This window comes from Brassica napus, chromosome C5, assembly GCF_020379485.1.
Source record: "Brassica napus cultivar Da-Ae chromosome C5, Da-Ae, whole genome shotgun sequence".
Lineage (NCBI taxonomy): Eukaryota > Viridiplantae > Streptophyta > Magnoliopsida > Brassicales > Brassicaceae > Brassica > Brassica napus.
The window spans coordinates 52428580-52856100 of record NC_063448.1 but is presented as its reverse complement, the minus strand read 5'-3'; the positions used below and the strand labels follow the sequence as shown (position 1 = coordinate 52856100).

The 427521-nt window shown below is 36.7% G+C and overlaps 73 protein-coding genes, 4 long non-coding RNA genes, 8 other non-coding genes and 4 pseudogenes across 102 annotated transcripts; 42 read left to right on the top strand and 47 right to left on the bottom strand.

Moving 5' to 3' along the window:
- Nucleotides 1-2151: 2151 nt before the first annotated feature.
- On the bottom strand, nt 2152-2258 carry LOC125588100. The gene has a single exon (XR_007324496.1). It is a non-coding gene; the product is annotated as a small nucleolar RNA R71 (small nucleolar RNA).
- A 10883-nt stretch (nt 2259-13141) lies between these two features.
- Nucleotides 13142-17136, bottom strand: LOC106345604 (serine/threonine-protein kinase BSK6-like). Its single transcript, XM_048759326.1, has 9 exons — nt 16223-17136; nt 15738-15961; nt 15279-15414; nt 15024-15157; nt 14750-14941; nt 14294-14515; nt 14071-14217; nt 13884-13997; nt 13142-13560 (listed from the first exon to the last, which is right to left on the bottom strand). Exons 1-9 carry the CDS (start codon nt 16296-16298, stop codon nt 13330-13332), a joined length of 1476 nt encoding a protein of 491 aa, XP_048615283.1. The 5' UTR covers nt 16299-17136; the 3' UTR covers nt 13142-13329.
- A 4823-nt stretch (nt 17137-21959) lies between these two features.
- LOC125588034 lies at nt 21960-22066 on the top strand. The gene has a single exon (XR_007324430.1). It is a non-coding gene; the product is annotated as a small nucleolar RNA R71 (small nucleolar RNA).
- A 2591-nt stretch (nt 22067-24657) lies between these two features.
- On the bottom strand, nt 24658-28018 carry LOC106452829 (beta-glucosidase 23-like). The gene is made up of 13 exons (XM_013895004.3): nt 27803-28018; nt 27232-27301; nt 27096-27151; nt 26891-26966; nt 26699-26776; nt 26470-26557; nt 26128-26383; nt 25909-26024; nt 25585-25802; nt 25473-25507; nt 25281-25383; nt 25074-25182; nt 24658-24988 (listed from the first exon to the last, which is right to left on the bottom strand). Exons 1-13 carry the CDS (start codon nt 27962-27964, stop codon nt 24781-24783), a joined length of 1575 nt encoding a protein of 524 aa, XP_013750458.2. The 5' UTR covers nt 27965-28018; the 3' UTR covers nt 24658-24780.
- Nucleotides 28019-33495: 5477 nt separating this feature from the next.
- Nucleotides 33496-36973, bottom strand: LOC106452830 (beta-glucosidase 23-like). Its single transcript, XM_048759325.1, has 13 exons — nt 36758-36973; nt 36155-36224; nt 36032-36087; nt 35820-35895; nt 35627-35704; nt 35418-35505; nt 35076-35331; nt 34857-34972; nt 34532-34749; nt 34396-34430; nt 34204-34306; nt 33997-34105; nt 33496-33911 (listed from the first exon to the last, which is right to left on the bottom strand). The coding sequence occupies exons 1-13, from the start codon at nt 36917-36919 to the stop codon at nt 33704-33706; spliced, it is 1575 nt and encodes a 524-aa protein (XP_048615282.1). The 5' UTR covers nt 36920-36973; the 3' UTR covers nt 33496-33703.
- Nucleotides 36974-37580: 607 nt separating this feature from the next.
- LOC106454299 lies at nt 37581-42078 on the bottom strand. Its single transcript, XM_048757620.1, has 4 exons — nt 41427-42078; nt 40826-41310; nt 39176-40669; nt 37581-38810 (listed from the first exon to the last, which is right to left on the bottom strand). The coding sequence occupies exons 1-4, from the start codon at nt 42076-42078 to the stop codon at nt 37581-37583; spliced, it is 3861 nt and encodes a 1286-aa protein (XP_048613577.1).
- A 15078-nt stretch (nt 42079-57156) lies between these two features.
- Nucleotides 57157-59722, top strand: LOC111206543 (oxysterol-binding protein-related protein 3B-like). Its single transcript, XM_022703682.2, has 10 exons — nt 57157-57417; nt 57645-57738; nt 57820-57936; nt 58021-58093; nt 58198-58316; nt 58399-58520; nt 58592-58768; nt 58854-58998; nt 59079-59257; nt 59338-59722. The coding sequence occupies exons 1-10, from the start codon at nt 57317-57319 to the stop codon at nt 59573-59575; spliced, it is 1365 nt and encodes a 454-aa protein (XP_022559403.1). The 5' UTR covers nt 57157-57316; the 3' UTR covers nt 59576-59722.
- Nucleotides 59555-60427, bottom strand: LOC106452828 (UPF0161 protein At3g09310-like). Its single transcript, XM_013895003.3, has 3 exons — nt 60194-60427; nt 60054-60116; nt 59555-59947 (listed from the first exon to the last, which is right to left on the bottom strand). Exons 1-3 carry the CDS (start codon nt 60384-60386, stop codon nt 59703-59705), a joined length of 501 nt encoding a protein of 166 aa, XP_013750457.2. The 5' UTR covers nt 60387-60427; the 3' UTR covers nt 59555-59702.
- Nucleotides 60428-60576: 149 nt separating this feature from the next.
- LOC106452732 (light-harvesting complex-like protein OHP1, chloroplastic) lies at nt 60577-61482 on the top strand. The gene is made up of 3 exons (XM_013894902.3): nt 60577-60914; nt 61036-61158; nt 61246-61482. Exons 1-3 carry the CDS (start codon nt 60756-60758, stop codon nt 61312-61314), a joined length of 351 nt encoding a protein of 116 aa, XP_013750356.1. The 5' UTR covers nt 60577-60755; the 3' UTR covers nt 61315-61482.
- Nucleotides 61445-63539, bottom strand: LOC106452731 (probable protein S-acyltransferase 16). 2 transcript variants are annotated; one of them, XM_048759324.1, is made up of 7 exons: nt 63140-63539; nt 62677-62769; nt 62464-62583; nt 62321-62398; nt 62138-62236; nt 61966-62061; nt 61445-61889 (listed from the first exon to the last, which is right to left on the bottom strand). In XM_048759324.1, exons 1-7 carry the CDS (start codon nt 63413-63415, stop codon nt 61773-61775), a joined length of 879 nt encoding a protein of 292 aa, XP_048615281.1. In that variant the 5' UTR covers nt 63416-63539; the 3' UTR covers nt 61445-61772. The 2 variants fall into 2 exon arrangements, with proteins under 2 accessions (XP_048615281.1, XP_013750355.1); XM_013894901.3 differs by having other exon boundaries at nt 62482-62583; nt 63140-63536.
- Nucleotides 63540-65460: 1921 nt separating this feature from the next.
- Nucleotides 65461-67523, top strand: LOC106452733 (hsp70 nucleotide exchange factor fes1-like). The gene is made up of 6 exons (XM_013894903.3): nt 65461-65777; nt 66060-66202; nt 66285-66335; nt 66413-66634; nt 66704-66806; nt 66896-67523. Exons 1-6 carry the CDS (start codon nt 65692-65694, stop codon nt 67392-67394), a joined length of 1104 nt encoding a protein of 367 aa, XP_013750357.1. The 5' UTR covers nt 65461-65691; the 3' UTR covers nt 67395-67523.
- A 3406-nt stretch (nt 67524-70929) lies between these two features.
- Nucleotides 70930-75127, top strand: LOC106454270 (glutathione S-transferase T3-like). The gene is made up of 3 exons (XM_048757619.1): nt 70930-70933; nt 74409-74855; nt 75009-75127. The coding sequence occupies exons 1-3, from the start codon at nt 70930-70932 to the stop codon at nt 75125-75127; spliced, it is 570 nt and encodes a 189-aa protein (XP_048613576.1).
- A 4349-nt stretch (nt 75128-79476) lies between these two features.
- On the top strand, nt 79477-82082 carry LOC111206562 (transcription factor MYB3R-3). Its single transcript, XM_022703760.2, has 8 exons — nt 79477-79734; nt 79884-80068; nt 80154-80205; nt 80277-80334; nt 80505-80599; nt 80686-80789; nt 80874-81002; nt 81085-82082. The coding sequence occupies exons 1-8, from the start codon at nt 79678-79680 to the stop codon at nt 81938-81940; spliced, it is 1536 nt and encodes a 511-aa protein (XP_022559481.1). The 5' UTR covers nt 79477-79677; the 3' UTR covers nt 81941-82082.
- A 154-nt stretch (nt 82083-82236) lies between these two features.
- On the top strand, nt 82237-86082 carry LOC106454271 (pre-mRNA-splicing factor CWC22 homolog). The gene has a single exon (XM_048759323.1). The coding sequence runs from the start codon at nt 82804-82806 to the stop codon at nt 84280-84282; it is 1479 nt and encodes a 492-aa protein (XP_048615280.1). The 5' UTR covers nt 82237-82803; the 3' UTR covers nt 84283-86082.
- A 383-nt stretch (nt 86083-86465) lies between these two features.
- On the bottom strand, nt 86466-88462 carry LOC106452736 (protein AE7-like 2). The gene is made up of 5 exons (XM_022703761.2): nt 87770-88462; nt 87522-87638; nt 87340-87439; nt 87176-87221; nt 86466-87081 (listed from the first exon to the last, which is right to left on the bottom strand). Exons 1-5 carry the CDS (start codon nt 87859-87861, stop codon nt 87005-87007), a joined length of 432 nt encoding a protein of 143 aa, XP_022559482.1. The 5' UTR covers nt 87862-88462; the 3' UTR covers nt 86466-87004.
- A 4195-nt stretch (nt 88463-92657) lies between these two features.
- Nucleotides 92658-93454, bottom strand: LOC111206504 (metallothionein-like protein type 2, MT2-18). Its single transcript, XM_022703523.2, has 2 exons — nt 93224-93454; nt 92658-93097 (listed from the first exon to the last, which is right to left on the bottom strand). The coding sequence occupies exons 1-2, from the start codon at nt 93286-93288 to the stop codon at nt 92920-92922; spliced, it is 243 nt and encodes an 80-aa protein (XP_022559244.1). The 5' UTR covers nt 93289-93454; the 3' UTR covers nt 92658-92919.
- A 9284-nt stretch (nt 93455-102738) lies between these two features.
- LOC111206058 (probable protein phosphatase 2C 36) lies at nt 102739-107427 on the bottom strand. Its single transcript, XM_048759322.1, has 4 exons — nt 104876-107427; nt 104689-104802; nt 103167-103431; nt 102739-103091 (listed from the first exon to the last, which is right to left on the bottom strand). The coding sequence occupies exons 1-4, from the start codon at nt 106316-106318 to the stop codon at nt 102976-102978; spliced, it is 1938 nt and encodes a 645-aa protein (XP_048615279.1). The 5' UTR covers nt 106319-107427; the 3' UTR covers nt 102739-102975.
- Nucleotides 107428-109647: 2220 nt separating this feature from the next.
- Nucleotides 109648-112604, bottom strand: LOC106452743 (pectin acetylesterase 5). The gene is made up of 12 exons (XM_013894913.3): nt 112363-112604; nt 112180-112262; nt 111963-112092; nt 111796-111875; nt 111603-111692; nt 111270-111394; nt 110994-111054; nt 110815-110868; nt 110655-110732; nt 110469-110574; nt 110149-110294; nt 109648-110069 (listed from the first exon to the last, which is right to left on the bottom strand). Exons 1-12 carry the CDS (start codon nt 112583-112585, stop codon nt 109962-109964), a joined length of 1284 nt encoding a protein of 427 aa, XP_013750367.1. The 5' UTR covers nt 112586-112604; the 3' UTR covers nt 109648-109961.
- Nucleotides 112605-112611: 7 nt separating this feature from the next.
- Nucleotides 112612-115013, top strand: LOC106452741 (endochitinase A-like). The gene is made up of 5 exons (XM_013894911.3): nt 112612-113667; nt 113869-113926; nt 114002-114119; nt 114224-114341; nt 114728-115013. The coding sequence occupies exons 1-5, from the start codon at nt 112831-112833 to the stop codon at nt 114779-114781; spliced, it is 1185 nt and encodes a 394-aa protein (XP_013750365.2). The 5' UTR covers nt 112612-112830; the 3' UTR covers nt 114782-115013.
- A 1191-nt stretch (nt 115014-116204) lies between these two features.
- Nucleotides 116205-119884, top strand: BNAC05G43440D. Its single transcript, XM_013894912.3, has 3 exons — nt 116205-116854; nt 116940-117107; nt 118196-119884. Exons 1-3 carry the CDS (start codon nt 116321-116323, stop codon nt 119768-119770), a joined length of 2277 nt encoding a protein of 758 aa, XP_013750366.1. The 5' UTR covers nt 116205-116320; the 3' UTR covers nt 119771-119884.
- A 644-nt stretch (nt 119885-120528) lies between these two features.
- LOC106452745 (UNC93-like protein 3) lies at nt 120529-123422 on the bottom strand. Its single transcript, XM_013894915.3, has 10 exons — nt 123139-123422; nt 122660-122817; nt 122523-122586; nt 122330-122443; nt 122199-122243; nt 121719-121972; nt 121544-121634; nt 121324-121436; nt 120951-121074; nt 120529-120849 (listed from the first exon to the last, which is right to left on the bottom strand). Exons 1-10 carry the CDS (start codon nt 123307-123309, stop codon nt 120667-120669), a joined length of 1317 nt encoding a protein of 438 aa, XP_013750369.1. The 5' UTR covers nt 123310-123422; the 3' UTR covers nt 120529-120666.
- Nucleotides 123423-123966: 544 nt separating this feature from the next.
- On the top strand, nt 123967-125046 carry LOC111206051 (60S ribosomal protein L35-1-like). The gene is made up of 4 exons (XM_022702348.2): nt 123967-124126; nt 124209-124344; nt 124576-124732; nt 124814-125046. The coding sequence occupies exons 1-4, from the start codon at nt 124123-124125 to the stop codon at nt 124886-124888; spliced, it is 372 nt and encodes a 123-aa protein (XP_022558069.1). The 5' UTR covers nt 123967-124122; the 3' UTR covers nt 124889-125046.
- A 5115-nt stretch (nt 125047-130161) lies between these two features.
- Nucleotides 130162-130235, bottom strand: TRNAR-UCG. Its single transcript has one exon. It is a non-coding gene; the product is annotated as a tRNA-Arg (tRNA).
- Nucleotides 130236-132615: 2380 nt separating this feature from the next.
- On the top strand, nt 132616-135942 carry LOC106452748 (exocyst complex component EXO70H1). The gene has a single exon (XM_022702966.2). It carries the CDS (start codon nt 133873-133875, stop codon nt 135730-135732), a length of 1860 nt encoding a protein of 619 aa, XP_022558687.1. The 5' UTR covers nt 132616-133872; the 3' UTR covers nt 135733-135942.
- A 1022-nt stretch (nt 135943-136964) lies between these two features.
- Nucleotides 136965-139464, bottom strand: LOC111197831 (putative pectate lyase 21). Its single transcript, XM_022703520.2, has 5 exons — nt 139029-139464; nt 138295-138646; nt 138005-138215; nt 137837-137905; nt 136965-137426 (listed from the first exon to the last, which is right to left on the bottom strand). The coding sequence occupies exons 1-5, from the start codon at nt 139252-139254 to the stop codon at nt 137190-137192; spliced, it is 1095 nt and encodes a 364-aa protein (XP_022559241.1). The 5' UTR covers nt 139255-139464; the 3' UTR covers nt 136965-137189.
- A 284-nt stretch (nt 139465-139748) lies between these two features.
- LOC106452750 (phosphatidate phosphatase PAH1) lies at nt 139749-143989 on the bottom strand. Its single transcript, XM_013894920.3, has 11 exons — nt 143710-143989; nt 142125-143396; nt 141457-142061; nt 141295-141368; nt 141124-141208; nt 140883-140969; nt 140694-140766; nt 140539-140582; nt 140308-140436; nt 140133-140234; nt 139749-140053 (listed from the first exon to the last, which is right to left on the bottom strand). The coding sequence occupies exons 2-11, from the start codon at nt 143311-143313 to the stop codon at nt 140000-140002; spliced, it is 2442 nt and encodes an 813-aa protein (XP_013750374.1). The 5' UTR covers nt 143314-143396; nt 143710-143989; the 3' UTR covers nt 139749-139999.
- A 1522-nt stretch (nt 143990-145511) lies between these two features.
- LOC106452752 (protein CANDIDATE G-PROTEIN COUPLED RECEPTOR 7) lies at nt 145512-147752 on the top strand. Its single transcript, XM_013894922.3, has one exon. The coding sequence runs from the start codon at nt 146213-146215 to the stop codon at nt 147536-147538; it is 1326 nt and encodes a 441-aa protein (XP_013750376.1). The 5' UTR covers nt 145512-146212; the 3' UTR covers nt 147539-147752.
- Nucleotides 147753-148014: 262 nt separating this feature from the next.
- On the bottom strand, nt 148015-149600 carry LOC111206502 (15-cis-phytoene desaturase, chloroplastic/chromoplastic). The gene has a single exon (XM_022703519.2). The coding sequence runs from the start codon at nt 149550-149552 to the stop codon at nt 148140-148142; it is 1413 nt and encodes a 470-aa protein (XP_022559240.1). The 5' UTR covers nt 149553-149600; the 3' UTR covers nt 148015-148139.
- A 4-nt stretch (nt 149601-149604) lies between these two features.
- LOC106452753 (serine/arginine-rich splicing factor RS2Z33) lies at nt 149605-152076 on the top strand. 2 transcript variants are annotated; one of them, XM_013894923.3, is made up of 7 exons: nt 149605-149813; nt 150175-150307; nt 150764-150803; nt 150913-151008; nt 151099-151292; nt 151383-151490; nt 151593-152076. In XM_013894923.3, exons 2-7 carry the CDS (start codon nt 150183-150185, stop codon nt 151891-151893), a joined length of 864 nt encoding a protein of 287 aa, XP_013750377.1. In that variant the 5' UTR covers nt 149605-149813; nt 150175-150182; the 3' UTR covers nt 151894-152076. The 2 variants fall into 2 exon arrangements, with proteins under 2 accessions (XP_013750377.1, XP_013750378.1); XM_013894924.3 differs by lacking the exon at nt 149605-149813 and adding an exon at nt 149845-149986.
- A 68-nt stretch (nt 152077-152144) lies between these two features.
- TRNAS-CGA lies at nt 152145-152226 on the top strand. The gene has a single exon. It is a non-coding gene; the product is annotated as a tRNA-Ser (tRNA).
- A 5120-nt stretch (nt 152227-157346) lies between these two features.
- Nucleotides 157347-157428, bottom strand: TRNAS-UGA. Its single transcript has one exon. It is a non-coding gene; the product is annotated as a tRNA-Ser (tRNA).
- A 1069-nt stretch (nt 157429-158497) lies between these two features.
- Nucleotides 158498-161847, top strand: LOC106452754 (protein REVEILLE 8). Of its 4 annotated transcripts, none has more exons than XM_013894925.3 (9): nt 158498-158791; nt 159903-159960; nt 160041-160164; nt 160244-160390; nt 160515-160634; nt 160714-160823; nt 160910-160969; nt 161151-161273; nt 161544-161847. In XM_013894925.3, the coding sequence occupies exons 1-8, from the start codon at nt 158616-158618 to the stop codon at nt 161247-161249; spliced, it is 894 nt and encodes a 297-aa protein (XP_013750379.1). In that variant the 5' UTR covers nt 158498-158615; the 3' UTR covers nt 161250-161273; nt 161544-161847. The 4 variants fall into 4 exon arrangements, 3 of the variants coding, with proteins under 3 accessions (XP_013750379.1, XP_048615277.1, XP_048615278.1); XR_001289851.3 differs by having other exon boundaries at nt 158500-158791; nt 161128-161273; XM_048759320.1 differs by lacking the exon at nt 161544-161847 and having other exon boundaries at nt 158500-158791; nt 161151-161275.
- On the bottom strand, nt 161615-165043 carry LOC106452755 (DEAD-box ATP-dependent RNA helicase 42). Its single transcript, XM_013894926.3, is given in 4 exon segments — nt 161615-161991; nt 162139-163293; nt 163296-164459; nt 164462-165043. Coding segments are annotated over 3 exon segments (2721 nt in total). The 5' UTR covers nt 164871-165043; the 3' UTR covers nt 161615-161991; nt 162139-162145.
- Nucleotides 165044-165254: 211 nt separating this feature from the next.
- LOC106452757 (60S ribosomal protein L4-1) lies at nt 165255-167118 on the top strand. The gene is made up of 2 exons (XM_013894927.3): nt 165255-166432; nt 166813-167118. Exons 1-2 carry the CDS (start codon nt 165326-165328, stop codon nt 166924-166926), a joined length of 1221 nt encoding a protein of 406 aa, XP_013750381.1. The 5' UTR covers nt 165255-165325; the 3' UTR covers nt 166927-167118.
- A 295-nt stretch (nt 167119-167413) lies between these two features.
- LOC106452759 (pentatricopeptide repeat-containing protein At3g09650, chloroplastic) lies at nt 167414-170013 on the top strand. The gene has a single exon (XM_013894931.3). It carries the CDS (start codon nt 167519-167521, stop codon nt 169850-169852), a length of 2334 nt encoding a protein of 777 aa, XP_013750385.1. The 5' UTR covers nt 167414-167518; the 3' UTR covers nt 169853-170013.
- Nucleotides 169941-174935, bottom strand: LOC111206501 (probable DNA helicase MCM8). 2 transcript variants are annotated; one of them, XM_022703517.2, is made up of 17 exons: nt 174668-174935; nt 174293-174439; nt 174100-174217; nt 173791-174013; nt 173532-173695; nt 173120-173383; nt 172899-172994; nt 172617-172769; nt 172107-172177; nt 171913-172031; nt 171651-171780; nt 171389-171440; nt 171156-171303; nt 170899-171073; nt 170482-170652; nt 170276-170389; nt 169941-170163 (listed from the first exon to the last, which is right to left on the bottom strand). In XM_022703517.2, the coding sequence occupies exons 1-17, from the start codon at nt 174875-174877 to the stop codon at nt 170116-170118; spliced, it is 2403 nt and encodes an 800-aa protein (XP_022559238.1). In that variant the 5' UTR covers nt 174878-174935; the 3' UTR covers nt 169941-170115. The 2 variants fall into 2 exon arrangements, with proteins under 2 accessions (XP_022559238.1, XP_022559239.1); XM_022703518.2 differs by having other exon boundaries at nt 174293-174436; nt 174668-174932.
- A 101-nt stretch (nt 174936-175036) lies between these two features.
- Nucleotides 175037-180085, top strand: LOC106452760 (DExH-box ATP-dependent RNA helicase DExH10). The gene is made up of 17 exons (XM_013894932.3): nt 175037-175145; nt 175221-176249; nt 176451-176765; nt 176858-176962; nt 177056-177124; nt 177277-177444; nt 177530-177601; nt 177670-177786; nt 177884-178084; nt 178171-178329; nt 178558-178647; nt 178776-178868; nt 178956-179109; nt 179202-179350; nt 179431-179526; nt 179613-179705; nt 179803-180085. Exons 2-17 carry the CDS (start codon nt 175266-175268, stop codon nt 179911-179913), a joined length of 2976 nt encoding a protein of 991 aa, XP_013750386.1. The 5' UTR covers nt 175037-175145; nt 175221-175265; the 3' UTR covers nt 179914-180085.
- A 3032-nt stretch (nt 180086-183117) lies between these two features.
- Nucleotides 183118-188339, bottom strand: LOC125587927. Its single transcript, XR_007324329.1, has 2 exons — nt 183458-188339; nt 183118-183384 (listed from the first exon to the last, which is right to left on the bottom strand). It is a non-coding gene; the product is annotated as an uncharacterized LOC125587927 (long non-coding RNA).
- A 1378-nt stretch (nt 188340-189717) lies between these two features.
- On the top strand, nt 189718-191726 carry LOC111197834 (syntaxin-71). Its single transcript, XM_022703516.2, has 9 exons — nt 189718-189980; nt 190104-190229; nt 190432-190597; nt 190717-190802; nt 190887-190955; nt 191024-191068; nt 191142-191204; nt 191294-191370; nt 191456-191726. The coding sequence occupies exons 1-9, from the start codon at nt 189825-189827 to the stop codon at nt 191466-191468; spliced, it is 801 nt and encodes a 266-aa protein (XP_022559237.1). The 5' UTR covers nt 189718-189824; the 3' UTR covers nt 191469-191726.
- A 141-nt stretch (nt 191727-191867) lies between these two features.
- BNAC05G43260D lies at nt 191868-194480 on the bottom strand. 2 transcript variants are annotated; one of them, XM_013894935.3, is made up of 7 exons: nt 194242-194480; nt 193640-194089; nt 193158-193299; nt 192732-193078; nt 192542-192632; nt 192385-192464; nt 191868-192300 (listed from the first exon to the last, which is right to left on the bottom strand). In XM_013894935.3, the coding sequence occupies exons 1-7, from the start codon at nt 194308-194310 to the stop codon at nt 192112-192114; spliced, it is 1368 nt and encodes a 455-aa protein (XP_013750389.1). In that variant the 5' UTR covers nt 194311-194480; the 3' UTR covers nt 191868-192111. The 2 variants fall into 2 exon arrangements, with proteins under 2 accessions (XP_013750389.1, XP_022559236.1); XM_022703515.2 differs by lacking the exon at nt 192385-192464.
- An 11709-nt stretch (nt 194481-206189) lies between these two features.
- On the bottom strand, nt 206190-209437 carry LOC106454274 (probable E3 ubiquitin-protein ligase MARCHF10). The gene is made up of 8 exons (XM_013896422.3): nt 209195-209437; nt 208494-208988; nt 208124-208265; nt 207225-207537; nt 207106-207178; nt 206925-207015; nt 206771-206850; nt 206190-206695 (listed from the first exon to the last, which is right to left on the bottom strand). Exons 1-8 carry the CDS (start codon nt 209270-209272, stop codon nt 206516-206518), a joined length of 1452 nt encoding a protein of 483 aa, XP_013751876.1. The 5' UTR covers nt 209273-209437; the 3' UTR covers nt 206190-206515.
- A 5076-nt stretch (nt 209438-214513) lies between these two features.
- On the bottom strand, nt 214514-216293 carry LOC106452764 (probable E3 ubiquitin-protein ligase LOG2). Its single transcript, XM_013894938.3, has 3 exons — nt 215561-216293; nt 214892-215405; nt 214514-214801 (listed from the first exon to the last, which is right to left on the bottom strand). Exons 1-3 carry the CDS (start codon nt 216055-216057, stop codon nt 214646-214648), a joined length of 1167 nt encoding a protein of 388 aa, XP_013750392.1. The 5' UTR covers nt 216058-216293; the 3' UTR covers nt 214514-214645.
- A 14722-nt stretch (nt 216294-231015) lies between these two features.
- On the bottom strand, nt 231016-233722 carry LOC111206223 (serine/threonine-protein kinase-like protein CCR1). Its single transcript, XM_022702650.2, has one exon. It carries the CDS (start codon nt 233480-233482, stop codon nt 231188-231190), a length of 2295 nt encoding a protein of 764 aa, XP_022558371.2. The 5' UTR covers nt 233483-233722; the 3' UTR covers nt 231016-231187.
- Nucleotides 233723-234176: 454 nt separating this feature from the next.
- LOC106452767 (coatomer subunit zeta-3) lies at nt 234177-236411 on the bottom strand. 4 transcript variants are annotated; one of them, XM_013894940.3, is made up of 7 exons: nt 236277-236411; nt 235678-235717; nt 235250-235409; nt 234987-235134; nt 234814-234891; nt 234576-234660; nt 234177-234448 (listed from the first exon to the last, which is right to left on the bottom strand). In XM_013894940.3, exons 2-7 carry the CDS (start codon nt 235690-235692, stop codon nt 234389-234391), a joined length of 546 nt encoding a protein of 181 aa, XP_013750394.1. In that variant the 5' UTR covers nt 235693-235717; nt 236277-236411; the 3' UTR covers nt 234177-234388. The 4 variants fall into 4 exon arrangements, with proteins under 4 accessions (XP_013750394.1, XP_022558406.1, XP_013750395.1 ...); XM_022702685.2 differs by having other exon boundaries at nt 235875-236277; XM_013894941.3 differs by lacking the exon at nt 236277-236411 and adding an exon at nt 236061-236276.
- LOC111206598 (isocitrate dehydrogenase [NAD] catalytic subunit 6, mitochondrial) lies at nt 236408-238839 on the top strand. Its single transcript, XM_022703869.2, has 7 exons — nt 236408-236837; nt 236963-237283; nt 237350-237511; nt 237662-237736; nt 237825-237934; nt 238026-238098; nt 238468-238839. The coding sequence occupies exons 1-7, from the start codon at nt 236676-236678 to the stop codon at nt 238657-238659; spliced, it is 1095 nt and encodes a 364-aa protein (XP_022559590.1). The 5' UTR covers nt 236408-236675; the 3' UTR covers nt 238660-238839.
- Nucleotides 238779-244300, bottom strand: LOC125587926. The gene is made up of 2 exons (XR_007324328.1): nt 240175-244300; nt 238779-239852 (listed from the first exon to the last, which is right to left on the bottom strand). It is a non-coding gene; the product is annotated as an uncharacterized LOC125587926 (long non-coding RNA).
- Nucleotides 244301-247807: 3507 nt separating this feature from the next.
- On the bottom strand, nt 247808-248591 carry LOC106454276 (annotated as a pseudogene).
- An 88-nt stretch (nt 248592-248679) lies between these two features.
- LOC106454277 (ATP-dependent DNA helicase PIF2-like) lies at nt 248680-253939 on the top strand. Its single transcript, XM_013896423.3, has 2 exons — nt 248680-251897; nt 251972-253939. The coding sequence occupies exons 1-2, from the start codon at nt 251702-251704 to the stop codon at nt 252847-252849; spliced, it is 1074 nt and encodes a 357-aa protein (XP_013751877.2). The 5' UTR covers nt 248680-251701; the 3' UTR covers nt 252850-253939.
- Nucleotides 253940-254170: 231 nt separating this feature from the next.
- On the bottom strand, nt 254171-259372 carry LOC111206313. The gene is made up of 4 exons (XR_002658515.2): nt 258674-259372; nt 258457-258548; nt 258207-258275; nt 254171-256717 (listed from the first exon to the last, which is right to left on the bottom strand). It is a non-coding gene; the product is annotated as an uncharacterized LOC111206313 (long non-coding RNA).
- Nucleotides 259373-264972: 5600 nt separating this feature from the next.
- On the top strand, nt 264973-270224 carry LOC106452769 (serine/threonine-protein kinase PCRK1). 2 transcript variants are annotated; one of them, XM_013894944.3, is made up of 6 exons: nt 264973-265257; nt 265323-265459; nt 265558-265970; nt 268753-269013; nt 269089-269211; nt 269514-270224. In XM_013894944.3, coding segments are annotated over exons 2-6 (1308 nt in total). In that variant the 5' UTR covers nt 264973-265257; nt 265323-265458; the 3' UTR covers nt 270024-270224. The 2 variants fall into 2 exon arrangements, with proteins under 2 accessions (XP_013750398.2, XP_013750399.2); XM_013894945.3 differs by lacking the exon at nt 265323-265459 and having other exon boundaries at nt 264975-265257.
- A 589-nt stretch (nt 270225-270813) lies between these two features.
- Nucleotides 270814-274278, top strand: LOC106452770 (cell division control protein 48 homolog A). Its single transcript, XM_013894946.3, has 8 exons — nt 270814-271034; nt 271170-271332; nt 271520-271748; nt 271837-272603; nt 272689-272910; nt 272991-273062; nt 273144-273788; nt 273874-274278. The coding sequence occupies exons 1-8, from the start codon at nt 271006-271008 to the stop codon at nt 274171-274173; spliced, it is 2427 nt and encodes an 808-aa protein (XP_013750400.2). The 5' UTR covers nt 270814-271005; the 3' UTR covers nt 274174-274278.
- Nucleotides 274279-274395: 117 nt separating this feature from the next.
- On the bottom strand, nt 274396-276907 carry LOC111206498. The gene has a single exon (XM_022703509.2). It carries the CDS (start codon nt 276744-276746, stop codon nt 274530-274532), a length of 2217 nt encoding a protein of 738 aa, XP_022559230.1. The 5' UTR covers nt 276747-276907; the 3' UTR covers nt 274396-274529.
- Nucleotides 276908-277111: 204 nt separating this feature from the next.
- On the top strand, nt 277112-278304 carry LOC111206500. The gene is made up of 3 exons (XM_022703511.2): nt 277112-277389; nt 277835-277913; nt 278009-278304. Exons 1-3 carry the CDS (start codon nt 277238-277240, stop codon nt 278072-278074), a joined length of 297 nt encoding a protein of 98 aa, XP_022559232.1. The 5' UTR covers nt 277112-277237; the 3' UTR covers nt 278075-278304.
- A 175-nt stretch (nt 278305-278479) lies between these two features.
- LOC111206499 (auxin-responsive protein SAUR50-like) lies at nt 278480-279214 on the bottom strand. The gene has a single exon (XM_022703510.2). It carries the CDS (start codon nt 279044-279046, stop codon nt 278705-278707), a length of 342 nt encoding a protein of 113 aa, XP_022559231.1. The 5' UTR covers nt 279047-279214; the 3' UTR covers nt 278480-278704.
- A 3587-nt stretch (nt 279215-282801) lies between these two features.
- LOC125587352 lies at nt 282802-287974 on the bottom strand (annotated as a pseudogene).
- Nucleotides 287975-290539: 2565 nt separating this feature from the next.
- On the bottom strand, nt 290540-293286 carry LOC111206497 (annotated as a pseudogene).
- Nucleotides 293287-300877: 7591 nt separating this feature from the next.
- Nucleotides 300878-300950, bottom strand: TRNAF-GAA. The gene has a single exon. It is a non-coding gene; the product is annotated as a tRNA-Phe (tRNA).
- Nucleotides 300951-301477: 527 nt separating this feature from the next.
- Nucleotides 301478-304301, bottom strand: LOC106452776 (serine/threonine protein phosphatase 2A 57 kDa regulatory subunit B' beta isoform). Of its 2 annotated transcripts, none has more exons than XM_013894953.3 (2): nt 302749-304301; nt 301478-302059 (listed from the first exon to the last, which is right to left on the bottom strand). In XM_013894953.3, the coding sequence occupies exons 1-2, from the start codon at nt 303877-303879 to the stop codon at nt 301724-301726; spliced, it is 1467 nt and encodes a 488-aa protein (XP_013750407.1). In that variant the 5' UTR covers nt 303880-304301; the 3' UTR covers nt 301478-301723. The 2 variants fall into 2 exon arrangements, with proteins under 2 accessions (XP_013750407.1, XP_048615274.1); XM_048759317.1 differs by having other exon boundaries at nt 301478-302052; nt 302749-304285.
- A 214-nt stretch (nt 304302-304515) lies between these two features.
- On the top strand, nt 304516-306982 carry LOC111206496 (ankyrin repeat domain-containing protein 1-like). Its single transcript, XM_022703508.2, has 6 exons — nt 304516-305806; nt 305932-306023; nt 306108-306186; nt 306279-306373; nt 306460-306555; nt 306639-306982. Exons 1-6 carry the CDS (start codon nt 305662-305664, stop codon nt 306717-306719), a joined length of 588 nt encoding a protein of 195 aa, XP_022559229.1. The 5' UTR covers nt 304516-305661; the 3' UTR covers nt 306720-306982.
- Nucleotides 306983-307319: 337 nt separating this feature from the next.
- On the top strand, nt 307320-309288 carry LOC106452777 (ras-related protein RABE1e). Its single transcript, XM_013894955.2, has 8 exons — nt 307320-307579; nt 307840-307912; nt 308006-308106; nt 308316-308381; nt 308464-308561; nt 308635-308697; nt 308787-308879; nt 308961-309288. The coding sequence occupies exons 1-8, from the start codon at nt 307507-307509 to the stop codon at nt 309048-309050; spliced, it is 657 nt and encodes a 218-aa protein (XP_013750409.1). The 5' UTR covers nt 307320-307506; the 3' UTR covers nt 309051-309288.
- A 27-nt stretch (nt 309289-309315) lies between these two features.
- On the bottom strand, nt 309316-311092 carry LOC111206495 (ras-related protein RABC2b). The gene is made up of 6 exons (XM_022703507.2): nt 310722-311092; nt 310222-310290; nt 310067-310132; nt 309853-309974; nt 309644-309772; nt 309316-309573 (listed from the first exon to the last, which is right to left on the bottom strand). Exons 1-6 carry the CDS (start codon nt 310855-310857, stop codon nt 309481-309483), a joined length of 615 nt encoding a protein of 204 aa, XP_022559228.1. The 5' UTR covers nt 310858-311092; the 3' UTR covers nt 309316-309480.
- On the bottom strand, nt 311087-316258 carry LOC106452775 (phosphatidylinositol 4-phosphate 5-kinase 9). Its single transcript, XM_013894950.3, has 9 exons — nt 316040-316258; nt 313762-315246; nt 313110-313277; nt 312876-313041; nt 312681-312791; nt 312413-312600; nt 312181-312338; nt 311943-312102; nt 311087-311656 (listed from the first exon to the last, which is right to left on the bottom strand). The coding sequence occupies exons 2-9, from the start codon at nt 314985-314987 to the stop codon at nt 311380-311382; spliced, it is 2454 nt and encodes an 817-aa protein (XP_013750404.1). The 5' UTR covers nt 314988-315246; nt 316040-316258; the 3' UTR covers nt 311087-311379.
- Nucleotides 316259-318988: 2730 nt separating this feature from the next.
- Nucleotides 318989-322468, top strand: LOC106452780. Of its 2 annotated transcripts, none has more exons than XR_007324327.1 (6): nt 318989-319740; nt 319863-320197; nt 320301-320476; nt 320820-321002; nt 321450-321663; nt 322079-322468. It is a non-coding gene; the product is annotated as an uncharacterized LOC106452780 (long non-coding RNA). The 2 variants fall into 2 exon arrangements; XR_007324326.1 differs by having other exon boundaries at nt 318996-319740; nt 319863-320204.
- An 11422-nt stretch (nt 322469-333890) lies between these two features.
- LOC125588130 lies at nt 333891-334008 on the bottom strand. The gene has a single exon (XR_007324524.1). It is a non-coding gene; the product is annotated as a U5 spliceosomal RNA (small nuclear RNA).
- A 3069-nt stretch (nt 334009-337077) lies between these two features.
- LOC111210614 (non-classical arabinogalactan protein 31-like) lies at nt 337078-338032 on the bottom strand. The gene is made up of 2 exons (XM_048759315.1): nt 337782-338032; nt 337078-337586 (listed from the first exon to the last, which is right to left on the bottom strand). Exons 1-2 carry the CDS (start codon nt 338020-338022, stop codon nt 337258-337260), a joined length of 570 nt encoding a protein of 189 aa, XP_048615272.1. The 5' UTR covers nt 338023-338032; the 3' UTR covers nt 337078-337257.
- A 1257-nt stretch (nt 338033-339289) lies between these two features.
- On the top strand, nt 339290-341798 carry LOC111213910 (GDSL esterase/lipase At3g09930). The gene is made up of 6 exons (XM_022715751.2): nt 339290-339504; nt 339621-339821; nt 340118-340398; nt 340816-341122; nt 341206-341422; nt 341512-341798. Exons 1-5 carry the CDS (start codon nt 339444-339446, stop codon nt 341418-341420), a joined length of 1065 nt encoding a protein of 354 aa, XP_022571472.1. The 5' UTR covers nt 339290-339443; the 3' UTR covers nt 341421-341422; nt 341512-341798.
- A 748-nt stretch (nt 341799-342546) lies between these two features.
- LOC125587351 lies at nt 342547-345147 on the top strand. Its single transcript, XM_048757618.1, has one exon. It carries the CDS (start codon nt 342547-342549, stop codon nt 345145-345147), a length of 2601 nt encoding a protein of 866 aa, XP_048613575.1.
- A 5043-nt stretch (nt 345148-350190) lies between these two features.
- LOC125587924 (tyrosine-protein phosphatase RLPH2) lies at nt 350191-352073 on the top strand. The gene is made up of 4 exons (XM_048759314.1): nt 350191-350853; nt 350926-350993; nt 351522-351701; nt 351814-352073. The coding sequence occupies exons 1-4, from the start codon at nt 350343-350345 to the stop codon at nt 351982-351984; spliced, it is 930 nt and encodes a 309-aa protein (XP_048615271.1). The 5' UTR covers nt 350191-350342; the 3' UTR covers nt 351985-352073.
- Nucleotides 352074-356238: 4165 nt separating this feature from the next.
- Nucleotides 356239-358153, top strand: LOC125587925 (syncoilin-like). The gene is made up of 4 exons (XM_048759316.1): nt 356239-356699; nt 357094-357204; nt 357286-357366; nt 357806-358153. Exons 1-4 carry the CDS (start codon nt 356430-356432, stop codon nt 357878-357880), a joined length of 537 nt encoding a protein of 178 aa, XP_048615273.1. The 5' UTR covers nt 356239-356429; the 3' UTR covers nt 357881-358153.
- A 2324-nt stretch (nt 358154-360477) lies between these two features.
- Nucleotides 360478-361164, bottom strand: LOC125587923. The gene has a single exon (XM_048759313.1). It carries the CDS (start codon nt 361081-361083, stop codon nt 360625-360627), a length of 459 nt encoding a protein of 152 aa, XP_048615270.1. The 5' UTR covers nt 361084-361164; the 3' UTR covers nt 360478-360624.
- Nucleotides 361165-361444: 280 nt separating this feature from the next.
- LOC125587922 lies at nt 361445-364238 on the bottom strand. The gene is made up of 7 exons (XM_048759312.1): nt 363264-364238; nt 363047-363191; nt 362909-362962; nt 362733-362824; nt 362203-362438; nt 361940-362110; nt 361445-361826 (listed from the first exon to the last, which is right to left on the bottom strand). Exons 1-7 carry the CDS (start codon nt 364094-364096, stop codon nt 361726-361728), a joined length of 1632 nt encoding a protein of 543 aa, XP_048615269.1. The 5' UTR covers nt 364097-364238; the 3' UTR covers nt 361445-361725.
- Nucleotides 364239-364894: 656 nt separating this feature from the next.
- On the top strand, nt 364895-364967 carry TRNAR-UCU. The gene has a single exon. It is a non-coding gene; the product is annotated as a tRNA-Arg (tRNA).
- Nucleotides 364968-365050: 83 nt separating this feature from the next.
- Nucleotides 365051-366934, bottom strand: LOC106407444. The gene has a single exon (XM_013848303.3). It carries the CDS (start codon nt 366480-366482, stop codon nt 365214-365216), a length of 1269 nt encoding a protein of 422 aa, XP_013703757.1. The 5' UTR covers nt 366483-366934; the 3' UTR covers nt 365051-365213.
- A 222-nt stretch (nt 366935-367156) lies between these two features.
- LOC125587920 (threonine dehydratase biosynthetic, chloroplastic-like) lies at nt 367157-370339 on the bottom strand. The gene is made up of 9 exons (XM_048759310.1): nt 369835-370339; nt 369567-369746; nt 368881-369150; nt 368567-368773; nt 368249-368497; nt 368098-368168; nt 367892-368009; nt 367681-367815; nt 367157-367583 (listed from the first exon to the last, which is right to left on the bottom strand). Exons 1-9 carry the CDS (start codon nt 370279-370281, stop codon nt 367443-367445), a joined length of 1818 nt encoding a protein of 605 aa, XP_048615267.1. The 5' UTR covers nt 370282-370339; the 3' UTR covers nt 367157-367442.
- Nucleotides 370340-370448: 109 nt separating this feature from the next.
- Nucleotides 370449-372324, top strand: LOC106410272 (peptidyl-prolyl cis-trans isomerase FKBP16-4, chloroplastic). Its single transcript, XM_013850765.3, has 10 exons — nt 370449-370655; nt 370755-370901; nt 371013-371068; nt 371145-371200; nt 371327-371384; nt 371486-371560; nt 371640-371729; nt 371808-371885; nt 371980-372020; nt 372107-372324. Exons 1-10 carry the CDS (start codon nt 370589-370591, stop codon nt 372132-372134), a joined length of 696 nt encoding a protein of 231 aa, XP_013706219.1. The 5' UTR covers nt 370449-370588; the 3' UTR covers nt 372135-372324.
- A 13-nt stretch (nt 372325-372337) lies between these two features.
- On the bottom strand, nt 372338-375560 carry LOC125587921 (transcription initiation factor TFIID subunit 12-like). Its single transcript, XM_048759311.1, has 8 exons — nt 374615-375560; nt 374369-374527; nt 373438-373908; nt 373176-373250; nt 373017-373095; nt 372853-372917; nt 372694-372729; nt 372338-372577 (listed from the first exon to the last, which is right to left on the bottom strand). The coding sequence occupies exons 1-8, from the start codon at nt 375191-375193 to the stop codon at nt 372458-372460; spliced, it is 1584 nt and encodes a 527-aa protein (XP_048615268.1). The 5' UTR covers nt 375194-375560; the 3' UTR covers nt 372338-372457.
- A 1675-nt stretch (nt 375561-377235) lies between these two features.
- LOC106408004 lies at nt 377236-378012 on the bottom strand. The gene has a single exon (XM_013848837.1). The coding sequence runs from the start codon at nt 378010-378012 to the stop codon at nt 377236-377238; it is 777 nt and encodes a 258-aa protein (XP_013704291.1).
- Nucleotides 378013-383490: 5478 nt separating this feature from the next.
- On the top strand, nt 383491-384310 carry LOC125587919. The gene has a single exon (XM_048759309.1). It carries the CDS (start codon nt 383631-383633, stop codon nt 384126-384128), a length of 498 nt encoding a protein of 165 aa, XP_048615266.1. The 5' UTR covers nt 383491-383630; the 3' UTR covers nt 384129-384310.
- Nucleotides 384311-384391: 81 nt separating this feature from the next.
- On the bottom strand, nt 384392-386310 carry LOC106411147 (heme-binding-like protein At3g10130, chloroplastic). Its single transcript, XM_013851841.3, has 8 exons — nt 385989-386310; nt 385823-385909; nt 385675-385745; nt 385479-385580; nt 385282-385386; nt 384887-385022; nt 384688-384797; nt 384392-384615 (listed from the first exon to the last, which is right to left on the bottom strand). Exons 1-8 carry the CDS (start codon nt 386215-386217, stop codon nt 384541-384543), a joined length of 915 nt encoding a protein of 304 aa, XP_013707295.1. The 5' UTR covers nt 386218-386310; the 3' UTR covers nt 384392-384540.
- Nucleotides 386311-387322: 1012 nt separating this feature from the next.
- On the bottom strand, nt 387323-388963 carry LOC125587918 (probable inactive purple acid phosphatase 16). 2 transcript variants are annotated; one of them, XM_048759307.1, is made up of 4 exons: nt 388569-388963; nt 387949-388456; nt 387712-387880; nt 387323-387642 (listed from the first exon to the last, which is right to left on the bottom strand). In XM_048759307.1, exons 1-4 carry the CDS (start codon nt 388822-388824, stop codon nt 387424-387426), a joined length of 1152 nt encoding a protein of 383 aa, XP_048615264.1. In that variant the 5' UTR covers nt 388825-388963; the 3' UTR covers nt 387323-387423. The 2 variants fall into 2 exon arrangements, with proteins under 2 accessions (XP_048615264.1, XP_048615265.1); XM_048759308.1 differs by having other exon boundaries at nt 387323-387629; nt 388569-388940.
- Nucleotides 388964-393099: 4136 nt separating this feature from the next.
- Nucleotides 393100-393845, top strand: LOC106408003 (glutathione S-transferase T3-like). Its single transcript, XM_013848836.1, has 2 exons — nt 393100-393727; nt 393811-393845. Exons 1-2 carry the CDS (start codon nt 393100-393102, stop codon nt 393843-393845), a joined length of 663 nt encoding a protein of 220 aa, XP_013704290.1.
- Nucleotides 393846-394204: 359 nt separating this feature from the next.
- Nucleotides 394205-395690, top strand: LOC125587916 (annotated as a pseudogene).
- Nucleotides 395691-396493: 803 nt separating this feature from the next.
- On the top strand, nt 396494-402129 carry LOC106407462 (gibberellin-regulated protein 13). Of its 4 annotated transcripts, XM_048759304.1 has the most exons (8): nt 396495-396720; nt 396828-396899; nt 396981-397014; nt 397087-397191; nt 400147-400343; nt 400441-400557; nt 400646-400700; nt 401849-402129. In XM_048759304.1, exons 1-7 carry the CDS (start codon nt 396649-396651, stop codon nt 400697-400699), a joined length of 651 nt encoding a protein of 216 aa, XP_048615261.1. In that variant the 5' UTR covers nt 396495-396648; the 3' UTR covers nt 400700; nt 401849-402129. The 4 variants fall into 4 exon arrangements, with proteins under 4 accessions (XP_048615262.1, XP_048615261.1, XP_022543422.1 ...); XM_048759305.1 differs by lacking the exon at nt 397087-397191 and having other exon boundaries at nt 396494-396720; XM_048759306.1 differs by lacking the exons at nt 396495-396720; nt 396828-396899; nt 396981-397014; nt 397087-397191 and adding an exon at nt 399285-399730.
- LOC125587917 (probable calcium-binding protein CML36) lies at nt 397396-399241 on the top strand. Its single transcript, XM_048759303.1, has one exon. The coding sequence runs from the start codon at nt 398344-398346 to the stop codon at nt 399079-399081; it is 738 nt and encodes a 245-aa protein (XP_048615260.1). The 5' UTR covers nt 397396-398343; the 3' UTR covers nt 399082-399241.
- Nucleotides 400996-401760, top strand: LOC111199034 (glutathione S-transferase T3). The gene has a single exon (XM_022688472.1). The coding sequence runs from the start codon at nt 400996-400998 to the stop codon at nt 401758-401760; it is 765 nt and encodes a 254-aa protein (XP_022544193.1).
- Nucleotides 402068-406630, top strand: LOC106408001. The gene is made up of 6 exons (XM_022687700.2): nt 402068-402159; nt 402892-403742; nt 403816-404520; nt 404771-405111; nt 405177-405258; nt 405324-406630. The coding sequence occupies exons 2-6, from the start codon at nt 402894-402896 to the stop codon at nt 406005-406007; spliced, it is 2661 nt and encodes an 886-aa protein (XP_022543421.1). The 5' UTR covers nt 402068-402159; nt 402892-402893; the 3' UTR covers nt 406008-406630.
- A 56-nt stretch (nt 406631-406686) lies between these two features.
- Nucleotides 406687-407120, top strand: LOC106408000 (uncharacterized protein At4g04775-like). Its single transcript, XM_013848834.1, has 2 exons — nt 406687-406806; nt 406896-407120. Exons 1-2 carry the CDS (start codon nt 406687-406689, stop codon nt 407118-407120), a joined length of 345 nt encoding a protein of 114 aa, XP_013704288.1.
- Nucleotides 407121-407418: 298 nt separating this feature from the next.
- LOC106407999 lies at nt 407419-409599 on the bottom strand. The gene has a single exon (XM_013848833.1). The coding sequence runs from the start codon at nt 409597-409599 to the stop codon at nt 407419-407421; it is 2181 nt and encodes a 726-aa protein (XP_013704287.1).
- Nucleotides 409600-410608: 1009 nt separating this feature from the next.
- LOC106407998 lies at nt 410609-411824 on the top strand. The gene is made up of 3 exons (XM_013848831.1): nt 410609-411170; nt 411309-411556; nt 411663-411824. The coding sequence occupies exons 1-3, from the start codon at nt 410609-410611 to the stop codon at nt 411822-411824; spliced, it is 972 nt and encodes a 323-aa protein (XP_013704285.1).
- The last annotated feature ends 15697 nt before the right edge of the window (nt 411825-427521 follow it).

Genomic DNA, 427521 nt, shown 5'->3' with positions numbered 1-427521 from the left:
TCCACCCAACCCTTATAAGGTCCACAGCTGATTGACGCATCTTTATATATTACTTAGTATTCCTCCAATACCTGATTTCCGTGTTTTTATCGTTTTTAAAACTCGTTTTGGGGCAATTAAATGGTCGGTTTAATTAATGTTTTGGTCTATTTGAATGCGTTTTGGTGTTCTTAAGTGTAATATGCAGGTTACTAGATACTTGAAAGAAAGAACGCATTCGGGATTTATTCAGAAGCAAGATGGACCGAACAATGACCCGAACGAGAAGTATTGATCGCACAGAGCCAAGATCGACCGATCCGGTCCATGTGGATCGACCGATCCACGCTTTCATGCACAGATCGACCGATCCTTCTATGGTGATCGACCGATCTCAGGCTCTACGGCTCCACACGCACAAACGAGCTTTTCACACTCCTTTTTACCCACTCCCCTCAATAATTCAAGGGAGAACTCGACTTTTGAGACTCAGAAAAGACCAGGGCGACCAAGAGGAGATTTACAAGTTCTAGAGAGAAGATTTGAGTGTTTTTGTACTGTTTTTTTTGTGATTTGTGAAGATTTGTAAAGGAGTTCATCTCAAAACCATTTGGAGAAGATCTTCTGAACCTTTACTCTGTTTTAAATACAATCTTATCATGTTTTCTTCATCAAAATCGTTTTGTTCTTGCTTAGTTATGTGTGAGTAGTCATCTAGTTGGGTTTAGGGGTTCTCAGGGGATTTCTTGATGTTTGATCCATAAAACGTGTGTAGACTAAGGGATTACGTTTTGGTTCTTCATCTAATGGATTTCTTACTGCTTGAACTGAATTGATCACTTAGTTCATGATTTCAGATTGTTTGATGCACCGAAAGTGATTGTTTGAACTTCCGAAAATACTTTAGATGAGCAAAGTGTCCTTAACCCTCGGAAGTTGATGTTATTTGCGCTTTGTGAACATATTGAACCTGTTCTTAATGCTTGTTTAGAAATTGAAACTCAGCGGAAGTTAGTGTGGAGATTTCTATAACATAGAGAATTAGCGCTACGGAAGTAGGTTAATTCTAATATCGTGTTTGAGTTCTAGACGGTTTCTAATATATCCCTGTGTCCTTCCATAATTGTATCTTGATTAAAAGAAATCCCTGAGAATTCCCAATGCCCAACGTTTGTTTTAAAATAGTTTTCAAATCGTTTAAAAATCATTTTTTTACATGCTTGTTTATGCTTTGTGACACTAGAGAAAATTAAATAAAAACCATCAAAAATATATCTTGATTCGCTGTAGCTATTAACTTGTCTGCAACTCTACGTGTGATCATCGGTCCCTGTGGATTCGATCCCGTATTACTACTGCGTACTTTACTGTGCACTTGCAGTTAGATAATCGGGTTAAAACTCGAGACATCAAGTTTTTGGCGCCGTTGCCGGGGACCATTTGGTCACCCTAGAGTTAATGATCAGTTTAAGACTATAGCATTTTCTTTATTTTGTCTAATGTTTCTCTGTCTTTCTCTTTCTGTTTGGTGTTTTCAGGTGAATGAGCGGATTTCATACTAGAAGCAAAGGATCATCGAATTTTAATACCTTTGGAGTTAGAGCTCGGCCGCCTAGAGAGACAAGTGAAAAAGAAAAGACTTGAGTCAGCTGAAGAGGTTGAAATGGCTGAACACCAAGAAGACCAATTTCAGGACAACCCGCAAAATCCAATTCCTGTAAATGAACGAGAAGGCAACAATGCTGGTGATAATCAGCAGGCTGGTGTAGCTGCAAGACAACAGGCTGGAGACTATGGCATGCCTAGATGACGCTTGCACATTATGAACACCAGATGCATTCTATGCCGATCGTTCTGGGATTCGCCCACCTCCCATTGAAGAAGAGACTTTGAGATCAAGACTGGTCTCATTAATTTGGTGGAGAAAAATCCGTTTCATGGAAACCCGTCTGAGGACCCGATGTATCACTTGGAGCATTTTGAGCGAGTCTGTGACACCAGCAGACATAATGGAGTCCTCAAGGCGCTTTGAAATGCAGGTTGTTCCCGTTTTCCTTAGCTGATAAAGCTATCAGATGGTTAAAGTCCATCCCTCCAGGATCTCTTACTACATGGGAAGAGACAAGAGCTGCTTTCTTTCTACAGCATTTCTTCACCAAGTCAAGGTCCACATATCTGAGAAGCAGAATTGGAAGCTTTCAGCAACTTGATTCAGAAAGCTTTCATGAGGCTTGGGAGCGTTTCAAGGAGTACACACAGGACTGCCCTCACCATGGCTACACTGATGTGAGTTTGCTGAACATTTTCTATAATGGAGTTCATGAAGAGAGTCAAGATGCCATGGACACAGCAAGTAATGGTGATTTCATGACCAAGACTGTTGAAGAAGCTTACACCTTGCTGAAAACCTGTCATCCAGCAAAGCAAACCGCAAGTCAAGGTTTGACACCAGCCAGAAGGGTGTTGGAATGAATCCAAGAAGATAGATGAGTTGAATGCCAAGATTGAGATGCTTCTCAAGAGAGATCAGAAATCTGTGAAATTTGTGGAGGAGCAAGGCTATCGTTCTTCACAAGAAACTGTTGGTGATGATTCAGAGTGATATGCAAGCTGATGTGAACTACATTGGTGGTCAAGGAAACTACAACAGAGGCTACAATCAGAACCTTGGATGGAATCAAAATCAGCAAAATAATCTGTCTTACCGAAGCAACAATGTGGAGAATCCACAACATCAGTCCTCCTACCCTCAGACAGGAAACAGGCAGAACCAGAATCAGAACCAGAGTGTGTTCAACCAAGGATTTCAGAACAGAAATCAATATCAGGGGAACAACTCGGGAAACTCAGGATTTCAGCAAAGGCAGCAGTACAACAACTATCAGAATCAAGGAAATGCCTCTTCGTCACAGCCTTCTCAGGATACGAAATTAAGAAAGATGCTGCAAATGGTGCTAGAAGGTCAGAAGAATAGCACTGCAGAGATAAACACCAGGTGGATAACATGTATGGAGAGCTTAATGGGAAGTTCGAGCTTTGAACACCCATTTGAAAGTTTTGGAAAAGCAAGTTGCTCAAACCGCCTCCAGCAGCAGAACAGCACCTGGATTTCTACCAGGGAAGTCAGAGACGAATCCAAAGGAGTTTGTGAATGCTATAACACTTAGGAGCGGAAAAACGATTGAGGAATCGAAAGAGAAGAGATCGACCGATCTCAAGAACAGATCGACCGATCCAAGGGAAAGAGATCGACCGATCCGGTCCATCTGGATCGACCGATCCCGTGTCGACGAAGCCAAATTCCTCTGAACCTGAAGAGGTGTATGTGGCGCCTCCTGCTTATGTTCCTAAGGCTCCATACCCATCCAGACCAAGGCAGAAGATCAAAGAACGTGAGTACGAGAAGCTAAAGAACCTTGTTGGGGAGTTACATGTGAGATTGCCATTCGTTGAAGCGGTGAAGATGGTACCTTCTCTTAAAAGGTACATGAAGGAGATTCTTACCGATAAGATGAGCCTAGAGCGGGGTGTGTTGATGCTCAATGAGGAGTGTAGCGCAGTTCTACAAAATGTCATGCCTAAAAAGCGTGAAGATCCCGGAGCATTTGGTTCTACCATGCCGCATTGGATCACTTACTTTTGAGAAGAGTCTCTGCGATCTGGGTTCAGGAGTGAGCCTAATGCCTTTCTCTGTCTCTGAGAGGCTAGGCATGACGAACTACAAACCTACAAGGATCTCCTTGGTCCTTGCTGACCGATCAGTGCGAAGACCAGTCGGTGTACTAGAAAACATCCCTGTTGGTGTTGGAAAGGGATATGTGCTTACCGATTTTGTAGTTCTGGAGCTGGAAGAGGAACCTAAAGATCCTCTCATTTTGGGCAGACCGTTTTTAGCTACTGCTGGAGCCATGATTGATGTACAGAATGGGCATATAGACTTACGTCTAGGAGACATGGCGATGAGATACAATGTGGAGAAGGTGCTGAAAAATCCGACTATTGATGGACAGACTTTCTGGGTTGATACATTGACTGAACTGGTGGAGGAAATGGATGAAGAGTTGCACACTGATGATCCTCTACAAGTCGCATTGACCCAAAGGAGAGTGAGTTCGGGTTCATGAACCAAGAAGTGGTTGGATTTTCTGAGATTTTGGATTCAGCCTCACCGATTGAGAAGCATGTCGCCTATGTCAGCCTTGAAGACTCAGGCACCGATAAAACCGTCAAACCGTCATCCTCCCAACCAGATTGGAGTGAGGAGAATGCTCCAAAGGTGGAACTTAAAGCCCTCCCAGCTGGGCTGAGGTATGCATTCTTGGGACCGAATTCCACATATCCTGTTATTATTTGTGCTAACCTGAATAATGTGGAGACCGCTTTGCTTCTTTCAAAATTGCGAAAGTATAGAAAAGCATTGGGGTACTCTTTGGATGATATTACAGGTATTTCTCCAGATCTTTGCATGCACAAGATTCACTTGGAGGACGAGTCAAAGACGTCCATAGAGCACCAGCGAAGACTGAATCCCAACTGATGGAAGTTGTGAAAAAGGAGATTCTAAAGCTGTTGAGTGCAGGGGTGATCTACCCAATTTCAGACAGCACTTGGGTGAGCCCGGTTCATGTGGTTCCTAAGAAGGGTGGCATCACTGTCATCACAAATGAGAAAGCTGAGCTGATTCCTACCAGAACAGTCACAGGGCATAGGATGTGCATTGACTACAGGAAGCTAAACTCAGCCACAAGGAAGGACCACTTCCCACTTCCTTTCATTGACCAGATGCTGGAAAGACTAGCCAACCATCACTACTATTGTTTTCTCGATGGCTACTCCGGGTTCTTTCAGATACCCATTCATCCAGACGACCAAGAGAAGACAACATTCACCTGCCCATACGGTACTTTTGCCTACAGGAGAATGCCCTTCGGATTGTGCAATGCTCCTGCAACTTTCCAGAGATGCATGATGTCGATCTTTACTGATCTTATTGAGGACATTATGGAGGTTTTTATGGACGATTTCTCAGTCTACGGTTCTTCATTTAGCGACTGCCTTGCTAATCTGTGCAAGGTGCTGGAAAGATGTGAGGAGAAGAACTTGGTGTTAAATTGGGAGAAGTGTCATTTCATGGTGAAAGATGGCATTGTTTTGGGTCACAGGATATCAGAGCAGGGTATCGAGGTTGACAAAGCAAAGATTGAAGTTATGACCAGCCTACAGCCTCCCAGGACAGTGAGGGATATTCGGAGTTTTCTGGGACATGCCGGTTTCTACAGGAGGTTTATCAAAGACTTCTCTATGATAGCGAGGCCACTCACCCGTCTGCTGTGCAAAGAAGCGAAGTTTGTTTTTGATGCTGACTGCCTCGCTGCGTTTCAGATTCTGAAGAAGTCTCTAGTCAGTGCTCCCATTGTGCAGCCACCAGACTGGGACTTGCCATTTGAAATAATGTGTGACGCAAGTGATTACGCGATTGGAGCTGTTTTGGGGCAGAGAAAGGACAAGAAACTCCATGTGATCTATTATGCCAGCCGAACGCTTGATGATGCTCAAATCAAGTATGCTACCACAGAGAAGGAGTTGCTGGCAGTAGTTTATGCTTTCGAGAAGTTCAGGTCCTATTTGGTGGGCTCGAAAGTAATTGTGCACACAGATCATGCAGCCTTGAAGTACTTGATGACGAAAAAAGATGCTAAACCGAGACTCTTAAGGTGGATCTTACTGCTACAGGAGTTTGATATTGAGATCAGAGACAAGAGAGAGCAGAAAATGGAGTGGCAGATCATCTTTCCCGTATGAGAGTGGAAGCTGAAACACCACTGGATGATACATTACCCGAGGAGAATGTCTATGTGATCACCTTGCTGGAGGATGAGTATTTAGATCAGGCTGATTGTTGTGTCATGAGACAAATTCAGGATGATCTCCCATGGTTTGCAGACTTTGCAAACTACCTATGTGCTGGAATTGAACCACCGAACCTGAAGGGGTATGAGAGGAAGAAGTTCATGAGAGATGTGAACCACTACTACTGGGATGATCCCTTCCTCTACAAGAGATGCTCAGATGGTTTATTCAGGAGATGTGTTCTGGAGAATGAGATGCAAGGGATTCTTTTCCACTGCCACGGTTCAGAATACGCAGGCCATTTTGCAACATTCAAGACGGTTTCTAAGGTCCTGCAGGCTGGTTACTGGTGGCCTACACTTTTCAGAGACGCCCATGAGTTTGTCTCAAAGTGTGATGCATGTCAGCGGAAGGGCAACATCAGTAAGAGAAATGAGATGCCCCAAAATTTCATCCTAGAAGTTGAAGTTTTTGATGTATGGGGAATTGATTTTATGGGCCCTTTCCCATCTTCTTATGGAAATGAGTACATCCTGGTCGCGGTAGATTATGTCTCCAAGTGGGTGGAAGCAGTAGCCAGCAAGACAAATGACTCTAGTGTTGTCAAGAAAATGTTCAAAACAATCATTTTTCCAAGATTTGGGATCCCGCGAGTGGTTATTAGTGATGGAGGCTCTCACTTCATCAACAAGACGTTCGATAAACTGCTGAAGAAACATGGAGTAAAGCATAAGTAGCTACACCTTATCATCCTCAGACAAGTGGGCAGGTTGAAATATCGAACCGAGAAATCAAAGGAATTTTGGAGAAGGCTGTAGGCAAAACAAGGAAAGACTGGGCTGTGAAGCTTGATGACGCCTTATGGGCGTATAGAACCGCCTACAAGACTCCCTTGGGCACCACTCCTTTTAATCTGGTCTATGGAAAGTCTTGTCACTTACCTGTGGAATTGGAGTACAGTGGTTTCTGGGCAACAAAGTTGATGAACTTCGACATTAAAACCGCTGCAGAAAGGAGGATGGTTCAGTTAAACGAGCTGGACGAGATTCGGTTGAACGCCTATGAGAACACCAAAATCTACAAGGAAAGAACTAAGGCGTGGCATGACAGAAAGATAATCCCGAGAGACTTCGCTGCTGGAGACAAAGTCCTTCTGTTCAACTCTAGACTCAAGCTATTTCCTGGAAAGCTTAAGTCTCGTTGGTCCGGACCTTTCACCATCACAGAGGTTAGACCTTATGGAGCTGTTGTCTTGGAAGACAATGGGAGGAAATTCACCGTCAATGGGCAGAGGCTAAAACCTTACTTCACAGATGCAAAACCCGAAGAAGGAACCAACATTCCTTTATCGGAACCCGATCTCGCCTAAGGACAACAAAATAGTCAGGCTAGCGACTTTAAACAAGCGCTGAGTGGGAGGCAACCCACATGGTTTGATTTTCTTTCTCTTTTTGTGATTATGTTTTCTTGTGTGGATTGATTTTTGGTTGTGTTTTTAGATGATTTTTAGGCATGTATCACGATCAGGCATAGATCGATCCGAAAGAAACAGAACAGCGATCCAGGTAAGGGATCGGTCGATCCAGGACACTAAGATCGGTCGATCCAAGTCACGGATCGGTCGATCCAAGTCACGGATCGGTCGATCCATACGTATTGGATCGGTCGATCCAAGGTAAGGCATGTCCGGTTTGATTTCACTTAATTTAAACCGGAAAACACTCATAAAATTTCAAACTCGCGTAAAAAGGGATCAAAACACCTCTGATTTCATCTTCCTCTCCTCTAAAACCCTCTCAAACCTCTCAAGAACACCCAAAATCGATTTTCATCATTTCTCAACCGATTTTTGTAATTCTTGGTGCTAAACTCATTAGTTTTTCAAGCTCTATCCGTTTCTACCATCAGTTTTCATCAAGGCACAGGTATGACTTCCTAAATTTGGAATCTAAAATCGCCCTAGGGTTGGATGTAGGGGGAAACTCCAAATTCTAAATGGAATAGCATCTAGGATGGTTTATTTGTGATGATTATACTCATGGGTTACCTTGATTTCCAATTTGTGGGTTGATTTGCGATTGAAAAAAAAAAAAAAAAAAAAAAAAAAATTTATTTTTGGAGTTTAATTGAAAAACGAAAATGGGAATGAAGTGTGATATGTTATCTTGAGTTTTGAGAAGAGATGTGTGCTAAATTTTTACATGTTTAGGGGATTGATCAGAATTGATTTTATAAGAGTGTTTTTCTATTTGTCTCTTACTTGGGTTTTGATGAATCAATTTTGCAGATAATGCCTAAGAGACAGAAGAACCAGGGTGAGCGTGAGAGTTCCTCGGTACAGGCTGCTAGGCTCAGCACAAAGGGCAGGTTCCGAAAGACGGATAGGTCTCATCCTGCGAATCGAGAGATAACACAGCAGTGGGATGTACATGATGACGATTTCTATGAGCAGATGAGGGGAGTGGAAATATGTCCGTCGCGTTTCGCTCACAGAGACACTACAGATGCATTGGGGATAACCGAGGATATTGAAGCCTTGTTCGAGAAGATTGGCCTGGGGTACATCTTCGATCTCCACTGTGATTGCTATGCTGATTTGACCAGGCAGTTCCTCGCATCAGCCCGCCTCTACCATCCTGACGAGGACAACCCGGTAGCTGATAAGGCGATGTTCTCCTTCATTGTGAACAGGCAGTTCCACTCCATGACCATCTTTCAGCTTTGCGACATCTTTGGGTTCGGAAAAGGACGTCAATCTTGTGTTCCTGACTTCCCGGAACACAATGATTTCTGGACATTCATCGCTTCAGGAAACTTCATCTCTCGAGAGGCCAAGCAAGCTAGAATTCGTAGTCCTGTTCTGCGATATGCTGTGAGAGTGATCAGCAGTGTTGTCTATGGGAAGACAGAACCCGCTGCAGTGACTAAAGATGAGATAGCTCTTCTGTTCATTGGGGCTGGACACCTATGGCCTCAAGGCGCGGACATTACCTATGTTAGCGGGAAGAACATAAACATAGGAGCTGTGATCGCGGAGAAGCTTGCGTACTTCAAAGTTTCAGATACGAAGAGATGTGGGTTTGGAGCGGTTATCACACAGATCTTAAGGCATTGTGGGGTGTTTCTTCCACCTGTTGACAGAGTGGTGGATAAGAAGGGGATGTATCAGAACTTTTTCGACATGAGAGCACTCATTAGCAGCCACTACCTCACCGGCCCTTGGCGAGGAAGCATCGACAAGTCCGCCCCTCATATCTACCAGTTCCAGAACCAACAAGGGAGAGAGCAATTTGTCAAGCTACCCGATACCGCCATCACCGAGCTGACTGATCCAGGTGCTATCATATTTCTACCACCGCCTGCATCTCTCTGCACCAGACCCGCGACACTGAAGAAGAAAGGAGTCGCATCATCATCGACACACCAGCAGACACCACATGATGATATAGAGGAGGAACCTGAAGATGAGGAAGGTCTTTTCCCCACGGATTTCACTCCGTATATGCTGCCAACAGCACCTCCCGCTACTGCATCCGCTGCTGAGATCAACGCTTGGTCGATCAAGAGCCATCAAACCAACAACTCCATACTGCTGAAGATGTGGAAGGGAATCTGCAACATTAAGAAGGGATGCGCATCACAGCCAGCTGTTACTGGAGATAGCGATGACGACTCAGGCGCTCACGACACCGCTGCTGGACCTGAGGCAGCGGAGGACTCTGATGATGATGGAGCCTTGGAGAGGCGCTCCAAGAGGCGTACTGACCGCAACGCCTGATCGGTAATCTCTCTTGGAATTATTTTCACACCGAGACGGTGTGAAGTAAGTCTGGGGGAGGATGCTACTTATGTACCATATTGCTTTTATTTCTTTTATTTTCTTAGTTTATCGGATTTGATTGTGTTTTAAAAAAAAAAAAAAAAAAAAAAAAAAAAAAAAAAACTCTACGTATTTTTTTCTCAGACCCTGTGATGATTATTAGACTATTTCCTTGTGTGTTGTGCATTACATTTCATATTGACCATTTTTCAGGACTGTTAGCGCAGACAAACCGAGGAACCACTTGACCAAGCAACCTCTCCTTAAATCTTGTATCAAGTCTCGATCAATTGTAATCGACTCAAATATTTTTGACCATTAATGAATTTAATTTCTTTTGACCAGGAATCAACATCAGGAAACGGTACACCATATACACATTCAGGATTATCTTTACCACATTTTACCACTCTTTAATAATCCTGAATGGCCAGACTCATCAATAGTTTGGTACCTCACCTACACCTTACCCTTTTATTTCATCTCCATGCATTCTTACATAATGATCATATGTGCATACATGTGCAAAAACAATGGAGAAATTAGGGTAGACATGGTTCATCCGACTGCTTAGGTAGGATCGGAACATTTAGGTGGTTAGACACGGACCTGTGTGTCTAGAGGTGTAAATAGAAAAATTGGGTGTTGTAAGTGTGTGATTGCATCGCAGTGTATATATTCGATTTCGGTTTGTATAAGTTTTCGTTCTAAAAAAAAATAATAAAAAAAAAAATAATAATAATGAAAAAAAAAAAAAAAAAAAAAAAAAAAAAAAAAAAAAAAAAGAGAGTTCATGTTTATATCTCATTCAATAGATTTGATTTAGACATTTTATTTTTATTTTGTGTTTTGTTTAAATTTGGGGTTAGAATTTGAGATTTGTTGGGTTTTGATCATTTGAAACTTGAGCAGTTCGAAAACGTGGTTATCAATATACTCGGTTTCTCCAGCGATTTTGCATAATGTTTTGCATTTTTTTTTTGTATTCGCTGATACCCACAAACACTTGAGCCTCACCTAATTAAACACTAAAACAGCCTCCCAAACACCGAGCCCGTTATACCTGATGGAGATATCTTTGGTGGAAAGGTCACGCACTTTTTAATGAATGTAAAGAGTTGATTACTTGAAACTGAGACTTGCAGGTCTGAAATATGGAAAGGTTTGCGCGGTCTTGGTGGGGATTTGGAATGAATGCCTTGACAGTCTCTGATTTAAGTGGTTAGCGAAATCACAAGGTAAGAGATACTGAGGGTTAGTGAGCTCCCAAATTTTAATCCTCTTTACTTGAGGACAAGCAAAGATTCAAGTCTGGGGGAGTTGATATTCCGTGTTTTTAACGGTTTTAAACTCGTTTTGGAGCAATTAAATGGTCGTTTTTAATTAATGTTTTGGTCTATTTGATGCGTTTTGGTGTTCTTAAGTGTAATATGCAGGTTACTAGATAGCTTGAAAGAAAAGAACGCATTCGGGATTTATTCAGAAGCAAGATGGACCGAACAATGGACCGAACGAGAAGTATTGATCGCACAGAGCCACAGATCGACCGATCCAGTCCATGTGGATCGACCGATCCACGGTTTCAGCCACAGATCGACCGATCCGGTCTATGTGGATCGACCGATCTCAGGCTCTACGGGCTCCACACGCACAAACGAGCTTTTCACTCCTTTTTACCCACTCCCCTCAATAATTCACGGGAGAACTCGACTTTGGAGACTCACAAAAGACCAGGGGCGACCAAGGAGGAGATTTACAAGTTCTAGAGAGAAGATTTGAGTGTTTTGTACTTGTTTTGGTGTGATTTGTGAAGATTTGTAAAGGAGTTCATCTCAAAACCATTTGGAGAAGATCTTCTGAACCTTTACTCTGTTTTAATACAATCTTATCATGTTTTCTTCATCAAAATCGTGTTGTTCTTGCTTAGTTATGTGTGAGTAGTCATCTAGTTGGGTTTAGGGGTTCTCATAGGGGATTTCTTGATGTTTTGATCCATAAAACGTGTGTAGACTAAGGGATTACGTTTTGGTTCTTCATCTAATGGATTTCTTACTGCTTGAACTGAATTGATCACTTAGTTCATGATTTCAGATTGTTTGATGCACCGAAAGTGATTGTTTGAACTTCCGAAAATACTTTAGATGAGCAAAGTGTCCTTAACCCTCGAAAGTTGATGTTATTGCGCTTTGTGAACATATTGAACCTGTTCTTAATGCTTGTTTAGAAATTGAAACTCAGCGGAAGTTAGTGTGGAGATTTCTATAACATAGAGAATTAGCGCTACGGAAGTAGGTTAATTCTAATATCGTGTTTGAGTTCTAGACGGTTCTTAATATATCCCTGTGTCTTCCATTAATTGTATCTTGATTAAAAAGAAATCCCTGAGAATTCCCAATGCCCAACGTTTGTTTTAAAATAGTTTTCAAATCGTTTAAATCATTTTTTTTACATGCTTGTTTATGCTTTGTGACACTAGAGAAAATTAAACAAAAACCATCAAAAATATATCTTGATTCGCTGTAGCTATTAACTTGTCTGCAACTCTACGTGTGATCATCGGTCCCTGTGGATTCGATCCCGTATTACTACTGCGTACTTTACTGTGCACTTGCAGTTAGATAATCGGGTTAAAACTCGAGACATCAACTACCGATGTGGAAAACTTTGTCTATAATAACTTATCTTCGGGTGATGGTGGCTATGTAACTACTCCGCTTGTATCGTCATATGGCAACTTCCATGAAGATGTATGAATAACAGTGCCCAGACAAAACAAACGGAGAAGGCATCTCTAGGCCAGAAGGCAACAATGATCCTCCTTTTCCGCCCCTTAGCGCAGCTCAGTTCTTCTAATGCTTACAGTCACATGGAAAGGTCTTCCTATCTACATATATACAAGACCAAAATAAGTTCCAATCATGTAAACAAGACGCAGCAATGCTAAGATTGCTTGAAGGAGCTTACAACGAACGGTTTGTTCCTCTGCAATGCAGCAACAACGGAAAATTTCAGAAAACTCATTGTTGGGTCCAGAGTTTGTGGACTACTTAGACCCACCAACGTTTCCGAGTTATGAACTTGCTGCTATAGCAACGGATATAAGCAGCGTCGCTTAGTTGAGAATAGGTTTAGAGAAAGCAGCAGTGTGAGGTCGATGGAAGAACAACTCGTCGGTTAAGGTCTCATGGCTCAAGAGGACATCAAGATCATTATCTTGGATCTGAAGAAGGAAAGAGCATAACCAATGTCCACACGACATAAAAGTTAACGAACGGATAAAGAGCAACTGAGATTTTTCTTCTTCAGATTTCTTTATTTGTATTGTTTCATCTCTTGATCCCAGAGAGTTTGAGGTTTACTTGTAATCGAAGTTATGATGTAATTGCGTAGAAATAGGTTTGATAGTTACGAAATCGAGTCTTTTCAACTTCTATGTGACTTGTATGGCGTCTGCGTTTACCATATCATGATGGTTGTTTCACCAAGGAGAAAGAAAAAAAAATCCATAATCCATTTAAGACCAGGTTTTAGCACACAAATTTGAAGGTAACATCAAGATTCTCTCAAACATAGGTAAAGAAGCAAACAATTATATATGCTTTGCGTGTATTGACATCTCTAAATACGTGTGGAGAGGAAGAAGAAGCTGTACAATTCTTGGTTTTGTTGTCGTTGTAACTCTAAACAGCTTCGAGAGCAGAGCCCTGTTGTAGTGCTTCTTTAGCTTTTGCTTCCATCCCAAGCTTTAAGAGACAAGCCGCTTGTAAGTAGAGAGCGGTTGAACACTCTGGCGACACAACCTGAGCTTGCATCGCCTCGCTTAGAGCCTCACTGAACATATCGCTCATTAGGTAACATAGACACCGTCTGATTAATACTGTTGGTGATACCACTGGTGCTCCGCTCATGAACTGTTCATAATAGAATTTCAATCTTTACAAATATTATATATTTTAGTGTGGGAGAAAGAAGGTTTCTTGTTGATTCATACTCACTCAGTTTCATTTTAATTGTTGTTTTAAGTTTATACATACAGATTAAGAAAACATTTATTTTTGCATATTACCAAAATAAAAACATCATTACCTATACATCTAACCATATTTTAACCAATTAAAAAATAAACTGGAGAATACTGTTAATAAATTTTGCATTAATTTTTTTTTAAAACGACATTTATTTTAAAACAAAAATTTTACTCCAATTAAACTGAAACGGGTGGAGTATATGATACCTCTGTGTAGAATTCAATAGCAGTCTCAAAATCCTTAGCACGAAATGCAGCATCTCCATGCTTTTTGTAATCAGTATTCTCTTGCAGATCACCCGTCCACATTTGGAATGAGAACTGCATTGACATCCTCAGAATGAGGTATTGAGTGGTATCTAAGAGTTTATGTTTCTCACAAACATGTATATACCTCATTTGTGACTGACACATCGTCCTCTCCATATCCAAGTTTCTCGAGAAGTTCGTGTATGCCACTTAGATCCACTCTTGAGCATGCTTCTCCAAGAGGGGTCAAGCGCAATGGCTGATTTGTTGCAGGTTTAGTGTATGATGGATCCTGTCATTATTAAGCCCCATGAATGAAAAAAAAAGCTTATCAACCTTGGAAGAATTAATGTGGCCTCATGACTTACAGGGATGTTTTCTTCTTTGAGTTTTGGCCATAACTCAGCTCGTTTCTCAAGTCTTGAAAGAGCAGACATAAGAAACTTTATGCTTGGTCTCTCGTCTGGTTCACGCCGAAAACAGCGGGATGCAAGGTGGATTAGTTCTGCCCTGTCTTCATCAGAGAACTGACCGTCTAGAGCAGAATCCATTAGCACCAAGTAGTTTTTGCCACGGAAGAGATCAAGTGCCTGGAGTGACATAGATAAGAAACTGCTCAAGTTACATATATGATGCCTCAGAGCAGCCCCAATGGAGAGTTCTCGACACGAGATTCTCAAAATATATACATATATATATATATATTAGTATTTAATTGTATGTATCTCAAAGGAGAAACTTTCGGTTGGGTTTCACTTTTAAAGATTGACACCTTGAGGGACCAACATAGATATTAATTGTCTACTGTGTCAGGAGAGACTTACATGATTTGGTGGAATATGTTTGCCACTCATAAGATCCAGTAACAAGGTCCCAAAGCTGAATATGCTACTCTCCGGTACCAGAGTACCTAGACGCAAATATTCAGGAGGAGCAAATACCAAGTTTGTACTGTAGCTCTTCCCCTCTCTGATACACTTCATGAGACCGAAACATGACAGCCTAGGGTTACCAACCTGTCCCACAACTTGAAAGGTGAATAATTATGAAGACGGTTACAGTTATCAAACCCAGAGAGATAAAAAAAAATTTCTTAACCTTATCGAACAATATTCTGTAGGTGTTGAGATCATGGTACAAATCCAGTCCCATATCATTACAATACTCCAAGGCTTTCGCTGTATGTAACGCAACCTTCAACCTCATTTTCCATTTCATTGGTCGTTTCTCCCCTGCAAAAATACATTTTACAGTCAAACAACTTTCTTAGACACAAACCAAACTCTGATGGTAAACTTAATGCCAAAGGAGATCAAGAACTGTAATTAATAAAAGAAGTTGACTCTCTCTTACAGTGGAATAGATGCTTTGCAAGTGTTCCATTGGGCATGTAATCAGCAACGAGAAGCCTCTCTTGACCCTCTGAGCAACACCCTATCAAACTGACCATATCCTCACTCCTACACTTTCCCACTTCTTGTGCTTCTTCCTGAAAAAAAAAAAAACACAAAGCCATATTCAAGAAAGTTTCCATGTGCAACAGAACAGAACCTTGAACATCGCCACATTCAAAACATCTCAACCAATCAGAGCCGGGCATAGCCCTATGAAACATTGTCTTGGCCCCCAAAAAATTTTGGAGGTCTTTTACATAGCCCTCAAATCATGAAAATAATATTTTTTATTGCCCCAATATCTTAGATCCTACCTTGCAACAAATAAAGTCAAATAAAATGAGCAAGCACCGGATAAATAGAGGACCATCGAAACAGAAGTGATAAAGAATTAATCAAACAGTAAATAAGGACGCACGACGAACTCGGAGGCGTCAGGCCATGACAGCTTCTGAAACCGCTTTACGGCAATCTTTTTTCCATCGTCAAGCGTCCCTTCGTAGACGATGTTAGGAACCTTCTCGTTGTGTTCCGACACGATGTTGTCGGCGGAGAATCCGTCAGTAGCGACATTCAACTCTTCCAAAGTGAATTCCCGGAATCTCGGACAAGAGCTTCCCTCGCGGTCTTTGTTACTATTATCTGCATGAGAAAACGACTAAGGTTAGGTTTTTTTTTTTTTTTTGATATCCGTGGGGATCCCAGGCGGTAAGCCCAGGCTAATCCCCACGAGACCTTCCATCCGGACACGCACGGTTATAAGCGAGAAGGTGGCCAAGGCGACTCGAACCCAGAACGGACACTCCAGCTGGAGTTCCTTTACCACTAGGCCAATAGCTCTTGGTTAAGGTTAGGTTTTCGATCATAGTGTTCTTCAGGATTCAACGCATAAAGAGAAATTACCAAGTTCGTCGACGACGGTGGATTTAACCGAGGGAGATGGCGAACGACGCCATGGTTTGAAGCAAATGCAACGCATCGCCGGCAATGGAGAAACACCAAAACTTTGAAGCGCTCTTGGTAAACTTCCCGCTTCCGGTAAAAATGATATAATTCAAAAAGAAAGAACACTAATATTTTGTAGCGAACATTTATTATTTTTATATCATATTTAAATAGTATATATAATATGCTTTTGAAAAAATCAACGTAGCTATATGTTATTTAAATACGATTAATGTCAACAGGATCATCTTTTTATATTGTAAAATAATTTAGTTTGCGTGTTTCATTGGATTTCTCCATTTGAGCATGAAACATTACAGAATTTTATTTTAGAAAAGCATAAAATATATTTGTTTGGGTCTGTCTTCATTTTTAAGCCTCTCTTATTTTCAATGGATCATATTGCATCATAGATATAACGGTTATTTTTTAGGATGTAAGTACCGTACTTTTTATAAACATATCGTTTTCTATCATGAACTAGCAAAAAGAAAAAAAAATCTGGTGTTTATAGTGGGACGCTCGTTTTGGTGAATTATACTAAAAAAATAAACACATACATAAAGAAATCATACACTTGTTAACACACATGGATCTAGCCTCTATTTTTTTTTTTGTTTTGTTAAGAAAGTCTCACAAACACTATGAGCTGACTTACAACTTTGAAATTCCATAACAGTTATTTTTCTTTTGTATTTCTCATACATGTATTATCCAAAAATACAAACATGATTTATTCATATGATATATTTTCTTCATTCATTCATTTATTGGTTTTTGCTATGGGTAGCTATTCCTATATTCCAAAGTCGATGCAAAGTGCTAGACAATGATTTTGGTTAGGCTAAAAAATCTTTAAGTATGACTTTCATCCCCACAAGATGTATATTAAGTCTAGTTATTCTATTATTATTCGATGACTGATATTAAGAGTTTTCAAGGCTCCTAAGACAAATGTTGTAGTATAGTGATTGTCGAACCAGTTCTGAGGGATATCAAAGCACTGAGAATGCAAGTACTCACTTAATCTAAGTGCAACCAGTGATTTAGATGGGTTTTAACCTATGACTAAAACTAGAAAGCAATAACAGAATGATACTTTCTTGACTAAGGGAAAAGAGAACTCATGGGCATAGGGATTAGACCTTGGGTGATCAAGTATCGAACTAAGGATGGCAAATGATCAATCAAACTATCAACCTTAAGCCTAGACACAATTCTAAGCAAGCTCTATGTCTAGATGAATGCTCATTTGCTAACATATCTCAAACATCAAATGTCTTTGGTTGAATAATATGAAAGCAATCATTACTAACAAGTCTATTAGCTATCTTAGCATCTTTAACAACAAATGTCTTTGGCAAAGTATACTAAAAGCCTAGGAGAGTTGTCTCAGGCATTTCATCAAACACCTTTCGGGTGGGAAATGCCTATTGATCAACTTTTGAGTGGCCAACTCAGAAGATGCATTATGAATACTCTACTAGCAAGGAACAAGAATGATCTACACTAAAACATCCTAGAACTAACCTAATCACCCTTAATCTCCCTAACCCATGAATTCAAAAGGTGATTACTCACTAATCTCCATGATTCCTCTTAAACCCATATTGGATTTCAGATTAATCATGTAGAGAAATAGATAAGAAATCAACAAGAACACAAGAACATAACAATCAAAATCCAAGAGATGAACTTCTCAAGAGAGTTTTTGTGTATTTCTCAATAGATCCAAAGATAATCTGCCTGGTGGTGGCTTCCAGAGTAAAAAACATAGGTTTAGAAAATAAAAACGTGCATAATGAAATGACCAAAAAGGCCCTTGAGAAAACATGAATTCGCCAAACAAATAGACGTGGAGCGACCTCGGCACGTCGCTGCGAGAGGTCGCTCCCGGGTCGTTTCCTCGCGAGCGACCTGGCTGTGTCGCTCCGAAGACGTCGCTCCCGGCTTGCTCAGAAACCATAGACGCGAGCGACCTTAGGGTGTCGCTCTAGGAGGTCGCTCCCGGCTTGTTCGTCGCTCTCAAATGACACAACCCGAGCGACCTCTGGGTGTCGCTGCGGTGAGGTCGCTCTAGGAGCTGGAGCGACTTCGCCTTGTCGCTCTAGGAGGTCGCTCCGAAGCGTAGATGGCGAGCGAGTTCATGGCGTCGCTCCGGTAGGTCGCTCCCATGCATTGCTCGTCCAATGATCACTCTAATCACCTCTAATCACCTCCCTTGAGCTCCAAATGTACCCAAATGTCTCCAGGAACTCCATGTGGTACTCCAATACCTAATGGAGACATATGTATGCAAAATGCAACCTAGACATGGCTTAATCCTAATCTATATGATGAAAATGCACATGAATAAATGGATAAAACAATGTGAATATGCAAGATATCAACTCCCCCAAACTTATTCTTTTACTTGTCCTCAAGTGAACTTTCTAGAACTCATAGGGAGAGAGGTTTGAAGGTGGGAGCTCATAGCCAAAAGAAACACACAAAGCACTCAAATCAACATTTAAATTCAGCATTAGTACACCCTCTCTTATTATACTCTAGCTTCTCTAGGCCTATCTGAACTCTTTCCATCCCTACACTCATCATCATGCATTCACACATGCAAATCAGCCAACTCTCAAGTTCATTAAGCATAGCATCAAGTGAATTTTTGCAAATGGTCAATTGGTCCAAGTCATTTGGTTGGGTAAGGGAAGGCTTTTATTCAAGTGAGTCAAGAGGTTCAAAATATATGATTTTAAAGGTGGTTCACTCTCAAAACAAGTAGCCTTGACATTGCACATAATATATCTAAGAAAGGGATCAACTCATGCATACAATGCTCAATCTCCATTGTTCTACCCTTTTCCCAAACATACAATTACACAATCATTCCCAAATGTCAAATCCAACTCACATCTCTCACCAAAAGATTCTAAGAACATTAACTCTTTCTCTTTGAAATCTACAAGGGATTTTTCACAACCTCAAAACATTACTTAGCTCCTAACAACTTTGCTAGCCCCCTTTTTCTTTCTTTTTCTTTTCTTTTCATTTTTTTTTTTTTTTTTTTTTTTTTTTTTTTTTTTTTTTTAGATGGGGGCCAAGACTTTTCATAACTTGAGCTAGAGGTTTTTCTACTTATCCCAATAAGACAATTCACTTAAACACAAAGAGTCATTTATTTTCCTTTTTCATTGCTCCCAAATCATAATCACAACTCTCACCCCCCACCTATAGCTAGACAATAGAGTGCCCAATCTAGCAAGAATGAAGATCAAGCATTGTCGTTCCCGATACTCTCAACATTATGCACATGTAAGACTTTCCGAAGAAGGCCTCACTCATCAAACAATGAAAGCTTAAAAGGAGGGAAAGGTTTTGGGAGTGGTCTACCACTAGAGTTTGTCAGAATAAGATTGGCATAAAGGATGTGACAACTCAGGTGTGTATAGCCATGACTCAGTACACAAGGGACCATGAGCAAGAAGCATTAAGTTCGTTTAGTTCAAATAAGGTTGTAGTTGGCTTCAAAGACTGAGTTTCAGCAATCAACAAGTTTCAGGAAGAGTTTTCAAGGCTCGAAACATACAAGTCTTTTTGAGAGGTGCAAAAGCTACTCAGGTGCAACGTAGTGTTCTTTACAAGGCATTTAAAATCATTGCTCCCAATGCAAGTAAATGCAACCTATATGCTCTAGACTCTCCTAGAAATGCCAAAGATGCAAACTAAATGAATTTTTTTTTTATGCAAATATATATGTATAATGCAATGCATGAGACTCAAATCATCAAAGCAAACGTGATCAAATACTTGGTACCTCCCCCAAACTTAAATAACACAGTCTCTGTGTTGTCAAGGAGAGAGAGATACCCAAAAAAAGAAAACTAATATGCAAAAACGAAATGGTATATACAAGGGAAAGTAGTGTGTTACCTTCTATGGAGAATGAGTAGAGGGAGATGCTCCCTCCTCGTCGTCCTCAGGTGGTAACTCTTCAAGGTGCTCATCAGTAAGAGTGCCCATCTCTTCAATGTAGAAGGCTTGCCCGAACACAGTTGGTTTCTTCATTTTCTCCTTGATGTCAAAGTGGAGAACATGCCCTTTACCCAAATGGAGATCAATCGTGCCCGCTTTCACCTTAACAATTGCTCCTGCTGTAGCTAAGAATGGCCTTCCAAGAATCAATGGGTCCTGAGCCTCCTCACCCATCTCAAGCACCACAAAATCTGTAGGTATCTCATACCTTCCAATCTTCACAGGTAGGTCCTCTAAGATGCCCACAGGGTACTTCACTGAACGATCAGCTAACACCAGAGAGAGTCTACACTTCTTGTACTGAGTGAATCCAAGCTTCTTTGCAACAGACAAAGGCATCACGCTGACACTAGCTCCCAAATCGCAGAGACATTTCTCAAATACCATAGGTCCAAGAGCACAAGGTAGTGTGAAGCATCCTGGATCCTCTAACTTCTCTGGAACATCAAGCCTTTGGATGATGGCACTGCACTCATGGGTAAGAATCATCATGCTTTCCATTTCCTTCTTCTTTGCAGCTACAACATCTTTTAGGAACTTGTTGTATTGAGGAATCAACATGAAAGCATCGATGATGGGCATTGCAACCTGAGCTTCACTCATTTGCTTGTCAAACAAAGCCTTGTACTTCTCTAGCAGCTGCCTCTTGAATCTACCAGGGAATGGTAGTTTGGGTTCATAGGGAGGAGGAACAAAAGAGTTCTCAGTTGCTGGAGCAAGAACTTCACCATCTTTCACTGTTTTCTTCGCTCCCCCAACCTTTCCTTTACCCTTGGCTTCCACAATCTTCTCCAAGATTTCATCATTGATTTTCTCATCAACAATCACCACTTCATCATCTAAGTTGATGGCCACCTCTTCACCTAGTTTCTCAGCATCCCTAAGGGTGATAGCTTTGGCCTCCTTGGGGTTTTGGTCAGATTTTCCAGGTAGAGATCCTTGCTGGCGAGTCTGGTGAGTGTTCATGGAAGCAAACTGATTCTCTAAATTCTTGACTGTAGAAGCAAGATGTGAGAACTTGTTGTTGAGCTCATTGTAGCTTCCATCAATCTTGGAATGAAGGTTTTTCAACTCATATCCAACATGCTTCTCACTTCTAGTCTGAGACTCCAAGATTTGTTTCAGCAGGGTGTCAGTGCTGCTCTCTTGAGGAGCAGAGGAACCAGATGAGGGGTTTTGATGAGGTTGATAGCTGCCTTGCTGGTTGTTTCGAGGCGGATAACCACTCTGTTGGTTGTTGGGGTAGGATTTCTGTTGGTAGTTGTTGTACTGAAAGTTGGGCTCTTTTTTGTACCAGCTACCATTGTTGTTGATGAAACACAGGTCTTCCTGACCTTCCAAACCCTCAACCTCATGGACAACAGGTGGTGTATCTTGGCTTGGGTTACCAACAAAGTGCAGCTGCTCTTGTGTGGCTTTATCAGCAAGGAGGATGTCTATCTTATCCTGTAGAGCTTTCAACTCCTTCCTCGTCTGCTTATCATCTGTTCGACTGCTTCTGTCGTGGTCTCCACTGTAGACTGCATCACTCTTTACCATGTTGTCAACCAGCTCCTCTGCATCTTCCTCAGTTCTCCCCAAGAAGAACCCATTGCTAGCTGTATCCAGTCTGGCCCTGTACTTAGGAAGAGCACCACGGTAGAATGTGCTCAGCAAGCTCTCCTTAGAGAAACCATGGTGTGGGCATTGAGCTTGGTAGCCCTTGAATCTCTCCCAGGCTTCACTGAATCCTTCCAAGTTCTTCTGTTGGAAACTGGAGATCTCATTTCTCAGCTTAGCAGTTCTTGAGGATGAGAAGAATTTCTCCAAGAATGCTCTCTTGCACTCATCCCAAGTGGTGATAGAGTGGCTGGGTAGAGACTTCTCCCACTGACGTGCCTTATCCCCCAAAGAGAAAGGGAATAGCTTGAGCTTTAAGGCATCTTCGGACACACCATTGGTTTTTGACAACCCACAGTAGCTGTCGAACCTATCCAAGTGATCAAATGGGTCCTCCAGAGCCAAGCCATGATACTTGTTGTTCTCGATCACGTTGAGGAGTCCTGACTTGACCTCAAAGTTGTTGGCTGCCACAGCTGGTGCTCGGATTCCGAATCTGTGACCATGTATGTTGGGGCGGTCGTAAGTGCCAATGGGTCGAGCTGCCCGCGGTTGGTGTTCTGCCATATCAATATCCAAGTGGGCCTGGTGTTCTTCTTCTCTTCTAGCTCTAGCACACTCCCTCTCAAAAGCTCTGATGTCTGCTACTATTGGAACTAGGTTTGATGGACCCCTGCTCCTCAAGTTCATACACCTGAAAGTGAAAGGTAGGTGAAGAAGAAGAATCAGTAACAAAACAAAATTAAAATGACTTAGTCTCAAGCAAGTGACTAAATCTCAATGTTTAAATCTACTCAGAATTTGGCAACGGCGCCAATTTGATGTTAAGAGTTTTCAAGGCTCCTAAGACAAATGTTGTAGTATAGTGATTGTCGAACCAGTTCTGAGGGATATCAAAGCACTGAGAATGCAAGTACTCACTTAATCTAAGTGCAACCAGTGATTTAGATGAGTTTTAACCTATGACTAAAACTAGAAAGCAATAACAGAATGATACTTTCTTGACTAAGGGAAAAGAGAACTCATGGGCATAGGGATTAGACCTTGGGTGATCAAGTATCGAACTAAGGATGGCAAATGATCAATCAAACTATCAACCTTAAGCCTAGACACAATTCTAAGCAAGCTCTATGTCTAGATGAATGCTCATTTGCTAACATATCTCAAACATCAAATGTCTTTGGTTGAATAATATGAAAGCAATCATTACTAACAAGTCTATTAGCTATCTTAGCATCTTTAACAACAAATGTCTTTGGCAAAGTATACTAAAAGCCTAGGAGAGTTGTCTCAGGCATTTCATCAAACACCTTTCGGGTGGGAAATGCCTATTGATCAACTTTTGAGTGGCCAACTCAGAAGATGCATTAAGAATACTCTACTAGCAAGGAACAAGAATGATCTACACTAAAACATCCTAGAACTAACCTAATCACCCTTAATCTCCCTAACCCATGAATTCAAAAGGTGATTACTCACTAATCTCCATGATTCCTCTTAAACCCATATTGGATTTCAGATTAATCATGTAGAGAAATAGATAAGAAATCAACAAGAACACAAGAACATAACAATCAAAATCCAAGAGATGAACTTCTCAAGAGAGTTTTTGTGTATTTCTCAATAGATCCAAAGATGGTCTGCCTGGTGGTGGCTTCCAGAGTAAAAAACATAGGTTTAGAAAATAAAAACGTGCATAATGAAATGACCAAAAAGGCCCTTGAGAAAACATGAATTCGGCCAAACAAATAGACGTGGAGCGACCTCGGCACGTCGCTGCGAGAGGTCGCTCCCGGGTCGTTTCCTCGCGAGCGACCTGGCTGTGTCGCTCCGAAGACGTCGCTCCCGGCTTGCTCAGAAACCATAGACGCGAGCGACCTTAGGGTGTCGCTCTAGGAGGTCGCTCCCGGCTTGTTCGTCGCTCTCAAATCGACACAACCCGAGCGACCTCTGGGTGTCGCTGCGGTGAGGTCGCTCTAGGAGCTGGAGCGACTTCGCCTTGTCGCTCTAGGAGGTCGCTCCGAAGCGTAGATGGCGAGCGAGTTCATGGCGTCGCTCCGGTAGGTCGCTCCCATGCATTGCTCGTCCAATGATCACTCTAATCACCTCTAATCACCTCCCTTGAGCTCCAAATGTACCCAAATGTCTCCAGGAACTCCATGTGGTACTCCAATACCTAATGGAGACATATGTATGCAAAATGCAACCTAGACATGGCTTAATCCTAATCTATATGATGAAAATGCACATGAATAAATGGATAAAACAATGTGAATATGCAAGATATCAATGACCAACATGCATATGCTTATCCACGAACATATGGATGATCCAAAACGGCAAAACTTCATATTACATGCACCAAACTAATGCCTACATAAGCCCTGAATCTGATAATGTGAATCGAAACTATAAATTCAATGAAAATATTTTTTTTTTATAAAAACAAGATAAATAAAAATCAATTAAGATAGAATTTTCAAACAATTATGATACACAATGTAGTAACAATTATGGTCATTGTCAGATCAAAAAAAAACTTTTGAATTATGATCATGTTTAGTGTGAGAATTAATACTGATTAGGTATTATACTAAGATTAAAACCCTAGAGGAGATTCAGATCATAGTTGAAATTCAACCCGGATGGCACTGTTTATAAGCGTCTTCTTAAAGATGTAGCTTGACATATAAAGTTCTCCAAAGGGATAGTTTTATCATTGTTCCAAAGCCGTTTTGATCTTGTCAAATCAGGTGTAGACATTGAAAAAAGAAAAACACTTTTATTCAATCCAAGACTTCATGAATCTTGGCCAATCACAAACTAAAAAAGAACTGAAACAGAAGAGATCGAAACATTGAGACTAAATCAAATCCTCAAGAAGATATAGATCAAAGCTCATCCCTCTTGATCATAGATGGACGAACACCTTGGCTCAAGAAGTCTCTGTAATACTTGCCCGATTCTTTCTCAATACGTGTGAGATTATTTTTGAAATCAATGTAATAGAGTCCGAATCTGCTCTTGTAACCTTCATTCCACTCGAAGTTGTCCAACAATGACCATATAAAGTATCCTGTAACATTTACTTTGTCGATGCTGCATATTTTACATAGAATGTTCTTATTAGATTACTTGATATAATGGTTACTCTTATCATATAAGCAAACTAAATAGGACATACCAAATAGCTTCATTCATACTCAAAAGATGCCTCTGAAGATAATATTTTCTGTTGTGATCAGCAATACCAACTGCAACTGAATCGGTTTCCCCAAGGTCTTCTCCATATCCTAAAAAGATCAATCTATTTAATACTTGTTTTTTTTGAAAACCAAATGAAGATAAAAAAGAGAACTAACAATGATGATATGAGAGAATGTAAAGTTACCATTTTCCATGATCATAATTTCAGGGTTTGCATATTTATCCTTGATGTACTTCAAAAGACTTCTAAAGCCTCTCGCATAAACTGGTAGCTTACCGGTGGAAGGCTGAAATACGACAAAAGGTGAAAGCATAACGTTATAGACGCAAATACAAGATTTATCCAACTTTTAGTTTTAGTTATTGAAATCCTTACCGTGCTACCAATGGTGAATTTGTCTGAATTCTTGGCTGAAAAGAAGATCAATTCTTATCAATACCAAACACAAACCTATTTGTTTACGTTAAGGAGAGAAATAAAAGCTTACGTTCCCAGGAAATAAGAGAATCTTGCTTCCATCTTGGCTTAGAATGATCTGGATTCTCGACATGGTTTGCAAATGTGGACGTGTAGTAGTTGAGGCCAACGAAATGGGCAGAGTTTTTCAGTTTTGCTTTCTGCGCAGTAGTAAACTGGGGCAATCTGTGTCCAACAATATCTTTCATGATCTGTGGATAGTCCCCATACATAGTAGTATCCAAATGCCTATAAGAGATCATATCATTCAAGAAATAACAAAACTTCATTAAATAAAAAAATAAAATAATATATTTATAAGCACCCATTATTTACAAAACCATCAACTGCTTACCATCCCAACATAAAGTCAAGTGCACGGCCTATGGATGCACCATCTTGTGAATCCTGAAAGTCATGTGGTTCGAACCAAGCTGGACTGTGTGCGAGTCCGACCTTTCCACCTTTACACTGTCGCCATAATAGAAAAAGAAAATAGTTTATATCTTAAAGGCAACGATGGTAAAACAAGTTTGAAATTAATCCCTACAATTTATATTCATAATTTAATTACCTTTTCACATTGTGTGAAAGCTTCAAAGGCTTCTGCGTGAGCGTTAAGAAGGTTATGACTGACTAGGTAAACCTCGTATCCGGATCGTCCCCCTTTGCACGTACGATCTACGTAGTCAGAACAACGTCCTGGTGCCTTCTTGCCTACGTCATAACCGGCGTGAGCGAAAACCCATGGCTCGTTGAAAGTGATCCAATGTTTCACTTTATCACCATATTCTTGGAAAACAAAATCTGCATACTCCCGGAAGTCTTTCCTGCATTTTTTTTATATTGAGCTATTGAGTTTATCACGTTTCCACAAATATATATTAATATTCGTTGTACAAAAAAAACAACTTACACAATCCTCTCACTTAAAAAGCCGCCATATTCGTCTTCTAAATCTTGTGGAGTGTCCCAGTGAAAAACAGTCACAAACGGAACTATACCTATATTACATAAAAAATATATATATTTGTTAGAGAATAATTACGAAGGTAACTGACTGTCTTGCGAATTGAATTCTATGTATATATATGCTTAAAAATTTCATCAATAAAAAGATACTATGTTCTAAATATTAAATTAACCATTTCTTAGGAGCTCATCGATGACGTCGTGGTAGAACTGCACACCAGCTTGACTTACACCTTTCTCCTTTCTCCCATCTGATTAAACATTTTTTTGTCCATTAATATTTTCTAACAATCATATTATATATGCAAACCAAATTCGATAATTAGGACTCAATTAAATTAGTGGTCAGAAGCACATATACTCACGAGGAAATATTCTTGTCCACGCGATAGAGAGTCTGAAGGCATCGGTGTTTAGGTTCTTCATTAGCTGAATATCTTCCTACGTACATTCATTTGAAGAGGATAAATTTTCAACATCTATTATTACAACAATGATGTACTAACCAATATAATAATATTTACTAGATAGACTTTGTATATAATTTCTTTTAAGTATACAAATATATACCTTATAACGATGGAAGAAATCAACGGCCACATCGCCATTATCGTTTTTGCATTTTTCTGTAATTTAAAATTAAAATTATTCAGATCAATACTTAAAGTACAGACGAGATAAGAAAAGGAATTGAAGAGGCACTAACCTGGATATCTCTTACAGTAGATATCCCATAAGGCCGGTCCACGACAAGTTTCATTCACTGCACCTTCAACCTATCCAATGACATGGCGAAGAGTAGATGGGTTGAGAAAATGATACATAAGAGTATGGGATGTACATTTTCCACTAATTATATGTAAACAGTATGATACAACCCAAATATTAATTGATACCTTGTAAGAATATGCCGAAAAAACTACTCCTATTAAACAATACAAGGTGAACCCAATTATCTTCGGGTAGGTGATAGTGTTATATATTATACTAAAGTTATCAATTTTTATTTAACGGAAAGTTGTTTCAAATAGTCTGGTACATGAAACACCAGTATTCACATATAGTATATAGTATATTATGCTGCTTAATATTGTATTATATTCTACAAATTTTGTAAAACAAAGTTTTATAACTTTTTGACAATGAGAAATGCTGATCTACATTTACTAGATGAATTATAACATATTATTTAGGTGTAAATGCTTTATGGAAAACATATTTTGTAAATGATAACTTATGAACATGTTAAGAAATGTTCACGGAAACCTATACTGCACCTGATATGCTGCAGTAGCCGTGCCAAATAAGAAACCTTCAGGGAAACTTGCCCGGCTAAGTTTGGTCGATGGAGGGCAAACAGGCCCATCAGCTGTCGCCGGAGAGACAAAGATTGTTAGGAGCATAAGCAGCCCCATGAGAGGAAACTTTTGCAAAGCCATTTTTTGTTTTAGTTGTTTTTTCTTCAAGAAATGAAGTTTAGGATGGTTCTTTTACACAGAAGTGGGATTCCTTATATAGTATTTTTTAACTCACTGATTGATCTCTCATTTTATGTTTTTAATTAATATGCCACGCAGGCCTCGTTTTAATCATGTTTTGTACTTTATATAGATTCAGATCGAGTTTTGATTAAATCTGAATTAATAAATGGACGTGATCGACATGATCTCCTATCGTGTGTGTGTTTAAAACTACTGTTGTTTAGTAAAAGTAATTATTTATCGGCGACTAATCAACCTGTTCTCAACCGCATCTTCACACTCATATTCCAAGCTTCATTTTGTGCGATCTGAAGATAAAGAAATACAAGAATGCATCGATTTACTGGAATATTTTTTATATGCCATTAAGGCATCGTTAATCATCATTTTATACTATATAGATCCAGATCGAGTTTTTGATTGAATCTTATATTATAAGTGGATGTGATTGACATGGTCCTAACGTGTGTGTGTTAAACTATTGCTTTTTAGTAAAAGTAATTATTTATGGGCATCTTCATATTTTATGCGATTTGGTGATAGATAATGCAAGAATGCATCGATCCCTTGGAACCCAACGCTACAAGAAAACACAAGTTTAACGAGGAAAATTAACGAGGAAAAACAATCCTCGTAAAAATACGTCGATTTTGCGAGGAAATTACGTGGAAAAATAAAAGCATCGTTATTTCCTCGTAACGTTACGACAAAAAAGTTTCGTCGTAAAGATGATGTAAATTGACGTGGTTTTTACGAGGAAACACTATTTCCTCGTAAATACGACGTAAACTTTGTGAGTTCTTTAGAATTAGTTTACGTGTACTTAACGAGGTGATTTTGAATCCACCACCAAGTTAGCTTCCTTCCATACCCTCGGATGAGAGATTCGGGTATAAATTGGTTAGCCGTGATCAAAGTTACACCTCGAGGACGAATCATCAGTGGAGAAAAACCACCATTAAAAAAAGAACAGATAAATGAAGTCGAGGAACCTGAACAAGAAATTGATGACATCCTTCTCATTGATCCGCATAATCACGAGTACGAAGATCTTACCGACGATGCCACAGACAAAGCTGTTGAAGACGAGTTTAATGAAAATGATGATGTTTCTAATGATGACGAGAATGTTGATGTATCCGATTGATGTATTTGATTTTGTGTAGTTTGTTTTATGAATAAGATAATGTGGGAGTTTGTTTTATGAATAAGGTAATGTGAGAGTTTGTTTTAATTATGAATAAGGACTTGTGGTTTGGAATGGAAAGAATTGATTGAGGTGAAAGAATAGATTGAGGTTCAAGGGTAGATGGGTTTGGGGTTTGGAATATATGAAGTAGAAGATAAAGAAGATGGGGTTTGAGGTTTGGGGTTTCAGATTTTAGGGATTTAAACGTAATACTCGTTAATTCCTTGTAAAATAGCGTGGAACTTACGACGAAATGTAAAATAAAGAACGCGGGCCATGCTAATTCCACGTAAGCCAAAATCGTCGTAAAGGAGTCGTAAAGACACGAGGAAATTACGACGAAATTAAAAAAAATAAAGAAAGCGGGGCACGCTAATTCCACGTAAGACAAAATCGTCGTAAACGAGTCGTAAGCCAACGAGGAAATTATGACGAAATTATAAAAACTAGAAAAAAAAGAAGAGAAGAAAGATACTGGAATCACATGTGGCTAGACTTACGTTAGTCTCACCCACATGAGTTCCAATATCTTCTTCTCCTCCTTTTTTTTTCAAATATTTCTAATTTGAAAAACATTTTGGTGAAAAGCGGGACTCGCTAATTCCTCATAGTATAAAAACTAGAAAAAAAAAGAAAAGAAGAAAGATTATGGAATCACATGTGGCGAGACTTACGTACGTAAGTCTCGCCCACATGAGTTCCAATATCTTCTTCTCCTCTATTTTTTTCAAATATTTCTAATTTGGGAATGTGGGAATTGTGATTTAGAATGGAAATAAAGATGGGGTTTGGAATATATGAAGTAGAAAATAAGGAATATGGGGTTTGGGGTTTCGGATTTTAGGGATTTAAACATAACACTCGTTAATTCCTCGTAAAGCGACGTCGAACTTACGACGCGGGCCTCGTAAAAGACTCGTAAGAAAGCGATGAAATATAACGATGAAATAAAAAATAAAAAGAGCGACCCCCGTTAAATCCACGTAGGCTGAAATCGTCGTAAATACCACGTAGGACGAAATCGTCGTAAATACCACGTAGGACGAAATCGTCGTAAATACCACGTAGGACGAAATCGTCGTAAATACCACGTAGGATGAATCGTCGTAAATACCACGTATGACGAAATCGTCGTAAATACCTCGCAGTGTAAAAACTAGAAAAAAAACAGAAAAAGGAGAAAGATACCAGATTCACATGTAGCAAGACTTCCAACAATTATAATGGTAAGTCTCGCCCACATGAATTCTAATATCTTCTTCTTTTTTTTTTTTTTCAAATATTTATAATTTGAATAGGATTTTCCTGAGGAGTGTGATTTGAGATAGGGTGTGATTTGGGAGTTTGTGTGTGGGTTGAGAATGAGAGTTACGGGTATATTTATAGGGAAGCTTTCCTCGGTAATTCTACGTAAGCGAAATCATCGTAATGTCCTCGTACCTAAAAAACACGGGCCTTTGTAATTCCTCGTAACTTCCTCGTACGATAAAACGCGGGCCTTTGTAATCTCTCGCTGTTTCGTCGTAAAAAAAAACACGGGCCTCTGTAATTCGTCGTAAAATTACGAGGAATTTGCGACGGTATGTAATCTTATATATACCCCCCGAGCGCTCACTCTTTCTTTCCTCTCTACTTCCTCTCCACTTCCTCTCCACTTCCTCCATGTTTCGTTGCAATGGTAAGCCTCTCTAATTCTTCTCTAATTTGGTTAGTTTAGGTAGATTAGGTGGTTAGTATAGATAATTTAGATAGGTTTACGGATCTTATGTTATTTAGTGTTGATTAGGTGGATAATGTTGGAAAATATACTGTTGACGAAAATTTAAAAAAATAATTTTTTTTCTCAGGTTCGAAAAGGTAGACTTACTGCCCATTACAGAGAGATGTTCGGTGAGCCGGGTAGTCGTTTAGACCCGTCGTCTTCTTCAGCGCCCGGTTCTTCGGGTCAGGAGACTGTCCCCGAGACTCAGTACACTCAGAGAGTATATTTTCTAAAATTTTAATTTTTTTTATTATTCATTTAATTTAACTTTAAATTTTTACTAACAAAATTTATTTTTTCTTTTTAAGGTTGTCCCTAAAAAAAAGGGACGGACGTTGGGGATTGGTTCCGAGAGTGACATCGTCTTATGGTCAGCGACGGGATGATGAAGTCTCTCAGCTGCGTAGGGAGTCCGATGAGTTGCGTAGAGAGTCTGCTGAGCTACGTCACGAGTTGAGCTCGACGTGATCTCGTATGGGTGGACTCGAGGGCTTCTTGGACGTTGTAGCGGCCACAAATCCGGAATGGGAGACCTTGTTGAGGACCATGCGACAACGAAATCCTATTCCAGGCGAGTCAACATCCGACACACATGCCAAGGCGGATGTAACGGCGAGGAGTGATGAATTCTACCGGCGATTAACGACCCTTAGTTCTTTTTAATTTCGGTTCTTGTATTATGAATTCAAAACTTATTTATATATAAAATATTTTGGTTTTGATTTTTTTAGAATTTTAATTTTATTAATAATTTAAATTATTTAAATTATTTTTTAATTATATTTTTTTATATTTCTGTAAAATAACGAAACGAAGTAAATTCGTAGCTAATTTTGTGACTTCTTTACGTCGAAGCTTAACGAGGTTTTTACGAGAAAAGGTTTACAAGGAAATGACGTGAAAAGTTCACGTGGTCTTTACGAGGAAAGCTATCAAGGTATTTACGTTTACTTTACGAGTATTTACTTTCAAGTTATTTACGTGGGTTTTACGAGGAACGGCTTTCGAGGTATTTACGAGGAAATTTAGCGACGTCCTTACGTGGAAGCTTTACGTGGTCTTTACGACCAAATATTCTTCTTCGCTTTTACGGCGAAATTATTTCCTCGCTATGTTACGACGAATTAGCGAGGATATATGCGTTACGACAAACGTATAACGACGAAACGGGTTTCCTCGCTAATTACTCGTAACACTGATTTTACGACGAAATCACGTGGAAAACTGCCCTCGTAAAACTTGTGTTTTCTTGTAGTGCAAACAAGCCACAGTTACCATTCAAAACATTGTGAAGCTCATATTCTCCTCACCACTGATTACACTTCGTATATTCATGGTTTAGTCTCGATATTCTATTTAGTTACTCCTCATCAATTTCTCACTAATTTTTGTTTGTAATTGGATAAAAACACGTAGATTATCATTTAAATAGGATGGTTCATTGCACGATCTATCTCGCTGGTGCTATTATTTATTTGGTAATTATTTTCCCTTATTTTTATGTAGAGGATGATTCATCCCATGATCTATATCGCTGTATTATTAACTTACTTTTATCAGAATTTTGAACATTTACACCAAAAAGAAATGTTTTTTTTAACATATAATATAGCGCGTGTCTAACGTGCTACATCTTTTAACATGTGACTATGAAGAAGTAGCTGTGTAAAATATATGATCAGTCCAAATTATGGAAACCCGGCTGAGTCTCATGTTCCAGGCAAAGTAGGTTACGTAACGTGTATGAAATTGGTGAAGACAAAAAAGACTATTGTATTGTTAAAGAAAAAAGACTATTGTAGTTACGGAGAGCTCAGTTTTCGTTGAATGTGTTTGGACGGATCGATCGGCGTTTTGTATGAAGTCAACATACTGTCCAGTTGATTTTTGATCAAAGAAGCAAGGACAGTAACGTATACACAATCTGAAGTATATTTTGTCTGTTTTATTTAGGTTACATAATGCAACGTTTTTGTTCCACGAATGCATCTTAATTTTAATTGATAGAAACATTCACAGAATAGATTTGGGTAGTATTTTGCATTTACAACACATGAACAGAGCATAAACTGTAACTTCTGAATTTTTTGCGTTTATAGTTTTTTAGAGGACGTCGAATCATATTTTCTAATCTATATGTATATGCTTAGATACTGGTACATACGTTTTTTTCATTCGAGAGAGTAGACATTTTGTTGTACGTCGTTGTGAATCACAACTTTTGTATCTTTTCGATTAGTCTATCGTAAAATAAGTAGTCTTTCCGTTTCAAAATGTACATGTTTTAAAAAAAAAATGTATCAAAAAATATATTAAAAAAAAATTCAATGTATTAATTAATGGTAAATTGTAAACTTAAAAAAAAACATATTTGAGATTATTGAAATTCTATTGGTTGAAAGCTATGGGGAATAATTAGTCACAAAAAAAAATGCATGGTAATCAAGATTTCATATGTTTTCTTAATATATAAAATTTCTAAAACATAAATCTTTTTGAATTAGAGGGAATATTTTTTTATCATGAGTTAGTTGAAGGTATAAGTTAAGGATGTATCTTGACATATAAAGCAACTTCTCCAGAGGGATAATGTTATTATAGTTCCAAAGCATTGAGAAATGAAAAAAAAAAACACTTTTATTCTAACCAAGACCTCATGAATCTTAGTCAACCACAAACTAAAAAAGAACTGAAACAGAAGAGATCGAAACATTGAGACTAAATCAAATCCTCAAGAAGATATAGATCAAAGCTCATCCCTCATGATCATAGATGGACGAACACCTTGGCTCAAGAAGTCTCTGTAATACTTGCCCGATTCTTTCTCAATACGTGTAAGGTTATTTTTGAAATCAATGTAATAGAGTCCGAATCTGCTCTTGTAACCTTCATTCCACTCGAAGTTGTCCAACAATGACCATATAAAGTATCCTGTAACATTTACTTTGTCGATGCTGCATATTTTACATAGAATGTTCTTATTAGTTTACTTGATATAATGGTTACTCTTATCATTTAAGCAAACTAAATAGGACATACCAAATAGCTTCATTCATACTCAAAAGATGCCTCTGAAGATAATATTTTCTGTTGTGATCAGCAATACCAACTGCAACTGAATCGGTTTCCCCAAGGTCTTCTCCATATCCTAAAAAGATCAATCTATTTAATACTTGTTTTTTTTTAAAACCAAATGAAGATAAAAAAGAGAGCTAACAATGATGATATGAGAGAATGTAAAGTTACCATTTTCCATGATCATAATTTCAGGGTTTGCATATTTATCCTTGATGTACTTCAAAAGACTTCTAAAGCCTCTCGCAAAAACTGGTAGCTTACCGGTGGAAGGCTGAAATACGACAAAAGGTGAAAGTATAACGTTATAGACGCAAATACAAGATTTATCCAACTTTCAGTTTTGTTTATTGAAATCCTTACCGTACTACCAATGGTGAATTTGTCTGAATTCTTGGCTGAAAATAAGATCAATTTTGATCAATACCAAATACAAACCTATTTGTTTGATTTGTTGCGCCATCGCAATTTTAAGTTAAGGAGAGAAATAAAAGCTTACGTTCCCAGGAAATAAGAGAATCTTGCTTCCATCTTGGCTTAGAATGATCTGGATTCTCGACATGGTTTGCAAATGTGGACGTGTAGTAGTTGAGGCCAACGAAATGGGCAGAGTTTTTCAGTTTTGCTTTCTGCGCAGTAGTAAACTGGGGCAATCTGTGTCCAACAATATCTTTCATGATCTGTGGATAGTCCCCATACATAGTAGTATCCAAATGCCTATAAGAGATCATATCATTCAAGAAATAACAAAACTTCATTAAATAAAAAAAATAAAATAATATATTTATAAGCACCCATTATTTACAAAACCATCAACTGCTTACCATCCCAACATAAAGTCAAGTGCACGGCCTATGGATGCACCATCTTGTGAATCCTGAAAGTCATGTGGTTCGAACCAAGCTGGACTGTGTGCGAGTCCGACCTTTCCACCTTTACACTGTCGCCATAATAGAAAAAGAAAATAGTTTATATCTTAAAGGCAACGATGGTAAAACAAGTTTGAAATTAATCCCTACAATTTATATTCATAATTAAATTACCTTTTCACATTGTGTGAAAGCTTCAAAGGCTTCTGCGTGAGCGTTAAGAAGGTTATGACTGACTAGGTAAACCTCGTATCCGGATCGTCCCCCTTTGCACGTACGATCTACGTAGTCAGAACAACGTCCTGGTGCCTTCTTGCCTACGTCATAACCGGCGTGAGCGAAAACCCATGGCTCGTTGAAAGTGATCCAATGTTTCACTTTATCACCATATTCTTGGAAAACAAAATCTGCATATTCCCGGAAGTCTTTCCTGCATTTTTTTTATATTGAGCTATCACGTTACTGGTTTCAACAATATATATATTGTTAATATTCTTTGTACAAAAAAGAACTTACACAATCCTCTCACTTAAAAAGCCGCCGTATTCATCTTCTAAATCTTGTGGAGTGTCCCAGTGAAAAACGGTCACAAAAGGAACTATACCTATATTACATAAAAACATATATTTGTTAGAGAATAATTAAGAAGGTAACTGATTGTCTTGCGAATTGAATTCTATGTATGTATATGCTTTAAACTTTTCATCGAAAAAAAAAATATAAACCATTTCTTAGGAGCTCATCGATGACGTCGTGGTAGAACTGCACACCAGCTTGACTCACTCCTTTCTCCTTTCTCCCATCTGGTTATATATTGTTTTGTTTCATTAATTTTTTCTAACAATCATATTATATATGCAAACCAAATTCGATAATTAGGACTCAATTAAATTAGTGGTTGGAAGCACATATACTTACGAGGAAATATTCTTGTCCACGCGATAGAGAGTCTGAATGCATCGGTGTTTAGGTTCTTCATTAGCTGAATATCTTCCTATGTACATTCGTTTGAAGAGGAGACAATTTTTCAACATCTATTATTACAACAATGATGTACTATCCAATTGAATAATATTTACTAGATATACTTTATATATAGTTTCTTCAAGTATATAAATATATATATATACCTTATAACGATGAAAGAAATCAACGGCCACATCGCCATTATCGTTTTTGCATTTCTCTGTAATTTAAAATTAAAAGATTATTCAGATAGACGAGATAAGAAAATGAATTGAAGAGGCACTAACCTGGGTATCTCTTACAGTAGATATCCCATAGGGCAGGTCCACGACAAGTTTCATTCACTGCCCCTTCAACCTTAGAAATGACATAACGAAATGAGTTGATGGGTTTAAGTAATGGTATATAGAACTACGGTTTTATTTTCTATTTTTGTTTTCCAATTAATATCATGTAATAAGTAAGGAATGGAAAAAAATATATATTATATATGTATATATTGAATTAAAATAGAACGCTGTTTAAAAAGTATGATATATGAAACAAATTATTTAGAACTCTGTTTTAAAAAGTTATATAGTATTATGTTTGATAAGTATATAATAGTGTTCTATTTTTTGAAAATGATAAACATAAATTTCAATCATGATGGTCTCGTTTTCTGGTTCTCCACAAGACTTCTCAATTAGCTTTCTTAATGAATTAACAAGTTTTGATATTTTATTATTTCGCATGTTTCACATGATTTAAATAAAAGGCTTAGATTGAATCAATTCAGCATGTATGATCTACAATACAATATAAAGGATAGCATATTGTTTAGGTGTATGATAACACATGGAAAACTTTAGTTACGTGTCAAGAAATGTCCATGGAAACTTATATCGTACCTGATATGCCGCTGTAGCCGTGCCGAATAAGAAACCCTCAGGGAAACTTGCGCGGCTAAGTTTGGTGGACGGAGGGCAAACAGGCCCGTCAGCTGTTGCCGGAGAGACAACAATGGCTAGGAGCAAAAGCAGCCCTATGAGAGGAACTCTGTGCAAAGCCATTTTTTGTTTTTGTTGTTTTTGTCTTCTTCAAGAAAGAAGTTTAGGATGATTCTTTTACATCTAGTGAGGTTCTTTATATAGGGATTTCCGTTCACTTATTAATCTCTAAGTTTATGTTATTTTAGTATGCCAACCAGGCCCGTTAAGCATCTTTTGATTTTGTGTCTGTAGATCCAGATCGAGTTTCGATTAAATCTCCATTGATAAGTGTATCGTGTGTTTTTTATTTGTTGGTTCATCACGAATAACAAGTGCAGAAATAAAGATAATTTATATATTAACACTAATCAACCTTAACTCCACTGCATCTTTAAACTCATAGTCCAAGTGCTACTGTTTTTTTTTTTTTTTTTTTTTTTGTCATCAATCTAACTTTATCAAACACTTACTCCAAGAGGCTAGCTACATGAGCAAGCCAAACAGGAGTTTCGACGCATATGCAATCGAAAGGGTCAATTCGAGCCCGGACTGCTTTTGCAAGACAGTACGCTCGCTGGTTCATACCACGAGGTATATAAGCAATAGAAAAACATTCAAAATGCAAAGACTCAATGCTAATTTCTTCCACCACAGATGTCATAGCCGGCCAATCCTCAGAGTTCTGGATGACACTTACAAGTTGCGCACAGTCCGTCTCAAAGTGCATTGTTCGTTTTCCTTGTCATATCATCGCTTTCATCGCCCAGACCAGTCCTTCTCCTTCTGCGTGAAGTGGCGATGGAGCTTTTGTGCAATTGCGTAGCCCCAACAAGCATTTACGATCGCCTTCCAGCACCATAAAGCCCAATCCCATCGTCGCCCCCTCTTGAGTCCACGATGCATCTACTTGACATCGTGTTTCTCTAGGTTCTCTTCCTTCCGCGGCGGTCGTTGTAACCCTGTCTTCTCGTTGATCTTCTGCACCGACTTCATCTTCTATTACAGGGACGATCTGTGCCATCTTCCAGCTCCTTGCTTCAGAAAGTGCGAGCTGCAACGAATCTAACGAAGAGGTATCTTCCCCATTAAATAATTTGTTGTTTCGTCCTTTCCATAGGTACCACAACACCCAAGGAAAGGGTTCTAAACACTCCTTTGGGACACCAAACTCAGCTGCTCTCCACATCAAGTGATCTATATTAGTGTATAGAGAACTACACGGGAATTCGCCCGGATGAGTTGGGATATTTGACAATGCCCAGCATTGGACTGCCGGAGGGCATTCAAATAAGATATGGTTGATCGGCTCCTCCGCACCACAACGGGAACATGATCTGTCTGTAGCACAATGTCGATCACACAATCTGCTCGCCGATGGTACAAAACCAGATAGAGCTTGCCAAATAAAGTGTTTGATTTTTCTTGATGTTTTCAAGTTCCAAACTCCACTCTTTAGCTTCGTTATACTCGGCTCTTGTACCTCTGTTAGTAGATCTTCTTTCCGTTTTGCATTCACCACTTCATACCCTGACCTCACCGTGTAAGCTCCTGACTTCGTATGCTTCCAGAGATAGCCATCTCTTCTCCCTATACGACTTGGTCTAATCGCCAGGATTTTTCCCACATCTTCCGGCACGATGAGTTCTCTGATAAGTGGCTCATTCCAACATTTTGTCTCGTGAATGATCAGGTGATGCACTCTCAGATCTCGGTCTATTTCATCTCCCACCAGAAGGGCCAGTCGTGCTAGTTCTTCTGGGATCCAGCAATCCTCCCAAACGTTTGTATCTGCTCCCGTCCCAATCGTACGTTGCAGGCCTTCGCCCAACACTGATCTCGCAGTCCATAAGCTGCTCCACCCATATGATGGATTGTTAGCTTTCCCCACTAGCAGAGGATTTGAATGACGATAGTATCGTCCTTTCAAAACCCTTGCCAATAGCGAGTCCGGGTAGATAAGCAACCTCCATACCTGTTTTACGAGCAGAGCGAGATTGAAGTCCCTGGAATCTCTGAATCCCAGATCTCTTCTCTCTTGTGGTACACATATTTTATCCCAAGCTACCCAATGTAGTCCTCTGTTATTAGCCTTGGCACTTCACCAGAATCTAGATATAGCTCCTGTCACTTTCTTATGGACCTCTTGGGGTAGCAGGTAGCATGACATAGTAAACGTAGGTACCGCTTGTGCAACTGATTTAATCTAAACCTCCTTTCCACCTTTAGATAGATATTTAGCCTCCCAAGTATTAACTCTCGAATTTAGCCGATCTTGGACATATGCAAAGACTTGTCTTTTGGATCCACAAATCTTCTCGGGCATTCCGAGATACATACCCATTCTTCCTTCTTTATTATGCCAGATAACCTTTTCAGGTCTTGTTTTGAGGACGCTATGACCTTAGAACCGAACATAACTGAAGATTTTTCTTTATTCAGTTGTTGTCCTGAGGCGTATCCATAGACGTCAATTATTCTCATCAACTCTTGACACTGACTGGACTCCGCTTTGCAAAAGAAGAGACTGTCGTCAGCAAAAAGAAGATGAGAAACAGCCGGGCAAGATCGAACGATCTTCATTCCAGTAATCTTCTTTGATCTCTCTGCCTCCTGGATTTGAGATATCAATACTTCAGTGCAGAGAATAAATAAAAATGGCGATAGCGGGTCGCCCTGCCGGAGTCCCCGGGATGGGGTGATGCTTCCTTTTGCATCCCTGTTAATCAGAACTTGATAAGATACCGAAGATATACAGCTCATGATCCAATGGATCCATCTCTGATCAAATCCTATCTTTTCCATCAGAGCTTTGAGAAAACCCCATTCCACTCTATCGTATGCTTTGCTCATGTCCGTCTTGATAGCTACATATTTTGAGTTACAACTCTGGTTCGTTCGTAGAGCGTGGAACATCTCTTGGGCCACCAAAATATTATCAGTGATGAGTCGTCGAGCCACAAAGGCTGATTGTGTTTCAGATATTAGCTCAGGCAGAATCTTCTTTAGGCGAGCCGACAAAATCTTCGAGATGATTTTATAGCTAACATTGCAAAGGCTTATGGGCCTGAACTCTGCCATATTAGCCGGTCTCTCATTCTTGGGAATCAAACAGATGTTTGTCTGATTCATTCTTTCATCAAACTCTCCTGTCTCGAAAAATTCTCGGACTATACACATAATATCCTTCCCAATATGATTCCAAAACCGTTGATTAAATAGGCTTGTCATCCCATCAGGTCCCGGGACCTTATCTGGGTTGATCGCGAAGACAGCGTCTTTTATCTCAGCATCTGATGGAGGGGCAGTCAGCATTACGTTTATTTCATTTGTCACTCTCTCGGTAATAAACCGGATGCTAGTCTCAAAATCAGAAGGGTTCGAGGTAGCAAATATATTTTCAAAATATTCCACTGCCACTTGCTCTATTTCCTCTTCTGTTTCCACCCATGCTCCCATCGAGTTTTTGAGTTTTGTAATCCTGTTTCTGGCCCGCCTCTGTTTAGTTTTAGCATGGAAATATTTAGTATTTCGATCACCTTCTTTGAGCCAGAGAGCTCTGCTCTTTTGTCTCCAATAAATCTCATCTTCTCTGTACGCTGCACAAAGACGCCACTTCAGCTCCAATTCTTCTTCACTCGACACCTCATCATTTGCTTGAGCTTGGTCGATTTGCATCTTTAGTTGCTCAATCAACTTCTCATTATTTGATGGATTACTTCTCTTCCAAGAAGAAATCGCCTTTCTGCACCGAGAAATTTTCCCCACCAGGTCTCCTTGTTGATGGCGATCATAGGGTCCCCATCCCTCTTTAACAGCCGCCACAAACCCATCCTTTCCAAACCATCGTTTATCAAATCTGAAATTTCTCTTTGGTTTTGTCACTCTCGATCCTATCCTAGCCAGAACTGGCCGATGATCGGAGCCCCATCTCAATAAATACTCCACATCAGTGTGGGAAAATAAATTATGTCAATCTTCGTTTCCAACTGCTCTGTCGAGACGACATTGAATGCGTCCATTTTTCCTCCTTCCTGCCCATGACATGGCATTACCCTTGTAGGGAAACTCTAACATGCCACAGTTGGCTAGCATAGTCTTGAACGGGATAAATGACGTCTCAGCTCTCTTTCGTCCTCCTTTCTTCTCGGCATTACTCGTAATCTCGTTGAAATCTCCTACCATCATCCAAGCTCCTGATCTTGTGACGCTCATTCGGGTAAGCCTCTCCCAAACAAAATTCTGGTACTCCACCACTGGATCGCCATACACAAAAGTAAGATATACTTTATGGCCTTCTATCTGCGCTTCAACATCAATCATACGATTATTGGAATAAACAAACTTCACCGCAGAGTCGTTCATATAAAGCAAAGCCAAACCACCGCTTGTACCAGAAGGTTCCACGGTAAATAAATTATCGTAACCAAACTCAAACTGAAAGTCTTGCATAAAAGAAAAAACATTTTTTGTTTCTGAAAGAAAAAGAAAACTAGGATTGAAACAGCGAAGCAACTCCCTCAAGTGTTGCTTGGTCAAGTAGGCTCCGGTCCCTTGACAGTTCTATGTGATAGCATTCATATATGCTTACTGGGTGGTTTCTGGGACACCACCGAACCTGGTACACTGGGGTTCTTGCCGTTTAAGGCAGAAGGATACACCTCATTGCGAGGGAATTGGGATGTAGGCCGCACCATGTTGAGACGGCTCTGTCGCGTTACCTTACTGTTTGGAGATGCACAACCACGAAGGGCTAGCTTCTTCGATGCAGTTGTGCCTTTGATCTCTGGACTTCTTGGCACTTTCTTTCTCTTCCCTTCACGTTGGAGAGTCCCTTCCTGGTCCCGATCGATTGATGCGCCCACCACAGTAGATCCAGCACGAGGCTGATTAGGTACGACGACATTGGGACTTCTCTTCCCCACTGCTTTCTTCATCTGTTGGCCCCTTATATCCTCTTCCTCTCTTTCTCCCCGAGTCTCCATCCTCTCTGTGTTCTGTTGAAGCTCCCTTTTCTTATTTGAGCTCTCCCTTTCTTTTTCCTTTCGTTCAAGCTCCTGTTCCTCCTCCATGAGATCATCAATATTTAGCATTTCTTCATCTAAGACTGGTTCTGGGTCTGTATAGAGCTCAACCATCTTCTCAAAAGCCTCTTCATCCATATATTCCTCATCCTCTTCTGGAACCTGTACGCTGGCCTCGGCTCCTTCAGTAGACTTCACTTGTTCTTTTTCCTTTCCCATTCCATCATCCACATTCCCCCCCCCCCTTGTATCCTGTTGTGAACATCATGTACTCTAGTCTCAGGCTGCACTGCAGTCACCACCACCGTCGATCTTTGCACCATCTCCGGGTTGTTATTTATCACAGGTTCACGAATGATCAGTTTGCCTCTTCCATGAGAGGCTCTTTCCTGGTTAGAGGGAGGTTCAATCGCGATTCCTTTTCCTTTTTCAATCCTTCTTCTTTCTGCCTCCATCTCCTTCTCTCCACTCTCCATTACCTCACCAGGACTTTTTCTATCTCCACCTTGGCTTGGCCTCACAGGTCGCCATTCTCTATTAATTCTCTGAGTCGAGACCCGAGGCAAGTCCCGGTTATATCCTCTGTCGCTTTGGCCCACGTAGTGTACTGTAAGTGTGCGTTACGAGTCAGGAGAGATGCGATGGCCGTAACTATATCGACTGACGCTTTGTGAATCTCGAGGATGGACACTGTGCTGTATCATCTTGTCGTTATTGTTCCAGTTTGAGTGCCCTGAGAGAACTCTGGATCTGGATTGTTCATCCTCTCTTTTACTGTAATCATACTCTTTACCTCTATGGTAGGGATGATACCTCGCCCGATCTCGGGGATCATTTGATACAGAATTTTTATCTAGTCTGTTCCAGACGTTTTTGCTTTTAGCCTCGCAACGTCCCGTAATTCTGTCTCTAAGATCCTGAGGAGACCTCTCTCCCCTCCTTGCATAGGCTCCTTGAAGGTCTCTGGGTGCGTTTCTTCCATACTGTTTAACATGCAGGCAGTTTCGATCAGGTGATCGTACACTTTCATGCCCATAACGCGATGGGAAGGAGAACACTTCTCTGGTTGCTTTATCTTCCTTCTTCTATTGCTCAATTCTTGCCAATCTATTCTTCTCCTTCTGAGTTTCTGATAACTCTGGACATGTACCTTCTTCATGGGAGATCCTTTTACAGGTAAAACAGTGTCTGTGCAAATCCTCATATTTGAGTGTCACCCTAATGACATCACCGTTTGCAAAGCCTGCTCTCCTCTCAAATTGCAGAGGTTCGTCAGCATTAACGTATACCCGAACTCTTCCTCCATCAACATCAACCTTGTCCACCAGTCCCAAAGCTTTTCTGATGTTTCAGAAAAGCATAGAGTTTGGGAAGTCCTCCCTGATCGTCGGGGTCCAGCGTTCTAACGAAAAGCTCCACTTATTAAAGTGACATGGTCTTCTCTGTAGAACCTTCTGCAGGTCTTGTTCACAGTCAAAATCAAACTGAAATTTATTATTTCCCAAGTTTGTTCCACGTACTTTTCCTTCAACGTCCCAAATATGCCTCTTGGGCATATGTTTGATCAAAGCATTGACACTTCGTCCATAAATATGGAACATTCGCCCTACCAACGAGAGTTTATACTTATCTATCAGATCTGAGTAATCAAATTCCGGGATTGGGATGATTTCATCTTCTTTCTTGTCAAGCCTTCGTCTCCCTGTCTTCGACCCATCCCCTTTCTCACGGTAGCCAGAAGATCGATTCATCCTATCCATATATCAAGTAGTGAGGTAGCTTTCTTTCACCAGACAAAACTCCCTATATAAGGGGAAATCGTAAACAAAAGTTCTCTTGACAGCCTTTCTTGTCCGTCACGTCAGATCAGAGATCTAGGATTTAGGGAAGTCCAAGCTAGGAAACACTGCAAGGGGCAGGAATACTTGTCGTAACAGGTAGCTAGTAGTCTCATATCTTCTCTTCCTAGCAAGGAGAGCCTCAAAACTAACTTCCTTGAGGAGGAGCTTGCCAGATCTGAAAAAATCGCCCTGGTAGTCGCCAAACCCTAGTGGCGCTTATCCAAGTGCTACTGGTTAGGTTCAGTTTTATTTATTTTTTTCATTTACAAAAAGAAAAAAATAATAAAATCTAAACCATACATAGTCCAATAAAACATTGGTTTTATTTCAAAATTTTAAAATGTAATAAAAATAAATTAATTTAAATTGTTTAAATATATTACAATTTGTACAAAAACAATTCTCAAAATTATAGGACCAGTTTAAACAGATATATATATATTTTATTTTTTGCTAAAATTTGGTGAACATATATTAGGTATCCAGTTTCTCTAGTGTCGTCTATTCACGAGAACAATCTTATTGGTGACATACTCACTAAGTATCTCACTAATACAATAATATTATGTCAAGTAAAAATTAAGCTAAGAAACTATACCAAAATTGTTAGCTCCAATGGTAGGTACCTACTAAGTTTCTTACATTATAATATTACTATTTTTAATTTTATGTTAATGTAATTTAGGTTAGGAAAAATATTTTACAAAATTTTTCTTAAATCTAAATAAAATTTTAAACCTATGCAGTTATACCAAAAAAGTATTTATTTGTATTCATTAATTTTATTTATTTATAAATAATAATATTTAATAGTTGTATTGATGATAAAGAAAAAAATAATAATTATAGATAATTATTTCTAAATATTAAATCTTAATAATATTTTTATTTTCGAAATTTATAGTTTTAGTACTATTACATTAATTAAAAAATTAATATACTATTATTGTATTAAACTTCAATCATTTCAATTTAAAGAAGTATTAAAATTGATGAAATTTTGTTTTATTGACAATAATAAAGACTATTCATATGGTGACATGTGGTAGGAACGAAAAGTTCTAAAAGGATATTAGTTTAGAGAATGCGTTGTGAGTCTTTTGATTTATTTTTTTTTTCATTTATTTTTATTATCTTTTTGTCTTAGATACTTGCTCTCATACTATCAATGGAGCTGATTCAGTACCGAATCTGCATACCTTACTTAACTACTCCTCGTTTAGTTTTCTCTATTTTCCTTTTAGTTTCTGCAAGTTGAGCCAAAACCAAAATAATATTATACATAGGATGATTCATCGCACGATCTCTTTGGTTATTATTATTATATATATATATATATAAGATGATCCATCGCACGATCTCTTTGATTATTATTTTTATATAGGATGATTCACCGCATGATCTTTAATGTTGATCACTAATTTAGTTTTTCAGAGTTTGGAACATATAATATCCCGCGTGTCTAACGTGCAGCATATATTAACATGTGACTGAATATTTCGTGGTGCAAACTCCGAAACAAATAAAGTTTTTGAAACTAACAAATAAAGTTTTCCTTAACACCATGCATTTATATTTTAACATGAAGATTTTTCAGTACAACAATAGACGGTGACTCTATAATTTGTTTTCAATTTTTTTTTTTGACTAAAGGCTTTCAAATTTAAAATAAAACGATTACATGATAAGACTGAAGGTCTTATAGTCGGGAAAAGTTTTCATGAAACAATCTTCATGAGCATATTTAATCCCAAACCAGTGAGAATAACAAAGGCAAGGAAGAGTTAAGATAGACCATCAATGGTATGAAAGACAATATCTAATGAGAGGAGCTTCGCCCGCGGCGACCACGCTTACCTCTCCCTCGAACAGTTTTCCACTCCAAACTTTGATATTTGATAGGAGGCTTTGATTCCCTCCCACCTCTTGTCAAGTTAAATGAGCTTGAAGGCTCAGTTTCAACTTCATCCACATCTCCTAGCACTGTAAAACGAGAAGGACTCTCAAATGCACAATGGATAGGTGGCGTGGTTAAGGGACCAACAACTGAAGTTTCTAAAGCCTCGTTGTTGATAATGGCTGATGGAAAAGATTCCATAATCTGTGTATCAGTGGGAGTAGATTGGGAATCTACTAATGTGGATAAAGTGCTTACCGACTTAGGTGGAGTAGCAGACTTCTTTTGTTGAGAGTGAGAAGAAGAAGGTGATGAAGTTCCAAATAGGCTGTTTTCTGTTTCATGTTGGAAGTGGGAATGATCTGAGGGGCCCGATGTAATGGCTTGAACATTCACCACATCTGGTTGCTGGCTGGGGAGAATTAACGCTTGATCATCTAAGTCATTGCTCAGATTCTGATTCTGAATCACAAGAGTATCAGATGCTGCAGTAGAGGTGACGAGGTTAGCATTGACCTGTGGATGGACAGGTGGCGATGGCGTTGTTGATGCATTCCCATTTTGTAGGATAACATCAATATCTACTACAGGAATATCACAACTATCTTCTTTTGTTTGTGCCTGTAGTGTAGTATCATGTACCGGCTTAGAAGTCAAAAGACACCGCTTCGCTTTGTGGCCAAGATTTCCACACCTCTCGCACATAGATGGAATCCACGTGTATTCAACATTGACAAGAAATATGTTTCCTTGTTTATCATCAAGTGCAATAATCTTGGGGAACTCTCTATCAAGCTCCATCTCGACTAAAACCTTTGCTACTTTGCCATTTTACAAAATAAAACAATAATACTACTGTCCGGACGAGGTAGTCCAAGTGTCAGGACGGGCCTGCGGTGGCAACCACCATCAGGGTTCGATTCCCTCCCCATGCGAAAACTATCCTGCCTCTTCTGGACACCAAAGTGGTATTGGGTTCGATCCAGCCCAGGTACAGCCTTCCCGGGTGAAGTGGACCGCTGCTTGACCGGGCCCAGGGAAATGACCCGCGAAGCGGGGAACCCCTGGATTATCAAAAAAAAAAAAAAAAACAATAATACTACTACTACTACTTAATCTTTATATTGAGTCGTTCCGATTTTGTTTTTGTGAAAAGTGTAACTTTATATATAAATATGACTACTGTTTGTAAAAGATTAGTTTCTCTTTTTTGGGCTACGAAATTTCATAACGACTAGGTTAGTTTATCGACAATCTTCTTCGGAATCTATATTATAATTAGAGAGTTACTTTTTTTTCTTCTGAAATCGACATGTAAGCATCAGATGGATCCCATTTTAAAAAGTATAAAAAAGTGTCAAATCCATGGTTCGAACCCGTGTTATTGAGATAGAAACATCAATATTTATACAACTAAACTAAACCTTCGAGCTTCTCCGTCTTGGTTATAGTAGTCAGGGTATAGTCGCTGGCCCCCTCCGCTTTTGGGATTCCCTGAAGTACATCGAGTTTATGGGAATCAAGATTCTCTTACTTATAAAAAGGTAAGTTAATCTTCAATTTATCACACTTATTTAACATAATTGTTTTTAAGTGATTTCCTGATTCTTTGTTGAATAATATTATTTACAGATTTATGTGATTCATGTGTACATTTCCGCCGGACGTGCTAATCATTACAAGTCATCTTTGAAAGCCGGTTCCATTGTGAAAGACGATCGCTTTGAGGTTGCTAGGTTCTCAAGCATGTACAAGATAACTGATCATCCATTCCTCATTCGTTTCATCCCACCAACCATTATTGATGAAGTCATCACGGGTGCTCTTGAGATCAATCTCCAGTCATGATTAGGTTGTTCGACAATCTCCAAGTGATTACGAACACAAACCTAGAACTCCCACGTATATTATCATATTGCAGCTGGGTTTATATTATGTTTTGATATCATAACTGATATTTAAACTCACAGAGATGGTTGGGCAAATACGTTCTGCATAGGGCTCTGACCTCACCAAACAAACAACTCGAGTCGTTATCCGTCTCCTCATTGACCCGTAAGAAAAAATCAACACACAATTTCCTTCATATTACTGTCTATATTGTGCTAACATTAATGATCAAAAATATTTCCTACCCAAGATATGTGGTCGTCTATTTATCTTCCTTACTAATCAAACTAATTTCGCCCAAACCTTTATTTTACAGCTTAAAAGAAACCACAGCAACCCAAACAATCAAAACACTAAAAACTAGAATCCCCAAAAAGACAAATCATTAATGATCAACATATCTTTTTGGTCTAATCTTATAAATAAACTTCAAAACAAATATATCAAACCAATCACCTCAACTAAAACTCAACGACACATACATCGAGTCAGCTAAACAAATATAAACTGCACGGCCAGCTATTTTGACAATTTACAAAGTTACTTTCGCAGATGTTTACGAAGAAGACGAAGACGACAACCAAGATCAGTGAAATCACCTAAACGAAAAAGCAGAGTAAGTTATAAACTCTGATAAATACAACTAACAACAATTTTTGTTTACATATTACCCATCAAATAAAAGAGAAACAAACACATACACACCAAGACAATCCCGGCAGACACAAAGGCAGCAACAACATCTCCACCTGCTCACTCCTCTTGTCTTATGAAAATAGCTTACATGCCCAATGTCAACAAGCCAATGTTATTGTCTTCTAATGAGAAATACATAAATTCGTTTAAAACTCATTAAGGCTCAAATAATCAAAATTGTCACTCATTTTATAGTTATTTCTACAAGTCTTCATGTATTTGTTTTAAAGGTCCGGTAAAAGCAACAAGTTAAAAAAAACATATAACGGATAATAAAAATTATTACGTAATACACACAACTTACACAACTAAACTGGAGAAAAAATATTTAGAAACAAAAGGTATTCTCAATAAACTTAGTATAATTTATGTACTCTCAATATTACAAGAAACAAATTAAAAAGACAAACAAACAATAAGTTTCAGTGACACAAAGCAACGCCATGAACTATATCAATCACATTACTAACACAGTTTAGTCTTTCATAAGTGGAGAACAATGCCCAGAGCCGGTCCTGAAAATTCGGGGGCTTGAAACAAAATGAAAAATAGGGGCCTATATCTTACATCACAAAAATATCCCAAAAACAAACTCATAAACATAGTTCATATATAAAGTACTAAACCAATGATAAAACATAAGTTTCTATACAAAAAATTGAACAAATGAAGCGATAGTTTATGCCGATATTTTTCTTCTGATATAAACACAAGCGATTGACAAGGAGTAATGAAATTCTGTTTTGAAATTGTGTTTTTGGCTTGCAGGTTACGACAGGGAAAGGAAGTGCAAGAGTCGAAGACAAAAAAAAATGAAATACGTTAGTTCAAATTTTTTTTAGCTTTGTGGATTTTTACTCTTTTTGATTTATTGGGCTATTTACATTATTGTGTTCTTTGGCCCATTCAAATGGACTTTGGTTGTTAAACCAACGTGATATAACCAAGTTCGTGTGATCTCATTAATAAAAAAATTTTGTTCTATAATTTATGGATCAAATGCTGATATAGACCACTTGGTCTAGAAAAAATCTAAAAAAGACTTCTTGTATTTGGATTTTTACTTTGAATTAATTTTAAATAGAAAAATAGTCAAAAAGACTTCAAAACTCAGAAACTTCTATTTATTTACCAACCCAACCACTACCTATCCAAACCCAATAATCCGACCCAACCCAATCCGGATCCCTAGACCCCCAAATCTCTCCTTCTTCTCCAACATCATTTTTACGTTCTTCATCTCCATTTTTTCATCACCATTTCTTAAAAATCAAACTCAAACTCAAACTTAAGTGCCATTCATCTAATCCCTTCCATATTATTCTGTTTTCATTTACTTCATCCGGATTCACAACTTTCAAAAAGCCCAGATTTTAAATCTCCATTTTAACAAATTTCTCAATTCCATAATCAAAATCAAAATAAAAAAAAAACTCTTCAACCCTTACGAATTTCCGTTCTTATCTCAAATCGATCAATTCTTCATCATTCCCAATCCATTTTCTCTCATATAAAATCGAATCTCACTTTTAAATATAAAATTTTTGACAATGAAGAACGCAAAGTGCTACTAGTACACATAGTACAACTGAAACTAGTATAACTAGTACAACTACAATGAGTATAACTAGTATAATTAGAACAACTATAACTAGTACAATTTTATAACGGTTTTTGTTTTCAGCGAATAATGTTATAGAAGAGGATAATGTAGAACCAAAATGTTTGTCTAATTATGCCATGCATGAATTTTTCAATATATGTTAAAATTTTGCTTTATATAATATGTATTTGAATAATTAGTTGTTTTACCAGTTGAACTAGTTGTACTATTTACTGAAAAAATCATTTATATCCTTTTGCTCTCGAAACCAAAGAAGACAATTGTCAAACCGAAAAATGTTGCAATAGTAAAGGATTAGAAGAATATATTCCAGAAGATGACACAAAAAACATCAAGAGTTCAAAATGATGTATAAGCATTCATGTTTGGTGTTTGGATTACGATTATAATAGTCTGACTGATACAACTGGTTTAACTACAATAATAGTATTACTAGTTTAATTGTGGCAACATTTGAGTTGCATTGTTTTAAACACTTACCAATTTGGCCAGCTGATTATTTTTTCATATGTAGTACTAAATTAAATATTTAAATTTCAGAACTTGAATAGTTGTCCTAGTTATACCAATATTAATAATGTGTTCAACCCCAATGTTTAAAATATGATACACATTTAAAACGTGGTGAACATTTAAAACAATATTAAATAAAATAACAAGTAGTTATATCAGTTTACTAGTTGTACCTTCTGTACATAGTTGTAGTAGTTTTTGAGTTGTACCAATTTGTGCATAGTTGTACTTTGACGGTGAAATCAAAAAATATTAGTTGTACCATATAATAAATATATTTACCTCAGTTGTACCACTTATTTATGTGTACATAGTTTTGCCCAGTTACAATGAAATCATCAATTTCGTAAAAATATATTTCATGTATGTTTTCCATAAATTATGTAAACAAACAAGTTAAAAAAGTATAAGGTAGATCATGTAAACTTATGTGATGGTGTAAGAATTGCTAAAAATAAAAAAAAAAACAAAAATCATTAAAAATAAGGAATCTATCTAAACAGTTACCAGTTTGGTTATTTGATTATTTTTACATATGGAATACCGAATTGATTTTGTCAATTTCTGAGATGTCAAAGTTGTACCAGTTGTACCAGTATTTTCACATTATAACTGTGTAAATATATTTTTGATGTTTATTTTTCATAATAATATGGTCAATCTAATTAACAAACCTTAAAAGTATAAGGTATCTTATGTAAAATTGATAGTGTAATTTAATAATTTAACAATAATTGAAGAACCTCAGAAAAATAGATGAAATTTTATCATCATATGTAAAAAATGATTTAATAGTTGAGTTAATTATAGTAGCTGCAAATTGTACACGAATTATAACATTTATATACTAGTTATACCAGTTATATTATTTTTAACATGTATAGTTGTATGAGTTATACTAGTTGTACCTAGTCGAATGAGAGAATAAAATAATAAAAATCGTGTGGCTGTGAGTTATTTATGCGTCAGATTAAAGAGTGAGAGATGAGAGAGAATGAGAGATCTGTGAAAACGTGTGGCCAAGATTAAAATATAGAAAAGATGATCAATGGCTCTGGTTGAAGTTTCATTAATGACACTTTTGTAAATATAACATTCCTCTTTCCTCCTCTTAATCCGACGGTTCTGATTTATACAAAGATTATAGAATCCGATGGTTCATATTATCCATTCATTAAGGGTAAAATGGTAGTTCACAATCACTTGGTCCATACAGATTTTTTTTGGATGGGTGAGACTTGTTTTTGGCCTTTTGGTCCATTTCAGATTTTAGTCATGTATGTATATTGGATTTTCTAGAAATGGGGCCTCTAAAAAATGGGGGCCTAAGACAAATGTTTCAATGGGCTTGGCCCAGAACCGGCCCTGACAATGCCTACACAGTTCATCATCACAACTCTAACTTTATAACCATAAAAAACTTGAAAAACAATAATCAACCCAAAACGCAAAATTTACAACTACAATAATCCTATCAAATATTGAGACGAAATAATAACTCTTTCCAAATACCCCTAGTTTAGTACAAAAGAATAGTGGATGGAACATTCGTCGGATTTTATTCCGATGGAGAATAACATTGAAGTATTTAGTGCAACTCTCAATCTTATCACCTGTCATGCAAAGCAGTCTACTTGATCTAGACATAAAGGAATTATCGTATGATCGTATCCATCGTAATATAATTTGACCGGTGGCCTCAATACTGGCTGAAACAGAACACAGTCATTAGGAATAGAGGTCGAATCTTTCGAGATTCTTTAACTTTCCCTGTTCTCTGATGTCTTGTATCGGCTTTGGTTTAGGCCTTCGAGATTTTACTAATTGACTAAGTTTTGTAAGCAGGTTCAGATTCCTTTATAAACTCTCAACGTGAAGCTCTTCTCCTTTGAAAGTATCGGTAACGATTCATCTCCTTATTCTCCATTCTTAATTGTGTGGATCTGTTAATAAACTCATGCTTGTCTGGTTCAAATAACTTCCTTTGTCTCACCTAAATAATTTCCTTGTCAAATTAAAGTTTGTATCAGATGGACTATCAGTAGGCCTTGGGCTTGAACTATGTAACTTTTAGTACTCTTTTGTTTTTGGTTTGTTTTGATAGAAGCCCAATTAATAAAAGAAAAACATTATAATCTATTTTTTCGTACCAAAACATTATAATATATAATCTTCCTTTTACATTTTTCCTACTGAAATGCATTAAAATGTATGATTGTTTATGTCATTTAGCTCATTGAGTTCCTCGAAAGAAGTAGACATAGCACACAAAATAGTGGAATTAAAGAAGTGAAACTCTAGAAGACGATTAAGTTATAAGTGTATGATCACTATAATTTCTTAAGAGAATCTCTCATCATTTTTTTATGAATTTTCAACTTATAAATACAAACGAAGTTTTATTATTATTTTAAAAGTCGATTTACAAAAAAAAAAAAATTGAGAATTCCACCTACAAAAAAATCCTTAAATAAATAGATTTCTAAAAAGTATATAATATTGTAGATATCTAATAACATATGAAATTCCTCACTTCATTAGTAACACAAGAGCAGTTTGTCACTATCTTAGTTGACTAAGATAGTAATATATGCAGAAATTTTTTGTTCTTGCTATCAAATGTTGATTCTCAAGTGAGAAATGTATACAATTAATTTGAAGAAAAATTATCATGGTTAATAAATTTTTTTGAAACCAACTAATGAACACTCATATATCTAAAAGGCCGATTATTAATATGTATTGGAACCTGGGGAGTTAAAGACCTGCGACCAGCAACAAATAAATTAGTCTTTTCCAGCTGCTGATAGAACATGGTTTATTTGAGACCCATATCAAAATATCAGCATCAACATGGCAGGAGGTTAGTGAAACTCTCCTGGTTGTGGAATGGCATAAGGTGGTCTGGTTTAAAGGAAGGATACCCAAGCATGCTTTTCTTGTTGTAGAGTTGTAAACTGAGCGAATCCATGTCCATTAGCCCATATCCATTTGTCCATTTATTGTTTGCGGACAGAGAGTTACCATGTCCATTAAGAACCATGTCCATTAAGGACCATACCCACTAACACCCATATTTTTATGGACTGCCATGGGGTCCATAATGACCATATAAGAAATTTTAAATTTTAATTTATAAGCCTACAATTATATATACAAGTTCATAAAATTAAAATTTATCCATAAATTCAAAAGTACAACAATACATAAGTTCATAAGTACAACAATTCCACTCTTGGTGGGAAAAATCGATTTGCGGTTTTGGCGGAAAAACTTAATTTTGCAGTTTTGACGGGAAAACTCGATTTTGCAGTTTTGGCGGAAAAACTCATTTTTACGGTTTTGGCGGGAAACTAGATTTTCTGATTTTGGCAGAGAAACTCGATTTTTCGGTTTTGCCTTGGGGTACATAATGACCATATAAGAAAATTTTAATTTATAAGCCTATAATTACATATACAAGTTCATAAAATTAAAATTCATCCATAAATTCATAAGTATAATAATACATAAGTTCATAAGTACAACAATTTCGGTTTTGGCGAGAAAAATTGATTTTGCGGTTTTGGCTGGAAAACTCGATTTTCCGGTTTTGCCGGGAAAATTTGATTTTGCGTTTTGAAGAAAAACTCAATTTTGCGGTTCTGACAGAAAAACTCGATTTTCTGGTTCTGGCGGAAAAATTTGATATCAAAATTTAAGCGAAAAAATCGATTTTACGATTTTAGCGGAAAAACTTAAATTTTAGAAACCCTAGGTTTTGTGACCATTGGACAGTCCACGTCCATAAAGCCCAAAACCAACAAATACCATTTTCTTAATGGTCTTCCACATTTTGTCCAATAAAAACCAATGGAAAAAATGGGTTTGTCCATATTAAGCCCGTTTGTATATGGACATGGGCAACCATTGGACGGCCCACCCATTTGACACCTCTATCTCGTTGGGTGCTAGCTCGTGTTAGACTTCATGTCCCATTAGAGTGTCCGCTAAAGCTCAACCAACATGGAATCTAGGCAGCATCCTTTCTTTGATTGTGCCTTCAGCTCAGATGTTTGGATTTTCTTCTACTCAAGGCTCCATCTATTACATCCTTCCTTGCTTGATGATGGTATCATCAGATGGTTGAAAGACCACCATCTAGAGACTCCATCATTGTGCTTATTGTGAGACTGGCTTTCCAAGCTTGTATCTATGGTATTTGGAGAGAAAGGAACTCAAGGCTTCCCTCTCAAGTTTCTAGATATCCTATCTCGGGAGCAAAGGAATCTGCCTTCAACGGTAACCTATCTATCAAATTGGTATCCTCATTTTGTCTATTTTCTTGCTATTGTTAGCTTATTTTGTCGTGTGTGATTCGAGCTGTTGGTGCTATAATCTTGCGGGATATATGTAATTGTTTTTCCTTTTTAGTGAAAAAAAAATATCAGCACCAAACAAGCAGAGTGTAACAGTTGGAAATTTTCCATTGCTTCGAAACCTTGTAAACTATTTTTTGTTGTTGATATTATGATGCACTGGAGGTAAGATTAAGCCTCAAACCACCCCCTCCCAAAAAAAAGTTCCCTATATATACAAACTAAACAAATCAATAATTGTGAAAAGAATCAGTTCAAATAATGATCCGAGGGAAGATCTCTTTAGTATATAAAACACAACAAGAATAAACAAGAAAAGGCAGTCAAAAGAAGTAGAATATCTTTTGTCTAGAAAAAAGCATAATCCTAAGTTCTCATCATTGGCTCATAGATAACAAAAGAACCTTTCTCTAAGACCATGATTAATCCGGAGTTCTTAAAACGAGGTTCTTAGGCCATCTTTATCCCTAAGAAATTCATTTGGGTTTTTTAGGTTTTCTTTTTCTAAAAAAAAAAAAAAAATTTAAAAAGTAAACCAATCGCGGATCGTCACGAGTCAGTAGGACCCGTGAACAGTGTAAGAAACTCACTAAAATCGGTTCTTAATTAGTAGTTTTTGTAACCGATCCTTAAGGGTTTTGTGGGAGTCCACGCACTAAGAACCTCACTAAGGATCCCGGATAATCATGCTCTTAGCGGAAGTAAAAGAAACTGTTTCTTAACTTTTAACTAAAAAAGTTAAGAACCAGAATCCACATTTTCTGTTCATTTATTTCACTAAAAAGGGCAAATCACCGTGGAGATGAAGACAGCATAATCTCCTAATGAATGAATCATACACTGATTCCATTGTTATTATGTGTATATATCAAAAGGAAAATAAATCTTGAAACATCAAACTCTGGAATCCATCTACTACAAATGGGTACTTATAGCACAATTTCTCTATTGAAGCTCTATGCATGTAAAGTCGTTTGAGTTGAACATCTAAGATTCCAAAATGTTCATGATAAATATGTAAATTAATACATGGATTGGATCAGCCGTCGGGTCATGATGATGAATAGAGTTAGATGGCAAAACATGAACCTGCCCGCGGGCCCGGTCCGTTTGAACTTGCTGCGGGGCGGGATTGGTTACTAAGATTCAGGCCCGAATTTTTAGCGGGCCTCGCGGGTTGAGCTTGTGCGGGATTGGACCAGAAGCGGGATGGGCTCGGTGTGTACCGCGGGACCCGCGGGGATCCGCAAGACATATTCACTTTGAGTCTTCAAGCTCTCACCAAAAAAACAACCTGAGAGAAATGGCGATTAGAAAGTCGATCTCTTATGGCTTCTCCTCTTCTTTGATCCGTCACAAAAACTTCGATCCACGAAAACAACTTCTCCATGCATGTTCTTCATCTTCTCGTTTGATCAATGTAGAGTCTCTTCTCTGTTTCATCTTCTTTCTTTTCTTTTGAACCACAATTCAAGAACTATGGGCCTTTTCGTCACTTGGATTTTGTTTTGGTGTTCATTTACATTACTTGGATTTGGTTATTTGGATTTGTCATCGTTACTTCATGCCATTCTTATGCATACCGTGGTGTTAATCTTAATGACTATATTATGCATACACGTGGTGTTATAACCTCTTGGGTGTTATGAGTTTAAAATTTTAGAACAAGTTTCTAAACTTCTAACCAAACAAGTTTATAAACTTCAATAACTTCAATCGTTTCTATATAATTTATAAAAGGTCACCACCATACGCCTCAAACCAAACAAGTTTCTAAACTTCAATAACTTCAATCGTTTCTAATCTATGCATACACATCGAGTGTTGGCCATTCTCTTATTTACGTACTTCTGAATCACTAATATGATTTCTTCTTGAGTGGATGATGTGTGCTTTCGATACGATTCTCAATCCTTTGGCTGAGCATCATTGTGTTTAACTGATTCATAGGACTTATGTTGTGTTCTCATCTCTATTCGTCTCTCCTTCTTGCAGGTGCTATGCTCAGGTTAGAGATGGCGGGACGGGACACAGCGGGTCGGTACAGGGACGGGACGGGACACAGCGGGTCGGTACAGTCCAATTGCCATCACTAGCGCATGTGTTGATGAAGATCGAATCCCGCGGGCCTGTACCGCCAAGACTTGTGCAAGTCGCGGGTCGGGATTGGGCAGCACATCTAGAGACCGCATCCCGCGCGGACCTGTACCGCCAAGACCCGCATTGATCGTGTACCGCGGCGGGGCGGGACAAGGAGGGTCGGTACAACCCAATTGCCATCTCTAAATAGAGTTATATGCTTAAACCAACTTAGATTTATATCTGCGACCGTGATATAATGCATTCTGGTGACGCCATCAATGACGAATAATTCGTAACCAACAACAACTTTAGCCGAACCAGTTCGGTCTAATGTTTGAATTAATTTCGATTCTTCTAAATTGAACCGGTTTGATCAATGTTAAATTTGAAACAAGTGCCAACGAAGGCCAGCACAAGCACCCATCCTAATTCCTCTGCATCGTCTCCATCATTGAGGAATCTGTTTCCTGTTTAGATTCCGAGGGACGCCTCTCTCCTTTTCTCGAGTTTTTTTCTTCGCCGGAGCTCGTAGTGTGGTGTCCCACGGCGGAGAGAGATGGCTCCCAACGATCCTAAAAACAGCGGCGGCGGTTTCTTCGCTTCTCTTGCTTCCTCGATCTCCAATTTGGGATCGGCCATGACCAAATCAGTTAACGGGTGAGGTTTTTTGAGATCCCTTTTCGTTAAACCCGGATCCGCCACTCAGCTAGATTCGTAATGCTAACATCAATTTTGGGTTTGAATCTGGAAACTTTTTGGTTTCGGTGTCTCCTATGTTCAGATCTTCGTAGATTTTGTTGTAATTGAGTTTGGGTTTACGTAAAGTTTAGACCTTTGTGGATTAAGCTTAATGGGTTTTGTTGTGTGTTTGATTTGATGCTCAGTTTGGTTGGTTATGAGGGACTTGAAGTTATTAACCCTGAAGGAAGTACAGAGGATGCAGCTGAGGAAGCAAACAGAGGAAGGTGGAAGCAAGAGGTGTATATATAGATATACTCTGTTTCACACTTCTTGTTGCCACCAACTGTTGATCTAATGACCTTTGAACACAATGCTCAGGATCGAGATGGTTATTGGAAGATGATGCAGAAATACATAGGATCTGATGTCACATCTATGGTGACACTGCCTGTGATTATTTTTGAACCTATGACAATGCTCCAGAAAATGGCAGAGGTTTGAGCTCATGTCAATACCTGAGTTTTGTTCTTATCTTGTAATCCGATGATGATTGATGATATGTGCTCTGTTTCTTGACAGTTGATGGAATATTCGCATCTATTAGACATGGCAGACAAAACCGATGACCCTTATATGCGCATGGTGTATGCCTGTAAGCACATCTCTTCCCTTTCTTGATTTATGCTATGATCAGTGTCTCTTCATTTAGTTTCTGTGTCCTGTGTGGCTGAATCGTAAGAATTGACCTTTTAACAGCATCATGGGCTATCTCTGTGTACTATGCTTTCCAACGTACCTGGAAACCGTTCAATCCAATCCTCGGAGAGACGTATGAGATGGCTAATTACAATGGTGTTAACTTCATCTCTGAACAGGTCAGAGCCATTTCTTTTTTAAAAACAATTTTGAACGACTCAATATTTAGCTGCCAACTTACACCAATAGTCTTGTTCTCAGGTCAGCCATCATCCGCCAATGAGCGCTGGTCATGCTGAAAACGAGCATTTCACTTATGACTGTACATCAAAACTGAAAACAAAGTTTCTGGGCAATTCCATTGACGTTTACCCAGTAGGAAGGTAATTCTCCAAAACATTCTTCATTTTGTTCATTGATCCTAAACCTTAAATGCGATGGATCTGTGGTGCAGGACACGAGTGACACTAAAAAGAGATGGAGTGGTTCTTGACTTGGTACCTCCTCTAACCAAAGTTCACAACCTAATCTTTGGACGAACTTGGGTGGATTCTCCTGGGGAAATGATCATGACCAACCTGACCACAGGTGACAAAGTTGTGCTGTACTTCCAACCGTGTGGCTGGTTCGGGTAAGTTCCCTTCACCGCGACCTCATCTTACTGTTTTTTTTTTCATCATAAAGCTTAAAGTCATGTGCATTTACTGTCTCAACAGATCTGGTCGATATGAAGTGGACGGATATGTCTACAACGCCTCTGAGGAGCCCAAGATACTCATGACCGGTAAATGGAACGAGTCCATGAGTTATCAGCAGTGTGACGGTGAAGGTGAACCTCTCCCAGGCACCGAACTGAAGGAGGTTGACAATTTCTCTCCACCGTCATCAATTCAATTCTCTTTCCAAAATTCTCACTCTGACGACATGTCTTTTGTTCTTAGGTCTGGAAACTCGCTGATGTTCCAAAGGATGACAAGTACCAATACACGCACTTTGCTCACAAGATCAACAGCTTTGACACTGCCCCGAAAAAGCTGTTGCCCTCTGATTCACGGTTACGCCCTGACAGATACGCGCTAGAGATGGGCGACATGTCCAAATCCGGCAATGAGAAGAGCAGGTATGGTCACAAAACACTTGTTCTTTAGGATCTGAAAGTGAAGGTGAGCTAATACTCATCCCATATCTTGTTTTATACAGCTTGGAAGAGAGGCAGAGAGCTGAAAAGAGAACCCGCGAAGAGAAAGGTCAAAGCTTTACTCCCAAGTGGTTTGATATAACCGAAGAAGTCACTCCTACACCATGGGGGGATCTTGAAGTTTACCAGTTCAACGCAAAGTACTCAGAACATAGGGAAGCTGCGGATAGCTCTGAAGACAACACCGACCCTAAGTCAATCCAGTTCAACCCATGGCAATTTCAAGATTTGTCTACTTAATGAATCGCTCCAAAATATCAAATATTTTTGATTACAAATGTTGTAATTCTTAATTCTCTCCTAGTTACAACAAACTATGCTAGCTTTTCTTAAAGTTTACAACTTCTATTGTTCTTTTATATTTCATTCAAATCTCTCTTTCATCCTCGTTGCTATAACTATCTTCTTCTTCTGCCTGGGGAGTGATCTTACTCTCACCAAACCATCTTGGAGGATCGAATCCAGATCCACCAAGAGGATTGCAGCGGCAGAGACGCCAAGTGGTGAGAACAGTGCCTTTGAGAACTCCATATTTTTTGTAAGCTTCCATAGAATACTCGCTGCAAGTTGGAACGTAACGGCAGCTTCTAGGTAACACCGGCGATATCTCCCCTGTTTTCACCGGTAAAGGCCATTACTAACGATCCATGAAACACTCGTACACAAGAAAACAAAACCCTGTTGAGGAAATGCAAAGTAGAGTTTTTATTTGGGTTACTCTTGTAGAATCTCAGCATTGCTAAAGCTGCTTTGACTCCCACACTCTCCTGCTCTTCACCATCTGAACCCAACCAATTAGTCCAACACATAAAAAAGAAAGGGAGAAACTTTATAATTGAGATAGGGAAGGAGAGAGACCTTGAGGAGATTCAGGGACTGGACTCGAAGGCGTCGATTTCGCAGATAAGCAACGGAGATGGTGCTTGTTTGTCTGAGTAAGATGATTAAAGCTCAGGCGAGACTTATTGAATTTCAAGTGAAGTTTAGGAGGATTAAAGTTTTCAGAGAAGTGGGTTGCATAAGGATGATGAACAGACACGACAACCGCCATTAAAACAGAACACACTCTCTTTCTCTCAATCCTCTGTTCTCCTCTTTGTATGCTATAAAACGACGACGTTCGAGATGAGCCCATTAACACATGGGCCTTGAGTAATAAAATACAATTGGATTGGCTTACTAATAGCTCAAAGGCTTTAGTGTGTCATAAAATTTACGAAATATTATTTTTACTGTATATTTGAAGTTTGCTACGGACAGTCGCATAGTGTGTCGGAATCCTACTTGTGGCGCGAAGAATATGACACGTTGCAGATTTTGTACGGACGAAATGCATCTGAACTAAACGGAGCACATCCACAAAAACCAAGACTCATCTTCCTCCCTCGTCTTTCTCTCCTTCGCCTCCAAAGAAAAAAAAATGGCGAGCTCGCTTCTCACCTCGACGCCACTGTCCTCATCTTTCTTACCTATTCCTCGGAAGCTGTTTGTTCATGGACATTGTCTGAGCCAAAGAACTCTCGGGTATGGCCGGAAGCAATCGTCTCTCTGTGTTCGTGCCGCAAAACTCCCTCAAGGGGTATGTAAATTGTTGTCTCTTACACACCTTTTGACATATAAAATTTAAAGCTTCAATGTCTTTCTTCTTCGTTTAACGATTCCTTTTCTTGTGTTAACTTGTATTTTTTTTGGTTGGGAAGGTGATAGTGCCAAAAGTGGAACCCAAGTTCGAACCAGCGTTTCTGGGATTCACATTTACAGCTGAGATATGGAACTCTAGAGCTTGTATGATTGGTCTCATCGGAACTTTCATTGTTGAGCTGGTGAGTTCAAACTGTTATTGAAGTGATATGCTTATAGACAAAAGAGATTAGCTTAATAAATGTTTTTTTTTCTCTCTTTTCTTTCAGATTTTGAACAAAGGAATACTTCAAATCATTGGTGTTGATGTTGGAAAGGGGCTTGATCTTCCTCTCTAATTTTGCCATTCTTCTTCTTTACAAGCTTCTTTTTCTTATTTCTTATGGAATTCAACAATCTAAGAGCTTTCTTACAAGTTATTAAGTTTTCAGCATTGCATATAAACACATACTGTGAGAACTGTTCTGATTCTGATAAGAGATTATAAAAAGCCTTTAATAATCTTACAAAGATGTATCTTTTCACCTGTTAATTGTTATGTATAATTCTGAGTTCTGTATCCACAAACCTAACTCACTTCTCCTTTGAGGAATCCAAATTAAAAAAAATAAACAGTGGAAATAACTGACCTAACTGGCATCATAATTTCACAAACAGATGTTCTTGATCAAGCAGCCTCTTGGTTTTGAGCTGAGGCAACTAAAACGCCTGAGGAGGGACGAGCCAGAGTGCTGTGAAGTTGAAAATCTGCTGCCTTACTCACCAAAAATTTGGGAATATATGATTTGGATCACGGCTAAGGTTTTGATTCAGATGAAACGGGGACGGAGTCAAAAGCTGTACGGAAACGCAGACCGGAACCGATGTGCCTTGATGTAGGGCAGAGCCAAGAAAGTACGTTCGGACCCAAAATCTAAAAGAAGAAACAAAGATTAAAACCTTTTAACTGACACTTAACCATCTAAGGAAGATAAAAGAAATATTTATACCAAGGTCAGGTTTTCATATGGGCCTATGTCATATGGATGCTTATAGACTTGCCCACCTTTCTCTGCTAACCACATTGCTCTTACCCCTTCGTGGTACTGCTCAAAATTTACGCAACGTGTATTAGCAGATGGAAAGAAAAAAAAAATTAGGAATAGAAAGAAAAAGAACAACCTCGATGGTTGTTTTGTTTTGTAAACTGAGGTAAATGTGCCACACGAGAAGAACACCTAACGCTATGCTCAATGAGATGAGAACAAAAGCTGATAATACCTGAGATTTAACAAAAACATAAACATTCGAAGGGAGAATGATAGTTGCTGGTAGTTTTCGAAGCAAATTGAAATAATCATTTACATATATAGTTCTTAGATAGCTTCCCATTTCTTCGTCTTCATCTTGAGATTCAACAGTAAGGCTTCCCACAAGCAAAACCTATGAATATATACATATAAGGCTCATATACTAAGGGGAACATAGAGATATACGTTGAAACTAACAGAGGTTAGGAGATGTACTAGAGAGTATACGCATGCAGTCACCGCATAGACAACAAATACGAAGAAGACCTTGTAGTTAGTGTGTCCTACGCAGTTGTTGATCCAAATACAATGGTGGTCCTACAAATCACAATACAACTGATTCACCACAAATATCACAAAGGTTTTGGCGAGTTTGATGTTAATTTTGGCAAGTGCTGAGTAAGAAAATACCATTCTAAGCACACATCTTTTGCAAACTCGGCAATGGTGAGCTCGCGGAGGTTTGAAATGTGAACACTTTTGGCAATACCGCAAATCTCCTCCCTGCAAATAACTAACCAAAGTAAGCAGTGAGACAAAAAAAAAATTCACAAATGAACTTTTATCAGAAAGAGCTAAGAACACAGTTTCAAGAGAGTCCCAGAAAAGCCTAAAACATATCTCAGATATAGAATCTCAAAGCCTCAACCTTTAAGGTCATAATCAGAAGCTAGCTACAAATCTGATTAGCTTGAAAAGCTTGCCTCACACAAGACATGGAAACAGCAAGAGATGACTACATGTAATGATTCCTAAGTTAGGAACAAATCTGATAGCTTGAAAGTTCTCTTCCAAGCCAACAACATATCTCAACCTAATCTCAAGGATGAAGGATCATAACTTTGAGAGAGTAAGAGAGGCATAAAGAGTTGACCTTTCGCTTAATCTCGTGAACCGGACTCTCCTGATCTTCAACATCTGGCATGTAACTGGGTGGAACCCGACCCGGATCCCTGAAAACCGCGATGGAGTAGCTGTACACACACATCAGAGCCAAGGCGGTGAACGCGGCTGCGTTAGCGATTCCGGGAGAGGAAGTGAGGCTGAACCACCGATCGATGAAAGTGAAAACCGTTGAGAAATAGACGAAACCGATCACCATCATCACCACCGCGACGGGGAGAGAGAACCCGACTCCTTTCCGTTTCATCTTGTTTTTCTAAGACGAAGCTCCGGCTTCGGAACAACGGTGTCTCGGCTAATGGATTCTTTTTTTAATTTTTCCTTCTCGATTATTGTTGTTGGAGTATGTCTGAAGCTGTCGATGGTTTTGGAGACGTGTCATGTCTTTAACTCGAAGCGCTCCCACTAACTGAAATGACCCTTTTATTCTTACACTATCTCGGATTTCACCCCTTGTTTTTATTTAACTATCAAAGGTCCCTATTAACATTCTTAATTATGGGGATGTATATGTTTCAAATATGAATTTGAAATGAGGCTTCCAATATTTTTTTTAAAAAAATATTGTGTTTTCTAAACTTTCTATCCTTCGTACGTAATATTATAAAAAAATTCTACTTAATTTTATTTTATATAATAATAAAATTCTACTTGGAAGCATATGGGATTAACATTCTGAAAAGCTTGAACACTTACAATTTATATGTTTTATCCGCATAAAATAATAAAATAGAGAAAATACACGTGTCTATGGGAGTGTGTCGCTTTTTGACGAATTAAACAAAGACAAGACGAATCCTAGACAATAACTATAACTAATATGTATTTTTAGGTGAAATCGGTGAGCCAAAAAAATACAAATATATATATTTTATGTATCAATGCATGTTTTTTTGATTAAATATATTAATGTCATGTATTAATGTCGTGTTCAACATATAATAATCATAACATGAATTTTGATTGTCTACTGTGTTTTAGTCATCAACCAAAAAGTTTTTGAATTATAGGTGCGTAAGGAATTAAAATAAATAATAAAAGATGATAAATATGCCCAAAATTTATACATAAGAAAATCAGTCGATCATAATACATAACAAGTGTAACCGGATTTGAACTATGCAACATTTATATTTTTGATATGATGTTACTTCCACATTGCAGTTTTTTTAATAAGAAATACAGCAGCCCCACTTATTAGGCTCGCATAGATCATGAATGTTGCAATGAAAATCATGAGATGGTTCAAGTTCATATCTCTCATACAATAGAGCATCACAGTCACCATTCATGTAAGAGTTTTGTTTTCCTATACATCATGGTTAAAGCAAAAAAATTGTCTCATATGCGGTGAGTGACACTTGTCAGACTTTCCAAAATGTCAGGGGGCATGCTGAGTAAGTTCTAACCCACATTAGCTTGTGCAGGCAAAATCTGTGATATCCATGACTTTGTCGACTTATTTTCACCCACGATCATGACCTTGGTCTAGGAGTAAGTAAAATAGGCGAGGTAAGGTTCCAAGGATTCGTCGACCCAAAGACAAGCTTCTTGCACGGTGAAAACAACAAGACCTCTTCCTCCTGGCCTACCAAACTCATCCCATGTCCCAATGAATGAATCAAGATGGTGTTTATGCTCTTCCATCGTCTTTCTCGTGATCGAAATCATCTTCAGCATTCTGTTACAAACTCTTTCCCACGAGAACTCAAGAGGAAAGTCATTCTCGTCAATCTCTTCTTCTTTGAGAAACTCATCCCTGATATATGCCATATATCTATCTGCAAGGACTTTCTCCGCTCTCCTTATCCGATGCGCTCTCCAAGGATCCATGACGGCGATTGCGAGGTAGTCAGGTAGACAACAGCGATCTTCATTCTTCGCGAACGAGTTCGGAAGAGTGAGAGAGAGATGGGAAACGAAAAGTGTTTTTCTTTTCACATTGCATTATTATATATGAATCAATATAAATCCAATGCAAAATCTTTAATTTATCCACACAAACTCTTTAATATTTATTCACACGTTAGCGAAGATGTTAAAAAAAGTACATCTTCACTGGTGTGTGATCTGACTACCGAGATTTAATCATTTAACACATTGACTAATGACTAATGTGATGCTAAGTTGTGGTATGAATTTGTTTTATGGTTGGGATTGAAATAAGCATTGGTTATTGGATAAGAGGGCTCTCATCCTGATAGTTTAACGTAACAGGCCTACAAAAGCCCAATATAGTTGTATTTGGGCTCAAGCTTTAAAGCCCCATAACGTTAAAGGCGTCATTGTCTTTACTTTTGTATCGGCCTTCTCTTCAGAGCTCGACGAGGTTTAAAGATACTTCAGAATGTGGTAGCAGCTTCGCGAATAATCCTCTGGTCGTTTATAAAAACAAAACCACCGATAAGCCGTCTCTTCCTCTTCATTATTACAAACGAAAAGACACAAAAGCTTCGATCTTTCTTGTAGTTTCCCTCTCTCAATCCTTCTGTTCCAAGTTTTTTTTCTTTTTGCGGCTCTTCAATGGCGAAAGACGGACCTAATTGGGATGGATTGCTTAAATGGAGTCTTTCTCACGCCGACGGTACTCGACCAACTCGCCAGTTGAGGTACGGACCTCACTTTCTAGCTTCTTAGGCTCTGTCTCTGTCGTTTGTCCGAGACTAGATTAGGATGCTTGCTTGGTGGGTTGTTATAGATTTGGTTTTCACTTGAGAAAGATCATTCCTTTGAGTGATTCTAAAGATGGGCCTGTGTAAAGTAACCAGTATCGATTCGATTAGACACAGTTATCGATTCGTGCAGCTTATGTAGGTGAAAGGGTATCTCTTTTCTTGCTCTGTATATTTTTTTAGTGTTTGTAGTTGATTGAGTTGTTTTTGGTGAGACAGCGAGGAGGATAGGAAGTGGTTTATGGAGGCTATGCAGTCACAGACACTAGATGTAGTCAAACGCATGAAGGAGATCACGTTAGTTTTGCAAACACCTGAGCAGGTTTTGGTGGAACATGGAGTAACACCTGATGATATTGAAGGTGAATTTATTCGACCTTATCATATAGTTTCTTCCTGGCTTATCTTGTGCGGGTGCTGATTTGTTTTTTAATGTTATGGTAGATTTGCTGGATGAGTTGCAGGAGCACGTTGAATCAATCGACATGGCTAATGGTAAACTAGTTTGCTCTTCTTACTTCGGAACTTTGGTTAGCTCAGATTTGAGTATTGGTTTACTTACTGTTGTGTAGATCTTCATTCAATTGGGGGCTTGGTTCCTCTCCTCGGGTTTCTTAAGAACTCTCACGCTAATATCCGAGCCAAAGCTGCTGATGTCGTAAGCACGATAGTTCAGAACAATCCTCGAAGTCAGGAGTTGGTTATGGAAGCTAATGGTTTGGAGTCATTGCTATCAAACTTCACCTCCGACGCAGATGTTCATGCTCGAACTCAAGCTCTCAGCGCAATATCATGTAAGCCTACTCTGGTGGTTTATAGTAAAGATTGAAACATATACTAAAGACTACATGTATCTTATGTAGCTTTGATTCGCCATAACAAACCTGGAGTCACTGCTTTCAAGCTTGCTAATGGTTACGCTGGGCTAAGAGATGCTATGGCGTCTGATAGTGTGAGATTTCAAAGGTAATCCACTCAAATTCTCTTACTCGTTACGTCCAACAAGTACTTCAAACCTCTTTGGATTCTTGAGTTGTTCTGTTTAAATATCTCAGGAAAGCCTTAAACTTGTTGCAATATCTACTCCAAGAGGATGATTCAGACCGCAGCATCGCCGCTGGACTCGGCTTCCCCCGAGTGATGATGCATCTGGCGTCTAGTGACGACGCAGAGACAAGAGAAGCTGCTCTCCGCGGATTACTCGAGCTTGCAAGAGAGAAAAACGACGGGAGTGGAAGCAGCAGCATAGAGAAAGGCGATGAGAAGTTGAGGCAGCTGCTAGAAGAGAGGATCGAAGGGATCAGCTTGATGTCACAAGAGGATCTCGGAACGGTTAAAGAAGAGAGACAGCTCGTGGATTCACTGTGGAGGGTTTGCTACAACGAGCCTTCCTCTCTGAGGGAGAAAGGGCTTCTTGTGCTTCCGGGTGAAGACGAGTTGCCTCCTGATGTGGCGAGCAAGCTCTTCGAGCCTCCTCTCAGAGCTTCTGCGGCAAATCGTAACGCCACTGAGAAGAAAGAAGAGCCTATCAAACTACTTGGACCCGCACCATAAGAGTGCTATAATACTTTATGCTTTTGTTTGTTCTTGTAACGTTTCAAAGTTTTCAGAAAAGATTTATAGACTTCAATGTGAAAGGATCAATGTTTACGTGATATATAATCACTTTCTATTTTTTGATTATTAATCAAACTAAAAGTCACGAGACATATTTCAGGCGGACATTGTGCATATATCTGAAACAACTCTAACCAAACGGTTGATGGAGTGCGAGTGTAGAAGTTTAAATGTGAATATATCTGAACGGTTGATGAAGTATGAGTCTAGAAGTTTAAACGTGAGTTTAGTTTGTTGAAATTGTTCTCTAACTGTGTTCGTATTATCTGATAGATCGATTGTCTTGGAGGTTTTATGGAATGTTTTGGAGTATTTTTTTTTCTTTCTAATTCTCTTTAGGGTGTTCTTGTTTGCATCTTCGAATATGGAACATGAAATGAAAAAAGAGACAGCACTTCGTCCTTGTCTCAGTCAAAGAGGTTCTTGTTATGTGCATCTTCACTCCTACATCTCTAATCTCTTTCAATTCTTGTTACAGGTGTTGTTGTTTTTTTTTAATTGAAAAAGGGCATTTGTTGCATTGTTTATTTCTAATTAATTTAAGAATAATCAATAAGATAAGGGCAAAGCTGATTTATACTTGACATCTTGTAGGAATCAAGCACTGTAAACACTCTCTGGTTTATCTTATTCTGAATTGATTGAAAAGGCCAGTTTGGATTAATTGCTCGGTATAAATTACTAGAATAAACCGGCCGAGTGAGAGAGAATAGGTTACTAGATATGGTAAAAAAGAAGAGACGAGTAACGGTTGAGAAAGAGCTAATTGAAAAAAAAAAAAAAAAATTTTGGGTATGAATGTAACCAAGAGAAGGAAGAAGAACACATTCTTTTAAAAAATTAGCATGAGGAATATTTTAGAGTCTTAACTTGAATTCAAAAAAAAAAAAAAACCTTTCTAGGCCCATGGACAATACCTTTGTTATTTGGGCTAGTTTCTTGCTTGGACATCCTTCTATGTATATTGAGATCCTTCTATTTTTAACTTACGACTCTATTTTCCATTTCAAAAGGTGTAAAGAATTATAAACGTAGAGCTTTCCACGTGAGAAGATGGAAAATGATGAAGACTACTATGATTGTGCTAGACGCGAGGTCTTGCGTTTCTATTTTTAGGATGTTCATAATCTTTTAACTTGTCTAGACACTAATAGAGAGTTATGATGCTGGTTCGTGGAGTTGAGTTTAATGGGGTTTGTTTTCTTGTATTGGAAGGAATCAGAACATGATGAAGATAACCTCTGAAATTGAATTCATTTGGATTATTAGTACATATTTCTCTGGAACCAAAAAAATTGATTTGGATACCAAACCCATGTAAACCAGTTCCGTTTTTTTTTTTGTCGAAAGACACCTTTTCCCCTATCATATCAGATGGAAATATAAAATCGAAACATAAATAAAAGACCAGGCCGGTTAATTCAAACCAGATTGATTCACTTAACCATAATTAACAAACCTATATATAATGATTTCTTAGAGCAGGTTTAACCATGTATCTTACTGGTGTATCTTAGTGTAATTAAGATTAAAAATAAATAAGAAAGCATGATTTTAGGAAGACACGCCTCCTAATTAGGAGAAAAAAGATATGTATATTGTTGGACACATGTCAAACCGTGAGTGGGTAGAGGAGAAAGTGAAGCGGTCTCGCCTCTTTCTCTCCGTCTCTCTTCTCTCCTTCTCTGGTTTCTCTCTGCTATGGGCGATTTTCATTTCTCTCTATCGACGGCAACTTCTCCTCCGATCGGTGGCTCTCTGGTTTCTGTCTCTCTCTCGGTGGCTCTCGGTTTCTCTCTCTCTCGATGGCTGTCGTCGGCTACCTCTCTTTCGGTGTCTCTCTCGACTCTTCTCTGGTTTCTCTCTCTCGACTCTTCTCTGGTTTCTCTCTCTCGATGGCGACTTCTCTTTCCATCGGTGGATCTCTGGTTTCTCTCTCTCTCTCTCTCTCTCTCTCTCTCTCTCTCTCTCTCTCTCTCTCTCTCTCTCTCTCTCTCTCTCTCTCTCTCTCTCTCTCTCTCTCTCTCTCTCTCTCTCTCTCTCTCTCTCTCTCTCTCTCTCTCTCTCTCTCTCTCTCTCTCTCTCTCTCGGTGGCTCTTCCCTTGACGGCGACAGAACTCCCTCTCGGTGTCTCTCCTCGAACGTAAAACCACTGTTGTGTTCTTCAATTATGCATGTATTTAGATTATGCATGTTCTTCTTCTGATCAATTTTGCATGTTTTTTTATTTGTTTGCCTTTTCGATTATGTATCTCGGTTGGTCTCAAGCACGACGGCGAGGGATGGACAACTATCTCGGTGGCTCTCCTCCGATCGAAAGGTAAAGCTTCTGATTCATGTTGTTCGATTTTGAAGATTTTGATTTGTTTGTGGTGTTCGATTCTGTCGATAGATTCTATATGTTCTGTGTTAGGATGGATGGATTAATTTCGAATTGTTTGTTGCAAGTTGATTTAAAATGTGTCTTGATTTATTTTATCTTCCTATCTTTGTTTGGTCAGATGGATGTATGAATTTTAAAGTTGGTTTGCAATGCGAATGATGAAGGGAATTAACCAAGTGCAAGGTCTGCAACAAGCCCTTCAAGGTCATGTGAATTAATGCAATACAGGTTAGCAATTACTCTTTGTTCTGTCTCTCTTGTGTGTTATGGTAACTGAATTGATTTAGCTTCTGCTTTGAATCGAACCGAGTGTAATTAATGTTATGGTTAGCTTTAGTTAATGGTTAGGTAGAAATGAATGGTGTAATGATGAATGTGTTAGCTAGATGTCAACTCGGTTTGATTGCGTGTTCAATGCTTAGATAGTTCTCTTCAATCTATAAAAAAATATTCATCATCCTCTTCTTTGAATTCATTTCAAACCGTGTTTCCTCCTCTCACTTCCTCACTCTTTCCTTCTCCTCTATCTTTCTTGAGCGTGTTTTGGAGATGGATTTCAATACATTTACGCATACAGGAAACTTTGTTGATCTACTTCATAGTCAACAAAGTATTTCTTTTCCTAACTATGAAGATATCTCGACTCAGTCTTCATCTCAACTTCCTTTTGTTGGTTGTGCCAATGTTGGTGAGAAGCGGGAACGAAAGACGTGGACTCCTACTGATGATATTCTGCTGATCAGCTCGTGGCTCAACACGAGCAAGGATCCAATTGTTTCCAACGAGCAAAAATCAAACAACTTCTGGAAGAGAGTTACAACCTATTTTGCAGCAAGTCCGAAGGCAGCTGGGTCCGAGGAGAGAACGGATAATAATTGTAAGCAGCGTTGGCACAAGATGAACGACTTGGTCTACAAATTCTGTGGCGCGTACGGATCTGCAACTAGGGAGAGAAGCAGTGTAGAAACCCGTTAAAAAAAAAAAAAAAAAAAAAAGAGAGAATGGTCGAGTGTCTTTGTGGTGGTCGAATCGTGGGCGGTAAAGATCGATCGGGAAATTTCGAAGAACGAGGTGGTCGAAGAAGTGATCATGGGTGAACTATGAGTCGAATAAGTTGCTCGACCATAGTTATAAGATGTCTTAGATTGATCAGACGGACGTTTTGGAAGCATAACATTTTTGGAAGCACGACGTTTCAGAAGCTCGACGTTTTGAAGACCGACGTTTCTTCATTACTGAGTTTTCTCGGAAAATCTTCGTATCAGTAAAATATTATTCTGGAGACATAATAAGTTGGAAGCAGGACGGGAATTAAGCAGGACGGGAAGCAAGCACGACGGGATCGAAGCACGACGGGGAAAACCCGAAATCGGGTAAAAACCCTAATTTCGATATTATGGAATTCTTCGAGGAAGCCGGAGGCTCGGGAAATATTTTTACAGGATATCAGAATTCATCTGGAGTCTATTAAAAATATTTAGAGCATCAGAACGGGAGCGGAAAAATATTCGGGATTGATCACGGGTCAGAAATTTGCCGGAAGGGTAAAAAATCGCGTAAACCGACCAAGAAGCCCGAGGTGGCTTGTTGCATGGGTTCAGAACGTGGTGTCAAGCATCTAACAAGCTGAGTGTCTCCAGAAGCTCGAGGTGTCGCCGTGCATGGAAGCTGTACATGCAGCCTGACATGTAGAAGCACGAGGTGGATCGACCAAGCACGAGGTGTCTCCGCGCATGCAACCGAAGCATGCTGATCGACATGTGTGTACTGGTGTGGCTTCTTGCATGCACTCCAGGCATGCATCCTGACATGTGGGAGGAGTGGTGGCGTCCTGCATGTGTCCTGGACATGCAGCCTGACATGTGGAGCACGAGGTGCCGCCGCGCATGCGTCCGGAGCCATGCGAAGCGACACACGGGCTGCCACCAACCTGAAGCTGATTGGCTGGTGTCTCCTATAAATACCCCACGACCCCAGCTCATTTCTTCACATCCAGACCTGTCCAAACCAAGTTAAAAACATGAGAGAGAAGTAGAAAAATAAAGGAAGTGATTCCGAGCTATTTCGAGAATTTTAGAGAGTTTTCGAGGTCAGTTCTCTACTGATTTCGAGTCAGCGCCTAGGGACGGTTCTGTCCAACTGAATTCGTCCAGGCCACTCAGTTCCTTTGATGATCAAGTGGAGGTGCCGTCCGGAGTTAGTTCAGTTCTACGGGTTCAGATCAGTCGAAGTTCTGCTTGATACTCCGCCGGGAAGTCCGAAGAACTGTCCAGAAGCTAAAGGAGGTTCTGTCCGAGTCCAGATCAGTTTGTCGAGGCCTGTCAGTTTCTTCATGGTGAAGCCGAGATTCTGTCCAAGTCGAGATCAGTTCAGTCCAGTCCAGTCAAGACGTTCATCTCGGGTTTTGGCCAAGTCCTCTCCGATCAACCAGCTACTTCTCGCCTAGAACACTGTGAGTTGGTTTTGTTTGAGTTCCACTTGGAACTTAGGTAAGATCGAGTATTCATATAGAGTAGAATGCTCACATTCTTGCATGGTAGAGTCCTTGGGGTTATTTATTAAACCGGACTCAGTTTAGCACGGGCTAGCTGAGATGAAATGGAATTAAGACTGAGATAATAACCTGACTAGGACTAGGATGCATCATGGTTTATATTCTTGCGTGTTGATATGGTTGAATGCAGATTCCCGTTATCTTTAAAGATAGTGTCGTAGCATGAGGCCGAACTATCTGGGTAACGGTTTGATTGAGTAGATTGATTGAGTAGATTTAATTAAATGCTTGTTCGTTTAATTAATCTTGTTGAATAAGGTTAGTCATCTCTTGGTAAAGGAGTGACTAACTGGTTGAGTTGTTTAGTGATAATGTTGTTGTTTAGGGATCTTGGCCATATAGGCCGATCTCATGGTTGTGATGTTGATACTACGGGTCCTATGCCATATAGGCTGGACTACGAGTATTAGTTGATATTTTCGTAGACTCCTATATATTGTTTAGTTTTGGGTTGGAGTCTTGTGTCGAGTGTGTGTTATGCCGACAGCAGGTGCGAAACCCGCCCATGCTAGGTATGTTTTGGGGTGGACTAGTGTTTCCTCGCCCTCGTATTCAGCGGGTTCAAGGAAACCCCTTATTCGTTGGATCGGGAAGACTCAGATAGACGGGGTCATGGCCTATGGCTGAGTGATTACACGACGGTGTAATGTGGCAGTGACCCGAAGGACTGTGGGCTGTCGCGCGGTGACCCGAAGGACTGTGGGCCGCGGTCGGTTGAAAGTTCCTTCTTTTGGCCTTTGTGGTAGGGAGATAGGATATTGCCGATAGAGAGGAGGAACACGAAGTCACCAGGGCCCAGGTTAGAGTGTTGTGTTAGTGTGTCGTAGAGGGTTATGGAACCCTCGAGTTAATGTAGCACCGATATACGGTGTTACGAGTAAGATCGAGTCATTGGTAGTTACTATCTTGTTATTATTGTGATTGTGTTTGGTTGTTGATTGTTTGCTTGCAGGTTCTGACATTAAGTCCTAAGTCTGGTTTAGGTACCGGATTAGGCTTGTGTGTATTTTGTTAGTGTAGGCCTGACGTTGGCCTGTATGTGTTTGAGGGATTGCTTGTGAAGGGTGGTGGATATTAAAGCTATGCGGTATCATTGGTTGGCCGATCATGTTCTTGTTTGATTGTTGGTCGACCGGCTCATGATACTTGTATAGTCTAAGTGTCTAACACTACATGAGTACTGAACTCAAGCGTATATATGGTTAACTAGGGATTGGTTGTTGACTTGTTTAAATGCAGGTTCCCGTTACTTGAAGTTAGATTATGGCAGGAGGCCAAGTCTAACTTAGTAACGGTTTGCTTAGCCTTAGCTTATATTGCATGCTAGGGCTAGATTGATTGTTATTTTGGTTGTCTGGGTTAGAGTCTAGGTTGCGGGTAGAGGCCGCCAGCTCACTGAGTAATACTAGATTACTCATCCAACTCCGTTGTCCTTTTTGCAGGTCGCTTTAGGTAAGGATGATTGGATAGCATGGTGCTGGACGTTAGGACCGCCGGTGTAGATTTTCATGCTTTTTGTAAACGGTATTGTGAATTGTGTTATGTTGACTCGATTTGGCATTAGGCCGGGCCCAGTCTTGAATTATTCAATGTATGAATATTTCTTAAATCAATAAAAGTAATTGTTTTATATGCGCTTCATGCGTACTCTGATATTTGACTAGTCCGGTCTAACACAACGTTAGGTCGTGGTACGGGTTGAAAAGCTTTAGGCCTCGATCTAACGGAAAATGCTAACTCTAGGTACGGGTTGCCAAGCCTTGTGCCTTGACGCAGCGGGACTTGTTAGTGGACGAACTGGTCGAGGTCGTGGAGTAAATTTTGTGACTCTGGCCGGATCGTTCCTAACCCGTCACGTAGCGCTTCCGGACCATGGTGTTGGGTTGGACGGTCAGTCATGTTCATGTTTGATTGTTGGCTGGCCGGTTGGCCTTTCATCTTCAACCCTTGGTGTGGGTCGTCCGTCGGTCATGTTCTTGTTTGATTGTTGGCCGGTGGGTTGACCTATGCCTAGGACGGTTCGGGGGTGTTACAAGCAGTGGTTGCAATGAGAATGATGTCCTCAAAAGAGCTCATGAGATTTTCTTCAACAACCATAAGAAGAAATTCACTTTGGAGCATGCTTGGAAGGAATTGCGAAACGACCAGAAGTGGTGTGAAGTGTCAAGTGCTAAAAAGGCAGGAACCTCTAGGAAAAGGAAGTGTGAAGACGGTGCAGACTCATCGGCTTCTCAACCATCTGAAAACAAGCGTCCCGCGGGTGTTAAAGCATCAAAGGCCGCTGGGAAGAAGACTATGAGTGAAGAGAATTCTATGAATCGGTTTCAAAGTATGCGGGACATTAAACAGAAGGAGTTGGAAGTGAAGGAAAGGTTGTCAAAGATGAGTATACTTGACTCTCTTATTGCAAAGAAAGAACCTGTAGCTGACTATGAAGAAGCCCTCAAGAAGAAGTTCATCAGTGACTTAATGTTTAATTAGTGTAAGTGTAACTCTGTTTCTTGGTCTTGTTAACATTGTGGTTATTGTTCTTGGTCTTATAACTGCTTGGTAGTTTTGTTAACTCGGTATGTCTTTCTTGTTAACACGTTTTCTTGTGTGTACTTGCTTTCAGGTGAAGACAAGGTGAAGACAGTGTCACGGAGTGGAGCAATCAGAATCACTGCCTTTGTAGTATCTGGAGTCTTGTGTCACGTTGTCTCTGTTTCAAGACAGTATCACGGAGTGGAGTAATCAGAGTCGATCAGTTTGTAGTATTTGGAGTCTTGTGTCACGTTTTGACATTATGTCTTGGAGTCATTTGTTTTGGATTCTTGTGTGACGCTTGTTTGTAGTTGTACTTGGACAAGTCTGTTTGGAATCTTGTGTCACGATGTAATATATTATCAGTCTTGTTGCAGTTGTTACGGATTGTAAACTCTTGTTGTTCACTTTTAAAATTTCAGTCTATATAAAGTCTTGTTGTTCACTTCTCACCATTGACACAAGACAGAAACTCTTATCTCTTTCTCACCATTCAAACTCAAGGCATCCTTTTCACCATTCAAACTCAACCCAATCTCATTCTATCCTTTTAACCATTCAAACTCAAGCCAATCTCATTCTCTCCTTCTCACGATTATAACTCAAGGCCTCACGAATTCTCTCCTTCCCACCTCACCATTCAAAGAAGATCAAGCCAAAAAAAAAATGGCATCATCTTCTCATAACACATTTGATGGATCAATGGATGATGCTTTTGATCAATATTATGATCAAGCGTTCGAGAATTTCTCCATTAATATTGCTGATCAAGGGAAAAAAAAAAAAACCCCCCGAGCTTACATCGAAGGAAATCGTGAAGAAGGCGATTTACGTTTATGGCATGATTATTTCAGCGACACTCCAACATATCCTCCAAATCTATTTCGACGACGATTTCGAATGAACAAACATTTGTTCATGCATATTGTTCATCGACTCTCCAATGAAATTCAATTCTTTCAACCAAAAAAAGATGCTCTCAGAAGGGCCAGTCTCTCTCCACTTCAAAAGTGTACAACAGCCATTCGTCTCTTGGCATATGGCAATGCGGTTGATGCGGTCGACGAATACCTCTGGCTCGGTTCAACTACAACTCGGTCATGTTTGGAACATTTTGTGGATGGAATAATTTCTTTATTCGGCGAAAAGTACCTGAGGAGACCAACACCTGCTGATCTTCAACGCTTAGTTGATATTGGCGAATATCGTGGATTTTTCGGGATGATAGGAAGCATCGATTGTATGCATTGGGAGTGGAAGAATTGTCCCACCGCTTGGAAAGGACAATATACTCGGGGTTCGGGTAAACCAACAATTGTTTTAGAGGCGGTTGCTTCATATGATCTCTGGATATGGCATGCGTTTTTTGGACCCCCAGGTACCTTAAATGATATCAATGTTCTTGATCGCTCACATGTTTTTGATGACATAATAAATGGTGAAGCTCCGCAAGTCACATACTATGTCAATGGAAAAGAGTATCATTTGGCTTACTATCTCACCGATGGTAATTATCCGAAATGGGCAACTTTTATCCAATCAATTCCATTACCACAAGGCCCGCAAGCAGTTTTATTTACTCAACGTCGAGAAGCTGTCCGAAAAGATGTCGAGCGTGCTTTTGGAGTCATGTAAGCCCGCTTTGCCATTGTCAAAAATCCAGCACTTTTTGGGATAAAGTCAAAATTGGGAAGATTATGAGAGCTTGTATCATACTCCATAATATAATAGTAGAAGACGAACGAGATGGATACATTCAGTTTGACGTTTCAGATTTCCAAGAAGCTGAAGACAACGGAAGTTCACATGTCGATCTCACGTATTCTACAAATATGCCTTCAAATATCGCTAATATGATGAGTGCTCGAACTAGAATTCGTGATAGACAAATACATCAACAATTGAAAGCTGATTTGGTTAAACATATATGGCGTAAATTTGGACGTGCTGAAGACAACAACTGAGTTTGTTTGTTTTTTCGTTTAATTTAGTAATCTTTGTTTTTATATATTTTTTTAAAGTTCTATGTTTAAAATGTTATATTTGCAATGTTTAATTAATAAAAAAAAATTCTTTTTAAAAAAGTTTATTATTATTTTATAAATGAAGAACCATTAAATAAGATATAACCATTGGAGGCCCAAAATCATAATGGTTATTAAGTGTGTATCTTAATTGTTTTTAATTAGTTAAATAATGATTAGGATACCCATATGAGTATATGGGTTAATCTTGCTCTTAGCTACTCTAAGGCTTCTCTCTCACGAACTCAAAGCTCATGCCTCCTCTATTTAAAGATTTATTTTAGTTTGTATTTGATTCATTCATTACTCTTGAAGTCTTCTTTACATAGTCATTTGTAATGTAGATCATTAAATTTCACAAATCAGCAAACAACAATGTAATATGCTCTCTTCTGAAACGATTTGTTATACATTAATTATGCATTATTCTTTTTTTGATCAAACAATAAAATAGTTTCTTAATTGTGCATTATTCTTTTTGATCAAACAATAAAACAACTTTTAGCTGCTAGGCTGCGATTTGGTTACTGGTGCGGGGTTGACACATCTGGTGCAGCAGTGTCGACGTTATTTAGACTGCCTACGTCTTCGGGTGAAACAACTTTTAAATTTATAACCAAAGGAGAAAACATGTCTTGTCTTGCACTATACTAATGTTTCTGTCACTGTTATTGCATGACTGCCGTCATTTTGATGATGTTGCAGTGATAGCGGTTGTCAGAGCCTCCAGGAGCCTCCAGCATCTGAAGATCTCGTTTTGCGAAGTGAGTGCAGTTGGTATCTTGACGCTTAGTACGCTGACGAGGGTCACCGCACAGGGTTGTCCGCGTTCACAGGCGTTGGGTGTCTATCCACAGCAGATTTAGTTATCTGAGACATATTCTTCCCTCTCTTCTTATAGAACCACTAGACTTTTAAAGCTCGTTACTTTACACACAAACATATAAAAACTGAATATAGTAAGAACTGGATAAATAACAAAAAAAAATGTTTAGAAAGTGATCGTCTCTTGATGTGCAGGTTTTATATTGTCTGATATATATACTTTGGAAAAGAACTATTTGAATGATCATATCGGCAAAATTGAAAGTGGTGTAATTTATTATTGACATATGTCACAATTTTAATTATTTTATTGACACATGTCGCAATATGTTAGTTAACAACTTTGACGAACAAAGTTTTATATAATAAATTAAAAAATATAAAGTTAACATTATTGTGAATATTAATCAAATAATGTAATGGTTAATGAGACCATATATTTACATATGATTTATTTAAAAAAATATTATTATTTTATTATTTTATTGATTTATGTTATATTTTGAACCGTTCTAACTTAAAAGGAAAAAATTATTAGTTTATATTGTTTATTAATTTATAGAGTTTCTAATGTATATGATTAATCACTCACTAAATGCAAAGCTGATTCATACCTTTTTTTTTGTCAGCAACAAACAGACTTATATAGATTCTGTAAACCAAACTGGTAGCTCCACATCCATATGGACAACAAAAGAGGGTTGATTTCTTGCACTGCGTGCTAGACTGTCCGCCCTTGAATTATGCGCAGGCCGTGCCTTCCATAAGGCTGATGAAGCAAGAGCTTCAGGCCACAAAAAAAATTATAATTTTTGAGGCCACATTTTCAAAATATTAATATAGCTGAGTGGTTAAAAATATTATTTTTGACTTCTTAGTTTAAGTATTTTCTTTTCTGTATTGTGATTTTTCTTAAACTATTAAATGTCTCTGTTTTTATATTATGTTCACATTGTATTTATCTTTTGTTTTGGACAATTGATTTGTTATTTCTTTTGTTTCTATTATCTTTGCTATTTATAACCATTTGTTATCATTGGGGGTTTTCTAATCTCCATCAATCATTGCATATGAAATTATAGAAAGTAAAGAAGAATGTAATGTGATTGAAGGTGTAAGTGAGAAAGAACTAATGTTAGAATATAATGGTTCAAAAATATTTTTCTCTAAAACCTTTTAACAAAAAAAAGTGGTTCAAGAAACTACTAAAATGTTATTTATTATTTGTTAAAAACACTAAACATTATAGGTACAGTATCAATTAATAGTCTACTATTCATCTAAACTTTTTATGCAGGACTAAACAAAAATATGTTTTTCTTAAAACTAAAATATTGTATATAATATGTTGATAAAAATATCATTAAATAGCATAGGCCACTATTTATAATTATGCTTTAAGCCACAAAATATATTGGGACGGCACTGATTATGCGTCCTTGGTATATGGATGAACTCTGAGCTGTGGAAACTGCTTTGTAGGACCTTGATGTCTTCTAGATAACTTGCAAATGCAAACCATTCTTCAAATTCAGAAACTATCTTCACCAACCAGTTGAGAACAATGCGTAGCAAAAGTAACTGTACTGACCTCTTGTAAAAGAAAAAGCCGGTTTGGTTTGGTTGAACTATTATTCGGGAATAAACCGGCCCAAGTGAGAGAGAATAGGTTACTTACTACTAGTTATGGTAAAAAGAAGAGACGAGTAACGGTAGAGAAAGAGCTAATTGAAAAAGAAAAAAAAACCCTTTTTTTAATTCGTCTCGGTGTCGATCCAAAGTCTCTCCTCTTTCTTTCTCTCTCTCTCTCTCGTTCAACGGGCAAAGTTTTTTTCGAATAAAGTTTCGTCTTTTAACGTTCTTGTTCTCCTTCTTCTGCTCCTGCCGAATTGGTCCATCAATCTAATCTCGATGAGCTTCAATTTCAATCCATCGTCTTCCTCTTCTCCTCCTCCTCCTCCAGATGAGGTTTGGTCTCGAATCTGATTCTTGTGATCAATTGAGTTATTTTAGGTCTGGGAATCGATACAGATTCATGTGATTAGAATTGTTATAAACCCTAGATTTTTTGAGATCTGGGTGTTCTCTTAACGGAATTGAGATATGGATCTTTACAGGGAGAAAGAGGTGAAGAAGTGAAGAAGATGGAGGAGGAGGAGGAGGATGAGTGTGTAGAGAATAAGCAATCAACAGCTGCTTCTTGCTCCTCTGTATCTGAAGGCAGTGGTGGTGGTGGTGGTAGTAGTTTCCTCAAGTCTCCTCCTGCTGTTGCAAGTCCTCCCACTGTCTCTCCTACTCATAGGTTCCTTTAATTTTCCTTCTTATTCCTCTTTATTGAATAAAGTTTACAAATTTAAGTTCATATGATGTGAGAATTTGATATTTAGGAGGACGAGTGGACCTATAAGGCGAGCCAAGGGCGGTTGGACTACTGAAGAGGTTAGTTAGTGAATTGCTTTGTTGTGTACTTAGTTCGGAAGTTTTAGATGTTTGTCTTTACTTGTCTGCAGGATGAGACATTGAGACGAGCAGTTTGTACCTATAATGCCAAGAGCTGGAAGAAAATAGGTAAACGTTATCACTTCCCTTTCCCCTTTTAGATTCTAATTGATGTCACAGCTTTGTGGTTGGAGTCTTGTATGCAATTGTGTATACGCTTCTAAATTGTTTACAGTGACTATGAGTTTTATCAACTGTTCTTGTTGTTTGAGTTAGTGTTTATTTTGGTTTTTGTTCAGCTGAGTTTTTCCCTGATAGAACCGAAGTTCAATGCCTGCACCGATGGCAGAAAGTTTTGAATCCTGACCTTATTAAAGGACCTTGGATGCAAGAGGTTCCATTCTATTCCTTGTTTCTTTTGCTTTTTTGTTGGCTTTTCATTGTTTGTATGAGAGCTTTAAAGGTTTTTTTTGTTTGCAGGAGGATGAGAAGATCGTTGAACTTGTTAAAAAATACGGTCCTGCGAAATGGTCTACTATCGCAAAGTCTTTAGAAGGTCGAATTGGGAAGCAATGTCGAGAAAGGTAACACATATGAGAGCAGAAAGCACTTTTTTCTCTTTATAGTTTTTTTAGAAGCTTCAATGTGGTTTTGGATATGTTATGCAGGTGGCACAACCATTTGAACCCTGGTATCAACAAGGAGGCTTGGACCCCTGAGGAAGAGTTAGCTCTCATGAATGCTCATCGAGTCCACGGAAACAGATGGGCTGAAATCGCTAAGGTCTTACCCGGCAGGTAAATACTCTTTCTTGGGTGCATGTTTCACTGGAGTTATGCTTAGCTTCTTGGTTTAATGAAAAGGGTTTACTTGATGCAGAACCGATAATTCGATAAAGAATCACTGGAACAGTTCATTGAAGAAGAAGTCAGAGTTCTACCAAGCTAATGGCGCCTTACCACCTTCAGCAGCAAAGAACGGTGTTCTTGATAGTGCTACTAAACGTCCATTGTTTTATCAGAGAAGGGATTCTGCTATACAGATAAACAAACCAGATGAAGACGGAAGACACCAGCTAAACTCTTCTGCTCCTCTCGAAGAAGTAGTAGCTGCCTCACCACTGACCAGTGATCAGTTACCTAACCCAGAGCCATCGCCGGAGAATGGTTACCATCTTTACTACAAGAACCATCAAACAGAGTATTCCATGGCGTCAGAAGCGGATAAGCAGCGTATGTACGGGTATGAATGCGGCTGCAGTCCAAGCGCATCACCTGTTATCTTCTTCACTCCACCGCCGCCTAGTAGAAAAGAGTACTTTAACGGTTTGCGTCCAACGAGTCCTGAATCTTACCTGAGGGAAGCTGCTAGAACTTTCCCAAACACGCCTTCCATATTCAGGAAAAGACGACGCAGGACTGTTGTTGTTGTTTCTGATAGTGACAACAAGGCCACGAAAACAGATGAAGAAGCTGCTAAAGAGGCTGTTGTTGTTGTTGATCAGAAGGTGAATGAGATCTCAGAGAGCCCTGATATTGAAGAGAAGGAGAGCAATGATGGATCAAACGCTTACAACTTGTCTCCTCCATACCGGATAAGATCCAAAAGAACAGCTGTTTTCAAGTCAAGACAGCTTGAGTTCATCTCTCCGGAAGAAGAGAAGGCTGATGATGACACCAAATCATCTGAGAAAGATAAGGTGCTTGATGGGGGAGACTCTCAACTCCCAGTCTAAAGAAAAGAAAGACTTGTTTTTTCTTCATTACACGCTGAATTTTTGTTATTGGTTTTTCTTGATAATATCTTTTATTTTATTTTTTGGGTAACTTTAAAACTGTATTTATACCAAAGAATAATTCACAACACCTCATTACTTAGGTTCGGGTTAATAATACCCAAAATATAATGTCATATTTAAATTTGATGAACAAAGAAATATATCATATATTATATGAATTTTTAATGCTTTTTATTGATATTTTTTATTTTTTAATCAAATAAATTGTAAATTTATTTTTCTATGAAATATATTGTTTAAATGTCGTTGTAAAATAAATATTTTGCTTCAAAACAAGTGTCGTTTTATAATTTTAATGTAAAAAAAATTGAGTTTATATTCCAATCTATTTTTTTATTAGTTGAAATGTGATTATGTGTATAGGTAATAATGCTTTATTTAGAAAATATACAAAATTAAAAGTTTTCTTAATCCGTGTGGACAAATATAAAATGAAAATTAAAATAGAACGGAGAGAATTTATATTATATGAATCTTCGTAAAACCATAAAACATAAAAAAAAATGTGAATCTTTATAAAACATGTAAAATTATGAATTATAAAACTATTTATGTAACAATTTTTCATAAATTACAATATCATAATAAATTATTATTAATCATGTAAAATATCATATAAATCTTTTTAGTTGTTACATTATCGAAAAAGGGAAAGGGAATAAAAGCGGAAAATCAAATAAGAAAAGGAAATAGGGAAAACAAACTAAAAAAAAGGAAAGAGAGGGAAACAGAGTGGCTATATATATATATAGCTTACAGAACTCAAACTAACAAACAAACCTAACGATTCAGAGAGAGAGATGGAAGGTGAAGGAGTGTATGTTCCTGCTTTCAGAAGGAAGGAGAAAACGATCGACGCGGAGCGAGAATCATGGGACGAGCTAAAGAGAAGAATCAACGCCTTGGTGAACAAGGTAAGCGTTCACAATCTGCGTCATGTAGTTTTAGAGCTCTTCGAAGAGGATCTAATTAGAGGCAGAGGTCTTTTGTGTAGATCATGCATGAAATCTCAGATCGCTTCTCCTAGCTTCACCGACGTGATCGCCGCTTTGATCGCTGTCGTGAACTCCAAGCTCCCTTCGATCGGCGATCTCTTGTTGAAAAGGTTGGTTCTACAGATCAGACGGGCTTATGAACGTAGCGACAAGCCTCTGTTGCTGGCCGTAGTTAAGTTCCTCGCGCATCTCGTGAACCAGCGAGTGGCTTGCGAGATTATCGCCCTCGAGGTTATACACATGCTTCTTCGTAAGCCTACGGAAGACACCCTCGAGGTCGCTGTTGTGTTTGTGAGAGAGTGTGGAGCTTTGCTTCTTGACCTCTCCCCGAGGCGTTTCGACGTGATTTTCGACGTTTTTCGGAGGGTTGTTCAGGAAGGGGATTTGGAGTTTAGGTCTCGGTGTTTGATTGAGTCTTTGGTCGCTCTTAGGAGGTCTAATTTCGAGGGTTATCCAGCGGTTCGTGATGAGTTGGATCTCGTGGATTCGGACGAGAAAGTGATGCATGTGATCTCTCTGTATGATGAGTCTGATCCTGAGACTTCTCTTGATGTCTACAAGGCTGACCCTGAGTTCCACCACAACGAGAAGAAGTATGAGCTTCTGAAAAGGAACATACTTGGCGAGCAAGAAGATGATGATGATGATGATGAACGGACGCTTATACAAGACCATACAGAAACTGATCTTGTAAGTCTGAGGAGGACAATTTATCAGACGATCATGTCGACTCTTAATTTCGAGGAAGCAGGGCATAAGCTGCTCCAAATCCGACTCGAACCAGGTCAGGAGATGGAGCTATGCGTTATGATCCTAGAATGTTGCGCTGAGGAGAAGACTTATCGTCCTTTCTATGGTCACTTAGCACAAAGGTTCTGCCTAAGAAGCAAAACGTACAGAGAATGTTTCGAGGATCTCTTTGTGCGGCAGTACGCGACGGTTCATCGTCTAGAGACGAATAAACCGAAGAATGTAGCCATTTTCTTTGCTCACGTGCTAGCCACGGATGCTCTTCCGTGGCGTGTACTCGCCAATGTGAGTCTGACAGAGGAAGACACAACATCTTCTTCCCGTATCTTTCTCAAGATTCTTTTCCAAGAACTCTGTGAGCAAATGGGGATGAGAGCTTTGAATGAGAAGCTTCAGGATCCGACCATGGAGGAGACTTTCGAGTCAATCTTCCCCAAAGACCATCCTAAGAACATGAGGTTCTCCATCAACTTCTTCACCTCTATTGGACTTGGGGACATCACTGAAAAACTCAGGCAGCTCCTGATAAATTAAAGCGTCAGAGGATTTATAGATGAGACGGAGAAGACTAAAAGAAGAAGAGGTTGATTAGTGTAAAAGCTCTCTACTAAATAGAAAATCAAATAAAGGTTTTTCATATCGATTGCCTCTTTTTTTTTTTACTTTGATGAGCTAAAAAAAATTCAAATATGTTTTAAAGCTATGATTTTTGTATTTGGACACAATATCTTTTTAGTTCAATCCTTTTTGTATCTCTACTGATGCTTTGTTGAGCCTAATTTATGTTCAAGGTTAACTAACACCTCTGTCCAGACTCTAATCATGTAGTACAAGTTGTGATTAAATAGAGAATGAAGCTGGAAGAAAAAAACACAGCAAAGATCAACTACAGGGCTCATGTTCTTGTCAGATAAGAGACTGAAACAAGAAAGTATCGAGAATCAGACCGAATCAAGAATCACATATTTGTAAGCATTAGTTGAGCAGAGCCACAAAGAAGGGACTCTCAAGTGCTGCTGCTATACGATCTTTATTGCTTTGTTGTTTATTGACTGCAATTTTACACCAATTTGAGGATCAGACTGGAACATTTGTTCCAACTACAAACCAAAACTATTATAAACAAGAGTGGTCTGAAATATTGTACCTGCAGCGTCGGTTGCATGACTCCCTGGTGCTACCCCGAAAACAAATATGCAAAAAATAAATAGAGAGAATTAATCACCCTTCAGTTAGCCTTAGTGATTCTGATGACTATTGAAGAAGCAGATTAATCTTCAACCGCAACAGATCCTTGTAACCTTGAATCGAGTAGGAAGGCTTTTGAGAAGTTTTGCGTAGATACAAAAGCCAATAAGGTGGGGGACGTGACAATGTGGAAGAGTTGGCGTGAGAGTAACTCTGCATAATTAAAAAGATACCACAATTTAGAAGACTCGACTAAAGAAAAAGATAAGAAAATCCCACTAACTTTCTTTGTGCTTACCTAATGTAACTCTTGGCATCATAAACTTCAACTGATTCTTATGTAATCACACGGAGCTCTCCAATGATATCTCTTATAATGATTTGTAGATCGTCCAGGAACAAAAGATAGGTTGATCAAATAATAGGCATAACGACTAGAAATTCAATGTTTGTAACGAATTAAGAACATAAAAAATATCAAAAATCTCGAGCTGGTCTTGGTTCTACTGAGTACTCATCGGTGATCAGTACGAACACGCCATTGTTTGTTACTTAGGTAAACAATTGAGTTCTCATTAACCAATCTAGAACTAGGTGATTCTCCACTGTTCACTCATGCAGTATAATATTTGTAATATATTATTTTAATTAGATATGTAACTAATCTGATATAATGGATTGCATTTACATAATTTATTTTAAATAATATATTTTTTTAATTAGATATATAATTATACATATAATATCTAGTTAGTTTGGTATTATTTGGATATAATGGATTGTATCTACTTCATCGAATTCAACTTAATAATTTTTTTTGTTATAAATAAATTAATGTTTCTTCAAATGATCGAATCCCTCTATGCAAATTATGAAATCTATATCCGGCAATGATCAAGAGGTGCTTACTATTCTCGATCATTTCCAAACATAACTCATGTATCTGATATTTGTCGGCAATATTAGTTCTTCTCATAGTTTTTACCGGAAAGAAAAAGAAGAACACAATTGATTAAGTTAATTGAATAAACTCCTTAAATTAAGAAGTAATCAGCTCATCTAGAAAAAAAACACTATCAGTTGTTCTCGAGTTCTTAGTTCTTACCATGTTGATATTTTGTTTCTCTACGACAAGTCCAGACAGTCTGGATCTTTAACGTAGCTCGACATGAAAGGTTTATGGGTTACATACAAAACTTTCATCGAGTTGCTTCAAGACATGTCAATGTTTCCTCTAAGATCTGTGAGATCATAATCAAAAGGAACTTTGCATATTATGCATCCCATAGAACATTGACTTTATTAGAATTTTTCAAGGAATTGTCTTTGTTCGTATCAACTTTGCTAATTGTCGGTTTGCTCATTGTTATGGAGATCTTAGCCGAGAAAGTAAATACAAAGATAAAAACCATTTGCTTTTGTTGCTCATTTTTTCTCTATTATGTAGAAGGAATGAATCACTTATTTATAATATTGGAAAACAAGGCTAGAGCTGAGTGCAAATTTAGTTCCTACCTAGAACCTATTACAAAATAAGAAATCCTACTGTAATTCTTATTGTATTATGATATGAAGGTTTTCTTATTTTGAGGATAGTTTGACAATCTTCAAAATAAATTAGAAGATATTTCAAAGCTACGATCCTATGACTTCTATTTCCATTAATTAGCCGAGGATCACTTCTATTTCCATAAATTAGCTTTCTTGTTCCACTAATGTGATATTATTTTGTATCTGTTGTTGCTTTTCTAGCACCTAAAACATAATATTCCTGCTTAATTTGCCACAACAAGTAGAAATATTTTCAAAGGAGAAACCTCAATTACCAAGTTCATAATTGTAACAAGAAACTTGTCTAGAGAGATATTTGAAGATATTCGAGTAATAGCAAGAAGCTGTCATTAAATATTAGAGAATGAAGCTGAAGAATCACAATAAAGATTACATGCTCTAGTTCTGAAGTATGGTAATCATATAAAGATACTGGAATAAGAAACTAAAGACAAAGATTAAATCATAAACGAATGTGCCATAACTAGATGGGTCCAAAATCACATATTTGTAAGCATTAGTTGAAAAGATCCACAAAGTAGGGACTCTCAAGTGCTGCCGCTATACGCTCCTTATCTCCTAATTGTTTATTGACTGCAAATTTTCACCAATTTAATAATCAGTCTGAAACTTTGATCTCAACTACATACCCAAACTGGTTTAACAAGAGCAGTCTGAAATATTGTACCTGCAGCCTCCGTTGCGTGACTCCCTGGTGCCACTCTAACATCGACCTGAACATAAATATGCACAAAATCAATAAAGAGAATTAATCACATTCAGTCAGCCCTAACGACTCTGATGATTATTAAAGAAACAGATTAATTTTCAATCGCAACCGATCCTTGTAACCTTGAATCGAGTAGGAAGGCTTTTAAGAAGTTTTGAGTAGATACAAAGGCCAATAAGGTGGGGGACGTGACAATGTGGAAGAGTTGGCGTGAGTGTAACTCTGAATAAAAAGACACCACAATTTAGCAGACTGGACTGAAGAAAAAGAAGTAAATTCCCACTTAACTTTCTTGGTTGTTTACCTAACGTAACTCTTGGCGTCATCAACTTCAACAGATTCTTTTGTAATCACACGGAGGTCCTCTAGTGTAAGCTCAGAATGCTCTGGATCTTTGATGTCTCTTATATGATTTGTAGATCGTCAAGGAACAAAAGATATAGGTTGATCAAATAATAGGCATAACGACGAGAAATTTAAACTTTAATGTTTGCAACGGATTAAGAACTAAAAAGGATATAAAAAATCTCGAGCTGGTCTATTGGCTCTGCAGAGTACTCATCCGTGTTGCTCTGATCAGTACGAACACGCCCTTGTTTCTTAGGGTAAACAATTGGGTTCTCATTAACCAATCTAGAATTCATGTTTCTCTCTTCAACATAGAAGCCCTCAAGATGTTAAGTCTGGCGTATATATGTCACGCAACGTAAAACGCACGGTTTGTACGCGGCCCATCATTTAATTTAGGTACAGTTGGAGGCCCAACCAAAACAACCCGACAAGAGAAGATGGAATTTAAAAGAACTACTCATGTCATCTCCAGCCCTAACTCCAGCCCAGCTCCAAAACACTATTCTAGTACGGTTCTTTTAACCAAAACCTCTCCAAACCCAACTGCAAAAATTACGCTATTTAATGTAACACTAAAATTTCACACCAAATTTAGTGTGACACTATTCACCGTACTAAAATAATGTTCATCCCACTAAAACACTATTTATTTATTTTATTAATAAAACATACAATTAAATAAATGATAAATAAGAAACTTAATACATATAATATTATAAAATAGTTTTAGTGTGAAATTTAGTGTTATGGTTGGAGAAAAACTTGTTTTTAGTGTTGAAATTGCAATAAAATAGTGTGATTTTGACACTAAAATAGTGTTAATGGTTGGAGATGCTCTTAGAAGTGGGCGTTCGGGTACCCATTCGGGTTCGGATCTATTTGGGTTTTGGGTTTTTAGAGTCAAAGATTTCAGCCTCATTCGAGTTTTTTTAAGTATTCGTTCGGGTTCGGTTCGGATCTTTGCGGGTTCGGCTCGGGTTCAGATAACCCATTAAAATTATTTTTAAAATTTTAAAATTCATTATATAATTTAAATTTATCTATAAAGAAAATAATATATTACATACAAATTTAATTACATACTAGAGCTTGATCCACGCGTCCGCGCGGGTATTGGTTATTTTATTTTATAAATTAATATTTATTTTTCATGATTAGTGTTATATATTTTAGATGTGTCGCTATATAATTAATTTTTTTCAAAAGATCAGATTGAATCGAATAATATAGTTATTTTTGGTACAAATATTCTGAACTCGTTTCAGATATATTAGTTATTTTGATATTTTTAGTTTTCTATACATCAGAACCGAACCATCTAAACTCGAGAGGACCCAACTCGAAACTCACACATAAATTTATAATATCAAAAAGGGACCTAACTTCAAAACCAAAAAAATCTGATACCCGATAAAGTGGCAATATATATAATATGTTTTTATTATTTTAATTTAAGTTATTATTTTGTTCACATAGACTACGTTTTTGAATTATGTGTTTGACTGCATAATTTTTCACCGATTGAAATTAAGATAAAAATACCAAAATAGACTAAACCAAACTTTTAACCATATGCAAAATCTGGTTATTTTACATTTCGATTTTATAAATGGTACAAAGTTAATGTTGATTAACTAATAGATAAAAATCTCAATATTTTTATTATGGCAATATAATTAATTATGTGATATATTGTTATAATAATTTAATTAATAAAATAGTTAGGATGAATGAAAATAATGAAATAGAAGATGGAATAAATCTGTTGAAAATAAGGTTAGTTCTATAAGTAAAATTACTAAAATGACACTATATTTTTTTTGTATTTCAAATAAAGGATCAAGATATTAAAAGATATTGTAATTAAATTATGTGTAATTTGATAAAAAAATTTAAGGAATGGTCTAAATAAAAAATCATACTTAAAAAATCATAGGATTTTAATTTAATAGATTAAATATATTGTTTACATATTTACACCTTTGGTTTTAATAGTTAATATTTTCTCATATTTCTAATTTTTCGCGTACGTAAGCAAAAAGGTGATAACAAAAACATAGTAACAGCTTTGGATTACTTAAATTGTACTATGATTTAAATATAAAATCACTAAAACAGAACAGGTTATCTAATGCATTACAACCAAAATGTTATAAATGTTTACAATATGTGCATATGAATTAAATACTAATAAATCGTGTATTATTGTAGTATACGCGTTTTTGATAGTGTAAACATCAAAAAACTATTCAAAATATAAAGCTTTGTAATAATTAGTATAAATTATATTGTATAATTCATAATATCAGCCCATATAATTATAGATTTTCATCACATTTTTTATGGGCTTTGGCAAAATGAAGTAAAGAAAATTGGGCTGAAATTTTATTTAATTTATCTAATAATTAAGATTGAGTAGCAGAAGTTGGTAATTATTAAGGAAAACTTAGAGTTAAGTACTTAAGTACTAATTGTGCTTCAGTTTTAATAGAATAGATGTTAAAATACCTAAACTTAGCATATAATTTGATTTGGTTTGAATATTTAGATAGATAATCAATACATATTTCAAATATTTTAGTATTTTGAATATATTTTAGCTATTTTAGATATTTACTTTTGACTATTTGTATATATTTTTAAGTATTTTAGATAATTTAAAAATATCTTATATATTTTGGATGCTTTTAATAGACATTAAATCTAAAATATATTTATATAGGGAGTATAGAAATCTATTTCAGATACCTGGAATACTTCAGTTCAGATCGGATTCGGTTTTAGTTGAACCCCTTCGGATATTTATTTCGGATATTTATTCAATTTCGATTTGGATTCGTTACTAATTTTTTTGGATCGGATTCGATTCTTCGGTTTTTCTGATTTTTTGTCCATAACTACTATTATAAAATCACTTTCATTCCATAGAAAGATAAAGTACAATGAAGGAGGATCGAGCAAGTATTTAGGGCTACCTGAATGTTTTAGTGGTTCAAAAATTGAGCTCTTCGCTTACCTAAAAGGGAGGGTTAATGGCAGACTGAATGTGTGGTATCTTAGGAAGTTATCACAAGGAGGGAAAGAGATTTTACTGAAGACAGCGGTCTATGCTCTGCATGTCTTCGCAATGTCAGTTTTCAAGCTTCCGAAAATGATCTGTGCTAATATCTCAAATGTGATGGCTAATTTCTGGTGGGGATCGGATGCTCATCTCAGAAAAATTCACTGGATCTCCTGGGATAAACTCTGTTTGCCAAAGGAAAGTGGAGGAATGGGCTTCAGAGATTTGGAGGCTTTTAATCAAACCCTTTTGGCAAAACAGGCGTGGAAAGTGCTCTCTTCTCCTCATTGTTTGTTGGCTCAGCTTCTCAAGAGCGGATACTTTTCTCATTCAGGTTTTTTGGAAGCCAAAGTGGGACAGAGACCATCTTTTGCTTGGAGAAGTCTGCTTTTTGGAAGGGATCTTCTCGTTAAGGGCATACAGAAAAGGGTTGGTGATGGGAATTCGATCTCAGTTTGGACTGAGAAGTGGATTGAAGATGAAAAGGACGGGTATGGCTTACGAGCCCCTTGGATAAAGAACATTACGTTTAATGTTAACCTGAGAGTAAGGGAGCTGATAGACTTTCAGAGTAGAAGATGGAACACTCAGGCTTTAGAGGAGGTTTTTGTACTTTCGGACATTCAGATACTGCTCAAGAACCAACCAGTGACTTCCAAGGAGGACTTTTGGGCCTAGAAATACAACAAATCTGGAGCTTATTCAGTGAAATCTGGATACTGGTTGGCAGCTCAAGAAAAAACCAAGGATCTGCGTAGGGTAATTGAGGCTTCCCCGTCGGTCAATATCCTTAAAGCTAACTCTTGGAAGCTTCGGACGGCCCAAAAAATTAAGATTTTTATCTGGAAAGCTATATCGCAAGCGCTTCCAGTTGTTGAATGTTTGATGGAGAGATGGTTAAAATGTGATGATAGATATCAGCTATGTGGCTTTGAAGGAGAATCAGTTAACCATGTGCTTTTTAGCTGCCATCTAGCTAGGATATGTTGGGCTCTCTCCAATATTCCCTCTCCCAGAAATGGCTTCAGTGAATCCTCGGTCTATGAGAACATCTCATACCTTTTAAGATTGAGAAATGATGGCATGAGTGGGCTTGATACCTTGCGTAGCTGACCTTGGCTACTGTGGTATTTGTGGAAGCATAGAAATACATTTATGTTTGAAGAGAAATTTTTTGAGGCAGATGAAATAGTGAGGAAAGCAAAAGAAGAAGCAGATTCTTGGTTTTTAGCCCAACAAGTTCAGATTGGAATGAAGTTAACAGAGGCGAATGTGAGTTGTGCTGAAGTTCCAAGCTTTGAACAGAATGTCTCCGTTGGTTGGGTTCAATGTGAATTTGATATGGACTGGTCAAGCCGAGGTAAGAACATGGAAGCCTCCTGGATTGTAAAAGACGAGAAGGGTAAAGTCTTGGAGCATAGCAAACGAGCTTTTTCGGAGGTGAAATCGGTGGGAGAAGAAAAATTGCAGTTATGGTTGTGGGTTATGGAAAACATGAAGAGTTTGAGAAAGAAGAAGGTCAAGTTTGTTTCAACTTTTGGAAATTTAATTGAAGCAATTGAAAAGTCAATCTTGTGGCCTGCATTGCAATATGAAGCAGGAGAGATCAAGAGAGAATTGCAGGCTTTTGAAGCGTGGGAGTTAAGGATTGGTTCTTGGACCACAATCAGAGAGGAACTTAGAACTTATCCAGTCCTATGTTGCCGCCAGTGCCGGTTCCAGGGGATATGACATATGTCATAGGTCCATCTTAAAATTAACTATTAACTAAATTTAGTGATAAAAAAAATTCATATTTATGTTTGTTTCTTACAACAAGAGTCTAAAATATTATGTTTAACCAATTATAATACATAAAAAAAATTTGTCTTTGTCGCTGGTCACCCGAGGTGGTTGGATCAGTTCTATGCATTTAGTGACTAACTGGTTGCTGATTTTTTGGATCCGCCTTTTTAGAGGTGTCAATGTGTAGGTTGTTAGTTAATCTAACTCTTTTTTGGACTGTGTATGGAGTAAAGTATTCTAATGTACTGGTTCTAAAAACCTTTCGGATAAATATGAAATTTCAATTTGAAAAAAAAAAAGAAAAAAGTACAAACTGACTCATCCGTCACACATGGCAGAGACATCTAGAGACTAGATACGTCAACACAAACGAAAACCATTATCGGCTAAAAGACAAAAGCCTGCAGCCATTATTACACCGTAAAACAAAACCTAGAACATCATTAGGGTTACTTAATATAATTAAACTCTGATTATCTCTGCCACCTTAGAGAGGTTTCATTATTCATTTACAGGTGCAAGGATCACACTTGCAGTCAGATCCACACTTGCATGCATCGTTCTCAGCGACACCCTCGCCAGAAGCCTCGTGCTGGTTCTTCATTGTGGGTGCAACGCCGAAGACGAAAGTCTCAGTCGTGGTCGACTCGCCGGAAAAGCCCAAGTCCGGGTACATTTTGCAACTGCGACAGCAGAAACATCACACGTTACGATCAATTGAAAACAGAGGTCGTGAATTATAAAAAATCTCAAAATTTTAAATAGAAAATTGTTACAATTGAAAACTAAAACAGAGGCTCGAGACGTACCCTCCGCAACCGTTGCCGCACTTGCAGCCAGATCCACAACCACAGTTTCCTCCACAGCAAGACATTTTCTCAAGAAAGACCGAAGAAATAGCAGAGAATGCTAATCAAATTAATCGCTGGTAGAAAGTTATCACAGAATGAAATTTTAGATTGATGAAGCTTCCAACTTTATAAGCTAAATGAGAGAATACTGACCATACACGTGTCGCAATCTTCTCCGCTCTTATCTCCTAAAATTAAAGATCAGTCCAGAATTAGTACTTATTTACGCCTTTACCCTTCGGGGCATTGATTCTCGTACGTCGGTTCAATAATTGTCGGAACAATAATTGTGGAGCGTGTGTTTGTTCTGGTACGTCCTAGAGCGTTTCGGAGTTCCGTGTGTTACAGTCTTACCACCGTCCAGATTTACACCGCCTTTTATGCATATCTAAATCTACGGTTGTAAATTAACTTCTTTTTAATCCACATGCACGCATGACACATCATTATTCTATTACTAGTGCTTTTGCAGAAAATAATAAAATTTTGAGATTTTTTTACTTTTTAATGAGATTTTGATATCTGTGTCTAGGAGCTACTCTCTCCTTCTTCCGTTCCTAAATATAAAATGTTTAGGAAAAAATACACATATTAAAAAAATTATATTTTTTGTCTAAAAAATATCATTAAAACTATAAAATAATTGTATTCAACCAATTACAAAATAAATTATTAAATATGATAAGTTATACAGTTTTTAATAAAAAAAAATTTACCTAGAAAGTTGAAAACATCTTATATATTGGAACATCAAATTTTTTTGAAACATCTTACATTTAGAAACAGAGAAAATATTTAAAAAAAAATTTTAAAATGAAAAACTATTAACAGAATTCAAAGTTTTAGATATATAATTTTATTTTATTGTTCCAAAAACCTCTTTTATATATGTGTTCTACTTCTCATACATTATGTAAGAAATAAACACAAATATTAAATTTAGTAATCGAAGTCAAATAGTAAGTCTTAGAATTACTTTTACAAGGAAAATATCCAAATTACCTTCTTGTAAATGAAATATCTAAAAATATATCTAAGAAAAGAGTTTTTTTTTTAATAAAATATCTAAGAAAAGAGCTATTTCTTGTCTTCTTGATATTATTAGAGAACAGAAAAGGAGAAGGCGAAAATCTTTCAAAAGGAGAATTCACAATGCGTGGTCGGGAGAGAATATAGGATTAATCATTTCCCAAATCTTATCCGAAATATCAAATATTACAAATATGAAAAGTGGTTTTTATTGTTGCCAAAGCCACATGCTATGCAATCAATGTTTTCATGTACTTTTTGGCAAATATATATATTCAAGATTCTAGAAATGAAAAATATCTTGGGGGTGAAAGTTGACAAGTTCAGCAACAGCGAAACACTGTTTATATACTTTCTATCCACGAACGACTGTCCATTTTTGCTTCTTTTTGGTTTTAACCTGTTTGATAAGGTTTTAAAAGTTTTAGGGTTAGTCTTACTCACAGAAGAATGAAAAGAAAGAGCATAGTTAGAGCATCATTATCTCTGGCATTTAGGGGGTTTCTTATGTTAATAATGTTATGAAATAACTTATAATTTATAGTATCGAGAAATTTAAATAAGAGTAGAATTTAATACCCGTAGGAAGCAAATAACACTACTATGAGTGAGAGAGTTTATTATAAGTAAGAAGAAGAAGATGTAATGGTTCTTTGATTATAAACTCTTGTTCTTGTTTTTGGTGTACAAAAGAGTGAGATGAGTGATGGTATTTATAGTGAACAACAATGCATAAAATATCAAAGATGGTGCTTGATTTGGTAAATGAGTGGGTGATCATAGTGCTTGATGAGTAGATGATCATAGTGCTTAAGTTGGTAAAGGGATGGAGGATCATTTCAAAGTTTATCTTATAACACTCCCCCTTGATCATCCATCTTGTATTAAATTAAGTTTCGTAATACTCCCCTTGGGAACCGGTGTCACTCTCCGCTCTCGCTCAACGTCTTTGTTGCCTCGTTAAAAACCTTTCTAGGAAAACCCAATGGGAAAAACCATAGTTAGGTAAAAAGAGTACAACTACGTAAGCTCCCCCTCGATTGAGCAATCATAGATCCTTCTGATGACGCATTCCAATGTTATGGACATGTTTTCTGAATACCGAAGTAGAGAGTGATTTTGTGAAGAGGTCGGCTGCATTGTCGCATGATCGAACATATCTTACTTCAATCTCTTTATTCTTCTCGAGCTCTTGAGTATATGAGAAGAACTTCGGAGGTATATGTTTGGTTCTATCGCTTTTGATATATCCTTCCTTCGTTTGAGCAACACATGCCGCGTTATCTTCATATAGAATAGTTGGCCCCGTACTTTTGTCAATCCCACTACTTGAACAAATGTGTTGGCTTATAGATCTTAGCCATACACATTCTTTACTTGCTTCATGGAGTGCGATGATCTCAGCATGATTTGAAGAGGTAGCCACAAGCGTTTGTTTCTGAGAACGCCAAGATATAGCAGTGCCTCCGATAGTAAAAACATATCCTGTTTGCGATCGGGCTTTGTGTGGATCTGAAAGATATCCTGCATCTGCAAAACCAACCATTTGACCATTTGAATCCTTAGGGTAAAATAAGCCTAAATCAATAGTCCCTTGTAGGTAACGAAAGACATGTTTAATTCCATTCCAATGTCTTCGTGTTGGAGATGAGCTAAATCTTGCTAGAAGATTAACAGCGAATGATATATCAGGCCGTGTACAATTTGCAAGGTACATCAACGCTTGCACTTAGATATGGTACTTCCGGACCAAGTATCTCTTCTTTTTCCTCAGGTGGTCGAAATGGATCACTTTCAATGTTAAGTGATCTAACGACCATCGGGGTGCTAAGAGGAGTTGATTTATCCATGTTAAATCGTTTCAACACTCTTTTAGTGTATGTGGATTGATGCACAAATATACCATTTTGTGAATATTCTATTTGTAGGCCAAGACAATACTGTGTCTGTCCAAGATCTTTCATCTCAAATTCTCCTTTGAGATAGTCTGATGCTTTTTGTATTTCTTTTTGAGTTCCAATAATATTTAGATCATCAACATATACCGCGATTATCACAAATCCGGATGTTGTTTTCTTGATGAAAACACATGGGCATATAGGATCATTCACATATCCTTCTTTTGTTAAATGTTCACTGAGACGATTGTACCACATACGTCCAGATTGTTTTAACCCATATAATGATCTTTGCAATTTTATTGCACATAACTCTTTAGGTTTGGAACTTAATGCTTCTGGCATTTTAAATCCATCAGGGATTTTCATGTAGATATCAGTATCTAATGATCCGTATAGATAAGCTGTAACAACATCCATGAGACGCATCTCAAGATTTTTATCAGCGGTTAGACTCATCAGGAATCTAAATGTGATCGCATCCATTACAGGAGAATATGTTTCCTCATAATCAATACCAGGTCTTTGAGAAAATCCTTGGGCTACAAGGCGAGCTTTATACCTTGTAATCTCATTTTTCTCATTTCGTTTTCGAACGAAAATCCATCTGTACCCAACTGGTCTCACATCTTCAGGTGTGAGTACAATAGATCCAAACACTTTTCGTTTGTTAAGCGAATCAAGTTCGATTTGTATTGCTTCTTTCCATTTATTCCAATCATGTCTCTTTTGACATTCATATATGGATTTCGGTTCTGGATCATCGGTATCTTCATTTACCTCACCTGACACGATATATGAGAAAGCATCATCAAGATCATTTTGTTCATTTCTATTCCATATCCTTTTATTATGGATGTAATTAATAGAAATCTCATGATTATCTTTCGATTCATGATGCTCTGATTCATCAGAGTCCTTATCATTTATTTCTCCCAAAATATTTTCTGCTATTTTGGGTGCATCATATATTTCAGCTTTCTTCTGTTTCCTAGGATTCTTATCCTTAGAACCAGCAGGTCTACCACGCTTCAGGCGTGTTTTTGGCTCTCGTGTGTCATCCTCCTTTTCTTGTTCATTTGGCATTTTGATACGAGCAGGAGCATTTGCAGCTGGTATATGAGATTTAGTTACCGTCTTGGTATCTGCAAATGCATCAGGTAGCTGGTTAGCTATACTCTGTAAATGCATAATTCGCCGAACTTCTAGTTCTGACTCTTTAGTAGGAGGATCAAGATATAACAATGATGGTACACTCCATTTTATATCACTTCCAACATTTTTGTTTTCTCCCCCTAGAACTGGGAATACATTTTCGTCAAAATGACAATCAGCAAAACGTGCTGTAAATACGTCACCAGTCTGTGGTTCTAGGTATCTTATAATTGATGGAGAATCACAACCAACATATATTCCCAACCTTCTTTGTGGTCCCATCTTTGTTCGTTGTGGTGGTGCTACAGGCACATATACCGCACAACCAAAGATTCTAAAGTGGGAAATGTTTGGTTCTCGACCAAACGCTAACTGAAGTGGGGAATACTTATGGTATGCACTCGGTCTGATCCGAATGAGTGCTTCTGCATGCAAAATGGCATGTCCCCATACAGAGGTTGGAAGTTTTGATCTCATGATCAATGGTCTTGCAATCAATTGCAGACGCTTAATTAAAGATTCAGCCAAACCATTTTGCGTATGAACATGAGCAACCGAATGTTCAACTTCAATTCCCATTACCATACAATAGTCATTGAATGCTTGGGATGTGAATTCACCAGCGTTGTCTAGTCTAACTCTTTTAATAGTATAATCAGGAAACTGTGCTCGCAGTTTGATTATCTGAGTTAGAAATCTCGCAAATGCCACATTTCGAGATGATAATAGACAAATGTGTGACCATCTACTGGATGCGTCAATTAATACCATAAAATAGTGGAATGGTCCACATGGTGGATGTATCGGTCCACATATATCACCTTGAATTCTTTCAAGGAACTTTGGTGATTCTTTCTCGATTTTGGTTGGCGATGGCCTTACGATCAATTTTCCTAGAGAACATGCAACACATGTCATTTTATTCCCTTGAGAAATCTCCTGGATTTTCAGTGAATGACCATGTGAGCTCTCTATGATTCTACGCATCATTGTACTGCCTGGATGGCCAAGGCGATCATGCCATAACGTGAACTCTTCTGGGTTCCGTTTTACTACAAGATTTGATTCGATCTCATCGATATAAGTATGATGTAATCCCGAAGGAAGTTCTGGAAACTTTTCCAATATGTGTTTTCTGCCACATTTTTCAGAAATTACATACATGTATTTCTTTCCATCCTCAGTTGCAGACTGAGTATCATATCCGTGAAGATATATGTCTTTAAAACTCAACAAATTCCTTTTAGAACTCGGAGAATATAAAGCATTATTTATGGAAAATTTTGTTCCATTCGGCAAAGTAAAGTTTGCTTTACCAGTTCCTTCAATCACGTCTGCAGGACCTGATATTGTATTGACGACAATTCTTGTCGGTTTTATATCAGAGAAATATCTCTTTTGTCTCAGAATAGTGTGCGTTGTTCCACTATCTGGTATGCATATTTCACGAATCCGTTTCTTGGATTTTGCTCCATTAGTATTTTGATCCATTTCCGAAATTATCATAAACATTAAATAAAAGTGAAACGTGAAATTTATTCATTGATTATATAAAGAAAACACACAATAATTATACATATATTTTTGTTAAAACAACATTATTCTTTGAAAAACATAATTATTATATATTAGAAATGAGGACTATTGAGCAGTCTTATTAGAAACATTTCCGTACTCTTCAAGAGTATTCTAGTCCAGCTCATTTGCGAAATCAGAGGATTCAAGGTATGAGGTCCCTTCAACGTTTTTCGTGAGGTTCATCTCTTTAGCCTTTCCTTTTATGGATTCTTGATATAACTTGCACAAATGTGGGGGAGTACGACATGTACGGGACCAATGTCCTTTACATCCACATTTGTAACATTTCCACTCTTCAAGAGCGTGAGGGAGATTGATTTCCTTCTGATGATCAAATCTGTCTTTCAAGGCTTGCCATAATACGGCTGGATCCTCAACGTCTCCATAGTCGTGAGTTAGATTCTCATCTAAATGCTTCTTCAGGAAGATTATCGCTTCGGCTATATGCTCGGGTGGCGATTTGTTACCGACTATTATCGCTTCGGCTATTTTTTTTTTTTATTACAAGATAAGGTTTCACATTTGTGACCCATCTGACATAATTTTCGCCGGTTTTTTTTCAGAGCCGGGAACTGGAGTTTCTCGACGTTTGCCATTTGTAAAACGCAAAATAATAATTTTATTAGAACTTCATAATTTAAAAACCGTTTACATTAACCATACAAGCAATTACAAGGAGAAGCGATGTAAATAAAATTAAACCGATAATCATCTTAAATTCACTTGGAGTAAATTCTCCATCGAATAAACCATAAATAGAAACACAAATAAAAATGGCACATAAAAACAAAAGTGCGCGAATCATCTTTCTTGAAAAATCGGAGGAGAGCGATTTGAAATTTTTTTTTTTTTTTTAGAGAAGATGAGATGTTTTGGATGATGAAATGAAGTGAAAATGAGTTGTATTTATAGATGAAAATTACTGTTCATGACCGTTGGAGAAAGGGGAAATTTTTGAAAAATTTTCTTTGTGACCGTTGGGTTAAATCGAGTGCACCAAAAATTAGTCTGAAAATATCGTATTAAACGGTCAATCAAATCTATAAAATTTCATAAAAGTGAAAAATTATGACAATGAAATATTTATGTTATATGACAACAAATCATGCGACGGCTCAGCCGATCAATGCAGAATAATAAATAAATTATACGGCGGCTCGGCCGACCAATTAATAATAAACAAGATATAAGGCGGCTCGGCCGACCAATAAATAATAAACAGGATATAAGGCGGCTCGGCCGACCAATAAATAATAAACAGGATATAAGGCGGCTCGGCCGACCAATAAATAATAAACAGGATATAAGGCGGCTCGGCCGACCAATAAATAATAAACAGGATATAAGGCGGCTCGGCCGACCAATAAATAATAAACAGGATATAAGGCGGCTCGGCCGACCAATAAATAAATTAAATTACTAGTAAATAATATAGGCGGTATTCCGGCCATTATAACATGATATAAATAATAGTAGAGGCGGTATACCGACCATTATAACAGGGTATAAATGATACAAATAAATTTTACCGAATCGCAGAGTGATCGTGCTGATAACGTGTTATGAAATAACTTATAATTTATAGTATCGAGAAATTTAAATAAGAGTAGAATTTAATACCCGTAGGAAGCAAATAACACTACTATGAGTGAGAGAGTTTATTATAAGTAAGAAGAAGAAGATGTAATGGTTCTTTGATTATAAACTCTTGTTCTTGTTTTTGGTGTACAAAAGAGTGAGATGAGTGATGGTATTTATAGTGAACAACAATGCATAAAATATCAAAGATGGTGCTTGATTTGGTAAATGAGTGGGTGATCATAGTGCTTGATGAGTAGATGATCATAGTGCTTAAGTTGGTAAAGGGGTGGAGGATCATTTCAAAGTTTATCTTATAACAAATAATACATTTAAAATAAATCAAAAACACTAATATACACAAGAGACGTCGCTTATTTTGGTTAAACAAGATACAGTTTTTTGAAGACACGTGTAGGCAGGGGATGATACCGTCTCTTCTAGTACAGCGTCCTGACCTCGGTCTCTCTCTATTGCGAAGAAGGGAAAAAGAAGAAGAAGCCATGGCAGAGACCTCGTCTCTCGGAGACTGAAACCAACCCACGTCAAAGAGATCCTGATCGGAACCCTAAACGAACTCAAACTGGGTCTGAGGTTCTTCAATTTCCTCGGCCTGCACAGAAGATTCGACCACTTGACGGCGTCGTTCTGCGTCTTGATCCACGCTATGGTCAAATCCAATCTCTTTTGGCCGGCCTCGTCGCTCCTGCAGACGCTTCTCCTCCGCGGGCTTAACCCAAGCGAGGATTTTCACGCGCTTTACACTTGTTACGAGAAGTGTAAGCTTGGTTCGAGTTCAAGCTCGAATTTTGGATTTGTTGATTCAACATTATGTACGAAGTAGGAGAGGTTTATATGGCGTTTTGGTGTTTAGGTTCATGACGAAAGTTGGTTTACTGCCTGAAGTGAGAACCTTGAGCGCGTTGTTACATGGTTTAGTTCATTGTAGGCATTACGGTTTGGTGATGGAGGTGTTTGAGGAGACTATCATGCTTTGTTCTCAGCAGCTCAAGATGTCGCCGAGGTAAACATATTAGAAAAATTCATGCTTAAAGGCGTTGAACTAAATTGATCAGCATGTTCATATCTTTGGTTCTTATGTAGTGCCTTGATAAAAGCCAGAAGAATCTGTTGACCATATGGACGGTTAAAGCAGTTGTGGCTAATGACCTCTTTACTGATGACAGCTTTATGGTAAGTCACTCTTTTTTCTAGTTAATGACAGTGAATTATCCAATGACAGTAATGTTAGCTATTTTGGGTGAATAACATTGTGATGCGATATATTAATTCTCGGTTTCATTAGCAGAGCTCTGTTGTGTGTTTTATATCTCAGTGTAATAAAGATTGTGCTTCAGTTCTGCAAAGAGAACTCCTTGAATCAAACGTTCCAGACACTACAGAGCGAGTGTCAGGTTTCTCTTAACACAGTAGACAGCGTGGAGACGTTTGTTTCTGATATTAATAATGGGAGATGGAACTCTGTTCTTCCTCAAGTATCTCAGCTTAAGCTTCCCAGGAATAAACTAGAAGATCTTTATGAACAGGTTTTTGCTTTCTCTTCTCTTTGTGAAATTTATATAAAATGTTTACTATGGAGAAGCCTATTGATTCATTTTCTGGTTGTTTGTTATAGCCTATTGATTCAATCTCTGGTTGTTTGTTATAGTGATGGCTACTATGGAGAAGCCTATTGATTCAAGCCATGGTGATTCTGCCACTTCTTCAAATCAGGTACCACTTCTTCGAATCAGTATAGACACATACAAACATATGTATGCAAAGTACGAATCTTTGAATGAATTAGACATGTCTATAAGAGGAATTGTGGTTCTTGAACTGAAAATATGAATATATTTTTTGTTCTAATTACATGATATGGCATCTTTGTTTTAATTTTAATGAAAATGTTTAATAATTTTTTTTTTAAGAATTTTAAAATAAGAAACTTGCAATGGAAACATAAAATGACCAAAGTTCTTAACATAGTCTCTTAACCAAATTTACTCTTTAAATACTATTAAAAAATAAATTAAGAGACCCTTAATAGTCTCTAGGATAATGATGCTCTTATAACTTATATCAAGTGTAACTTTGAGTTGGTCGGTACTCATGTGTTGTGACTTGTGAGCCCCTAGCTAATGGACCAAGTGACCAGTTATCAAACCAAAAAGCATGTAAGATTGTGGTTACTAGTACAATAAGATTACGATTATGATGTGGTTGGCAAAAATATGGCATATTGAAAGCAGGGGGATGTTGTTTCTCCTTACCAGATATAGTTAACTGACCAATACAAGAAGATACATACCGTCTAACTATATATTATGCCAAACTAAAATGGTCATTCTCTTCTTGCATTATATATCATATTTACTAAACTAAAATTTTGGTTATGAAAAACACAGCATATTGAGTATGCGAGAAATAGATACATAACAAAAACTATGTGGATCACACACGGTTTTTTATTCACATGGAAGATTTCCAAATTCTTCCTTCGAGTGAAATCACAATGACAGAAACATCGTCATGGTACCTGCGACGATCCCCTTGGGGTATCTCCAACAATTCGTGGAAGTCCATACCTAAAACCAAACAAAGTTGTACGTGAGTTTAAATTTTTTTCTTAAAAAGTTAGCGTTTGCGTTAGCTCTTAGTACCATATTTTTTGGCAGCTCGAAGGAGGACTTCTTGGATGAGATGCTGAGCAGGATCGCCTTCAGGGAAGGCTGAGATGAAAGACTCGACCTCGAAGATGACTTCCTCACTCGAGAAGTATTCGTACAATCCATCAGATGAGAGGATAAGGAACTTATCATGCGGCGTGAGTCTGTGGTGGTGAAGCGACGGAGAGCACGTGATGTACGGCGATGATCCAACGTAGTTTATTCTGAACATCTCTAGAACCGCCTTGTTCCATTTCGGCTGAAGAAAAGCGTTTAATCTTTAGCTACGTACTAGCTAGCTTAATACCCGCGCAATTGCGAGGAATGAATGTTATATATAAAAATATTTTTTTCAATTATTATTTATTTGCATTCATTTACCTATTATGTATATAATTAAATTAGAGTAAAAACATAAATCAAAACAATATATCTTGTTTATTTACAATATTTTTTAGTAAATAAATCAAAATAATTGTTTTATTTATTTTATATGGTATATAACTAAATTTTAGTGATATGAACATAGATATATAGTATATTTTAATATAAATATTTATTATTGAGAATTCACACTCATATGATAAAAACAAAATTTCTAATGTGTGATTTTCTGAATGAAAATTTTAAAATTAAAATATTAAGATCTCAATACTTTTCAATGCAAATTTAGAAATTATCATATTTAAGTATTTTTTATGTTATATAGTTTAATTTTAAACTATATTAATATATAATATGAATGTCTAGTAAATGAGAGTTCATATTCATACGATTTATGATCATTTGTATCTTGTTATTACCAAAAAAAAAGTTAAACCATTGATCACAAAATTTTAGTGTGAGACATTTAACGTTTTTAGTAATTTATAGTCGTTTTAAAAATTCAAAATTTAACATATAAGAAAAAATTTAACTTTTTTATTATATGGTTAATGCGGTTGTTTAATATCTTTTAATAATATAGAATTAAACAAAAAAAAAGCTAAGTTAGAAAACATATTATCAAATATTTATTATTCATAATCATTAATTGACATATATACGTTAATCATATTAGACAATTCCGTAGTTTTTATTTAAGAAAAATGCGATAATATTCTTTTGTACACTATTTATCAATTTAATAGTTAGTTTAATAAAAAATATAATATAAGTTAAGATGAACCAACTTATTTCTTTAAGAATTCTGAATTTCATTCTCATGGTGATACGTGACTACAAAACAATGTTGTAATGTTTCTCAATTAATATATAAGGTATATAAGGAATAATAAACACCTAATATATAGTCTACCTTGAGCATAGACAAGTGAAACTTTAGCATGTGGCCCCCAAAATTTAAGAAATAATTTACGTAACTATAAACCCAAATTTATATAATTTTCTAATAGAACTTTTACTAAATTGCTTATAACCCATAAAATCTCACTAGTTATTGATGTGTTTCTATCATATAAACTACTACCATGCGTAGTCCATAAAAATTCAAATTATTCTAAATAAATGTACATACTTGTTTGAGAAATCCAGCGCCAAATGCACGAGTGACCTTGAGATAACCTTTCACTCTACCACTCTCTATCGCCAATGGATCATCAGAATGTTCATTCCTGATTCTTCTCACTTCCTAAAGAAAACTTAAAATCAGTATCTCATTATTTTCCGAATCAAAACAGAACAGATTGTAATAAAAGTGTTACCTCTTGAACGTTTGTGCTGTGTTCCATATTGAGCTGAACAGGAACCAGAAGACTAACTCTTTTTTCTCTGACCAAACAAGTCTTTAGCGGACTCTCTTCCTTGATTCTCTGAAGATCATTTGGCATCTTCTTACGCCCGAGATAAGATCTTTGAGCCAAAACCGCTCGGCTATCTCCGACGCTCATCACGTAAACGTCTTCACCTTTCATTAACGTCACGAGAACGCAGGATCCCATCAAGGCTAGTACTGGATTCTCATCAACCGTTTGATCAAACGCTTCCTCTGTTTTCATCAACGCTTGTTCAAGTGCTTTCAGCACGTCTTTGTGGTTAATCATCTCCGAGTCAGATTCTGTACAATTCTGTTTCGAAGCGTATCTCCATTGCAGCTTCTTCACATCCTCAATAATGTTTCTTGAGTCACAAGAAACTATTTTTCTTGTGTCACAAGCAACAGTGCCTCCTTCCAGTGTACTCTGTTTCTTGATCTGGGACTGGGACTGACCGTCTTCGCTACATGATGCGATATCATCGGAGTTGTCTTCGTCGTCCCATAGCAACCCTTTGAGCTCTTTGAGCACGGCGGTGTAGAGATTGTTGAGTAGATAATCCGGTGGATCTGGACCGTTGAATCCGTCGTAAATTCCCACGAAAAGCCAACCGTTTTCTTCAGAGAGGATGACGTGTACTCTGTCTTCCCCTGCTTTACCCTCCGCCCATTGAATCTTTGGCTCCTCTAGAGAAGACTCACTCTTCCCCTCTTCTTCTTCATCATCTTCTTCTTCAGAGTCTTCTCCTTCTTTGGTTCTAGGGCTCTCTTGGCTGCTCAGAGTCGTGCTTGTACTTGAGTTATTGATCTCAGGTCTATGATGATCCGAAGTTGATGAATTGAAACTGTTGATTGGCTCGATCAAGCTCTTCTTCGAGCGAGATTGATTGTTAGATATCAAGTTTGTGAAAATGGTTTTGAATGTGGCAAGTCTCTTGTTCGGTTTAGGTTTAGAAAATGATTTGGTCTTCTTTTTCTTCTTAACCAAACCGGTTTCGATCGGACCGGATAAAAACCGTCGCTCGAACGGACCGGACACGTGACTCTGCTTCTTCGTCGGACCACGCGGCACGGGCTTGAGGGGAAATGAAGCGAACTTATTAGAGCTCTCAAACCCGGAGGCCTTTAACGACACGTCCGTTGAGAGAGAGTCAGAGAGAGACGTTGAATTATTGGCGCTAACGGACGCGCCGGAGATTGAACGGAAAGTGGTCGTGGTTCCGGGGATCGGGTCGGGTTGGAGAGACGGTTCCTGCGTGAAAGAAGGTCTTGATCCGTCGAGGACTGGCCGGACATAGCTGAAAGAGTGGCCGAGGTTGTCGTGAAAGCGTTCGACACCGCATCGCGTGGAAGTGTCTCCGGCCACGCAACAGCCACTGGCTCCGTTTCCCATTTGTAGACGAAGCAAGAGGGTTAACTTGGGGACTACGCAGCTACTAACGACACCGTTTTAGTGGAGACAAAACGCGTCGTTTCGCATCTTGGAGAGTCGAGAGGAAAATGTTGTGGAGACGTTACTAGGAATAGCTTCTTTGGGTATTTATCATGTGGGAACAAAATCGTGAAGATGATGAAAGGAGTTGACTTTTTTTTAGGAGGTTTATTCTGTTGGTGTTATGTTTATTATTTTTGTCGTCACTGGAATTAGTAAGGCCTGTAAATAATTTTTTTATTTTAGATATTCTGAATATTAGATTTTCCGACAATGGAATCATTAACTCATTTTCGCCAGAAAGTATAAACCTGTATAAGTCTGTTTTTGTATTTTACAAATACCTTTTGTTTTTTTATTTTTTTTTGGTAACTCTGGTATCTGGGCAGCCACATTCCCAACTATCCCGTAGGGAGTCCAGTGCCCCAACGAAAGGGATGTTAAATCCGCTGTGGCCGGGGCTCGAATTCGTGATGGCGGGCATCTCAGCCGAAGTTCTTATACCACCACACCACGAGGCCAGTTTAATAACTTTTGTTTTGCAAAAGAATGTCATCGTTCAATTAAATTAATTTAATTTTTCTCGTTACAAGGGAGTTGACTTTGAAGAAGGGTACGTTTGGTTTGATATATTGGAAAAACAGAAAAGTATGAAATTATTAAACTAAAGAAATGAAAAAAGTCAGATAAATTAGATGTTAATTACATGATTAATGTGACCAGTCACAACCAAGAAATTAATTGTGCGAAGCTTGCTTTAGCCTCTATCTAGGGGAAGCAAATCTTATGTGCTGACGACTTAGCAAATATACCATTCAAAAATTAACAAGTAACAATCATAACTATGAAAAACACTGTAAAATAAGAGTATAAGATATGGATAATAGTACCAATGCATAATACAAATTAGTCTTTTTCAGATTGGAATTAAATATAATAAAAAGATACCAGATATTCTTGGAAGAGTAGCTATCTGCTTACATTACAATATGCACTGCATGAATTTTGCAGCCAAATTTCTTAATTTAAAAAATTGAAATTTTCAACATACGACCATGTTTCAGTTTTTCTCAGACATCAATAATCCCCTATATATTATTTGAGAAGCATTACAACTTTTTTTTGTAGCCACATGTCATCACAAGAATGATTCTTAGAATCATTAGAGAATTATGTTGGTCCATCTAATTATATAATAAGATTTTTATTAAACAAACAATAAATTCATCATTAATGTACTTTATTATTTCCTTAAATAAAATTTGCGGAATTGCCTAATGTGGCTAAAGTATATATGGCAATTAATGATTTTGAATAATAAAGATTTGATAAAAAAAAATAGTGTATCTTCTATCATATTTGTTTAATTTTAAATTATTAAATAAATTAAACAACCACAATAACCATATAATAAAAATTTAGATTTTTATGTATATGTTATATTTTGAATTTTTACAAACGGCTATAAATTACAAAAACTGTTAAGAGTCTCACATTCAAATTTTATGATCCATGGTTTAAAATTTTTGTTATGACAAAATACAAATGAATACAAAAATTATATAAGTAAAAAGTCTAATTTAATTAATTATTAAGATTAATATATATATCATTTTAAATTAAACTATAAACTATATAAAATACAATATTTTAGTTTCAAAATTTACTTTGAACAATTTTTTTGATAAAAGTTTTGAACGATCATTGACAACTTATTTTTTTTTAATTATAAATTACTAAAACTATTAATCCCACAATGAAAATTTTGTTATCAGTAATTTAAATTTTTTTCTATAAAAAAGATAAATGATCGAAAAAACTATATGAGTAGAAATCATCATTTAATAAATATTAATATTAAAAATATACTAAAATATATTATCTATGTTAGTATCATTTAAATTTAATTACATATCTTATCAAATATAAAAAAAATATTTTTTGGATTAATAAAATTAATTTATATGTTCGCACCAATTTAATTATATATTTAATAGTTACTGAAATTTAATTATTTAATATATATTAATTATTTTATAATATGTAAAAATATTTAATACATAAAATAATTTTTATATATAATGTTGATCCCGCGCAAGGTGCGGGTCTTAACCTAGTATGATAATAAAACTGCGACTAGTCGACCAGAATACTTCGATGAAGTGCCATGATCAGAAATCCAAAACAGACTGTTCCAACATGTTTCAAAACAAAAATATTACTATCATATAAGTCAATTAGTCTTTCAACTTAACCATATATTATGCTTAAGCACGTAATTACATTTTGTGGATCCTTATAAAAAACTTGTCAACGATTTCGGGAATGACGAACGTGGAAGCTGAGAGTTTTTGCTTTTAAAATCTGACTTTCTCCTATATATTGTGAATTTTTTAAACTATTTTTACCCCAAATATATATACAAGTGGTAAAGGTACGGTACATAGAAGTCATGAAATGTTGTTCAAAATGAAAAAAGAAGTCATGAAATATTTCATAGTTGTGATTATTATTCGATTCGAACGAGATTAAATGTTCAAACACTCTAAAAACACACTAAGAAAAATGTTCAACCACTCTAAAAACACAATGCCGTTTTTAATGTTGCTTTAAGAAAGAACACACTGTTATTAAATAAATCACCATAATTCTTGCTTAGACGTGCGGAGGACATACACATGCCTCATTTGTATGGTTAGTCACATCCATTTTTCTTCATGTGGACGTCAAGCAGATAAGATCCCACGTTAAAAAGGAAAGGAAGAGACGGAACAGGAATGGTCTATCTCTAAAAAAACATATTTTTCTTAATATCACAAAACAGACTATACAGCCAGCCGACCAGGCTGTAAGCAGACAGCAGTATAAGCGATCTCTTAGGGACTATAGTTTTATTCAAAATATTTTAAAGCTAAATCTGCTCATTGGTTTTTTAAAGAAAATTCACATAGCTAAAGCCTTGTTTTGAATGGGACCTTTCATATACACGGACCGGCGCTGCAACTGACAAATCTATACAAATATGAAAATTCAGACGGTTTTATTTTCACCATATTGAGTCGTTTTATGAAAATATACGCCTTATATTTCTGTTTACACCATGCATTAATCAAATTTTTTTATGTACAAACATTAGTGAACCTGTTAAGTAAACTGCTGAACTATGAAGTTTTCACAAGATATTTTCTTGAACGAACATTCCATCACTTGGAAGGTTCCGACCTAGAAGGCCACAGTTAAACGATTCAGATTCACTCTCCTTTCCCTCATTAACATAACATTGGAACTTCTTTCCACACAAAAACCAACCTCATTTCAATATATTACGATCACAATAATATATACATATACATATGCAATATGCCAATATGGATTATGAATTGTGTTGCTTTTGTAATCAAGTCTCTCCTCGGTGATCAATCAGCTAAGTTAGAATACAAAGCAGGTGACATTCTCTAGATAACTTCATGCTTCAAGAACATGATAACCTTTAGGACTCAACCGAATTGAGGATTCGAGAATGGCTACCCCTCAGATGATGATGAAACTTGAGGAGAAATCCAAAAGCAGAGCGGGGTTGGTCAATGCCAGCTACAAAGCACGTTCAGGTGAAATTCAGGTTGTAACAAGATGGATTGCACGGATAAGGACAATCGATTAGCTTCAGCGGTTTTCTGTTGAAGTACCAGTCACCTACAGACTCTGCAATAGTCTGTTCCAACAACAGAACAGAATCAGTTGATTTGTAAGAAGAAAGAAAGCAACAGATTGTGTGAGTCACATGTCTTGACCTTATTTTCGATTCTTGTTGAGGTTGGGGAGTGCCATGTCGCTGACATAAGTGTCTGGCAGTGAGAGTAGCATGAATCTATGAACATCCCACCAACTTTGTTCTGATGAAACTTCCCGATCGCATTCATCATAGAGCTACGAAAACCTGCATATCAAATAGGGATTTATACAACTGACCATTTTACAAAGAAGTATACGAAGAAGTTTTCCAGGGATAATAGATTCCCAAGTACAAAAAAGATCAGATCAAATGATTGTAATTTGACACAGAGGTTATATAATCAATTTGGTCATTAAGCTTGATTTAAGAGTAAATTACCATGTAGAACTTTCATCTGTGCGACATCACACTCCTTAATATTGAGTCTGCACTTTGCCCAACTTTTATCTACATCAGCAGAAGCTGGTACCAAGACATGTTGAATCTGAACATGTGATTGGTATTAGTAAAACGTTAAACATAAATTGGAGTTAAGTCAAAACAGAAAGTTATAATGTTTCTAACCTGCCAAAAGTCGTAAGCTGGGTTGACAAGAAATACTGGTGTTCTTATGTTGTTAAGGAATTTCTGAGGAAATATACACTGCAAATCATAACAAAAGTGTCTCAGTAACAATCATGATCAGTCAACAAATATTTTACCAAATTAAGAATCAAAAACCTACGTTGGATGGCTCCGGTTTGGCAACACAATTCTGATCCAAGCTCTTATCTACGCCCTAGTTGGAATCAACCATTGAAAATAAGCTCAAAGCCATGACATGTTCTTGTTCATTTCGATGAAGCATTCACGAAAATATAAGAAAATGTATGATTAGGTATTGACAGAAAGAGAGAGGGAAACCTGCAGGTTAACAACATCATGATAGAAAGATCTCATCGTAGGGTGTCCAAGGACATCAGGCCTGAAACGAAGAAAAACAGCTTAGCGAGGCTGAAAGACACTGCTAAGCTAATATCACAGTGACAGTAATTTTCCTAGCACTGCGGTGTATAGTCTGCAAAGAATGCTAAATTAGTTTTACAGGTTTTGCTTCTTTAAATCAGCTTAGACCGAAAAGAACTTAACTAAAAAGTACTGTAACTCACAAATCTCTGTAAAGAAATTAATTAAACATACACATTGAGAAAGAAGCCTCCGTCAGAAACACATTTGACAGCTGCATCTTTTGGGAGATGATCTCGAAAGTAGTCACAATGTATAAGAGTTGCCAAGCCACCAGCAGAACATCCTGTAAGTATGCCCTACAATTTTCTCAAACATGTATAATAAAAAAAAATTATTAATCACTAGCGGATGAAAGTTACCTAAGTAGGCCAATCCTACAAATGCAGAGACGGTAAAGAATAATCTTATTTATACATAGATGGAAACTGAAGACTTTCTTAGTGACTCACTAGTACATCATCAACACAATCCCTTATATAAGATCACTATTCACGAGGATGCTACCTGTTTTGCATCTGACATGCCCATTGACAACAGCTCATCCATAATCGCCTCCCAAATGAGCTGGCCTCGGAAGAAAAGCCGTGTTCCGTTCTGAGAAGAGAGAAACAGAGTCGAAGAAACATGAAACTCAGTACCCCTCGATAAGTTTTGACACTAAAGTTCTTTTCATAGCCTACCAAAACCCTTTTATTACCTTGAATTCAGCTTCGGGATGTCCAGCAAAAGAAGCACCATCACAGTAACGTATCTTAACTCTATTCCAGTTAAAGAACTCTACAACAACAAAAGACAAGCAAAGATTCAGAACTAAACATCTAAAAGCAGAACCGAAGAAGGTCAATACACAAAGATGTCTCCTACCAGGATTTAGAGAAGGGTCACTGCTTAAAACACCTTGAAAGTCAACTTCATCTTCAAAGTAGGTGGAAGAACCTAACATAGTCATTGCTCGAGCAGAACATGACGCTATTGTACTGCACCAGCCTCCACCCTTTTCATACATTTTTCACTCAAAATACATTCTAACTCCCAAGTAAAAAAGTTTCAATTTTTCAATCAATAAAACAAATAACAATACCTCTAAATGAAGAAGCCAGCTCTTTGAGCCTGACCCTGAACCCTTATGAAAATGGTACCCAGGCAAGCTTCCATCTAAGCAAACTGCAAAAAAAAAAAAAAAAAAAAAAAAAAAGCTTTACTCTTTAGCATTCAAAATGTGAAAACGAAAGCTAGAAGAAGGAGAGAGATTGGTTCACAGTACAAGCTCCTCTCTCTTTAGCTTTACTCGATAGCGTCAGTTTGACCAGATCGGGTGGGGATGCGATGGGAGGAGATCGGTCAACGGAAGGGACGGAGTCTGAAGTGGGGTCGAAGAAGAAAGAGAGGAAGAACACGAACAATACGAATCCTATCGAAGCTACAAGCCAATCGCTCTTACCCAGTTTTCTCCATCGAAGCAGAGAGCTTAACCTCGGAATCGCCATTGATGAAGCGAATCAGTTAAGCAAACAGTCTGTTTATTTAGATAAACACTGTGTGACCCACAATCACCTAATCAAACCAATGACCAATTCGTAATTGTGAAAATAACCGCTTAACAAACTTAAACCAGGTTAGGTCTGACCAATAAATTAAACCGGAATACCGGTTTGAAACGGTTTAAACGCGGGAGAGGGAGAGAGAGTGGATTTGAATCACTACTTTCCCACCTTGTACAGAGCACGCTTCCATGGCGTCGTCACGATCGTTGGCCTCTTCCTACACCTTCGATGATAAAGATCTAGACGACGCTGATCTATGGGCGGTGATCGATTCCGCCGCCGCCGCTCTCGCTCAGAACACTACCACCTCCTCCTCCACCGTCGTCGGGAAATCTCCGAAACCCCTCGCTGTTAGGTATCCGAACTTCAACTCTCCTCCGACACCTGTTTCCAACGCTCCTCCGCCGTCGAAGCTTCTCCAGGCCACGAATCATATCCCTAGGTCATACGAGGAGTCACCGCGTCCGAGCAAAATCGCCAGATCTCGCGTCTTCTCTGAGGTGAACAGTGAGAGTAATCCGATGGCTCTCGTTACGACGTCGCATCGGAGTTCGAATCTGGTTAATAATTCGACGAAGTTTTCTTCGCCGGAGAGTTACTCTTCACCGCGTCCGAACAATGTGGCCAGATCTAGCGTCTTCTCTGAGGTGAATAGTGAGAGTCCGATGGCTCTCGTTACGACGTCGCATCGGAGTTCGAATCCGGTTAACCACTCTGCGAAGTTTTCTTCTCCCGAGAGTTACTCTGTGGCCAGATCTAGCGTCTTGTCTGAGGTGAACAGTGAGAGTCCGATGGCTCTCGTTACGATGGCGAACCGGAATTTGACTCCGGTTAACCACTCTACGAAGTTCTCTTCGCCGGAGAGTTACCTGTCGCCTGGGATCAGGAAGTCTACGTCCTTATCGGAGGTTTCTCCACCGTCGAGCTGCGTTAAGAACGATCCGGTGAATGAGATGCGGCATAGTTTGTCAGGGAGCTTTCCTTCTGCTACTCTGTTCAAGGAGTATCAGAACACAGCTATGGCGGTAGTGCTCTTATCCTTCGTACTATTCTTGTTGATTCCTAGATAGAGTTTGTGTGCATTGAAGGTGTTTGATGAAATGTCAATCCTCATTTTGCATGATTTTATTTAGTCACTAGTGTTTATGTGCGTGTGAGATGTTTGTTGTTAACAACTAAAGCTAATGTCTTGTGAAGTTCTAACATGACTTCATTTAATTTTACAGATTCTAGAGAAGTCTGATTACACAATGATATCAGGGAAAGCATACATTAAGAAGTCAGGTGAAGATTGTGCTTATTGTTAATCTTAACATATGATATTGGTTTTGATGCTGCTGCATCTTATGGAATGTGAAGGTTGGAGGAAGATATCGTTTTACTTCAATGTGTCTTACGAAATAAGGGACAAGAACATTGAGTTTGACGAAAACAGAAACGTCCAGCGTGCTGAGTTCATCGTCAGAGCTATAATGCAGTAATGTTTTTCTACATAAAACCTTGGATTTTGAAAGTGGTTTTAGAAGATACTTTGTATTGATCAGTTGTTGTTTAAACCTTTTGGTTTATGGGCTCACTCAGAGGAGGGAGATTTGCTGATGGATGGGGCTCTTGTGAGCGACGTGAGAAGAAGTTTCTAAAACCAAATCATGATATCCCCAGTACAGCAGAGACCAGAGCCAAGAACAGAGCTTGTCAGGTAAACATCATTTTCTAATGCTCTAGTTACTTTGAGCATATTGCAGTGTCATTTGTCATAGAGTATGCATTTGAATGGCATGACAAATGAGTGTAACAAAGAAGCTTATAAAGAAACATATGCATGACAAATGAGCGTAACAAAGAAGCTTGACATGTAGAGGTTGAAGCCTAAAGATCCTGCATATATGATATATGAAAGGAACTGTTGAACACACTGATATCTTGCGGTTTACCATCAAACTGAATGCTTATTACTTAAACATGGTCAAGCAACTAGGAATTAAGCCACATGAACTTCAAAAATCTTACATTTACAAGTTCAAAGTAGTATACTATTGTGTTATGCTCTTCCTAATGCTCTAAGAAGCTCTTTCCTTCATGTAGGATCTTCTAGGAATCGGTGAATATCGAGAAAGCCCAACTGGGTTTCCACGATGATCAGACGTCATCAACTGTGTTTCCCGACTTCATCACTACCAAGCTAAACAACCAAATCAAGATTGATAAGGTATGCCTCTTCATTGATTTTCATGGATTGAGTTTTGACTTTACATGAAGAAAACTAATGAAACTTGATTGTAATGGATTATGATTTGTGTCAAAGTATTTTACATCTAAATCAACAAAAACATATATAATATTCAAATTACTAATCATTTTGCTTTAGCTCTTTCGTTTAATTATTCCTATTTGTAGAACGTATATACACCTGCATGGAAAAAAAGTGGTTTATAAATTCATACCACCTCCATTCTTGATCTATCGTTAGCAGCAACTAGCAAGATTGCAACATGCTAGTCCATAAGGTAATCTGATGCATATTGCGGTTTAACGATTAAAGCAAAGAGATTGTTGTTGTGGTTGTTCCGCATTTTTGATATATAATTTTAATAAATGCAATTGATAAGAAATTTAAAAGCCGTGTAAGAAGAGGGAATTAATATTCAGATTTCAATTCATTTTAAAATGATTTTTGTGTGGCACAGAAAGTTGCATCCATCAATGAAAATACAATAGGTGTACAAGTACCAAGTATATGATAGTGTAGGACCTAATTCAAATTCCCTGATGAAGAGGAAACAATACTAACCATGAAGCGTGCAGGCTTGTTATAAATGCTCTCTACTTGAACTGTTGTTGATGAGACTAATGTTTTCCATACGGCTTTCCTTTTTTTCTGCTGAGAAAATAAGAATTCATACGGCTTTCTTCTTCTTCTCTTGTCTCATTCCATAATCAATTTTGATTTATCATTCACACATTACCTTTTAGTTCCGTCAACAGAATTTCAAATTTAATCAAGGAATCAAAACTCTTAATAAATTAAGTTTAAATAATAATTTCAGAACTTGCGAAAGAAAAAATATTAACAACTCATCGAGAAACTTGGAGAGTTCTGAAGAACTACTTTTGATTTGTGGAATGTAACAGCAGTTTTCACTCATTTCCCCACATACCTGTCAAATTAGTTTAAACCTGAACAAACTGTACCCATACCGGTTTATTTAGTTACATATGTTAGTAAATGTAAAGAAGAGTAATGAAAACAAACAGAAATGAATTCGAACAAACACTAAGAGTGTAAAACAGTATAGACCCAAATGTATATAGCATGGCCTAAATTAAACTAAACCACTCAATCAAGGCATTGCCGAAACTCAAATATCTAAGAAAATTACATGCTTCGCTTTAGACATATGGCATTGCTTTAACCGAACCTACACTGATGTATCACAAAGTCTTGTTTGGTTTATTTTGGTTTTGGTCCCATTACTACAAAGATATGCAATATGAAAATACTTGGAGCTAAGAGACAGCTGCTCATAACTATTAACTCTTTGACGTTGCCATTTTAAATCCCATCACTTATTTATACGTACTCTTCTTGTTCACCATAACCTTCATCTCATCATCTTTGTTCAAACAAACAAAAAACACTTTACATACATATCCACAAAACAATTCCGTATAGAAAGAATGCGTGATACAACATGTCTCGAGCGACTCAGCCTGGCTTTGAGAACCGCCTTGGCTTGTCTCATCGTGAGCTTGACCACTTTGTACGGTCCCAAACCACTAAAAAACTTGGCAACGTTTCCAGCCTTCTCTTATCTAACCACAATCTTAATCTGGCTATCCGATGCCGAACCAACATACGGTGAAGTCCTCAAATGTTGTGTTGACGTATCTTACGCCACTTTTCAGACAGCAGCCATTGTGCTTGTGAGTGTCTTGGTGGTTGGACCAGCCTCCCTAGGAATTAGCTTGGTGGCTCCAGTTGCTGTGGCTGTAGCTTCATTCATCGTGGCTTTCCCAGCGTCCACGAGTCTTTTAACCAAACGAATTGCCTTTGGGCAGATCGTTCTTGTCTATGTAACCTTTGCTGTGTTCAATGGAGAGGTTCCTCATGTTTTCATGCTCCCCGTTCATGTGGCGGCTAGTACAGCACTTGGAGCCATTGCTTCTCTACTCGCCGTGCTTCTCCCGTTTCCAAGACTGGCTCATAGTCAGGTGAGTCTATAATATTTTCTTTTTAACTTTTTTTTTTAATGATGATGACTCAGAAAACTTACCTCTGGTTTTAACTTGTTTGCAGATGTCTAAAGGTTGCAAATTATACGCTGAAAATGCTCTTGAGAGGTTGAATTTGTTCGTCGATGTCATTATGGCTCGAGACAACACCACAGCTCAGGTGTTGATTGCAAAGGCCGCTTCATTGTCTGCAGCAGCTAGACATACACTCAAGGACATCAAAATCCACCATGTAAGCCAACCCACTTAACAAAACTGAATATGATTTTCACATTTTACCAACGAAAAAACTGAATATGACAATCTGTTGGCAAATCTCATAAATAGAATCTTTTTAATTTTTATCACAAAAATAACACTCAAACATAAAAATCATCAAACTAGTATTTACCCTAATCTCACCCTCTAAATATAAACAATAAACTCTAATCACTAAACCATAAATTTAAAATGAGTTATTCTTGGGTTCACCCCCTAGGGTGAACCTCTAGATTCACCAGCCAATAGAATTTCATTATTTAAAATTCGATATCTTTTAAAAAAGAAACAAAATATTATCAAGTTATATTATGTTTTTAAAATAAAAAAGTAAAAAAAAAAATAGCAGCTACAAAAAAAAGAATTAAAAAAATATTTTTAACGTCGTCAGCAAAACACTAAACACTAAATCCTAATCCCTAAACCTTAAATACTAATCCCTTAACCCTAAACTTTTGGGTAAACCTAAACCTTTGGGTAAACTCTAAACCCTTGGGTAAACTCTAAACCCTTGGGTAGATCCTAAACCCTTGGATAAATCCTAAACTCTAAATAAAAACACTAAACCCTAAAACTCTAAACCCTAAATCCTAAACCCTAAATCTTTGAGTGTTTTAGTATTTAGTGATTTTGATTTAAAGTTTAAGATTTATCCTAGAGTTTAGGGTTTACCCAAGGGTTTCGGGTTTAGGATTTAGGGTTTAGGGATTAGGATTTAGGGTTTAATGTTTTGCAGACGACGTTAAAAATATTTTTTTTTGTAATTATTACTATTTTTTATTTATTTCTTTTTACTTTTTAATTTAAAAAAAAAACAATATAATTTGACAATATTTTGTTTCCTGTTTTAAAAGATATCGAATATGAAATAATACAATCCTAGTGGTTGGTGAACCTAGAGGTTCATCATAGGGGGTGAACCCAAGAATAAGTCATTTAAAATATATAAATACATGTATGCTTTAGTTCTTAATATTTTGGGGATTTTTATGTTTAGTAATTTTTTTTTAAAAAAAGTTACATCTATTAATTGGTTGCTGACAAAATATTATTTGGTAACAGGACCGTCTTGCATGGGAGAGACCAGATACAAGATTCTTGAAAAAGAAGCAAAATCATCAAGGGGAGAAACTACAAGCCACGGAGTTTCTGATGAGAGGGATGGAGATAGCGTTGGGATCTTGCAGTTCTTTTCCTCTAGGCATGAGCCGCGATGAAGTGACAAATCTTCTAGAAGCTCCCAGAACACATATCGCTCCTGAGTCAGCAGCACCTACTCTCAAGCCTGAGGACAGGCCGAGATGCCTTCCTGAAGCTGGTTCTCTTTCTACAACAGCTTTACCAGTATACTTCTTCAGATACTGTGTGGAGCTCTTCAGAGGTGACGTCTCATCTGTGAGACAAGACAGTAAACGTGTAGATGGGTCGTTCACGTCCAAAAGCTTTTTGGATGCTCTCTCTGTCTGGATGGCTAGAGAGAGGTTTGTATTTGCATTCAAATGCTCGATCTCTCTAGGCCTTGCGGTGCTGTTTGGTATACTCTACAACAAAAAAAACGGGTACTGGTCGGGTCTAACCGTAGCCATCAGTCTTGTATCCGGAAGGCAAGCGACGCTAACAGTAGCGAACTCTCGCTTACAAGGAACAGCCATGGGATCAGTCTACGGTCTGTTGTGCTGCGCTGTTTTCCAAAGACTAGAAGAGTTCAGGTTCTTGCCTCTCCTCCCTTGGATAGCCGCCACCGTCTTCATGAGACACAGCAAAGTCTATGGCCAGCCTGGAGGAGTTACATCCGCCATTGCGGCGTTGTTGATACTTGGAAGGAGAAACTACGGAGCTCCCACTGATTTTGCTATTACTAGAATTGTTGAAGCTTCGATAGGGCTGCTTTGTTTTGTCCTTGGGGAGGTTCTTGTCACTCCTGCGAGAGCGTCAACTCTCGCAAGAGCTGAACTTAAACACTGCCTCGACGCGGTCTTAGACTGTATTGGATCGTTGGTTCTTTGCTCTGAGCAAAAGAACATGCCGTTGTTGGATTTGAGAAGCAAGCAGGCGAAACTCAACTCTCACGTTGAAGCATTGGAGAGGCTAACGTCAGAAGCCTTGAGAGAGCCTAATGTTCCATTCCTCAAACCTCTCAACGCGGTTAGTTACAAGAAGGTTTTGGTTTCTCTCTCGAAGGTATCTGATCTCTGTCTCTATGTTTGTGATGGTCTCACAAACCTATCTGGAGCGCATCCTTGGGACCAAGCCATCACACATGATCTTAAAGCCTTTCAAGAAAAGCTTCACTCTTCAGTGAAATGCTTAGAAGAGATGGCATCGACCAAGACTCGAGCAAGACTACAAAAAGAGCTGCAGAAGAGAAAGATATGCCATGATGTTGAAGCAGGAACAGCATCAAACGACAACTATTCAAACATGGAGTTGGGTCCAAGCCAAGATGATGCAGAGAGGTTTTCAGTTTCATTTGTAAAGCTACTGAAGGAAGCAACAGAGAAGACGAGTGGTAGCACAACAGCTGAAGAGGTGGTGAAGAATGAAACTAGTCTGTGTCTGAGCAGTCTAGGTTTTTGCATCAGCAGATTGATGCAAGAAACAGTATGTATTATGACAGAAATAACTCATACAACTTGATTTTCTTTATTACGTTTAGTAACTATAGCATCATGTAAGAAAAGACCAGGTGATTTGGATGTACAAAATCAATTTAAGTCAGAGATATCTATAGCAAAAAGAGGTACATCGTTTCTCTACTAGTGCAACAAAACATGGATTCCTGCAAACAGAACAATTCTCATTATTAGGTAGAGAAGCAAGACTTTTCAATAATTTATGGTGAACTAACAAGTATGTGAATTAGGGCTGAGATTTTGAACTGAACCAAACCGAAATTTTCGGTTAGTTCGGTTCGATTCGGTAGGCTTTTTAAAAAACATCCATTTTTGGTTCTGCAATTGGTTAGTTCATTTTTCTTTTCTTTTTTTTTTAAATAAAAATTATAAGCAAACCATACCAAAAAAATGAATCAAACTAACCAAATTTCAAACCAAACTAAGCAAATTTAACCGAATTTATCCAAAATTTTAACAAAACTAAACCAAAATATAACCGAAATCAATAACTCAATAGGATTTTCAAAAACCGAACTAACTAAATACCGAACCGAACTTTATTTCGGATTAATTCGATAAGATTTATGTTGAACCATACTAGCCGAAAACCAAACTAACCGAACCAAATTACCCAAACTAGCAGGCTAATGTGAATAGTAGCACAACAGAGAAAGATAGACTGCAGAGGGTATGTAGATTCTGACATATCAGTTACTTGATATTATACAAATACCATATCCATAACCATATAGGGTAAATGTGGTGAATGAAAGAAAGCAATTTAAACGGTAAAAATTGCAGAGAATTCTTATTGCACAATTTACAAAAACAAGCAGAGTTCTTTACAATTGAATTGAGGATAGTGTGTTTTTAAGCTTGAGTTTGTTCCCGGGACTTGAACAAATCAAAAGGCATCATTCATTCGTCGCGTGTAAATACACTCTCGACTTTAAGAGCTAAAACCAAGAAAGAGAAGAGTGAAACACAGACCATCACAAGCATCACTATCACCATGGCTTGCAATGATATATATGGGCTTAGGAAGAACACAATCGCTATCGATGCGCTTTGCCATACTTTTAGCTGCGCAAAGGCTCCTTCCTGTTTCCATAAGTCAAAAGAACAGTATTATTCCCTTTCATGTATGTTTCAGTGAATAAGAATAATAACAACATTAACAATGGTCTGGTGACATTATTTACCGTGTCATGTTTGAAGAGTAACGCGAGAAGAGCACTGATCTGAGTGTTTAATATTCCGTCACCGATTCCTAATACAGCCGCCATTATAAGTGGGTAAACTGTGCCAAGTACTCCGCTAGTTGTCCTGCAACATAATCAATAGCTGAGTTTCTTCAAAATCACTTTTAGGCTATGGGATTCACATAAGTTTGAAACCGTTTCTAGCATAATTATACATGACAAAGCAAAGAGAATACTCAAGTTACGGAGCAGTTACACAAAGTTGCTTGATCAATGATATATTTACAAAATTCTACAGGGAGACAATTTCAAGAAAGCACAAACAAAAAGGAGTTAGGGAGTCAAATCACATAGGGAGTAACAAGTAACAAACCTGTAACCAAGAAGAAGCCAGAGGAATACAGAAGCTTGAGCAACAGCTCCACCAGAAACTATGAAGGTGATTGATGACAGACCAGAGGTAAACCTTCCAGCAGTTATTGAACACTAAAATGATTTAAAACAAGAAAAAAAGGATTAACCTCACAAAACCCACGCCAATAAGCTAAAAACAGAATGACTTTGGGCTCTTTTGGCTCTTTCGTTAAACTTACAACTGCGTCAAGAGCTCCATAGACAGCCATAGCCCCACCAACACCTGAAACACCAATCGCAGGTGTAACTATTTCCTTTGTAAACTCAGCCCTATAAACAGGAAAGACACAACTTTTAAAAATAATGAGTAATATACATATCATATGAAAATATATAGTGTGTCGGGAGACATACCAAACAAATGCTTGTTGCAAGCCTGAGTATGCAAGGAGTGGAACAATCAGTAGCATCCGTACGTCGAGCAAAGGAGTGATTATCAACCTTGGAAGAGAAACCAAGGAATCAACTAAGCCCATAGAAGAACCACCCACAGGTTCTTTCCCATCTTCTCCCTCAATTTTTCTGATGAAGAACATTAGTATAGTTCCAAAGGTCATAATGAGGAGGAACACCAACAACAATAAGGTTGTGCCACTGGTGCTTCCTTCCTACAGTCACTCAACAAAGAAGAAAAACAATGGTGGAGCTAACCCAAGTAGAAGGGGAGTTTTATAATCATCATCACTGAGAATGTGGTAGCAAAGTCAGCTATTCAATACTTTTTACTTATATACTAAGGAGGTGAAATAAATTAAACCTATATCAACAAAAAGAAAAGTCATAATGAATATGATACTGCATGAAAAAGATTGTTGTCAACACCAAAAAATATACCTTTCCATCTTTCAGCAATGTAAGTGTAATGAGATTCCCAAACAGCTGCAAAAAAAGCAAGTGCATACAAGAATTTGAGGTAAGCCAAAAAAGGAAGAGCAATAATAAAGTATAATGAAACAAGAATGCACCTGGTGGCAGGCAAAGATAGCCCAAAACTCTCCATTGAAGACACCAATTATTGATCCTTCATGCACATCATGATCTTTAGCATGGCTTCTCGCAATTGATGTAAGGTATGTTCCCTAATGCAGTAAAGGTCTTGAGATTCAACTACATTATCTGCATGATTAACTATAAGAAAACGGGAGCGTGTAGTTGCACCTGTGCAACCCATATAATGGAAGCTGCAAATCCAAGGTATAAAGAGGCTGGCACCATAGTGATCCTAAAACCAATAACCATATATGTCAAATAAAGCAACAGCTAGTCATGAAGAAAAGAGAGGAGGTGGGGAATACCATGATGGCTTCAGATTAGCGGCAACGAAGAGCCAATACCCTGAAGTTCCTAGAATCAGAGCATTCTTCGATCCCAGTAAGCGGACAACCAGAGAAGCAACCATGGAGCAGAACATGAAGGACACATACAATATCCCTAGAGAGATTGTTCCCAACTCCTGAAAGAATCAAAACAACTCAATGATCATCACGCACCACATATACACACACAACTCAGACAAAACCGTTTCTAATCTTAATTTTCGACAACAATCTTCACCGAGTCCTGATAACCGCATACCACACATAAAGAACACGCTATAACCGACAGAACTAAGATTGTTCCGACAAGAATCTTCACGGGTCTGATCTCAAAATTGTAATGAAAAGTATAACATCAATCAGAAATTCAAAACTTGTAGCTTTCAGCTGATTTGAGAAAAAGACTTAAACTTTGACGGAAATGAAAAAGGCAAAAATTAAATTAAGACGAAGGGCACCTTATTAATAGTCGTTTCGAGGTTCTGAGCGGCGCCGAAGGCGAGGAAGATTAACAAAAAAGAGATACTGAGGATATGAACATCCCTTGTATAACTCTTCCCAGGTCTTACTTTCCGATCCTCACCAGAGACCAACACCAACGGCGCCTCCTCGTCGTTTCGAGAATCCATGACGGAGAATTGGGTCCGATCACCTTCGCCGATTAATGGCCCCCGAGAAAGATGACCGAGTACTCTACAGTGAAAGTCAAACCATGTGGGGAGAGAGAGACAAGCATGGATTAAGAAGAATAAAAATATCTGGTAATGATTCGGTTCAATTCTATTGTTTCCGGTTTATTAAGTACCGGTTTGTTTAATATTGGTCATGTTCGTTTACGTGTCGCGCGACCTGCGACTAAGATTACGTTCGTTTACGTGTCGCGCGACCTGCGACTTGCGACTAAACATGCGACCTGCGACTAAAACTATGTTCGTTTACGTGTCGCGCGACCTGCGATCTGCGACCTGCGACCAGTCGCGCGATCAAAATTTTCTTAATTTTTAGTCGCTGTTTTTTCGGGCGACTTAGATGGGAACCCGCGACTGGTCGCGCGATCAGTCGCGCGACATCAAAACGAACAACAACCTGTGACTTGCGACCAATTGCAGGTCGCATGTTACGCGACAGCAAAACGAACAACAACCTGCGACCTGCGATCAGTCGGATAAACGAACACGGCCATAGTGTTAGTTGGACTGGGACACCAACAACTATTTTCTGTTTGCTTCCCGCGAAAACAAATAAACCCACATGTTATTAACTCTTCTTGTCTGTTAAGGCCCATTAAGCATTTTTTACATGGGCTTTACTCGACCCACTAAGGAGACTCGAGGGTTTTGTGAGCTCTCTTTTGATTATATATCACCTTCTCCCTGCTCTAGGTTTTCAGATTTCTCCGAGCGGCGCAGCAGCAGTTGAACGAACACGAGTGAAGCTTCACGATGGGTAATGTCGATTGAGTCTTTTTGTTAATCCGTGGAGGATTACGTCTGATTTAATTTGTTTTTTTTTTGTTGCGTGGTTGTAGCGAGAATCAAGGTTCACGAGCTGAGGGACAAGTCGAAGATCGATCTTCAGAACCAGCTTCAGGAACTTAAGGCTGAGCTCGCTCTCCTCCGTGTCGCTAAAGTCACCGGTGGTGCTCCCAACAAGCTCTCCAAAATGTACGTTCCCTAAATGTCCTAACTTCAGAAGCTTTAGATTTCGATTTTAGCTTTAATCATGTTTCGGTTTAGAATATGAAATGAAGCAAATGCTGTTCTCTCGATACAGATACTGTAGGATATGGAATTATATAGAGTGATTTGCTTATGCTTATACGTATCTTATAGCATTTTGTTCTTGGGCTGTTTCTCGGTTTAATATGGAACTGTTGTGTGTTTTGTAATATACAGCAAGGTTGTCCGCAAATCTATCGCTCAGGTGTTGACCGTGACATCCCAGAAGCAGAAGTCTGCTCTCAGAGAGGCGTACAAGAACAAGAAGTTCATTCCTCTTGATCTCCGTCCCAAGAAGACCCGTGCTATCCGCAGGCGTCTCACCAAACATCAGGTATGTCCTGTTTTTGTTTGTTGCTGTCTGTGATTGTCAAAACTGTTGTTCTCATGGCTTTTTGTTTTTGTTGCTTTACAGCTCTCATTGAAGACAGAGCGTGAGAAGAAGAAGGAAATGTACTTTCCAATCAGGAAGTACGCCATCAAAGTTTAAGTTACCTGTCCTTTAAAAAAAAAAAATCTAGCTACTAGAAACTCTGTTTCAGCTTTGTTCTGTTTGATGGAAACTTGTTTTTGTTCTCCACTTGTTCTATTGTGTCAAACAATTTCAGCAACATGGATTTTGTTTCTTATTTTATGTTTTGAATTTTATCTTTCCAAGTTATTCTTTTCCGCCTGAAGAAACCACTATCTCGACTTTACCATTCCGGCCATCTATTTTACATATTGAGCTTAACAAGCTTAAGCTATCGCAATTAGGTAACTGTCTGTTGGTTTACTGTATGTGTGTTTATGAACTTCGAACGATACGCAAATGAGTGAAAGCACAGTTTGGTGGAGTTATAAATTTATCTTAGCCGTCGTTATGCTTCGAAAGCAGATGTTCCGATTGCTGCAATGCTGCTCACAGGACTAATGAATGTAAACCAAAATTTGTGACACTACAAAAGAATAAGTTCTCTCATATTAGGGGTAAAGGTTACCTAGAAACAAATGAAACTGCTTTTTCTTACCACTCCCATCTAGAAAACTGAAGACTAGGCAAAACTAGGATGTCCGAAATCATGATTCACATCGTTCACGGACAACATTCTTGTTTGTATATGTGTAATCTCTATTGCTCTGTAAATGACTTGTAAACTCAGATCTTATTCAATAAAAAAATGGTCATATATAACGCCTTATAAAGAGAACAAGTCGTTTCTACAAAAGCTGAAACAAACTGACAACTAAGACCACTAGGACCAACTACTACCGAGATACTCGGATCTTATTGACACGATCAAAGACTGAATCAAACATGACACAGAGACAACTTCAAATACTTAACGGTTACTATTATTTGCTCCAACAAACCCTCCCTAAACTAAGCTTGGTGCACAAGACTTAGCTTACTCGAAACAGAGCAAATTCCGAGCTTACTCCTCAGCTTCTCAAATACTTCACGCCTCAATGGTTTTGTAAATATGTCAGCAACCTGCTCCTGTGATCCGCAATGCTTCAAGCTTATCTCTCCATTGTTCACCAGCTCACGAAGAAAGTGAAAGCGAACTCCAATGTGTTTGCACCTCCCATGAAAGACCTGATTCTTTGATAGCTTGATTGTCGATGTGTTATCACACAATATCGTGGTACCTTCTGTTGCTTCATGTCCCAACTCTTGCATCATTCTTCTGAACCACACGGCTTGATAGGCACATACAGAAGCAGCAACATACTCAGCTTCGGTAGTGGATAGTGTCACAATTGGTTGCTTCTTGGATAACCATGCTACTGCTGCATTGTCCATGAGAAAGACATATCCTGAAGTGCTCTTCCTAGTATCAACATCTCCTGCAAAATCACTGTCAGTGTAAACTAACAGTTCTCCACCGCCTCCTCTCTTGTACCAAATCCCAAAGTCAATAGTCCCCTTCAGATACCTCAACACCTTCTTGGCTGCTTGAACATGTAACTTGGTGGGACTTGACATGAAGCGACTTAAGAGACTTACAGAGAATTGCAAGTCTGGTCTTGTTGTTGTCAGATACATAAGACTGCCGATGATTTGCTTGTAGTAGGTTGCGTCAACTCGCTCTCCCTCTTCATCCATGTTGAGCTTCTCCCCGGGTACCATTGGATTGTACACTGTGTTGCAGCTCTCCATTTCAAAGCGTCTCAGAACTTCAAGCGCATACTTTGTTTGAGAGATATGAATGCCGTTTGAAGTCTGCAACACTTCAATCCCCAAGAAGTATCTCATCTTCCCCAAATCACTCATATCAAACTCCTTTTGCATTGAGTTCTTGAAATTTTCCATCATCTTCATGTCATCTCCTGTGTAAATAAGGTCATCCACATATACACTGACAATCAAGATATTACCACGATCAACCTTAAGAAACAAGGTTTCTTCGTTTTGAGACTTCATGAACCCTTCCTTACTGAAGTATTCCTCAATCCGACTGAACCACGCCCTTGGAGCCTGCTTTAGGCCATACAATGCCTTGTGGAGCTTGTAGACCTTGTCTTCTTGTCCTATTACCTCATAGCCTTTAGGTTGTTGAACATAGACGTCTTCAGCGAGGACCCCGTGCAGAAAGGCAGACTTTACGTCTAACTGATAGACGTCCCAAGCTCTCTGTGCAGCTGTGGCTAGGATAGTTCGAATGGTGTCCATTCTAGCAACTGGTGCGTAAACTTCAGTGTAGTCAAGCCCTTGCTCTTGAGAGTAACCCTTGGCCACCAGTCGCGGCTTGTATTTGCTTACGTCTCCATTCTCATTCAACTTAGTTTTGTAGATCCATTTGACACCAATGCACTTCGCTTCACTTGGTAGCTTTGATAGCTTCCAGGTCTGATTCTTCTCGATAGAAGCCATCTCATCATCCATTGCCTCTCTCCATTTCAGACTATTCTCTGCTTCTTCATAGGTTGTGGGATCAGAAGAAGACAGCTCCACCATGTTAACCAGCTCTTCTTCCTCTTCGTTTATTTCTCCAAAGCCAGTGACATAATCACTTAGATATCGTGGAGGTCTTCTTCCTCTTCCCTCCCTGATCCCCACAACCGGATCATTTAGCTGCTCCATAGGTGTCTCTGGCTCAGCATCTGCTTGTGGTACCTCGGCTTCGTTTTCACCTTCGCTTCCTTCTTCATCACTTTCTTCCCAGCTTAGATCGTCATCATTCCAGGTGAGTACGGTTTCAGTGTGTTCTTCTTCTTCTACCCAGTTCCATCTTTTGTCTTCCTCGAACACCACGTCTCTGCTCACCACAATCTTCTTTGTCTTGGGGTTGTACATCCTGTACCTTTTTGATTCTTCAGAGAAGCCAAACAGAACACATGTCATGCTCTTATCGTCTAGCTTACTTCGTTTCTCATCTGAGATGTGCATGTGACCAATGCTTCCCCAAACTCTCAAATGCTCCACACTTGGCTTAACTCCATTCCAAGCTTCCGGCGGTGTGATGTTCTTCACCGAGACAGTTGGACACCTATTGAGGATGTAGAATGTCCAGATGACAGCTTCTGCCCAAAAATCCTTTGGTACCTTCTTGGTGGATAGAAGAGACCTGACCATGTTCATCACGGTTCGATTCTTTCTCTCTGCGATCCCATTCTGTTGAGGGGTGTAGGCTGTGGTCAATTGTCTTCGAATCCCATGTTCCTTGCAGAATTCTGAGAACTCTCGTGAAGTGTACTCCCCTCCCCTATCGGTCCTTAAGCACTTCATGATCTTCCCACTCTCAGTTTCAACTTTCTTTCTGAATATTTTGAACTGAGCGAATGCTTCTGACTTCTCTTTCAACAGATACGCCCAAGCCTTCCTGCTGCAATCATCAATGAAACATAGGATGTATCTCTTGCCACCAGTGGTGATGGGATTGATTGGCCCGCATATGTCAGAGTGGATCAGCTCCAGTACCTCCTTAGCCCGCCATGTGCTTTTCTTAGGTATTGGTTTCCTCGGTTGCTTTCCCACCAAGCAATCTGAACATGTAAAGTTCTGAGCATCAAAGTCGGGAAGACCACGTACCATCCCTTTACTCTGTAGAGTCTTCATCCCTCGATGACTGAGATGACCATAACGCTCGTGCCAGAGTCGTGACATGTCCTCTGTAGTTGTGAGAAGACATTGTTGCTTTCCTCTCTCGGCTTCATCTGTTTGATCGATCAGCACGAACATTATGTTCACACTCATTCTGCTCTCTGTGATTAGGCCCTTCTCTTCATGATATATCTTGCAGGCTCCGTGTTGAATGATGATGGTGACCTTCTTTTCTTGCAGCTGTCCAAGACTTATCAGGTTGTTTTTGAGCTCCGGTACGTAGTACACATCTGTGATGATGTAAGCTTTGTTGTTTAGTACCAGTTTCACGTTCCCTTTCCCAACAACCTCCATCTTCATGTTGTTTCCCAACTTGACAGAGTGCTTGAACTTTGTGTCCATGGATGAGAACACATCTTGATCCCCACTCATGTGATTTGAGCAACCAGAGTCTAAGAACCACACCTTCTTCTTCACTGCATCTTGTTTTCCCGAGTGAGTCATCAGCACTTGATCAACGTTCTCCTCAATGATCTCTTCTTCCTCAGTATATGCCATCAGCAGCATATCCTCATCTTCTTCTACATAGTTGGCTTCCTCTGCCCACTTAGGACACTCGTTTTGGTAGTGACCCAAACGATGGCACTTGTAGCATTCCACAGTGCTTTTATTGAAAGGTGTTCTTCCACGGCCACGGCCACGACCTCTTCCATTGAAACCTCTCCCTCGGGTTCTGGTTCCTCTTCCATGGGTGACATTCAGCACTTGATCTTCTCCCTTCTCTGTTTTCTTGAACTTCTGTTCATGGACCACCAATGAAGCTTGAAGCTCATCCACTGAGATTCTTTCAATCTCCTTTGATTCTTCAATGGAGACAACAACATACATGAACCTTTCGCTCAAGGTTCTCAGGATCTTCTCAACCACCTTCGTGTCTTCCAACACCTCTCCATTACTTCTCATTTGGTTGGTGACGGCTAAGACTCTAGTGAAATACTCTTCCACTTTTTCATCATCCTTCATCTCCAGTAGCTCGAAGTCTCTCCTGAGCTTCTGTAGCAAGGACTTCTTCACTCGGGCATTTCCTCCAAACTTTTCCTTCATTGACTCCCATATGATCTTGGAAGTGCTTCGGTTGAGGATTTGCTCGAATGTGACCCTATCAATGGCTTGATAGAGGTAATGTTTGACCTTGTAGTCATTCATCTTGGCGTTGTCGAGTTGTGTCCTCTGCTCCGTGGTGAGGATCGTGGTGGTTGTTGGTTCCTCTAGCCCGTTTTCAATCAGGCTCCACAATCCTCTGGCTCGAAAGAAATTCTCCATGACCTCACTCCAATGGTCCCAATGTCCATCAAACTGGGGCACCTTCATCTTCTCTTCTTCCATCTCTTCTTACTCTTGAGTTTAGAAAGCTGCGGCTTTGATTGTCGAGAACAGAGCTCTGATACCAATTTGTAATCTCTATTGCTCTGTAAATGACTTGTAAACTCAGATCTTATTCAATAAAAAAATGGCCATATATAACGCCTTACAAAGAGAACAAGTCGTTTCTACAAAAGCTGAAACAAACTGACAACTAAGACCACTAGGACCAACTACTACCGAGATACTCGGATCTTATTGACACGATCAAAGACTGAATCAAACATGACACAGAGACAACTTCAAATACTTAACGGCTACTATTATTTGCTCCAACAATATGCAACAAAAGAGGAAAAAAAAAGTAATAAATGCGACCACAGTGGGAGTCGAACCCACGACCTTTTGATCCGAAGTCAAACGCGCTAATCCACTGCGCTATGCGGTCGAATTGTTAGTGCGAATCTGTGATTGTTTATAATCGTATTTATACAACCTTACGTAAAACTCAATAGCATTATAAGAAATTTTGTTAATTATATTGCCATTAACATTTAAAGAAAAACAATAAACGAAAAAAATAATCATTCAGTTTTCGAATAGTTAGGATATAAAAGTCAATTAATTGCATGATGAACTAATGCATGATGTTATTGAAAGCGTAATTGCTCTTAATTGGAATGTCAATCTTTTTTTTTTTTAATAATTGATTTGTCCCTTTGTTTCAAACGGGCGTACTTTGTCGTGAGTCGCGAGATGTGACTCCTGAGTTTGCGTGTACGGACTGATAATCTAAGAACAATAGCGTAAACTCTGGAAGATTATATATGTAAAAGGTTCGATAGCAACAACAATATTAATCCTCGGAAAAAGTAACTGAGCCACCAATATGAGGTCACGATTAAGACATGCATGTGAATGTGCACCAAAGGCTTAACGTCGTGTTAGTTTATGGCAATAATTAAACTGCGTTCCAATTCGCTTCGATTTTCGGAACTGATTTGATCAAAGTAAATTCTAAATACTATCTTCCAAGTAAGCTCATAATTAAGACGAATTTCCAAGAGTTTACATATAAACCCCATGCATGAAATCTTGTGTTGAGTACGAGTGTGTACATGCATATATATTAGTATTCAAATACACTAATTCGTTATCAGAAGAATCATTGACAGAAAACACAAAAAAGAAAACAGACAAGATATTGATCCGACTCTTTTTATCGTACGAAATGAACTGGCATTAGATGGTCTTTGTTACGGAGAAGGTATCATGGTGGCTAGACCGTAAATCTAGCTATATCTAGGATTCTTTTTCTGAACTATGATATATCTAGGATTCAAGTTTCAACCACACAGAGTTTTCAATAAGAATAGTACTGTATTAGGTTTGTTGTTGGTGGGTTCTAAATTTGACGACTAATAACATTATAACAATAATATGTCAGCATATATGCATCGCTATTTGATCTTATCACGCCTTCGATCTCCCGAATATCTAAAGTTGAATTCGACTGTTGATGGAAGGAAATGGTAATGACAAATTCAAAATCATTTTCAACAATTAAATGAATTTGCATATAGGCTAATCTTATTCAATGCATAAGGTATAACACATTGTTATATACCAAAAAGCCATATATGTATAACATAGTTGACACGTGGTTGAAAATATATTAATTAATTTGACTTTTGAAATAACCACAAGTTTAAAATCATTTCAAGAATCCAATGAATCTGCATATAAACTATATCGTATTCAATGCATGAGCTGACTATAACAATTTGTTGTTGACGTGCAATGAAGCAAAGTATATAACATATGTATAGCTGTTTGACAAAAAGTTACATATGGTTATATATTTACTCAAAACCTTATATATTTGAGGCAATTTTTGACATGATCGCGACGCATCCATTGACATTTTGTTTTAATCATTTTTACTTTCAGATTTAAGAAATATATATTTGTGTGAAACAGATTGTCTTATAAGAGCATGATTATCCATTGTCCTTAATTTTAAGTCCTTAGAGTTTTTTATTGTTATTTTTAGATTAGGACATTGTCAAAGATTTTTTGTAAAAATAGTGATTACTGGTGGGACTTTTAGTTGTCTCTTAGTAAATTAATTGTTGAGTTCATGACACAAACTTGTATGACAAGTAATAAAAAGATCCTAAGACAAATTTATAGAAAGCATAGCAGAACCCATGTTTGTTGTGGCGAAAGGTACACAGAAAGGATTCATCTTCTTGTAAGAGATCTTCAGCGCTTACAATAGCATCATTGAAGACCTGTATCACTACTAGATTGTTAGAGATGCAACGATTAGCAAATAATTCCCCAATCTTTGGCTTCAGAGTGTACCTCCATGCCACCCATTGCAGAGCCAATCAAAACTCCACATTTGGCTTTGTTAAACTCAGCCATTACTTCATCAGAAGTTACACCACCATCAGCTAAAGCTTTCTTACCAGCAGTGAGGAGATAGAGCATGAACTTGTCCATCCGTTTGGAAAGCTTTGGAGCAACCCATCCTTCAGTTGAGAATGATTTGATCTCTCCAGCAATTCTCTTATCAAAGGTAAAAAGGAAAGATATTTAAGTACATGGAGACACCCAAAGCTTCCAAGAAAGCCTGATATAATAATATTTGCTTATTACCGTAGGGAACTCGGAACAATCAAAATTCTCAATTTGGCTACCCAAGTCCTCCCACTGCTTTTTTAGCGCGTGTGGCCTTCGTAATGGCAATGATACAATCCCATCAAGAACTATTGCTTCACCAACCTGAAATAAAACATTAACACAGCTCTCTACCATTGCCAAATCTCAAAAAAAAAATTATTTTCATTGAAGCCAACTATGTAAGGGAGATATAAAGATGATGTAATGATACGAGTTTAACCAATCTAAGTCCATCCATCTAACACGAAAAATTTGAATACTAAACTATATATATGATTGAATCTGAAGAAAGCTCAAAACAGAGCAAAACATGGGAAGAGATATACAAACCGATTCGAGATCTGGAGATGAAGAAGATCTCCGTAGACAATAAGAAATCAATCACATTCCAAAAATTAGCAATCTTCATCTCTCATACCTGACACGGAGAAATCAATCAAGCAGCTGCGGAAGGAATCATCCCAGCTTTCCTCGCATACGCAATGATACCACCAGCATCAACCACAGGCCCGACATCACCAATCGCCTTAAGCCTATACTCCTTCCCCGTCATATGATTAATCAAAACATTCTCCCCTTCCCTTAAGATCCTTGCGTACGACTGCGCCACCACCGCCTTTTGTAACCCTAATCTAACATCTCAGCACGAGAATTGCGCTTCTCCTCTTCGGTTAGCTTCACCGAAACTCCAAACCTCTCAGCATGTCGAATCTTCTTCTGAACATCATCCACCGGAGAAGATACATCATCCACTGCCGCCGACGATCCAACAGCCTTGGTGTCAGGTTCTTCTTTCTTCTCACCAGAAACAACAGAGAGAGCCGGAGTCATCGACCTTTCGCGAGAGAAGGAGAGAAGTTGATCCGTCGAGAGAGAGAGAGAAAGAAACGTGAATGTTTGATGCCACGTGTTCCTAAGGACACAACCAAAAAAGTTCTTAACCGGAGACTTTCATCTTTCGTCCCAAGCATTATTAGGCCTTTTTCATTTAATTTAAATCCCAAAAATGCTAAGATATCGGTCCAGGGACACCGATCATGCTCTTAGGGTTAAATCGACAAGTAAGGTAAATTCAAGTTTGTAATTGACGGTTGGCTCATGGGTCATGATCAGGGTCAAAATCATACATTATACGTTCAATAATACACTATCATCATTTCAAGAATTTTGGAGAAGATACATAAAACCATGCAAAGCCCACTACACGTGTAGGCCCAGAGTTAAAACAAATCGGAAAAGGTCAAAAGTCAACAACAACTTTATTCGTTCCTTCCTCTCCACAAGTTTAAACGACGTCGCTCAAACCCTGTTGTTTCCTATAAACACTCACGTTTAATCCTCTCCCTCATAAAATCATTCACAACTTGCATTAGTAACCAATACTGTTACTTTCAACAATGAGAAACTTATGTTGTGTCGCCAAAACGTCGTCGGATCATCAACCTCCACTGACTTTAACGCCACGCCAGAGTTTGGAATCGGCGGCTGTCTACGGAATCATCGAATCTGCGGCCGACGTAATCGAGAGATGGAACACAGAGACATCCACTTACGCCAAAGTCACTTCCATGTTCTACGAGAACAAACAAGAAGCCATGGTGTTCATCGACCGAGTGAAAGACCTTCAGAAGACGATGGACCTGCTCGTGAGCGAGGATGCAAACTCTGAGAGGCTCGTGAGAGCTCAGAGACTGATGGAGATCGCTATGAAGAGGCTCCAAAAGGAGTTTTACCAGATCCTCTCCATGAACCGTGCTTACCTCGATCCAGAATCAGTCTCCACACGATCATCACTCACCTCAGAGAGATCTAGCAACTCAGATTTTATAGAAGACGAAGATTCACACACGGGAGGTGACTCAATCGTCGAAGTAGAAGAGGCTTCTAGTAACGTCATGACGGAGCTAAGATCCATCGCTGAGTGCATGATCGGTTCTGGCTACGCGAAGGAGTGTATAAGCATATACAAAAGCATCAGAAAGTCTATCATCGACGAAGGTGTTTACCGTCTCGAAGTAGAGAAAATAACCACGGCGAAAGCGAAGAGAATGTCATGGGAGGAGATTGAGTTAAATATCAGAAGCTGGTTAGAGGCGGTGAAAGTCTCCATGGAGACACTCTTCAAAGGAGAGAAGATTCTCTGCGATCACGTCTTCGGAGCTTCTGATTCTATTAGAGAGTCTTGCTTTAGTGAAATATCTCGAGAAGGTGCTCTTCTACTCTTTACCTTCCCGGAGATCATAGCTTTCAGAACAAGCAAGAAGAATCCTCCTCCGGAGATTATTTTCCGGCTGCTTGACATGTACACCTCCGTCGCAGGAAACTGGCGAGCTATCGAAGCAATCTTCTCCTTCGAGTCTACTTCCGTCGTGCGATCTCAAGCGCTTAAGTCTCTCGTCTCTCTCAGCGAATCCATTCGATCGCTCCTTCTTGATTTCGAATCAAGAATCCATAAGGACTCGTCGAAAGTGGTGGTTCACGGCGGAGGAGTGCATCCTCTGACTCTCTCCGTCGTGAGCCACATCTCTCTCCTCGCCAACTACAGCAACGTCCTCGTCGATATCCTCGCCGGATCTCCACCGCCGGACAGATCATTAATCCCGGAGTCTTACCTGAACGTCTCCGACTCCGACGACTCGCCGACGTCGGAGCTAGCCATCAGATTCGCGTGGCTTATCCTCGTCCTCCTCTGTAAAATCGACCGTAAAGCGAATTACTACAAGGACTGCTCCGTGCAGTATCTCTTCCTCACCAACAACCTCCGTCACGTGGTCTCACGTGCTCGCTCCTCGAACCTAAAGCGGCTCCTCGGCGACGACTGGGTCAAGAGGCACCTCGCTAAGGTTAAGCAGTTCTCCGACAGCTATAAAAGGCTTGCGTGGGGACCGGTGTTGGCGACCCTACCTGAGAATCGTGCCGTTGAGATGTCGGCTGAGGAAGTGAAGGAGCGGTTTGAAAAATTCAGCGAGGGGTTCGAGAGGGCGTACGGTAAGCAAGGTGCATGCGTCGTACCGGATGTAGAGCTAAGGGAGGAGATTAAGCTGTCGATTGCGAGAAAGCTGGTGCCAGTTTATCGAGAGTTTTACAACACGAGAAGGTCTGTTATCTTGGCGGGAGCTGGTGGCGTGACAGTTGTCCGATTTACCCCGGAAGATATTGAAAACCATTTGTCTAATTTGTTCTCGGGGGAGGGTATTTCTGGGAGTTCATCTGTCTCTTCTCCTTCGTCTTGTCGGTCACGGCAATCAACATCCTAAAGTTTTTTTTTTTTTTTTTGTCTGTGAAAGGCAAACATTGAATAGTGTTCATGGTTGTACTATTTTTAATTACCTCAAGAGGAAGGAATGGTTGTTGACAACGAGACAAATCTTGTCTGTACTAGGGCTAATATCTAATGATGTAATGATTGAGATAGTATTGTATAATCTTTTTACACAAAAGTAATATACCTTCATTTTATAATTTAATTTTAGGGAGTAATTATGAATTGTTTATTCAACTCTTAATTGGATTGGAAATATCTATATGAAAAAGACATCAATATTATGAGACGGAGAAAATATCGTTGTAGATGTTAAAATAGACATTTATGTAGTGGAAAAAAACATTAGTTTGTTAAATTCCTCTAGAATTTATCTCATATTTTTGGAGAAAGAAATATGTATGTGTCCATGAGAATGACACGTGAAGGGAAAGGATGAGTCAAATGTGAAGGCTATATACTATGCAATACAAGTATCATTTTCCGTTCTTTTAAGTTCTTGATGGATGTGATAGTATTTAGTGTCTTTGGTCCATTGATGGTGGGTGAGGACTGAGGACCGTGAGGTGTAGAGAAGAATCAAAGTTTAGTCACATATCACTACTTGTTGAGACAAAGCATACTTTTATAGAATCAATCAACGAAAGGCGACTTGACAAAGCATACTTTTATAGAATCAATCAACGAAAGGCGACTTGACATAGCAGAAGAGCCACAAATTTCTGTAGATTCATGACAAATATATTCAATACTTAAAACCCTAACATTCGCATTCACAACATTTGATTTGAATTGTTAGTAAAAACGATTAACGAGTTTAGCAAATTAAACCAATACTTGTCAGATTATAACCTTATGGTAAAGTTCCCTTTCCAATACTCAAGTTGAGTAGGTCATAGGTGTACGTGTATTCAACAAACCATGACGTGAACCGAGATAGCTAGGAGCATACTGGCCGGGGAGTAAGTAGGAAAGAAAACATGGTACGGGGGACTAAAAGGAAAGAATTGCGAATCAACCTAAACCTATCATAATATAAATACACCTTCAAGCCTAAAAATACAAGGAGGGATTGACTCAGGAGATCATTTCCATCCTATGCAACAAAAGAACATGGCAAACATACAATTCTTTGTAATTCACACTTTGTGTATTCTTATAATTAACAAGAACATATACATTTTCTTGTCTTGTGATCATCGTCTTATTCAGTCTATTATTACTCTATTTTGGAATAACCAACAGAGAATTAACCCCAATATCATTTTTATTTAAATTGTTTAGCTTGTATTTGGTATCAGTTTCTGCATCCATTATTTGGTGTTATATGTGGAATGTCATAAGTTTTCTAATCAGAAACATCGGAATTAAAAAAAAGGGAAGAAGATACAAGCATCACACAAGATCTTTCGACCACCGCCAGGTAATCCAAATCATTGTAGTAAGCAATAATTATGCTGTGGTTGGAAGTTGGTCGGGTGGAAGCGGAAGGTTCTGCCAGCCGGTCGAGTGTTTAATATATTTCTTGAGTTTCTCTGTTGAAGACTCAACGGTCCATCCAGAATAGTGTTGAGTCGGAGAGAACACGTGGTGCTCTTTGTCGTGGCTAAGACACGACTTGGCGCCGTTCAAGAACCAATCCCCTTCTGATCTTATAAAACCAGCTTCGGCTTCCTCTTTATCGGCAGCCTAATTAATCACCAAACAAAAAATATATAACGTTATAACAAACAAATATAGAGTAGTCTTTGAACAGCTAAGAACGCGTTCAGCAGAGATCAACCGTTGCCTCGACCAAGAAGAACATACCAACACAAAAAAGAACATATTAATGCTATACTGATACCATCACTTGGTTTATTATACTATAATCACAGAAGTTTTCATAGAAATGATACAATCATGTAAGTAATCCACACGTCCATGCACATATTAAATGGTTTAGCTAATATTTTATTTCATCGTATAACGCATAGATTGAGTTCTAAGACAAGATTATGGGACCAAGACGTTACTATCAGAAAAAGAAACAATATATAAAGAATAATCTGATGAATCTACAATAGTTTAAGAATCTGAAGAATACAGTGTAGACTTACCTTCTCAGTAATGTACTTAAACACAGTCTTCTTCTCACCAGCTTCATATATGTTGCACTGGGAATATACCTATCAAAATAACATACAAATGTAAGGAAACATATAAAACCGATGATGGCAAAATCGAAATTCAAACATATGTTCATGAATGATTTTTCATCGACGGACCTGAGCTTCGACGCCGGCTCCGACAGCGTAGATGGACCAGTGACGAGTGTAGTTGTTGAAGAGATGTATTTTTGCGAAGCGAACACGAGGGTGTCGCTGACGTGTACCATCGAAGAAGCAGTGATGAATCGTAACTCTTATGCATCGGTCCGTCACGTGACTTGGGTCCGCGCCGATCAACATCGTCTTGTTGTGGTTCACGAAATGGCATCTACCCATTTAATTAAATTAATTAATTAACACAACGGATATAGTTAACAGCTAATATTAATTTACTTATTTGTACGGACCTTGAGACAGTAATGTCAGTGCTTTCTCGTGTGATATCAATCAAACCATCGTAGTAATTCTTGAGAGTACAACGATCAATCCAAATGGTGCTTGATTTTGGTTTGATCTGAATAGCGTCTGCGTCTGGTCCTACACCGCCTTCGAATTCAAGGTTACATATTATAACGTTTTCACTTTGTTTTAGCCTTAACCCTTTCCCTGTTATCTTCACTCGTTGCCCTCTTCCGTCCACCGTTTTGTGGGATGATACGTTCACAAACGAAGATAAGTGGATCGTTCCAGACACATCGAACACAATCCATAACGGTTCTGGCCTCTTACAAGCCTCTCGTAACGATCCTGGACCTTCGTCTACAAAAGTACATACGATTTCGTTTTACATAAACTCTTTAACATAAACTGTCCTAGTTCTGTTAAACAACGTCTATATATACCAAATCAGTATATATATTTTTTTGAACATAAATCAGTATATATTACTTTGAGAAAATGAGCAAGATTCTTGAATTTATGTCACAAGCTTTGATTTCAGTATAACACATGACACACAAAAAATACTACAATATTTTTTATTTATGCAAGATTCAGATCCAATATAAGTATCAAACCGATATACAAAAATACTACAATATTTTTCTTTAATATTTTTGATTAGTTATTGAAAACTATTTGTTCCTAAATTTAAATTTTATCAACAGAAAGATACAGTAAAAATAACTGAAAGGGAATTTACCAGCTAAAGAAGTGACGTGGCAAACCGGACCATTAAGACCACCAACGGCGGCGCGTCCGAAACCTTCGGCCTTTCCGGCGAGGGAGCGGAGGCTTGAGTCTACGTGGCAATAAGGTTCCACCGTCATGTGGGGAACGTATGGAGACGTTGAAGATGGAGGAGCTGGAGAGGGTGGGAAAGGGGCGTTGTGGTGATGGGATCTGTGAAGGCCGTGTAAGTTTCCCATAGCTTACTTATACTAATAAATATCGAATTTAATTTTGGACAGTTTCAGTTTTTATGTATTTTTGGGAGGTTATGGGATATATTTACTCTTTGTTGCAACCGAAACTCACCATTGATGTTAGCTTTGTTGGAACTGTGGAGGGAGAATCATTCATCTTTTGTCCTCTCTCTTTTTTGTTGTTGTTGCCGACAGTAGCTTTTTAAACAAAGATATTTATTTCTGGAGTTTTATCAGATATTTTAGCATTATCTATGTAGTTCATTTTAAAGTTCTATTTCTAAAATACTAAAGCTATTAATTAAAAAATTTATAAAACTTTAAAAGTTGACAAACCGAAATTTTTTTTGCAACCAGCGACATTCTAAGACAAGGGGGTTAACTAATAAATGAGCTTTTACATACCAGAAGTTTTGTTTTGTTTTTCTGTAACATACCAATAAAGTATTAAGTTAAAATTTTCTTCTTATTGTATATGAACTCTAGAAAGAAATCTATTTCCTTGTAGAAGAAAATTATTGGATTCATTTCGGTTCAGCGTATCCCTTAAGACTACATAACATTGTCACATCTTATATAATTCTTTCCCTACTGTATCAAACTCCTACCTGAGACGTTACAAAGTAGACACAAGTTCCAGCTCTTTTGTGTATATAAAATCACAGAAAAGGCTTACAAAAGTTTGATCATGGAGTTCCAAATAGCATCCATGGTGGACCCATCTGCAGCTCATTTCTAACTGTTTTCTTCAGTCGACCTCTTCTACTGGCAGTTTCCAGAAGTTCCATGGGTTATAATCTTCCTGTAAATGTGTAACCAAACAATTGATGAATCTATATATTACATTTGGTAATAAAGGCTGCTTCTAGCTTTAGTTTAACCTGCTCAACAAGTGAAGTTGGAGGAAACATGTCGTTCACAAGGGTATGGAGTGATGTGTAAGACTTTTTAACATCTATCCGATGTCCTGTTGCTACCTCTCCCTGATCAATGTTTTCAAGCACAGAGTCTCTCAGCACATTCCAACAGATAAGCAATCATGCATTTTCAGATTACCTTTGGGTTGATAATGAATATCTTTCCCTTGGGGATTCCGAGTTTCCTGTAACTCAGCTCATCGGTGTCTCTGTTACCAAATCCAGCGTAGAACGGGTTGTAATCCTTTGGGAAGAGTTTCCTGATATCCTGCACATTATTACATTTGTAAACTTGTTCTTATCTAAAGATATGCCTCTGGTTTTAGCAGTTCTCCTCTCTTATGTCCCATAAGAAGATAAAAATATTTACCTCCAAACATGCGATCTTGAATTCATGAGGTGCTCTTCTTATCACTGCAAAGCAGTTATAAAGTATTTGAGAAAAAGGAATAAAAGATTCTTACTATGAGTTACTAAAAGTACGTTAACTTGCTACTAATGAATCTCCAAGGCATTAAGATTAACCTTCACGGTACAACGCTGGAAACAGCCCGTCTGGTGAAATGACTACAGGACCGTTAGGCAGAGCTTTTCCGTCCTGCAAGCCGGAGAAAAAAAAGAAACAATAGGCAAAAGAAATCTCCTAACAAAATGTTATTCATAACGGTTATGGATTTAAGTGCCAATTCAAAGGTAACAAAAACTCAGTCTAACCTGTTTTAGATTATTTAAGAAACTTCTTGTTAGATATGCCTGAACAATGGCACGAGCGCTCAGAAACAGCAGCTGGTATCCATTCTCCTGAAAAATTAAAGCAAATGCAAATCATAATGTGAGATTCATAACAGCAGGGTGCAAATTACCCAAGGAAAGAAGCAAACACTTGAACAAATTGTATCTTATATAACCAATCAAAGTGGAAGAAGCTAGACTTGACTAAAACCTGTAAAATTACCTTAATGGCTGAAAAAAGCTTGGCCACACCAGACTGTGTCCAGTCCTTTCCAACCAAAGGCATGAACTGACCTAACACATCAGATCTGCAAAAGGATTCAAAGCATAAGTCTCGCTATTACAATTCTAATACAAAAACAGTTTAGCTTCATTAAGGATTCAAAAGCTGTACTTAGTTATAGTCCCATCAACATCTGAAATTACAATCTTAGTGTCCCATCTCCACCGGTAAATATGTGCATCAACCTAATTAAAAACAAAAAAAACAAAGTTAGAAGAATATTCCACAGGGTGCGTTCAAAATTTTTAAGTAATGTTACTAATAATAACAAACCTGTTGTGTTCCAAGAACTCTTGTGGAGAAACTAAAAGTGATCATATTCTGACCATCTTTCAGATTCAGAGACGCGATCTGCTCATTAGTAGGGACATTGGTTCTCACAAGCTGCCTACGCGGAGACTCATGGCGGCTCTCCGCGGCTGATAGCACCTCCGGCGAGTTCTGCAAGCCAGGCTCGGAATCAACAAACAGATCCTCTTCGCTCGAGGAGTTGCTACTCGTGTGCTCGATCGTTTTCACCCTTCTAAAAGGAATAGGCCAGAGTCTCCATCTTCTTCCGGACGAAGATGGAGTTGTTGCTGCAGCTTCGTCATCATCCTTGGGCTTTGAAGATTCGTTTTCCTCCACGGAGATCACATCCTCTGGCTGAATATCTAAGTCTAGATCGAATGCAACCTTTCCAAGTATGATTCGAGCAGCTTTCTTCCATGGCATGTACGTTTCTCTGATCCTAACGACTAGATTTTCGCTTTCGAGGATTGATGCTGCTGAGTTTTTGTATTCTTCTATGGAGATTATATGCGTGTTAAAGACTTCAGCAGCTGCGGTGAGTCCCATGCCTTGACGAAGCTCATCCTTGCAAAGAGATAGCTCATACTCTGTAAAGATAAAACCACCGTTAAAAAAAAAAGTAAAAACTAGACGTAAAAAAAGTTACTTACTCAGTTCTATGTCCACACTAGAAGTTGCAGCTACTGAATCAATAGTGTTCCTGTTCTCGCTATCCTTATTTGGTTTCGATGGAGTTAGTTGCTCATCTTCCTCCCTCGTTGAATCTATAGAGACTCTCTCAGATGCTTCTGACTCAATTAAGATGGCAGTTTCTGCAGAAGTATTTGTCTGTTCATCTTCACATTCTGACTCCGTATTAGCATCAACAGATTCCTCAGTTATTCTCACTTCTTCTGTTGTTAGTTGAGTTGTAGAAGATTCAGAACCATCAATGAGAGTATTCACTGTTTCAACAGCCACTTCCTCTTCACCTCTAGCATTTTCTGTGACTGCAGTAGATAGAAGCTCACCTTCTTTTAGATTCTGAGCTGGCTCCTCAGACTTCACATTCTCACCAGGTTGTGACAGTTCAGTATAATGAGAATCTTTTACGGTAATATCACGAGAACGGGAATCTACTTTCTCAGATGACTCTACTTTGCTGATAAACTCAGTATCCCAAGAAGTCTCAGAGGAAGCAAACTCAGTATTCCCTTCACAAAACTCAGTCCCATCGCCAGGAGCCAAATGAAACTGAGGAGTGTTCAACCGTAAATTCTCAGCCTCCTGCTCCGCCGCCGAGACAGGAGCCGTTAGTATACGTCCATCAACACTCACCAAAACCACTTCAGAGTCTGATCCTTGACCCTCCCCATACTCAGAGGTAGGAGAAGGCGGATCATCATCATCATCATCCTGGAAATCATAATACCTCCTGTTACAATCAGACTCCGTCCTGTCAAGCCGACTCAAAGAGTTGAAACCTTCTCTCTCAGCACCAGCGTCTGATAAACTATGCTCAAGGCGTAAACCGTTGTTCTCATTACCATTGTTATTCTCTGTGTCGTCATTAGCTGCTGCAGGATCAACCTCTCTGATGAAATACGCTTCGCCGGAGTTGTCGAGATACATGTGGAAATCAGCTTCGGTGCCATTCACGGAGATCTTCACGAACTTCTCTGCGCCTTTGAGAACGCCTTGGAACTTGCCGAACCTGACGTACCAGGGCGTGCTGCGGAAGGAGCCGTCTTCTTGTTGGACGACGATCGCATCGATGGCGCCACCGAAGGGGTGGAACGGTGTGGCGACGGAGTAAACGCCTTGAGAAATCAAGCTCCCGAATCTTCCGACCAAACTCATTTCGTTAAAGCTAAGACAAGACCTTTCACTGTCCTAATCATATACAAGATGTAGGAAAGTATAAAGCTTTGTGATTTCCCAACCTGTATATGAAAGAAAACAACCCAACAATCCAAATTTAGAAAACCCCAGAAGGGTTAGTCAAATCATAACTAAGAAAAGAAAACCCAGCAAATTCCATTTCTATTACAACTCTCCGACCAGACTTGTCCGAATTCGGACATGCAGTTGTTCCAGCAAACATCAGGTTTCGAACTAAATTTAAGCAGATTTAAATCAAACATGGGTTTAATTGTTGGAGAGATGCAGCAATATTCGGTGATGATCCACTATCTAAATCTCAAGAGTCGGAAATCGCGATAACGAAAAATGATCAAGTTTCGAATTTAAACTTACAGATTAGGAAGTGTCCAGCGGAGAATCCGAGAAAACTAAACGCCGGCGGAATAAACGATGAATCCAATTATATTGGATTTAATTGTTTTTTTTTTCTGTAAATTTCTCCTATTCTATCAAATTGCATTGAAAGTTTTTTTTTTCTTCTATATATCCAGGTCGAGAAGACTTTTCTTTTGCTTAGTGGATTGTATTTTACCGGTGGGTGGATTTTCCGAGAAAGAGAGAAAAGATGCTTGTTTGGATAACCTGGGAAAAAAAGTTATCCGCCATTACTAATAAGAGAGACTGGTTGCTTATATAAGATTGAGTGCCTGTGATCGGAGGGAGAATTACGAGAAGGGTCCAGGGTTTGGTCGTAATTAGTTGGTTTTTATGAGGGTATGATTGGTATTTGAGCTAATTACTCGCCTAACTATTTTAACTCTGAACAATCATGATATCACTAAATAAAATAAATATTACGGTCAGTCGACAATTCTACATTTTTAGGCTCTGTTTTATACTCCTAAATTTTTTTAGGTTACCTAAACTAATTACTCACTTAATTTTTAGATTCCGTTTTTTATTTCAGTTTGTATTGTGACGAGTTTTCTCTTTATTTTCATTTTTTTTACTTCAAAATAAATTTAAATTCTTCATACATTGTCATAAAAAAATAATTCATGTGCCAATATAAAATGATGGAAAACAGTTTTGGTAAAGACAGTAGTAAAATTCTATAAACAATTCTTTTTTTGGTAAAAAAAGTATTATCATTTTTTTAATGAGATCCCAAACACTATAAATAGTTTTTTCAGAGTGAATTGAATTCAAGTGGGGATAGTTACACTCGCAACTCATTCATTCAGGTCAACTCATTCATTCAGGTCAACTCAGTGTTGGTTTATATAAACAAAGCTTTGGTAAAGACCCTAGTAAAATTATAGAAAAAAATGGATGGTCGTGGTCGTGGGAATATTACAATCCAGTGACCCAACACGATAGCATAATAGTGGGATATTCTTTTTCTACACGTAAAATACCATTTTTGCTTGTTTATACCAACAAGCCAAAACTATACATGCAGTCTTTAAAGGCAAAATATACTTTTGACCAACAAAAAGGCAAAATATACTTATATAGACATGCCATTTTTCTTATATATATGCAGAGAGACATGCAAGTGATAAAAAAAAAAGACATGCAAGTGATCATTCATTGAACTATATATATATATAGACCACAAATTAAATAGGGTTTGTTTGTTGAAAAAAACATAACCTATTTATCTGTTCGGTTTATTGTTCTGTTCGACTAATATATAAATTTTCTTGCCTCAACGAGGTGTAATAAGAGTTCTAAATGTGTTTAATAAGCATTGTTCACAGGTGTCGTAATGTGTTTACATTGTCATTTAACTCGTTTTCTTTAAGCCACATCATTGTCAGCAGTGCCGTGCTCAGATATTAAGGGGCCTAAGGCAAAATTAACAAAAACTTTATTTATCACAATTGTTATAAAAATATGCAAACAATTATGATAAAGTTTATACAACTCACTGTATCTGTAAATAATATGAATAATTTTATAAAATATATGGGTATTTTATTAGTGTTATTAAAAACTAGATATGTTTTTGAAAAGCACACATTTAATAAACTAAAAAAAAAATCAGTAATTAATATTAAAAGTTAGCTATTCAGATTAAATGATATATCTAGAATATTTTTAAATAAGTTAATTTAATCCACACTAATAACTTAGAAATTTATAAAAGAATGAAAACCAATTAGTTACACTATAAAACTAGAAGTGAGCAAAATTAAATATATAACATAAATAAAACAACCAAAAGGAACAAAATCTAACTAAATAACCCTTATAAATGTATGGGAAGTTAGTTAGTATAGCTGAAAAACATAAACTCTCAAACAAAGTCACAGTTTACAAAAAAAAGTCACAGTATTTAACCAAGCGACCAATTAAGCTAATTATATTTGGGAAATAGGGGCCCTTGAATTTGATAAATCTTGTGGGGGCCTGAGGCATTTGCCTCTTTTGTAATACAGTAGGCACGACTCTGATTGTCAGGGCTGGCTCTGGTGGTCGCTCATTTAATTTGATACGCAAATAAGTACCATTTTAGCTTTATACATCAGCTACGGTCGCATTTGATATGAATAGTTGTAAATTACTGGCTCACTTCATACTTTGTCCGTCCATTCTAGCAGAAAACAAAATTGCTCTGAAGAAGACAATGCACGTGTTTACACATTCTCCTTACCTACCAAATGCCAACCGTTCTAACCTCTCTCTTTACTTTTATGTCGATCAGGAAGGCCCAATGGGCTTGGACTAAAGCCTGGTCAATCAACTTGCGACGGAAGCCCAAAAACCTTCAGTCTACAGACGACACCGTTTGCTTCCGCCACTTGAAAACGGGTTAAACGCCATTTATCGTTTCTTCAAAGGGAAACCAAACGAGAAGCATCGTCTCTCTACTCAACTGTTACGCCGCAAAATGACGAAACTACCCCTCTTCGTCTCCCTCCTCCTCCTCCTCTCCGTAGCCAGTTTCATCACCCGCACATCGGCGGAGACAAAGTCCCTCACAATCTCCGACGACGACAGACCGATGATCCTCTTCGAGAAGTTCGGATTCACTCGATCGGGCCACGTCAGCGTCTCCGTCTCCTCCGTATCGGTAACCTCCCCTTCGGCCGCCGCGATCCCGGATCCGTCGCGGCTAGGGTTCTTCCTCATGTCGGAGGAGTCGCTCCTCCAGGTCCTCCTCGAGATCCAGCAGAACCCTAGCTTCTGCGTGCTCGACTCCCCTCACGTCCTCCACCTCTTCACGTTCCACGATCTATCGCCCCCGCCGAGCTCCAGTTACGAGCACTTGTACCCCGTGACTTCCCCCAACGAGTACTCTCTGTTCTTCGTCAATTGCGTGAGGGATACGAAGATCTCGATGAAGGTCAGAACGGAGATGTATAACTTAGATCCGAACGGGTCGAAGGATTACCTTCCCGCCGGGTCAACCCGTTTACCCGAATTGTATTTCTTATTCTTTATCGGATACTTAGCTTTCCTCGGTCTGTGGGGGTATGCTTGTTGGGTTAATAAAAGAGTCGTTCATAGGATCCACGTCCTCATGGCGGCGCTTCTGTTAATGAAGGCTTTGAATCTGATCTGCGCCGCTGAGGATAAACACTACGTGAAGGTCACGGGGACTCCTCACGGATGGGACGTGTTGTTCTATATTTTTCAGTTTATCCGCGTGGTTCTTTTATTCACGGTGATTGTGTTGATTGGAACTGGGTGGTCTTTCTTGAAGCCGTTCTTGCAGGAGAAAGAGAAGAACGTGTTGATGGTTGTTGTTCCTCTTCAGGTTCTCGCCAACATTGCCTCCGTTGTGATCGGAGAGACGGGGCCTTTTATTAAAGATTGGGTGACTTGGAACCAGGTGTTCTTGCTTGTGGATATAGTGTGCTGTTGTGCTATCTTGTTCCCTATTGTTTGGTCGATACGTTCGTTGAGAGAGACTTCGAAAACCGATGGGAAAGCGGCAAGGAACTTGGCGAAGTTGACTCTGTTTAGACAGTTTTATATTGTTGTGATAGGGTACTTGTATTTTACGAGGATCGTGGTGTTTGCGTTGAAGTCGATTGCTGCGTATAAGTATCTGTGGGTGAGCAATGCGGCTGAGGAGATTGCGAGTCTGGTGTTTTACATGGTGATGTTCTATATGTTTAGGCCGGTTGAGAAGAATGAGTATTTTGTTCTTGATGAAGAAGATGAAGAAGCTGCGGAGTTGGTCTTGAAGGAGGATGATTTTGATCTCTGAATCAGATCAAGAACTTTCATTGACTATATAAGCTCGCCGTGGAGGTTTGCTTTTTCTTTTCTTCTTCCTTTTCTATTGTTACTTCAAATGTAGTTTATTTGTAAAGGGGAATAACTATGTAGTGTTTTACTCTTATATTGTAAAAGCTTATTTGTCCCCTAAGACTGTTTTTGCTTGTAAGAAAGATTAGTGCATCTGTTGTTGACTGTGTGTATTGCCATTTACTGCACTCCCCAGTTCGATATCAGGTCTCTTGAACTCGAATATTTTTGGTTTGTAATATATGAATCTTCTGACCAAAAATATAAATATGAATATTTTGGATTGAAACTTAGGGGAAAGATCTGAGGTTAATGTCTTCCTCGCTTTGTAAAACCATGGAAATGGCATACAGATCATCACAGGTCTAACCTCTCATCACTGTGTTTCATTGCTCATCATCCGAGAGAAGCATTGGCCTTCTAGCCTTCTAGGTATTCAGACGAACCAGTTGACACTAGTATACATATGATTTTAAAGGATGCATACTACAGCAAGGCATGACTATGGTTACAAAAAGAATCATGAAAATAAACAAAAGCAACAGATTCAATTAGAGAGCTCAAACTAGTCCCTTTTCTAGTAACAAAGCTTCCGCAGCTCGTCTCCCAGAGAACAAAGCACCGTCAAACGTAGCAGAAGTCATGTAATCACCGCATAAGTAAAGACCCGACCCAACACGAGGATTCTTAACCAACTCAGTGGGTGGGCACTGGTTCGGTTGAGCAAATTGGATCCGGTATGTTCTCAAATGTCTCCATGACGTAACTAAAGACTCACCGAACCAACCAGAGAGTTCTCTGAGAACCTCTGCTGCTAAATCATCATCGGATCTATCCTCGAACGAACCGATCAATGATACCGAAACCAGAGCCTTTCCCGGCGGCGCGTATGTCCGAGCAACGTTTGTAGGAAAAAACATGTTGTTGATGATACCGGTGTTCGTCCCGTTGAGAAACAGAACCGGATCTTGCACCGGTATCTGATCCGGTTCAGCTGTAAAGTAAATGCAAACAGTGCTCCGAGCCGGTTTAGTAATAACCGGTTCTCTAATACCGCTCAGAAGCTTATCCACTTGGGGTTGCTCGACGGCGAGTACAACACCTAACTCCGCATTCAAAACGCCGCCGTCTTGGAGTCTCACTATAGGCGGACCCGAATCCGACCCGTTTGGATACTCCAACGAAGCGACCCTAGTGTTCATCAAGATAGAATCAGCGGGTAGTTTCGCCGCCAACTGGTTAGGGATCTCTCCGATCCCCATGGAGGGAAGCGTGTTTTCTCCGAGAGCAAGACACCTGAAAATAAAATCGAATAGCTTCGACGTCGTTTCGAGGTCTCTGTCAAAGAAAATCCCGCCGAAGAACGGCCGGAAAAACCGATCGAGAATCTCATCGGAGAAACCGATGCCCCGGAGGAGATCAATAGTCGGAACTTCTTCGGCGTCAGTCAATATCTCTTCGTCCGATTTAATCAGAACCCTAGCTCTCGTCAACGCGATAAGCCCCTTGTCAACAACGGATCCGATCGGGTTCGTTAGAGACGCCACTGAGTCTAATAAATGACGGAGAGGATCGGCCACCGTGTGAAACTCCCCGCCGTAGAAAACCTTAGCTCCGGCGTAGAATCTCTGCAGATCAAGGGCCTCGTAATCGAGAAGCTTCTTGGCTTCGGGGTACGCGGTGATGAAAATCTGAAACCCTCTGTCGAGGAAGAATCCGTCGACGATGTCTGTGCGGACGCGGCCGCCGACGCCGTCGGAAGCTTCGAGGAGCAGGAAAGGGATTCGTTGGGAGGCGAGGCGAGTGGCGGCGGCTAAGCCGGCGAGTCCGGCGCCGACGATGATGACGCCGGTCTGATTCTCTTGGGTGGAAGATCGAGATACGGAGACGCGTCGGTATCGGAGATTTGCATGACGGCGAGGGGAGAGATGAGGAGGAGGAGATGAGGTTGGGAGAGAGATCGCCAGTGGCATTTTTAAAGGTTTGGATAAGGTTTTGTTTCTGATTCGTTAAAATATTTTCCCCCGCGAAGAAAATAATTTGTCTGTGGAGAATTAAAAAAAAAAGAAATCACGAAAATTGTTAGTATGAGATCTGAGCCGTTGGTTGGTATCAATTAATATCGACCGTCAGATGCTTTCTCCCTCTTTTATGTGTGTGTGTGTGTTTATAAGAGAGAAGTGAAAAAGTTAGGTTAAAGCTTCGCGGAGCGCGGCGAAGTATCTGATCACGAGGTATGTATGAGCTTTGCTGGGAAACTTTCTTTCTTCTTACTCTTTATCTTCCGGATTGATCTTGATTTCGAATCATATCGTAGAAACCAATCGGTCATTGATTCCGTTACGAATTTCAATCGAAAAGAAGTTTTTCGTTTTAATCTGGTTTCAGATCTGTATACGCTCAAAAGGTGATACCTTTGAATGATTCATAATTTCTACTGGCATTGTGATTTTGCCAAAATTTTCATTATTGAAAAGGTCCAAGCTTTCAATCATATCATTACGTTAGACGATTTGATGCTCTTAGAAGTCAGAAACTGTAGTGTTTTGTTACAGTCGAGGTCAAGATTTTAAAAGATCTTTTTTTTTTCTGTAGGGTTGAAGATGCCTCGCTATGATGATCGTTACAGCAGCAATGACCGATACGGTGGTGCGCGTCTCTATGTTGGCCACCTCTCCTCTCGAACAAGGGAACGAGATCTTGAACACCTCTTCAGCAAATACGGAAGGTAACTTTTTTTTTCTCTGTTTTCAGCTCTTCTTTGTTTGCAAACATAGCTTCTCATGTGCTCGAACTTTGAACTTAGTCAGTTTCTGTGGTTTTGTTTTGAATATGCATCTCTGGTTCAGCTTATTTTTAAGGTTTATAGCAGCCTTACGGATGAATAACAGTTGATATGTGTATTAGTTAGCTTATATGGGTGGGAGTGTCGTGGCTTAACATGTAGTATATATTAACCTGAGTGATCTTGTTGAAGGTTTCTTGACCTGGAGGTTTGTGGTGAGAGAGAGAGGGTTTTGGTGGTTCTGTTTGTTGCGTGTTTTGGTCGTGAAAATGGAAACAATCTCAAATCTGGTGTTCTGTTCTGCCCTTGTTGGTTGTGAAGTATCATAGCTACTACACCAGTAGCATTTGTTAAAAGTAAAATGATGGCCTTACTGTTTCTGGCAAACCATTTCTGCAGAATTCGAGATTTGGACATGAAGCGTGACTATGCCTTCATTGTAAGTAGTATCCCTAGAACTATGTAATTCGTTAGCTTTTTTTCATTATGTAAACTGTATCCTATTGATGGCTCTCTGTTTGGTATATATCTCAACTGTTTGACCACAGGAGTTCAGTGATCCTAGAGATGCTGATGATGCGAGGTACAGGCTGGACGGAAGAGACTTTGATGGAAGCCGTATCACTGTGGAGTTTGCCAGAGGGGTATAATCTTATATTTTTATGAAAAAATCTTCTGTCCTTCTTCGGTTTTAGTCTTCTAATTATCTTCCATCTAATCCTTTTCTGTTGTAGACACCTCGTGGTTCCCGTGAATTTTCTTCATCGAGCAGAGGCCCTCCGCCAGGGAGTGGTCGTTGCTTCAACTGTGGTCTTGAAGGACACTGGGCTCGAGATTGCTCTGCTGGTGACTGGAAGAACAAATGTTATCGATGTGGTGATAGGGGTCACATCGAGAGGAACTGCAAGAACAGTCCTAAGAAGCTCAGGTACAGTTTGACAATCCCATGTTGCACCTTTCCTAGCTTGACAATCTCTAGAAGTTCTAGTTTGATGATTTTATTTTGATTGTATCTCAGGCGGGACGCAAGTTACTCAAGATCGCCGGTTAGGTCTCGGTCTAGGTCTCCTCCTCGTCGCAGAAGAAGAAGCCCCAGCAGAAGCTATAGCGGTGACCGTAGTTACAGGTATAATGATGTCCCAATATCACATATTGTTTTCACATTATCAAACACAAGTTTTGATTCTGAGGCAACTCTTTTATGTTCTGTCTGGGTCTGTTTTCTCAGTCGCTCCAGATCACCGGTTAGGAAGGAAACGGATCGTAGCCCTGAAGCTGCAAGGAGCAGAAGCCCTGAAGCTGCAAGGAGCAGAAGCCCTGAACTAATGGTGGACAACTCTCCTCCATCCAAAGATAGGAAACGAAGTTTGACTCTTGAAGAAGGCAGCCCAATGCGTGAGAAGAACAGCCCCAAGGAGAAAGAACTGAGCCCGAGAGGAAACGATGATGGAGGTATTGGAACCAATGAGCAAGACCGAAGCCCTAGTCCTAGAGAGGACCGTAGCCCTGTGGAGGATGATGAGCAGTGAAGAGTGGGGAAACAAATGTTGGTGATTGCTTAAGAGTGTCCTCAAAAGACTTTAATGGTTTTAGACAACTGTAATGGATTCTGTTATTTCTCCTGAATGTTTGGTTGGAGCCTTGGAGGCTTGGCTTTGTAGTTCTGACTCTTTCATTTTTCTGAAATCTTATCTGATTCTCAGTTATTATGAGTCCTATTGTTAATGCACTTTCGTATGCTTTTAATCTTTAAAAACTACACATGGTCTTTCATTCGAAAGTCAATATGTCCGAGTGGTTAAGGAGACAAACTCGAAATCTGTTGGGATTTGCCTGCGCAGGTTCGAATCCTGTTGTTGACGAATATCTTTTACATTTCATTACGAATATTGTGTTTCATGTTCTCCTAAAAATCAGATTCCTTTTGCAGTTAAAAGTGGAAACAAAACTTTAACCTCTTTAGAGTAAAGAAGAGGTCGTGCTTAGTCTCTGCTTCTCCCCTATTGTGTACTTACTAGGGATTAACCCGGGCTACGCCCGGGATTTTTTATTTTTTTCTAATTTAAGTTTTTAAATTATTTATATTTAGGTTATGATATATATTTATATAAATGTTAAGATGCATGTCATAATTAAAATTTATTTTTAAATTTTAACACGTTAAATTAACATATTTTTTACTATTTAAATATTTTGTTGTTATTTTGTTGGCTATCTAGTTATCATATTTAGCAAAACTATCTGTTGAGTGTTGGAATAAATGTTTTAGATATTTAATTAAACTGCAAAGTATTTTCGGATCGACCATATGCTCAACAATCGATCGATCCGTAAAAAGATGGTCGATCTCCTTGGCCAGGTAAGTACAATTTTAGCAAAAATATCTTTGATTTTCAAATATTAAGTATATAACTATTCTTGTGAATATTTTTTTTGAATTGTATTTTTTGATTAAATTATTGTATTATAATGTTTATGTAAATATTTTTTGTGGTGTTTGAATTTGTGATGTTAGTATACTTAACCTAGATGATATTGATGTTTAACAATTTTTTTTTTCTGGAAATAGAAAATAATGATATATCAAAACGTATCTAATACTTGTTAAATGATAGTATAATGTAAATTACATCCATTATTTGAAAATAACCATTTGATGTTTTTATTTTTTTTTTAAATCAGAAATTATTTTTATTTAAAAACATTATTCATATATAATATAATAGTTTAAGTTTGGAAGATTAATCTATATATATAAATTATGTATATTTTTTAAAAAATAATTTAAGATATTATATATTGAGTAACTGAATAAAAGCTGAATTTCTTATCTTGAAAATGAAATATTTATATTTTTGTCTTCATGTTATACTCACCAATCCAGCATTGATATTTATAACTCAGTATGTTTTTTAAAAAAACTTAGTCTTAAGTAATAAACGAATTTAATAAATTAAATTCATCACCTATAATGTTCTGAAAACTATATTTGAAAATTCTCTAAAATTATATTTTAAGCATAATATTACTATTATTTAATTTAATTTATTTTAAGCATAATATAAGCTAAACCAACTTAAATTATATTTACAATAGGACCATCCTAAACCGGTTAATAAACCAAAAACAATACTAAACTAACATAAACCAATATCTGATTCGGCGAGGAAAGAAGTGTTTCGGGATAAACGCTTGAATGGTTATTAACTGTAATGGTTTGATCATGAAAGAGTAATATGAATATTAACAATAAAATTATGGATTAGATTAATTTAAATTTGTAAGAATACATTTGAGTCTATGAAAAGCAATTCAATTCCCATGAATAAGTTTGGCTTTTGGAAGTCGCGGGTTTCCCAACAATGAATCCACTTAACAAAAAGTTCGTTGTTATAAAAAATCTCGTTCAAGGTCATTAAAGGTTTTTGGGAAGGCAAGAGTTGATGGTGGAACCATTTTTTTGCTCGAGTGCTTTGAATTTTTCCTTAATAGTGTGAGGTTGATGTTGATGGAATAATAAATTTTATAGGGACTTCTTGATGTAAAACTATACATTTTTATTTTTTTTTAGTTTAATGTGGTATTTCCATTTTTATATAATTTACTACCATTTTAAGATAGATGTACATTTTAAGATAGGTGTTTAAATCTTAATGTATTTTTTCCATTTTTTAAAATGTTTATTTCCATTTCTTATATTTTTTATTTACGTAATCTCTATATTTATATTTTATATTTTAAAATAGATATTTAAATCTTAATGTACTTTTTCCATTTTTTTAAATTGTGTATTTACTTATATTATATATTTTACATTTTAAGATAGATGTTTAATGCTTAGTGAACTTTTTCCATTTTTTAAAAAAAATTGTGTATTTACTTATTATTATATATATAATTCATATATTATATATTTACATTATTTTACTTATTATTTATTTTCCTGTATATGTATTTCTATTTCTTGTACTTTTTATTTACTTAATATCTTCATTTTACATTTTAAGATAGATGTTTAAATCTTAATGTAAATTTTACATTTTCTTTAAATTGTATATTTCCATTTGTTATACTTTCTATTTACGTAATATCTATATTTTAAATTTTAAGATATATTTTTAAATCTTAATGTAATTTTCTATTTTTAAATTGCGTATTTCTTATACTTTCTATTTACTAATAATTTTATATTTTAAGATAGATTTACATTTTAAGATAGATGTTTAAATACTAATGTACTTTTCCATTTTTTTTAAATTGTGTATTTCCTATTCTTATACTTTCTATTTGCGTAATATCTATATTTTACATTTTAAGATATATGTTTAAATAGTAATATACTTTTTCCTTTGTTTTTAAGTTGTGTATTTCTTTTTCTTATACTTTCTATTTACTTAATATCTATACTTTACATTTTAAGATAGATGTTTAATATTAATGTACTCTTTCCATATTTTAAAAATTGTGCATTTACTTATTATTGTATATATAATTCATATATTTATATATTTATAATATTTACTTATTATTTATTTTTCTATATATTGAGTATTTTTCTTTCTTATACTTTATATTTTGTTAATATCTATATTTTATATTTTAAGATAGATGTTTAAATCTTAATGTTTTTTTCCATTTTTAATGTAAAATGGCAATGTTTAATAGAAGAACTTGGACAAATAGTCAAATAGTTATATTTAGGTTTTTTTTTATTTATAAAATGGTAATGTTACATTATGGAGATGAGCCATTTTTTTAGTGAAAAATGGTAACCTTACATATGTTTAATGTAGTTTTTCTATTTTTTTTTATGTTGTATGTTTACATATTTTTGTTATTTTTAAATGTAAAATGGTAATCTTACATATGTTTAATGTAGTATTTCCATTGTTTATGTTGTATGTTTACATATTATTTATTATTTTCGAAATTATATATAATGGTTTTTTACAAAATAATAATGTACATTATGGAGATAAGCCGTCTTTTTTTTTAGTGAAAAAATGGTAATCTTACATATGTTTAATGTAGTTTTTCTATTTTTTATGTTGTATGTTTACATATGATTTTTTAAAAATAAAAATGTAAAATGGTAATCTTACATATGTTTAATGTAGGATTTCCATTTTTTATGTTGTATGTTTACATATATTTATTATTTTCGAAATTATATATAATGTTTTTTGTTTTTTTATAAAACGGTAATGTTACATTATGGAAATAAGCCGTCTTTTTTTTTAAGTGAAAAATGGTAATTTTACATATGTTTAATGTAGTTTTTCCATTTTTTATGCTGTATGTTTAAATATTATTTATAATTTTCAAAAATTAGTAATATTAAAATGTAAAACTATATTTTATGTCACGTGTCATCTTTCGGGAGAAGTTTTTTTGCTGATGTGGACGCTGTATGGAGCCTCAAAAGGTCTCTTTTATAAAATGGTAATCTTAAACAGCTTATAAATAATAATATGTTTACATATTATAAATAATATGTAAACATATTATTATTTATAAACTGTTTAAGATTACCATAAATAATTTTTTTCGCTGATGTGGACGCTCTATGGAGCCTCAAAAGGTCACTTTTATTAGTATAGATTACTGTTTATCTTTTCTTATTTTTATATTTATTTATTCTAAATTTCTTGATTTTATATCAATGATAATATTATGATATATATTAAAAGTAATATTTTTTATTTCTTATATACTATATTTACTTATTATTTATTTTTCTTATATTTTATATTTACTTATTCTAATAATACGATAATGTTTAGTATAATATTTCTATTTCTTATATTTTGTATTTAGTTATTATTTTATCGATGTTTAATTTAGTTTTTTCAATTCTTTATTGTATATTTACTTATTCTAATTGTTTTCCTTTTATATCATATACCAATATTATGATAGATGTTTAATGTAATATTTCTATTTATTATATTGTATATTTACTTATTATTTATTTTTCATTATATTGTATATTTACTTATTATTGTTTAATGCAATGTTTCTATTTCTTATATTGTGTATTTACTTATTATATATTTTTCCTTATATTGCAAATTTACTTATTATTTATTTTATATTTTTGGTAATAATGCCACGTGTCATATTTCGGGAGAATTTTTTTCGCTGATGTGTACGCTTTACGGAGCCTCAAAAGGTCAATTTTATTAGTATAGATTACTGTTTATCTTTTCTTATTTTTATATTTATTTATTCTAAATTTCTTGATTTTATATCAATGATAATATTATGATATATATTAAAAGTAATATTTTTTATTTCTTATATACTATATTTACTTATTATTTATTTTTCTTATATTTTATATTTACTTATTCTAATAATACGCTAATGTTTAGTATAATAATTCTATTTCTTATATTTTGTATTTAGTTATTATTTTATCGATGTTTAATTTAGTTTTTTCAATTCTTTATTGTATATTTGCTTATTCTAATTTTTTCCTTTTATATCATATACCAATATTATGATAGATGTTTAATGTAATATTTCTATTTATTATATTGTATATTTACTTATTATTTATTTTTCATTATATTGTATATTTACTTATTATTGTTTAATGCAATGTTTCTATTTCTTATATTGTGTATTTACTTATTATATATTTTTCTTATATTGCAAATTTACTTATTATTTATTTTATATTTTTGGTAATAATGCCACGTGTCATATTTCAGGAGAATTTTTTTCGCTGATGTGGACGCTCTACGGAGCCTCAAAAGGTCTATTTTATTAGTATAGATTCCTCTGCTCAGGTTGTTAAAAGCTTTCATCAAACTTTACAATGAACTGTGTTATGGACTATGGATCATAGCCATGTAATCTTTCATTATTTTAATACGAAAACCTTTTGTCTCCAAGAAAAAAAAAAACACTCTGAAAGTAAGAAAATAAGCATTTGTTTATTCACTAACGTGCACTGTAACACAGTTTAAAAACATAACGTCGACAACAGAGTTCGAACCTGCGCGGGCGAAGCCCAACAGATTTCAAGTCTGTCTCCTTAACCACTCGGACATATCGACATCTTGCTTTCCTCACATTCCATGACTAGGCATGGACATTCGGGTCTTTGGATCGGATCATTGCGGATCCGGGTCTGGGTCCTGGATCTAAGAGTTTTGGACCCGATAGGGTAATTTGAAATTTTTGGTTAGGATCTTCTCGGGTCCGGATCGGGTCTTAGATAGTTAGACCAAATAGGGTACTAATTAGAGTTTGTTGATTCGGATTTGGTTCGGTTACGGATCAGATTCGGTTCGGGTCATGTTGGGTCCAACCCAAAAAAAATACGTAAAACACACAAAAGATACCTGCAAATATTTAAATACTCGAAAATATGAGAAATTTTATCTAAAATCTGATCCAAAGCCATAAAAAATATCTGAAATTTTATCTGATTATCCCAATTATATTTTTGAAAATCTGAGTTTTTATCTAAAACCCAAAACCATACCCAAAAACTAAAATTTGAAACTTCAAAAAATACCCATAATACAAAAAATAAACAGAAACACCCATATATACTAGAAATTTCGGAGTTTCGGGTATCCCACTCGGGTCTCAGTTTCGGGTCGGATCGGGTCCAAGACCCACAGATCCTTCACAACAAGATCCAATAGGATAAAAAGATCGGGTTGGTTTCGGATCGGGTCAGAATTTTTCGGTCGGATTTTCGATTCCCGGTAAAATGTCGAGGTCTGTTCCATGTTATCAAGATCATAACGATTGAAGACGGTAAGAAGACAAAGAAGACTGACATGATGCATGCACTAACTGTGGAGGGACGTACGTGTGCGTTAATGTGGCTTTGTTAGAGTTCATTGTGACTTTAAATATTTAATAGTGTGATGAAAGATTAATTTGGCATATGGCAATTGGTTTGATTAGGTACAAGTCTTTTTCTTACATACTAATTATAGAACTATATAAAAAAAAGAACGACCATACAATATTACAGTGTCATGATCATGAAGTCAAAGACTGCAAAAGTCTTCCACGTGATTTAGCTTTGAGGCTCTAAATTCAAGTGATAGCAACAAAACAAAATAATATTAATATAAATATAAAAATGGGAAAATGGATGGTCGAGGATCGAAGCGTAACCTACTCCACATAATATTTTAGACGCATACCAACTTTCTTGCCCGCCATGTGGATTTTCCACTTTTCTCTCTCTCTCTAAACACTGTCCTTATCTTAACTAAAACCGATGAACTCCTCGCCGACAAGGAATCCGACGTCCGCTGAAGTGACACCACCGTTATCATCAACATCGACTGCTGCGGAGGGTTCGTCGAAGAAGGTGAGGAAACCTTATACCATCACCAAGTCTAGGGAGAGCTGGACAGAGGAAGAGCACGATAAGTTCTTGGAAGCGCTTCAACTGTATAAATCTCAACTTTTATTAATATGTTTCTCCTCAGCAAGTTTGTTTCCGTGTGCTAAAAGCTTTCTGAGTGTGCTTATTTTCTGTGTTCGGTTAGTTCCACTGTGGCCTGGGCGTTCGGCTCGGGTTCGGGCCGGTTTTTTTCGGATCCGGATCTTTTCGGGTCCTAAATATTTAGACTCAATAGGTACTTAGAAATTTTTGGTTCGGGTTCGGGTCGGTTCTTCTCGGGTCCGGGTCAGTTCGGGTCTATAATTAAAATACCCATAAAATACCCGTAATTTTTCGGATCCATATCGGGTCTGGGTCGGGTTCGGATATTTAGAATCTGAAAAGGATATGATATACCCAATTCCATCAACTTTAGTTGAATATTTGTCATATATATCTAAAATTTTACAAAACAGCTTAAATGAAACTATTAATAATTAAAATAAAACATTTTAAAACTCTAAATTTTACATTTTAAAACTTTATATTACTTAAAAAATGTTAAAAAATAATAACAAATGTTGTTCACAAAAGATATTTCAACTAAATCATAAAATAATATATATAAAATAGAACACAAAAACATTTTAGATATAAATGTTTTTAAATCGGGTACAAATCGGTTCTTATCGGGTCAGGTTTATTCGGGTCGGTTCTTTTTCGGGTCCGGGTCTATTCGGGTCGTTTCTTTTCGGTTCCGGTTCTTTCGGGTAAAAAAATTTAGACCCAAAAGGTATTTGTACATTTTCGGTCCGGTTCCGGGTCGAGTATTTTTGGGTCGGTTCCGGTTCGGGTCTTCGGATCCAGGTTAAAATGCCCAGGCCTCTGGACAAAACATAGGAAGGTTTGGTATGTTAGGTTTTAGTTATTAGCTAAAAGATCTATTTCATTGAGTTTAATCGATCTTTGTATTGTATGATACTAGTGTTACAAAAAAGTATTGTATGATACTAATATTTCTGGTTAAGAGTAAATAGAGGTATATTTTTCTTTGAGTAGAGAACTTTGTCTTCTTTGATTATTGTTGCTCAAGATGCTGAATGACATAGTCCGCTCTGTATTCTTGAAAACTTTATATTTGTGGTCTTTTTTGAAAGTCACTTTGTTTTTGTTCCTTAGGTTTGATCGTGACTGGAAGAAGATAGAAGATTTCGTGGGTTCCAAGACAGTTATTCAGGTTTGAGGGAATAAAGTCTTGTTTACTTTGGCATGTTTTACAACTTATTTTTCTTCTGCTGGCTTCTTGATCCACTGCAGATAAGGAGTCATGCACAAAAATACTTTCTAAAGGTTCAGAAAAACGGGACACTAGCACACGTTCCACCCCCTCGGCCTAAGCGCAAATCAGCTCACCCTTACCCTCAAAAAGCATCCAAGAACGGTTCGATTGTTTTATAATACTTGTTATTTTGGTTAGAGAATTTTCAGTTACCTGAGTATTGAATCAAAGTTTCTCACAGCTCAAATGCCACTTCAAGTGTCCACTTCATTTACTAGTCGAAATAGCGACATGGCTGGTGGATATACTTCGTGGGATGACGTATCAATGATGCTAAACAGAGTCATTTCACCACGACAGGAACTTGTTACTCTTCCTGGAGCAGAAGGCATGCTATTTAGTCTGTGTGTTTTTTTTTTAATATGTTTTCTATTGTTATTTTGGTAGTAGAATAGGGCTTCATGTTAGGACGTTTCATGTGCTTATTACGGCATATAACGCCACTGATTCAGATGATATTCGATCGAAGGGCTTATTAGATGTTATTAGCCCTTCGACCTCCGGTATGGGAAGCTCAAGCCGACCAGTATCAGGTTCTGAGTTTATAGTACAACAACCTCCGGTGCTTCAAGGTAATTCATCTTATTAGGATGTGTTTGTTGATATTTTGTGGTGGACACTGTAGTGATGATGATGATGATTTTTTTCCAGCTGTTCCTGATTTTGCTGAGGTTTATAACTTCATTGGGAGTGTGTTTGATCCAGAGAAGAGAGGCCACGTGGAAAAGCTCAAGGAAATGGATCCTGTCAATTTTGAAACTGTGAGTCAGAGCTTCGCAAACTTTTTAGGTTTAGTGATGCCCAAGCTTCTACATTACTTGCTAATCACGTTTATCTTATCTTGCAGGTTCTGTTATTGATGAGGAACCTCACAGTTAACTTATCAAACCCTGATTTGGAATCCTCAGTAAGTGTTAAATTTACGATCAAAAGGTTTTTGCGATGACCAACTTTTGTCAGAGTCTGAACCATTACACTTCTCTAAAGTCGATTAGTTGGTGTCACTTCTTTAATAGTTGGTGGTTCTTACCTTTGCATGATCAAATACAATCTAACCTTAGCTAGTCTGACTGTAATGATGCCTGCAGAGGAACGTACTCTCATCAGACGAGGTGAACACCGAGATCCCAAGTGTTACCACTGGTTCCTTTGTTCCCAACTCAACAAGCGACAAATCTGATTCATGAAAGTATCAGCCATCAGTTCTTAAAGTAAGTATTTTTTTTTTCTCTTCTTCTCCTAATGCATTTGAAATGCAGTACAAGAAAAAAACACTTCACCATTATTCAAAAGTCTAGTCCCAGCCCTCAATATAGAGTTTCTCACTAGTAGTCTCAGTCACACTAGTGACCGGAATATGATATCTGAATGCTTTAACAACATTTATATTACTTGGAGCGTAGTAGTAATTATAAGCCTTTGTTACTAATTTCTTATAGTCTTTGCATAGGAGTTATATGTGGTTCTCACTGCATTTGCAGGTTAAAATAAACTTTTGAGTTATATACGTCAATGCATTCAATACGGTCTGTTGTTGTTTTGAGGAGAAGGGACATGAGTGAAGTTTTCAAGCTTCAATCTTCATGTGAAGATTTTTGACCAGGACTAGTTCCGTGAATGGTATAGGTTTAATATATTCAAGGGGTATCCATTTTCTACTAGTTCTTGGTCTTCAAGCTGTGGTTCGTGGGTCGAGGAGGGCAGCTTCATCCTCACACAATTGTACAAAATACTATTTCTACTTTTGTTATCTTTTTGTTTTGTGTTTATATTATATGTTCTGTCTGTTGGGGTAGTCTCTAGTTAGATTTTGCTCTACTATCAGATAATATTTTGGATAAGGGGTGTGTCCGAGGAGAAGTCGCAGGACTGATTGTTCTGGTTCAAGAACACCCCTAAGTACATAACAGCAACCCTCTTGTCTTGAAGCTGTGACAGAAAAAAAAAAGTTTGTAATAAGAATTTGTAGAACCAAAAGAAACATCAATCCAATTGAAAACCGCAATTAAAAAGTTATCCTAAACAAAGTACTTAAAACAGAATTCGAATTTATTAGAATCCTTGAGTCACACAAACCTCATGGTTATAAGACGGAGTATCTACCATGTTGTGATCTTCCGGGAAACGACAAGGCTTGATTAGTAACGTCATTAACAACACGCATGAGCTCACCTTTGGCCGCCTTAACAGATTCCTCGCTAGGTCCTTCAACAAACAAGTAAAGCTTGCGTTCCCCAGGGCCCGGGCTACGTCCCGGCGTGAAAAACTGACCTCTGGTAGTAATAGCCGCTCCAGACCAATCCGATATCGAACCAAGAGTCTCTCTCCGCGTCACCTTCCAACGAGCATTCTGTGGGAAATCATTTATCTCCAGTTCAGCTTCATACTGTTGTCGAGTCCTTGCACAACCTCGCAGCATAGCAGCAACAACCATAGTAGCCTGCTGCTTCTGCTGTGAGATCTCACCACCACCGTTCACATCTTCCAACTCAGACTTGTCTTCTTCCTCAACACCATCCTCCTTCTTTTGCGCCTCCTTCGCTGCTCTCCTAACATCCTCCTCGTCATTAAACTTAAAACCACTCCCGCCAAAACCACTTCCATGACCCTTCTCAACACCTTCCCTCACCCTCTCCATAAAACCATCAGCCATCGCTTTCAAACCATCAGGAACAACCTGCTCAGACCGTTCCAAAGCTTTAACTAAATCCGGCGCGTACTTGGCATCATCCTCGGACACAAACGTCAAGGCGCACCCCTTCCTCCCCGCCCTCCCCGTCCTACCAACGCGATGCACGTACTCCTCATAATGATTCGGAGCGTCAAAGTTCACAACCAACTCAACCCCCTTCACGTCCAAACCTCTAGCCGCAACGCTAGTAGCAACCAGCAAATTACAAACACTGCTCTTAAACTCAGAAACAGCCACCTCACGGTGAATCTGATCTTTCCCTCCGTGGAGAGATTGGCAACGGTAACCACATTTATTCTTCAAATCGTTATACAAACCGTCGCATTTCTCCTGTGAACCAACAAAGACTAAAACCTTCCCTTTATCGTACCATTCCTCGATAAGCTCCACGAGCCTAGGCCTCTTCTCGCTCTCTAACTTGATCTCAACAAACTGAGTTATATCTTTATTCGCGACGCTCCTCCCGCCCGCCTGTATCTCAACAGGCTTGTTCAGGACTTTGCGAGCTAAAGCCTCGACTTGACGTGGGAAAGTTGCGGGTGTTCTGGTCGAATGTTTTGGATAATGCGAGTGATCTGAGGCTCGAAGCCCATGTCGAACATACGGTCAGCTTCATCCATTACAAGAAACGTTACTCTTTGGAGATTGGTTACTTTCCCACTGTTTGTGGAGAGAATATCAATCATTCTACCAGGAGTGCAGACTATTATCTCAGTCCCTCGCCTAAGCTCGCTGATCTGCTGAGCAACTCCTGAACCTCCGTATACTGCCGCTGATCTGATACTCAGTGACTTACCAAACTTTTTGATATCGGTGTGAATCTGCTGGACTAGCTCTCTGGTTGGTGCCATTACAAGCCCAATGGGCCCGTCGCCGGGTTCGACGGGAGGCTGGTCTTTGATGTGTCTTAGCATTGGTAGAACGAAGCTGAGGGTTTTGCCTGACCCGGTTGGTGCAACTGCGATGCAGTCTCGACCGGTCATGATGATTGGGAGGGATTGTGCTTGGACAGGAGTTGGGTTTTGGAAGTTTAGTTTCTTGATTGTGTTCAAGATTCTGGTGGTTAGGCCGGTCTGGTGCCATGATTTGATGGGTCTTGGTACGTCTTTTCCGTGGACTTTTATCTCTAGTTCTTTTCTGTAAGTGTTGACTTCTTGTTCTGTCATGTTTGAGATGTCTTTCACTTGGATGTAGAAGTTCTTACGGAAAGGTTGGTACTCTATGTTTGAATGGTCAACAAGAGTTAGTTTATCTCCTTTTGTCTTCTTTAGTGTCTTCATGAAGACCTCGTCTCCTTTGTCCAAACTAGGTTGATCATCATCATCCTTTGTCTCTGAATAGTCAGAATCTTCACCTTGGATTATCCAACCACGGGCTTTATTATCAACGTCCATGTTAGAGTCCAAAACAGTACCTAGAGGAGAAGCAGCAGCGTTGCTAAGCTTCTCAACCTCAGGTAAAACCATGGTATTCATAAAAGCATGTAAAGGATCAATTACCTCTTCGTTCTCAGAGACAGCGTCTACCATCTTATAAGCATCACCACCATGGGGAGGGCCTTGGTCATCATCAGAATCTCCTTCGAGAGTCCAAGACTTGCTTTCGCTTTCGGCTTCCTCCTTTTTCTTCTTCAGTTCTTGCCACTCATGTAATCTTCTCCTACGTTTCTCTGCCTCCTCATCCAACTGCTTAACCCCATCCTCTACTTCTTCTCATCATTGTCCTCTTGTCTTCCACGTTTCAAGTCACGCTTGACATCATCACCGCTCTCTTCATTGCCTTCTCTATCTATTTTACGATCTTTACCTCTATTTCTCCCATGTTCTCGGTATCTTCTTCCCTTCTCTTCCGTTCCGCTTTTAAACCTATCAGAACGGCTCCGTCTCCGATCCTTGTCCTTTTCTTTAGGCTTCTCCCTCCGTTAACCAACGTATCGATCGCAAACATCTTCCGAATCAATACTCATAACCCTCTCACACCGTCTCTTGCGCCGGTTCTTCTCTGAACCGTTCCCCTTCTTCTGGTCCTTACCGCGATCACGGTAACGATCTCGGCGATTCTTCGCCTTCATTTCGTAATCTTCCTTCCTGGATTTAGATCTCTCGTTCTCCTCCATCTGAATGTCACGAATAAGACAACCTCGTATTCACGCAGACAGATCCAATGAGTTTTGTTTCTCTGTTATCTGAGGCTTGAGGGACACGTATATATATAGAGTTAGAGGCTACGGTCTTTAACCTATTTTAGGAAAATACGAATTATTAAAAAGAAATAACTAATGTTAAGGCCTGAAAGAATAAACAATCTACTTGGGCTTTAAGGATCATTAGCCGGGATTCCCTCAGTAAATTTATTGATAATTATTATCGAGCTTTAATGTTAGGGGATTGAAAAAAAATATAAACTACTAAGACTTATTGGGCTTTATAAGGCCCATTAACTGAGAGATCACCCTCAGTAACCCTAACGAAACCCTAGTATATATAACTTGTTAAGCTCAACCCTGCGAAAGCCTTCACAGAGAGAGAGCAGTCGAGAGACAGTGAGAGAAAAAAAACTCATCAAAGAGAAATGGCTACCTCCGCCGCACGTCCTCTCGTCACCATCCAAGGCCTAGGCGGCGACATGACCACCGACCAATCCTCCACCATCGTCCTCCCCGACGTCATGACGGCCCCCGTCCGCCCCGACATCGTCAGCTTCGTCCACGCTCAAATCTCCAACAACAGCCGCCAGCCCTACGCCGTCTCCAAGAAGGCCGGTCACCAGACCTCCGCCGAGTCGTGGGGAACCGGACGCGCCGTCTCCCGTATCCCCCGTGTCCCCGGAGGAGGTACTCACCGCGCAGGACAAGCAGCCTTCGGTAACATGTGTCGCGGCGGACGCATGTTCGCTCCGACCAAGATCTGGCGCAAATGGCACAGGCGCGTGAACGTCAACATGAAGAGGCACGCGATCGTCTCGGCCATTGCTGCGACTGCTGTTCCCGCGCTTGTGATGGCGCGTGGGCATAAGATCGAGAATGTCCCCGAGATGCCTCTTGTGGTGAGTGACTCTGCCGAAGCCGTGGAGAAGACGGCAGCTGCTATCAAGGTTTTGAAGCAGATTGGTGCTTACGATGATGCCGAGAAGGCGAAGGATAGTATTGGGATTAGGTCTGGTGTGGGGAAGATGAGGAACCGTCGTTACATTTGTCGGAAAGGTCCTCTTGTTGTTTACGGAACCGAAGGGTCTAAGATTGTGAAGGCGTTTAGGAACTTGCCTGGTGTTGAGCTTTGCCACGTGGAGAGGCTTAACTTGTTGAAGCTTGCTCCTGGTGGTCATCTTGGGAGGTTTGTGGTTTGGACCAAGTCGGCTTTCGAGAAGCTTGAGGGGATCTATGGATCGTTTGAGAAGCCTTCGGAGAAGAAGAAGGGGTACGTGCTTCCTAGGGCGAAGATGGTGAATGCTGACTTGGCGAGGATTATTAACTCTGATGAGGTGCAGAGTGTGGTGAAGCCGATTAAGAAGGATGCGAAGAGGGCTGTGATGAAGAAGAATCCTTTGAAGAATTTGAATGTGATGCTGAAGTTGAACCCGTATGCTAAGACCGCCAAGAGGATGTCGTTGTTGGCGGAGGCGCAGAGGGTTAAGGCTAAGAAGGAGAAGCTCACCAAGAAGAGGAAGACTGTCACCAAGGTAATCTTGATTCTTCATTTTGTTCTTTGTCGTTGTTTAGTTGGTGATATCAGTTTAATTCGGTATGCATTGCAATTGACGATTGTTCTTATATGGTTTGTCTGTTCATATAGTGTTGTGATTTGTGTTTGCGGTCTGTTGCTAAGCTGTAGATGAAATGTTTCCCTGGTTTAGACTACTTTTATGTTTAAATGTGGTCAGTAGTGTCGTTTTTAAATTGTAGTGTAAGATTGTGGTTTTGGTATTGATCTTATGAGTCTTGTCTTTTGTCTTTGTGTTTACTGTCGGGGTCGTATGCTTGAATCCTAAAAGTATATCTCAATCTTTCTAGTGCAAAGTCCTTGTTCTCTAACTCTAGTTTTAATCTCTTAATGTCACAGGAGGAGTCACTGGCGATCAAGGCCGCAGGGAAGGCGTGGTACCAGACTATGATCTCCGACAGCGACTACACCGAGTTCGACAACTTCACTAAATGGCTCGGTGCTAGCCAGTAATAATATTATCATAATGCTTGGAACAATTTCATGTTTAGTGAAAGATTTTGGTTTTACATCTGTTTCGTCTTTTGTTGTTGGAATATTAAACTCAGCTTATGAACTCTTTTCTTCTTTTGGTACCTTTGTTTTGCTTCACAAATGGATGCGTTGTACGTTATGAACCAAATTCTAAACAATTTTAAAATCTTATTGTTAAATCTTAAAATTGTGAAGAAATCTTAGATCTTATTATAAAATCTCGAAATTGTTGAACATTCGTTATGGCTTTTTCCGATGATAAAAAAATTAAAACTGTTACATTAAAGCTAAATTTAGATTGAAAGTTATTTTAACGTTGTTGAAAAAAGGTTTATTCAACTATTGTTCTAATCAGTTCTGTTCTGATCTCTGACTATAACATCTGTGATTGGATGGTAACAAGGGCATATGAGTCTAAAAGGTTTTAAATGTGGAGATATTAATTTTGAACAGTTGCTTGAATTGTAATACGGCGACGTATTACAATTCTGTCCACCCAAATAATCCATTTGGAGATCATTTCATTACACAAACACACGCTCTCTCTCTCTCTCTCTCCAATGGACCTAAGATGAACATTCTCCGACCTCCTCCGACTTCATCGTCGTCATTTCCTCCATACACAAACTCCGCTATAGTAACCGCGGCGGCGGCTTTCACTACCACCCACAACCCCATATCCCTCTGCTCAATCAACCCACCACCATTCACAGCCGCTGGTCTCCCCACACGCCGCCACTTTTTCGCACGGTCCGCTTCCGGAACTGCCAACAGCTCCGCCGGAGACCTCTCATCATTCTTAGGCTCTTCTCCAGAAGCCTACTCAACGCACAACGACCAAGAGCTTCTGTCTCTCCTGCGCAACAGAAGAACCGACGAAGCTTGGGCTAAGTACGTCCAATCCACTCATCTCCCTGGTCCCACTTGTCTTAGCCGTTTAGTTTCACAGTTGTCTTATCAATCCAAACCCGAGAGCCTCACGCGCGCGCAGTCTATCCTCACGCGCCTCCGCAATGAGCGCCAGCTCCACCGCCTGGACGCCAACTCCCTCGGCCTCCTCGCCATGGCCGCCGCGAAGTCCGGCCAAACGCTTTACGCCGTCTCCGTCATCAAGTCAATGCTCCGTTCTGGGTACTTACCACACGTTAAGGCTTGGACAGCTGCGGTAGCTAACCTCTCTGCTGCTGGAGACGATGGACCTGAAGAGTCTATCAAACTCTTCACAGCTATTACACGAAGAGTCAGACGCTTTGGAGATCAATCTTTGGTCGCTCAGTCTAGGCCTGATACGGCTGCGTTTAACGCTGTGCTTAACGCTTGTGCGAATATTGGTGATACCGAGAAGTATTCGAAACTGTTTTGTGAGATGTCTGAGTGGGACTGTGAGCCTGATGTGTTGACTTATAACGTAATGATCAAGCTTTGTGCGAGAGTTGGTCGGAAGGAGCTGATTGTGTTTGTCGTGGAGAGGATTATTGAGAAGGGAGTTAAGGTTTGTATGACTACGATGCATTCACTTGTAGCAGCTTATGTTGGTTTTGGAGATTTGAGAACTGCGGAGAGGATTGTTCAAGCGATGAGGGAGAAAAGGAGAGATCTTTGCAAGGTTTTGAGAGAATGTAATGGAGAGGATTTGAAGGAGAAAGAAGAGGAAGAAGAAGAAGAAGATGCGTTTGAGGATGATGAGGGTTTAGTTTATACTCCTCGGGATGAAGTAATCGAAGAAGGGTCTGAGGATGCGTTCAAGAAGTTGCTGCCTAACTCAGTTAACCCGAGTGATGAGCCTCCACTGTTGCCTAAAGCCTTTGCTCCTGACTCGAGAATCTACACAACGTTGATGAAAGGTTACATGAAGAATGGGCGTGTGGCGGATACAGCTAGAATGCTAGAGGCGATGAGACGTCAAGATGATAAAAATAGCCACCCGGATGAAGTTACCTACACCACGGTTGTGTCAGCTTTTGTAAAAGCCGGGTTGATGGATAGAGCACGACAAGTGTTAGCTGAGATGGCTCGGATGGGTGTGCCTGCGAATAGGATTACATACAATGTCCTCCTCAAAGGGTATTGCAAGCAGCTGCAGATAGATAAGGCGGAGGATTTGTTAAGAGAGATGGCTGAAGATGCAGGGATCGAGCCAGACGTTGTGTCTTATAACATCATCATTGATGGATGCATTCTTATAGATGACAGCGCAGGAGCTTTATCGTTCTTCAATGAAATGAGAACTAGAGGGATTGCACCAACTAAGATTAGTTACACTACTTTGATGAAGGCTTTCGCAATGTCGGGGCAACCAAAGTTGGCGAACAGGGTGTTTGATGAGATGATGAGGGATCCAAGGGTCAAAGTTGATTTGATTGCGTGGAACATGTTGGTTGAAGGGTACTGCAGGCTTGGTTTGATTGAAGATGCGAAGAGAGTAGTTTCGAGAATGAAAGAAAACGGGTTTCACCCGAACGTGGCGACTTACGGGAGCCTAGCCAACGGGGTTTCTCTGGCGAGGAAGCCTGGTGAGGCGCTCTTGCTATGGAAGGAGATAAAGGAAAGGTGTGTGGTGAAGAAGAGGGAAGAATCTGAAGGAGATTCTTCTCCTCCGATGCTGAAGCCTGATGAAGGGTTGTTAGATATGTTAGCGGATATATGTGTGAGAGCTGCGTTTTTCAAGAAAGCATTGGAGATCATCGCCTGCATGGAGGAGAATGGGATACCTCCGAACAAAACTAAGTTCAAGAAGATCTATGTGGAGATGCACTCTAGGATGTTCACTAGCAAACATGCTTCACAAGCAAGGGTAGAGAGGAGGGTGGAACGAAAGAGAGCGGCTGAAGCTTTCAAGTTTTGGCTTGGTTTGCCTAATTCTTACTATGGCAGTGAGTGGAAGTTAGGTCCAAGAGAAGACTAGATCATCCTATTGATCATGCTACTCTCTCATTCACCAATGTATACTAGGGTGTATCTTAGATATTAGATGTCGTCTATACTACACAACGTAAACATTCAACCCAAGTTCATGTCTTATTAAATACGAAGGAGTTTCTGGCATTATAATATTCATTTGACTGATATCATGATCAGATTCATACTTAGATATGAGCAATACAAGAACTTACAAAATTTACTTTTAAAAGTTTTTGCTCTAAGGAAGGTTTTTGCCAGGAATGTTGATCATCTTGACCTGGATGATTGACTCCGAGAATAAGATGAGGAGAGGACCTGTATATGATGAAATCAAGACAGTGTGAGAAATTAAATCAAATCAAATCCTTTAGCCATCTTTTGCCTGTTCATGGACTGTTCTTGTTCTGAGATAGGTAGAGGAATATACCTGGTAAGTTTTTGGTCCCTTCTTGAGCAAGTAGCCGGCAGTGTTCAGGTTCTCTAGGAATGTATCGATGTCTGGAACTCGTAACCCGATCCTATCAGCTAAACTATACATCTCCTGCAGAAAAGTTTTTCTGTTGAGTAAGAAACTGGTCACCATAAATGTCAGAAGCGAGTAGCTAAATTCTGGAGAATAGAAATTGTTCATACCGAAACAGAGTAACAATCTTTCTGCTGCAACTCTGATTGCTTATCAAGAGCACTTAAGAAGCGTCTTGCCTCCTTTTGTTGACTCATTCCTCCACTCCGACCAAAATCCACAACCCCATGTTCATCTACGAACTTATCATACAAAGATTCTTTCATTATTTCAACCACATCCTGAAAAAGCAAATTCAAGGACAGAAGTCAAGACATCTGTAGCCAGTAGCAAAAAAAAATTTTATCCAAGTCAAAATCACAACAACGCAGCTTTATAATTTGAAACTCTCAAGCTAACTACTTACCCTATTCAACAAAAAAGAGCAGATGAAATAATGTTTATGCATGTGTGTGGTATGGATGCTAATTAAGTGTATGGTCCAAACAAATGCATGTATGATACAAGGCATTCATGTTCCGGCTTACCATTGCGTCCTGGACTGTTATATCTTCCCTTAAGTCAACCCGAGCTCTAGCTTGGGCAAGCCTGACCAAACTTTCCAATTGTCTTGCTGTTATTGGTGTTGAGTCAGCGGAAGTGTTGTGGTCTCTCAGCTTCAAGTAAAACTTTTGAATTATCTCTCCAGCTGCCTTTGACATCCTGAATAGATAAAGAGATGTTACCCATAATGCCTGATTTGGTGTGTATCTAGTAACTGCAGCTGGGAGACGGATCATATTACTTAGGGTTGACGAAAGTCCTTGCATAAGCAACATATTTCCTAAGCAGTTGGCCAGGAATGGGAGTGAAGTCATCATCTTTCTTAGGGTCTAACCGCAGTCTTGAGAGTAGAGAACCCTCTTTTGCATGAATATTTGCAGACCCTGATGCTGTTTTTGATATTAAAAGTGAAGTCAATAAGTATTCTATAATACAGTCATGTCTATACAACCTAACAGCCAAAATAAACTGGACCTGTCTTGAACTTCTTTAATGCAGGTGGTGCTTCTCCACCTCCAGAATGAAGCTACCAGAAAGAAAAAAAAATTCAAGGTAAGATTCTACATTAATGGCATTGAATTAAGTTAACCAATGCATAGAGCCAATAAAGTGTTTCCAGAAACAAAAATATAGTATTTTGTCCAAGATTTAGAATGCAACAACTTTCAGATATCAACGTATACTAATCTCTCTTTGAGGCATGTTCCACAAAAATAATTCAGAGGGAGATGCTCACCGACATAATATGCTCTGAGACTTGCTTGTCGAGTAGCTCATCAGGTTTGTCAAGTAATATGAAAACCAAATCAAACCGCGAGAGAAGCGCAGCACTCATCTTTAAGTTCTCGTTTACAGTTTTCGCACGGCTGAAATAAAGATCATGAAGATGATCGAAGTATTAAACCTTGAAGGATGCAAGGATTATTCTGCACTGAACAGTGTCACAAGTATGATCTAAACACCCGCACAATGATGAGATAAAACATTAATAAAATTACTTGTAGTGGCCACCAACAGGATTTGCTGCGGCTATAACAGAAGTCCGAGCTGATAGACTAGCCACAAGCCCAGCCTTGGCAACAGAGACACATTGTTGTTCCATTGCTTCTAGCAAAGCCTATGACAATGTGATGCAAGTTAATAATAAAACAATGTAAGCATCAGAAGTAATGACATTGTTGATAAGAAAAACCTGATGCTCGTTGGTCATTTTATCGAACTCGTCAATGCAGCAAACCCCGCCATCTGCAAGTACCATGGCACCTGCTCATATGGTAGCACTAGGTTAACAAAGACGAGGATTTCTCTTTCTACAACTTTTCACTAGTGTAAAGTTCTTCAGTAAAACCCTATCCTACTACTATAAAATACTGTTGAAGACTTGAAGCTCAGACTGTTGAATGTACTATCTTTATCTTTAAGACAGACTTTCTGCTTACCGATCCCCCATTCTAGCTAAACTATAGACATCATTACATCTACAGACAAATGACATCAGTTGAAACCTACAAGGTATGCCTCACTCACTAACATCAAATTGGGTAAATAAATTAGCACCTCTGACGCAACTAGACTGGGACTTTAGGTCAGGTATTAAGTAAAATCAATCAACAGCATGACTCAAACCCATATCTGGAACAGTAGAATCATATGCCATATCTGAACTTTATACTTGCTAAATAAAGGGGACGGAAGGAGTTACCAGCCTCAAACGCATAGTCATTTGTCATGGAATCTTTCACTACAGCAACGGTGAGCCCTGCTTTAGTCGTCGCATTACCACATACATATATGCCACGAGGGGAGATGGCCGATGCTGCTTGCAAGAGCTGACTTTTTCCCAATCCAGGGTCACCTATTAGCGCATTGAAATCATCAATCAAATTTTTGGTGCATCAGTTTCAAACTAGTAACAAATAAGCTTCCCCCAGCCCATGTATTCTCTATATTTATGCCATTAAATTAAATTGATTTAAAATCTTACCAACAATAATGACATGAATGTCTCCTCTGACTGGAACTTTGTTCCGATCCATCGAATGCTTCCTTACACCTCCAAACAGGGACAGTGTTATTCCAGCTGTGGAAATGACAAGAAATATACAGACGGCAGAAGTATCATGTTATACAATGCTTCTAACAGTAATTATAAAGCCTTCAACAATGATTGCCCAGGGAAACTTGTTATAAACAGAAGTTCTCCACCTTTGACAATTTCATGGCCATAAATAGATGGGCAAACTGAATGAAGTATGCGACGGAATGTATCAGAACCATATTCTTCGTTGAACTTAACAATAAATTCCAAGTCTCTCTGTGAGAATGAATATAAATCACCAACATCTGCAGACTGGACACCACTACCGGCGTCTTCTGAGTTCTCAAATGCAGACTGCTTCTTAGAGTTTTTAACTGAAACTGCCTCTATAAACAAATAGTAGAATCCTTGATTCTTGGACTTCGATTTCCCTGGAACATTAGCATTTTAAAAGTTCGTTAAGATTGAGTACGGCTTAGCATATTAAATCAATTTCTAGCTAGTATTCAATTAACGACAGCAAACATTTTTTCCCTTACAAACTATGAAAAGAACCATAAAGAGTTATAAAATCAATACCTCCCCCAATATCCATGTAATTGTTAATTACACCTATAATCCCTGTAACAGTCACCACATCACCAGGAATACATGTGTCCACAAGGTCTTCCATCAGCTCACATTCAACAGTTCGGGGTACCCGTCCTTCTTCATGGTCTTCAGGCTTTTGCAACTCCTGGACCCTGAAAAACAGTTGGACAGTTGATTAACAATGGCAAGATACATTAACTAGCAATAATGAAGGACACAAAATCATAAGACGCAAATAGTAGTACACCTGATTTTCTGAAAATCAATTGTATGAGCGGAGGATCGGACTGGAGTACACATCTTGGACTTACATCCATGGGTGTCACAATTTTGCGGAGGTGAAAACTTTCCATCAGTAAATTCCCGGGTAATGCTAGTTTTACACTTTGCACAGTCAAAAGCCATCTGTGTGACAAGAGGCTTCACAGTACTAACTTTAACAACGGTCCCATGAACTGTTACAAGCTTACCTGCATTCACGCAGAACAAAATCTCGGGACACTAAAGCATTTTTTACATTATTATTTATTCTGCGGAATGAGACAGAATTCTCTACCAATATATGCTGCTCTCAGGTTTTTCAGAGAGATTGAAGATTCAGGATAGTTATGCAGACGAATATTGATCTTCATAACATCATCAAAGCCATTAGTCTCCCATTGACTTAGTAAAACCTGTGAAAGATGTTAAGTAAGTCTTCATCTCATGCCATCCAAGCAAACAAACACCAAAGAACTATAATGATATACCTTATGAACTGCAGCATTCATACATGGTAAAACTCCTTTGGGATTATCCTCCAAATTAAGGAAAAAATTCTCGATATCGCATAACTTCTTGAACTGTTGGAGATCAAGCGGTAAAGAGAAGGAACCGCCACCATCTTCACTCACCTGCTTCTCTCACAATTTGTGCCAAGCCATGTAAGAAACTTATGAACTGTATATTCAGATACTAACAACAGCTAATTGACGCATAGGTAAGTTACAAACGTAGAAGAAAAACGAAATCTAGATTCCAATTTCTGCAAAATCGATTAATGAGAAAATTCACTAGAAAATTTTGATTTTACGCCGGAATAAGTCTAGAAAAAGCAATGACCCAATCGTTTCCGAATGAGATACCTGAGAAACTAAGTCTCTACCACTCGGCGAAGAGAATATGCGGATAAGCTCCGCCGTGAGCATCAACTTCTCCTCGTCGATGCACGAGTTCTCGTTGTCTCTGAAATACACAGCTAATATCTTCGCAATATCGACGGAATCAACGCCGATTGATCCACGGCGTCTCGACGTCATGCTTGCCCCGTCGCTCCCGTCTCCGTATACACCCATCACCGCGTAAAACCACCGTTACTCACCACTCCTCGGTCGGAGAAGAACGTCTCGCTTCCGTAGTTAATTATTTTTTGGCGGGAAATAAGTTAATGGGCTTTTTTCCTTACGGGCTTTATAAATGGGCCTGTATATTGAACCCTAAACCCATTAATTGAATATCTGCCACGTCACTATCTCTCTTGTATAAAAGAAAAAAAAAAAAAACTAAAACGAGTAACAAGCTACCGCCGCCGAGATAGCGCCGTCTTCACGACCGTCACCGAAGGTACCAATCTTGTGAATTCGTTAAAACCCTAATTTGTATACTTAAACCCTAATTTCTGATTTGTTTATTCTGCAGTGAAGAACTTTTTTGTAACCCTCGAGTTATTATTGGAAGAGATCTATGAGCACAATAATGGAATCACCGGAGACACTCGGCAAGAGGAAAGCATCCGAAAGCTCAAAGCTTTCTGATGAGACCCCCACGACGAAGCGCAGAAGCAGCCAAAAACGAGCTTGCGTACACGAAGTCGCCGTCCCCAACGGCTACACGCCAACGAAAGAGGAAGCGATTCACGGAACTCTCGATAACCCTTTGTACAACGGAGACATGGCCAAAACCTACCCTTTCCAGCTCGACCCTTTCCAGAGCATCTCCGTAGCGTGCCTGGAGAGGAAAGAATCGATCTTGGTCTCTGCTCACACTTCAGCTGGTAAAACAGCTGTTGCGGAGTATGCTATTGCCATGGCGTTTAGAGATAAGCAGAGGGTGATCTACACTTCCCCTCTGAAAGCATTGAGTAACCAGAAGTATAGAGAGCTCCAGCACGAGTTTCACGACGTTGGTTTGATGACCGGTGACGTCACGATCTCCCCTAACGCTAGTTGCTTGGTGATGACCACGGAGATTTTGAGAGCGATGCTTTATAGAGGCTCTGAGGTTTTGAAGGAGGTTGCGTGGGTGATTTTCGACGAGATTCATTATATGAAGGATAGGGAGAGAGGGGTTGTTTGGGAAGAGAGTATTATTTTCTTGCCGCCTGCTATTAAGATGGTTTTTCTCTCGGCCACGATGTCGAATGCTACTGAGTTTGCTGAGTGGATTTGCTATCTGCATAAGCAGCCTTGTCATGTTGTGTATACAGACTTTAGGCCGACGCCTCTGCAGCATTATGCTTTTCCTATGGGTGGGAGTGGGCTTTACCTTGTAGTTGATGAGAATGAGCAGTTTAGAGAGGCTAATTTCATTAAGATGCATGATACTTTCCCAAAGCCAAAATCTGAGGGGAAAAAGAGTGCAAATGGCAAATCAGGTGGTAGGGGCGGCGCTAAAGGTGGTGGCGGCGGCGGCGGTGGTGGTGATTCTGATGTTTACAAAATTGTAAAGGTATGATGATCTTATATATTGTTTATCATGTCCTATGTTGGTGCTTGTGGTGTTGTGTTCTCCTATCAAAGCATTGCAATCTATGTGCTTCTTTTATGTTTTAAGTTTATGTACTTTGATAGAATTGTAGCTATTAAAACAGTGGAATACGTATTCTGTAGCCTGTAGATTTGTTAGTTTAACTCTTATCTATCTTTGTAGATGATCATGGAAAGAAAGTTTCAACCAGTCATCATCTTCAGCTTCAGTAGAAGGGAATGTGAAAATCACGCACTGTCAATGTCGAAACTCGATTTTAATACAGAGGAAGAGAAGTCGACTGTGGAAGAGGTGTTCAACAATGCTATGCTGTGCCTGAATGAGGAGGATAGATCTTTGTCTGCCATTGAGATGATGTTGCCACTGCTCCAACGTGGTATCGCTGTCCACCATTCTGGTCTTCTCCCTGTCCTCAAGGAATTAGTGGAGCTTCTTTTTCAGGAAGGACTTGTAAAAGCGCTTTTCGCCACGGAAACTGTAAGATACTCTGGAATTAGCTTGTCTTTTCTGTTGTGTAACTTATGCTACTCTCTGTTGTGCTAATTTATGATTCTTGGCTTTTGCATCAGTTTGCTATGGGTTTGAACATGCCTGCAAAAACTGTAGTGTTTACTGCTGTTAAGAAGTGGGATGGTGACAGCCATCGTTTCATTGGGTCTGGTGAATATATCCAGGTGGGTCGTAGTTTGTTGATGCCAGTGGTGAATGTGACGATTTGTTGCAAAATGATATTGTAGTAACTGTCTGCTTATATTTGATTCTTGCAGATGAGCGGCAGGGCTGGACGTCGTGGAAAGGATGAACGTGGTATCTGCATTATTATGATTGATGAACAGGTAGTTTTTGATTTATCTCTACCTATTATAGTTGTATATGACATATGCACCAAACAGTTGAGCCTCTACGCTGTCTTCAAAGAGGATTGATTCTAGATAAATCTCTTTTTTTTTTTCAATCTCTTAGATTTGTTTATGGTGTTATTCAACAGATGGAAATGGATGTACTCAAGGACATGATGCTGGGCAAACCAGCCCCTTTGCTTAGTACTTTTAGGTTGAGTTACTACACAATTTTGAATCTATTGAGTCGTGCCGAAGGACAATTTACAGCTGAGCATGTTATAAAGCACTCGTTCCACCAATTCCAATATGAAAAGGTAGCTGTCGGATGTTCTTCCCCTTTCTCTTTCTAATTTTATCTACACTTTTGATGCTAATTAAACGTTGGTATTGTAACCTCAGGCTTTACCGGATATTGAGAATAAGGTGACCAAACTTGAAGAGGAAGCTGCCATCCTTGATGCTTCTGGAAAGGTGCTCAGCACTTTCATATTTTCACGTCTGTGATTTGGGCTCGTTCTTACTTCTTAAGTTATTTGCAGGCGGAGGTTGCTGAGTACCATAAGCTAAAACTTGACATAGCTCCACTGGAAAAGAAACTTATGTCAGAGATAATAAGGCCTGAAAGGGTGCTTTGTTTTCTTGATACTGGTCGGCTGGTAAGTTCTTTTTTTCAAATCTAATTGACCATTGGTATGTATTGTATATTATGACAGAAGCTTCTCATAACTTACTTGGACAAGTGTTTATGTACAGGTTAAGATACGAGAAGGTGGAACAGACTGGGGATGGGGAGTTGTAGTTAATGTTGTTAAAAAAACTTCAGTTGGAACCTCTTCACAAGGTGGCGGATATATAGTGGATACTCTTCTTCATTGCTCCACTGGTGTTAGCGAGAATGGTGCAAAGCCAAAGCCGTGTCCTCCCCGTCCTGGGGAGAAGGGTGAGATGCATGTGGTGAGTTCACTTTCATTTTCACGGTCGCTAGCTTCTTATTTTATTCGTGTTAGTATTTTTGAAGAATTGTGCTTTTGCGTTTTCAGGTTCCTGTTCAGCTACCATTAATTACTGCTTTGAGCAGACTAAGAATATCGGTTCCGTCTGATCTTCGGCCACTAGAAGCAAGACAGAGCATACTACTGGCAGTACAGGAGTTGTCGAGTCGCTTCCCGTTAGGGTTCCCAAAACTCCATCCAGTCAAGGTTTCTCTCTATGCTCTTAGAGTAGTGCTATCTTCAGTGAAATGCTTTACACGATATTTTATCTGCTACCGATTCCATAAATCAGATGCTTGCTAGGTTCTTCTTGTCTAAAACGACTTATACAGTCTTGCATACAGTATTCTTTTATTGGTTTCAATTTTTGAACTAAAAATTAGCATAAAATAGATTTCAGGATCTTATTTTATCTAAATAGAATATAATCGGCAGGACATGAATATTCAAGATACAGAGATAGTGGGGCTGGTCAGCCAAATTGAAGAAGCTGAGCAGAAGTTACTTGCTCATCCGATGCACAAGGTTTGGTAACATTCACTATTTCGTTAGCTTGTCATTTTGAATCTGCACTCAGAGAAATTCTGAGAAAGCATACTAAGAACTTGAGCACTTCTTCAATAATCTAGTAACTCGTGCTTTCTGTATCGCAGTCTGAAGATGATCAGCAAATGAAGAGTTTCCAGAGAAAAGCGGAGGTGAATTATGAAATTCAGCAGTTCAAGTCGAAAATGCGTGATTCCCAGGTATATTACCTTGCTCATCCATGAATAAATCAAGTGGGTTGTAGTTTGAGGCTCTAGTGGTTGACCTCATATTGTTAATCTCTGCAGCTTCAAAAGTTTAGAGATGAGCTTAGGAACCGTTCTCGGGTATTAAAGAAACTTGGACACATTGATGCTGATGGTGTGGTCCAGTTAAAGGGACGAGCTGCCTGCTTGATAGACACAGGGGATGAACTGCTTGTCACTGAACTGATGTTCAATGGTACGACTACTTATTTAGCTACCCTGTTTTTAAGTTTAGGCCTTTCTGGTGACTGTGTCATGCGTGGTGTTGACATTATAAATTATTCACAGGTACTTTTAATGATCTGGATCATCACCAAGTAGCTGCCCTCGCAAGCTGTTTCATTCCTGTAGATAAATCAAATGAAAAGGTAGAGCTAAGAAATGAACTTAATAGACCGTTGCAGCAGCTCAAAGATAATGCACGGAAAATTGCAGAGGTAAAATGATTCCCCAGCTGAAATCTTGTAATCTTAATTCGTCAACATGGTTTAATGTTAATTTTTCTCTGTGGTGACAGATACAACATGAATGCAAACTGGAAATAGACGTTGAAGAGTATGTAGAATCCACCATCAGGGAAGGCCTAATGGACGTTATCTACTGTTGGTCAACGGTTGGTATTACTTGTTTTCAGGGATAGCTTTTTTTTTTCAAGGACATGTAATTTGATATTATTCTCGATTGTTTGGCTTTGGGAAGGGTTCGACCTTTGCAGAGGTTATGAATAAGACTGACATATTCGAGGGAAGTATCATTAGGAGCGCTAGAAGGCTCGACGAGTTTCTGAACCAGGTAACTTCCTCTAAACTCTTATGTCTCAGCTGCAGTGACATGTCTTTGAACCTATAGTAAATCTCATGCCACTTTGAATGGTGTGATTTGTGCTCAGCTTCGACTTGCAGCGGAAGCAGTTGGAGAGAATAATTTGGCGAGCAAGTTTGCAGCTGCTAGCGAGAGCTTGCGAAGAGGTATTATGTTTGCGAATTCGCTTTATTTATAAGTACTTTGTTGCAGAGTTTTAGCTCGCGGAATTGGGTAGCCATGGGGACCAATATGTAGCATGACTTCACTGAGATATGGTTGTTTGTACTTTTCTTTTTGTACTCACTGAACCTTAAAATCACGATGTCTTTTGGTTTATCAACAAGTTAGATGGTGGTGAAATTTTCCGATTCCTGTTCTAAACTTGACCATTTTGACGTGATTGCATGATTAATAAGTATTTAACGCAGCTAATATGACCTTAGCTCTTAGATACATGGTGAAATGAAGTTAAACAAATTGGTATTGTGATAGGGTTATAATATGCGTATATGATGCTTTAGTAATTCTTGAAAACTATGGACACAACAATGGAGAGAGTAACTTTGACAGTAGTAAACTCAACAAAAGTTCCATGAAATGCTACAAAAGCGTTCCTGCAATTTTTTTTTATCACTGCTCTCAGTGTATGAAGGGAGATTCAGGATTCAGGATAACTAATCATCTTCAAAACATGTCTCAAACTCGGTAAGTCTCCCATAGAACGATCCAAAAGAACCAATGAATGAATGAAGGATCAAATAAGTTTTGCATCTCATGGACAAACCAAGAGTACAAAATCCGATGAAGTAATTGGGCCCTCTATCTATGGGTTTGTAATTGGGCCCAATTAAATGAACCTATTGATAATAATAGAAAGGGGTTAAACGTGGACAGTGCACAATGTGGAAAGTTACCAAAACAAGAACTCAAGTCTCTTTCTGGTTCGATTTGACTTCCGACTCATTTACTTCTAACAGACGACACCCCACCGCCGGTAAACCGCTGCTTTCACGACCGCTTCCGCAGTTAGTTGGGTGCACTCTTTCTTTATCTGTCTCCACTGTAGCTACTTTGTCATTTGGTTTCTTGGGAAAATGAAGTAAAAGTAATTTCTGATGATTTCATCTCTTTGTTCGCTACGGTTTTGTCAAGGTACTCCTTTATGTCGACTGAATCAGAACGAGCCGTTCTTCATAGCTCTAATGCGTCCAAGACTTATGTCCAAAATGATCAGAAGTCTGAATCTCTAGCTGGCCCATTGAGTGGGCAAGATCAAGAGCTGGAATAGGTTGCACGTACGCCACTTGGGTGCCGTCTCTTCGTACCGGCGCGGGTTCGCCGGGGCCGGAGGGACGGGTACGCCTAGGAAACGTTCCCAACACATGTGCCGTGAACCCGAGACGGCATGACTCACCGGGGACAGTTTGGTCTGAGACCGGAGACGTCTCGGGAACGTTTCAGGACAAAGGAGAGAGGTATCCGTTTGATTTTTGGTGTTCCGATAATCCTATGTGTAAAAGTTAAACCATTCCATATTTGTTTTTAATTGTTTTATTCTATTAGATCTGAAAATATTAAAAGATGTAATAAAGAAAGTTGTTTATCAATAATAGTCTCTTCCACTCCCATCTCCATGTTTTCTCTTCGACTCTCAACCATATTTCTTTTTTTTTTTTTTTTTTTTGAATTATACACAGTTTCCCCAAAGGCTTCCCAGGCCCAAGGGACTAATCTGTGTCGCTGCGGCCCGAATGTTAAATTTCGCAGTGGCCGGGAATCGAACCCAGGTGGCGGTACTCAACCATATTTCTCTCTAGTGAGAACGTAACTTATGTCTTTTTGACTCTCAAGTGTCAACCATATCTCTCTTCATCAGCAACAAGAAACAACACTTAAGTTCTTGTCTCTTTCTGATTTTAGTGTTTTATTGTTTACGTTTGATTCAACCGGTTTGAATTATATTTCATTAATACAACTTTCTGATTTTTTTTCTCTGTGTGTTTTCTGTATACGTGATTTCTTGTGTTTCTGATTATACTTGTTGTATCATATGTTTTCTGTGACTTCAGATAGATTAAAAAAATGAACTCTCAAACTGAAAATGTCAACACGGGTAGATGATTAGCTTATTCTGTTGAAAATGAGCTGCTAGATGATTAGCTTATTGTCTAGTATTTTTATCAAGTGTGTTTTTAATCTTAAAACTTATGTTTCAGATTTTAATATTTTAACTTAGAAAAAGACAAAAATAGCACTAAATCAAGTTTATGTTACCAAACTAGCACTCAAGGTCAAAAGTCACAAAAATAGCACTTAATGTTTTATCAGAAATCACAAACTTAGGGTTTAGAGTTAAAGGGTGGGGTTTAGGATTTAGGATTTAGGATTTAGGGTTTAGGGTTTAGGGTTTAGGGTTTAGAGTTTAGGGTTGAGGGTTTAGATTTTAGGGTTTAAGGTTTAGAGTTTAGGGTTTAGGGTTTAGGGTTTAGGGTTTAGGGTTTAGAGTTGAGAAATGAGGTTTTGGGATAAGATTTCAAATTTTGAAAAATAAAAAATTTAAAATTTTCAAAGGATAAACTTAGAAATGTGCTATTTTGGTCATTTTAGTTTTTGAGTGCTATTTTTGTGATATAAACTTAGAAATGTGTTATTTTGGAGATTTGACCTTTTAACTTATGGATATTTTTATATTTCCTTATATTTTGGTTGCCACGTATCTAAATTTTTTATGTTTGCCGTTTTCCTTCCTCCTTCCCATCCCCGTTTCCTGTACCCGTTCCTGTCCCAGGGCTGCTTAGGGCCTGGAAGCAAAGCTAGATAGAGATGAGCAAGAAGGCTGCATCACTGCTGAAACAGGAAACGAAAGCTTAGCATTAGCTGGTGATCTTGGGATGGAGAAGCTAAATGGGTTAATTCTGGCTAAGGAAAAAGAATCAATGGAGGGTTAATTAGATCTAGGTATGTTAAGCCTAAATGTAGATGAGGAGACTAAGGAAAGTGAGAAGAAAGTTTCAGATAATAGCAAAGAGGTAGTGACAGTAAATGGTGTAAAAGATCCAGATGGGATTCAAACAGAGCTACCGGTTGACAAGGAAGTGGAACTTTCTTCTCACGACGCTAAGCTCAGTGATGTGAATGCCTCTGATGTCAGACTGGGGAGTGAAGAAGACCCTTCCAATGATAGCAAACCAGATTGCCATTTTGGAAGTCGAGTTACTGCAAGGAACGGCTCCGGTAGGTGTTGAACAATGAATCTACTAGGCAAATGAGGCGTGAGCTTTGAGTTCGTGAGAGAGAAGCCCAAGAGGAGATAAGAATACTCAATCTTTAATTAAATGTTTTTAACTGCATTCTAAGAACAGATTAAGAATCACACTGAAACAAACATGCATTTCAAAAGAAAACAACAAATTTTAATAAATATATTAGCTCAGTTCTTTTCTGTGGCGAAGTAACAGTATCAGAACTTGCCAGAGAAAAACAATACTTAAAACTTTTAAAAAGAGAAAAATAGATTTTAGTCGAATCATTTGAAACCAATTCGGTTTAAGTTTTCATTATAGGTATGAAACCAGCTGGTTTGGCTCATTTTGTAGACGTGAGATTTTGGTCTTCCATCGCGGTTGATTGACCCGAGCCCATTGGACTTCCCTGGATCGAGGTAAATCTAAAACAAAGAGGTTAGAACGGTTGGAATTTTGGTAGGAAAGGAGAATATGTAACTAACACATGCGTTGTACCATGTCTTCTTCAGAGCAATTTTGTTTCCGGCTATAATTGAGGAAGGAAGAAGTGAACTGATAATATACCACTATTCATAGAAAACACCAGATCCAAAATCTTAAACTCTAAGCCTTAAATCTTAAAATTTAAATTTTAAAATCTAGACACTAAACCCAATTAATTGTTTAAGAATCAAACTGAAACAAACATGCGTTTTAGATGAAAATTACATGTTTAAATGAATAAGCTTAGTTCTCTGGCGAATTAACATTATCGGAACTTGCTAAAGAAAAGAAAGAAACAAAAAATTAAACTCAAAAGGAAAAGAATAGAGAATAGAGTTAGGTTCGAATTATTTGAAATATATTAAAAAGAAATATATACATATATACTGGCTGAACCAAAGATTCCAGGAGACGGTTCAATGAGAACCGGCTGAATCAGTTCCTCTTTCTTTGCTTTGTGTGCCTTTTATCCGCTGCAACCGGTATTTGATTCAGAGGAAATGTTTGCTGACGTGGTGGATAGCGTGGGGTAGCAAGAGCATCATTACCCCTGATACCTACTAAGGATTTTTTAATTTTTTTTTATCTGATTAAAAAAAAAAAACTAATCACAGATCGTCACGTGTCAGTATAGCCTGCAAACTGTGTAAGAAACGGACGAACTGAGTCCTATATTTCACAACTTTTGAAACCGATTATTGCCATTTTATGGGATCCAGGTCATTAGAACAGTGCAAGAAACTCTTTTATTACCTTTCGATAGTCATGGCCTAAGAACATGATTAATCCGGATTTAAGAACTGGTTTTTAGCTTTTTTAATTAAAAGTTAAAAAACAGTTTTTTAATTTCCGCTAAAAGTCTCATCCTACAAACTTCGGGTTAATCATGGTGTAAGGTGGGACTAGGACAGAACCAATTAATCACCGCTGGTGTTTGTTTCAGAGCAAAGGTTTGCTGACATGGAGGATAGCGTGGGGGTAGTAAGGTGCACGTGACTCGGACATAATTAATTAATCACCGCCTAAATAATTCGGCATGAATCTATAACTTATTTAAGTAACCCTTGAAAATATAACTGGATTTATATGGAAAATCGATGGAGGCAGCAAACAAACAAACAAAACAAATTTAAGCCATTTTGACTTGCATTCTCTATATTGCAATCACATACATTTGTTGCCGGTTGTCACTGTACGTCAAACCTGATAACAGATAATTAGAGTCGTGTACTCTATGCTACTACAATACTCCGAATATGAGTTTTACTTTTACAAGGTCTCAAAACTCAAACTGCTCCCGATTTAGAATCTACTCTCAGGAGCCACACGAGAGTCTATAAGGTTATGGCATCTTCATGTTGGTTCTCTGTCTACTGCAGCTTAATCAGTTTCCTTCTTCCAGCTATTCAGACAAGCCCGTAGTAACTGCATATACATAGAATTGTCCAAGCAAGAAACTCGCCCAGATAACAAAGGTATATTGTCCATGGTCAAAACGGTTTTGGATCTTCTCTGTCTGTTGTATGGCCCAAGAGGCCCGAGAAAGGTTTCTTTTTGCATTCAAGTGCTAATAATTTTGAAAAGGAGTAAAGGTCGGGTTAAGCCATAATAGCCGCTAGCTTGTAAAATGTAGACAAGAAGACACAAAGGCAGTAGCAACTCCTCATATACAAGGGACAGCGATGAGATCAGTCTACGGGCTATTGGTGGAGATGGTAATTAGAAGGGAGTAAAAGTAGCAAACGTGTACCAACGAAGAAGCCCAGAGATATAGTGAAGAACTCCATAGACAGCCATCTCCCAGCCAACACCAATCGCATGTGTAAATAGTATTCTTCAATTCTATATGCTTCTTTCAATTCTACCGATATGATCTCCTTTATCTTTCATAAACATTTAGTAGGCGCATCCAAAATATTATTCTTAAATTTCAATTTTGTCGATATGACCATTCAAATAGTTCTTTTCCAAAGTATATCAGATAACATAAAATGTGTACATAGAACGATGATCATTTTCTAAACATTTTTTTTCATTTACCCATTTCTTACTATATTCAATTTTATATGATTACGTGTAAAGTAATGAAATTCAAAACTCTAGTGTTCTATATAATCCGCCTGAACCAGAAAAAGAAGAAAATGAAAGGCTAGATCTGGTACAACGAATGCGGACAGTCGTATGCAGTGACCATCATGAGCATGCTCAGCGCTTCGATCCCAGCTGCACTCACCTCCAAGAAAGAAATCTCTAGGTGATGGAATCACTTGCAAGCACTCACAACATCTAACATTCATGCATCGTTTCTGGAGTAAGTAAACGAAGTCGTCTCTCAAATCGAAAGAGAGATTCAAAGAAAAACTGAAATTGAAATGCGTTGCTTTCATTCCACATGGACTACCTATGCCGGCCGTCAATTTCCTGGTAAGCGCTGGTGGAGAGAAATATCGTCTTTCTTTACTTTTATTGAAGAAAACGACTACAAAAGCTTTCTCTCCTTTTGGTACTATGTTTGTTACTTTTGGTACTGTTAATATTATCTTTGTTAGTCAATGGGCCAATTACTCTGTTAGTAATATCTGAAGACGACTACAAAAGCTTTCTCAAATCTTTTATTAATTTTTTTATCTTATTACATGAAATCTTCAAGATAATATCAAAAGTAAGTATGACTTCAAGTTAATTACAATTCTCATTGAAAGAGCGAAGAACTTTTTGGAATTGGAGAGATCAGGAGTTATATTATATTTCTAAGCCATTTTCTTGTTTGATCAAAAAGAATAATGCACAATTAATGAGCTATTTTCTTAGGTAAATTCTTCAGGATAAGACATGTTTTATAACTGGAATGGGTCCACACAATGGTTCAACCATTGAACTTACGGTTTTACGGTGGCAATCAATGATTTCGTGAATTCACAGTGGCGATCATGAAGACGGCAAGAGAACGTTTCTTTAGTTCAAGTAAACAAGACAACGTCAAATTGAGAATTGGGCTCACCAACTCATGATTGAGAAGTGAGCTCGTGTCTATCTTCTACAATTTATTGTTCATGAACACTCAAGAAGCTACCAAAGATTTCCCACTTGGGATCATTTCCCACTTGAATTCTAGAAGCATAGCATTGGATCTCAAGCGGATTTCTCTTTTGTTCGACATGGAGTAACAAAACAAAACGAAACCCTAGCGAACAAATCATCCACAATTATGTTACTTCACTCCAAAGAAATCATTTAACCGTATCTACAGTGAAGAAAGAAAAGAGAGTAAACGCAACTAATTACGCCGGCGGTCATGTAGACGGAGGTTTACCAGTAGTTGTAAAGACGGCGAATTTCTGGTGGCGTGAAAGTGAGAAATCCAATGTCAGTGACACAGTTGCAAAACATCTTTTTCCTCAAAGGAAAGAACTCTCTTCGGGGTTATCAAGCCTCAATGACCTCTGACAAACCCGAAAGTAATTACGCCACGTTCTACAACAAGAACAATGCTTGGTCCCATGACGAGAAATTCTATCAAAAATCTCTATCATCATATCCCAAGGGAGAATCTGAATACTTGTCTGGAACAAACAAACAAAAATAAAGTTTAATTGAATTAGTATTCATAAATTCTAAACATAAAATAATAAAACATGAAAGAAATATCAGGAGTCATTCGAATTGCAACATGTAATTCACGAGCCAATGCCACATGCCATGTTCTTGCAACATGTGATTGATCGTTTGCTCATTAGTAAACAATCAACATGTATGCATAAGTTAACACCACTTGCCAAAATGTAACGAGAAGGCGCATAACTATAAATTACAGAATGGGCCCAGCATTGGTTATCGATTTTACTAGACTTTAAGATTTCACTCCTCTGTTTCTAAGCCAACAAGACTACAAGCTTCTAAATGTTTCAAGCCTTCTAACTACGGCTAAGGATTTGATGTAGAACTATTATGTGATGTTGCCTGTTTTCATTTAGCGACCATTAACAGCATCAATGGAACTATTAATGGAAGACTTGATAACATCTGAGTAAGTGATGAAATTTGATTGCCAAAAACAAAAACAAAAAAAAAAAAACTCTTGATAACATCTAGCTACATCTAGCTAGGTGTCTCTTCAGATGATGAACAAGACGTGATCCAAGATCTCTCGGTCTCAGGGAGCCAGCATAACCAAGCTCATAACGAGGTCATAAGGTCGATCATTGGGATGACAAGACCTATTGAGTCATCTATCCACGTTTAGCTATGGTAACAACTTTACATAATCTCCAATTGCCATCACAAAAGTAAAGGTCTTGTATAGACTTCATCTTGCAACACCAAAATGATCCAAATCTCTGAAGGCTTGTATCATCAAATCATCCAAATGTGGTGTTGTATGCAGATAAACTAGACTTAACCTAGTCTAACTATCTTGTAAATTCACCATGAGAATCCCAGACTATCAGAATTCTTCATAGTCCTGACTAAACTAGAGATTTATATTGTTAAGTTTAGTAATAGAGGAGCTAATGAGTGTGAACTTTTAAATATATTTTGTCATTTTCAAGCTGTTAGTGGTTGTCACAGCTGACTGAGTTGACATTCCTGATTAATTGCAAAATATAATCTTTTTTTTATTTATTATAACTCCGCAAAAGTGATCCAGACTAGTCACATGTTGCCACGTGTCAGTCTTCTGTCCCTGGCGATGCCGAAATGTTAATTCCCCAGATAATCTCAGTTTAATATTACATCATCTAAGCAAAGTTTATACTAGTGTTGAGGATTTCATTGCCAATTCGAGAAAACACCATGCTTATAACGAAACATTAAAAACTAAAAAGTCATATAAATAATGTCTAGTGGTGCAAATTGAGTCATCATGGAAATGATCATAACTATAATAAACAACAAAAGTCTACTCGCCAGGAACTTGAACGCCTTGCTTCAGCTTATCTTTCTTCATCTTCTTCTTGGAAACGGGCTTCTTCTTCCTCGGAGGCAGATTCTTCTGAGCGTAGGTGTAGAGGATGAAGTTTCCTACAAGGAACGTCACTAGCAGCCCTCCAATCACGAGAAGGACGATCAGTCCTGGGTTGAGCCCTTTGCTCTCGATTTTTCCCTGTTTCATTGAGTTTTGTTTAGCAACTGAGTAATGGAATACAGATGCAAGAAGAACACGACAAGATCAAGCGTGAAGGCAGAACACAAAACAGATGTTTATTCTTAATACATTTTTCGGATTTTATGGTATAACAAAAAAAAAAAAAAAAAAAGAGAAAGTTCCAGACTTTGCAAGATATATACAGATGAAAACATGTCTCATTTTACTGGAAGTTCATTTTCAACCTACAATACAAAAGTCAGACAAATCACCTAGTCGTATACTATCAATGGTCATGACATTACTGCAAGAGTTTGGTACAGTAAAAAAAAAAAAAAGAGGCAAAAATCAACAACTGAAAACCATGAAACCGTTGAACCATTACAAACGCTATGACATCCTTTGGCAAGATCAATATGAGAAAGTGACCAAAGTCCTCAGGCATAACATAACTCAAAAGGCAGGCATGAAATTCTCAAAAGAACCAAGTTCTGAATTAAAGACAAAGCTTCGTATATGAAACAAGAAGAACAAGTTTTGAATGTGCTAATTAAGCAGTGTTACAATCATTAATCGTAGAACAGAAACATCAATGCATGAACCAAGAAGATCAGACCCCAAAGCACCTCATAAGATTATCATGCATCACGAGCCAGGTACAAGAGAGTATCATAAGACTAAAAAAAAACATCAGAATCTTGGTAGAGAGAAATGCAGATCTAACGATTCATCATCGTGAGCTAAGGAGAGATTTGATCTAAGTGTTCGAACAAGGAAACACAGGTAGACAAACTAATACAGAGAGAGAGAGAGAGAGGATTAGATCTTACAGAGAATTCATCGGCCATGGCTGCGCTTCGAGAAGCTCCGAGAGATCGAACACCAGTCGCCGGAGACAGTTGTACGACTATAATTTTCTTTCTTTTGTCTTAAAGATTCAGCAATTCATAAATAGAGATTCACCACCCACCTCTCTCTAGTCCACGGGATTAGTCTGGTAATAAATCTAATTTATTTTCAATATAGGGCTCAAGGTTTACTTCACATACCATTCAAGTCCCTTTAAAAGCAAATACCCCTTCGAAAATAGGACTCTTTTGTCTCCAGAAAAACTATTAGGGGTCAATGTGTAAATAAACAAAAGTAAGAGTGGTGATTCATAAATATTCCTCCAGGTTGTTGAGTTTTTTTTCTCTTTCGTCGCCGAACCAAACTTTTCGGACACAAACTAGAGAAGTCTTCGAATCAGAGATTCTCTATCCTTTAGATCCGGAAGTTTCTTGGCGAGAGAAGATGACAGTGATCGACATTCTAACCAGAGTTGACACGATCTGCAAGAAGTACGACAAGTACGACGTCGACAAGCAGCGTGAGTCCAACATCTCCGGCGACGATGCTTTCGCTCGCCTCTACGGAGCTTTCGAGACTCAAATCGAGACAGCTCTCGAGGTAATCGTCCCTCTTTCCTGTTCCGATTCAAAAGCTTTGTGCTTTGTGGTCATAGAATAGAATTTGATTTGCCCCTATGTTCGAATTTGAGATTGTTAATGTGGTTTCGATTTTTTTTTGCAGAAAGCTGAGATTGTTACCAAGGAGAAGAACAGAGCTTCAGCTGTTGCGATGAACGCTGAGATCCGCAGGACCAAGGCTAGATTGGCCGAGGAAGTTCCCAAGTTGCAGAGACTTGCTGTCAAGAGGGTTAGCTTCCTCTTCTCTTCATGGATCACCTACATTGCTGTTTGAGCTTATATTATATGATTCTTGTTTGAATTTCATAAAAGCTTGTAAAGATAGCTTAAAATCATGTTTAGAGGATGGTAGTTATTGACTGAGATTGACTACATCATGTCTGAAGGATTAACTTTGTGTAAACTCGGTGGCAAACTATACACTGTTTTAGGTTAAGGGCCTTACGACTGAAGAGCTTGCTGCGAGAAACGATTTGGTACTTGCGCTTCCGGCGAGGATTGAAGCTATACCTGATGGGACAGCGGGTGGTACTAAAAGCACTAGTAGTGCTTGGGCTCCCTCTGCAACCTCTCGTCCTGATATCAAGTTTGATTCAGGTGATTCAAAACCCAACTAGCTTTGTTCCTTATTGTGTATCTATTTGAACTGTTTATTCTTATTTTGAGCAACCTGAAGTTCAAGATCACTACTAAGTCATCTCTATTGTGGATATTAGATGGGCGTTTTGATGATGACTACTTTCAAGAGTCGCATGAATCCAGCCAGTTCCGACAGGAGTTTGAGATGCGGAAAATTAAACAGGCTAGTGGTGTTGCATTCTACACTTTTGTTCAGTTAAGCTCTTGTGGTGTCTATATGACTTTGTATACTTGAGTTATTTAACAGGACCAAGGTCTGGACATGATCTCCGAAGGGTTAGATGCTTTGAAGAACATGGCATCTGATATGAACGAGGTGAGTTTCTTCAACTACATCTCTTATAACAGACTTCCCTTATTCACTTTTTGAGCTGATACCTGCAGGAGCTGGACCGTCAAGTTCCTTTGATGGATGAAATCGACTCAAAGGTAGACGACGTTTCCTTTCTTCTGAATTTTCTCAGTTGTATAATCTGAATTAACTTTCTGAGCTCGCTCACAGGTGGACAGAGCAACCTCGGATCTTAAGAACACCAATGTTAGACTCAAAGATACTGTGAACCAGGTGATTTTGAGTTTGGAACCTTTTTTTTTTCTCAATACACATGTTCTTGATTCCTAACATAAACAAAGCATTGCGTTTTCTTACTGCAGCTGAGGTCAAGCAGGAACTTCTGCATCGATATTGTGTTGCTGTGTATTGTTCTGGGTATCGCTGCATACTTGTACAAGTAAGTTTCTTATACACACAAACAAAAGAGACTATATTGAAAAAAAGTGCTTCCTGTAACGAAACAAAACCTTTGTCCACTGCAGTGTACTCAAGTAACGAGATGAACAAGAAAGGACCCATCACTACTCTCTCTTGCCATATATGCTATTAAAGTTTCTTACCCGAGTCAATGTCTGTGCTTGTTTCTGGTGGTATTTGTGTGATCTTTCAACGAGAGTTTCTTCCAAGTGTCAAGACTGTTCAAGTTGTTTCTTCTATTGAGTTGTTTCCATGTTGTTCATGTCCATTACATGATGAATATATATAACCTTACTAAATTTACCAAATATATGTAATTCTATTCATTCGTTGCTCCTGTCAATGTGCCGTAAAGCTAGTCATTTGCTTTATGCTGTATCTGCTTGTGTATGAGAATGTCAAGAAAGACCCACAACAAAGAGAACTATTAACTTGGAGATTTTGACACATGTAATTCACTATTGAAAAGCTAAAAAGGGGCCAATAAGCTTTTATATTGGATCTCATAATTATTTTTGTACAAAGAAAGTACCCTTTTGGAGCACACCAGACTATCTACACTCACATTCACACAGAAGAAAAAGAGAGCACCCAAAATGCAAGCCTTTAAAACTCTTCCAAAGTATCATTACTTAATCCACATGTCCAGAAAGCTAGACTCGAAATGGTTTGATTCGATACCATACACTGCTACTGATCAGAGTATTCTTTGGTTTCAGTTTCATGATACAGAGATGCTCTGATCTGTCTGAACTGGTGGTGGATCCTCCTGACTACTGCTTGGAGGTTCAGCTGTCCTCTGCCTTCTCCTCCATTTCAAAAACTCAACTAGACCAGTTGTGCCGCTCATTGTGAGTCCGAACCCAACCAATGTGGCCAAGACAATTGACACAACCGGCTGCATGTGCACCTGCACAAACAAAACCAACAAAAACTTAAGAGACAGAAAAAGAAGCAGTGTCTTGTTCTGTTCTTGAGAGATAAAGACTCTCACCAATTCGAAGAAAATGTGAGAGAAACAAACTATAAAACCGAACTGAACTGTGCCGTAAATCCAAACATATTGCTTCTCCACTGCACAGTAATAAATTATAACTGATAATTTGAGTAATTCTTTTTATGTCAAACTGGTTAGTGTAAGAGACTCTTACCCATTGTTGTTGAAGTCATCGAGGCAAGAAGACCAAGAATACAAGAGAACGGTAAAGCTATTGCAATGGCGCTGGATTTCATTTTAGTATGCTGCAAAAAATGATTTTTAAGACAAGGAGATGTTAGAAAATCTATTGGTACATAGAACCGTACTAATACAAAAAAAAAAACTCACTAAATATTAATTACCAGAAGCTGCTCGAGGAAACAGAAGTATGCAAGCATGCTTACAATGACAAGAACTGGAACATCCTGCCATACACTGTAGTGAGAAGCCTCGGCAGCTCCACCCTGAGAATCCTGCATGCGGAGAAGGGTCACGGGGAGATTCTGAACCTCTTGCTTGCACACATCACAAGTTCTGTTTCCTTTGATGGTGAACCATTTGATTGTACATTCTTTGTGTGCAAGAGCTAGTTCACCTCTACACATACACTCCATCTTGAAGGCTTCTGAATCTTCTCCTAATTCGACCAAGCAGATTCTGCACACGGCTTCTTCCTCGGGAACATCTTCTCCTCCATCAACGCCCGTGTCTGAAACATTTATCCTTATTATAAGGATAAAAATCTTTGCTTGTAAACATCAAATGGAAAAATAAAACAAATAACTGACCGTTACGTTTATAAAGACTTCTAGTTGGCGACATGTTTGGAGTGGGAATGACTCGGAAAACACCTGATTGCCTTAGACTTCCATCTTTGTTGAATGCTGGAACAGAGCGTGATCGGTGAAAAGGCAGTGGAGGACCCTTCTTCTGTTGAAGACAAAACATTTAAAATTGAATTCTAGTAAGTAAAACCAGATGAAACATTTGTCTCATACCCCCTCCCCAGATTTTTGAAAAAAATATATATATACATAGACTCCCAAATTTGTAAAATAAAAATAAAAATCTCGGCTCCTAAACTATTGAAATCTATGTTAAATCGTCTAGAGCCTCCAAAATCTTGAGTAAAACAGAAGCTAAACTTATCTTACAAGCAAAGTACATTACTTAAACTGTTATATACATACTCTCTCCAACGAGATAACAGCACAAACCAGAGTATAATTCACATGGTAACCTAAATGAATCGACCAATCAAGAAACTCACAATGGAAGTAATCGGATCAGCCACGTATCCACCGTGCGTGGACCCAGGGTTGGAGTGAACTATAGGGGTTACAGGCAAGGACTCAGTTTTGTTCCTCCTTGGAGTAAAAATATTAGAGAGACTCCATGATGACCTGTCTCTGCCTGAGAAAGCCAAGGCCAAACCCGCAGCTTTCTCGATATCCACCTCATTGATCTTGTTTGGCTTTGGGATGAGATTCTTGAGGCTATTATTAGTAAAGTTTCTAGAAGAGGAAGGACTGAGAGATGGACCGACTCTAGGGCTGGATAATGTAGAAAAGTTTACTCTTTTAGCAACAGGGCTTGATGTTAAGGATGTGTTATAACTCAACAGATCATCTCCAGTATCTTCAGGTGGTGTTGTTGTTGGTAGCAAATCCAACACCCGAAGGTCTCTGCCTTGTGATATCTCTTCCTCTGAGTCTCCATCCTGCAACACCAGCTTCGATCATTTCAAAGCCTAACCTTTTCATAAACAGAGTCAAAACCTTAAACCCTAAACCCTAAACTTACCCATAACATCAAATTCACCTGAAAAAATTAAAACGGAGAGAAGTAACAGATTCAAAGGAAAAGTCTTACCCTTTGCGGTGGAGGTTGGAGATAGACGCCATGTTGTTCTTCTTCGCTAGCTTTATCTCTACCATCCATCACTGAACTCAAAAAGATTCAAAATCAGAAATTTAATTTTCCTCTTTTCTGGGTTCCGACCGATCAAACACTTTCCAGAGATTGTCCGTCTTTCAGCTAAAAAGCTTATATTTGGTACGGCCCTTCAACATTATTTAAAAATTGAAGTAATTAATTTGACTAGGGTTGGCATTATCGACTTTGTTGTAGTTTTCTATATTATCTATGTACTTCTTCCCTATTTTAAATGTAAGTGTAACTATTTAACAATTAGAAAACATCCAAGCATCTTATTTTTGAACAATTCACAGAATTCGACGAGCAGAGGTTCTTTTGTTTTTACATTAATCCCCTCTTATTTTTGTACTCACGTGTCATCACTAAAATAATTTTTATAATTATTAGAGAAATATGTTGGTCCATCTAATTATATAATAAGCTTTTTATCAAACTAATCATAATTCATTATTAATGTCATTTATTATTTCCTTAAATAAAGATTACAGAATTGCCTAATGTGGCTAAAGTATATATGCCAATTAATGATTTTGAATAATAAAGATCTGATAAAAAAATAATGTATCTTCTATCAAATTTGTTTAATTCTAAACTATTAAAATAATTAAAAAAAATCACAATAACCATATTATAAAATTTTAGATTTTTCTTTATATGTTATATTTTGAATTTTAAAAAACGACTATAAATTACTAAAACTGTTAAAAATCTCACATTCAAAATTTGCGATTCATGGTTTAAAATTTTTTTTATGACAAAATACAAATGATTACAAAATCATATAAATAAAAGTTTAATTTAATTAATCATTAAGATTTAAAATATATATGTATATATATCATTCTAAATTAAACTATAAACCATATTGAATAAATAAATATTTTAATTTCAAAATTTACTTTGAATAATTTTTTTTGATAAAAGTTTTGAACTAACATTGATAAATTTTTTTTTAAACTATAAATTACTAAAATTATTAATCGCAAAATGAAAATTTTGTTATTAGTAATTTAAAATTTTTGCTATTAAAGATACACATGATCAAAAAAAACATACGAGTAGAAAGCATCATTTAATAGACATTAATATTAAAAATATATTATGTATGTTAATATCATTTAAATTTAATTACATATCCTATCAAATTTTTTAAAAATTTTTTTGGAATAATAAAATTGATTTATACGTTCGCACCAATTTAATTATATATGTAATAGTTACTGACTTTTAATTATTCAATATATATTTATTATTTCATAATATGTAAGAACATATAATACATAAAATAATTTATATATATAATGTTTATCCCGTGTAAGGTGTGGATCTTAATTTAGTACAAGGTTACATTGATCTACCAATTACAAAGTAGATCAGGTAGAACAATAAAATTTCCAAATTTAATCACACGCCGAAAAAATGTTGAACAAAAAAAATATCACACACTGAAAAAATAATATACATTTACATATTAACTTTTGTCCTCAAAAAAGTTGCAAAAAAAAAAACTTTTGTCCTCTGTCTATCTTTAATCATAAATTATAAAAACATTGGATTATTCTTGTTTTCCCTGATTAGCATTTAAACAAGTATTTTCGTTTTATTAAGATAAATGCTTAAAAGATTTGTTTCATGTAAGTTTTTATAAAAAGGTTATTATTTTAATGATAATATTATTTAAATACATATAAATTCATTGAATTATTAGTTTAGTTTTACTGAAAATTGAAAATCACATAAATGATTGATTTGAGATAAAATAATAATAATAATAATAATATATCTTCTTAATATATGTGAAAACAAAAAAAAAATCTTTTCTTTTTGACAACTCGAAAAAGAATCCATATGTAAAACAGAGGATATTCAATGTATATACTCCATTTGATTCTTACCTATCATCCCATGCAGTAATCCCTGAAAATGAATAAAATATTCAAATCAAATCTATTTACTAATAATATTTTGAGAACTATTTACCAACAATATTCCAAAAATAATATACTTTCATACTAAATTGGTTATGGCCTGATCATGGGACACCATTTCAGCTATTTTCTGGTCTTAAAGTATATTTTCTGCACATGATCTCCATATATGATTCAATCTATAATTAATTTATTATGAGTACATTTGTTTATTTACAATTGGTCAACTGTGTATCTGCATCAAACTATTACCTGTCTCTCGAGACAAGGAAGGGGAAAGGATGCAACATCCGACTTAGGGCATCATTGGTTTTTCCGCTACCATCCGCAAACGCAATTATTACGGTTGGTAGCGGTTGACAGCGTTTCGGAATAATCATACAAACCGGTACAAATCGCTTCAAACCGCTCTGAACCTCTTAAAATCAAAAGCTGGTTCCAACTAGCGTTTGCGGTTGCGGAAAGATATTCTTTTTCTTTAAAAAAAACATATAAATACAAAAATAAAAATATTCAATAAAAATTTAAAATTGGAATTATAAAAATACTAAAATATATCTATTATATTTAATTACTATTATAAAATTTTAAAATAAAAATATTTTCTATAATTTTAAAAAAATTTAAAAATATAAATTTCTAAATATAATTTTGATATTTATTATAATATTATGATTTTTGATATTTTATAATTAAATAAAATGTAAATATTATTAATTTATTATTTAACCGCTGTTGTATTTGATAGTTAACTAGTCATAAATATCCTGCAAACGCACCAATTTTTAACCGCAGAACCAGTCGTACAAATCTCTTAAAACCGCTAGAAGCCGCAACCACCCGCATCTGCAAACTCCCGCAACCGCAACCGCTGCGTTTGAACCCGTCAGATCCTTGCTCAAAATCAAAATCCATAGAATAATACCAATATTCAACCAAATTATGGAAAACTCTTGAATTCTAAATAAAAATATGAGGTCTAACTAATCCAATACAATGAATCTCTTTTTTATTATTTGAGGAGCATTATTAACAATTAAGCTTATCCCCATGTGTGATTAACCAAAATTTCATTACTTATGTGTCATCATGAAAATCATTCTCACAACCTTTATTAAATAATCCTTTTTTGCCTAGACTAATTACATGTAATGCCATTATTTATTATTTGGATCCTTTCATACAATATACAATATGATTCTTTATTGCATTACTAAAAACCAATTGATAGTTGTAAATAATATATGAATTGTGATTACATTACTAAAATTATGGTGTACACTAACGGTTATTAACAATACACTTAGACAACTACGAAAGGTTGTCTTTCCCAAATGTGGTGTGGCATAATATTAGTGTATTTTTCGATGTGTATAATGCATTATTTTACAAATTCGTAGTATAATATTAGTGGATTCTTCGATATGTATGTTGTATTATTTTATATAAGTTAGCATACATTAAGTGTATTTGTCTTAGCTATTATATCATGGCTATATAACAAATTTCGATAGCTGAGACAAAAATCCATATTTTTATAATATATTGTTAATAATCATGTTCTTGAGTGATTGTAAAATACATTCAAGAACGAATTCCATATTAAATTGTTTGCAATCCCTTAATTTTTGCAACAAGACTTTTTATTACAAAATTAACATAAATGCTGACAGACATCAATTTGAAAATTTATATAATTATTTTCGGTTAAGTTTAAAGTCAAATATCATGTTCTTTACGATTCATAAATGATACATGACATTTTTTAGGGACACGATTCATAATTATGTTCTACTATAAACATTGGTACGTGCCATTAATTTTGATTAATTTGTTTTGTATTTGATGGGATACGTGACATTTATTTTGGGATTGAGCAATAGAAATTCGATTATATTCTAAAATCAAAATATAGTATATAAAATTTTTAAACGCAATCTCGAGTGATTGTAAAATACATTCAAAAAGGAATGACATATTAAATTTCTTTCAATCCTTTAACTTTTGCAACAAGATTTTTTTTATTACGAAATTAACATAAATGGTGATAGACATTAAATATGAAAATTTATATAATTCTTTCCGGTTAAGGTTAAAGTCAAATATCATTTTTAATATGGACTTTTTTTATTTTGGCTCCTTTAAAAAAATCCATATTTTTATAATATATTGTTAATAATCATGTTCTTGAGTTATTGTAAAATACATTCAAACACGAATTCCATAATAAATTGTTTGCAATCCCTTAACTTTTGCAGCAAGACTTTTTAATTACAAAATCAAATTAAATGCTGACAGACATTAATTTGGAATTTTATATAATTCTTTCTAGTTAAGTTTAAAGTCAAATATCATGTTCTTTACAATTCATAAATGGTGCATGACATTTTTTAGGGACACGATTCATAATTATGTTCTACTATAAACATTGGTACGTGACATTAATTTTGATTAATTTTTTCGTATTTTATGGGATACGTTACATTTATTTTGGGATTGAGCAATAGAAACTCGATTATATTGTAAAATCAAAATATCATATATAAAAAATTTAATCGCAATCTCGAGTGATTGTAAAATACATTAAAAAGGGAATGACATATTAAATTTCTTTCAATCCTTTAACTTCTGCAACAAGATTTTTTTATTATGAAATTAACATAAATGGTGATAGATATTAAATATGGAAATTTATATAATTCTTTCCGGTTAAGGTTAAAGTCAAATATCATTTTTAAGATTTATTCTTGGGTTCACCCCCTAGGGTGAACCTAGAGGTTCACCAACCAATAGGATTGTGTTATATCATATTCGACGTCTTTAAAAAATGAAACAAAATATTGTCAAATTATATTATGTTTTTAAAATTAAAAGGTAAAAGAAATAAATAAAAAATAGTAGTAAATTCCAAAAAAAAAAATTCTTAACATCATCAGCAAAACACTAAACCCTAAATCCTAATCTCTAAACCCTAAATCCTAATCACTAAACCCTAAACCCTTGGGTAAACCCTAAACCCTTGGATAAATCCTAAACTTTAAATCAAAATCACTAAACACTAAAACACTCAAGGGTTTAGGGTTAGGATTTAGGGTTTAGGGTTTTAGTGTTTTTTATTTAGAGTTTAGGATTTTTCCAAGGGTTTAGGATTTACCCAAAGGTTTAGGGTTTACCCAAGGGTTTAGGGTTTAGGGATTTAGAGATTAAGATTTAGGGTTTAGTGTTTTGCTAACGACGTTAAAAATATTTTTTTAATTCTTTTTTCTGTAACTTCTATATTTTTTTTACCTTTTTTATTTTAAAAAACATAATATAATTTGATAATTTTTTGTTTCCTTTTTTGAAGATATCGAATTTGAAATAATGAAATACTATTGATTGGTGAACCTAGAGAATAACTCCATTTTTAATATGGACTTCTTTTATTTTAGCTCCTTGCATATAATATTTTCTATAATTGTATGGAAATGTACGAACAATTAGGGATTTGCAACATTCCTTTGTGGCAATGGGATATTCATTTTTTTTTTCAAATCTCCTGGGCCAGACTTTATTAGTTGTGTATATATATCATACTATCCTAATATCTACGGTATTACAACCTAAACGTTTCAAAACTAGCAAAGAAAATGAGTGGCATGAATTTCATCTCTGACTTGAGCCAAAGAAGTCTTTGTGGAAGATGGGTGAAAGTCATAAAACTTTGGAAGCAGTATTCGGCTGCTGGTGGAGAGACCAGTGAAATGGGTTTTCTTATGCTATATATTCTTTAAATCTTAAAAAAAAATCAAATGTTACTTCTGCTAATCTATATAGGGGTGTTCAATTTTGATGTCGGTTCGGTTTCTTCGGTTTTTTCGGTTTTTCGGTATTCCAATTTATAAAAAATAGCTACCATATTAAAGACCATATCTATGTTGGTTTGGTCCGGTTTATATAAAGTCAGTTTCCGATTTATTTGGTTTTATACCAAAATACCATAAATATAATCTTTTATAACATTTTTTCTTTAATAACATTTTGTTTCAAAAAAAAAGATCTTTTATAATTTTGTAAATTTTAATTTATATAATTAAATATTGGCTTTAATAAAACACGAAGATACTTTCGTTTTTAAATAGACTATTTTATTTTACAATTTAAAATAATTAGTAAACATATTAAGTTGATAAAAATAATATTTTCTATAGAATAGAAAAATTAGCAATCCATAATATTATTAACTAAATATTAGTGTACATATATGTCAGCGTAAAAAAATAAAATTATGTTTTTTTAATTTGATAAAGATGAAATATATCTTTTGACTTAAAACAAAATATTAAATTAGTAAAATAAAAATTTTAAGTATGAAGATCATATCAATAAATAAATTATGTATATGTTACTAATTATATTATAGAATTTACATATAATTATACAACATATTTTCATTTTATTCGCTTTGATCAGTATAATTAGTTTATATGCCAAACCATATCCATATAGCGTATTTTAAAAAAAATAACATCCATTCGGTATATTCGGTATTACCAAATTCAAAACATTTTTTCTATTTCGGTTCGGTTTTACCGGATTGAACTCCTAAATCTAAACCATGTATAATATCTCACTGTTGCTTTTACCTATTCAATATCTATTGATTAAATTTATAATTTTTTTTAGTCTATTCACTACGCGCAAGGCGCGGATCATCACCTAGTATATAATATAGGAATGGATGCGGATGGATCCCTTCTGTTAGTGCACATGTGTCTTTTTCACATGCCCTTAATGCCAAATGAGTGTGGCAACTAGCTAACTTTTCAGCCGAAATGTTTCTTTAGATAATAAACTCAGATTAGTAGTTCATATAACCAATATCGAAACCTATCAGATGACATACAAATCTTTCCTTTCTAGATACTTTGGAGAATATGGCAAAACCCAAAATGAATCACTTTTTTTTTGTAGAAAAGAAGATAAGAACAGAAGCAGAAACTTAAAAAAAAAACAATAGAAGATGTGAAAGTAATTGAGAGTTTCAACGGCTGACACAGAATAATTGCACAAGGGAACTACTCTACCAAATCTCTACCCCTGTGTCGATTGGTAAAATATAACTATGATACGTCTCGCCATAGTGGTAATAATAATACGTTTGGTATGAACCATAATGGTAATACTACTAATTTAGAAGATCTTTCTAATTCCGGCCAGTTTCTCTTCGGTGAGCTCGTGTAAACCAATCTGGTGAAAGTTACAAGTTAGAATTACTACCGGAAGTGGTAGTATCAGTTACTAATTTTGGCTGTTTTGGTGTTTAAGTAAAACGGGGTACTAAGAACAAGGCGTCTGATACAAGTGAATCTCTTAACACAAACACTTCCCTTGTTCAGTACTTGAGCTAATGATCCATGTCACGAAGGCACTGACACATGCAGTAACTTGGATAGGCAAGTTCCTCTAATGGATCATGAAGTCGACACAAATGTAGAAGATTAAACACCGGCCATGTTCCTTCCATTTCTCAGAATTCGTCAGTTTTAATCTTAATTATCTAAGCTCACAACTTTAGATTCCGGCTGAGCAACAAGCTAAACAAATAAACTGCGTGTTCATTGATATTGTTTTGTTGTGTATTGTTCTTGGCATCGCTGCATACTTGTACAAGTAAGTTTCTTGTACACATGACTACATTGAAAAAGAAAAATGCTTCCTTTAACGAAACAAACTTTTATCCACTGCAGTGTACTGAAGTAATGAGATGAACAAGAATGGGCCCATCACTACTCTCTCTTGCCCTCTGCTATCACAGTTTCTTACCCGAGTCAGTGTGTCATGTGTGCGCGCGCTTGTTTCTGTCTGTATACGTGTGATCTTTCTGCGAGATTTTCTTCTAATTAGTCTCACGACTATTCAAGTTGTCTCGCTACATGATGAATATATCACAGTTGGTGGGATGCTAACCCGGAAAAGAAGAAGATGTGTTGGGTGGCTTGGAGAACCGTCACACTACTGAAATATGCTGGAGGGTTAGGTTTTCGGGACATTGAGACATTCAAGGATGCTCTTCTTGCGAAAATCGGATGGCGGCTCATTAAAGATCCAAACTCCCTGCTGGGCCAAGTACTTCTCTGAAAATATGCACGCCATACTTCCTTCCTAGAATGCCACCTTCCTGCGAGCGCATCTCATGGATGGCGTAGCATTATGGCCGGTAGAGAGATTCTGAAGAAGGGTTTAAGCTGGACGGTAGGGAGTGGAGATCAAACCAGATTTAGGAATGATCCATGGCTGCCCAATGACCCCAATTGGCCCACCAAATGAAAGTGATATCGAGCTATTGGTTAGTGACTTACTCTGTCCAATATCGAATACATGGGATGTTGTGAAGATCAGACGTTACCTCCCTCAGTATGAGGCTCCTATTCTTCGATTGATTACAAGCTCAGCTCCAGCTCCAGACAGTCTGGTTTGGCTACCAGAGAAGACGGGCATTTACTCGACTAAGACGGGATATGGACTAGGAATGAGCTCCCACTTTGAAGCAGGTGCAACGCCAACGACGTTTAATTGGACTAAGAGCATCTGGAATGTCAAAACAGCCCCAAAGATTAAAAGATTTTCTGTGGAAGATCGTTCGCAGAGCGATCCCAGTCAGTTCAAATCTAGCTACTCGAGGCATACCAGCCTTTCCCTGCAAAAGCTGCAACGGCGTGGAAGATGATTTGCATGTATTCTTACATTTTAAGGTTGCTGAGCAAGTATGGGAGCTAGCCCCATTACTGAGTAAGCCAAGTTCGGCTGCCCCTTCAATGGCGATGTTGATCGCCTCGGCCCAATCCTTCGTAATCCTTCCTCCGGTGGGTCTCACCATACCTTTGTGGCCTTGGATTCTATGGCAGCTGTGGAAGGGTAGAAACAAACTCTGTTTTGAGAACAGAGTATTTTCCGGTATGCAAATTATCTCTAAAGCCATTGCGGATGCACGGGAATGGCAAAGTGCACAATGCTCGGATAAGGCAGTACCCTCTGATGTAGCACAAAGCCATTCTAGGATCTCATCTCTTCAGGCCCCTTCCCCTTAGCCAGAAACTGTTATCTGCAACGTTGATGCAGCATGGGATTCATTAACTTTAAATTGTGGGATTGGTGGTGTTTTTTCAGGTCGGAAGCATCGTCCGGAACGCTCCCCTATCAGTGACTCTCGTAGTGTCGTTTCATCGGCTCTTATTGCTGAGGCTATTACCATTCGTTCGACGGTTATGTATGCTGCCTCTTCAAATGTCAAATCCCTTATGATCCGGAGCGACTCTCAATCCCTTGTCAATACGCTGAGGGAGAAAGGCTCATCTCCTGCTTTATTTGGGATTTTATTTGATATCTACTATTTTAGCTCCTCTTTTGATGTTATATCTTTTGTTCATGTACCTCGGTTGAGGAATGTGTAGACTGATTCAGTGGCAAAATCAGACCTCTCATTGCTAAACTCATCCTCCATTGTTGGAGTGTAAACTCTATTTATGAATGAATGAATGTGTTTGATCCAAAAAAAAAAATCTTTAGCAAAAAAAAAAGTTGAATATATACATACCTTATTACCAAATTTTATGTAATTCTATTTTTTCTGGTAACAATGTAATTCTATTCATTTATGGATAAATTAAAGGGAAAATTGGGAAAATAGACATTTTTAACTTAGATTTGTTTCAATAAGACTTTTTGAACTTTTTTTAAGAAAATAAAATTTTATTTATTGTTAATACCATAATACCCTTATAATTAACCAATTATGAATTTAAGTATAAATTATAATTTCCGTAATTGATTTAATATTAATTAAAAAGGTAAAAAAGTAAAAAAAAACGTAAAAAAACACGGTTGAAGGGTATTGGGTTAGTCTAATACTTTTTTTGTCTTATCCGCCGTTGTTATTCTCTCCATCCATTGAGATTTAGGGTTCTTGGAGATAATCTTTGTTCTTCGTCGGTGTTTAGTCAATCATTTCTTCATCTCTAACCTCGTTTTGGTGATCGAGAAGGTTTTAAGGAGGTTTCGACATGGATTTCTCATCACACGGATGTTCAGGGAACGTTCCGGTTTAGAGATGGATATCAGGAGAAGTCTAAATCTCTTGAGGGGAGATTTTGGTACTCGGAGAATTGGGACAATCGATTGTTTCAAAGGGATATACACAACGAGATCCAAGCCACTAAGGGCATATCTTCAGGATGCTATCTGCAGGGGATTGAGTTATGGGAGTCTAAGTGTGATACAGTTAATAATGGTTCGTGTCAAGGTTGTCAAGGTTTGTCTCTTTACTTGTGCAAAGTGAGATATGATAGGATTTGATTTGGAATATGATCTAAGGAATTGTTTTTGGGGATCAAATGGTTTAAGGGATATATATATATATATATATATATTCTGCAAACCCTGGAATACATGGATTCTGTTTTTAAACCAACACTTCTTGATTAAGAATGAAGTTTTTGGAATACATGGACTTTGTTTTTGTTTACATGACCTTTATATGGGGGCAAAACAAAGGATCAAAAAGAGGGATATTAGTAGAACAGAAGGGGCATGGTGCTACTAACGAGATGACTACAAAGATCAAGCTAGATGGTCTTCTCCATCTATTCAAGACTTTGGGAATTTGTCAAAAAGTGAGGTCTATATCTGGACTTCTGATCATGGAAGGTGGATTGATTCAGAGCATATACTTATGGCACCCAACAGACGGTTTCCTCACTCACATGAGATTTCCTCATACCTCAACGAGTCTACTGTAATTGGAATGGATTGGGTCATGGTTATGGAGCACATACGGTTATGGAGAACATATAGTTTTTTTATTGTTTTGTCTTAATAAGCTCTATGAATAGTCTTCGGGTCAGTGTCTTTTATTATTGTTGGTGTGTCTGTTTGGTTTCTTTATATGAGCCTAAAATTCATTATAAGATATTGTAATAATCATATACTGGGTCACTAGACATTACGAGTCTTTTATGTTGGAATCAGAGGATAGTTATGAATTCAATAGAATGTTGTACCAAAGCCTTTAGCAACTTCGTAGTATCAATGCTGACATGCTCTTTGCAGATCATATTTTGGGAAAATTTTGGGTCAACTTAATGGCGAACAATATTGCTTCTTTAATCATATCTTATTTTGTTGTATGGGAACCAAAGGATGTAGTAGAAATATATGGTCCATTAAGAAGAGAGAGAGACAAATAACGAAGGAGAGAAAGATCGTGGGAGGAGAAAGATATAGTTTAGATATGAGAGATTTAGGGTACATTTAGTTTAGATTTAGGAAAGATATTTATCGAAATATGGAAGTTTCCATATTTTTTGTGATTTGCCTATAATATGTAATGTACGTATATCAGAGTGCCGAAGAGAGGGTGGAAAGTTTATTCTTCCTTACGCATTTGATAACGTAAAAGGCAGAAAAGGTTATGACACATATAAAAAAAAAAAAGTAGTTCATAGAGTCGAGGTTAGAAGTTGTAATAAAGCTATAAGTAGACTAAAGATATCTTGTTAGAATATTACCTGGCGAAATCTAACTAGGATATTGAAGAAAGTTTTGTTTGTATTCTCTACCCAGGATAAATCTTTGTGTAATACTTACTATCCTATTTCTAGACTAAGTAGATGGCTAGAATGAATATTATATCCGTGCTAGAACATAAAATAAAACATGATTCTACTATTTTTAAAAACAAAATTTAAATATATAAATAGTCATACTAATGTTTCCAATAACTTACATATTTTTTTATATTTTTAAAACTTAGTTTACTATTTTTTCCATTACATAAGGATAAAACCTATCCAAAATGACTAAAACTATCAAAAGTCCTATTTAGACAAACAAAAATTGAAAGTGTCTATTTTTTCCAATTCTCCTTAAATTATAAAAAATATAAAATTCATCTTTCATGAACGTGTAAAATATTATTTAGCAGATTAAAAATATTATCCAAAGGTTTGTTTCAAGTATTATACTTGCCAGAGATTACTGTCCCAAATGATACAAAATTTATACAAGCCAAAACACTTCCTTTGTATTTTTTTTTTTTTTTGTACAAGAAAGTATCAAAAACAGACTTTTAGAACACACCAGCTGATATACACTCACATATTCACACACAAAAGAGACCACCCAAATGACCAATCTCTTCTCACGTCTCTAAATAGATGGAGCACCATCCAGATGTCCAGAAAACTCGACCGAAATAATCTGATTTGGTTACCATAAACTGCTCCAGACCTATAGCTTCAGTTTCATGATTCAGAGATACTCTGAACTGGTGGTGGATCAGCCTGACTACTGCTTGGAAGTTCAGCTGTCCTCCGGCGTCTCCTCCATTTTGAAAACTCGACTATACCCGTTGCGCCGCTCATGGTGAGTCCGAAACCAACCACTGTGGCTAAGAGAATAGACAAAACCGGCTGCATGTGAACCTGCACAAGTAAAACCAAACATAAATTAGGAAGATACAACAAGAAGCAGACTATCTTGATAAAAAAAAGACTCACCAATGAGAAGAAAATGTGAGAGAAAAAAACTACAAGGCCAAACTGAATTGTGCCGTAAATCCATACATATTGCTTCTTCACTGCACATTAATGACCAAGATCAATTATACTGATAATAAGTGATTTTTATGTCAAACTATTCACTAACTCTTACCCATTGTAGTTGACGTCATCGAGGCAAGAAGACCAAAAACACAAGAGAACGGTAAAGATATTGCAATGGCGCCTGATTTCATTTTGGTTAGCTGTAAATGATATTAGGACAAGGAGATGTGGCTAAATCTTGGTACAGAGAGAAGCGTACTAATACAAAATTTTCACTAAATATTAATTACCAGAAGCTGCTGGAGGAAACAAAAGTACGCAAGCATGCTTACAATGACAAGAATTGGAACATCCTGCCATACCCTGGAAAAGAAGGACGATAGTTACTGGTCAAATAACATCCATAAACATCGAATGTGGTATTTGTTTGGATTTGACTTGCCTGAAGAGAGTAGCCTCGGTAGCTCCAAGATTAAAATGAGAATCCTGCATGCGGAGAAGGGTGACAGGGAGGTTCTGAACCTCTTGCTTGCACACGTCACATGTTCTGTTTCCTTTAATGGTGAACCATTTGATTGTACATTCTTTGTGTGCTAGAGCTAATTCACCTCTACACATACATTCCATTTTGAAGGCTTCTGAATCTTCTCCCAATTCTACCAAACAGATTCTGCACACGGCTTCTTCCTCAGGAACATCTTCTCCTCCATCAACATTCGTGTCTGAAACATTTCACTATTATAAGGCACCTGGTTGGTTACAGATAGAACAAAAATATCTCAAGCTTTCATGTCTGTTGGCTTTAAAAGCGGTCTACGCAGCAAATCGCTGAGAAATTATTTTTCAAAACATCTGATTTATTGAACAGCAGTTCGGTTTAAATCATTTTAAATCGGTTCAAATTGGTCTAAATTGGTTTAAATCGAATTAAATGGGTCAATACCGAATAAATCAAGTAAAAAAGTGAATTATGCCCAATATAGTTGTATCGCCATCACCATCAGTTTGTCTATAAACAAACTATGATATTTTTCTCCAATTTTGTTTCTTAGTGTAAGTTCACAAGTTTGTTTGATTTCTTTTGTAATATATCGAATTCTTTATATTTTATCCAAGCAGCTTTCTAGTTAATAACAAAAAAAAAAATTAAAATATGTAATATAAATATAAGATATATAATTCGTTAACGTCTCTAGAAGTCCCGAATAAGGCACTAGTCCTATATAAAACACTAGTTACCGCATAGTTATTTCTTGAACATTGGTTAGTTCGAAACATCAAATGAAAGAAAAGTACAAATGCTCTAACCGTTAAGTTTATTAATATTTCTGGTTGGCGTCATGTCGGGAGTAGGAATAACCCGGAAAACACCTGATTGCCTTAGACTTCCATCTTTGTTGAATGCTGGAACTGAGCGTGATCGGTGAATATGCAGTGGAGGCCCTTTTTTCTGTTGAGACAAAGCATTTAAACTAAATTCTGGTCAAACCAACAATAAAGTAAAGCAGAAGCTAGCCTGATCAGTTAAACTTGTCTTACAAGTAAAATGAAATACTCAAAACATATTCTAATGAGACCAAGACGACGTGCGAGACAAGAAAACGTCTATTTCCAAAGAGATAACAGCGCAAACCACAGTATAATTTCACATGGATCGACAATTATTGAAGTTACTCACCATGGAAGCAACCTGATCAACCACATATCTCCCATGTGTGGACCCAGGATTCGAGTGAGCTATAGGGGTTACAGGCAAGGACTCAGTTTTCTTCAACCTTGGAGTTAAAATATTACCGAGAGTCCATGTAGACCTGCCCCTGCCGTTTCCTGAAGAAGGAGGAGACGCACCAAAGGACAAATCCGCAGCTTTCTCGATATCCATGTTACTGTTATTGCTGTTCTTGTTTTTGAAGGTCAACTTTGGGATCAGATTCTTCAGGCTATTGTTAGGTCTGTTTCTTGAAGAGGACGAACAAGGACTGAGGGAAGCACCACGTTGGCCGATTCTAGGGCTTGGCATTGGAGAAAAGTTGACTCTTTTGGCAATAGGGCTTGATGTTAAGGATGCATTACGTCTCAAAAGATCATCTCCAGTATCTTGTGGTGTTCTTGATGAGACAATGCCTCGCCTCCATAGCTGCTCTTCCTCTGCAATCTCGGCATAATCTCCATCCTGCAACACCATTATCATATTAAAACACTAATCTTTTCACAAACAGACTCGATACTTCTATGTTATGAAGGATCGGATAACCCCTAAACCCTAAAAACAGGGAAGACTGATGATCAAATTCACCAAAACTAAAAAAGGAAGATAGAAATTTACAATAAAGATTCAATATAGATGGAATAAATTGGAAAACAGTAGGAAAAATCTACCCTTTGCGGTGGAGAATTATGATCATGAAGAGAGGGGCTCTTATGTTCTTCTTCACGAGGTCTAACTCTATCATCCATCAACCAAGCTGAGAAGGAAACTCAGGAGATAGAAAGAAAAAAGAGCAGGGAAGAATCTAGTAAAGATTCAAAATCAGAACCTTTTTTTTACTCAGGAACCCTTTTTCAGAGAGTTCTCTTTTTTCTGAGTTCCTGAAACTGAGAAAATGTGATCATTCATTTCAGATATATATATATATATATATATATATATATATATATATATATATATCATTGTCTTGTTTCTCAGTTTCAAAAGGTTATGCTTGGCCCGGCTCTTCTATATATCTCTTTTGTCCTCTTTCTTTTAATTAATTAATTTAATGCTCTCATCTTACTGGTAAGATAATCTATACTACTCTTTTGACTATGGTTAGCATTTCGATGTTTGGATATTGCTGGTATTGAATTATCTTACTTAAGTGTACTTCAATCACATATTACAATCTCAGCTATTTTGTTTTTATCATTTATCTGCACATAATAGACTAAAGAAGAGGTATATGTTAACTAAACTAGAGAGAGACAGCGGACAGAAGTTGCTGTGTAATCTTCTAGCAAGAGTCTGTGGTTACGTTTGGAAATTTTTTCTTGTTCTAGATTTGATGAGCTACTTTGTAATTGGTAGATCAATAACTTCGTCCATTTCATAGATATTTGTACGTAGCAAAATAACTTAACATGTAAACAAGTATGCAATGTACAATTGTCATTCAAATCTTTTTTACGGCAAACAAACATATTTCATTAATAAATATCAAAGATTACAACGTCAATATTCAGAACTTCCGAAAATAAATTATTACATAACTAGATATATGTCATTCAATTCTTATCTATCATTTCATGCAGTAATCCATCAAAATGAAAACATTCTTAAAATAAAATATTTTTACTAAGAATGTTTTTTAAATAGTACTAGAGTTTGACCCGTGCGTCCGCACGGGTATTATTTTTATTTTTAAAGATCAAATTAAGATTCATTATCTTTTTTAGGTTTGTTTACATTGTGTTAATATACTGTTCTTAGATATTTAAGCAAATAAATTGATATTGAATGTTTTAAAAACTGAACCGACCAATTGGATCAGTTAAATCATGACTTCTTTACTAAGCTGAATCCAAGTTGTTTCCAAAACAGATTTGTGTTGACCCAATAAATTTGACCAACGGCTCTGTTAGAACCGTTAGAATAGATGTCTGATTTTGTTGAAAATCTCAATTTATATTTGAAAGATTGTTCTTCTAGTGGTTGTACATCAAATATAGTTTCTAAATTTCAATGCATATTTGATTTAGTTGGGTTTATTATTAAAACCTAGTTAAACTTGATATATTAACGTTTGAAGAAAATTATTATTAAAATATTCCAATGAAATTGATATTAATGAAACAAAGCTTACTAAATTATTTAAATTAACGTTTTAGGAAAATTATTATTTGGATTTTCTATGAAACAATGCTTACTTAGTTTAATAGAAAATAACAAATTTATTGGGCATATAATTACATAGAAATAAAAAAAATACCCTACTTCCAAGTATCACATATATAATCTTCAGCCAAAAATCGCTGAGAATCTTACACAAACTAAACAATTGTAGAATTGTTTAATATCATATCAAATAATTTTGGATGAAAATTGCATAAAAGTTTTAAAAAAAAAAAATTGCATAATATATTAACGTAAATATATTATAGTAACACTATATTCATGTGGGTAGTTAATTAATAGTTAATATTCAATTTAGAAAATGCATTAATAGAATTTAAAAATTGTACATTAGATTTAGGAAATGAAATTAATAATCAATTTAGTAAATGCATTAATAAAATTACAAAGACAAAGAATAATTAAATGTAAGTTTATTAATTACTCTAGCGACATTCTATTGTAAATAAATGGTAAATCTTAGGACTATTTCTTATTTGTAATTTTTTTAACAGATTAGATGATGATTGTGTTAATTAATAGATACCTTTTTTAATATGGTGATTGCGTAGAAATAAGAAAAAGTGATTATTTTTTTGAATTGAAGAATATTGTGTTCTGATTTTCTACTGTTAATGTCCATGGAAGTAGGAATCATTATTTGAATAGTATTGAGTTTTGGAAGGAAAAAGAATATTTTAGTTGCTGCAAAAAAAAAGAATATTTTACTTTCAATTCTGAACACAAAAAAAATCTAATGATATCTACAATATACTAACTAACATAACCAAGAATTTTTTTAAAAATAAGAAATTATAACTTCGGTAAACACTAAAATTGATAAACAATACCTTGATTAGATCGAAAATGTCGAAATTATAATATTAGTAGAACCATAAAACCGATAAACCAAAGCTTGATTTAATCATTGTACACAATATTGTTCTGCACAATAGATTTCCAATTGTTTTGTCTATAATTGTTTTGCTATGAAGAAACATGGACTTATCTTAATTATGATCAATCGTTTGGCTACAGGTTTACATGAGTATTGGTTTACGACTGGTCATACCTTTACATCAGTATTTGTTTTTCATATAATATAAGGTAGGTGATGAGGTCATACGTTTACATGAGTATTTGTTTCATATTAATATAAGGTATGTGATGGTTCAACATAATTAATTAGATTCGGTACGGGACATAATGGTTTAGTAAGAAGAGCAGTGATTTATTTGGTTTAGCATGAGTATTGGTTTAGTAAAGATAGCAACGATTTATTTGGTTCAGAAAATTAATGTGATAACAAAAGTGTAAAACTACAGTGTTTTAATCAGTGGCTTAGTTGGTAATTATTGAAAAAAAATCAGGGTTAATTACAAAATGTACTTCTTTTTTAATAGATTAGATATGTACCATATTAACTTCTGGTTATGGTCTTATCATGGGACACCATTTCTATTTTTTCTGGTTTTAAAGTATCTTTTCCCGGACATGTTCGCTCCATATATGATCCGATCTATTATTACTTTATTATGAGTACATTTGTTTATTTACATTTAGTCAACTGTATCAATGGTCTCACGAGAGACAAGGGGGGGGGGGGGGGGGGTGAAAGGATACAATACAAACTTTGACTTGCTTGACAGCACAATCTATAGAATAAATACGAATATCCAGCCAAACAATTATAAAAATATAAGTTTTTAACTAAGTGAACACATCTATGGATATCTAATATTCTGTTGTCGAAAGAAAGAAAAACTCAAATTAGTCAACTTTCAGATGTCAGCCAGCCAGAAGATTTGATACAAGTCGCAATATTTATGGCAGTAGAAACCTTCTCGTCCTTGTGTCACAATTCTGAGGAACCAAACTTTGGTTTCACTCTATTAAGTAAACCATAAAACAAATAACAAAATCTCTTATTTTACCAATCTTCAGACGTTGACCAAAAAATAAAAATAAATAACAAATAAAAATAATAGTTAATTTTTTAAAAATTATGACTATGTATAAGTTTGTTTAGTTATAACATTCAAATTCTATGACCAGCCTAAGAGAGTTACAACTACCACTTGTAACATACTAAAGTCAAGTGTGAGAGATAGTAGGTTGGAAAACCTTTTAACCCTCAAAGGGAAGTAGATCACAAGAGCATTCCTAAGCGTCAGTGACGTCTAACAAGACCGGTAGAGGTAGCTCCAAGTCCTGTAAATCTGTCCTACAAATCCAAAGATAAAACATGGTTGTTAAAGGAGGAATTATACATCGACACATCAATGAAATAAGAGTTGACTTTTTTTTTCCATGCATGTTGTCTTCATATATGTATTATACATTTTTTTCAACTATCAACGTGATATATTTGAAATAAACAACTTGAACGTCTAATAAGTTAACATTGGTATTGTTTGCTATTCATATGTCTCTAGAACTAAGTGTTTAGCTACCAACTTGGTTTTGGAGAGGTTAACACAAGCTATTTGCTTTCATTGATGTTTGAAATAAAATAAGAACATTAAGTGTTATTTCAAAAAGAAAGTTGGTTTACAAACTATAAAACTTTTTAGTGACTGTCAAAGAACAAATTGTAAGTATTTACACATTCCAATTGTGAAATCTATTTCATCCAAAAAAATTAACTGGGAAAGTTGCACATAAGTTGTGCATTATAACTCTTTTGGTCAAACAGTAAAATTACTTGAAAGTAGAAAATAACCTCGCGTCTTTTTTTCATTTCCAAGATAGTTTTCAATGAGTGTAATGAACTTGAATGTTATTCATATCTCTTTACTTTTTAATTTCCTTGAATATTTTCTACAAGTTGAAAGAAACATTGACAAGAAAGATGAGAGGTGATGTGGCAAATCAACAGTATAGGCCGCTCAGACAAATATTTTAACTGTAATTTATTTGCTTGTAGTCTAATAGTTGAAGAAATTTTACATTTGAGGTTCTTAATTTTTCATGAACACTTTTTTCTATTACTATTTGTTAGAGTTTCTTTTGCATCAAATGAGTTAGTTACAAACATAGATAAGAAAAAAGAACAACAAACAGTTAAATAAAGAAATCAAGATGGGTCTCATAATACATGCTCAGTTAGTTGGACTCCAATAATAGACACACAACAACAGTCACATAACACCTATTGAGATTATCTATGGAGATGTACTGAGCTGGTATATTTGTCTGCGCTGAAAATGATGTTCACTAAAATTTGTATCAACTATTCGCAAGTAACATTTGTTGGTTACAAGAAAATGTCACGATGGTTAATTAGTCCAGTGTAAGTATATGTCAATCATAAACTTTGTAATGTGTTTTCAATATCTTGCATCGATTTAGATCTAAGATTGTTGAATTTGTACTTTATGATAAGTTCCCGGAAATTGCAGAGCTGATGAGTTTTGGAAACGTTGATCCAAGTATCTGCCTTGGCTGTTTTGATGTTTTAAAGAGAAAGGGATATGAAGAACATGATATAAACTAGGTGAGTTCGTTAAACGTGCAGCTATTAACACACTTCCCTTATTCAGTACTTGAGCTGATGATCCATGTCACCACACTGATACATGCAGTAACTTGGATAGGCAAGTTCCTCTGATGAATCATGAAGATTAAACACCGAACATGTCCGAATTTCGTCAGTTGTAATCTGAACTTTCTTGAACTCGCTCACAGGTGGACAGAGCGACCTTGGATCTTAAGACTTAGAGATACCTCTGCCACTGTAGCTTCCAGCTGAGCAACTAGCTAAATAAGAAACTGCAACAAACGTTCTTGTAACTAATGATATTCAAGGATTGTGATTCTGAATCGAGACGAGGTCGAAATTTCTGTATTATATAATTAGCAATCACACGTATTATTGTCAACACATATAAAACATATGCATATATAAACATATATGATCGATGGAAGTTGTAACAATCGATCCATACTCGGCCGTGTTCTGACTACTCTTGTTCACCTGTTCCTCCTTGTTCAGTATTATTCCCGCTTCCGCTATTACCGTGAACTTTTATCTCCAAAAGCCTTTCTACAGGCTGCCTACAAATCGGGCACCTATTTGTCTGGAACCTCAACACCTTAGCGCATCCGCTGCACATACACTGTTACCACCACAAACGCAAAACACTTTTCACATCAGTACAGGGAATCGATCTCACAGCCATTCTAAAAAAAAAAAACGATGATCTTACCATGTGCCGACAGGGAAGAACAGTAGTGTCACGTGGCTCAGACAAACAAATAACACATTCCTTCCCCGGATCATTAGCATCATCAGCCGAATCATCATCCCCATCAACGCTATTCCCAATCCCATAAATCTCCTGCAGCTCATACCTCGTCTCGTTAACCCATAGTATCTGCTTCACCACTCTTATCTTAACCTCTCCTTTATCCTTCTCATACACCGCTTGAGTGATCTGCGCATTCTTCGACCCCAGACTCTCCGCTTCTTCACCATCACCACCCGAAGGAGGAGCCCCTGCCGCTTCTGCCTTCACAGCCAAGGGATAAACATCAGCTTCCGCAGCCTTGAACAGCTCAGCTTCTTCAAAGAGAGAGAAGTCTATCCCCGTACCAGAAGGCTGTTTGAACTTCTGACCAAGTCCTACCTCGAAATCCATCGTGATTGGTGGTAGAACGTCTTCCTTAGTCGCTGTGAGAACGCATTCTTCGGATTCTTTAGCGAAAAAAATAACTGTAATCCTGTTGTTTATCAAAAAAGGTTGAGTCTTTCTATAAGCTTTTAACTAACATTCAGACAAGAATATTTATTACAAAGGTCACAAGGAAGAGGATCCTGTTTTTTTTTTTTCAAATGAATCAACGAAATTAAAGAAGTGGAAATCTCATCTATCTACCTGCCGGAGACAGTTGCATCAAACGTGAAGGAGACGAGAAACCGACCCGGACAATCCGGGTCGGGTTCAAGCTTCAAAGACTCCTTTTTGAGATTAACGTCGTTACGAATCGTGACGGCTTTCTGATGCTCGACGCAAGGCTGAGGCTGAGGGACCATGGCTCCAGCGTAAGGGTATCTCCCGCCGGCGGTCCAAGGGTGAGGGTGGTGGTACGGATGGGGAGGAGGAGGAGGAGGAGGAGGGGGATAGTGGTGGTGGTGATCGTACGGAGACGGAAGCATGGTTCCCGGCGGAGGAGGGTAGTAGCCGGGGTACTGGTGGTAATGCTGATTAGGGTTTGGGTTTGGGTACGGTGTAGCCGCGGCGAAGACGATTCGATTGGGTGGAGGTTCTGTAGCCGGAGGTGGTGGTGGTGGTGGTGGTGGAGCGGCGGTTGGAAGCGTGTTGCTTCGACGCCTCCGGCGTCTATCGCCGCCGCTGCTGCTGATGTTTCCCATGAAAGATCAAATTTTTCGGGAGACCCAGATGATCAAATCTCGGGGAGTTTTGGTTTCGGTGAGTGGATCGGAGATCAGGGGATTATTGGAGTGAGATGAAAGGGATTGAAAAAGCAAAAGGAGAGAGCTTTTTGGTGAATTAAGAGAGAGAGATAAGAGAGAATAATATTTTTGGGGGAGAAAGTGGGTTATGGTGATGATGATGGGGTCGGTTTGGCCAAGAAACTCCACTCATCAAAACATTGTTCACCTTTCTATGGTGTTTTATGTTACCAAGAGATAGATTTTTTATTTTTTTTTGAGAGATAGTTTATTTTTGTTTTTTAATTAAATTTTGTTTCTAATTATAAACGTTTATTATAGGTTTAAGAGTAGGTGTTATACTGTTATCTTTTTGATCATTCTTTTGTTGCGTGACAAAATATAAATATAGATTCTTTGGTTGCATTACCATTACGTATGGATTATGATTAATCTGTTCATTTTTTTCATTTTTATAGAAAAGTTTTGGAGGAGTTTTTGTTCTTCAAATGTAAAATTTGGATCTCATAACTTTCTCGTTTATTGTTTTGATATAATCTTTAACATACTACCCTTATTGCATATTTATATCCAGCTACTCTTACGAGTGAATAAGTTATCATTGTCTTGATGCATGATTGAGTGCTCTGTGCTTTCTCCATCATATCTAGTAGACATTGTCAACTGTCACCTTCTATATTCATGTTGCCTAAGTTTTATAGCAATTAATTAGTTTTGTTCTCAACAAAGTATACTACAGATTAGTTTATTAGAAATTTATAATAATATTACTTTGTGCCAAGATAATGTTCTTAATTAGACCGAAAGATTAACTAATGTTTTGGAACTCATATCAAGTTTGTTCTCTAGTCTTTGAATAATTTGTATATTTTGATTTCGCCAAAAAAAACTATACAGGCTTTTAAGAAAAGTAAGAGCTCTTAAACTGTTTAAATTCTAAAACCATTAGCTAAAATTAGAATATGAATAGAAAGTTAAGATTACCCGTTAGCGAAAAGCATCACACAAAATACAAACAAAACATATATTAAAGAAAGACAGATAGCACGGACGAACAATTTTAACTATTTAAGGAATCCTTGATTATTACGTGAACTTGCATATCGATAAATGATAGCTTTAAATTATAAGTTTTGGAAATTATAATCCTGATCATTTACAGGTATTTATCAGTTTAAACAATTTCCACATCAAGGTAGTGCGATTCGAAATTAAAAAAAAAATTAAAGAAAGTGATATAGAATCGCATCAAGAGTGGGTATCGCATAATAACATGTTGTTTAAATATAATATCAAATAAAATATAGAGTGGGTATCGAGAGATGCATCAAGTTGTGCATGCAACATTTTCTAACAAGTTGTGAATGATAAATATATTTTATTAAACTATTCTAACTAAACCTATGATTTTGTTATAAATATATATAAAACAAATTGATAATGATATAGTGGTAAGATGATTAGTTCTCATGTAGTTCATTTTCAAACCTTCAAATCAAACTTTTATAAGGCAAATTCCAAACTCAAAAACAAAAGTGTAAAGAAGATTATAAGCATAGGTGGTCGCATAACTTCCACGGTTTTTAAAAAAAAAATTATATGTGAGGATTTTCTGAAAATGCATGCGTCTTTGAATATAACTCGAAGAATGACATCTTCTTGGAACACCAATGTAGTGTTACTAGTGTCAATATGCCAGATATATCTTAGGTCTAAATCAGAAAAAAAAACACATAAGAGTTCATGTGAACACTGATTTAAGAAGTTTTTTGAAAAAGGGTTTTCAAAACTGATTTAAGAAGTTGTGGCCTCATTAATAACAAGTTCTTCTTATGTTTACTCTTAGGAGATCCTTGTACACTATCCTGTAGTTCTTCTTATGTAAATGATCGTGATTCGTGAAGCGTACCGTGAGGCATGTACCCGTAAAAACAAGAATCCTCTCTCCCATCTCCGTCGAGTAACCGATGAGATTCAAAAAAAGTATTATTTCCTTTTTGCTATTTCCTTAAAACGTGTGTATATAGTCAAAACCTAACTAAATGAGTTATATACTTTTCCTTAAAACGTGTGTATATAGTCAAAACCTAACTAAATGAGTTATATACTTGCTTGAACTGTGAATATGAGAACACTTGTTTATCAAGCAAATGAAGATCAAAAGTAATCCAAGGCTTAACTCAAGTTAGTATGGTGAGTTGAAGATGGGTTAAGTTGCTTTTGGGACCACAAGGAGGAGCCTCTCCATTTTGTCCTCTCGTGCATTAGGTTTAAAGATGTCTCTACTATAAAAGGAGGCTGAGAACGTGAGAGAGAGATTGAGCCACACAAAGAGCTTAGAAGGGTGAGAGAAACATGTGAGCTTAAGCCTAGCTTTGAGTTTTCTCATTAGAACATAGTAAGATACATTATAGTGAGTTCATGAGTGATATGATGAGTGAATCACTTGTATCTTTGTAACTATGTTATACCTTCTAGTGGATTCTGAGCTGTAGTCTCGGGGAGATGTAGTGACCCTCGTTAACGGGCGCGAACTCCTTAAATTGTGTGTGTGCTCCCATCTTATCCTTCTCTCTATTCTCTTCTTCATACTCTCTACAACTATGTTTTTTACAGCATTCTATTTTTGGACTTCAAGCAACTTCTATCTTGGTTTGTTGTGGGTTTATGCTGAGACAAAGTGATGTCTCTAAGCCTCTGAATCCTAACATGAACGTTGTAAAAATATCAGAAAAAAATTGATCCCTCTGGTAACCAATGGAAAGAAGATCTGAGGCGATTTGTGAATTGCTGAAAATACTGTGGTGTTTGCCGTACAAGTTAGATCGGAAGGAAGTGAAGGGTTTGGAAGAGCTGCTGCAACACTCTCCCGTATATGATATCAGCAAACTCTGCAGGAAGTCTTTGAGGAACAAGAACATTGTCGTCTTCTGGAACTTCATGTCTCAAGGCTCAGAGAGTTTGGAGTTCTAGTCTGCCGAGATTTCCCTGGAGGCACGCAAGGGACACGAGGTTTGGGGGAAGATTGAGTGGTCCGGTTCTGTCTTCAAACTTGGTCATCTCTCCCACTCGTACCCAGGGACGGCTCTAGAAAATAATTTTATGTTGGGGCATAACATATAAATTTATGTTGTATAAAATATAATTTAATAAATTAAATTAAATTATAGTTTTTACAAGACGTTAGTCATTAATCTTTCTCAAAATAAATAAAATATAAAAGAAATAATTTTTGCAAGTTTTTTAAAAGAATGTTAAAAGGCAAATCTCTAAAATAGCACATTTCTAAGTTTATATCACAAAAATAGCACTCAAAAACTAAAATGACCAAAATAGCACCTTTCTAAGTTTATCATTTGAAAATTTTAATTTTTTTATTTTTCAAAATTTGAAATCTTATCCCCAAAACCTCATTTCTCAACTCTAAACCCTAAACCCTAAACCCTAAACCCAAAACTCTAAACCCTAAACCCTTAACTCTAAACTCTAAACCCTAAACCCTAAACCCTAAAATCTAAACCCTAAATCCTAAACTCTAAACCCTAAACCCTAAATCCTAAACTCCATCCTTTAACTCTAAACCCTAAGTTTGTGACTTTTGATAAAACATTAAGTGCTATTTTTGTGACTTTTGACCTTGAGTGCTAGTTTGGGAACATAAACTTGATTTAGTGTTATTTTTGTCTTTTTTTCAATGTTAAATCTATTCAGACAAGAAAACATTTTTACAATGAGTGAAACTTTGGAAATATAGCAATTTTAAATATTCATTGTCAATAATATCATAAAATTATATATGCACGTAGTAATTTCATTATAAAATTTTATTTCTTTTTTTTATATCAAACATTTACAGACACATACTGACTCTGTAAATCAGACCGGTAACTCTGCATCCATGTGAACAACAAACGACAGTTGTTTTCTAACACTGTGTGCTATGCTAGCCCCCCTAGATTCTCCCTCCGAGGTACATGGACGATTTCTGAGTTTATGAAGCTTCTTTTCAAAAGCTTAATGTCTTCTAGGTAACTGTCTGGCCATTCTTCTGGTTCCGAAACCATCTTTACCAATTGAGAACAATCCGTCGCAAATGTGACATGAAATTGCCTTAAATTCCTCATGCATTCCATTACCCAGATTAGTGCTTCCACTTCCGAATGGAGAGGTGAAAGACTTGCCCTTACATTTCTTGCCCTTACATTCCTTGCCCTTACATTCCTTGCCCCTAACAATCCATCAAAATCCTCTAAAATGTTGTACCAGCCTTGTCCTGAAAATTGTTCCTTATCTTTCCAGGAACCATCTATGAAACATCATCTTCTTGGGATTACTGGTACGGTCATGTCCTGCACTTGATGTACAATCATGTGACTACTTATTACTTGTGCCTCAGCCCAAAGTGTTGATTCTAGTTCCACTAATTTAAGTGTTTCTCTTGAGTCAATATCCAAATTACTAGAAACTTTGTTGTTCCGACTTTTCCAAATATACCATAACATCCATGCAAATTGGTGACCATCCATTTTTGGGCTAACTCACCAAAAAAGATGGTCCATATTTGCGAGAAGAGAACTGAGAGGGAAAATATGAGGATTCGATGGTATCTTTGAAAGTGTCCACACTTGACGTGCTGGAGGACATTCAAAGAACACATGATTATTGATTCCTCTGGAGCTCCACATCTTGCACAACATATATCCTCTTGTATCCCTCTTGCTTTTAGATTTTTCATTACATCTATACACCCTAAGAGGAGTTGCCATAAGAAATGTTTTATCTTCGGAGGGCACCGCACTTTCCAGCAAAATGCTTTCAGTATATCCACTATGGGTCCATAAAATTCTGGTGATTTTTCCTTATCAGGGTAGATCCGTTCTACTTGGTACCCTGATTTTACCGTGTATTTCCCATTGTTAGTGAAATGTCATCCATCCCTATCCTCCAGCTGATTTCTACTCAGTGGAATACTTTCAATTATCTTAACATCTTGGGGGTCCACTAAAACCTGAATTGCCTGAAAATTCCATATTCGGGATTCTGAATTAAGGAGAGAATCCACTATGGTATCCGGGTAAATGTTATGTAGGTTTTTGTTTGCTGGTCTCAGGCGAGTGGTTGAGATCCATGAGTCATTCCACGCCGAAATAGATGAACATGTTCCCACCCATTTAATTAGTCCTTTGCTAACCAGAGATCTAGCAGATTTGATACTCCTCCAGCCATATGACGGAGAATATGAGCGGATCGGTTCAAGGGATGAAGCATTCATGTAGTGCCGTCCTTTGAAAATTCGAGAAAAAAATATTTGGCTTTTCTATCAGACGCCACAATTGCTTTCCAAGCATTGCCGTATTAAAATCAGTAAGGTCTTTGAAGCCTAGTCCACCATTATCTTTATGTACGCATAATTTATTCCATAATTTTCAATGCATGCCTTTTGTGCTTCCTCCTGGACTTCACTAAAACTGGGTTACGACACTCGTCAATTATTCCTTTTAGTTTTTATTTTTGTCTTAAGTATTGAAAAATAAACTTAATAAAAATAATTGTTAAAGTTAAATTTTAATAAATTATGAGCAATTATTTTGAAAAAGTTATATTAAAATAGTGATTGAAATATAATAAATTGGCTATCATTTGTAATCACATTCTACATTTGTATTAATATATTTTAAACTCTCGTTCATAGTGCATGCGCATATTTCTAATTTTTTATCAATTAATATTTTAAAACTTCATTTAATTTTTAAATCAGTGGACTAACCATTATAAAATCGCTATTTGTTTAGAGAAACATAGACAACAAAAGTTTCAAACCTCTTTGACCATCATCATATGTTAGTTTAGGATGCAACTATGCATTAAAAAAAATATTGTTATATTTTTAAAATTTTTTTCAAAATCTATGTATAAACCCATACGAAATATTGAATTTTACGTTAAACGATATACTGAAGCCTAAAATTTTTAGTGTTGTTTTAAAATTTCTAATCACATTCTATATTTGTATTAATGTATGTTAAACTCTCTTTCATGGTATATGAGAATCGTTATAATTTTTTTATCAATTAGTTTAGTCAAACTTCATAATACTCCCTAAATCGGTGGAATAGCCACTATAAAATCGCTATTTTCTTGAAAAACGGAGAAAACAAAAGCTCCAAACCTCTTTGAACATCATCATATGTTAGTGCATGATGCAACTATGCATTAAAACAATATTGTCATATTTTTGAAATTTTCTCAAAATCTATGTGTACCCCTACAAAAATATTGAGTTTTTGGTAAATGCTTTATATATTGAAGCCTATAATCTTAAGTGTTGTTTTAAAATTTCTAACCACATTCTACAATTGTATTAATGTATTTTAAACTCTATTTCATGGTGCATGGACATCGTTTTATTTTTTTTATCAATTAATTTAGTAAAACTTCATATAATGTCTAAATCAGTGGAACAACCATTATAAAATCGCTATTTTCTAGAGAAACAGAGATAACAAAGGTTCCAAACCTCTTTGGCCATCATTATATGTTAGTTTAGGATGCAACTGTATATTAAAACAATATTGTTATATTTTTGATTTTTTCAAAATCTATGTATAAACCCATACGAAATATTGAGTTTTACGTTAAACTCTATATATATTGAAGCCTAAATTTTTTATTGTTGTTTTAAAATTTCTAACCACATTCTAAATTTGTATTAATGTATGTTAAACTCTCTTCCATGGTATATGGGAATTGTTATAATTTGTTTATCAATTAATTTAGTAAAACTTAATAATACTCCATAACTCAGTGGAATAACCACTATAATATCGCTATTTTCTTGGAAAACAGAGACAACAAAGGCTCCAAGCCTCTTTGAACATCATCATTTATTAGTGTAGGATGCAAATATGCATTAAACAATATTGTCATATTTTTGAAATTTTCTCAAAATCTATGTGTTAACCCTTACGAATATATTTAGTTTTTGATAAATATTTTATATACTGAAACCTATAATCTTAAGTGTTGTTTGAAAATATCTAACCACTTTATACATCTGTATTAATATATTTTAAACTCACTTTCATTGTGTATGGGCATCTTTCTAATTTTATCAATTAATTTAGTAAAACTTCATATAATCTCTAAATCAGTGGAATAACCATTATAAAATCGCTAATTTCTAGAGAAACATAGACAACAAAGGTTTCAAACCTCTTTGACCATTATTATATGTTAGTTTAGGATGAAACTATGCATTAAAACAATATTGTTATATTTTTGATTTTTTTCAAAATCTATATATAAACCTATACAAAATATTGAGTTTTACGTTAAACGCTCTATATACTGAAGCCAAAACTTTTTAGTGTGTTTTAAAATTTCTAACCACATTCTACATTTGTATTATTGTATGTTAAAGTCTGTTTCATGGAATATGAGAATCATTATAATTTTTTTATCAATTAATTTAATAAAACTTCGTAATACTCCCTAAATCTGTGGAATAACCACTATAGAATCGCTATTTTCTTGAAAAAAGAAGACAACAAAGGCTCCAAACCTCTTTGAGCATCATCATATGCTAGTGCAGGATGCAACTACAAATTAATTCAATATTGTCATATTTTTGAAATTATCTCAAAATCTTTGTGTTAACCCTTACGAAAATGTTGTGTTTTTGGTAATTGTTTTATATACTGAAGCCTATAATCTTAAGTGTTGTTTTAAAATTTCTAACTATATTTTACATTTGTATTAATGTATTTTAAACTCTCTTTCATGCTCCATGGATATCAATCTAATTTTTTATCAATTAATTTAGTAAAACTTCATAAAATCTCCAAATCAGTGGAATAACCATTATAAAATCGCTATTTTCTAGAGAAACATAGACAACAAAGGTTCCAAACCTTTTTGGCCATCATCATATGTTAGTTTATGATGCAACTGTGCAATAAAACAATATTGTTATATTTTTGATTTTTTTCAAAATCTATGTATAAAAATATTGAGTTTTAAATTAAACGCTCTAAATACTGAAGCCTAAACTTTTTAATGTGTTTTAAAATTTTCTAACCACATTCTACATTTTTATTATTGTATGTAAAACTCGTATATGAGAATCGTTATAATTTGTTTATCAATTAATTTAATAAAACTTCATAATACGCCCTAAATTCGTGGAACAACCACTATAGAATCACTACTTTTTTGAAATACAGAGACAACCAAGGCTCCAAACCTCTTTGAACATCATCATATGTTAGTGTAGGATGCAACTATGCATTTAAACGATATTGTCATATTTTTGAAATTTTCTTAAAATCTATGTGTTAACCCTTACGAAAATATTGAGTTTTTGGTAAATGTTTTATATACTGAAGCCTATAATCTTAAGTCTTGTTTTAAAATTTCTAATTACTTTCTGCATTTGTATTATGTATTTTAAACTCTCCTTCATGGTGCATAGGTATCTTTCTATTTTTTTATCAATTAATTTTGTAAAACTTCATATAATCTCTAAATTAGTAGAATAACCATTATAAAATCCCTATTTTTAGAGAAACATAGACAACAATGGTTCCAAACCCCTTTGACCGTCATCAAATGTTAGTTTAGGATGCAAATTTGCATTAAAACAATATTGTTATATTTTTGAATTTTTCAAATCTATGTATAAACCCATACGAAATATTGAATTTTACGTTAAACTGTCAATATACTGAAGTTTAAACTTTTAAGTGTTGTTTTAAAATTTCTATCCACATTCTACATTTCTATTAATGTATGTTAAACTCTCTTTCAAGGTATATGAGAATCGTTTTAATTTATTTTATCAATTAATTTAATAAAACTTCATAATACTACCTAATTTACAGTATAACCACTATAAAATTGTTATTTTCTTGAAAAACGGAGACAACAAAGGCTCCAAACCTTTTTGAACATCATCATATGTTAGTGCAGGATGCAACTACGCATTAAAACAATATTGTCATATTTTTGAAATTTTCTCAAAATATTTGTGTTAACAATCCCTACGAAAATATTGAGTTTTTGGTAAATATTTTATATACTGAAGCCTATAATCTTAAGTGTTTTTTTTAAAAAAAAATTCTAATCATATTATACATTTGTATTAATTTATTTTAAACTCTCTTTCATGATGCATGGACATCTTTCTATTTTCTATTTTTTTAACAATTAATTTAGTAAAACTTCATATAATCTCTAAATCAGTGGAATAACCATTATAAAATCGCTATTTTCTAGAGAAACATAGACAACAAAGATTCCAAACCTCTTTGACCATCATCAAATTAGTTTAGGATGCAACTATGCATTGAAACAATATTGTTATAATTTTGATTTTTTTTTTTCAAAATCTATGTATAAACCCATTCGAAATATTGAATTTTACGGTAAACGCTCAATATACTGAACTCTAAAATTTTAAGTGCTGTTTTAAAATTTATAACCACATTCCAAATTTGTATTAATGTATGTTAAACTCTATTTAAAGATATATGGGAATCGTTATAATTTTGTTTATCAATTAATTTAATAAAACTTCATAATACTCCCTAAATTTGTGGAATAACCACTATAAAGTCGCTTTTTAAAAAAAAACGGAGACAACAAAGGCTCCAAACCTTTTTGAACATCATCATATCTTAGTGCAGGATGCAACTATGCATTAAAACAATATTGTCATATTTTTGAAATTTTCTCAAAATCTATGTGTTAATCCCTACGAAAATATTGAGTTTTTGGTAAATGCTTTATATAGTGAAGTCTATAATCTTAAGTGTTGTTTTAAAATTTCTAACCACATTCTACATTTGTATTAATGAATTTTAAACTCTCTTTCATGGTGCATTGACATCTTTCTAAATTTTTATCAATTAATTTAGTAAAACTTCGTATAATCTCTAAATCAGTGGAATAACCATTATAAAATCGATATTTTCAAGAGAAACATAGACAACAAAGGTTCCAAACCTCTATGACGATTATCATCTGTTAGTTTAGGATGCAACTCTGCATTAAAACATTATTGTTATATTTTTAAATTTTCTTCAAAATCTATGTATAAACCGATACGAAATATTGAGTTTTACTTTAAACGCTCTATATACTGAAGCCTAAACTTGTTAGTGTTGTTTTAAAATTTCTAACCACATTTTACATTTGTATTTATGTATGTTAAACTCTCTTTCACGGTATTTGGGAATCGTAATAATTTTTTTATCAAATAATGTAATAAAACTTCATAATATTCCCTAAATATGTGGAATAACCACTATAAAATCGCTATTTTCTTGAAAAACGGAGACAACAAAGGCTCGAAACCTTTTTGAACATCATCATATATTAGTGCAAGATGCAACTACGCACTAAAAAAATATTGTCATATTTTTGAAATTTTCTCAAAATCTATGTGTTAACCCCTACGAAAATATTGAGTTTTTGGTAAATGCTTTATATACTGAAGCCTATAATCTTAAGTGTTGTTTTAAAATTTCTAAACACATTCTACATTTGTATTAATGTATTTTAAACTCTCTTTCATGGTGCATGGGCATTATTCTAATTTTTTATCAATTAATTTAGTAAAACTTCATATAATCTCTAAATCAGTGGAATAACCTTTATAAAATCGATATTTTCAAGAGAAACATAGACAACAAAGGTTCCAAACATCTTTGACCATTATCATATGTTAGTTTAGGATGCAAATCTGCATTAAAACATTATTTTTATATTTTTGAATTTTTTCAAAATCTATGTATAAACCCATACGAAATATTGAGTTTTACTTTCAATGCTCTATATACTGAAGCCTAAACTTATTAGTGTTGTTTTAAAATTTCTAACCACATTTTACATTTGTATTTATGTATTTTAAACTCTCTTTCATGGTATATGAGAATCGTCATAATTTTTTTATCAATTAATGTAATAAAACTTCATAATATTCCCTAAATATGTGGAATAGCCATTATAAAATCGCTATTTTCCTGAAAAACGGAGATAACAAAGGTGCGAAACCTCTTTGAACATCATCATATATTAGTGCATGATGCAACTACGCATTAAAAAAATATTGTCATATTTTTGAAATTTTCTCAAAATCTTTGTGTTAACCCCTACGAAAATATTGAGTTTTTGGTAAATGCTTTATATACTGAAGCCTATAATATTAAGTGTTGTTTTAAAATTTCTAACCATATTCTACATTTGTATTAAATTATTTTAAACTCTCGGTGCATGAGCATCATTCTAATATTTTATCAATTAATTTACTAAAACATCATATAATCTTTAAATCATTGGAATAACCTTTATAAAATCGATATTTTCAAGAGAAACATATACAACAAAGGTTCCAAACCTCTTTGACCATTATCATATATTAGTTTAGGATGCAATTCTGCATTAAAACATTATTGTTATATTTTTGAATTTTTTCAAAATCTATGTATCCATACGAAATATTGAGTTTTACTTTAAACGCTCTATATACTGAAGCCTAAACTTGTTAGTGTTGTTTTAAAATTTCTAACCACATTTTACATTTGTATTTATGTATGTTAAACTCTCTTTGATGGTATATGAGAATCGTTATAATTTTTTTTTATCAATTAATGTAATAGAACTTCATAATATTCCCTAAATATGTGGAATAACCACTTTAAAATCGCTATTTTTTTAAAAAACGGAGACAACAAAGGCTCGAAACCTCTTTGAACATCATCATATATTAGTGCAGGATGCAACTACGCATTAAAAAAATATTGTCATATTTTTGAAATTTTCTCAAAATCTTTGTGTTAACCCCTACGAAAATATTGAGTTTTTGGTAAATGTTTAATATACTGAAGCCTATAATCTTAAGTGTTATTTTAAAATTTCTAACCACATTCTACATTTGTATTGATGTATTTTAAACTCTTTTTCATGGTGCATGGGCATCATTCTAATATTTTATCAATTAATTTAGTAAAACTTCATATAATCTCTAAATTAGTGGAATAATAAAATCGCTATTTTCTAGATAAACATAGACAATAAAGGTTCTAAACCTCTTTGGCCATTATCATATGTTAGTTTAGGATGTAACTATGTATTAAAATAGTATTGTTATATTTTTGAATTTTTTCAAAATCTATGTATAAACTAGGGGTGGGCGTTCAGGAACCCGTTCGGGTTTGGATCGGGTATTTTGGATTTTCGGGTATTTCGGTATAGAGGTGGAGAATCCGTTCGGATATTTCTGTACTTCGGGTCGGGTTCGGGTATTTTTAGTTCGGATTCAGTTATTTCGGATCGGATTCGGATATTTAGATTTTGAAAAAAATATTAAAATTTTCATTTCTCAAATTTCTTGTATTTAAATTTATAACTTTCACTTAACTAATTTTTTATTTTTAATAGATTGAATGATTAATAGATTTGGACATAACATTTTCAAACAAAAACGACATTAATTTGGTTATTGTTTTTAAATTTTGGATGTAATTTTTTTGTTAATTCTTGAAATAAAAAGTTTGACATGCATTTCAAGTGAATAGCAAATTATTTTCTCCGTAATTGTATGTATATCATATGAACTTAAAGTATGTGTAGTATCAATATAAATATTTTATATAAAATGAGAGATGTAAACTAGAAATATAAGGTTCGGTTATCTTCGGGTATCCATTCGGGTTTGGATATTACCCGTTCGGGTTCGGATATCTAATCTCTCTTAATTCAATATCCGTTCGGATATTTTGCTACTTCGGTTCGAATTTCGGTTCGGATATTTCGGATCGGGTTCGGATGCGGCTTCAGATATCGGGTAAAGTGCCCACCCCTAGTATAAACCCATACGAAATATTGAATTTTACGTTAAACGCTCTATATACTGAAGCCTAAACTTTTTAGTGTTGTTTTAAAATTTCTAACCACATTCTACATTTTTATTAATGTATGTTAAACTCTCTTTCATGGTATATGAAAATCGTTATAATTTTTTTTATCAATTAATGTAATAAAACTTTATAATACTCCTTAAATCTGTGGAATAACCACTATAAAATCGTTATTTTCTTGAAAAACAGAGACAACAAAGGCTCGAAACCTCTTTAAACATCATCATATGTTAGTGCAGGATGCAACTTCGCATTAAAACAATATTATCGTATTTTTGACATTTTTTCTCAAAATCTATCTGTTAACCCCTACGAAAATATTGAGTTTTTGGTCAGTACTTTATATATTGAAGCCTATAATTTTAAGTGTTGTTTTAAAATTTCTAACCACATTCTAAATTTGTATTAATGTATTTTAAACTCTCTTTCATGGTGCATGAGCATCTTTCTAATTTTTTATCAATTAATTTAGTAAAACTTCATATAATCTCTAAATCAGTGGAAGAACCATTATAAAATCGCTATTTTCTAGAGAAACATAGACAACAAAGGTTCCAAACCTCTTTGATCATCATCATATGTTAGTTTAGGATGAAACTATGCATTAAAACAAGAGAACAATATTGTTATATTTTTGATTTTTTTTTTCAAAATCTATGTATAAACCCATACAAAATATTAAATTTTACGTTAAACGCTCTATGTACTGAAGGCTAAACTTTTTAGTGTTGTTTTAAAATTTCTAACCATATTTTACATTTATATTAATATATATTAAACTCTCTTTTGTTTTATAAATTATTGTTTAAGGTTTATTGTTTAAGGGATAAGGCCGTGTTTATAAATTTTTATAAATGATTTAAGAAAATTAATTTAGTCATTTTTCATCACAAATTCAAAGTATTTATGAAAATAGTCATATTTTAAAGGTGGATTTAAAAAGTAACATCAAGTTTGTGGTAAAATTAAAATATATCATATTTAAAAAGAAAATGAAACAGTTATAAATAGAATAGTTTTAGGCCATGTTCAAAAGCGCTGGCAAAGCGGCCGAGTACACGGCGTTGGAGCGCTCGGCGGTGACCAAACGTAGCGATTTAGTCAAACTCGGGAAAAAAATTGGGTTCATCAAGATAATTCGAGTTTTAGTGTGTTTAAATGTTTAAAATTAGATGTTAAGTATCAGATCTTCAACTTTGATTCATAAATGACAAGAAAACAACAATAAAAAAGAAAGATTACGCTGAAATTTGGTTTGCGGCGCTGTAAAAACATTACAGAGGAAGTGAAACCCTAAAAAGAAGAAGACAAAATATTTACAGTTTTACCATTAATGAAAAAAATAAAATAAAATACAAAAGAGCTCACGTGGATTCAAAGTCATGATATCTCCATTATTATTGACTTCAGAAACCACCAGACCACGTCAATTCTTCAGTTTATCGCTTGTAGACGCATATATAATATATATAGTTATTTGAAAATTAAGAAAAATACTTAAAACTAATCTCCGATTAATCCCCGAATTTATGTCAACTTGCTAGGCCCACACCGACCGCCCCCTGACTCACTTCTAGCGTAATTTCAAATATGGGTTTTAGGTAGTAAAATCAAAAGAAAATATATAGATAAATTGAAAGAAGAGAACTGAAACACATGGTTTTTGAACTTGGGATGGGTGGGACAGACATTTACCTTTACAACCTAATTAGCTACAGAATTTTCTTTGGACATTCTGGCACACATAAGAAATATATAGAAGATAGAATGTGGCACGTGCCACACCCATTCCTATATGCTGATTCTATCAGTGCCTGAAATTTCTCAGTCCTTGTTTTAAACTATCTATTCATTTAATATCTTCTTCATTTTTATTTTAATTGCAAGTCTAATGTTTTTATATAATTTGCAATCCATTCAGAAAGCTTTAGAACAACAACAAGCTGTGATTCTGTAAAGTGAGAAAAGCTGAGATTCCAAAAATCCACAACATCTGATGTACAGTGTATTTAAAATAATTATTTCCACAACACTATTCTCTAGTTTTTTTTTTCAAACACTATTCTCTAGTTGAATAATTATTTTCACAAATTGTGTATAAATATTTGATTATACAATTAAAATTCAGAAATAAAAGTATAGATAACACACACCAAAAAACAAAACAAAAACTACAGGAGCAGTCCATCTCTGGCCAACTGATCCAACAAGTTCACAAGTTCCGACGTGTTTGGTCGTTGACTCGGATCCTCCCGTACACACAACTCCGCCACGTCAGCGAGTTTCAACAACGGCTCCACATTTCTCGGCGAAGCAATATACTTATCCAAAACCACCGCCGCTTTGCCTTCCCTGATCACGGGAACTGCCCATTCAACTATCTCCGGAGGGTCACAATCCCTATCGTAACGCTTCCTCCCGGTCAAAATCTCCAACAACACAACCCCAAAGTCATAAACATCTCCTTTGACGTCCAAACTCCTCTCGTTAGACGACGTCAGAAGCCCAAAATCCGCAACTCTCGCGGCCCACTCGGAGTCCAAAAGCACGTTCGAAGACTTCACATCTCCATGCACAATCCTCGGCTCAGCTTCAACGTGAAGATATTCGAGACCCTTCGCCGTTTGCAACGCGATGCGAACCCTTAACCCCCAACTCAACGGCGAAAACCCGCCGTGGAGATGGTCGTGAAGCGTACCGTGAGGCATGTACTCGTAGACAAGAAGCCTCTCTCCCATCTCGGTGGAGTAGCCGATGAGATTCACGATGTTGCTATGCCTAATGTTGCATAGAATCTCTAGCTCGGCTTCGAACTCTCTAGCGTTAGTGTGGATTATCGTCGATGCGTTAGCTCTTTTAACCGCGACTTGTCTCCCGTCGGATAACACGGCTTTGTAGACGAACCCGTAGCTTCCTCTGCCTAGCTCGTTGAACTCTTTGAACCCGTTGGTCGCGTCTTTAAGCTCGGAGAGCCTAAACACTTGCGCGAAAGGGGTTACCGATGGAGCAGGGGCGATCATTTCGAGTGGCTCGGTTTCTAGATCGGTCTTTCCTATGCAAGATTTGAAACCGTCTTCTTTGTTAGGACTAGTGACAAACCGTGGCACGACGCAACAACAGATGATGATGATCAACAGAGCCGAGGCGGAGGAGCCGACGATGAGAGCTAGCTGATTCCAATGTTTGTCTGAAGAAGAATCGTGGTTGTGAAGCTTACAAATGTCGGAACAAGAACTGTTCTGACAAAGCGAGCACGAGGTACATACCCGATCAGAGTTCTCGGTGCACGAACTCGACAAGAAGAATCCGTTAGAGCAATCCGATCCGCAAGGAGAACAGAGCGACAACTCTTTCCTCACGCATAAACTCGTTAGGTCAGGCTCGCCGAGGATGCTTGCGTTGAAAGCAAACTCTTTATCCCCACAAGGACCAGCTCTACATACCCCTGGACTGCAAAGCTCTAAAGGAGGATCGTACGCTAGCGTCGACGACCCGTTAACCATCCAGCAGTCGAGAACGAGATCCTCTTCTCTTATACCGCAGACGATGGAATCAGACGAAGCTATTGCCTTAAAGCCGGAAGCTTTAGGTATCAGCGAGAAGTTAGCGTTGCCCCAACACTCAACCTCGTGAGTATCTTCGCGGATCCCGCAGTAATGGTTAGGACCAGATGCTAACGCAACGAAGCGAGACTCATCACCTGGTGAATTAACAAAAGAGTCCTCGTCTCCCCAACATTTAATCTCACGAGTTGAGTTTAGAATCGCACATACTGAACTTTTCCCAGCGGATAACACCTCGAAGCTGTCTGAAGTTGTTGTGTTAAGCCCTAAAGTAGAAGACTTTGGGCCGAAACAGAGGACCCCACCTTCTCTGACAACACCACAGCTAAACCCATCACCAGACACAATCTTGTTGAAGACGAGGTTACTAACGTTCTGATCGTACAAGTTAGAACTCTCTTTAGCGACAAAACTGTTATTCGCAGCTTTCGTTATCTCCCAACAGTCTACGGTTCCAGAGTCGTGGTCGGAATAGTAAGCTCCTCTGACTGCACAGACGTGTCTGTTTCCAGCAGCGATCTGAGAGTAAGCATTTGTCCTGTAAGAGAGAGGGACAAGATCCGTACCCGAGGAGGAAGAAGATCCAAGTGAACTGAAACAAAAGGGTTGAGATGTGTTGGACAGAACACCGCAGAGGAAACCGTCTCCGCCTGAGAGAACGGCCATGGAAGGAATGTTGTAGGTTTGTGAAGTTGAAGAAGAAGAGGAAGATGGAGAAGAAGGAGATGAGTAGTTTTTGCCCCAGCAGATAACTTCTTGGCGTCCGCTAGCGTCGATGGCGCAGAAGAAAGCAGAGTTGCCGCCTAAGGAGGCCGCGATGGGGCCGGGGGATCCGAATCCGGATCCGGGTTTGGATAAGAATAGGAGGAGTGAGAGAACGAGGAGGAAGAGATGGGTTTCCATTGGAGGAGAAGTTCATGAACTGAAGGAGAAGAGTGGCCATAAGCTGACATTTTTGACAGTGGTGAGGAACAGAGAACGTGGGTGGCGTCCTTATGGATGAGCAAATAACAAATAAATAAAAGTAATGTATATTTTTATTGGATTCGTTTGGATCTCTAGAATATTTGTATGGTAAGCTTACGTTGACGACCGACTTGTAATATAAACTGTAACTTAACCATTTACACATTCATGCATGTAAAATTTTCACAAAAGAAGATAGACAAGTTCATAATAGTGTGGGACAAAAGAAAAATCAAATAAAGAGAAAATCTAATGAATTGCGTCTTGAAGGGGACAGCAAGATCTAATCCATGTCAACTTTTTTGAAGCTTTTAAACATTTTTTTGTTTTTTTTGTAAGCTCACCGTCATTGTCTGATTCACTACATACAATGGGAAATATAGTAGGTTACGAAAGTAGACATATAAAAAAAAAAACATATAAATAAAACTGAGTTGAATAATATTTTCCACTGAAATGTTAAATTATTGAGTAGGTGATGTGTTCGGCGTCTTTAGTGCATATAACGCCAAAATGATCTGCCTTGGAGTGATAAACGCAATAACCACCTTATTGTCTTCTAGTCGACTCTATTTGACCTTATTTTAAAGCGTTCGTTGTTTTACAAATTGTCGTTACCAGAAAAGTTCAATAAAAGATATGAATCAAGATTTATAAAATTCTTGTTCTGCAATATCCAGTCTTCAAAAAAGCTCCAGCATTGAACACACAGCTATGTAACAAATACCCCAAACTTCAGGTTAAGTATGCAGAAATGCTGTAAGCAAAGTGTTCGAATTATTAAAAGACTTTCACACGTAATGAGACAAATCCCATAACAGTATTATGCATATGAGGAAACTCTCATGTAAGCAGACTTCTTGCCAGATGTTCCCGAGCTGTTGCCAGTGCTTGAGTTAGTGTCTGCAATCCCAAAATGTAAAAAAAAAAAAAAACACATTAGAAATGCCCCGTTCTAAGGTTCAGCCAAACCACAAAAAAAAACTGATCCTAAATCAAAGACTATAAAGGAAGCTGTAATAGTCAGCACCTGTTCAGAGAGTGAACCACTAGCTTCTGTGCTCTGCATTGCTACTTTTCCCGCAATGACGTTTGGGTCTGTTTCAAGAACCACCCTGAACACATATATTCCACAACCCATAATAACACAATAGCTTTAAATGCTTAGATATATAGGACAAAAGTCAAAAAAAACATCAGCAAATCTTTAAGAAGCTTAAGACTCGCATATAAAAGTAGTGTAAGGATAAGATATTAGAGTTGCATACCCCTGATCGACCATTTCATCGAGGCAGAGAAAAATGAGATCCAAGTTCTCAAGGGCTTCCATCTTTTCCACATTGTTCCTAGTGCAGAAAAGGGGAAGCAGAAAAAGGTTAACTGTTGAGATCGTTGATCAATAAATAAGGGACAATGTTCGACTGTAAAGTCGAGCAAATACCTTAGAAGAAGTGCAACAGCATCGAAAAAGCCTTGAAGAACCGAAGACAAGACGAGCTCGTTTTCATCATCGCCTCCAGTGACAAAGAAGTGAAGGTCCTGGGCGAACTTATAGACAATAATATTACTGTCCAGCAAAGTGATCTCAGCTGCACATAAATGTCAAACCCAAACATAAGCAATTTGAGACAGACTGTATAGTATATACAAAGTACACAGCCAATGAAAGAAATTGTTTTAAATGAATCATGTGTGTGGTCTAACCTTCTGTGCGAGCATTGGTCTTAGAGGTCTTGGAGAATACGTACTTCTCAAAACTCAACTTGGCAGCATTAGTCGCCCAGTCATCGGAGTAATACTTGACAGCCACACGCTTCCCTTCAGAGTCCAGAAGAAGAATGTTCTTTACCAAAGGACATGAATCCTATTCATCGTAAAAATGGACCGTCACTATGTCAAGTTTCAGGGGGAGAAATGAAGCAATGGAATCCAAAAAAAAGATCATGCGCAGGGTTTAAACTCATAAAACCTTAGATCAGATACCGAGCATCTACAACTCAACAAGAAGCGACATATGCTAAGAACATATCGCGACATGATACACATAAGTACATCAACAGATGATGATAAAGATGGCGGCTTTAGGAAGATGTAATCATATGCTAAGAATATTCAATGAGATATGAACTTACATGAGTCCCTGACATTGTTGTTAGACTTGAGATATCGCCACTACAAACACAAAAAACCAAATATTTTCAGCTGTAACACTAAACCAATTAAATCCCCCCAAAGCTCATCTATTTCACAACGTTTGTGTACACAACAAACAACAATGCGACATTTTTTCTATATAATATATAGCTAAGCAGCAGGGCGAAACGCTTACAGAGGGCCCACACATGATTGATTAGAAAGACTAAGAATCACAAATGGATCGATAGATACAATCACTAAGCAAAAGCTCCACCCACACAAATGACGAAAAAAAAAAAAAAAAAACTAATTTCGTGGGAGAAAATCACACAACACAGCACAGATCTCCACAATGTAGTAATAGCCCAAGCAAAATTACATTGGTCGCAATAACAAAATGTTGAAGTACGATTGAAGATCTGAGAACGAAAAATCGTGATCAAAGAGTGAGAGTGAACAACACACAAAAGAGCAACGGAATACAAGATCGGAGAAGAAGCAATGGAGGGATTTAGGAACGGATATTCAGGAATCAAGATTCAAGTATCGAAAGCGCAGGATCTAATAAGAGCTAAAACACAAGAAATCGAAATACCTTTTTGAGAGAGCAGATGATTGGTTCCCTTTGAATGATGGATACTCTTTTACTTTGTTCTGTTATATGGCCGGTTATTAAAATTCAGATAACCGGATTGGTTCGAGACTAGGCTGCTTGCCGTTTGCTATTTCTGGACACTTACTTTATGCCGTTCTTAATAAAGTTGATTTTTTCCACTGGGATTTCATCTGACCGGGTTCGATACTACACTTCATGCCGTTTGCTAGTGTTAGACAGTTACTTTATGCCGTTTTTTAATTCAGTTGACTTTCTTAAAAAACTACAAGGCGTTAAAAGAAACATTCTCTTCTCTCCTCTCCTCGCCGGAGTATAAATACAACTTTTGAAATTCAACGCAGCACAAAAGTCTCCTCTTGTCTCTCTTCCTCTCTCACCATGGCAGCATTTCTCGCTAGACGGCTTCTCGGCACTCCAACGTCTTCCTCCTCAGCGCTCATTTCCGCTTCTCGAGCCTTCTCCTCCTCCACCACTCCGATCAAAGCAACCCTCTTCCCCGGCGACGGGATCGGTCCCGAGATCGCCGAATCCGTCAAACAGGTACCTTTTTCAAATCCCCATCGTGGGTTCGTCCTTAAGTTACACGATTCACTCGTTTGATCGCGTTTTTTTTATCACCGAGCTACATTACATTAATAAAGTTTGCTCCTTTATGGTGATTCCAGGTGTTTACCGCCGCTGACGTGGCAATTGATTGGGACGAGCATTACGTTAGTACTGAAGTGGATCCGAGAACCAATAGTTTCTTGACGCGGGAGAGTCTTCAGTCCGTGCTTGATAACAAGGTTGGCTTAAAAGGACCTATGGCTACTCCCATTGGGAAGGGTCACCGTTCCTTGAACCTTACTCTTAGGAAAGAGCTGAATCTCTATGCTAATGTTAGGCCTTGTTACAGCCTCCCTGGGTACAAGACCCGTTATGATGACGTTGATCTTATTACTATTCGTGAGAACACTGAAGGAGAGTACAGTGGGCTTGAGCATCAGGTTAGTCTATTTTTTAGTAGCCTTGTTAAGAACCTTGCTGATTATTTGTCGTTTGATTTTGTTAAGGTGGTTAAGGGTGTGGTGGAGAGTATTAAGATTATTACACGTAAGGCGAGTATGAGAGTTGCGGAATATGCTTTTCTCTATGCTAAGACTCACGGAAGGAAGAAAGTTTCTGCTATTCATAAAGCCAATATTATGCGGAAAACTGATGGTCTTTTCCTTCAGGTCTGCTCATTTTAGACTTCCAGATGAGAACATTCATTAACACTTCTCATTTTGAGGAACAAATTGATTTTTGTTTTGAGTTTCTTGTTGGATTCTTCTTTCAAATCTTTGTTGTGTAACAAGGGAATGGTTTGCTTCTTGTGTTTTCAGTGCTGTGATGAGGTAGCTGAGAAGTATCCTGAGATAGAATACGAGAAGGTTGTTATTGACAACTGCTGTATGATGGTAAGCTACATACAACATGTTCTTTTCTTACAATTTGTTCTGAATTGTGTAAAGGTCAATTGATTGATATTTCTTAATATGGCGCCAGCTTGTGAAAAATCCAACACTTTTTGATGTCTTGGTGATGCCAAATCTCTATGGAGATATTATAAGCGATTTGTGTGCTGGACTAGTTGGGGGACTAGGACTGACTCCAAGGTAACGTTTGTTCTTTCATCTCACAGAATACATTATTTAAGCATAGATGATGAGGCAATTTTTATTAAGCTCTGATTATGTTTTGATGCAGTTGTAATATCGGGGAGGATGGTATTGCCCTTGCTGAAGCTGTGCACGGGTCTGCACCAGATATTGCTGGAAAGGTTAGTCCTCTAACCAGCATCATTCTCAGATGTTATCATCATTCTAAATTTCTAATTGAAGTGACTCAAATCTGACTGTTACTCTAAAACCTAGTATGATAATAAGCTGCTTCTGAGAAAAGATTATTCATCTTGTAGAATATTTAGATGCTTATAGAGTTTCAATGTAGACTGGATCTTGGTCTAGTTCCTATTGTGGAACAGGTCTTGTTGGATCATCGCGCTTGTAATAACTTCCCAAACTATGACTATGGTGATGGTGAATGAGTCTAATCTGCACAATGAGTTTAGATATTATCAGCCTAATGCTGATTAAAATCTTAGCTTATGATCTTAAATGTTTTGCTCTTCTTTGGTGGTGTTGTATAGAACTTGGCGAACCCGACAGCTTTGCTTCTGAGTGGAGTGATGATGTTGCGGCATCTCAAGCTCAACAAACAAGCAGAGCAAATTCATAGCGCCATCATCAACACAATAGCGGAGGGGAAGTATAGAACCGCTGATCTCGGAGGTACCTCAACCACAACAGAGTTCACAAAAGCCATCTGTGATCATCTCTAAACACCCATTCTTTCTCTACTTATTCATTCGCCATTGGACCTTTCCTTGAGGATTTATCCTCCAGAAATTCTTGTTGTTTCTTACACGTTTTTTCCCTCTCCTTTTAATCAGTCTTCCTATGAGAAGAAACAAAGCCGCCATTGGCTTTTCTCATGATTTTTTTTTATATTTTGTTTTACATTTTGAGTTCTTGCACAGCTATTTTCTTCTGCCTTAAGGGGCAACATTTCATAACACAGGAACGATAGAGATGTTTGAAGAATCCATCAAAATGTTTTGAAGAATCCATAATTAGGATATCTTCTGTGTCCTTTCTCCTTTACCCATTTAGAGTCTTGTGCTTCACTCATCTTCCCTTTGCCCTTCCCATAACAGTCCCGCCCATCTCGTTCTTTGTTCTGTTGACTCGCATTACCATTGATGACCACGCCTTTGTAACTCCTAGCTCTGTCGTCGTGTCTTACCCCATCTGACCATCCCCCATTGCCTTCTCTGATCTCCCGCCTTCTCTCCAGACTAGCCTTTGTATTCTTCTTCTCTAGCGGACACTTCTCTTCCTTATGACAAAGGCTAGAACAAAGCTGGCAATAACCAAAGAGTTTTTCATATCGCAAAGAAATCGCCACCTCCTCACCATCATAAAACTCCCCTCCTTTGAAATCCACAGTAGTTTCGAAGCATAGCTCTTGGAACGCATCAATCACAACCTGGATTCACATATGAACCAAATCCACTGCCACTGTTCTTCCAGTAGCGTTCCCAATACTTTCAAAAGTGGGAACCGTCCTGAACTCCAGCGGAATTCCGATGATACGAATCCAAAACGTTATATCAGAAGGAAAGAGCTTCGACTGCTTTGGTTGCCACCGTGCCAAGGAGAGCATCCAATAGTCGAAGTGGAAAGGCTGCAGCTTCAACAACCCGTCAATGTCTTCCTCCGTTTTGAAATCAAATTGGAATTTACCAAATCCCAAGTCAGTACTAGTAACCCGTTCCTCCAGCTTCCAGATCTTTGGAAGGTTTAAGAACAACGCCTTCATGTCTTGCTCCTCCGGGTTCATACACCTCCCAATCAGAGTTTTGGAATAGGTTTTGATTAGCGCGGAATTGTCGAAATGCGCCACCGAGATCTTCAGTCTCTTCCGGGAACTCTCACCGCTCTTCGTTTCCTCTCCATGGCTTAACAACTGGCTCTGTGTCATAGTAAACGATGTAAGAACCGATATATTGAAAGTAGAAGATGAAACGCTTGTAAGAATGATACAAAAGAGAGTCGATCCTAACATCCTTTTATATTGACACCATTTTTCCTTTTTTCACCCAAAAAATGTTCCCACATAAAACGATATCTCAGCAGATTGATACTTTCGATCTAAATCCCAAGATTACGTCGCCATTCCAATATGCCCAGATACCGTAATTTCCAAACCCCAAGAAAACCCAATCTTTGATTGTGTCTCTGAATCTCAATGATAAAGAAAAGAACCATTGAAACTTCGATTCCAGAGATACTACCTTCGTATATTCGTGATTCGACATTGATTACATTCGAAATCGAATTCTAGTAGAGCCTAATCGTAACTTTCCTTATTCCTCCAAAGATCCCTCTGTTGATGCCTAGATCGAACCCCAAAAACCTCGAAAGAGAGCCATATTTCGAATCACCATGATAACTGTCTGCAGCGATCGAAATCCCTATGATAATGCCCGGATCCCATTGACGAGAAACCATCGAAAACCCTAAATCACCGTCTGCATCGCCTTTTTTGAGAGAGAGTTTACGTTTTTTTTGGTTATCCAAAATTGAAATAGTTGGATTTTGCTTTTTGTTCTTATTATTGCTTCTTTTGTTGATTTGCACTTTTTTATTTTAACAAAAAATATTTATGTTGGTTGTACTGAAAATAATTGATTATGAAATATGGTTAATTAATCAGGTTGTTAATGGTGAGTTAAAGTTTCTTACTAAATCTCCGCAAGAATGCAATTTTCAGTCTTTTTCCAGTAGCAAATGCTCGAACACAAAGTGATGATATGTATATCTTTCTTCCAAAAGTTACATGATGGGTTCAAGAGCACAAAAATATCTTCCCCACCCTTCGTTGTTTGAGATTTATTGAATTGCGATTACATGTATGATCGATCATAAATATATGTACTTGGTGTCACTATACCAGTCTTATGAAAACCATCTAATAATTTTTCTGTTTAAAACCTTAGTCATGTGCCAACTCAATGTAAATGCGATGACATTGTTTTAGTGTGGATAGATAATAACAACTATTACATGGACTGAGAGAAAAACTAGTGTCTATATATACAAACCAAACACACTGGAATTTTATAACATAAACGTTACTAAAGCAAGCAAAGTAGCAACAATCTCCTCCCATTTTTCCGTCATCATCACCATGTAAATGATTCCAGGTTATGTAAGCTACTCAGGAGCCAACAATCTTTAGAAACTTTTGATTTATGGAAGAGAAGATAAGAACGAAATTGAAAAGAAATGAAATTATAAATAGTCTCTTTTGTAGGTTGGGCTAAATCTCTTTTGTAATGGTACTTAACATTTGTAACTTTTCCATCATAGTATGTTGATAAGAATTCTTATTTACACTTCATTTCAAAACGAAAATTGTTGAGGACTAAAAGTTCATCAATAATTATAAGTTAAACTAACTCTTCTTACTTTTGTAGTATTACCTAATGTTTGTAATCTTTGCATCACCATGATAAGAAATTCATATTTCAGAGAACATTTTAATATTAAATTTGTCATGGATTAAAGATTCATTCATTGTATCAGTAGCTTCTAAAGAAGCTTTAGGAAATTTTAACCATAACCAACAACATAAAAATTGCAGTAATTAACACCAAAACACAGTAGCTTCTAAGGAAGCTTTATGGAATTTAAACTAAAAACAACAACATCAGAAACTTGCACTAATGAACACCAAAACACGGTAGCTTCTAAGGAAGCTTTAAGGAATTTAAAAGAAGAACATATAAAAGAAAGAAAAAAGAACTGTACAACGGTTACACATAATCTCTTTTATTTCATTTTTTGCCATTCACCAAATTTCCATTGACACTTTCAATTTTAATTATTTTTTTTTGGTCAACACACTTCTTTTAACTATTAAATTGCATTACTAATTGGTTTAATCAAATAACTTGATTAAATTAGCTAGATTTCTCATAGCTTGTTTATTATTATACTAATTTTACTTTATTATGTATATGTGATATGTTTTATGCCATTTATATGAAATTTTAGCCTATAAATATTTGTATTTTATATATTGTTTTTCATGCAAACTAGTCATTTAATAGTTTTATAATACATTATGTTACTTTTAATGTTATCAATATTATGCATGCATGTAATTTACGCGTGTAACTTCTAAGGAAACCCCACAAAACATTTTAATATTAATTTGTCGAGGACTAAGATTCACTACATCATTAGCTTTTAAAAAGCTTTAGGGAATTAAAAAAACTTCTATTAAACCACACCAAATCAAGCATTTGTAGCTTCTAAGGAAGCTTTAGGGAATTTGAAAAAGCAAAAAACACACAAAGAAAAGAAAAGAAAAATGCATAATGAACTCTTAACCTCGACAACATTCACCTTCGGATTTTCTCAGCCACTTTTCTTTTTGTTCTTGTCATCGGAGTCACTATCATCTCCATCACTCGAGTCACTCACACATTTAACAAAAGGCTAACAAAAAGTTTAACATACACATAATACGGACTTGACAGATCAATAGAAAGATATTTCATTTGGTTTGACAAAGAAAATAATCTAATCACTAAATAGTTGTTGATACATATTTTTTGCATAGAAATTCATCTAAGACTTATTGAATATTGATCTTTGTTGTTTGTGGCAGGTAGCTCATTGATGTTAGCATAGTAAGGCATGGTCGATCGAGCACAAACAAACACCATTTGAAAAGAAAGAAAGAAAGCAAAAGAACATAATGATCTATGCTTTTGGAACTCAAAAGTAACTCACAGTTTTGAAAATATCCCTAAAATATAAGGCACTAAAGAAGGGAACAATCATTCAATATCGTATCGGTAAACAATACATAGATTATTATATCTATTTCTTCTGGTATCTTTTGTGTGGAAGATCTGAATTCTATAGTATCTTAAGAGCATGTTTATCGAGGTGTCTAAGGCGTGGAAGAAGCGACTCTTGTTATACACGTGTAGTTAGGGTATTGGTTTTGTGATATTGAGAGGAGAAGAAAAGTTGAAGTCGACGAAGAACTCGGTGCTCTCCTCGATCTTTCTCGTTGAAGAATCTCGTCTGTGGCTTTCGTCCTGAATAATCAACCGGAATCTCAAAGTCCTGATCAGTCGTAGTATTAGAAGGAGGAAGAGGCGCCAGAGGTCTGAAAGCGGAGGCAGCGATTCCGAGCAGCTCTGAACTGTACCAAGCGATTTAGAGTAGAACATTCTCCAGCTCACATCCTTTACTTGTCTGAGTCCTCTGCAACTCACTCCAGTTGAGAAAAATTGGCGGTGATTACGGCGGAAGGTTGAACGGACAGCATCTCCGGAGTAGATGGGGCTGACGCTGGCATGGAATGAAAGGAAAGTGAAGATACCATTGTTTGGCTTCAAATGTGATTGATTATGGGACACGACGAGTTTATTTTAATAAGTATATTTGTGTGTGTTGTTTTGGTTAATGGTGACCACACAAAAGTACCAACAGAACACAACACGATCACATATCTGATTCGTATTAAAACAATGAATCAAATCTAAGATAAAAGAAAAGAAGAATCTCTACATAGTACAGAGTACATACCAAACAAAAGTTGAATGTGATGTCTCTTCTTCTTCTACATTTTCTTGGTATGTCTGGTTTTGAATCAGCTGATCATCATGTCGATGGCACCTGGTAAAACCTGAAACTTTCTAGGTAGGAATCCAAGATGTTCTCCATCTGACTGAACATAGATACTTCCACTCTCTGAAATCTCCTCAATTTCGATACTTTGTACACTACAATTGAAAAAAAGTGCTTAGGACATTTACAGAACAAGGTGTTGAGACAAGAAGAAAACATATGACCTTCTTGAGCTAATTCACATCTAACAACACTAGGTGTAAACAATGTTTAATAATTTTTTTTAAGAACCCTTAATTAAAAAACTAGCATTGTAGCACTAAAATTAGTTGTTTCTTAACAAAAGTTCTCAGCTTAATTTTAATACTTAAATATTCACTAAGAATCTATTTAGGGGTTGCTTCAATAAACATGCTCTAACAGCTTTGACAAAAAAAAATATCTTAATAGTCGGAAAATTACGTTTAAATATATCAAAAGTATATATGGGTAATTATTTACTGTAATATATAACCTACACATCTATGGATATAGGGGAAGCACGTTTTTTCCTGGACTCATAAAGAGTGTTATAACAATTGACCACATCATTCTATGGTCCCCTACTTCCAAGTCCAACTATATTATTTTTCTTTTGTTTTGTTCTTTTTGTTTTCTCTTAAAGTCTTAAGATTAGTACATTTATTATGTCCCTTAAAACTTCTACGACTAAGAACAAAAGAAATAGTTAGCAAAGGAAAAAAAAAGAACAAAAGAAATGTAAACGACTATTCATAAATCTACGAATATACTAAACGGTAAACACACTCAGTCACTCACACTGTCACACAAGGCCGATCATTCACTTTGGATGGTTCTAAATGTATCAGTCAAATTTCTACCACTTAATGTATCACCAAATCAAAGCATACATCAGCATATCAATATCAGACGACTAGAATAATAATTTTGGAGGTTGGAAGGAAAAAAAAAGGTTCAGTTGTAACACTTTTTCAGATGGATCATATTTGTTTTTGCTTCTTTAAGAAAATATGTAAATCAAACATCAAACACACAATTTACATGCTTTAACATGGTTATATTGTATATCTCACGGTTATACTTTTTCATGTCTTCAACATGAAATAAAGTTCAATAGTTGACAACATTCACATCGGAAGGATACCAAAAATTATTTGAAATGAAATTGTCACGTTAACATTTATGGACATGTTTTTAAATACTAGGTCAAATGCATCCAATGCCTTACATTTTACACCTTATTATTTCGTTCTATCTACAAACTTTTTTTGGCTTGGTGTAGTTACATATGTATTTGATTATTGTTTTTCTTCTAACTAATTATGTTATTAATCATCACTATGATGGCAAAAGATCAATCTACTATGATGGCAAAAGATCAATCTTATTATATTTTTTTCTTTGTGTTTTAGTTTAATTTATGTTATTTTAAAAACATAGCTGTCTTGTTTTCATATCACATTTTGCATAACTTTTTGTTATAACTAACATTTTTGTTGCTTATAATGAATCATTAATCTATGTGATAAATACACTAGTACAGACGAGTATCAACTTGCAGATAAAGAAAAGATTCAGATTCCAGCAACCCTACTTTGTAATGGGTTACTAATGAAGCCAAAAAACTAATTAGGTAATTATCTTTTAAATAATAAATTTACAAAAGATAGTAACAAATTATAAGTCATAACTGATGTTAAGTAGTTAGGGTTAATTTGATGAATGATCTGTTGGAGAAAATATTATGTGTAGTAAGAGGATAGAGAGTGACAGGAAAAGAAAGGAAGAGAAAAGGAATGATATAGTTGGTGAAATATAGTTTTTTGGATTATTGGATCAAATTTCTCTAAATAGTTATTGTATAATAGTTAGGGAAATTGCATTGTACAACCTTCAAACAAATTATAATTCACTCTCTACCCAAATGTCCTACTTCACCTATACATTGCATCTTTTTTATATAATATTGTCATATTGTCGTCAGTAACAACCGGGAAAACCTGCAAGATAAAAAAAATGTTAATACTAATTACATCCATTACTCTAAAAAAAAAATCGTGGTCATCTTTTATTCACCCATTATTTTCAGAAAAAAATTAATGGTTCAATTTGAGGAAGATAATTTAGTTTCTTCTCAGATCTACGCAAACGATTTTTGTGAAGAAGAGAACTTATGAGGTCTCAAGCGTTGAGGAAGGAGCAAGGATTCTGGGCTTTCGGAATTAAGTTTGGAAGAGAGAATGACACCGTAGAGGACAACAAGGTGACGTCGCAATTTCTGATTTGATTTGAGTTCCTTTAATGTCATCAATCTTGAGTTTTTTCTTTGTTTTTGATTTTAAATTGTTATGACATGCTGCATTGTTGTGGTATGTAGGAATGTCAAACAGGTTGATCAGTCTCATCCTGTCCCGTACTGCAGCGGGCTTGTCTTTGAGCGGGTCACGGCGGGTCAGGCCGGTGCGGGCTGCGGTCTTCAAAATGGCTGACCAAACTCGTACCGCAAAACACGTAGGCCTTTGCAGATCGGCCCGCGAGACATAGAATTACAAACAAACATATGGCTCCTGAACGCTTCAATACATGATTGATGACGCTTTATCAGTTTCATGACGCATTAGTAAGTGAATTTAGTCAAGGATTAAACTGGATAAGGTTTATTTACTTTTGTTAGACTCCAAACATTTTAAAAATAAATAATACTTTAGTTGCTAAATCCAAATATTGTAACTCATAAGTTCATAACAAATGCTTTAGTTTTCTGAATCCAAAATTAAATAAAAACAACATCATATCAAAGATGCTAATCCCAAAAAGAAATAAAAAGAAAACACCAATCAGACTTCTTGTTCCTCATCTTTATCACCAACGAGCGACAAAAAAATGAAGATTTCTCTTCTTCACCATCAACTTCATCTTCTGCGAATAAGAATAATAGAAGTCAGTTAAAGATATATTGAAACCTAAAACTCCAAAATATATGATAATGTGAACAAATACATATAATCAAAACTATGAAGAACTCATTGCGGGAACTAGATCTTCTTCTTCCGTGGAAAGTGAGTTTTCAAATTTCTTTTGATGACTTAAAGAAGCTCCACCGGTACAGATCGAAGGCGCTTGGGAGACCAGAAACATCATCGACCCTGAAACTACTGTCACTGGAGCTACATAACGTCGAATCGCCTCTCTCTCTCTCTCTCTTAGATGAAAGCAGAAATGGGGACTTAGGGTTGCGGGTCTTCAAAATCCCGCAGGTTAACATGTAGCCCATCCCGCTTTCGATCCGTTCCGTGGGGCCCGCAATTTTGCGGGCTTACCAAATGGAGGTCCAATCCCACCCCGCAGCAAGCTTTTACGGGCCAGACCCGCGGTCCTGATTCGCGTATACGTCATCCTCTCTTTTGGATTCCTCCTATCACTCATGTATTTCCATACTAAGAGAATGAACAATCTGTCGTGACCTTCAATTTTGACATTTCTCTTTTTTTTGTCATGTTCATTAATAAAAAATAAACTTTTTCTTATGTTTTCTATTTAATGATTGTAAATTAGTAGTCTTTCATTGATCAGTGGTAGCACACATCAAATTACCAGACTTAATCGTATGGAACTGTTCATGTATTTTAATACCATTCGCGAGAAATGAACCCAAAAATTCCTCTACTTTTGGGGAGGAATCCAAAAGAGAGGATGACGTATACGCGAATCAGATAGATAGCTGATGGTGCTAGATGCGAGATCACAGATGCCGTAACCCGAGCAGCGACCAGCAAAGTATACAGAGTTAGGTTTGAGTCCAGGATAGTCGCTAGCCGAGAGACAAAACGGTTCGTTCTCTCCCACGAAAATGCAGAGATCACCAATGTCTTTGCTGTATGGACCAGTCCCTTACTCGGTGTCTTGCCTATAAACCATAATGTTGCGAGTCTTTATAAGAAGGTCACGCTGGTTGGACATTTTGTCTTTTCACTCCACAGCTTCTCCTTTGTCCGTCATGCAGTCCAGACACCTGTGACACACATACACATGTATATTATAAAGTTTGATTCATATAGGACCATTTCCAAAAGCACACCATTTTTTCTCTATAATTTAGATTAAAATAGAGTTACTCTATTATATTATAGAGTAGAATATAGAGGAACAATATCTATTCTATAATAGGGTTTCTCTATTTTATTATATCTATAATATGGTTTCTCTATTTGATCAAAGCAGTGTGTCATTGGAGATGTTCTAACAGTATATAAACGGAACAAAATGATTTTACCATAGAACGATGAAGGACTCGCCTGAAGGAGACTGGACAAATAGCTGGTGGATATTGAGACGTCGGAGATCCAACTTGGGAGAGTTAGATAGAGGGTATCTCACGTAGGCATTCACCGGACCGTACTTAGCAGTGAAGTTAGTCGGACCGGTGTAGTCAGAGCTGCAACTGTTGACGTAGAACTTCCGGTCTCTGTCTGAGTACATGACTGGTGATAAACGGAAGACTGGACCGCAAGGCAGGTCGATAGAGTCCACTCCGAGTCGCCCAGTCGACACATACTGAGTCTTGACCCGTCAGACCTCGCGGAGGCCACTGCTACGCAACCGTGGTCGTTGGACGAGACAGAGACATAGATGAGGCGTTCGGTTTCGTCCTTGATCAAGCGAGGTAGAGAGATTGTCTTTGAAGGGTTGTTGTTTAAGATGTTGGTGAGACGCACTGTGGAATCGCGTTTGTTCATCATAGCTAGCCATCCTCTCGAAGATCCTATCCTCGAGGATTCACAGAGATGCTTGGACAGAGTCTGGTTTTCAATCACAGCTTGCTCTTCTTTCCTCGGATCGTACAAGTTGAAGTTGACAACGTTTCCGCCGCAAGGAGACTCGCCGACCACTTCTCTCCCGAGGTACAGATATGGAGTCGTCGAGAAGCTCCTCCGATTCAAGGCGGATGAAAGCTTCGAGATACGGCCGAAAAGCTGAGACATTTTTAAAACCCTAAAAGATTCCACTATTCGAAGAGGCTCAATAAGAGAATTAGAGCATGTTTATTTGCAAAACTCTTAAAAGTGGTTTTTAAGTGGGGTATAATGACTTTTTAACTATCCCCTATACCATAAAAAGAAATCACTTTATTGATTTTTGCTGACGTGGCAATCACATAAAGCTTCTGAGGAAAATTCTTATAATTCTATTGGTTGATTTTTTAAAATTTTTCTTTTTCTTTTTTTTATTCACTCGCTTCCGCGGAGTGGAAAACGCCGTCGTATTTCATGAAGTTTATTCTTCTTCTTTTTTTCAACCGCGTATCAATTGAAGGGGGATATGGTTTGAAACCGATGAAGACAGTCCGACCAGATGAGTTTGCTTCTCGGCACACTGAAGATTCAATCAGATCCATCGCGTCAAGAAGCGACGACCAGATGAGTTTCCTTCTCTCCACCATCGATCAGATCGACGAGGTGAAGTTTGTCGATACTCTCGGAATATACAGATTTTTTGGTTTCTCTGATTGGATTCGACTTTTAAGCTATGAGGCGAAGATTTTTTGGTTTCTCTGATTGGATTCGACTTTTAAGCTATGATACAAAGATTTTTTGGTTTCTCTAATTGGATTCGACATATGTTAAGCTATAAACTATGATCTGCTTATTAAGATTTATAATCTTTGTATCTAATTGATTGATTAACCTTCAGAGATCGAAAGGTTGAAGAAGCTACATACATAATCGTTAAACAACTTCGTTGACCAGGTATTATCCCTGTTCGAAACTACGCTAGGCGCTAGTAGGGCGGCAGTCCCGGGCCTAGCGAGTTACCAAAAAGTCGAGGATTAATCGGGGTATACGCGGGGATTAGTTTTTATATTTTTTAATTATATATATACGTATATATATTATTACAAGTGAAAGTTCGGCGTAGAAACGTCAATAGTCCAGTGGTGCCTGTCGTTTTAGACTCTGCAAGAGGTATAGGGTTCGAATCCTCCCAGTCGCAAGTTTTCTTTCATTTTTATTAGCGCGAATTCGGAAAAAAAATTTAAACTTACTTTCATTTGTCCCACATCGCTTAGTTGTTGCAAAAGGGTGCCTTGAAGTTCCTTATAAATAGAATTGACAAGGTTTCCATTATACCCAGGCTAATGGGCTTCTTACAGGGACCCGATTATTAGCCAACAAAGTCTAAATATTTTCTAAAAAATCGGTTAATCTAGGAAATAATCGGTTTTTCAAGCGAATAGTCCGTTATCCGATTAATTGGAGCGATTAAGAAAAACTCGCGGCGCTTGCCCTCCGTCTAACACCTAATCGGGTGCCTAGGCAGTTAGGCGTCCGCGTTTTTGAACAGGGGGTATTATTAACTCCTTGAAGTTTTTCTACTTATATGTTTCTTGTTGTTGAGGTATTGATTCTCTTAAACAATAACATGAAGCTTGAGCATCGAACTAATTGCCACGTCCAGTGAAGTATTTTGCGGACTGTCTACTGATGGAACAAGAAGAGACAACTAACATTTACAACAAACTTGGATTCGACTTCAGTCTCTGAAGAAGGACTGTAAGATTAGCTTCTCCTTAATAACTCAACAAGCATTTAGACAGTCCTCTCTTGAGATTTTCAAGTTTGGTTTTCGGTTTCATTAGCACGATTTAGAGCTTCACATTACTTATTTAGTCAGTCTGTTGCATCGCTAATTGCAGGACACTTTATATTCTTTGCACTGGTTATAAATAGCCAGGCGCTTGAAGATTCTGTATGTAGCTTCGGTACCCACATTTTCACTAGCTGAGTTGAAGCTGAGAATGAGGTAATATTTGGTCATATCTTCTTAATTAGCTTTAATTATCTTAGAAAAGCAAAAATGTCTTTAGCCTATTTAGAAAAGCCCAAATATATTGTCGATTTAGTTAAGCCCATATATATATATATATATATATATATATTCGCTTGGGGGATAATAATTAGATATTTAGTTTAGACTTGTGCAAGATTGTTAACTAATGTAAATATTAATAACTTTCCTTATTATTAAAACCAATTTCTTGCGCCGGTTGATATAATATTTATTACATTACTTGCGCAAGTTAAAATCATATCATATGCAAATCACTTTTTGTTAATACACATTTAATATATTTCTTTAAAAGATTTCATTCTTTATTAGGGGTCATTAATATGATAAATAAATCGCCTTTATATATATAGGAGACACCCGAATGCTTAAAATTCAAACATTCAGCCCTTACAAGAACAATGGCAATGGTGCGAGCCTTCAAAAACATTGTTTCTTATGTTAGAGAATTAAAACCCCGCAAAGATACGTCCCGTATTGAAGTTAGGATTGTTCGCTTGTGGAGAAACTATAACAAAGAATCAGGAAACACCATTGAAATGGTTTTGGTTGATAAAGAAGTAAGTAAAAATCACACAAAATGCAATTTTTTGGAAGCATCGTTTATGATTCATTTCGAGATATATACTTATTCTACGTTTATAAAACTCTTATAATTTTTGTGACCAGGGGACAAGAATTCATGCTTCAGTTGGTGAACAACTCATTAAAAAAATCGATGACAAGCTACGCGAGGGAGATGCGATTGTCGTCCAGTTGTTCAAAGTGTACGATGCTATTGGTGAATACCGTACAACGCCACATCCGTACAAAATTGGCTTCTTTCAAACAACATCGTTGAGAGTATTTTTTGATGAAGACGAACCTATTGAGAGTATTCTCAACAAAAAAACTGGCTATTTAAGCTTTTCAACTAACCTTGGCTTTCATCTTCCGGATCAGGAACTGGTATTTTTTTATGAAGACGAACCTATTGAGAGTATTCTCAACAAAAAGACTGTCAACCAATCCATGTTTTTGGCCTGGTTCATAGCAAACAGAAAATACGCAGAGGCAAGAGAGTTGACATATGCCGAATTTCCAACAAAATTTGTTTGAAAATCAGGTACGAGAGAATGGGTACCACGGAAACGAGGCTTTGCGATAGGGAGGATTGCACATATTCAGCCATCAGGTGATAAGCTATATTTCTTAAGAGTATTGCTAAATTGGGTAAGAGGGCCGACATCATACGAGGATATAAGAACAGTTGATGGTGTTTTATATCCTACATACGAAGATGCTTGCTATGCGTTGGGATTGATGGATGATGACAAGGAATTCATAGAAGCTATCAAAGATGCCAGTGACTGTAGTTCTGCCACGTATGCCAGGAAGCTTTTTGCAAGAATGTTGGTTTCCAAATCTTTGTCTCCGCCTCATGTTGTGTGGGAAGCTACTTGGGAGTATCTTACCGACGATATTCTTTACAAGAAGCGGCGAGAAACTGGACGACCTGGTGAGTTTTGTCTAATTAAATTTTTTAATTGTAAGAATGTTTATGTTAATTTCATAAAATTGTCAAACTTGCAGATATGAACTTGACCATAGAGCAGATCAAAAATATTGCTCTTACTGAGATCAAAAATCATTTGCTCAGCAATGGTCGTAGCCTCAAGAAATGGCCCCACATGCCAAAGCCAGAAGATTTTGGCTCTTACAATGGCAATCGCCTTATAGATGATGAGCTTAAATATGTTGTGGAAGATCAGCTAAAGGAAAATGAAAGACTTATGGCGATGATAACAGATGAGCAAAGAGGGGTATACGAACAGATTCTGGATGCAGTTTTAACTGATAGCGGTGGAGTGTTCTTTCTTTATGGTTATGGAGGCACAAGAAAAACCTTCGTATACAGAGCACTCTCATCAGCGATCCGATCTAGAGGTATGATTGTTCTAAATACTGCATCAAGTGGAATTGCAGCATTGTTGTTGGAAGGAGGTAGAACCGCACATTCTAGGTTTGGTATTCCGATAGATGCAGACGAATTCAGTACTTGCAAGAAAATGGAGCCAGGATCAGATCGTGCAGAATTAGTTAAAGCGGTAAAGTTAATTGTATGCGATGAGGCGCCTATGATGAGCATACACTGTTTCGAGACGTTGGATCGTACAATGCGTGATATTATAAGATCTTCTGAAGAAAAACCTTTTGGGGGTAAAGTTGTTGTTTTCGGTGGAGATTTCAGACAGATTTTATCGGTTATACCTGGAGGTGGTAGAGCAGAGATTGTTTTGGCGGCTCTGAATTCGTCATATCTTTGGGAGCACTGCAAAGTTTTGAAGCTAACAAAAAACATGAGATTGCTGGATGGTCTTACTGATGATGCGGCAAAAGAGCTTCAATCCTTCTCAAACTGGATTTTGGATATTAGAGATAGAAAAATAAATTTGCCTAACGACGGTTAAGTTGAGATTGACATCCCTTCTGATTTGCTAATACAAAATAGTGGAGAAGATCCTATTGAGACTATGGCAAAAGAGGTTTATGGAAAAGCTTTTCAAACCTCGACAGATAAGGATTTGTATAGACATCGAGCCATTCTTACTCCCACAAATGATGAAGTGGATAAAATAAATGATTACATGCTTTCGCAGTTGCCAGGTAACATGTTTTATCATTTATTCTTATGTTCAACTAACTTTTTACATATCACTAAACAAAAGGATTTACATATGCTTTCAGGAGAAGAGAAGATTTACCTTAGCTCTGACAGTATTATCCCATCCGATGTTGACATAGAAGAAAATATAGTATATCCTGCAGAGTTTTTGAACAGTGTTAAAGTGGCTGGAATGCCTAGACATTGTTTGAAGCTCAAGGTTTGTGCTCCTATCATGTGTCTTCGTAACATGGATGTTGCAGATGACTTATGTAATGGTACTAGGCTAATTGTTACTCAGTTACTGCCCCATGTGATAGAAGGTAGAATTATAACCGGAAACAAAATTGCTGGACATCCGGTTTGGATCCCTAGAATGTTTGTCACACCACCTGACACAAAGTTTCCCTTCAGAATACGTCGAAGACAGTTTCTAGTTACTTTGGCTTCCGCAATGACCATCAACAAAAGTCAAGGTCAAACACCGGAAAGTGTTGGGTTGTTTCTGCCCAGGCCAGTGTTCTCTCATGGTCAGCTCTACGTTGCACTTTCAAGAGTTAAGTCAAGATCTGAATTAAAAATTCTAATAACTGGTAAAGAAGGGAAAACGCAGACAAAAACATTGAATGTTATCTTCAAACAAGTTTTTCAGAATATTTCATAGTTACGGTACGTAATTTTAATCTACTTTATTTGCAAATACAAATTTTTAAGTATATAAACTGTTACAATTATTTATTTTTTGTATTTGTCAGATGGGTAGTGATGAGTTAGGAGACCGATTATATTCAGGAGCATCCCGTTTTCTGACTACTTCGTGTCATGGCGGTATGTCAATTTAATATTATTTCATGTTAATTTTTATTTAGAAACTTATAAATCTATCAAATAATGGTAACCCGTCAAATTGCTTACAAAATTTATTTAATTTTTTCAGGTTTCTAATTGATTTTGCTTTATTTTTCGACAATTGTACTTCATAATTTATATTGTTTATGGATAATATTTTGATTTTGATTTTTATTATATTTTCTTTTATACATTGCATAGTTTTAGAAGTATCAGATTTACTGAAATTAATTTTTTTCAGGTTTCTATTGATTTTGCTTTATTTTTCGACAATTGTACTTCATAATTTATATTGTTTATGGATAATATTTTGATTTTGATTTTTATTATGTTTTCTTTTAATATGTCTACATAAATGTTTTTTTATTATTAATGAAAAAATAATATTATTCACCAACATCAAAGAATTATAACACATATACAATACATTTCTAATTAATGATAATATAAAATCTGATACTTCTAAAACTATACACTATTTATTCCATATTTTGAATGAAAGTTTTTTCGTAAACACACAAATTATTTTGGGACGTTGCAATTATACATACACACAATATCTGCCTCTTCATACTGAAGTTACTTTGTTCCCTCTCGTCCATCTCAAATATTGAGTACCAGTTTTTTTCCATGGCTGATGAATTCTCCCAAAAACGGTGGTATTATATTATAAAATCTGTTACTTCTAAAACTATATAAGATTTAGTCTATATTTTGGATTTTCTTATGCCCGCACAGGGTGCGGGCCGGTCACCTAGTTATCATTAAGTTAAGAAACATTGTTAAGATACACTTAATTATAGTGGTTTATTAGCTGTTTCTTAATTAAGATTCTTAACAATAAAAAATATTAAATTTAAATTTAAACATAATTTTTTTTAAAGATAAAATTTATTTATTAAATAAAGCAAAGTTAAACACAACAATTTAAACATAGATTTTAAAATAAAAACATAAAAACAAAAATTACTAAAATAAATGATAATAATTTGAAAGCGGCATCGAAGTTCAGTTGTTATCTTGATCACGTCCAAATTTACGCCATAAATGTTGAACCAGATCACTTTTCAGTTGTTGATGTGTTTGTCTATCACGAATTCTTGTTCGAACACCCATTTGATTGGCGATATTTGTAGGGATATCTGTAGAAAAGGTGAGATCAACATGTGAACTTCCGCTGCCTTCTCCTTGTTGGAAATCCGAAACATCGTATTGAGTGTATTCACCTCGTTCGTTTTCTACTATCATATTATGGAGTATCATACATGCTCTCATAATCTTCCCGATCTTGACTTTATCCCAAGAAAATACCGGATTTTTAACAATGGCAAATCGAGCTTGCAAGACTCTGAAAGCACGCTCGACATCTTTTCGGGCAGCTTCTTGACGTTGAGCAAATAAAACTGCTTTTGGCTCTTTGGAATTGGAATAGATTGGATAAAGTTGCCCATTTTGGGTAAATACCATCGGTGAGATAGTAAGCCAAATCAAACTTTCTTCCGTTGACCGAGAAATTCACTTGCGGAGCTCTACCATTTATTATATCATCAAAAACAGGTGAGCGATCAAGAACATTGATATCATTTAAGGTACCTGGAGGTCCAAAAAACACATGTCATATCCAGAGATCATAGGAAGAAACCGCCTCTAAAACGATTGTCGGTTTTCCCAAACCACAAGAATATTGCCCTTTCCAAGCGGTGGGACAATTCTCCCACTCCCAATGCATACAATCGATGTTTCCTATCATCTCGGGAAATCCCCGAAGCTCTCCAATATGAAGTAGACGTTGAAGATCTTCCATTGTTGGTATTCTTAGGTACTCATCACCGAACAAATTTATTATTGCTTCCACGAAATTTTCTACACATAACCGAGTAGTGGTTGCACTGAGACGGAGGTATTCGTCGACCGCATCAAGCGCAGAACCATATGCCAACACACGAATAGCTGCTGTACACTTTTGAAGTGGGGAGAGACCAAATCTTCATGTAACGTCTTACTTTTGACGAAATAATTGAACTTCATTGGAGAGGCGATCAACAATACGCATGAATAATGACTTGTTCATTCTAAATCGTCGTCGAAATAGATTTTGAGGATATGTGGAAGTGTCACTGAAATAATCATTCCATAATCGAAGATGACCTTCTTCACGGTTTCTTTCAATAAATTCTCGTCTCTTTCTTGTTCTTTTTTGCCCTTCTTGATGACCATAAGTATTGCACAAATTCTAAAATGCTTGATCAACACGTTGATCAAAATATTGATCGAAAGCTTCATCAAACGAATTCTCGTTATCCTCGAAAGCTTCTTCATGACCATACGTGTCTTTAGATGAAGATGCCATGAGATGATTACAAGATGGTTTGAGTTTTGGTTTGAGTTGTGGTTACAAGATAGAAAAAGGTTTGGTTTGAATTAGAATGTGTTTTGGTTTTCAAAATGCCATAAGACAATGATGAGAAGAGATAGATGAAAGAAGAGATAGAATTTTTTTTAAACGAGAATGGAGAAAATGGTGTGATGCAATATTCCGTGACCAAAACAATTTATAAGTCTGTGTTCTTTACTTCAACAACATGTAAACAACAAAAAGAACAAACTCTCGTGAACTCTGTTCGATTGACAAGAATACAAAACAAGAACAATCTCTCGTGACCACAAAACAACAACAAAACCGTGACAACAACAAACCCGTGACAACAAAACAACAACATCTTCGCAGCCTGCAACAAAACAACAACAAAACAACAACAGCCGTGACCTCTGTCTTTTACAATAAATCTGTGACCTCTGTCTTCTTTGCTCCAAATCTATGCAGCCTGTAAGATGAAGAAGAACATTTATAAGACTACAGAAACCTCAACAAAATATTAAACTTGAAGAAACATTTTACCATTAACATTTAGACAAGCGGAAACCTCAACAAAATATGAAACTTCAAGAAACTTAAAACATAACATTTAATAGGAAACATTTTATCATAAACATGAACCACATAAAACATTACACGAAACATTTAAAAGAGAATAGAACATGGAACATTAACTTCAAGAGAACAAGCCAAAGTAACTTAAACTAAGACAACAACAACTCATTAATCAGCTTTTTCTTGAGCTCTTCTTCATATTCAACGAGAGGTTCTTTCTTGGCGGTCAGACTGTCCAGTAGTCTCATCTTAGACAAGTGTTCTTTCTGGGCGAGATCATGTTGTCTTATAGACCACATTGTCTCAAACTCCTTCATTGCTTTCTCCTCAGCCACTGGCTTCTTACCACGGGCCTTTGACGCTTTTACACCTTCTGGACGCTTCATGTCAGTTGGTTGAGAGCTTGAAGAGTTCACACTTTCTTTTTTTTGGAATTCCTTCGTTTTTAGCAGACACCGCCTCACACCACTTCTGGTCGTTCCTCAGCTCTTTCCAAGCATATTCGAGGAAGAATTTCTTCTTATGGTTCGTGTAGAGTATTTGATGTGCTAATTTGAGTACATCATTCTCATTTTGACCGTTGGTCTTCTCCCTGCTTGCAGCTTCGTAGGCGCCACAGAATTTGCACACAAGATCATTGATCTTGTGCCAACGTTGCTTGCAATGCAGGACTCCCCTCTGGCCCTCACCATCTTGACGACTTGCCGAGTAATAAGCTGCTACTCTTGACCAGAAAGTGCTTGATTTTTGCTCATTCCTAACCACGACATATTTGCTTGTGTTAAGCCACACGCTAATGAGGACAATATCATCCGCAGGCGTCCACCTCCGCCGTTCTCTACGCTGTGTACCAGTGTCTCCACCATCTTTGGTTCCAACAGCTTGTGATGAAGCTTGTGAGACACTATCTTCGTAGTTACCAAACGAAATGCTTTGTTGGCTATTAAGTAAGTCAACAAATTTTGAGGTTTGGGAAGATGGATAAGAATCCATTTCGGAAGCAAGCTCAAGGAAGAGAGAAAGATAATAAGAGAGATGAGAAAGTGGAAAGGGAAGAACACGGTAAGAAATGTATTGAAGACAGAGGAGAAGGACAGACTTTAATAGATGAGAAAGTGGGAAGGGAAGCTTCAGCGCATTGAAGAGATGCTTCAACGCATTGAAGAGAAGAACGATAAGACATTTATCCACAATTTCATCAATGTAACCCATTCATTTCTATCTAACCATAAAAAGTATTTATTACCTATGCCAACCATAATCTAATTTCTATCTAACCACGGCAAACATCAATTTATTACCTAACCAAACACTGACCCACGAGTTAATTCATTCCTAACTAATACTTTGGCCAATTGCACAGAGTAAAGAGAGTGATTTACCTATATGAACGATGGTAGGCTTCTTCGTTTTTGTCTCACCAACTGGATCAAGCATCTTGATCAAACAACCTCAAGACAAAACAAAAACAGAAACAAATCAAAACCATTACAAAGAGTTATAAGTAATCCTCTGCAACATAAATCACAATCACATTCCAAACTATAATTAAAATCACATTCACATTCGCAATCCACTTCATCAGAGAAAAGATAAACGTTTACACAACTAGAAATATCAAAGATAAAGTACCTTTGCGATTTGCGGTTTTGTCTGCCAAAGAGACAGGTTTTGTGCCCACTTCACGCCTCTAGCTCAATCCTGGATCATGCGTCTTGATCCATCTGTGAAGCGGCACAAACACAGAAAACAAATCAAAGGAAAATTAGAAACGATTTACCTTTCGATCCCATTGAGAAAAAAACAAGAATCAAAACATGCATAGTTGAAAGAATCAAAGAGACGCTACCTTTCGATTCCCTTCAGAAACAATCGCCGTTTCAGAGAGCCAACAGTAGAGAGAGATAACCACCGATCGAGAGTTCACTGTCTTCTTTCCTCGACGAGAGCCACCGAGAGGGAGAGGAATCGCCGTTTCGTCGAGGAGAGCACCGTGAGAGAGCAAACGCTGTTTCCTTCGTCGAGTAGAGCACCAAGAGAGAGAGAAATCACTGTTGTCCATCATCGACTAGAGAAACCCCTGTAGACGTCAACGAGCTCCACAGAGAGGGCGAAACAATCGCCATTTTCGTCGCATTTGCGGAGCAAACGAGAAGAGAAAGATAAGAGAGAAAGAAATGGGAACGACTTCACCGTTCCTCTACCCAATACAATTGTGACACGTCGCACCAAGGAACGTGTCTTCAAACGCTTAATTAAGGGACGTCCCTTTGTTTTACTCCATGTTTTCCTCTTCTTTTTTATTAATTAAGGTAAGGCACGAGATTAAGAGTTGCCTATAAACGTGATCTTAGGTCTCAAAATATACTAGGGATTTTGGTTTTTCTAATATTGTTTTTTTTTTTATTTTTAAACGGATTTGAAAATTACAGAAATAAACTATTGTATTAATCTTTATTTATTTTAATGGACTTTGTAACAATTAGATATTGTCTTCTTATGTTTTTGGAAAAGATATACATATAGATATTTGATTATCATTTCGTTTAACTATCGATTATCTTTTCAAAATTAATTTTTTTTTTCGTTTTGTTTCAATGAAGCATAACATGAAACATGCTTTAGATTTCAGACCAAAACTATGAATTATACTTTACTTATTTCATTTGGCAGAACATGGTTTCTACAAAACATATATATATATATATATATATATATATATATATATGATTGAGTTGACTCTAACATTAGCAAAACAGGTGCATTAGATAAAAATATATGATGCATACTTCGTTTATACCATTTGGCAGGAAAAAAACTTTCACAATAAATCTTACTTCAATCTTCTATACGTATATTAATTGTATTTTGTATACACATACACATTTAAACAAATTTATACTCAAATCTATGGATTATATTATTATTACTTATGTTATACGTTGACTATGTTATTATTTTGTTTTATTAATCTTTAAATCTTGAAAATACCATATTTTTGCTTTTGTTCTTTAAATCTACCTTATTAAAATATAAACATTATATGAACCAAACTGTTTTTCTTATATGTAAATTAAATACACTATTCTCATACGCTCATTAAATAAATCTATCTTATTACAACAAAAACATTTTCTTAAGCCTAAATTTTCTTGTATGATTTTAATTAAATGCTCTTTTTCATACCTTTATCATTAAATAAACTATATTAAACGATTTTCACCTACAATAAATTAAGACTGTCTATATAAAAAAGAGATTCTGATTTATACTTAAATAATTTATACCTTCTACTATCTATAAACTGCATTATGATTTGTATAACATATTTAACTGAAGCAAACTGCATTATGATTTGTATCAAACCAACTGCATACATTGTAAGAAAACTGTAAATAATCTACTAATATAACATATTTTATGTATAAGTATACCAGTTATATAAAACCTATATATAAATGATTTGCAATGTAAACATATATATAACCGATTCAAACCTATTATATCTATCTAACACACCATATATCAACATTGACTGTGGAAAGTTTCAGTCTAAACATTTTGAAAGCATGTCAAATAGATATGGTCAAACTATATATTCATATTGTCAAACATTTTATTTTATTTGTTTTGTGATTGTTCCTAAATCTTCTTTGTTACCATGTTATAAATTTCCATTTATGCCAATTCTATATCATTTCTATATATTTCGAATTATCATATAGGTCACATAGCTTATAGCTAAATTATATTCATTATGTTCCTAAATATAAGATGTTTAGGTGAAAACACACATATTAAGAAAAATTATTTTTGTCTAGAAAGTATCACTAAAACTATAAATTAATGGAATTCAACCAATTACAAAATAGATTAATAAATATGATTGGTTACACAATTTTTAATAAACTAAAAGTTACATACAAAAATGAAAACATCGTATATATTGGAACATCAAAATACTTTAAAACATCCTACATTTAGGAACGGATGAAGTATTTTTAAGATTTGTTTTGAATTGTTTGTTAGGGATTATATTTATGACATTATTATTCCTACATTTTCGTCATAATTTATCTTACTAAGACACAATAACACAATTTTTTCATATCTAATATTTTTAATGGACTAACCTTGAAATTTTATTTTAATATAAAAATATATCAAAACATATATTTTAAAAGCATTAAAACTATCATGAATATCTTTATAAAATAGATGGTCTATTAACTAATTCAAAATTTAAGTAAACAATAATATATTTTGCATATATGTTGAATATATATTGTAATCTAAATATAAGTATGTTTATTATTATTATACACAATATTATAAAAAAAACCTTCTGCTCTATACATTTATAAATATTAAAACCATTTCGTAAAAACTAAAATTAAATTAGAAATTAAAACGATATCATTTTTAAAATATATATATTGTTACTCTCTCTTATCAAACCACATATAATTTCACAAATATATTTTTGATTTTATATAACAACATAAAACACATAAAATAAATTAAAATAGATTTCATCTTTAAAATGAGTTAACATTTAGTAAATTATATATTTATATACTTAAAATTAAGCTATCAACTTCGTTTGAATTATTACCAAAATACAAACATAAAATCAAGGTGCAAAAAATTCAAATATATGCTTTATTGAAATAAAATTTTATATAAAATAATTCCGCCTTAAAGCGCGGATCAGAAGATAGTAGTCTCAAAATGATCAAATTAAATTTCATTAAAATGGTATATGAAAATTATATCATGTTTATAATTTTACTTAGCTATTTATAAAATATAAATAAATATTTAAAAATCGAAAGTAATAAAAAATTGTTTTTTGGAGATTAGACCCGAAATAACTCAAAAAAAAAAAGTAAATACAATAATGAAATTTTCTATAATTACCTGAACTGAATTCCTGGTTATTGTTACTTTTCTTATTTACAATTTTTTGTTTTCAATAAAAAGATTTGAGTTGGTTGAACTGAAAGTAAGTGAATATGATGAATATGGTTAGCTATTCATTCGAATAACTTACTGATTCCGCATAATCTCACAAAACATGTTATTAATGGCGAGTTAAATTTCTTATTGATCCATTCCGCAAATCATGCAAAATTTATCAACAACCTAACTGTAAGATTTAATTTTAGTTTGATCAAACGTTCATCACTGACTGATACGTAAGAAACAAAATCAATTGAATTTGTTATATGCTTAGACCTTGGGGACAATTTTTCATGATAAGAAATTTTGGTTCACGTGAACCAACCAAGGTAAAAAACAACAGCTGTCACTATAAAACTAAACAGGAAAATGAAAATGAAGTAATGGTCTGATTGGCAGACTATTAGCACTTGTATGCTCTTTTATTATTTAGTCAACAATTTTTAGAGATGTTAAAAAAAAAACTCAACAATTTTTTAGAAAAAATTAAAACAGCATTTATATTATGTAAATGATAATTTTATATATGAATAAATTATTCAATTAACAATTTTTAGAAAAAACATTTAGACTAGCATTTAGAATGTAAATGATAATTTTATATATGAATAGTATATACTAATTTTATATGATATATGAATCATTAACTGATATAACAATCTTTTTATTAATTGTATTTATGAGAATGCTATTTTTGCAGTATATTGCTACTATTTTATCATCAACTCTCTATCAATCAAGGCCTAAGCATGTGTGTTGCACATTCAACGTCTGTCCAATTCAAAACACATTGAAACTCAATAGAAAATTTGTAAAAATAAGACGGGATTGTATCACATATAAATCGATTGCAAATATAATCCTTAGTATGATATTTTGGTGCATTGTATATCTATTGCTAGGCCGAAGAGAACTATTGGCAAGTTCGTGAAGCTGTGAAATTAAAGGTGAAGATGTATCATGTATGATATAATGTCCAAATTATTTTTCATAGAAAGTATGAAACTGGTAACAGACCTCGAACCCACTTAGGGCATTTCGGTTTAAATATGGGTTCCATTTGATTTATTTGGGTCTACGAACTTTTTAACCAAAATCAATCTAATTGGTTCGGTTTGTGTTTAGTTTGGTTCGATTTAGTTTGTTTGGTTTCTGTTTGTATCGGTTTAATTTTTTTTTGTTTGTGTTTGTTCAGTTCAGTCGAGTTGATTTTTTAATTTTGTCTTAATTCAGTCACAACAATATAATTTATAAAAACATAAACAAATATCATTTGACACTAGATTATTATTTTCTTCTCAAACGTGAAGCCAAAAATCACAATAAAAATACAGAAGATGAAATCCAATAATTTTATGTAATTATCTTCAAACCTAAAATAATTATCATAATTAATTTTTGGTTTTGATGTTAATGTATGAGATTCATATTTATATTATTTTATTTTATTTTTAATTGTATTTTTTTATCTAAAGTTCTTTAGATTAAATGGTTAAATGTATTAGTATATTTTGTTAATCTAGTTAAAAAATAACTTTTTGTTTAGTTTGTTCTAAAACCAAAATAAAGCGAACCATTTGAGCTGATAAAATTTTAAAAATCTAGACATATACTTTGGTTTGTTTTGGTTTGATTCATTCTTTTTGTCCACTCATACCACTTAGTGTAAGCAACACGACAATGTTGAGTTAGTATAATTAGGTTAATTTACCAAGGTTTAAGGTTTCTCAACAAGTGGTACAATTCACCAAACAAATTGTAAGAAACCGAGATAGATCATACGGAAACCGAAACCAATGATATCTTTAACTGATACTTTTTGTGTGAAAATGCTAAACTTATGTCGTTAAATTCATGTAATCAATGTTCCAGGAAGATATGGGAAAATCTCCTTGGTGATCCTTTCTCTAATTTCCCCCACTGCAAATCTCATGATAATTTAGAATAAGATTAGAATCATGCTTGCTGGCATACAATGCAGAATTATACATCATCCATGTCGTCAATAATATACTACAAACATAATCTACGTAACTTATGCCTATTCTAAAACGTATAACAGATATGGTAATTTTTGAAAATATTATTTTGCAGTTAACAAAAGATAATTAATTGGTTGTCAAAAAGAAAAACTTAGATAATTAATTGTATATTAATTTGTCATTTAATTCTCATAGCATGCAATTTTCCATGCAAAGTGTAATCCATCCAATCTCTTTTTCCTTAACTCCAATCACCCGTCGTTCTTTTGCTCTCATTTTGTGTGTTAATTGCTCAGTTGATTTAACTAGTCTTGACGTTTCAGACATCGGTTTGGTTTGGTTCAGATATTTTGGGTATCACGTAGTTCAGATAATGGACTAGAGGATTCATTTAATACATGGTTTATTTTCGGTTGGGTTCGGTTCGAGTAGTTTCGGGTTCTAGTAATTTTGGGTTTAGTTCGGATAGTAAAACTAAGAACCGAAAAATACCGGAAAAATTCGGTTCTCATCCGGTTCCGATTCGGTTATTTCGGGCAATTAGGGTAATTCAGGTTAATATCAGATATTTTTGGGTAAAATAATCGAATGATTCGAATAAAAATCTTAGATACTTCAGATTACTATTGATATTTTGGATAAAAATATTCATGTATTTTTGGGAGTTTAGATATTTTATAAAAATTTATTTTTCTTCAAATATTTTTGGATCATTTAATCGAATTTTAAATTCTAAATATATATATATATATATATATATATATAGTTATGTTATATGTATATATAATTAATATTTTATATATATTCAGATACCTATTCGGTTTTGATTCAGTTCTGGTTCGGTTCAATTATTTCAGATATAGAAATATAGAAACCACTCGGTATTTGAGAGTTTCGATCCGATTCCGGATTCAGATATTCGGTTCGTTCCGGTTCGGTTCTTCGGTCTCGTTCTTTTTGCCCTAGATTTAACTATCGTCTATTCTAATTCCCTTACAACATTTTTAATCAACAGTAATTCATATTATCAAATACTTTAGATTACGAAACTAACAACTTTTTACTACTACTTAATAAAATCATAATACAAAAGCGAGTATAGGCTATTTTTCAAGCACCTCATCGTTGAAAATGTCAAAGGGAAAAAAAAACTTTTTTTATTCACAGTTCGTTTTTTATATTAAAAAGGATATTATTTTCTGAAACATCCATACAATTTCAATCAATTTCTTCCACAGTTTAAATTCTCATCAGTTCTCTGCTCTTTTGCTGACTTGGCTAAATCCGCAAAGACTTTCTATTTTGTTTGCCGTGTTACGACTTCTTCATCTTCTTCCTCCTTCTCTTCTTCCAAGCTCTGCTTCTTTACCTTCCGTATCATATAAACCACCATCTGCATATATTTCCTCAAATCCAGGATCTCTTTCTATCATCATCATCTTCTTCTGATAAAAGTCTTAATTTTTATGTTCACAAGAAAAATTCAAAGGTGAGTTGTAATCATTTTCTGCCTTTTTTCATGATTGGTTTGTTCACTAACTCACACTTCTTTAGGTCGCTGTTTGGTTTTAGAGAACAAAGGAACCAACTTTCGAAATTCGATTACTTAGACAAGAACATGGATCTGTTGTTAAAGGACATTCTTCTTTAGATCTTTTGAATCTCAAGTTCGAATAACTTATAACTCCAAAGTTAATCTCTTTCAATGTCTAAGAACATGTTACTCTCTGTTTAAGTACTACTCAATTGTGGAAAGGCTTTTAACTGTTTTGTGTTATGCCCCCTGCAGTGGAGAAACGTCGGTGGTATAGTCTCTTCTCGACAATGAAGTGCTTCTTCTTTTCTGGAGGGGACAAGAAAGAGGAACACAAGACCCATAATGTATCACAGACCTCTAACTTCTCTGACCGCGACATTAACCGAAGCGGGTCAGAGTTTAACTCCCGAGACGTCTCTGGCACGAGCACGGAGTCTTCCATGGGGAGGAGGAACTCGTACCCTCCTACAATGTCTACTAGAGCTAGTAATCTGAGAGAGTTCAGCATCACTGATCTCAAGGCTGCAACAAAGAACTTCAGCAGGTCTGTTATGATTGGAGAAGGCGGTTTCGGTTGTGTCTACAGGGGAACAGTTAGGAGTTTAGAAGATCCGTCTATCAAAATCGAAGTTGCTGTTAAGCAGCTTGGTAAAAGAGGGTTACAGGCAAGTCTTGTCTTCAACATTTATCTATATGTCTTAAACTCTTAACCACTGTTCTAGAAATTGTTAGCAGGTAACTAGGCTTTTTTTATAGAGAATTAGTGATTAGTCTAATTATTCGGAGTTTATGAGAAGCTTAGGCATTAACAGATATAGTAGGATAAAACCTGCGACTTGCGCAGAATTAAGTTATTATTTTTATTATATTTTGAAAAATGAAACAATAGTTTGGCTTTATTTGGATTAGGGGTGTTCAATCCAGATATCGGATTGGTTTCGGTTCGGTTCGGTTTTTTTCGGTATTTTGGTTAGTAAAATATAACTACTATTCTAAATCCATATTTACTTTGACTTTAATCTTTCACATACTTTTGAAAGATTTCAAGTGGACAACTAAATTGATCAGCCAATCTTGTTGCTTTAAATCATTATATTTATATATATATATATATATATATATATATATATATATATATATATTATTTAGTTTGAATATTTATTAAATAAAAATTCATATGTCTTATATTTTATGATCATTTGTAACTTATTATAACAAAAAAAATAATCTATTGATCACAAAATTTTCAGAGTGAGAATCTTCAAATTTCTAATAATATATAGACGTTTTGAAAAATTCAAAATATAACATATAAGAAAAAATATAAATATTTTTATTATATATTTAATGTGATTTTTAATATCTTTTAATAATATAAAATTTAAAAAAATAACTAAGATACCAAAATTGTTATCAAATATTTATTATTCATAATAATTAATTTTCATATATACGTTAATCATATTAGGTAATTTCGTAGCTTCTAATTAAGGAAAGTGCAAAAACAAAATTTGGTAGATTATTTATCAATTCGAATATTCGATAGTTAGTTTAATAAAAAATATAATGTAAGTTAAGATGGACCAACCTATTTTTTTAAGAATAGTATATTTTATATAGTCATTTATTAAATGAGAATTTATAATCATACAGTTCTATGATCATTCATATTGTTTTATAACTGAATATTTAAATCATCGATAACAAAATTTTCAATGTGAAATCTTTAATAAGTTTATAATTTATAAATGTTTTTGAAAATTCATTGAAAGTTTTAATATTAAAATATTTATATAATCTTATGGTATATATTTTAATCTATATATATATATATGTTTTATTATTAAATGATATTTTTTACTCATATGGTTTTAAAATCATGTGTATCTTCTTATAATATTAAATAAAAGTTCATATTAATACAATTTTATGATCATTTGTAACTTATTATGACAAAAAAAATAATCTATTGATCACAAAATTTTAAGAGTGAGTATCTTCAAATTTCTAATAATTTATAGACGTTTTGAAAAATTCAAAATATAACATATAAAAAAATATAAATGTTTTTATTATATATTTAATGTGATTTTTAATATCTTTTAATAATATAAATTTTTTAAAAAGAACTAAGATACAAAAATTGTTATCAAATATTTATTATTCATAATAATTAATTTTCACATATATGTTAATCATATTAGGTAATTTTGTAGCTTTTATTTAAGGAAAGTACAAAACATTTTTTGGTACATTATTTATCAATTCGATAGTTAGTTTAATAAAAAGTGTAATATAAGTTAAGATGGACCAACCTATTTTTCTAAGAATAGTATATTTTATATAGTTATTTATTAAATAAGAATTTATAATCATACGGTTCTATGATCATTCATATCATTTTATAACAAAATATTTAAATCATCGATAACAAAATTTTCAATCTGAAATCTTTAATAAGTTTATAATTTATAAATGTTCTTGAAAATTCATTGAAAGTTTTAATATTAAAATATTTATGTAATCTTATGGTATATAGTGTTTAATCTATATATATATATATATATTTATTTTATTATTAAATGATATTTTTTTCTCATATGGTTTTAAAATCATGTGTATCTTCTTATAATAAAAATGTTAAACCATTGATCATTAATTTTTAACATAATAATTTTAATAGTTTTAGTCATTTATTGTCGTTTTTAAAAATTCAAAATATAACATATACGAAAAAATCTAAATTTTACTTTTATAGCTAATTTGATTGTTTAATTTATTTTAATAATATAAAATTAAACAAAAAATGATGGAGGAGATATAAATTGTTATCAAATCTTTATTATTAAAATCATTAATTGTCATATATATATTAGTCATTTATGGTAATTCCGTAGGTTTTATTTAAGGAAAGAAAATAACATATCATATCATTATATCATATAGTTTGACCAACTTATGTATCTAACAACATATAAAAATCGAATGTGGACCTACTTATTTTTCAATTGAATGTAATTGACTACCTAATTGAGTGCCACCTATGCATTGGGACCTATTTTAATTAATACAAAATTGAAGTTACACCTTTTCAAATGTTTCTCAATTAATATATAGGGGATATTATATATATTGTATACATTTTGCATTTATGGAGTATAAGATATTTTTGTTTCTGAGTTTAATTGTAAAATTATTGTGTTGAATTATCAAAATTAGATAAACGAAGAACAAAAGAAATTCGACAAATTTGTGGATCTGTACTAATGTTATTGTTTAATTTAACAGATTTAGACTAATTTAGATTGATCTAAACCCGATTTAAAACAGTTCAACAGATTTAAATCATATAAATCGGATTTTAAGAAAATTGTTTCGGATCGAGTTACCGCCTAAAAATCGATTTTGAGAACCATGGTCTTAACTTTCTTCTTGTTTTTCTTGCAGGGGCATAAAGAATGGGTTACTGAGGTTAACTTTCTTGGTGTGGTTGAGCATACAAACTTGGTGAAGTTGCTTGGCTATTGTGCAGAAGATGATGAGCGTGGGATCCAACGGCTTTTGGTTTATGAATACATGCCAAACCGAAGCGTTGAGTTCCACTTATCTCCTCGGTCACTCACCATCCTTACTTGGGATCTCAGGTTGAGAATAGCTCAAGATGCAGCTCGTGGTTTAACATACCTTCACGAACAAATGGAGTTTCAGGTAATCAACCGTCTCATGACTTGAATTGATCTCATTGTTTCTCTCTTTTAGTGACTGTTATAATGTGTGTTACAGATAATATTCAGAGATTTTAAGTCATCGAACATTCTTTTGGATGAGAACTGGAAAGCAAAGCTCTCTGACTTTGGTTTGGCTCGTTTAGGTCCATCTGAAGGACTAACTCATGTTTCTACTGATGTAAGCTCTCTGCATTCATCTTTTGGTTGCAAGATTTGTACTAGACTAGGAGGGCATTCGGGTCTTGGGACCGAATCTATTCAGGTCGGTTATTCTCGGGTTAGAATCTATACCAGTCGATTCTTTTAGGTTCCGGTTCTTTAGGTTAGAGGATTTTTGACCCATCTACGTACTTGTAAATTTTCGGTTTTGGGTTTGATATTTCGAGTTGTTCTGGTTCGGAATATTAGGTCCGGTAAAATGTCCATGCCTAATTTGTACAAACATCTATGTTTTTAATTGGTTTTCTTCGGTTTGGTTAGGTTGTAGGTACAATGGGTTATGCAGCTCCTGAGTATATTCAAACAGGTCGTCTCACATACAAAAGCGATGTGTGGGGTTATGGAGTGTTCGTCTACGAGCTCATCACAGGGAGGAAACCAGTTGATAGGAACAAACCTAAGGGAGAGCAGAAGCTTCTAGAATGGGTGAGACCTTATCTATCCGACACAAGGAAGTTCAACCTCATATTAGACCCGAGGCTAGAAGGGAAGTACCCTCTCAAATCAGTTCAGAAGCTAGCGGTTGTGGCCAACAGGTGTTTAGTTAGAAACCCAAAGGCACGTCCCAAGATGAGTGAAGTGTTGGAGATGGTGAACAAGATTGTGGAAGCGCCTTCATGTAGCGGTACTAGCCCGCAGCTAGTTCCGTTGAAGAGTTTGGAGACTTCTAGAGACGCTGGAGGGAAAAAGAAGAGGGGTTTAGAGAACGGTGGTGGTGAAGGAGGTTGGTTTGGTAAGTTATGGAACCCAAAGACAATAAGAGCTTGTTGATTGTTTACTTTACAAAAAAAAAAAGAGACTGAAGAGCTTCAAGATTTGGATGAGAGCAATGTCAAAATCAAAGCTCATATACATACATGAAGATTGTGATATATGCTTAATGTTATTAGTTTGATGTTTGTTATTTATGATTGTAACCACAACTGAATTACCAAAATATGTATATAAGCTTATCATGAGTTTTGTTCCAAAGCTAAGCTCTCAGCACAAGAATATTTGAACTGAAAGTTTATGTGTTAAAAGTACCTATTAATTACCGCAAGTAAATCTTTCCACAAAACCTAAAGAAAACAATTATGGTTTTGATTTTGGGTTTAAATTGTGGACTGCTGAAATTTTGGAAAAGAATATTATAGCCGATAGGTAGGAAGATTGTTAGTTTGGTTAGGTATATATTCCTTTTGATAATTATTATTGATATGTAGAAAAATATAAAACTCGAACATGTTTTACAGATTCAAATGTGAAACGAAATTTTTTGAAATGAAGAAATATTTTTGTTTCATCTTTTATATTAATGCAAGAAAATGTTCAAAAAAATATATATTTTTGTTTCAATTCTCTTATTTCTAAAATTATTTTTGATAATTTTGGAGTTATTTATCCACAAAACAGAAGTAGGGTATAAGTTCGAGAGAAAAGGAAATAATAGGGGTCGGTTATGATACTTCTAGAAAAGAGGGAATTAAAGAGAATTGGAGTTATTTATTCACAGAATAGAATTAGAGTGTAAGTTCGGGGAAAAAAGGAAATATTAAGGGTCGGTTATGATATTTCTAGAAAATTAGAAAAAAGGAAAATAAAGGAAAATAAAGTCTAAGGTCTCTCTCTTTGCCAACAAGAAACGTAGAGTCGATATAACTTACTGCGAAGATCTCTCTTCTCTTTCAGATCCCTTTCTCACAAAATCCATCTCTCAAATAACCTCTCAACTCTCTGAGGAAACTCTTTCATCGCTAATCTCGCTTCCATTATGTCGAACCCAGCTGAATCTTCAGACTCGTAAGTTACCCAGATCTCCGATTTTTGCTTTTCCGATTCCGATCTATTGAACTCTGGGTTTTCGATTTCGCGATTAGGGTTTTGGTTGATCTAGTGTATATAGCTAAAAGCTCGATCCTTTTGTTGTGTTATCAGGAAACCGAAGAAGGATTTCAGTACTGCTATTCTTGAGAGGAAGAAGTCTCCGAACAGACTCGTCGTCGATGAGGCCATCAACGATGATAACTCCGTTGTGTCTCTCCACCCTGCTACCATGGAGAAGCTCCAGCTCTTCCGTGGTGATACCATTCTCATCAAGGTTGGATCTTTTTTCCTTTGCTCGTTTTGTATACTTATGAAACCATGATTGATCTTAGGTATTATGATTATGAAGAGATTTGCTTTTTGAGTATAGAGTTATAGTATTGTACTGATTCTGTGTTGATGATTTTTTTTTTTTGGGTTCTCTGTGGATTTTAATTTGGTTTTTGGTTTTGTGTTTTCAGGGTAAGAAAAGGAAGGACACCATCTGCATCGCTCTTGCTGATGAATCGTGTGAGGAGCCAAAGATCAGGATGAACAAAGTGGTCAGGTCTAACTTGAGGGTTAGACTTGGTGATGTTATCTCTGTTCACCAATGCCCTGATGTCAAGTACGGAAAGCGTGTGCACATCTTGCCTGTTGATGACACTGTTGAAGGAGTCACTGGAAACCTCTTTGATGCTTACCTCAAACGTAAGTTGCCTTTTTTTTGTTTTGTTTTGTTTGAGATATATTGTTTATTGATTGGTTTTGTGAATATAATTTGATTTTGTTTCAACAGCTTATTTCTTGGAGGCATACCGTCCGGTGAGGAAGGGCGATCTCTTCCTAGTGAGAGGAGGAATGAGGAGTGTGGAGTTTAAAGTCATTGAGACGGATCCTGCTGAGTACTGCGTGGTTGCTCCGGACACTGAGATTTTCTGTGAGGGTGAGCCAGTCAAGAGAGAGGATGAAGAAAGGCTTGATGAAGTGGGTTATGATGATGTTGGTGGAGTCAGGAAGCAGATGGCTCAGATCAGGGAGCTTGTTGAGCTTCCCTTGAGGCACCCTCAGCTGTTCAAGTCAATTGGTGTTAAGCCACCGAAGGGAATTTTGCTTTATGGACCACCTGGGTCTGGAAAGACTTTGATCGCTCGTGCTGTTGCTAACGAAACAGGTGCCTTCTTCTTCTGTATCAATGGGCCTGAGATCATGTCCAAGCTGGCTGGTGAGAGTGAGAGCAACCTCAGGAAAGCGTTTGAGGAGGCTGAGAAGAATGCTCCTTCGATCATATTCATTGATGAGATCGACTCTATTGCACCGAAAAGGGAGAAGACGAATGGAGAGGTTGAGAGGAGGATTGTGTCTCAGCTCCTTACGCTTATGGATGGGCTGAAATCTCGTGCTCATGTTATTGTCATGGGAGCAACCAATCGCCCCAACAGTATCGACCCGGCTTTGAGAAGGTTTGGAAGATTTGATAGGGAGATTGATATTGGTGTTCCTGATGAGATTGGACGTCTTGAAGTTCTCAGGATCCATACAAAGAACATGAAGCTTGCTGAAGATGTAAATTTCTGATTCTACCTCTGCCTGTGTTTGTTGTGTCTTAATGAAGCCTAACTCTTGTTGTGTTTTGTTTTTTTTATTTCAGGTTGATCTAGAAAGGATCTCAAAGGACACACACGGTTATGTCGGTGCTGATCTTGCAGCTCTGTGCACTGAAGCTGCCCTGCAATGCATCAGGGAGAAGATGGATGTAATTGATTTGGAAGATGACTCCATAGATGCTGAAATCCTCAATTCCATGGCAGTGACCAATGAACACTTCCACATTGCTCTCGGCAACAGCAACCCATCTGCACTTCGTGAAACTGTGAGTATTACCGCACCTAGAACGAGATCACATCCTGTATTTTCACATAAATCTGATCCCAAACTTTCTTTGTTTTGCAGGTTGTGGAGGTTCCCAATGTTTCTTGGGATGACATTGGAGGTCTTGAGAATGTCAAGAGAGAGCTCCAGGAGGTAAAATGCTCTTTCCAGTCTTACTTGGATCTGTCCGTTAATTATAAGCTAAGCTTAACCTCTGTGATTGTTTAAATGCAGACTGTTCAATACCCAGTCGAGCACCCAGAGAAGTTTGAGAAGTTCGGTATGTCTCCATCAAAGGGAGTCCTTTTCTACGGTCCTCCTGGATGTGGTAAAACCCTTTTGGCCAAAGCTATAGCCAACGAGTGCCAAGCAAACTTCATCAGTGTCAAAGGCCCTGAGCTTCTCACCATGTGGTTTGGAGAGAGTGAAGCAAATGTCCGTGAAATCTTTGACAAGGCCCGTCAGTCTGCTCCATGTGTTCTCTTCTTTGACGAGCTCGACTCCATTGCGACTCAGAGAGGAGGTGGAAGCGGAGGTGATGGTGGCGGTGCAGCGGATAGAGTCCTGAACCAGCTTTTGACTGAGATGGATGGAATGAACGCCAAGAAGACTGTCTTCATCATCGGAGCAACCAACAGACCCGATATTATTGATTCTGCTCTTCTCCGTCCAGGAAGGCTCGACCAGCTCATTTACATTCCACTGCCAGACGAGGATTCCCGTCTCAATATCTTCAAGGCCTGCTTGAGGAAGTCACCCATCGCTAAAGATGTAGACATCAACGCTCTCGCTAAGTACACACAGGGATTCAGTGGTGCTGATATCACTGAGATTTGCCAGAGGGCTTGCAAGTACGCCATCAGAGAAAACATCGAGAAGGTCAGTATCATGCTTGTTAATCTCTTACTGAGATTACTAAGAGTTTCCAATGTTTAAATTTTGCTCTTTGGTCCTTTTGTTTCAGGACATTGAAAAGGAAAAGAGGAGGAGCGAGAACCCAGAAGCCATGGAGGAAGATATGGATGATGTATCAGAGATAAAAGCTGCGCACTTTGAGGAGTCGATGAAGTATGCACGCAGGAGTGTGAGTGATGCAGACATCAGGAAGTACCAAGCCTTTGCTCAGACGCTGCAGCAGTCTAGAGGGTTTGGTTCCGAGTTCAGGTTCGAGACTAATGCTGGTTCAGGTGCTACCACTGGAGTCGCTGATCCTTTTGCCACGTCTGCAGCTGCTGCTGCGGACGATGATGATCTCTACAATTAAGTTATCAAGTTTATCATACTTTGTTATTTAAGGTTTCAGTCGGATTCTCTCTATTACTTCTGGATACCTTGTGTTTCTTTTAAGTTATCAGAATTAAGTTCTCAATTGACTTGTTAACTTGAGGTCTTTGCTAATGTGAAGATTACAAAAGCAGTGGCGGTTTGATCCAGAAGTTAGCAAGTAGTTTACTTTCGTTGCTATCAATGCACTTCACAACAAGCCTCAAGTAAAAAAGATTTGTTAATCAACAAAGCTCAAGCCACATAGTTTAAAGTAGTAGTCATGCTGAAAGATCAAAGATGAACATAAACTTATTAAAGTAACACCGTCTTGTTAAAACTTAAAACACTCGATCTTTAGCCTTCAGCGCCTAGTCCACGTGCTTTAGGACGTCTCACAGCGACCAACGGATTGACTATGCCTTGTGACTCTCTTCCCAAACCAGAGCCATCCACAAAACCCATTCTCGCCATCATCCTCGAACCAAAACCTGTTGTGTGCTGCTCAAAGGCTCCCAATCTTTTGTCTCTAATCCTTGCTGAGCCAGAGCCACCACCAATGACATGGGAGACGCGTTTGACTTGTTTCCCAGAGGAAGAAGATCTGTTCCTTTTAGCGTTGTTATTGCTTGATGGACTAGCCTCTTCGGTATCAATGGAGAAATCCAGACCTAAACCAAGTGATTTCGGACGTTGAACAGCTTCTATTGGCTGTGCTATCCCCTTACCCTCCTTTCCTAGACCGCCTCCTTCTATGAATCCCATTTTTGCCATCATTTTAGATCCAAAGCCTCTGGTGTGTACCTCAAACGCTCCAATATCTGCTCCACTAGAGGCTTCCGGAGTAGCTTCACCCACTTGTTTAGCATCTTTGACATCAAAAGACGTCTTTGCCACAGCGATCTCAGAATCAATAATACCACTTGACACAAACGAAACAGGTTGCTCAGCATATGAACTCTTCTTCCCGCTGCTTTTGTTTCTCTCCCGTTCTTCTCTAGTAGGCCGCTTTTTGGCTGAGTCTTTCGCTTTCTTCCTCTCTAAACCTCCAGATTTAACCTTCACCCCTCCTCCGCTGACAGCAAAATCCTCCTCCTCCTCTCCTGCTCCTATTAGCTTCTCAATTCGAACCTTATCGCTAGCAGAAGGCATACATGTCTGATACGTTCTAGTAACCGTCACAAAGCTTTTCTTTCCAGAACCAGTGCAGCTACTTGATAAGCGGTACACATCTGCTAACCGTCTTACCTGAGAGCAATCTCGGTTATGCATACGCTGGAAACAGTGCATGTCCACGTTTTCAAGAACGAAACGCCCTAACTGAATGTTTATATCAGCAAGATCAACACCGCGCTGCAACATTCTCTCGCGACGCTTCAGAGCAATATACTCTTTGCGATGTTTCTTCTTCTCACCAGGAAAGTTACGAGAATGCTTGCTCTTTTGTGCCCCTGAAGGCCAAGACTGTGGAAGAAACTTAGTCTTCTTATTCTTCTTCCCCGAAAGACTTCTTGGATCTTTCACAAACATAAGATCATCCATTGTAGCCTTACCATGCCCTGATGAACCACTTCTTGTAAACTTCTTCTTGCCATACTCCATTGACGCCTTTTGTAGAGCAAAACCAGTCAGCTTCTTCCCTGTCTTCATCTCAGCAGAAGAATCACTTCCAGAAGTGTCAGACAAATCCAGTTGATCTAGTGACTTTTCTGCCAGCCAATGAGCATCCAACATATTCTCACTGCCACCAATACCTTCCAAGTAATCCTTCGCAACGGCGTCATCAATCTCGGTATCACTTCCAAACATATACTCCGAGCTTTCACTCTCATCAGATGACTCCTCACTCTCTACAGACCCAATGCTTCCTTCCTCTTCTTCTCCACCACTCTCTTCATCATCAGATATATCTTCAGTGTAAAGCTTCATCCCTCCAATAGAAATGAACCCTGAGTTCCTCTTCGACGGTTTCACTTTCACAACATCAGGCATCGCCTCATCTCCACCCTCTTCACAAGTCTCTTCATCTCCCAATGCCTTAGAAACAGAAAGGCTACCACTTGGCCCAGCATCAGATTCAAAGCCCAATCCTTTATGAGAGTCGTCATCATCACCACCCAAAACAAAACTCGGCTCGTATCCATACTCATAATTTACCTTAACCACTTCCTTCGAAGGCGTCTGATCATCAAGATACGCAACGATCGGGTTCCCATCTGTCTTCCCCAGAAGTAACTGATTCGATCCAACTCCAACCGTTTGATCGCGTGAAGGATACTGATAGGCGTAGGTTTGACCACTGCATCTCCTCAGACCAGAAGCAGAAGCTTTTGCACGATCTGAGCTTCCGGGCTTCTTCGATCCCTTTCCGGAAGAGCTTCTTCCACGAGACGGCGTCGAAAAGGAATGATCTTTCGGGAAATCGGCGAGAGCGCCTCCTTCTACGAACAGAGTGTTGTTGGTACGTCGCCGACGACCGCCGGAGGAAGAACCCGCCGCGCGGTGTCCGGGAGATCTGGATTTGCTTCTCCCGGAACCACCGCCGCTTGATCTTCTCTTGCCACCGCCTCGCATAATTTAATTAACCGAACTCCGGATAGAAGGGGAAACCCTAATTTGGGGAAGACGATGAAGAAATAAGAAAAAAAAATGAGATCTTCTTATTAGCCTGTGTCTCTGGTTCTCCCCGAAACTGCTGGGCCACGTTAACTAAAACGATGGGTTTCGTGTCGTTTCACTCCTGGAGAGGAATCAAATGTTGGATATACTCCCTTGGGGAACAGGGCCCAGTTGTACTATCATCAACACAATGGCCGGAGGAGCACTAACCCTCTCCCTGAGACGGTAATGTTCTCAAAAACGACGTCATTTTAAACTTTCTTCACTTTGCTTTGGTCGCTTTCTAAACATTAATCATATTCTATCCTGAGAGAGGATATTGCAGTGTCTGTTTCCAAACACGAGGTTAGTAAAGGAAAAGTTCTTTTTTTTTTAATTATCCAGAAACGCCGGTGAGAGTTGAGAGGATAATAAACACAGAGAGGGAGAGAGAGAGCGACGGAGAAATGGAGAAGTACTTTGGAAATGCGTATAGGGGAGATCCAGGAGTGCCGCACGCAGATGCTGATAGGTTCGTGAACATATGGATTGGTTCGGCTGCCTTCTCTGTTCTCACGTGGGTCAATCCTTACATGTGGCAGCTCTCCAACCAGTTCAAGTAAAGAACTCTTTTTTACGCTTTCTTTGTCTGTCTTGAGTAATCCGGGTTCGAAAGTTTGTGTCTTTTTGGTTTTTTTTGTGTGTTTGGTTTCTCTGTGAGTGCGAGTGTTTTGGTGGGTCTGAATTGGCTTCTCGTTCATGTAAGTGAGACTTAGTTTGGGCATATAGCTCTTGATTCTGTTGTTGGGTTACAGGAAAGGTTGAGACTTTAGATTCTTTTTAGCCGAAACTTAATGGAGTTGTTGTTAGTTACCAGCATAGGCATAATAGCTATGTCATTTATTTGATTGTTGAGGGTGCGTTTTTGGTCTTATGGAGACTGTAACTTCATACTAGTCTCTCTCGTTCGTTTCTTAGTACACTTGTATAGCTAGTATGATTCCTATCTTCTTAAGGCTTTGTATGTTCTTCTACTTTGTTCTCTCATACTCTCTAATATGCAGTTATCATGATAAGTGGATGCTCTTCGAGCAGCACCACTGGAAAAAGGCAAGGGCGAAGAAGCAGCCTTACGAATTCAAGGTTTCACACTTTACCCCCAAGAACTGAATTATTATATGTTTTTCTGATATTTTCTTACAACAAGTGTTTGTTTGGTTCTTGTTTTTGTTAATCAGTGGAATAAGATACCAAAGGAAGTCAGGGACTCGTACTATTACAACTGGCCTGTCTACTTCCCCTAGATGAAAGCCTCCGCCTTGCAATCTTCTCGTCTGCCATATGACCGACCAGCGGAGAAAAAGAACTTTGCTTCTTAGTCTCTCTTCCTTTTGTACTTCTGTTGGATTTCAAGTGTCGTTTGAATTGATCACTCAACTATTCTCTGCTTAGTTCTTCTCTTCTTGTTGAAACTCTTATGGCAAGATTGAAACACTCTCTTTTAAGTTCAGAACCAGAATCTGTCTTACCGGCATATGGTTGTGCAACAACACATTATAGAATTCTCCTAACAACCGTCTTTTGAACAAGTTGAAATATTGAAGTTTCAATGTTGGGAATACAGTTGCTTTGACATTCCTCGTAGGTTCTGGGAGAGGGTAGGCAAAGTGTTTTGATAGATATGTCGGTGTTACCTACCAATTAGCTCAATCTAGGGAGGAAATGCATCCTCTGAAACTGCAACAATGGCTCGATAACGAGCTTTTATGAAAACCAGTAAAAGAAAATTGAACTACAACCAGCATAAAGTAATAATTTGTAAATGTGATCATAACATGTTTCTGTAATAAGAGAAACAGTATGAATAGTTAATTCTTGTAAGACAAGAATCTCAAATCAAATAATGATTCCTTTACAAATAACGAAATCAAAGACTATCCCTTCCTACTTTCTTGTAGGATCTTCTGTACTTCTTCCGGCTGGCAGGGAATGGTGAGAGGTCCTCTAGGTTGAAACCCAAACTCCTCTCTCGCCAGTTCAAGCAGTCTTCTGAACTCAGGTTTGTACAACTCTTGAAGCTCCAAAACAAACCTCATTGCTCTCTCTCCTTTAACCGCAATCACTGCTACATGCCCTTCTTTAACATCACTGGGAACCGTTGTTGCACCATTACTCTCTTCCTCAAACTCACCACAATCTTCAACCCTCTTGGAGAGTCCAGTGAATAAGCAGCAAGTTTGTATCTTTCTAATGAAAAGCTTCAACTTCTTGCACATTTCTCAAAAACTTGTGAAGAGAAAGCAAACAGTAGGAAGTAAGGCTCAGGTGGGTTTTCTCTGCTTCTTCTTCTTCTTCTTTGGTGGAGTTGTTGCATTTTTTTGGATTAGAGAGTCTATACTTTATACATTCATAGCATGGTTAGGACTTAGGAGATTACCAAGAAGTTTCTTCATTAACATTTAATGCAGTTCCTTATTTGTGTTCTCTTTCTTTGCTCTCCTGAGAATAGTGGGGCCTCACAAGAACACGGTTTAGCAGCCCAAATAGAAGCCTCTCTTTCTCTGTAACTTCCTTTTTAAATCTCTCTTTTAATTAATTAAAGATATATAGTTAATCTCTGCTTCAGTCTTTTTTCTTTTTTTTTGTCTTTGTAAAGACTCAAGTATACTTATACATCAAAGAATAGACAGAATGTGTAGTAGAACAAGTAAAGTTACCAATACAAAAGCTATTTAGTTTTGAATGTATACAATTTTTTTACCACTGAAATTCTGATATCTTGAAGTACAAGCTAGGTTTGTATTACAGTAGTCAAAGATATAATACGTGTAGTTGTAATATCTTATCATATAAAAGACATACCGTACATATAAAAGAAGTGAAGATATTTGTCATTATCAAGAGGATCGAGTAGAAGTCATATGTTTTTGTCAACCACCTCGTGCTCTGGTCTGTACTGTACGGTATCATTAAATGCTTGTTCAAACTTTCTAACCACCGTCCCGTGTCCCGTACCTTACGACTTATATAACCCTGTAACAGGGTTCGATTCTCCTTGCGGGCCCCATCAGACTCATTTGTATTATCACAAACATATAAAGATTGGATACTATGTGGCACCAACATGGATTTAAACTTGTACAAGTGAGAGATTGGTTACGTTAAGTAGTCGTCAGTAACATCCATGATATAACCTTACAATTTATTAGGCGATTGGGTAATACAACTTGATTCTTTAGACATTTGATTACACAAACACATTTTTAAATCTAGGGACTAGACTAAGGCATTGCTTTCGTAAAGAAAATGTTGCACATATTCTTAATGCGCGTGTATAACAATGTGTCACTCGCCCAGTCCAAAGACATTACTATTAGGGGTAGGCACTTCGGATTCTCAGTTCGGTTCGAATTGGTTAGTTCGGTTTTAGTATTTTTCCAACTAAAATAAACCATAGTTAGCTTGGTTTGGTTCGGTTCGGTTTGTGTTCGGTTTGGTTTATATTTGGTTCGGTTTGTTTTATTGGATCAGTTTAATTAGGTTCTTTTTAGTTTATTTTTTTGTAAAAAAATTATGTTTGAAAACGTAACTTATATAAATATAAACTATGTGAACTAAATTAAATATAAAACTGAAACTAAAACCTTTAAAAAGTCACAAAAAGTATATAAAAATTAAAACAAATGAAAGTTAACTAAAAAAACAACATCATTAGTAACGTCTCTTATATCATTATTAAAAAGTCTACAATGAATCATCTTCCATGTGACGCTATGGAGAAGAACTTTTGTTTTTAATAAAATTTGCTTTAGATTTTAAGTTTAGATTTAACATCCACGTTTACATATATAAGAATACAAAAATACAGAGTTTTCTATTTTTTTAAATCAAATATTTTGATGATTACATATTAGGTTAGAAGAAAATATGTTAATGAATGAAAAATGGAAAATACGTGGTTTGGTATTAGAATTTTAGTATATTGGTATTACTAATATTTTTAATTTAAATAATTACAAAAACACATCGGTTTCTGGGTTCGGTTTTAACTGAACCGAACCATTCGAGTTGGAAAAATCTTCAACCGAATGGTTTGAAATAGACTTTGGTTTGGTTTGAATCGGTTTCGATTCGGTTGGTTCGGTTCGGTTTTTTTCTCACCCCTAATTATTATAGTAGGAGAGTTCTACGAATTTATAATATTTTTTTGGTAAAATTAAAAAAAAACTTAATTAATATTTTAAGAATAGTTTTTAGTTTATCAGTATAAAAACCTAAATTAATCATTTGTAAGGTGTTTTTATATGGTTTGAAAATTTAAAATTTATATTGCTCAGATTTATTTAGTTTTTGTTATAAATTTAATTTATTTATTAACTGAATTTACTTAAAATACATTAAAGCAATTAAAGCAATTTATTAATTACCTCAATGAATCTATTAACATAACACACACCGAACGAACATATTTAACGAAAATTTTACACAAATAAAATTTATAATTTGAAGGTTTGACTAGTTTTTTTTTGCTCTGGTTCAAAATACAATTCAAAATTTCAGTTAAATATGAAAAAATTATAAATATCAACAAAAATATTTTTCAAATTCTAATTTGATGTGAAAATTTTACATACTTTTAGTTATATTATTAGTTAAAAAAATTATTAATGATACTATATTTAGAAAAATTAGAAACATGAACAATACATATCAATTCAATCATGAAATATAAGTTTAAAAAAGAAATACATTCTTACAATTTTACCATATCTGGATAAATTTTCAATATAAACATTAAAAAAAAACCCAATAACTAAACAAAAAACATTTTTGTTTAATAATTTTAATAGAATATTTAAACCATATTTTTTATGCTTTTAAATTATGGTAATGGCTATTTATATATTTAATATCTTATATTTGAATTTTATAACAGAATTTAGTGTCATAATTATGGTAACCTATGTCATAATTAAATATGATCTATGTCATATTTTAAAATAGGATATGTCATCATTTTTTTTCTTAGAATGATTGTGGTAGAAGAAATTTAAACAATCACTTGGCAAATAATGGTGATGATTGGCAAGTGTTTTAGAAGTGTTGTAGAAGATTTTCACAACCAAATTTTTTTCTAAATCACAAAAAAATTTCCAATCATGTTTTATAAAGATCTTTTAACTTTAAAAAATTGTCTTTTTGCTTTTTTTTTTTTGCTATAGAAAGCACAATACTTACAGCACTTATATTTTGACTCTAGAACTTTTTTGTTGTTGACATGGGATATCCGGCGGCCGAGACCCAACAGACTAATCCCCGGATGCCTGACCACTGGCGTCTGTCAGACACAGTTGCTTGCAAGGAGAGTTAGATATCTATGTCGCATGGCCACACGATCAGGGCCGGCCCTGGGCCAAGCCCAATGAAACATTCGCCTTGGGCCCCCAAAATTTTTAAAATTTTTTATATGTAAACAGACCTTTAATTTGTAAAAAAAAAATTTTAGGCCCCCAAATTTTTGAAGTCTTTACTAAATGGTTTTGGACCTCCAAACTTTCAGGGCCGGCCCTGCACACGACTCTAGAAAATTTACAAGTGAATAACTAAATTTACAACCAAAGTGCACAGCAAAAATATTTATAACTACAGAAAAGAAATATACATCACTTATTTTATAACAAAAAAAATATAAAGCTACGATTCTTACCAATTAAGTCCAATAGTAGGATAAGGATCTACATTATTCATACGTAGGGAAAACTTTCCGAATACACTTTATGGAACAAAATATCATTCTACTTCTTCTAATATTAATTTGGTAGGCTATTCTGTAAGAGCAATGCTTTCGACACCACGTGCATTTTCTTCGAGTAAGACCGTCGATGGGAATTATCGAAAACCATTTGCTGTTGAATTTGATACTTTGGCTACAGTTCATAAATGGATCTACCCCCAGTAGACATTTAATGTGAACTGTGATGCTGCACAACGAATTGCACGTATAGAACCCAACATGTGGATATGTTTCCTTCTAGGATATGTCACACCAATTGTATCCTCCTGTATCTTTTTTATAGGATAAGGTGAGATAATGTTCATCATATTTGTACTTCACCTTATATGGTAAAGTGGCACAACGGAAACAAAAAACAAAAGAACATTCGGTACAGTTCAAATGTTTATTTTGTTTTCCGCACATGGATCCCTTTCTGGATATACCTTCTTCAGATGTTTAGAATAAGGAATGTGGATGCAACTCATGAGTGAAAGGCTCTGTAACCAAAGTGCATCTTACATCTAAACTGAAAGAACAAAGTCGTTCATGGCATGTGTATGCAAAACCACAACAATGGTTTCTACAAGCTACACATGCAAATTCCCGTTTCTGATCCACTTGTAGATCGAGTGGATGGGCATGCAGTGGATGCCATTTTTTACGAGGAAGTTGTGCACATGTTTCATGGAGGATAAAATCACATCTCATGCAATTATAAATGTTACCTTCATAGATAGGAAGGATGCACGCTTGACATCTTTTTCCGTCCTCTACTTTATCACTCTCGTTCTTGTCAAGTCTCATGTTATGATGTGGATGGCTGAAATGTTCTATGACTCCATCATCTATCTCTTTGAACGCCTTAATGTTTTCTTCCTCAGTATCTGGTTCTCCTTCGAGTTCTTCTCCGTCCCATAATTAAATCAGTTCGTGTTGCACATTTAGAATGAACAACATAATCGCAATCCTTCACACAAGAGTATCGTCCATAATTTTTGTCAACTCTTTGGCGACAAACTCCACAAGACCAATTCTTATTAGGATGATGAAGTAGAATGAAAGAGAGACGGTGATCATGACGGGATATTCTGATTGTGATTGGTAAGTAGATACACCTGTTGTGGACTACGAAATCGCATTGATATAACAGACATAAATGAAGCATTTATCATCACTCAATGCACAAACATCACAAGTTAGGGAGTTTATTCTAGGGAAGTAGGTGAGGGTATGGTCATGCCTTTTTGGGTAGTTTATAGAGAGGATGTTCAAACTTATCGCACAAACAGGATGTAAATAAAAGTCACATATAGAACAAGAGTAATATAAACCTTCATGAGTGTTTTCTCCACAGCAATTACACTTGTTGTAGTGGCTGCTCCCTACCTAAAGTGTACTCTTGGGGGATGGAAAATGAAGTTGGAGAGGGTGTTTGGGATGATAAGGCACTTTTCTCTCCGGTGGACATTCAACACATTTTTTGTGGTAGGCTCTCATACATTCTTGGCACCAAAAATCAGTGAGATGATTTATTTTACGATTGCAAACGTCACACGAATCGGTAATGTATTCAAAAAATTCTTCGTATAATTCAGAACCGTAGGTGGAAAGAGGGTGAGAATGTAGCCTAGGGCATAAGAAAGTTATAGGAGGAGAAGAGTGGTTGAGGGAGTCCATGTCTTGTACAAAAGGTGTTGTTGCCATATGGCTTGTACAAAAGATGTTGAGGTTGTACGTAAGAAATTTGAAGAGTGGTTTAATTTGAGTTTTGCAGAATCCCACGATATATATAGGTGGCTAAAAGAAATTCAGATACATAGATTTACGCATACAAAGGGTAGAGATTAGAATAACATATCAGTTCAGGCAAAGTATTTTGGTATATATAGGCCATGTTCATTTGTACATCTGAAAAGATGCATCCAGATGGTCCATCTGGGTGTCTTATCTAGATGATCCATCTCGGTGTTGTTCGTTTTTTCATTTCGTCTATGCATCCAGATGAATGCAACTATGTTCGTTTACTTTTTATTTTTTAACTTCATCTGCATCCAGGTGGACTTGTTAATAAAATGACTAAAATATTTTTTTTACGTTTCGGCGGAAAAATAGCATTTTTTACGGATTTGGCGAAAATATTTTTTCGGGTTTTGAGGAAAAATGTGTTTTTGACGAAAAAGTGCATTTTTGTGGTTTGGGCGAAAAATATGTTTTTGCGGGTTTGGCAGAAAATACTATTTGTAGTTTTGGCGGAAAAAGTGTACTTTTTGCGGTTTTGGCGGAAAATATGTGTTTTGACGAAAAATGCGTTTTTGCGGGTTAGACGGAAAAATGCGTTTTTGCGGGTTAGACGGAAAAATGTGTTTTTGCGGGTTAGACGGAAAAATGCGTTTTTGCGGGTTAGACGGAAAAATGTGTTTTTGCGGGTTAGACGGAAAAATGCGTTTTTGTGGTTTTGACGGGAAAATGCATTTTCCGGTTTTGGCGGGAAAATGCGCTTTTGCGATTTTGGCGGGAAAATGCGTTTTTGCGATTTTGGCGGGAAAATGCGTTTTTGCGATTTTGGCGGGAAAATACATTTTTCCGGTTTTGGCGGGAAAATGCGTTTTTCCGGTTTTGGCGGGAAAATGGGTTTTTCCGATTTTGGCGGGAAAATGCGTTATTCCGGTTTTGGCGGGAAAATGCGTTTTTACGGTTTTGGCGGGAAAACGCGTTTTGCGGTTTTTGGCGAGAAAATACGTTTTTACGGTTTTGGCGGAAAAGTGTGTTATTACGTTTTTGGCCGAAAATGTGTTTTTATGGAAATCGTTTTTACGTTTTTTGCGGAAAATGAATTTTTGCGGTTTTGACGGAAAATTTTGTTTTTCAGTTTTGACGAGAAAATGCATTTTTCGGTTATGTCGGAAAAATATATATGAAAAAATAGAATTTTTGGTTTGAAAATAATATTTTGATTTTTTTAAAATTATTTGTCATTTATCATTTTGGACTGAACTAGATGCATTTACATCGAAATGCACCATCAAGACTCACCTTCACTTGAATGATAATTTGAGATGAATTTTTAAAAATTCAACTGGGTGATCCATCTGGATGTAGCATTATAATGTATAAAACGAACATCAATTTGCATTTTCACAGACGAACAGCACCATACTTGTTTAAATGCCACACTCAAGGTGCTAACTATATTAATATACCTCTTTTGTAAAAAATTCTTATGTGACTCTTGTCCCCAATTCTTTCTTGTTATTCCAAAGGAATCTAATAAACTAAACTAAGTATTTACTTTATTGAATAAACTAATTAAATTTGGTACGGTTTAAATTTTGTATTCTAGTCGCAAGAGGCCAAGAGCCATGGTTCCATGCCGGATCAATCGGTGTCGACCAGCGGCAGCATTGAGTCATCTTCTTATGTTCTCCTCATCATCTTGCTGCTGTTAAAGACAGTTCAAAGAACCTCTCAGTGCATATGTACAAAAGAATGCAAAAACGTTTCATTTCCGTATTTTTATGAAATATATAAGGTAACCTGTGTGAGGATTCTGCTAATCAAACAAATCAATGAGAAACCAATAGCAACTTCATCACAAAGAAGACAAGTTATACGCACCTTTCAGGCTAAATTGAGGTAGCCGTTCCTCCTCTACCACTCTTTTCTCGTCCAGCAACTAACCGTGGTCTCTTCTTCTTACCACTGTTAATTAGCTAGCGTGGTCAGGTCAGCTTTAAGCACAAAGACAATAATGCCACAAACAGAGAGACACAACAAGAAGGGAGTAACTTGAGACAACGTGGATTAGTTAAGCACATTAAATCAAATGGCTAGATTCAAGAAAAAAATATCAAATTGCCGTGAGCAAAGATGGAACACGCGACCTTCAGATCCAACACTCGCTTGACAATTATATAATGGATTGACCTTCTGATCTAAAGCTCGCTTGACAATTATATATTGATGGTTGTTTAGATATTATACTAACTCCATTTCTCTGTATATAGTAAGATTTTATATCTGTATTGGTCAATTGACAGAAACTAATTCAATATTTGTTGGTAAGTATCGAATAGTTTTGCCAGTATAACAATTGAAAAAGGCTTAAACACCATTGACAAACAAAAATTTGAAACAACTGTGGAATAATATAACTGGGAGGAACTCAAAATCTAGACATAGTTTGAACTCTTTTTTTTTTATACGGAAACAAAACTGATAAATTTCTTAACAAGAGATGAATGGTTTTTAGTTATAGTGTTCTGATAATCCATCTCTCCGTTATCGTCACAATGAATATCCTTGCCTGCTTTTATATAACATAAAGTTTCCACAAAATTTCCATAGAAAAAAATAAGTTGGACAGAAGATCACAAACACATTCTTAGTACCAAAGCCCGTTCCATACTTGAAGGTGGAAGAATCAGATTCAAGTGAAAATTTTACTTTTTTCTCAAAAACAAAATTGACTTGAAGGTGATACGCACAGAAGACATTAGCAAACAATATCTCAATTTTCATTGCCTCAATATGCTAAATTAATTCCAAAACATAATTAGCTAAATATGCAAAATATCCAGCTTTAAGGTGATATGTATAACACGATAACTAACCTGAAAGTGAGAGCTATTGAGGCAGCGAGCAATCTGTTGAAACAATGGAACCATGCAACGCTGGAACTCAACAGGCTGCGTTGCCTCAAGAACTTCTTCAAGTTCCTGAAGGAAGAGATTCTCCTTGGTGCAATTCGTCACAGGCAAATACTTCAACAACCCCCTGATGACTGTATCCGCTAGCTTATAATCCTTTTCCACAAACTGAACGATGCAATAAGACAACTGCTGATGATATATCTCTATCGGTTTAGGCTTATGCAACGGTATCAACACCCTGATGAGAAACAGCTTGTGCTCCTCCTTCATAGGCAAACCCGTTTACAATACTTTCCTAATTTCTTGTAAAATCTTCTGTACTTCTTCTGGCTGACAGAGAATGGTGAGAGGTCCTCTAGGTTGAAACCCAAACTCCTCTCCCGCATGTTCAAGCAGTTTCCTGAACTCAGGTTTGTACAATTCTTGAAGCTCAAAAACAAACCTCACAACTCTCTCTCCTTTTACAGCAATCACTGCCACATGCCCTTCTTTAACATCACTGGGAACCGTTGTTGCACCATTACCCTCTTCCTCAAACTCACCACAATCTTCAACCCTCTTGGATAATCTGTGAATAAGCAGCAAGTTTGTAGCTTTCTAATGAAAAGGTTCAACTTCTTCTTGCATTGTAGCTTTCTAATGGTGGAGTTGTTGCATTGTTTTGGATTAGAGAATCTAGATTTTATATAGGCATATCATGGTTAGGACTAAACATTTAATGCAGTTAGAGCACGTCCAACGCATGATTTAAGGGGGTCCTTAGCCGTAATCTCTTCCATTTGCCGATTAAAAAACTATTAAAATAACCCCTAAAGCTAAGGATTAATCCTAAGTTAAGGATTAGTCCGCCCGGGTACGTAATGCGCTGGCAGGGTGGTGTTTCGTGTGGGAAGAGAAAGAAAGACGCGTCGTCTTTCACTTTGTCGAGGCAAGAAAAAAACCCGAGACGCGACGAAGAGGCGATAGAGCGGCGATAGAGAGGCGAGTCACGACCGGCCTTTTGGAAGATAATCCGACCTCTCCTTCTTTTTGATTTCGTTCAATTTCATCGGTTCAAAGGGTTCGATTGTGGCGTTAAACGATTTAGGGTTTGAAATTATTTTGGGGATTTCAATCGAATTAGGGTTTTCGTCGGGGGTTTCTATTTTCTTCTTCTGTTGGTGATGGTTTGATGTTGTCGAGGCGATTAGAGGTTGGGGATTGAGAAAACCCTAATTGTTCAAATCAAATTAGGGTTTTCTTTAAAAGTTTGGTTCTTTCTTATTTTCGCCTGGATTTATTATGAACTAGGGGTTTGTCGTGGGTTAAGAATCGACTAATAATGGTTTTCCTTTTCAAATTATTTCGTTGCAGGTACTGATATGGAGGAAGAACTCCGAGATATGAAGGCACACAAAGCGTACATCAGCCAGGTTGATTTCGTTGCAAATGCGCAACAGGGCATTCCCCAACTGTGCCCCTGTGGATCAATCATGAAGAGGACCGTAGATGAAGTTGATACATATGACTACCTCCCCGGGAAAAGGTTCTTCATTTGCAAAGACTTCGAGGTTAGTATTGATTCTCTATCTATGTTGATTATGTTGATTATGTTACTAAGATATTTGTTTATTGTCTGATTAGTTTCCCTTTATTTGTTTGGCAGAATGACGGTCTTTATTTCAGGCAACCATGGGTCATGGCTGTGGAAGAAGAGGTCGAGAGGCTCAAACAACGCGTTCACGATCATGACAAGCTTCTGAGAGAGTGTAAAGCACTTAAGGTATGTTTATGCTTTCAGTAAAGATACTTGTTTGTTGTAGATTTGTAACTCATTGTTTATTTCTTTACTTTGAAATGCAGTCACAGGTTAGAAGGCTGGGAGAGCGGGTGGCTGATCTTGAGCGACTCCACTGAGGTTAGTAACCATTCTTCTTTCCCTAACAAAACTATAGTCGCTTAGTTAGAACTTATTAGTTTGATAGAAACGGATAGGAGTGTCGGTTAATGGTTTAGTTTGTAAAGCATGCTTTTGGAGTATTGCAAGCTCGATTTGCAATAGTCAAAAACCCGGCTATTTTGTGGGACAAGAGACAAATCGGGATGGTTATGCGAACATGTATCATACTGCACAATATGATCGTAGAAAATGAACGCAATGGATATACTCAGTGTGATATATCAGAGTTTGAAGAAGGCGAATCGAGTAGAACTTCAGAGGTGGATATGTCATATGCTCGCAAGCCTTCAAATTTCCGTGCTATGCTTGAAATTCGTAGCCAAGTTCATGACCAATATATACATGAACAACTTAAATTTGATTTGATTCAAAATCTTTGGAACAAATTTGGTAATGATGAAAATGTTTAATTGTTGTATGTTTTTTTTTTGTGTTTCAATAAAAATAACATTTTCAAATTTTCTTGTTTAATTTTTTTTTTTAAGGATTCTAAAACGGATAACACCATTGGACCAATATTTCTGATTAGAGTCCTTAACTATTCAAAAAAAAAAAATTAAATTAATGCTAAGTACTCCAATGGTGGGTAAACACCATTGGAGGTGCTCTTACGTTCCTTATTTGTGTTCTCTTTTTTTGCTCTCCTGAGAATAGTGGGGCCTCATAAGAACACGGTTTAGCAGCCCAAATAGAAGCTCTATTTCTCTGCAACTTCCTCTTAAATCTATCTTTTAATTAATTAAAGATATTTAAGATATATAGTTAGTCTCTGCTTCAATTTTTTTTTGTCTTTGTAAAGTTATACAAATGTGTAGCCTGGGCAAAATAACCGGAACCGAAGAACCGAACCGGAACCGAACCGAAATACCCGAAACCGGAACCGGACTAATACCCTCAAATACCCGAACGGTTCCTATATTTTAATATCCGAAATAACTGAACCGAACCGAAACCAAACCGAGAACCGAACGGTTACCCGAATATATAAAAATATTAATTATATATACATATAACATCACTAAATATATATATTTAATTTAAAATTCTATTAAAAGTATCTGAAAATAGTTGAGGATAACTAAATTATTATAAAGTATCCAAACTACCCGAAAGTATCCGAAACTAACCGAATAGTTTTATCCGAAATATCCAAAGTAATCCGAAATATCCATTTTTTTTATCTAAATCATCATAATTATTTGATATTTTACCCTAAATAACCGATATTTTATCCAAATTATCCGAACTACCCGAACTATCCGAACCCGAACCGGATCCAAATGAGAACCGAACTTTTTCCGGATATTTTCCGGTTCCTACATTTACTATCCGAACCGAACCGAACCCGAAACTATCCGAACCAAACCGAACCGAAAATAGGTTAAGTACTAAATGGATCCTCTAGTCCCTACCCGAACTACCCGAAACCCGAAATACCCGAACCGAACCGAACCGATATCCAAAATGCCCAGGCCTACAAATGTGTAGTAGAACAAGTAAAGTTACCAATACAAAAGCTATTTAGGTTTGCATGTATACAATATTTTTTTCACTGAAACTCAGACATCTTGAAGTGCATGCTGGGTCTGTATTATAGTAGTCAAAGATAATACGTGTAGTTGTATATCTTATCATTTAAAAGACATACCGTACAATCGTACATATAAAAGAAGAGAAGATATCTGTCATTATCTAGAAAATCGAGTAGAGAGTCATATGTTTTTGTCAACCACCTCGCGCTCTGGTCTGTACTGTACGGTATCATTAAATGCTTGTTCAAACTTTCTAAAGCACCGTCTCGTGTCCCTTACCTTAGGGCATCCGCATTGCTAGGACCAAAAAATTGGTCCTTAGATTAATTTATTGTTTTTGTTATGTTAAGAGATTTAGTTAAGGACAATTAGAAAATGAAAGATTATTGGTAGGACCAAAATATTGGTTGGAGAGCTTCGTTGGAGAGATTTAGGGCGAGGGATTGAGGGCGACAGATTGGGATCGACAGAGAGATGGGAGAGATGGGAGAGATGGGACAGATCGCCGGAAGGTTCGACGGAGTCCGCGGTCGAGAGCTCGGTGGAGGGAAACCGTCGAGAGAGATGGGAGACGATGCGAATGATTTCGTCGAAAGAGATGGAAGACTTTCCCAACACCGAACACTCCTTCCCCTCTCTCTGTGACACGTGCAGCTAAGGACACGAACTTAAAACTTCTTAATTAACATACGTGAGCTAACATTTTCTGTATTATTGATTTAAATTGATTTAAATTAATTACCTATTATGCTAAGGACGCGCTAACAACCGCGCGATACAGATGCCCTTAAGGATGGGTTACGTTCACTTTTCGTCTACAGTAACATACATTTGTTTTTGTCAATAACATACATCATACATAGCCTTAGGAATTATGATTTAGGCGATTGGATGATACAACTTTATTCTTTAGACATTTCATCACACAGACACATTTTACAATACAGGGACTAGAACCAACAACTAAGACATCGCTTTGGTCAAGCAAATGTTAAACATTCTCGGGCAGCTCTAGGAGTAAATATTCTTGGGAAGCTTTAGGACAGAATATATACACTCCATGGAACAAAGTAATAGTCTACTTCCTTTTAAATCATCAGCTTCATAGGCTATTCTGTAACGGCAATGCTTTCGACACCCCATGCAAATTTCTCGAGTAAGACCATCGTTGGGAATTATCCGAACCCATATGTAGCCTTTGATTACGAAACCTTGACCATGGTTCATAAATGGATCTACCCCCAATATACATTCAATGTGAACTGTGATGCTACACAACGAATCACACTTATAAAACCCAACATGTGGATATGTTTCCTTCTCGCATATGTCACACCAATTGTATCCTCCTGTATCTTCATTGTAGGATAAAGTGAGATAATGTTCGTCATGTTTGTACTTCACCTTATATGGTAAAGTGGCACAACGGAAACAAAAAACAAAATTAAAACATTCGATACAGCTCAAATGTTCCTTTAGTTTTCCACACATTGAACATCTGAGTTTGATGCCTTCGTTAGATGTTAAGAATAACGGAGTGTGGGTGTGAGTCATGAGTGAAAGGCTCGGAAACCAAAGCGCATCGTACATCTAATTGAAAAGAACAAGCGCCTTCGTAGCACGTGTATGCAAAACCACAACAATGGTTTTCACAAGCTACGCACTCGAATCTACGTTGATGAGCCACTTGTAGAGTAAGTGGATGGGCATGCAGCGGATGCCATTTTTTACGAGGAAGATGCGCACATGTTTCATGGAGGATAAAATCACACCGCATGCAACTATAAATGCTACATTCATAGATAAGAAGGATGCACGCTTGACACCGTTTTCCGTCTTCCACTCTACCATTCTCCTTCTTCTCAAGTCTCATGTGATGATATGGATGACTGTCATGTTCTATAACTCCGTTGCTTATCTCTTTAAACGCCTTAATATCTTCATACTCGACTTCTGGTTCTCCTTCAAGTTCTTTTCCGTCCCATAAATCTTCTCGTGTTGCACATTTAGAATGAACAACATAATCGCAATAATCCTTCACACAAGAGTATTGTCCATAATTTTTTTCAACCCCTTGGCGACAAACTCCACAAGACGACCAATTCTTATTAGTAATATGAGTAATGAAAGAAAGACGGTGGTAATGACGGGATATTCTAATTGTGGTTGGTAAGTAGATACACGTATAATGGACGAGGAAATCACATTGGTAACAAACGTAGATGAAATGTTTATCATTACCCAATGCACAAACATCACAAGTTAAGGAGTTTACTCGAGGGAAGTATGTGAGTGTATGGTCGTGCCTTTTTGGGTAGTTTATAGAAAGGCTGTTCAAATTTATTGCACAAAGAGGATGTAAATTAAAATCACAAATAGAACAAGAGTAATAGAAATTTTTAGTGTTTTCTCCACAACAATTACACTTGTAATTGCTGCTCCACAGATGAAGTGTATTGGGAGATGGAAAAAGAAGTTGGAGAGGTTGTTTGGGATGATAAGGGACTTTGATCTCAGGTTGAGGTTCAAGACATTCTTTGTGGTAGATTTGGCTACATTCGTTGCCCAAAAAACAGTGGTAGAATGTTTTGCTTTTTGATTGCAAGCGCCACACGGCTGTAACTGGTTATTCCTAATAGGAATACATGGAATAAAAGGAATAATTATATGTGGAATGGAGAAAATTGGAATGATAAACAAAATGGAATAAAAACTGAAATTTGTTTTGGAATTGGAATTCCAATCATCCCACACATTCACGATCATTTTTGATATGGAACAAATGGAAAAGATTTTACAAAGGATTTGTTTTTAAGTTTTATTCCATTTTTGGAATATGTGGAATTGATTTCAAAAGGTTTTCCATGTAACTGGTAAATATTTTTTGGAATTCTGTGGAATGATGCATTCCAAACAATTCCATTCTAAAATTTAGCATTCCAGTTGCAGCCGAAAAGAAATTTCGCAAACGTTTTTCTAATTTAGTATCGCACGGGAAAAGATGGTGAGATTCTTCTAAATACGGATAATTTCGTTTTTCGATGTAATAGGTTTTTGGGTCCATTTGGTTTTTGTATCGTAGCCTAGGGCATAAGAAAGTTGTAGGAGGAGAAGAGCGGTTGAGGGAGTTCATGGCTTGTAAAAAAGAGGTTAAGGCTGTACGTAAGAGATTTGAATCCATCCTTACATATATGTGGCTAAAAGAAATTCACACACACACACATATATATATATATATATATGTGTATGTAAACAGTAAACATCATTATTCCAATTACAAAGGATAGTGATTACAATAACATAACGGTTGACGCAAAGTATTTTCGTTTATATACTTGTTTGAATGTCTCACTCAAGGCATTATATTGATATACAGCTTTTGTAGAAAATTCTTACGTGACTCCTATCACCAACTCTTTCTTGTTATTCCTAAGGATTCTTAGAAACTAAACTAAGTAAAGACAGAGTTCTAAGTGTTAGAAAATATGCGGTCAAATTTTGCGGAAAACCAGAATTTGCGGAATTTAGGGGAGCGGGAAAACACACACAAAATTGTTAACGGAGTTCGGCCAGCTTTTGCCTACGTCTCCGGACCTGCTACAGATCTTTTATTATCAACCCGGGAAATTATTACAAGCTCTCAACTCATACCCGACCCCAAATACACTCAAGAAATTACACTTAATTTCTTATAGAGAAAGATTTTCTCACAAGAAAGATTTTTTTTTTTTCTCTCTCTCTTGCTCACTCTCTTCTTCTCTTGTTTTCTCTTTGTTTTTGGGATGGATTTCTTCTTCTCCTTGTGTGGTTATTTATAGGAGATTATGGGGAGTTGGTGAAACTTCTTGTTGCACCTACCAAAAAACACAAAAGAAATGTGTTGTTGAATTAATCAACAAACATGTTCTTGATACAACTTCTTGTTGTACCTACCAAAAAAACATGTTCTTTACAATCTCCCACTTGAAGACTGATTTTAATCTGTCTTCACACCTTGATCAATGTAGCAGGTCTTCCCAGCTTGTTACTCCAACAAGCCAACTAAGGTTGCACACAACCTCAGCTTGTCATACGGCACGACCTTCGTCAACATGTCTGCCGGATTCTTGCTTCCTGGGATCTTCTCAAGCACCAACATTTCATCTTCTAACGCTGATCTGATGAAATGATATCGACGATGTATGTGCTTCGTCCGAGCATGGTAAACCGGATTCTTTGCCAAATCGATAGCACTTTTACTGTCACAGTACAACACACATTTCCCTTGGTCATGGCCTAGCTCTTCTAGAAAAGACTGTAGCCATATCATCTCTTTTGTTGCCTCCGTTACAGCAACATACTCAGATTCACAGCTTGATAGAGATACAATTTTCTGCAACTTTGAAACCCAACAAATTGCAGTACCACCAAAGGTGTAGACATACCCGGTTGTGCTCTTCGTGCTGTCAATGTCACCTCCATTGTCAGCATCAACATATCCCTGCAATCCCGTCTTAGACTTCGTGAAACATAGCGATAAACTTGGATTTCCTTTTAGATATCTGAAAATCCACTTAACGGCTTCCCAATGTTCCTTTCCTGGATTGCTCATAAATCTGCTAACGACTCTCATTGCATATGCAATGTCTGGCCTTGTACATATCATCGCGTACATCAAGCTTCCTATAGCAGAAGCATATGGAACTTTATCCATACATGCCATCTCGTCTTCCGTCTTTGGAGACTGTTCTCTGGATAACCGAAAGTGACTTGCCAGGGGAGTACTAACTGGCTTCGCATCATCCATGTTAAACCTCTTGAGGACTTTCTTCACATACTCCTCTTGTGATAACTTAAGACCTTCCTTGCTTCTACTGATTCTCATCCCTAGAATCTGTCTTGCTTCTCCAAGGTCTTTCATCGCAAACTCTTCTGAGAGTTTCGTCTTCAAACTATTGATCTCGTGCAAGTCTGCTCCTACTATCAACATGTCATCGACATATAGGAGCAATATCAAGTAGGACTCTTCAAGCGTCTTGAAGTAACAACAGTGGTCAGCTTCACACCTCAAGAAACCAACGCCTTTAATAAAGTTGTCGAACCGTTTATACCACTGTCTTGGAGCTTGTTTTAAGCCGTACAAACTCCTTTTCAGCTTGCAAACAAGGCTTTCCTTCCCTTTTATCTCAAAGCCTTCGGGTTGCTTCATATAAATTTCCTCATCCAAATCACCGTGAAGAAATGCCGTCTTCACATCCATCTGTTGAAGATGCAGATCTTCTTGTGCTACCAGCCCAAGAACCATTCTAATGGTCACCATCTTGACTACAGGAGAGAAGATTTCGGTGTAGTCAACGCCTTCTTTTTGTTGGAATCCCTTCACAACAAGCCTCGCTTTATAGCGCTTACTCCCATCAGGTTCTTCTTTTATTCGGTAGATCCACTTGTTATGCAATGCCTTTTTCTCCTTAGGCAAATCTGCTAACTCCCACGTGTGATTGGATAACAACGAGTCCATCTCGTCGTTCATTGCAAGCTCCCACTTGATCGACTCATCAACTTGCATAGCTTCCTCATAACATTCAGGCTCGCCTCTGTCTGTGAGCAGAATATAGTTGAGCGATGGAGAGAATCTTACTGGCTTTCTGATGATTCTGCTTGACCGTCGTAACTCCGTGACTGGTGTATATGGGACCACTTCAGAATCATCACTTTCTTCAGCCTCACCACTCTCGTCTTGAGAGATTTCTTCTTCTGCTGTTGCGGTATCCTGTGGCAACTCCGGTGTCAGGATATCTTCTAAGTCAACAGCTCCAGGCTCTTTCTTCTCCGAGCCTTCTCTTAGCTTATCCTTGTACAACGCTTCTTCGTTGAACACAACATTTTTGCTGCGGATGATCTTCCGATTTTCATCATCCCAAAACCGGTAACCAAACTCCGTGTCACCATAACCGATGAAGTAACACTTTTTAGACTTCGAGTCAAGTTTACTTCTTGCAGCATCGTCAATGTGAACATAAGCTAAGCAACCAAACACCTTTAGATAAGAAAGGTTTACTTTCTTTCCGCTCCAAACTTCTTCAGGGATCTTAAATCCCAATGGTACAGACGGTCCTCTGTTTATTAAGAAGGCTGCGGTATTGATTGCATCTGCCCAAAACGTCTTTGGTAATCCACAGTGCAATCTCATGCTCCTTGCACGCTCATTCAAGGTTCGGTTCATCCTTTCCGCTATTCCATTCTGTTGAGGCGTTCCAGGAATAATCTTCTCCATCTTGATCCCATTATCAGCGCAATATCTCTTGAACTCGCCGCTGATGTACTCACCACCATTATCAGACCTTAGACACTTCAACTTGAGATTCGTCTCAATCTCAACCATGACTTTCCAAATTTTGAAAACCGAAAACACTTCATGCTTGTTCTTTATGAAGTAAACCCACACTTTTCTTGTGGAGTCATCAATAAAGGTCACATAGTAGTACGAACCTCCCAGCGATGCAACAGGAGCAGGTCCCCACACGTCAGTGTGCACCAGCTCTAACTTCTCAGATTTTGGCTCTCTTCCTCCTTTAGAGAAACTAACTCGTTTCTGTTTCCCAAGGATGCAGCTTTCACACATCTGATGATCCACCGTCTTCAGATCCGAAAGAGCGCCATTTTCCACCATGAGTTTCATCCCTTTCTCACTCATGTGTCCCAACCTACAATGCCACAACTTGGTCTGTTTGGCATTCTCGACAACAGCAACAGTGTCTTGATAACTCGTCGTCATATAAAGAGTGCCTCTTTTATGACCTCTAGCCACCACCATGGAACCTTTCTTGACTATCCAGGCTCCACCACCAAAATTAACATCGTGCCCCATATCATCAAGTTGACCTACTGAAATCAGATTTCGCATCAACTTTGGCACATGTCTGACCTTGGTAATCTTCCACACACGTCCGTCTGACATCTTCAGGTTGATATCTCCAATACCAACTATGTCCAAAGGTAATCCATCAGCAAGATATACCTTTCCGTAATTTCCCGCAACATAATTTTCCATGATGTTATGGTGCGGTGTGGTGTGGAACGACGCTCCGGAGTCAAGCACCCATGAATCAACTGGGCTATCGACATAGGAGATTGACGCTTTGGTGGTATTTGCAGTTGCATCACGAGCTTCAATTTTCCTCGGGGAATCAACAGACACTACCAATGCATCCGCGATTTCACGTGTCACTACATTGGCTCCGCCTCTAGTGTTGTCTTCCTTCTTCGGTGGTGCTCGGCAATTCTTCTTGATGTGACCTGTCTTTCCACAATTCCAGCACTCTGCAGGCTGTCTGAATTTGGACTGGCCCCATCCATTCCTTGACTTCGATCTGTCATTACTCCGGTTATTTCTATCTAGGTTTCTCCCTCTGTTTTCCACGTTGAAAGCAGAGCTCGTTGATGCCTCCCCAGAGTATATCCTTCGAACTTCCTCACCAAGGATACGATCTCTAACATCATTGAATTTGAGCTTTTGAGTACCCACAGAATTACTAACCGCTGCCCTCATCGGCTCCCAACTATTTGGCAGAGATGCCAACAAAATCAGTGCTCGCACTTCATCATCAAACTCGATTTCAACCGATGACAGTTGGTTGACAATCGTGTTGAACTCGTTCACATGTGCGGCAACCAGGCCACCTTCTTCCATCTTCAAATGAAAGAGTTTCTTCATGAGAAATACCTTATTGTTTGCCGAAGGTTTCTCATACATGTCAGAGAGAACTTTCATGAGCCCTTCCGTGGTCTTCTCCTTCGCAACGTTGTGAGCAACGTTTTTCGACAGTGTTAACCTTATAACACCCAGAACTTGTCTGTCAAGGAGCTCCCACTCATCCTGATCCATCTTCTCAGGCTTCTTGCTCAGCGGTTGATGAAGCTTCTTTCCGTACAGATAATCTTCAATTTGCATTCTCCAAAATGCATAATCTGTACCGTCAAATTTCCCGATACTATGCGCCAAACCGTCTTCGCCTCCCATCGTTTCTGGAACCACCGTGTATTAGAACACCTTCGTCGACAAACCGATGTTACTGACAAAATTCACTATTCACGAAGTACTGTTCACGTGAATAGTAACCCCACAAAAAATTTGACCGATCACCGTAACTCAGGCTCTGATACCAGTTGTTAGGAAATATGCGGTCAAATTTTGCGGAAAACCAGAATTTGCGGAATTTAGGGGAGCGGGAAAACACACACAAAATTGTTAACGGAGTTCGGCCAGCTTTTGCCTACGTCTCCGGACCTGCTACAGATCTTTTATTATCAACCCGGGAAATTTTTACAAGCTCTCAACTCACACCCGACCCCAAATACACTCAAGAAATTACACTTAATTTCTTATAGAGAAAGATTTTCTCACAAGAAAGATTTTTTTTTTTTTCTCTCTCTCTTGCTCACTCTCTTCTTCTCTTGTTTTCTCTTTGTTTTTGGGATGGATTTCTTCTTCTCCTTGTGTGGTTATTTATAGGAGATTATGGGGAGTTGGTGAAACTTCTTGTTGCACCTACCAAAAAACACAAAAGAAATGTGTTGTTGAATTAATCAACAAACATGTTCTTGATACAACTTCTTGTTGTACCTACCAAAAAAACATGTTCTTTACACTAAGAACCTCTCAGTACTCGCACACAAAAAAGTATGCGGAAATGTTTCATATCCAAATTTTATGAGAAAATATAAGAGAACCTGATCTGAGGATTCTCCTTTGTTATCTGGGACTGCAAACTCAGCAACAAGCTTGTCCGCAGCCTGAGTAGTTTCAACCGTCAGAATGAATGTACCATATATCATCAAGTCATCACTAAAACAAAAAGACATTAGGGAACCACAAGACCTCAATAACAAGTTGTCCCTCCTTTACTTACCACCTTTTTCACAAACTGAGAAGAAGCCACCATAATAAAACAGATCAATGAAAAACCATTAGCAAAAGCCAACAGGTCATCATTCATCACGGAGAAGATAAGTTATAAACACCCTTCAGCTAAATTAACGTCGTCTTTCCTCCTCTACACTCTTATCTGGTCCAGCCACAAACCGATGTCTCGTCTTCTTCTTACCAATGTTACCTAGCCTAGAGTGGTCAAGTTTTGGCACAAAGACAACATGCCATAAATCGAGAGATACAACAAGAAGGGATTAACTTATAGGTTGATTGTTTGTAGTTTTTAAAATGGTTTTTGGTTTTTTGTTTTTGTAAAACTACTTTATTTGCTAATCAAGATTTTGTTAAAAATAATTCTCTACAAAATAGGGAAACTAGTTTTTCAAATAACTACCTAATTCTACACAAAAACTAAAATCTGTATTTTTATAGATTTCTATCAGTTTCCTAGGGTGATTTTTTTTTATTTATCATTTTCTTTTTAATGGTTTTTCTTTTCTTTTTTTTGTAACTGGTCTTTTTTTTTTATGTTTATCTCATTTTTATACTTCTTTCCACTCTCGTACCTTCACCTCACCATCACATCATCAATTTTTTTTGTATTTTATTAATTTAAAATAAGTGATTATACATACAAGTAGAGCAATTGTTTTTCGAGATTTTCATCTCAACACTCAAAAACTATTTGATCATACTTGTAAACTAGAAGAAGTTCGCTTACTTGTAAATTAAAAGAAGTTCAAAAATATTTCAAAAGGAAATTTTATTTTAAAAGTTACTAATTTAATTAATTACTAGAAATTATTTATACAAAAATAACCATAGAAATATATGTGTAAATTATGTTATTTTAGAAAAATATCATCAAATGTATGATATTAATTTTTTATAATGCCTAATTACTTGTATAATAGCATTTGAGATCAAATATGAAAGGCACTCAAGATCAAATTAATATATATATGTATATTTATATGGAATTTATGATAGTTTTATTTTGTATTTATATTTTGTTTTAAAATAATTTTTGTAAATAAATTTACGTGTATTTTAATGACAGTGTTTTATATTTTAATATTCATAATACTTTTATTTTATTAATTTTAAAAATAAAACCAAAAACTAAAAATCTAAATCTAAAACAACCATTCATGTTTTACAAAAAACCAAAATCTATTGCAAAAACAAAAACAAAAAACAAAAATCCAAAAATCAGAAACTAGAATCTAAAAACTAGGAAAACAATCATCACCTTAAATTAATTAAGCACTTTACATTAAAAATAAGGGAAAAATGATATAATTGCGGTGAGCGTGGATCGAACACGCGACCTTCAGATCTTCAGTCTGACGCTCTCCCAACTGAGCTATCCCCGCTTGACAATAAATTCCTAACGTACTTTTAGATATTATACTAACTCCATTTTCGTGTATATTGTAAGATTTTATATCAATACTTGCCTTTTTTGACTGATTCCCTATTTGTTAGAAACTATCGAATAGCTTTGCCGGTTTAACCATTGAAAAGGCTTAAAACCATTGTGCAATGCTCATGAACATCAACTAGACTACATTCTTAAAAGGCATACAAGAAGACTATAAATATGCATGGGATTAAGATTTCTTAATTTTAGCTTTGTTGCTGATTAACGTGTTTTGTCATGATACGAGTTTGCTTAAAAGACAAAAACTACGTCACACGCAAAAGTTTGTAGCAAAACATAACCGGAAGAAATCTCAAAACAATTAGACATTTTCTTCTTAACAAGAGATGAATGGTTTTAGTTAAAAGTGTTCCGATTTTCCAATCTCTCATGATATCCACCACACTGAAGATCATTGCCTGCTTTTATATAACATAAAGTTTCCACAAAATTTCCATAGAAAAAATAAGTTGGACAGAAGATCATAAAACACATTCTTAGTACTAAAGCCCGATCCATACAGACAAAACACATTCTCTGATAGTGATTGGCTCACTTCGCTCTACTATTCTCTGAGCAACCAGAATCAGATTAGATGATTCTCACAACAAAAAACAAATCGAAAGTTTATACATTGGAAGAAAGATTTTAATAGTAAACGATTTTGATTAATTTGAGAGAGAACCAAAAAAAAAAAGTGAGAGTAATACCATTTTTGTTACTGATCTAGGAAGTGATCATATAATCTTCTCCTCCAACTCCGTCTCGCTCTGCTGCTGCTTCAGCTAATCTCTTCCATGTAAACTGGCGTTGTTCTTCAACTTCTTTGGACTTGGCTTGTTTCTCTTCGTACTGTCTCCGGCATTCTTCGAAGAGTTTAGGATCCATCTCCATGAACATCTTCTTGATATTTGCGGTTAGACCATGAACTGCTTGGTTCCAGTGAGACTGGATGTTCTTCTCCAGTGCGGGGTATATTATTGGAAGGATTACGCTTCGGTTCTGCGCGATTAGACCCACTATGTGCTCATTGTTCCACAGGAACAATGCTCGTTCTGCAACCTTTTATAAGATTTTTATGAGATATGAATGTAAGTACAAGGCACAAAACCCACGTAGAATTGCAAAGTTTGAGCTATTGCAAAAAGATTTAACAGGAAATTTTGTGTAATTGCTAGCATCCAATGAAATTAATTACAGACTTGTGATTAGAACCAATGAGATCAAACCTGCTCCAGTCTAAAACACAAATGGATACAACACAGAGAAAGATCCTTACATCTTCTTTTCCGAGCTATTCTCTTGTTAAAAGCATTGTGCAATGAAATCCATGGCAAACGCAATAGTACCAATGGACTCAGCGAGTTGGTATGGTTTAGGTAAATAAAGATGGTCTAAGAATCCAAGGACCATTTTCAAGAGTAGTATCTATCAACAACATGAGATAATCCCATCAACTAAATGAGTGTAGCATTATCATGATCATTTTGTGAATTGAAAGGGATAAAAGGAGAAAAAGCAAACAATATAAAGACAATTGCAACATAGATTCTGTGATGCACTAAAGTTGCATACTCTTTTCACGTGAAAGAATCACACCCAAGTTAACTTGAAGGTGATACTCATAGAGGACACTAGCACACAATATCTCGAATTCATTACCTCCATATGCTAAATTCATTTCGAAACATAACTAGCTAAAGAAACAAAATATCCAGCTTTAAGGTGATGTGTATAACAAGACTACTAACCTGAAAGTGAGAGCTATTGAGGCATCGAGCAATCTGTTGGAACAACGGAACCATACAACGCTGGAACTCAACAGGCTGTGTTGCCTCAAGAACTTCTTCAAGTTCCTGAAGGAAGAGATTCTCCTTGGTGCAGTTCGTCACAGGCCAATACTTCAACAACCCCCTGATCACCGTATCCGCTAGCTTATAATCCTTTTCCACAAACTGAACGATGCAATACGACAACTGCTGATGATATATCGCTATCGGTTTAGGCTTATGCAACGGTATCAACACCCTGATGAGAAACAGCTTATGCTCCTCCTTCATAGGCAACGCAAACCCGTTTATGATACTGCCTAGAATCTCCAAAAGCTCCCCGATCCCGCCGTGCCTCTCCGTCTCATAGATAAACCTATAGAAAATGTTGTTGATCGCTTTCCTAATAAACGGCCTGTGTACCATAAACTTCCCGTAGATCCTATGGAGAATCGTTTTCAAATACTCCCTCTCTCTCGGATCCTCGGAGTCAAACAAGTCGAGCAGCTTCAACACAAAGGAATGGTCGATATACCGTTTGGCCACTTTGGTATCGGTATCAGTAGAGACAACGTATCTCAGCAGCAGCTCGTAGACCAGCTGTAAATGAGGCCAAGAAGGCTCCAAATACGGCTCCTCCTCCTCGGGATCCGCGGGCTCCTGGCCCGTGTTCTCGTGGGAGGCGGGAGGGAGACAACGGAAGAGATTGAGAGAAACCATTTTAATCATTTCCTCCTGACACGACTCGGAGATGACCTTACTAGCTCCGGACTGTATAAAATCCACCAGCTCCAGCAGCGTCTGCCTCTTGATCTCCTTCTCTCTCGCGTTCTTGGTGGTATCAGTGAAATCAAAGTGGAAACAGCAGTTCTGGAGCTTCCTCAAGAACAGAGATTGCCTTTCCGAGACGGGAACGTCCCTGAAGAGAGGGAGCGGGGTCACCGAGGTTATAGGAGGAGGAGGGGCTGTTGTAACTGGAGAGGAAGGAACCAGCGCCCCACGAGAAGCGTGGCTAACGACAACATTGGAGCCACCAAGACCGTAGCTTGAAGGTTCGTTGGATTCGGATTTAGAGGGCTTCTTGTGCCCACCTTTCATTATTTTCTTAAACATGGCTAAAAGGAACTAACTTTAAACTCCACCTAACTAAAGAAACCCTAATTTGGGATCAGCATGCAATCGAAATCCCTAATTAATCAAATTCAAATTCCAAAACCTCGGATTTTTTTCAAAGAGAGCCTTCTTCTTCTTATTCTTCCACTATGACTCGATTAGATCAAGCTCCCTCATTTTCCCAATCTCACGAGATGGAAACAAGAGGTGGAGATAGTTACCGGAGTGTTGTCGGAGATCTGAGGCGGTGAAAATCAGACCATTGGTGTGATCTAAGAGATCTTGTCGCGCGAGTATACGCTGGTTAATCGGACGGCTGTGATTTACCGGCGAACAAATAAGGAAGAAGAGAGCGAGAGAGAGAGAGAGAGAGAGCGGAGAGAGATGATGGCTAAAGAAGAAAAGGGACTCGAATCAAATCGAATACAGCACCCAAAAAATCGCTTTTTTTTTTTAATAATTAATTATTAGTACTTAATTACTAACCGTAATCTAGATTAGTTTTTGCGCGAAACAAAACAGTGTGACAAGCAGAAAGTTGGCAGAAGAATATATTAAACAGAAAACACAGTTTAAAATAGAAATGTGAGTTTTCTATAATGCGTCTGATTCTCAAAAATAATAGTATATAATTTCTTATTTTTGTCAAGATTTTTTTTAATTAAAATCAGTGCACAGCCGAACATTATACTCATGGACATATAATTTACATTCACAGCAAAAGAAAACGGATTATGTTAATGTAAAACGTATCTAGGTTGTAAAACATCGCTTTGTACTCTGCCCAATCGGCTTTCCGTTTGAAAATGGTCGACCCAATATATCTAACAAAAGAAATAGATAAATAAAAAATTCTCAATATTATAATTATATATATATGTATGATTGAATATAAATTTTTATAAAAAATATTTTTATCTTAACTTCTACAAATAATAATAAAAATTTAACAAAAAATATTTTTAAATATCATTTACATTTTAAAACTGTTATTTCTGCACATGATGCAAAAACACTTACTAATATTGAAACCATCTACGGTTGACTCTACTACGTGTCACCAATTAAAACCAGTAAAACTTAAGTTAATTGCGGCGATCATTTAGTTAATAAAAAATTATTATAACAAAAATGTCGATTCTACTAAGTGTCACTAATCAAAACTAATAAAAGCTAAGTTAAATTGCGGTGGATACTTAGTTAGTAAAAAAATTATTACAGCAAAAACGTCGACTTTCCAATCAAAACCAATAAAAGCTAAGTTAAACTGCGGCGGATACTTAGTTAATAAGAAAATTATTACAACAAAAAGGTTAACTCTACTACGTGTCACTAATTAAAACCAATAAAATCTAAGTTAGATTGCGGCTATTACTTAGTTAATAAGAAAATTATTACAACAAAAACGTTAACTCTACTACGTGTCACCAATTAAAACCAATAAAATCTAAGTTAAATTGCGGCGATTACTTAGTTAATAAGAAAATTATTACAACAAAAACATTAACTCTACTACGTGTCACCAATTAAAACCAATAAAATCTAAGTTAGATTGCGGCGATTACTTAGTTAATAAGAAAATTATTACAACAAAAACGTTAACTCTACTACGTGTAACTAATTAAAACCAATAAAATCTAAGTTAAATTGCAGCGATTACTTAGTTAATAAGAAAATTATTCTAACAAAAACATCAACTCTACTATTTGTCACCAATCATAACCAATAAAAGCTAAGTTAAATCGCGGCGCTACACAGGAGAGAGCTTGACTGTGACAGACAATGGCCGTTCCAAGGGAAGTCAATGCGATGGAACAAAACAATGTTGACTGTGATATTGCTGTTGAATACGAGTTTTCCTCGCTTCTCGGTGCCTTAGCCGCCGCAGCTGAGTTCGGTGACGTCGTCGCCTTGGGCACAGCCATTGGTATTTCCTTTCTTCTTCGTTGTCGTTCTCCCTAATGTGTATCCTCATTCCTCTCTATCTTTGAGTGACTTGTTGCATTGAGTCTGTGATGGAGATCTATTAATCTGTCTTTGAACTTTTGATAGACACTATGCATGGGTTTACTGACGAGCCACTTGAGAATAATGACACGGCACTTCACTTGGCGTGTCTATATGGTAACCTCCCTTGTGTTGAGGTAACCATTGTTCCCTGCTTTGTCATTTCTACTGAACCTTGATGATGTATTTGTACACTACCTATTGAGTATTATTTACTGCAGCTTCTCCTGGAAAGAGGAGCTGATATGGAGGTTAAAGATTTATATAGAGCAACTCCTCTACATAATGCTTGCGATGGGGGTAAAGTTGTTCATGGCCCCTTGTATTTCTTTCTCATGGTCACGTTCTATTGCTCATTGTTTTTTTTTTTTTTTGAACTTGGGGGCGAACAGGATACTTAGACATAGTAGAGTTTCTTTTAAGCCGAGCTAGTGGTCCTGAATGTGCGAAGAGAATGATTGAAACAATCGACCAACAAGGTGACACTGTAAGTATTCTTCCATCTTCAAATGACTCAATTTTTCTCCATCTCTATTAACTATGGACTAATGACAGAGTGTTTCTTGTTAACAGCCTCTGCATAATGCAGCGAGAGGTGAGTATGTCGATGTGGTTAGGCTTTTGCTAAGTTCAGGGGCTTCACCAACGACTAAAAACTCCAGCGGGAAGGTAATATTTGAAAATATTTTTTCTTCACTTTTAGACTTCCAATTATTTTGATTAGTGATTAAAGCAAGGTTGTGATTATGCAGACACCAGGTGATTTAGCTGGTATAAACAGTGAGGCTAGGAGGATCCTCGAAGTTGCGGTTGGCAACTCATCAATCTCCTAGTGATCCTGCAATCTGCAAAATTCTTAGGCCTGTGAAGTTGGGCCTTATCTTCTTCTTCTTTTTTTATCTTATTATTGACTATTTTTATACAAAGGATTATAATCTTTTTTTTTTTTTGAAACTACAAAGGATTATAATCTTATACCAATGAATTATGAACATCATGTCGGTTTCAGTTTATGAAGATTGTTATCAGATTAATAGATTTGAATGTGTTCTCTCGTTAGCCTTTATATAACAAAGGTGAACAGGACCTTTCTGAAGAGTTGCAAGACTGCTGCTGCATGCATACAGAGCAAAGCAATGGTTAAAAGCCAAAAACTAAGCAAGACAAGTAGTAACTAGATCGTGGCTCTCATGCATAGTTCTTATTCGTCTAAATTCAAACCCCTAAAATTAGATTGAATATATAAATTGAAAACAAACCATGAGATCTTTTTATACAACAACATTCATTTTTTTTTTGTTGTCACTATACAACAACATTCATTAAGAGCAAAATTAAACGAATAATAAGTTAGTGGGTTAAAAAGTGAAGAATTCAGAAATAAAGACCCCAAACATAAAAACAAAATAAAAATAAAAATATGAACCACCAATTAGAAAAGCAGCTTTCGACTTCATCGTAGCGCAACAGCACTTAAAAGAGAATCCATCTCTCCGCTTTTTGGCTGTCTCCGAGAAACACTCTTTTCTTTCTCCGGTGAGAAGAGTTTTTCCGGGGAAAGTCAGCAGAGCTTAGTTTTAGTTTCTGTAAGAGGAAGAGGATAAATAAGTAACTTCTCCAATGGCGGCTGCGCCGGCAAGAGCTCGTTCAGACTATGATTACCTCGTCAAGCTCCTCCTAATCGGTGATAGCGGTAACTCTAACTTCTTCACTCTCGGCCTCTCTTCTTCATATGGAGTAAAGAGTAAAACACAAAAGCTTCATAAACTGTTTGATCTTTCACCGGATAATCTTCTTGTTTTTGCGATCTGAGTTTGCAATTAAATATTTTAATTTGATGATAGAAGTAGTTTAATAAAGATGTAGACTTTATCATTTTTCTATGTCAATTTATAGTTTTTGTGTAAACTTTTATCCCCGTGCTAATGTATGTGTGTGTGTTGTATAACGCAGGTGTGGGAAAAAGTTGCTTGCTGCTGCGTTTCTCTGATGATACTTTCACCACAAGTTTCATTACTACCATTGGGTTTGTCTTTCTTACTTTAAGCTGTTTTCTTCTCTGTTTGGTCTTGAAGATTGTTGACAAACCTTTGTCTGAATTCCTTTTTTACTTCTCCAGAATTGATTTCAAGATAAGAACAGTTGAACTTGATGGGAAGCGTATCAAATTGCAGATATGGGACACCGCTGGACAAGAACGTTTTCGAACTATAACTACAGGTAAAAAACTGGTTTATGCTTAGAATGCAACAAGCTTACTTCCAAGTAAACTGAAAGTTACTCAATAATTTGTATGAATCTGTTGATTTTTTTTTTGTAGATGATTGCTCAATGCTATACTCTTAGAAGATTAATTTTACTTTTTACTTCTTGTTAACTTTCACTTCTCTTTTTTTTTTAAAGTCTTTGGTTCTTTTTTTCTCTTTCAGCTTATTACAGAGGAGCAATGGGTATATTACTCGTCTACGATGTAACAGACGAGTCATCCTTCAACAGTATGTCTGTTGCTATTTTTTGTGTGCGAGGAACAATATTGTAAAGACGCTTGTGGGAACTAACACAATTTTTTTTCTCCAGACATTAGGAACTGGATGAAGAATATTGAGCAACATGCTTCAGATAGCGTCAACAGAATATTGGTTGGTAACAAAGCTGATATGGACGAAAGCAAAAGGGTAACCTTCTCTTGACCATGTCTTCCTTTTACATTTCTTAGGTATACTAATGCTGCATCTTCTTCTTCTACAGGCCATCCCAACATCAAAAGGACAAGCGCTGGCTGATGAGTATGGAATCAAGTTCTTCGAGACGGTGAGCTGAAAAAATATATATAACATGCTTTGTCTTTCCTCGTTCATTATTTTATTTTATTGGACTGGTGTGTTTGGAAACTGTTGCAGAGTGCAAAAACAAACCTGAATGTGGAGCAGGTTTTCATGTCTATCGCTAAAGACATCAAACAAAGACTCACAGAAAGCGATACAAAGTCTGAGGTAAAGAAACACATGCAACCATATGAAACTGACTATATATATCACTGAGGAAAATGTCTGCTGTGTTTTGTTGCGTTGCAGCCCCAAGGGATCAAGATCAGAAAACAAGATGCTAACAAAGCCTCTTCGTCTTCTACAACTGAGAAATCAGCTTGCTGCAGTTATGTTTAGAAGAAGTTCCATGGACCGGTTTCTAGTCTATTGTTGTGTTCACTAATCTTCTCCGTATCATTCAGAGATTTTATTGTTATTATCACTTAGAACAAGTAGAAGAGAGGCTTTCATTGATGGGCTGTGATCTTTATGTCTATGTTGCTATCTCCATTGCCTAACACTTGAAATGGTAGTAGACAATGTTTTAAGTGTTCAAAAACCTTGAGTTAATACAATGCAGGTGTTGCGGTGTGTATGTATAACTATAAAGTATAAACTAAGGTTTGACAGTTCGAAATAAGATATTTATAGTGAGGTTATTAACTTATTACACAATCTCAGTCGAGGCAAAAAGAAGAATCTAATGAACTGAAAGATTTACAAGGCAAGGTTCATCTTCTTGATAAATTTACACACAAAAGAACCTAGGCGGGTTCAATCAAACAGCTCACGAGCAGCAACGGCTTTGATGAGTTCTGGAGTCAGGTTTTCTCTTCAGAGAGCTTGACCCTTCTTGCAAAAGACTAGGTACCTCCATAATCTGTTTCATTTGTACACTCTCTCATATCATTCACAGTATAAAAGTAAAATCATTAAGATTTGATTCTTACCTTGAGAGCAAGCTCTTCAAAGCACTGCTGCACGTTTTCTCGGGTTCTTGCGCTACACTCATGAAACAAAAACTTGAGTTCTTTCGCTAGAGCCGTTCCTTCTTCTCTGCTTACCTTCCTCTCAGATTCCTGTAAACAACAACGATAAGGTGAAAACCAAGTTCAAGTTGATTTGGTTATAAGTAAGTGTTACTAGTACTACTACTCACTATGTCAACTTTGTTTCCAACGAGCATCTTAATGCAGTCATGGTTAGTCGAGTAGAGCTCAATCTCTTTGGCCCAAACATCTGCCAAGTTCAGAAACGTCTCTCTTTTCGTCACATCATAAACTGCATCATCCATCACCAAGAAAGAAAGTATTATTCCTAGGAAATTTTTTACCGACACAGTTACTGACGATTCTAATCTTCATATAATTTACCAAGAATGATTCCTTGGGAGCCTCTGAAGTAAGAACTAGTCAATGTTCTGAACTTCTCTTGTCCAGCTAACAAACCAAGAAACCAAATTGACCATGAGTATGGTGGTACCTAACAAATCTTGTGAATATCTCATATTGGTAAAGATTTAGCTAACCTGTGTCCCAGATTGTAAGCTTTACTCTTTTTCCTCTTACTTTCAGCTGTTTTATCTTAAAATCAACACCTACAATGTTATAACGTTCAGACCAATGCCAGACGGATAGGGAACAAGACATATTTGACGAGACTCTAATAGGAACAGAAACAAGTCTCAACCAGCAAGTGTCTAGTCAAATATAGATCAAAAGAAAAGCAAACAAAAGATCCAATAACAATAACCTTTTGATAAATTCACAAGCTACCTCCCACTTATGGAAACTACTAAGCCTAAACAAATGCCTTAGCTTCAATTCTCAATGTGTAATTCACAAGACAAGGTCACAGCAAGAATGATAGTTATCTCAGATATTATAAGTTGACTTCATTTGAAGTTTGACCAGATAAGACTCTAGCTCTGAGAGAAAGATAAAGCTAAGTACCATCCTCAGACAAACAAGAAAACGATAGCTCATTTTTTTCATGGCGGATGATGAAACAGAAAGTTTAAGTAAATACCGATGGTAGGAGCAAGATCTTGGACAGAGCTGGAAATGAAACTGAGAAGCAAGCTACTTTTACCAACACCAGAATCTCCAATCAACAAGATCTTGAAAGACAGATCATATCCACTTTGTCCTGAAGAAGATCCCATTTTTCTCTCTGCAGTGATCTCAACTCTAAAACTCTCCTTTTGTTTTTTTTTTCTTTTGTCGATTTAATAATACTGTAGAAATATAACAAACGGAACCCAACCGACAAAAAACTCAGGAGAGATCAAATCAAATCAGACCAAAACCCTACTACTTCACAAACAAACAAAAAAAAAACTAAATTTTTGACTTCTTTCAGTGTATAGTAATGAACAGATGCTTCTTGTAAAATGAGAAACTTTGAATCAAATTAAGAAAAGGAAGAAACTTTATCTTTACAGAAAAAAAAAACTAAAATGTAAAACGTCTATGAAACAATATATACACTGATAACGACATTTTGCTTCGCGACACGTATCTCTGTTTCTGTTTCAACTTTTCTTCCAAAGTCCGTCATGTGTCCACGTGTCTATTGCGTTTGGTAACGGTTGCGATTACGTTTTGCGGTTGAGAAAAGAAAAAAGAAAAAAGAAAATCTGTTTTACAGATTACTTACAAAACAAAAATACTCTTTTTTTTTCTCTTTATGCGTTGTTCTGAGGAAACACCTTCTCTATGAAGTCAAGAAAACGCTGGGAGTAGTAAGTAGGATCAACGGCTGAGATCGATTTAGAATCAAAATGAAGAGACTTGTAAGCATGCTCGATCTTCTTGGTCATGTTGTACTCTTGTAATATATCTATAATGCCAAGATACAGCACCACGTCGCAGCAATCGTGTAGTATCTGTCTGTCTTTCTCTTCTGTTCCCGGTATCAACTCTGCTCTCGCCGGCATGTTCACTCCTTGCTGTATCTGCAGCCTATACATTTCAAGAGATTAAGATGAATCATAGTTTCCTCATTTTGCCAATGAGTTGAGAGTTAGTTAGTTAGTTAGTTACCATGATTAACCCCAGTTCTTAGCGTTTCTTAGATTTTAAATAAGAAAAACGAAGACGTCTCTTAATTAAGAGATATAAGAGCCATCATAAGAGATATAAGAGCCGTCTTTTAGCCGTAGCCGAAAAGTGTGAAAAAAAATGTCAAATCATGAGTTAAGAACCCCGGCTAAGATACCGGGATTAATCATGCTCTAAAGTTAGTTACCTGGCTGTTCCAGGAAGAAGGAGATCGACTTCTTCATCTCCTACAGCGGATGCTCGTAATCTACTGCCTCTAATGTGAGGACCAGTTACAACATTATCACTCCCTCCAGGAACAAGAACTAGTCCCTGGTGGTAAGATAACATGTCGTCCTCGATTGTATCTGTTTCATCATCATTTATCATCATTAGAAGGAGATTCTATAATAATAATAATAAGCTTTAAGATATGAGAATCTCACCATCTTCAGCTACACTCTCTAACGCATCAGCTGTTATACTTCGAGAACGGACCAACTGGGTCCTTAAGTGCTCTGGAGCTCGGTGATGCACACCGAGCAAAAGGCTGTAATCCATTATGTTCTGCTCTACCAAGAACTTGCTATCGATCTCTAGTTGCCTGTTTACACCAGTAGTGAAAGAAGTTTAAAAACATGAATTGACAAATGCATATAGTCTTGGAGAGAGCAGTACTTTAGTAAACCCTCCCGCCAAGAAGGTTCCAAGAAGAAGCTGTAGTTCAGATCCAAATCTTTAAGTATAGTGTTCTCGTCTATCTCCACTTTGTCTGCAGAGCGTCCTAACCTCGAACCTTTAAGGTCAAATCTCCTATGGATTCTTAGATCTGTAAAGAACATGTTACCCATCACCACAAAGCGGAACTGCAATGCAAGAGAGAGATATTTGAAGTTAGTATCAATCTCAAAGCTAATGATATAGTACAAGAGGGATGCATAAGGACCTTTTGACCACTTGATGGTTTTATTCTGTGAAGGCCAAAGAATTTAGTAATGAGGGTGTTCTCATATGTCTTTACATGATGATGGTAATATGGAAGCATCCTCAGGAGAACCTACACATGAAGGATTTGATTATACTCCATTGATCACACACAAGCTCTAACCAGCACTACACAACTGCATAAGTGGTGACAGACCTTGACTTCAGATTTCCTGAGTGTTTTAATCATGAACCTATCATCCTGAGACAAGAAGAAGACACTCCCACTCTTCCCTGGAGAAGAAAGTTCCCTTAAGGTATCATTTCCACAAATGGACATCATGTAATCAGCTGCATCCATCTTGAACATCTCCCTCAGGTTCCTACAAGGTTTAGAATGTATGTAAAACACCAATAAGACAAAGCTTTTGGAGTATCCATAAATACTAACCTGAACACCATAGGGCAATAGTCCTTCCATTTAAAATCTTCAGAGTGGTGAGGAGGTGTCATCGCGGAGCCAGCTCGAGGAAAACTCATCCAAAAGCTAGCCCGAGGTCCAAAGTCTGCTGTCCTTACTTCTCTTCTTTGTATGGGCGTTATTTTCCCCACTGTGTATCTAAACGTTTGAACCAGTTCATTAACACAATACTAGGCTAAGCTTATCTCACAAAAACAGATTATCTCACAGGACATTCGGTTCAGGTAGTTCGGTTTCCGGTTAGTTCGGTTCAACATAAATCTTATTGAATTAACCCGAAATAAAATTCAGTTCGGTAAGGTATTCGGCATCCGGCATCCCAATTTTTTTTTATTTTGATTATATTTTGGTTTAGTTTTGTTAAAATTTTGAATAAATTCGGTTAGCTTGATTTGAAATTTGGTTAGTTCAGTTTGGGTTTTTTGGAATTGTTTAGTTATAGTTTCTTTTAAAAAAAAAACTGAAGTAACCAATTTCCGAACCGAACCGAAAACTGAACTTTAAAAAAAAAAACTACCAAATCAAACCGAACTCCTAAGCAAAAAAAAATTTGGTCGGTTCGGCGGGTTCGGTTCAAAATCTCAGCCCCAGGATACAGGACTAGAAGGAGCAAAGCATATACCTGATTCCAAGCTGCAAACTAAGCATCAAATCATAACTCCTGTGACCTTTAATAACAACTTCCCCAGGCTTCTTAGCTTCTTTAAAAAGCCTCTTGTTTTTCCTCTTAGCTCTTTTCGAAGTAGGCGAAAACCTGTTGTCTACCACCACACGCTCACTGATCAGAACACCTTGCATATACTCCCGTTCCAAGATCGGTCTGTTCGCACTATACTCCTCAGTACTGCTTCCCCTATCCAAATCCGAGTAATCATGCCCAATCACTTTCTCAATACTCACTTCAAGACTCCACCGCCTCTCCAAAGAAACCCTCCCGTTGCGTGACTGCTCCAAGTTAATCAAACTCCCTTTCGAGAGCTTGTTGTTGCCACCACCACCTACTCTAAGACTCTCCATATTAACCGAAGAAGCTGCAGCAACTTGGCTCTGCCTCCTCAGATCAGGCAACACGCCTCTCTTCCTAAGAGCGTTGAGATAAAACTCCTGCACGGCGGGAACTCTAGTCCCCGCCGAGTAAAACGATCCTTTCCCATCTTTCAAACCACGCGTCCACGTCCCTACGTAGCAACCACCGTCCCTCCACGTGTACACACCGAAACCATGCATCATCCCATTCAACCAGCTTCCTTCGTACGAGTCCCCTGTGATCCAAGTCAACGTCCCTTTCCCAGACATCTTCCCACCTTTCATATCCCCAAGATAGATGTTCCCGTTACCCCAAGTGTACTTCCCTGGCCCTTCTCCCCAACCCTGAATCCAAGAGCCTTCGAAGACGTCACCGTTAGGGTAAACTTGGTACCCAAGCCCGTGTTTGAGATTCAGCCGCCACCTTCCTTTATACGTTAGGTTATTAGCGTCCGTGTACGTCCCCGTGCCGTGCATGTAGCCTCCTGAGAACTCGCCTTCGTAGCACGCGCCCGAAGCCCATCTCATCTTCCCGTTGCCGTGTCTCATCCCGCGTCTCCATTCGCCGACGTAAACGCTGCCGTCTGACCACAGGTACTTCCCTGAGCCCTCGGGGACGTTTCCCAGGAGAGTGCCGTCGTAGGACTCGCCGTTGGGGAGGGAGAGCTCCCTGTTTCTGAACCTAGCGTCCTCGGAAGGGTCGGAGGTGATCTCTCCGTTGGTTAGAGCGGAGAGGATCTCTTTCTTGGTGAGTGCATCAACGGATTTGGTTCTTTCTGCGAATGCAACTGGTCCTCCTCCTCCCACTTCAAGGGAAGACATGTAATGAATCTAAAGCACACAAACTGATTGAGAGAGCGGAAGCTTAGGTAACAAGAAACTGTATAGAAATCGATAAATCCTTGCACTGTCGATACTCTCGTCCACTATCTTTAGTGCATCACAAACGCTCAGAGCAGCTTCAAGGAGAATGCTACTTTCAAACAAAACATGAATTATAGAAATGTGGTCTCAGCTACTATACACTTCGTGGAGAAAGAAGCAGATGCGAGAATCAGGTTCCAGGCCACGATGTGTGAATCTAGAATCAGAATCAAAAGAAAAGGAAATTAAACAAACTTTTCATGAATAAAAATACTAATGAGGAAAACATGTAGATATGGTCACAAAAGCAAATACTTGCTCAAATCTCTGTCAGATAAGAAAACTAAGACACGCATCTAGTTCTTGGTCCCACTTGAAAGAACCAAAGAACTCATTCAATTTCACAAAGAGAGGTAGAGAATGAAGGGAGGAGTAAACAAAAACTACTATTTGTTTTTCTCAAAAAAGAAAGCCGTTAAAGGGAAGAAGAAGAAGAATTTACAATCATAAAGTCTTTTTTATTTATAACAATTTTGCAATCCTTTTTGAATTCTGATTAAAGAAGAGATTCCTCACCACGTCTCCAAAAAAAGGCAGAGTATGACAAAATTTACCGAACAAAAAGTTTAGAGAGAATCTTACTTTCTGGGGACTGATCAAAGGAATCCAAAATGTTCATCAAAACTTTCATAATCTCTCTAATCTAAATTTTGAAATCTCTACACATAAAAAGTTCATGATGAGACTCCTCATAATCTCTACAAACACAATAGCCCATTGTAAACAATAAAAATAAAATTTTGGATTATTAGAATCACAAAAGCAACTCCATTTCAATCATCATCAATGACAAAATGAAAGCATACAAAAATCGAAGATCCAAAGTTTAAAGCTTTCAATCAAACAGAGCAGAGACACACACACACACACAATAAGCGAACCGAACGGACAGAACTTGAACCGGATCCAGAAAACCAAATCCAGACCAACGAAGTAAGAGGTGTACAAACCGTTGGGACAAAACTCAAAGCTGCTCTCTTTCTCTCTGTCTTCTTGGTCTTCGTCAGAGCTTCTTCTGGGGGTCTTTGGGGTCAATCTGTACAAAAGAGACGATTGGACCAAATCCCGAAGCTAAAGCAGTAAGCGCCACAATAACAGCTTTCTTATTACAGAAACTCTTTTTTCCAATAAAAGAAATACCAAAAGACGAATATAACCTTCGTATCACAGGCTGAACCTTTTTTAGCTTTTTTTTTCTTCTGATTTGCCTACTTAAAAAAAAACTAAATTCTTATTCTTACAGTTTAGCCCAGCAGATTGATGTCTTGAATTGCAAGAGTTAGTTATACATTTTATATATCTCAAAGTTGAGATGGGTTTAATAGTTTATCAATTACTAGATCTTTTCGTAGTGGTCTATGGTATTTGTTTATTAACAAATATTTGGTGTATTGTATGAGAAAATAATATTCAACAAAAAAAATTGTTGCGTTTTAGAAGGTAGAGATGTTGACCTGCTTGGCCGGTGAAGGGGGACATTTGTGTTTTTCTTACACTAATCCACGTGCGATCCAATATTTTAAAGTCAATTTCTGCTTACCAATTGAGTTTGAAAAAAAAAGGTTGGAACAATTCAGTTTGAAATAGATAACAAGTTGCTAGTTATAACAAAGAAGCGAAAAATCAGAGTAGTTCTGAAAATTTTAATGGTCATTTTATCATCTAAATCATATATAGTCAAACTGAGACTTGTTGGTGATATATAATGACTACTATATTTTGACCCGCTGCAAATATTTTTTCATTTCATAAAGTATTTGATATTATTACAACTTTTTAATATATAGTTTCCATTTTAATATAATATATTGTGTAACTCTATAATATTGGTTATATTTTTTATTCGACATTATTAATATATAGTTATTTTTCTAATATATTTTTAAGTTAACTTTTAATACTTACTAATATATTTTGAGTTAGGTACAATAAAATAACAATCTGAAATAATCAAATAGAAAACCTCCTTCAAATTATGTTTTCTCTTTAATTTATACATTTTGCATATAATGCATTTTAAAATTTATATATATATAAGCTAATTTATATTTACATATTGTGTTTAAAAATATACTTTAACATATATCATTTTAGTATTTTACGAGATTTCTAAGTAAAAATATTGTTTTGTTTAAATAATATAACCTTATTATTTTAGTAAATATTATACATAGTAGCATCTATCATATTATTTTAGTAAATTTTATGCATATAGAATACATTTTTGGATGTTATGATATTAAGTTTTTTTATTAAGATTTCAAAATATTAGATTACTTTCATTTTTATAACATATATATTTTTTTCGTGGTGCATTTGAAAAAGTTACTATTTACTATCTATGATTTTATCTTTTAAAAATTTGAAAAATTATCATTTTTAGTTTTAATATTTTTTTTCAAATTATATATTTTCTCAAGAAAACTTTGGAATATTACACAACTATTTTTGAGTTTCGAAGATTACATGAATTTTGAATATCTTTTACTACACTAATACATTATAATATAAAAATATTTTAATTTTTGATAATATTATCTAACTTTTTTCCAACGGATTTTGTTGTAATAAAAATAAAAAATAAACTTAATATTAAAATTTGATTTGTTATTAATATTTTTAATCAGTTATTAAAATTTCATAGTTTTCTAATAACATATTTTTAAAATAGTATATGAACTAAAGGTTATTATATACTATTATATTTTTGTATATAGACATTTTACACAATATATTGTTGAGAGATTCAAAATAAATAAAAATAGAATATATAGTTGTAGAATATAAAAGTTTAACTTGTGTTAACAAATTTATTTTGTATAAATATATTTTATATTTTATGAAATTTAACTAATTTTAATAATGAGTGATAATTTACTTAAATGAAACAATTTAAAAAAAAATTGTTAATTTACCTCTTAAATATATATTTTCATATTTAATGCATAAATCACTTCTACTTTTATATAATATAGAATATAATTATAAAATTTATAAAAGAAATAGTATAGAATTTTTATTTTCTTGTTTTATAAAAAAAAAATTAACATTGATTTATAATAATATTATATTACTAATTACAAAATTAATTAATGTTTATTTTATAAAATATTTAAATTTTTAGTAAGATTTTGTTAGATTCTTTTTCAACAGATTTTGTTATAATTAAAAAAAAATTCAAATTTATGGTTGGATTATTATTATTGTAAATAATCAAATATTAACTAATTCTGTAAGTGGTCCTACTATGACTTATTAATTGTAGATAAAAATATGACTCTAAATTAATAGGTTAGATTAGCAGTATCACAGGTTGTATAGCAAAGTTTTTGGGATTGAAGCTGTAATCAGTACCAGTCCAACATTTTTAATTTTTTCTTAATGTCTTAGGCTCATTTAAAATTGTGTGTCTTTATTATTCGTGTACAATTTTTATTTTGTTTATTTACAACTAAAATGATGATGTCGTAAGCGGTCGGTTTCTTTGTCTATGTTCCAGACCGGTCCTGGCTGTAATTAACCATCCTCAGGCATGGCCCTAGCTCCTTTAAGTATCATGAGAACAAACTCAAGCGTGAGTTGAACGTCACAGGTTATGTGCAGTATGATTAGATTTAGATCGCACATGTTTGTATTTGGCATTATGTCTAAGATCGTATTATGTTTCGGCTTAATTCAAGCCGTTAGTTTAACGTCAATCGTACCTATTATTTAATGATGTTATGGTCATATTTTGGCCATGTCGACTAAACATTAGCATGTATAATTGGGCAAAAACAATAGTAGTTTATATATTTCAATGCGAGAAAACAAGAAAATGTACCAAACAAAAGGACAGAAATCTAACCTATACTAAAAGGGTTATATGAAGAGTAGAGAGTGTGTCCACGTCACTTTAAAAAATCGGCCAATTAGAAAACACTTTTTCGCCACGTCAGACACACGATGTCCAAAAGCCAGTCTAGCCCTTTTTTTTTCGTCTTCTCCGTTGTATTCGCCATTTGATGACCTTTTCCATTTCTTATTCTAAGCAGACGAGCCTCACCGTAGATCCGTTGACACCATCTCACTCCCTGACAATCAGATGAGCCTCTGCCGCCCCAATGACTGACCAGTCGCCACCGTCAGTCTCCCAGTCATCCTCAATCCGGGAGAGCACTCCGTTGGAGAACGAGCCACCAGAGCTTTCGAGCCCTCCTATTAACCTCCGCACCAGAGATCCTTCAGATCCGCCAAGATGGAAAGAGAGAAAGCTTCAACGACATCACCAAACGACCACTACTCCGTCACGTTGTTCATAATCCGAAGGGGAGGAGGCGACGAAGCTTTCCGGCGTGAGCCATAGATCTTGCCACCTCCAAAACCCTAGACAGCACCGCACAAGAGGAGAGAGCTAGAGAGCATGAGTTTACTTGCCACTCAAAGGCGTTTTTTTAACTTCTCCCATTATTGATATCATGAATCCTCTTCGACTCCTCTTTGTATCTTTATATAATCCAGATGCAAGCCATGGAAACCCTAACAAGCTATGCCAGAAATTAAGATCTACTGAATGAGCACAACAAAAACTCAGATTCAATAGATCTCAGCAGAGCAGGAGTATTTCGAGCAAACTCCACTCGACCAGTCTTTGGAAATCATTTCTCAGAAGGTATCGTTCATCACTCCTTGCTTATTTTGTTAATGAAATCAAAGAAACTTGCAGGTATCGTTCACCCTTCCTTTCTCATTTTGTTGAAAAACGTTAAGTGTTAAGATTTTGTTTCGTGTCAGATGCACATGCCGTGTGTTGCTGCTGATTTTTGAGTTTGTAATCAACCAAACACTATGCTTTTCATATGTTCATCTCTGCACTTCTTCAGGTCCCTTCTTTTTTTTTTTATTCTAGCAACTTAACTTCTACTGCATCCTCTAATAGTTTCATTATCCATTCAAAATATTTTTTTATCTCAGCTATGTGATAGCTGAGACATGTTATTTAGACAATTAGCCAGATTTGTATTGGAAGATGAAGATGCAGCCAAAAGGGTCTGACGGACTCCTTTTACCCTACATGGAAACCAGAACTACATAGAGATCCCTAGAGGCATTGCAGTGGTTGGGACAATGTATGGGGTAACTAACTTCTTCAATGTTTCTCTGAATACAGTGTTATGCTCTCACATAAATTTGAAGAGTTTTTAATGTATTGTTTGTTTACCATGAAAGCAGTTGGTTATGATTGGAAATACAATTCAAGTTGTGCAGAGCCCTCCAATGCAGTCTGGGATTTTCAAATCCAGTCTCTTTTTTTTATCTTTCATCACTCTCTCTCTTCACAGCTTGCTCAATAAAAGGGAAAATGAAGTTGTCAGTGTTGTAAATACAATTCTGGTGGTATATTCAAGGTACTTATTCTTGACCACGACTAAGTCTTCTCTATATTGTTTTTCCTTTATTTTCTCAGTGGTAGTGGGTTGCTCCTGTTCTGTCTTCTAGATCCGAGAAGTTCTGATTTTTTCAGTCTTTGTTCTTTGGCTGAATCTATTGATCCGAAACTGTGTGCTAAACTGCTCTTCTTTCTCTGTTTATAGTCTATTTGACATGCCTGTTCGTGCCTATATATATATCTATACAAACATGTAAGGACTAAGAGTCAGACAACAAATCAGGATTGCATAATTAACCTTGAGAGCAAGAAGATTGCATAGTGTATAATACTTATCAGAGTGTTGTTAATCAACTCTTCAGGTGTAAGTGGTCACTGGTCAAGAATATGTGTGCTCTCAAAAGAAACAGAGGAAGCTGAAGAGTAGCCCATATTCTGCTCCAAACACAGACCTGGCTCTCTCCTGATCCTTCGAGCTGAGGTTCAATGTGGAAGGACGAGAAACCAACCATGGTCTCATGAGAATTTTCAATGATCCTTCCAAGGTGACCTTTTTACTTACCATAATTTTTGTGTGTTTTCTATTTGTAGAAAGTAGCTTCGAAAGTCTAAAAGGTGATTGGCTTGATAATAGTAGTGACATGTGAGAGCAAATCATTATGAAAGTTGTCAACCTTTTCTTTGTTGTTTGATCGTGAGTACAACTGTACAAGAATTCTATGGTGTGTATTAGAATATGATTCTTTGTTTAGATTCTTTCATATTCTGACATGTGTGTATGGGGTCTTGAATACCGTAATCTTTATCTTTATAAAATGCTAGAAAATTACAAAATAGCATTCAAATCTGTTGTCATATACCACATGGAAGCGTACATGAACAAAACTTTCAAGACCAAAAACGTCTAGGTTCAAAGAAAATAATTGTTCTTTTCTCTTAGTCAATTATTTCATGGTGATCATCTTTGTCTATAACATGTGGGGTATGTGCAGGATATAACGTTCTATGTGGAGTTGAAATACTTTCATTTGTTTAAAGCTGCCAAAGAAGGAGGATGGTTGGGACTACAATACTGTTTATATATGGTTTGATTTCTTTCTACACCATAATACTCCTGCGTTACTGTCTCGACAGTGAGTTTGACCTCAAGACCTATCCCGACAGTGCCCAAGCTGCGTTTCTACCACGTGACGTATCTTTGTCTCGGTAAGGGGCTAATATTTTCAAAAAGTTCTGAATCTACCTTTATAGTAAAGGTTATAAAAGTTAAGAACCATATAACAGAAATATGATTTGCCTTTGGGCTTTCGAACAAATGGAACAACTGAAAAGCTATGGGTAGCAAGTAGATCAGTTAGTAAATCTCTCACTAATAAATCCCTAATTGCTATCAGAAGTCAATAGTACAATACTATAAGCTTATACTATGTTTCATCAAATATAGCGATAGAATATTACACTTATGTGCTTAGTGGAGAACACTACTCTCCTTTGTAGTAAAATTATAATATATTTAAAAAAGGTAGAGGTTATTTCGTAGAGATTCCATCATTAGTAATGGAATCTTATAACATTTATACATAATATTTTGTTCATATTCTTTTTTTTTAATGTATTGCAGATAATTCTCTACTTGGAGCAGTACACAAGTACCTTCTCCATTCATCCAATAAATGACTTCAGTTTATACTTTCTCAACTCTGTCTGTCAAGAAAAAGTGCATAATTACAGGATTCCAAGTGGGGTTAAAACACACAACAGAAGAGATCTTGAAGTATGTAGAATCCATAGCCCCATCTCCCATGTCGTGAAACAAGTGAGCATCGGGCCCCATAGATGAGAGCATTTAAACAAATCCAGTTTTCCATTTTCGATTCTTCTTGCATGATCTCCATTTTAATTGTGTGCATGTTAGTCGTGTGTTTGATCATATCCTTTTGTTTCGCGTACGATATTATTAGGCTTTCAGTCATTGTTTATTGATTATTAAAATATCAGTCCAGCTTCTCGATCCATTGTTTCAATAAAAAGATTATATCTTTGGTCCTCAGCTTTTAAAAAAAACAATGGCAATTTTGTGCACTAATGGGACCGTGACTGTCTAAACACACACATTGTTAATTTTCGTTGCACCTTTACAGAACACAGCTGATTCTGTTACAAAAAAGGAATCATAATTAAACAATAATCATATAAACATTACCTTCTAATGCAAGTAAACATGTTATGGTCTCTTATCACTATCACGCTCTTCGCCATCGAGGATGTTTAAGACATTACAAAAGCACTTGAACTTAGGTTTTATTTCTTTGGCAAATGTAATTCTTTACTCGATAAGAAGGTGAAGATAGCTTTCCAGGGAGGATCTACACAATAATTGGCCGACATACATAACCTTTTACCCTGTCTAAGGCTTAAAACTCTTCCCGCAAACATAATTATTTAAAACTAATCTACTAAACCTTTTACGCCCATAACGGAAAAAGTAATCCCACCAACTATGGGCACAAATTTTTAAAAAGACCAACAACACCAACACCTTTGAAGCTTACGCAGCCTATCAAATATGTCACCCGAATACTTCTTCGCCAAATTAAACTGCTCTCGAGAATCAAATTAACCGGTATTGTATACTATAAACTAGCTTTAGAGACAAACAACATAATTCATATCATATATAATTCTTCCTCCCGTTTACCTCACACCATAATATAATTCTTACGTTTACCTTCTAACATCTTCGCGCAAAGCATTATTAAAAAGCAAACATATTACCATATACATCATATCCAAATGCAAACTAAACACATAACCAACCAGAACTTCAAAATTCTTATAATGAATAAGTCATTTCTGTTATATTGTCTAGATCATTAGTTTTAAGAAAATGTATATAAATAATTTAATTTATGAAACAAATATATAACTAAGAGCGAAAATAATTTTACTCTACTAACTCTAATCTATTGTAATTTATAAGAAAATCTATTGACTTATTGGTATTGTTAACTAGAATAAACATTGAGAGAAAATAAATAATTATATTTTTACAAATGTATAGTCAAATAAATAGTCGAAATTGTTGTGAGAAATTTATGAATGTCAATGCTACCTTTAGTTTGGCAAAGGTTTGTCAAAAAATGGAAAGGCACAAAAGCTTGCTTTACAACACTTGCTTGAGGCTGTCAGTTATAGAGAGACTAATCTCAATTTGACAAACTTAGTTGTGCTCCCATGCAGCTTAGTTGTAGTGATTGAAATACAACTTTAGACCACTTGGTATCATTAACTTTGTGGAGTAGCAGCATGTTTGTTGCTTTTATAGTTCTTACTTTTATTTTATGACTGAGAACTGATATCACATTATCTTGCAGGTTCCTAGAAAGTTTAATAGTTTAAAATCGATTGTATTATATATTCACAAAATATGGTCATATATAAGTGTCAACTTTTTAAGTTAACTAAAAACTATACGAATATCCCGGGCGTAGCCCGGAAAAATCTCTAGTAAAGGTAATGATAGTTATTGTAATTATGTGCTATATGATTAACACTTTTACATATCTTTTTCGGTGGATTATTATAATGATGTTGGGATTAGTGATCAGAAAAGTTGATTTATCATTTTTAAAGAGAAGAAAGGGAAACTTCATTACTAACAATACAAAAGTATAATCTCCCATGCTACGTACAAATGTCGCTTAAAAACCAAAAGAATATAAAAAACATTCACCACCCTAAGTCTTAAGAAGCTAAAAAATATATAGCATATATATAATCTGTAAAATAGCTTTCATAATCTCAACTCATATTTTCTCATTTTGTAGTTTTAGATCACCCACAATTAATCTTTGAACATATTATTCCCTAGAACTTAAAATATATTATTCCGCACCATTCGTAGGTTTTCATGTAAAATTAGAAAATAATCGTCGGTTCGATGTAATGTTACGTTCACTAATAGCATTTTGCGGTAAGATCTTTTAAAAAAATTGATTTTATTGCTCCATCCATATATTATATATATTTGCATTTTATAGGTTCTCACAATATCTTTGATTCGTACTATCAACTAATCGTATATATATATATATATATATATATATATATATATATATGTCATATATATCATATTTAGTCTTAGAATCAATACATTGCATACATCTAACGATTATCCAAGTACTTAGGTATGCACTATTCTCAAATCAAATTTACAAACCATTTGTTTTTTTAACTTTGATTAAATCCTTCGTTCAAGAAAAAGAGAGATGATAGTCAAATTCCTTCACACAAAGCCACCGTTGCAAGTAGTGGGGTTGGCTACCACTTATTAAAGAAAAAATCCACTACATTGTCGCTTTCTCGTGGTTGTTATTTCCAGCTTCCACCATTACTTTAGTTTATTAACTCTGCGAGACCAAAAACATTCTTCATCAACAATCATTTATTTGATATAATTGTATTTTAAAGAAGGGATATTGTTTGAGAGAATTTATCGAAGGGGAAACCATTATATATTGTTTGAGAGAATTTAAATGACAAAATTAAATTAAAAGGCTAATTTTGCGTATATTGACTGATAATCTTCTTGCTATAATGCATGTGTCTAGTTTATTCTTTTTGTCATCAACTTAAAAACACATATTCATATAGACTCTATAAACCACACTGGTACTTCTAGATTCATGTGAACGACAAAAGACGGTTGATTCCTAACATTTCGTGTTAGACTATATGCTGTCAAATCGTGCGCTCGTGCTATATGAATGATCTCTGAGCTGAAGAAACTTTTTATAAAGTATTGATGTCTTCCAAATAACTTGCAAAATCTAGCTATTCATCTGATTCCAAAATCATCTTCACTAGTTGAAAGCAATCCGTTGCAGACGCATGTTTCGTTTTGATAACACTTATAAAATATTTTATAGGTTGTAGCTGTGAGATATATATCATGTCGAAGAGCACGTAAATATGAGGATGTCGGGGCATATTCACAACGACTATTTATAGGAGAAAGCAACACATTTTATCAAAATATTTGCTCACATATGCTCTCAATTATTTTCTCCAATTCAATAAAATGCACCCGTTGCATATGAAAACAAAGCTCTGGAACTGTTAACTATGTATGACAAAGTCAACGTAATTGGAACAATGATTCAATCTCCACTCCTTTAAAGTACACACTACATTATCATTTCTGGAGAATTTTGATAACTATGATTTAAAGACACTTGTCGAACATGTACTGTTTGGTGCGTGAACAATATCACTCTATGTCCTGATTCGTTGGAAAAGAAAAAAAGTACATACCCGTATAATATATAGTAAAATACGGATGGTAGTCTTGGTAGATTAGAAAAATGTGTTTATGAATCAAGAACAATGTACCAAATTCCATGGCCGATGTGTTATGCATAATGCATTCAATTTATTAAGCGTGTCATTTAAGCATATATAATTTTACAGCAAGTTGGAGTTCTAATCTATTATGGTTTTACAGCAAGTTGGAGTTCTAATCTATTATAATCATAAATTGTAGGTGCGCAATATTAGTCGCAGATATATAAGATGTTTCCTTCTATTATTTTATTTTATATTAACAAACAATTGTTCTAGCATATTGGAGAAAGACAAGTAGTTAGAGGATATTTGATCAAATAATTTCTCAATACACGTCAAAGTGACTAGTGCACACAATACACGAGGTCACCACGTAAATCTTTAACATAAACCATGTTGGAACTTCAACTTCCAGCTATTCACTAGAGAACGACGTAATTATAATATAGTGTAAATTCAATTCATATACTATTGTCAATGGGTCTTCTAAAAAGGTGGACGTTTCTTCTCTAGATGCCGACCAAAGTTGTTTCATATATTTACTTGACCTGTAATTATTATAATTAAAAATCATAAATACCATTTGTCTTGATGTGTTTATTATATAAATGTTGGTGTAAACCAACCTTTTAAAACCATCAGCTTTACAAAATTAATCTGGTATAGATTTGTTGGCCCCATGACCGATGTGCATATTTGTATGCATCGCTTATAATTATATATATATATATATATATATATATTTTTTTTTTTGAAAAAAGGACTAATAATAAAAAAAAATTATATTATTTTTGTTGATCGGCTAATAAATATTAGTGGTTAATTAATTTTGTTTAATGCTTGGGTCGTCTAATCACTTTCATTGCTATGCAATAACAAAATGAGGTCTATTGACGGGTATTAACAACCATATATATCGTCCAACAAAAAGAAGAAAAAAAATCGTTCACCCAAATTGATTACTGACTATTAGGTTTTTTCTTCCACTATGTCCAGTAAAATATATATATATATTTACAGCTATGTCCAGTAATATATTTTCAAGTTTTAAATTATATTTAAAAATAATATTGTATTAATATTGTAGATTTATTTTTACCAATATTCTAATATAAATTTGATTTGATTAAACATAAAATTAAGATAGAAATAATTTAAAAAATTGTATTTAAGAATAAATATAAATATATATATATATATATGTATATTTAAAATTATAATCTTAGGTATGTTTTTATCAATTTATTTTGGTTAAATATATTAAATCAACTTGAATAAAATTAACTAAAAATTTGATAGAACAAATTGTATAACTATCAAAAATTAAGACTAAAAAGTATTTATCAAATTTGTAGATATATAAAAGAATTTAATGATATTACGATTAAAACTTGTAATTTTAAAAAATGCAATTTTTTTTGAAAAAATTAGTAATCAAAATTTTATAATTATAAAAATAGAATTAAATAGTATTTTAAAATTTGTAATGTAATATGTGAATATATTTATTTTTGTGATGAAGTATGAATTAGTACTATATTTTAAAAATTTTATTAAAAATATAAATAAATATTAAATATGATGTATGAGTTATTACCATATTTTAAAAATATTTACAAAAAATATAAATTAAAATTAAATGTAATTATCATATTTAACCCTTAAACTTATCATCAATTTTAGTGGACATATAACATTTTTGTGAAAGTGTTTTAAAGAGGACAGGTGGCCTGTATAAGGATTTGACTATGAGATTAATTTTAACAAAAGCTTCAGCAAGTAACTAGGGATTAACCCGGGCTACGCCCGAGATTTTTTATTTTTTTCTAATTTAAATTGTTAAATCATTTATATTTAGGTTATGATATATATTTATATAAATGTTAAGATACATGTCATAATTAAAATTTGTTTTTAAACTTTAACACGTTAAATTAACATATTTTCTACTATTTAAATATGTTTTTGTAATTTTGTTGGCTATCTATTTATCATATTTAGCAAAACTATATGTTGAGTGTTGGAATAAATGTTTTAGATATTTAATTAAACTGTAGAATATTTTTGGATCGGCCACATGCTCAATAATCGATTGATCCGTAAAAAGATGGTCGATCTCCTTGGCCATGTAAGTACAATTTTAGCAAAAATATCTTTGATTTTCAAATATTAAGTTTATAACTATTCTTTTGAATATTGTTTATGTAAATATTTTTTGTGATGTTTGAATTTGTGATGTTCGTATACTTAACCTAGATGATATTGATGTTTAACAATTTATTGTTTTCTGGAAATAGAAAATAATGATATATCAAAACGTATCTAATACTTGTTAAATGATAGTATAATGTAAATTACATTCATTATTTGAAAATAACCATTTGTTGTTTTTATTTTTTTTTAAATCAGAAATTATTTTTATTTAAAAACATTATTCATATATAATATAATAGTTTAAGTTTGGAAGATTAATCTATATATATAAATTATGTATATTGTTTAAAAAATAATTTAAGATATTATATATTGAGTAACTAAATAAAAGCTGAATTTCTTATCTTGAAAATCAAATATTTATATTTTTGTCTTCACGTTAGACTCACCAATCCATCATAGTGTGAGGTTGATGTTGATGTTATAATGAGTTTTATAGGGACTTTCTTGATGTAAAACTATACATTTTTATTTTTTTTTGTTTAATATGGTATTTCCATTTTAATATAATTTACTACCATTTTAAGATAGATGTACATTTTAAGATAGATGCTTAAATCTTAATGTTCTTTTTCTATTTTTTAAAATGTTTATTTCCATTTCTTAAATTTTTTTACGTAATATCTATATTTTATATTTTAAAATAGATATTTAAATCTTAATGTACTTTTTCCATTTTTTCAAATTGTGTATTAACTTATATTATATATTTTACATTTTAAGATAGATGTTTAATGCTTAATGAACTTTTTCCATTTTTTAAAAAAAGTTGTGTATTTACTTATTATTATATAGATAATTCATATATTATATATTAACATTATTTACTTAATATTTATTGATAATTCATATATTATATATATTTAATGCTTAATGTTTATTTCCACTTCATGACTTTTTATTTACTTAATATCTCTATTTTACATTTTAAGATAGATGTTTAAATCTTAATGTACGTTTTCCTTCTTTTTTTTAAATTGTATATTTCCATTTGTTATACTTTCTATTTACGTAATATCTATATTTTAAATTTTAAGATATATTTTTAAATCTTAATGTAATTTTCCATTTTTTAAATTGGGTATTTACTTATATTATATATTTACTTATGATTTATTTTTCTTTATATTGTGTATTTCTATTTCTTATACTTTCTATTTACTAATAATTTTATATTTTAAGATAGATTTACATTTTAAGATAGATATTTAAATACTAATGTACTTCTTCCATTTTTTAAATTGTGTATTTCCTTTTCTTATACTTTCTATTTGGGTAATATCTAGATTTTACATTTTAAGATAGATGTTTAAATCTTAATATACTTTTTCCATTGTTTTTAAGTTGTGTATTTCTTTTTCTTATAGTTTATATTTACTTAATATCCATATTTTACATTTTAAGATAGATGTTTAAATCTTAATGTATTTTTCCATTTTTAATGTAAAACGGCAATGTTTAATACAAGAACTTGGACAAATAGTCAAATAGTTATATTTATGTTTTTTTTTCTTTTTTATATAAAATGGTAATGTTACATTATGAAGATAAGCCATTTCTTTTAGTGAAAATGGTAATCTTACATATGTTTAATGTAGTTTTTCTATTTTTTTTATGTTGTATGTTTACATATTATTGTTATTTTTAAATGTAAAATGGTAATCTTACATATGCTTAATGTATTATTTCCATTTTTTATGTTGTATGTTTACATATTATTTATTATTTTCAAAATTATATATGGAGATAAACCGTCTTTTTTTTAGTGAAAAATGGTATTTTACATATGTTTAATGTAGTTTTTCCATTTTTATGTTGTATGTTTACATTTTATTTTTTAAAAATAAAAATGTAAAATGATAATCTTACATATGTTTAATGTAGTATTTCCATTTTTTATGTTGTATTTTTACATATATTTATTATTTGCAAAATTATATAGAATGTTTTTTGTTTTTTTTTATAAAACGGTAATGTTACATTATGAAGATAAGCCGTCTTTTTTTTAAGTGAAAAATGATAATCTTACATATTTTTAATGTAGTTTTTCCATTTTTTGTGCTGTATGTTTACATATTATTTATAATTTTCGAAAATTAGTAAAATTAAAATGTAAAACTATATTTTATGCAACTTGTCATCTTTCGGAAGAAGTTTTTTTTGCTGATGTGGACGCTCTATGGAGCCTTAAAAGGTCAATTTTATTAGTATTTTTTTATAAAACGGTAATGTTACATTATGGAGATAAACCGTCTTTTTTTTTAAGTGAAAAATGGTAATCTTACATATCTTTAATGTAGTTTTTTCATTTTTTATGATGTATGTTATACATATTATTTATAATTTTCGAAAATTAGTAATATTAAAATGTAAAACTATATTTTATGCCACGTGTCATCTTTCGGGAGAAGTTTTTTTGCTGATGTGGACGCTCTATGGAGCTTCAAAAGGTCCCTTTTATTAGTATAGATTTTTTTGCTGATGTGGACGCTCTATGGAGCCTCAAAAGGTCCCTTTTATTAGTATAGATTACAATTTCCGCCTTTTATTTCTTATAAATAATTAAAATAAGCTATTTTATATTTTGTGGATAATATACCATGCTGATGACCAGTCTCTATCATATGTGCTCTAATACAAAAAGAGCCCACCAAAAGCTACCATTTACTGAAAATGATATATACTGTTTCCTGTAGAGCGATAAAAACATAGAATTCCACGTGGAGTTACGCATGTTCGTATTCTGAATCTGAAACAAAATCTGCCCTTTCAATTTTTTTTTGTAGTTTTTATTTTAGTATGTGTGGCAATCCATTTTGCTATGGTTCATATTAGTGGGATTAGAATTTGTTTTTATCTGTTAATTTTGATTCGATTAGATCCAAAAAATTTAGAAATCTATAAATCTTCAAAAATAAAAATATTGAAAATAATATCCATTAAAATTAAAGTAAATAATAAATACTGAAGATTTAGATATCCGGTTCGCTCTGACTTTTATACAATTAAATTAATTTTCACTAATTTTTACTTTTTGTTTTATATTATATAAAATATATCTTTTGAAAACAATTTCATATAGTTTTTTTCTAGAATTTGTTTGTACTGAAAAAAGTGGATAAAAAATCTGTAAATATCCGTAAATATTTGCAAATCAGAAAACTAAATATTCATTAAGTAAAAAGCGAATGACAAATACTCAAAAAATATTATAGTATTTGATCAATGTCCACCCCTAAGTGGAAATTTCAATCTTTACATATGCATTTGTTTTGGTTTGCATGAAGAATTGACAACAAAATAATACATCGGTTAAAGATGTTATGAGCTCTTTTCGTGGATTGCAATCTACTGCGTATATTCTATTTAGATTTCATTTCTGTCAGATCATGTGTGCTATTATATAAATACACATATCATATGTCTTGTCCAGTTGAAGCGTATTATGAAGACCATCAATATCTAATCATATTCCAATATTAGTAGATAATTTAGTTAACTATAGATTACAATATCATAACCTTAGATTAGCAAATGGATTATGACCAAAGTACTCTGTGATAATCTTGTTTAATGTCCTAATACTAGTGGGGGACCTTAATAAAACATCTCTAACGCCAATCATAATGAGTCAATGACTTCTTCCAAATTCTAATTAGCGGTTGCATGATTGCCCCATTCAGTAATTAATTCCCCATATGTATGGATATATATTACATCATGGTAAAGATTTCGATTATACTGCATATTTTTTTCTTCTTGAATAAAACTAAAATGTATTTTTTTGCTAAATGGTAAATATCATTACTGAAAATGAAAGTCTGGTTACAAAATTAATTGAAACCACAATCTGCAACAGCTGATTTGATCCTAGTGATCGCAAAAAAATTAAAAAACCACTAGGATACATAAGGATTAATTCCAAGCTTCAAACACATAAAACTTGAAAGTAATAGACAGAAGATCAAGCAGAACAACAGTATAATCACCCTATTCAAAGCGCTTCTTGCCATACCTGAAACTAACCAGATGAAACAAGAGAATGACTAGAGAAAGTTCAGTCGAAAACTCACCGAAATGGCTCCGAGCAGGCATCAACGGAAGCGCCTGGCATACGCCCCGGAGCTCCGCTGGAGGAGGACCTCGACCAACAAATCCTAGCAATCTCGACGGAAAGACAAAAGTTCAGTCGTATCAACACTGCTTACACAGAAGCTCGAGTTACGGTCAAGCATAGGCGGTACAACAGGCTCCAATACCGCCTACACGACACATAAGATACAGCATAAACCCGAAGGAACACTAAGTCAACTCGTCGGAGCTATGAACACAAGGGCATGAAGCACAGAAGGAGGCATAACGCTCCTTGAAAACAGGCAGCCATGAGACGATAGAGAACTCCGCCTAAGAGCAAGTGAGTCACCACATCGGGTTGTCCTCAAACCCTCGCAGACGACGTCGGTAGCAAAGAGGAGGAGACGAACACATCACCAAAGGAAGCCATGGTTGTTGTCGCTTGAACTAAGTGAGAGGTTCCCAACGAGGTCCTCAGTCTCGTCGCTTCGTCTAGGACCATGGGAACAAGACGGGGAAGCTCTAAGAGTTGCGACCGAAGCAGGAGATAGGGGAGAGCAGAGGAGGCTGAAGACCGGAAGAGAAGATGCAGCGACGCGCTTCAATCCGGTGAGCCTCTGCGCCGGAACTGACCCAGAACCAGCACAAGACAAACCCTAGATCTACCGAATCGACGGCGCCTCCTGCAAACAAACAGACTGCTACAACCTCGCCCTCTCTCCAGAGACACTAGATACACACCCAGTCATCAATTTGGTCAGCGGATCTGGCCACAATCCGGCGAGAACCAGAGAAGGAGGAGCAAGGAGGAAGTGAAAAGCCCTTAGCATGATAGGGAGAGGAATTGGATCAGCGGGGCGATTAGGGGTGGTGGACCGACGGGAATAGACCCACCGCCGGCCACCAGAGGGAATCAGAGGAGAAGGGCCGAGGAGGAGAGGCTTAGGCGTAGAGAAAAAACGAGAGAGAAATTGCCTCTCTCACCTCTCTCTAAAATTCTCATTTTCGACTGCTTGTAAACTAAAATGTATGGAAGATTACAGATGGCATAAAAAGGATTTTATTTGTATTTAGTGGCTAAATAAATAAATAAATAGCGAAACTCAACCTGTGTTGAGATTGGGAGGACAAATGAGTATTATTGAAGAGACGAACATCATTCTTTTGTTTGATGTAGAAAAAAAAAATCATTCGCTTGTTCGATATCAAAACAACGTACAAAACATTTGATCATGCATGGGTTGTCCACTTGTCCTATCACTTTCAATTGTGTTCCACAATCCTCACCGTTAAACGTATACACATGCTGACCCCGTAATAATTGAACTTTGCTTTTTTTTCTTTTTCTTTTTTTTAACAACTATTTTATTTATATAAAATGTAACATTACATACAAAATAATAAAAATACAACCAAATGTAAATTTAAAATAAAATACAACATAATTAAAATCTGAAGAAATTTAACTTGCTTTTACAAAACAAAAGAAATATTGAAAATTTTCTTTTTGGTAGATTATTGAATTTTCTTTTATTAATAGCCTTGGGCTTGTAATACCCAGCATAACAAAAGAAAGCCCATTTGATAGACTTAGTCTCATATTGTTTCCAAATCATAAGCTTTTATTAATAAGGTGGGCTTGTGAAACCCAACTTAACAGAAGAAATCCCATTTGAGAGACGTCAGGCTAATATTGTTTCAAAATTGTTACAAGCCCATTAGATTAATTTAACCCCAAACGTCTTATTTAATTCAATCCGGTTCCGAGTATTTATCATTAAAATTTAATTTCATTGATGTTTGGGCCCACTCGAGAGCGGGACCCTCCAAAAATAGGCGTATGCCACTTGGCGTGGAGAGCACACGGTATTCTTTAGTAAAAGGCGAAAGAATAGTTCGCTTTGTGCTCACCACATGGCTGCGTGGTTTAGATTCCTAGAAAAGAGCCACTATTTATAAGACAAGTTCTTCTGCCAATTACTCTCAGTGTCCCGATGTGGGAGCTTCAGAATGGCGTTAAAACTCTTCGTCAGATAATGGGCCTGTAATGAGCTTTGGGCTTTAAACATAAACCTGATGTTTTCTTTAAAAAATAAATAGAATGAAAACCCAATAAACTGATCTTCATGAAAACAATGAAACTGACAAAATTTTCATTTCAAGGAACCTAGCAAATTCGTGACAAAAATAAAAATAAAAGGAACCTAGCAATTATTTTACTTTTTTTTGGGTAAAAGCCTAGCAATTATATTTATCATATTCTTTCACACAAACTTATAACTTACTTGTTTTCTTCAAATCTGATGAAATCTCTATTCTTGTTTTTTACAGATTAAACTATTAAACATAATATTTGTATCTCAAAGAATAATGCTTTCTAAAAATTAATGTTCATTCCTGACAGATCAGGTTACATACAAAATTAAGTATTTAGTAAAAGATACAATCTGATTTTGTGAATGTCATCATATGAGTCATGAGTGTGTATTTGTGAAAAAAAAGGCAATTTGGGTTATGGCATATTCCATGAGATTATCCTAAATTCCAAGCATATTCACATAAGACTCCCCCGATTCAATCATTATCTGCTTCCACTTATATTTGTATATGATTTTTAATCACTTTCTTTACACCATATATTAATACGCCTTTACACCATTAATATATTTAGCTTTTTTGTTCTTCTGCAATTTAATTGTAAAATCCTTGAAAGAAATTCCTTCGGTCCTTCCACAGCCTATACCTGGAGTCTTTAATTTAAACTTATACATTGTCGAATTTTTCATATTATTATTATGTATAATTCCGCATGCAATATTTTATAAATACAAAATTAATATCTGTATATGATAAAACATATCATCTTGCATCAGTCTATTGTACAAATGGAATATCCTCTAGAAATAACATTAGCAAACATGATATATATTGGTTCATTGTTACAAAAAGTTCTAACTTTTAAAAATAAAATAAAAAGAGAAAAGTGGAAAGAACACTATAGTTTTAGTAAGTTGGGTTTTTGGAGTATTTTAAAATGTCTTCATGACCATAGACAAGCAGAAAGAACACACTATAAAACCCCTGGAAAGCCTCCACCGTTGAAACCTTCACTTACTTTGGCACAACACCACCAATCAAAGGTGGATGGCCATCCCCTAAGGTGAAGAAGAGAAAAACCTCTGAATCTAGAGGTTTAATTTATATCTTTAAGGGATGGCTTAAATACAACAAAAAAAAAAGAGGAGGCTATTAAGTGATTTTGTGTTCTTGTAAGGAAAGTGTTTTAAGATATGGATCATCGAAGATTGCAGAAGGCTGACGATGAAGAGGGAGGTGATTCAGACAGAGAGTTTTGTTTATCTTCCTCTAGAAATTGGGCAACTTCTAACCTTTGGCAAGCTTCGGATCCCCTCGGAATCAGCAGATTATGAGTATACTTTGTAATACTCTCTCTTTCTTTTTCATGCTTTCTCCCTTTGATATATTTTGTTTATCTTCATCATGTCTGTGTTGTATCCAGTCCCATATGTTCTTTGTGTGAGGAATAAAAGAATATTAGAGCATGTCCACTGGGGATCCTTAGCAAAAAATCCTTAACAAAAAAATATTAGAATAATATGTGGGACCCATTAAATTTAAGAGTTTGTGCCAAATTAATCCTTAGCTAAGGATCAGATTTGTTACTGTGCGCGGATCCCACCTGCCACGTGGGATCCCGCGATTGGCTCCTCCTTTTTTTTTTTTTAGCTAAAAAATAAAATAAAAATAATAAAATAATTTAAAAAACTTACCTTGGTTATAGAGCCAAGAGTATCAGCATCGTGGATGGTCTTAGGATTTGAGATAGACTGTCACAATAGTTGGTGAAAACAGCGTTTTTGGTATAAAATATATTTTTAAATCAAATCTTCTAAAGCTGGTTTCCAAACATATGATGAGAGATTATAGATGTAAAACATGAAATTCCCAAAGTCTTAAAAAAAACTGGTAACCACGTTGTAATTTCTTTTAGCATTTGTCATATTTATGTTACTTGGTTAAAAAAAATCCATCGAGATACAACTCATATAAATTTTCAAATATATTTTTGAAAATTTTAGTTTCATCCAATTGTCAGAATGCTATACACAAATTATCACTTTCAGTACTTCAAGTTTAAATTGATAACTAGATCTCGATCTGCGCAACCGCGCGAGTTTTTGTTTTTATTTATTTTTATAAAAATATTTTATTTTCAATTCTAAATGGGTATATATTATAATATATATATGTATCTATCAATTTTTAAAACATAATAAGTTTACGGTATATTTTTTTCATTGAATAGATTGTTTCAAACTTTCACATGTATTTGTATCTTCTTCTATATATATATTTTTTGGATTTTTATTTTATTATTAAAATCGTAACTATATATATAAAGATTATTAAAATATTGTTTTATTGTCATATTCAAAGATATTGTAAAATTTCATAAATTTAGAAAGTTTTTTAAAAATAAAACTTTTCGTTTCTTAGATTTATATTATCGAGTAAATAATTAAACATTTAGTTTTGTTTAATTTTTAAAATGAACTATATAGTTTAAAATTTGTTTTCATTGGTTTAAGGTAGTAAAGATTAATCATTGTTAGATAATATGATTTTTGTTATTTAAAAAAAATCTTTATAATTTTAAAAGTTAACATCGACAAATATTTAAATATTTAACATATAGAGATATAGTATTACAACATTAAATTATATCTATTTAATTTATAAATCCAATAGATCATCTATTATTTAAATTTAATTATTGATAACCCAATAAAAATTTTTGGTATGCCCAAAATTTAAATGATAAGATTAAAGATTAAATGTAACATGACGTTTTAGGAATATGTTCATTTTTAAAAAAAAATCACACATGAATCAAAGTTGTGACTTCTGTTTTAATATATAAGATATATTAGAAGTTAGTCACTTAACTGAAATATGATTTACATAACAAGGAAAACATATTGCAAGAAGTTTATGATGTGTAAAAAAGAATATTGTAATTTTACATTTACAAGAATCAACAAAATTAAGAAAGCAAAAACATGTGGCATTACACATAATGAGAAACATATATAGCAGAGGACCACTAATTTCAAATGACCTTTAACCAAATGTTAAAATCATCCAACTCTAGTAGTTGTTTTCATATTTAGGGGTGTCACACATGGGGGTGGTATAATAAAATGGCCCGACTACAAACTTCACTAGATTCTTGAAAACCATGAACGGCTGAACTAGCTTCTCTCCGGTTTGACCATTGCCAAAATCGGTCGGAATACCACATGACTGGTCAGCAGGAGACACGAGCCGGACATTACAAAGATTAGGCTTGAGATTCTTTCCGCCGTAGAGGACTTTGTCGACGATAAGATCGAACTGGCCTCTTTCATCGGTCTTGTCGCTGCCATAGTATCTCACTCTTTCCCTCTCGTCCATACAAGTGATTGATACCACAGCCCCTAAAAGATACAAAATGGAACGATTTTTGGTTACTAATCCGGTTTTGAGTATCTTCAGACCGGGGTATGAGTTAACCGGTTTATCAAAGTCATCAAATCCGATTAGAGAGGCAATGTGGGGAAATATATCTCGATTCATACAACTCCGAATAGATACATATATACAAATTTGGATTTATCGAAAGCAGTTAATACCTTTGATGGGTTCAGAGCCGTTGATCCATTGGTCGTAGTTAAGAGTGCAATCTTGGCACATCACTTTCCCGGTGACGTGAATCACATCTCCGTCGTTAGCTGCTGCGGTCTTGGCTATTTGACTCACATAATTTAACAGAAACAGTATCTCTATGAGCAGAACCAGTGTCGTGATCCTCTGCGCCATGGCAACCTCTCTCGATTCTTTTTTTGGGCTGGATGTTTTTGAGATTGTGCTCATGATGTAAAAAAGACTAGGTATATATATAATCGTTTTATATAATATAAATTGAGACATTTTGGTTATGGGGGAGGGAATGTTATATGTGTGGAAGGGCACTACCTCCAGACGTGCGGTCCATTTAGTATTGTGATCTCAATTATTTTCTATTATTGTAAAGCTTTAAATCAGGAAGTCATTTTTAACATACGTGTAAAACAGATAATGACTGTGATAAAATATTAGACCAAATTGTAAAACAAGAAAATGTTGACATTAGGAAGCATTGGTGGTCAGTACTGTTGGTGGTTAAGGCAGCTATGGGAGCTGCACTCTCTTCACATGTCAGCAGCATCAACATCTTCTCTGACTCGAAGAACCTCATTTCACTCTTGAAGACTCAAGAACAGGATGTAGTATTGAAAAACATTCTCCATGACATTCGTTTTATGGCTCGCTCTTTTACGTCTATCTCTTTTCATTTTATCCCGCGTTTAGTAAATGTTCAAGCTGACTCAGCAGCTTTATTTTCGATTACTTCCTCTGCTACTAGTGCTGCATGAACCTTGGTTTGTTTTAATCTATGTTTGCTCAAAAAAAAAATGTTGACATTGGGTTTTACAATTGCACAAAATACAAATATATGGCACTTAGCATGCAAAATATAGAGGTCGAAATTTTTCTATCACTAATAATTTTTGGATGCAAGGGCAATACCATGACTCAAGAGAAGCCTTCCATGTGAATTATGTCAACGACTTCGCTAAAATTGTTTGGTGTGCCTTCATGTAAGCTAGCAAAGTTTTTATAATAATAAAACACAATCCATATAGTTGAGTTGACATATATAGATATATATGACATGTAAGAAAAGGCATGTGTATGTGAGTGTATCACCAACTCTTTAAAATTTATCAAACTTGTATCCCATATGTAGAATTTTCATACCTATAAACTATTATCGACGAATGTTCAACTCGAATAATACCTTACTCTCTAGTCTCCATTAACCAATTTCAGATATTATTCACATGTTTTTAAAACAGAAAATGTTTATAAATTCTTTTTTGAACATTTAAATATATTTACGAGTTGATTAGTATTTTAACTCGTTCAAGCTTAACTAGTGGTATAATATATCCTTAAGTTGACCAATTTTTTTTCCTTCGTCAACGTTTTATTAAATCTCCTTTGGTAATTGTCATCACTATATAAAGCCTAAAAAGACGTTGACAAGAGGGTAACGAAACTATTAAATTTCCAAAGGTCTCTCCTCCTTCAACTTATCCCCGCCACATATGTACTTCTTCCTCCTCTTTTCTCTCCACGTTTTCTCCTTTAACACTACGAAAGACACACACACAAACAAACAAAGAAGCTTTTTGGTCTGAATCTGATACTATATTACACACACACACAAAAAGAAAGCAAGCAAGCAAGCAATGGAGTCTCTAAAACTATTCATCTCTCTCTTTCTCGTCTCATTCTCTTCTTGGTTAATAGGTAATTATACATTTATATGCGTTGTTCAAAAAAAAATACTATATATGTAAAGTTCTTGATCACATAAATCGATTCCCCGAAATCCATTACAATAAAATTTTAAAAATATTTTGAAGGTGTTGAATCGGACCATTTTCAGCATAACAACATGAAGCGTATGAGACCGAATAGGTTGTTCGTGTTCGGAGATTCATATGCAGATACGGGAAACATAAGGAAGTCCCTAGCCGATTCCTGGAAAATGCCTTACGGCGTCAGTTTTCCTGGAAAGCCCTCCGGTCGTTTCTCCGACGGCCGCATCGCCACCGATTTTCTCGGTTCTCTCTCTCTCTATCTCGTTTTTTGTCACAACTAATGTGGAATGGATAATGTGGAATGGATGGTGCATGCATGTGGTCGGCCACTAGTTTCAACACACTAACAAACACGTAATTTTGGGATCAAACCATTTTATTTTGTTAGGTTAATTAGATATTTAGACTAACTACCTAATTAAAAAGGAAAATTACGAGTGACTGTAACCAAACCAGCTATCAAAATTCTGACGTGGAAATTTTATGAGTGATATTAGGATTTTTACTCAAATTTTCTTACACCAAACTTTTGTGTGCAGCAAGATACTTGAGGATAAAGTCACCGATTCCGTACACGTGGAAGAATTACGCGGGAAAGGAACGGCTGTTATACGGAATGAATTACGCGTACGGAGGGACAGGAGTGTTCAAGACTTTCAATAATCCATTGCCAAACATGACAACTCAGATTGATTATTTCCAAAAAGTCCTCGCTTCCGGCAACATCTACTCTCCGTCCGACCTCCACACCTCTCTTGCCCTCGTCAGCAACGCTGGCAACGACTACGGCACTTTCATTCTCCAAAAACGTCCCATGACCGTAAGAAAAAACATCATATATGCGTTTGCATTTACTAGGCCAAACTAAAAAGAAGATTTCTATATTTAAAATTTTAAAACACTATTTTATACTTAGAAAAAAAATAGTGGACTAGAAATCGTAAAGCATAAATACAAATATAATAGCATCTCAAAAGCACTTTAAAAAAAAATAGAGTAACTCCATAATCGAGTTGAGTTTTCTATTACACTTTTTAAAGTGAAAATAGAGTAATAAGTAAAAGTTTACTGAGTTTGCATGTTTTAAAATATTTTTAATAAGAAAGTGGAAACATTGTTTTTAGAAAAAAGTTTGAAGGTACCCACAAAAAAATTATAATTTAACATGTAAACATAATAAGAAATTAATTATATCTTCTTCTTTTTTTGGCTAAAAAAAGGAAATTATATCTTGCAGGAGTTCCCGGGATTCATCAAGAAAGTTGTTGATCAAACCGAAGTAAACTTGAGACGCATCCACAAGTTGGGAGTGAAGAAGATAGCAATAGCTTCACTGCAGCCACTCGGATGTCTCCCTAGCAAAACCACCTCTAGTTCATTCAAACATTGCAACGCATCAGATAACGCATTAGTGAAACTTCACAATACTTTGTTGCGTAGAACCGTGGCGAAGCTCAACAATGAGACCAAACCTTCCACTTTCGTCATTCTTGATCTCTACAAGGCCTTCTTGACTGTCCTCAAGAACAAAAGAGCGGAACCTGGTAAATTCAAAAAAGAAAATGTTAGAGAAATATTGTTTTTTTTTATAAATTCCTATATCGATTTTACGAGTTTTTTGAATTAGGGGTTACGAGGTTTGTGAACCCATTGAAACCGTGTTGTGTCGGGATTACAAGCAATGACTCGTGCTCAAACGTGGACAAGAAGGGTGAGAAGAAGTATACAATTTGCAAAGATCCAAAGACTTCCTTCTTTTGGGATGTCTTTCATCCGACAGAAGAAGGGTGGAGATCCGTTTACTCAGTTTTACGCGAAAACCTCAAAGCCGTTTTGATTTAAAAGTAAGACTTAATGTTCTTATTGATGTCTCGATTTTTCACTCACTTGTGTTTGTAACTAACATTTGTTTCTGCTTGTGTTCGTATTACAGAGAGTTTCAAGTCAAGCTCACTGGTTCAAGTCTCAACAAGAGCAGCTGGTCCAATATAGACCGTCAAATAAAAACAATGTTTATAAGATGTGGAATCTTCCTTTATCATGCAAGCTGTTCTTGAATTGATACATGAGACTTCTGTTCGGAATAAAATTAGTTAGAAAGTGACATTATCAGTGTATTTAGAGTCATGTAGCCTGGTTCTTCCTTGGCTACAGAGCTATATCGCTACACAATGATATTTAATGCAATGATTGGACCGATAAAAATGTATCAGATGAAAATTCTTGATATATAGACAAAACACCACATACTTTATTGAGTTGCAGATTCATATGAAATCAAACTTATATTATGTATTAAACATAAATAGACATGATGAAAACTATAGAATATGAGGTATAGTATCACCAAAGATACCACAAAGTCTTCTCATGATATTTTCGGTAGATGGATATCTCGGTTTGTAGTTCATTTCTTTATATCGGCCGCATCTCTACATTCTCCGACCCTTTAGTACGCATGAGGCCACAGAAAAGTTTCGATCGCAATAGCTCGCTTCTCATGGAGAGTACTAGTGTCGTGGAAAGCAATGAGTCCGTAGTCTGAGAGAAGCAAATCAAGTCTCCACTCTTTGATGTAGCGTACATCTCCTATTCGTGTTTGGTTTTCTTTATGGTTTTCCTTTTCTTTCAAAGTTCCTTTTCTTAGTTAGTTTTGTTTTCCTATCTTGTTTAGTATTATAAGTCTCATATACGAGCTTATAAATAGGGAGCTTTACTTATTGTTTTAGACACGACTTTTACATTGATTATAAATAAAACTAGAGCTTTGTGTTAAAACAACTCTTAAACCTTACTTCTGGGCATTCTCTGAGAATTCAACAGACTTAGGAAGGCATAGTTAACGGGCATTCTCAGAATTCAACGTTATCTTTGCATTATCGGCTACTAACGGATACTTCCGCTCCGTCATTTGGTATCAGAGACCTTTTATTACGATTCTATTCGTGATTATCGATCTTCGGCTTCAATGGCACCTCGTCCAAACGAATGGACACAGATGCAACAGTTCCTGGAAGACTTTCAGGAAAATTTTCAAGATAATATGAGAAGAACAATGGCTGAAGCAATTCAGACCGGAGTCCAGGCAGGAGTACAAGCAGCTTTCGCCGCCAATGCGGCAAACGCAGCTCAAGCAGCTCCACGCCAACGTCAAAACCGCCACCATAATCCTATTTTCGAAGAACACCACGACGATTCTGATGATGATAATCCGTTCGAAAACAACGACAACGACGACAACCCTAATCACGATCGTGCGCAACGACGTAGGAATGAAAACGGAAATCGATGGACGTCGGGTATCAAGATGGAAGTTCCAGAGTTTCATGGAGGTTCTCAACCAGAAGATCTACTTGATTGGTTTGTTGCGGTCGATGAGTTCCTCGAATTCAAAGATGTACCAACCAACAAACAAGTACCTTATGTGACAACTCGATTCCGCGGTCACGCCGCATCTTGGTGGAATCAATTAAAAATATCACGCACTCGCCGTGGTAAAGAGAAGATTGTCTCATGGGATAAACTTAAGAAACACTTACGCAAAACGTTCATTCCATATAACTTTGAGCGTCTGCTGTTTCAAAAGTTCCACAACATTCGCCAAGGCACGCGTTCTGTGGACGACTACGCGAACGAGTTTTATCAGATGCTGACTCGTGTGGACATTCAAGACTCAGAAGATCAGCTTGTAGCTCGCTTTATCGCAGGTCTACGGCAACAATTGCAGACCATGTTACACCAGTTTGATCCTTCGTCCGTGGCAGAAGCTAGACAACGAGCATTGTTGGTAGAGCAACAAACAAAATTCACGACAAATTCATGGACCGGAAACAATCGGCAGCGCAACAATACGACCACCGATGACAACAAAACAACCGCAGGGACGGAATCAGGAACACGCGGAAATAATCGTACAACAGAAGCCGCTACAAACGCCCCTGATACACGCCCTCCAGCACGCACTAGCGCGTTACGATGTTTCACATGTGGGGAAAACGGCCATCGACAAACCGCTTGTCCCAATAACGGTCGTAGAGGTTTATTAGCGAATGACAGAGAAATCATCGGTGAGCCTATTTACGATACGGACGATGATCAAAACAATGATGTTGAAGAAGAACAGGTTCAGGGAGATACGGGCACTTTCCTCATGATTCGGCGAAATTGTTTCGCTCCTAAGACTGACGAAGCCGTACAACGAACCGCACTGTTTAGCTCGACCTGTACAGTCAAAGGGAAGATATGTCGCTTTGTTATTGATTCGGGATGTTCGGCTAATGTAGTGTCCGAGGAAGCAGTACGCAAGCTTTCTCTAACAAGGGAAGCACACCCACATCCTTATCGACTTTTATGGATGCAAACAGGCTCCGAGGTCTACGTCTCTCATCGCACATTGATTTCACTGTCCATTGGTACTTTCTACAAAGATACCATGTACTGCGATATTGCTCCAATGGATGTCTCTCACATCATTCTCGGGAGACCCTGGCAGTACGACAGAGAAGTAGTTCACAATGGCAAGTTAAACACACACTCCTTTATGTTCCAAGGACGAAAGATCACCTTACTTCCGTCCCCGGAGACAGATCCAGCGATCGTCAAACCCACACAGCAAAACTCAGGACAGCAAAACTTACTGATCATCTCCAAAGCCCAGTTTGAGCAAGAATTACGAGCAACATCTCCTTTCTATGCTCTGGTCATCCGCGCTCCGTCAACACCACAACAACTATCTTGGCCGCCGGCCTTTGGTCCACTTTTAGATGAGTTCTTGGATCTTTTCCCGGATGAGCTTCCATCAGGACTTCCACCACTCCGTGATATTCAACATCACATAGACCTCCAACCAAATTCGACATTACCAAATCGTGCGCATTACCGAATGAGCCCCGAGGAACACGAGGAACTCCGCAGACAGGTGGAAGAACTATTAGTTAAAGGCTACGTCCGCGAAAGCTTAAGTCCGTGTGCCGTACCAGCACTCCTTATACCAAAAAAAGACCGTTCATGGCGTATGTGCGTTGATAGCCGGGCGATAAACAAAATTACTACTCGCTATAGGTTCCCAATTCCTCGTCTGGATGATCTCCTTGATCAAATCGGAAAAGCCTCAATTTTTTCGAAACTTGATCTCAAAAGCGGGTATCATCAAATTCGTATTCGTCCTGGGGATGAGTGGAAAACTGCCTTCAAAACTAGGGAAGGCCTTTTTGAATGGCTTGTCATGCCGTTCGGATTATCTAATGCTCCTAGCACGTTCATGAGAGTTATGAACCAAGCCCTCCGACCCTTTATTGGGCGATTTGTCGTCGTATACTTCGACGATATATTGATATTCAGTACATGCTTGGAGGATCACTTAGTTCACCTACGCAATGTTCTCCTTGCGTTACGAAAAGAAAAGCTTTATATAGCCAAACAAAATGTGAGTTTGGGACGTCTAGCGTGCTCTTCTTGGGCTATGTCGTCTCCGCTGCAGGTCTGCAAGTCGACCCGGACAAAGTTGCGGCTGTTGCTACCTGGCCGACACCTACAACGATCACAGAAGTCCGTAGTTTCCATGGTCTAGCCTCCTTCTATCGACGCTTCATACATAACTTTAGTACTAGGGGTGGGCACTTTACCCGATATCCGAAGTGGCACCCGAACCCGATCCGAAAAACCCGAACCGAAATCCGAACCGAAGTAACAAAATACCCGAACGGGTATTGAATTAGGAGAGATTGGATACCCGAACCCGAATGGATAATATCCGAACCCGAATGGATATCCGAAGATAACCGAACATATGTATAATTAACCTTATATTTCTAGTTTACATATCTCATTTTATATAAAATAATTATATTAATAATACACATACTTTAAGTTCATATGATATACATACAATTCCGGAAAAAATGATTTGCTACTCACTTAAAAAGCATGTCAAATTTTTTTATTTCAAAAATTAACAAAAAGTTACATCCAAAATTTTAAAACAATTATTAAATTAATGCATTTTTAGTTTTAAAATGTTATGTCTAAATCTATTAACCATTTAATCTATTAAAAATAAAAAGAAGTTAAGTAAAATTTATATTTTTAAATACAAGAAATTTAAGAAATGAAAAATTTAATTTTTTTTTCAAAATCTAAATATCCGAACCCGATCCGAAATAACCGAATCCGAACTAAAAATACCCGAACCCGACCCGAAGTATAGAAATACCCGAACGGGTTCTACACCTCTATACCGAAATACCCGAAAATCCGAAATACCCGACCCGAACCCGAACGGGTACCCGAACGCCCACCCCTATTTAGTACCATCATGTCGCCCATTACAGACTGTATGAAGGGTACTTCGTTCTCTTGGACGGACGACGCAGCCACAGCGTTTTCCCTTATCAAGTCCAAACTCACAACAGCACCGATTCTTGTTTTACCGGACTTTGAGGCGCCTTTCGAGCTACACTGCGATGCTTCTAAGTTAGGGGTAGGGGCCGTTTTAAGCCAGAATGGTCGGCCTGTGGCATTCTATAGTGAGAAGTTAGCGGGGGCGCGCAGCCGCTACAGTACTTACGATGTCGAGTTCTATGCAATTGTTCAGGCCATTAAGCATTGGCGGCATTATCTGGCTCATAAAGAATTTGTTCTTTTTACAGACCATGTTGCTCTGAAGTATTTGGACACGCAAGACAAAGTCTCGTCCCGCCATGCGTCCTGGATAGCTTATCTCCAACAATTTACCTTCGTTATTAAGCATCAATCCGGCAAACTTAATAAGGTAGCCGATGCTCTTAGTCGAAGACACAGTTTAGTCGCTACTCTTCGCGTCTCGGTTCCAGGGTTCGAATGCCTCGCCGAGCTATATCCGACCGATGTTTTTTTCTCTTCAATATGGCGTGACCTTGCAGCTGAGGTTCCGTGTGAGTATTTTCTGCTCGATGGATTCATCTTCAAAGATAATCGGCTTTGTGTACCGGCTAGCAGCTTGCGCCTACAGATTATTAAAGAACTTCACGGAGAAGGACATGTTGGCCGCGACCGCACGTTGAAATTGGTCACAGATTCTTACTTCTGGCCGACACTGAGGCGTGACGTCGAAAGGTTTATCGCACGTTGTACTACGTGCCAAAAAGGGAAGGGTCATGCGACCAACGCTGGCCTTTATTTGCCCTTGCCAATTCCGACGCAGCCATGGAGTGATATTAGCATGGATTTTGTCCTTGGGCTTCCTCGAACTCAACGAGGGAATGATTCGATCTTTGTTGTTGTTGATCGTTTTTCGAAAATGGCACACTTCATCCCTTGTAAGAAGACAACGGATGCAGTTCAAGTGGCGCAATTGTTCTTTCGCGAGATATTTCGACTTCATGGGCTTCCGATATCAATCGTTTCTGATAGAGATTCGCGGTTCATAAGTCACTTTTGGAGATCTCTGTGGAAGCTTCTCAAGACTAGTCTAAATATGAGTTCAGCTTACCATCCCCAATCGGACGGTCAAACGGAGGTTGTCAACAGGTCCTTGGGTAATATGTTGCGCTGTCTGGTTGGCGAGAATATACGTTCGTGGGACACTATCTTGTGTCAAGCGGAGTTCGCTCATAATCATGCACATAACCGCACTCTTGGGTTTTGTCCTTTTAAAGTGGTCTATGGCTTAGTACCTCGCGGTCCCTTGGCCTTGACGAACCTTCCAACGGCGGGTGAATTTCATGGCCGTGCTGTTGACCTGGTGGACGAACTGACCCATCTGCATACTCTCGCACACGATAACCTGGTGGTAAGTTCAGCAAAGTATAAAGCAGCTGCAGATAAACGTCGCCGCGAAGTCCATTTTCATGTTGGCGAGTTTGTGTGGGCTGTCCTGATCAAAGAACGGTTTCAGACTGGCCAGTATAATAAACTCAAGCCTAGAAAGATTGGTCCTGTCGAGATTGTTGAAAAGGTTAATGCCAATGCATACCGCCTTGCCTTGCCTCCTCATGTTCATACGGCTGATGTCTTCAACGTAAAGCATTTGTTCAAATTCGAGCCTGACGATGACACTCTGTCCGGATTCGTGGACGAATCTCTCGTAGGGGGGGAGACCTGATGTAGCGTACATCTCCTATTCGTGTTTGGTTTTCTTTATGGTTTTCCTTTTCTTTCAAAGTTCCTTTTCTTAGTTAGTTTTGTTTTCCTATCTTGTTTAGTATTATAAGTCTCATATACGAGCTTATAAATAGGGAGCTTTACTTATTGTTTTAGACACGACTTTTACATTGATTATAAATAAAACTAGAGCTTTGTGTTAAAACAACTCTTAAACCTTACTTCTGGGCATTCTCTGAGAATTCAACAGACTTAGGAAGGCATAGTTAACGGGCATTCTCAGAATTCAACGTTATCTTTGCATTATCGGCTACTAACGGATACTTCCGCTCCGTCACTCTTCCATCTTCTCGTAATCATCCTTTGTGTATTTTGGGTAATGCAACGGCATCTTAAACCCACTGCTTGATCCTCCGTTTCTGTCAAATTTCTCCATGCTTTCTTGCTTGGAGGCATGGCTAATGAGAAAGTTAAGAAGCAAGCTCACTTTCCCCATTTTTTTCCTCTTTTTTTTGTGTATGATTGATTTGTGTTGCTTATGCGTTTATATAGAGAGAGCTGTGAGGTTACGTGAAGAGAAAGGAATGACACATTACAATTCACATAGATGGCAGCTATTGGGTACTACTTTTTAACTACCATTTATACTATACAATATCTATTTACGCCACCTCACTAGTTTGATTAAGAAAGAAATATGTGAATGATTTGGGTATCAATAATTGAAATTATTCTTTTAAACTAAAACATACCGAATAAATATCAAAACGGAAAACAATACCGAAAATGGAAAAATCATATTAGATGTATATAAACACCAATAAAATTTGGAATATGCAAATTAATAAGCAAGCAGCGTTTGGTGAAGAGTCCCGTAAAAATAGCATCTTATTCAGTAACGAATGGAATAGCGTGCGTCTTTAATGAAAACTAAAGAGTGAGATATACGTAATTATTATTACTATTTTCTACTAAAATTTCGATTTATTCATTATTTATTTATTTCATTTGTCTGTATTTCCTTTATTATAAGCCTAGTGCTATGCATTTCTTTGGTTTATATTTTTAGCATGTTCCACAAGGCGGGCTTAATAGTAAATTATTTAATTATTAAAGGTCTTTTGAAAAGTTAAAGCTACAAATTAAAAAGACATGGATGTTGTAGGCATTAGACTGTTGTTCTAAATGGACTTGTTGAAATCTTGATGATATATCGAATATGATAATACGTTTATAAAGACGAATTATGATGTTACAATCAAAGAAATAAATATTAGAAATAACCTTTAAATGCGTGATTACACTACTACATGTCTGAACTATAATCGCAGGACAACAAAACACATGGTCTATGTGCTTCCTCCGCTTGAGCGCATAACTGCATAAGAGCCGCCCGTTCAGGTAATCATCCCCCAAAAAGCGAGCCTTACCCTTGTTGGAAACTGGCTATAATGTTATATCAGCATATAGTACTACTATATACCACAAATCGAGAAGTTGAACAATGAAAATGAACTTAACATGTTCATGATGCTGGGCAAATTAACCAGCCCTTTCCTTAGTACTTCTAGGTTGAGTTTCTACACGAATTTGATCGTCATAGCCGAAACCAAGTTAACATATCGCAATGTTGACCAATGAAATGAGTTTTTAGTACAGCTATAGCTTGAATGCCTTGTTGTTTTTTTTTCAGGAACTGGATGATAAACAGACTGTTGTAGTCAGCGGTCACCATGGAAACTACACATCGATGGCTTGAGACTGATCATCGATGAAAGCGGTGGATACAATTATAAACCTTTGGCTGCAATCGTCTTTTCTTCTAAGAAAGATCATCCGCGACAGCGATATCTTTTCCACCTAAAGTTTTCATATTCTGGTACTTTCTAAGAATTTCATCAGCTGCTTTTTTGCTAAATTATAAATATCACTAGTAGTCTAGTAGTTAAATGAAAGGTTTGTCTTTACAAGTAAAGATTTTTACAAACTGTTTTCTTGGCAAAAATTGGATAAAAGACAAGAAAGACAGTAGATGGTAGATTGGGAGGTTATGTCATCTAGTCCACATATCCATTAGACCCAGCGGCGAAGGTAGAAACAAAATCTACCAGAGTCAAAACTATATACATATAAATTTATTGAAAGATTTACAATTACCCATCATCAAGTGTGCTAAACCATTAAATCTGGACAAATTAATGAATGTATATTGCAGCTATATGCTTATATTAAGTAAAAAATTAGAATTGACAGGGGCCAGTTAATCCACATGCCTCTTCATTGGCTCCGCCATTTAGACCTGAAAATTTTCTCTGTTCTAACTGGCAGTGATGGTGCTGAGATAAGAGTTATGCTGTTGTAGAGCACATTGTTGCGCTGTCTCATCAGCTGCCCCAACTTCAAATGTTCAGCTTATTGAACTTTGGCTCATCGAATATTCTATCATACTATAAGTAACAGCCTTTCTTCATCTAGTACGTACTTGGAAGGGCCATCATATAGTAAATCAGTGGTAGATACTGTGGTGTTGAGTTGTGTAATAAAATTAATTTAGATGATAAAAGAGTTTTTTTTTTCTTTTTTTCTTTTGGTAAACGTTAATGATTAAAATTTTTAAAACAAGCAGCCACCACACCTGCTAGCAAACAAAACAAGCGCATTATCAATTCAACAAAACAGAGAGCAATGTCGCAAAAACCACGGACGGTGATATGCGTCGGAGACATCCATGGATACATCACCAAGCTCACCAACCTCTGGCTCAACCTCCAATCCGCCCTCGACCCATCACAATTCACCTCAGCCCTCGTCATCTTCCTCGGCGACTACTGCGACCGCGGACCGGAGACGCGTAAAGTCATCGACTTTCTGATCTCTCTCCCGGAGAAACACCCGGAGCAAACCCACGTCTTTCTCGCCGGGAACCACGACTTCGCCTTCGCGGCGTTTCTGGGTTTGCTGCCGCGTCCTTGGGACGGATCCGAGCTGAAGGAGACGTGGAGGGAGTACGAGGAGAGCGAGGAGAGGGAAGGTTGGTATAAAGGCGAAGGCTTTGAGGAGATGCATCTCCAAGGGAGGAGGTGGGCTGGTAAGATTAAGGCTCAGTTCAATTCCGTGAAAGGGATGGCTTATAAAGGATCTATTTATGATGCTGGGACTACTTTTGAATCTTATGGTGTTCCTCATGGATCTTCTGGTAAAAGATTCTCTCTGGTTGTAGTTTGTAACTAATTGTTTTGGTTTTGAAACTTTTGTTTTAATTTTGTAGATTTGATGAAGGCTGTGCCAGAGAGTCACAAGAAGTTCTTGACCAATATGGTTTGGGTCCATGAAGAGGTATGAAAAGTAGTTTGAGTGTGTGTATAAAGTTATAAAGAGTGGAACTTTGGGCTTAGTGATCAAATCTTTTGCAACCCATTAGAGATTTACAGTTACAGCCAAGCTAAGATATTATTTGGAGGAATAATGTGTAGTAATAGTAGTAGTCATGTGTTTGGGTTCATGAAGAGGTAAAAGATCTTTCTCCTAAGTAGTTGAGTGTGTATAAAGCTTTAAAGAGTGGACCTTTGGGCTTAGTGATCAAATCTTTTGCAACCCTTTAGAGATTTACAGTTACAGCCAAGCTAAGATATTATTTGGAGGAATAATGTGTAGTAATAGTAGTAGTCATGTGTTTGGGTTCATGAAGAGGTAAAAGATCTTTCTCCTAAGTAGTTGAGTGTGTATAAAGCTTTAAAGAGTGGACCTTTGGGCTTAGTGATCAAATCTTTTGCAACCCTTTAGAGATTTACAGTTACAGCCAAGCTAAGATATTATTTGGAGGAAAAAATTGGTAGTAATTTTATTTTGTTGATTCTATTGCAGGATGATGTTTGTGTAGAGACCGAGGAAGGGGTAAAGCGTTGTAAGTTGATTGCTGTACATGCTGGTTTGGAGAAAGGGGACAGCGTTGAAGAACAACTAAAGCTGTTGAGAGCTAAAGACACGAGCATTTCGAAAGTACCGTATCTTAGCGGTCGGAGGAACGTTTGGGACATCCCACAGGTGAAAAGATTGAAAATAAACCAACTTTTTTTGGTGTTAGGATCTTTGCTCTAGTTTTGTAATCTGTTTGTATGCTTTTGTGTTCTGTCTGAAATGTTTTTTTTTTGGGCAGGAGCTGGATGATAAAGAGACTGTTTTAGTTAGCGGGCATCATGGGAAGCTTCATATGGATGGTCTGAGATTGATCATCGATGAAGGGGGTGGATACCCGGAAAAGCCTGTGGCTGCGATTGTTCTTCCTTCTAAGATGATTATCCGAGACACTGATAATGTTTCTAGCTGAGTTTCTTTTGTTCAATCCATTGTGATCAAGGTATACTTGCATAGTTGCATTCCCAGAAAGAATTAATATGAGGTTTCAGTTTTAACAAACGTTTACAAAGAAAAATTCTCAAAAGTAGTGAGTCTAGTGACCTCTGACAGGTCAGAGGAAAAACAACATAATGGGCCTACGAACGTTCAAAAGCCCAATCATTAGAACTTATTTCTACTTTAACTTCGCAATTCAGGAAAGCCCTATGAAGAAGGGTGGGTGATACGCCCTTGTGCAACCCATGGAACTTTTGGAACATTTGCTGCAGTTGATATATACACTAAGTTTAATTCAATTATAGAGAAACTATGTGAGTCAGGAGGTCCTAAACTTCTCTTTTTTATATTACACAATGTACCGCTTTAGCAAAATATGTTAAAAAAAAAAAAAGTTGAGATTACGAATTTATCTTTTATAATCAAGTTTATTTCCTTTCTTTCTTTACCCTCGGATCCAGTAGTAACCAGGGAGGAAGAAATGGACCCAATTAAAGGAAAAAGACAGATAAGAAAAGGAGTTGTCAGGAATGTGCAACACACATGCTAACTTCATTTTCATATTAATGACAGCTGTTGTTTTACTTCGGTTGGTTCACGTGAACCGGAAATTTTTATTATGAAAAAAGTTCCCCAGGATCTAAGCGTATAAACAAATTGGTTTCATTTTTTGTTTGTTTCTTAAGATCACCCAGTGATGGAAGTATAATCAAATTAAAATTAAATCTTACAGTATGTTGTTGATGTCTTGATGATAAACTTTGCATGGTTGCGGCATGGATCAATAAGAAACTCAATCATGTTTTGTGAGATCATGCGAAGTCAGTCAATTATTCGAACGAATAGCTAACCATATTCATAATCACTAACTTTCAGTTCAACCAACTTCAGTCTTTTTTATTGAAACTGTAAATCGATAATCAACAAAAGAAAAGTAACAATAAGAACAAACAAAATCCATGTTGACGGAAAACAACAAATATAAATAGGCAATACCTAACTTGACAAAATTACGAATCCATTGTATAATTTATTTATTTTTGGGTAAAAAAAGATGGTTTCACCTCTTTTCTGAGAACCCAAACATTGTAAATAGTTATTTTCACCGTGAATTAAATATGAATTGCGGTAATTACAATCGTAACTCCTTTACCATTAGACCAACTCAATATCGGTCATTGTATAAGATTTTGTTATTATGTTACGTGAGAACTGGACAATTTCGCTGTTGTGTGCATACAGCTTCAGTTAAAATTTGGTTGTTTGACACACAATCTAGTTGTTCAGCAGAAAAGTGTGTTTCTGTGTGTATATATTATTTTTATACATATATAATAAAATTAATATTTTGCCACAAGATTTTCCTAATTACGAGTCAGACAGTGTGTAGATTCTTTTAGTACAAAACCAGAAAAGTTTCAGACAGCATCTAGCCTGCTACTCCTTTGACTATTTAATATATTATCTCCATACATTTACATATATTCGTATTTTAACAAATACAATTACATAAAGTTCTTATTTTTGTTGGTAAACACAATTACAGAAAGTTACGTTCAGATTTCTAGTTGGATCGTTGTAGCGTCCATTAATTTTTAAGATGTTTGTAAATTCGAGTTCTACAGAAACCAAACTTATGTATTTCCCAACTTCAGAAAAGGCTGAAAGACTGCACTAACTTGTCAAAAGCAATCAGAAACCATCAACTTATTGTTCAGTGCTTATGCAGATGTTGGATTATCTTGGATTAGACCACGACTCCTGACATCTTATTCATCTTGACATTTAACATTTTCTATAATTTTGTCACCCTTTCTAAAATACAACAAAAACTGATACAGCCTTTTTAACTGTCTGAAATCAAATATCCAAATTAATTTGTATTCTTTCAAAAAGCTATTGGCTATATATAGTACAAAAACACATGCTTAATAGAAACATTTCAGGTGGGGCAAAGAGTCTATGTATACTACTGAATGCGCAAGTTTGCAAATTCATTACCATAACATTTTTATATTATATAATTAGTATCTAGGCTTGTAAAATATAGCATTTTAAGGGAAAATACATATGCAAATACAAGGACAACACTCGTTTCGTAGGGACCAGAATCTTTGGGGATGTCAATTGGACTAGCGTAACTGCCAAAACACAAAGATACTTCTCATCTTTCTTCTTTGTCCATATGAGAGACCTATCACATTGTTTTGTTTGTTTTTCTTCGTTTATTACGATGATGGTAATTAATAACATAGATGGAGAAATTAAAGTTGTTAGGGTATAGTTGCATACTAAAGAAGTCTACTAAGCTCTCAGGCAGCACACAAAAAAGGTAAACTACTAAGCTCTATGCTGTAGTTAAGGCTCAAATAAAGACCAAATAACAAGTGCAAACGTTTTCATTAATAAAAACATTGCGTTAATAAGATCCCGTAAATAATTTCAAATTAACAAGGATATTTCGTAATTAAACCATCTGGCATGGACATGGAGACATACCTATTACGTGTCGTTGATTTAAAAGAAAAATAATTGAAAGTATGAAGTTGATAAGAGACAGCAAATCATATTTCATGACACCATTAAATTCTAATTAGTGCTGATGTTGGCAATTAGGTATAAAGTCGATATCCTTGCTCAATCAAATTCATAATCATCGCATTTAGGAGTAGTAAGCTCACCAATAAAATTTTGCACATAACTTCTTAATAGTATCACATCGTTGTGGATATTCAGAATGTTACATTATATAGTTTTTTTTGTTTTGTTTTATTACTAAACAAGGACAAGTTGGGATCCATATAAGAATGTTTAATAATTAAAAGGATAAAGTATGGGTGCCAAATGATAATCTGATGCATGCGCTAGCAAAAGACACCGGTTTAGTGGGTCCTTGATGGCAGAGAAGCACACGTCGACTAAAGGATCAGCCTCTTTCTATACGTTTTCGGTCGACTCAATCCTCACCTTATAACTAAGTTCTTTTGCTTCGAACCGGTTTATTCCCGACCAAAGTCACAAATAGAAATGACTCAAAACTGCGTTTCTGAGCAACCTAAACTGAAAGTCTGAAACCGATCTAAATTTCAGTGTCATCTCAAGTTTTTATTTCTCTGTTCGACCTCAACCATTGATATTAAACTACTAGTTTTATAAAAATTAATTAAATGAAAACATTATAAGACTTAAAAGAATACGTGAGATAGTACATATATGGTTTTATGTCAATTAGTAGGTAAACTATCTTTCGAATTATATATAAACAACAAAACCTTGTAAAGTTTATCCATTAGTTAATTACTGGAAATTAAACTATCTACTAAGTAATATACTTTCATATTAACTTGTGGGACAAACAAATTTCAAATTTCCTAATCAGGACAAGATGGAAAACCCCACCAATAAAACAAATGTGACTATTATATATCTTGAGATGATGGCTAGCCTAGAGGAATATATAGTTTGTAATGGACATTGAAATAAAAGTAAATTCCATTAAGGAAAAGAAAAAGAGTGAATAAAAAAGAAATTAAAAGAAGGATTCTTGCTTCGAAGGCCCGTAGTTGAAGCCGTTGGCTGCTACCCTTTGCCTTCGCATTTACGTTTCTTCTCTCTTTTTTTCCTATTAATATCTTTTTATCGCTAAATAATTAACAGAGAATTAATGAGTACTTGAAGTTGACCATAATGTATTTAACTCGAACAACTGTCTTAAGATACACGAAGAAAATCCCATTTGATTTTCCATTTTGGTATGTTTGACCACAATTAGTATAATTGTTTTATAACTTTGACTAAAGTAAAACATTCCGTTTCGCGGTGAAAAAATTATACTAGTTGTAGTAGTTTTTTAATAAACGAGTTTAGTGAAAAGATTACACAAAGGTGTATACTAACAAACGGTTTAGACGCAACAGCTGAGTTGTTAACGAGCTGTCTCCTCCGGGTTCTACGGGTCACCCGTTTTTCTTGCTTCACTGGATCTTTTGATCCAACGGTTGTCCTACAAAGTCTGAAGATTAAACAACCGTTACAAATCATATTCTCCTCACTTTTTAGAATATTTTATTTTATATACCTTTTTATTTTTTAATTTTACAAAAGCCAAATCGAATCCAAAAAAAAAACAAAATCAAAAATCTTTTATCGGTTGTTGGTGGCAGTTAGGTAATTTCACCTAATGCTTCTTCATTTTTATCGCCTGTTATCTCTTTTTATTATACGTTTATTTGATAAAGTTACCCTTATATCATTTTTATTGTAATTATCTTTTTTTATATATATGTTCATATCACAACACTGTTTCTGGGTTCTAAAAAAGAAAAACTCTCAGTATCTCTTATTCTCTCTACCACAGAAGCACCTAGAAGTAACCAGAGAGAGAGAGAGAGATCGAGCTAAAGGGGGTTTCGAGTGAAGATGAAGGAGATGCAGGCAATAGAGACGTCACAGCCGACGGTGGCTCCTCCGGCGGTGCACAGCCGACAGCTAGGAGCTCAGCTGTCGGGAAGCATGAGTTTCAGCAGCCAAATGTCGAAGGAAGACGAGGAGATGTCGAGGACGGCGTTGTCTGCTTTCAGGGCGAAAGAAGAGGAGATCGAGAAGAAGAAGATGGAGATTAGGGAAAGGGTTCAAGCTCAGCTTGGTCGTGTCGAAGAGGAGACTAAGCGTCTCGCTTTGATCCGTGAGGTATGAACATCTTTCTCTTCCTCTTATCATTTTTTTTTTTGAGAATTGTGCTTTAATTTTTGTTTCTTACATAGAAAAAAACAAATTAAGATATTAAAAATTGGACATTTGGGGGTTTATTGCAGTGAAGCTATGTGGTTTTGATTCATGTTTAGGGGTTAGATTTGTAGGACCCCAAGTATTGAAATTTTCAAGATCTGACATTTTACATTGAACAAAAAATAGTTTTTTTATAATTTGTAAGAAAAGATTGGGACTTTTGTGGGTGTTTCCACATTTGTATCACTAATTGTAAAACCCATTTGGTAAAAATGAGATTTTTGGATCAAAGATCTTTCCTTTTTGTGAAAACAACCATGATTAAGAAGCTTAATGGTTTGAATTGTATATTTAGGAACTTGAAGGTTTAGCTGACCCCATGAGGAAAGAAGTTGCTTTGGTCAGGAAGAAGATTGATTCTGTTAACAAAGAGTTAAAGCCTTTGGGTCATACTGTTCAGAAAAAGGTAAGAGGCCATTGCACATAACCAAATCCATTTTATGTCTGGTTGAGGATTATTATTAAGATGCTATAATCTGGTGTGTAGGAACGAGAGTACAAAGAAGCTCTCGAAGCATTCAATGAAAAGAACAGGGAGAAGGTGCAGCTTATCACCAAGCTTATGGAGGTTAGTCAACTAATCCTAAAATCATTTTCTTTTTTTTTTAATTGAATATAGTAATTGAAGATCGTACGTTGACCAAAAAAAAAAAGAAAAAGTAATTGAAGATCGTGTTTGAATAATTGGTTCAAGTGTTTTTGTTGTTAGTATCTTCCTCTCTGGTTTAGGATTCTGTGTTCTCAGTTTTTTTTAATTCACATCAACCTTTCCTGTGTAATCTTGTGACCAATCTCTATGTTTGACTAGACATATCTGTGAGCCTTGATCTTAGTTTGCAGAATTAGCTCATCCAATTTCGATATTACACATATGATTGAGCTGAGTTACATGGAAAAGTATCTTCGTACCTGTTTTTCACTGCATAACTGAGCATTTATTGATTATATATATTCACTCTGTTTTGTAACTGTTGACTTAATGGGTCTTTGAAACGAATGATTTACAGTTGGTGGGAGAGAGCGAAAAGGTGAGAATGAAGAAGCTGGAAGAGCTGAGCAAGAACATAGATTCTATACACTGACTTTGAATCCAAGACAGGACCAATCTTGGGGACCAGAGACCATTCTCCGAGTGTTTTAACTCTACGTTTAGGTTTTGTGATGGTTGAATGTAATTTATATTTTTATAATCGTCGTGTGTTACTACTACTTTTATTTCTGTTAGGGTTTGCTGGAGAATTTATAATGTTCTTTAGGAAGTAAATTTCAAAAAAAATACTCATCTGAGACAGGTTTGTAACTAAAAACACTACTCTCTTTCTTTCTTTGAATCCTCTTTCTCCTGTTTGCGTCTTTACAGTTGGTTTACACTTATGTTCATACCTCCTTACAGCATATAATGTACTAATACTAGTTAAAAATGGAAATGACTTTTATGAAATCTGCATTGGAAAATGTGAAAATAGATGAAAAATGCTGAAATGTTAAGAGAATATGTTGTATTTAAATTGCCAATAAATGTGCTATCGGTACGTTAAGAGAAGATGATATCATCTATGTTGTTCTCTCCTGATTTTATTTAATTTTGTTGTGCAAATGATCGTCAGATAATTGCATTATTGAAATTATAGATTTGTTATAAAGACGACAAAACGTACAATTTACAAAGTACAGCCGTTTATCTCATATGATCATCGTTCATATAAATTTAGCAATAAATATAAATTTAGCAATAAATTCGAGTGAGATTCTAAATTAATTGTAGCAAGTAGCAACCACGTTTATTTTATTTTATTTTGCGTAGTATAAAATAATATAGGCGTTTATTTCATTATTCTAGTGGGAGCTTTGATAACAAAAATAATAATATATATATATAGGGAGGGTGCATCAGTGAGACATTAATGATCAATGATGATGTTGAATACTACAATGGGAGACAGAAAACATCATCAAAGTAGAAATAAGAATAATCATATTTTTCTGCAGCTTTGATTTCTTAGCATCCCAATGATATTCATGTGTCACAAAATTCCAGTTCCATTCATGTTCCTCAGACCATCTCCAATCACACCCTATAATTTCCTCTATATTTCACTCTAAAATAGAGTAACTCTATTATAGAGTTGAATTTGCTCCAATGGTTCACTCTATAATAGAGTTACTCTATAATAAAGTGAAATATATAGTATTTTTGTTTTTTCACTCTATATTTGGAGTGAAAAAACAAAAATACTATATATTTCACTTTATTATAGAGTAACTCTATTATAGAGTGAACCATTGGAGCAAATTTAACTCTATAATAGAGTTACTCTATTTTAGTGTAAATTATAGAGGAAAAAATAGAGTGCCTTTGGAGATGCTCTCAATGCTTTGATATATTACATCACAAAGAATAGTACCACTAAGATATACTTATGGCTCGGAGATTTCTTTAACCACTACATTTAACAAAAACAACTATTTACTTTGTGTTTCAAAAATTAAAATATCAATATAAAATAAAGATATATCTTTCTATTTACAATATGACATATACTTTTATTGAATTTTCTGTAAATCCAAGTATTTGGCAATTAAAAACATTAAAACCATGCACAACTAACTATTACTCATTCATGACAAATGTATTGGCATAGATTTTGAATAGTTCACACCTCTACAAATCCATAAAATGTAGCTGAAGTATGTAAATGACTAAATAGGCGTAATTGTTATGCAGCTCAAAAATATTTGCATAGATAAAAAATATATCGTTAAATTTCTGAAGATATGTCAATAATACATAGAAATGTCAAAACCCAAACACTAATTCACTTGTTGTTGAACTCCAATCTCTTCAGCGAAAAGCATATAAAATCAAAAGTAGTGATGTTTTGCTGCACATAAAATTCAACCTCATCTTAGCCATAACTAATTTCTGTTTTAATCGTCCACCTGCATCCCGCATTATATCAATATGTCCTCGTAAGAATCTATATACTGATACAATCTAAATTTCTGACAGATGTCCCCGTAACCCAGCAGATAAAATACATTTACCTTTGCCGAAATGCTAACACCCTTGACCTTTCAGTTGTGCCATCGCCAGACGATGTGCGGCCATGAACCACCTTTCTTCTCTAGCAATTGTCTCCAAGTTTTTGTTTGTTTTCAAACGCTTTTGTTGGAACCTCATATGGAGGCTACTCAAATTGATTCGGCCAATCTTCAACAAACCAAGAATGGGCCAACTAATTGTGTCGCTACTTTGCTAGTGTCGAGCTGAAAATTTAATACTCTTATTTGGTGTGGGCTTATATGTTGCAATATGCCCACAATCAAGTTTGTATCGGCCCCATGTGTAAATAATATGTCTATTCAGAGAGAGTATAAGCAAGACAAAAAAATTTCATCGCAGATTTCTTTTTTATTTTTCTATAGCACGTTATGCTTTTGGAAGAGTCTGGTTAACTATAACAACTCACGAAAGATCTATTACAAGTGACATTTGTCGCGTTTGGAATATTTTGACCGAAAAAACTTAACCTCGCGTAACCAGAAATGTTGACTCGCATAGTCACATGTTCCCTGTCATCACGCTGTTAAAGGACGTCGTACTGATGCATCGCAAGTGATCCGACAACTACTGAATAATATAAAGTGATTGTTAAAATGGATAATGAAAAACTCTGAGAAGAAGTAACCATGTGAGAATATTATTTCTTTACACAAATAGGGTTCCACGTCGCTAATACATTAAAACATCACAGCTCGAAATTAGAAATCAAACCCCGAAAGTTTATTTTCCTTCTCACATTGACCCCAACATTTTCTTGCTTGCTCAAGGAGAGCTGATCAAGCGAGGATCAACCTCGACCCTGGCAACACCTGTCGGCGCTTCTTTGGCCACCTCAACCTCACCTTTCACAAGCTCCACCGCCACGTCATCACCACCACCGGTACTCTTCTTCGCCTGCTCCTCGTCGTAGTTCGGATCACCTTCGTCCATGGCCGGCGGATCCGGCTGCATCTCGTAATCCTCCACCCGATCAGGCCCCTCCCACGTGTACTTCCCACCGTGGCCGGACTTGGGCTGTTTCTTGAGCGGGATCCCGTCGGCTGGGTGCCTCTCCATCCGTTGCACGCCTTTCTCCATCAGCTTCTTCTCAACTTGCTTGATCGTCTCCGGGTTTCGTGTCTTCAACTCGAACTTATCAACAGCTTTCCGACCTTCCTCGTCCCGGTGCTCAGCGCGTAGCACCACCGTGTTTTTGGTCTCGTCCACCGATACCGTCTGCATCCTTTTGCTGGCTCTTAAAACTGCGTTTGGAATATGAATCAGACTAATCACGACACTTAGCTCGCTTCTGAGAGGAGAGAGTGTTTATATAGTGAGCGAGGATAAGAACGGATGGAGATTCTAGCACCTTCGTTGTCTTTCTCGTACATTACCGAAACATCGCTTTTTTTAAAAAAAAATCTATAATTTGCTTTTATCTTCCGAACATAATTATCAGTTCCAAGCGGCAAAACAAGTATTTTTTAAAAAAAAATAGTAAAGTAAATACTCTAATATTGATATGCAGAGATTATAATTTACCATAACTTTTAGATTACTCAAATTTCTTGCAACTTCTTGTTTTCTTTAACTCGAACAGAAATGAAGAACCTCTTCGTAACTTATATAAAGATGATACTAACAAGTAAGAATATACAACGGCATGTTAACTTAAACTCAGATGTCACAAACAATGAAAACAGATGTAAAAAAGGAAAAAAAAAAAGGTCTGTTGAATGGAGAGCATCTCCGTGAAGAGACTGAAAGCATTCTCCTCTCTCTTTTTTGTCATCTTCGTCTATGGAATATAATTACTTTAAGAAGAAAAAAAAGGAGTAGATAAAGTCACAGTGCAAAGGCGTTTGTGAATAAAGGCTCATCATACTAACTCACACCCCTCCCGGTCCTGTCGATCAAAGTGCCCACTTGTTCTCCGCACAATGCCTTTGTGATGTTCCCAGCTTCCAGAAAGTTAAACACCACAACTGTTTTTACAACCATAGGAGAAGGATCAGTTACATTATATTCATTTTTTTTATTTATTTATCATTACATGTGGATAGAAAGTAATGATTAAAAGAGAGGAAGAAATCTCGACCTGGAATGCTATTCTCTTCACAGAAGTTAAGGGCCATAGTGTCCATTGTCGTAAGACCTCTAGAAGCCAACTCGTGAAATGTTATGTGCTCGAATGTGGCGTTACTATCTTGTGAATGGCAGTCATAAACACCTTCCACGTTTGTTCCTTTCACCATTGCCTCTGCATTAACTGATAATGTATGCAAGAAATTTTAAGTCAGGACCATTAGTTTACGGTTACTGAACAAAGGAACTCTACAATGGGGGTAAAAGAAAGTATACTATCTATAGCTCGAAGAGCTGCAGCTGCATCGGATGATAAAAGTGGATTGCCAAGCGTTGCACCAATGCCACCAAATATTACCACTCTGCCTTTATCAAGATGTCGAGTGGCTCGTTGACGATTGTACGGCTCCCCGACCCCTTGAACCGCAATTCCAGTTTGTAACCGTGCCTGAACTCCCATTTTCTCCAGGGATGATTGAAGTAAAACAGAATTCATCACAGACGCCATCATACTGTTACACAACAGAGAGTTAGTGAGCGGAACAACACATCTTCAGGAAAGACAACAAAATAGAACAGACTTGTTGTCTGAAAAATCCATTTATAATATGTTTGGCAATAATGATAAGTGAAGGCATTTGCATTGATGAAAATACAAACAAATGTTTGAAAATTTACAACATGATGAACCTATATGGATACATCATGAAAGCAGATAAAATGCTCTTACAGTGTCTACGTATATTGTTTTAGGGGAAGAACAAAACATTGATATAATTGACTAATGTAGTTAGAAAAAGCAAAACCTGATATGATATGCAGTGGTTCTATCCAAACCAGTAGCAGTAATCCATGTACCACCGCAAAATAAGTTCCGACTCCCAACAACTATTGCTACCTGCAAGAAAAGAACTAAAAAATATCATTAAACTGAACAAAAGGGTAATGGAGAAACAATAACAATCTGGAACCGAGTGTTTACCTCTACACCAAGACGACAAGCCATTGCAACCTCTCTAGCAATCAGACCAACGATCTACCAAAACAAAGACGAGAACTTAACGCCTAACCTAGACAGTGCAAGTACAACAACAAAAAGATTATGAACTCAATTCTAAACCTTCGGATCAATGTTATTAGGACCCGTGCAGGCGAGAGCTGCACCACTGATTTTCAAAACCACTCTTCGCCATCTAGGGTTTGATGTAGCCTTAGACTTAACGTTATTAATCTGAACTCCAGGGTTATACGTCACCAAGGGATACCTACAACAATAATCACAAAACCATGAACAAAGAACACACTACAACAGTCCAACGTGATCGTCTCTGCATTACCTCCTCGCTGGCTTCGCAGCATTCCCCAGCGAGCTGCCACTTCTATCCTCATCAGACGCACCTTTCGTGGTCATAGAGTTACCAACAATCTCTTCCATCTTCTTGAACCAAGGCCAATGGCTAGCAGACGTTCCGCCGCTACTCATCCTATGCCTCTCTAGCTTATACCTCTTCTTGAGATTATCAATCTTGTTCTTACACTGCTCCACACTCTTGATCAGCTTCTCACACCTCTCGCTCACCGTCGCAGCAACGTCTTCCCAATCCCTCCCCCGGAGATTCCCTCTGTTGAGCTGAGTGAACTTGTCAGAGTACGCATCCAACAAACACGTGATCGCCGCGTCGCTCCACTCCTCTCTATCCTTCCTGTACTCCCCGGCGGAGGAAGACGACGTCCTCGGGCGTTTGAAGCTACCGTACGGAGTCGTATCGCCGCCGTTCGTCGTTCCGCCGTCGCTGAGCTCCTCCTGACTCTGCCTCTTCTCCAGACGAGCTCCTCCGCCGATCCTGGATCTGTTCGCGTCCAGATCCTCGTCTCCTCCTTCCACAGCCGCGTTGTTGTTGTTATCATAGGGATTCGAATTCTCGTCGGTGGAGAAGGGATTCACGCCGTGGAAAGCGGAGGACGCGACGACGTCGTGGTGCTCGTCGTCCTCGTCGGCGTTAGTCTGGTGATGATGTGGCGCGTGGATCTGGTTCGAGAGCTTCGGGGCGAATCGTCGAGGAGCGTACGGCGCGTGGTGGAGGACCTGGTGGTGGTGGTGGTGATGTTGGTTAGGGTTTGATTGGTCCTCTCCTCCTAGAAGAGAGAAGTCGTCGTCACAGGAAGCCATGCCGTTAGGGTTACGTTCACGGCGCTAGGCAGCGGCAAGCACCAGAGACGGCGTTATTTAGCGGTGTGATAGGACAATAAACGGAAACGGAAGGAGAGCACTTGAACTAGAAAAAAAAGATGGGCCGTCAACGGTTCCGTTAGGGTGGAAAAAGCCTTTAGTTAATTTTAACCGGTTTTAGTTGATGCTAAAAAATTCATGTTGGTAACATTTCTGTAAAGATTTCTATTTGGACTTCAATTAGAATAATTTTTAGCAAAATTCATTTGATTATTATAAACTTCCATCCAAACATATTTTTCTCAAACTTTTATTCTCTTTGCTAGAAAATGCACAGTATTATAATGTTCGTACCCTTCATATTGCTTGATAAACAAATAAACTAAGGGAATAATCAAAATACACAAACACATATAAATTTTTCTAAAAAGTTTAACAACAGAGGCCAGAAATTTAAAGATATTTTTTTCTCAAATATTAATTAACCTTTTAAATGGACCAATCAGACACTTATTTTAAATTACTATACCATCGAAATAAATCTGAACCATAACCACAAATTATAAACAAAGTTTTCACAGTATTTATCATAATGTTTTTTTGTTGTTCACACTTTATTTTATTAAATCTTGTTTGAAACTAACTACATCTTATGACAAATGAAATATAAAAAAGTATTAACAGATTTTTTTTTCTCTGTGTCCATGACCATGAATGAAAGAATCTATGGTTCTTACAATATAACCAAAATTCTCTATTTTATATATTAGACGGCTTAGGGTGGAAAATTGAACAAGAGCACCCGTGGCCTAATGGATAAGGCGTTTGACTTCTAATCAAACGATTGTGGGTTCGAGTCCCACCGGGTGTGCTCTCATTTTATCTTTCTTTTTGGAATCCTTAATCCTTCCTTACCTTGATGCGGATGAGAGAAAATTTTCCATTCACTTCACTAACTAATAGTCATTTAAATACGTTTTGGATTACTTAAAACATATATAATGAGTTGATTATGTCGAAAATGTGAGAATCCTAAGCACCATCCAGATATGAAACTAATAAACTTTTTATATAAACCAAACCCCAACACACACAAAAAATCCTAACACTAATCATCTCACCCGGTAGCTGAACTCGGGTCAACCCGTTTACCCGCCAACTGCAACTCCGTAAGCTCAATCTCCCTCCGCCTCAGAACCAGAACCATCCTCTCCGTCTCAAGACTCCTCCGCTGATTCTCCAGCTTCGCCTTCTCCATCTCCCTCTCCTTCTTGCTCCTATACCTTACCCACTTCACCCTCTGCTTCTCCATCTCCACCGCCTCCCACTCGTACCCGACCTTCCTCTCCTCAATCTCCAACGCCTTCCTCCTCATCCACTCCTTCTTCTCCCACGCGCTCTTCCCGGGATCATCCAACACGCGCGCCGTCTCCTCTCTCATCCTCTTCACAGCCGCGGACACCCTCCGCTTCTTACTCGTCTCCTCCTCCTCCTCCTCATCCGTGTCCTCAATCTCCGTCTCCGAATCCTCCGCCATATCAGACTCTCCCTCCTCCTCCTCCTCCTCCTCTCTCTCCACTATCCTCGCCATTTGAAAATCCGGTTTAGACTGAACCGGAACCTGATTCATTAACCCCGGTTGGTCTAAATGCCCGCAGCTATTATGATAAGCGCACATCTCCTTAAAAAACAAATGCTTAGAGTTAAGCAGCTTCTTAACCTCCTCTCTCAACTTAGGCGTGAGATGATCCATCCCCTCTAACAACCCCTGATTCTCCACCACGTGGCACGCGGTCCCTCTCCCGAGAATGTCGTTGACTCTTTTGTACCTTTTATTCAAGTCGTTGAACTTGTCCTCGCACTGCTGCGGAGACACGGAGAAGCCTTTCTCCACCATGGCTCTCGACACGGACTTCCACTTCCCTTTCTTCTGCAGCATCATCCCCCCAGTGATGATCTTCTTCTTCGCGTCGGTTTGATCCCCTCCCAACGCACCACCGGCCTCGTCGCCGATGTAGAATACCGCCATGATCAGGAGCCGGACCATCGTGTCCGTCCATTTCATCCGGTGCCACGGAGAGATTTTTCGTTTTCCGTCGGTGGTTCCCGCGCTGTCTTCCGGGTGGCACCCGGATCCGGAGCCTGACCCGCGGTCGTCGTCTTCTCCTCCTCCTCCTCCGCCGACGCTTATTGGTGAGAGCTGTTTAGCCTTGGCTGCGTAAGGGTATAACGGTTTCATCGGTTGTTGATGAGTTTGCTGATCGCTTGCGGCTGTGTAAGGATGAGGATGAGGATGCTGAAACTGCACGGGGTTTGGAGGATTCTGGGGAGTCTCGAGGCTTAGCATTGTGGGACTAAACCCAGTAAACATTACATTAGATTCCATCTAGTTCGAATCCTAAAATCGGCAACAAGTGAATTAATTAGAGCGAGATTTTACATTTACAAAAAGACCAAAAACGAAACAAAAAACCCAATAGATCAATCGACGCTTCCGTAGAGAGGGAGTAGTTTTATAATTATAGTATCTTCGTCGGGTTCGACTTTTGCAATTTGCTTAGCGTTGGGTGATGAAGAGTATTTGTGAAGCGGTTTCTGGATTAGAGTCAAAAGGGATGAGAAAGAGATGACGGGTAAATATACAAAACAGAGTTAACAGAGCAGCTGGTTTTGAGCCGTCAAAGGGACTGTCTGAAAACTACCCATGGTTTTGTGGTTTTTATTTGTTTATTTTTTGTTTCCTTTTTGGGAAGTGTTAGCGAGATATTTTCATGTGCAAATCAAGCCGAAACCAAGGGGCTGGTTTTGGGAATACAATGGAATCCAAAAATCCAGAATCTAAAACCATACCTAATTTTATAAGATTTGTTGTTTGAATTCCAACATAATTTTAAAATCTAAATGACATGACATATATATACTTCTCTTTTTCTAGCTCTAATTGTACAACTTTTTTCCTAATTACATTTTATATCATACAAATCAATCTCCATTATAAAGAAAATAACATCCACTTGTATAAGAAAATCTTTAGTACTTTGGTAAAAGATTATAGCTCAATATTTTAACGGCCTCTATTTAACCAACAAATAACTAAGAAGTACACTCGTCTTAGCAAGAAAACTAATTTCATAAAAGTTTTATTGGAGGTTAGCCCTATAGGTCATTTGCTGAAATAAAGGTTACACATTAGGCCAGTATAACACAGGCGCGTAGCATCCAATAGCCCGAGAGCAGCACAGATACGTTTTACAGAAGACCAGAGCTCAATAACCAAGACTCTGACTCTTCTCATGGGTTCTTCTACTTGCTCGGTTTTGGTTTCCCCATGACAGCTACCTCCAAATCACTGCATCAAAAGCTTGAAATTGATGTCCTCACTTACCAAGACGTACTCGTATCCAAGAACTTGAGCTCGGTTTCGAAATTCCTCTATTTCATTCTCCGGGACTTGGATCCCGACCAGCACGTTGGCGCCCGCAGCACCCTGTTTTGAAAGAAGGAAGCATCGTATAGTTAAAAACGAGCCTCAATTTCACAGCAAAGCTTTTCTTATGATGAAAATGGTGGATTCAGAAACAAACCTCTGCACGGTAATGGAAAAGGCTAATGTTCCACCGTGGACTGAAAGAGTCCAAGAACTTCATAAGAGCACCTGGTCTCTCCGGGAATATGAATCGGCATAGAACCTCGTTTTCAACACTTGATCTTCCACCCATCTGAAATATACAACGTGTGAGTCACACATCAAACTTGAATCAATCAATGGGAAATGAAATCGACTTAAGGACGCACCAAGTAACGCAGGTGATCTTTTACTAAGTCACTGGTTGTAAGGTTCGTAGTTTTGAGTTGAGAAGATTCCATTCTCTTCTCTAGTGCTTTGAGCTCTCCGGGTGTGTGCACTCCAACACTAAGCAGCAACACAAAACAAAACTGTGTGGATTAGATTACGAATAACAACAACTCCCGAGAGGTTAAACTTTAAGGAACAGACTTACCTGTATAGTACAACAGCTTCCTTTCTCGAGCCACATCTATACTTGAACTCGGTTATGTTCATTGGTCCAACCTGCATCGATCAAATGTACCGCATTAGATGCGCTCAGCAACGGGATTAACTTCTAACATGCTGTAATACCAAACACGCACCAATTCACAAAATTGCTTAAAGCTTCCAGGCTTTTCCGGCAAGATAGTAGCAAGAACAGCCTCCTGTTGCCTACCGACATTGGCGAGTTCCGTCACAATCCTGAGCTTGTCAAAGTTCATGTTTGCACCACTGGTTATGGCTACAACGTTCACGTCCTTTAGGCCATAATATTTACAGTACGCTTCAGCTCCAGCGATCGCAAGAGCACCTGCTGGTTCTAATATGTTCCGTTTCTCCTCAAACATATCCTGTAGAGAAACAAAAGATTATCTATTTATCTGCCTCAGTGCGCTCTGCAGATGAAATGTACACGTCACCTTTATTGATGCACACATAGCATCACGAGTGACGAGAACAACACCATCCATCAGCTTTCTGCATATACGAAAAGTCTCTTCGCCAACTTCTTTAACTGCTACACCATCTGCAAAACCACCAATCTGGTTTAATATCACTCTCTCGCCGTGATGCAGAGATAACGCCATTGAATTTGCATCAGCTGGTTCTACACCAATGATCTTCACCTGCACGACCCACAAATAGCCACAATAAGGTGACAGAAGCTGCATATCTAGATTATAAATGAACAGAGAGCGATGTGACAATGCCAAAGCAAAGAGTGCACATGTACCTCGGGAGAAACTCTCTTCACGTAGGCAGCAATACCAGCTATCAAACCACCACCCCCGATGGGGACAAATATAGCATGCAATGGACCTTTAGCTTGCCTTGTGATCTCCATCCCGACAGTCCCTTGTCCGGCAATAACATCCGGATGATCAAAAGGAGGTATAAACGTCAAACCTTCTTCTTCAGCTCGTTGCTTAGCAAATGCTTGTGCTTCATCATACGTATCACCAACAAGAACAACCGTTGCACCCAAATCCTCCACAGATTGCCACTGTAGTTTTTCAAAATAAACCAGAGACAAATCATATACTAACTTATTGTTATAAAAATAGGAAGGCGGTTTTCTTAAAATCCTATTTATACGATTCAAATTGGTTTAAGCTGTTCTAAAACGATATAAATTAATATAAATCTGCTAAATTAAATAATAATTATTAATACAAATCTACAAATATTGTATCTCTGATTTTGATAATTCACCAAAATAATTTCATAATTAAACTCGAAAACTAAAATATTTTATATAAATATAAAATAAATTAATAGTTCATTTTAGGTCTGAATAATCCACCTAGTAGCTAGTCTTCTTCAGAGCTACCAACTAGCTATTTCCCAAACATTGTACTAACGTGAGATAAAAACAAGGATTCATTCAAAAACATCATCATCAAGGCTAATGCAAATAACCTTGATCTCAGGGGTGGTACGAGGCATAACAATCACGGCGGTGCAGCCGAGCTTAGCAGCAGACATAGCAACTCCTTGAGCATGGTTTCCAGCTGAGGAGCAGATGACACCTTTCGCTAACTGCTCCGATGGAAGCTTCGCCATCATATTGTAAGCTCCGCGAATCTTAAACGAGAACACCTGAACCATCACAAACCACACACACACACTTAGATGTAGAATCAACCAAATGTATATAACCTCTCTCAATGTTAATAGTGATGCTTACAGGTTGCAAGTCTTCTCTCTTGAGAAACATCGAAACGCCAAGCCTCTCCGATAGCTTCTTGGCCAAGTGGAGCGGAGTCTCGATCGCGACGTCGTAGACCTTCGTCGAGAGTATGCTCGTCAGATACTCCATCGCCTCGGTGATGCTCCCGTTCTCCGGATCGCTCGCGCGGTCCGGAACCGCGCCGAGGTAGCCGGCGGGGTACTGCAGAGAGCTCGGATTGACCTTGAGACGCGGCGGAGGAGAATCCGGCGGAGATATGGACGTTTCGTTTCCGGAGAGGACGGCGATCGGAGAGACGCGGTTGCGAGATCGAGTGATCATCGCGATCAGCGGTTTCGATGTGCAAGGAGGTAGCGGAATGTGGCGGAGGCGATGGGGTAAGAGGTGACCTAGCGTTTGGGAGCGGAGGGAGGAAGGAGCCGTTGGAAGCCTGACGGAATCCATGACGGCTGATCAGAGAGAGAGAGAGAGATTGTGGTGGCGGCGGCAAACAAAAACTATCGGTGATTGTAATTTGTATAACGCACACTCACTCGGTTTAATCGATAACCAGATCCAAACCGTACCGGTTTTAGAATTTTAAATTTGTGTGTGTACCGGTTAGTTAGAGAATCTGAAAATCCGAAACTTGTGGAGGAGAATTCCGTTTTTATCCCTTTCCCTCTTCTTCTCTCTCTCCCACAGAACACAAACTCAGAAGAATAAAGCTTCTTTGACTCAGACACAACACAATCTGTTAAGCAAAGAAAGGATGTTAACAATGAAACTTCTTCACCCTCTCCATCACTCTCTCTCTTCCTCCCTTCCTTTACCATCAAGTACACTCTCTCTTTACACCATTTTTTATTAGCATTTGTACGTTTTGAACCAATGATCAAGACACAGAATCAATTGTTTTTTTTAAATCAAACTTGCAGGAAGAAGGCAATCCAAACCTTACCGGTGCTCATTACCATCTCCCGGCGGCGAAAGGGTCATCAGATCAGAGACCGTGGTTTCTCCGGCGATGGTGAGCCAGAGCTTCGAAGGAAGAAGGGTTTTACTTGGATGTCTCCTCTCCGCCGGTTAGATTCTTTTCCTTTAATACTATTTGTTTATTTTTTTCATTTCCACATAGTTTCAGTCAGTGTATAAAAAATCCTCAATATGTTGTTGTTGTCTGAATTAAAAAACAGCGTGTGGGATTCTGTTACCTGATTCATCCGAGGCCGTAAGCACCAGCAGAAGAGCTGTAAGCATAGATATATATATATACGTTAAGCTTGTTCTTGATTCATATCACTCTCTTACATACAAATTATCTGCAGCTACGTGCATCTAAGATACCGGACAGTGAATTCACCACTCTCCCCAATGGTCTCAAGTACGTGCAATTTTCTTCTTTACTACTATACACACCAAGATCACGATGCATTCATACAAAGTTGAATATTGCGTTTATGAGAACATTCGCAATGTCTGGTTTTGGGTTCTGATTCTTTTGTTGCAGGTACTATGATATAAAAGTTGGCAATGGAGCTGAGGCTGTGAAAGGATCTCGGGTCGCAGTACGGTTTGTGAATACGTTTCTTTGTTTCCACAAGTAAAAGAATCTTAGGGATATAACAAGTTTTGATGGTCAACCTAAAAGGGATTGTGTTGCATGCAGGTTCACTATGTTGCAAAATGGAAAGGGATAACGTTCATGACAAGTCGACAAGGACTCGGCGTTGGAGGTGGAACGGTCGGTATTACAAGTATCCGTTACTGTGTACTTGAATATATGAGGGTCCTTTAATTGATAAACGTATGAGTTTTTGCAGCCTTACGGGTTTGACGTTGGACAATCAGAGAACGGGAATGTTCTGAAAGGACTTGACCTTGGCACTGAAGGGATGCGTGTAGGTGGTCAGGTTAGTTCTTGAAACCCAAAAAAGGCTTCATAGAGTGAGATGGCTCAAATTTAAACGTCTATATATTTGTATACGCAGAGATTGGTGATTGTTCCTCCGGAGCTTGCTTACGGGAAGAAAGGAGTCCAAGAGATTCCTCCAAACGCAACAATAGAGGTAATCAAAGCTATGTTGTTACAAAACTGAACCAGTTCGAGTGTTGCTTGCTTCTTAAAGTGGTGTTCATGTTCTTGTACCTTTTCTCTTGCAGCTTGACATTGAGCTCTTATCAATCAAGCAGAGTCCTTTCGGGTACTTGAGACCACTTGTCTAAACCCCTCTAAACTCGTATTGACAAAACATGAATTGAAAATAATCTTATCGAATTTGCTCTGCAGGACGCCAGTGAAGATCGTTGAAGGCTAAGCTATTGATGAAAAGAAAAAGCTGAATCCATAGCTATGCAAGCTTCAATTGTTATAGAAGAATCTGTTAATGATATCGGCTAGTCCGGATTCATAAGCCATTTCTCATCCCTTTTCCTCTTTTAGTACATGTTTGTGCTTTGCATAACATCAAAATCAAATTCGATCCCATAAGGTGATAAGATACTTTACTTGTGGTTCAAAAGTAAAAGATCTATGCTGGCACCTTCAGAATTAGGGAATTAAGATAAAGTTACAAAAGTTTCTAACCTTGAATTGAAAATTTCCTACAATACAACAAGATTGAAGGGTTATTCTAATACATCAGTGATTGAAAGTTGTAGAGGCCAATGGATTAGCAGGCGTCTTTGCCTGACCGCCTCTTGCATTAGCCGTTCCGAACCTGGCGTTTGCTGCTTCCGTTACCGTCATAGACTTCTTTACCTTCAAAGCACAACAACATATATAAAAAATTCAATATATAACTTCTTTGTTATCCTACTCGGTTGCAATAATACTGGTTGCTATAACATCATTTGTGCATTAACTTAAGAACTTACAGCGGCAAGTCTATCTTTGTGAATATCTGTGGTCACCTGCAAATCATTATCAAAGAAAAGAACCAAAGGAGTTGTTAGGAAGCTACCTTGAGTAAGTAACAATTCCCTGTTAAAAACTGGACAAATTGATTAAACAACAGATATGTAAATGATTCTTACTGGCTTTCGAAACGTCTTGATCTCGTCGCTGCTAAAACCAGGAGGCCTGATATTCCAGTTTCTTTCTACATTTAGGGAAAGGGAGATATCAAAACGAAATCAAGCATTCGTAGCTGGAAACATAAATCTAAAGAAACAGGCACATAATATCAATCATAACTAACCAACATGGAGCAAGATGTCCTTAGCCTCTAGAGTATCTGACTTTCTATGCTTGGCTAAAGAACAGCCAAAAGTTGTGATCTGTATAAGAGGAAACACAACGAGCTGGAGTTAGAGAAATAATCACAATGTTCACATAAAAAGTGTTGGGAGCTACTTACTGACTCCACAAAGTCTTCAGCAATATCAGCAAGGATGCCTTCAACCTCTGGATCCAATTTCTCTGACGGATCAATCTGTGGATAGGCAAGGCATTACTAAATTCAGAGAAATATATATATATATATATATATTCCAAGTGGACAAGAATCAATCATTGTTGTGATAATCAAGCCGTGGGAGTGAGAATACTAATGTATTCTACGGTCAATATGCAAACTGTATTCCCAAAGTTGAGAATATAAAGAGAGGTCAGTGGGATACCTGCTGAAGTATCTCATGGATGCTTCTTTTCCCCAGAATACGATCATCAGACTCCTCATTCTCTGCTGAAACTGTTTTAGCTTGGTTTCCTGGTTGGGTCACAGGGGGCTGGTTCGGCATTGCTAGAGAAGCAGCTTTCTGATTCACCGACCCTTGGACCCGGGGCGGTTGATGTGAGTAAGGTAAAGGCTGATGCGGAGATCTCAATTGTTGATGTTGCTCTTGAGGTTGAAGCTGATGCTGTTGTTGCTGAGGCTGTGAAGCCGCTGGTGAAGTGGAAGGATGATGCTGAGGAACATGGGATCTTTGTGGCATGGAGGGATTAGTTACTTGCGGTCTATAAGAAGGGGGTGCCAAAGGAGGCTTCCCTTGGTTTGAAGATGATAACCACGGTTGATTTGCTGCACCAGTGGATTGGACACCAGGAGAACCAATAGCTGAAGGTCTCATAAGGCTATGCCCTTGAAAGTTCTGCCGTTAAAAATATATAAGAAGTTAAGAGTTTGCAAACAACAATATATTTACCCAGTATAACTCAAGGAACCAATTCAATGTATCAACCAGGCGATTATCAATAAAAGTCGGGAACTTTCACAAAGTGAAGTGAGTCAACAGTGCGACATCAATGAATCTCTGATGTATCTACTATAACACAAAGTGATGGTCATCCAAAACTCTATTCACCCATCAGAGACCACATGACTAATCAATCAATCAAGGAAACATGTAAAAAGCGATTCTTTTCCTATTGAGTCGCTAAGAATCTTCATATCTTAGTGCTTCATATCGAGCTAATAAGGTGATAATCATTCTCAACTCACAATCCAAATTTTCTTCTACACAATGAGCCCATCACAATCTAAATTTCCAAATATTCAACGCACACATGCACAATCTTATACAAATCTCAAGAGCATTCAAAAACACCTACTTGGGGAACAGGAGATGAACTACTCGGCGAGGAAGCTGGCCTTAGAGAGGACTGAGCCGGTCTCTGCTGGTGCTGAGCCATCCCACTCGGCCGCATTTGAGAACCTGAGCCAATAGTCCCCATCATTCCCATCCCCTGAGTTCCTTGCATCATCCTACCCTGAACACACACACACACACACACATCAAAAAGTTAGTATCTTTTAAATCCCTAAAAAACATGGCACATGTGAGAGTAAAATCTCACCTGCGGGACACTTGAATTGGAGCTCGCTTCCGACATTCCGACACTTCCACGACCCAATCCGCCGTACTGCTGCCCAAAAGACCCCGGAAAAGCAGACGCCGGAGGCTGAGAAGGAGTCGGAGAAGGGCTCGGGATCGGAGAAGCTGGAACGCCGATCGCCATACCGCCTCGTTGCTGTCCAGCAACAGGCAGGGACGAAGAAGACGAAGAGGCCTGAGCTGATGAGGAAGATAGCAACGGAGACGACGACGCGGAGGAGGAGAAGTGAGCGTATGAGGAATGCGGTTGCCATGGTCTCGAGTACGACGGTGGAGGAGGCCGACCTAAAGAAGGGGAGAGATGTTGCGTCGCCGGAGATGTCACCGGACGTGTGTATTGAGGTGGATTAGGGTTTGGATTGAGCGACGGCGATGGCGGGGCTGGGGAGGAGGTGATAGAGGACGCGGAGGAGGGATTCGGATTGGTGGAAGGAGGTTGCTGAATCTGGGATAAAACCGCCGGTTTTGGAGCTGGCTCCGACGGTTGAGAGGGTGTTTCCGGTGGCTGAGACGCCGTCGAGGTTTGCCGGGGTTGTTCCATGTCGGTTAGTGAATGTGGAGGGAAGGGATATCGAGTTTTATAGATCTATCGAACCGGAAAAAAAAAAGATCTATCGAACCGGAAAGTCCGGTATGGGATTATAGCATTAAACCGCAATTAAGATAACCGCATCGGGAGTCATTATCACATGCCGTCTTGGGCTTTCAGTCTATAGCCCATAGCCTAATTTGTTTATTATTTCTAGCCCAATTTGTATTTTTTTAATTTTTGGCTCACTTTGTATATTTTAATTTCTAGCCCACTTTTATGTGCAGTCTCATTTTTTTTTGTCAAATGTAATCTTCAATTTTCTTTCGTATGACTGACTAGATGTATGGGGGAAAGCAAAGATAAAACCTCAGTTTTACATGACAAGCACAAAACCAAACACTATACATAAATTAAAGTTCCTTGCGATCAAAATAAAAAAAAGTTCTTTGTGATCAAAAATATACCCAAAAAGCATAATAATAGATCTTCATCACACATGACATGCATGCACTTAATTTACAGTTATAACAATACCTATATTATTTTTAATAAACGAGAAGTTATATATAGCATGGTTATGTTATATAAGCTATAATGTTAGCAAATCAAACTTGGTGAAATTCATATGAACATATGGATATGTATTGGATAGTCATCATATCTTACAGCAAAGTTATTCAGATTTCCATCTCTTTCAGGTTCACAAAAATTCTGCCGCCACCACTAAGAGGGGATGCATCAGTGCCCTGCATTATAAGCAAAGGCGAAATTAATGGTTAGTTTAACAATTATTTATTTTATCTTTTGCTTAGAGCATCAACACCCACCATTCATCAAAAACATAATCAAGAGATTTCTACTTTACCCACCCATTGTATAAGCTTTTATCTTTACCTCTCTATCTTCTTAGTTTCCTACACTCATTATCGCTGAGTGTTCCCACATCAACGGTCAAAGATAACACCAAAACCAACATTCAGTGAAAAGGAACTATTTTCTGAGTGAAAAAACAAATTCTACCGACCAAAACAAAAGAGGCAACTAAAAAAATCTAAACCCACTCAGGTCAACCGAATTGGGTGAAAGAATTTTAAGTGGTCAGGGATTTACATCAGATTAATTTTATTTCTAAATGCAATATGGCTCACTTTGTACAAATATCTTATGTTTGATTATCTGTATTCATATTTTGGGAGAAAAAAATACAAAATTTGAAACATGCTTCACTGGTGGAACCTATTCGAATCCACTTATCGTTGTAAGCACTTTAAGCTTAGTTGGTGAAATGGGCCACACTAACCCCAAAAATATCAACTTTGCATAAGCTTACATAATCAAGATGGAAGAAATAGGTTTATCCCCTATATTAATGTGTGTATGTGAGATCGTGATGGATACAGAAAGTTTGGGTGTCCTGTCCTATTGGGAAAGTGGCAAAATATCAAGTGGTAACGAGTTTTCGGTTTTGTTGTTATATATTAGGTCAAATAACTGCCTTAACGGTCCATTTTCTCTATGCCAAACTAATAAATGACGTCGAAATTATTTTACATATACCTGAAAAATTCATTGAGACATCACAAGAAATCAAATTTGGTCGAGAAAATAAAATCTAAATATATTCCAAATTACAGTATATGAGACTAATTTGTGTTCCGTTTAGTTTTCTTTTTGAAGGCCCATGGCTACCCACGTTATCAAACAAAATTTTGGTTGTGTTTTACTTGTGAATTTTGTGCGTTGGGTTTCACTTATTGTAGATTCTAATTAAATGGTATGGGAATCAACATGTTCGTAAGCATAAATTTGAAGTTGCATGCGGTTTTCTGCTTCATTAAGTTTAATCGTCAGCTTTGAGCAACAATTTTTTTTTTTTTTTTTTTTTTTTTTTTTTTTTTTTGAATGAATGCTAAATTTATTCACCAAAAAACCTTTTTACATCAAGTGAGACTTTGTTTAAGACTATAATCTACTCCTAGTCCTTTCCTTTACAACTCTTCTTCTTATTAGAGACTACTAAATCCTCCTCCTATAAGACTGCAAAAACTTATTTACAACCTAGTTCCAAACCAGTATTGTAACACTCCCTCCAATCCTTTTACTCGCTTGGACTGCATAAGGCTAAGCTTGTTCCGCACAGCCTTATCTATTTGCTTGAGCAAGACCTCCTTAGGCGCTGGTGCTTCCCCATGACGCCTCCTGTTCCTCTCTCTCCACAGGCTGTATATTGTGGTTTGAAACACATATCTTAGGCAGAACCTCTTCTGCTTCCCCATAGATGCGCAGGTGATCAAACTTGAGATAGCATCCCAATTACTAGCAAACGAGCTTTGCAGTATACCTTGAGTGAGTTGCTTCCATATGTGTGCTGAGACTGAACACTCAAAGAACAGGTGGTTTCTTGTTTCCAAGGCATTTTTGCAGAGGCAACAAGTAGTATCAATCCCTGGACTCCAGCTAGCCACTCTGTCCATAGTGGCAAGTCTATTTCTAGTCGCCAACCAGACCATGAATGCAAACTTTGGAGTAGCTTGAGGAAACCATACACTTGTGCCCCAAGTACACGTCACCCCTATCTCTCTAGTCATCAGCCATGTGTTACGATTTGAAAACTTGGCCTTATACCCCGCAGGGCCTCTCCACAGATCCAGATCTCTACCTGCAGCATTTTGCTTATCTCTCAAAACATCCAGCTCCTTCTCAATATCGTTCAAGATAGTTCTTCTGTGTCTCTTTCTCCTACGGTGACTCAGTAACACCTCCTCTACCGTGGCTTCTCTCCTGATACCCATGTCAATGGTTCCTCTACTCCCGAGTAGGTCATACATCACTCCCATATCACTCTATTTATCGTACCAAAAAGACGTGTGTCGTCCATTACCCACTGCCTTCATGTGGAAAGTCTTTGCTATATCCCTCAGCTTAAGCATCTTTCTCCACATCCAAGAACCCACTTGAGTTTTCTCACTCACCTCCCAGAAGCTTTTGCTTTTAAGTAGGTTTGCTTTGATCCATTTGCCCCAAAGCGAGTCTCCGTCAAACATTCTCCATATTAGCTTGAGACCGTAAACCGTATTTACTTCTTTGAGTGCGCGTATCCCTAGTCCTCCTTCATTTGTTGGCTTGCATACTTCTGTCCAGGCTACTTTGGCTCCAGAGGTCTTAAGGTCCGGCCCTGACCATAAGAATGCAGAGCAAAGTTGATCTATCTCTTTGATACACTGACTCGGTAGCCTGAAGGCCCCTGCCCAGAAATTAACAACACTCAACAGCACTGATTTAATCAAGAGCAACCTTCCTGCATACGAAAGAAACCGACTGGTCCATGTACTGATGCGGCCTCTGATCCCTTCAATCAGGGGCATATAATCCCGAGCTTGCATAGCTTGTGTCATTAAAGGTAGCCCTAAATAACGAACAGGAAGGCTTCCTTCTGCGAAGGGGAAATTGGTCAGTATGCTGTTCCTCTCAGCTTCTGCAATGCCTGCCATGTATATTGTAGACTTCTCTAAACTGATAGACAGCCCTGACCAGACTGCAAACTCATCAAACACTGATAGCGCTCCTTCTATCGATGCTTTGGATCCTTCTACAAACACCATCAGATCATCCGCGAAGCACAGATGTGTTAGAGAAATAGATTGACATCTAGGGTGGAGGCCAAATCTCTTTTCCCTCCGAGCTTTGTCAAGCTGAAGGGATAACACATTCATGCACAGGACAAACAAATACGGCGAGAGCGAGCATCCCTGCCTCAAGCCCCTCGAACTTTGGAAGTAGCCTGCAAGATCTCCATTAACTTGCACTGAAAAAGAAGGGGTGGTGATGCAGAGCTTGATCCAGTGCACAAATCTAGCTGGAAACCCCATAGCTTCTAGACTGTTGAGTAAAAATGACCATTGGACTGAATCAAACGCCTTTGAGATGTCAACTTTCATCGCACATCTTGGAGTGATCGACTCTCTGTGATAATCCTTCACTAATTCTGATGCCAACAACACGTTTTCCATCAGCAGCCTGCCCTTTACGAAAGCAGATTGGTTTTCTACTATGATCTTTGGGAGAATCCTCTTCAGCCGGTTAGCGAGGAGTTTTGCAACCACTTTATAGACCACATTACAGCATGAAATTGGTCTGTAGTCTCTCATCTCCTGAGCAGCCACCTTCTTCGGGATAAGCGTAAGTATTGTTGAGTTGATTCCCTTAGGAAGGAACCCGAACTGAAAGACAGACTGCACCGCAATAATGAAATCTGGCCCTATCACTGGCCAGGCTGTTTTATAGAATTCGCTGGGATAGCCATCCGGTCCCGGAGATTTGTTAGAGGGCATGGAAAAGACCACCTTCCTAATCTCCTCCGCTGATACATCACCTTCCAGCAGCCTACAATCATCTGTAGAGCACTCATACTCCAGGAGATCCTTTAACTCCTCCACCGAAGCTCCCTGAAATCCCGCTGGGACCTGATTAAGAACCTCTGAAAAAAATCTCTCCGCCTCATTCTTAAGATCTGTATGCTTCTTTGCTATACTGCCATCCGGACATTTGATCTCCCTCATTGTGTTTTGAGCTTGTCTAGACCTGATCGAATTGTGAAAGGTTACATTATTCTGGTCACCCACGTCTAGCCAGTGGAGCTTTGACCTCTGCTTTAAGAACTCCTCCTCCAGCTCAGCTACATGTAGCCACTTTCCATATGCTTCCGCCTCATCGTGCATTGCCGTAGCCGACGGGTTAGCCAATGTGATCTTTTGTTTCTCGCATAAGATGCCATGGGCCTCTTTCGCTCTAACCGATAAGTTCCCCAATTTCTCCCTGCCCAACTCCCTTATCAGTGGCTTCAAATTCTTCAGTTTCTTAGAGAGTCGAAACATAGCAGAGGTAGAAAGGAAGAGTTTCTCGGTCGTGTCCCAGTAGTCCTTAACCATAGGCAGGAACCTTGGTAAGGAACCAATGGCATTGACATATTTAAATGGCCTTTTGATCTTTTCCTCCGCTTGCAATACTTGAACCTTGCAACGCATGTGATCAGAGCATCCTCCCGGCTCAAACATAGAGTAGGCGCTTGTGAATCTATGTAGAGCCACATCGTTCATGAGTACCCTATCTAACTTCTTACACACAAGCCCTTCCTCCCTCTTATTGCACCATGTGAGCAGTGGTCCCTGATATCCCATGTCTGAAAGATGGCAGTGAAGAACCATCCTCTGGAAGTCCCTCATTCCTCTAGGTAACCTCGTCAAGTTGTCCACTCCTGAATATTCCCCGCTATCTAGTATCTCGTTGAAGTCACCCATGATGATCCACGCTTTCCTTTGAAACATTGGGGAGTTATAGTGGTGGCATAAGTCATCCCACAGCACCTGCCTTTCCTCCACCTGGTTGCTTGCGTATATAAATGAGCAAAAGAACTCTTCTTCATCTGGCAATGCAACAGAGCACGTGATGATCTGATCCGTTTTATAAACGGGAGTCATGCGCACCATGTCTCTCCAAATCACCCAAATCCTACCTCCTTTGTTATACTCATAGTTGGTCATCGATGACCATTCGCTGAACTCTGTTTTTAAAATCCTTTCTGCCTTCTTCTCCTTAACTCTTGTTTCCAAAATACAACCAAACTTCATCTCCTTATTATTTACCCATTTTTTTACCACGGAATGCTTCATAGGTTTGTTGAATCCGCGCACATTCCAAAAGAAACTCGACATATTAATGTTGGCGGCGAGAGGACCTTGTGCTCATTGCCACATGATTAATCTCATGTGACTTAGCCTTCTTCTCCTTTACCTCCTTCACTGTAGTCTGCGTTTGCTTTAATCCTGCCTTCTCATCTGTACCCTCTCTTGCCAGGAGTGTAACTGTGGGTTCTACATCATCTTTCTCTATAACCTCCCTTACGCTACTACCATCAGTTATTTGAGCCTCTCCATCCATTATTTCACCCTCCTCTGCATCCTCGTCAACGCTAAGGACTGCATACTTAGATGCCGATATACAGATTTCATCATTCTGGTTGGATAGTGAGCCGACCACCGATCTGCCTATCTTTGCTGGAGATACCCGAGCCCAGTTTGAGTCCTCCTTACTTACATTACCTTTACTTCCCACCCTTTCTACTTCCTCTTGTGCCTCCACCACTGCAATATTTCTTTCCTCATCTGCTTTTTCCAGACTCTCATGTACTGTGTTCTCTTCTTTATTGAGTTCCCGAATTTCCTCTGTTCTCATCGCCCTTACTTCCTCTTCTCCTGCGACTTCAATGGGAGGACTTACGTCTTTCCCTTTCTTCTTGCAGACCTCTGTGTCATGCCCCCATTTATCACACTTCTTACATCTCATCGGAAGCCATGGAAACTGAAATTCTACTTTGAACTCCTTCCCGTTTCTTGAGAAGTTAATCTCTTTGGGTAGTGGCTTTGAGACATCTACCTTTGCAAACACCTTTGCCTCTTCAAAATTGGTGCACGCTATAGTCTCTGGGTGCAGTTTCACGGGGAATCCCACTGCACTTGTAATGAAACTTAGATGGAACTCTATGTAGGTGAACCCACATAGGAATCGCCTCTTCCTCCTGCTTCTCCTCTTCAGACCTCGGTGACCACTTTGTTACTACCATCGGTACTCCAGCTATGTTCCACATTCCTCTTCTCAGAATCTTTTCCCTGGCTTTTGGATTCGACACCTTGAACCGCATCGTTGTAGCATTAACCTCAATCACATCCACCTTTGTAGACGTATCACCATACTTCCAAATCTTGTTCAAGACCATATGGACTTTCGCAACATGGGGAGATACGTCTAAGAACTTGCCAACCACAAAGTCCTCCCATAGCGGAGTCGAGGTTGTAAGAACGTCGTCGGGAATTTCCACTGTGTGCAATCCATCTTTGCTTGATACCTCGACTACATACTTCTTGAGAACCTTCTTATCTTGCGCAATAGAGACCCAGCTCGGTGCCTCTTTCCTCGTTTCTTCCTGTAAATCTGATTTCCCCACCGTAGATCCCTCGTCGCGAGCCTCCATAGCCCCCTCAGTTCTCATCGGAGAACCCAGCGGACCCGGCGGCGCAGCCGAATTCATCGAAAACCCTAACTCCGAAATCGCCTCAAAATCGCCCTCAGAGAGAAATAACCAAAACGGTGCGTTTCAATCCAGTGTCCAACCCTAAATGAGATCTTTGTGAACAATTCAAAAAAAAAAAAAAAAAAAAAAAAAAAAAAAAAAAAAAAAAAAAAAAAAAACTAACATATTCAAAAACTAACAAAATCATAAGATGTAAGTAAATGGCAAACAAATGAGGATACTGTTATGAAAATCTCCTGGCTGAATATTCTATAAGATAATGCTTTCTTACTAACCATTTTAACAATAATGATATCATGAAATGAGTGAAAAAATGTATAGTGAGATGAGGTATTGTGCAATGTAAGAATGATTACAGGATCCAAGTTGTGGTTCATATTTTGAAAGTGACATCCACTCATCAAGTCATTTCGACTTCTTTTGTGGTCCGGTCCTCCTAGTGGCTCCACTTCAAAGTATAGGCAAGCCTCTTCTAGCATCCTATTATTTTTGTAACTATTAGATTGTAAATGGTTGTAACAGTTGAAACAAGTGCGGTTAGATGTTTTCTAAAGTAGAAATATTGCCGGTGTAATGAAATCTCACAGAAAATACTTTACAATAATATACCATTGTACCAACTCCAATACAAAGTTAATGCCATTTTTGACTAATACTCTTTACTTTTATTAGCTAAATCGATCAAAACAAAGTTATAGGGATACAGTTTTTTCAACTATGGATGATTGTTTAAATCAACATATTTAAGTACAATTTTTTTCTATTTAACTCTACACGTTGACGCAAAAAATTAAAGCCAGATAAAATCAGAACAACTTGAATATTCAAAAATCATTTTAATGGTGACAAAATAAACCAGCTGCGAATAGTGTATACATATTATATGCCCTCCATCCTTATTGTTTATAAACCGACATGAAATGAATCATTAACAGATCTTACTTAATATACATGACACAGGCTCAAATCTTCAAGAGATCACAATATACTACTGCAAGTTATTTGTACGATTAGTGTGTTTCCAAAAACACAAACAATAATGATTTAAAAAGTTAAACACATTTTTTTTTTAAGAATTAAAATTAGGATAGCACCTCCCGACCAGCGCACCACGACATAAAAGTGTATAATTTTTTTTTAAATGAGAAAAATATCAATCAGGGCCCCACCTAAGATAATGGCATTCCTCGTAATATTCCCGAAATATAAGGGCATTTACGTAACCTCAAACTCTATAAATATACAAAGACACATCTCCAAAACTGGACATACAAAAAAATCTCCAAAGACATTATTGACACAAAAGATTATCACAAACTAAAGTAAGGAACAAAAATCCAAACAAGTTTTTTAAAAAAGATGGGGAATTGTATAGTAATGGAGAAGAAAGTGATAAAGATAATGAGAAATGATGGAGAAGTAGTTGAATACAGAGGACCCATGAAGGTTCATGACATCCTCACCCAATTCTCTGGTCACTACTCTCTCTTTGATTCTCTGTCAAACCATTGTCATCTTCATCCACAAGCCAAGCTTCTCTGTGGTCGTATCTACTATCTCATGCCGAAGCAGACGACCACAGTAAAGCACAAGAAAACGAAGAAAGTCAGGTTTGCAAATCCAGAGGTTGAAAAAGAAGGAGATATTAAGGAGAAGAGTCCTAGTGTCGTGAGAGTGAAGATGGTTGTGAGTAAGAAAGAGCTAGAGAAGCTGCTTCAAGGAGGTTCAGTTCATGAAGTGGTCTATAGGAGTCTTGATAAGCAACATCTATGTCGTGATGATGATGGTGCAGCTTCTGCTGAAGAGTGTCTTACAGGCTGGAGACCTTTGTTAGATAGCATTCCAGAATCTGTGTAGCCTATAGCATGTCCATATCTTACATAAATATATATGACACATACATAGATATATACATAGATAACAGAGAGGAAAGAAAGCATGTAAGTCCCGGGTTCCAATGGTGTTACATAAAAGAAAGTTTCAAAGTTTGTAATAAAACCCCAAAAATGTGAATAAATGTTATGTTGAAATTTCCAAAAGGTAACTAAAAGTGTGAGTGCTTGTTTGGGTTAAATTCAAAGCCTATAACTCTATAATAAGCATATCTAGTGGCCTATAAGTAAAGTAAAAGATCCATAATGGTTTACTACACTCACATTCAACTATTCAAGTAAACGCGTTTTGTCTTTTAAGTAACACAACATTATTTAAACAGTGTATACAAGTGCCTGTGTGTGTGTATATACGTTTGTATGTACCAGTGAAGGTGCTAATACTCTTTGCTTTCCACTTCGAGGGAGACCTCGTTGCGGCGGGTGAACGGGAGAGTGAATGGTGGATTGTACTGCAGGGAATGAGAGTGTAAGTAGAGATTATAAGAAATAAGATTGGATTTAGCTATGACTGTTTGATGAACCTGTGCAACTTCAACTGAAACTCCATCTCTCACTCGAAACTTCTTGTCATTCCGAAGAGCTCGCCTTAGTTCTTGCTCCCGTTTCTCAGTCTCTTCATCGGTTACGTATCCTGAAATAAAGTTTATTTAGATCATTGATATCAAGAAAATTTGACTATGTTAATTCTTCAAAAAGGCACCAACGGTATTTTATATTTACCTGAGAAGGCGAGAACAGCAACAATCTTCCGTGGCACCTCTTGAATCTTGACTGAAGGATCTTTTGGCAGTGGCAAATCTGAACCATACTTTGATGGCATGACGAAAGACATCTGCCACTGGGTTTGATCTTTCGCCTGAAGCAAAGAGTATATACATCGAAAAAAATAAGATACTAATTGACTATGAACAAGTAAAAGGTGACAAACTAATAAGTTGTTATCTCCATGATCTAGCACTTAAATAGATCATAAAGAATGTGCTGCTCTCTATAGTCAGTAAAAAAAATGAATAAACCAAGACACTCAAAGCTACTCCAACTATGCTTCTATCTACTATGTCGGAAGAACTTTCAAAAAAGAGAGACACTCCATGATCCACTGATGAGATATGTACCTTCCTAGTTATAACTGGAGTGGTCATCTCCATCTTTTCGCCAACGGATTGGACTTTACGAGTAACAACAGGAGTCGTCATCTCCATTTTCTCATTCACCGTGTTCTGTCGAAAACAACATTCAAATCGAAAAAGAGACGCATAAAAAAAAATTCAAAAAAAATTCAAAAAGGAAGTGCTGGTGATTGATACACTACCTTACCAAAGAGGTACTCAGCTAAGACATTGAAAGACCTGGAAGCACCGTAGAAGTCGAATCCATTCCCCCCTGGCATTGTAGTCTCCGCCACATAATAAGGCTGTTTCCAAAAAAAAAAAACTCAAACTTTAAAACAGAGACCATGTTTTTAAAAACAGAGAATGTGAGTGAGTGAGTGAAAGAACAACAACAACCTCGACTTCTCTGATCTCGTATCTATCAGTCCTACTTAAAACTCTGAAGTTCATCGTCTCGAGATCCGGCACTACATAAAAACTCGAGCTTTTACCAAAAGTTTAGATAAAGATCACAAATCAAGAACAGAGAAGCTACAAAACTAACCAGACATGAGCGCTTCTTCCAGATTCGAGCTATTGAATCTCTTCGGAAACGCATACTTCGCCGTCTCCACAGCCAAATCAGCCAAAACTAAAACAAACACAAAGAGTTTCACTGTGAATTTCAGTTACATAGCAGTTGAGAATCAGTGAAAAGACGGAACATTTACGGCGTTGAGAGACGGAGGAGGCCTGGGAGGCGAGAGCGAGAACGAGAGAAACCCTAGCTTCGGTTGCGGACAAATCCCGACTCTGCCGTCGAGCAGCGGTTCTGACGCCGGAGCAAAGAACAGAGCATCTCCTCTGTTTAGGGCTCGGATACGATCGGAGATCGATGGAGAGTTTGTTATGGGGAGACGAAGAGAGGAGAGAAAGGGATGATGCAATGGAGCTGATCATTCTTCTTCTTCGCAAATCGAATTTCGATCACTATTTTTTTTTTCTTTCCCGGAAACTTTATTTTGTAAAAGAAAATTTATTTTGTTGAAAATATTAACGACCGCTCGATTTTTTTTTCTTCTATTAGTAACCGTTTTTTCCGGTCCACATACCGTACCGGTCGAACCAGAGTCACTAACCGAGTTAAAATACGTTCCGGCAAAGAAGCTCTTCATTAGTTCATTATCATCAAGGAAGCTCAAAAGCTCGGAGGTACCACCCTTCTTGAATCTTCCATCCTAAAATACATTTCTTTGAACTGCTAATTAAGCAAGACTTTGTTTTTCTGAAGTTAGTTTACAGTTGTCATACTTGTTTCAGGCAGCTATACGTCTCAAAATGATTAGAACCGGACTGATAGACTGACAATAAGGTAATATATATAAGCACATTGTTGTTAGTGTGTTATTTTGACCTGCATTCATCTTTTAAAATAATGCTTAGATTAGTGGTCTCAATGTGTGCGTCGAAGTGGTGAAAAACAAACTGACGCCAGGAAAGAAGAGATGTGAATTGGGGATTGGCTTTGGACGTGGCTTCTATGTGGACCGTGAGGTTTTGGCATTTGCTTGTGCGCATGGCGTTATCGCAAAGGAAGGAAATAGTCATTTGACTGAAGGTGAGGTGGTTGATGGAAAAGACGGAGCTGATAAGTATCTGGTGGAGAATAAAGAGGTTCTTGATACCGTCATCACTACACTCAAGAAGCAGCTATTCTAGATGTGCCAGGGAGAGAGATAGGGAATTATTTGGAGTTCCCCAACAACCAGTTGAGTTGAGCTTTTCTATCAGCCGAAACTTTGCAGCGTCCCGTTAAAGCAAAAGTGGAAGGAGCATAAATAGTTATGTAAGTTAACTAGGAGAGAAACCATGGCAAAGCCTAGTTGCAGCGTCACACTCAACCAAAGCCTAGTTGTTAGATGATTTTCTAAGGCATTGTTCTTGCTAAACATTCTCTTTCATGTGCCTGCAAGAACAGTTTTTTTTTTATGCAGCAATTCTTTTCTTCTTTCTTAGAACCAATCTTTTAGTGACTTAGCTTTTCTACTTAGCCACTGAGATGAGGTTTGGAGTTCAATTATGTAGTGGTGATTGCAATAGTCTTTTTGAATTTCTACATCCCTATATAGCAACAATTCAGCAATGTCACTTACCACAACGTTAAGACTAATCACTAGTTAAGTTAACTTCACTGTGGACAGTTCCATCTTCCATCCTAATCCAAGACTTAATCCGAAAAGGCACTTCAGTAATCTCAAGAATCCTTGATCCTCTTGGCCAATTTCCATATCCACCATAACCAGTGTGCCTTGCAAAGCAAAGCCACAGCTTGTCTTTGTACGGACAGCACCAGTCTAGTCCATGGTTGTGTCCTACAAACACAGCCTTACATACAAATATAATTAAAAAGAGATATCAAACCATTTTGTTATATCTTTGTTTAATTAGTAGTACCTTAACCGAAGATCTCTTCTCAAGAACTCTCATCATACCATTTTCAGCTTCTTGAGCATCTACTCTCTCTTTGTTGATTGATCCAACGCAAGGTTTTGTTATCCATAGCCGTGGAGCTACTTTCTTGTATGCTTTACTTGGTATGTGCCAAAATATCAACTCCGGGATACTGCACCAAATAGTACATATTTGATTTTCTATGCTCTAATATAAAGTTTTAATGTTTTTGAGTGGTACCTTAGATCAGGATTAAGAGTATTTGACTTGGTTTTAAACCACTCCACTTGAGCATTTGATATAACCTCAGGGTACGAGCCACCACCCGAGTCAAGAAAGTACAGCAACGCAACGACTTGTTTCGAATCATCAGATGACTCCACGGGAATGACGTAGTTTGACACGCTTGGCCATAGCTCCTTAGGACCAATGGTTGAGTAGGAGAGTGCATTGGCTGCTTTAAGCTCTTCTTGAATCAGCTCCACTCGTGTTGTTCCTCTAAAACCGCATCCATCATCAGAGGACCAAGAGGAGTTTGATACTGAGGGACAGAGAATGGGAGGGATACCAGAGGAAGAGAACCAATCCAAAGGCCAAACGAAAGAAGCGTCGTCATGGTTACCAAAGAGACTGGTCCATGGAATGTTTTTGTCTCTTGTAGGTGAGATTGCTTTGTCCCAAAACAAGCTTGCGTTTTGGATTGCTATGTTGTTAGCCGTTACAACATCTCCCAAGTACACCACAAAATCTGTTTTATTACTCCAAAATAAAACGGCTATGTTAGTTATAATATATATTCTAACTAATATAAATTATACTTTTGACAAGAGCATATCATTAGTGAGTTTAAAAGACTTAACCTGGAGTTTCAGCGTCAAGAACAGTAGACATGACGTTGACAGAGTTTGCATCTTGACGTGGACCCCAATCAGTCCACGAGTCTTCACCGAAGTGGAGGTCTGCGAAGATTGCGATCTTGAACCGTGATCCTTCTCGGACTCGAAGACTACTCCTTGCCGTGGTCGTTGACGGTATGCTTAGCTCCCAACCTACGGCTGAGATTAGTGGAAGAGATAGAACTGTGAAGATCAGAAGTGACGACGATCTTTTCATCATTATTCAAGACGATCGAACAGAACAAAGTTTGTGTGTCTTTTGATCTTTCTTTCATCGAGATAAGGTGCGAGTTGCGACAAACAATATGTTCCTTTTTTTATGTAACCAAGTTAGTATGGACATCTCGGTTTATCAGCCGGTTCCGTTTGAGTTTTGTTAAGACAGGAACTGATTAATACAGTTCAATATATGTCTTCTTAAAATGGTGGATTTGTTTTTGGTGATATATCAAAAATTTACTACTCACATTTTTGTTCATAACAATTCATGTTTGTTCAAACTTAATCATATTGCAATCAAAATTTGAACATATTTATAAAAATATTTTGTCCAAATAGAATTAGATATGAATAGTATTTAATATTAAAAACTAAATTCTGATCCGCCTTTTCAAAGAGCCGGTATATTTTTTGTTTTAATTTTTTGAGAAGTTTAATTTTTATATTTCTGTTATTTTTATAATCATATTTGTGTTTAATATTAATTTAATTTAATATATATTTTGTGTTTATTCTTAAAATTTGCAACATATTATATTTTTTTATTAGTTATCTAACATAATTAGTTAATAATTTTCGCACAAAAAAAATCACTCGGAATCGATTTGAAAATCAAAATCTCATACTCTATTAGACCTGACCTATATTACTCGAATGGTTCTTAAAGTGTTATATTCAAAAACTAATATTAAATTCAACATGCACTGAAAACTGAACAAAATTTTTGAAAATGTTTTAAAAAAATCCACTATAAGGTCCGGATAAGTGATATGTTGGTTTTTATTTGTTGGTCTCGGACGAGTGGTTGAGAACCATGGATCGTTTCATACAGATATAGATGATCATATTTCCATCCTTTTAATTAGTCATTTGCAAACCAGAGATCTAGCATAGATAATACTTCTCGAGCCATATGACGAGAATATGAGCGGATCGGTTCCAGGGATGAGGCATTCCTGTGATACCGTCCTTTGAAAACTCGAAAAATAATGTATTTGACTTTTCTACCAGACACCATAACTGTTTTCCAAGAATAGCCGTATTAAAATCAGTAAGGTCTTGAAACCCATGCCTCCTTCATCTTTGGGTATGCATAATTTGTTCTATGATTTCCAGTGTATGCCTTTTGTGCTTCCACCTGGACTCCACCAGAATTGTGCTATTGCACTCGTCAATTTCTTTACAGTTATCTTTGGTAATAGATAACAAGACATCATATAATTTTATAATGCCGCAACCACTGACTTAATGATAACCTCCTTTCCTCCTTTAGTAAAAAATTTAAACCTCCAACCATTAATCATGTTATTCAAGCGATCTTGTACAAAACTAAACACTTGTATTTTGGATCCTCCTAGACTTTATGGCAGTCCCATGTAAGATACTATCCCTCCTATATTTTGTATCCCCAAGATATTCCTCAATTTATGTCTACTAATTTCTTCAATTTTGTGTCCGAATCGAATTAAAGATTTTTGAAAATTTATTAGTTGAACCAATACAGTCTCGTATTCCTTTAATATCATGAGAATGGTATGACACTCTTCTTTTTGTACCTTGCAAAAAGCAGTTGAGATATCGATGGACAAGCTCTCGTCACTGTCATTCCCGAAAATTGTTTTCCTCTCTCAGTCTTTTTGATGTTTATAATCAAAGCCTCGGTGCACATAATGAATAAATAAGGAAATAAAGGATCATCTTGACGTAAGTCTCTATGTGGAATGATGAAACCTCGTGGTTAACCATTTAATAATACTCGATATTGAATAGATGATATGCACTCCATCATTAATTTGATCCAATGAGGATCAAACCCCATTTGTGTTTCCGATATGAGAGCGGATAGACAAGTTTTCAATCTCTGATATAAGACTTTCAAAATAATTTTGTATCCTACTTTACATATGCTTATTGACCTAAGTTATGTCATCCTTGTAGATTTCTCCATCTTTGGAATCATGCAAATATTAATAATGTTTAACCTTGAATCTTGAATCCATGTCTCCTAATACCAAAATATTATTCACCATCTCTACCAAATCTTTCTTAATAATATGTCAGGAGTCAGTGTCGGTCCAGCTACATAGCATGCCTAAAGCAAAGAAAAAATAATTGCCCCATAAATACGTGAACCAGGTTTGAACTCAGGTTCATAGATATATATGTAAACACATTTTGCCACTGTACTAGAAATATTTTTGACAATATTCGGCGCCCCTATATCTATCATATAATTTGGTGACTAAAGTCCTTGCTTGTTGGATTTTAGGTCAGGGCCGGACCTGTCAGGAGTATTGGAAGAAAAAAACAGTCATTATGTCTGGTCTTAGAACATTTTCTAGATGCATCATAAACAATATTTATCGTATCCGTTGCTATAAATAGATTCATCAGAATGGTAATTGAACATTTATCAATAGGTCATATTTCTATTTGACATATTGATAAATCCATGAGAATTGATTCAATATTATGTCAAAAATCCATTGTCGATTTAATTAATTTTAACGTTGATAAAGAACAAAAAGGTAACGTACAGTTGTGATCCCTATGCCTTCCGTGAGAATTGTGGGGACTTTTCGGGGGCTCGGATCAAGGACTTGGTTCACCCAACTACCGCACGCAGCCACCGACAGATCAACTTTTTTGTTTCACCTTATTGGCTCGGATCAGGGAATTGTCGGTGGTGCTGTGGTTCACCCACAACTCCCGCACGCAGCCTAAGGGAAACAGAGAGTCTTGTTGGTAACTTACGTCTCACGTAGAGATCCAACTGTACTAATTAGCTTTAGAGCCTCCACTAGGATGATAAGACCATCCGCAACGGTAGAAATGGGGTTATCTTAGCGCGAATTCTTAGGCAAAACCTAATATAATAATCGTTATATTTTAACTTTAGGTAAGAAAGAGTCCTTAGGGAAGGAGGTTTAAGGATTAATCCTTAAGTGTGTGGCATCACGTGATAGGCTAGCGGAAGGGGTGTGTTTCGCGTGGGGGAAAAAAGAATCATTTGGTTTCTCGATAACGAAAAAAAAAAACGCTCTCGCGATATCAAAGGCGATTCGGCGACTGGAGAAGGGTGAAGGTAAATCGGAGGTTTCACGGTTTTTTTTGGCATTTGGAGTTGTTGCATGTTGATTCATATGGTATTAGGGTTCTATCGAGGGGTTTTAATTGATTTCGGTTCTCAAATCGAGTTGGGGATTTTTTGAATTAGGGTTTTCTTCAAGATTTGTTCACCGCGCGTCGGTTAGTTGTTGTTTTCGTCGTTATTAAGGGTCGGGATTGAGTTATTAAGGAGTGGATTGAGTTCTTTATCGATTTAAGTCTTGGGTTTAGTTTCTAAATCGATTAGTTTTTGTTGTTGCAGGTGTTGAAATGGAGGAAGAATTAAGAGATATGAAAGCCCGCAAAGATTACTACAACATGCTTCATGCCGTTTCAGATGCGCAACAAGGTATTCCTCAATTCTGCCCCTGTGGATCACTGACGAAGGAAGTCGTTGATGAAGACGACACATATGACTACCTCCCTGGGAAGAGATACTTCATCTGCCGTGAGTTCGAGGTATTAAGTTTTCTCTCTTACTAAATCTCTTCTTCTTTGAAATGAATGTGCAGTTTGATAATGGTAATTATTTTGGCAGAATGACGGGATGCATTTCAGGCAACCATGGGTTACGGGTATGCAACAAGAGGTTGAGAGGTTCAAAAAAATATTCAACGAGCAGGAAAAGTTGAAGAGAGAATGCGAGGCGCTTAAGGTGAGTGGAAATATAAATTGTAACATGTTTGTGCCTGTTTGTAACGCAACCTGTGTAACAAAAAGATTGGTTTGTCTGATATATGTTCAGGAGCAGGTGAAGATGATGCATTTGCGTCTGAATGAACTTGAGAGCAGCCATTCGAAGGTTAGTCTGTAAACGTATTTGCGTAACTTTAGCTAGATAGTTTAGCTAGATAGTTTTTAAAACTCTAGGTAGATAGTTTTTCAAACTTTATTGTTGAACTTTATAGTTGAAACTTTATAGTTCAACTTTAGAGTTCAAACTAGTATAACTTGTTGTTGTGATTTCGAAAGTGATTTGATATGTTATAAATGAAAAGTAAACCCGTCTTTAATTGTGCCTAACTGCATTTAGGCGTCTTTACCTGTAATGAGAAGACACTTTCCTAATAGAAGTAAATTCATTTATGTAGAACATAGGCTTTGCTAACAACTTATTTAGAGCCACCCCCTTTGCTTAGAGTCCAGTAAAACATAGTCTTCTTCCTAAATGGCAAACTCCTCCACAAGTTTTATTAACCTTTTAGCGAGCCAAGGGGTTATTGACCTTGACTCATCGGAACCTCCGTTCGTTAGCAGCGAAGGGGTAGCCAGCCAATGTTCCGATGAGGCTACGGTCAAAGAGAGGAGAAAATGGACACCAAAGGAGGATATAATCCTCATTGGTGCTTGGCTCAACACGAGCAAAGACCCAATAGTTAGTAACGAACAGAAAGGCCTTGCGTTCTGGAAGAGGATACTAGACAACTACAACTCCAGCCCTTTACTGGTTGGTACAATCCCCCGCGAACTTGGGCAAGTGAAGCAACGATGGGCCAGGATCAACGATGTGGTGTGTAAGTTTTGTGGTAGCTACGAGATGGCACAGAGGGAGCAGAGAAGCGGGCAAAATGACAACGATGTGATGAAGGCTGCATTGGAGATCTTCTTCAATGACAAGGGCTTTAAGTTCAACTTGGAACATGCCTGGAGAGAGCTTAGGCATGATGTCAAATGGTGCTCCACCTCTCTCGGGAAGGACAATGGGAAAGACAAGCGCAAAGGTGCTTCAGATGCGGGAGGGTCAGTGACAGAGCCACAAGAGAGACCCATAGGAGTGAAGGCAGCTAAGGCTGCTGGTAAGAGGAAGAAATTAGGAAAAGAAGAAGAATCACTTGGTCGCATCACTTGGTTTTTTATCGCATCACTTGTTTTTTTATAGCATCACTTGGTCGTTTTCTTATAGCATCACGTTAATGAACTTGATCATCACTTTAATGAACTTGATCATCACGTTAAAGAACTCCAATTTATATTCTAACTCCAATTTATATTCTAACTCCATTTATCTAAGCTCCAATTTATGTTCATCTAAGAACTAGATAATCACTTGGTCGGTTTTTCCATTTAATAAGGCAGATACAAAAAAATGAATTTAATTTTTTTTTTCTAGTTTGTGTCAATTTTTCCATCAGTTGTTTTGGATTGTTTCATCACTTGTGTCAATTTTTCTAGTTTGTGTCAATTTTTTCTAATAAGGCAGATACAAAAAAATGAATTTAATAATTTAATTAATTATGGATTGTTTCATCACTTGATTTTTTTTAAAGGGATTACCAAATATGGAAGATGAAGTCGATCGCAGATTGAATGCGGCTTTGGATGAAGCTGTCGATGAATATTTTGAAGATACATACAACAACATTGCGAACAACCAAACTAAGAAACAGAGCAAACGTGCATATGTCGAACGCAATCGCGAAGAGGACCATACCCGACTATGGAACGACTACTTTAGTGAAAATCCGACATTTCCCCCAAATTTTTTCAGACGGCGTTTCCGCATGAACAAGGCAGTTTTCATGCGTATCGTCGATCGCCTCTCGGAAAATTTTCAATTCTTTCAACAAAGAAGAGATGCTACAGGAAGGTTAGGTCTATCTCCACTACAAAAGTGTACGGCGGCAATTCGCATGCTTGCTTATGGCTGTGCTGCTGACGCCGTTGACGAATATCTCCGACTTGGAGAAAGCACAGCACTTTCATGTTTAAGCAATTTCACAGAAGGCGTAATATCTTTATTTGGAGACGAGTATCTACGGAGGCCCACTCCAGAGGATCTCCAACGACTACTCGATATTGGAGAGATTCGTGGCTTTCCGGGAATGGTAGGAAGCATCGACTGCATGCATTGGGAGTGGAAAAATTGCCCAACCGCCTGGAAAGGACAGTACACACGTGGATCAGGAAAGCCAACAATTGTCTTGGAGGCCGTAGCTTCACAAGATCTTTGGATATGGCATGCTTTTTTGGTCCTCCAGGTACATTAAACGATATTAACGTTCTCGATCGGTCTCCTGTTTTTGATGATATTTTACAAGGTCGAGCTCCAAGGGTACAATATGAGGTCAACGGACACCAGTACGATTTGGCATACTACCTCGCAGATGGCATATATCCAAAATGGACAACATTTATCCAATCTATATCAAACCCTCAAGGGCCTGAAGCCGAGTTATTTGCAAAAGTTCAGGAATCAACCAGAAAAGATGTGGAGCGTGCCTTCGGAGTATTGCAAGCTCGATTTGCAATAGTGAAAAACCCGGCTATTTTGTGGGATAAGACACAAATAGGGATGGTAATGCGAACATGTATCATATTACACAATATGATAGTAGAAAATGAACGCAATGGATATACTCAGTATGATACATCAGAGTTTGAAGAAGGAGCCTCGAGTAGAAGTTCACAGGTGGATATGTCATTTTCTCCCGCGGCTTCAAATCTCCGTACTATGCTTGACATACGGCGACGTGTTCGTGACCCGCACATACATGCACAATTGAAATATGATTTGATTCAAAACATTTGGAACAAGTTTGGTAATGATGAAGATGTTTAGTTATTGTATGTTTACATTTAGTCTTTCAATAAATGAAAAATTTTATTTTATTTTAAATAAATTTAAAATATTTTAAAGATTCAAAAAAAAAAAAAAAAAAAATTCTAAGGATTCCATTTCGGATAACACCATTGGACCTACATTAATGCTTAGAGTCATTAACTATTTTTAAAAAAATATATATTATTTTAATGCTAAGGATTCCAATGGTGATATCACCATTGGAGTTGCTCTAAGCTTACGTTACCAAGCTCGGCGATAAATATATTATTTTCTTCACTATATATGTAACTTTATTGTCTTTGCCTCTTTCGATGTGGGATCAGGAGAAATAAAATTGTAAATATTTTTAGAAATTTAATAGGTCTAAATCTCATAATTGAAATTGATTACGTAATATATTTAAATAAAGTCTCAATATTTTCCTTCCCGACTCTTCAATTATTTTATTTTAAAACATGTGAATATTAGTCGACGATGATCCTTCTCCCTCAAGTAATTGATCACATTGACTAATTACGAGAAACCTCCCCACATATGTAATCAGAATGATCTTCTGCAACGGAACAGCTAAGCTCTGCGCTCATAACTACAACCAGAAATAATGACTAATCGCCAAAGAGAATTGTGGTCTGAAAGGAGAAAGATACGTAAAATCAATGTTGGAGATTGTCGCTGCATGCAGCGAAAGGTTTTATATCAGGTACATAACTTGCACCAGACCCCGTCTATTATAAGGTATGTATGTGTTGCGTACTTGCGTCATAAGAAAAAAATGGTCAACTGACGCCATTGTAACCACTAACCACATGCACTCACTGGCTATGCATGCAAACACAATGAGATCACGGGATGGCCTAAGAGTAAACCAACTTTGGAATCCCAAAAATTTATAGCCATGTGTCGTTTTTGATGAAATTCGTTTCCAATAAAATTTAGAAACAAACCACAAAAATACAAAGTAATTTTTTAACTTAAATGGGGAAAATAAACTTTGGAGTCACGAGAAAGAGATAGGGCTTAAAGCAGCAACGATACACCTGTGATACGTTTCGTTTTCGTTTGTTATCACAATTTCATGGACTATATACATTTAGCTTAGCTTGCAAGAGAAACCATCTACTTGAGCTTCAATACAATAATTCCGGTTCTCTAAAAATGGCAGCCAAACTTAACCTCATTGTTTTCTCCATTGTTATGTTACACCACCTTATATCTGTCCAAATGCATGTAAGTAATGTTCACAAACGCTTTTTATATTTTATGATCTATGTAAATACTTTTCTTGATTCTTCACTTTCATCCAACTTTATTTGATCCGTCCTGAATTTTCACAGCCAATACACTCTAAGTCTCCTGCTCCACAACCACATCCACCACAGTCTCAACCCCGTCACAATAGCTCTCAAGTGAGTTCCTCATCAAATAATGACTCCATGAAATCCACAAAACCCTTTCTTACATGCATTGAGTCTTCTTAATTTTGACAGAACGGTACTACGGAAGGCAGTCTTCAGCTCCAAGGTACACCAATAATTAGTCTAATTTATCTGTGGTGAATGCAAAATTTAATCTCATTTTACAACTATGCTATAGAGTGTGGGCCACGGTGTGGACATAGATGCTCGAATACACAATACAAGAAGCCATGTTTGTTCTTCTGCTACAAATGTTGTACCAAGTGCTTGTGTGTGCCTCCAGGTACGTATGGCAACAAGCAAGTCTGTCCTTGCTACAATAACTGGAAGACTAAGCTTGGTGGACCAAAATGCCCTTGATTTCTCCTCTTAGTTTGTTAATAATCTATCTACCATAATGTTCTATATATGTGTTGGACTATTTGGCCTAATCACATTAATATATCCACTTCAAAATTTACAGCTTCTTAATCACATTAATATATCCACTTCAAAATTTACAGCTTCTTAAATACTTACTAAGCCGTGAATTAATTACTAACTGAGAGTTATTTTGGTTAACTTACTTCATTTTATTGTTCTTGAAGAAGCAGAGAGCTATTTCTTAAAAATACCATTGAACAAACAAACAAAATTCCGTCGACACACGACAAACTTCAAACTTCAAACTACAATTAAGAATGTCCCCTAAACTTTTGTCTGCTTTTCCAAACCTGTCAAGATCGACATTGAAGTTTAGTCTTTTTTGTTTGTTAGGTTAGGTAGATAATCTTTGTTCTTATCTTATCTTTACCGATATTTACTCTAACGAAAACCCCAATCTCGAATATTTTTTCCATTCATTTATCAACTTGTAGAAAGTTACATTTATCCTATTTATAGCTGCATAATTTATTTCCAGTATCCAATTTAAAATTCCCAGCAAGCTTTTAAATTACGGTTTTGAAACCTTATTGGTTTCGAAATAAAGACTTAAAAATATACATTTTCGTTTTAACAACTTTTTTTTTGTCAAGTATAAACAAAAATATTTACATGATAATAGCTCAAGTGTTCAACAGTTTATCTTTTGAACGTATATAGTAAAGAGCTGAACAGTTTCATCACAAAAAAAAATCTCTAAACAACGCATATGTATGTATACCAGTATATGAGTATTACTTCAATATGATTAAGAATTATTAATCTCCTGAACTTTAATATATACATATTCAATTGCAGATTTTTATCCGAAAAATCCTACAAACACACACAAGCAGCTAAAAGGCAACATTTAAAAAAGTCGCACGTATTCAAAGAAACTCGCCTTTTTACTAGCCTTTTCAGTTATAATGCAAGTACAGTTACATTAAATAAAATAAAAAATTAAAAAAAGAAATGAACTGTGAAACACGATAAAAAAGATCATCACTAGGAAACTTCCAGGAAACTCCCAATGGGTAACTCAACACACTTCACTCTCCCATTTAACCTCGCCACTGTCTTCTCCTTTCTTCTCCACTTTAAAAAACTTTCTCCATCAAAAACAAATCTTTTATTTCCCGCAATGAAATTCGCCAAACTGAATCCAAAACGTTTGTTCAGATCCAAAGACCGTTCAACGGTCTCTAAATCCACCGCTTCCTCTTTCTCCTCCGGCGCCGCGGACGAGTGTAATAATCACTCATCCGCCGTCACCGGAGGCTCCGTCACTCCCACCAGCATCCTCCCGGAGGTCTCGGCCGTTCATTCTCCCTACTCGTACGTCGAGATCCTCCAGGCGTTCAAGCTCATCGACAGAGACAACGACGGAGCCGTCTCGAGGCACGACCTCGAGTCGCTCCTCACGCGCCTCGGGCCCGATCCTCCGACGGAGGAGGAGATCGACGTCATGCTCAAGGAGGTGGACTGCGACGGAGACGGTACGGTTCGCCTGGAAGAGCTCGCCAGCCGCTGCGTCGATGATGATCAGTCTCGCGGTGGCTCGGACGAGCTGAAGGAGACGTTCGAGTTCTTCGACGCGGATCGCGACGGTAAGATCTCTGCGGAGGAGCTTCTCCGAGTTTTCTCGGCTATTGGAGACGAGCGGTGCACGTTAGAGGAGTGCGAGCGTATGATAGCGGCCGTTGACGATGACGGTAACGGATTCGTGTGTTTCACTGAGTTCTCGAGAATGATGGATCTCCAGCGATGATCTCTCTTAATTAATTAGTTTATTTTGCATTTTTTTTCTTTTTGTTAAATGAAGCTCTTTTTGCCCTAATATGAGGGTTATGAGTATCGTTTGTTAAGTTTGCCTGAGATTCGAAGAGCCGAATAAAACATTAGTGAGAGTCACTAAACTGATTTTTCCACTTGTTAACCGAATAAACGTTACTCATTTCATTTCAAAATCATAATCTAACTCAGCATTGAAAATAATAGAATCTGAAATAAAATTATGGGAGAATCTAGTTTAAAACTGTATAGATCTAAACCATTTCTTTTAAGATGCACTTGCAGAGTTTGCAGCATTTTAGATTACTGTCGCATTTAGAAACAAGTGTTTTTAGAGCATGTACAACGCGGGTTGTTAGTCAATCCTTAAGTGTAATCCTTAGCTTTTTGTGATTAAATAAACAATAAAAATATCGATTAAGCTAAGGATGAATCCTAAATTAAGGATTAAAAGGACGGAATCCGTAATGCGCTGACGTTACGTGAGTGGCTGGAGTCACATTTGTTTTTGGTGGGGTGAGTGAAAAAAAAACGCGAAGAAATTCATTTGTTCGACCCAAGGAAAAAAAAAACCAGAGGCGTGACGGAGGCGATAGAGGGGCGAATCGTGATCGTCGTTGTCGAAGGTAAATCCGGCTTCTCTGTCTGTTAATTTTTCTTTTGGGCTTGATGCATGTTCATTCCATCGGTTGAAAGGGTTCGATTGTGGGGTTTAAATAGAATTAGGGTTTGAAATGGGATTGGGGATTTCAATCGAATTAGGGTTTTTGTCTGGGTTTGTAATTTTCTTATTTTCGAGGCGATGTTGTGTTGTTATTGACGCGATTCCAGGTTCTGGATTGAGTAAATGGGATTGGGGATTTTATTCGAATTAGGGTTTTCTTCTGCGTTTGCTAATTTGTTCTTTTAGATAGGATTGTTTGTTGTTCTCGTCGGGAATGAAATCGAAATAGGGGTTTGTTCTGGATTGAAATCGTATAATGGTTTTCTTGTCGGTTCACACTCGATAAAAGGTTTGAGGCTGGATTTGTTTTCGTTGCAGGTACAGAAATGGAGGAAGAACTTCGAGATATGAAAGCACACAAAGCGTACATCAGCATGGTTGATTTCGTTGCAGAAGCGCAACAGGGCATTCCCAAACTGTGCCCCTGTGGCTCAATCACGAAGGAAACCGTTGATGAAGAGGACACTTACGACTACCTCCCTGGGAAAAGATACTTCATCTGCAAAGACTTCGAGGTGTGAACTTTTATTTCTATCTCATTTATTTATATGCGATTCTTGTTCTTCCTTATTTGTTTGTTGTTTGACCAATTTCCACTATTTTGTTTGGCAGAATGACGGACTTCATTTCAGGCAACCATGGGTTACGGGTGTGACAGAAGAGGTTGAGAGGCTGAAACTACGAGTTCACGAGCATGAGAAGCTTCTCAGAGAGTGTGAGGCACTTAAGGTGAGATTCAATTGTCAGTTTCATAATAAAGTTAGTTGTTTGTACTACATTTCTAAACCATTGTTTGGTTTACCTGTTCTCTGTACAGGCACAGGTTGCAATGCTGGTAAAGCGGGTGACAGAACTTGAGTTACTGCACTAAGGTTAGTCTAACTGAATTTTATTAGTTACTATATAACTCGCTAGTTACTAGTTTTAGTTGTTTGAATAGAAACGGATAGGACAGGCACCTGTTTAGTTTGAAATCTGTACACTTTGCGTTAATGAACTTGTAGAGTGTGTAGTTATAAATGCTTAGCTTAACGACCATTAAATTTTCTATAGCTGTTGTGATAGGACAGTTTTCTACTTGTATTGAATGTAGAATCCCTTATTTAATCTTACTAGTTTCTAGTAGAGAATCACACAGTTTTATTCATACTCTTTACAAACTCCTAAATGGAAAGCTCCTCTAGTTTTGTTAACCTGTTAACGAGTCAAGGGGCAGTTGACCTTGACTCATTAGAAACTCTGGCGTTTAGTACCCAATCTCCGCAAGAGGCAAGTGTGAAAGAAAGGAGAAACTGGACTGTCAAGGACGATTTAGTCCTCATTGGGGCTTGGCTCAACACCAGCAAAGATTCAATTGTCAGTAACGAACAGAAAGGCGCTGCCTTCTGGAAGAGGATTGTAGAGTATTACAACTCCAGTCCTCTCCTCGTTGGGATGGTGCCTAGAGAACTAGGGCAATGCAAGCAAAGATGGGCCAGGATCAATGATCTGGTCTGTAAGTTTGCTGGCTGCTACGACACGGCCTTGAGGGAACAGAGAAGCGGGCAAAACGACAATGACGTGATGAAGGCTGCGTTGGATATCTTCAACAGTGACCACAACATGAAGTTCAACTTAGAACATGCGTGGAGGGAGCTTAGGCACGATGTGAAATGGTGTTCTACGTATATGGAGAAGGACAAGGATAAGCGCAAGGCAACTCCAGTGCCAGAGCCAGAAGAAAGACCGGTGGGGGTTAAGGCTGCTAAGGCTGCGGGTAAGAGGCACAAAACTGGAAAAGATGAAGAGTTAAGCAAGCTAGAAGGACTTATGGAGCTGAAAAAGCAAATCTCAAAGCAAAGTTTGCTAGAGAGTTTGCTAACCAAACCAGAGCCACTCAATGAGATGGAATTGGCTCTGAAAACGAAACTGTTGTCTGAATTGTTGTCATGAGTGATGGTTTGTTAGTGGTAGTTATGTTTGCATTACAATGTTTGCGTTTTTTCTACTTTACTGACTCATCTCAAATGCTTTGTTTCAGGTGAAGTACAAGACATGTGCCACATGAAGACAAATGATGCTGTTTCAGTCACGGGTGTTTCTTTTTTCCTTGCGCATGTGAACCAATTCAGAGGTTCACGGGTTGTATGTTTAGCTGCGGCTTTCTATTGTTTTTTTATAACCATGTCACGGGTTCTATGTAACTTTTCGTGCCTTTATAAAGCAGTGTGTAATGTTTCATTTCTTGTACTCTAAACTTGAACCACTCCATGTATCAAACGTACGTTTAAGAATTCTCAACATTGTCTTTCGCTTGATAAAGTCTTAAGTCTTACATATCAAGGCTACAAGGTAATAAGTCTTCTCAACATTGTCTTTCGCTTAATTAAACTCTCCAATCTAATAATATTTTATGCCTAAACTTTGAATGAATTCCAAAAGTGATGTTTACTCCTATTTGCATAAAATTGGATTTTTGCCGATAAGGAACAAAAAAAGCATATCTTTGTCCCCTTACAATAAAAAACCCAAACTTTGTCCCTTTAGAACAAAAAAAAATGAAAAACCTGTTTTGTCCTTTTTAATAAAATAGGTTCATAGTAAGAAGTAAAAAACAAACGGATTCAGTGAAAAATTGCTTCACTTTCTTTGTCTCCGACTCCCGTTTCATAAGGAACAAAAGGCGATTCCGCCGTCGACTCTCTCTTTATTTTATCCGTTCAAGTTCGTCGGAGACGACGATATCGTCGTCACATCTCTCCTTCGTCCTCCTTCTGTCGTCTTTACTCTTTTTGAATCATCGATTACAGAGAATTGAAGGTTAGGGTTTGGAAATCCCCTTTCTGATTTTTTTCCGTTTTTGTTTACGTGCATGTAGTATAAAGAGCATGAATTGTTTAAAATACAAATCGAATCGCATTTTGATTTTCGTTTGTGGGTTGAGTTGATTGTGAGGTCATCGTAGTTCTTGTTCTATACGATTCTGAGTTATATTTTGTTTGGTATTGAATTTGCTTTGTGTTTTGAATTCGTAATGGACTTAAAAGGCTAATGAGTTGATGTTTTTGATTTCATGTTTTATAGGAATGGATTACCAGTTTCCAAAACGCTTTATTGAAGAAGGAGCTGAGACCAAGATTGATAAGATTAACAACACCTGTAGGCGCACGATTCTGGGGACGCTGAAGGTGGTTCTCAGGGATGAGTATCAAGAAGTTTTGAAAGACCCTGTCTTCGGTCCGATTCTGGCAATCGTAGAGAACAAGCTTATTTACTCAGGAAAGGTTATTCACAGTTTCATATGCAAGCAGCTCAAGGTTTCCAAGCTTCACGAGTTGTGGTTTCTATTTGCAAAGAGGCCTCTCAGGTTTTCTATGCAAGAGTTTTATGCTGTGACTGGATTGAAGTTCAAAGAAGAACCCGACGTAGACTTCAATAACTGGAAGAGTGATAAGGGGTTCTGGAGCACGGTGCTGAAGGAAAATAAGAAGATCAACTTATTGGTTATAAGGGATGAGCTCCTTAAAGTCTGTAAGGAGTGGACGTATGTGGACAGGGTGCGACTAGTGTATCTGTGTATAATACATGGATTCGTCATTGCGAAGGATTTGAGAGTGTTTATCCCTCACGAGTTCATCCGTTTGGTGATGGATTTTGAGAAAATGAGGATGTATCCTTGGGGTCTTCGCGCCTATGATGAGCTGCTTGCATCAATATTCAAAGCAAGGGAAGATGTGCATCTGAAGAACAGCTATGTATTGGATGGATTCTCATATGCGTTTCAGATATGGATTATGGAGGCAATCCCAGACATCGGTTCTATGGTGGGTAAAAAGATCAAAAACAACTTGACGAAAGTGAGATGTAGGAATTGGAAAGGAAGTGGAAAAGTATCATATCAAGATATCACCAGCCTAGAGTCCAACTTTGATAAGGTAGTTATCTTTCTTATATTAAAGTTGAGTTCAATAATCGAACAACTGAAGCTTATTGTTTCATTTTTTTCAGGGAGAGCTGTTCCCGTTTATATCATCTACTGGGAGCTTGGATGCAACTGATAATGCTGAGTTCTTTAGGGAAGATGAGAAGAATGACGAAAGAGTCAATCGCATTGTTGCTCTGATCAGTGCCAAACAAGACTGGAAGCAATTCACTTGGGAAGTTGAGACTCTGCCTCCAAATATGGAGTTATCTGACGCAGAAGAGGATGTCGAAGTTGAAAATGTCACAGAAACACCTGTGGAGGAACCGGCTGTTGTTGAAGAGGAACCAGCTGTTGTTACAAAAAGGGGGAAGCGTAAGCTAATTGATCCTGGTGTCGAGTCTCGAAAGAAACAACTTCTTTGTCAAAGAGCGGCTGAACATAACAGTGTTGTCTCCGGTGATATGAAGACCTTCATTGAAGGTTTGTTCAACTCTTCTTTCAATTCTTTTAAGGAGCTGCTGCAGAAGGACATACAAGAGCGTTTTGACAAGGTCGACAATGAGATGGCTCAACTGAAGGCAACAGTGTCGCAGATTACGGGTCCTTCAGTTGCAGTGGGACGAGACATAGCATCTGAGATTCTCTGTCCTTCTGCAACACTTGGGAAAGAGCAAGAGAAATCATCACAGAGTCCGGGTCCTTCAGGAGCAAAGGGAAAAGGCAAAGGCAAGGCATCTGTGAGTGTTGATCCTCCTCCGCTTCGTCGTAGCCCTCGGCCAGTAAGAAAGGTAACCAAAACATGAAGCTTTGAATTATGTAGGACGAAACATCTTCCGTTGTAAGTGTTTATGTGGTTTGACTATTTTGTAATGTCCTTGTATTGTGCTATGTTGCATATCGGCTTGTAATGTATCTTTTTGTTTGCTATGAAGTGAACTGATAACTATGACATGTTAGCTTGGCTATTTTGTAATGTAATTTTGTGAATATGTTGACTCTATTTCCTATTAATGTTGTTATGCTTCGCTTTATTTACAGGAAGTTAAAACTGATGACGATGACATGTTTGATTTTTTGAAGAATTTGTCACAATCATCGACCTATGTAGATAAGGGGACACAAGAATTTTTACAAGACGCCGTGGGAAACCTTTCTCAAGCATCACATGTTAAAGGCTTTGATCCCTCACAAAAAATCAAGGACGACGAACCAGCAGAATGGGTTACTCCACTGTCTTCATTTAAGCCTCCGAATTGGAAACCACCTACTCTAAAAGATGAGGAATTACTTGAGGACCGGGTGCATGACATTGATCACTCACTAGTGTTTGTCCCTGAGGATGGATGGGCCAAAATAATTGAGTGGTCCTCAACTTCCAAGTAAGTTTATATTGTTTCTCAAAACGTTAGAATAGTATCATTTTTAACTGAATTTTGCATTGCAGTGAACTGAAAATTGGACCTTCTATGTTAACAAGTGTGTTAGCAGCACGCGTCATGGGACCTACAGAGTGGCTTTTGAATCACGTAAGTCTAAATGTGTTCCTTGATATTTTCAGTACATGAGTTACAATCTATTATAAAACTTTCAGGAAATTGATGCTATGATGTACTTATTCACTGAGAGGACTACTTTGCGACGATGGGAACCAACAAAAGTAGCATTCATGAGCTGCATGTTCAGTAATCAAATGAAGACCTCTTTCGATGAGTTTCGGAAGGACAAGAAGAAATTCAAAGTATCTGAATTGCTTCACCGGTACGGCATTGGTGAACTTCCACCACACGGACGAACAGGACTGACGTGGGATCTTGACGTCACACGCATGTATGTGCCTCTAAATGTCGGTAAACACTGGATCTCTATGTGTGTCAACTTTGTTTCTCGGTCGATAGAGGTCTTTGACTGTGAGGGATTGAAATACAACAAGGAAGTAGAGCCATTTGCCATTCTCATCCCTAGGATTGTCAAATCTGTTCACTCATCAAAGAATCGGCAGCAACTCAAGGTCAAGCAATATACTGTCAGTTACGCCCCAATGCCCTACTTATTAAACAAGAGTAGCAGTGATTGTGGAGTGTATGCCTTGAAGCACATTGAATGTCATCTTCTAGGCTTGGATTTCGCCCTGGTGAATGACAACAACATTCGAGAAGCGCGCCAAAAGATTGTTTACGACCTATGGGAAGCTGCCAATGATCCTGAGCTTATTTTGAGAATGGCACAATACACTCCTCCAAAGACGATCACAAATCCTCTAGTGGAACTTGATTGAAGTTCTTTCGTTTATTACTTGTTAAGGAAATAGGTTGTTATTGGCTCTCTTATTTGACTCTTGAATTTGATTCTTGTAGTTACTCTTTAGTTTTTACTTTATTTGAAACATTTAGTTGTTCGATTTATGTGTTGTGACAATGCTTATTAACCCCTAAATATTCCCTAAATGAGTGGTATGCGAAGACAATCCTTATCAACCACTAAATATTTCCTATTTGACACTAAAGTAAGACAATTCATTTGAAACCTTATTTATGCTCTAAATGCCACTAAAGAATGACAATTCTTATCAACCCCTAAATATTCCCTATTTGACATTAAAGTAAGACAAACCATTTCAACCCCTATCTATGCCCTAAACGCCACTAAAGAATGACAAACATTATTCAACCCCTATGTATACCCTAAATGCTACTGAAGTATGACAAACGATCTCAACCCATTGAATCCACACAAACCTTTTAAATCAGAAAAAGATCTTACTAATCAAGACAAATCTTAATAATCAAAACACATACAACTTTACCCTAACTTCCAACCCGAGAGGAAGATTGTTTGACCTAAAAAAATCTTATATAAGACCATCAAATGGCCTGAAACCCTATATATTCCATCGTTTGTTTCTCCTACATCTCGAAAAAAAACATCTCGTTCCTCCTCAACAAAGAATGACGAACATGAATCACAATGAAGGGATCCCTTCCAGATGCTGGTGTGGGAAGGGGATTGTCACATATGTTTCAAAAACAGAAGAGAACCCATATCGACGGTTCTTCAGATGCGAGATTGGGATACAGGTAAATCTGTAATTACTTATTCATCATTATTCAATATGATCAGAGAATGAACATATGTGAGATTGACTTGTTTTTGTGTTTTCAAACAGAGAAAGAACGAAATCCATCTTTTTAAGTGGGTAGACGAGGCTCTGTTAGATGAGATTCAGAGGATGGATGAGCATCAAACGAGAATTGGCGAGGAAATTGAAGATCTGAGAAGTTCCATGAAGAAGACAGTTGAGGAGGAAGTTATGAAACATAAGAATTCGATTGATGTAGGTTGTTTAGGATCCATTCTCACTATTTTATGTCTCTGGTCCAAACGTGATTGATAATGTAATGGTTCTCTGTTTAATGTTAAAATAAAACTTCTATAGAATTCTAATGTTTAGACCTAAACGATTTCCAGTTGGATCATTTGACATGAACAAACTGAAACATAACTTCCAATCATCATCTGAAGAAGAAAACACATAGTCTATTAGATCTAAAATTCAACATGAAAATTCTGAAACATAACTTGCATAAAACATGAAGAACACATAGTCTCTCAATCATAACTTGCATAAAACGAAATAAAAGAAAAACATAGTCTCTGAAACATAACTTGCATTGAACAAATTGAGAATCTTATATTGCTAAATCACATGTTCTCCTGTTGTGACCTTCAATCCCACATCGACTGCATTTCCGAACTGTAGAGCGTTGAGTTCCTTGTGACGAACGGATCTTATCTTCGGCTGTCTCGTATCTGCGTTTCTTTCTCCTACCCGCAGCTCGTCTACTCTCTGGAGGAAGCATTTTTGACTTCTCCACATGAGATGGGAGTTTCCATGCATCTTCAGGGACGCTAATAGGATTTATGCTTTCTTCATAAGCCGAGCGCCATGAGGCAGTAGTGTACATGTCGTCTGTGAGTGTGTGTGGTCTTATTCCAACACTGAAGCCTGCTTTTATGGCGTGCCTGCATGGGATTTTCATCAGATCGAATTTCCCACATGAACACGTGCGTCTGACCAAGTCTACCGAGCAGTCGAAAGTGTCACCTTGAACTAAAAACCTATGATCGCTAACGGGAAACACCTTAAATGTCTTACCCTTCTCAATCCTTCTGTCAATCTTCTTCTCCACAGCAATGGTTAGTGGCTTCGAATGCTTAGAACTTAAAGTTCTACGTTTAAAAAACCATCGAGTCATCATTTCCCTAATGCTGTCCAACAAAGGTATCACTGGAAACTCTCTAGGCGTACGCAAAGCTGCATTTATCGACTCCGCAGGGTTAGTAGTCCTAATATCATATCTGTAACCCGGAAACTGACAACGAGCCCACTTCCTCACATCGGCATCTATGAGATACTGTCCAATTTCAGGACTAATAGCGAAAATAGCAGTGAAGACCTTACGAAAATCAGCAGCTCGATAAGCTTTAGAAGCCTTAGCAACCAAACCAGCCACACCTTTCCCGCTGAAATATGTTACAACATTATTCAGCAAGTGGTGAATGCAAATTCCATGATGAGCTTGCGGGTACACTCTCGCAATAGCTTTAGCAATTGAGGAATTCCTATCAGACACAAAAGCTAAACTATGGTCGTCAGCAATGACCATATTAAGTTGTCTCATAAACCAGTTCCACGCGAGGTCATTCTCTGAGTCGACAACTCCAAAGGCAATAGGATATAAACTCGAGTTTCCATCTAATGCTGTAGCAACTAGTAATACTCCTTTGTATTTGCTCTTCAAAAAAGTCCCATCCACCACAATAACTTTTCTAATTGCAGCATAGAAACCGCGAACACTCTGACCAAACGAGATGAAGAGGTATTTGAATCTCCCTTTTGTATCCCTTTCATAAAATGTGTGTGACCCTGGATTAGCTTCCTTCATCATATGCAAGTATTTAGGAATTTTTTCATAACCTTTCTCCGGAATACCTTTAACTGCGTTGATTGCATATTCACGTGCATCCCACGCCAAAGAATAGGATATCTCAACTCCATATACCATACGCATATACTGGATTATATCATCCGATCTCGGTCCTTCTTTAGCAGTTTCATACTTATGCATGATCAGAGTACCTACTGTTTTTGCTGAAACTGTCCTAACAGAACCCTTCCTATTGGAGGCAGCACATGAATGATCAGGTACATACTTTTTGATGATAAAATACGATGAGCCTGTTAAACCCTCTGCACGAACACGCCATGTGCAGTCATCATCTGAGCAACGAATGTACCATACTTTTTTATCCGATCTGACAACCACGTAGTCGAAATTATTTTTCATTGCACATATTTCGAATGCTGCCTTCAAAAGTGTTTTGGAAGTAAAAGATTGACCCTTCTTCACAACATCCACCAAAGAAAAGCGAACACCATCTTCATTGATCTTTTCTTTGTCACACTTTTTGTCATCTTCACTGTCAGGTACCTCAACATCTTGTTCTGAATCCATATCACTTGAATCGTCAGACTCCATAAGCGCTTCCTCTCTGTTAGGCGACTCACTACCTTCTTCCGCTATGTTAGAGGCTTGAGTACTCACACACAACTGCGTCGAAGCTTTGTTCTTTACATATGTAAGAAAATTTCGAACTTGTCTTTCACTGGTGATGATAACAGGGGGTGAGTAGATGCTATTGATCAAATCGGAAGGTAAATAACTCAGCTCTATATTGACCATGTTTACATCAATTCCAAAGTCTTCACACACCATAGCCTTTAGGTTTTCAAAGCTTGAACTTGTGTCCAAAGTAAGTAACCTGCCTCCTTTTTCTTCATCAACAAGAAATCCCCATCCATTGTTCATCGACGATTTCCACAAACCACATGAAGCATATATGTTAATCTTCATATTTTAGAATGACAAAAGTTTGAAAGAACTAAAAAATGAAGAAAACTTCCACGTTGAATTTCAGAAATCGTGGTATGTTGAACAAGAAAACAAGATTTTAGGAAAGACAATTAAAAAAGGAAATTCAAAACATTTAAAAGATTTTCTGAATATTTCCTAACCGTTTTTGGCTAGATTTCCGGATTTTGTAATTTTATTAGGTAGAATTTGCATTCTATCTATTTAGAAATTAGAAGACCTGGTAGAATACTGTATACCACTGGTGTAGACAAAAATACAATCCGAATAATGCATTTCCTACCTTAGTAGGTTAATTAGTTTTTGTAGCGCATCAAATCTACCAGTTACGTAGAGCATAGAGGGAATGAGGAATTTATATTCTTCTCCAGTAGTTGTTTATGTTTTCGGTGTATTGTGCATGCTACGACTAGTAGATCACTATGTCTTTGTTAGATTATATATTCTAAACCTCCGTAGATGGTAGATCTGATTTTCTAACCCCTTTACCCCATTTTTGAAATTATTATTCAAACATTTTTTGAATCCAAATTTATTTTTCTTATATGCAGTTGTTTATCTACATCTAATATACAATTTTTTCAGAATTTTTTGCCTTCTAAAAAAATTAATATGAATTTTTATATACAAAAAGGGTAGTGAATGTCCAAAAGTGACAAAAGTTTATTTTGTTCTAAAGGGACAATACCTTAGTTTACTTGTTCTATTTTCCCAATTTTCCCTTTATATTTATGGTTTTTTAAGTTTAAATGCTAAACTTTCTGGATTATATTGCCAAATTTAGATTGAAATTTCAAGTTCGATCATTATAAATGAAACATAGTACATTATAAATGCGACTTTAGATTATGTTCATCAAATCATGTTATTATTTCCTCATAATTATAGACATGATCTTCAATATTTTGATTATAATTTTTTTTTTTTAAACGAAATATAGCCAAATATGGGAGATGAAGTGGATCGCAGATTAAATGCGGCTTTAGATGAAGCTGTCGATGAATATTTGGAAGATACATACAACGACATCGTAAAGAAGCAAAAAAAGAAAGAGAGAAAACGTGCATATGTCGAAAGAAACCGCGAAGAGGGCCATACCCGTCTATGGAATGACTACTTCAGTGAAAATCCAACATTTCCGCCTCATTTATTCAGACGCCGTTTCCGCATGAACAAGGACGTTTTCATGCGTATTGTCGATCGTCTCTCAGAAAATTATCCTTTCTTCCAACAAAGAAGAGATGCTGTCGGAAGATTAGGTCTATCTCCACTACAAAAGTGTACGGCAGCTCTTCGTATGCTTGCTTATGGCTGTGCGGCTGACGCCGTTGACGAATACCTCAGACTTGGTGAAAGCACGGCACTTTCATGTTTAACGAATTTCACAGAAGGGGTAATTGATTTATTTGGAGAAGAGTATATGCGAAGACCCACTCCAGAGGATCTTCAACGACTGCTCGATATTGGAGAGATTCGCGGCTTCCCGGGAATGATAGGAAGCATCGATTGTATGCATTGGGAGTGGAAAAATTGCCCAACCGCTTGGAAAGGATAGTACACCCGTGGATCAGGAAAGCCAACAATTGTCTTGGAAGCTGTAGCTTCCCAAGATCTTTGGATTTGGCACGCTTTTTTTGGTCCTCCAGGTACCTTAAACGATATTAACGTCCTCGATCGATCTCCTGTTTTTGATGACATTTTACAAGGTCGAGCTCCAAGGGTACAATACCTGGTAAACGGACACCAATATGGTTTGCCTTACTACCTCACAGACGGCATATATCCAAGATGGTCAACATTTATCCAATCTATCTCAAACCCTCAAAGTCCTGAAGCACAGTTATTTGCTAAAGTTCAGGAGTCCACCCGAAAAGATGTGGAGCGTGCTTTCGGAGTATTGCAAGCTCGATTTGCAATAGTTAAAAACCCGGCTATTTTGTGGGACAAGACCCAAATAGGGATGGTTATGCGAACATGTATCATACTGCACAATATGATAGTGGAAAATGGATACAGCGGGTGTGATATATCAGAGTTTGAAGAAGGAGAATCGAGTAGAAGTTCAGAGGTGGATATGTCATATACTCGCAGGCCTTCAAATCTCCGAACTATGCTTGAAATACGTACTCAAGTTCGTGACCCACATACGCATGAACAATTGAAATTTGATTTGATCCAAAATATTTGGAACAAGTTTGGTAATGATGAAAATGTTTAATTGTTGTATGTTTCTATTTTCTCTTTCAATAAATAAAAATTTTAATTTTTTTTTTAAAAAAAATTTATTAATAATTTTCTAAGGATTCCTTAACGGTAACACCATTGGAGCAATATTTGTGATTAGAGTCCTTGACTATTCATAAAAAAAAAAATAAAAATAAAAATAATAAACTAATGTTAAGGACTCCAATGGTGGGTAACACCATTGGAGGTGCTCTTAGTTAGTCAGTCCGTCCATTTTATACCATTAATAGAGAGCATAGACCATGTGACTAGGCGCACTGGAAGTATTTAATAACTTTTTATATACTCCACTAAATTGGAAAGGGAAAACAGCGGTTTATTAATCTGTCAGATTCTGAAAGGCATGTTCTTTGATTGCTGCTTTTATCATAAGATTCGTTTTCTTGTATTATTCTTCTCTGCTGCCAATTTCTTGCTAAATTACTATAGTTATTTTATTAGTACATGTAAAAAAGAAGAACATGTCAATGTGCTGCTACTTTTCTCTATGTGTCGACATTTTGAAAACCATCATGTTGAGGTTGGACCATGTCTGGTGTAACACAGTAAAAGCTAATCTTAGTCATTATTATAAAAATACATTATAGATCATGCATGGAGATTCATCAAAAAAATTTCTTTGTTAATAAAATAAAGATAACATGATATATTGCATGAATATATGAAGAAGGTCAAGAGTTGGGAGGTTGATGGAGGCCTTTTTAGCCAATACAGCTACAATATCAGCTGAAACAAGTTGGTATTTTTCATGTGTCATTGCATCTTGGGATTCCAATCTCCACACAATCTTAGAGTATGATTAATGGGCGATTTTGGAATTCTTAGGGGAATATAAGAAACCGTCTCTTAACTTTTAACTAAAAAAACTAAGAATATAAAATTTAAAACAACACTAAAGATCACAGACTTCAGTATATAGAACATTTACCGAAAAATTTAATATTTTCGTAGGAGTTAACACATAGATTTTGAAAAAAATTCAAAAATATGAAAATACTGTTTTAATGCATAGTTGCATCCTTCACTAACATATGATGAAGGCAAAGACGTTTGAAACTTTTGGTGTCTCCGTTTCTCTAGAAAATAGCGCTTTTATAGTGGTTAGTCCACAATTTATGGACTACTATGAAGTTTTACTAAATTAATTGACAAAATATTAAAACGATGTCCATGTACCATGAAAGAGAGTTTAATATACATTAATACAAATGTAAAATGTGTTTAGAAATTTTAAACAACACTAATGCATTTACCAAAAAAATTCAATATTTTCGTAGGGGTTAACACATAGATTTTGAATTTTTTTTCAAAAATATGAAAATACTGTTTTAATGCATAATTGCATCTTTCACTAACATATGATGAAGGTCAAAGATGTTTGGAACTTTTGTTGTCTCTGTTTCTCTAGAAAAAACGATTTTATAGTGGTTAATCCACTAATTTAGGGAGTATCATGAAGTTTTACTAAATTAATTGACAAAAAAAATTAAAACGATGCTCATGTACCATGAAAGAGAGTTTAATATACATTAATAAAAATGTAGAATGTGTTTATAAATTTTAAAACAACATTAAAGATCACATGCTTCAGTATATAGAGCATTACCGAAAAATTCAATATTTTCGAACGGGTTAACACATAGATTTTGAGAAAAATTCAAAAATATGAAAATACTGTTTTAATGCATAGTTTCTTCCTTCACTAACATATGATGAAGGCAAGAGGTTTGAAACTTTTGTTGTCTCCGTTTTTCTAGAAAATACCGATTTTATAGTGGTTAGTCCACCAATTAAGGGAGTATTATGAAGTTTTACTAAATTAATTGAAAAAATTAAAATGATACCTATGTACCATGAAAGAGAGTTTAATATACATTAATAAAAATGTAGAATGTGTTTTGAAAATTTAAAACAACACTAAAGATCATAGGCTTAGTATATAGAGCATTTACCGAAAAATCAATATTTTCGTAGTGTTAACACATAGATTTTGAAAAAAAATTCAAAAATATGAAAATTCTCTTTTAATACATAGTTGCATACTTCACTAACATATAATGAAGGTCAAAGAGGTTTGGAACTTTCGTTGTCACCGTTTCTTTAGAAAATAGCGATTTTATAGTGGTTAATCCACAAATTTAGGGAGTCTTATGAATATTTACTAGATTAATTGACAAAGAAATAAAACGATGTCCATATACCATGAAAGAGAGTTTAATATACATTGATATAAATTTAAAATGTGTTTACAAATTTTAAAACAACACTAAAGATCATAGGCTTCACTATATAGATCATTTACCAAAATGCAATATTTTTATAGGGGTTAGCAGCTAGATTTTGAGAAAAATTCAAAAATATGAAAATACTGTTTTAATGCATAGTTGCATCATTCACTAACATATGATGATGGTCAAAAAAGTTTGGAACTTTTGTTGTCTCCGTTTTTTTTGAAGAAAAAGAAAATTTATAGTGGCTAGTCCACCAATTTAGGGAGTATTACGAAGTTTTACTTAATTAATTGACAACAAATTAAAACAATACCCATGTACCATGAAAGAGAGTTTAATATACATTAATAAAAATGTAGAATGTGTTTAGAAATTTTAAAACAAAACTAAAGATCATAGGCTTCAGTATATATAGCATTTACCAAAAATTCAATATTTTTGTAGGAGTACACATAGATTTTGAAAAAAAATCAAAAATATGAAAATGATGTTTTAATTCATATTTGCAACCTTCACTAACATATGATGAATGTAAAAGTGGTTTGAAACTTTTTTTGTCTCTGTTTTCTAGAAAATAACGATATTATAGTGGTTAATCCATCAATTTATGGAGTATTATGAAGTTTTACTAAATTAGTTGACAAAAAAATTAAACCGATGCTCATGTACCATGAAAGAGAATTTAATATACATTAATACAAATATATAATGTGTTTAAAAATTTTAAAACAACAATAAAGATCATGGGTTTCAGTATATAGAGCATTACCGAAAATTTAATATTTTCGTAAGGGTTAACACATAGATTTTGAGAAAAATTCAAAAGATTTGAGAATACTGTTTTAATGCATAGTTGAATCATGTAATAATATATGATGAAGTTCAAAGAGGTTTGGAACCTTTGTTGTCTCCGTTTCTCTAAAGAATAACAATTTTATAGTGGTTAGTCTAATGATTTAGGGAGTGTTTGCAGTTTTGCTAAATTACTTTATAAAAAATTAGAACGATGTCCATGTACCATGAAAATGAATTTATCATAAATTAATATAAATGTGTAATGTGGTTATAAATTTTAAAACAAATTAAAATATTATAGGCTTCATATATAGAGCATTTACTGAAAACTCACTATTTTCGTTGGGGGGTACACATAGATTTTGAGAAAAAATCAAAAAATTTGACAACACTGTTTTAATACATATTTGAATCATGTAATAATATATGATGAAGTTCAAAGAGGTTTGGAACCTTTGTTGTCTTCGTTTTTCTAGGGAATAGCAATTTTATAGTGGTTAGTCCAATGATTTAGGGAGTATTTGCAGTTTTGCTAAAATAATAGATAAAAAATTAGAACGATGTCCATGTACCATGAAAAGAAGTTTATTATAAATTAATACAAATGTATAATGTGGTTATTAATTTTAAAACGAATTAAAAGATTATAGGCTTCATATATAGAGCATTTACCGAAAACTCACTATTTGCGTAGGGGGGGGGTACACATAGATTTTGAGAAAAATTCAAAAAATTTGAGAATACTGTTTAAAAAAATATTTGAATCATGTAAGAAAATATGATGAAGTTCAAAGAGGTTTGAAACTTTTGTTATCTGTGTTTCTCTAAGGAATAGCAATTTTATAGTGGCTAGTCCAATGATTTAGGGAGTATTTACAGTTTTGCTAAATTAATTGATTAAAAATTAGAACGATGTCTATGTACCATGAAAAGAAGTTTATCATAAATTAATACAAATTTATAATGTGGTTATAAATTTTAAAACGAATTAAAAGATTATATGCTTCATATATAAAGCATTTACCGAAGACTCACTATTTTCGTAGGTGGGCACACATAGATTTTGAGAAAAATTCAAAAAATTTGACAATACTGTTTTAATGCATAGTTGAATCATGTAATAACATATGATGAAGTTCAAAGAGGTCTGGCACCTTTGTTGTCTCCGTTTCTCTAAGGAATAACAATTTTATAGTGGTTAGTCTAATGATTTAGGGAGTATTTGCAATTTTGCTAAATTAATTGATAAAAATTAGAAAGATGTACATGTACCATGAAAAGAAGTTTATTATAAATTAATACAAATGTATAATGTGGTTATAAATTTTAAAACGAATTAAAAGATTATAGGCTTCATATATAGATCATTTACCGAAAACTCACTATTTTTGTAGGGGGGCACACATAGATTTTGAGAAAAATTCAAAAAATTTGACAATACTGTTTTAATGCATAGTTGAATCATGTAATAACATAGGATGAAGTTCAAAGAGGTCTGGAACCTTTGTTTTCTCCGTTTCTCTAAGGAATAGCAATTTTATAGTGGTTAGTCTAATGATTTAGGGAGTATTTGCAGTTTTGCTAAATTAATTGATAAAAATTAGAACGATGTCCATGTACCATGAAAAGAAGTTTATTATAAATTAATACAAATGTATAAAGTGGTTATAAATTTTAAAACGAATTAAAAGATTATAAGCTTCATATATAGATCATTTACCGAAAACTCACTATTTTCGTAAGGGGGTTCACATAGATTTTGAGAAAAATTCAAAAAATTTGACAACACTGTTTTAATACATATTTGAATCATGTAATAATATATGATGAAGTTCAAAGAGGTTTGGAACCTTTGTTGTCTCCGTTTCTCTAGGGAATAGCAAGTTTATAGTGGTTAGTCCAATGATTTAGGGAGTATTTGCAGTTTTGCTAAATTAATGGATAAAAAATTAGAACGATGTTCATGTACCATGAAAAGAAGTTTATCATACATTAATACAAATGTATAATGTGGTTTTAAATTTTAAAACAAATTTAAAGATTATAGGCTTCATATATAGAGCATTTACCGAAAACTCACTATTTTCGTAGGGGTTGTTAACACATAGATTTTGAGAAAAATTCAAAAAATTTGAGAATACTGTTTTAATACATATTTGAATCATGTAATAAAATATGATGAAGTTCAAAGAGGTTTGGAACCTTTGTTGTCTCTGTTTCTTTAAGGAATAGCAATTTTATAGTGGTTAGTCCAATGATTTAGTGAGTATTTACAGTTTTGCAAAATTAATTGATTAAAAATTAGAACGATGTCCATGTACCATGAAAAGGAGTTTATCATAAATTAATATAAATGTGTAATGTGGTTATAAATTTTAAAACGAATTAAAAGATTATAGGCTTCATATATAGAGCATTTACCGAAAACTCACTATTTTCGTAGGGGGGCACACATAGATTTTGAGAAAAACTCAAAAAAATTGACAATACTGCTTTAATGCATAGATGAATCATGTAATAAAATATGATGAAGTTCAAAGAGGTTTGGAACCTTTGTTGTCTCTCTTTCTCTAAGGAATAACTATTTTATAGTGGTTAGTCTAATGATTTAGGGAGTATTTGCAGTTTTGCTAAATTACTTGATTAAAAATTAGAACGATGTCCATGTACCATGAAAAAGAATTTATCATAAATTAAAATAATGTGTAATGTGGTTATAAATTTTAAAACAAATTAAAAGATTATAAGCTTCATATATAAAGCATTTACCGAAAACTCACTATTTTCGTAGGGGGGTACACATAGATTTTGAGAAAAATTCAAAAAATTTGAGAATACTGTTTTAATACATATTTGAATCATGTAATAATATATTATGAAGTTCAAAGAGGTTTGGAACCTTTGTTGTCTCCGTTTCTTTAGAGAATAACAATTTTATAGTGGTTAGTCCAATGATTTAGGGAGTATTTGCAATTTTGCTAAATTACTTGATAAAAAATTAGAACGATGTCCATGTACCATGAAAAGAAGTTTATCATACATTAATACAAAGGTATAATGTGGTTTTAAATTTTAAAACAAGTTTAAAGATTATAGGCCTCATATAGAGCATTTACCGAAAACTCACTATTTTTGTAGGGCTAAACACATAGATTTTGAGAAAAATTCAAAAAATTGAGAATACTGTTTTAATACATATTTGAATCATGTAATAAAATATGATGAAGTTCAAAGAGGTTTGAAACCTTTGTTGTCTATGTTTCTCTAAGGAATAGCAATTTTATAGTGGTTAGTCCAATGATTTAGGGAGTATTTACAGTTTTGCTAAATTAATTAATTAAAAATTAGAACGATGTCTATGTACCATGAAAAGAAGTTTATCATAAATTAATACAAATGTATAATGTGGTTATAAATTTTAAAACGAATTAAAAGATTATAGGCTTCATATATAAAGCATTTACCGAAAACTCACTATTTTCGTAGGGGGACACACATAGATTTTGAGAAAAATTCAAAAAATTTGACAATACTGTTTTAATGCATAGTTGAATCATGTAAAAACATATGATGAAGTTCAAAGAGGTCTGGAACCTTTGTTGTCTCCGTTTCTCTAAGGAATAGCAATTTTATAGTGGTTAGTCTAATGATTTAGGGAGTATTTGCAGTTTTGCTAAATTAATTGATAAAAATTAGAACGATGTCCATGTACCATGAAAAGAAGTTTATTATAAATTAATACAAATGTATAATGTGGTTATAAATTTTAAAACGAATTAAAAGATTATAGGCTTCATATATAGATCATTTACCGAAAACTCACTATTTTCGTAAGGGGTTCACATAGATTTTGAGAAAAATTCAAAAAATTTGACAACACTGTTTTAATACATATTTGAATCATGTAATAATATATGATGAAGTTCAAAGAGGTTTGGAACCTTTGTTGTCTCCGTTTCTCTAGGGAATAGCAATTTTATAGTGGTTAGTCCAATGATTTAGGGAGTATTTGCAGTTTTGCTAAATGAATGGATAAAAAATTAAAACGATGTCCATGTACCATGAAAAGAAGTTTATCATACATTAATACAAAGGTATAATGTGGTTTTAAATTTTAAAACAAATTTAAAGATTATAGGTTTCATATATAGAGCATTTACCGAAGACTCACTATTTTCGTAGGTGGGCACACATAGATTTTGAGAAAAATTCAAAAAACTTGACAATACTGTTTTAATGCATAGTTGAATCATGTAATAACATATGATGAAGTTAAAAGAGGTCTGGAACCTTTGTTGTCTCCGTTTCTCTAAGGAATAGCAATTTTATAGTGGTTAGTCTAATGATTTAGGGAGTATTTGCAGTTTTGCTAAATTACTTGATAAAAAATTAGAACGATGTCCATGTACCATGAAAAGGAATTTATCATAAATTAATATAAATGTGTAATGTGGTTATAAATTTTAAAACAAATTAAAAGATTATAGGCTTCATATATAGAGCATTTACCGAAGACTCACTATTTTCGTAGGTGGGCACACATAGATTTTGAGAGAAATTCAAAAAATTTGACAATACTGTTTTAATGCATAGTTGAATCATGTAATAACATATGATGAAGTTCAAAGAGGTCTGTAACCTTTGTTGTCTCCGTTTCTCTAAAGAATAGCAATTTTATAGTGGTTAGTCTAATGATTTAGGGAGTATTTGCAGTTTTGCTAAATTAATTGATAAAAATTAGAACGATGTCCATGTACCATAAAAAGAAGTTTATTATAAATTAATACAAATGTATAATGTGGTTATAAATTTTAAAACGAATTAAAAGATTATAGGCTTCATATATAGATCATTTACCGAAAACTCACTATTTTCGTAAGGGGGTTCACATAGATTTTAAGAAAAATTCAAAAAATTTGACAACACTATTTTAATAAATATTTGAATCATGTAATAATATATGATGAAGTTCAAAGAGGTTTGGAACCTTTGTTGTCTCCGGTTCTCTAGGGAATAGCACGTTTATAGTGGTTAGTCCAATGATTTAGGGAGTATTTGCAGTTTTGCTAAATTAATGGATAAAAAATTAGAACGATGTCCATGTACCATGAAAAGAAGTTTATCATACATTAATACAAAGGTATAATGTGGTTTTAAATTTTAAAACAAATTTAAAGATTATAGGCCTCATATATAGAGCACTTACCGAAAACTCACTATTTTTGTAAGGGTTAAAACATAGATTTTGAGAAAAATTCAAAAAATTGAGAATACTGTTTTAATACATATTTGAATCATGTAATAAAATATGATGAAATTCAAAGAGGTTTGAAACCTTTGTTGTCTCTGTTTCTCTAAGGAATAGCAATTTTATAGTGGTTAGTCCAATGATTTAGGGAGTATTTGCAGTTTTGCTAAATTAATTGATTAAAAATTAGAACGATGTCCATGTACCATGAAAAAGAAATTTATCATAAATTAATACAAATGTATGATGTGGTTATAAATTTTAAAATGAATTAAAAGATTATAGGCTTCATATATAAAGCATTTACTGAACACTCACTATTTTCGTAGGGGGGCACACATAGATTTTGAGAAAATTTCAAAATTTTTGACAATACTGTTTTAATGCATAGTTGAATCATGTAATAACATATGATGAAGTTCAAAGAGGTCTGGAACCTTTGTTGTCTCCGTTTCTCTAAGGAATAGCAATTTTATAGTGGTTAGTCTAATGATTTAGAGAGTATTTGCAGTTTTGCTAAATTAATTGATTAAAAATTAGAACGATGTCCTTGTACCATGAAAAGGAATTTATCATAAATTAATACAAATGTATAATGTAGTTATAAATTTTAAAACGAATTAAAAGATTATAGGCTTCATATATAAAGCATTTACCAAAACTCACTATTTTCGTAGGTGGGCACACATAGATTTTGAGAAAAATTCAAAAAACTTGACAATACTGTTCTAATGCATAGTTGAATCATGTAATAACATATGATGAAGTTCAAAGAGGTCTGGAACCTTTGTTGTCTCCGTTTCTCTAAGGAATAGCAATTTTATAGTGGTTAGTCTAATGATTTAGGGAGTATTTGCAGTTTTGCTAAATTACTTGATAAAAAATTAGAACGATGTCCATGTACCATGAAAAGGATTTATCATAAATAATAAAAGGTAATGTGGTTATAAATTTTAAAACAAATTAAAAGATTATAGGCTTCATATATAGAGCATTTACCGAAGACTCACTATTTTCGTAGGTGGGCACACATAGATTTTGAGAGAAATTCAAAAAATTTGACAATACTGTTTTAATGCATAGTTGAATCATGTAATAACATATGATGAAGTTCAAAGAGGTCTGGAACCTTTGTTGTCTCCGTTTCTCTAAGGAATAGCAATTTTATAGTGGTTAGTCTAATGATTTAGGGAGTATTTGCAGTTTTGCTAAATTAATTGATAAAAATTAGAAAGATGTCCATGTACCATGAAAAGAAGTTTATCATACATAAAAATCAAAGGTATAATGTGGTTTTAAATTTTAAAACAAATTTAAAGATTATAGGCCTCATATATAGAACATTTACCGAAAACTCACTATTTTTGTAGGGGTTAAAACATAGATTTTGAGAAAAATTCAAAAAATTGAGAATACTGTTTTAATACATATTTGAATCATGTAATAAAATATGATGAAGTTCAAAGAGGTTTGAAACCTTTGTTGTCTCTGTTTCTCTAAGGAATATCAATTTGAAAGTGGTTAGTCCAATGATTTAGGGAGTATTTGCAGTTTTGCTAAATTAATTGATTAAAAATTAGAACGATGTCTATGTACCATGAAAAGAAGTTTATCATAAATTAATACAAATGTATAATGTGGTTAAAAATTTTAAAACGAATTAAAAGATTATAGGCTTCATATATAAAGCATTTACCGAAGACTCACTATTTTCGTAGGTGGGCACACATAGATTTTGAGAAAAATTCAAAAAATTTGACAATACTGTTTATTGCATAGTTGAATCATGTAATAACATATGATGAAGTTCAAAGAAGTTTGGAACCTTTGTTGTCTCCGTTTCTCTAAGGAATAGCAATTTTATAGTGGTTAGTCTAATGATTTAGGGAATATTTGCAGTTTTGCTAAATTAATTGATTAAAAATTAGAACGAGGTCCTTGTACCTTGAAATGGAATTTATCATAAATTAATACAAATGTATAATGTAGTTATAAATTTTAAAACGAATTAAAAGATTATAGGCTTCATATATAAAGCATTTACCGAAGACTCACTATTTTCGTAGGTGGGCACACATAGATTTTGAGAAAAATTCAAAAAATTTGACAATACTGTTTATTGCATGTTGAATCATGTAATAACATATGATGAAGTTCAAAGAGGTTTGGAACCTTTGTTGTCTCCGTTTCTCTAAGGAATAGCAATTTATAGTGTTTGGTCTAATGATTGGGGTAGTATTTGCAGTTTTGCTAAATTACTTGATAAAAATTAGAACGATGTCCATGTACCATGAAAAGGAATTTATCATAAGTTAATATAAATGTGTAATGTGGTTATAAATTTTAAAACAAATTAAAAGATTATAGGCTTCATATATAGAGCATTTACCGAAAACTCACTATTTTCGTAGGGGGGTACACAAAGATTTTGAAAAAAATTCAAAAAATTTGACAATACTGTTTTAATACATAGTTGAATCATGTTATAACATATGATGAAGGTAAAAGAGGTTTGGAACCTTTGTTGTCTCTGTTTCTCTAAGGAATAGCAATTTTATAGTCGTTAGTCCAATGATTTAGGGAGTATTTACAGTTTTGCTAAATTAATTGATTAAAAATTAGAACAATATCCATGTACAATGAAAAGAAATTTATCATAAATTAATACAAATGTATGATGTGGTTATAAATTTTAAAACGAATTAAAAGATTATAGGCTTTATATATAAAGCATTTACGGAACACTCACTATTTTCGTAGGGGGCACACATAGATTTTGAGAAAAATTCAAAAAATTTGACAATACTGTTTTAATGCATAGTTGAATCATGTAATAACATATGATGAAATTCAAAGAGGTTTGGAACCTTTGTTGTCTCCGTTTCTCTAAGGAATACCAATTTTATAGTGGTTAATCAAAAGATTTAGGGAGTATTTGCAGTTTTGCTAAATTACTTGATTAAAAATTAGAACGATGTCCATGTACCATGAAAAGGAATTTATCATAAATTAATATAAATGTGTAATGTTTATAAATTTTAAAACAAATTAAAAGATTATAAGCTTCATATATAAAGCATTTACTGAAAACTCACTATTTTCGTAGGGGGGTACACATAGATTTAGAGAAAAATTCAAAAAATTTGACAACACTGTTTTAATACATATTTGAATCATGTAATAATATATTATGAAGTTCAAAGAGGTTTGGAACCTTTGTTGTCTCCGTTTATCTAGGGAATAGCAATTTTATAGTGGTTAGTCCAATGATTTAGGGAGTATTTGCAGTTTTGCTAAATTACTTGATAAAAAATTAGAACGATGTCCATGTACCATGAAAAGAAGTTTATCATACATTAATACAAAGGTATAATGTGGTTTTAAAATTTAAAACAAATTTAAAGATTATAGGCCTCATATATAGAGCATTTACCGAAAACTCACTATTTTCGTAGGGGGGGCACACATAGATTTTAGAAAAATTAAAAAAATTGACAATACTGCTTTAATGCATATTTGAATCATGTAATAAATATGATGAAGTTCAAAGAGGTTTGGAACCTTTGTTGTCTCCGTTTCTCTAAGGAATAGCAATTTTATAGTGGTTAGTCTAATGATTTAGGGAGTATTTGCAGTTTTGCTAAATTAATGATAAAAAATTAGAACGATGTCCATGTACCATGAAAAGGAATTTATCATAAATTAATATAAATGTGTAATGTGGTTATAAATTTTAAAACAAATTAAAAGATTATAAGCTTCATATATAAAGCATTTACCGAAAACTCACTATTTTCGTAGGGGGGTACACATAGATGTTGAGAAAAATTCAAAAAATTTGACAACACTGTTTTAATACATATTTGAATCATGTAATAATATATTATGAAGTTCAAAGAGGTTTGGAACCTTTGTTGTCTCCGTTTCTCTAGGGAATAGCAATTTTATAGTGGTTAGTCCAATGATTTAGGGAGTATTTGCAGTTTTGCTAAATTACTTGATAAAAAATTAGAACGATGTCCATGTACCATGAAAAGAAGTTTATCATACATTAATACAAAGGTATAATGTGGTTTTAAATTTTAAAACAAATTTAAAGATTATAGGCCTCATATATAGAGCATTTACCGAAAACTCACTATTTTCGTAGGGGGGCACACATAGATTTTGAGAAAAATTAAAAAAATTTGACAATACTGCTTTAATGCATAGATGAATCATGTAATAAAATATGATGAAGTTCAAAGAGGTTTGGAACCTTTGTTGTCTCCGTTTCTCTAAGGACTAGCAATTTTATAGTGGTTAGTCTAATGATTTAGGGAGTATTTGCAGTTTTGCTAAATTACTTGATTAAAAATTAGAACGATGTCCATGTACCATGAAAAGGAATTTATCATAAATTAATATAAATGTGTAATGTGGTTATAAATTTTTTAAAAAATTAAAAGATTATAAGCTTCATATATAAAACATTTACCGAAAACTCACTATTTTCGTAGGGGGGTACACATAGATTTTGAGAAAAATTCAAAAAATTTGACAACACTGTTTTAATACATATTTGAATCATGTAATAATATATTATGAAGTTCAAAGAGGTTTGGAACCTTTGTTGTCTCCGTTTCTCTAGGGAATAGCAATTTTATAGTGGTTAGTACAATGATTTAGGGAGTATTTACAGTTTTGCTAAATTACTTGATAAAAAATTAGAACGATGTCCATGTACCATGAAAAGAAGTTTATCATACATTAATACAAAGGTATAATGTGGTTTTAAATTTTAAAACAAATTTTAAGATTATAGGCCTCATATATAGAGCATTTACCGAAAACTCACTATTTCGTAGGGGGGCACACATAGATTTTGAGAAAAATTCAAAAAATTTGACAATACTGTTTTAATACATAGTTGAATCATGTTATAACATATGATGAAGTTCAAAGAGGTTTGGAACCTTTGTTGTCTCTGTTTCTCTAAGGAATAGCAATTTTATAGTGGTTAGTCCAATGATTTAGGGAATATTTACAATTTTGCTAAATTAATTGATTAAAAATTAGAACGATTTTCATGTACCATGAAAAGGAATTTATCATAAATTAATATAAATGTGTAATGTGGTTATAAATTTTAAAACGAATTAAAAGATTATAGGCTTCATATATAGAGCATTTACCGAAAACTCACTATTTTCGTAAGGGGGCACACATAGATTTTGAGAAAAATTCAAAAAATTTGACAACACTGTTTTAATACATAGTTGAATCATGTAATAACATATGATGAAGTTCAAAGAGGTCTGGAACCTTTGTTGTCTCCGTTTCTCTAAGGAATAGCAATTTTATAGTGGTTAGTCTAATGGTTTAGGAGTATTTGCAGTTTTGCTAAATTAATTGATTAAAAATTAGAACGATGTCCTTGTACCATGAAAAGGAATTTATCATAAATTAATACAAATGTATAATGTAGTTATAAATTTTAAAACGAATTAAAAGATTATAGGCTTCATATATAAAGCATTTACCGAAAACTCACTATTTTCGTAGGGGGGCACACATAGATTTTGAGAAAAATTCAAAAAAATTGACAGTACTGTTTTAATGCATAGTTGAATCATGTAAAAACATATGATGAAGTTCAAAGAGGTCTGGAACCTTTGTTGTCTCCGTTTCTCTAAGGAATAGCAATTTTATAGTGGTTAGTCTAATGATTTAGAGAGTATTTGCAGTTTTGCTAAATTAATGAAAAAAAATTAGAACATGTCCATGTACCATGAAAAGAAGTTCTTAAATTAATACAAATGTATAATGTGTTATAAATTTTAAAACGATTAAAAGATATAGTTCATATATAGATCATTTACCGAAAACTCACTATTTTCGTAAGGGGGTTCACAGAGATTTTGGAAAAAATCAAAAAATTTGACATACTGTTTTAATACATATTTGAATCATGTAAAATATGATGAAGTTCAAAGAGGTTGGAACTTTGTTGTCTCCGTTTCTCTAAAGAATAGCAAGTTTATAGTGGTTATTCCAATGATTTAGGGAGTATTTGCAGGTTTGCTAAATTAATGGATAAAAAATTAGAACGATGTCCATGTACCATGAAAAGAGTAGTTTATCATACATTAATACAAATGTATGATGTGGTTATAAATTTTAAAACGAATTAAAAGATTATAGGCTTTCTATATAAAGCATTTACTGAACACTCACTATTTTCGTAGGGGGGCACACATAGATTTTGAGAAAAATTCAAAAAATTTGACAATACTGTTTTAATGCATAGTTGAATCATGTAATAACATATGATGAAATTCAAAGAGGTTTGGAACTTTGTTGTCTCCGTTTCTCTAAGGAATAGCAATTTTATAGTGTTTAGTCTAAAGATTTAGGGAGTATTTGGAGTTTTGCTAAATTACTTGATTAAAAATTAGAACGATGTCCATGTACCATGAAAAGGAATTTATCATAAATTAATATAAATGTGTAATGTGGTTATAAATTTTAAAACAAATTAAAAGATTATAAGCTTCATATATAAGCATTTACCGAAAACTCACTATTTTTTAGGGGGGTACACATAGATTTGAGAAAAAATTCAAAAAATTTGACACACTGGTTTAATACATATTTGAATCATGTAATTATATATATGAAGTCAAAGAGTTTGGAACCTTGTTGTCTCCGTTTCTCTAGGGAATAGCAATTTATAGTGGTTAGTACAATGATTTAGGGAGTATTTACAGTTTTGCTAAATTACTTGATAAAAAATTAGAACGATGTCCATGTACCATGAAAAGATTTATCATACATTAATACAAAGGTATATGTGGTTTTAAATTTTAAAACAAATTTTAAGATTATAGGCCTCATATATAGAGCATTTACCGAAAACTCACTATTTCGTAGGGGGGCACACATAGATTTTGAGAAAAATTCAACAAAAATTTGACAATATGTTTAATCCATGTTTGAATAATGGTATAACATATGATGAGTTCAAAGAGGTTGGACCCTTTGGTTGTATCTGTTCTCACAGGAATAGCAATTTATAGTGGTTAGTCCAGGATTTAGGGAATATTTACAATTTTGCTAACAATTAATGTTAAAAATTAGAACGATTTCATGTTACCAGAATAACGGAAGTTTCAATAATTAATATAAATGGGTAAGTGTGGGTCATAATTTTAAAACGTAATGATATTAAAAAGATCTGGCTTAATATATAGCAGTTACTCGAAAACTCACTATTTTCGTAGGGGGCACACATAGCTTTTGCGAAAAATTCAAAAAATTTGCAATACTGTTTTAATGCATAGTTGAATCATGAATAAATTG

What these genes read in the sequence shown, in the direction of transcription:
- LOC106345604 (XM_048759326.1), bottom strand. Translation starts at nt 16,298, where the DNA reads ATGCGTTGCATTTGCTTCAAACCATGGCGTCGTTCGCCATCTCCCTCG. An exon ending in TGCAAAGCATCTATTCCACT is followed by an intron (nt 15,158 to 15,278) that starts GTAAGAGAGAGT and finishes GTATTTTTGCAG; the next exon opens with GGGAGAAACGACCAATGAAA. An exon ending in ATGTGTCAGTCACAAATGAG is followed by an intron (nt 13,998 to 14,070) that starts GTATATACATGT and finishes ATGTCAATGCAG; the next exon opens with TTCTCATTCCAAATGTGGAC.
- LOC106452829 (XM_013895004.3), bottom strand. Translation starts at nt 27,964, where the DNA reads ATGGCTTTGCAAAAGTTTCCTCTCATGGGGCTGCTTATGCTCCTAACA. An exon ending in ATTTCTTCCATCGTTATAAG is followed by an intron (nt 26,967 to 27,095) that starts GTATATATTTGT and finishes GAATGTACGTAG; the next exon opens with GAAGATATTCAGCTAATGAA. An exon ending in AATTATGATCATGGAAAATG is followed by an intron (nt 25,183 to 25,280) that starts GTAACTTTACAT and finishes TGATCTTTTTAG; the next exon opens with GATATGGAGAAGACCTTGGG.
- LOC106452830 (XM_048759325.1), bottom strand. Translation starts at nt 36,919, where the DNA reads ATGGCTTTGCACAGAGTTCCTCTCATAGGGCTGCTTTTGCTCCTAGCC. An exon ending in CTTGACTTTATGTTGGGATG is followed by an intron (nt 34,750 to 34,856) that starts GTAAGCAGTTGA and finishes GATCTCTTATAG; the next exon opens with GCATTTGGATACTACTATGT. An exon ending in AATTCACCATTGGTAGTACG is followed by an intron (nt 34,307 to 34,395) that starts GTAAGGATTTCA and finishes GTCGTATTTCAG; the next exon opens with CCTTCCACCGGTAAGCTACC.
- LOC106454299 (XM_048757620.1), bottom strand. Translation starts at nt 42,078, where the DNA reads ATGGGAAAGGAAAAAGAACAAGTGAAGTCTACTGAAGGAGCCGAGGCC. An exon ending in GGTGTCCCAGAAACCACCCA is followed by an intron (nt 41,311 to 41,426) that starts GTAAGCATATAT and finishes TTTTTCTTTCAG; the next exon opens with AAACAAAAAATGTTTTTTCT. An exon ending in AATGTCGTCTCGACAGAGCA is followed by an intron (nt 40,670 to 40,825) that starts GTTGGAAACGAA and finishes TGGTTTGGAAAG; the next exon opens with GATGGGTTTGTGGCGGCTGT.
- LOC111206543 (XM_022703682.2), top strand. Translation starts at nt 57,317, where the DNA reads ATGGCTCCCAACGATCCTAAAAACAGCGGCGGCGGTTTCTTCGCTTCT. An exon ending in TGCTCCAGAAAATGGCAGAG is followed by an intron (nt 57,937 to 58,020) that starts GTTTGAGCTCAT and finishes GTTTCTTGACAG; the next exon opens with TTGATGGAATATTCGCATCT. An exon ending in TATGCGCATGGTGTATGCCT is followed by an intron (nt 58,094 to 58,197) that starts GTAAGCACATCT and finishes ACCTTTTAACAG; the next exon opens with CATCATGGGCTATCTCTGTG.
- LOC106452828 (XM_013895003.3), bottom strand. Translation starts at nt 60,386, where the DNA reads ATGGCGGTTGTCGTGTCTGTTCATCATCCTTATGCAACCCACTTCTCT. An exon ending in AGTCCCTGAATCTCCTCAAG is followed by an intron (nt 60,117 to 60,193) that starts GTCTCTCTCCTT and finishes GGTTGGGTTCAG; the next exon opens with ATGGTGAAGAGCAGGAGAGT. An exon ending in AATGCTGAGATTCTACAAGA is followed by an intron (nt 59,948 to 60,053) that starts GTAACCCAAATA and finishes CGGTGAAAACAG; the next exon opens with GGGAGATATCGCCGGTGTTA.
- LOC106452732 (XM_013894902.3), top strand. Translation starts at nt 60,756, where the DNA reads ATGGCGAGCTCGCTTCTCACCTCGACGCCACTGTCCTCATCTTTCTTA. An exon ending in CCGCAAAACTCCCTCAAGGG is followed by an intron (nt 60,915 to 61,035) that starts GTATGTAAATTG and finishes TTGGTTGGGAAG; the next exon opens with GTGATAGTGCCAAAAGTGGA. An exon ending in GAACTTTCATTGTTGAGCTG is followed by an intron (nt 61,159 to 61,245) that starts GTGAGTTCAAAC and finishes CTTTTCTTTCAG; the next exon opens with ATTTTGAACAAAGGAATACT.
- LOC106452731 (XM_048759324.1), bottom strand. Translation starts at nt 63,415, where the DNA reads ATGAAACGGAAAGGAGTCGGGTTCTCTCTCCCCGTCGCGGTGGTGATG. An exon ending in AAAGATGTGTGCTTAGAATG is followed by an intron (nt 62,584 to 62,676) that starts GTATTTTCTTAC and finishes TGTGATTTGTAG; the next exon opens with GACCACCATTGTATTTGGAT. An exon ending in CATATGAAAACCTGACCTTG is followed by an intron (nt 61,890 to 61,965) that starts GTATAAATATTT and finishes TTCTTCTTTTAG; the next exon opens with ATTTTGGGTCCGAACGTACT.
- LOC106452733 (XM_013894903.3), top strand. Translation starts at nt 65,692, where the DNA reads ATGGCGAAAGACGGACCTAATTGGGATGGATTGCTTAAATGGAGTCTT. An exon ending in CGACCAACTCGCCAGTTGAG is followed by an intron (nt 65,778 to 66,059) that starts GTACGGACCTCA and finishes TTGGTGAGACAG; the next exon opens with CGAGGAGGATAGGAAGTGGT. An exon ending in AACACCTGATGATATTGAAG is followed by an intron (nt 66,203 to 66,284) that starts GTGAATTTATTC and finishes ATGTTATGGTAG; the next exon opens with ATTTGCTGGATGAGTTGCAG.
- LOC106454270 (XM_048757619.1), top strand. An exon ending in CCTCAAGAAGAAGTTCATCA is followed by an intron (nt 74,856 to 75,008) that starts GTGACTTAATGT and finishes ACTTGCTTTCAG; the next exon opens with GTGAAGACAAGGTGAAGACA.
- LOC111206562 (XM_022703760.2), top strand. Translation starts at nt 79,678, where the DNA reads ATGAGCTTCAATTTCAATCCATCGTCTTCCTCTTCTCCTCCTCCTCCT. An exon ending in CTCCTCCTCCTCCAGATGAG is followed by an intron (nt 79,735 to 79,883) that starts GTTTGGTCTCGA and finishes GGATCTTTACAG; the next exon opens with GGAGAAAGAGGTGAAGAAGT. An exon ending in ACTGTCTCTCCTACTCATAG is followed by an intron (nt 80,069 to 80,153) that starts GTTCCTTTAATT and finishes TTTGATATTTAG; the next exon opens with GAGGACGAGTGGACCTATAA.
- LOC106454271 (XM_048759323.1), top strand. Translation starts at nt 82,804, where the DNA reads ATGGAAGGTGAAGGAGTGTATGTTCCTGCTTTCAGAAGGAAGGAGAAA.
- LOC106452736 (XM_022703761.2), bottom strand. Translation starts at nt 87,861, where the DNA reads ATGAATTCTAGATTGGTTAATGAGAACCCAATTGTTTACCCTAAGAAA. An exon ending in GACGCCAAGAGTTACGTTAG is followed by an intron (nt 87,440 to 87,521) that starts GTAAACAACCAA and finishes CTTTTTATTCAG; the next exon opens with AGTTACACTCACGCCAACTC. An exon ending in TCACGCAACGGAGGCTGCAG is followed by an intron (nt 87,082 to 87,175) that starts GTACAATATTTC and finishes GAAAATTTGCAG; the next exon opens with TCAATAAACAATTAGGAGAT.
- LOC111206504 (XM_022703523.2), bottom strand. Translation starts at nt 93,288, where the DNA reads ATGTCTTGCTGTGGAGGAAACTGTGGTTGTGGATCTGGCTGCAAGTGC. An exon ending in TGCGGCAACGGTTGCGGAGG is followed by an intron (nt 93,098 to 93,223) that starts GTACGTCTCGAG and finishes CTGCTGTCGCAG; the next exon opens with TTGCAAAATGTACCCGGACT.
- LOC111206058 (XM_048759322.1), bottom strand. Translation starts at nt 106,318, where the DNA reads ATGGGAAACGGAGCCAGTGGCTGTTGCGTGGCCGGAGACACTTCCACG. An exon ending in ACAGCACAAACGTTCAAGAG is followed by an intron (nt 104,803 to 104,875) that starts GTAACACTTTTA and finishes AGTTTTCTTTAG; the next exon opens with GAAGTGAGAAGAATCAGGAA. An exon ending in TCGAGCTGCCAAAAAATATG is followed by an intron (nt 103,092 to 103,166) that starts GTACTAAGAGCT and finishes GTTTGGTTTTAG; the next exon opens with GTATGGACTTCCACGAATTG.
- LOC106452743 (XM_013894913.3), bottom strand. Translation starts at nt 112,585, where the DNA reads ATGGCGATTCCGAGGTTAAGCTCTCTGCTTCGATGGAGAAAACTGGGT. An exon ending in GCTGGCTTCTTCATTTAGAG is followed by an intron (nt 112,093 to 112,179) that starts GTATTGTTATTT and finishes ATGTATGAAAAG; the next exon opens with GGTGGAGGCTGGTGCAGTAC. An exon ending in ATCCCGAAGCTGAATTCAAG is followed by an intron (nt 111,693 to 111,795) that starts GTAATAAAAGGG and finishes CTCTCTTCTCAG; the next exon opens with AACGGAACACGGCTTTTCTT.
- LOC106452741 (XM_013894911.3), top strand. Translation starts at nt 112,831, where the DNA reads ATGGCGTCGTCACGATCGTTGGCCTCTTCCTACACCTTCGATGATAAA. An exon ending in AGCATACATTAAGAAGTCAG is followed by an intron (nt 113,927 to 114,001) that starts GTGAAGATTGTG and finishes TGGAATGTGAAG; the next exon opens with GTTGGAGGAAGATATCGTTT. An exon ending in ATCGTCAGAGCTATAATGCA is followed by an intron (nt 114,120 to 114,223) that starts GTAATGTTTTTC and finishes GGGCTCACTCAG; the next exon opens with AGGAGGGAGATTTGCTGATG.
- BNAC05G43440D (XM_013894912.3), top strand. Translation starts at nt 116,321, where the DNA reads ATGCGTGATACAACATGTCTCGAGCGACTCAGCCTGGCTTTGAGAACC. An exon ending in CAAGACTGGCTCATAGTCAG is followed by an intron (nt 116,855 to 116,939) that starts GTGAGTCTATAA and finishes ACTTGTTTGCAG; the next exon opens with ATGTCTAAAGGTTGCAAATT. An exon ending in AGGACATCAAAATCCACCAT is followed by an intron (nt 117,108 to 118,195) that starts GTAAGCCAACCC and finishes ATTTGGTAACAG; the next exon opens with GACCGTCTTGCATGGGAGAG.
- LOC106452745 (XM_013894915.3), bottom strand. Translation starts at nt 123,309, where the DNA reads ATGGATTCTCGAAACGACGAGGAGGCGCCGTTGGTGTTGGTCTCTGGT. An exon ending in CCATTATATGGGTTGCACAG is followed by an intron (nt 122,444 to 122,522) that starts GTGCAACTACAC and finishes TTACTGCATTAG; the next exon opens with GGAACATACCTTACATCAAT. An exon ending in CTATCTTTGCCTGCCACCAG is followed by an intron (nt 122,244 to 122,329) that starts GTGCATTCTTGT and finishes CTTTTTTTGCAG; the next exon opens with CTGTTTGGGAATCTCATTAC.
- LOC111206051 (XM_022702348.2), top strand. An exon ending in CCCAACAAGCTCTCCAAAAT is followed by an intron (nt 124,345 to 124,575) that starts GTACGTTCCCTA and finishes TGTAATATACAG; the next exon opens with CAAGGTTGTCCGCAAATCTA. An exon ending in GGCGTCTCACCAAACATCAG is followed by an intron (nt 124,733 to 124,813) that starts GTATGTCCTGTT and finishes GTTGCTTTACAG; the next exon opens with CTCTCATTGAAGACAGAGCG.
- LOC106452748 (XM_022702966.2), top strand. Translation starts at nt 133,873, where the DNA reads ATGAGAAACTTATGTTGTGTCGCCAAAACGTCGTCGGATCATCAACCT.
- LOC111197831 (XM_022703520.2), bottom strand. Translation starts at nt 139,254, where the DNA reads ATGGGAAACTTACACGGCCTTCACAGATCCCATCACCACAACGCCCCT. An exon ending in CCACGTCACTTCTTTAGCTG is followed by an intron (nt 138,647 to 139,028) that starts GTAAATTCCCTT and finishes GTACTTTTGTAG; the next exon opens with ACGAAGGTCCAGGATCGTTA. An exon ending in ACTGACATTACTGTCTCAAG is followed by an intron (nt 138,216 to 138,294) that starts GTCCGTACAAAT and finishes TTAAATGGGTAG; the next exon opens with ATGCCATTTCGTGAACCACA.
- LOC106452750 (XM_013894920.3), bottom strand. Translation starts at nt 143,313, where the DNA reads ATGAGTTTGGTCGGAAGATTCGGGAGCTTGATTTCTCAAGGCGTTTAC. An exon ending in GAGTTCTTGGAACACAACAG is followed by an intron (nt 141,369 to 141,456) that starts GTTTGTTATTAT and finishes GTTTTTAATTAG; the next exon opens with GTTGATGCACATATTTACCG. An exon ending in GTTGATGGGACTATAACTAA is followed by an intron (nt 141,209 to 141,294) that starts GTACAGCTTTTG and finishes ATCCTTTTGCAG; the next exon opens with ATCTGATGTGTTAGGTCAGT.
- LOC106452752 (XM_013894922.3), top strand. Translation starts at nt 146,213, where the DNA reads ATGACGAAACTACCCCTCTTCGTCTCCCTCCTCCTCCTCCTCTCCGTA.
- LOC111206502 (XM_022703519.2), bottom strand. Translation starts at nt 149,552, where the DNA reads ATGCCACTGGCGATCTCTCTCCCAACCTCATCTCCTCCTCCTCATCTC.
- LOC106452753 (XM_013894923.3), top strand. Translation starts at nt 150,183, where the DNA reads ATGCCTCGCTATGATGATCGTTACAGCAGCAATGACCGATACGGTGGT. An exon ending in CTGTGGAGTTTGCCAGAGGG is followed by an intron (nt 151,009 to 151,098) that starts GTATAATCTTAT and finishes TTTCTGTTGTAG; the next exon opens with ACACCTCGTGGTTCCCGTGA. An exon ending in AACAGTCCTAAGAAGCTCAG is followed by an intron (nt 151,293 to 151,382) that starts GTACAGTTTGAC and finishes ATTGTATCTCAG; the next exon opens with GCGGGACGCAAGTTACTCAA.
- LOC106452754 (XM_013894925.3), top strand. Translation starts at nt 158,616, where the DNA reads ATGAACTCCTCGCCGACAAGGAATCCGACGTCCGCTGAAGTGACACCA. An exon ending in TCAAAAAGCATCCAAGAACG is followed by an intron (nt 160,165 to 160,243) that starts GTTCGATTGTTT and finishes AGTTTCTCACAG; the next exon opens with CTCAAATGCCACTTCAAGTG. An exon ending in TACTCTTCCTGGAGCAGAAG is followed by an intron (nt 160,391 to 160,514) that starts GCATGCTATTTA and finishes CCACTGATTCAG; the next exon opens with ATGATATTCGATCGAAGGGC.
- LOC106452757 (XM_013894927.3), top strand. Translation starts at nt 165,326, where the DNA reads ATGGCTACCTCCGCCGCACGTCCTCTCGTCACCATCCAAGGCCTAGGC. An exon ending in AGAGGAAGACTGTCACCAAG is followed by an intron (nt 166,433 to 166,812) that starts GTAATCTTGATT and finishes TTAATGTCACAG; the next exon opens with GAGGAGTCACTGGCGATCAA.
- LOC106452759 (XM_013894931.3), top strand. Translation starts at nt 167,519, where the DNA reads ATGAACATTCTCCGACCTCCTCCGACTTCATCGTCGTCATTTCCTCCA.
- LOC111206501 (XM_022703517.2), bottom strand. Translation starts at nt 174,877, where the DNA reads ATGGGTGTATACGGAGACGGGAGCGACGGGGCAAGCATGACGTCGAGA. An exon ending in CATTCATGTCATTATTGTTG is followed by an intron (nt 172,770 to 172,898) that starts GTAAGATTTTAA and finishes ATGCGCTAATAG; the next exon opens with GTGACCCTGGATTGGGAAAA. An exon ending in TGACTATGCGTTTGAGGCTG is followed by an intron (nt 172,178 to 172,616) that starts GTAACTCCTTCC and finishes CCATATGAGCAG; the next exon opens with GTGCCATGGTACTTGCAGAT.
- LOC106452760 (XM_013894932.3), top strand. Translation starts at nt 175,266, where the DNA reads ATGAGCACAATAATGGAATCACCGGAGACACTCGGCAAGAGGAAAGCA. An exon ending in TTCTTGATACTGGTCGGCTG is followed by an intron (nt 177,787 to 177,883) that starts GTAAGTTCTTTT and finishes GTTTATGTACAG; the next exon opens with GTTAAGATACGAGAAGGTGG. An exon ending in CAAAACTCCATCCAGTCAAG is followed by an intron (nt 178,330 to 178,557) that starts GTTTCTCTCTAT and finishes TATAATCGGCAG; the next exon opens with GACATGAATATTCAAGATAC.
- LOC111197834 (XM_022703516.2), top strand. Translation starts at nt 189,825, where the DNA reads ATGACAGTGATCGACATTCTAACCAGAGTTGACACGATCTGCAAGAAG. An exon ending in TGATATCAAGTTTGATTCAG is followed by an intron (nt 190,598 to 190,716) that starts GTGATTCAAAAC and finishes TGTGGATATTAG; the next exon opens with ATGGGCGTTTTGATGATGAC. An exon ending in TGGCATCTGATATGAACGAG is followed by an intron (nt 190,956 to 191,023) that starts GTGAGTTTCTTC and finishes TGATACCTGCAG; the next exon opens with GAGCTGGACCGTCAAGTTCC.
- BNAC05G43260D (XM_013894935.3), bottom strand. Translation starts at nt 194,310, where the DNA reads ATGGATGGTAGAGATAAAGCTAGCGAAGAAGAACAACATGGCGTCTAT. An exon ending in CTGATCCGATTACTTCCATT is followed by an intron (nt 193,300 to 193,639) that starts GTGAGTTTCTTG and finishes TGTCTTCAACAG; the next exon opens with AAGAAGGGTCCTCCACTGCC. An exon ending in GATGACTTCAACAACAATGG is followed by an intron (nt 192,465 to 192,541) that starts GTAAGAGTCTCT and finishes ATTACTGTGCAG; the next exon opens with TGGAGAAGCAATATGTTTGG.
- LOC106454274 (XM_013896422.3), bottom strand. Translation starts at nt 209,272, where the DNA reads ATGGATGATAGAGTTAGACCTCGTGAAGAAGAACATAAGAGCCCCTCT. An exon ending in ATAATTCTCCACCGCAAAGG is followed by an intron (nt 208,989 to 209,194) that starts GTAGATTTTTCC and finishes ATGGTGTTGCAG; the next exon opens with GATGGAGATTATGCCGAGAT. An exon ending in CTCACATTTTCTTCTCATTG is followed by an intron (nt 206,696 to 206,770) that starts GTGAGTCTTTTT and finishes TTACTTGTGCAG; the next exon opens with GTTCACATGCAGCCGGTTTT.
- LOC106452764 (XM_013894938.3), bottom strand. Translation starts at nt 216,057, where the DNA reads ATGGGAAACATCAGCAGCAGCGGCGGCGATAGACGCCGGAGGCGTCGA. An exon ending in GATGCAACTGTCTCCGGCAG is followed by an intron (nt 215,406 to 215,560) that starts GTAGATAGATGA and finishes GATAAACAACAG; the next exon opens with GATTACAGTTATTTTTTTCG. An exon ending in TTCTTCCCTGTCGGCACATG is followed by an intron (nt 214,802 to 214,891) that starts GTAAGATCATCG and finishes TGGTGGTAACAG; the next exon opens with TGTATGTGCAGCGGATGCGC.
- LOC111206223 (XM_022702650.2), bottom strand. Translation starts at nt 233,482, where the DNA reads ATGGAAACCCATCTCTTCCTCCTCGTTCTCTCACTCCTCCTATTCTTA.
- LOC106452767 (XM_013894940.3), bottom strand. An exon ending in GATGAAATGGTCGATCAGGG is followed by an intron (nt 234,661 to 234,813) that starts GTATGCAACTCT and finishes ATATGTGTTCAG; the next exon opens with GGTGGTTCTTGAAACAGACC. An exon ending in GTGGTTCACTCTCTGAACAG is followed by an intron (nt 234,449 to 234,575) that starts GTGCTGACTATT and finishes TTGGGATTGCAG; the next exon opens with ACACTAACTCAAGCACTGGC.
- LOC111206598 (XM_022703869.2), top strand. Translation starts at nt 236,676, where the DNA reads ATGGCAGCATTTCTCGCTAGACGGCTTCTCGGCACTCCAACGTCTTCC. An exon ending in CTGATGGTCTTTTCCTTCAG is followed by an intron (nt 237,512 to 237,661) that starts GTCTGCTCATTT and finishes TTGTGTTTTCAG; the next exon opens with TGCTGTGATGAGGTAGCTGA. An exon ending in GGACTAGGACTGACTCCAAG is followed by an intron (nt 237,935 to 238,025) that starts GTAACGTTTGTT and finishes GTTTTGATGCAG; the next exon opens with TTGTAATATCGGGGAGGATG.
- LOC106454277 (XM_013896423.3), top strand. Translation starts at nt 251,702, where the DNA reads ATGGATGATGACAAGGAATTCATAGAAGCTATCAAAGATGCCAGTGAC. An exon ending in GCGAGAAACTGGACGACCTG is followed by an intron (nt 251,898 to 251,971) that starts GTGAGTTTTGTC and finishes TCAAACTTGCAG; the next exon opens with ATATGAACTTGACCATAGAG.
- LOC106452769 (XM_013894944.3), top strand. An exon ending in ACGAACAAATGGAGTTTCAG is followed by an intron (nt 269,014 to 269,088) that starts GTAATCAACCGT and finishes TGTGTGTTACAG; the next exon opens with ATAATATTCAGAGATTTTAA. An exon ending in TAACTCATGTTTCTACTGAT is followed by an intron (nt 269,212 to 269,513) that starts GTAAGCTCTCTG and finishes CGGTTTGGTTAG; the next exon opens with GTTGTAGGTACAATGGGTTA.
- LOC106452770 (XM_013894946.3), top strand. Translation starts at nt 271,006, where the DNA reads ATGTCGAACCCAGCTGAATCTTCAGACTC. An exon ending in CATCTGCACTTCGTGAAACT is followed by an intron (nt 272,911 to 272,990) that starts GTGAGTATTACC and finishes TTTGTTTTGCAG; the next exon opens with GTTGTGGAGGTTCCCAATGT. An exon ending in TCAAGAGAGAGCTCCAGGAG is followed by an intron (nt 273,063 to 273,143) that starts GTAAAATGCTCT and finishes GTTTAAATGCAG; the next exon opens with ACTGTTCAATACCCAGTCGA.
- LOC111206498 (XM_022703509.2), bottom strand. Translation starts at nt 276,746, where the DNA reads ATGCGAGGCGGTGGCAAGAGAAGATCAAGCGGCGGTGGTTCCGGGAGA.
- LOC111206500 (XM_022703511.2), top strand. Translation starts at nt 277,238, where the DNA reads ATGGAGAAGTACTTTGGAAATGCGTATAGGGGAGATCCAGGAGTGCCG. An exon ending in CAGCTCTCCAACCAGTTCAA is followed by an intron (nt 277,390 to 277,834) that starts GTAAAGAACTCT and finishes TCTAATATGCAG; the next exon opens with TTATCATGATAAGTGGATGC. An exon ending in AGCAGCCTTACGAATTCAAG is followed by an intron (nt 277,914 to 278,008) that starts GTTTCACACTTT and finishes TTTGTTAATCAG; the next exon opens with TGGAATAAGATACCAAAGGA.
- LOC111206499 (XM_022703510.2), bottom strand. Translation starts at nt 279,046, where the DNA reads ATGTGCAAGAAGTTGAAGCTTTTCATTAGAAAGATACAAACTTGCTGC.
- LOC106452776 (XM_013894953.3), bottom strand. Translation starts at nt 303,879, where the DNA reads ATGTTTAAGAAAATAATGAAAGGTGGGCACAAGAAGCCCTCTAAATCC. An exon ending in TCAATAGCTCTCACTTTCAG is followed by an intron (nt 302,060 to 302,748) that starts GTTAGTAGTCTT and finishes ATCTTATAAAAG; the next exon opens with GTTGCAGAACGAGCATTGTT.
- LOC111206496 (XM_022703508.2), top strand. Translation starts at nt 305,662, where the DNA reads ATGGCCGTTCCAAGGGAAGTCAATGCGATGGAACAAAACAATGTTGAC. An exon ending in CGCCTTGGGCACAGCCATTG is followed by an intron (nt 305,807 to 305,931) that starts GTATTTCCTTTC and finishes AACTTTTGATAG; the next exon opens with ACACTATGCATGGGTTTACT. An exon ending in TCGACCAACAAGGTGACACT is followed by an intron (nt 306,374 to 306,459) that starts GTAAGTATTCTT and finishes TCTTGTTAACAG; the next exon opens with CCTCTGCATAATGCAGCGAG.
- LOC106452777 (XM_013894955.2), top strand. Translation starts at nt 307,507, where the DNA reads ATGGCGGCTGCGCCGGCAAGAGCTCGTTCAGACTATGATTACCTCGTC. An exon ending in AGTTTCATTACTACCATTGG is followed by an intron (nt 307,913 to 308,005) that starts GTTTGTCTTTCT and finishes TTACTTCTCCAG; the next exon opens with AATTGATTTCAAGATAAGAA. An exon ending in TTTTCGAACTATAACTACAG is followed by an intron (nt 308,107 to 308,315) that starts GTAAAAAACTGG and finishes TTTCTCTTTCAG; the next exon opens with CTTATTACAGAGGAGCAATG.
- LOC111206495 (XM_022703507.2), bottom strand. Translation starts at nt 310,857, where the DNA reads ATGGGATCTTCTTCAGGACAAAGTGGATATGATCTGTCTTTCAAGATC. An exon ending in AGATCTTGCTCCTACCATCG is followed by an intron (nt 310,291 to 310,721) that starts GTATTTACTTAA and finishes ATAACATTGTAG; the next exon opens with GTGTTGATTTTAAGATAAAA. An exon ending in CTCCCAAGGAATCATTCTTG is followed by an intron (nt 309,975 to 310,066) that starts GTAAATTATATG and finishes TGGATGATGCAG; the next exon opens with TTTATGATGTGACGAAAAGA.
- LOC106452775 (XM_013894950.3), bottom strand. Translation starts at nt 314,987, where the DNA reads ATGTCTTCCCTTGAAGTGGGAGGAGGAGGACCAGTTGCATTCGCAGAA. An exon ending in TCAGGAAATCTGAAGTCAAG is followed by an intron (nt 312,792 to 312,875) that starts GTCTGTCACCAC and finishes CTTCATGTGTAG; the next exon opens with GTTCTCCTGAGGATGCTTCC. An exon ending in AACCATCAAGTGGTCAAAAG is followed by an intron (nt 312,601 to 312,680) that starts GTCCTTATGCAT and finishes CTTGCATTGCAG; the next exon opens with TTCCGCTTTGTGGTGATGGG.
- LOC111210614 (XM_048759315.1), bottom strand. Translation starts at nt 338,022, where the DNA reads ATGAGCACAATCTCAAAAACATCCAGCCCAAAAAAAGAATCGAGAGAG. An exon ending in CGGCTCTGAACCCATCAAAG is followed by an intron (nt 337,587 to 337,781) that starts GTATTAACTGCT and finishes TGTATCTTTTAG; the next exon opens with GGGCTGTGGTATCAATCACT.
- LOC111213910 (XM_022715751.2), top strand. Translation starts at nt 339,444, where the DNA reads ATGGAGTCTCTAAAACTATTCATCTCTCTCTTTCTCGTCTCATTCTCT. An exon ending in TCCAAAAACGTCCCATGACC is followed by an intron (nt 340,399 to 340,815) that starts GTAAGAAAAAAC and finishes TATATCTTGCAG; the next exon opens with GAGTTCCCGGGATTCATCAA. An exon ending in GAACAAAAGAGCGGAACCTG is followed by an intron (nt 341,123 to 341,205) that starts GTAAATTCAAAA and finishes TTTTTGAATTAG; the next exon opens with GGGTTACGAGGTTTGTGAAC.
- LOC125587351 (XM_048757618.1), top strand. Translation starts at nt 342,547, where the DNA reads ATGGCACCTCGTCCAAACGAATGGACACAGATGCAACAGTTCCTGGAA.
- LOC125587924 (XM_048759314.1), top strand. Translation starts at nt 350,343, where the DNA reads ATGTCGCAAAAACCACGGACGGTGATATGCGTCGGAGACATCCATGGA. An exon ending in TGTTCCTCATGGATCTTCTG is followed by an intron (nt 350,854 to 350,925) that starts GTAAAAGATTCT and finishes TTAATTTTGTAG; the next exon opens with ATTTGATGAAGGCTGTGCCA. An exon ending in ACGTTTGGGACATCCCACAG is followed by an intron (nt 351,702 to 351,813) that starts GTGAAAAGATTG and finishes TTTTTTGGGCAG; the next exon opens with GAGCTGGATGATAAAGAGAC.
- LOC125587925 (XM_048759316.1), top strand. Translation starts at nt 356,430, where the DNA reads ATGAAGGAGATGCAGGCAATAGAGACGTCACAGCCGACGGTGGCTCCT. An exon ending in GTCTCGCTTTGATCCGTGAG is followed by an intron (nt 356,700 to 357,093) that starts GTATGAACATCT and finishes TTGTATATTTAG; the next exon opens with GAACTTGAAGGTTTAGCTGA. An exon ending in TTATCACCAAGCTTATGGAG is followed by an intron (nt 357,367 to 357,805) that starts GTTAGTCAACTA and finishes AATGATTTACAG; the next exon opens with TTGGTGGGAGAGAGCGAAAA.
- LOC125587923 (XM_048759313.1), bottom strand. Translation starts at nt 361,083, where the DNA reads ATGCAGACGGTATCGGTGGACGAGACCAAAAACACGGTGGTGCTACGC.
- LOC125587922 (XM_048759312.1), bottom strand. Translation starts at nt 364,096, where the DNA reads ATGGCTTCCTGTGACGACGACTTCTCTCTTCTAGGAGGAGAGGACCAA. An exon ending in CTAATAACATTGATCCGAAG is followed by an intron (nt 362,963 to 363,046) that starts GTTTAGAATTGA and finishes TTGTTTTGGTAG; the next exon opens with ATCGTTGGTCTGATTGCTAG. An exon ending in CTTGTCGTCTTGGTGTAGAG is followed by an intron (nt 362,825 to 362,908) that starts GTAAACACTCGG and finishes CTTTTCTTGCAG; the next exon opens with GTAGCAATAGTTGTTGGGAG.
- LOC106407444 (XM_013848303.3), bottom strand. Translation starts at nt 366,482, where the DNA reads ATGGAATCTAATGTAATGTTTACTGGGTTTAGTCCCACAATGCTAAGC.
- LOC125587920 (XM_048759310.1), bottom strand. Translation starts at nt 370,281, where the DNA reads ATGGATTCCGTCAGGCTTCCAACGGCTCCTTCCTCCCTCCGCTCCCAA. An exon ending in TTAAGCAATTTTGTGAATTG is followed by an intron (nt 368,169 to 368,248) that starts GTGCGTGTTTGG and finishes TGATCGATGCAG; the next exon opens with GTTGGACCAATGAACATAAC. An exon ending in GAAGCTGTTGTACTATACAG is followed by an intron (nt 368,010 to 368,097) that starts GTAAGTCTGTTC and finishes GTTGCTGCTTAG; the next exon opens with TGTTGGAGTGCACACACCCG.
- LOC106410272 (XM_013850765.3), top strand. Translation starts at nt 370,589, where the DNA reads ATGTTAACAATGAAACTTCTTCACCCTCTCCATCACTCTCTCTCTTCC. An exon ending in TGGATGTCTCCTCTCCGCCG is followed by an intron (nt 370,902 to 371,012) that starts GTTAGATTCTTT and finishes ATTAAAAAACAG; the next exon opens with CGTGTGGGATTCTGTTACCT. An exon ending in TCGGCGTTGGAGGTGGAACG is followed by an intron (nt 371,561 to 371,639) that starts GTCGGTATTACA and finishes GAGTTTTTGCAG; the next exon opens with CCTTACGGGTTTGACGTTGG.
- LOC125587921 (XM_048759311.1), bottom strand. Translation starts at nt 375,193, where the DNA reads ATGGAACAACCCCGGCAAACCTCGACGGCGTCTCAGCCACCGGAAACA. An exon ending in CTGAAGACTTTGTGGAGTCA is followed by an intron (nt 373,096 to 373,175) that starts GTAAGTAGCTCC and finishes CCTCTTATACAG; the next exon opens with ATCACAACTTTTGGCTGTTC. An exon ending in ACAAAGATAGACTTGCCGCT is followed by an intron (nt 372,578 to 372,693) that starts GTAAGTTCTTAA and finishes TGTGCTTTGAAG; the next exon opens with GTAAAGAAGTCTATGACGGT.
- LOC106408004 (XM_013848837.1), bottom strand. Translation starts at nt 378,012, where the DNA reads ATGTATGACCTACTCGGGAGTAGAGGAACCATTGACATGGGTATCAGG.
- LOC125587919 (XM_048759309.1), top strand. Translation starts at nt 383,631, where the DNA reads ATGGGGAATTGTATAGTAATGGAGAAGAAAGTGATAAAGATAATGAGA.
- LOC106411147 (XM_013851841.3), bottom strand. Translation starts at nt 386,217, where the DNA reads ATGATCAGCTCCATTGCATCATCCCTTTCTCTCCTCTCTTCGTCTCCC. An exon ending in CTGAGTACCTCTTTGGTAAG is followed by an intron (nt 385,387 to 385,478) that starts GTAGTGTATCAA and finishes TGTTTTCGACAG; the next exon opens with AACACGGTGAATGAGAAAAT. An exon ending in TTTCAGTTGAAGTTGCACAG is followed by an intron (nt 384,616 to 384,687) that starts GTTCATCAAACA and finishes CATTCCCTGCAG; the next exon opens with TACAATCCACCATTCACTCT.
- LOC125587918 (XM_048759307.1), bottom strand. Translation starts at nt 388,824, where the DNA reads ATGATGAAAAGATCGTCGTCACTTCTGATCTTCACAGTTCTATCTCTT. An exon ending in TCTTGACGCTGAAACTCCAG is followed by an intron (nt 388,457 to 388,568) that starts GTTAAGTCTTTT and finishes GTAATAAAACAG; the next exon opens with ATTTTGTGGTGTACTTGGGA. An exon ending in AGAAGAGATCTTCGGTTAAG is followed by an intron (nt 387,643 to 387,711) that starts GTACTACTAATT and finishes TTTGTATGTAAG; the next exon opens with GCTGTGTTTGTAGGACACAA.
- LOC106408003 (XM_013848836.1), top strand. Translation starts at nt 393,100, where the DNA reads ATGGCAAACTCCTCCACAAGTTTTATTAACCTTTTAGCGAGCCAAGGG. An exon ending in GAAGGCAGCTAAGGCTGCTG is followed by an intron (nt 393,728 to 393,810) that starts GTAAGAGGAAGA and finishes GTTTTTTTATAG; the next exon opens with CATCACTTGGTCGTTTTCTT.
- LOC106407462 (XM_048759304.1), top strand. Translation starts at nt 396,649, where the DNA reads ATGGCAGCCAAACTTAACCTCATTGTTTTCTCCATTGTTATGTTACAC. An exon ending in CCCGTCACAATAGCTCTCAA is followed by an intron (nt 396,900 to 396,980) that starts GTGAGTTCCTCA and finishes TAATTTTGACAG; the next exon opens with AACGGTACTACGGAAGGCAG. An exon ending in AGGCAGTCTTCAGCTCCAAG is followed by an intron (nt 397,015 to 397,086) that starts GTACACCAATAA and finishes ACTATGCTATAG; the next exon opens with AGTGTGGGCCACGGTGTGGA.
- LOC125587917 (XM_048759303.1), top strand. Translation starts at nt 398,344, where the DNA reads ATGGGTAACTCAACACACTTCACTCTCCCATTTAACCTCGCCACTGTC.
- LOC111199034 (XM_022688472.1), top strand. Translation starts at nt 400,996, where the DNA reads ATGGAAAGCTCCTCTAGTTTTGTTAACCTGTTAACGAGTCAAGGGGCA.
- LOC106408001 (XM_022687700.2), top strand. Translation starts at nt 402,894, where the DNA reads ATGGATTACCAGTTTCCAAAACGCTTTATTGAAGAAGGAGCTGAGACC. An exon ending in TAGAGTCCAACTTTGATAAG is followed by an intron (nt 403,743 to 403,815) that starts GTAGTTATCTTT and finishes CATTTTTTTCAG; the next exon opens with GGAGAGCTGTTCCCGTTTAT. An exon ending in GAGTGGTCCTCAACTTCCAA is followed by an intron (nt 405,112 to 405,176) that starts GTAAGTTTATAT and finishes TTTGCATTGCAG; the next exon opens with TGAACTGAAAATTGGACCTT.
- LOC106408000 (XM_013848834.1), top strand. Translation starts at nt 406,687, where the DNA reads ATGAATCACAATGAAGGGATCCCTTCCAGATGCTGGTGTGGGAAGGGG. An exon ending in GATGCGAGATTGGGATACAG is followed by an intron (nt 406,807 to 406,895) that starts GTAAATCTGTAA and finishes GTTTTCAAACAG; the next exon opens with AGAAAGAACGAAATCCATCT.
- LOC106407999 (XM_013848833.1), bottom strand. Translation starts at nt 409,599, where the DNA reads ATGAACAATGGATGGGGATTTCTTGTTGATGAAGAAAAAGGAGGCAGG.
- LOC106407998 (XM_013848831.1), top strand. Translation starts at nt 410,609, where the DNA reads ATGGGAGATGAAGTGGATCGCAGATTAAATGCGGCTTTAGATGAAGCT. An exon ending in AATGATAGGAAGCATCGATT is followed by an intron (nt 411,171 to 411,308) that starts GTATGCATTGGG and finishes TTGGTCCTCCAG; the next exon opens with GTACCTTAAACGATATTAAC. An exon ending in ATGTGGAGCGTGCTTTCGGA is followed by an intron (nt 411,557 to 411,662) that starts GTATTGCAAGCT and finishes ACAATATGATAG; the next exon opens with TGGAAAATGGATACAGCGGG.